At 35.2% G+C, this 563,933-nt stretch overlaps 17 protein-coding genes, 4 long non-coding RNA genes and 3 other non-coding genes across 38 annotated transcripts; 10 read left to right on the top strand and 14 right to left on the bottom strand.

Moving 5' to 3' along the window:
• Positions 1-32,212: 32,212 nt before the first annotated feature.
• On the bottom strand, positions 32,213-34,053 carry LOC119078631. The gene is made up of 2 exons (XM_037186228.1): positions 33,700-34,053; positions 32,213-33,196 (listed from the first exon to the last, which is right to left on the bottom strand). The coding sequence occupies exons 1-2, from the start codon at positions 34,051-34,053 to the stop codon at positions 32,213-32,215; spliced, it is 1,338 nt and encodes a 445-aa protein (XP_037042123.1).
• A 12,696-nt stretch (positions 34,054-46,749) lies between these two features.
• On the bottom strand, positions 46,750-47,642 carry LOC119078921. The gene is made up of 2 exons (XM_037186658.1): positions 47,469-47,642; positions 46,750-47,310 (listed from the first exon to the last, which is right to left on the bottom strand). Exons 1-2 carry the CDS (start codon positions 47,601-47,603, stop codon positions 46,801-46,803), a joined length of 645 nt encoding a protein of 214 aa, XP_037042553.1. The 5' UTR covers positions 47,604-47,642; the 3' UTR covers positions 46,750-46,800.
• A 32,531-nt stretch (positions 47,643-80,173) lies between these two features.
• LOC119078914 lies at positions 80,174-81,050 on the top strand. The gene is made up of 2 exons (XM_037186645.1): positions 80,174-80,683; positions 80,760-81,050. The coding sequence occupies exons 1-2, from the start codon at positions 80,245-80,247 to the stop codon at positions 80,843-80,845; spliced, it is 525 nt and encodes a 174-aa protein (XP_037042540.1). The 5' UTR covers positions 80,174-80,244; the 3' UTR covers positions 80,846-81,050.
• A 1,434-nt stretch (positions 81,051-82,484) lies between these two features.
• On the bottom strand, positions 82,485-86,222 carry LOC119078912. The gene is made up of 5 exons (XM_037186643.1): positions 86,044-86,222; positions 85,786-85,881; positions 83,196-83,559; positions 82,808-83,128; positions 82,485-82,735 (listed from the first exon to the last, which is right to left on the bottom strand). Exons 1-5 carry the CDS (start codon positions 86,093-86,095, stop codon positions 82,582-82,584), a joined length of 987 nt encoding a protein of 328 aa, XP_037042538.1. The 5' UTR covers positions 86,096-86,222; the 3' UTR covers positions 82,485-82,581.
• Positions 86,223-86,514: 292 nt separating this feature from the next.
• On the top strand, positions 86,515-87,446 carry LOC119078913. Its single transcript, XR_005088084.1, has 3 exons — positions 86,515-86,557; positions 86,677-86,838; positions 86,939-87,446. It is a non-coding gene; the product is annotated as an uncharacterized LOC119078913 (long non-coding RNA).
• A 38,688-nt stretch (positions 87,447-126,134) lies between these two features.
• On the top strand, positions 126,135-127,308 carry LOC119078911. Of its 2 annotated transcripts, none has more exons than XM_037186641.1 (4): positions 126,135-126,279; positions 126,465-126,586; positions 126,649-126,997; positions 127,060-127,308. In XM_037186641.1, the coding sequence occupies exons 2-4, from the start codon at positions 126,479-126,481 to the stop codon at positions 127,257-127,259; spliced, it is 657 nt and encodes a 218-aa protein (XP_037042536.1). In that variant the 5' UTR covers positions 126,135-126,279; positions 126,465-126,478; the 3' UTR covers positions 127,260-127,308. The 2 variants fall into 2 exon arrangements, with proteins under 2 accessions (XP_037042536.1, XP_037042537.1); XM_037186642.1 differs by having other exon boundaries at positions 126,180-126,279; positions 126,459-126,586.
• A 44,460-nt stretch (positions 127,309-171,768) lies between these two features.
• Positions 171,769-171,841, top strand: Trnar-ccu. The gene has a single exon. It is a non-coding gene; the product is annotated as a tRNA-Arg (tRNA).
• Positions 171,842-172,732: 891 nt separating this feature from the next.
• On the top strand, positions 172,733-172,805 carry Trnar-ccu. Its single transcript has one exon. It is a non-coding gene; the product is annotated as a tRNA-Arg (tRNA).
• Positions 172,806-196,270: 23,465 nt separating this feature from the next.
• Positions 196,271-283,751, bottom strand: LOC119079158 (dachshund homolog 2). Of its 5 annotated transcripts, XM_037186973.1 has the most exons (13): positions 282,701-283,751; positions 281,562-282,642; positions 262,301-262,327; positions 231,310-231,446; positions 223,589-223,790; positions 222,721-222,780; positions 218,901-218,974; positions 218,348-218,533; positions 215,659-215,925; positions 205,911-205,994; positions 197,401-197,547; positions 197,078-197,320; positions 196,271-196,509 (listed from the first exon to the last, which is right to left on the bottom strand). In XM_037186973.1, the coding sequence occupies exons 2-13, from the start codon at positions 282,347-282,349 to the stop codon at positions 196,379-196,381; spliced, it is 2,346 nt and encodes a 781-aa protein (XP_037042868.1). In that variant the 5' UTR covers positions 282,350-282,642; positions 282,701-283,751; the 3' UTR covers positions 196,271-196,378. The 5 variants fall into 5 exon arrangements, with proteins under 5 accessions (XP_037042868.1, XP_037042867.1, XP_037042870.1 ...); XM_037186972.1 differs by having other exon boundaries at positions 281,562-283,751; XM_037186975.1 differs by having other exon boundaries at positions 231,310-231,440; positions 281,562-283,751.
• LOC119079159 lies at positions 209,598-210,486 on the top strand. Its single transcript, XR_005088121.1, has 4 exons — positions 209,598-209,750; positions 209,830-209,944; positions 210,026-210,138; positions 210,216-210,486. It is a non-coding gene; the product is annotated as an uncharacterized LOC119079159 (long non-coding RNA).
• LOC119079160 lies at positions 232,527-239,802 on the bottom strand. The gene is made up of 3 exons (XR_005088122.1): positions 239,791-239,802; positions 238,549-238,554; positions 232,527-232,662 (listed from the first exon to the last, which is right to left on the bottom strand). It is a non-coding gene; the product is annotated as an uncharacterized LOC119079160 (long non-coding RNA).
• A 20,346-nt stretch (positions 283,752-304,097) lies between the features above and the next one.
• LOC119079152 (esterase E4-like) lies at positions 304,098-309,472 on the bottom strand. Of its 4 annotated transcripts, none has more exons than XM_037186966.1 (5): positions 309,206-309,471; positions 308,348-309,145; positions 304,730-305,022; positions 304,453-304,668; positions 304,098-304,396 (listed from the first exon to the last, which is right to left on the bottom strand). In XM_037186966.1, the coding sequence occupies exons 1-5, from the start codon at positions 309,422-309,424 to the stop codon at positions 304,216-304,218; spliced, it is 1,707 nt and encodes a 568-aa protein (XP_037042861.1). In that variant the 5' UTR covers positions 309,425-309,471; the 3' UTR covers positions 304,098-304,215. The 4 variants fall into 4 exon arrangements, with proteins under 4 accessions (XP_037042861.1, XP_037042860.1, XP_037042859.1 ...); XM_037186965.1 differs by lacking the exon at positions 308,348-309,145 and adding an exon at positions 305,089-305,889 and having other exon boundaries at positions 309,206-309,470; XM_037186964.1 differs by lacking the exons at positions 308,348-309,145; positions 309,206-309,471 and adding exons at positions 305,089-305,889; positions 305,950-306,253.
• Positions 309,473-313,248: 3,776 nt separating this feature from the next.
• LOC119078505 (NADH dehydrogenase [ubiquinone] 1 subunit C2) lies at positions 313,249-313,976 on the top strand. Its single transcript, XM_037186064.1, has 3 exons — positions 313,249-313,490; positions 313,617-313,760; positions 313,823-313,976. Exons 1-3 carry the CDS (start codon positions 313,328-313,330, stop codon positions 313,870-313,872), a joined length of 357 nt encoding a protein of 118 aa, XP_037041959.1. The 5' UTR covers positions 313,249-313,327; the 3' UTR covers positions 313,873-313,976.
• A 4,017-nt stretch (positions 313,977-317,993) lies between these two features.
• Positions 317,994-338,862, bottom strand: LOC119078502. Its single transcript, XR_005088023.1, has 4 exons — positions 338,843-338,862; positions 338,285-338,288; positions 328,741-328,744; positions 317,994-318,154 (listed from the first exon to the last, which is right to left on the bottom strand). It is a non-coding gene; the product is annotated as an uncharacterized LOC119078502 (long non-coding RNA).
• Positions 318,840-328,749, bottom strand: LOC119078499 (galectin-4-like). Of its 2 annotated transcripts, none has more exons than XM_037186053.1 (3): positions 328,184-328,749; positions 322,971-323,098; positions 318,840-320,610 (listed from the first exon to the last, which is right to left on the bottom strand). In XM_037186053.1, exons 1-3 carry the CDS (start codon positions 328,517-328,519, stop codon positions 319,713-319,715), a joined length of 1,362 nt encoding a protein of 453 aa, XP_037041948.1. In that variant the 5' UTR covers positions 328,520-328,749; the 3' UTR covers positions 318,840-319,712. The 2 variants fall into 2 exon arrangements, with proteins under 2 accessions (XP_037041948.1, XP_037041949.1); XM_037186054.1 differs by lacking the exon at positions 328,184-328,749 and adding an exon at positions 324,533-325,383.
• LOC119078501 (voltage-gated hydrogen channel 1-like) lies at positions 331,598-335,796 on the bottom strand. 2 transcript variants are annotated; one of them, XM_037186059.1, is made up of 6 exons: positions 335,498-335,796; positions 332,884-333,009; positions 332,631-332,807; positions 332,493-332,571; positions 332,375-332,433; positions 331,598-332,309 (listed from the first exon to the last, which is right to left on the bottom strand). In XM_037186059.1, the coding sequence occupies exons 2-6, from the start codon at positions 332,950-332,952 to the stop codon at positions 331,863-331,865; spliced, it is 831 nt and encodes a 276-aa protein (XP_037041954.1). In that variant the 5' UTR covers positions 332,953-333,009; positions 335,498-335,796; the 3' UTR covers positions 331,598-331,862. The 2 variants fall into 2 exon arrangements, with proteins under 2 accessions (XP_037041954.1, XP_037041955.1); XM_037186060.1 differs by having other exon boundaries at positions 335,604-335,796.
• Positions 333,607-333,696, top strand: Trnai-aau. Its single transcript is given in 2 exon segments — positions 333,607-333,644; positions 333,661-333,696. It is a non-coding gene; the product is annotated as a tRNA-Ile (tRNA).
• A 587-nt stretch (positions 338,863-339,449) lies between the features above and the next one.
• Positions 339,450-348,464, top strand: LOC119078500 (beta-1,3-galactosyltransferase 1-like). Of its 3 annotated transcripts, none has more exons than XM_037186058.1 (2): positions 339,450-339,716; positions 347,341-348,464. In XM_037186058.1, the coding sequence occupies exons 1-2, from the start codon at positions 339,621-339,623 to the stop codon at positions 348,421-348,423; spliced, it is 1,179 nt and encodes a 392-aa protein (XP_037041953.1). In that variant the 5' UTR covers positions 339,450-339,620; the 3' UTR covers positions 348,424-348,464. The 3 variants fall into 3 exon arrangements, with proteins under 3 accessions (XP_037041953.1, XP_037041950.1, XP_037041951.1); XM_037186055.1 differs by lacking the exon at positions 347,341-348,464 and adding an exon at positions 339,780-340,916 and having other exon boundaries at positions 339,456-339,716; XM_037186056.1 differs by lacking the exon at positions 339,450-339,716 and adding an exon at positions 347,099-347,277.
• A 2,644-nt stretch (positions 348,465-351,108) lies between these two features.
• LOC119078498 (fasciclin-3) lies at positions 351,109-449,812 on the bottom strand. Of its 3 annotated transcripts, XM_037186050.1 has the most exons (10): positions 449,801-449,812; positions 449,334-449,614; positions 380,569-380,683; positions 370,241-370,446; positions 369,836-370,171; positions 369,339-369,773; positions 356,269-356,308; positions 355,625-355,912; positions 352,626-352,824; positions 351,109-351,561 (listed from the first exon to the last, which is right to left on the bottom strand). In XM_037186050.1, the coding sequence occupies exons 2-10, from the start codon at positions 449,401-449,403 to the stop codon at positions 351,421-351,423; spliced, it is 1,830 nt and encodes a 609-aa protein (XP_037041945.1). In that variant the 5' UTR covers positions 449,404-449,614; positions 449,801-449,812; the 3' UTR covers positions 351,109-351,420. The 3 variants fall into 3 exon arrangements, with proteins under 3 accessions (XP_037041945.1, XP_037041946.1, XP_037041947.1); XM_037186051.1 differs by lacking the exons at positions 355,625-355,912; positions 449,801-449,812 and having other exon boundaries at positions 449,334-449,755; XM_037186052.1 differs by lacking the exons at positions 355,625-355,912; positions 449,801-449,812 and having other exon boundaries at positions 352,626-352,821; positions 449,334-449,755.
• An 8,249-nt stretch (positions 449,813-458,061) lies between these two features.
• Positions 458,062-460,298, top strand: LOC119078496 (probable cytochrome P450 6a23). The gene is made up of 2 exons (XM_037186047.1): positions 458,062-459,249; positions 459,309-460,298. The coding sequence occupies exons 1-2, from the start codon at positions 458,157-458,159 to the stop codon at positions 459,728-459,730; spliced, it is 1,515 nt and encodes a 504-aa protein (XP_037041942.1). The 5' UTR covers positions 458,062-458,156; the 3' UTR covers positions 459,731-460,298.
• A 6,589-nt stretch (positions 460,299-466,887) lies between these two features.
• Positions 466,888-491,529, bottom strand: LOC119078497. Its single transcript, XM_037186049.1, has 5 exons — positions 490,040-491,529; positions 486,695-486,920; positions 474,831-475,210; positions 470,309-470,674; positions 466,888-470,242 (listed from the first exon to the last, which is right to left on the bottom strand). Exons 2-5 carry the CDS (start codon positions 486,841-486,843, stop codon positions 469,839-469,841), a joined length of 1,299 nt encoding a protein of 432 aa, XP_037041944.1. The 5' UTR covers positions 486,844-486,920; positions 490,040-491,529; the 3' UTR covers positions 466,888-469,838.
• A 3,149-nt stretch (positions 491,530-494,678) lies between these two features.
• Positions 494,679-496,649, bottom strand: LOC119078495 (dnaJ homolog shv). The gene is made up of 5 exons (XM_037186046.1): positions 496,015-496,649; positions 495,832-495,948; positions 495,260-495,487; positions 494,990-495,200; positions 494,679-494,919 (listed from the first exon to the last, which is right to left on the bottom strand). Exons 1-5 carry the CDS (start codon positions 496,453-496,455, stop codon positions 494,855-494,857), a joined length of 1,062 nt encoding a protein of 353 aa, XP_037041941.1. The 5' UTR covers positions 496,456-496,649; the 3' UTR covers positions 494,679-494,854.
• Positions 496,650-516,147: 19,498 nt separating this feature from the next.
• LOC119078459 (plasma membrane calcium-transporting ATPase 2-like) lies at positions 516,148-519,495 on the bottom strand. The gene is made up of 2 exons (XM_037185996.1): positions 519,191-519,495; positions 516,148-519,131 (listed from the first exon to the last, which is right to left on the bottom strand). The coding sequence occupies exon 2, from the start codon at positions 519,124-519,126 to the stop codon at positions 516,244-516,246; it is 2,883 nt and encodes a 960-aa protein (XP_037041891.1). The 5' UTR covers positions 519,127-519,131; positions 519,191-519,495; the 3' UTR covers positions 516,148-516,243.
• A 4,168-nt stretch (positions 519,496-523,663) lies between these two features.
• On the bottom strand, positions 523,664-532,694 carry LOC119078458. The gene is made up of 3 exons (XM_037185995.1): positions 532,570-532,694; positions 532,344-532,510; positions 523,664-530,235 (listed from the first exon to the last, which is right to left on the bottom strand). Exon 3 carries the CDS (start codon positions 530,231-530,233, stop codon positions 523,967-523,969), a length of 6,267 nt encoding a protein of 2,088 aa, XP_037041890.1. The 5' UTR covers positions 530,234-530,235; positions 532,344-532,510; positions 532,570-532,694; the 3' UTR covers positions 523,664-523,966.
• Positions 532,695-563,933: the final 31,239 nt, after the last annotated feature.

Genomic DNA, 563,933 nt, shown 5'->3' with positions numbered 1-563,933 from the left:
TATCATCTTCAGATTGTTTAACTGCATAACCTCGTTCACGTGACGTTCCACCCACATAATATTTTCATGCTTCGGGGCCGAAAATGAGGGCAATTTTTCGAATTTTCTCGGGTTTCCGGCCCTCTGCATGAAAACTCACATGTGCACCTGTTTGGGACGGTTGATTTAAGGCACTTTCGCTTGTAGACCCCACTTCGTTCGGCCTACAATCCGCGAAATTGCCTAAAATCAATCGTCCAAAACAGGTACACAAATGACTATTGGCGAAACTACCGGCGCATGTGTACCAGAGTAAGGTATTTCTGTCAGCCCATTGAACTGGGCTAATACCGTCTGATTTCTTTCCTAGAATAGCTCCGTGGTTCACAAGATCACTATGACTGATGCTCAGAACGAATTCGTTGCAGCTGTTATCGATAGTAACGACAGTACTGAGCAATCGTATTTTCTTAATGAGGTCTTTTATAACAAAAAGTTTGCTTAAAATGATGAAGTAAATGAAGTAATAGATTTTCTGGAAATGTTCGCATCAAAAGAAGTGATAAACTAAAGCACCTACTACAAAGTAAGTTTCACCTTGAAACAGTGTAGAAATATGATATTACAGCGTACACTGTCCTACTGTCCTGACCTACCACTTCATTTTTTTCTATTACTATGCCTGTCGTTACAATTAATTTTGTTTCGATTCACTTTTCGTACACATTAAATAATGATGACGATAGAATCAGACAGAGCGAAATCCAAACCATCATCTCATTTGACGGTTCGTATATCAACCACTACCAAGGACCTCGAAGGTGAATTTCGTAGTGAGATTCCGATGGAATTTATCTTTTGCATTCTATTCTATTCACGCCGTAGGTGCGGTCGAAATTCAAAATGGAAAGTGCGGAGGCCTTTCTAACGTAGCGTCATTTTCATACAATGAAGCGTTGAAATGTATTTTTCGGTTCACTTTTTCATCGAATCGTTTACTTAAAATTCAAATTTTAGGCACACTTATGGCGTGAATTGAAATCGGGAGATGGGAGCGCTCTCAAACCCAAGTGGATGTTCTCTTCGACCGGAAGCACATTAGAAACTTTGCGTCGATGAGATGATGGACTTGGAGAATTATGCACCGTTGCGTTTCCTTACTCTAAATAATAAAAAATCTGAGTGGTGAGTACAATTCATTTCTATTCGCGTTCAAGTTCAACGATTTTCTTTGCAACAAACGAACAGCCACCAACAACAGTTTCGACAATATTTATTGTCTCCTCTTGATGGTGTCATTAGATACCACAATAATTGTAATGTCCCGCAGACTACTTTCACAATCCAATGAATCCAAGAATTGTCTGGTATATACCAATTGATGCAAAAAAGAAAAAGGAAAAAAAAGCCAGCAACAATACACAGCGCGACACACGCAAACCACCCTCGAATTTCCTCTAATTTTATTCATTTAAAATCATCCGGCAGGAACGAATAAAGTCCCATAAAATGGACAATTTAATATTTGATTTGCAATATCAAAATGTCTGTTAATGGTAATGGATTTTCTGTTTATGGGTTCAACGCACATTTTTTCTGCTGCTGTATGTGTTGTGTAGCATCTCGTAAGATTTGTCCCATGAAAGAAGTATATTTCCTCTCCGTTTTTTTATGAATTTGATTTGATATGCCGTGTATAACTGCTGTAAAAGGTATTAGGTAATGTTATATACATTCAACGGTATGATATGATACACATTACACAAGCACTTTTCGGTATTATTTTTATGATTCCTTTGCTTTTGGCTTTCCGCGATTTCTTCTTTTTTTATATTTTCCCTTTTCATGGGGGTAAATATCGTCTCCAGTTAAGCAGTACCGTGTCAGTGGATAAAAACAAAAAAATAAAACGAGAAAAAAAAACAAAAACAATTTCTTGTAATCGTTTATGTCTTTCCAACTCGTCTCTCGTGTGGATGTGTTTGATATTTGGAGATGTTGTTAGTGACAACTTGTCAATATGTTTTGATTAATGATTCGGGATGTACAGCACAGATGTTGGATGTATGATGACACATCGAGAAATTCAATAAAGTTTTATGCGATTTGGGTATTGTGTGTGTTACATTTTGGAAGTTTTTTTTGTCATTATTTTATTTGGCAACTTGTTTTGTCGGTTACGTGATTTTTTTATCCAATTCGATAAACACCCTTGTTGCTTACGGTGATTTTTTTCAATATGATTGAAGCATAACGACGACTTTTTTTCATGCGGGGAAAATGTCGATTTTTATGTGACTGTAATGTGACCTTTCGGATTTTTACAATATTTTAATGTCTTTGCTCCTGGGTACGAATTTTAAGGTAATAAATTCCCGAAAATTCCCTCAAAAGTTTTTTGCTCATAAATCTTAGGAAATGTGATTTCAAGTTGATTTCTGTAGATCAACAGTAGATCAAGAACAAACTGAAAATCCACAGGTTGCTCAAAATGTCGCCTAAGAATTGAAAAAAAAACTTCTAAAAAATCAAGTAATTTTCGTGAACCATAAATTTTCTTTTGAAAAAATCCACCCAGACACAGCCAATCAACTTTAAATCAAATTTAAATTTAAGAGGTTCCGAGCGTACGCTGAAATTGTAGCCTACATTTCTGCGTTTCGAAATTTTTGATCGCTGATATCTTTTTACGAGAGCCCTTTTTGAAAAATGTACGACCACATTTTCGAGTAAAAATATGTCAGCTTTGAATAAAAAATAAAATTGTCTGTGAAAGTTTCATGTGCTTTGAGAAAACTGTACCGATGCCCCAAATTTGCATCAAAGGTACACTTTTCTCAAAGCACATGGAACTTTCACAGACAATTTTATTTTTTATTCAAAGCTGACATATTTTTACTCGAAAATGTGGTCGTACATTTTTCAAAAAGGGCTCTCGTAAAAAGATATCAGCGATCAAAAATTTCGAAACGCAGAAATGTAGGCTACAATTTCAGCGTACGCTCGGAAGCTCTTAAATTTACATTAAAATAGGTTCTGCCTTACGCCTTGAGGTATACAGAAAATGTGGTGAAAATTCCATCAAGACTTGACACTTCCATCTGTAATCGACAACAGCGACAGAAATACGCAATGAAGTGTCATCATCGTTCTCTTATAAAACAAAATTAATGTTAGATTCACTAAAGAAATAGATTCAGTTTTGAACATTAGAAAATTTAACAATTGAAGTAGGAGATTCTATTGCGTACATCCAATGCGTATCGTCACTGACCTAGGAACTAGTACTATGGCTGCTCCCTTATAAAATTCACAGGAATTTTATGGAAGTGAACTAGTGAGTTTTGAGATCAGCGGGACGTAACGGTGTCTATAGGTACAATAGGGAAAGAGTTGACATTTTTTTTAATTTCCTTATCGTTTGCGCGTTTTGACTATGACGTACAAAAATGTTCTTTTTGTGGAATTGACTGGAACTTTGAGACAATTATGCTCAACAGGGGCAGCACGGATGATTTATTAATTGCACGGACGGAAATTTTAACCATTTGCTCTTTAGGAGCTGTACACAAATTACATACGATTTTTTCAGTGCTGTCATCAGAATAAAATCAATAATAGCTCGTCAAGAATGCTCTTTTTGAGTCACCCGTGTTTCCTACACGCCAAATGCACTGCCTAAATGGCGGGTAGGACACACTGTTGACTCAAAAAAGTGCATACTCTTCGGGCTACTAGGGATTTTAATCTGATGACACCACTGAAAAAAACGGACGTAATTTGTGTACCGACCCTTACTTCCGACTTGTGTTTTATTTGGAGCTCGGGGAAGTGTCAGCACTGTGTTATATCGTAATATAACACGAATTTAACCCGGAATAAGATTGAATTGAAAAAGCTATAACAATATCGCTCAACAGATATTCTAGAACACGGATGGGATCTCGAAACTTTCGGTCGACGCTTCACACTTCAGCAATGGCCAGTGAGTTGGAGGGTGAGGGTGGTACTTTCAACTGATTTATTGGACAAAACTGCTTACAATTTTTACTTACAATTTAGTGACAATCATATCACCAGTACAATTTATCGAATCTGTTACTTCTTTTGGTTCAAGTATTTACAACTGATTGAAGTTCAATCTTTTACTTCATTACTTATCGCATAAGCTTTTCTATATGAGACCTGAAAGTCAGAGCTCATAGTTATTTTCATCCCAGTTGTCGATACCAGATGCAAAAGCTCCACTGATAGAACAAAGGACATAACGTGCCGTAGTCTTCCACGAATGAGCTTAGCCCCAAACTATTGCCAAAGAAGTTCTTGTTGGAAGACTGCAAGATGATTGTTGATTTGAAACAAGAAGAAAACAAGAAGACAACAACATACATCCATATTGTGGACCACGTAACGACTTCGTCATACCTAATCTCACAATTTCAACAAGCTGTGCACTTCGTTTCACACACTTGAAAAAATAAATTTAATTTTATTCCAAGATTTGCGTTCAAGAGTGTGCCGTTCGTAGGAAGTTGTTACTTAATACATACAGTCTATGGCATCAACTTATAGCTGATCTTTTTAAAATAATATTTTGGTTAGCTTCTCAAACACCCTTAAGGCCAAGAAATCATTCGAACCCCTGCATATAAATACACATTTCCCATATATAAGAACCGTCGTCGTCATAAACGGTGAAGTAATCTATATCTCTTCTCCGTTACGGGATACATAACAAGGACTTTTTCAAGAGGTAAAACATAAATGTCGATACGCACTAAAATACATTTCCTTTATGGATGCAAACATTTCCTTCGCCCAGAAACAATAAACACACCGAATTTGAATTTTACATTTAATATACATTCGGATAACACATCACATCCCAATATTATCGGGGGTTGGTTGGAAAAAGGTACACGTGATACACTAAATTCTATATGCCATGCCGTATTCCGCTTTCTATATGGTATTATATACGTAAGCGTGTGTACAAAATATTCTCGGTTCTCGGGGTTTTTACAAGATTAATTTCTTTTCGCTCCAATAATTCAATTAATTCAAAAAGGCCAAAGGCGTTTCGGGTTTTAAGTAAACTGGCCCCAGCATCCGCATCATCATCATCATTTTATGCAAACAAGTACCATTGGAAATATGCCTTTTTCCCATTTTATATTTATCTAAAAATTATATTTTAACAGAAAGAAATTTTTTGTTCCCATAATTTTCTTTCTTTTCATTCTTTGGGCGCTCTCTCGTTGATGTTAATATTCAACAATGTATAATTGTTCCCTTTTCCGTGAATATCACGTCTGGTTGTCGGGTGAATAATACAAATTATAATGTGTGTTTATGCAATTCTGTGACGGAATTGAACTGTTTCTGGCCTCGATGTGATGCCGTAACTTGCAGATTATTACACTCAGACTTAGAGTGTAAAGAAAAACGTTTTCGCACTAGTGCACTCCAAAGTGTTTCCAGACGAGACTTACATATATTCAGACCGATAGAATCACATAGGCCTTTGCTGAACACTGACTGTCACACCCCGAACAGGGTCACATTTCAACAGGCAAAAGCAAAAACACTCGCAACATAAGCATACTAGTCTTAAATTCATACATGTGTGTGTTTAGCGAATCATAAGAAAAATGAAACAAATTTTGAAATTGTCATAGGAAATTACATTTTTCTCATGATTCGCTTAACATGCACTTAGATAATTGTATGACTAGTGACTAAAGATCTTGTGAACATTTTTCCTGTTGAGACGCGGCAGTGTAGTATATTGTATGTTGTTGCATAAATAACTATTTCTGCACGACGATGTATAAATACAGATCGGGTTGAAAGTTGCCAGAAAACAACAATATTTTGAATCTGAGCACGGTAAAAAAGAAAAAAAAAAGAAAGAAATGCCAGGCAAAGAATGAAAAGGAGTTGATTATTTGAATAACTAATTAAGAATTCGAAATTGTATAAATATAAATAAACGCTTAAGGGTGTTCGAGTAAATATTTATAAATTTCGCCGGCTTTTTTTCCTCCTCCGTTTAAGAGTTTTCCATTTCACCCTAAGTACTTTTCGATTTTGGCAAAACAATTTTATTAGAACAGGAGTGTAAGCCAATTCATGGTTGGTGTTATATGCAAAGAGCAAAGTTCATTCGGAGCTCTGTAAATGTTTGCAGTTAATTTTTTTACGGTTGGTCCGAGTTGAGGTGATATGACGGCCAGTACCCAGAATAGTATTTTGGTTCTACCAGCTTGATAGAAAGATGGTTTTGATATGGCACAGTTGAGAAATTTCGACTTCATTTTTAGATTCGAGCTTAGAGCCCATTCACAAGTTACGCTCGGCAAAAATTGCGATTGTTAGATCTGCCTCCCCTTACAGACATGCAAACGTGTAACGAAAATTTCGAAAATGTGTCAAGCGCATCTTTTTGTCATAAATGTCTGGTAGTTCTAAAACAGATTTCCTCTGTCACCTTATCTTACCTCATCTAAAAACAATTTTGTCGGAACGGAAAACTGTTATACACAACGCAACGACGATCAGCGATAATCTCTGGTTATTGTGGTCTTATATAGAAAATCATTAACTAAGTTAACAGATGAAGTAAAAGATTTTGAATTGAACACTACGCGATACTTTAGCGCCTTCACTTGGGCTGACATTTCAAGTGAATGCGTTAAACAAAAGAAGTAGCAGGTGGTATCGGACTACGACATGCTTCAGATATAGCTATACCTTGTTCTGTTTCATCAATGTACAATGTCTCTACTTTGCTAAATCAATTGTTACACGAAACTTACCGACAAGACGATTTGGTACAAGTTGAGGCTGAAGAACAGTTGTGTCAGAGGTTTGGAGAGTTACCTGAGTACATGGGAAAATTTTGAAATAACCCGAAAATCGGAAGTAATACATTCATGGCCTAATGAGAAAATTGACAAGGCACGTTTGCTGACAAATTCATCCGAAGAATAGGGTGCTTGGCTTCAGGCTTTACCATCACCGCAGCTTGGTACACATTTAAACAACAACGAATTTAGAGTAGCTATCGCATTACGTCTTGCCAATAGTACAGCCCCATAAATATGTGGATCGAAAGTAGACAAATACGGTAGACATGGTTTATCTTGCTCCAAAGCTTAAGGAACACTACCACGACATCGAAAGTTCAGCAAATTAATTCAACGAGTATTGAAATCAGCAGAAGTTCCTCGTTTACTCGAACCACCAGGATGCTGCTGACCATATGGGAAGAAACCTGATGGCCTCAGTCTTTTACCTTGGACCAAGGGAAAATCACTGTTATGGGACAATACTTGTGCTGATACTTTTGCGTCATCGTATATAAATCGAACTTCAAATTAGGTTGGGCAGCAAAACACGCGGAAGACACTACGTCGATTTGCGAGAACAATTTATTTTCATTCCAGTCGCCACATAGACGTCCGGTGTGTTTGGCAAAGAGGCAATTAAACTAATAAAAGCAATTGGAAGCAAGATCGCTGAAGTTACTCATGCGAAAAGAGCGACGAGCTTTATGTTCCAGCGATTAGCACTCTCAATTCAGCGTGGAAATGTTGCATCGATTCTTGGTACAATTCCACAAATTATTTTACTTATAAAACAAGGTAAAATACTGTTGAATAAATTTTCTTAATGAGTGATTTCCAAAAAATGATTTTATTGATTAGCTAATTCAATGCAAAGGGGTATTGTAGTCAGTCGTTTGCATATGTATTTGCTTTGCCATAGTAGAAATTCCATTGATTTTAATTTACAATTGTAGGAGTGATAGCCTCCAATAACAATACAATTTGTATTTATACGGATTAAATATCGATTCCTCATCTTCATCCTCCAATCCAATATTAGAAATTTATTCATAAACTAGACACACATACAACCAGTCAGCAAAGCATCGATACATGATGGTCATCTAATTTCCATTTCAAAGATTTCATCAAAATCGAATGGTGTTCAAAACCTACCCATCGTTTGATTACACAGTGAATTTGGCCGAAGCAAGTATAATTTAGATGAAAGGGACGCTATTTTTGTGTACAGGCCTGACGATGATTGTGTGACTATAAATAAACGAAATGTTTGCGTTTCCATGCATGCGGAATCGCCTTTGAACCGAATTTATGGAGAATAAGCTCCATTCGAATTAGAACGCAACGTATTGCGTCTAACAAAATTCCAATAAAATTTTTTGTACGCAAAAATGATGAAATTCGAGGAATTAAATGCATATCAACCGGCAAGACTTTATACACCCCTTCCATAGATGAAAAAAACCTGTTGATAATTCCTGTACTCTGCCATATATATTCGGTTGTATGATGAACATTACAAACATCTTCGCCAAACAACCCCGTTCACATAACTTACTTTCTGATATTACTACCGTGCAACACACACATATAGTATACAATGGATGGTTAAATTTATGTATAAAATATTGGGGATGCTATCTATTCCCAGCAGAGAGGAATCCATGTGAAAAAAGAAAGAAAGAGCAGCGAGCAGTCAAACAAATCAAGGAAAGAAAAGTATGGCATTTAATCAGCTATATCCTGGGGAATTAGTGGTGGTTTCCTGGACTAAAATCGGATTACATCTGTCTGATCTACTGTGTGTTAAATATATATACGACATGACAAGGTGTTGATTTGAATTAATTTCGGTTTTGAATACAATAAAAGGAAATAGGATAACCTGGGTTGAAAAGTTGAAATCCGAGGTCAATAATCACACGTAAACGTGACTGTTCATTTTTGTCCCGTCTCGCTAGACCTAGGAACAACGTTTTGTTTGTATTGTGCCGGAAATGAGCAACAAAATAGTGATATTTCAGCATTAGAGAGAAAAAATTTGCCAGTGCCAGTGCGTCATAGATTTTTCCTAACTAGTGTTATCGCGACTTCGTCACTTATTTCAGACGTCGTTCAGGCTTTTTTAGTGAATTCGATTCCAGCATTCGCCTCCGGCTCGAGGTGGGAACCTCTCATTCGCTTAAAAAAGCATGCGTTAGGAGAATAACTATTACTACTCGAGCTGAAGGCAAGGGTTGCATGAATACTCGCCAAAAAGCACTTTCATGTTAAGTGTTGCGACATTTGATTTTCCCTCATTCGCGAGGTGAAAGCAGCAGTCTTCGACCTGTGACATCAAAATCAAATTTATTTATTGCTAAACAAACCTGTAAATGAGTAAGAAAAACCGTTTCCCGTTGCAATCGACACACACTCAATGCTAAATTGACTTTGGCGGAGAAACAAAAAATCGCAAAAATCATTTTTTTCCCAAACAATAAATCACCTCAAAACCGCACATAATAAGCAATTTCTACAAATTACTTAACAAACCAATCTAAAATTGTTTCATTTCCATACTTAATTTACTTGCATATCTATTTTTCAAACCGCTCAAGAGACACAACAACACCAACAACAAAAATTCTTTATGAATTATATTTGAATCGGCTTCTTTAGTTCTTTGTAAGCGGGAACGATTGCCGCGCTACGATCTCACCATATTATATGTGTTTGAAAATGAGCACCGGCAATCTACAATATATTGAGCACGCACCCACAATTCAATCTATTAATAAAAATTAATAAATAAATCACAACGTTCAAACAGTTATTGCGGTTCTTTGTTTGACTTTTAATACCAGTAGCTGAACGGGTGTTGTTATGGGACTTTACTCTTTTTTTTGTTAGCGCTGGTGGTTTTTGCAGTGTTTTTGTTGATTTTTTTTTGTTCAATTCAGTTAATGCACAAAGGAAATGAGTTTATTCGTTTGGTTTAACTGCGATGTAGACCTTGTTTTTATTGTTCGGTGTAACCTTTAGGAGACATTTTTATGGAGATATGAACATACAAAAAAAATTGAATTGGAATGGTTTTACGTCAATGTTTTATTGTTGCTGCAATGAAAGGGTAGCTGCAGTTGCAAGCAAACCATATTTGAGCGAAAAAACAGGTATATGGGTGTCAAACAATCCACAGGAGACATTCAGTATGTGTAACTCAATTGCCCTCCTATACTAAGGATTGTTCCCCTCAGGTAAACTTCCAGTTCATTCCTTGATTTATTAGAATTTTAAATCTAGTCTAATACAACAATTAGAAATTGGACTGTCTAGACTATAGATGTACATATGCGATAAACTTCAACTACAGTTTCAGAAACGACATTCGTAGCTTCATATGAAACGATGAAATCTATTATTTCGTTTGTTTTAAGTAATCGTTTGATGCAACATCTTTTACTCCATTCATTTTAGCGTATGTTCTGCTATATATATATTAACACATTAACTAATTGACATCGATTATTTTTGCTGTCGATAACAAATGATCACCAATTTATGTAAAAATAGTATTTATCAACAGTTTTCGCTTGAAAAGTGGAACAAATAGATGACTCTCAACAAAGCACCTAGCAGGGTAATAGAGGTTTTCACACGTCAAATAGAGTAGTATTTTGATACCAATAATACCATTAGCAGCCTTAATGGTAATTTTGCAATGACATTAAAAAAAAGGTATGGAAATATTCGCATACTTCGATTAAAGTACTACTTTATTTTTTTTCTATTACCCTGCTAAGTGCTTTGCTCTCAATGATTGACGCTGACGACAAATCGATTTTGATTTTTTTTGTCACATCATTCATTTTAACAGTATAATAATTATCGAATCTGTTACTTACTTTGCGTTCAACATTTTCAGCACATTGATGAGAAAATCTATTACTTCGTTAGTTTTAACAGACATTTTGATACCCAAAATCATATTAGCCATCGAATATTTTGGCATTGAAATCCGCTTAAACGTTAAACGTTATCGACAGAATTTTATTGGGAAACCTTTGTTGCTGACTCAGCAATGCTGAGTAACGTTAAATGCAAGCAGCTAAAAATTTGGTAAAGCTGTTCCGAAGATGCTGCAAAAAAGTTTCATTTTTGAGGCTCGGGAATGGTTCTTTGGGTATGGCTTCGGCGGTAAAATATGTATTTCGATGAGAAGTCTAGAATCTTTTAAAAAGTTGTAAAAGTTGAGCACCTTACTGCAGATGGACAGTCCGTCGAACCAATCTTATTCTCATTAAGTCAATACAATTACCCGAGGCACTCCTATCATTAATCTTATAGAAACAAGCGAGTGACGAGATAACCATTAAATCTGTTACTTATTTTGTTTAAAGTTTCTTCAAAGTTTCTACTAACTTTGTTCTTCATTGGTTTCAGCAAACCATTTTGGTATTTACATACGATATCAGTAATTTAAGAGAAAGGAGATATAATTCGCTAAATTTGTTTAAACTAAAATATCGGCAAGGATAGTTCGACGTTTTACGAACAATGACTTGCATAGAACTACCCTATAAACGAGAACATGAATCCAACCTTAGCATTTTATTTTCCCAATTTTTTTTTTCTTACCGTGTGGAGACATAAGGCCTTACGTTGCCTTATGCCAAAAACATTTTTTTTTTATTTGTTACTCTTCCATTCGAAAATAAATTTTATGACTTTGATACATTAAAAGCAAATTACATTGAGGAGTCGAAAAAAAATGAAGTGGAAAAAAAGAAACGCACACACAACACTAGCCTCTTACGAATTTAAGCCAAAATAAATACATCAACTCTAATCGAATAAAGTCTCTCAAGTTCTTGACAGCTTTGGGTGATTGATTGTAGATTATGCTAATGATGAATCAAATTCGGATGAATTTAAAGAGGAGGGTACACATATAGTTTTGCATTGGACCCGCAATATTATTTTAAATACAAATTGTGAATGGGATAACAAAAAATTTAATATTTTCTTTGCGCTTCGCTTTTTTTGGTGTGGATATAAATACATTGAATTAACATATTGAATGCTCTCCTTAAGAGTGATTTGCTGTTTTTTCGCTTACTATACGGATTCAAACATTCACTCATTCATTGTCTGGCTTATGTTGAGTTAAAAAAGAAAGAAATATTTTGTAAAAATGGATTTTCAAGTTAGATGTACTGGAATTACATAAAATATAGGAAGGAAAGTTCACTGAGATACTGGAGACTAACTATACTAAGAAATAGAAGCAGTGCATACTAGAATTTTTTTAGCAGCCTAAGTGAAGGCTTAAACGAAAAATTTAACGGTCATCTGCTAACGATAACATCAACAAAAATAAACTATAACTCTGACTAATGATGATGTATATTGCAGAATCTATAGTTTGAGCTAATGAAGTAAAAGATTTTGGTCCAATTTACTAAAAACGGTTAGAACGAAAGAAGTAGCAGGACTCAAATGTTATTACTGGTGACCGTCTGCAAAGGTTTGACTTGGCAATTGTATAAACCAAAATGGAAAACTAGACACAGATAATTCACCTAGTACTAGCCTGGTAGTTCAGAACTCTTCAAAACATTTTTTGAAAGAAATCACATCTTCAACGGGCTCTTTCGCCCTACGACTGAATAATTGATTGAATGACAATACAAACGATGTACAAAATATAGAACGCTTCGTCCAACGGGAGAATGAGATTGAGAATGAATCAACGCCGCGAACCAATGAACCGATTCAATCAGATGTTGTTATTGTAGACAAATCTGATTGACAGTATCATAGTGTTGCGGTTGAAATTCGAAGCTACGAACTGGCAACTCAATATGTTTTAGTTTTTGCGTAGCCTATCTGGAACAGATTAGGTCGGATTTCACTTTTACAAGTACGTAGTTACATCTACCTATTTTCATAGCTGAATAAACGGACGGATCAACTTAGAACTAGGCAGACTTTTGCAGGTGGCGCCATTTATATACTTTATATTTACTGATATGGAAGGTCTCACGCTAAAAATTATCAGAACTGCTTCATCATTTATCGTATGTGGATTGTGGATTGTGGAATGATTGGAATAAATTGGATTGGAATTGAGTCCACAAATGTAACAGACCAAGTAATTTCAGTATTAACACAATGTGAAACGGTCCTCTTGTTATATCATTAAACAGCACAAATGAACTGAAAGCAGTAAGTCTAAAGCTGCGTCATGTTAGATCTTGCAAAACTTACTGAGTGTACGGTGGAAGCATTATAAGAAGTTACATTTTGAAAAATTACCATCCAATAGACGTTGTTCATGCCACATGCGATTTACACGTTGTAATAAGTACAAATACGTAAATGTCTTAACATTGGTAATGCATTTGGATTCCACATTGTGGAATGAATAGCGTCGATTGGATTGTAGTTGTTACTTCTTATAATCCCAACACTGTATTTGTTACAAACTGTATTCGGACATGTTTGCTTTCTAATTGTCGTTTGTGCTAAGACGAAAAATAATCTTTTGTTTGACGAAAATGGAAAGCTGTACAAATATGCACAAAGAATCTCCCCATTTTGAATCGGCAACTCTACCCATCAAACAGTCCTCAACTCATGCACACTAACAAAATGTGGTCAGCTTTACCGGATACTTAGTTGTTTGTTATAACGAAGTTAGGTAAAATCTTCCACTCTCGCTCTGTGTGTATAATATTTCTCAAAAGCAAGGAATACAAAGTATGTGATAGGTGAAACCAGTAACCGCCATAGGTCACATTGGTCAACTTCAAAACTAAGGAAGGTCGTTCTTATAAATACTATATTTTCTCGTATACATATCTACCGACCCAACAGTCGGTATCAGTGTAACATCATAAGGATTCCACACTACTTTTTGTTTCTCTCACTAGATGAACCAGTTCGGTGTGTTATCGTCAGACCGATATGTGTATATTTTGCTGTAAATTATTCCTTGACGATATACTAAGTTGCAGACCATACTGACTATACATTCTGTATTTATCTATACGTAAAATGTTACTGAAGTTTATGTATGCACGGTATTTATGCGCTCGTCTTATGTATTATAAATTTTGTGTGATGGTCAAAAACCAAAGTGCTATGCCAAAAGCTATAAAATTACAAGCTATAAGTCTAGGTTAAACTTAAAACTATGCATAGAATGGGGAAAAGGTTCTCATCATTTCTAAACCCTCAACATTATTCTCGTAATGTCCCCCCAGTTATGGTCATCATCTCGAAATTTCGGAGATGGAGGGAAAATTGTGTCCATACACATAAGAAAAAGGAAGTTGGTGTTTTCGGTTTGTTTTGTGAATTTCGTCCGACTTTGTATTTTATAACATATATGAGAGCGGATGTGGAAATAAGTTTCAAATATTTTACAGAACTAAGGAACACTGAGGCGAAAGGCGAAATGGAAATGTTTGCTGGAAAATCGAAAACCAAAAATGTTTCGTCTTCGACACAGAGAATGTATGTGGTGAGTAAATGTGTATGTATGTCTTTTATCGACAAAATAATGTTCGTTTCATATGTGCGGCGTGATTAACCGTAATTTCTCGACTCAAAAGGCCATGAGAAAATGACATTTTGTTTACGCTACGTCTGATGACAGATCGATGTATAAAATTTCTATTTTCTTCACTATTCTTTTGACATGTTAGAAAATGTCCACTCTCCTTTCGACAATAGGGAAAATCTAAATTTACTTTTCCGAACTATCTTTTTGTGAAAAATTATGTAACAACGGGTAATCGAACCTCGCTCTGCTCTGGGTCGCAAAACCTCGCTCTTGTTGGAATTTCCTATTTTCTTCTCTCGTTAAACAAATAACTATTTCCCATATACACACCGGGGCCAATACGAATTATCAGTGGAACATTAACGAGTGTAACAACACCAAACATTTCTCCATTCTTAGCCTAACGTTCCGAAATATCTCACTGGTTTTTGTTAAATAATACAAAGACCTTAATTTGCAAAGGAACGACACTTTTGAACGGAAAATACAAAATCATGAAACTCACAAAGGATATTTTGTTGGATGTGATGTGTGGTTGGTAGGTAATTCAAGAACAAAACACAAGAAAATTTTAGTAATTTATAGCATGTGGGTTTTCGACGTTTTTTTTTCTTCTTGTTTCGTTTCCATTTAGGAATAACAAAGCAACATTTTTTCGGTGAAAGATACGTCCATTATGTGTGCTGTTGTGAGTGTGGTATTGTGTAAATATCCCTTTAATTTTTGCTCGCAGTTCTTTTGATGACAGATTATATTACTGCACGAAACTATTTCCGTGTGTTGGGTAGACTTATGATTGAAATGAGGAGTTTTATAGTTTACATTTCCCTCGTTGTTTGCAGTGGTATGTAGAAAATACTAATTGTAATACGAGGATATTTGACCAACTGTCCAATGATATAGCATTAACTCAATTACGGATTTTATTTATTCATCAGTGCCATGTTCAATTATCGAGTCCTTCGTGAGTTAGCAGAGATTTTTTTTACAGATTTCCAATCTAAATTTCTAATCTCAAACTTTGATGATTCCTGTGAGAACTCCGGGTCGATATTGATTTGCAATGGGTAAATTGCAAGCTTTCACAGACAACAGACAGTAAGTATATCAACAGAACATTTGTCTTTAACTTCTTCTTGACTAATTATTCACTACAGACGGATACAAAATCTTTTACTTCAAATGTTTAAACATTACGTAAGACCACTCTGACCTCAGTTTATCACATATTTTTGCTTTTTTTTGCAATAACAGATTATTGACTTACGAGTCAAGGATCCCGAATCTAAAGAAACATTTATTTAACATAAAAGGTGCTGCTTACGTAACATAAGTTGCTTAAATTACACAATCCAATGGATATCGTCGTTACAAACAAAAAGTCGAATTCAATCAATGCACTCCAATAACAGGCACAAGAACAGAATTTTTCAGTATTTTTTAACAGTCATTTGGCCTCTATGGAAAGTTCGTAACGCAACAACACTGACCAACATAAAAAACCTGAATTTATATGAGAATTTTCGACTACTGCGTGGAGGCCTCTTATTTATTTCTGTTCTCGTGCCTGTTCTTGGAGTGCGTTGATTCAATAATCATTTTACGAAACTCAAAGGTGGCCATAAACATGATTATTAATTCTATGGATAGTCTTTCTTTTTAGACACTTTCGAACAACAAATTGAATTTAACTTGTTGTTAACACCTGGCCAAAAACTGAAGATTCTGTCCACTAAAATTCCAGAGCACAGAGTGTTCACATTCTGTGTACACAACTCAAAATGTGCACAGACACCAAGAACATGTAAACAAATGATACACAGTTCGAGTACAGATGTGAACTATTTTGAGCACGAACTGTGAATTTTTCACAGTTTCTTCATATTTTGTGAACAGAAATTCTAATTTATCGTTTTACACTCGAAACTAGGGTTCAGTGAGTTTTTTTTGCATTACCTTCAGTGTTTATACACTTTGCACCAGATAGGGCAACAACGTCCCATAACCATTTCAACAAAATCCAAACAATTTTGGTTTTAGATGATACAATCGCCTGTGAATGGATATAACACCTCGTTTGCGTGAAATATCCCCTTCATTAATTGCATTACCACTGAACACTTTTTCTTGGTACCTCAATGAAAGTCTTACACTAACCAGAACTCTATCCACTTAACATATACACTGCTCATTACACGATTGGCTTCTTCTGTTAACATATAACGCTACAGGTTTTGTCTCAGTTAATCCCTAAGATTGGAATATCCCAAAGTTCCCAACAATGCCATAAACGTCAAAAATCGAAGGGGAAACAACCATTGCGAATGGTGTGACAGTATCGGGCGAATAAAGGTAAATAATAGGTGAATAAAAGGAAATAATTGGTGAATAATCGAATGGTTGGACAAGATTTTCCATTGCTTTTTCCCCCTCGCCAAAAATTCAGAAAATTTCGTTAAAATTCCCAAATATCATTTACAACCATTCTCCGCACAACAACAACTTCACTTAACATGAAACGAAAAGCCAAAATTTTAACTACTCCTAATCAAACCTCCGATTTTGAAAGTAAAGCCTTTTTGGACGACAAACAGAGCTGTAGCTCTTCCCTTGCCCGCACATCACGTAAAGTGGTAATAAAGAGAAAGAAAAGCTGTTTCGACCTCGAGAACTAGCGGTGGTCCACGGTCAGAGTGGACTGACATTTCAGTTGCTTCCGCTAGCCTCTTACACAATGCAGCGAAAAACTTTACCTTCGAACAAGTGAATTTAGTTTTTTCAGATTGATTGCCATCGTTTGATGGAAACTTGGACATTCTTGGAAGCAATTTTTCCACAAACTCCCAAAATTTCACAGAAATTCTTCAAAGTTCCCAAAACTCTAAATTTTCACAAATTCCCAATGTTAGAGCCTAGTTTTACTCTGAATAAAAAAAAATGTTTCATCTACCATGAGCCATTTGATGGAATTTTATCGCACTCACATATTGTCTTATCAACACGCTGTGAACGGTATGATGAAATCAAGTGCGATAACACACCATCCTTGGTATTATTTTTTCCGCTCATTAAACTTATGGAAAGTGTCTCAAAGTCGATATCGCACCATTAATAAGCTGGAATTTTCAATAAGGTGAACGTGTAACCTGTGCGAAATTACCCTGTTTCGGCTTTAATTTTCACACAGATAATGAGATAATTATTTCCGAGAGACCTGACTTGGATTTAAAAACTGAAACGAAACTCTCCACATCGCTGTCTCCGGTCGAATAAGAACATTAGTTCATCGCTGTTGAATTTTCCTCGGAAAATTTTCTTTGCCTAATTGATATAATCGTCCGTTTGCCAGTGAATTTTTTTTGCGTTTTCAGTTTTATTAAAGATGTCAATGATCTGCATCGTAAAGAAATGCTTTTATGTACAACAAACGTCCCAGTAACGTTTTTCTTATTTTTTCTTTTCATTTCTTTTATAAACTCAATTCGTTTCTGAGAACCAAACCACCGAGCGCATGTCTTCCAGATTCGAAAGCCACTTGTATGTACATTATGATAGCCTACGGAAAAACACAACCAGATATTGTGCCACTCTCTATATGTATGTGCGTCCATATATATGTAGGCATGAGTACTACACTAAGCTCAAACATATAATCCAATTCCTTTACAGAATATGCTCCCAATATAGTTTTCTCTGCCTTTTCGTATTTGAACAAATTCTATTTCCCACACATTCTATATAAAACTTCTGCACCCAGACGAATGGCAGAGAAACAGAAAATTGTTCCATGAATTTGGAAAAGAGACAACTAGAAACTGTGTTGTACAGTCGCATTTCGAAATTTTCCATTTGTATGTGAAAAACAATTTAAATTGTAGAAATTTTCTCGGATTTTCGGGGCGGGTACACACAGATGGAAATAGAGAATGGAAAACCAATGATAAGTAGGTTTGATTTTCCAGTTGTTGTGCTTTATGTATTCCGATTATATGATCTTTCTGGGTGTGAATGTCATTCGGGGCGCTTTATGTACAATCTCGACGTGCCATGTAGGATATCATTGGGTGGTGTATTGTATATATGTATGTAAATAGTCTCGTACAGATTTGAGTGAGCATTCGTTTTCCTTTTCAAATAAACGGACAATGGGAACAAAAACTCTGTTGAATGAAGCTAGAGAAAATGCAGAAAAAAAACTATCTCTAAAATTGATGAGCTTTCGAAACTAATATCAGACTCCATTTACGTAATTCAAATTCATACATATCCTCGTTCATCTGCAGGCTACGCGACAAAATACCAAATGTACAATTGAAAGTAGAAATCAAAACTTATGAGCAAAACATTCAACGGTCCGTCCCTCAGCAACAGCAAGCAAAGTAAAATCAGATGTGTTGTAGAAACGACCACAAAGGAAACCACACAGACGTTTTAATCACTTTCCTGCAAATTAACATCATTAATGTCTGAGAAAACAAGCATTTAGAACACTGATGGTGTTAACGACTGTAACGTGTTGTCACATTTTTTTTTGCTATTTTAATATTGGAACATTGTCATATGATGTGCACCATAAAGCACTCGAATTAACGCGATATTTTGTGCAACCGACCGTTGGATCCAAGGTGTGAACAAACACAGACAGTTAATTTTTCAGTTTTTAAATTTTCAAGAGTCATGCAAAATGTTAGCTGTAGGGCGCTTAGGCTAGTTTTTGACTGTATGAAAAAAAAAATATTGTCGGCTACGGAAAACCTTGACCCCCTCAAAATATTGTGCCATTAAATGCATCTCAAATATATATTTTTTTAAATTTTTTCACGCAGCTTTAGCGTGGATAAAAATCATTGAAGATTTTTGAAAAAAAATTTTGTATGGGAAAGTTGCTCTTTACTGAATTTTCTCCACCGCCAAGGCTGAATGAAAAAATAAAAAAAATATATATTTGAGATGCATTTAATGGTACAATATTTTGAGGGGGTCAAGGTTTTCCGTAGCCGACAAATGTTTTTTTCATACAAAAAAAAACTAGCCTAAGGGCGCTATAAACATGTTTAAGTTGACACGAAATTTTTCATCTGCTGATAAGCTGTTACAGTCTAAGCACTATAGGATAGTCACTTGGTCAGAACATTTTTCGAGATTGAATCTTTCATTAGAAAGACTACTTCTACTGGAATTTGTAATTGAATTCACTTTATCAGGCCTTTTACGTTTCCCTTATTGATAGCTGTGATGGACGAAATTAAGGAACAACGACGAACAGCAGAAGCGGACGAAATGTAAAAAGTGAGCGTTACCTACAAATAAGTAAGAATCAAATTATTTTCAAAACTGCACACTATATCCACTAAATCTGTTACGTCTATTGCAAAAATATCTTTAAGTGTTGGATACACGGCAGAGTAAAAGTAACTTTTACTCTGCCGTGGTTGGATACCGAAATCTACTACTTCATTTGTATCGACATTCATTTCTCTATAATAGATCATCAGACAAGGCTTTTCGTGTTATTTTGTCGTGGCTGTCTATAACAGATGACGACACAGCATAGATATTGAAACGCGAAACAAATTTTGGAACTTCGCGAAGAAGCGTGAATGTACAAACCAGGTATGGTCTGTCCATAGAAGTCGGAGGAAATAGTGATTTCATATTAACAAACTCACCTTTCAATGATTTTCATTGAGAGGTGAGTTTGTTTGTATGAAATCGCTGTTTCCTCCGCTCCATACAAATTTTGACACTAGACCAAACCTATAGAGTATACTTTCATTGCATAATTCAAATCGTCAAAATAAACATTTAGGACAGAGGTGCATACGCTATTTTATCTGCCGAGAACCGGTATATCGAGATAAACAACTTTGCCCTAGACAGACAACGCCGAGATTACCGTTCTAGGCAGATAATACATATTATACACTTGTCACGAAGGTGTCGAGGCTTACCGAGACTGATAGTGACAAATGTGTACTCTTTTTGATCACATAAGCGAAAACGATACAACAACATAGGTGTAGACCTGAAGTGTAATTTTTGAATTATTCTTGTAGTAACTTTGACATCCGAACACCGCGCGTATTTGATAAAATTATATAATAGCTTATACATGCCCCGACGGCGTGTCGGTGCATCTGCTTAAAGGCCGCATAAATTTAGTGCAGGACACAAGTTCTACTCTGAGTAGAAATCTTAAGTAAAAAAAGTTCGAGGGACCCATTAGCCCGATTAGCCCATATGACTAGGTCGGGTCTGAGCTTATCACTGGTTGCACCTTGACGCTTGTAGATTTGGCCTATCTAATTAGAAATTGATACTTCACACGAAAGTGGACTGATCTTAATGAATGACCACGACATTTACGTCATGTCATATATTGCTGATGTGAACTTGACTAATGAATAGCAAAATGCAGAAAGGGGACATGACATATTAGCGAACTATAAGAAGAATGAAATTTCGTTCGTTCCGAATAGTCTGCCGAAGTTCATTAAATCTATCAAAAACTTCTATTGACATCAGCAGACTCTATGCAATGAAGCTAAACGAATAAGTTTTCATTTTTCTGTAGGAAACTTTATTATCATTCATTCTACACAATACATAGGGAATTGTTCGTAAAGTATACGTAAAGTTACGAATGATCCCTTGGGCCAAGATGAAAAAGAAAAGAAAAAGTAAATGGAAGAGCAGCTACTACTGAAGGAAATGAACTTTTTCCAGCTTGGTAGTCTTCGGAATACTAGAAATGACTCACATAGCATTACCTCGCTGAATGGCCATAGAAAATCTTTGAAAGAGATAGTGCCTCGCCTTAGGTTCTCCAGGTTCTCCAGTCATCCTAACAATTTTTTCGACTATTTTGTTTTCATTTTTCTTATAATTCGCTAATGTAACTTGTCACATTTCTGTATTTAGTACCTATTTATTTGTGATGCCGGATAAACTACCAACCGTTCCTATATATGGTTTTAACTGAACAGTAGCAACTTTTCATTGAAATTTTACTTTAAGCATTATGGAGCTACCGAGTCACAGTCAATAGAACATGTACTATGAAATAGCGTGTGTTTGAAGAGCAAAGCCTGTCATATCTATAGCCTGCCAACAATTTTCATAGTTTTTGGCCACTCTTACCATAAAATGCGCATTTTTAACTTTACTGAAAAAAAAACCTTTTCCGCCTCCACAAAATTTCCGTCCATATCCTTTCTTATAATCAATCGCAGATTAAGATTAATTGAAATCAGATATTGCCCTTACAACAAACATGACTTTAATGACTTGCTGATATATCAAAATTCTTATTAGCAAAATGCCTTCTTCTTCCTCAAAATGTACACGGGGAGCATTACATATCACCCAAAGTCAGATCGTACATATATGCCGGGTACATATTTCCATAGAAAAACATATATTTTATACGATATATTTGTGTGTTGAAGGAGGTCCACGCCGAAACAACTAATAACGATTGCAATTAGTCCGTCATTATGTAAATGTGTAATCTCTTTTCTTACATATTATTAATATCCCTTAAAATAGACATGTGGTCGGATGTGTTATAAACCGAAACCAAACCTTATTTAATTGAACCTTAAGGCTTTCCTCAAATATATATCTATGCCCCGTGTGTTTTCAAGATTCAGATAAGACATACCGTTTATGTTCTTGAGCCGCAAAATATTGGAAAATATTATTTGGGAAATGTGTGTTTTAGTTTTGGTCGTATCCAAGCCATAGTTATATATATGCTATACCTGACGCTCGAGTACACACACACAAATACCACCATTAGAGAGATAGACATAATCGGTGATTAGAGATTTCCAATATCTTATCCCTTTTAAATTAAATTTCTATTTTCAATCAATATCAAATTTATGCAAAATCATATACAATGTGAAACCATGGGGTGATTCGAAAATATTGTGGGCCTATATTTTAATGTTTATATGGGCTAACAAGTAACACGAGTATCGGGTATATGTAGTGTAGTGTAGTGCGCTATAGTCTAGGAGCTTGTGTAATTACGCTCGCTGTAATGGAAAAGTTTTGTCTTACATTGTAGAGCATTCAAAACTGTACAAAAGCAAAATTTCCGGAAAATAGAAAAGCGATTTTCCGCTCGGGAAAGTCATTTATATAAAAACAGATTTTTTTTTTTTGAAAAGTTCTTATGTTCCCTAAATTGGTTTTTTCTTACGACCCTAAATGTTACTAGTCTTTATAGTTCCATAGTTTACGGGGTAACCACTGACCCACTGACCCACTGATTTCCAATTCCACATATTAATTCCAAAAATTTCATTTTTTATTCCCTAAAATTCCATTGGCCTGTCCCAACAATTCCACAGTGGTTTGGTTACCCTCTCGTCTATAGTTATAGGACTTGGAAGACAGTGATCAATGACGATGTTACTCATTACTAGGAACTGACCTCTGGTCGAAGTCGAAGTCGAACATGTTATAAGTACCAAAATTAGTCAAAGAAAACATTAGGAATGTGTAGGGTCTAGAACGAGATCTAGAACAAAGAAGAAGTGGGAGCGCCAGGATTACACCTAATTTTGAAGGAATTACCCTTCGGTAAGTAAGTTTCGGCTCATCCCCAAATAGAAATGAAGGAGAGGGGAAGTACTGGCGAAATGTCAGTGCAAGATGCACTTGAATAAGTATTCCAAATTCCAGCTAAAAATTCTTTTATTGACATCAGGGACTAACCTAAGGAACATCGTGGGGGGGAATTTTCCCACCCGCGCCTTTTGAATTCCCATCCACGAATTCAATTTTGCCCACACTATAAATTTTTACAAAAAACGTAAAAAGTACTTTGATTTTATTCCAAGTTTTCGATTATTTTTAGTTTAGTTTTCGTTAAGTTCGTGACAAGTTGGTTTTAGCGTAACAATCAGGAGGTCGACAGATCCATACCACTTAAATTCCAAGTCGTTGATTGATGATTTGATTAAGAATTAAGATGCTGACAGCCTCACCATTCCTGTGTACAAGACTGTCGACCACTCGCCGACTCTAAACAACACGATAATAAAGTTAATATCAGTTAGAAATTACAAAAATCGACAGTGGCAGCGAAATCATGTCCTCAGCATTGACAAGAAAATTAACCATCTCAACAAATTGATCAGAGCTCAATTTAAATTCTTCAATAAGGAAAGGTGGAACGACAGACTTTCACAGTTGATAAAATACTCTAACCAACTGTGGAAGATTACTAGGCTGGTTAGCAATTGCAAAAGCAGTCTTCATTCCTTAAGGATACATCAGGCGCTAGCAACTACAGACCAATTAGCCTGCCAAACTCCATCAGCAAAATCTTTGAAAAAATTATTTTGAATCGATTACGACTTTTTATTAAAACCAACAACATCTTTGTTTGTTGCTCGGATTTCGAGCTGGTCATTCGACGAATCATCAACTTTTCAGGGTAGCTAATCATATCCAACAAGCTCTAAATAAGAAAAACTCTACAGGATTGTTCACATTTGACATAGAGAAGTCCTCTGATAGTGCATGGCATAAGAGTCTAATACACAAAATGTTCCTTCGAAAGTTTCCTTTCAATCTTATTAAAATTGTTCAATCATTTCCACAAAAACGTTCTTTGTACCAAATTGTCAGAAATCTAGGATATCTCGCTCATATCCTTGCAGTAGTCCCACAAGGAAGCGTGCTGAGTCCTACCCTCTATTACATACTCACTTCAGATTTGATTGTAACGTAAGTCATAGTGAAAAGACGTTTTTCGCAGATGATTACTGCATACTGCATATATGTTTAATGTTTTACCAAATGGCAAAATTATCAAGAAATTGCATGCCATTGGTGAGATCTAAAATTTTTCTGCAAAATGGGAAATCAAATTAAATGACAACAAAACAAACGCGGGCTTTTTCACCAGAAGAAGGCCTCAGAAGTGGAAGAAAAATGTGTTTCAAATCTCCCTAGGAAGAATTCGACTTTTTTAATCATTGTTTTTGGCGCCTCTAAGTAAGAATTAGTAAGTCATTTGTGCCACCGAGAATTGAAATACGACGGATTTCAATATCGATAACTAGATTGAAATGTCCAAAATTACAACACCCGTTTTCATGGCTTATTACAACACTCAAACCAGTGTTGAAATGAAATTCGTATGAGTTATTACAGCATTCGTTTTAAAAAAATGCAAAGCAACGTGATCGATCAAATTCGAAGAGTGATTGTTTACAATGAAAATTCTGAATTTTTGTGCATTTGTCTATTTCAATTCTCGGTTGGCACAAAGCATGATGTGTTACACGTATTGTAATGAGATTTTTTCAGCACACGACCCAATTTTCCTTACTCGCTCCGCTCGTAAGGAAAACTTGGGTCTAGTGCTGAAAAAATCAACATTACAATACTTGTAACACAACATACTATTCTGCACCCTTTCGTCGAATTCCCACCCACGGGAAAATCCTTACGTTAGTCCCTGATTGACATAGAAAAATTTGTAAGAACTCTCGTTGGGACACATGGCTTTCTAAGACTCCATCGGATGGTTGATGACCGGCTGGCTAAAATTAGAAGTAATACATTGGCATGTAATGGCAAGGGAAAACGACTTCCGGAAATGATCTGATAAAATATCAACTTTGAGGCAAACTTTCGCGAACAAAATGAATTTCTCAAAAATATTCTCGGAGATGTTTGACTTTTAGGTATTTTTTTATAAAATAGTGTCTTGTGCGCCAAAAGTGTAAGACCAGCCCAAATTTTCTGGGGTTCAAATCCGATGAAGATTGAATAATTCTTATTTCGAGGAATAGTTCGAATTCGTGTAATTTTCAAGTAAACTAACCAAAGAGGGCCGAAATGAAAAACCAACGTGGAAAAATCTTACATTTCCACATTCAAATGAGTTACAAAATATGTCGTATTGTGACACTCTGTTGCCGAGCTGACTTTTCCGGACAGAAAAATTGCTTTTCCATTTTCCAGAAATTTTTTTCGCTCTTCAGTTTAGTACAGCCTACAAAGTTGAAGAAATTTTTTCATATAAATCTAAAAGCAATCGGAGCTGCTTTTGTCGTCACAAGCTCTTGGACTACTAGCACACAGAAGTTATTTCGATTATATCGCTTCACCGTAAAGTAGTTTCTTGTGTTTTCTCGGTTGATATGTTGGTTGAGAGAAGAAATTTCTCTTCATAAATTATAAACCAGCGCATCGTATTTATATGTATATATTGACGTCAAGCCGAACGACCCATTCCACATATATGTATCTTAATATTACTCTAGTATGTCTAAGAGTAGAAAGTCAAGCGCATAACTGCGAAAGCAAAATTTAATAAATTTCATCCAAACAACACACATGTAACGAATATTATTCCAAATTTTAACCAAAAATACATTATTCCTGAGGTATAATTCCGTAACAGCCAACTTATAATGTTGAAAGCAGCATGTTTGACTCTCGAGATATATGTACATATAAGGGAAGGAAAAAAACGAACTTAAGAATTTCTATATTACTTGATGAAAGTTCAAAGACGCTATTTATGGTAGAGATGTTGTCGGGGAAATAATACATTCTGACGTAGAGTTATTTTGAGGGAAAAAAATTATTGGATCGCTGATGTGCTCGTATATTATCGTTGCAAATATTTATCTTATACACACAATCATTACATGAATTCATATATCGCCAGACAATAAGTACCAACAAATTACGGAAAAATGAGCAAATGATGCATTCTCTACAATAGTGTCATCAGCCTGTCATAGGTGAGTCTTTTTGTGGGTTTTGTTTCTCCGCCATTCATATAAATCTTGAGATTTTCTCTGACTTAGCGGCGTTGTATTGACGAAAGAAAACGAGTCAGATGTGATGATTGCGCAATAAATTTTTTTGTTTACATTTTAATAACTAAGAGCCTGATGAAGAGGTGAACAAACCTCATTTTTTTCGTCAATGTTTCGATAAACGTGAGTCTTAAACCTGTTACATACGGTTATATTCATCTGTTATCGATAAAGACGACAAAAGTAATGATATAAGCTCTGACTAATGTTGTCCTTTGTATAGTAAAATGCATGTTAAAGCAAATTGAAGTACAAGATTTGAAATCAACGTATTAAAAATACTTTGATCGATGGAAGTAATAGACCCGATAATCATACTGGTCATATGCTTGCCATCTGTAACAGGTTAAGAGTGATATCTGCAAAACATCGAACAAAATCAGACATTTTGGAACAAAAGTCACGAATATTATTGAGTTATACTTCATTCGATTCGTTGAACTATTGCGAGTAAAACGTAGTACCTCGTTTGGTGAAATTTATTTTGTTGAAGACGATCGTGGTCATGAAGTAATGGTCTGCCGAAAGAGCCCCAAAATGATTTTCTTGCGATTAATCTTTTTTAGCTAGCCTTGTAGACCTTAAAGAGACGTACATTTTGAGTATACACACCACCAATCGAATGAGATATAACTCAATAATATTCGTGACCCCTTGTCCCAAAGCTGTTCGAAGATTTCGTGATATCATTCTTAAGGCGATCTATTTTTCTGTGAAATAACTTCAATTGGTAAACATAGATGTAATACAAGTGAAGTAAGTTCACAAACAAATAGAGCGATGACATTAGTAATGTAGTAATGTAATGTAATGTAATGTAATAAAATTTGACAAAAAAATCTACTACGTTTGAGCCTCAGTTTCCAAACAGCATTTCCCTATTGGATCTACGAGCAAAGTAAATTGATACTAAAAATGTCTTACCTTTCGAAATTACCTGGGCAAATCATAGCACTGCCAATCGCATATTTGTGAATACTTCAAAACCTTCAGAACCTCAGTCTTGGAATTTTATAGCATAGCTGAGAAGTTCGAATGGACAATTTTATTCTTTCAGAGATGATAATGATTTCACATTTGTCTTCCGAATCTATTCCTTCTTTTGATCAAAGTGTAGACCGAATGGAAATCTTTGACTTCATTTGTTTTAACATGTATTTTACTATAATAAGACAAATTTAACAACAATTTACTGTGTTTTACTATGTCATTAACAGATGGAACAGTTATTTCTGAAAAGATGTAGAAGTTTTAAAAATTGTCGAGTCTACTAGAGTAAAAACGGTACTTTTTCGTTTAAGGGATTAACGATTGAACACATTGATTTTTTAGGTAAAATCTACCAAAGATGCCAAAATATTTTGAGATTATATTAGAGCACTGTATTGAGTTTACTCTACTAGAAACAATATTTGACACTGTAATGGATTATTTCGATAGAGTTGAGCAGAGAATGTGAACCTATATGATAAATGACAATGTCCTTTCATTTAATGACTTAATGTGAATGTAGTATCCCACAGTTCATAGGAATGCAACAATTCTCGTATACTAATCATAATTCTCGTAAGCTATTCAGGTTTCCTCTGTTCAAAGCTTCTGATATTATCTCATTTATCTTTTATTGTTTTGTGCCTAGTCATGAATTCACGTTTTTTTGTTACGGTACCGACCATAAATCCCAGTCGCCAAGATGGAGTGTATTTCAAAACTGGGACAATGGGGTGTGTTAGTATATTAATGAGATAGGACATCGTGAGACAAGGTAGGCTGGGAATTTTACAGAAAATGAGAACGGTATTTATCAATAATGAATCGTACTAGCCTTTTGCAGTCACCAAACTCAACACCTGGTCGAATCTGTTACTTCTTTTGATGGGACTTTTTCAAAAGTGAAATCTTTTACTTCTTTATTTTTAACATATAGTTTTATATAGAAGAACGTATTATGGCTAGATTACAGTACGGAGCTAAAAACAAAATATTCTGGCAATATTCTTGTAATGACCAACGCCACATAATTGATAAATGAAGCATTGAGTAAAGCTTTTCAATAAGAAATAAGAAACTAATCGTGAAATTTGTGATTTGTTGTTACAGTTGAACAATTGCGCGAAGAATCGCTACTCCCATTCGCACCACACCTCTTTTAATTAGCGAACTTATTCCACATCAGAAAGGTGGATCACACATTTATTTCCCCCTTATCATTTTCTGTTCATCAATATAAAAGTAGAGAAATGATTTACTTGTATCGCTTGTGTGCGGTGTTGAACTTAAAGGCTTCATTTCTATTCAATACATTTCATTATCAACCCCATCTCATCGGAAAAACACATTCATAACAATAATCGAAGCTATGCCGGAAAAATAAATAACTTAAACCGTCCCGTCCATATCAGATATAAACACAACTAAAAATGCAATATAGTAATATCCTAAGCCCATTTCGATTTCTTAACATTTCTATTTCGATTTCATAGTAATACCATACACACACATCTGGCCTGGGTGTACGTTCAGTATTTATTACATGGTCTGCACTGACCCTTTGATATCTCAATTCATTCGAAAATGTGGGTTTGTTGTCTGCAATAAATTTCATATTTATTCATATATTTTCTCAGTGGCAGTGCATGGTGGAAATACGATTTTTATTTTCTCTCGTAGCCTTCTTCAATAATAACAACCGTCTTTCGAGGGAAAATGAAAAAGTAAAAAATTATGGTCAATTTATTACACATAACTGCAGAATTCCTTTTCCGGTTCGAGTTTCAGTGGGTGCTGTGGATGAATTGTATATTTACAAAAATAAATCTAATATTTGTGTACATACATACATATCACAATGGGCGCATTTATGTACGGATGGTATTTTGGACGTAATAAATTTTCTAATATTTTCGGGTTTTAGAAAGTTGAGATTACGGGGCTTTATTATTATTGGACATATTCGTTTGCATGTTAGACAATAGTTTCGGGCTATGATGCGGGAAATTGCTGTGGATAATAACTCATGAATACTGTACATTGGATTCGGTTTTGTTGGGGGTTTGATACCATTTGTTTTGTGTTTACATGTTTCGACAATACTTCCGATATTGGTGTTAAGGATTGGTTGTATTGTGGATCCCAACTGGACCCGATTGAAACAAAAATTCAGAATGAACAATCAATCGTTTTACGAAGAAAATTAACTCTTGGACAAACTCGGATGGGACTATTAGGGATATATCATAATGGTTTGTAAAGTTTGCGAGTATAATGATTTCGTAGTGTTTTGCCATAAAATGGGAGAAATGTCAAAAGTTAGCAAAATTGCCATGCTCACGAACTTTACAAACCATGATGGCTTACCCCTATTATATGAACTCAACACAGATTAATTTAAGGCTTCAAAACATCAAAATGAAGAGGTTGTCACTCTTCGTCTATCTCTAACCGAACTTACTGAAGAATTTTGAAAAAAACCTAAAGCGACCCGTGGTGGTGATCTGTTATCGACAGCAGCGACTAAAACAAACGAGAAGTTCAGAGCAAGGTGGTCTTATACAGAAAAACGTATGTTAAAAATAATGAAGTAAAAGATTTTCTATCCGTCTGTTCAACTAGCGCGTTAGAGAGAAGTAGAAGATTCGATAACTATGATGGTGATAATTGTTGACCATTCATAAAAGATTTGAAGATTTGACGTTTACCGTTAAAATATACATTTTCCCAAGCAAGAATTAGTCTCGAATGGATTTTATTTGATCCGAAGAAGAGAAAACGAAGTTAAAAATTGTGCGAAGCCTAATTATGAGAATTATCTCATAAAATTTAACTGAAAAGATCACTAAATTTGGTGAACATTTTAGTGAAATTTATTTTAAAAAAATCCCTAAGAAAACCTGCCTTTGTGTATTCAGACGTCAAAATCATGCCTTCCTTTCGATTTTTAGGAAATTTCAATTCAGATTTCATTTTTATTTCCTGTTGAAGAACTCTCCATTATCTATTTGTGTCTAAATTGAATAATCAGCAGCCACATCTACTATGTGCGCTAAACAAACTTCAACAACTGCACTATGTCGACGCTTTCAGAGACGAAAATAGAATTAAGCTGAATATAAAATTAACGCTAAATATATATTGCCCTTCTTCAACATTATCGACCGTCTAGTCTGCCTAATCAGACCAATAAAATGATGAATACAAACAGCATAGATACAAAATGTCAGAATCTAACCAGGCCATGGCGGCAGTGGCGAGGATGCGACCAACATCTACGAAGTAGGCCATAAATTTTGGCATGTGCATCTCTGGCGAATTATAAACAAAATGAAATTTAATTTTTCAATATTTTTGCATCACCAATAGGGATGGGAGGCGTTCAAAATTATCGATAATATCAAGCGAAAGAAATTATCGATAATATCAAGCGAAAGAAATTATCGATAATATCAAGCGAAAGAAATTATCGATAATCGATTAATCATATCGTTATCGATAATTTAATAATTATCAAAATATCGAAATTCGATAATTATCAAAATATCGATATTTTGATATTTATCTGAAAATTCATGATAATATACCGATATATCGGAATATATCGATAAATATCGGATTTTCGGACCGAAATATCGATATATTGAATTATCGATATCTTGATAATTATCAAAATATCAATAATTATCGATTATCGATATTTTTTTTGATAATTTTCGATAAAAAAAGTCGATAATTATCGATTATCGATAATTGATAATTATCGATAATCATTTTCATTATCGCCCATGCCTAATCACCAATGCAGAGAACTTCAAATGCTAAAATTGTATACATAAAATGAATCTTTGAATTATATCAAATCACCGAAAAGTTAATTTGGCATAATTCAACACCACTTCGGATTGCATTACATATTCATCTCTGATATAATTTCCAGTTAAAAAAAGTTCACACCAAAAGCCAATAATTCACAACCAAAAACAACAGCAAAAAAAGCGAAAATATTTACGTTTTAATTATTGTTCTTATCAGTTGATTGGGTTGTTTGCAATATGCAATAATTATTCCCGTGCACAATGCAACACCACACATTATCAATAAATCATCGCCGTTGAATGCAAAACCAATTGACTCATGGAATTGCATACGACTTTATCAACAGAACATAAGCACCGCAACATTGTATTTTGCATGCAATATGTGATGTTGTATCAGTTGAACAATATGTATTTTCAAGTTTATGAAGTGTGGGGTCTATTGTTTCCATGTGCATCGGGAAACTGATGATGAACGCATTTTGAGTACGGGAACTCTTTTTTTCTCTACATTTAGAGATATGATAGAGGTGCATGCATATGGGTAAAATGTATGCAAAAATTTAGTCAGCGTTCGAGTAATGGAAATTTAAATGGAATGATATGTAAAGTAGCTCGTCGTTGTGTTTATAAATGGGGCAAAACATTTCAATAAAAATGTACTTTGGACTCACTGGGGAACAGGTCTTTTGTGGAAATTAAAATTAGTTACAATTTCTGTTGAATTTGTTTGATAGAAGCTGGTCAAAAATTCCAGCATATCAACGGCACTTTTATTGATTCTTCAACTTACATTGACAAACGAAATCTTGTACTTCAGTAGTTGTAACAAACATTTTCCTATATGAGACGAAATTAGTCACGCCTTTCATCATTTAGTTTTGTCGTATAATTCAATTCAATTCAATTCGTTTATTTTACGTCAGGCTAATACAGCCGACGGATCACAGGTAAATACAACAGGTAGTACATAGATATAGTAGAAAAAAAAGAAGAAGAAGCGCCTAGGCACTAGGAACACATCACATAAAAAGGTAATCACAAGAAAAATATCACAATACAGAAAAGATAACTTAGCTGGTCAATACAAAATAGGGAAATAAACAGGTAGAGATCAAAAAAAGGAAAACGAGACAAAAAAAAATCAAGTGTCGTGATTCGGTTGGGTCACAGTGCCACCCATCGGTGAAACAGGTCGTCGGGAAGTCTTAGCAAAGAGGTGCGGAATTGACCACTCGGCAGCGTCGGGTCAACATGCCGTGCTGCTATATTGAATAAAATGCATGCCACAACAAATGGTGAGTTGTCGTGTGTTCCGATTTTAATAAAGTCCGGGTTCCGCATGATACGCGTTCCAGGATTGAGTGTGATCAGCGAACGCAGGTACGGCGATTGGTACTTTCCGATGATTAATGCATGAATGAACAAAATGATTGCATTAATACGACGTCTGATCAGTGTTATCAATCCGAGTTGTTCGCACCTTTCGGTATATGGTGGTAGTTCGTAAGATTGCGTCAGATGTCGTCTGTCGTCGCCGAGCAAAAATAACACCATCTGCTTCTGGACACTCTCAATGCTATTTCGGTGTATGAGGTAATTGGGTGACCAAACCGGAGCCGAAAATTCCAGGATGCTGAGGACTAACATTTGATATATCACTTTGATAGTATCCATGCCAAAAAATTGTGACTGCCGTTTCACAAATTTCGATGTGCTGATAGATCGGTTGGTTACGTATTCATAATGTGACCGGAATGTGAATCCTTTGTCGACAAGCACGCCCAAATCCATACTCTCCTCGACACGTTTGATTTGTTTACCGTTAATCGTGTAGTTGAAAATGAGAGGATTTCTCTTTCTGGTGAACGTGATAACCTTGCATTTCTCTTCGTTGACTATCATTTTGTTATCGGCACACCACGTCATAAATTCGTTCAACCCTTCTTGGAGTTGCATAGCGTCCTCAGTCCCGTTAATGAATTCGGCGAGTTTTTTATCATCGGCAAAGTTCAGCGATATTATCTCGTCCATCAATGGATCCGAGTCGTCAAAGAATACGACGAACAGTAACGGGCCGTTTACAGATCCTTGTCCCACTCCTGAAGACACAACTATCAAACTTGACTTAGCATTTATCACTTTCACGTACTGTTTTCGGTCCGTCAAGTAAGATTTGAACCAAAAAAGCGTTTTGTTGGAAAATGGTAAACGCGCGAGTTTCCTTATCTGTTTAGACTTATCCACATGGTCGAACGCTTTGCAGACATCAGTATAAATCAGGTCAAGCTGTGACTTATCGGCAAAAGCTTTGTATACGTGCGTACTCAGTTCAAATAGGTTGGTCATAATGTTTCTGCTCGAAAGGCAGCCGTGTTGAGTCGTTCTGATCCATGGAGGTACTATTAGTTTAAGCTGATCGCGATAATCACACCACGATAATTCGTCATGTCCTTCTTTGCTCCAGACTTATATATTGCCGTCAGTTGACCAATTTTAAAAGCTGCCGGGTAATGCATCTGTTCCAAGGACGTCGAGAAAATGATAGTCAGGGGATCACTTAGCTGCTCAGCGCATTCACGAAGAAAAATTGATGAAACTCCGTCGAAGCCACTCCCTTTGTTTATATCCATTTGCCGTAGTGTTTTCTCTACATGTTCTTGTGAAACGGTCAGATCGTAACAATTTTCTTCATCACGATTCATGATGAAGGAGTCCAAAAACTCGTCCTCCTCATGGTTCACATAAACGTCTTCAAAGTATTCGGCGAATAAATCTGCTTTTTCTTGATCAGTCGTGGCTGTCTTGTTCTCAAAGTTCAAAATATCTGGAAGGTTGTTTGATTTTCTTCGTTGGTTTAAATGTTTCCAGAATTCTTTTGGGTTCTTTGATAGATTGGATGCTTGCTGCTGTATAAATTGTTCGTACAACTCTTTCCGGTATTCTTCGAATTTTGATCGAGATTCGTTGAATGGTGTTTCGTTCACAGTCTGTCCTGCTTTACGCATATTCGACAGCTTTGTATGTTCCTTGTTGCTATAAAGTAGAGACAGCACATGCAGAGATTAAAAAAAATTCTTTGAAAGAGATTACGCTTAGAATTCGTTCATATGAGAGAATCGACGAATTTAACGGTGAGAAACGGTGAGTTGTTGAAGAAATTCCGATGTAAAAGGAAACAATGTTCCTTTGAAGTAACGGTGAATTCCTGAAGAACCATCTACTACTCGTCATTTCTTCAAGAATTCGCCGCTTTGTAATAAAGTTATCGATACTAACTCAGTCGAATTTTCAATGAATTTGGATAATCAAGCATCAATAATGTAATAATATTGGAGGCACTGATTCTAGTATTACAACAGAGCCAATCAAATAGTCAATAATCGAAAATCATCAATGACAATTTTGTTGACAAAAAAACAATACCCACCCCATAATCGCATTAATACCAAACCCTCTCGCGGTCTCATTGCAACATTTCCAGCCATATAATGTAAACACACTGAAAAGTAATTAATTTTCAATTACTTTGTCGATGTGAGTTTGTTGCAACGTTATTCACATTTGGTGGAAAATGTTTTAACATTTTTAATTTTATTTAACATTTTGTGGACAATGTCCACTGGACATGCATTGCGTCAACAAACAAATAATCAACTCGAGTTGATGGTATTGAGCGACTTTGTATTTTGCTATTAAAAAAAAAAATTGGAACACAACCCGATCGTTTTACAACAAGCGAATTCTATCGAGTTAGCAGTATATTCATAGCCCTGTAGCTCCAAGCATGAACGAACGTCCAAATAGATTGACACAGATAGGCATAGAATATCCTTTGCTAAAACAATCGTCGAAAAATCCTTTACCTTTTTATAAAATCCTTAAAAATCCTCAGAAAATCCTTTAAGGATTCAAGTTTCCAGGGAGTAACGCTAGTAAAATCATTCAATTTGGTACTTCGTTCGATTAAAGACTTGTATTGGATCTAGTACTTCAATTATTTGAACGAGCATTTTGTATATAAAATAGGTCTGACCAGAAGAGATTGCTTATAATTGTCGTCGTTGTCGATAACAGATGATTCTGGCCATAACAGTTGCTATACACCTTCATAACATACATCAGGGTATGAGTCTCTCCACACCCCTCAAACAGCAACTGTAACAATTTGTTGCGCATTACATAAATACATTTAAAATGTAAGTTTGTATACAGCAGACAAACAGAAAACAAATCCATTATCCGCATCATCACTCCTAAAAAAAACATTTCCCGTAGAATTAACATCCCGCTAAGAAAATCGTTTAATCAAATCGGAAAGAAGTTTCAATTTAAAAGATAGGAAAGGAAAGGAAAATCAGAGTTAAAACCAAGATGAAAACATATTTATTCATTTGAATTAAATTCTTGAATTCGTCGGGCCCTATTAGGTTCGGCAAATCGTAAAACAAATATATTTAAGATATACCACCCGTCTGAAGAACAAAGCAAATATTTAATGAAAATTGGATGGAGTAAGGCAGCTAAGAAACATTTTGTAGATATATGCTATGCATTAGTGTACAGTTAAGCGACTGAGAATCGGAGAAGAGCATTCAGATATACACAAATTGATTAAATTTTCCGAATGAATGAAATTAAAATAAAAAGGAAAATTTAAAAGAAAACAAACAAATTCGATCCTAATTGAATGAATCAATGAGAACATTGAATTGGGGTCTGCGTTTAGCCGTTTCATAGTTACTGTATTGTCAATACAGAAATATTTCGATGTGTGCTGTGTTTTGGCATATTGAGGAAGGCGTTGCAGAAAAATGTTTCTTTTTCTTGATCGCAAAACTTAACATCAGATGGCAAGCATTATGCCTGAAGCATATGACCAGTATTATTATCGCGGCTATTACTTCCATCGATCCAAATATTTTTAATCTTTTGATTTCAAATCTTGTCCTTCAATTTTTTCCCATAGCTTGTCATTATTTTTGTCATCATTATCGATAATAGATGAATAGCGGTATGTGACAGGTTGAGAACAATTTCGAGACAACTTTCGATAGTTTCTTCAATAAATAGTTAATCTTAAACTTGTCAGTGGAAGTGGCGGGATTATAATCTTACTTGCTTCAGTCAGGTGCATGTACGTAACAGTCGCCCGTTAAGAATGTCTCCAACTCGTAGATAATTTTTTAATATCTACAAGATGGCGTGTCACACTTGAGGAAAGTCCTTATCTCCGACTCCACTAGAAGTTCTTAAGTAGTGAGTAGTGATAAACGAAGACTCAGTAAATGTTTCCATATTTTTGTTTGAATTCATTGAAGTATTACTGAACGAGTCAAACGCAAAGTAGGCGAGGCACTAGGCATATGAAGCCAGGATTCTGTATTATTTTATCACATCAGCGCCCGGTACGGAGTCTTTTCTGTGTACCTTCCATAAATGGATAATCTAAACAAATTTGAGTTCAATCGAAAATGTGATTCATCCAACAGTAGGGTCCATAGTCTATTTTTGAAATTAAATTCCAAAGAACTCCATGAAATTGTTAAAAAATTAAAAATTTTATTTCAGGAATTTTTAAAGATTTTGTAAACATTAAAGACATTAGCGAATTATAAGATAAATGAAATTTTACAGTGGTTTACAGTGTTTCTTTTTTCAGCTCAGAACACATTTTATATTTATCACAGTTTTAAAAGTCATCTTTCCCGAGTAAAAATTTAGTTCTCAGTGAGACTGTAAAATGAGCATGATCAACGGTCTCATTTCAGTCTCCTTACGTATTCAGTCTCATTTCATTCTCACTTTTTCTTTTCTTTGATGATTGTTGAACAAATAGTGAACGAGACCGGCCGAGTGGTCTCGTTTTGAATATTTTAGGAGAATGTAAGAGATCGACCGAGTGGTCTTTCTTGGATTATTTTTCGTTGGACTTTACGAGACTGGCCGAGTGGTCTCTTTTTGAATATTTTACGAGAATGTAAGAGACCGACCGAGTAGTCTTTCTTGGATTATTTTTCGTTGGACTTTACGAGACTGGCCGAGTGGTCTCGTTTTGAATATTTTACGAGAAAGTAAGAGACCGACCGAGTAGTCTTTCTTGGATTATTTTTCGTTGGACTTTACGAGACTGGCCGAGTGGTCTCGTTTTGAATATTTTAGGAGAAAGTAAGAGATCGACCGAGTGGTCTTTCTTGGATTATTTTTCGTTGGACTTTACGAGACTGACCGAGTGGTCTCGTTTTGAATATTTTAGGAGAATGTTAGAGACCGACCGAGTGGTCTTTCTTGGATTATTTTTCGTTGGACTTTACGAGACTGGCCGAGTGGTCTCTTTTTGAATATTTTAGGAGAATGTTAGAGACCGACCGAGTGGTCTTTCTTGGAATATTTTTCGTTGGACTTTACGAGACTGACCGAGTGGTCTCGTTTTGAATATTTTAGGAGAATGTTAGAGACCGACCGAGTGGTCTTTCTTGGATTATTTTTCGTTGGACTTTACGAGACTGTCCGAGTGGTCTCGTTGTAAGAAAATATTTTTTTAGATGATGAGACCAACTGAGAGGTCTCAATGCAAGAAAATATATTTTGTAAATCATGAGACCAACTGAGAGGTCTCATTTCAGAAAAATGTTTTTTTTTTACTTTAGATACCGTCCGATAAGTCTCAATGCAAGAAAATATATTTTGTAAATCATGAGACCAACTGAGAGGTCTCATTCCAGAAGAGGCTAAGAGGGTGATTTTTCTCGTCTTTTTTCTATTTATTTTTTAAATGAAAAACATGTCGTCTTACATTGCAAAGTAATTGTAACGAAATCTTATGTCTTAATATCTAAGGACTTAACGACGGATCTCTTCTTTAGTTAGTTTCTTTTCGATCAGGCAGTGCCTTTATCACATATAAAAATTTAAAAGAAGAAAAAACTTACACTAATTGAGCACTAAACTTCACAAAGATATTTTACCCGTCTTACTCGTCTTACATCAAAATATTCATGTTAAGGCATGAGTACATGCCATTTATGTAAACTTGCGGAATTTTTAGTGTAAGTTTTTCTCATTTTTTCAATGTATTTTGCAATAACTAATAACAAATGATACACAATATGTGATCGAAAAGAAACAAACTAAAAAGAGATCCGTCGTTGAGTCCTACAATATTAAGACATACACTTTCTTTGCAATGTAAGACGAGTAAGACGGGTAAAATATCTTTGTTAAGTTTAGTGCTCAATTAGTGTAAGTTTTTTCTTCTTTTAAATTTTTATATGTGATAAAGGCACTGCCTGATCGAAAAGAAACTAACTAAAGAAGAGATCCGTCGTTAAGTCCTTAGATATTAAGACATAAGATTTCGTTACAATTACTTTGCAATGTAAGACGACATGTTTTTCATTTAAAAAATAAATAGAAAAAAGACGAGAAAAATCACCCTCTTAGCCTCTTCTGGAATGAGACCTCTCAGTTGGTCTCATGATTTACAAAAAATCTTTCATTGAGACTTATCGGACGGTATCTAAAGTCCAAAAAAACATTTTTCTGAAATGAGACCTCTCAGTTGGTCTCATCATCTAAAAAAAATATTTTCTTGCAATGAGACTTCTTTCACGGTATCTAAATTCCAAAAAAACATTTTTCTGAAATGAGACCTCTCAGTTGGTCTCATGATTTACAAAATATATTTTCTTGCATTGAGACTTATCGGACGGTATCTAAAGTAAAAAAAAAACATTTTTCTGAAATGAGACCTCTCAGTTGGTCTCATGATTTACAAAATATATTTTCTTGCATTGAGACTTATCGGACGGTATCTAAAGTAAAAAAAAACATTTTTCTGAAATGAGACCTCTCAGTTGGTCTCATGATTTACAAAATATATTTTCTTGCATTGAGACTTCTCGGACGGTATCTAAAGTCCAAAACAACATTTTTCTGAAATGAGACCTCTCAGTTGGTCTCATCATCTAAAAAAATATTTTCTTACAACGAGACCACTCGGACAGTCTCGTAAAGTCCAACGAAAAATAATCCAAGAAAGACCACTCGGTCGGTCTCTAACATTCTCCTAAAATATTCAAAACGAGACCACTCGGTCAGTCTCGTAAAGTCCAACGAAAAATATTCCAAGAAAGACCACTCGGTCGGTCTCTGACATTCTCGTAAAGTATTCAAAACAAGACCACTCGGGCAGTCTCGTAAAGTCCAACGAAAAATATTCCAAGAAAGACCACTCGGTCGGTCTCTAACATTCTCCTAAAATATTCAAAAAGAGACCACTCGGCCAGTCTCGTAAAATCCAACAAAAAATAATCCAAGAAAGACTACTCGGTCGGTCTCTTACTTTCTCGTAAAATATTCAAAACGAGACCACTCGGCCAGTCTCGTAAAGTCCAACGAAAAATAATCCAAGAAAGACCACTCGGTCGGTCTCTTACATTCTCCTAAAATATTCAAAACGAGACCACTCGGCCAGTCTCGTAAAGTCCAACGAAAAATAATCCAAGAAAGACCACTCAGTCGGTCTCTTACATTCTCGTAAAATATTCAAAACGAGACCACTCGGTCAGTCTCGTAAAGTCCAACGAAAAATAATCCAAGAAAGTCCACTCGGTCGGTCTCTTACATTCTCGTAAAATATTCAAAACGAGACCACTCGGCCAGTCTCGTAAAGTCCAACGAAAAATAATCCAAGAAAGACCACTCGGTTGGTCTCTTACATTCTCGTAAAATATTCAAAACGAGACCACTCGGTCAGTCTCGTAAAGTCCAACGAAAAATAATCCAAGAAAGACCACTCAGTCGGTCTCTTACATTCTCGTAAAATATTCAAAACGAGACCACTCGGTCAGTCTCGTAAAGTCCAACGAAAAATAATCCAAGAAAGACCACTCGGTCGGTCTCTTACATTCTCGTAAAATATTCAAAACGAGACCACTCGGCCAGTCTCGTAAAGTCCAACGAAAAATATTCCAAGAAAGACCACTCGGTCGGTCTCTTACATTCTCGTAAAATATTCAAAACGAGACCACTCGGCCAGTCTCGTAAAGTCCAACGAAAAATATTCCAAGAAAGACCACTCGGTCGGTCTCTTACATTCTCGTAAAATATTCAAAACGAGACCACTCGGCCAGTCTCGTAAAATCCAACGAAAAATAATCCAAGAAAGACCACTCGTTCGGTCTCAAAGTTTTTGTAACAACGGTTCGAAATAAGACCTACACGTAGATATATCCAATTTAGCAACACGCGTAAGGTGGCTGGCAGTCGAATCCCAAAGTTAAGCATCATTCGTCGCGGTTAGTACTTGGAGTGGTGACCGGAAAATACATCACGAAATAAAAAAAAAGGTACAAAAAAAATCAAATAATACTCAAACTTCTATCATTTCAGCGAATTATAAGAAAAAATGAAAAACTGTGCCATCTGTGAATGCAGGAACAAACTAACAGCTTAAAGACAATGAAATATCTCACACTTGGAAAACAGAAATGAGAGTTCTCAGATGGTCATTAGAAGATGTCAAAAAGAAAGTGAGAGTTCTCAGATGGCCTCAAAAGGATATCGAAAAAAAACTACAAAGAGACTTCTCAAAGAATCTCAGAAAATATCGAAAAGAAAGTGAGAGTTCTCAGATCTCGAAAAAGAAACTCAAAAGAGACTTCTCAAGGAGTCTCAAAAATATTTTGATAATCTAAAAGAGAGACCCCTCAGTCGGTCTCATAAATATTTTTGAAAAGAGACCACTCAGTCGGTCTCGCAAATTATTTAAAAAAGAGACCACTCGGTCAGTCTCGTAAAATACAGAAGAGAGACCACTCGGTCGGTCTCGCAAAATACAGAAGAAGAGACCACTCAGTCGGTCTCGCAAACTATTTAAAAAAGAGACCACTCGGTCAGTCTCGCAAATACAGAAGAAGAGACCACTCAGTCGGTCTCGCAAAATACAGAAGAAGAGACCACTCAGACGGTCTCGCAAATTATTTAAAAAAGAGACCACTCGGTCAGTCTCGTAAAATACAGAAGATGAGACCACTCAGTCGGTCTTGTAAAATACAGAAGAAGAGACCACTCGGTCGTTCTCGCAAAATACAAAGAAGAGACCACTCAGTTGGTCTCGTAAACTATGTAAAAAGAGACCACTCGCTCCGTCTCATACAGTCTATTAAATGATTTAAAACGAGACTTCTCATCGGTTTCGCAATCATCATCATCATCAATTCATCAGTATATGAGAAGAAACCAGTCTCAAACGGTCGAAAAGAGACATCTCACCTCCATACAAAAAAAAACGGTCTCAAAAGGGGTCTCACTTTCACTTTTTTTTTTACTCGGGTTCCAGGCAATAAAGTGTTTCCAGGTTATGATATTTTAGCGCAAAATTTGAAAATCCAATAGCGAATCAAATTTTTGCGCCAAAATATCATATACTGGGAATGGGGAATCACTTAATTGACTTGGAACATCCAAAGTATATAAACACTGAAGGTAATGCAAATCCACAGTTACACAAAGATCCAAACTTTCAGGTGAATTTTAGCTCCATCATGTTGCCCACTTATTGAATTCGTTTGCGTCAAGTTGCATCTAGTGGTGAATTTGGAACGATTTAGCGGGGTTGTGTTGCACACATATAAAATTCGTTTGCGTAAAGTTGTACTTAGTGGTGAATTGGAAGGATTTAGGGTCGTCATGTTGCACAAGTCTAAGTTAGACAACATACGAAAATGAATTCACCTGAAAGTTTGGATCCGTAATTTTTCTGATCCGCTGAAGGTCTGCATTACCTTCAGTGTTTATATACTTTGGGAACATCGATGACTTTTTAAATTCTGATTAATATAAAACTGTGTTTTCTAAAGATGAACAAACTGTAACTTCATTTCAAATAATCTGACGATTCTTCTTTGAAACCATTAAACTCTTACATCGTCAGACACTACAAAACGAGGCTAAACCGAGGGGTGACTCACTTCTAGATTAAATGGATTAAATGGATTAAATGGATTTAATGGATTAAATGGATTTAATGGATTAAATGGATTTAATGGATTAAATGGAATGAAAATTGGATTAAATGGATTAAATAGGAAAAAAGTTCATTTTACCAAATACTGTAAAAGTCTTAAAAAGTCTTAGGAGTTTTTGGTCAATTTTTTTTTTCCTATACCTCACGAGTACTTAAATGAGCTGGGGATCGTGCAAATCTATTTTTCGCAATTACATTACAAATTTCGGTAAAACTAATTTTTTTTGTGGATTAAATGGATTAAATGGATTTAATGGATTAAATGGAAGTGCGTCACGCCTCGGGCTAAACGAATTATTTTTTAAAAAATTATTCAATACAGTTAAATTTGTAGAAAACTCGGAGTTGCTCAATTCAATTCAATTCAATTCAATTGAATTCAGCAACTCCGAGTTTTCTACAAATTATTGATAAAAACGCTCATCAAAACCCCTAATCAATACAGTTAAAGGCGGTGAAATTTCAGCATGAATTTGCTTCAGCTGATCCACGAACAATCAAAACTTTTTCTCTGTCTATTTACCGTTTTACCACTAAGCTTGCGTATAGCATCTTCAACCGTATAAACAAGCATAAACAGTGCTGATTGTATGTGTGGATCAGCTGAAAAACAGCTGACGCAAACTCATGTTGAAATTTCACTGTCTCGGACTGTAATGTGACATGTCCCCTTAATATAGTTACTAGTTACTTTTCATATGTAGTTCAATGTAATTTTTGTCGATTTGGGGTATCTCATTTTTCTACGTTTATGTGTCAGAAAATATTGTGTAAGTCCCGGTGGCGCATATAGTATTCATCTACTGGCTAAAAATAACTTCCTTTTTACATAAAAAAAACATCCAACGAACAGACATATCGTATGTACACCCCCGAATAATCAAAACGAATTGTGCAGCAATAATTCAAATTAAAATAAAAAAAACGAGGAAAAAAACCCAAATTCTTCGCTTTTATTTTATGCAAACATCAGAAATATATTAAATTTTCGTTTATTCATTTTTTTATATTAAACAGTGGCATTCATCGGTTCCTTCAATGGAAATGTTGTTGTTGTTTTATTACCATCCGTAATGCATTTTACTTCAAATATTATTTCAAATATTTACTCGTCTATTTATTTTAGACGAACATTTCATTCTTTATCATCCCATACCGAACCGTTCGAATTATAGATTTTCATCGTTTTATGTTTTGATATCAAAAAAATAATAATAATTCGATTCGAGTTCTTACCAGAACAAAAAAAAACAAACTTTCGATGAGACATCCAGGAGCAAAAGATCACGAAACCCGCACTATGCACGTTGATATTATGTTTCCACCACGATATGGCGTATATACACCGACACAGTGTGTTGTTGGGAACCGTATATGTATGGCGAGAAAGAGGGTTGAAATTTTAAACATCATGGGGAATATGCAAAGGCACGAATCTAATTGTACATATCTTAAAATAATAACAAGGATCGAGAGACAAAAAACATTCATTATGTGTGTTTTGAAATGGTTTTCGGGCCTCTTTCACCGTATATATGGATGATATGGTATGATTGTGACGAAATATAGAAAATTGTGTATCCATTTCTCGCATGCATATATATACATATGAATAGACGAGTTGTTCGTAAATACGTGCACCATGATTTAACAGTATAATGTGGGTTATGAGAGGTATATCAAAAAGGATAACGTACTGATATGACGACGGGGAAAATCAGAGTATTGTAACCATATATCCCATCAAATGTTATACGTTATATATGAACGCTATATGAGCCGTCTGCTCTTTTTGCTTATTATAATATATTTCTCTCTGTGTGTATTTGTTTTGTACGATGACAGACAAAGATTGATTAGATATTTTTGATATTATGGCACATATAAATGAGATTTGGCATTTCATTTTTTTAACAATCACTAAAATAACAATTTTAAATCAAATTTCTCTCTCTCCTTTTACACTTTATACCAAATTGAAAATTTGAAATTCAAACCCATTGAATGTGAATTTATATTTTATCGTATATAAATATGGGTATAGAAGGTAAAAGGATCTATATAATTTATAATGTGCGTTCAGATATACATATATATTCATTGCTGGTTCCCGGCTACAAATACTCTCTTCGGGTGTAACAATATTGACGACAGGCGATGACATAACAGATTTGATTGTTCTATTCATGGAAATATAATATGGGAACGGCACATACGTATAGAAAATTTTGGTGTTACACACCAGTTCCATTGGTGAAAGTCAAATTAAATGGTTTGGTACAATGAGAAAGAGAGATTTGAAAATTTATTAAATTTACGAAATGTGATTTTCATGTATGAAAAAGATAAAAAAAAGTTTTTTTTTCTCGGTGTGTGTTGTGTGTCGCTTACACATTTTATACCTTAGTCATGGTTGTCACAATGGAATAATTCATTTTCTTTTCTCTTATTTTCTGCCACAGAGTTCCTGGTTGTTTTTTTTTCTGTGCACAAATGTCGTCGGTTATAATCATTAAAAACGATGCGGATAAGAATCGTTAATGGATAATGGGCTCATTTTAATTTAAAATTGACACAACCCAACCACGCTCCCTTTATATTTTGTAAGTTGTTAAGTTCGTTATAAATACATTTTTGTAAAAGGTTAGTTGAATGGGAAAAGCGAAGTCCGAGTGGCGGATTAACATAGAAAATCCTTTTTCACTCAAAAGAAGATCATTTACTGAAATAATCCTCAAACTCGTCGAAGATTCTCAAAACAATCCTTTAAATTTTAAGAAAATCCTTGAAAATAAGAGAAAATCGATTAGAACAATTAGATCAACTACAGAAAGATCGCCATTTTCGAATGTCGCCATCAATAGATGACACTACTTTCTATGTGGAAAAATGTGAATAGCGGACACAAGGATGTTCAATTTTGTCTCACTAAAAACAATTGTCGCCACATTCTAAATTTGGAAAAATCTACAGAATGCTTTGGACAAAATAAATAAGTGGACCATCGATTGGAAAAGAAAGCTCAACGAGTCAAAATCCAATCACATCATTTTTGTATTGAGGCACACAAATAGCAGTCTCCACATTTACCTTAGTGGAATCCAAGTCCCACAGGTAAAGTCAACCAAATATCTGGGCTTACATTTGGACAACAAATTGAAGTGGAAACACCATGTGAAACAAAAATCTAAACAATTGAAACATAAAACGAGAAAAATGTACTCGCTGGCTGGTTGGATATAATTCTAAAACTAAACATGTACTGCAAAAGGTTGATATATAAATCAATTTTCACATCTATCTCGCTAAAAAATCCAACATAGATATCATACAAACAAGCCAAAACAACTTTCTTCGTATGATAACCAACGCAAATCGCTACGTGACAAACAAGGAAATTCACATAGACTCAGAAATTAAATGGGTTACCGCGGTAATTGGGGAAATTGCCCTAGGACACGAAAAGAGACTCCAAAACCACACGAATGTAGAAGCCATCCTCCTTCTAAACATAACTGACTAAGTAAGAAGGCTGAAACGAGTCAAACCACATGAGCTAACGTAATTAAGAATACACTCTGGGCCTTGATCAATGGATCATCAGTCCCGCACGCGTCTTTACTACCCCTTGTTACAAATGTAAAAAGGAGGTAGTGCAACTCAACATTAGTAATAAATTATCAAACAACATAAGATTGTACTATTCATACTAATAAAGGTGTTTTTGAAAAAAAAAAAAAAACATTCTCAATCCAAAGATACGTTCGATTTCTTTCCGCTGTACTTACTTTGAATACTAGTGTGTTGGATGCATTACTTTCAGATCATACCCTTCCCAATGCTTTCAATAGACCGTGGAAATTGTTATCGTCACTACCGCGAAAGTCAGTGATGGCACTGCCTTCGAGTCGGTCTTTTGAGATACGAAATTTAAAAGTCAAAAAAATTTGTTGGTAAATTAAACTTTCGATCACATTGCCCATGAAAATATTGTTCGGTGAAGTGACAGAAGTGACCGACTTGCCGATAGCGACAATCATTGAGAGTCCTGTGAAATAGTGCTCAAAACCACAATCTATTACCCGAAAGAATTTGGTTTAGTTTTTTGATTTTAGTTGATTGGCATCGTTGATATTCATTAGCTGCTTGTGGTATATAACTTCATGTGTCCAAGGAGTTTAAAAACAACTATGTAGCGTCAATTAAGATTTGCAGGTCAGCAAACACTTTTTTAACTGGAAATTGTTTGGAAAGTGTTTTCTGATCTCCAATTCTCAATTGATGCTACATAGTACTTTTTAAGCTCCTTGGACGCATGAAATTATATGGATCCACCACAAGCATCTAATGATGTATGTCAGTGATGCCAATCAACTAAAATCAAAAACCTAAACCAATACATTGAATGTGGGAAGTGTAGGATCTAAAATTGATGCATCCCACCTAGTATTCAAAATATACCTATTTGTTCCACGGTATCGTGTTTTTCATGTTCTGGTACGCGTACCAAAAGGCGCTAAACGTGAATGGCTTGAAAGTTGTACCAATAAAAGAATTTCAAGTAAAAATGCCAAGGTCGCATCGTTACCCTTATAACTTTCTTGTCCTTGAACTTCGATTCAAATTAGTATCCTGCAACTTCTAGGCGAAATAAATAAAATAAAAATAATGTTTCTAGGAGGTGACATCCTCTTTTAAAACCATTTATTCCCAAAAAAGTAATAATTTAATTGTGACTGACATCTTCTTCAGAAGATGGACAAGTGTCATAACGGAAGAAAACAAAATTTTCCCTCTGAAATCCTAACTGCTCTGCATGTGCTTCAATCATTCGTATAGCTTCTTCGTCTAGATTCGGTTTAAACGTTGCGAAACTCCATGCCCGTTGATTGCTATCCGTCCAACAGTTGGCGAAGAAAATGAAGCTTTTGTAATCGGTTAGTGTAACTTGATGTCGTAGTGTGAGCTGGGGCTGACCAATTTTAACGAAATAAAGAGCTGTCGGTTCAGTTTCAGGATCGCCTGGACGGATTTTGAAATCACCTAACAGTTCTCCGAATCCATAGAGTGAGCCTATTCCACTTGATAGATTTATAGTACCTTCGAAACACGAGTCGTAGTACAGCTCAAATTCTCTCAGCGAAGGGAACAAGTTGGGGAGCTGAGCGGTAGCCGAATATACATTGTACTTGCTACCTCCGCCAAAATATTTTATATTTGCAGCATTTTGTAATAACTGAAAATAGCGAAAAGGAAGAAATTTAGCCTTGAGCTCCGTCTGATACAAATTGATTCGCGTAGGATGCGTCGCGTCATGACCTTTACATCGACTTTTTCAACTGAGAGCTGATTCACGAAAGTAATTTAATTTTTGAAATTAAATTGCATACCGACCCAAGTCATGTTGATAGGAAGTGAAGGATATGTACCACAGCTGCCTTCTTCAACACTTTTCAATTCCAGTGAATTTACACAACTTGTACTCGAAAGTAACACCGCAGATAAAGAAATTAGTGCGAACGCATCCATCGTGGTGAACTAACAACTTTGATGTGAGATTGCATTTGTACAATTTATTGCAACTGGCTTTCCCAATCAAGGTGCTATAGTTAAGAAATGAATTGTGACTGGGGTTGATTCACAAATGACATCCGAGTTTTTTTAAAAGAATTTTTGTAGACCACCCCTTCCCCCGGCTACTATTTTCTTGAACCTTTATCTCCCTAATTTTTCGTGTCACAATTGAACAATCTAGATCCTCTTTGTAAATTGACGTATTTAATGAATGACCCCCAATAAGAATAGTTTTTCATTTTCATTATGACTATTTATGAACTGGTTATGTGACTATACAACATTAATGGGTAATTAGCGGGCATAACAACGCATTATAAAACTTGTTTGCTAAAGGTATAATAGATTTTGATTGACCTTTCGTTTAATTTATGAAATTGCATTCAATTGCTCCATTTGGTTTATAGTCCCACAGAATAATATGAAATAATTTCATTTGTTTCGCTGATCAACGTATTGTTTTCATTAAACTCACAGTGCTACTTTGTGCTACATTCATGTGCGAACCGAACACGTGACAATGTACTTATCACGACTTAGCAAAGCAGAGACACTAGTTAGTGTTTCGATTGTTTAACTATACCATGGAAACGGACAGGATGGCTCATGATCAGTGGTTACGTAGCCTTCCACCAAAATGATCCGGGTTCGATTCCCGTATTAGACAATTCCATGTGCTTGTTGGCTAGCATACATTTAGGCGAGTTATCTGTTCCACAACTAACTTTCATCAGATAGTGTTTGCATACTTCGAGGCGTGGTTAAGAGCCACTGGACTGAATTTGTTACGTAACAGACAAACAAAATTAAAAGGCCCCGGTACTTTTCTGAAAAGCATACATTTAGGCGTTTTTTAAATACTGGATTTTAGTTTTCTTTTGATGTTATCTTTCCACCAGAATCCTTTTTCAAAAATGTACGACCGCAATTCCGACCACAAATGTGTTAGCTTTCAACAGAAAAAAGATTTGGTTGTAGTAGTTTGAGAAGAATGACAGAAAAGTTTCGAAAAACTCACCTGTATCAGGTAACTTTGTCTCCACGTAATCTACAATAGCTGCCACAGCTGTAGCGCCCCATACAAAAAATACTGCTGTGACAGATAATGTAGATTACCTGAAGACAAAGTTACCTACTACAGGTGAGTTTTTCGAAACTTTTTTGTCAGTGTACAGCTAACGTATTCGTGGTCGGAATTGCGGTCGTACATTTTGCAAAAAGGATTCTGATGAAAAGATATCATTAAAAAGAAAATACGAAACACGCAAATTTAGGCTATAATTTAAGCTAAGTACCGATGCCTCTTAACGTTGGTTTCAGTTACATCAAAATGTTTCCCACTGTATATCGTCACAATTCAGCTTCGAATGATATAAGCACAAGAAAATAGATTCGCGATTTGATTTGAAGTCATTCTTTTATCAAATCTGTTGCTTCTTTTGCTTAAAATAGTCTTGTACTTCATTCGATTTTTGTCGTTGCTGACGAAAACAGATGATAACTAAAATGTGTTCGAGTAAGGTGAAATATTGTTGTCGAGTTGTTCTTCCGAAAAATTAATGTTAAGTTAACCGTTTTGACATGCGATAAGAAAATGACTTTGTTCGTCTTTGTTTCGGGTTGACAAGAGATATCTAATGCCATAATATAACTTATAATATCTATGGTAGACATAGACTATTTACAACTTTTATTGAAATTCACACTCCGGAAATATTCGGGACTAGATTTACCAGCGTAATTTGCTCCTTATTTTTTTTTTTTTAGTTTAAACGCAATTTTCTCACGGCCAGTTGAGGGGAGAAAATAAGGTTAACCACACCGCACGCATAAAAATCAATTTAGCTTTGTCGTGACAACCAACTGTCAGGCCGAATTGTAAAAGGAAATAGTACATTTCGTACCTAGGACTAAAAGTCTTTTTTAGCGTGTGAGAGGTTTCCAGACAGAGCCAAAGGCGCCAAAGACTTTTAGTCCGTGGTAGGAATAGTATTTTTCATATTGGACGGGTCCTAGGTATGAAAATAGTATTTTGATCAACAAGGTGGAAAAAGTGTTAAAAATTTCATTTCGATGGTGTTGTTTAACCATTTTCTCGCCTGAGTTGTGAAAATCAATTTTCCTGTGTTGTACTCTAAACATACTACTGAAAATGGACATATACTGGTCAAACACTTTAAAAAAATTTCGAACCATTTTTCATACAAAATAGTACTCTATTTGACAGCTGTCACTCTAAGCACTTTTGTATGAAGTGCGTTGCCTTGGTGCAAATAGTGTATTAACGCCTATATTTTCACCCGGGTGCACTCGAATACTGTTTAGGCATGAACAGGCTAAATAAGGCATTTATCGCCGAGTTGCACATACCGTTTTTCTCTAAAAAGCCTCAACGAAAGTTTTGAAAATCAAATTTTTATTTATCTCACATTAAATTCACTCATTAATCGGCAGCTCTTTCCCATTTCTCGACTGCATCGTTCCATATAATTACAGAATTTGTACTATTATAAATAAAACATGATAATTATAGTTTTAATTAATTTACAAACTTGTTGTGGCTTCTTTTTTCTTTTAAAAGTAAAAAAAAAGAGAACTGTACTGGGTTGCATATTATATGTTGTGTACAATTTCCACTTAATTACTTAAAAGAATTTGCATTAAGAACAATGATAGACTGTTGAGATGCTCGCATACATATGTCTGAGGTATAAATATTATGCAGACGAACAAGTTTTACGAATGAAAAATATAAATAATTGTTGATATCTTCGTTAGACTCTGTTTTTTTCATTATGAATAAACATTCAATGTTAAATTGAATATTTAATGTTGTGTCAACGGAAGCTACTCGCAATATTAATATTGTAAGTAGAAATCCATTTATTTTCATCGGATTCATCAATCAATTTTTGCTGCAATCTAAACGGTTACGATACTAGTTTTCCGGATAGTTTTTCAATATACCCAAGGTTAAGTTTCGAACACCACGTTGAAGAAAAACAAATTGCTTAGAGGATAGGAATGTCTTTGCCTCGAATCATTTTCTCCAAGTGGAATTCTAATCATGAGAAACAGGTAAAATTGATGGTTATGGTTATTGGTATACGGTCAACACACTTTCCGGTCTTTTGGAAATAAGAGAGGAAGGAAAACTTGCTTCAGTTGACCAAAGCTTAGTTAGGGACTGTTCACAAATGACGTCAAACTTGGGTCAATTTTGAGTCTTTTCGTGTGACGACGGGGAAGGGTGAAACAAAAGCAATGAATTTTGATAAATTTGTTATCGACAGAAACGACAGAAATGAGTGTTGTGTTTCGGCTAATGTAGTTTTATGCAGCAACACAAATGTTAAAATAAGTGAAGTAAAAGATTTCGGACCAATCTGTTGAAAATACGTTGATCAAAAGAAGTAGCAGATTTAAGATTTTTAAGACATTCTTCTTCCATTGTTGTAAGCTTACTTGTACCGTTTGTGAAAGACTAAGTTTAACGAACGGTATGGATCAGTGGTTACGTACTAGCCTTCCACCAAAATGGAATTTTTCTAGAGATTAGCATTGGTAACGTCATGTAGCTCACCCAAGCTTCATAAATTGGGTAGTTGCATTATGTTTGGTGGCTGCAATGATGCACACACTGAATGACTCGTATGACGTACAATCTAAATACGATTAATTTGTGTGTATATGTCTAGCATACATTTAGGCGGAATGTCAATTAAGCACATAGCCTTCATCACATAGTATTCGCATACTTCGAGACGTGGTTCAAAAGTCACGTTAAACCTGTGGTTCGGATTCCATGTGTTAGGGTGGCCTCACAGTCATCCATTTTCACCCCGTTTTGTCTACGTGTACATGACTCTTGACATTTCAAACAATAGATTCATCATATGCCCTATTGTTTGAAATGTGAACCGTCACGTATGACTGTGAATTCAGACCTATTGGTCGTAAAAGGCTGTTAGTGAGGTCTCTAAACGAACAAATCCAATCAAATCAAATAAAAGTATTCTAAGAACACTGCACGATTTGCATTGCATATCAACACCACTTTGTGTGCAGACACTTTCGATAATTCATAGGAATGATGAATAAAGTCTTTATTAACTGTAACCAACCAAACAGTCCATATCAAGCAACAATTTTACCTTGATACATCAAACCAGCCAGCCAGCTGTTGACAGCATGTACGAAATTTAAAACAAACGAATTTCACCCATGAATGAATTAAAAATCATGCATACTGTGAACCCTAACAACCCAAACAGTCGACAGTCGCATATACGACTTTATATTTACGTATACGACTTTACCGTGAGCAGACAATATCATTTGATGTTGGAAAGAAGGTACAAGGAAAAGCGCAGATAAAAAATCGATAATCTTTTTATAAATGCACACATTTCTGTGGTTCGTTAATTTCGTGGAAACATTGGCTGGGTGTCTGATTACCTGACCGTAGAGAGTGTAACAGAAAAATAAAAGAATCGGAAAAAAATTTGTCTAACCCAAGAGAACGAAAAGAGAAAAAAAAATCGTTGAAATGCAGCAAACGACAAAGCAGAATGAACTCTTTGCACACATGGAACCATTAGAACAAATAAATTTCCAACTCGTCAAATTTCCAACTCGTCACATTGTGTCTCATATTTTATATGAGGTAAAAAATATCAAATTTGCAACATTTTGCAACTGAATTCGATGTAGACTTCGACGGTATCGAGTTTATACGTTTATTAATTGGCCCGTTGGTTGTGCATACGAAAATAAGGACAAAACGAGTCAAGTAGAATTTATCGATTTATTGATTTTGGCTGGTTCAATGTGGCATTAGAACGGAGTTGGGTTTTGTGTTTCTTTCGCGGTCAAACGAATTAAAAATTGTAATGCGGCGAGAGTATAGTCTTTCAAGAGGATCTACTGTCTCCTATCCGAATTTGTTTTTTTATTCAAAGCAAAATTTCCGCTTTGAAAACACAACTTGAAAGCATTTCCTATGTACCAAATCATCGTCATTGAATTGGAACAAAGAGAATAAGAAATAATTTACATCTTCAGCGAGAACAACAATGATCCTATGTACTCTTTGAGTTTACATAACTGAATTGAAAAACGCGAAACATCCCAATACGAAAAAAGTCCGACTCAAGAATTCCGATTCTCTGGAGAGTTTTCGAATACAAAAACAACTTGGAAAAAGCTTCACGCCACGAAACGTTCTCGGCTCCAACGCCGCAATTACGAAAAGAGAAAAATATTTGGTCGAAACGAGCGCATCGGATGAGCGAGAAAATGTAATAAACCGAAACAAACTCTTTTTTCCCATCATTTTTAGTTCGTTACGAACAATCTCATACACATGACGGGCGAACTCACTGAATATAAAGTAGTTTTTCGTTTTATTTCATTCACCACAGAAATTCTGTGTTTCAGTTTCATATGCACATACCGATGATATATATTGAGTAGAGGCGGTGAGTTAAAGTGTGACGCCCTTTCGTGATCATCAAACTATAAAATATGCAACCAAATCTTCAATAAAAATAAAAGAAAAGAAAGAAAAAAATAAAGAAATGAAATGCTGAAAGAGTCATTGATTTGCAGTGTGTGTATGGTGGAAAAAGCTCTCGAGCCTGATTCGGAAATGAGAATGCAAGAAAGCTTCCCATTGTATACACACACGATATATAATCAAAAATGATTAAATAATTTCTTGTAGCATTGGTATTGAGTAGACGTAGACATGAGTCGCGGCTCTTATATATGTCTGTATAAAATCAGCGGCACAGAGAATATCAAATTCAATATTTATCGATTGTACCGCTTGCTCCATCAACGTAACTTTTTTGTTGGTGTAATTTTCAAGTTCGTATCAAACAAACCCGTTGAGATGTGTGCTGCCTTTACGCATACTGCACGGAACGGATGAAAGTATCTAGACGAAGAATTTCTTTCAGACGAAATGTCTTTCCATTGTTAGAATGAAGATGTTACAAAGCAGCGTCATGAAAGTGAAAAGGATTTTTTTAACGAAACAAAAAAAAAAGTTCGACTTTCAATATTCACGATTTTGGCGGGTATATGTTTCCATGGTTTCGGATACCGGTCTGTAAAGTTCTCCAGGTTTTCTTCTTCTTCTTTTTTTTTGATAATGAGTGGGTGAGTGAGTTTAAATTATTTACTTTAGCTTCCGGGATTGTATAGACGGCGTATAATATCTCGAGCATTGAACTTATTATATGAGCCAACAATCGAAGAAAGACTTTAGCGTTCACATTGTTCGCGTGGTTAGAAAGCGGAAGTGTGGTGCGTTATGGATTTTCCACGTATTTCGAAGAAGTTTCAGGTGAATTATAGTTTCGTGTTCTGGCCAAGAATTTTTATTATTTTTGTTGTACTGCTTTGCCCACGTAAAAAATCTCATATCTAAGTTGTTACTGCTGTTCCTCCCCGTTTGTATCATTTCGTTTGCTATTTTGAATGGCTGTTGACAGAAATCAGAGAAACCATGGAGAACAGCTTAGATAGGAAAGTGGCAGACCTTACGTGTTCAAAACAATCTCCATCTGACTCTGTGGAATTTCGTGAATAACATGGAACAAGAAGGAACGAAGGAATCAAATTTTTTCGATATAATGCCTTGGTTTTACAGTTTACTGATTCTTTTTTAAAGCTCTAGCCGCCATATACAATCGATAGGAATGTTTGTCCATAAAATGTATTTAAAAAGGTCTAAGATAAACAATTGAGAAGATTTCTTACGAACTTTTGAATAGAAATCAATCAATTAATACCTGCTGGAAGACTGCTGGAACGAGTGCATGAGGTCAAGGACCTCGGTATAACGTACAGAAACGATTTCTCATTTACCAATCACGTAGAGCTAGTTGCCAAGAAAGGACAGTCGATGTTGTCATTCATTAAACGGCAATGTTATGGAAGGACGTCGAAACAGCGAAGATGCTTTACTCATCGGTCGTTCGCTCGCATCTCGAGTTTGCTTGCTCAGTTTGGTCGCCTCATCATGACATCCACATCCAGGCCCTAGAAAGCGTCCAACGTCAGTTCGTTTTATATGCAAACCAGGATCGCCTTGTCGACCCAAGCGTGGAAGATTTTCGTTTGCGACCGTACGTTGACAGATGTGAGGAATTGAATCTGCAGCCATTAGTGAGACGACGTACGAATGCCGCTGTCTTTTTTATCCACGACGTGCTCACCGGAAAAGTCAACTCACAGGTGTTGCGTGACAGGATATCATTGTACGATGGTTCGAGAGCTCTTCGCAACCCGCCACTGATTCGTTTGAATACATGCAGGACCGCTTACAATCGATACTCGCCATTCAATTTTGCTTGCCAACTCTTTAACATGGCGGCCGCTCACGTGGATCCCACCCTGCCATCTCAGAAATTTAGACGCAGCGTCCAGGAGCTTGATGGTTCAGTTTTTGGTCGTTTTGGAACTCCTTGAGGATCACACTTTAAACCTCGTTCTTATGACGCGTAGACTTTCTATTCGAAAGGTTCCAGTTATCTATTTTGCTTTGACGAAGCCAACCGGCTAATAGTTGATTTTGCTGCACAATCTAGCCTGGGTTTCTGTGCTTATTTGCCTATGTTTGAGATATTTGAGTTTTGTTGATTTGTTTTCTTTTTCTAATGCTTTCGACTCATTGTGATATTTTGATGTTCACTTGCTTTCTGTAAATTTTTTATTTATTTATTTATTTATTTTGTATTGTCTACCTGTGATTTTGGCTGTAAGGTTTATCTTATGATTTTAAGTTGGAAAGTTGATCACTTTTGTATTGTTAGAGTCGGCTAGGAAATAGTAGACTAATAAAACTATTATTCATTCATTCATACAGTCTAAGACTTGCCCTCCGAACCATTGATCCCACTTAGCAATAAATTTTGACGCGTCGAATCTCTCGAGGAAAGTTTTGTCAATAGAATGATTGCTAAAATACCATTTCTATGGAATTTACAAATGCAATGATTGTGGTTCGTTTGTGGATGGAAGCGGTACACATGGACTTAGTTGCCCCAACGGAAAGGGTACCTACCCCAGACATGTGAACATGAATCATACACTCAAAACAGCTTTAACATCAGCCATTTAATTGCGATCTCGAACCAATTGGTCTATATCGTGATGATGGCATACGTCCAGATGGAGTTACTCTAGCCTCTTGGTCTAAAGGAAAACGCTTGATGTTGGATGTTACATGTGTTGACACGTTGGCACCTTCTTATCTAAACCTTACATCGAAAAACGCCGGTGCTGCTGCTTGTAAACGCTTGTAAACGAAAACACGATCATTACACAAGAATCAAGGCGTTAAACTTCTTATTTGTTGGATTAGCTTTCGAAACTTTGGGTCCATGGTGTGATGAAACGAAGTCTTTTATTGATGAAGTTGGGAAATTATTAATCAAAGAATCGGGTGATATAGGTGCCAAAAAGTTTCTATACGAAAGAATTTCTTTGGCCATTCAAATAGGGAATGCGCGTAGCATTCTTGGAACACAACTTGATGTACTTTTCGATTGTTTCTATGGAAACTGTTGCCGACGACTTAACAACTATACTTGATGATTCAGCACTCTAATCTTTCAGAAACGTCAGATTAGTATCGAGATATAATCAATGAATCTGTTACTCGTTTTGTTGAATGTCTAGCCTACTGCCTATATGCTTGATGCAAAATCTTTTACTTCATTTGTTTTAACATACATTTGGCTATAATAAGACAATATTTAACGTGTGTCAGTGCTAATGTTTATAGAAGCTTTCGATAACAGATGATTATCCAATTCTGGAAGATCTTTGCTATATCGCCTTTATTTCTACCCGTTCGCCTTTGTTTCTACCCGTTTTCACCACAACAGCATCCTACAAGAGCCCTCCTGATAGATGTGTGTATAAGGAATGACAACGATCCACAACAACGATCGGTACAGCGACAGAAATATACTTCAGAATCAACACCATTCTCTCATTTCGCAATTTTACTATTTATCTCAGCTGCATATGTTCAGACTAACACTTTTTACCACATTGCAAAATAACGGCAAATCCATTTGTTTTCATCAAACTACAACTATATTTACCTGGCAGGCTACAACAAATAAACTAACATATTGCCCGAAAAGATAACCCAACGTCGACAGCCATCCCAACGTATAAGATACAGAGCCAAATTTCATTTGTAAAAACACGAAATTGTTTAACTAAAATCCCACAATCCCAGTCCACACACCGGTGTATAACGATTTTATCTCAATTGGATTGTTAAAGTCACTTATCACCAAGATTAATTACTCCCATTTACCTTGCTACTGTGTGTATAGCTGCAGGGTCTGACAGCCAGTTTTAAATTAGTTTGTTTGAATTCGGTTTTATAGCAATTCGAAACGAAGAAAATAACATTTCTGCTAAACGAAAAACGAGTGTATGGAATTGGATTTGAAATTGTTTCTGTGTGCTGCATTTTAATACTTCATATTTCGCTCGGCTCATTTTATTAACAAATGTAGAACACCAAAGACTTTTAGCATTCGTTTTTAATGTGTACTAGGGCCAACCACTTGGGTGGGTCGGGTTCTTTGACTGAACATTTAAAAAAAAAAGAATTTTTTTAAAGTCGTGGATCTAAACTGATTACAGAAAAAGAAGGAGACTCATTCAAAATGATACTCTCTAAACAAATTCGCATACATAATGATACTACTCATACAAAATGATACCAAGCGGTTATTATGAAACAAATAAAATGACACAGAATTATCCGGTAGAACCAATTTTTTGTAAAAAATTTTTCTGCTAGCTAAATAATCTAATTGAATTTTTGTTCATATTGTTAATTAATCAATTTTATCCTTCAATTCAAAGTTAAATTTTAAATGATATGATGCCAACGGCCAGTCAAACATTTTCGTTCCATTTTTTTTTTAAATCAAAGCATGCCATGAGACGGTCTGATACATGTTTGATTTAGCTATTGACATTTCGGTATCCACAAATCTAACTTTGATCTTAGTGAAGTGAGACCTAATAAAAATGAGTAAAATATCGTGGCAAGTGGTCGAATTTTTAGAAGATAATAGCGTGGCAGCTGTTCCGAAGAATTGGATTAGAAAAATTAAAAAATCTCGTGTACAATGTTATTGGCCTAAATCTAATGTGGAGACTCTCAGAAAAAAAAATGTTCAGTGCGCCATAAGTAAAAGCAACAAGAATTTCTACGCGTGCAAAGTCCTGCTGCAAGGAGGTAACATTTAATTATTAACACAACGTAGACATGAGCACTAATTTTGTCGATTATTTGCAGAACTTTTTCATTCCTTCCAAGATGCTCTTATTGCGGAAAAGAGACTTTCATATCATTCTTCGAAAAATGTTTCGCAGCGTCAATCAACAGCAGCTAAGGTAAATAACTTATTCGTTTTATGCTACTGGCAAAAGGCTTCGACTAAAATTGGTTACTTTGCGTTTTATTATCGTACAATTGTTTTCCTCCTATAATTTAATTACAAATCGAGTCCTAATTATATCGAAAAACAGAACTACCGTCTAATGGGTCGTATGATCAAACTTAATGATAAACAATTGATTTATAATTTCTAATTGACTTCATTTGAGGCGTACTGCACGCTATCAACAGAACAAAAAATCTGCAGTGAACGACTGACGGCTTTTGTACCATAACAAAATTTTGACAATTGACAATTGAAAATGTAGTCTGAGGATATTTTTGTGTAACATGAATCACATCTTTATAATTATGAAATCGACACTCGAAACTCTACTATGACAGTACATCCAAAAGATCAACAGAACTTCAGACTAGAATGTTTTCATTTCTATTTAAATTCTGTCTACATCACCGCGTGTTGCACTATTTTGTTTTGAAATTGATTTATGTGTCTGTTACCCATACATAGGAGCTAACTAGACGACGTAACTTGTAATGATACGATAACAGAACAATTCAATGATGACTAAAATGTATAGGTGCAATAGCACAATTGTCTCAACAGAGACTAATGATACCTATGAGACTGTAAATACTCTTCGATTCACTCTGTTGTTTATAAACAAATATAGAGTCTAGATTTATGAACAACTAGATTACACAAACACATGACTTCCATGTTCGGAACTCTATCGGACTGCTTTTCAGTTATTCAATTTCTCGCTTATCATATTGACTAATCAGAGCTGTATACCTCTGTATTTAGTGTTTTTTTTTTTAAATAAAAATCGAAATACGTTAGGTTAGTTCCCATTTAAAAGCGCTCATCGATCAATAAAATTTAACAGCTTTAACAGTCACATTTGTCCGAGTGAAATCAACTACACTTTTTTGCGTTTAATCGACGAGTTGAATTCACCTGACTGTGCTGACTCGAATAAATCGTAATTTGTTGCTGTAACACACTGTCTTCCATTAATTTTGTAGCAGGGTGACGATGCTTGTGATGATATGGTAACAGAACATTTTGATGATGGCCGAAATTCGGAAGAGGCCATACCACAATCTGTGCAACATTTGAATACTGGTAATGCCAGTGTGACTGTGAGTCTATTTGTGTTGTTATTTATAGAAATCTCTCACCAAAACACTGATTTCCATCAATGTTTAATTACAGGACGAAACCAAAGAACGAGTGAATGATGAGGAAGACGATGCTTGTGATGATATGGTAACAGAACATTTTGATGATGGCCGAAATTCTGAAGAGGCCATACCACAATCTGTGCAACATTTGAATACTGACAATGCCAGTGTGACTGTGAGTAGCATTCATCAATTTGCGTTGTTGTTTATATAGTGGATGTATAATTTCCAGACGGGTCCGAATGAAATGAAGAGTGAAGATAAACCTCAAGTGCTACCAACAACGCAGTCATACAAATATTGGAAGAAAACCATTATGAATGCTTACCAACTCGACTCTATGACTGTTAATGATGTGGGTTGACTTGTAACTTTCACAAATGAATGACAAATGCGAACGTTTAAATTTTTCATTTCTAGACAACTGCTGATTCTCATCCTCGAATTAATGTCGAAATTGAAGACAACATTGTACCCATGATTGTTCAAGTTAATCAACCGAGAACAAGCCCTGTAATTGAAGTACCTGTGACAACTAAATCGGTGATGGTCAAACCTGCGAGAGCCGTGTATGAGACACAAAATTCCGAAGTGACTGACTCTAAGTTCTGCAAGGAGCTTATTTGTGTGCCAGCTTCTATAGCCGAACATTCCAACGTTGCCAATCAGCTCATTCTTACATCGAATACTAGTCATGTAGATATTCGCGAAAATGCCAGTAACAAGCCTGATCTGATTAATATTGAACCCGCTGTTACTGATCCAAAGATTAAGTATTCTACCGTTGCTGATCCGACAATTGCCGATCCATACGTTGGCAATCCGATGAATTTCGACACCGTACCTCTGGCTGATCAGATTTTTTTCGATTCCAACGTTACTGATCGGGCAACTGCCGATCCATACGTTGGCAATCCGATGAATTTCGACACCGTACCTCTGGCTGATCAGATTTTTTTCGATTCCAACATTGCTGATCCGACAATTGCCGATCCATACGTTGGCAATCCGATGAATTTCGACACCGTACCTCTGGCTGATCAGATTTTTTTCGATTCCAACGTTACTGATCGGGCAACTGCCGATCCATACGTTGGCAATCCGATGAATTTCGACACGGTACGTCTGGCTGATCCGATTTTGTTTGATACCGTCGATGTTGATCAGATAAACATCGATCCGATATGGAACATTGAAGATTGCGTAAGTGACATATTTTCGTTGTTCTTAAATGTAGAAAGCTGACAGAACCTAAGGTGAAGTACGTCTGTTATGACCGGCTAAGAAATTGCCCGAATTCTTAGCCGGTCAGAATAGCTGTCTTTCTCTTATGAGTAACAAATTTTCCTTTTATCGTTTTTTGGATTTTGCATTGAATATTTCGTAACTCTAAGGGGAAAACAGTAATCTTTCTATCATTTTCAGATTGAACTTTCCATCGGAATGGATATCGACTTTGAATTCATTGATTTATTGAATAATACGAAGGGTGGAAGAAACGAGGAAAGTTCCGTTGAAAACAATGCCGATTTGCATGACCAGTTCCGAACTCCTGATAATGTTGGGGTAAGAATTTCTATGTCCCTTTCCGGTTTTATCGAGCACACTCAGACTTCGATAAAAATGGAAATAATCCGCACATATTTCGCCATTTTCATCATCGACAATAGGCTTTACCCGTGTAAACTCTGTTTTATTCGTTTTTGATTTCAATGGTGTACACTGTCCATAGACGCACCCTAAATCAATAATTGGCCCGACCGATAACCTTCCCTGAATTTATTTTCCCTTAAAAATTTTACTTTCTGTCAAATTTAACATTTTTTAAACTTGGTCCATCTTGGTACGCCCCTTTATTTTCATTTTCTTCAAAATTTACTTTGATTGTATTAATGATATTTCTACTGAAACTGATAAACTCAAAACCTTAAAGCTATTTCATTTTCTGCAGGTCCATGAAAACCATGCTTGTACTGATGATGCTGAACACAGTGATGAGGAATTAATCAAATCTACTACAAGAGACGCCGGTAAACAACTACAGCTAGATGACAATTCTCAATCTGAATGCCGTATACATCACCTTGGATCTAACAACTACCAAGACTCTAATGGCTACTTATATACCAAGAATAATTGCCGAAACTCAAATTTATATCTGCGCTGTAAAAACAACATAAAACATCAATGCCCTGCTCGAGTCACCATCCATAACAATGAATATAACAAGGTTATTATGACGACCGGCCACAACCACCCACCAGATAAGAAAATATTGGACAAGCAAATTTTTGTCAAACAACTCGAGATAAACATCGATCGCGATCCCTTTCAAACACCCCGTCAACTGTACCTAAACACAAAGACTGATCTGAAGGAAAAGGTAGAGCTGACAAACATTCCGTCGCTTAAGAAAATGGAAGGATTAATTTACCGGCGCCAAAGAAAACACATTCCGTTGCTACCAACTACAGTCGAGGAATTTGAAAAGTACGTAGTCGATGAAAGATATCGTGAATTCTTCACGAAGGATCATCGAAATCTGCCATATTTCCGTGGTGTTTGGACCAGCACCAAGGGCGAGAGAAATCTTGTCTTTATTTCCGAGTCGACCTTGCGAATGGTTAACACTATGAATCACATCTCGTTTTTTATGGATGGCACATATAGAGCATTACCTCATCATATTGCCTTCCGACAACTGTATGTGATTAGTGTCACCTACGAAAACCAATGTTACCCGCTGGCGTACATCTTCATGGAACGAAAGACATTTACGTCGTATGACGTAATATTCAAAAATTTGAAATTCATGATGCCTTCAGTCGAGGTAGTGAAGTTGATGACGGATTACGAAGCGGCGACTAGAAAAGCTCTTAGAAAACACTTCCCAAATGCACGTATAGCCGGTTGCTTCTTTCATTATGTGCAAGCGATGGTAAAGAGCACAAAGAGATTCGGTCTGCGCAACGACGAAAGATTCCAGGATGCCATCAAGAAAATTTGTCATCTTGCACTGTTACCGAATGATTTTGTATTAAGAGGATTTGAGTCTATCGATCGAACTCTTACTCAAACGATTCAGTCGACTCGTTGGACCCGATTCCGGAAGTACTGGCTGAAGCAATGGGGCTCAGCAAATATTTCTGTTTACGGTCTGATTGACCGATCAAACAATTTCTCCGAATCAAACAACAAGTCGCTGAATTCATTGTTAATGAAGTCACACCCGAACATTTGGTATACCATCAAGACACTGAAACTGATGGAAATGGATAAAAGTGATCAATTGAAAAGAGCAATTGCTGGAGAAATGGTCGAAACGAAACGAACCAAGGACGTCATATTGTTTAATGAGAAAGTTGCTAAGGCAACAAAATTATTCGAAGAGGATCAAGACATCGACCGGTTTTTGCTACGTGTTAGTTATGGTGACAACGTTGAGTTATTCGTGAAACATCAGGTGAACATAACGGACGAAACCAGCGATGCAGACATTGACGAAGACTACGACGAGGAAATCATTCCGAATAATTATGATCGCGAATCTGATTTTCGGCGAAATCATCCTCGGCAGGCTGCCTCAAAACTTGTAGAAGAAACCAAGTGACTTTAGGTATGGCTTCTAACATTACATCTTGAACTTTAATTTTCGTTGGTTGACTTGTATGTGAGTGATGACAAATTTTTATTTCTTTTTTAAACTGAAATGGCCCGGCAATCGATCAGCTTTTAACTTTCAATTTAACATTTTTAAGATGTGCTTAAACGATGTCCAACTGTAAGGACCAACAGCTGAATTGATTCTTGAATTTTAATTTTCGTTTTAATTGACCTGTATGTGAATGATGACAAATTTTTATTATCTTTTAACCAAAATGGCCCGGCAATCGATTAGCTTTTCACTTTCTATTTAACATTTTTAAGATGTGCTTAAACGATGTCCAACTGTAAGGACCAACAGCTGAATTGATTCTTGAATTTTAATTTTCGTTTTAATTGACCTGTATGTGAATGATGACAAATTTTTATTATCTTTTAACCAAAATGGCCCGGCAATCGATTAGCTTTTCACTTTCTATTTAACATTTTTAAGATGTGCTTAAACGATGTCCAACTGTAAGGACCAACAGCTGAATTGATTCTTGAATTTTAATTTTCGTTTTAATTGACCTGTATGTGAATGATGACAAATTTTTATTATCTTTTAACCAAAATGGCCCGGCAATCGATTAGCTTTTCACTTTCTATTTAACATTTTTAAGATGTGTTTAAACGATGTCCAACTGTAAGGACCAACAGCTGAATTGATTATTGAATTTTAATTTTCGTTTTAATTGACCTGTATGTGAATGATGACAAATTTTTATTATCTTTTAACCAAAATGGCCCGGCAATCGATTAGCTTTTCACTTTCTATTTAACATTTTTAAGATGTGCTTAAACGATGTCCAACTGTAAGGACCAACAGCTGAATTGATTCTTGAATTTTAATTTTCGTTTTAATTGACCTGTATGTGAATGATGACAAATTTTTATTATCTTTTAACCAAAATGGCCCGGCAATCGATTAGCTTTTCACTTTCTATTTAACATTTTTAAGATGTGCTTAAACGATGTGCAATTGTCCTTACAATAACTGAATTGAACTTTTAATTTTTATATATTATAGCCGATAATTGTTTGGCTTGTAATTTTGTTTTCTCAGACTCGGCAAACATGTCTCATGTAAAAATGAAATTAAATATATTTGTTCTTTGGATTACCACTTTTGCATCCACTTTTATTGAATCAAAACTTATTCATCTCTTCAACTTGTATTAGTGTACCGTCTAATGGAGAGTCATTGTCATATATTTAAAGCATATCCTAATACTGGCAATGAGTAAATATGGTTTTATAGCACGCATAAGGTAAGCGAGGGTATAGCTGACCGTGCAGGTGTACCTGACCAGCTACATTATTTATCAGTTTTGGAAAATAATTACAAATGAAAATACGCAAATTCACGTTATAATTAATCTTTAGAGCCTAAAGATTAATTTTTTCATGAAAATAATGCGATTATTATGTCTACTTATTTGATAAAACCATAAAATGAAACCAGTGCACCATCTCAGTACAAAGTTGCACATTTCTTAAGAAAATCGTAAGATCGGTGTGGTCTAATTTAAGGTTTTTATTGACAAAAGAATTATTAATGGACAAAGTTTTGGTGTTTTTAGGTAGTAAATAGTTCGACAATTAATATTATTAACATAAATAGCGTCTAAAAGTTAATATTTGATTAATTACATGGTGGTCAAAACATTGCATCAAAAATATGCCATGTTTGTGTAGTTGACCGCACCAAATTCTGTACATTTTTCTTCATGTCACAAATTCACCTTCCATGTGCAATGTGCATTGTTGTGTACAAAATGATGTGATTAAAATTCGTTGATATTTTGTGTTTTTATGCGTTTTTATCATTGAAATTGGTTAATATCAGTGAATTAAGAGTGAAAATGTGTCGAATAATGCGAAATTATTGCAAAAAATGTGAAAAATGTCTTATTTTTGTAGCGGTCAACTACTGCAACAAGACTGGTCAGGTATAAAAACATCCGTTTTTTAGTGGTCAGCTACTGCATCAAAAACAGTGCTTCAGTAAAATCAGTTTTTTACAATAAAAATTAATTAATTGTCAATATTTCTGATATTCTACGGAATGGGAACCGATCAAATTAAATTCTGACGAAGGAAAAACTTAGCTTCATCGAAATCATCCTGAGATACTGATGACCAAAGTTGAAAAATTGCTTAGCCGGTCAGCTACTACCTCGCTTACCTTACATTACATTACATTACAGCGTGTAATGAATCAATAATGCAAACAGATACGAGCAATTCTTAGACCTTTATACCGTTGACGTAATTCCAACCCAATTGACGAAACTTTTTTGAGTAGACAAAACAAAACACATTACCAAGGTACTTTATGTATTTTTTTTCCCGAGTGAAAACTTTGAATTCTATATCACCTGAAATCAGTTTTTGAATTCTAGCATCGATAGTAAAAATAAATTTTGAAGCCTGTTATTTGAATTTTTGAGACTTCGCAAGCAAAACGTTTTTTTTATCATTGAAATCGGAACGTATGATGCAAGCTGTAACAAAGAGATCGAACATTTGAGAAATTCTTGTTTAATAACTATAATGCAAGATTTTTTTTATAATTTCGTTAATTTTCTTTTTCATTATGTATCATTATAATTGTGTATCGTTTTAGATGAGTATTGTTTCGAATGTGTATCATTACGAATGTGTATCATTTAGATGTGTGTCAGAAAAAAATTATCATTTTGGGGGTATCTCAAAAGAAGAACTGATCGCAAGAAAATGAGGAATTGATCGCTAAAAAACCGGATTTTCGTATGCCAAAAACGCGTGACAATCACGGCCATCGCTTTGCTCGCACCTTAAACCACGGGTGTGACAATATTCACACTATTCACATATATTTTTTGTCGAAGTGTCTAGGCCATAGACTCAAGGGTGTGCGTTAAGAGAAACGTCTCTCGTGAGAGAATATATTGACCCTAACTTATGCTGAAAACCTTGTTAGCGAATTCGATTCCAGAACTTGCCTCCAGCTCCAGCTTGTGCTCGAAGCTGACAGTCTCTTTTTTATATATTACGCAACGAGGTAACAAGGATTAAATTATTCATGAAATAACTCCTATTCTAATGTCATCCATCTACCCAACCTCAAGTACTTAATCTCCTTTGTCGACTCAAGCAAAAATTTTCAAAATCGTGTAAGAATTACTGAAGTTACTCAAGTTAAGGTGGTAACAAAGAAAAACGTCTTTGTAGAACTACTCCCATCTCGCTGCTCCAGTATAGTTCATCTGCGATGCGAACTCAAGAATTATATCCATCGTTGGTTGAAGCAAACATTTTGAAAATCGGCTTAGAAATACTCGAGTTATCGTGGGAGCAAGCGTTACGGACGTTTTGATTTGTTAATTTACATTAAAATTAAGACATGAATTTTCTTCTGCTGGTCCACTTATAAAAGCAAGATTTCATATACGTTTTTACAAGGTTTTATCACCTAAGACACAAATGGGCCTGTTGTGCAAACCCATATTTTTAGAGAGATTTTACAATTGTGAATTGTAAGTCGTACGATTTTATTGATCTATTAGAACATAGATGTCCTTCGTAGTTGATATTATAAAATCACAATTGTGACTTATGTATGACGCATGAGCACTTTGTTTAGAATCTATCAGGGAATCTTGGTCTTTCTTAAAAAACTATTACGTTCCATTGAGCTTGCTAGTGTTAACTAACATCAGAGACAAATCTTTTACGATGAACTATGTCTGACACGGGAGTCGAGCCCGTAACATATAAGGCGGTAATCCGCCGTTCTATCGATTGACCTACCTGGACAGTTCAACTAGGCACACGTATGTGCAATTTTGATTGTATGAGTGGACGACACCTGCAGAACATTTTCAAAAAATTACTTTAAAATTGTAATATATATTACACACTTGTCACGGAGAAGTCGAGGCTTGCCGAGACTGATAGTGACAAGTGTGTACTCTATTTTATCACAAAAGCGAACACGAGGCGACAGCATAGACCTGAAGTGAAATTTTTGAATTATTCTTCAAGTTAAGTTTTAGGACCCACTGTCGTAAGACCCATGACTTTCATTCAAGGGAATAATTGCAAATAACGAAATCAATGTCGGTCGATTTGTAAAAAAGGAGGTGCAGTTCCACTGTGCTGATGTGAATGCAATGAAATGTTGTTGTTCTCTTAAAAGTTATGGGAAATCATTTACATTTATATATGAAATTTAATTAATTCAATTGAATTGAGAGAAGAAAAAAAAAACAAAAAACGAAAAATATTTTCTCCGTGTGTCTGATTCAGAATCCAATTTATGTTTTTATTATTATTGATGGAATGATATTTTTTAATTAAAGTTTTGTAATTACAAAAAGCACATGCGAGAATGTGGGTACTGATGCAAAGGTATGCTGGAGGTACTCTCTTGTTGAAATCAAAAAAATTGTTCATTTTCTGTGGTTGTTGGTTGTAACCGCTTCGAAATGAAATTTTACTTATATTTTTCTCCATTTTTATTATTTCTACTCAATTTAATTATTGAACATGATAATAAAATTGAATCGATCGGCGATGAAAGATCATAACCTAAGACAACTGGGAGAAAACAAAGATTTATTTAACGTTTTCTTGTAATAAATAAATTTATCTTAATTCACCCAACTATCAATGAAGTATTAATATAACTACATGGAGATTTATAATTTTTTTTTTGTTTTCTTTTTTTTTTCATTTTTAAAATTTTGTTCTCTGTTCGTATAATATGAACATTTCGTTCGTTTTCTTTTAAAATAATATTTTACTGGTTTCGAATAAACATTTTAACATAAATCACACATTCTCTTCTCGGTGGAACGTTCAATATAGTATAAACATAAAATGCTTTCGCGTTCTGTGTAGTTTTTTTTTCTTCTTCTCCAATACCCAGGATAGATGTAGAGGCGTGTATTACCGCACCGGCACAGCGAAACGTACGTGAATTATGCAGAATGCGTGTTGATACTTTTCATGAAGCATAAATTTATTTATTCTCGCAATTATAGGTAATACTTATTGGAAATACAAAACGAAAGGTAATTCCGTTCAGCAATTTTTAGAAGTTATTGCAATTATTGCGAAAAAGATATAGCCAGTTTTGGTCGGTAGCGACTGTACTGCATCAGTCATGTGGAATACTCGCAAGTACAGTGATTCCATGAATGAACCGCAAAAAATCTAGTACATTTCCTGACCGCCATATACTGTTTAAGTTAGGGTAAAAGACTAGATGAACCGGGTGCACAATACCACGATTTTGCATATGGTAAAGGTAATGAGTAGGTGGCCGTGTAACATTACCTTTCAGAATCAAGGTCAAATCTTGACAATTTAGACATGTATATTGTTTGGAAAGTCAACTTGAAAACAAATTTTCTTTTTGTTAAGTTGAAATCGTCATATAAAATTTTCCAAACCTAGTTGGCGCTGCAGGAAAATTTTGATTTCACCGCCTTTGTGATCAACTCGAGCTGTACTTTTCGAATTTTCACAAAATTATTAACTCGATCTGTCGGCAACGATTGAGCCCCCATATAGAATCAACCAAACTCTCCGCCAGTCGAACATCCAAATAAAATACGCCTTCTACAACCAAAATTAACATTAGTCTAATTTAGAAAAATGATCGGAAATACAAAAATACAAAAATATTTCAGAAGGGAACGCATCATAAAGTCGGTTCACCTCTTTTTGTATGTAAATGATGACTTTGTACACCCAACCTAGTTTTTTCCCCAACTTAAACTTAACTTTCCAAATCTACTACTTCAATATTTTTTAATAGATTCATACGGAATCCTTTACTTCATTCGTTCTGACACAGATTTTGGAATACAAGTGACGAGCCAGTGCTAATCACTTACATTTGGAGTCGCCGTCGATAACAGATGACAACTCGTCTGCAAAAGACCCCAATCTATACGGTAGACTTGTTTTCCTACTAAAAATCAAAAATAGTTTTTCCTCCTTCGTTAAGCACATCTTTAAGTTATATTACCCACCAAAAAGCTGCCACTAAAAATTTTCCATTTTTTTTCATGAAACCATTTTTCTCCTCAAAAAATCATAAATTAAAGTTCGACCTGTTAACAAATTTCTCCGATATGATAACTTATTTATCGTCTCATTCAAAATCCTTTTGCCCTTTTTTTCCGTCTACCCCCATGCTCTGCTTCCATCATTTCCGAGAAAAAAACCCAAAAATTTTCTCTGATATAAACACCTTTCTGATTTATGAAGTGTTTGTGCTAATATTAAACGTTGCCGTATATATACGGATGAAATGTTTGATAAAATAAATAAATTCGAAACAAAGTCCTTCCATTGTGAACTTAATATCATGATAGTAATATATACGTTTCATGTTCTATACTGGTGTCGTCGATGTGTGCGCGCTATATATATGCATAGGAATATGCTCGCTCGTTCACGTTGTTGAATCCCTTTTTTCGGATGAAAAAATCCCTTTCCCAACTTTACAATGTTTTGTTTTAAATGGACTTTGGATATTGTATCACAGCAATTAATCTATGTCTGTTTAATCATGTTTATGTGTTACAGTCGAAAGGTATATATGGTGTGACACTTGGTGAAAATTGATCAGCGGAAAGGAAAAGTTGAAGTTGTTACATTTTGGGGTTATAAGCAAACTTTAATGCTATATATTCATACTCTGTATGCGATGGATATGTTTTCGAATGTTTCATGAGTGTCGTGTCATTGCTGTACGACGACCGCTTTAGCTAATGGAAACTTTCCATTGGAATCTGCACAAATTATGTGTTGATGAAATAGTAGAACAGAAACTTTGTACTGGATTCGCCCTGTATTAAATACAACAAGAGGTCAACACTTCTTTTTTTAATATGACAAAATCCTAAAAGATTCATTTACAACCAATCTACAAGAATAAGGGAGGGACTAATCGATTCTTTTCTCTAAACTTCTAGGTAAGTAATTTTGACATCCGAACACCGCGCGTATGTGATAAAAATGATTAATCATGAACTTCCTTTTATGCGAACAATTTCAACCACGGCAGAGTAAAATAAACCTTAACTTTACTCTGTCGTGATTTCAACAGATTGATACATAATCTTTTACTTCATAAGTTTTGACACCTCTTTTGCTATAAAGGATAACACTGGCTAGATCTCATCGATTATTTTTTGTCGTCGTTATCGATGGCAGATGTTATGAATTATTGCTTTGGTTCCGGATGCTTCATGAAACAGCTTATATGTCCGTCGATAATCATAAGAGACAAGGGTGTCTTCAAATTAACCGAAATCGAAGTAAACACTGGCTGAGTTAATGTAAGACTATGTAACGAGGAGAAAACTTATAGATGTTCAGTGGACAACGGCCTGACACTTACCTTTTTCCAAAGTAGCTACAAAGAATCGGCATCAGTCCGGGGAACCTAACGAAAATTTGATTTTTCTTCTTTTCTTTGAGAAATCTACTTTATTATCAGTTCTTTTGGATTTTGTATACTTTTGGAAGTTCAAATATAAGGTTTAGTACCTAAAGTCTACAATTTTCTTTAATGGGCTCTATGACCATCGAAATACTGAAAATCTTAGGATTCGCTGACTGCAACGTATTTTCCCATTTTCTTTGTTCTCTTCTGAAATTACAAGGTTCTTTGTTGTGTATGTGTAGAGATAGGGTCATAAAATTCCTTTATTTCGTAGTCCTCATTCCCGATCATAGAACTCAAAGATTCCAATCCCTTCCATCAAGGATTTCTGATTACATTCATTACATTCATCGAGGTTTTGCTTCTAGTTCCTCATTTTCCATTATTCCAAAGCTTCCACGCACTTAATTTTTAGATATTCTGTTGAAGCTGTAGCATTTTCAAGGTGACTGACTCCTCAAGTTATATCATTCCTGGGCACCCTTCCTCCATTCTAAACCTATGACTCGAGGCTGAGTCACTTCCCATCAAGGTATTCCGATTTTTTAATGAATTTTTATCTTTTTTGAGATGAGTAGGGGTAACTAAGAACTGAAACTCTCTCTAGTGTCATTACTAAGCTACGTTTTAACGGATTCGGTACCGAATTGCACCGACATTGAGGTGTGCTTTTCTCAATGTTTCTCATATTTAATGTTTAGTACCAAATTTTGGCGGTGCTTAGTTTCTGGCTATGTTTGTCAAAGTAATCAAAAATGCATTGGAAACTTTAAAAGCTTTCAGCAACGTTCATTGAACATCAAATGGCAAATATTTGACCTTTTTCATGCCATTACTTGCATAAAAAACCGTATCCTCGAGCAAAATTCTTTGAATCAATTAACACAATCCACCAAAAAAAATGCGACGATCGAGGTGACAATGCCTGATGTTATAGCCGTAAAACCATCTGGTCAGAAAGAAAATTATTTTCGAAATAAAATTTTCGACTAAAAAGCAATTTGCCCTTTGTCTGGTTGTTTCCATATGCGTTTGATCATTTGACACGCTTTTATTTTGAGCTTAACAAACGAACCGACCCTTGTAAATTGTTCGGTTCAGGTGTATGTGTACTGGGTACACTGTACAGTGTACACGGTTGTACCCGAGCATGAAAGAGTTCAATTGTGGAATATTTTGTTCAAAATTTTATGTTTTCATTGCAATAAAGGACTTTCCTATTCGTTCTCGGCGTGTGAGGTGTGAATACTCAACTCATGGTACACAACCACATACACACACAAACCCACAGTTGTTTTTCCACATATATATGAAGTGAAAAGCGATTACATACGTTCAATTTAATGTCAAATGATTTTTCATTATTGATAGCGACGAGTTCAACAGAGTTTTCAATTTTAAATTGTATTTTCCTCCTGGATTTGAAAAGCTTTTCGCATTGAATATTTTAAAATTGGTTATGTGAATTTGATTTTGCCATAACATTAAAAAGGTGTGATTTTTGTTACAAAACATGATTGTATCGGAGTGGGTGTGCTATATATGTGTGTTTTCAATTCATAGATTTTGATATTTAAATGACAACTTTTCGGCAAGGGGAACGGGACGATATGCTGGGTGCTTTCATCAACATTTCAAGTTGTAATCAAAGAGTTAAAATCAATTAAAATATTTCGATGTTTTGGTAGGGCTACAATCTGAATAAAAACAATCTTTTTTTCTCGATGATTTTGACATGTCATTACATTCGCTGCAGGGTTAACTTTCTTTATGGTCAAGTATTTGAGTCTCTTTTATGATCTAAAATTATTCAACTGAATTTCGGAATTGCTCATTCTCTTAAACATCAACATGAACACCAAATGAACGAACCATTCATTCAAAAATGTATTTCGTGCTGTAAGCTTGATTTCCACTTACAAAAAACCGCTCCGTTTAGCTAAACCACGCCTCTTTTCTATTGCTTAAAGTGTAAACGAAGAGACAACGTAGTACCTTTTTGGCAAGTAGAAATCAAGTCTTATCTTTGAAACTATTGTACTGTATTTTTGGCGGTAAGTGGTAAGAATAGAAACGCTTGAAACCTTGAAAAGCTAGTCTAATCCATAACTGGAAGTGTGCACCCACCACGACGTAATGCGAGATTTCCAATGCTGTATTGCGATGCGATATTTTAAAACTTTTCTCTACATCAATACAGTTTACATCACATTCTTGCTCTACTCAATTGCTGTATTGGAAAGTCACTGTAAAGATTGGTTGGCAATTCAAATTTTTCCGATGGATGCGAAAACGACCTGTTGCTAGATGAACATAACAAAATCATCAGGTCTGTTTCGTTTTTTTTCCTTTACTAGGGAGGGAAAATGGACTTTCCGTCCCTAGGGAAAAGTCTTTCCCTCCTTCGTAAAGGAAAACGGCATAATACACTCGGGAAATAATTTGATATTTCGTATCACGATGATGGTATAGTAATATACTATTAATTGTCTGGTGATTTTTAGGGTTATAGTAATTTACTTTATTATGTAGGTACATAATAGGGCCATTTCCTCCTTAGAGAAAACTCTCTACCTCGCTCGTAAAGTAAAGTAAAGAAGCTTACTACACATCACACGGGAAAAAATTTGGTGTCTCGTTTCACGATGAGTGGTACCAAATCACTTCCCTGTTATTACATTACTAGGGTAAACAAGAGAATTGGCTGGGGAAATCACAGCATGAAAAATCCATTACAAAACTTGGAATAAAAATGAAAAGTCCAGTCATCGTGTGATTGTTGACCTGAGCTTTGCCTCAGATCAACAAACTTCACACGAGAACTGGCCTTTAAAAGCTTTTTTCCCGTGTCGTGTAGGCGAAGCCGAGGTTTTTTATATTTTAATACCGAGTGATGTACAGTCTTTGACATTTAAAATTTTTCTGAGAATTTCATTGTGTCATTGCGAATTCACAATGGCATTCTTTGAAAAAAATGACAGTGACACATTTGAAATGTTAAAGCCTGTAATTGATTTTAGATTTTCGGCTACGCCTCGGATCAACGAAATTCACACAAAAACTTTTCTTTTCAACATTGTATCACGTATTATGTGTTAGTTTTCTGCATAACTATGGATAAATAGATCAAAAGTAGAGTTTTCGTGTGAGTGTTGTTGATCCGAGGCGATCCCGGGATATGTAAAGGATTTTACTTGCTGCGGGCGTCGAAAGTAGTGCTTGAAACAAGAAAAGTACGGCTTTTGACGCATAACTATTACAAATCTTCTACCGTGCTGTAATGAATTTTCTCACGACAGAGTAAAGTTAACCAGGCAGGAGCGCTGATTTGACAAGGGACCTGAATAATCTAGTAGTCCAATTTTTTTTGCGAACAAAATTTTTCAATTTAAGTCAGTGTTCATTTGAGTTCATTTTCATACAGTGTATTAGGTCCCTTATTTGACGTTTCGAAAATGAACCGCTCCTGCCTGGTTTATTTTACTCTGCCGTGATTTTCTCATATATTTTTACAACCCTGGGATTATAATGGTTTTATTGTTTTGTAGTTCGTGTGTAAAGTTGTGTTTATAAGTCGGTCTAAAAATGAACATTCATGGTTATGTGTGACCTCGGCTAAGCCTCAGATAATTTGGAAAATTTGTACGAAAATGTTTTACCAAAAAGATTGAGGTGATGTTGATGTAAATACGGGATGTACATAAGAATGATTAAATACAGTAACTAAATAAATTCTACGATCAGTTCATTGAATTCGTTATATTCTCAATCTGAGTAAATAACCCATTATGCTAAGCAAACAAAAACCGATCCGCTGCAGCTCAATCGAATAGTTCTTAAGTGAAATCGTGATTTACAATTATCATCTCCTTTCAACTCACCATTATCGTACCATCGAACAAACCGAACGTTCTTTGGAGTATAATTTCAAATCGAATAATAAAAAGCCCAACAGAAAATATTCAACATTAAATTGTACAAAAGAGTTGAAAATAGTCGGCGGCACGAGCTATCCTATAATTATTAGAACATTAAATTGACATTGGTTATATGGATTTCTGATGTATGGACACGGGACGATTCAATATGCCCACATAATGGAAAATGTAAGAAGCAAAGCAGCTACAAATCATCGTTCGTATGAAACTTTTGTTTGATCATTTCAAATGAACAACTGAATTGTGAATATGAATAGTCATTCCATCTTCTCTTCTTTTTAAAGATTCTTTTTGTATGTTATCGTGCACGAAGGAATATAAGAAATTCTCAATTATTACTTTATCGTATTATGGGCTTTTGTCTAATCCATTTAATATTTAATTTCCAAATCAATTCCTGACACATGTTTTGAGTGATGCCCTTTGATGTTGATGTACATATTTTGAACTGATGCTTCGGGTTTTGATTGTATCAATTGTTTGACTTTGAAATGAATTGATTTTTTCAATTAATTTCGAAGTTAAACTGGCAAGTGGAATGTTAACCGTTCGGGATATTACTCAATCAATATCAATATGATATCAAAGTTAATGTTTTAATAGCTCAAACTACATCAACGAATAGAGGGATCTGTGTAGTTTTAGACATTGTTCGCTCCAATATAATCGCACAGTGTGTGGGACCTGTTGATTTCACAGAAAAGAAAAAAAAATGAAGGGGAGACGATAAATTCACAAATCCTGTTGCACATTGTAAGGTAATATGAAGTCAGGCAATACGCAGTAAAGTAATTAAATCTTCACTCTAGTCAATTTTGTCTTTTTGTCAGATGAAATGAAATTTTCGCATCTATATTCGATAAAAAATTATTGATCTGGATCGTGGTAACTCATAATTTATATAACTCCGTCGCAAATACTTTGAGTATCTTATACAAGTATAGAACTACCGAATCTATTACTTCTTTTCATCTAATCATATTGGACCAAAATATTTGACTTCCTTAGTTTTTACATACGATTTGCTACAGGAAACGTCATTGAAATTTAGACAAGTAAATACTTCAGCCGTTTTTCAGCAGGTCCACTCATACATACAACACTACTCAAACGTCTTTACACGGTTTTACCACTACCACGAGTGTAACTATTTCACCGATATAAAGGCATTTTTAAGTCGACCAGCTGAAAAACAGCTGAAGAAAATTCTAAGTCTACATTTCACTGACGTTAACTTTTCATAGAATCCCATTAGCCCACGCAAATCGTTTAGTTTTCTTACCGCTGTGGTTACTTACTCATTTAAGTGGACACTACAACCTTTTTAGTTGTTTTAGTCTTTTCTAGCGTTATTGAAAATTGTTTCTGCCACTGTTTCGAACTGTGAAATATGTGATATGCATCTTACGATGCTTTGATTATTAAAAAATAAACAACATCTCAACAGGCCATGGTGACAGTGGCAAAGAGACGACCAACCTTCACGAAGTATGTCATACCTTTTTACATGTGCAAGTCTAGTGAATCATAAATGAAATGAAAATAAACTTTAATATCAGATCATTACCCGATTTGATGACACATTCGGGTCTAGTGGTATATACCAACAACCACACATATCAGTGCTTTTTATAAACATTCGGAGTATTAAAACTCAATATACTGAAATGCCTAGATTGTTCTCCTATCCGATCCAAAGATTTACAATAGCTTTCGGATCAAGTAGATCCTTCTATAAGTATAGTTTCTGTTTCCCATCAGGATTTATACTCAGTAGAAGTCTAAGGTAACTGTTGATTTGATGTAATTGACTATATGGTTCGTTGTAAGGCTGATAGTGCTTTTAATTACATTTTCTTCGACATTTGCTTTCTACTTTCACGTCTCCACATATTGATCGATCTAAATGAAACAGCTGGTGGGACAGCTGAAGCAAATCTCTCTATAAATAAATTGGGTTGACGTTAACTGTATTTCGGTTACTTTAATACTGCAACCCGGTGACTAAGTCATTCCGTTATTCACGTCAATTACTACCCAAAGGGCAAAATAAACTGAACACTATTATTATGTCCTTTTGAACCTTTAGCACTACATTTGCCGATTTGTTTAATGATTAGCGATCAGAGTAATTTTGCCATTCGAAAGACGTTGTAGAATTTCAAAGGCCTGAACACTCTGTGATTTCGACAAATGACATTTCTATTTTAATAAAGAATATCTGCGCTCCCCTTTCGTAAATTTTACATACAGTCAAACCCGCCATCCAAATATGTAATTAGAAATAATAAAAATTTCATTAAAACAAGAGACGTTTCCCGTATTACCTTTTCTCAATTAGTTATTCCGTTTGCTGTTGTTAGCTGCATGAATATAAACTCGTATTTATATACTTAAAACTGAAATTCAGGATATAATTAATTCAAATTCAAAGCATTTTGCGAAACAGCCGAAGTAGAAGATTATTAAAACTTCGGTTCATTCATTTATCATTATTAGACCGCACCAGTTTTCCGTTTTGATGCGACGCTGAATGTTTTCGTTTGGAATCGGTAGTGTAGATCCGTTGTTGTGGAGGAAGATGAAAGTTAATTAAAGAAATTAATAATTTTCGAATCATTTAGTTGGCAACTGTATGGATGATGGCTTTATATAACAAAATTGAAGGCAGAGGCTTTACAAATTACGTGAACAGATGGCTGCAGTTTTTCTGTCTCGTTTCTGTTTAATAAATTTCGAAGAAGCCGCCAGCTTTTCATTAGATTTTTCATGAGAATTCATAGTTACTAACATAACTAAGGACGATAGAAAGAGGATTCTAGGTTTCGGGAGAAGTTTGTTGATCGAAGGTGAAGCCGAGGTCAATAATCAATCGAAACCGCGACTTTGCAATACACCCTGGGTTACGTAATGGATGTCACTCAAATACTAGCAAAAATCGTACTTTTCATAATTTTCAGCACTAGCAAAAATTTGAGAATTTGGATTGGCAAATCACAGCATAACCTACTTTCATAACTGGTGTTGAAATATTGCGACTTCGTTGTCCTAACTTAAGGATTGTTTAAACCTCTCATTCCCTAAAAAATCCTTTCAGCATGCGTAAGGACAGTAACTATTACGTCATTGGTAGGCTGAAGTAGCCATTTTTCCTTTTCATAGCGGTGAGTTGAACCAGTAGCACAAGCTGAGATAATCAGAGATGATTTTCAACTCACTAAGTGAGTTATATCTGAGTGTCATTACGATGACAAACTAATGCCATTAAAAATTAGCTCTCAAGATCTCAGCTTTTGTGGTTCTACTGACCGTTATGAAAAAGAAAAATGGCTACTTCAGCCTACCAATGTTTGAATTCAACAATATCTTACATACTGAGGGCACCGACAAGATTCTTCATTGATGATATGAACGGTTCTCGGTGCAGAAGCATGAAGAATCCATTACAAAAACCGGGATAAAAATGAAAAGCCACGTTTGGCCGTGAATCCTGACCTCGGCTTCGCCTCGGATTAACAAACTTCACATGAAAACTGAACTTTTCAACATTTTAACAGTACATTACATCGATGTGTAGGATGCATTCCTCGCCTTCGACTCGAAATACAACCTTCTCACACACATCGACAAGAAATGTCCCAGCAAGACAGTACTGCATTTTGTGTGCTTGCTGCCAGAAAATGCGAAAAACTGGATATGATAATAAAGCATTTTCTGGCAGCAAGCAAGTCTTGCTGGGCATGAATAAAATGAAAAGTCTGGTTTTTGGGTGCTTATTGACCTCTACTTCGTCTCGAATCAACAGAATTCCCACGAAAGATCGATTTTTGAACTTTTCATCTCCTTTCATGGAAATGGAAATCGCTCGGATTGAAAACCTACCTTTATTGATAGTCATATTATGCGACCCAATGAAGCGCGATTGCATTTTTTCAATGACTATTATTGTTTTGAAAATTAGCTTTTTTTGTTGAAATTCAATGCATTTCTTGTGCACTAACTCTATGACTCAGAGTTTCAAGAAAATAGAAAAAAAAAGAACTTTTTCATGTTGAGAACACACACAAACTCTAACCATTCAATGCATTGTTATGTGTGCTATATACCATCCATTCTGCAATGCATAATGCATACTTTCAATGTTTTATGTTTTAACATTTCAACAGAAAAAGCTTCTTAACCAAATTTTGTATGCGCTCCTCTCGCCGTCATCGTCGTCGTTCCTCGTCTTGTATTTTATTATTTATACACAGAAATAATATGCAAACACAACATTCTTGTTTAATATGCATATTCTTGGTTCGGGAAATATAATACATGGGACCCTGGTTCTTCATTAAATTCATAGAAGTTGAAGAAGTGCACGGAAAATGGAATGGAACGAAATGAATATTCACTGCAACCAGCAGCAGCAGGAGTAGTAGTAGCAACCAACATGCGACTTTTAGCTTGGTATATTATGCGAATGGGGGGATGGGGTTTGCATTTTCAATAGCATTGTTAGAATTATGTAGCATATGTACCGTATTATGTAAGATTTAGATTCTCAGACTAACTGAAACGGGAGGAAGGATGTAGAAAATATGATCAACAAAAGAAACAAATCTCGAGTGTATTTCCAAAGTTAAATCCAATTTAAAATTATATATGCTTCGGTGTTCACTTCGCTCTACCTGCTGGTGGGTATATATACAGCGAATCTGGTAGTACGGTACACCCGCTTGGCTTCCGCTATTTCTGGTAAATGAAAATATATCGATGCATTGATTTGATTGTGAAATTCCTGTTCATATGAATTGATAGAATCGACGTTCACAATGAAAAGTTTAACCGAATTATAAAAGTATTTGCAGTGGGATGATTACATTTTATATGTGTTTATAATACGTGACTGGTTGGGAGTTATCCATTAAAAGAGCGAAAAACAGGGGAAAAACCAGTTAATTTAACTGAGCTCGGTGGGTGATATGTCTCTCACATTTGAAAATTTTTGGAATTTGAACTAAGGTCCTGAAAGATTGAAATGGTAATCCCTCTAGGACCTATAACTCAGGGTTGAATGAAAGTAATTCCTGTGGGAATTAAATTATCATTCCAAAAAAGATTCGGTTGTGTACTGAGGGCACTGAGCAAAACAGTAAAAAGCAGTTAATATTTATGGGATAACTTTAAAGAATAATCCCACAGCTTTTTAGAACTGAATCCTAGTCACGAATGTGCCTCGAAATACCTTCTCACACCATTTGTATAATGAATCGATATTATCCAGGTCTTCTACTTAAATACCTTTAATTTGTTGGTACAGATCCACAAATGTGCCAAACAATACCGAACTGCGAAATATACATTACTTTAGAGTTACTTCCTGTTCCATCGTATTTTTTGCTACACAACCTAGTGATCTCAGGAGCATTTTCCAGATTTTTGTAAACATTTTTTTCTGGAATTATTTCGTTTTTGAGGTAATCTGAGAACAGTTCCTTACAGCTGAGGATCAGTCGCCCTGTGGACCCTACTAATCTTAGTAGTTTAAACAAGAACCTTTTGCGGGAGATATTTGACTTTATTTTTCATATAAACCGATTTTCCGATTGAAGATTACTTGAGAAGATTACAACAATTTGAAAAATCGAATAATTTTCGAAACATTTTTAAGAAAACTTTTTCGGGTGCGACAACAGCCCACATGCCCGGACAGAGTTTTCGATGATTTACGTTTTCCACACACAGGCCATAGCGACCTTAAAATTCGCAAAATTTGAAACACCCAACCAAATAATGCACCTTGCACCTTCAATTGCAACAAATGGTGACTACCAGTTTTTCCCAACGTAAAACAGCAGGCTAGAGACTAGTCTGTAAAGAAATCGACAGTCACAACCGTCAGCCGTGTTTCTAATTCTGATTTTTATCTTGTAAAATTTTACCACACAAAATATGGAAATCAATTATGGCGAAGATGAGCTACAAGAAATTATAAAATTAAATGGACAGACCGTATCCAATGCGTTAGCAATGTTGAAAAATAATGCAACCGAAACCGAAATATCTGACTACATAAGCAACTATACCGGCCAGCCGACCAATCTTGTCGCACGGGAAGTCACGGAAATATTGCGATTCGCCGTTAATAATGGATTTTTGGTGAAAAACGGGAATACTTATAAATTACCCAGCCAAAACTGTATTTATAATGTGGATTGTGACGCATCTGGTAGTGGTGTTGACGAAGGTGGCAAAACCGGTGCGGGACCTGACATAGGTGGTAACGAATCTGACAGTAGCAGTAACTCCGGGGCGGAGAATGTCTCTGTTGAAGTCACAACAGAAGAAGGCAGTGAAGCTGCATGTGTAGACGGTGTTGAAGAAGAAGAAGGTTATTTAATTTTTAATTTAAAATTTGAGTCGATCGTATGGTACAAAACAGTTACTGAACTATTTTTTGTTGATAGGAATTTTGCCTGAGACTCTAAAGGAACTGATGAATTGGTTCGATATCTCAGAATTTGACAGTGCTATTGATCTCCCGATTGATTAGTATTAGTTTCTGTGTCGAACAAAATTAGTCTGGTGATTGTCTAGTGGTAAATCAAAAGATATTGACGATTAGCGTGGTACCGACGACTATACAAAATGAAGAACTCAAATTTAACAAGTAAAGTTTGATCGATTTGTTTCGGTAGACGTTGTCTGGACACCAAAACCAACCAAAAAACAACTAACCAGCGGCAAATATATGCAACCAACAATTTGTTTCTGATTTCATTTATTATATTTTTCAATGCTGTCATCAAAATTCAATCTTAAATATCTCAAATGCGCGCTCTACCCTATTCAAGGGGACCCTTTGGGGGCAGAACTTAGTTTTAACTTCGCAGAGCGCGGTATTTTTCGAGTTATTTAAGATTTTATTTTGATGACAACACTGAAGAAAAATTGCGTATTTTTCGAATGATCCATTATCTAGCTTTTAGCTTCAATGTAGCATTCAGAGTCTTTGACGCAAGTATCGTCGCTGATAATATATCTGTGATAACTTGATTTGACTGAATTAGATTTCCATTGCCAGTAAGTGTTACGTGTTACATTATTTACTGTCAATCTGCCGAAGGATTTTTAACGTTGCGAATTGGCAATGGACTATTAGAATATCTACGAGTAAATGTTACATAGAAAGCGAATGAAGGAAAACACTTTATTTCTCCAACTCAGTGATGAACAGTAGGATAGGATAAGATGGGCAGGAAGGCTGATGCTTTCCAAGCACCTAAGCCGCCAATGGGCCTGTTGTGTATTACCCATATTTTCGAGAGATTTTTACAATTGTGAATCATATGATTCATCTATTAGAACATAGGTGTCGCTAGTGGTTGACATTTTTAGAATCACGATTGTGACTTACGCATGTGACGTATGATAACTGTGTTCAGCATTTTTCGTTGTTTTCTTAGAGCCCTATTACGGTCGGTAGAGCTGACTAGTGGTAACTAACAGCCGAGACTAATCATTTGCGATTTGGAAAAACCCTATGAACTATGTCTGACACGGTAGTCGAACCCGTGACATATAGGGCGTGAGTGCATCGCTCTACCGCTACCTGGACGATGAAAAGTAAAACTTTCGTTGGCCTTTTTGAGGAGATAAATGCTTATGTAGGCACACATCTAGTGCCTAAAAAGCATTTATAACTCGGTGTCATAAATTACTATTACATTCCAGAGCGCGATAAAGTGCGGCATACATCACTGTTTGTGACTGTTAATAGTACAATACGTCCGTGGGCTCCAAGTTTTTATTTTGACGAGTGGGGATGTTATGGCCCGACCCGAGGGGCCAGAAGCACGTAAAAATTGTTTACGTGTTACGGCATGTTTCATTTTCATTTACATTGCCTAATCACGTAAAGCATTGTACTTACGAGGTTCCAAGTTGTTATTTGACAAGTGGGGAATACACCCCTCCCCTTTGGGTCGGGCTGTAACACCCCACTTATCAAATACACAACTTGGAGCCTCGGAAGTAATATCCTATTACCAGACGGTAGCGTGTAATAGTGCATTACTATCTTGCTGAGACATTTTTGTTGAGGGGTGTAGGGAAGTTCGAACCGAAGGCTAGGAATACATCCCATACACCAAACTTTGGTAACCTAATGTATAAAACTTCAAATTTTCGCGTTATTGTTCTTCAATTCTCTGTATTTATCATCGTAAAAATCATACAAAATGACATCAACGAATCGAAATATTATTTGATCGTGAATTCATTCAAAATTCAATTCAAAAGCCCGGCTTGAATAGGTGTAATTTGAGCACATTCCGTTTCGTTATAAAGGACTTGATAGAACGAAGTAACGTAATTTTTCGGATTAGCTTCAACGCAATTTTCAACAGCCGATTCGAAGCAACTCTGTATCTCGCCGAGGGATCTGCAAATTAGAAGTTTATGTTAAAATAGGCAAACAGTAAAAAAAAATGGAAATTAGCAAGAATTCACTCACTTGCAGTCATCTGCGTCCATTTTCCATTCGAATCTCTCGTACTCAATTAGTTTAACAATCAATCCTTTCAGAATAGCATGTATCTCTTTGTATTGGCACGTCTTGAGTTCGTTTAGGTTTTCCTGGAGGCACTGGCGCCCCTGTCCGGTGATCAATGATATGAAGTCATTTCCATCGTTTGCACAAGTTACATCTAACAGACCGTAAACAATCCGGCGAATTGAGTTATCGAATTCAATTTCACTTGGGAACGAGCACTGTGCATTTACTTCCATGGAATTGTCGACACATTTGAATGCAACATGGCGCGTACGGCACAATCTTTTGATATATTTGGTTGAGAAAGATTAAAATCGGAGATTTTAGAACCATTTGGCAAAGAACTCACGTTTTGATGAGTGTATGGAAGTCTTCTTCGCTCTTCAAGTTTGAATATGCTGCTCGCATTTCTTCTGATTTCACATAGCTCTTCAGACATTGTCCCAAATCTTTGCTAGCTGCTTTAATTTTGCCGAACGTCTCATCACTTCCAGATATTTTCTTACACTTTCGTTGGAATGATCTTTCGACATCATTGCTTAGAAGTGCAAAAAATTGACTTGGATCGAAATCGGGACCGAATGCCAAGTCCGTATTCTCCTCACTGCTGTCGTCTTCTTCGAAAACTAAGTCGAAAAACATGTCTATATAACCTTCCACCGATTCATCGCTTTCACCACTTTCACCGGACTTATCCTTCAATTTTGATAAGGCTAGAAAAATCAAATCGAATAATATAAATATTGGCTCGTAATTCAGATTCATATAAATTTGCCTATCTTTTATGATAACCGTGAAATATCACCAAAAAATGTTAGCGATTCTTCTCATTTAGACGATGTTTCTTGGTCTCATTTTGGCGATTTAAAAAAGTCAAAGTCAAATCGCTACAATTTAAAAATCTTAACTAAACGTAGATTCTCGTAGCGTTCGTAACTTTAACTGGCCTTACATACAGACATTTGACATAGAACCAGAGAAATTCGATGTACGTCGCTGTGTGAAGCTTCAGTAACAATTCCAGACCTCGCACTCAAAAATGACATGCCTTATTAAGGAATTAAGGAGGTTTTAGCAGAAAAATAAGGTTAAAATAAGGAAATGTTTAGTTTAATTTAAGGAAAAAACAGTGGTTCCGAAGAATGTTTTTAGGTGGATACTACTGATACTGCTACTGATACGCAGATGTTGTATCAATGCTTTCATTATTTCATGTTTAGATCAGCTTTCACTTTTGCTATTGCTCTAAATACTCTTCATTTAATCAGTGGATTTAATAATGGGTTTAATAGCTGAACATGGATTTGGAGTGAACCGTAGAATCAAAACCATATGATTGAATGAATTGAAATTGACAGTCGAGCTTTTCGCTTATGAGCAAAAAGCGTTGTCGTGAAACACAAGAGTTCTTTGAATAAGCGGTAGTCATTACAAAGAACCGCAGATGAAAAAAGTGCGGGAACTCAAGAACCTTGTTCCAGCGAAATTGGAGAAAGTTCCGAAATTGTCATGTAAAACTGGAAATTTTCTGTAAGTGAATTTTCTGAAAGTTTCTGTAAACAATTTGTTTCCGGGAATAAAACCTTTTTTCCATTAGCGCTAAGAACTGTCCTAGTTTGCGGGGACAGGACATCTTATCATTAAGAAAGTGCCTCAATCATTAAAGATTGTAAAAACATAATGATCTTGTCTATAATATCATTGAGATTAAACAGACTAACGTTTATACGTATTATACATCCGGAAATTGAAAATGCCAAAACCAAGAGAGAGTGGCACTAAATCTCTAGATCTTATTAGGTCGAGGTAATGACATTTATCATAAAACGAATATGAAGCAAGGGTGTGGTTAAGTAGTAACAAAAAAGTTAAATCCTCAAGTGTTTCAATTCTCGAATTAGTTAGGTAGTATTCGTTTTTTCTTCTTCTTCAAATAATTAGAAAATACTGATAGTGGGCGTATATTGATTATTGAACGAAAGAGTGTAGATCAACATCTCCAGAGATTTTTGACGTACAATGAGATAAATCAGAACAACACAGTTGTGCATTCTGGCGAAATTTAAAAGACTATGTATGGTGCTGTTAGTATTCAGCCGCGCAGAGTTTTTTTTTAAAAAGCTTACGCTTCTTAAAAAAATCAAAGTTTTTTTCAGCAAAATTATCTAAAAATAAGGAATTTTCATGAAAATAAGGAGGAAAAAGGATGTTTTTACAAAAATAAGGAAATTAAGGAAAATAAGGAGTAGTACGACCCCCCTGGAATTCGTTACGTAATTTGACAGTTCTTATGAGATTACATGCAACTGTAAAGTTATGAATATTTTGATCTACGAAAATACGAGAATCGTCGCCTTGAGTTATCAAATTTAGTTTTTCTCGATTCCTTATGGCGATTCTTAATATTTTGGCGATATATTTTGTCGATTTTTCTCAGATTCGAACAGCTGTTATAATGAATGAAATTGTTAAATTTTTTCTAGTTTTTTCTTGAGACAAAAACCAATAGTATATTACTGTACAGGGGAAGGAATTTGATATTTCGTATTCCGATGAGTAAAAGTGTCCGAGGGCCTTAGCCCGAGGTACTTTTACTCATCGTGATACGAAATATCAAATTATTTCCCGATTGTAGTATGACGTTTTCCTTGACGAAGTAGGGAAAGACTTTTCCCTATGCACGGAAAGTCCATTTTCCCTCCCTAGTCATGGAAAAAACCATTCAACATCTTAGTAATTCAATACGAAGACTGTCAAATGTGTGGGTCTAGAAATTATGTATTTGAAAACGAAAATGTGATAGTTCGTCAATTATTTTAAGCTCAGAAATCGAAAGTTATACAATAAAAAATTCGAAAGGATAATAAAAATGTCAAAAGTTCGAAAAACGTACACTCACGTCTCATCCGTTTTTCGAACTTTCGAACTACAAGCAATACCTTTGAGCGAAGTTACATTCAGGTTCTTCATTACGGACATCAACTTGGCTATCTGTGCATTTTCATCGCTTCCTTCCAACTTTGGAAAGGAATGAACTGTAAACCGAATTGGGAAAAAAATTGTTTAAATTCTAACTGCAATAGTGCAAGCTATTCGATTTAGTTGGATGGAGGAAGGAAATTGATTTAAAATCCTTGTGCCCCCAACCATCCTGGAATAACGAGACACTTTGTATATTCATTGGAAGTAAAACTCACCAAACGAAATAGCCAGCAAGACCACGAAACTCAACACAATGTTGTTGCTCATTTTGAGACGTTCTATTTCTTTATATCAAAGTTTTATTTGATGCTATTAAACTGAACTGTTCAACTCGACTTCTAATAACGAAATAGTCATTAAGCCGTTTGAGTGATTTGCGAATGCTTTAATTACTTCTATCTGAACGATAACTACCATTGAATCTTTAAAAAAGCAATATAGCGTTATGTAAGATGTTATGTTTCGGTTAATTTTTTGCCCTCAACAAACTGATTATTTTTATTGACAGAGAGCAACAGAGCCGTGTTTACTCTGAAATTAGTTCAGAGTGCTTAATAAGCATTTCTTATCAATCCCTTAGAAAAAACAGTTCTATGAAAATGTAATATTTATAATTGCATAGTTCAAAGGTTGTTTTTATTATTAATCGGGTAATAGATTACGTCCTTATTTGAAAGTTTTTATTTTGTCAAGTGCAGCGGCTCGAGTGATACAGAATTTCAAATATACGTAAGTTTTTGTAATCACACTGAGCCACCGGGAAACAGGGCTTATTTTTTAAAAAATTCTGACAATTTCGTAAAATTCTGAAGAAAAAAAAATCCGAAGAACTTTTTTGGAATTTTCAGCCGACAACCTACCGAAGTCGTACACATCTTCTAGTGGACTTTTTTTATGTGTGCCTAGAAAGGTATTGGACCCTAGAAGCCAAAAACAATTTCTCGTCTCTTGGCTGGAGGGAGGTGATCTAAAACCGGAAACATGCAAATTACTTGTGGAAATTTCTCCAGGTATGTACACGAAGCGTAAAAGATCGTCTAGGATGTCATTAGAGTAATTAATGACACGTACTTTCTGTGCATAAACCCTATAATGGTTTCAAAATTCTAGTCATTCCGCATCCGAAAAGCAACGAAAGCATCAAAAGGCTGTTTTTCTCCTGATCGCTAGGTCTCAGCTTTACAATGACACCAAACTTGTATGGGAAGTGTCTCCTTTGAATTCTACTGGAAACTGCGTCAGATTTCAGCAGACTGTTTTTCATGAGAATCCCTCATTAATTCCACTCTCTCTCTCCCGTATTTCGATGTCCAATTTATTTAGTCAGTCAACAACCTTTGCAGTCACCAAATTCAAATCTTTGAAGCTACCACGCAACGTATCTCTGTATACGGTCTATGAAAGTTGAGTCGCCGAACTTCCCCCTGTACATTTGCTGCTGACACCAGCCATGACTAGAGCACATATCCCAAGCGAAGACCTCAAACTTTCCCCTTTTCGTGTGGATTTCCACTTTTCGTACATGGATCTTCGATCTGATATTTTGTTTGTAAAATTGTTGAAATTAGTTTTAGCTAGTGCGGTCTTAAATAGCAAAATAAATATATATGTTCAAACTAATGAAGTAAAAGATTTTGTGTCAATCTGTTGAAATTAATTAGAACGAAAGAAGTAGTAGATTCGATTTCTACGAATGCAACATTTGAATATTCATCTCTCTACTGTTCTTTCATTCGAAATTTCTTTAATGCTCTATATGGTAGACAGCCAAACCATTCAAACTCTTCCACTAATCGAATAAAATTAGACGCAGTAAGTAATTCGATTTAAATATTTAATAATAATCATAACATAAAATCCAATAACATTGTGTGTCAGATTACACAACCTCTGCGTTCACAAATAAATTTTGTCAAAATATGTCATTCTAATCGGATTCACTGAACCGCAAGCAACGTATTTTTGTTGTCTCTCACTCTTTCCTTCTTTGATCGAATCAGGGCTCTTCAATGCAATACAGATATTCGACTGTTTCGAATTTATCCACATCATATTTTTGTTGTCCTCTCTGCCCGTTGGAACAGATAAAAACGAGTAGAGAAGGTATCAGACGCTGCGACGTTAGTCCCGTACGAACCCAATGTATCCATTGCGTATATGATCCTAATGCAGGGACTATTTTTGGGAAAAGATTTTCCCGATATTTGAGAAAAATAAGAAAATTCAGGAAATCCAGAACAATTGGGGAAAATTAGAGAAAACATTTCCCAGTGACTATGGGTTTCCATCTTCTAGTTCCCTAACTCACGATGCACTAACCCTTATTTAACCTTTTTTCCTCGATACAATGGGACAATGGGATGTGGGATGGTAGTAACGATCCAAGTATGACTATTTTCCAATAACTGTCATTAGCTTTTAGGGGAATTTTTTTTTCCAAAATTGGTTGACATTGTCTCAAGTTATCGTGTATTACCTTCATCTAACACTAAGCCTACCCCAGGCATGATCTTTCTAGCGGTAAAAAAAAAAAAAAACAGAAGTCGTAGAACAAAAGTATTTTACCTTGAAAATCTAAAAATATTACTTCAATCTCCTTCAGCGAATAGATGATCGAGGATAAAGTCTGTTGGACCTGAGTCATAGCAAACCGAGTATAGCTCTGTGGTAAGCTAGTGAAGATTCCATTCCATTATGGTTTTGTATCAAAATTGGAAATTGGTCTGATTTAAGAAAATTGAAATGTATCAATTCAGGTTGATCTGAACCGGATTTCAATCCAAGTCTGAACTAAGATTTTAGAGTCGACCGAAACTTGAACCTTACATTTTCCATTTCGGATTCAAACCGAACTCGATCCTAACCTGAACTTTTACTGACCCAATCCTGGCCTGAATTTGAAATTTTCATGTTGAGTCGGGTGTCAGGTAACCCGAAATTTTTACACCAGAAATCACAAGTTCTGAAGAAAAATTTCGGGCTACTCGAACATTACCTGATTTAACCTGAATATTCAGTTCCGGTTGGGGTAAACCGGTTGAACCCGAAAGTATAAGTTCAGGTCGGATCAGATTCGGGTTCAAAAAATTTAGATCAAATTCAGATTTGGGTAAAAACCAGGGTCGGGTTCCGGTCAAAGCGAACCCGACCAGTTCCAAGCATAGATACCGTCTGCTTCCGTATTTAATGTTTTACAGGCGACAAATTAATCCTAATAGCCCTTAGCACTTTGTACGAGTCTAAAAATCTAAATCCCGTAAAGGGTATACAACACATCGGATTCGAGAAAAAAGATCGTTTTCTGTTTTCACCGATTTGCCTTTTTTCTGATTTTTTTTTTTGGGAGCTAACAATAAATCGAAGTGGATTGCCGCGCTTAAAATTTATTCAACTGAAAAATATATTCGTTTTCACTGTATGGTTCTCTGCATTTATTTGGAAAAATTCGTATCTATCTCTCTGGTAGTTTATTCGGTTATTTAAATACTTAAAATTTATTTACTCGACACATATCCAGTACCACTGTGTGGATACGGTGTGGAAGAGAAGAACAGTAAAATGGGAAATAAAGAAAAGAACAAAACAGAAAAAAATGTTTTTTTTTCTTCCTTTCCTTCATCTCTTCGCATTTATTCTGGTTGGATGCGCTAAAGAAGACAGATAAAAGTGAATAATTCTGATTAAAAGGCCCTGATTTATAATAATCTGATTGAGAAATCAATGTCATTTGAGTGTGGATTTATTTTATTGGAATGTGTCATGGGCTGTTTGGTAGAGTAAATCGAAAATATTATTAACTGACCGTTCACCAGATTTCAGATGTTAAATATGTTCGTATTGTGTGTTATAGGTATGCTGATATCATGCGCAACTGATGCATTCACATATATAGCAAATGTACCGAAAAGAACGCAAATGGAAAGTTTAAATCAGAGTTGAAAATTTATCACCAGCAGAAAAACCGGGTATCTGCACACTTCAATTATATTCAATTATTATACGAATAATAATTTATACGATTCGACGCATATACTTAAACACCTCGAGCACTATTTTGGAATATGTATGCGGTAAACCAACAGACTGAGAGCGTACTTGTGAAAATTAATTGAACTTAAAATACTTGAAATGTTATGCATCTGTGTCACCATTGCAATTTCAATCTGGGTGATAATTACAATCCAATATCTTAAACACAACCGACTGCGCAAATTGTTGGTGTTGAAAAATATTTAACGCTTTGTAATTGGCCGATTATTAAATATCGATTAAGAGGACTGACATCGGATTTTTTATCCAGCAATACTTTGTGAAAAAAGTGCAATGTTGAAGATGTCATTTTTGGCTTACCTTATACAATACTATGAGGGAGTATCCTCAAGTTGGGGTATCAATTTGAAAATTTTGAAGAATGCCGAACTTTGGGGAATTTTTGTGAACTTAGCGAAATTTGTTAAATTTTTGATAACTTTAACGGTTTTTGGCGAAATTTAACGAGTTCTTGGAGAAATTTTGGGAAATTTTTGGGAATTTTGGGAATTAATTCCTAAACCATAGGACAATATGACGAAACATTCAAAGATATTTTCAACAAGAGAAGTAACAGATTTACTGTCAATTGCCGTTAGACAAAGAAGACCAAACAAATAACGAAACATAGCGCTGTTGTCAGGAACGGCAGACCTTACAACAAAAATACAATTTTTAATTCCTCATTTGGCTCTATTACTTTCATTTTGATACCAACTTGGATTTTCTACGATGTGTGACTACTGAGATATACACTAAGGGCACTTCTAGCGCTCAAGAAGTTTTTAATAAACCCAAAAGCTGTAGAACAAAGCCCATGAGATCTGGGTCTATTACCTCTTTTGTCAAGTGCTTTATAAAAAATCTTTTACTTCATTCTTGCAAGAACACATTAACCGCAGATTATTGTTCATTTTAGTGGGAGGTGTCGATAACAAATGATTAAGTGTTCTTAGTGCAGTGAGTCTTGCTTCTTTGTCCATATGAAATCGTATCTAACCGAGTATAGCTCTGATTCAAGAAAATTGTTTGAGAAAATTCTCAAGAAAATTAATCTAAATTTGATGGTGAATACATGAGTACATTATCATGACCGATGGCGCTAATTAAACTCAAACACGACTCGTACACCAAACCATTTACAAAATAAACTTTCTTTTCCCATTGTTTTTCCATCGGAAGAAAATCTTTTCTTTTTCATTTCCACACAGAAAAACGATAAAAGGCGTGTTGAAAGTCATAAGTCGTCAGTGCTTGCGGCAAAATGACAAATTGTTCTACATTTTGTGAGAAAATAAAAAGTGAAGGAAACAAAAGGAAAGTACTTTTCCGAATGTATTTTTAAATGGCATTTTCTCGTCTTCTTCTCCTCTTTTTTGTTTGGTTACGTTGTACACAAATTTTTTTCTTCTTCTGTTATTCGCATCCCCGGTTTATGTTTTATTATAATATTGATATGAATTTAAAAAGTCGAAATGGGGGGAATGCGATTATGTACATTTTTTCTTTCTCTAGTTTGTCGTCGGTATTGTGAGACTGGGATCCTGTTTACATTGGAGTGTATTTACATGAAAACCTATTTAAGCGAAATGATGCGATATGCTGTATTTGTGTGATATTAGCAAAGAAAAAACGAAAAAAATATGGAAAATTGTATACAAGGCAAACGTGGGTTAGGAAATTTAATATTTTTTTTGGTCTCTCTCTCTATCTCAGTTAAATATTTTCTTTTTTCAAAACTCACGTAAGTAATGAAAATGATATTTCTAATTTGCCAGAGGTTTGGTTTGTTGCGTATTGAGTTAATGACACTAATTATGTAGACGAAGAAGGCAATTGGATTTTTTTCATTTTAATTTTTAATGCAATAGGAAATAAAGGGAGAGGTTAAATTACGAATATGAAAATAAAGAAATGGATCTAATTAATGACCTAAATTAGTTTTGTTTCAATATAAAAAAAAAGACAATGCGGAACTCCCGATGGGGGAGAATGACGATGAAGATCCTCTTTGTTTCTTCTGTTGATTGATTTAATTAGCAACAACTAATTAACCCAACGCGACAGTTAATGCCTAAGTCAATATTTAAATTTCACATTTCGGATATTATTTCAAAAAAAAAAAATTTTTATATGTGCGGCGTGAATAATCTAATTTTCACCACTCGAAAGGCCATGATAAAGTAAAGTTTTGCTGACGTTCAGTTCGGCGGAAAAAACATCTATATTTTCCTCTCTTACAATGGAGACTCAAAAGGACATTAGACGTTTCGTCGAATATCCGTTCGGAGAAGAAAATGCCTATTTTCTCCCCTCTTTTTGGACACGCGATTTTTATTTATTTATTTATTGAATCAATTCAACAGCCTGTTACAGCCAATAACAGAATTAACATTAAAAAAGAAATTACAAATAACAAGAACATAATCAAAAGGAAATCAGAATCAATGGTAACATACAAGTTCGACAACAAGAAAAAAAAACAACAACCGAGAATGGGTCACATGACATACTTATTCTTAACTTTAGCCTTGAACGAACTAAGCGACGTATGAAAAATGTCTAAGCTATTAAAAAGACCATTGTGATTAGATTGCATTCTTATAATCGGCGCATTACTCTCGATGTTCGATACATAGGTTGCCGGATAAAATGTTGGAGCTTCGTGTCTACTCGGACGACGTGAATTGTACAAGACCACATCATTATCCAAGGCAACTGTAAAACGACCATTGACCACTTTGTAGAGAAAAATTTCGTCAGAAATGAACCGCCTGGATTCAAGCATTGGAAGCTTGAGTCGCGCAAGTCGTTGTGGATAATCGACGTAATTCCAATTGAACTTTCGATAAAGCATTCGCGTAAACTTTCTCTGAACTCTCTCGATTTTCTCAATGGAATTCTGGTAAATCGGTGACCATAAAACGGTGCAATACTCCACCTGACTACGAACATATGCCTTGTACAAAGTAATGATACTCTCAGGTTTACGGAACCGTTTGCAAGAACGGAAGATGAATCCCAACATCTGATACGCTTTCCTTGTAACTCTGTCAATGTGTTCGTTGAAATTCAATTTCTCGTCAAAGGTGACGCCCAAGTCTTTCTTCACTGAAACTCTTTCCAATACATCGCCAGAGACAACATAATCGTAGATCATTTTTACCGGTTTGAAAGTCATCGTAAGAACTGAGCATTTTTTCACGTTCAAATGAATTTTGTTGAAAAAGCACCAGCGGCACAACGCATTGATGTCTTCCTGAAGCGCAATGCAGTCCTCAATGGACTCGATTTTACGGGAAATCTTCAGATCGTCCGCTAACTGAAGGCTGCTACATTTCAGTTGTTCCACTAAGTCATTGACGAAAATCGAAAACAGCAACGGGCCCAAAACTGATCCCTGCGGCACTCCTGATTTCGGACGCATTAGAAAAGATCTCGAGTCACCCAGTACCACATATTGAGAGCGATTTGACAAGTAGGACTTAAACCATTCCAATAATGTACCACCAATGCCAAACGAGCGCAATTTCATGATCAATAGCCTATGGTCCACCATATCGAATGCCTTAGAGAAGTCCGTGTATATCGTGTCTACCTGCCCACCATTCATAACATTATGGCATAGAAACGTCATGTGATGTACCAAATTAGTCTGCACTGAACGCCCATAGAAGAACCCATGTTGACATGAACTGATTGATGATTTCACGAAGTCAAATACCATACGGAAGACCAATTTCTCAAAAATCTTAGCGCTAGCGCAAATGATGCTAACGGGACGGTAATTAGTGACGTCACATTTTTTTCCGGATTTGTAGATTGGTGAAATAAAGCTGAGTTTCCACAGACCTGGAAAGACACCCTCAGAAAGCGATTTATTAAAAATAATTGACAATGGTAATGACAGCGAATCTTTGAGTCGAACATAGAAAATTATCGGAATGTTATCAGGACTACTCATCTTATTACAATCGAAACTGCTCAAAATAGAATTCACATCCGATTCACTGATTGTGACATCATTCAAACGTAGGCGGTCAATCGACAAATCGTCAAAAATGTCGCTAGTATCTCCACTATCCTGGTAGACTGAATCGAAGAATCGTGCAAACAAATTACACGCCGAGTCCTTATCGTTAACGCTAGAGCTTCCGTGACTTAAATTGGCAGGCAAAGAATTCGTCTTTCTAATTGATTTAGTGTACGAAAAGAAGCATTTCGAATTAGACTTCAAGTTATCTTCCGTATTTCTAATATAATCATCATGACACTGAGATATAAGCTGTTTCACAGCACGCCTCAAGTTCTTGTATTCCTCAATGTCAACTGCATCTCCACTCTTCTTCTTCTTCCTGGCTTTAGCCTTCTTAGCAATCAACGTAATGAGTTCTTTAGAATACCAGCAAGGAAACCGTTTATCTTTACCCGTTGACTTCGGCAGTTTATCAATATGCTCATTAAGAATTTCATTAAACTTCTCGACGCACTGGCTAACAGTAAGGAAACAAAAAAGACATACCCAATTAACGAGAGCAAGCCTTGAACTTAAGGTCACGTAATCAGATTTGAAGAAGTTAGTTTTACATGAGCGTTTTTCGTTCACATAACGTACTGGAGACGTCCGTACCGTGAAAGACAAAGCCGGATGATGATCGTCCTCACCCACGAGCGGGCAGCCAGAACGTTTCAGCTTAACGCACTCAGGATCCAAATTCGACAATACTAGATCCAGCGACCGATCGTTAACATTCCTTACGTGGTTAAACATACTAAGACCCGTCAAAGATTGCATCTCAACTACAGCGTGGGCTACATCATTTTTCAAATTAGACGCAATACAAACTTGCTCATCACCACAAACCCACGTTATAGAATCTTCAAGGTTATAGTCCCCACAAAACACAAACTTAGAATTCGGTTCCTCATTGATAACTATCTCATTAATCTTGTCAAAGTGAGGCTTATACGCAGACAGGACACTCCTACAGTCAATGTATTTGACATTGAAAAAAGTTTTACTACCATCGACATGATCAATCGCAACCCAGACATCTTCTCGATCAAGCTCAAACTCATGAACACGTCTCGATCGAACATTGCGCTTGACAGCAATCAAACATCCACCACCACGCGATTTACCGGTAATCAAAGGATCACGGTCTTTACTGTAGACTACGTATCGATCATCAAAAATTTCCCCATCCAAAACATGTTCATGTAGCCAGGTCTCGCACAAAATATTCACGTCATGATCACTCGCCAAAACGCAGTTCAAAAAGTTACCGGTTTTGGTCCTAAGACCTCCAGTATTTTGGTAGTACACTTTCAAAACCATTTTCGAAGTTACAAAAGAAATTACAGAATAGCACAACACAGCCCCGAACTGTCACCTTTTTGTCTCCGTTTTGAAAAACTGTATAATAAATTAATGTTTTTGTTGAGTTGGTTAATCAATCATACCTCGCACGTATGCAAATAGTTATTTGTTCACCGAGAGAAATTCATTTTCATCACAGTCAGCCGAAAAAATATAATTTCTTTCTTTTTTCCAGAGGTCAACACAACGTCTCACCACAAAGACTCTAGAAATTTCAGCTGGGGTGAGAAACTGATTCTTTTCTTGCCTTCGTTGTGAAAACGTTGCGTTGACCTTTGGAAGATAATCTGAAATTCACTCGCTCCGCTCTAGCCGCAAAACTTCCCTCTTATCTAAATTTCCTATTTTCTTCCCTCGGTAAACAAATAACTGTTACCGGCGTTGATAATATCGCCATTAAACATTGTTCCCATTTTGTCGGTTGCATCTAGATGCAAAATTTCGTATACAAAATTTACGGGTGCAGTATTTCAATTCATACAATGAAAATTATTATAATATGCAATAAAAGCCATTTGTCGGATGGTGTGGCATAACCAATTATAATTTTAGACTTGGAACATATTAATTTAATGAAACAATAAATTTCTCCTACATATTGGACACTCTCTGACTCACTGAAATTATTTTATTATATGCCGAGCGAACCATTTTATATAGCGACATGGAGCCAATTTAATTAATTTTAACGGTTTTACGGTTTAATTTATACATTTTTCATAACTTCACTTAAATGACATGTCATATAGTACTGCAGTTGCATTTTTTTTGTGGGCCGTATAAGTTTGTGGAATGAAGATGTTACCCTTTATCGCATTCGCAGATTTTATATCGAGAGAGTATGCAGAACACTCGACTCCATCGTTACCATTGGTAGTAAAGAGATGACGAAATCACCATTTAGTGTTCAGAGGGTTGTAAGAGTTCACAGAACGAAGCAGGAACTATTTTCCCATTCTTCAAAATTTTACCAAATTTTCAAAAAAACATTTTTGAGAAAATATTGGGAGATCCATGAGAATGTAGGAAAATTGAGGAAAATATGGAAAAATGTTTTCCTAAAATTAGTCAGTGCAACTAGGACAACGAAATCAATTACTTTAGAAAAACTATAGACATGCTGAGCATTCCCACAGCGCTCCCTTCAAAGTTTTCATAAATTCACTCGATTTTGATGACCTCGACACCGTTTTGGCTGCTCCTTTTAATAATTTTTCACAACCGGTGGCACATTGGTATGTATTATGCCGCTTGGAAAAACCCACTTTAAAGCCACACAAAGATTCGTTGACTCATTCATAGATTGGCGGAAGGATCAACTGTGTCACAGCACAATTTCTGAATCTATGGGTTTCGCTGTTCAAAATCACTTCTGTGATAGGAAATCTTGTACTTCGATAGCTTTAAGAAATATTTTGACATATTAGAACGCACAGATGTTTTATATATACATTTATTCTCAAAAGAACAACACTGTCATTACATTAATGATTGCCAAATGACACAGTATACTCAACATGTATGAATAATTTAATTGTTTTGATTTCGTTTGATTTATGTCCGTCCCGGATCATGAGTGTGATTATGTAATATTCGACAACTGCCTCTCACCACTTCCGTTACAATCTCTTGAATCACTGACTTATTAATTTTGAATTTTTGACAGAATTCTGCAAAAAATTTTGGTATTGTTCCTCTGGCACCCACCATGAGACCGATTACACTTAATTGTTTCAGTTTTAATTTGGTTTGAATATCGGCTATACATGGTTCGTATAATCGTTTCTTTTCTTCGTTCACTGACTCTGGTTGATTTTCGTCGTTTTCGAATCGAACTGTAGGATCCAATATATATCCATTTCGACTGTCTTCGTTGTATATGACTAAATCCACTCGCCTAATTGATCCGTCTGTACTGATACAAGTAAATTCTACCAACACTGTCCAATTTTTGCGTAATTCGTTTGCAAGCTGATTCACCACTCTGTTGTGTCTGTTATGCCGTAAAAGTTCACCCTGGGGACATGATCCTAGAACATGTGAAAGTGTTTCGATCTCGTTGCATGAATCAATTCGACAACGGTTTGTTCCGGAGCTTCTACCAGGAATAACTCTTACTGCGGCAACATTTCCAACCATCTTAAAATACGTTATCCATTCCGATGTTGTTAGTCCGTGTTTTTCGTAGATTAATCGATTTAATTTTGGACTCTCTTGAAACAATACGACCCCTTTGCCTTTACTTTTTAACCTTTGCCAATTTTCATATTCTCTCTTTCTTAATTCAGATCTTACCAGTTCAGATGGCTTCCTTGTTCTCGTTTCTTCATTGTCTAAGAACTCCGTTGGTATGCTTAATTTCCTCAGGCAAGTCATCATTTCTTTTTCTAAATCACGCACCTCGCTCACAATTGGGTGATTTGACTTAATGAGAACCAAAATGGCATTGATGTTCTGTATGTAAGCTTCCCATTCTACTCGAATTAATGAGAGACCTTTCATGGAAGTGCAGGAGTACAACATGTTATTCGGAGTGTCATCGGGAATTTGCAGTATTTCTTTGATCGCATGACGAATGATTTTATCCACATTTTCCAAAAAGCTCTTTTTCAGTTTGTTTAATGGTGCTGTTTGGAACTGGTAAGTTAAAGTTGGAAAGATGTACATGTTTATGATCTTCATTTTCTGATCGGGTCTCAAAGTCACTGTAGATACTATTTTGTCCAATTTACTATTTAAATTTTGAATCGTTTTTTCCTCGTCAAAAGTTATTTCATCTGCAAATGTTACACCCAAATATCGAATGGTTTGATTCAACTTCAACGCCGGTATCGTGATTTCTTCATTAACGTACAGATTTTCTGTGTTTAACTTTCCATTCTGAATCACAATTGCTATCGATTTTTCATAATTGATTTCTAATCCTATTCGATTGAAGTTATTTACCGTTTCAGTTATTAAGAATGATGCAGATTCTCTCGAGTTTCCAAATATTCCAGTGTCATCGGCAAAGGCCAAGTTAGTAATTGGCTCCAATTGATCAGCAATTTTGTAACCGTATTTCTGTTTAATTTCAAATTCATTTAGCTCATCCAATACGATTTTTGTTGCAGCATTAAACTTCTGAGGCGACGTTGGTGCACCTTGCAATATACCACAATTGAATTGAATGCTTCTTGATAAACCGTTTTTAGTTCGAATTTGCGTGGAATTTTCTTCGTCAAGCTTAAGAACTAGTGCTCTTAATTTCGATGGTAATGGTTGAGAGTTCAATGACATTTCAATCTGTTTGTGACCTATCTTATCATAAGCTTGGCGGATATCGAGCAACACAACAACTAATGTGTCTTTCTTAGCTTTCGCTGAATTCAATGCAGCTGACAATATCGTAGTATTAATGAACGTTCCTGGCATATTTGTGAACCCGTTTTGCGTCGAGCTTACCGTTATATGGAATCGTAAATGTTTATCAAGTACCTTTTCAATAATACGTCGTAGTAATGAACAGACTGTAATTGGTCGCCAATTCTTAACGTCGTTTCTGTCATTTCCTTTGTATCCAAGTACCGTTCTAGATTTCTTGAAGCACGTCGGCACGTAGTTCCATTTCATCATTAGTGTAGCTAATTTCGACAAAACTGGAGATACCTCGTTAGAATGAGTCTTCAATGTTCTTGGAATGATATAGTCCGGTCCTGGGGCCGTATCGCTTGAAGTTTTCTTAATTGCCAATTTGATTTCCTCGGTTTTTATTTCATTGTCATATTCGGCATCTATTGCTTCCTGATCGTTAATTGGAAATGGAGCCTGTTTTATTGTCTTGTCATTTTTGTGGTTTTTGTCGATAGCAGATGGTAATCAGACAACGACTTTTCAGTTTGTTTCTGACTGAATTGACGGCTACACGAGACACTTTTCAGAGTTTGCCTCAAATATGATAAGATATTACTGTCCTTATGCAAATTGTAGCAACTCAAATACCATGTCTGAATGCCCATAGAAAAAACCATTGGAGCACTGGCCGTCTATATATCACTGCTAACCCCAAACGCAATAAATAAAATTTTCGACAACCTATTCTTCAGCGACGAATACGAATGTATATAAATACCAGCACAAGGACCAAATGAAATGAAAAAACTCATAAATTTTCCGCACAAATGACAGTAATGAAATTTTACTGTTGCTACTACCCGGCCATATGCATTTCGACAAAGCACTAAGTCATCCACCTAAAACATAATGAAACTCTTTACACACCGGAAAGACTTTCCCATTCGCAGTTGGCATCAAAACTCCATTCGCGTTCATTAATGTCGCTTTATGCCAGGTTCGGCAATGTAAGACACACCACCGTAATACCTCCGCAAAGAATGGAAATGCTTTCCAGTCTGATTTTATGTGTCTTGAAGTTATTGCTCGAATGGATTAAGTACAACACCTTCAACAGAATTATTGTGGTTTTCTTACAGGCAATAAAATACTGGGAAAATGTTTCATTTCAGAGAATATAATGTGAGTGTGTGTCGGTGAAACATTTTCTTCCTTTCAATTATTTTTTTTTTCTTCTTTCCATCGTAAACAATAAGAGGGTTTGTCTCTATTCGGTTCCTACACACAAAGCTTACTTGCGAAAACAATTTTTTGGGGTTCAATTAAAATGGGTCTGGTGTGTTACCATTTGTATATATACGTAGTACGCTTTTCGAAAGGTAGAGTAAGTAATCCCAAAAGCAATTAAAAACTGTTGTAAATAATTAAAGAGACGGTTAAAGGTGTAAATTTCTTTTATTTTCTTTTTCTATTTGGTGGCAGGTGCTGGTTTGTGGAATAATTTTTGTTTTCCTTGAAAGAAAATAAATTTTCTTTTGACCTTTTTCAATGGTAATGATTTGAAGAGGCGAACGTTTCTTGGAATAATTTTTTTACTAGCTCTGATTACAGTGAACTTGTTTGAACTTTTAAAGACAACAATCGTAGCCCCACTATCGAATCTATTAGTTCTTTTGATACAATCGTATTCAATAGTTTGATTGATAATCTTTTACTTCACTAGTTTTAACATACGTTTTGCTTTATAAGACCGAACATGTCAGAGCTTATCACATATTTTTGTCGTTGTGGTCGATAGCAGATGGCATAGGCGGCTAACGAATTTGAGGCAACCCCCTTAAGTACTTTTACAACTCAAAAACAAAATTTCCGACGTCTATTAACTTTCATTGAGCGTAAGTAAATAGCCCCAATACGAACAACACACACTCTACGGATAATAGCGGCAGAGTCAAAATGACCCAAAATTATATCGGCTAAATTTGAAGTTTTTGGACAAAATGATGTATGAACGACTTGTTCATTATCAAAAATAAGGGGCACCTTCCATACATCACTTTTCGATTGGACCACGGGTACCACTTGGAACCACCTGGAACCACTTGCAAAAATCAAGCAAAATTTCGACTCTGCCGCTATTATCCGTAGAGTGTGTGTTGTTCGTATTGAGGCTATTTAATAGATTCGAGTGACGATTGATTTGAAAAATATCATTTATTTCCAACTCTGAAGCCTTACTTCTTCTAATGCTTCAATAGGAAGTCTAACTTAGGATGACAGATCCTTATCACAGAGCTCATAATAACCAAAGGTGAGTAGCCTAAGACCGGTGAAAATAGAGCAATCCCTAAGGATGTGTACGCCGATCTCAGATGCTAAACCACAAGAACTGATATTGGTCTTTTGATATGTCTATATTCTGTGTTGGGTGATTTTTAAGCTTCTAGTGGTTCGTTATTGCCCAAACTACGCGCCTTAGTTCCGATCTATCATAAAACAAACAATTAGTTCTGATCAAGTCATAGGTCTTTAAGTTTAGTGTTTAGACCCGTACGAAGTACTGGGGTCTTATGGGTTTACGCATACGTTTGTAACACGTCGAATTGGACTCCCTGAGTAAGGGGAAACCTATTGTGGTTGTCTAGAGATGCCAAATCCGCGAAAAAAAAAATGTCCGTCTGTCCGTCTGTCCGTCTGTCCGTCTGTCCGTCTGTCTGCACGATAACTTGAGTAAAACGCATCCGATTTTGAAAATTCTTTTTTTCCCGTTTGGTAATGTCAAAAGACAGGCTAAGTTCGAAGATGAGTGATTTTGGATCGACCCCTCCCGAGCTGTGGCCCAATAAGTGCTTTACGGTTTTTCGAAGATATCTCCGGACATTTAAACGTTAAACTTGTAAGTGATACGTCAAATAAAAGGTATTTACAATACCGATCGACAAAAAAAAAGTTTATGGAAATCGGATGACCGACTCGTGAGTTAGACCCCTTGGTGTGGAACAGGCACAGGGCGGCAAGCAGTTTTTGCTTGTAGGTCGGCCACATTTGAACATATTTCGTCTGTTTTAGCTTTATTAGATAGGTATTGACCGTACCAATCAGGGAAAAATTTTTTATGAAATTATGTTCTCCGGAGCGTGAGCTAGGTCTCTTGGAGTGAGCTCTTATCTGGCTACTCGGAAGTACAGTGAACGTGGTGTATTTTGACAATATCTCGAGTAAATTTTGACCGAATTTCATGATTTTTTTTTTGTTTGAAAGGTATTAACGAATGTAAAGCGTCGGTACTATTTCCGGTCTCCTAACAAAATGGCTGCCGGCGGCCATATTGGATTTTAGTAAAATAGAAATATCTTGGGAAAAATGATACTTAGAGAGTTTCTGTTAACATGGAAATAATTTGTTATGTGTGTGGGGTTTCAGGGATTCCATATACGGACATCTATATATACCTATATACAGCTATATTGAGCTATATACAGGCATATAGAGCTGTATAATAGCATATATTTATCTGTGAAATGTTTATTTATAGTGAAATATAGTTAAATATAGCTGTTTAAATAGGAATTTATGAAATTTGTCTTCGTACGGGGCTGTCTATATTGCCTTCGGCAATTTAGTTGTATATGATAACAAGGCAAAGAGTAGAGGTGTGCGCCGATTTCAAAATAGTCGGCGGCGGTGCGCCGACTGGTGATGGATCGGCGGCGGCGCGCCGAAAGAAATTTAATGTCGGCGGCGGTGCGCCGATCGGCGCGCCGATAAATTTAAAAAAAAATCTAAACTTTCTAAAATAATGCAAAGACATTTGAAAAAGCGTGCGCAATCCTTTTTACGAACACTGAATTCTTACTATCTTGCAAACTGAAGAACTGAAGTATCAACCACGAATCCAAGTACAATCTCATTTTTATCTTTCGAATGTACAATCCCTGACCTTCATTTTAAAAACATCTGATTCAATGAATCCAAGAATGATTAGTGAGTTTGCCTAAATGACATATAAGTCAACTTATAAGTTGGAAATTTTCAGTCACATCTTCATCTCCATACTAGATGTTCTAGAAGGTTACTTAAAATTTACAACTTATAATTTATATGTCATTTTCGCAAACTCACGATTGTCCTTTCAATTAACAAGGTTTTGAAAGAACAGGTTAAGACACTTTCGAGTTGATCACGAGAGCGGTGGAACCAAAATTTTCCTCTGTAGCGCCAACTAGGTTTGGAATATTTTATATGACGATTTCAACTTACAAAAAATAATTGTTTTCAAGTTAATTTTTTAACAATATGTAATAAGTGCGTTTGACAAATTTGGTTTCAACCGCCTTCGCGAGTGTATACCCTATTCTTTCAGAACCTTGGGAAATTATGAGTAACTGTCAGAACATCTAGTAGATTAAGAAGATGTGACTTTACATTTCCATATCTTCGATGTAGGAGTGAGATCGTAGTAGAAGGTTTGCGCCATAGAGTTACACTCGAGTGTTGGCAAGATGGCGCTTTTCTATGAAAATGCTACTTTTAAGAGGAAACCAGCATTTTGGGTGCCGATGCTCCTAATAATTGTATTCTTGTGGCCAGCAGCTGTTGTTTTTACTGCTGTTTTGACTGCTGTTACATGAGTACTGATGTCTGACATTTTGTGTCATTGAATTTGTGTTATGTTTGTTTGTTCTTAGAGTCGGTTTAAATGTGTGAATTTCGTTACAGTAATTGAATTAATAAATTTTAGGAACAAATTTAACTAAACGAAATAGTGAAAATTTATCAAATTAAAGTCAACGGTTTCAGAGTAAAAAATATCACAAATTTCATTAAAGAATACTACTAAATTGGTTGCGAAATCGTATCAAATTGTCGGTACAGGCGTATCCAATTGCATATTCGAGCAATTGAACAATCAGATTTTATGAATCTTCAGAAGCAAAAAAGTGCAATGGTTTGTTTTGATATGAGTCATCATAATTTCCGTTTTGACAGAACAACATATGACTCAGGGTTGATAAGTAACTACAAAGATAGGGTTGTCCATATAGTGGCCACATGGATAGATGATAAAACGAAAAAAAGGCCATCACGCCAACTCTCGAGTGTAACTCTATGGTTTGCGCAAATAAGAGATTTTGATAAACATAAATGTATAAGTAATAAGTAATTAGTAATAAGTGTATTTGCTGAGCAGCATATAGCAACCTGACTTAAAAAATTAAGAGATAGAAACATTTGCTAAAACCTTGTAATCACGCACACACTGTTGTATATATATTTCAGTTTAAGTTTATATTGCCGCCCATTAAAATGGCTGAAAGCAATAAAAGTATAAAATTTCGGCGCGACGAAAATGAAACCGGAGGCGGCGGCGGCGTGAGCCAATATTTTTCGGCGGCGGCGCGCCGAAAATTTGGCCAAAAATCGGCGGCGCGCCGGCGTAAAATCGGCGGTGCACACCTCTAGCAAAGAGTGGATAATGTAAGTGATTTTAAAGGGAGAATAGTTTTTCAGCAGAGAAGAAAATGAAGTAAGAGAAATGAAGAGTTTCACATTAAAGGCTTTTGATACGAATAGGTGTTTCGTACGGGTCGGCGTTAGCTATGTTCAATACTGAAATTGAGATAATTAGCGAATTATAAGAAAAATGAAATGTCATTAATTTTCTTTCGTTTCGAAAAGGCCTTCGATGTTTGTTGTCTTAAACTTAAACTAAGGTCGCCAGCCTATTTCAAACGGAGCTAAATCAATCAAATTTCATTTTTCTTATAATTCGCTAAAGTGACATATCACGTTTCTGCATTTAGCTATTCTGAAAATTAGAATGTACCATGACCCACGGTAATGTCATCAACCGTAAAATCTCCTGTTTCCATTCGAATATAACACCGAAATTCTTTCTTTAATTAAAATTACGAATTAAATCGTACAGAACTCAGCTCTTGAATAAATGATATGCAATTTATGTTCTTCAACCGAAAAACATCCATTCCATTTGCATAAATAAACTCACATTACACATGAACCGAATAAAAACAGAAAAAATGTATTCCAACCCTTTCCAAATCGTATAAATTTTCGTAAACCATCTAATTTCAAAAGAACGTAATCCTTCGCCCTCCCTTAAATATTTCGTAAAACGTCGAATATGACTCGTTCGCACTGTATATCTCTGGGTATTACAATACGTTGAACAACATACATAATAACTGCAATACTAAGTCTTTCCATTATTATCTGTGCTATGTGTTCGACATCGTTTTAAATTTGAATTATTTTAATTATGGTTTTATTACATTTTCCAGAAATTCAACTCTCTTATTAGGTCCCCCTTTATTTTTGCAGTCCTATTTGCAGAAAGTGTACTTGAGTCCGATCCAGTTTTCAATTGTTTCAATGGAGCATATTTCGTATTGCGCTGTTCTCTGTGTGTTTGTTATATAATGGATCCTATAGTATTGATAGCTCGATTGTATTTATGGAAATATTGTCTCAATTCTCGAAATTCATGAAAATTCCAGAAATTTCAAGCATTCAAATTCTTGAAATTCCTGAAAAAATCTAGAAAATTCCCGAGTATTTTGAAAATTCTCGAGTTCTTGAAATTCTCGAAATCTTTGAAAATTCCTGCAAATGCTTGAAATTCTAAAAAAAATCCTGCCATCAACTTCCCACTGAATCAAATTTATGAAAAACGTTCTAAACAAACCATCTATCAGTCCGTGGCCGTTATGTAATCAGCTCCACACCGGGTTAATTTAAATATTTTCATATCGTTACGTTATGTTACCAACAATATTTCAACAGCTTCGAGGACTAATTCTAATTAAATCTAACATATTTACACAACACATTTGGACAGTTAACTTCAACAATAATTTTCCATTTTAACTTAAATATTCATTAACGGGGTAAAATAAACCGCCACACATGAGTATGCATGCAGAAAACGATATAAGAACGTTATCTTCCACTTGGATGACCCCATCGTCTTTTCGGTGGTGAGGGTGTAAATTTGAAAGATGTTGTGGGGATATTTCATATAGTATAAATGGGTTTGCTTTGACTTATAAGTCGAATAAATTTTGCTGACATTGTCGTAGGTAAACGGTGAAAAATGGAAGGGACAGGAGATGAATGAAAATTTCATTATGAACTTTTCTTGCGCACGAGCCTTACTGTTAATTCTTATGACAAACCTTAGGTTTTCCAACCTAAGTACTGATTATACGCAGGGTTGGATTATGTTATTCATATGCACTAAACTTAAAAGGCTCGAGAGGAATGTGAATAGTGCTCCCCAAGGGGTAGATAGGAGATAAATATTGAAAATCCTTTGAAATACCCAGAAATTTTAGCCTTTACTTACATACCACAGTTTCTCAATCCACATAAAAGAATGCGTACATGTTACGCACATTCATACTGATGAGCTGTGTTTCAATGTGATTTTATTTGGATTGTATTGCATTATTTGTGGATTGAATAACGTTGAAAACGGAATAAAAATTCTAAGCTAAGTTCATCAGGTGTAACAAAATCCTCAAAAAAAAAAATCTTTGAAATTCAATGGAAAATCGACAAAAAATATTTTCAAATCATTCAAAATTCTTTGAGGATTTGCTTTTAATAAATCCGTTAAAATTCGAGGGTCAGTTCGTTGTCGTATGATGCGCGTTTCGAACAACTTTGCTATGTTTTGCTCTGTAATATCATCAAATCTGCTACTTATTTTGTTAATAGCGGTTCATAGGGAATCTATTACTTCAATTATTGTGACCTACATTTTGCTATATAAGAGATGACCTTATTCAGAGCACATTGCTTAATTTTGTCGTCGTTGAAGATAACAGATGATTCAATGATCGAGACAGCCAAAAAATGTACTGTGGACGTTCACTGACGTAACGCTACGAAAACCGATAAAATGTAACCGTTATTATCAGAACCAAAAATTTTAGTTACAACGCATAACGGTATCAAGGTTGAGCGTCACCTGTAACGTTATTTGTACCATGTAACTTTATTAAAAGCTACGTTTTCAGCATACTGATGGATTTTTAGAAATAGACTTTTAACGTTACAGAGATGGTTACGTGCTTGTAACGAAAAGAACTTGAAACTTTTGGTATAACATTATAACGTTACGGATCCCTGCCTTTTAGGGATTTTCACATTAAAGTTGCAGATTTCTAAGAATTAAAATTTTATGAAGAAAAAAACAATGATACCCAAGTCCACTGGTAACGTTTTTACCACGGAACGAATCCCACATTCATAGGCATGTCACTCCGCCACTGTTAACTGGTAATACAAACTAACAACTCCAAGGATGTGTTGAATTTGTTTATTTAACAAACTATGGGAGTTTGCAAAATCCACTTAAACAACATGGTCTTTGGCTGTAAACACATAGAGTTTCCAATTTCTATTTAGATCTCGACAACCATATAGTAAAAGATTTTTGTAATTTTCATCTTAAGCAAATCAAGTTCGCTTGTTAGACATAATATTAGTGCCTTACTGTGGCGCACACACCGAAATATTTACATTGAGAATGTTGTTATTGATAAGATTATGCCCATTCACGTTTTGTTCGTGGATGGCTGTTGGTATAAAATTATTATATTTTTGGGATCTAAGCACACAGTAGATTTACGGAGATATTATTATATCTTTAGTGTCCTTGTGAGTTTATGGATTTCATTTTTTATCATGTCACTAAAAGACAAAGAGGAAAATTTGTCGGAAATTTGAATTTTTCTTCGGAATCAAAACTTTGCATTCGAAAGTCATTTAATTTTCCTCCCCCCGGGCCTGATGCTGTAACGCACTTCACATGGACATAAAATCAAATCTTCTGAAATCATCTCTTAAATCACCCCCTCACCACTTATATATGCAAAGTCACTGACCATTCATATATCTTTTCCGACTCGAACGACCGAGAGAAGAAGAAAGAAGAAAAAAAATCATCACACAACCATTCTTCGGTTTAGATACCCTTCTCGATAATGCTGACACTGACAACCGACAAAAGAAAATATTTAAAATGGAAAATTTATTGGATGACACATCATAAGGAAAAGCTTGGCGAATATATTCACTCACACCATTCGTAATTCTGCTTATGGGTGGCAAAACCAAAAACCATTTTTCTCCATTTTAAAATTGTAAAGCATATTGTAAGCCATTTATTTCAATGTTAAAAGAAGGCTCGATGAAATTCTGGAAAAATAATAAAAAAAAACGACGAAGAAAAAAAGTTGTTATAATATTGCCATTTAGGTTGAATAATGTTCTCGTAATGTCTATGGAAAGAATAAGCCAAAGCCCATTAAACTGAATTATCTCTTGTGGGAAAGATGTTTTCAGTTATAAGAGGTTATGTGTTCAAGTGAGGTTTTATTTTGTGTGTATGTTCGATGGCCAAGCTAACGACAAGGTAATTTAAATAGATGATGGTCGGAGATAATCAAGGAGAAAATGGTTTTTTATGTGTGTTTTGGTTGAATTGATTCCGTATTTACGATGGGATCCCCATATCTTATCAATATGAACAACAACAACAAAATGTGTCTGTGATATATATGCCCCCATCGATCCTAATAATAAAAGAATTTTTTTTATCGAATATATCAGGGAAAACTTAAATTTCATTTTATGTTCCCGGTGCGAGATTTTATGCCGAAATATTCGATAAAATAAAGAAAATCCGGAATTTAATGCTTACGGTTCACAACATAAAATCTGGAAATAATTGAAAATAAAAAGGTGCTGCGTCAATGGCTATATGGCAGGACATCATTTTTTTTGGGAAATTGAATACGTGTCGCGAAACAACGCCCAGCCCACAGAGAGTGTTCCAGTTCTTTATAACACAATTGTGTGGTCAGCAGCTTCAACTGTTCGAAAACTGTGGTAACTGTTCAAACTGGAACACTAAAATAAAAACAATTGTGGCACGCAGCCTAATAACTGTTCGAACTGAAGCACTCAAATAAAACAATTTGTGGTCCGCAGCCTCGACTTTTCGAAAACTGTTCTAACAGTCCCGGGAGATAAAGTATTAGAATGCCTCTGCCTATCCAATCACGAAAAAATCCTGTCGGGCTAGTCTCTGATTTTTTTTATTTTTGTCCGTGTGACAAGTGGATCGCAACCGGTTTTGATTTTCGTTTTTACACATTTCCACACGTGCTGTTGTCCAATTCAAGGTTGGTGAAAAAGGACTTCACCTTGGATAAATGTAATACCTTGGACAGTATTTGACACTGAAGTGTAAGGTTTGAGCGACCTGATTCCAAGTTATAGAAACAGCGATCGCATAACAATTTTTAATTTTTAAATTTGAACTTCTTTAGTTCAAAGCATTGCATTCACAGATAAAAATTCGCAAATAAAATCCTAGGTCCGTAGTAGATGTATCTAAAAAAATTTAATTCTACCAGTTCGCAATGTAATGAAAGTGACTCCTGGGGAAATTAAATTTTCCAAAAAATATTCGATCACGTGCTGTTAATCTATAAAATATTTAAATCTAGGTCAACATTTCTATGTTTGATACATAATCTTTTACCTCATTTGTTTAAACATGTATTTTGCTATAAAAGGCAACATCACCGGAGATCAGCGCTTATTGTTATTGTTGCTGTTCATAACAGATGCTGCCAGTTACAACCCTATGTTACCAAACTCAGCTCGTTTTCTTGCCTTCTTTTTCAATTTTTTTTGTTTTCTTGAATTTCCTCAAATTTTTGCGAATTTTCTCAAAAACGTTTTACATACTTTTCTGAACAGAACTGAACGAACAAATACGAAACAAAATAACAAAATGCAAATACGACTATAATATTTCAACTACAGAAAGAGTTTAGCCTAAGAACGGCTTTTCAACTTAATTTAGTGTTAGTTATTTACATGGCGATGGGCGAGCGAGAAGGCGAAAAGAAAACTTAACAAAAACCTTTACATACTTTTCTTTTCACTTGAGTCAACGCCAGGGATGAAAAGTAAATTGATTAAAAAAAAAGACAACACACACCGTCAGCGAGCTTTTCGCCTAGCTGACTGAATGACATAACCAACGAACAATTACAAGTAACACAAAGAGACGTTATCGGTACTAAATCCAAGATGCAACCTAACAACCGATTCAATCTGATGTCATTATTGTGGACAACAACCTGATGAAACGAATTATTTGTGTTGCGGTTGAGTTTCGAACCCACATCTGGCAATTCAATAATTCAATGTGAAGTCTCGACTTACACATACACACATACACAAACGAGTCGTCTAAGCTCAAAGTATGCACCTATTGCTAGACTGTTATTTTGACGTGTAGGTATTATTGCCCACGCCTTCGGCTCTGGCAATAATGTCCTACACGTCAAAATAACAATCTTGGCAACAGGTACATAATATATTTTAGATAACTCGGGATAAAAACGAAACGTCTCTGCTTAGCCTCGAATCAACAAAAAACACACGACAACTTCACTTTTCATCTTTTTGTTATGTAATAGATATTTGAGCTCCAAAACTGCAAAACGGTATCTAACCAAGGTACCGGTTGCCAGTTCTAGTAGCATAAATAGTTTTATATATCGAGCGTGTGAAAGTTGCTTGTGAAAGTGGACCTTACAGTAGAGTAGAGATATATATATCAAGGGCTATTTCATGAAAATCTGAGAAAATTTGTGAAAATGATGTCTAAACACGCGTGTACCAGATATCCGATGCCCCTTTGTGAAGTGACCGTTTTTTCAGAAGTCTGCTACTTTTTTTAAATTTGTAAATCAGCAATCGTTACCCAATAAAGTGTAGATTTGCATATAAAATGAAATCCATGAAGATTCCTCGGATGCACCGTACTTTCATTCCACAAAAACTGCTAATTTACAACGTTAATAGAATGGACATCCCCTCATCCGCTGACATTGCTGTTAAACACAGAAATATTATTTAAATTCCCATATAAACATGTTCCATTAAAAAAATGCCGAAAATAATCGTTCGTCATCAAATAAAGAAAATCTCTTTGTGCTCAACGGTTTTCACCAAAAATATTGCTTGTTTTCCGTCCCCACCCTTGAACCGTTTTTAAATACAAATTGCATAAATCAAAAGCTATCACCATAAATATTTCATGCCATTTGAATATTAATGTAATTTTCATGAATATTTGTTCACCTCTTTGCCGGCGTTTCTTTTTTTTATATTTTCTCTCTGTGTTCATTTTTCTGTTTGTACAAACACTGAAAACCGAACCAATGTAACCTCGCACAACTCCAAACATTGAATGTGTATACTCCATCTCCAATAAAATATGCCCGGGTAAATGTACACAAATGAGAGATATCCTGTTGAATTTTATGCCGACGTGATGCGTTTTTGAATGAAGCGATTTAACGCAGAAATACTTTGATAAATATCCTTGTGGCTTTTTGATTTGCATATCATTTCGAACATCGCGACAGATGGTAAAGTGAGTATATATATCGTAAAATTGAAGTTTTTTTTTGTGTGTGTGCTGCCTCCGTCTCTATCCGTGCTGATGATGAATCGATTCGAAATACTTTGATGACGATCCGTTTTCTTAAGGTTTTGAGTTGGTGAAGCTGTTCATAAAACCGAGTTGAAAGTTGAAATATTTTTTTTTTTATTTTTGCCAAGAAAGACATTAGACTTTGATAAATGATTGTGTGGTTGAAAAGCTGGATTACAAGTCATTATGCAGTTACGTGCTGCACGTGTGAGTAGAAAGAGCCTTGGCTGGCATCACTGAGGTAAATTCAACTAAATTCAAATCATTGTTGCCAGGCAGGTCCCGTTCAAATCGCCGGTCTGACAACATGAAAGGGACCTCTCTAACAGAACTGATATGTTCTGCCATTAATTTACCTTAGTGCTGCCAGTGAGGTACCTTCCAAGTGATATATAACGTATGCAAAACTAATGTTAAAAGAATAGTTAAATGTAGAAACACGACGTGTCACATTAGCGAATCATAAGAAAAATTAAATTTACCAAAAAAATCTTCTATGAACTTCGGAAGCCTATTTGAAACGGAAATAAATTAATGAAAATTCATTTCTCTTATAAGTCACTAGTGTAACTTATCTCATTTCTGCATTTAGCTCTTCATAAGTACACGCTCCCCTCCTCTATATTATTACAATAATTTAAAATCATAATTACATTCCGAATCATTCCAACCAAATTCCAATTTTATCTAAAATCGCATTTTCCCTCCTCCACCATATTACTTCTGTTTACATAATCGGTTCACAGTCCATCAACGATGTTTCCGATGATTCCTTAATCTCTTACCCATACTTTTTCGTTGTTATTTCAATTCGACTATCTTAAAGCACACGACAAATGCACACAGCTCTCTCGTAAAACTTCAATTCCGTTCGGATGAATGTATAATTCCTGTGAAAAGGCAAACATTTCTTGAGAATCTAAGCGTCTTATTCGCACATGCAAAATTATCATTTTCGTCGAATGCTCTGTGTGTGTTATAACATGTATTCGAACCCTTTTCAAATTCGTAATATATATTTTGATGTGTACTTGGAATTATACATTTTGATCAAGTGAATCTGTTAAAATCCATTAAGATTTGTTTTGATAGCTTCAAGTATAATTTGGTATTTAAGTAGCTGTCTTAGAGAAGGGTCTGAGTCTTATCTAGTTGTATATGGTGAAAACGAACTGGATGGGTATATCGAACTCTCATTTCTGAAAATAGTTATGATTCGTTGGGGATGGGGTTGAACTTAAATACTTTATTGTATTGATTTTATGGGACTTTTAGTGTTACTGACCGATGAATGTGATATGAAAGTTCAATTTACCACTTAAGAAACGTGCACATTGTACAATGTTGAATTTTGTCTTTCAATCAAAATCTATTACTTTATTGGGTTTAACAAACTTTTCATTAGAGTTCAATGCTCACTCTTGACAGATGACTACATTATCGAAGCCCCTTAACTATTTATTAAAACATTACCCAGCCTTTCAATAACACCCCTACTGCGCGTTGGTCTACGTAATCTTATAAATCCGGACGAAAATCACAGTATACGCAACTCTTCTTTCACGGTCATATCATATTTTCCTCATTCACTTTATGTAACTCTTTAGATGGTTCTAACGTCATATATTGCTTATCAAAACGTTAGAAAGCTTTATACTGAAGTCGTCCAGCCACAGTGTGGAGTATAGATTTGCCAATGGGCAATGCCATAGCACTGAACCAATCACAAGAACAGATTTTTTTAAACTGAATATCTGCCTTCTTGTTCTTTCGTTCGTTCGCTTAGAGACCTCACATACAGCCTTTTACAGACACTACCAAGTGCTTAATTGACATCTCGCCTAAATGTAGGCTAGACATATGAACACAAATTAATCACATCTGGATTACGTCATATGAGTCATTCATTGTGTATACATAGTTTCAGCCCCCAAACTTACTGCAACTGCCCAAATTATGAAGCTTGAGTGAAGTTTAGGAAGCTGCCAATCCGATATAATTAGCTAGAAAAACTCCATGGGGAATTGTCTGATCTTCTCATATATAGAAATAGAATTGCGACGCAGTGACATTATACCAACCTTACAAACCTAACTTATATTCAGGGCTCTTCAAGATGTCTGAATGCAGCTAAAATTTGTGATATTTTCTACTAACTGAATCACTAAGCCGCTAGATTAAAAAACAATGTCACAAAATCATAGATTTTACATTTTACGGCTATACATCTGCTGTCGACGACGACGACGCCAACAAGAATAAATGTGATCTACATAACGTTGTCCTATATATAGCAAATATTAAGATAAATGAAGGAATAGATTTTTTTCCAACGCATTGTCTTGTTTTGTTTCAAGCTGTAGAAAATGATCAGATCAAATCAAGTAATAGATTCCAATTGATATGCAGCCATCAGTGAAAGGTTGAAAAATGCAACTGTGTTACCAATATTTTCAATAGTTCAATACATCGATCGTGTTTTTTCGTTCGTATTTATTAAAATAAAATTTATTGCACTTTAATGACTAGCTAAAGTAAACTCAGTTGTTGTTACATTGCTTCACATGATTTGAACCAGAAAATTAGCGCATTCACATTTTCAAATAGATTTTGTTAACAGATTAGTCGATAGTATAGCATTACCAGAATCCGATCACTTACATAAACTCACCACATCACATACACAACCCAATAATTTCAAAATATTTTTCTCGAATATATTGTTGAACCAGCCGCAACTACATTGTTGAACATATTATTTTGTGATTATTTTAACAATATTTTCACAGAGAGTTATATGCGGATAAGAGGTGCCGGCTAGGTGCTCATAATAAAAATCTACTGGCTGTCTATCCATCCATGTATAGTATGGAGGAGTTCTCCAACTCAAACAATAAATATTGTCTGCAATGTTGTTAGTTATACATTCACCCTGCGGCTTCTTTATCAATATTGTTTGTCGAATGGAAATGTGCAACTTAAGTAGTCAAAATATTTAATTTATTTTTATGAAATTATATAACTCTCCGTACTGCATATGCAATCAGTATGTTCACAACTTGTGTGCTGTATCGGTGAACTCTTTTGTTAAAAGTTTCAACCTTACGTTTGTTGTTTTTCTTGTTATGACTGTAAATCATTGCTGGAATCACAATATTACAGTGAACGACATCTCAAATGTCTCACTGTCATTTTTTTCAGAGAATGTCATTTTTTCAGAGAATGTCATTGTTTCAGAGAATGTCATTGTTTCAGAGAATGTCATTGTGAATTTGCAATGACACAATAAAAGCAATGACACAATAAAATTCTCAGAAGAATTTGACAGTGAGACATTTGAGATGTCGTTCACTGTAATGCCATAAATTTATTGGACCAATTCTCGATTTTCCAAGAGTTCAATAAGTTTTCGATAACCCAGTCATCTGTTATCGACACCAACGACAGCGACAATAATAAGCGATGAGTTCGAACCAATGTGGTTCTATATAGCAAAATGTATGTCAAATCGAATGAAGTAGAAGATTTTACCATATTTTAAACAATAGAAGTCAAAAATTTGCAACTTATATATTCGGTTGCCGTTTGTAAAAGAGAATATTGATCGCAATGTACTTCAAAAAAAGTACTTCAAAACCAAATTTCGGAGGATATTGGAATTCATATTCATATTGGACTTCAATTTTAGCCATAACAAAGGCAAATACAAAAACTGTGATCAGTGGCAAGATTTCAAATCAAGGTTCGCTATTTTTGCATCACTATTTGTAATTAGATGTCACATTTAATCCCACGAGTGTTACTTTTCTTCGTAACAACTGTTCGAAATAAACTCCAACAAGATTACGAACACAACAGCTCAGTTTAAAGATTGTCGACTGGTGTGCTGGAAGTCCCGAATTCAAACCTCCTCAGGTTGAAAATTCATATATTTCAGCCGTATAAACAAGCATAAGCACTTTCGTTTGTGTGTGTTAACCAGCTGAAAAACAGCTGAAACAAAATGAATAACTTATGTCATAGTGACTGTAATAGTGGCACCAAATCTGAAAATTTTTGGATTTTGATCTCGAAAAATTAAAATGTAATCCCTGTTATACCTTATGACTTAGGGTTAAATAAAGTAATTCCTGAGAGATTAAATTTTAATTTCAGAAAAGATTCGATCACCCACAGAGTAATTTGGGCGAAAAATGGTTCAGAGAACACTTTCAGAGTAATTTGGGCGAAAAGTTCATCAGAAACATTTTCAGTTTATTTTGGGCGAAAAGTTGACCAGTGAACACTTTCAGTGTAATTTGGGCGAAACGTACATCAGAAGCATTTTCAGTGTAATTTGGGCGAAAAGTCGATCAGTGAACATTTTCAGTGTATCTTGGCCGAAAAATTGATCAGAGAACACTTTCAGAGTAATTTTGGCGAAAAGTCCATCAGAAACACTTTCAGTGTAATTTGGGCGAAAAGTTCATCAGAAACATTTTCAGTGTATTTTGGGCATTTAAACTGACTATGTGAAAGAGGAACCAACGACAGAAGCTAAATAATGATCCCAAACCCTTCATGGATTGTTATATGACTTTACTTATATGACAGGCAATTAGGTCTGTGAAAGGAAATAGTAGTTTATGAAATCGAATGCAAAGTTTGCAAATTTTGCACATTATGATGCTGCGTTGCCTAAAGTTAACATAATGTTACTGGATCCCTTGTATTGAATTTTTATTGAAGACAGCAGATGTTACCAAACTTCCTGGACTCTCAATTTTTTTTTCGAAAGCCGTTCTCATTCATACAGAAAAAGTTTGCTGCCACCTTATTCGTAGCAAAGAAATTATTATTCGGTTGTGGTATTGGTAAGTCGGCACCAGAGACCCATTCTTTTCATTTATAAGTGTGTTACCGCGGAAATAGTTCAATGAATTTTTGAATTTCAAATTCCATATATCCAACCATAAAGAAACAGATTTATTTCAACAGCGCAGACAATTTTATGTGATATCCCGATTCTTTTTAATATGAAAATTTGTATTTTCTATAAAGTATAAATTCACGTAACACCGTGTTAGATAGCAAAATCCATGAAATTTTAAACTGAAAATTATATTCCGAAGCGCATCTTATAATTTCCCAGGTGAATTTTCACAATTTTTTTTTAAGTTGCTTTCTTCGTCTTCGTCCTTTTATCTTAAGCTTTCGCAAGTATGGATAAAAAGAGCAGTGTGTGTATGTACGATGATATTTCTATTCTTAGTTAAATGTATGTTAGTTCACTGTACATAGGTACTGTTACTGAACCATGACAATGTTTTTTATTCGCCTTGCTTTTCGTTAAAAAAAGGAAGAAAAATGAAAAATTGTCTCAATAAATATTATGCATGAAAATGTTTTCGAGACCGGTTGAAGATGGAAAAATCGGTGGAAAAGTTTATTGTTTACGGTTTCATTGTTTAATCTGGTGAGATGCTCGTGAATTCAGTTTAGTAAGGGTTTTGGGATGGTTGATCAAAAACTGAAATGATTATCTGTACGAAAAAAAAAGGTTTTTGGAAAACTAATCAATTCAATTTTTGATTTTAGATCTTTGAAATAATTGTCTTAACCTAACTTATTACTGAATTTGAATAAACACTAAACCAGTGCTCAAGTTTCACCGTAAGCTTCAAGTTTCAAAGATTTCTATTAACAATTGGACCGGAAAGAAACAAAAAAATGCAGGAAGAATATCAACGTCCGGGTGATAAAGCCTTTGCTAGTTGTATTAATTGGATATAGTGGTTCAAGTTTGAATTATTTTTTATTTATCTTGAAGCTTTCGGAAACGAAAAAGTTTCCTTCTTCAGGGATATATAAACATATATAGCAATGCCTCTGATACAAAAGCAATCAATCCTCAATAACGACAGAACAATCCTGTCAATGTTAAAATCTGTTACTTCATTTTTTCACCGATAAAAATTTGAGATTGTGGAATTTTCGAAATAAACTCCGACTGGATTAAGAACAGCTCAGTGTGATGACTCTAGGCTGGTGTGCTGTCAGGTACAAATGAAACAAATGACTCATAGATGTACACGTCATAGATGTTGACAAATCCACGAAAAAATTGATTTAACCAATTCGAAATGCAATGAAAGTAATTCCTGAGGGAAATCAATTTTAATTAAAAAAAAGATTCGGTCGAGTACTGCTCAAGTCTAAAAGATTTAAATCTAGGTCCAGATTTCTATCAGTGTTTCATACAAAACCTATCTACTACTTCATTTGTTGCAACTTGCTTTTTGCTATAAAAGGGAAATTGAATTGAATTGTTGCTGTCGATAACAGATGTGACTAGCCGTTTCTAGAAAGATCTCGTCTCATCAATTACCCCATGCGATGAGACCCATACTTTCACGTGTAAGAACACCTTTTTACCAAACTCGTCGTCTCGGCTTGGAAACGAAAAGTCACGTTGTGTCTTTAGTAATTAATAATTAGTAATTATTGATATTATGGAACTCCGGTACCGGCTTCGCATCGGACCAACAAAATCGATTCTTCAACTGCCTCTTTTTCATCAATTTTTTGAATTTTCTCAAATTTTCTGTAAATTTTTCGAAAACGTTTTTCAAGAAAATTCGATGAAATCCGAGATTAGTTCAAGAAAATTTGTGAAAATGGTGTCTCAGAGATAGTCATTGTTCTCCATAGTACTGTATGTCAATGTGTTCAGAGTATTTTGTTGATTGAAAGTAGTGAAATCGGCTAGATACCGGTGATATTTGCAGATTTGCTCAGTGTATGTGAAAAGTTAATACCCCGGTTAAAACTAACCGCCGTCACCCTACCCACAAGCCGAGAATTAAAATGTGTTTTTTTCCCTATTTTTTCACTCTCTATCTCCTTCTTCATCCCAACTCCCACCCAATATGTATACGTAATACGTTCCATGAAGATCTCTATTTTATATGTCACCAAATGCGGGAAATCATCGGTTACATTTTATAAAATTCTATATGCAAAAGTTAAATTTTTAATGGCTAAATGCTTTTAGGTTGGCTTTTAAAACTTCATTTCACATTGAATAAATTCAACGTTTTATTTAATAAAAAAGTGTAGCGCACACAAAAGATAAAATTAGACATTAAAATGTCTTCACATTTTTTTCCTCTATCTCTCTTTTAATTGATTAAGTACAATAATGAGGGAACAAAAATTCAACTGATGGGATCCACTGTGGTCGTTAAGCTATTGTTTAATTTTCATTTATGGAATCGAAATGAATTTTAAATGCATTACGACAATGCGACGTCTATATTAAGACTTTACGTTGCAATGACTGACAATTACAACTGCATTTTCTATTATGTCTGTTTAGCAATGCGGAGAGACAGATAAAATGAATGAATGTACATCCGCCCACCAGGCAAATAAGCTTTAGATTTTATACTTCTGACCATGCCCATCCACACATATATCACTTGAAGTGTTGCGCGACAAAAGTGATTGGAAATATGGAAAATTGAATTTTATTGTACGATTCCCAAGTCCGCAAGGGACACAATATTCAATCTTCGCTCGGCTGTAATCACATCTCCCCATGCCCATTGTGTGTTTAGACAAAAACCGTTCACAATACGGCCGATAACACGTCAATTTTCATTATTATATATGGGGCAGATGTGAAAATGTTTGCATTAATTGTGGATTGGATTTTGCGTTACGAGTGTTCGTACCTATGTATGAATGTATATGCGTTTGTGCGTGGGCTAGTCAAACATTTAATATTATGCTAAATCATCCCATATTTTCGCTCGCCGGACAAAAGTCATATTAAACATGCGGGAAATAACATTTTACACCGGGAATAATTTGAAATGTTCGGTAAATGTTTGCTTTAAAATAATAACATAAAATGTTGATAAAATCGCGTGCGTGGAACGTGGAATTGATGGCTATTTTCCCGTTTATTTTATTGGCGTTTTCAAATTGATTCGAGTAAAATTTGAAAATTGGTTTGTTTGTCTTTCGATTTTTCGATAATCGTTGAATTGTTGATTCAATTGCTCTTTTTATTTGGAGGGTTGACGTGTGTTACGTAAATTAAAAGACCATTCAGGTGAACAGTAATTGAATTGGTGCGATGTGTGTGTTGGTGCTCACTATTGTTCTTTGTTACTTTTTGACCATTACGTTGATGCAAGCAATTGAGGAGATCATTGAAATCTGCTACTTCAGTTGTATCAATCAATTATTTCGAACTATGCTTGTAAATTACTTCACCATCAGTACCTCAAACCGTGAAAGTGTTTAATAGGGATCATTCTGACAGTCATCAGGTTTGTTTGAAAATCCAGCATAACAATGAAAACACGGATGGACTTTCAAACAAACCTGACTGTCAGAATACTTACTTACTTAGGCGAGCTGTACAACATCCTATTAGTTTTTGCATTTGCCCCCTCCAGCAATCTTCTCCAATCGGACCCATTCTTCTCCAACGTTCTCCAATCGCTCACCCTTAGAGTTTTCCGATTCGATTGAACTGCATCTTGCATGAGCTTGGCTGATCTTACCTCGTAAGACAACCCTAACCAGGTAATAATCAAAGTCATTGTTCGGTCTTTGCCGCTTCGATCAAGGATGTTAGAGTTGTAGCATGCATCGACAAGCTCATGGTCTTGTTGAGATATTAAAAACTGGCTTTGTGAATGTTTTTATGGGAACAGTGAGTACTACTGATAAACATGTTGTTAGACGCCGCAAGATCAATCAGTTGACACCGATTATCGCTTTATGTTTCGTGAAATTACCAAAAATGATCTTAATATCTCTGGCATATGTCCCTTGCAACATTTAACAGAACACATCCTTCGCGTCTTCATCTTTTTCTTCTGCGTGCATTAATGAAGGAATATTTGTCTCTAATGAGAAGATCGAATGGTCGTAAAATTATCACAGTGTCCCTTGCCGTTCTATTCACAACAAAGCTAGTCACAAACTCCCCAGATCTGTTTGCTTTTCTAATGTAGTAGAACGAATATTCCCTTCTTTCCAATATAAGTTCGCACTGCAGTTATATCAAAGTTTTCGTTTTTAGAATACCCGTTAACGTTCTCAAGCCACCAAAGTTGTCAGTAACTACTTGTTACATTCCAGGTTGATAAATGTAAGTCGATTTTCCTGTTCGATTCGAGACCTTGCTGTTAGTTTCATAACGACTGTAAGAGCTATAACATAATTATACCGAACGCTAATGTGATAAAATCTTCGTCACTTGTACGGTAAACACGTAAAAACGTTACTTGGTCAAAGTTTACAGTAAATAACTTCTTTTGTTTAAAGCTTCGAATTACAAAATCTTTTACTTCATTTGTTTTAACAGTGATTATCCCACATATGGCAACACACTAGCTGGATCTCATTGTTTACTTTCGACGTTGTTGAACAGACCCCTTAAAAAAATGTCTTCAGTGATTTTCATGCAGGACCATCATTTTAAAATACCGAAACACAGTCTTTCAGTTCTAATTCAATCGAATTACGAAATTAAATGCAGTTTTCGCAGGAAAAGGGGGCTAATCTCCAAAGACCAATAAATCAATTCTGTCTAAATAATAATTCGCCAATCAAAAAACTGGATCTTTATAATATTGTAAATGAAACGTAAACGGTTCAAGATCAATGCATCAATCAAACATCTCGATATTTCGAATTTCAATCACGTCCAATATTCATTTTATTTAAAATAATATTAAAAAAGAAACAAAAAAAACAGCCCAGCTCCGTCGAAGTTGAATTATTTTTTTTTTTTCAAATTTCTTTAAACTAATTCGAATATTATTATGTGTGTGCCCAAATGTTTTTCATCAACGAAATTATAGGTTTGAAAAACGTTTCATTTTGCTGTGCGCCCCTTTTTTTGATAAGATAGCCTCAAACTAAGAATTTCAAAATGTTTATAAACGAAAACAAAAATTTTGAATGGTTGAAATGAACAACGACGAACCACCAAAAATGCAATATGGACTGGACACAAAACGCGAATGTTTAACTTTTTTTTACCAATTTAATATAGCGCACAAGACATTATCTCACTTAATATCCGTAGGGATAATATATGGAAATAACGAACCGATTTGACGATTTATTCCAAAGAAATGATTCGTAAATAAAAACGTACAAAAAAAAAATCCGTTCACAAAAGGATAGAGAGGAAGATTGTTCAATTCATTCAATATAATGATGATTCAATTTTTGCATTTAATTCAATCTGGGTGAATAGCATAAAAAAGCTCAAAGCCTAGATTGGCATAATAGAATGCTGAGGATATTTTTGCGTTTAAATTTTTTTTTAGAAAGTCATTCAGCATCAATTCGTCTTCTTAGTTCTTTTTTTTCTCTGTAGTCCTTTTCTACCAGAACAGTATATATTGTGTTTATATTCATGAGAAATTATTTTCTTTTAAATTTTTCATTCTTTGCATTGTTGGATGAATTCATGATATTCGCTCTCCCCCATAATACTAACAAAACCAATTTGTGGCAACCCTTTTTTTCTTGAGGGATTAATTTCGGCAGAGGGTTTCGATGTGGAGTGGAGACACATCCTAACATTCTGTTTGGCATCGATGTAAAAACATTTTCTTTTATTTTAGTTTTTACTTACCAATACAGTGGGTGGTTATAACTTATGGTGGAGGTTCGGAAACTTTCTTTTCTACCAAAAATTCTTTTGAACATCGAGCGTACAAAGGTGCTTTCGAAGTTTTCACCTTTAACACCTTTAACGCCGATATAGTTAAAACACCGTTTTGGACTTGCTGTATCTGCCAGTTGAGACAGATTCCTGTCAAATAAACCACAGTAGAAGTCTGAAAAGCAAATATTATAATTTTCGACACTGCCTCCTGACAGGCAGACAGGAGTTATGGCCCTGGTAGAGACATGAACCACTTCGAAAATTTATCAATTAACAACAACAACAAGCAACAACAAACATTGATTTATCAATTAATTTTTTAAAGTCTTGTGTGATTAACGTTTATTTTCTCCACCCAAAAAGCCATAAGAAATGACGTTTCGTCTGATGACAGTTCGGAGAAGAAAATGTCTATTTCCTTCACTCTGATTTCGATAACGTAGAAAATAGACATTTTCTACCTCGAACTGTCACCGTTGTTTTTATTTTGAAAAATTGATTAACAAATTGATATTAGTTTAGTGAAGAAAAACGGTTAATCACTTCTCGTATAATTTGTGCCCTCGACCTCGACTCGTTAGAACAGATTGGGAACTTAAAATTATCTTTCCAATTTTAATTAATCTCTAATCTGTTTGGCATACCATTACTGTAATCATGATCGTACACAGTTGATAAATTTTTGTACCATCAATTGTTATACTACATCATTGTGAACACATTTGGGATGTTTGAGATGGTAAATTTTGCTGAATTTTCTCGACATACTCTACAAATAGAACGACTGAGGTACCGTATACTAGCCCATTTAGTTAGACTCTTAGACATAAAGAAAACCGTTTTCAAAATTCTAATTAGATATCAAGTGAATCTGGGTATACCGTGCAGTGCACCCAGAAGATTTAGTGAATAAAAAAATATAAAATAAAATAATGAAAATGCATTAATATTCAAACTGATGAACAATTTCCTTATATACATTTTCACTGGGTTATTTTCTGTGTGAGGTTTTTTTTGCTGCTGCTTCTCCAGTTTTCATTTTAGATTCATTTTGGTGCACATTTTAAGTACATTTTAAGAATATTACAAAATGCGAATAAGCAACGTAGCGTGAAATTGAATAAGCTTTTGTATTTCATCTTTCCTTTTTCTAGATTTTAAGTGCCTTACTCTCATTACAGTTTTGCTACAGGTATACACCAGCAGTACCACCGCATCGTGTACCAGTCGACTATACAGAGGAAGACGAAAAAAAAAACCGTTCTGTGTATATAGCCGGTCGTACACATAAAATATAAAGCAAAGAATTCATTTTAATAAACGAAAAAGCAGGAAAAGCAGTAATATTTTCTGCAGAGGAGGTGATGGAAATACCTCGGATATTAAGGATTTGCTCACCAACAAACACGATCCAAGTTTTGTTTGTCGATGTGAAAAAAGATTTAATTTAATTTAAATTAAGGAATCTCATTTTCTTCGTTCGTTTTGCAGGGCAAGAAAAAAGATCTAGAAAAAATAAACAGAAAAACAAAACAAAAATGAAATTTTCTTTTTCCATCCACTTTTTTCACTGCGTTATTATCCGCTCACTTTATTTATTTTTACTTAAGCCATCACATCATTTTGTTGTCGTGTTTAACATGTAAATTCAATAAAATTTATTGCCTAGTCCATTTGTTGGCGCATTATAACGTTATATATACGTTTCTTAACCATTTAAATGTAATCCACTCCTCCCGCGCGTATAACATTTCCATGTCGAAACAGAAGAAAGAAGAAAAAAATAAACGAAAAGAAAATGATGAAAAAAAAAATCAAGTAAAAGCTCCCCTGCGGCATGTAATCATAAAAACACACACAGAAATACTTATTCATCCTATTTGATATTCATCTCAATTTTTCTTTTCAAATAATTTCTTATTTCCGCTGAAAGAAAGTACAAGTTAAACTCTGCGTATTGTTCCGTGTATGACTCAAGGCATTGCAAGTTTTTCTTTGTTGGGAAATATTATTTTGGGTGAAAATTATTACGACTTTATCATTATGGATGTGACTTGATATAGACGTTACTTTAGGGTTCGAAAGCCATTAGCTAATAAAGGAATTTCAAAAAAATCACTCTGCGAAACATGGTTTTCGCTTCGAAGTCAAGAAATCTGTTCTTTTACAGGCTACTTATTCTTGGTCAGCTAGGACATCTTCACAATATTACACGAATGACACATGAATTCATTAGCCCCTTATACATGACGAGCCGTATCATGATTAAATCTGCTACTTCTTTTTCTAAAATCATCATTCAGTATTTGCTCTAAAATCTTTTACTTCATTAGTTTAAACCAATATTTTGCTGTATAAGAGACCACTAGTCTAGCTTCATTGCTTCCTGTTTTCGTCGCTGTCAATAACACATGACAAACTCTTTTTCCGATTTTTTCTGCACACATCGTTTTAGTCATAAAAAACTATTTACATCAAATAATGTAATATTTAACACGACAATACATTTTCATCATTTCTTTTAACAAATTCCAGACAATAATTTTTAAAGTTTTTAAAATTTCCACATCTAATCTCACTGGGAATGTCATAATAGAGTTTCACGCCATCATACATCAGGCTGCGCTGTTGCACTTTTTCTGTAGAGAGGGAGTCTTAAATCACCATGGTTTCTCAATATATACGACCTACCTTCATTAGATTGGAAACAATTAGCTAGATATCGGGGAAGAAGGCCCTGAATCACTTTATATATGAACACCAACGTGTCCCGCTCGATTTGTTGTTTCACAGATAACGGAGTTTAATTCTTTGAGCATCAATTTTGTTCTGGTGCGTCGTTTTTTCGGACGATACGCAAGCATTTTTTCTGTAATTTTTGAAGACGTTCAATGTACTGTTAGATAAGAAGAGGATCGTTGAACAGCGAGAAAAATGCGGAGCAATTATCGTGTTGAAAATGAGGATTATCTTAGGTTTGTGAAGCTTGTTAGAAAAACGACCAAAAAAATTATTTTTTCGCCAGTTTTTTTCGGGCGAAATCCCAATTTGAATTAAAATCCAGTTTATGATCAATTACACATCCCAAATACTTGATTTCTGTCACACGGTTGATGATTGCGTTGCCTATCTTGTTGAGCTCATTCACCTCTTCAATGTTCCTGTGGCCAAGCACCATAAATATTGTCTTTTTTGCATTAAATTTTAATTTGTAAATGTTCAGCCATTGATCAAATTTGGACAGTTCCGATTCAATATATCTACCAACTCGATTATGTCTTTCCCTACGACGTAAATGGTAGTGTCGTCAGCGAAAAGATTCACCTTGCTTTGTTGAAAGTTCGACTTGATGTCATTGAAGAGTGAAAATAAAATAGCCGATAAAACTGATCTTTGAGGCAATCCCAGCTCATTGACTAGAGGAGCAGAGACACTTGAAGCAAATTTCGTCGTCTGCTTCCAGTCTTTTACAACTGTTTTCGAAAAATTTCCAAACGTGGAAAGCATGTTGGTTGGCCTGAAATCGACTGGACTGTGTGCTCGAACAATTTTATCAACGACAATTACCATCGATTGTTTCCAGCACTTTGAAGATCCCTTTAGAAAGTGATTCATTTACTATGCCACATTTCAGATACATTTCAAATTGGATGAGCGCCGAAACTAATGACAGCTTTTATATCAGCTGATGACACTGTTACCAACAAAATATTTTGTATACACAAAAAAAACCGTGGTATGCTTTTTTTCGTTGGTGGCTATAGCAGGTACATATATGAAGTAAGTGTGTATATAATAGGGTATCCTCTGTTCGGTCAGCAAATTTATTCTTTGAACGATTTTTTTATACATCGACACTGTCAGTATCACTTTATTGGAGTCAAATAATTTATAGAAAAACGTTGCTTGTTAGAATTGCTTCTGATGTGTGGTGGGGGCAATATTATGTACTAATACTACGTGAACCTGATTCATGCAAATTAAAAAATAAATAAATAGTCAATCGGATGCAAACAGCTTCAACGATGCAGCAAATAGTCACTTGGAATCTTTAAATCTTTTACTTCAATTATTTAGAAGTATTTAGTAGCATCTGCAACGAAATCTTTTACTTTATTTGTTTAACCAATTATTTCACTATATAATGCCTCACTGGCCGGAGATACTAATTTATTCCTTGCTATGCAGTCAATAGCAGATGTTTAGCCGTTTCTAAAGGATAACTTGCCTTGCAAATAATGCCTGACGAAAAAAAAAGAAAATTCTGCTGGCGCGATGCATAGTTCCAACCCACCACAAACTATTTCTAATCTAATCTAATGAATATGACTAATACACTCAAAAAACACATTCTCATGCTCGTATAAGTATTTCGTAATAAAACGTAAATGTGTAGCTTATAATTCGGTTGGATGAGCATATGTTTTGACAGAATTGAAAGCAAAACCGAAGTGCTAGCATCGAAAGGAACATATTACTTGGTGCGTACTTTTTAGTAATTTAATTGTGGACAAATTTAATGAATATGCTTGTGCGTCAAACGCAATTTATTTGAGCATATGTGTGATGAGTTAAACTTGGACTTACTGAAATGAAACTCAGTTTATGCTTTGTTTAGTAACATTGATTTTCTCTTTGTTAATCACCAACAACCTTACAGTAACAATAACAAACCGCAAAATGACCGACAAATGCCACAAACATTCCCATCATTCTCATCATAAGTCAGGTGATAGATTAGAAATGGCTCACTCCCACAACACCTGGAAAGCTGATGACTATGAGCAGGTATTTACTGTTGAACATATTTTGCTGGTTGACTGGGACTTGAACAAATAAATTCGATATAGAAACTGAAAGTGATGAACTACAATGGTCATAAACTGGCGGTCAATCATTTTGTCGAATTTGGTGTCCCTAAGGATGCGAAAATTCTAGATCTGGCTGCGGGAACGGGTTTAGTTGGTTTCGAGCTAAGTGAAAACGGTTACACTAACATTGATGCACTCGATGGAAGTGATGAAATGCTAGTTGTTGCTAAGGAAAGGAATTGCTATCAGAACGTAATGACTCATCTAATTCAAAAATCTACAAAACTTCCCATCGCCGACCACACCTATGATCATATCGTCATGTCTGGTGCGTTATGTCACATCGATTTCGAGAATCTTCCGGCGATAATCAAAACTTGTAAACCAGGTATAGTTCGATTGGTTAGACAATTTCGGGAGATCGATGACTTAACGAAATTGGTTTTACAGGTGGCATCATTTGCTGGGCCATAGGGCAGTCTGAGGATCTAGTACGCATTGAGCCGAAGTTTAAGGACGGACATTTTGAGCAGTACATTGAAAGTCTTTGTGCGGAAAAACTGTGGGAATTTGTTGCCGGTTTTCCGAAACGGGTTAACAATTATGCAATGGAAAGAGATGGATGGGTTTATGCCATGAAAGTATTGTAACTGTTATACTAATGTGAAATAAATATTTTGAATAAAACATGTCACCGAATGACTCACGCATTTTTAGTCCTCGAATCCGTGTATATAACTGCTCATTGTACTTCAGTGTGGTACATTGTGAAAAATTGTGGAAGAGGAACCAATTTGTTTGAATTCATGTGATTTCCTGAAACAGTGTATTTGTCTATTACTTCATATGTTAACATGCATTGCATTCTGTTATATAACACCGCACCAGCCAGAACTGAGTATTATTTTAATATTCGCCTTCGATAACAGATGACGTGCTCAATACATCCAATCGAGCAAGTACGAAATGATCGAAGCCTTTGCGATGTGGTTCACATTAATCAAAGATAATAGATGTTCGGTTTTCACGACACATATTTTTTTGCTTGGATTGTATTACTGCGTCCACGCCCAACATACGAATATTACAGCGTCAGTCTGGTATTTGACCGTTAATAGATTTTCCAGAGATAGTGTTTTGTAAGTGTAAGGTGGCACAGTTTCACTGAGCGATCCAGAGATGGGACTATACAACAAGAAATAATAGATACATAGCTGACAGTCTAATCACACAGTGGGTTCGTGGGGTCCCAGCAGACAAAAGGTGGCACAACTCGGTTGACGAAACTGTTAAATATTCAACCAGGTTGAAATCTCCTCGGCAAAACTTTATTATAAATACAAATCAATTGTGATACTGTGAAGTGAATGAATGTGTGAACAAGAAACTAGAATCAAGTCTGATGTACAATTCGAATAATGTCGTAATGGCCTTATGGTCTTTCATAATTGTCAAGATAGATTTTAAGAGAACTTCTAAAATAGGATTAAACAATACCGTGCGCTAAGTAAATGAATCATATTGCATTTGGGTCAACAGTTCCATTAAATTAATAAAAATTTGAATTTTGATAAAGGGCACGCGTATTACAGTATACAATGTTCAAATCTGTTATCTCGCTTGTTTTATGTATCGTCTAGTGTTTGACATTAAATCTTGTACTTCATTTAGTTTTATCATAACTTTTCTATTTATAAGAAAACACTAACCTGAGCTCATCAATTATTTTTGTCGTCGGTATCAATATCAGATGACTCGAAAAGAGACTAGTGATGGTCTGGATGGATGAATGACAGTTTTTCCATAGAGTGTTATGATGAAATATAAAGACATGTTTTGACAAGTACCCCAAGACAACTTATAATAGACTGGTCTATACTAAAATGTCGAGTGTGTTTATAGAAAACGAGTGCTTTCAAGACCATCTAGTCTTTCTCTGAACTTAAAAGGTCTGTGTTAGATGCTGAACATTTGTTGATTTGAAATTGAATTCCGTCGACTTACTAAAAATGTTAACCATTATAATCATAATACGGGGAATAGAAAGTAGAGGAGCGTCTATAGATTGTGGAAACAGCGTGAAACTTACAGCGTGAATAGTCCTCAAATCCACAATCTATTTTCAGGAAATTTTTTCGGTAATTCTGAAGAAAATCTGGATATTTCAATAATTTTCAAGAATTCTTAATTTTTATAATTTTGAATATTTCAGGAATTTCGAAACCCGACCAAAAAACACCCTTTATACAATGTCCAATGGCGTTTAGCCCACCCAATCAGAGGTCATGTTTCCGAATTGCAATTTCATTGAAGCCAAATTATAACGTTCCCCGAAGCCACCCATAATTCACCCTGAGTAATCACAATTTGTATAATTTTCAAGTGAAAGAAAAAAATTATTTTTTTATCAAAATCTCATCTGACCAGACAAGTCTTTCCAATTTTTAATGTTAAACGAACGAAAAAATAAAACGACAGGAACATCATACCTACTTATCTCGGATTAAAATCATAAATATTGTCTTGTGATAACTGCCAGCCAGTGCAGAATCATTCAAACGAAGAAAAAAATAACAAAACTGCCATCTCGTTTTTATAATAATAATAATGTACGACTGAGAATATGGTGATGTTGAGTTGTATAGTTCGGTTTTTTATTATTTTCACATTTACATATTACTCTCTGGTGCAAATATGCTAAAGGAACTTTATTTATCACATGGAAAACCCCTCGAGTATTGTTTCAGTTTATAATATTTTACGTACAAAACGAACCCAAGCTTTTCATAAAATTATACAAAACTTATAAAAAGCATTTTTATTCGCGACTGAGGCACATTTGACCATTATATAAATATATTTATACGAATAAATGGTGTAAGGTCGGTCGAAATGAACAGAAGAAAAAAAAAAATGTGGTTCGTTCTGAAACCATTAGTATAGTTTGATACACATATTATACTATATACAATGTATGTGCGGTGCACCAACTGCATTCATATCAGTATATATATTCATACGTGCAAGTACATTTATTACGAGCAATGACTTGTCGCCAACAATAAATGTAAGACAAATTGCTGTAATTTATATGTAAATTCTTATGATTTCATGTTTACGTTTCAGCGTCGCCATTTTTTGTATTTTTATTTGACTTTTTTTGTTTGAAAAAATTATTATTTTTTGTTTTTTTTTTGTACATTTATTATGACGTTCCTTTTAAGAACAATTTCTGTTCTGTATGCTAATAAATGAGTTAGTACGCATACCAAAAAAGTAAAAAGACCAAAGAGAGAAGTGAAATTATTCGTATCCATCCATTTTGTTGGGAGGAGCCTTTTTATGAGTATATTGACGAGAAAAATGTGGTCATTTCACGTAACATTTTATTGAAAGAATTTTATATATGCACGGCAACTCTATTATTACGAGCAATTCCCATCGTTTTCATTCAATTAGAAAAGAATAATGAAACATATTTTTGCTGCCAGGAATTCGAATATTTACTTAATCACTAAAATGAGTTAACAATATGTTATGGGTCGCATGTTCTCAGCGGGGATTGAGTAATAAACATAAATTTGGAGTCATTAACTTATAGGTCCTTAACTTGTCACAGACGGCAGGTACTTGACCAGTATTATTATCTGGTCTATTAATTCCATCGTTCAAAGTATTTTTAATCTGTTGATTTCAAATCTTGTACTTCATTTTTTTTAACATGCATTTTACTATATAAATGACAATATTGCCCAGCGCGTGTCATTATTTTTGTCGTCGTTATTGATAACAGCAGTAGTAGATTGGTGACTTGAACATCAATTTGAACTATTTTTTAGGTAAGGGGCCGTTCATAAATTACGTAACGCTAGAGGGGGGAGGGGGGGGTATGAGGCAAGCGTTACGGTTCTAACAAAATTGGGTCAAACTTGACCCTTTTAGCGTTACAGACCCGGGGGGGGGGTCTGAAAAATGTTGATTTTTGCGTTACGTAATTTATGAACGGCCCCTAAAACAAAAATTTTCGTAAATTATTCTTAACATCGTTGATCGGAGTTGAAACGATCTTTCAAATAAAAGTCTTCTTTAATGATGATTTCGACATTTCTTAAAAACGCAACTCAGAAAGTCGTCGTTTCTTATCGCTCCTTCTTCACGCCATTAAATTTTGTAAAGAAAATATTACCAATTGTTAAAAACCTCATAAAATATTACTCATCATTTCATCAGAAACTCGCCGTTTCTTTAGAAAAGCGACAGTATTCATGTCATCGAATTTCTCAGGACGCTGACTCGGAAATGAATCAAATCCTGATTTGTAGTCGTTCTCACCGAAAATGTCTTTTCGAAAAACCTTCGAAACATCGGTCGCATATAGCTGAAAATGTCTTATCATTCACACCGAAACTACCGATCGAGTCAGATGCTTGAAGGAATTTAAGATCATTGGTAAAGTGATCATGTCGAAAGTGATCAAAACTTCATTGAGTTCCAGATATTTTAGTATGAAAGGAATTAATATCGCCGAAAACCACTTAGAGTGAAGGTGTGACGCAAGCGCTTTTATCCACTTACAAAAGAACTGTTATCGGTGGAGTGATGCTTACAGCAATCGGCTTTTTGGTCTTTTTTTTGAACTTTTTCTGTAAAATTTTTGTTTTTCTTTTTGTTAGTCGAAGCTGTAAGCGTCACTTCCACCGATATCAGTTCTTTTGTAAGTATATAAAAGGACTTGCGTCACACCTCCACAGTAAGTGGTCACGGCCCTTCACTAACGTAGGGCTATGATTATCATTAGGTAGCTGATTATCATTAGGGATCCTCTAGATCATTTGTTATCAACAACGACAAAACCTAAGCACTAAGCTACGTCTAATATGGTAGTTATAGCAAATATGATATATGGTCCTTTATTAGGGGGGTCCAAAAAATCAAAGTGTCGAGGAAGTTGGCGGACCCCGAGGAAAACAAAACTTTATGGCCTCCTGATAAAAATTGTATATGGGGCCGATGCGATCCGAATTGGTTTATGGGTAGCTCAAGGACGAAATATGTGAAAAAACGCTGTGATTTTCCATACATTTTTTCCATTACTTTCTATGGAAAATATTTTTTAGCGACAATATCAAACTTTTTTGGTCCAGACAACTTAGATTAGATGCAAGAGCAACAAAAATGCGTTGTTTTCATTTTTTGGAATTTTTATATCGTCTGGTCACACCTAACAATATTGATATATACAAAAATCGACAGATAATTTCCAAGTAATACAAAGTCAGGCGAAGTCACTCTTAAAATTAAGTGTTAGGTGTCGTTGTAAAGGTAATGACAGTGGCTTTCTAACGAGCCCACACACAATAAGTTTCAAGTTGGTGTCTTGACGTAACAGTCATTTGAAAATTGTCTGAGTTAACGACCCTGACATTTTTGCACCAAAATCGATTTCTATATAGCTTCAAAAAATTGTTTTCGAAAAAATTTCTTTTTGCGACGAAAGCTTATGCCATAAGATCTCGTTAGATATGAATATATCCGATGCACATCCCATAAATGTTTTGGAAGAACCCAAAGACTGGGTGAACAGATTGGGAAACTTTGACTGAATTGGGAGATGCGAATGCACTTACAAATCATTAAATCGGTCTCTTTGGATTATTCTGAAGTGAAATAATCCAATTCACCTTAAGAAGTGACCTCAGCATCTGTTAGTTACGTTCAATTTTTCTTTAACCCTCATTTTCGTGGTTTTTCACATATTTCGTCCTTGAGCGACCCATAAATCAACTCGGATCACATCGGCCCCATATACATTTTTTATCAGTGGGTCATATAGGTTCGTTTTCCCCGGGGTCCGCCAACTTTCTCGAAACTTTTATTTTCCCATACGATTCTGGACCCCCCTATCCTTTATATAGTAATGCATCCTAAAAAAATTGAAGTACAAGATTTGAAATCAACCGATTAAAAATACTTTGATCGATGGAATTAATAGAACCGATAATCATGCTGGTCGTGTGCTTGCCGTCTTAAACAGGTTAAAACCAACACGAAGTAAAAGATTTTGTTCCAAATACGAGATTCGATTGTTATACTGGAGATAGTGCTTTCCGTTTGTGATAGGCTACCCTAACCAAATCAATAAATTGAAAATATTTGATCTTACTGAAAAAATTACAGCTCGTTACTTTAACTGTTCTGTAGATCAGCATAACATTCACCATGTATTTGCTTATGCTGTTCGAATTATGGAGCAACGCTAGAACTTTGAAGTCACTAGTGATGGTAGAAATAAACTTATGTGGACATAGTGTGAGGAGGACTTTTTACTTTGTTATAATGAAGAAGATGTATAAGAGATTATAGAGAGACGATTGTTGATGGTGAATAAAGACGAGATCAAGAAAGGAGAGGCTTTTAAAACGATCTCGTATACTTTTATGCATAGCTTGTGTTTTTTTTTCAATTTAACCTGTTACAGACGGCTGTTATCTGTTATCGACAGCGATGAAATGAAGTAACAAATCAGATAGTAAAACTGTTAATATGCTTTCCGTCTGTGACAGGTTAAATCACGAAGTCCATGATCAAGACAATTTTTGCGATTCAATGTGAACCAATGACTTGGTTTCATTTGATTTATTTTTTCTCAGACCGAAATGTAACAATCAACAATTCGTAAACAACATTTTCAACATTAAAGAACTACACACATGATTAGCACTACATACCGCAACAGTTGTTTTTTCTTTCTTTCATTGCCATCCACACAAAGCCCCAAACCGAAATCCAAATACTTTTTAATAAAAATAAACGAAATATATAAAAAGGTAAAAAAAATCCTTATCAATCGATCCTGCATCTCGAATTGTTATACAACAAAATGCAATTGAAAATCGATGGCCATAAATACTCTGCTTAAAATGCAGAAAGCATAATGCAGTTTAGCTATAATCTTAACAATGCAGACATATGGGTTTCAAACAAAAATTTTAAAAGATTATTTGTATTTGTTGTTGTTGTTCGATTGCAATTCATTTTAAATTTATGTGGTACATGTTCACTCAAAAACACTTAAGTTTCTTTGATAGCGCAAAACAGCGAGAAATACCCATTATTGTTCGAGATCGCGTAAATGTTTCTTCGAGTTGGGCAAAGGTAAACATTTTATATATCGAAATTGTGTGTGTGTTTTTACGTGTTTCTTATATATATTCATTATCAAATGATGTTAAATTATGCGTAGCGTATGAGTAGTATGCTTACAACTCTCTTATTATTATTGTTATCCCATTGTGCAATTAAGAAAACATTTGGCGATGGGTTTTTGCGTAAATGGTAAATTGTTCTTTGTCTACACAGAATCCATTAATTGTTTTGCAATGAGAATCGTGATCAAGACTCTCCCGTTGATTGTGTATGGTGCACAATAATTTTAATTTCAAATCAAACGTTAGTGTTGTATTAGTTTGGATTTGCAGCAATGGATGCTTATGAAAGTTTTCAATAATTTTCGAGATTTGAGAGAAGTTTGAGCAGTTAAGACAATCGGTTGAGTAAGAATATCATCAAAACTCATACAAACCATAGATGTTTGGCAATAAAGTACTTTCTTGACCAAACCTACTTTTTATATGAGAAGCACAATACACATGATGTGTAAGAAGCAGGGACTATTTTTGAGAAATTCTTTGAGAAATTTTGAGAAATTTGAGAAATTCTTGAGAAATTCTTTGAGAAATCTTTGAGAAATTTTTGAGAAATTTTTTATATTTTTGAGAAATTTGAGAATTTTGAGAAATTTGAGAAATTTTTGAGAAATTATTTGAGAAATAATTGAGAAATAATTGAGAAATTTTGAGAAATTCGATTTCTCAAAATAGTCCCTGGTAAGAAGTTATCTGTTATCAACAAGAACGACAAAAATGAGCGATGATTTCTCACCAGAACTCTCTTTATAGCAAAATATATATTAAAACCAATGAAGTAAAAGATTTGCTATCAAAGAATCGATGAGATTTTAATTAAAAGAAGTGAAATACTTACACATCGATATATACGTCATCTGTTTGAAAAGTGTTAACCTTTTAGAAACAGCAAGCGTTTATCAACAAAATCATTAAATCTATTACTTCACTTAAAGTATCTACTTGTGTTTGGTACTTTAACACAACATGGGATAGAAACTTGCAGAGTACAATGTTCGTGTGAATTTTGATCAGAGTTGAAGTCGAGGTCAATACAGTCAAAAGCACATACATACAAAAAAGATGTCAAAATTTATCTGTTATCTGACACAGGTGTATTCTTTGTCTGGAGAGCTATAGCTGTGACAGCTATTGTAGATTACCTGGAGACAAAGTCACCTGCAACAGGTCAGATTTTCAACCCTTTTTTTTGGTATGGAAAAACACATTGTCTAACTAAGGTAGTAATGTACTTTTCATATTAGAAAAGAAGTAATTGGTAACAGGGCCTTTTGAAATTATCGAAAATTCTCAAAATGGTTGGCTGATAACGTACGAAATTCTTGCACCAATCTAATCTGTCTGTCCACACTAAGCCATTTATCGATAATTCCTAATTCTCCAGACCATTTGCTCGTGAAATGCTATGCCGCAAAACAATTTGCAAATATTTATAGTTCGTAATACCATCAACACACAGTTTTATCGGTTCGAAATCGTGCGAGTTTACTTTATGGCTGCCGAAGGTAATGCATTGTGAATAACTCATAGCTGAAAGTCATCTGAAATCAATCCATCTTTTATCCCCCTTTTGCGAAATGCATCTCTCTACGTATATATATGCAGATACGGACCGTAGAAGGGCACCGAAAACGTCATATATACTTAAAGTTATGCAAATTGCATATGTTTAAAACTCATCAATCACATTTTGTGACAGAATTTATTCGAAAAACTTTATCGCACAAAAAAATATTCCCATATGATGCGATGCCCGTTTTTTTTTTCATTATTTATTTAAAAAATGAGAAGAAAAAAACGTTTAAACGTAAAACTAGTCCTACAGAAATCCGTAAATTTATTTCGTTTTCGTTCATCAGTATATTTATACTCATTTCGACCGACTTAATTTTAAACCAATTACTGCACACCGCACATACACATTTAATTTTACCTTCAACTCTCATATGCATATCCATATCATCACATTTTAATATTATAAAAGTGTTTATCCAACAACATTACAGCGTCGAATAATTGTAATTAGAAAATATAGTTTTACGGTCTATCACCCTTGGTTTTAATTAGATCATATTCTAATCCCTTAAGTTATTTGCATATAATCACATTAAGGCTATGTGTAGGAAAATTACCAGTAAAAATATTGTGTTTGCATGACATGTTATGAGAGAGAGAAAAAAAGTTAGAGAAGACGGATCTTGTGCATGGAATCGACTTCCCCTACTCATTTTCTTGCATTAGTTTCAAAAGGAAACAGAATAACCGAGAAAAAATCTAATGAAAAATGTGATCCATCGTCGAAAAGCAATCTAGCCTCCTTCTAATAATTTTCTAAAAAGTTTATTTTGTTTATTTACTCGTATAGGATTCACATATCGTCAAATACATTTAGTCATTACAAACATGTGCGAACGAAACAAAACAGAAGACTAAAAATTGCCTTCGCAAAATTAGATGATCACAAAATAATGTCGAGCTCGTTAAGGTATATCGCCGCGCTTTCATCTTCCAATAAAAATAGATTTTGAAGCCCACCATCGTCACGTCGATAAGCGCACTCATTCACTATGTGGTGTATGGTTTGGGTGGCCACAGTCGCAAGCTGGTGAAATGTTTATTTTGTAAGTAGACTCAAGGATCTCCTTCACTTTTAAGAATGAAGGTTTCCAAGGTATGGAACATCTGAGATACAAGCCACATCCGTTCCGAATGATCGATGGCTCTATAGAATCGTTAGTCTCCCCTGACAATTTCGTTTTGGACAACTTTTTTCCGGTTGTCTTTTTATTTTTGGCAGTAGAGTTGTAAAAGTGAGCTGTGTCGCATGTTAAAAAATATTCATTTGTTAACTCAAAGTTTAATTATTTCGCCAATAAACAGACGATTTATTTGGAAGTGTGCTGGTATGTAGTGCTTAGAAAGACGCTACGATACATACCCAAAAAAGGTCGAAAGGTCTGTGTGTGGAAGCGCTAGACATTGAAAATGAGTATATGGTTTTCGGTTTCGGAATCTCTTGGACAGCAGCGACCAAAAAAGTTTGTGAATGGATAGTAGAGAGTAGTCCACCAGGAGTCCAACGATACTACGGATGCCGTTGGCCGCCGCTGTCCAAGGTTGTGACAAGAAATTGAGAAAATTTACCTACGTTGGAGAACTTCTAAGAGCTCCTCTGCCGTCATTAGGCCACTAAAAAACGAAAAATCTATCAGACCTCGTTACTGCGGGCCTCTACTTTCCAATCATACCAAACGCGTGGCTAGAGACTCGACGAATGCCAAAATGCCGAATGCCAAAATCGAGGAAAAAAATGCCAAATAATTCATTCCGACAGTCTCAATCCTCTTTCTTCGCATTGAACGTGATGATATCAATCTAAACAAGGCATCAGAACAGTCGGAGCGTTTGCTGCGACTTAGCCCCGTACAACCCGTAATCCTACTTCGTCCGCAACGTCCGTAGCCCTAATCAGCCCGGAACCCTAATACGTCTACAATCCTCTAATGCGTCTGTTACCAAAATGCAAGTCAAGTTGGGCATTGTCAAATTTACTGAAACTGTTCATTTTTAAAATTGCGCATGGCGCAATTACGAAAGCCCGTACGAAGTACCTTTCAAATAAAACCAACAATTTACGACATTATTTTAGAAACCCTCAATTTTTTGCCAACTTTCCATTGGGTATTCAATTACCTCTCAAATGAAACAAAAACTAGCAAAATCGGTTGAGATTTACTCGATTTATGTGCAAAAAACACTTAGGGCCGAGTGGCTGCCTTAGTCCAAGGGCCCAAATTTGAAACTTTTTTGCCACATTATTTTCGGTATTCAATTACCTTCCACAAAAAACTAAATCTAGCAAAATCGGATCAGATTTACTCGATTTATGTGCAAGGAGCACTTAGGGCCGAGTAGCGGCCTTAGTGCAAGGGCCCAAATTTGAAACTTTTTTGCCATCATTCTATTCGGCATTCAGTTATCTCTCAAATGAAACAAAAACTAGCAAAATCGGATGAGATTTACTCGATTTATGTGCAAAAAATACTTAGGGCCGAGTAGTGGCCTTAGTCCAAGGGCCCAAATTTGAAACTTTTTTCGCCACGTTCTTTTCGGTATTCAATTACCTTCCATAAAAAACTAAATCTAGCAAAATCGGATGAAATTTACTCGATTTATGTGCAAAAAACACTTAGGGCCGAGTAGCGGCCTTAGTCCAAGGACCCAAATTTGAAACTTTTTTCGCCATCATTCTATTCGGCATTCAATTATCTCTCAAATGAAACAAAAACTAGCAAAATCGGATGAGATTTACTCGATTTATGTGCAAAAAACACTTAGAGCCGAGTAGCGGCCTTAGTCCAAGGGCCCAAATTTGAAACTTTTTTTGCCACGTTCTTTTCGGTATTCAATTACCTTCCATAAAAAACTAAATCTAGCAAAATCGGATGAGATTTACTCGATTTATGTGCAAAAAACACTTAGGGCCGAGTAACGACCTTTGAGCCCTCCCAACAAGCCCACGTTGCATCTTACCCAAAAACAATGTTCAGCAACTTTGTTCTACTCGTCAATACCTTTCATTTGATATATCACAAGTAGCTATTGCGTGCGTATTTCGGTAGATATCGTCGAAAGACTGAAAAACACCTATAGGGCCCTAGCTCTGGAGGGGCCGACCCTACCATGCCCATTTTCGAACTTGACCTTACTTTTGTCGATACCAATCGGGGAAAAAAAGAATTTTGAAAAAAGGTTGTGATTTACTCATGCTAGAGGGGTCACGGACGGACGGACGGACGGACATTTTTTTTATTGCGGATTCGTCATCTATGAACATAACCAAATGCTTTGCCCTAACTGTCTGCTTCCAATTCGACGTGTTACAAACGGCATATTAATCTTATAAGCCCCCAGTACTTCGTACGGGGCTAAAAAGTAAATTACTCTTCAAATTGGCTACGAAGAATCGTTAGTGTTGCAAGTAAAAACGGTTCCAGGGCTCAACGTTGAGTTCACAAATAAATATTTTTCAATATGCAACAACACAGCTCACTTTTACAACTCTACTGCCAAAAATAAAAAGAAAACCAGAAAAAAGTTGTTCCACAAAATCGTCAGGGGAGACTAACGATTCCATAGAGCCATCGATCATTCGTATTGGATGTGACTTGAATTTCATTTTCATATAAGCTGGATGAAGTTTTCTGGATTCTTAAACCTTTAAGGATTTTTTGGATCACTTTTCCATGGAAACATGCATGTTTCACTACTTCAAATAGTTAAGTTGCGATTCGTATAACCCAAATTTATCGTAAAACCTCATGGAAGTTGAAATCAAAAAATCTAAGAACCATCATTGACACAAATAAGCCAAATAAATCGAAAAATATGATGGAATTTAGATTTGTTTTTGTTGTGTAGCTGAGGTTTTGGTTGCCAATGATTTTAAAACAATTTTGTTTTCAAATTGCCGACGTTTCGACCTAATACCAGGTCATCATCAGGGCTTTATTTTTCATGTAAATAAACAGAAACGATTTTTCAGTTTAGCTATTCGAACAAGGTCGGAATTTTACACATTTTTACCTAATTGGTCAAAATTTAGCGGTTATCACAGCCTGTGCTCATTTTAGAGCTTTCGTCAAGAAAATTAAAAGGGTTATAAACTTGCATTAGCCGGTGAACTTAACAACTTTACACGAAAAACAATTTCTTATCGGTCAAACATAGGTGACAAGTAAGTTGTCGGTGGTGAGATGTCAATTATTCAGTGTTGCATGATTAATTACTCTAGTCCAGTTACATTGGTCATTTTTCCCAGCGAATTGCCGTAAGAGATTGGTGTATGCTGGAGCAATTCGCTCGGAGTCTTTTTTGTAATTGCAGGCACGTTCTTGGTTCATGATTATGTGATTGACTTCTGATATTTGCAGTTTGCGTTTGTTGCTGTTACGATCAAGTATTTTAATTCTTTCAAAGTCGAATTGATGGCCAGTTGTTTTGGTGTGTAGCGCCAGTGCTGAAGAAACTTTAGTCCTAGCCAGATTGGTTGTAGATATAGAATTTTTGTGCTGTTGTCTTCTGGTACATAGTTTTTGGCAAGTCTCACCAATGTAAATGCAGTTACAGTCCGGACATGTGAATTGATAGACTACACCCGATGATTCGGTCTTGTCGAAATAAAGCCCTGATGATGACCTGGTATTAGGTCGAAACGTCGGCAATTTGAAAACAAAATTGTTTTAAAATCATTGGCAACCAAAACCTCAGCTACACAACAAAAACAAATCTAAATTACTTAAAATTGTTGCCAGCAATACAACAACAAACATTGATTAATATGATGGAAGTTTAGAAATTCTAGAGAAATCACCTTGAATCCCAATAGCCAATAGCAACCAACTACCATCACGGCAGTAGCTTGGTTATTCCGAAAATAACCCATCTAGTCAAAAAGTCTGATGGAAGTTTAGATATGCTACAGAAATAACCTCGAATCCCAAAATCTATGAGCCATCATTGGAGGAGATTAGTTATGTCGAAAAAAATCGAAATATCTGATGGATGTTCAGAAAATGTAGAGAAATCGCCTCGAATCCCAATAGGAGCCATCATGGAAGTAGGTTGGTTATGTCGAAAATAACCTAGATTCGTTAAAAAAAACCCGACAGTGGTTTCATTCGTCTTCAAGTCTTCATTGATATGAATAACTATCGTATCGTGATATGAACATTAAATTTGCTACTCCCTTTGTTTGGTGGATCGTAAACTGTTTGATAAATCTTTTACTTCATTAGTTGAAACATACATTATAAGTGAACACTATACAAAGTCCAATCCTTATTTCTTAGCCGGTTGTCAGCGTTCAACATAAATATTTTTATTGTAAAGCCTTGAATTCAAAAATATACAAAACCGAATTGTATAAGAATGAGACGAAAAATGTACTCATGAACAAAAACCCAATGCAATAAAAAATTGAACGACATGTAAAATTCACTTCATAAAATGTTTGATGTGACCCTTAACGTGACCCCGTTCATTTACACTATACATGGGCGTAATTCTCTCTTTTGTTTCAATTTTATCGAAACAATTTTAACTATAGAAATCATTTAAAAAAAAAAACTTTTGTTAAATCATTCATACCGTGATCGAGTTGCTCCAGCATTAATTCCATTTTTACTTGTTCTGTGCAGATTTTATCATTGGAGAAAAAACGTTAAATAAATCGTAAACATGAGATTGCTCATTATATTTACTAGAACTAATTTTTAATCGATTTATCATTATATAAGGAAAATTATAATTATTTTTGCCTCATTGTGTTGTATACAGTACATGTGTATAACTAACAATATCGTGATCACTAGGATCATTGTGAAATTGGGTGTAGACTGGAGATATTATGGCTCGTTGTGCATTATAAAACGTTGGATTACAGAAATTATAAATAAAATGAGTCATTCACATTAAGACACGCTGTTGACACATAGATATCGAGGAGTTAACGTCGATTATCTACCGATTAATTTTAATCGAATTGGAAGGCTTTGATTTAAGTGATCGTTTATTAGAGGCTTTATCTCGAAAAGTATTTCTTTAGTCAATGTGGCATGATTGTAACATTGTTCCCTTATTAAGTAATTATTCAAAGGTCGTCAATTTTGCAAGAGAATTTTTTTTGAATTTCGATACTGTTTTGCACACGTAAAAAGTGTCACTTTCATATCTAAGCGCGGTTGTTGCTGTTATTATCCGTTTCAATGGTTTGTCTCGTTTCGCAGGTTTTTTCAAATGGCAAAAAAGAAAAGAGAATCCAGACAAATGTATCAAGAACAGCTTAGATACGAAAGTGGCAGGATTACGTGTACGAAACAGTAATTATTGTCATGCCTAAATTCTTCCTAGTTCCGCAACGTTTAGGACTTTTTTTTTCAGAAACGCACAATAGACTATGCCAATCATATTTAACCAATGATGCCATTTTAAAGGTCATCAATAGTGGTGACTTTATCACTATTTTATTTTACCGGAATCATGCACACATTCAAATAAAAGCATTTCCGCCAAAAAAATCATTTTTTAAATTAACGGACAAAAAAAATCAGTTTTGTGGTGTCACTTACGACTATCTTCACAACAGACATGTCAAGAATTTTGTTTACCTGAATGGCAACATATTTTTGTATGTTTTCTTCACATTTTACCGACTGAATTAGCACGAAACGTATTGCAGGCAATTTCTAGGCACATAAAATTAAGGAATTGAACACTGAATGGCACAATTCACACCAAATTACTTTTTAAAATGAGATTTTCACAACACCCACCATTGTTTGTCTTTAAAAGTATTTCGGAGAATTTGTCCTAAATTCTGTTTAAGACACTAGCATGAGCACACTCGGAACTATTTTCTGTGCGAAATTTAAACTGAATCGCTTTGTTTTACGCGAAATACTCCAAATTTTCGACACAAACTTGTTTGAGATTTAAAATTTACTGTCCCGATTTGACATTTCATCAAAACAAAATTCAGTGAATCAGTCAAAACTGGATGAACTGAGTGATCAATACTACTCATACTACTGTAATTGCAAAGTGGCAAACTTAAGACCTTATGTGGAATTTGGGTGGAAAATGGCGCAAATCACATATTTCAGGAATTTATAAAGTGAAAAATCTTTCCGGTTTCAAGTTTTTTCGTCAAAAGACGAGACACGGGTATCTTTATTTTCAATTTTTAGCAGCTTTATGTAAAAAAATTGAGAAAAAAAATCATTTTAGCGTAGTCTATTAACAATTTATGAACAGAAAACGTTTCACGATAACATCCATCGAATCTGCTACTTCAAATGTTTCAACAATTTCTTTATGTGTAATCCAAAATCTGTTACTTCATTTAGGCCCATGTATTTCTTGGATTAAATGTATTAAATGGATTAAATTTGAAGAAGTGTGTGACCCCTCGGGCTTAGCACACATTTTGCGATAAAAGAAAACCATACGTAGATCTTAACTCATACATCGACAGCCGTTGTCAAAAACAAATGATTATTCCAACATGGTTCTGGATGACGTCGTTTCGATATGAGAGGAACCAGGGGTATTTCAGAGGGTAGAAGGACTGATCATTTCAATGTGAAAACAGGATGACGAATCCGAACTACGATAGTTTATAACTTGACACCAGTCTGCTCCAAATAGCAAACTGGAATCAGGTTGAAAGTTAGTGTTAGATACATTGTTAGGGTAACATCCATAAAGGACGTGCGCAATTCAGTGTTGCCATACAGGTCCTAAATCATTGATAACTCCATAAATGTGATTTTTAAAGGTGGAAAAGGTATGACCGACCCCTTATATACCGCTCCTAGATGTGGTAGAGCATAAATTTAATTTTTACAAATTTTCGAGTTACAACTCTGTCTGACAGCACTGAATTGCGGACATCCTTTATGGATGTCGCATATGTATTTTACCGGCACTTTGCCAAAATCACACCAGGCTGACCTCCTTTTTGAAAATTGTAGAAGTCAAGAAGTCAGCCAGGTATTTATTTATTTAGTATTGGTATTTGATGCAATGTGCTCCTGCCTGCGTTTCTGGTTTTGTTGAAAAAAAAATCTAATTTTCCCGACTAAAGGCCATTAAATGCAACGATATTTTCAAAATTCTGCTTCGCTTTACTCCCACATACCCAAAATCCACAGATTTTCATTTTCCAATTTTGTCTAATTAGATAACAAATGCAATTTTACCAAATTAGCTCAACAACAGTCAAAAACAAATAATTTTGTCGAATTCAGTGGAATATGCTGACCGCATACATTTCACTATATATGTGGCTAAAGTGGTGCTAAATGAGTCAACAAGTGGAAAATTCCCTATGGGAATCAACCATTTGAAATGAAAACGTAGAATATTTACTCACTCACGGGAAAGCAAACATTCACCAAAACATTTCACAGTAGTTGGTTGATATGATGAAGGAAAATTATGGTCATTTTGCGGTTTGCATTCAGCTTTGGATGCAGAAAATTGGATGCGTACTTTAGTACATAATTAAATGAGCAAATCCGGATTGTAATTATATTTTGTTTGATTTAAATTTCAGGGAATTCATTTTTTGTTGTTGTTGGGTGTATTACATTATATATGCTTATTGGGGGTTCTGGGATAGTCGACAAAAATCTTTATCATCCCTCAGTGTAGAAAATCGAACAAACAATCGAATTTTCCGACTTTCAAATATTTCTGCTCATACTAAACGTTTTGAGATATTTGTTAGCCAAATTATTGTTTTTTTTCTAACCGAAAGTTTTTGAAAATAGTCTGGGAAGTGATTGTGGTGTGAGTTTGCCTAAAATGAAGGTAAAATATTGTTTTCTGTGCATACTGTTTTGTTCCCCATAAAAAAACCCACATATATATCGAAGGAAGCTGTTCTTCTTGGTTTCTCTGATTTCTCTAAGAGAGCTTTTTAATATCACCATTAGTTAGAGGTGTGTCACATTTCTTGTTGTTTCAACGTTACAAAAACCGAAACATTGAAGTATTACATGATTCATGACGAGTCCTTGACCTTATATAAACGGTAAGTAAATCTAGGACTTCTGTTTTTTAAAGTCTAGTTAAGTGTTTGGTACAAAATCTTTTACTTCCTTAGTTTTAGTTAACATTTTGCTAGATATAAGACAACAGTAGCCAGACCACAACGCTTGTTTTTGTCGTCGATATCAATAGCAGATGACTTTCTAATAACATCTTCTTCACACATCTGACGAATCGGAATCGGAACATCGGAATCAGACAAGATATTTTGGTAGATTTGAATGTATTTAAAATATCATTTAAAATAGTCACCACAACGATATCCCAAATTATATGCAAAAAGGTGCCTGCCTCATGAACATCAATTATTCACTCTCATTCTCCCTTCCTCCTATATACGCTCGAATATGTCCCGTACAGAGAACCAGACGACACAGAAAACGAAAAACGAAAATGAATACCACGATTAAATTAAGCTTTTTGAATACCATACCAACCCTTATCTTCATTATAGATTACAAGAAAAAAAAACCTTCACAATTTTGATTGAGAAAATTCTTTAATTATTAAGTTAAACTGTCTAAAAATAATCGAGAAAAAAAAACTTTCTTTGAAGTGAATTTCTTATTTTTCGTTTTTTGGAGAGAGTAAAAAAGCGAAAAAAAATGTTGAAAAAAAATAACTTAACTGAAAAGCTCATCGGATGAGTGGATAACATCATTGATGCACGGGAGGTGGGGTGATTATTAAAACTCACAAAATATTTCAAATTCATTTACGCTTTTTTTCGTTCGTTCTTAATAATTTTCACAGAAGAAGAAAAAAAAAACGTTGTGTTTGGTGTGTGTATTTAATTTTTTTGATACCAACATCGAAAGTTGATACTTTCGCCCTCGAAATCCGGGGCGAAAGTAAAAAAATGCAAGTTATGTGTTTGAGCGGGGAGAAAGAAAGAATACATAAAGCGAAAGTCAATATACATAATGCGAAAGTCGACTACATAATGTAATAGTCGACTCTTGTCAACAAGTGTACTGCGATCAAAATTGAAATAAAGCGTGCGCCAGTGCGCTTATTGAAATTAACATACGAAGTTGATACTTTTTGTTGCTGAATGATTTGTTAGTTATTTGTTAATTTTTGTGTGTGTTGTTGTTGTGATGGCTAAATAATTAAATTTTTTATATACCAGGGGGCTGCCGCCCCCTGGACCCCCGCATTTTGTGGCTAAATGCCTTCATATTTCAACATTTTGTTCTGCTGTTTGCGATACGTATCAACTTTCGATGTTGGTATCAAAAAAAATAGTGTGAACGACTCGGGGCAAAAGTAAAAAAATTCAACCTGTGCGATTGAGGCCCTTGCCTTCGGCGCGGGCATCAACTCTCGCACACGGTTGAATTTTTTTACTTTCGCCCCTTGTCATTCAATGTACTATTTGTTTTTGCTTTTTCTCCGTTTTAAAAATCCATAAGAAACATTTTTTTTATGTATATACAACACAAATACAGTGCAACGAGCGGGCGGATAGGAACGGCGAAAATTCTTTTTTGATATTTATAATACAGAAAATACTTTGAATATACAAATTCATTAATTAAAAATAAGAAAAATAAACAGCACTGTCTGATTAAGTGTTTATTAAGATACAGGAATTTCGAAAATGTTTGTTTAGCGAACAGAAAAAAAAATGTGAAAAAAGAAATCTCTCGCTGAAGAAAATTCTCAATGCAAAATATCGGAAAATTAAAAAGATTCCCGTAACTTAATTTAATGAAACTAATGTACATAAAAATGTGCTTAAAGGTTGAGAGCATTACTTAAATATATATCTGCGTTAGGGGTGTGCAATGGTTCGGGGAGCGAAACAAAAACGTGGCCACACAAATTTTTGTCTTCCACAAGCGTCAAAATCAATTTTAAAAATTCATTTTAAAGTTCGCCGATCATGAACATTCAATTGATATAAAATAGTACAATTTGTTCCTTTTGTCACATTTTTTATGTAGGATCTACATTGTAGCAATGAGTGTACAAACCATGTACGGCCGATTTTTCAAAATCTGTCGATTCATCTTAGCAAAGGCTCTATACCATCATGCTGACATACCACAACTATGTCGGTTTTCTTTAACGTTACGATTTGGTAACGGACTAAACAGACAATAATGAAAAACCATACAGACAGGCAAACCAGACTTACAGAGCTTCACTTGCTCTTCCCTTTCCCTCTACAATCACGTTCAGTGAATGTGATAGACAATCTATCGAAACAAAGACGCTGTTTCGGCCTCAGTACACCACGGTGGCTCTCATCAGTTGTTCCGTAACATACCTTCACAAGACAGAATGAACACTCTCGATTGAAGAACTGGTAGGAGCTTCATTTTAGGAAACGTTGTCATGAAAGTATCATGAAATGCCTAGCATTCGCACTAAACGCGAAAGAAAGAAAGAAAGAAAGAAAATCACCAAAAACTGGTGCCCCTAGGAACACAATAAAAGCCAACTTTAACACAGCTCAATAGTCAGACACCATCATCAGGTCAAGCCTTTCCATTAATACAACACTTCTTACCTTGGGTACGAACTTTAGGCTTGATACTCAAAAATTCTTCCGTCGATATGAGTGCTCTTCGTTACAACAGGGGGAAGCGCTTTTCGTATTTTTCGAGCTTCAACCCGGTTCTCAGACGTTATTACTGCTACTTCACAGAATTAAACAATGCCAGCTTCGCACGACTATCCCGAAACAGAAGAAAAACGACAATGAAAACAGGATCGACTCAGTCACTAGTTTTCACAGGCTGCTAGATAAGGTATAGAGCCTTTGATCTTAGGCGCACTCATTATTTTTGTCACACCCGTACATTTAAAGACCAGTTTACTGAGACAAAACACAAAAACCAAAAAATCATTCAATGGGACAAGTGGGTTGGCCTGTAGAGGCGCCACATTTTTTGCATAGTACTTCATTCTCTGCTGCTTTTTTTCATGTGAACTAACTTCACATTTGTCATAACAGAACAAAAGTCACCATATGAAGTTGGTTCTAATGAAAATAAGCGTCGTGACAGCAGTAATTTTATGACAGAATGTACTAAAATATGGGAAAACATTTCTTCTTACTTTTTAAACATCATTCTCCTATATCATACTGTCAAATTTGTGGGTCTGGAAATTATCAATTTAAATATGACACAAAGGCCAATGCAATATCTATGTTCACACACTTCACACCTATACCACACTACACATTCAATCTAGCATGCTAAACACCATAAAATCATTCGAAGTAAATATCATTTTGTCTGAACCCGTGGCTTTGGCGCTAGAGCTCTCGACTCATAATCGAGAGGTCCTGTGTTCAAATCCCCGGCTGGGCAAGATGATTTTCCTCCATTCGTTTCAAAGTAACACTCATTCATATGATATTCTAATAGTCCGTTGCCAATTCGCAACGTTAGAAATATCGAATGTCCTGCTAGAAAAATAAGACCAAAACTTTTTGTTTATGAATCGCGAGGATCCCTGAAAACATTTTCGAAGATAAGAAAGCTTTATGACTCCAGAAATACTCTCAAAATCGCCTTTCCTACATCACTAATTCCCAAATTACATGGATTTACACCCCGATCCTTTTTTGCCTACTATATCCTGTCAAGTCAACATTGTTACCAATAAAATAAATTGACCTCGTAGTACTAGATTTATAAATTTCCATACACGCTTATAGGAGAAAGATGTTTAGAAACTAAGAAGAAATGTAATAGAGTTTTCTCATATTTTAGTACATTCTGTCATAAAATTACTGCTGTCACTGCGCTTATTTTCATGTGAACCAACTTCACTGCTGTGACATTTCATAGGAATGAATCATTGTGAAGTTGTTTCACAAAAAAATAGTCCAGTAAGAATGAAGTACTATAAAAAAATGTGGCGCCTCTACAGGCCAACCGACTAGGCGAATACGAGGAAATGCTGACACACAAATGTTTTTTTTTCTATCATTCTACTACATTTTCGGTACATTTTCGCCCTAAAGTTATTAATGTCAGGGCTCTGTTTTTGTGAAACAACTTTACTGCTGTGAAATGTCTTGTCACCAGAGTGAAGTTATTTCAGCTGAAAATAGCACACTCAAAATGAATTATTTTAAAAAATTGTGACGTCACTACAAAATTCTACTTATTAATTGATCAAATCTATTACTTCAAAAGAAATTTAAGTGATTGTGGGTGTAACTTGTAGAATTTGTTAAAAATGTGAAAAATTTCCAACGTATTGAATCTAGGTGTAACGTTTCCTGACGATAATGATTCATTTCAAAAAAATAAAATGAAGTGAAGAAAGACGTCAGTGCAAATATATCACAGCTAATGGTTCAAGCATGAAAAGATTGCTATTACACACAGTTGCTGTGCAAAAAGATGATAAATATTGGAAATCTGTGCATCCATATAATATTATAATCTCAAACGTTTCAGCGTAGATTCACGATTTACATATATCGTCAATGAATGGAAAGGAAAGAAAAAAAATCCTTTTTTCTCCACCAAACAAAAAACACTCTCATTTATATGATCCATTATCCAATTCTATTTTATCGCGTTATTTTTCCGTCATGCATACAATTTCTTCTATAAAAACATATCGAATTCAAGTCACACATAAAAATAAATAGCTCGAAGAAAAAGCATATTTTTTTCTCTTCTACAAATATTGAATTTCGTCAATATTCCATATCGGAAATAAATGTATAGGGGTTGAAAGGTGTCATCGTTTATGAGGGTAATGGAAGAAAAATACTGGAGAAAAAAGACGAATTTGATATATATACGCGTGCTACGTAAATACCCAAAAAAGACGAAAAAAAAAAAAACACATCGCAAACAGGAAGAGGGTGACATTTCAAATTTTTCGCTGGATATGTTTATCCAATGACTTTTTTACAGTAAGTTTGCTATGAAAAATATGGAAACGAAACAAATAATTTTTGTGGGTTATTGGTTTTTCCATGTGAATGGGATTACGGTGGAGGGAGTTAATGTCGAATCAATGAATGGTATATTTTTTTCCTTCTTCTTCAGTGAATAAAACGCTCTGTCGTGTTCCCCCGAGTACGGAATGGAGTAGATAAAAATAAATAGTTTCGGCTTCGTGTGACTCGTATTTAATATCGAGATGGGGGCTAGATTATTAACGTTTAGTGCCAAAAGACACAACCATATAATATACAGACATATAATGTGTCGACGACGATGATGATGATGTGTTTTCGTCGTATTATTTGCCGAACATATAAAGAGAAAAATCAAGTCAGCCCCCCACTCGTACATATATACGAAACTCTCGTGCAAACACCATATAAAATTCCATCCAATGTTTATCTTGTAATTGCTCGGAATGGACAAAGTTATTATTGACTTTGTTGTTCCACTATATCATTTCCACATACTGTTTTATAGTTGTCATTTTCCATGTCTGATCTTTTCATATCTCTGGATAGCAATAACACCATCCATAAATAGTGCCATCAACGTTTAATGACGTATCCTATTACTAGGTGATAAATCATTGGATATAGAAATGAAATTTGTGTTCGTTGTCGACTATAAAATAACCGAAAAGAAATTTATCAAAATCGCTGTCGTCGTCGTCATAACTATTTCGATATTTAGTGAAGTTATATCTTCGTTTAGAATGCATTCGATTTGTCTTAAGAAGGTCACGACCTAGAAGCTAATATCATCGATTTAGTAAGTTTTCTCGATTTTCTTTTGCCAGTTACGAGATATTATTAGAAATAACTATCGGCTGTTGAAAACCACGCCAAAAGTAAGCAACAACCTTTGCTTCGTTATTTCTTATATAGATAAGTCGTGCACATTTTGGTGAAAAAAGAAGTAATAGATTTTACAACAAACCATAGGCTTTACTTTGGACAAAAGTAGTTGCAGGTTTTATGTACACTGGCCGATTCTAAAATATTCGTAAAATTAATACAGTCGACGTCATCGAAATTTCGACATGATTGTGCTTCAGCTATTTTTTATCTGGTCCACTCATACCAACGCTTATTTATTCAACAAGTATCAGCACTTTTATTTGTATGAACAGGTTAAACAAACTCACGTCTTAATTTCACTGACGTCGACTGTGAATTAAAAATGATAATCCGAACCATTTGTTGACCAAAACTCGTATATCAACGACATATGTTGAGTGTGAAAATTGATTTTTCTTTGAATTAATTGTAAATTTTGTGAATTATTATTATAATGGACTGTGGCGCTGTAACGTCGCCTTGATAAAACGTTTTTTTATAACATGACAGTTACGAAATTCAATGAAGCGACCGCTCCATTGGCCCAGAGAAAATATATTCCAACTACGGACGGGATGGCTCAGTGGCTACGTTCTGGCCTTCCACCAAAATGATTCAGGTCGGATTCCCTTGTCAGACACGATTATAGTATCGTATTATAGTATATGGTATTGGCCATGTCCTGAAGTTCACTCAAGCTTCATAATTTGGGTAGTTGTGACATGTTTAGTGCCTGCAACGATGTACACATGTATCACGTACCTCTTATGCAATGAATTTGTGTTCAGTATATCTAGTCTACTTTTAGGCGAGTTTTCAGTTATGCGCCTGATTTCACTCAAAGAGTATTTGTATATGTTTAGAAGTTGTTACGTTAAGCCGATAGTGCAGGCCGATAGTGAACGTGTCAGTGAGGTCTTAAATTAAACTAAGAAACTGCATCAAAAGAACATCACTTGGCGAAGTGGCGATCTATATGGAAAGCCGTTCCAGTGTTAATATCATAGAACCTGCAGAAGTAAAAGAAGGTTTTTGAGAGGTGAGGAAATATTCTATTCATGACTATAGCAGGGCCTCACGTATTTGAATCGTAAGAAAATGATTTGTGGATTTTTCCTTAGAAGAGTATAACGGAATAACGGGAAAACATTCTATTAATAGCCATGGACAAAGCTGTGTACAAATTTATAATATTATAAGCAGAGTAAGTTTGCCTGTGTCAATCCGATCGATCTTATGAAAATATTTAATTTTGAGTCGTTAGAGAAAGTCCAGATCCGAACTGGACATTGGCCATTTTTCGCATTCGGGCGATTACCACAAGACTTTTAGATCTTTGTACGACAAATTTTTAATTTTGGGCTTGAAACGGAACGAACTCCCGAGTGATATTTTTGAACCAGTTCGGCCCTGGAGAAATCACTTTCTTCTTTCATCAGTCCTCGATTTCATTTGAAGTTAATTATCTTTTTACGATTTTCAATGGATGGTATCAATGTATCAACTTTGTTGTCTTCTCATTCGCACACTGACTGTATTTAAATCGACACAAAGCTGTAATCGACCATTGTTCTGCTGGTTAAATATTTGTACTCCCTTTTTCATTTGAGATTTTTCGTTTTAAATTTCTACCAATAAAAGCCGATTTTTGTATTTTTCCCATTCAAACATATTTACCGGTGTAAAATTGTACCACAATAAAAAAGAATCCGGTACCGACAAACGATTTATTAATATTTTCCATTCTTTCTGTAATCATCTTTTTGATTTCTGCTTTTTGTCTAATTCCTTTTTATTAATTTTTCTCATTGTTTGTGAATCAGAAACGGATTTTTTGTATGATGATGATGAACGAACATATACTCACTGCGTATATAGATGCGCATGGATCGAAGAGATTACATCACACACAGAAAAAAAGGTAGAAATTATGAACATCCTCCTTTTCCGTATTCATGTTTACCAGAGGTTTTTGTGATTAATTACTTTTTGGTCAATCAAACATCAAAGGAAATTCGATTTTTTCAATATCCTTGATCAAAATTTGAATGAGGGCTGCAGCGCACACACATTAAACCATTTTTTTTTGTTCTTTAAGTGAACCGAATTTTAAACATATTTCCAACGAAATTTTTATATTATTTCACGTTATTAAAAACTCCTCCATATAAATAATATTCTCTTCTCTCCACCATTATAATACATATTTTATGCAGTGATATCAAATGACAATGCATATGTGTGCTCTTGTCCTGCATTATTTATTTCAATAAATAATATAAACACCAAGTGAGACCACCAATGTTGAAAGTTTATGTTTCTTTTCCATAATTTTTGCATTTTATTTTTTTATTATAAATTACGTAAAAATGGTGCAACTGTAGGTTATTCGTTGTTGTTGTTCATTCGTTCGATTTTTTTTCTTCTTCGTTTTTTTCTGAAATTTTATTTTGTGCAAAGCAAATATTGTCTCGCCACCCGCAGCAAGCAAGGAAGCTCAGCTGGTTGAACACAAAAGGCGTATGTTGAGTTGGTTTTATGGTTAATATAATTACGTTTGATTGAATTAAATTGCGTTTCATGTTTCAAGGAAGGAGCAAGCAAAAAAAAAATGTTCTGCCGAATGGCAGGAAGATTTTGTTTGGATGGTATTGAGAGTTGGATGTCTTAATTTTCGGGACAGGAACAAATACTCAAATTAAAAATGTTTCTACAATAGCTGTCTCAAATGTGAATAGAAAATCTTTCAGAGTAGGAAGGAGACTTTCGAATGACGCCTCAAAGTAAGCAAATACTCCCTGGGAAAGTTAGGTGCTCTCTCACCTAAATGTAGACAAATTTGGTTAAATTATGAATCTTGAGTGAACTATAGGCCGGTACCAATGCTATAGCTAGAAAAATTCGAAGTAGAGGCTGACAACGGATTCGAACCGAAGCTTTCAAGCATTTACATAGAAACGATTTTCAGGCTGATAATAATCAATGATATAATAATGACTATTATGTCATTGATAATAATAGCTTGCTCTTCTTTTAGAAATACATCTGTTATCAGCAGCATCGCCAAAAATAAGGGATTAACTCTGGCTTGCATTCTTTTTATAGCAACATGTAGATGAACGCCAGTGAAGTACAAGATTTCTTGTCAAACAAACGAAGTAGGATTCCAGCAATGAACTGCAGAGAATTCATTTTGTAATGAGTTTTTTATGGCCAGCAGAAAATGTACTAGACTTCTGGCAGTTCATTGCTGATTAATAATTTCAGAGCTGTACATTTGATGTTTTTTGGAACCATCTGTCAATGACAAAAGAGACAAAATGTAAGTAATGAGCTCTGGTTGATGTTCTCCTTTAGAGCAAAATGTAAGTTAAATTTATTGAAACAAAAGATTTTTCATCGAACTCATCGAAATACTTTAAACAATAGAATTAGTAGATCATATCGTGATCAGCAAGCCCCATCTGACTTATTTTAATATTTTCAATCTGGCTTCCGCTTACTCTATCTACAATAATGCCTTTTGGTCTTCCCTTGCGGTATACCGTCTATGTCCATAAAACGGCTTAAATAAATTGTCCCATTGAAAACGACGACGCGTAAACATTAAATAATTGTTGGCGTAAATCATTGAGTATGAGAAGAAAATTACTATATTTAGCGGCGAAGATTTATTGTCTGCTTGTAAATCATCTAAATTAAGGTCAGCCATTATTGCATGCGAATAAATTGTCTAATGCAATGACATCCGATTCATTCACAGACGAATCACCTTGCAAATGGATGTTTCATTTCAATTTTTTTTTATTCTCTTTGCAATTCTTTTGCTTCAGTGTAATCGAATCCGCGAGCTCGCTGAAGAATAGCATACATATCGTAGACATGTTTGTAATAATAAAAACGGCGTTAACAATGCACATTACACTGTATAATACACACATAAAGCTCTCCGCTTTATACGAAAATACGAAACGGTCGAGCTCGCTGTATATGTTGGTTACAATTTCACGTTTACATTTTTATTCGCATAGCATATTATTACCAGAAGATATACAATGACAGCATAATTATTTAATTGATATTGATATAATTTATGTGTTATGCATACCCTCAAAACCAATTTTGTGCAAAAAGAAAAGAAAAAATTGTTTCTGTTTTAGCAACAATCAAACATGTAGGTTTTGCTGGTACTATAATACCAAAAATGGATAAAACACAACTTATCCATCCATCGAATAAAAGGCAAGTATGTTTTATGTAGCAGGGCCTATTTTCAGGATTTTTTATCTCGAGAAGTTTCTAGAATTTCGGACTCATTCAATATTCCGAAGGTACAAAACTTTATTTTACCTGGCCGATCGAAGAAAATTTTGGGCTCTTCGAAAATTTACAAAAAATTAAGAAAATTTGAAGTAATTATATACCGTATATGATGGTAATCCATGACGAACTGAATCATGCTGAGAGAACCAAACACGAACTAGTAGAAGGATAACTGGAACAACAATTTGGATTAGACAGAGAGACCCCAAACACGAGGAGCATTGATTCAGTTTGTATATATCGCATTGTTAATTATACATTTACAATTCAGCAATCATCATCGAAAATACTGTTATGATGTTGGTAAATATCTCAGGAGATCGGATGACTTATAATGCATTGGTGAATCTCTCATGGGATCTTTTGAATGTGTACTCTGAATGTTGTAGTTAAGCGGACTGTACGTCAATTGAGGGTCAGCTCCTTGTGTGATTGTCCTTTACCACTTACCTGGTTGGCCTAACGTAATCTAGGATGCATAGTGATCCTGATAGTGATTGAAATACATCGCTCGCTGGGTAAAGTAAAGTCGGAGTCGGAGAAGTTTCTAGAATTTCGGTCTCTTCAAAGTTCATTGTAGCATTTTGAATAAGTTCAGGAATCTGAAGTATTGCAGAGTTTCGTGCATTTTGAAGAATTTCCAAGAATAAAAATTACTGAAAATTCTTTAAATTGATGAAAATTGTTGAAACTGGCGAAAATTCTTAAAATTTCATACGAGTCTTGAAATTCTCTCAATTTCCTAATTTTCTTGAAATTCTCTCAATTTCCTAATTTTCTTAAAGTACCTCTTGAAATTCCTTAAATTCTCGATGATTCTTGAATTTCCTGAAAATTGTTGAAATTCCTGAACTTCTTGAAAATTCTTGAAATCTCCACAATTTTCGAAATTCGTTTTCTACCATTTTCAAGAACTTCGTGATTTTTTTAGACTTTTGAGTAAAAATTTTGAAATTGTTGAAAACTGTCATGAATTTCGTGAATTTTCAAAAATCATGCGAAAATAGGCTCTGGTGTGGAGTGCACTCTCTTTTCCACAAATGAAATGAGTTTGGAACAAGTTGATTGTAGAAAAACAAATTATTGGAACAGCAAATAACACACACACAGTAAATAATATTTTGTATTATGAAAAACGTAATTTGAGTATTATACGGATTTTGTGTTTGCAAAGCTCCATATATCACTTTCCGGGGCCCCTATAACATACAATTTTTCATTTTTTTTTGAGACGTGGATATTTATAAACCATATAACTATACCATGGCTCATTGTACTTAGAATTTCGCATATTATATATCCATCGAAGGTATTGTGGAAATACATTTTTATATGAAAACGAAAAATTATTATTAGTTAGAGATAACCTAACCGTAGAATACCGTACATATTGTAAGTGGTATATATGTCTTATTGGGAATGAATAATTTTTGCGTTTGTAATCCAGCAACTTGTGAGTCGAAATCACGAAACGATTTGTTTGCACTTTTACCGGTGTGCTGTGTATATATGGGATATATGCCCATATTTACACCAATTTAACTTGTATTTCATATTACAAACATTGTAAAAGTTTCACATTATCGACTCTGGTTGGTATTGATGGAAAATTGAGATTTAATATGGGAAATTGAGTGTATAGAAGTTGCTATAATGATGGGACTCTGTAATCGAATCGATTTAAAATATATTTTTTTCGATTTTATTCCATTTCATTTTATGTGAATCTTCCATATATCGCCTTATTATTACACTCAATTTTCGATGGTGGTGGCATTGTATATCTGACAATTTATATACATCCAATGTAGCCGTCGAAGGGCCATTACACTCTTTCAAAAGAACTATCTGCAGAGAGCATAGACCTTATGTCAACAAATTAAATCCGAACCGATATGATTCATAATCATATCAAAACCCCGATTGTAATTCGATCGTTCAAGTATCTGCTGGGATATTACATTTCAATTGTTTTTTGTTTGGCTCTCTCTTCATAAAAATAACAACCGAATCCAGAGATTTTATAATCCATTGTTTTGTCAATCTTGTAATTAATAGAGAGGACGTGTACACGTGATGAACGTTCAGATTTTTTAGTCGAAGGAAAGTTCATCTTTGTTAATTGTGGTAAAGTTTCTATTGTGAAAATGTTTTTTTTTTTGAAGAAAAAAGGATGAATAATGATGATCATGATGATGGTGCCATCATTTGTTTCGAAAAGAAAGTATTGGGGAATGTTTTGAGTAAAATATAATTTTGGATTTGTTGTTTCGTTGTAATTTATCCCTGTGTATCTAATATCAGAATCTGTTACTTCATTTGATCTCAATAATTTCGACAGATTCATGACTAGTCTTTTACCTCATTAGTTTTACCTTCAATTTTTCAGTATAAGAAACGGATGACCATAGTCTTGTCGACTATTTTTATCATCGCTTTCAATAACAGATGACAAGCAGTCTGAAATCTGTTTTTTGAAATAATCGGACTCGATTGAAGAAACAGATAAATCTTTCAAAGTTTTACGGGAAAAAAACCTCAAATTTAAAATGCTCAAGAAAATCAAATAAAACGAAGGAAATCCTTGAAAATTGTTACTACATCTAGAATCATTAACCTGTTACAGACGGCTGTCATCTGTTATCGACAACGACATCAATAATAAACGACAAAGCTCTGACTAATGGGGTTTTATATAGCAAAAAACATGTTAAAACCAAATGAAGTAAGAGATTTCTGAAATCAATCTTTGAAAATGTTTGATCAAATGAAGTAATAGATCAGATAGTAAAACCGTTAATATGCTTGCCGTCTGTGACATGTTAACCTGTCACATACGGCTATTCATCTGTTATCGATAACGACGACAAAAATAATGACAAACTATGGGTAATGTGGTTTTTTATACAGTAAAATTCATGTTAAAAAAATTGAAGTACAAGATTTAAAAAAAAAAGATTAAAAATACTTTGATCAATAGAAGCAATAGATTCAATAATAATACTGGCCGTCTATAACAGGTTAAAAATCCATTGTCAACAAAATTTATAAATGTATGCAACGCGAGCCTGCTCCATTCATTTTGTCAAAATACTTCTTTTCATTGAAGTATTTTCAACTGATTAAGCGGCACTAGATTATAATTTAGTTTTGATGATATCTTTCCATCAGAATCCTTTTTCAAAATTGTACGACCAATAACGATGTGGTAGCTTTAAATAAAAATTAGTTTTTGTTGCAGCAATTTGACCAGCCCTGAGAAAACTGAGCAGTTTATGAAAATTTCATTTAACAACGACTACAAAACATTTCATTAAACAACGACTTCAAAACTAATTTTTACTTGAAGCTAACACATTCGTGGTCGTTATTGCGGTCTTACATTTTTGAAAAAGAATTTTGACGAGGCACACAAATGTAGGTTACAATTTTAAGTATCGGTGTATCGGTTAACATATATATGGCTATATAAAGTCGAGCCATCGCATATAAATAAGTCTGTGCCTTTGATATCATCTGTTAAAAAACTAATTACAGAGTACCAGGGGCGGATAAAGGTTTCCAGCGCCACTGGCAAACGGAATCTAAGCGCCAATTTTTCTATTCGAAACTCGTTTATATACGAACTGCTTGTTCAAGACGAACGTTACGTTACGGGGAGTATTGAAATGGATGATAGTGTTAAGATAGAAGTGGAATAAATGTAATTGCGAGCTCAGCGAGTAATATATTTCAGTTTTTCGACAATATCTTCGAAACCATATGGCGGTAAGGGTCGGAAGCAGGTCAGGTCAACCTGAAACCTGAAGCAGGCCACCTGAACCTGAGTTGACCTGAAACCTGTTTTATTCAATTTTGACCTGACTTGATTGACCTGAAAGCCTAATTTTGGAAAAACCTAAATTGACCTGAAGAATACAATCGCTAAACCGAACCGGTGTGCAAACGTTATTTTGCACCAGCTGGTCCCATTTGGAATTGTATGTGACCAGCTGGTGCAAAATAACGTATGCACACCAGTTCGGTTTAGCGATTGTAAATATGCCAGAACATAGAATTTAGCTTTTTCACTATGTAAAGAGAGATATCGGAGATATGCCCTTTAATGAGGTTGCACTCGAAATGAAGATCAGATCAACACTCCATTCTGAACTAGTTCACGAGGTCCTCCTTTTTTGCCACTTTACATAATGTAAGGAAGAACTATAGTTCTAAATATTTCGTTTTAGACTTTTCGTAGCTCTTTTGAATTGATTTCGTCACACCAGAGTTTTGTTTTTGTAATTTTACCTTTAAAACTGAAATAAATGAAATGGAATGACCATTCATGGACTCATGCGCTTGTCAAAATAAAAATTGGGAACCAAACTCTCTATAGGTTTGTGAGAGATTACGAGCGCCGCAGCCAAAATTTTTTTAAATTTCAGTTTGAAACTAATAAACAATTTCTCTTCAGACAGTAATTGTCCACTCAGTGACTGAGCTCAGCGCCAAATTTTTCCAGCGCCATGGGCACGGTACCGAATTTCCCATAGGGTAATCCGCCCCTGCAGAGTACATAGTCCTGAGGTGATGTGCGTTACGATAGCATTTAATTTCAAAAATTATTAATTTTTCTGTTGATATTGGCTTCGTTGCGGCGACATCTTTCAGTGAAATAGTGAATCGAACTCTTTCGGTAGAGTTGAGATAGAATTGAGAAAAGAGAACTGATGCCGTAATCTCTCTCCACTTCTCCAGTCATGTGCTTCGTTCACAATTCGGATTGTGAATACTACGAATACTAAAATTGATCACTTGTGCACCATGGACACATCTATGATGAAAGTAAAGTTCCTTTTTCTTGATGCCTAGTAATACCACATGAAATTTGAAATTCTTAGTGCCGACTGTTTTAAACGGATTTCGATTAGAAAAGGTATAACAGGCATCGTATCGCAACAAATGTGATTATGGGTGGAAACGAGAATATAATTCAAAACGTTTGTTTATACAATTATGTGCAGTGTACAATGTACACTCAAGGCAAATTTATTCAAATAGAAACACATACACCACGACCATTATTCCAACCAATTATCCGATAACTTCCAATTGATACAAAGTATAAAAAGAACACTTTTCACATATAATAATCCCGTGACAATGATTAATAAATAAAGAAAAACGGCTGACCGTGTACTATCGGTTTTATATTAAAAACATAAACAAAAACTCCGAGGAGTAAATCAATTCGTATAATAAAAACACACAGAGTGAAATTCAATGAATTCGTATTGCCGTGACCCAGTAGCATAAACGAACAATTTTTCGGTTATAACCTGTGTGCTGGCAGGAGTTCCAATTTGTGTGTTGTTTGAATTTCTTTCCTGGGGTGATTGTGTCGTAATTAATAAAATAAATGATTTGTGGATATTTTCTATCGATCGCTGGACGAACGGTACGCCGTAAAGGTGTAAGTATGATTGTGATGATAATGAGATTATGTTTGCCATGAGATTTTGTTACGTTATTATACTTATGACAATAAAAATTGGTTCTGTGAGGTATGGTAGACTGTGGTCGACTTTGTGTTTGGATTGTTGGAAGGTCACTCAGCATTATTAAATGCAGAAGCATCGTAAGATGCTTACATACTATCTCACAGATCGAAACAGTGGCAGAAACGTTTTCCATTCGGGGTCACTCAAATCTACTTTCAAAGTATATTCTCAAGCATACACTCGTATCCTAGGTTCCGATAAAACAGGTTAGGTCACCAACGAAGAAAGGTGGCGGCCAAATTCAAACGGTTCAGTTGATATTTTCAATGATTTTTAGGACACAATACACTTTCAAGTTCGTGGAGGTATCACAAGAAATGTGCGTGCCACTGCTTCGTGATAAGCTGAGAGGTGTTTTACCTAGTTCTTTCAGAACCTAACTCATATCGTCATGAAAGCTCTTACTTCATTTGCGTTGAAACTGAAACAAATCATCAATATCCACTAGGCCATTCCTAGAGGGTGTTTTAACGTTACACAATTTTACAACGAACCAAACCACCAATACAATTCAACAGTATGCGAAGTGCTTTTTAACGTTACAATTGCGCAACGGACTATTTTCAACATTAGCACTATCCCACAGCGCGAAGCTATTATACTAATCGCGAGCCATTCGTCTGACGCATTTTGATAAATCAGAAAACAACGCAAAAAGGCCAAATCTCTGTCGTCGTCAAGTCAAAATTACGTTAAACCGATCAAAATCAAATGGTCTAAGTCGCGTTATCCCTAAAGTACCTAGAGACCCCGTTTCGTCCCGCTAGTTTCAAAAGTTTCACAGTTCATCGTTATAATTCCCGTGAATTATAAAGTGAAAGCAAATACATAGGGGGATCTCATCAGGGACGACAATGTATGAATACTTTTGAAACTATGCAAAGTAAATTGAATCCAAGTTGAATCCAAGCTTTTTTTACGTTACGGTTATTGCAACTGGCTGTAAACACATACATAAAGCTCGGGACGAGGACAACTACTAACTGTAATGCCTATCAAAAATTCTAAAAGTGAAAGAAAAAATGTTTATATAAAATTTCTTTAATAAAAATCTTTTAACGAACAGAGCTTGGCTCTTCCCTTTCCCAGGGTGCTCGTAAAGCATATCTCAAACGAATATCTCTGTTTCGACCTCCGGAACCAGTGGCGGTCAGAGATTAGCGTGGTGTAACCATCTTCAGTCGTTTCCGCTGGTCCGTTACACGAGACAGTAGTAAATCATTCTGTTGAACTAATTTTCGAATGATTTATCATTTGGAAGTGAAGTTTCAACGCCAATAATGTGTGCGATAACGACCTCAAAAATACAAAATTGATATATTTGTGGCCACCTTAACCTTACATCAGAAGGATTTATCTGCCAATAACAAACATTTTGGTAAGTGAAGCCTAAAAGTCATTCGTCATTTTGTGACTATTTTGATATAAAATCTTTTACTTCATTTTGAATGTATCAGGCCAACCGACTTTGGCGCAGTGCTCTAGTTATTTGTTAAAATAAGAACTCGGAAAGCGCAACCTGGCCTTTAAACCATAAATCATCAGGTCACAGAGTGATTACATTTTAATCTGTCGAGACATTCGTTCAAAATCCAAAAAAAAACTCATTGAATGACGTCCAAAAATGTAGAGCACTTGTAGATGTGAAGCCATATCTGTCACTATTATCATTTTAATCTACAGAAGATTTGAATTTCCTTAAGATTACAAAGTACCTACTGGAAGCAATCCCTCCCGGAATTAAAATTTTAATTCCAAATTTTTATCTGCGTACATCAAAAGGTTTCTAATATTTAAGGATTTCTGAATTTTGCGAGTTAAAGGATGACATCAGGCACTGATGTTGTAAATTTTTCTTTCGCATTGTAAATACTTGAATCCCAGGATGCAATTAAGTTTACTAGAATTGTTGCAGGATGAAATGAGTGGCACTATCCTTTTAAAATGATCATTCTAAACTTTGTCAGACTCTACCCAGCTCAAAATATTTTTTTTTTCAATTCCCTGAAGGTTCATTGACCAGAAGACTAAAAAACAAAACCAGTACTCCAAACACCCCCACGTAAAGTCGTGTAAAATTAAGTTTTTATTAATCTCAATGCAATCTTGCCGATATAAAAGCAAAGAAATATATAACATTAACCGTATCCGATTCGAATCTGGTGCATCAGTAAAGTTATATACCCATGCCAAAATAGACATCTTAATTATTACACAACCGAAGCACATTGTTGACCAGTTTCATATACATAATATCGTTCGAAATGTACGCTGCAATATAATATATGCGCGAAACAAACAATAAAACGCGATACCATCAATACCAATAATATATTGTCTACTATGGAGTGGCAATAAGCTCCACAAAGATATAACAACATTATAAAGTTTTGTGTTCTTATTCTGCATATATTGTGGAGTCCAAGTTACATATATTACATATTCAAAGCGCCAGCAACATTCATTGTGTTTGCGCACCATTTTATGAAGAAGAAAAAAAGAACCATTTCGATGTTCGATAGAGAGCGAACATAAACCTGTGCTCAAGTTCACAGCCACAATCCGTGCAGTATGCTACTATCATATATCAAATCGAATTCCACCACACAGTCTGATAACCATGCAAGATACCACCAGCCTCATTACGACAAACCATATTAAGATTGAGATATCAAAACCCAGGCTGGTTTTTTTCTTGTTGTTTTCTTCCAATTTTTTTTTATTGTCTTTTGCTGTATTTTCCATCGGGTTTTTTTTATGTTGTACATTTAAGTTGGGGCGAATTGTCTTTTATTTTCATTTTACGCACGATTTTGAATCTAATGAGCCAGAACTTTTTTTTGTGTGTAAAAACATGGAATGCAATTCTTTTCAATTGAGCTCGTGAATATGCGCGATGTGTTTAATATAAAGTTAAATTATTATGTTTCTCGTTTGGCTATACATTCTATAAGAACACTGTGATGTGAGTATGTGTCTTCGGTGCAGTGTTAGGTTCTCTGTTAGGTTTTTTATTATTTTTCTTTTTCCATGCACGAATGTCTTATAGTCTCTTAGGGTTCGAAAGAAATTAATGTTTTGCATGGCAGGTCGAGCGCATATAAATTCAAAATTACTTAGACTTATTTTTTATGCACCCAGTCCTCCTTTCTGAATGTCTACGAAGAAAAGTTGCTTCGTATAATTTTCCTTTGGAAATATGGATGAACTATGAGAAATTGTACAACATTTTCGGATTGCTGTTCATATTTGTATGCAATTCTGGGACGGAATTGAGCTGTTTCGTGCCTCTTTGTGATGTTGTTGTGAGGAAGAATATTATACGCAGATTAGGGGAGCAAAAAAAAGACTTTTGTGCATCCGACAACTGAAATACGACCTATTTTGCCATGATTTTTCATTAAGAAATGTCAGTTTTTCCCGTGCGGGAAAAAACTTCATTTCTTTACGATTTATAGTGCGGGAAAAGAATTACATGAATTTTTTTTCACACCCTAAAAGAGTAGAGTTGCAATACAAATGTCCCCGACAATAAAAATCATTAATAGTTGCCACGTCTCAACGGGCAGTTGCAAAACTACGATTAATATAAGGATTCTAGTCTTAGCTTCATGCATGTGCATGTTTAGCGAATCATAAAAAAATGTAACAAGCTTTTACATCGAAAATACAATAACATTTTTCTTGTGATTCGCTTAAAATGCCCATGAATAAAGCTAAGACTAGTTGGGAATGTTCTTGCCACTGCCTGTTGATACGTGGCAAATGTTAGGGATGTACAGTTTCCCAGGATTGTTCAGTGTATGTTTCCGTCGAGGAGCACGTAGCACCTAATCGTGTATTTTGAGTAAAAAGGCAAAATTCTCAAGCGATTTTTCTTTCATTTTTTAGTATTTTCTATTTTCAGAGGAATTCCAATCATTACACGATTTTCAGGGATTTTCTTTTCAATTTCAAGGATTGTCTTCAGACTTGAAAGAATTTTTTCAGGATTTTCAACGAATTTTAGGATTTCTTTAACGCGTGAGAACGAAAGGATTTTTTATGTACATCAGTCCCTCGATCCTGGTATATTTTGGCACTCATTGTCTTGTCAACCTCGGCTTCGCAACGTCGTATAGCGCGATGATTTATCGTCATACGAATCTTGACGCATAAATAACTACTACACAGCTTGGCGCTTGAAATTCATCCAGAATACGTATTACGTACAGCAGTGCATCGAGTTTTATTGCTTAAAAGGGAAAAGTTTCGCTTAACTCATGTCGCCAATAATAAAAGTCTACTTGTATTACATCAGACCGTGTTTTACATGGAGCTTTTCGTTATAATATTTTTGAAAGTTTTCAAAATGGATATAAATCCACGTCTCTTCAAATCAAGCAAACAATATATTCCATCTACACGTATAATGTGTGTGTGTAGTGAAGCGTTGTTGGGTTCTGATGAATATGAATATATTTTGTGCTGTTCGAACGGTTTATGTGGTGTGAATGGAAAATTAAATTAAATATTTATAATTCGGCGTCGCGGGCAAAGGTTTCGATTTTCTTTCTTTATATTTCTTTAAAACAAATATAAAAAAAGGATCGACTGAAAAGCAAACATTTTTATAAAATTAAGGAATGAATGTATTATTCAGCGGCACGGGCGAATAATGAAAATGATATTGTAGATGCTTTGCTTCACTAAACTATCATCGTCTGAGTGTGCACAAAATAAAGCTTTAATGAACCTATCCCATTTCCATTCAGCCTTTTATTAACGACAAGCACATTGTTATTTAACGATCAAATCTATTAGTTCCCTCGTTTCTATCTCCTACTTTTCGATATAAAATCTTGTACTTCACTTGTTTTTGCATTGCGTTTTGCTATAATAAGAGAACACCACTCGGAGCTCAACTCTTATATTTTGTCATCGTTGTCGATAACAGATGACATCAGGGAAGTATTTGAGTTTTCTTAATTGATTTTTGATTTTTGCAACTATATGTACACATTGAGTCACTCAATTTGAGTGATTCGTATGACGTATATTATCTAGTCTACATTTAGGAGATGTATCAGTTTTGCGACCAACTTTGCTCAGAGAGTATTTGCACACATCGAGGAGTTGTTACGTTAAGCGATAGTCCAGAATAACCTTGTTATTGGCCGTAAAATGCTAAGGTATCAAAACAAACTAAATTAAAAAAAAACTTTTCACTGATGGTCCGTCTCTAAAAGTGTACTGATCCGCAAGAGTTTTTTGTTTGGTTCAACAACTTTTCAAAACTTCAAAATTTCAAAAACGGTTAACAGCACCAAAATCAATTTCCTTTTGCCATCATCATCGTCTAGCATGATGGTTAGACACGGATAAAAAAACAATATTCTCAGTGACTGTGGGGTAGAAGAGAAGCTTTTTCAAAGTGGCTAAATTAATGATTAGGATTACGTTTTATCAAATGTTTTTACGCAACGTCCTCCTACACTAATTTTTCGGTTTATCTCTCGTAATCTGATGAAATTAGTTAAGGGTAAAAAAGAACATTTCGCCGTGACCTTTTTTCGTCGACTCAATGGCTTTTATGTTTGTTGTGTCGCCGTCTACAGAGAATCAAAATAAGATTTCAGTCTTTTTACGTAGACTTCAAATCATTTTTTTTGTTGTTGTTGTTGCTAATCAGGCACAATCAGATTTTATAAATTCAAATCGAATTAAACCCACCAAAATGTTACCAAAAATATACGAAAGCCACGAAAAATCATATCGAGACGAAAGCGACACATATAACCAAAGCGATCGGTGTGGTATAAAGTGGTATAAACCAAGAGAAAAGAACGAAAGAATAAAAGAAACGAAAAATAAACTTTTCGTTTTTCTTTTCGTTTTCTTTTTTTTTTATTATTTCTTTTTCCAGTATACAATTGTATTAGAAATATATAAATTGTGCCATGAAAATGAAATTCATTGGTAGCTTGTACGGGTATACGCTGGTGGTAAGCTCCCAGAAACGCCCTCCAGCACTATGATTTCTCCCAATATACATATATTCCCATTTCAAATATGACACACCGCACGACAGATGTAGTCGTCTCTTTTCCAGTATTTTTTTTCTTCCACATTTTCTGCTTTGGCTATAGTCATACTTATGCCATATCCACCAGAAAACGAGAAAAAAAAAATTCTATTTTCTCTTATGTATTTTGTCGAAATGAATTCAAATAGTACATAAAAATGGGAAAAAAGCCTTGCATTGAAAAGCTATATATGATGGTTTTTCCGTTACGTATGTATAAAACGGTACCAGTAACAAGAAGAAAAAAAAGGTATAAAAGCTTTTCTCTGCTTCTGACTGCGTTTTCTAACTGGAATATTATATTTCTCTATATAATATTCATGTAGAAAACGGAATTTAAAAAGAAGAAGGCATGCGCTGAACTGTAATAACCAAGTTATTGGATAAAAAAGAAGAAGAAAAATATTTTTTTTTCTGCTGTTATATCTTTGGCCATATAAATTTTATGATATTCTTTCAGTGAACAGAAGGAAAAAAAAAATATGGAAAAATGTTCAACTTTTATTGATTTCTTTTTCTCGAAAGAAAAGATAAAAAATATTTTCTTTTTTTTGCGTTTTATACTTTCGCTACTGTGCTAGAATTATGGCAGGATTTGCATAACCCAACTCCGACGACCCGGGTGAAAACTGTAACTAAAGATATATTCTATTTACGGCCCACATTCCAAACGATGGAACCACAGTGTGTTGTGAAGAACCTCTCCACAAAATAGCCTAAATACACACTTGACTCGGTTGCTTGAGTTACATGTAAATTTGCTTATAATCTATCGATGTAGACACAACGGTCCATTCATTTTCAAATATTCAAAATCAACGAATTGCAAAAGAACGGATTGTGGGCGGCGAGAGTAAGCATTGGATATTTGTGAAGGACACCGCGAAAATACTTACTGCCGTTTAACCATAGCATTGCTCCTAGCATTTACACTGATTTAAGAAGCGCCAAATTTGGGGACTTACTGATAGGACCTGCCGCCTAAGATTTTTTTTATTGTATGTTTTGATTCATGCAACGAAGCACAACACTTCTTCTAGCATGAATATATTTTGAGGCTGATGAAATTACAGTGGGCACTGCGCTTTTTGCGTAAATATAGATGACTTGTTTACATTGTATGAGTTAAACATACAATACAAGCAATACTAAGCGGTATCTTTTAACATTAAAGCCTCTGGCGGTACAAAAGAAACATTGGGCATAATGTCAGCAGCCTTCAAATATTCTTTTACGTTCATGCTACGATTTAACCTTTCACGTATTGTAAACGTATTGTATTTGTTACTTCTTAACTTGATCAAAGCTTTTTTTGTGATATCTATCACAATCAGTCTTGATACAAAATCTTTTACTTCATTAGTTTCAGCATGCATTTTGATATATAAGATGAAAAAAGTCAAGGCTCATCGCCTATTTTTCGCTGTCGACAACAGATTAAATCAGTTTTGAGCAAACCTATCATATGGTTGCTTACAAAAAAACTCAATACAAAAACAGTGAAAGTTTCCGAAGTAAACTTTTCTTGTGCCTCATGAACCGGTAATAACCGGCTTTCCTGTAAAAATTAAAACTGCAAAATCTCTATTAAATCTAAAACCGCTAAATTTGAGAGTCATTTCCCTGACCATTTCCTAATTAATTTTGATGAGTGTGAGTGTGATGGAAAGGTAATCTCATTTCCTATCTACCCCGACATGTCAGAGGATCAGAAGCATCCTAGGAAGCATAAGAACTTTCCTCATAGTTTTGTTTATAGATAAATGTGAGAAACAATGAGCGTTTCTAACGATTTCCACAAGACATACGGTACCTTTTATGATTTTCAAGCGCACAACTATTCCTGACTTTACCCACATGTATCCCAAAGTTAGAACTCAAGAATAACAAGCATTTTCATCAGTTTATTTTAGTTTCCTCTGAATTTGAGGAAAGATTGAGATATCTAGAAGTCAGGTCCTAGAATTCCATCACTCCAAAAGGTCTACCTTCTTCCCAGTGCTAGAACTCTAGGATGAGAAGAACTTCCTTCTGTTTTTTTAAACTCTGGACTGAAGGTCAATTTAGATCAATCTAACCTCGGCTTATTTGGTTTTACATAGACTGTTAAACTAAACGAAGTAAAAGACTTTGTGTTAAGCACTACTGGATACTTTTACAGAATGAAGTAACAGATTTAATGATTATACCGCAATACGCTCGCTGTTTCTATAAGGTTATACTGACGTTTTGATTATAGCAATTTCCTCTGTTAACAAATTATACCTCCTAAGTTAATGGTAGTGAGGCTGTGAGAGCTTGCTAATGATTCCTAAAGAAATTCTAAATTTCCAGGATGTTATTTTTAAACTTTAAAGCTGTCTTTGCAATTACTGTTCGGACTCATCAATATCAAAAATGTATGACCACAACGTGGACAGACCATATAGTTTCTAAACCAAATAATGTTCAAACACACAAACCGTCTGAAAAACACTCTCGACGTCATCGATGTCATGATAACTGCTCATAATTCACTCGTCTAGTCTAAGGTAAATGCGCTCGGAATAAAGTTACACGGCACAGGTGAAGACAACTCGAACAAAATTGACTTTACCGCGAACATTATTTATAATTTTAAGATTTTTTTGTTGTTCGGTCGGTCGTTCTTCTTGTTTTATTGCTCGGATTGTGTGTATGTAATTTCATATCATGTTTGTTATAAAATTATATTTCATTAAAAAAAAACACCTTCGTCGAAGAGAAAACCTAATGTGGATAAAGAATATAGCACGCGAAGAATGGTAAAAGATAGAGAAAGAATAAAATGAAGAACAAAAAAAAATGTTCAACAAAAAACAAAAAAAAATCGAAGATTTTTTAAAAGGAGACGTGCCGACACCCAATATGCATTTAGATAATTTCATGTCAAATAACTATTTCTGTTTGTTGAGAGCTTTGTTTGATATTGAAATTAATGGATGGGAGGGAATGAAAACGAAATCGGATACATTCTTTTAAGTATGTTACGGGTGAAATGTTCAGCGTTGGTTTTTGTTTCTCTCTTGCTTTTAATTCGAATGATTGCCGTTAAATGTGAGACAATCGCGTCACATTTTTAATTGAAGAGTTCAGAGTCCTATCGGTTGCTGCGTCAATGTGATGGACATTTCTGCAAAATATCCAGAAAGATCTCGAATTCTCGACAATATGCCCTACTGATATCAGTCCCACTGACATTCGAAATCTATGTAACATGGTGGGTTATTCTCAGAGTTGGATCGGTTATCCGAAAAACCGAAAATTTCGGTTCGGATTGAACCGAACCGAGAATTTCGGTTCGGATTGAACCGAACCGAAATTTTCGGTTTGGTTTGAACCGAACCGAAAACTTTGGTTTTGTCGTAAAACAATATGAAATGAAGGCAGACTCGTCAAAATTGATTGAAAATTTTCGGTTTTTCGGATAACCGATCCAACTCTGGTTATTCTATCTAAAACGAAACATAAAAAGGGGTACGAGCCGTCTGTATACTTTAAACTTCTTCATTAGAACTCCTATTTAGATTAGAGTTCTAAAGGCTTTCGAATACCTACACCGTTTAGCGCCTCCGTTTAGATAGATAGATTAGAGTTTTGGGAGGCTCCTTCATTGAGAAGCAGGAACCCAGATCAAGCATTGTGTCTCCTACAGATCTTTCATTCTCTACTCCCTGACCTTACTACTTCTATCAGGGAAATTTCCCTGTTTTCGATAGAGTGTCGTTAAGGCATCTGTCATCTCACCTAATCTTGGAGTTCATGATACCCGATGGTGCGAAAACAGAGATTGGTGTAGATCTCCGTTTGCTTGACAGTTTGTTTAAACAATGAAAACTCCACCTCTTTTCCATTTTGTTTGATTCACCGAATTGCTGATAAGTTAGAGGTACTGTTACTAGAAATAAAGGACATACTCGACGAAAAAAAAAAACCATAAAGTTTTGCCCCCGTTCACTTTAAAGATGTGTTAGACAATGTTAGACAACTTCCTTTGGGTCCGTTTTGCTCTCCGTTTTCTTGGCAGATTTGTTTAAAAAATAAGATAGAAACGGACGACTGTTAATCTGTCTTTAAGTCTTTTTCTCTGCCGAGACTTACGCGCTGAAGTAAACGATTTAGGATCGAATGGTCATCAAAAAAGTATCGTATTCCATTCGAAAAGTGTACCAGTTGTACTGCACTTTATAAAAGATTGTAATTTAGGATAAATGACCTACAATCTGATATGATAAAATGTATAGAAAGAACAGAAAAAGTGGCAGCCTCTGGAAAGTATCAAATTATCATACCACTGAGGACTGAGATCATCAAGGCTGTGACTTTAAAATATGACGTTTTCTGTACCAACAAATTTACATGGAAAAATCCACTGAACCCTTCAAATTTAGCTTCCGGCCGCCTACGAAGGCAGCTGGAACCCACATTTTAAAGATTCAGTGAATATTTTCCATAATTTTAGGACCTAGAATCACTAGAGAATTTGGGTGCCTTCGTGGTCGACGTTCTTTCGGAACCTGGAACTTATGAACCGAAAAATAAATTTCAGAATGCGAGTATATCGTGAAACGAGTTGATTTGATACTTCTTACTTTCCTGTTTCATGATTTTAAGTTTATTGTGGAAATTTTAATGCACAAGTCGACAAAAAGCAAAACCCACATGTCCTCCAGTTCATACAAATTCTCATATTTGGCCATATCATGACTTTTCTTTCATTTATTGGAATTTGTGATCGTTGACAATTCCATATGAGCAACATCTAAACCATCTAAACGCTTTCTACAACACATTTGAGTTTCATCCACGTTTTATTAAATTTCAAAAAGTGAGGTTAAACACGATCAATATTTTAATAAATTATTCTATCGATGAGTGTACAATGTCCAACTAAATCCATGTTCGAGAAATAATGAAGGTGAATAGGACTTACTATTACAATATTAGACAAATATAAAAACCGAACCGAATTTTTTTACTTACCTTCATCGGATTACTTTCAGCTTTACATATTTTGGGCGGCACATTTTCAGCCTCGCTTCAATACTTCATCCTTTCGACTCAGTGCAAGGAGATTTTTCAATTACACTGCGATAAATTTGGTTTGCGTTTGATCATTTTGATAAAAGACAACAAAAAACTCGTTTCATTGTGCTAATGTGAGGTTATGACGAGATCTCGCGGTATTATCTGCAAAAACATCTTAACAACTCCAATGGGCACTATGTTTTTGATTATCTGCAAGAAAAAACGCCCAGTTCAAAAAACGTCGATCAGATAGCAATGTCATACACACAATGTTAAACTCATCCAAGCCAATACAAGAATCGCGCGATTGATCGTAATTGAAAGCATGTGTTTGACAATTTATGCAATAGATGTCGCCCGCCACTTCCTACGCCTACACATGTAAATGAATACGTGCAATGTGGTTGACAGCTTTTATAAAGATTTATGATGAATCTTTGAAACTTTGATGAAAATAAAACATGCTGGAATGTACGGAAAAACTTCTTTTATTCGATAATTGAATTAGGCAGCAGGTACTTAGTGTGCGATCATTCCCATTTATTGAGAGCCCGAATTGAATGATTATATTCAATGTTTTATGCATGTCTTATGAAGGTCCCTTTGGCGCAGTGGAAAGCGCGCCGGACTCCTAATCCGGAGGTCGCGGGTTCGACCCCCGCAAGGGATTTGGTGAATTTTTTTCTTTTTTAAAATTTGGCTGAAATTAGATGTTTCTTGCAAAAAAATCTCAGTATTGCTATTGCTTGGATCCTTAATGTCCTCATTGAACGCTATCTTTTGTTTCTTAATTGCTGCAATGTTGCTCCACACCTCAGTGTTTCTGTTTTTGATGTGAAACATAACAATTCATCGTTGAGTAGCCTACTCCAATTCTTATAATGTCGCGTGCAAACTAAAATGTCATAAACATAGATAAAAAACCACATTTGTGTGTTCGTTGCAATGGAAAACGCAGCATAATTGTAGATCTCAGCAACTCAAAATTGCTCGCGTGTTTGGCCATACAAAATAACGAAAAGTTGTACGAAGTCTGGAAAAGATCACTTTTTCTATAACAGACACTCTGAAACATTATCTTCGTTTACCAAACTTAACGAGACCAAGCTAAAACAACAACACCGATCATTTTACCGCTAAGTGACTTACCTGAACTCCATGTGCTCTAGCTCACGATGCGGTTAACCACTTTTCATAAACTTCCTATTTACTCATCCAAAAGTTCTTTCATTTTCTTTTTTGTTGGCCAGTGACTTCTTTTCTTCCACCTGCGCAACAATTTTTCATTTCAAATAACATGTCCACAAGCACACTTCATACCATAACACCTACCCATATCATTCTCTGATGGTCCATTCGTGAAAATACCAAATGTCTTATATCAACCGAAGATCCTTGTCAGGTCGGGTAACTTGAAAATAAAACATGCTGGAATGTACGGAAAAACTTCTTTTATTCGATAATTGAATTAGGCAGCACGTACTTTGTGTGCGATCATTCCCATTTATTGAGAGCCCGAATTGAATGATTATATTCAATGTTTTATGCATGTCTTATGAAGGTCCCTTTGGCGCAGTGGAAAGCGCGCCGGACTCCTAATCCGGAGGTCGCGGGTTCGACCCCCGCAAGGGATTTGGTGAATTTTTTTCTTTTTTAAAATTTGGCTGAAATTGGATGTTTGTTACAAAAAAAAATCTCAGTATTGCTATTGCTTGGATCCTTAATGTCTTCATTGAACGCTATCTTTTGTTTCTTAATTGCCCCAATGTTGCCCCACATCTCAGTGTTTCTGTTTTGGACATGAAACAGAAAATACACATGGCTTCATTGATGAAGATTTCGTTTTCTTTTTAACAATTCGTCTTTGATAAGCCTACTCAGATTCCAATTCTTATAATGTCCCGTGCGAACTCGTATACCTAAAACGTCATAAACATAGGTTGACACACATAGCGGGAAAAGCACATTTGTGCGAAACGCATACCCACTGCTGTGCAGTTGAATCGTTCGCATAGGCCACTAACGCTTGAGCAATTCAGCTAAATTTTCCATTGTTATCCGATTTGTAGCATACGTTGTATGCAATGGAAAACGCAGCATAATTGTTGATCTCAGCAACGCAAAATTGCTCGCGTGTTTGGCCATACAAAATTACGAAAAGTTGTATGAAGTCTGGAAAAGATCACTTTTTCTATAACAGACACTCTGAAACATTATCTTCGTTTACCAAACTTAACGAGACCAAGCTAAAACAACAACACCGATCATTTTACCGCTAAGTGACTTACCTGAACTCCATGTGCTCTAGCTCATATTTCGGTTAACGACTTTTCATAAACTTCCTATTTCCTGATGATTCACATCCAAAAGATCTTTCATTTTCTTTTTTGTTGGCTTTTGATTCTTCCACCTGCGCAACAATTTTTCATTTATAAATTACATGTCCACAAGCACACTACATACCATAACACTTACTCATATGATCCTCTGATGGTCCATTCGTAACGTTGAAAATACCAAATGTCTTCTATCAAACGAAGATCCTTGTCAGGTCGGATAACTTTAGAAAAACAAACCTGATCCTGATTTCGATCAAAACTGTCGGAACAGGTTTCAGTTAACCTGAATTTTTCATACGAATTTTCCGGTTAACTTGGCAGGTTTCAGGTCAAAAATATAACCATGTTTCAAGTCTAGCCTGATTTTCTTCATCCGGCTTCCTTAGCAAAAAGTGTTGAAGGGTAAGGCCGAAAAAATCATTGGGGGCGGCTTGCCGACAAAATACGGTCGGATCAGCTAATTGGCAACGGCAACTAGATAGTTTTGCTTAACTCCATGAACTTTTTGCGGCAGTAGTATCAGACTAACCTAGTTCGGGGATCATGAATTAATAAAATCGAAACAAACTACCAGAAGCACTGCACAACAAGAGCGAAAAGTGCAAATCCAGCGAAACACGGCAGAAAAGAAACCATCCGAATAAAATATTCCTTCGTCTGTCCGCACCGAGATCGTTAATAGGTTTTCAAATATTTTGATCTGAATTGCACCGTCATCATGACGAAGAGTGATCTTAACGCTGTGTGGATTTGATTCGGTGATACGACTCTCGTCGTTCACTACCTGAAACTATATTAAATACATTATTCCATTGTTGGCCACAGTGCGAGATTCAGATCGTCATCGCCACTATAATGCTTTTCTATTATTGATATTACAACACAAAACAGCTAAAGCTGCTGCAATATACATACGTTACCATGATCATAGTGTAAGATATATTTACCACGGTATGCCCATCACAAAAATTACACACTGGCGCTACATCTTTGAGTAGTTTATGTAAAATATCGTTTTGAATTTTGACCGCTTGATGATTGATAGAATTTTAAATTAATTTTTTTCTTTCCTTTACACCATATATACACAACACACATCTCTTCACTCGTGAAGAAATTGCTGGTAAGTGTCGAATAATGGTGAAACCAATGGGCATATATATTATGGATAACATCTTTTAACCTCTGTCAATGGAAGTGTTTTAATGGTCAGCTAGAGAGGATCGGATACAAAAGATTTAATTAATTAATTTCTAATGTTGGCGTTTGTTTTAGAAGATTAACAAAAGAAATTTTACGAAAATATTCTTCCCATCATCAGTCATCGCATGCTTTCTCTCTATTCAATTTAATACAATCCACTCCGATTGTATTACATATCAATATCTCCACTGCATACACACATATCCATATAGAACGAACTTACCCCTCGCATCTTACACACCATATATAAAGCGAAGTGTAAGGACCCGTTTTACGGAAACAATATCTCAATAAAAATTAATCAAAAATTCTGATAGTGACCGTTTCGAATGGGTATAACATTATACTGCCTGGGCATGTGGATTTGAGAGTGTGGAGTGGCGATGTGGATAATAAACTCTCGAATATATTGTTTTGATTTTCTTTGCTCTGGATTTCCCTGGTTTCTTTTGCCCCGTTATGGATGATCAATTGTCTTACATAAAAATGAACCAAACAAAAGATTGATTGATTTGTATGGGTCACTTGGGAAAACTCCACCACTTTTCCATCGACATAACCAAAATACACACACACAAAGCACCCGGAAAGTGAGTGTGAAAAAAAACCGAATCAAAATCTTGGATGTGTAGCACTTTTTAGACCGGTACGACGCGCAAAGTCTTATGAATTTGCGTTTGTAACATGTTTCCATGGCCAACGTAGCTCATCTCTAGGAAGCTCAAATGTAATAGACTTTTACGTGATGCACCCTAGGGAAATGATTCATTACCTGATGTCATTTGCGGTAATTTTTATTCATAAATGTCCTGCCGAGCAAACGTACTGATTTGGAGATGGTCATTTTAACTAGTGTGGTTGCATCCCTCGCCTTCGGGTAGAGCTGCAATAAAAATCTCCAAACCGGCTCGTAATCTACTATTGTATAATTCTGTGGCATTTCTAGTACATTTCCTCATACTAATGGCAGCACTCGATTTTTTGTGAGCCAACTTCATTGCTATCAATGAAAGTCTAGAACAGGTATGGTCGATCGGCGAATTCTTCTTAAACGCACTCACATTTTATGTCAAAATAATATGAAAATGAGTGCGTTTAAGCACGAAAATCAAATTTTTATGTCCTCCGGGCGGACAATAGAGAATACCTGATTTACACTTTCATTGATATCTATGACATTACATGGATATTTTATCAGAGTGAAGTTATTTCACTAGCAAATAGGGCGCAAAGAAAAATGAGGCCAACCGAGGTTTTCTATGTCTATAGATGACGAATCAGCAAAAAAAATTGAAGGTTTCCCAACAAATTGCTGAATTTATGTCACCGCGAAGGACATAACGATTTTGAAGACGGACTCAAACGCACTCATTTTCATGTTATTTTGACATAAATAATGATCGCGTTTAAAATAAATCGACCGATTTTGAAGAATCGGCCATACCCGGTTATTTACATTCATCCAAATTGGATGTCTACGGATGTTAAAGTCGGGACCTTGTACCTTCAATTGGTCTATCAATTAAATCAAGGAAATTTAGATTTTTACAGCAAAATTCTTCATTAAAGGAAACGGACGAGAGGATACGCTGGAGAGATTAGATGAAGGAAAGAGACTATGAAGAAAAGAGGAAACGCATAACAGACGATGGTGAAGAAGTCAGACACTTTTTAAACAATCTCGTACGGGTCCGCATACCCTACATTTTTTCCTATGCACACATTCACTCACTCACTCTCTCCATACGCTATTATATTATCTGATAATAAATAATATCGGCAGGAAAGCGTCGTCGTATATTATATTCCTTTGGATATAATATCGCCCGAAAAAAGGGTCTTATCTTTCACGAGAAAGTCGCAAAAAAATGGTTATCCTATAAACTGCTTCTCCGCCAGCTGTATCAGCGAATAACATCGAAAAATAAAAATTGGCATTAGGATTTAACAATTCCTTTGAGAATATTAAAAAATCGGAAATGACTCGAGTTTTTTTGTTGCTGCTGTTGTTGTCGTGCGAAGGGTTTCTCATATCGCCGGCTCTGATTGCCAATAAAATGTTGGAATAAAAAACGTTTTTCGAATTTTTGAATTTTTCTGCGATGTAATTATTATACCCGAACGTTTTATGTGATTGATTTGCAGGCGGATAATGGATATGATGATAATCGTGTGTTTTGTATATGTAAGAAGTATAGTGAGTGTATTCTGCAGTGCTATATGGAGATTGGAAATGTTTTGTTTTTTTTTCGCTGCGCTCTTTTTTCTTCCGTTTTATCATTATAATTCTTGCAAGTGTGACTGAATGGCAAAGTAATTGCACATCGTAATTTCGAATTTTATACTCAATCTATTTCAATTTAGCATTTTGCCACTTTAGCTCCCAATAATGTAATGGTGGTTTTTCATAATTGCAAAATGAAAATGCATCACGGGCTGATATATTAAATTCCAACCGACAACACCATCTCATTACTTCGTACGTCTCATTTTTATATATTACCAATTTGCATTAAGTGATCATAAAACACAAAGTTTTCTGGCGGCAAACAAGAAAGGTTTCGAATTTGATTGGAATTCTTTTTTTTTGCACTTTTACGCTTATATCTAACATGGGAGGCATGGGAGTCACAAATTTGTTACATCTAATTTTCGTTGTTGTTGCACTGAAGTTGTGATTCGATTCAATCGATTTACCGGAATCGACTTTTTTCTTGACATTTTTCATTAATTTATTGGTTGATGGTTCAGCCAATTTTCCCACGCTGAAGTCTTCGTTCTTCTTATTTTATTTTATTCAACTGTTGACCCACTCAGCCTTTTTCAAAAAGATATGTCATCCGGACATGGAAATATTGTTTCCTTTTCGGTAAATTTTTTAAAAAGATCGTGACATTAACGTGACGCTGGGAGGTGTTTTTCTGGCATTTACTCATCTGTTATCAACAGCAATACCAAAAATAAATGATGGGCTCATGTTCTAGTGTTCTCTTAAATTGTGAAATGTTTTGTTAAACGAAGGAGTTACAAGATTTGGTAGCAAACACTAAGACGAAGTTTAAACAAAAGCAGTAGTAGATTTTGTCAATTTAGTGGTGTAAAGTTAAATGATAGCATAGCACTGAACAAAGCACTAGAACAGATTTTTTTAACGGTCATTTGGCTATGATGATAGAGATTGAATCATCGACAACTGATGTATCTACATCTGTGATTGTATTGGGGGATTCTTCTGAAAAACGGCCGACTGAAACTGGACGCGTTTTCCAGTTAGACTTTTTTACGTGTGCTTAGAACGGTGATGGACTTTAGAAGCTAGCCTAAACTACTTTTCAAAAGATCCTCGATGCTTGTGCAGCTGGAATTTCTTCTAAAAAAATGTTCTTTGATCAAATGTTCATTGTGAGGAAGTGAGGACTTTTTATGAATGTTTGGAGTCATTGGAAAGCTACGACTAGTAGTAATCAAGGAAAACCGTTTTTTGATGTTGAAATGTAGCTCAATTTTAAGCTAATAGCCAACAGTCTGTTTACCCCGAAATTTTCTGATGGCTCGACCATGAACATTTAACATACCTGGATAGATTTACCTGAAAAGAAGTGCTTGTTTTCGGTTCTCGATCGCCTGCCTCTAGTGGTTCATATTGATAGTGCCCCGGAAAATACATCCGATTTAAGCAGGCGGTAGAAAATATCGAGGGATTCTTTTGAATTTCAACTGACCGAAATCGGCGCTATTTATTCCGGGGCTTTTTTTATATATGCCTAGTTAGACCTTGGTGCCTAGGCCCCAAAACCAGTCTCAGATATTTTTGATCTTCCATACCTGACTGGTTGTAAGTGGCCAAAAGTCGAAAAATTAGGTTTCGTAGTCCGGATTTCATTTACGTAAAATGGTGAGGACACGGACGTGTTCGTTGGAAAGCTGAGGTCGAATACTTCTGGGGCAAATATTACCTTCATAAAATTTGGTGAAAACGGCAGAAAATATGACTTCCGGAAAATTTCTCAAAATGGATGTAACCTCGGTGAACTTTGATGAGTGCTGTGACCTCACTAATGCATTTGATTAAATTATTACTTGTTATGAATGTGGAGAACCTCAGCCTTACAGCGATACGCATATTTAGTAGTTTGGCAGAGTGAAACACACAGTTTTCATCTGTTACGTAGTGACGTGCCAAACTACTAAATATGGGTATCGGTGTAAAGATGAGGTACTCCTCGAGGTACTCCACATTCATAATAAGTATAATAATTGCATTAGTGAAGTCACAGCTCTCATCAAAGTTCACTGAGGTTTTCTAGATTCTGAGAGATTTTCTGGATGTCATAATTTTCGGCCGTTTATTATCAAATTTTTAGAAGTTAATAGTTGCCCCTGTAGTACTCGACATCAGCTTTCCAACGAGCCCGTACACGCCTGTGTCCTCACCATTTTACGGAAATGAAATCCGGACTACGAAACCCCATTTTTTCTACTTTTAAGCACTTACAACCAGCCAGGTATGGAAGATCAAAAATATCTGAGACTGGTTTTGGAGCCTAGGCACCAAGGCCTATCTAGGCATATATAAAAAAATTCCCGGAATAAATAGCGCCGATTTCGGTTAGTCGAAATTCAAAAGAATCCCTCCTAAAATTTATCAGTTCTAGAGCAAAAAAGAGGAAGAGAAGTCAATTTAATTTTGTGTATCTTCCTCATTTAACCTCAGGAATGTATTTCTTGCAGAAAAATCCCTGAAGTATGTATACCATTGAAAAATGATTGTCCTATAGCCTTCAGCTTTAGCTGTTTTTTGGATGGTATTTTAGAAACATCTGCTTTGTGCTGCTTTCCTGTGAAAAGAAATTTTTTCTCCAACCGTTTCAACCTCTTCTTTTCTCTAGATTTTACGGATTTTTTCAGTGGTTTTGGGTTATTTACTGGACCGTTGGAATTTTTTAGTTCGGCGCAGTCCAGCTCCTAAAATTTCATCACTCACTCATGCTTGAACATCTTCCCAGCACTACATGAACTTATGGGTTCATTTTCGGAATTAAATTCGCTAAATTCTTAAAAATTGTATTTTAGAAATTTTGACAATTTTAAGAATTACAGTGAACGACATCTCAAATGTCTCACTGTCAAATTTTTCTGAGAATTTTATTGTGTCATTGCAAATTCACAATGACATTCTCTGAAAAAAATGACAGTGAGACATTTGAGATGTCGTTCACTGTACATTCCAAAAATTTCGTAAAATTCATGAAATCTAAAAAATTTTGAAATTTTTAGGAATTTTTTATTCCTGAAAACTTTTTAAAATTCCATAAAAAATCTCAAAACTCCTGACCACCTGACCTTTAACTCATGACTGCCTGACCTATAAATTTTAATTTATACCTTGACGTATCGGTCATTTCCGTAAACTCTTTAATGATATCAATTGTACCTTTGAGGCATATAGTAAGCTAAGTTCAATTTCGGATTGTATTACCACCACCAATATCGTTCTGTAGTCAATCAAATATTAATATGCTACCCACTCAAGCGATAAAATATTAATCCATTCACTGCATACCTACATCCAATGATACGTACTCATGTCGATTAATTAAGATCGAAACTTTAGTCACATAATCATACACAGCAACAATAAGACATGATGTCTAAAATCATCCATAAATATTTATGATTTTATTTATTACTCTAAAATTATCGCATTAGTCACACATTTAGAGAATATTATTCAACAAACAGACAATCAACAATTTATAATATGTGAGCCGATAATAATAATAAAATTTTCGAAAAAAAACCTTCCAAAGCAGCCACACACAACAAAAAAAAAGTCTATTAAGCAGCAATAATAATAATCCTTAATTTTGATTGCATCTCTCTAAACAAAACAAACCATTTCCACACACATCATTAATTTAAACAGAAAAAAATCGATTTTTTTTTCTCTTCTATCTGCTTGAGAGTGTATCACACGAGGTATATTTACCTACAAAACACACGTCTTTGGATGGTAAGTATAATGCCTAGTGTAAAAGTAAATTTTTCGAACGGTGTTCAGAGTCATGACTATAACCAATCCGAATCAAAATAAATGTGAAATTTGTTCACAGATTCGATTTTTTGAATTCGTTTGGTTGGATTTGGATTTTTTTTTTTCGTTCACCTAAATAATACAAAAAAAGATTCGATCATTTCGGGTCGGATTCTGTCTCTGTCCTCCGCGGTATATCTAATGCATCTGCGTTTATATATAAGTGTTCGACTGAGTTCAGCATCTTTTACCGCATCGATGAGATGTCTTTCCATAATGATTGATTGCAAGAGATTGAAAAATTTATTGTTTTCATTTCTATAAATTAAGTGGAGTTGTGAGTATGTGAGAGATGTGATTTCATACATATGGGGAATGAAATTAGTTTTGGGTCTAATTAGCTATGGTCGATTTTTCCGTTCATTACGTTGTGCTCTGAACATAAATGTGTGTACAAAAGATCGTGTAAGAAATGTGTATCTCTAGTCGTAGAAAAACATTAATTTTTTGATTGCTATACGAGTCTCGTTGCTATTTTTTGAAGATAAAAAAAATATTTTTTTTTTGTTGAATAGTTTCTGATGAACATCAAAATGATTACATAAAGCTTCGGATGGATGTGTTTTTTGTTCTTTTACTTTAATTTTACGATATTTATTTTCACGGTTTAATTTTATTGAATTTTGAATTATCGAAGGCAACTGAACGAAAAACCACTGAATATTTTGCGAAGATATTTTTAATTCGAAATATTTTTGGTCATTGGTTGTTTGGTTTTCGAGTGGGTAACAAAAAAAACAAATCCACATACGAAACTCATGCGTGCTTAATTCGATACACTTGATTTTTGTATTATTATATAGGAAATCATTATCCACACAGGTTATACTTAACGAAAATTTTTGTATATAGATTCAAGTTTCGATGCTCGTAATAATAAATAAATACAGTAGCGAGTACACAGAGATAATTTCGCAGAGTTACCTTCACCAGAAAAGCGCGAATTACAACCACACACTGAAAAAAATCACTCGGAGTTCTCTTTCGTATTTAGTCGAATTTCAAATTACTAACTTTGGTGTTCGCTCATCACTTAACTGATCGATACCCCCTAATTGCATCGAAAATTTGCGGGTAAAATTCATTTTGTATGAGCCACATATTGAAACGAATCGAGTCACACCCATTATTAGGTTCGAAAATTGTTGCTGCGAAAAAATGTTTGATCATTTTATTTACTGAAGTGGTACAGTGGACGTCAGTGTTATTTGTATGGGAATTTGATTCAGCTGTTTCTCAGCATACAAACAGAACTTGGTAGACGTCGTTATACGGTTTTACCACTACCATGCGAGTGCGGTAACTATATACGTGTAACATATAAATAGTTTTGTTTGTATGAGTGGATCAGCTGGAAAACAGCTGAATCAAATTTCTACACAAATATCACTGACGTCCGCTATAGTGAATTTTAGAATTTTTGAGCATTTACAAGAATTTGAATTCTCAAAATTCTTGAAAATTCCCGAAATTCTCGAACAAATTCCTGAAAGTAGGTTTTGATTCGGAGAAGACTTTTGGTAGTTAGAGCTTCCCAAGAACTATTAAAAACCAGTGAGTCAGTTGCATCCGAATTATGGCAAGCTGGAAATCTAATTATCGCATAATAAAGAGAACGAAGTGATTATTTGCACCCGAGTGCAAATAGTCAATATGAATACTATTTGCACCCGGGTGCAAATAGTCAATATGAACGGTATTTGCACTCAACCTAAAACTATCGGAAATAATTAAAAATCATTGTTCGCAAGCTGTGCGAATTATATTATTGAAAATGCTATTCGCACAACTCGCTGCAAATTGTGTAAACAAAGTGTCTGGTTTGATCCAGCTGAATTCTATAGCTTCTACAAACTGTGTAAGGAAGGAGTTTGGTTTGTTCCTACTGAATTCATCCTTCTACAAACTGTGTAAGGAAGAAGTTTAGTTTGTTCCAATTGAAACTATCCTTCTTCAAACTGTGTAAGGAAGGACTTTCGTTTGTTGCTACTGAGTTTATTGTCCTACAAACTTTGTGAGGAAGGAGGTTGGTTCGTTCCTTATACAATTTGTGTAAGGACAGACTTTCATTTTCATCCATCTAGAAACTATGCAAGGAAGGAGTTTGGTTTGTACAATTTGTGTAAGGAGGGACTTTCGTTTGTTCCTACTGAATTCATCCTTCTAGAAACTATGTTTGGAGTTTGGTGTGTTCCTACTGAACTCATCCTTCTACAAACTGTATGGAAGGAGTTTGGTGTGTTCCTACTGAACTCATCCTTCTACAAACTGTATGGAAGGAGTTTGGTTTGTTCCCACTGAATTCATCCTTCTACAAACTTTGAAAGTGAGGAGTTTGGTTCGTTCCTACTATAAATTCATCCTTCTACAATCTGTGTAATCAAGGACTTTCCTTTGTTCTCATTGAATTCATCATTCTAGAAACTGTGTGAGGAAGGAGTTTGGTTGTTCCTACTGAATTCATCCTTCTACAAAATATGTAACGAGATTGATTCGTTCCTGAATTCTTCTATCTATCAACTGTTTATAAGGGAGGAGTTTGGTGTGTTACAAATGAGTAGCCTTTGTCGAAATGCGCCATAATTAGGCGCCCTTCTGAGACCTTGGGGAAATACAATTTCCACAAAATGTCGGAAAGCGTCAAAAGATAAAATATTTATTATTTCTGTTTTGTCACAATTCAACAGACCATAATGATCATAATGTTAACAGACCATTCGACTGCAAATAGCTCATACATTAATTATTTCCACCTGGGTGCAAATAGCGTTCATATTGACTATTTCCACCCGGGTGCAAATATTGTTCATATTGACTATTTGCACCCGGCGGGTCATTGTGACTATTTGTACTCGGGTGCAAATAGCATCTACCGAAAGAGAAATACAGTACTTTTAAATATTTGCATCTGTTATCGACGCTGACGACAAAATTGACACTGATATCTGGCTCCTGTACTCTTATATGTCATTATGTAATTTTGAAACGTATGAAGAAGAAGATTTTTCGTCATATTTTTTTCAAAAATAGAAGCAACAGAGAGAATAATTATTCACTCAAAATGAACGTTTTATACATTAAGATAGTCCACTAGGAAAAAGAACTCGATAGTCTTGCATACCAGCAACATTTCGTGTAACATGATGGTACGATGGTCTGATAACCTGAGTTTTACTTGAAAAGTTTGTGCTATTAAGTTTTATCTCCGATGAAGAAATTTGTGACAAATTTGCAAATTTGTGTACTTTCATCACGACTAGTCGAAAGCTAAGGAAACTATTTTTTGGTGACTCTTTTCTTGGCTCCAACACATTTTTAGAAAATCAAAAATTTCATTCAGAGGCTACTCGCTTTTCATTTTTAAATGCACGACCTAGTTATTTCAATGGCCGATCCAAGACATCGGCCACAGTAGAAGGTTATCCAAGCAGGTTCATAATAATTTAATATTAACGTTTATGTTTCACTCAGGCATGAACAGCTGGTGATATGAGTCAAACAAATTATTTTCGAATCTTTTAGTACCAGCAATGATAGAAACGTGTGCGCAGCAGAATAGCTCAGTGGTTACGTCAAAATTCCAGGTTCAATTCTCTTATCAGACGATTCCACGTGTAATTTTTCTGGCGATTGTAGATTCATGATTTGGGTAGTTGGCAGGGATATTTTGGAAATTTTATTTGCCTAATTTTCCAAAATTTGCCAAGATTTTATAAAATTTGTTAAAAATTATCAGACATAGACATTCGCCAGGCGCGAGATATCATCTGTTGAAGTTAATTAAAATTTCCAGCCTTTGACTGAAACAATATTTTTGTTATTTTCGAACAATGGTAGATATCTGTGCTTGTCCCGTATCTACTGGACAATGCCTAAATTACGGACAAAAAACACCCTTTTTCCACTTTTGGTGGAAGTTCACTAGCCAATAAAAGAATATTAAATTAAACGATTGCGGTTTAGACTATTGGGGCCAAGGACTATCTGGGCATGTAAAAAAAGGGACGCTAAGAAATAGCTCCACTGGAACCTGGTCCACTTAAAAAAAAAATCTCCTAATGAAAATCAGGCCCGAACTGGCGACTTGGAAAATCACAAGTGCGTTTTTCTGAATTCATTCAATTTGCCATATTGGTGCCTGTTTGTGCCTTTTCTTCATTTCAAAAACCTTTTTGCTGCATTTCAAGCGCTTTTCTTGCATTTCACAAGACTGGCTTTCGGTAGCCAGTTCGGCCCTGATGGAAATTCTAAAGGTGTTGTTATCCAGAATTGTTTCAAGTGTTTTAGAGCAGGGACTAAAATAAGGATTTTTTTCGGTGTAGCCATATCTTGTCAGGGCCCATGTTTTTGTTCTGAAAGGGACAAATCTAACTTGTAACACAAAATTTGCAATAATTCATCTTAGGCGAATAAAGGAGTGGTTACAGACTTTATTTTGATTATGTTCCTTAAGGCTAGTTCATGGTCGCATATATCGCAAAAATGTATGCGAGTATGAACTGGCCTTAAGGCCCGTCATTGGGAAATGACAGGACAGTTTCCCGAAAATGTATGGGAAATTTTATCACAAAAATTCACCGAAAAGATTCAAAGAAACTCACCCACGATGCTTTCCATTGTATTCGTGCACCGTCTCTTTATGTCTCCAAGGCATATTTAAACACTAAAACACTTTTTACTCAATGCAAAAACAAAAAGTTTTTTTTGTTTTGTCGCGATAAAACACAGAAAATATTTCGACACAACTTTGACACTCCGCTATTATAAGGACTAGAATGAATGTTTGCCGTGTTCACTTCGGCGGTAAAATATTTTCATTCAAAAAAGTGTCCGGCACTTCAACGATGGTAGACATTTATTAAAATTGTAACCTCTCCCACTTCTTTAGGAAGCTAACAAGACTTCGCTGAGTCTAATTATGCCACCTCTTCGAACAAAAATATCGGCTGAGGTCGAATAATTCTCCGCTGAGCTTTAACAAACCTCCGCTGAGCTCTAATAATTCTCCGCTGAGCTTTGACAAACCTCTAATGAGTTCTAATAATTCTCCGCTAGGCTTCAGTAAGAGTCCGTCAGACCTTAGCACGTTGTAGTAAGGCAATGAAGCTAAGCGAACACTCAATAAGCATCAGCGGATACCTAATTTGTTTCTATGATTCAATAAGACTCCACTTAGCTTTGGTGATCTCCGCTGAGTGACCGATTCGCTCCATTAAGCCTTCCTGTAACTTGCTTAGGCCTATGGGGAACGAAAAGGCAAGATGTTTTCAGTTTGAATCCATATATTTGAATGAATCTTAGTCTAACAAATACACCGTATATATAGGGGATACAATGTCTACTATGTCTGGAATCATTTGATTGGCATACTGTGATGAATTGATATGTTGTCGAGTGTTGGCGAGTGTTGACGAGTTACCACACACTTCCCCCCTAGGATCAGGTTTCGGTATCCATTTGAGGCGTGAATTCTTTTGACCAACCAAATTATGAAAGGAACTTATTGGCGATTTTGATTTATGTTTTTCCAAATGTTTGTTTGATTTTGATGATCATTGTATCGTATGATGCTGGTGATTCTGGATTTTATAATTGATTTTTGGATATAAGTCAATTTTTCAATTGATTTATGTATTTTGATTTTGGTATGCTGCGATAAAATCAGCACCCAAAATTATTTCATCAATATTGGCGGTGTAAAAACGCCACGAATAATTGATATTATTGATCTTTATATTCTTTTCTATTTTTTCATACATTGGAAGGATTTGATTTCCGTTGTATATAGATAGGGATGTATATCGTCCATTGATTTCAAATTGTGGGAATAATGAAAATGGACTTCCGGTATCAATGATACACTTTAGACCGGTGTTTGCGTCTTTAAGTGTTTCCATCATTTTTTATTTAAATATTTTATTTTATTTACTTGTAGTTGTTGTTCTTTCGAACGACTAGAAGTGAATGTACTTTTCTCAAATATTGTTGCCGCTTTTATAGGCATTTAGAGAATAGTGTACTAGATCGTTTGCAAAAGTTACATGTTTAGTTTGTTTAAAAATTTCGTTGAGCAACGGAATTTCGTAACATGGCTTTAGTCGATCGATAGAGATAACTTTTTCTTTTCCCTTAATTTTAAGAGTGAAAAATTTAGTATCTCTTTTGATTACTTCGTATGGTCCTTCATAATTAGGTTGTAGGGGTTTTCTATAACCATCGGTACGGACGAATACGTGAGTACAAGTATCTAAGTTCTTGAAAAGAAAAACTTTTTGTTTATGATGATTAGCGCTTGGGACAGGCTGTAAATCATTCATATGTCGTTTTAACTTTTCAACGAAAGAACTTGGATCTTTTGAAAGATCTTCTTCTGTATGATGGAAAAAATGGTATGGTAAACGGATATTTGTACCATATACCATTTCTGAAACAGAAGCGTTGATGTGAGGTAGAATTATTGAACGTAATCCTAACATCACAATAGGGAGCGTTTTCATCCAATCAGGTGTTGAATGACACTTGATTGCTCCTTTAACAATCCGATGCCATCTTTCAAGAATTCCGTTGGCTTGAGGATGGTGGGCTGTTGTTCTCAATCTCTTTGTTCCAAGAAGTTTATTTAATTCGGCGAACAAATTTGATTCGAATTGTTTACCTTGATCGGTTGTTATAACTTCTGGCACGCCGAAGCGAGGAATCCAATGGAAGAAAAACTGTTTAGCGCATGTTTCAGCGGTTTGGTTTTCCATAGGGATTGCTTCGGGCCATCTTGTAAAACGATCGATGCATGTTAGGACATATTTGAATCCTTCTGAATTAGGGAGTGCACCCACAATGTCTAAATGGACATGATCGAATCTTTGATTCGGCATATCAATCGGTGTGATTGGCGACGAGTTGTGTCGTGAGACTTTGGTCTTCTGACAAGGAATACAGCTTTTACAATAATTTCGAATGTCTTTGATCATAGTTGGCCAAACGAAATCTTTTTTTATCGTAGTTGTAGAAGCTTTGATTCCTGGATGAGCAAAGTTATGGACTTTGTCAAAAACAATTTTGCGAAAATCAGGAGGAACAATCGGTCTCAAGTTTCCAGTTGATATATCACAAAATATGTCTGTACCATGATAGTCCGTTTTAATAACTTTAAGACTCGTGTCTTTTTTTACTTTGTCGATTACCGTCATATCTCTGGTTTGGGCTTCGGCTAGTAATTTATAATCAATTGAGCTATCAAGTGATATTGAATGTACTATGTTCAATGTTTCTATTCGAGACATTGCATCAGCAACAACATTTTTCTTTCCAGGTAGATGTCGAATATCAGTTGAAAACTGAGATATGTAGTTTAGTTGTCGTATTTGACGAGGGGTTGCTTTGTCAGCTTTTTGAGTGAAGGCATGAACTAATGGTTTATGATCTGTGAAGATCGTAAATTCCATTCCTTCTAAAATTTGTCGGAAATGTTTAATTCCTTCATAGATGGCTAAGAGTTCTTTATCATAAGTTGAATACTTAAGCTGTGCAGTATTTAATTTTTGTGAATAAAATGATAAAGGTTGCCATTTATTATTGACAAACTGAACAACTACACCTCCAAGTGCATAATCGGAAGCATCGACATGTAAACCGATAGGTGCGTCAGTTTTAGGGTGCGCTAGCAAAGTTGCGTTTGCTAAATCTGATTTACATTTGTTGAAAGCTTCTATCATGGTCACAGTCCAGGTGATAGGTGTTTTATCGTTCTTTATGTTGCCTTTCATGCAAGAAAACAATGGTAGTTGTGTTTCTGCGGCGTGTGGAATGAAGCGACGGAAAAAATTGATCATACCGAGAAATCGTTTGAGCTTGGTGACTGTATCCGGTAAGGGAAAGTCTAATATTGATTTAACTCGGTTGTCGAGAGGTTTTGTTCCGTGTTCATTTATTAGAAATCCGAGGAATTTGACTTCTTTTTGTCCAAAAACACATTTTTGCAAGTTAATAACTACGCCGTAGTCGTTGAGGCGAGCAAAAAGTATTTTGAGATGTTTTTTGTGTTCTTCTTCATTTTCGGAAGCAATTAGAATATCGTCAAGGTAGACGAAACAGAAGTCTAATTCTTTGAGGACTTCGTTCATAAAACGTTGGAACGTCTGACCGGCATTGCATAGACCGAAAGTCATGAATGGAAATTCAAATAAACCAAACGGTGTTATGATTGCCGTCTTTTGTATGTCGTCTTCGTGAACGGGTATTTGGTTATAAGCTCTGACTAAATCGACAACGCTGAAGATCTTTTTTCCATGCAAGAAATAGTTAAATTCTTGGATGTTTGGAACTGGATATCGATCTGGTTGCGTTGCAGCATTTAAACGTCGGTAATCGCCACATGGTCTAAAACCACCTGATGGTTTTTCTTTTATCAGTAATGGTGTTGCCCAGGGGCTGTCTGAGGGGCGACATATACCGAGTTTAAGCATATCGTCGATTTCTTTTTTAGCTATTGGAAGCTTAGAGGGATGTAATCTTCGAGCTTTTGCAAAAAGTGGGGCACATTTGGTAACGATGTGATGTTTAACATTGTGCTTTTTCACTTTTGATTTAAATTTTGTCAAGTCAAGAATATCTGGAAATTCGTTGACTAATTGATAGTAAACTGAAATGTTCGATATGTTTTTAATCGAATTTTTATTTTTTCGTGTACCAACGGTTGTTCCGATAGAAGAAATTGAAGTTTTACTGTCAATTAGTCTGTTGTTTTTAATATCGACGAGTAAGTCGAATTTTTGGAGTAGGTCAGCTCCAATGATGGGTTGTTGCACGTCTGCAATTATAAAAATCCATCTTATATTTCTTTTTAGGCCTAAATTAATAGTGACCGATTTGCTCCCATAAGTCTTAATAGGAGTACCATTAGCTGCATGAAGTTGGAATTGACATGGAGCATGGCTTCTTTCTTTATAACTTGGTGGAATGACTGATATGTCGGCACCAGTGTCAATTAAGAAAGTATTTCCAGTATTCTTTTCTTGAATGTATAAGCGACTTATGTCTTTGCCTTCGTCAAATTGCGCTTGGTTTGACTGGCTGTTTAGTTTTTTGGGTTGCGTTTTTTTATATTGCTCTTGTCTGGATAAGAACAAGGTGGTGTACAACGCCACGACCGTTTACCGTAGTCTAAATGACTTTTACAAAATCCGCTAGGAGATTGTTTATCTCGGTTAGGAGATTTAGACTTATTACGATTTCGCGAATCAGATCTGATGCGGGAGTTAGACTTATTGATTTCTTTTTGTAAAGAATCAATTTTGTCTTCCAGTTTGCAGAACTGTTGTGCTAGATCGCAGTCATTGACTGGTTGTTGTTTGGTAAAAGTCTGTATTTTATCTAAATCCATGGTTTCGTAAATTTTGTCGGCCATGAGACTTAGTTGTTCCAATGGTTCGGAACTATACGACAAAATGCTTTGGATGTTTTGTGGTAGTCGGTTAAACCATAATTCTTGTAATAAGTCATCGGAGACTTTGTTACAAGTGTTGTCTTTCATTTTTCGTAATAATTCTGAAGGTTTGCACGCTTCATTAATTGAATTATTGTCGAAAAGATGTTTTAGTTTTTTACGGTCAGAGACTGAAAATTCTTTGATTAACCGATTTTTAAGAGTTAAATACTTATCATTGTCTGGTGGGTTCATTACAATATCACTGACTTTGTCAAGGATATCGGTGTCTAATTTTCCAACCAGATGATTGTATTTGGATGTGTCGGCTCTTATAGCATTTGTCGCAAATTGAGTTTCGATCTGCATAAACCATATTTCTGGTTTTGCTTTCCAGAAAGGTGGTAATTTTAACTGGACAGATCGAATTGTGCCGTCGTTATTATTGGCATGAACAACATTTCTTGCGCCGTCTGTTTCATTGGCGGGTTGTTCAACTATAATTTCTTCTTTATCACTCATCGTAGATTATGCAAAAAATTTTATTTTGCAAAATATTTTTTAGATGAGACAAAGGAAACTTTGCGTTTATTGATTTTGTTCTCACAAATAAATTTAATTATTTGGACGGTAGAACTCAATCGAATTTATTCTTGTTATTGCTAACAATTTATTTTAAACAGTTGCTTGTTAGCAATTAATATATCGAAGCGTATAGCTTGATATTGACTTTGTATTCAGAGTCGGGGTCACCAATTATATGGGGAACGAAAAGGCAAGATGTTTTCAGTTTGAATCCATATATTTGAATGAATCTTAGTCTAACAAATACACTGTATATATAGGGGATACAATGTCTACTATGTCTGGAATCATTTGATTGGCATACTGTGATGAATTGATATGTTGTCGAGTGTTGGCGAGTGTTGACGAGTTACCACAGGCCTAACGGACACTTCCTGAAGCCTAGCGGAGAATTATTAGAGCTCAGCGGAGGTTTGTTAAAGCTCAGCGAACAATTATTAGAGCTCAGCGGAGAATTATTAGAACTCAGCCGATATTTTTATTCAAAGAGGTGGCATAATTAGACTTCGCGAAGTCTTCTTAGCTTACTAAAGAGGGACGAACAGTAATTTACTCTCAGCGCAGTCTTACGAGAGGCTAAATTTTTAATAAATGCTCTCCCATCGTTGAAAGAATGTCCGCTGAGCTCTCGTAAAGCTTTAAAAAATGGTCGATGAGTCGACATGTCGAAATATTTTCTGTGTTTTTGTCGCGACAAAACAAAAAAAAACTTTGCATCGAGTAAAAAGTGTTTTAGTGTTTAAATATGCCTTGGGGACATAAAGAGACGGTGAACGAATACAATGGAAAGCATCATGGGTGAGTTTCTTTGAATTTTTTCGGTGAATTTTTGTGATAAAATTTTACATACATTTTCGGGAAACTGTCCTGTCATTTCCCAATGACGGGCCTTAACTCAATGGTTTTAATATTTGACAAACGAATTTTCTGAATTCGATAGATCATTCCGTACGGTCAATGCGAAGTCATTTTAGGATTCATTTCAAATTTTAATGTTTCTCACAAGTTTCAGGTTTTTTTTTTAAGGAAAAGAAATCGCGAGCAGAACGAGCGAATTTTTTTGTTTACACTGACTTTTGATGATGCAAAAATAGGAAACTTCACAACTCTAAAAGTATAAATGAATCTCTGATTCGAGCAAATAATTATGAAAAGGCTATTCGCACAAAGCACGATTAGTCTTTATTTGACTATTCGCACTTTGTGCCATTAGTATCTCTAAGGAAAAATGAACAGAATGCGAAATATTTGAATTCCTAGATTTCTTCAGCCTACAGTGAATCTTCTGACCAGAAGTAGTAATAATACATCGGGTTGAAACTTTCTGGTAAAGAGGTTTCTATCAGTGCAACGGTAAGAACTGATCGGGAAATATCTAGATAGACATTATGTCTGCAAACTTGAAGTTAGAATTTTGGCGTGGTAATTCAAACTTTCGAACTCATGACTCGCTAAGGGTGTCGCATTCTGCGTCTGAACTCAACAAGTTTAACCAATGATTCGATTTTTGTCTTTAAATTTACTTTATCCGAAAATTTTCTCCAAATTGTTGAGGACGCAAATTTTGTTGGTAATTTATTGGTTAATTTCTTGAGTTCAGTCGAAGCATTAATTGCATGGTGATTGGAGCCATAGGGGGAAGTCAAATGCTTTAAATATGCTACTCAGTTAGAAAAACCGTTTCGCCATAATATACAGTGAAATTTCCGTGGTGGCAAATGTCGATGGCAATGTCGCCACTTTGAGGGGCACTGTCGCCAATTGCCTACACACTTGTTCCTTACTTTAGTCCCTGTTTTAGAGGGGAGCACTTTCAACCAACCATTCAATTCTTTAGACTTCGAAGCGAAATATCGTGGTAAGCCCTCTTTGTCAGTTTAACAGCCAATTTGTAAAAAAAGTCAAATTTTTTAATATTTTGAAGAATTTTTCTTTTATTTTCTCAATTTTCCACTCTTATCTTCTTCTTCTTCTTCTTGTTTTCTCAATTCAAGTGTAAGTTGAAGAAAGATATTAAGTTACAATTCTTTCGTTCTATGTTTTTCATTTTAATTATTATTATTATTAAACATAATATTATCTTACTCTTATTATCATTTAATTATTATTATTTACAACAATGCATTCCTATAAAATAATTTATACAACAGAAACATAAAAAAAAGAATTTTAAAATTTTTATTTTCTTTATTCTTTCCACCACACACATACGTTTTTCGTTTTTTTTTTCATTTGTGTGTAATTGTTTTATTCAGAATTTTTTTTATTTATTTATTTTTCATTTCGAAGAGAACACAATAATTTTTGTTTGTTTTTTGTTTCAGTTTAGAAAGGAATTCTTTTCTCATTTTTTAAAATAAGATTCTGATTTTGTTAAATTAATTAATAAAAATGTACACTCAATAAAAAGAAATCATTATTTTCCATCACAAAACTATAAAATTCTACAAACTAACTCGTTCCGTTTAACATTTTTCTGTTTTTCTTTCCGAAAGAAAGAAAAGAAGAAAAAAAACCTGGTGAAATAAACGTATCTAGAGTTAGATTGTTTTAATAATAATTATAACTTAACTAAACTATATGCATATTTGTGTTGTGTAGGTATTTATAACAAGATAATAGTTAAAAGCTTAAAATAAATTAATGAAAGAAAAAAAAATCTAATTTTTAATTTACAAGAGGGATAATTAAATATATTTGTTGAAAGGTACAAAATAAAATATAAAATAAAAGAGAACGAGATGTACCTCATACACCTCATATATATATATATATTTATATATAGTGCTTCAGTGTGTTGTGTTTTGTTTAATAAATTACATATAATTTAGACTTAAAGAACGAAAAGAGATACCCATCAAGTTTTATTGTGTTAAATTTAATTCAGGAAAAAAAACTTTTTTTTCTTGTTCATTATGATATAGTGTGTTCACCGGGCGTTCACATTATTATTATTACACATTACGAATAGTATCGTAGCTAAATTATTTATTTATTTTTAAATTTTCAATTTTTTTTTTACTTTTTTATTTTTTTTATTATTTTTTATCGTATGTAACAATTATTATGTTTGTTAAGTTTTTTTTTGTTTAATAGTTTTGTATAATGCAAATTATTTATTAGTTTTTCATGTACTTATGGTTTTTATTTTCTTCTTCTTTTGCCATTTTTATTTTGTTATTTTTACTTTTTAAAATCTACAGATTCGCTTGTACCGACTACATTTTCGAAGTTTTCTTTTTTTAATAATTTAAATTTTTTTAAAACTTTTTTCTTTATATTTTTACTTGGTTTTATTTTAATGAAAAAACGACGTGTATTATGAGATTTTTTGTTAAATGTTGGATCATTTGCATCTCCTTTTTTATTAAAAACGATTTTTTACTCTCAGATAAATATTTTTGTTTCTTTACTTTAATTTCAAATTACAAATATTTTTTCTGATTAATTTAATTTCCCATTTCTTTTTGATAATTTTTCCCTTTTCTTTCTTCTACTTCCTTTGTTTCTTCCTCTTCCTTTGTTTCTTCCTCTCCCTTTTCTTCTTCCTCTTCTCACTAAAAATTGAAATCTCAAATAGTTTTCATTACAAATATATAGAACTTTTAAAATATTATTATGGCAAAATCGATTCTCTTTATATATGTTCGTAAGATGTGTTTGTTGAAATTGTTTTCATTTTTTTTGTTTGTTTTGTTTATATTTACAGATTATATAGATTCTAGTGTACTTTGTGTTTTCGTTTGCTTTTTTTTGTTCAATTCATTTAAATTGCTGAGAAAAATCATCCCATTTATTCAAACGAAAAAAGGATCGACTGAAAGCTGAGATATGTGTTGAAATTATATCACAAAACAAATGATCGCTTTGACGCAGTTTTCAACCACAAAGAAGGTAAAGAAGGTTGGAAAATAACGTTAAAATTTCTATGAGTAAGGAGGCGAAGGGAGACCATGTAAAAGAACCGTTTTGTATTAAAATAAAGGATTATCCTCTAAACTGACTGAAAACGTGTCATGTTCGCTGGAGAAATATTGTCTTTATTTTACTTTAAAGATGGGCTCACTTTGCATTAGATAAAACGGAATATAAGTTATTTGCACAGGATGGGAGCGTTCGTCGACGATTTTGAGTGTTTGCACAAGTGTTGTGCATTTTACACAATTTTTAAGGATTTCCCTTTATTTCTAAGAATGTTTCCCTGATTTTTAAGGATTTTTAGGGATTTTCCGTTGATTTTAAAGGATTTACAAGGATTTTCCTTTGACTTTCAAGGACTTTCTTTTGTTAAGATTTTTCCTTTCAGTTTTAACGATTTTTAAGAATTTTCAAAATTTTTAAGGATTTTCCTTTGGGATTTTCAAAGTTTTTTTTGTCGAAAATCGAAAAAATCTCTTCATTTTCAAGAATTTTTTTGATTTTACTGGATCTCCTCAACAATTTGGAGGATTTTATTAAAAAAGGATTTTCTTTTGAGTGCAAAAGGATTGTCTATGTTTGGCTGCCCCTATTACTTTGCCGGAACGTTATGACGTAATGTACGCCCAAAGACGAAAAGACCTTCCGTGAAACTTATGGTAAATGGTAAAAGTTTCAAACGCTTTTCCGGGACTCGTCGACTTGTAATTAAGAAAATTCGTCGAAATTTGAGGAAATTTTGAGGTAGTAAAATTCGGATCACCTCAATCTCACTACTCAGATATTTAAATGCTACCAATTTGTACATTTACAAGCAGATAGGTGTAATACTTCGTATCACAATAGTTTAGTATGAGAAGACCATTCGCTTGAACTTTATTGGTTAGTCAATCGAAATGAATTACTAAACGACATGTGATTCCTAGGAAGAGTATAAGATTTTAAGAAAACTAGAAAATCGTTTTTTCATTAAACAGAGGTATGCTAAATGTGGATAAAAATCTCTTTCGTTAGATGGGAATCACATAAAAGTAATTGAAAACGTGAAAAGCTTTTGAAACACAAAATTCGGCAGACTAATTAATTTAAAGCGCAGTATACTTACGAAAAAGTGAACTGATTGAACCTAAAAATGGAAGTCCCAGTTCAATTTAAATTTCTTTGTTTGGTTTTTCTTTAAGAAATTTTACATTTTTCTTAAATGCGTTATACCATCTGTGTTGTCATAAATTTAGTTTTAAAATTTAATTTTTTGTTATTTCTAGATTTTTTGTTTAAATTTTTTTATTTTTAAATTTTTCTTTTTGTTTTATTCATAGAGATCACTTTTTTTAATTTATTATTCATAAACATTTCTCCGCTGACGACAGAGTTTGCATTTTACTTGTTGTCATTCACAAATTATACTTGTATGTACCTCAGCTAAGCTGATTCGCACAAATTCCAATATTTTAGGAGATGGATTACTTCACATAAAAACACTCACACCGCCAGTGTCCATACTCGCGTTTACACCTTTACACTAAAACTTTTTTTTCTAGTTTTCTCCATTACAGAAACGATTGCACTTTGATTAAGAGAATTTCTTTTGTTTTTCTTTTCTCTTTTTCATTATTTTTTCGCCTTTTCCTCACATTTCTCCGTCAACTAGGTGGCACTACTGAACAGAACCGAATTTTTATAGTAATTTGGTCGATCCTGAAGTGGACTTTTCACATCCCGGTCATTGGTCTGTTGGCGAGCCTTTCGTTCCAATTCGATTTCTTGTGCTAGGGATTCTGAAAGTTGAAGAAAAAAGTTTGTGAGCGATGCTATTGATGAAGGTTTTTGCGAGGGTACGGTTGTCCGTATTTTTGAATTTGGTAAGGTTGTCTTGTTTGACCTATGTAACTACCACTGATCTTATGATAAAATTTACAGTAGAGGAAAGTCCCAAAAATGATTGATCCCTAGGATCTTAGGCTCAGAACAGATCAGGTCATGAAGACTTCAACCCACCAAACCGACCAAACCTATCATGACCTGAAATGATGGCCTATAGTTTACATTAGCCAATTAAGCAATTAATTTTCGTAATTTCGTAATTTTTTGTCCAGTCAGGTCAGGTCAATGATAAATCGGGTCAGGTCGAAATCAGGTCACATTAAAAACAAATCGGGTCAATGCAGGTCGGGCAAGGGTTTTTAATCGAATCAGGTTGACAAGAAATTCGGGTCAGGTTTAAGATTGAAATGACCTGTTCCAGTCGTTCCTCCGGTCTGTTAGGGTACAATTTCGTGCGTTCGTCTTTTCTTGAAAGCCTCAACTCAGAGCCAATTATAATTCTCAATTTTCCAAAATGCTCACCTGAATAATTTTGCCAAAATGCTCCAGTTGCCATTAAATCCAATCCCGGATAGTTCCACGGTTTACCATCGGCAGTTGGTTGTGTTTGTTGATTTGATTGTTGTGATGCTTGCGATGTGGGAACAGATGCCGTATCTCGATCGCGGTCACGCTCACGATTGGATGATTGTGTGTATGGGCTTTCAGTTCGGCGATCGGCCGACGCTGGGCGTTGATCGTTTCGACGATCGGATGATTGACTCTCTATTGGGGGAAGAATATTGGGATGTGTTATGTTTGGAATAAAGATTTTTGGCACCTCAATCGATGGAAGTTTGACTTACCGGAAATAATTCGTAAAGCTTCAGCTGGAGCACCGGATGCCTTCAGTGCATCTTCGATTTGACTACGCCTCTTCAATTCCGTTTCCAATTGTTGTTGTAAACGTACGCGCACTTTGCGCTCCTTTTTGAAGCGTTTTTGATACAAAACTGCAATAGAAAAGAGACCGAAAATTAATATCAATCAAAAGCACCAAATGACACCAACAAACAACGGAGGCAGAAGAAAACGGAGAATTATATTAAAATAAATGTCGTTTTATCAATCATGCAACTGAATACGGTAATTAAACCGTATAACAAGTTAGCTGAACATGGCAATGAAGGAATAAACTTGACGCAAATTAAAGAGTCTCATTTCAAATTTTGAATTAATGCAATCCAAAGAATCATTTGCTCACACCACAGCCACACAAACACATACCATTTTACCTTAAAAGATTTTCATTTAGTCTACCACCTGCTGGCCTCTGTTTGCATTTGATGTTGATACGGTTTACGCGGCGCTTATAGAAAAGTATATACGTTTCATAGTTAAACGTTGTAACCCATCGCGCGAAGCCATATGATTCGTTTATTTCGGGTAAAATAATGTGAATGGAATCGCGAAGAGGGAAAAAATGAACTAGCATTTAGAAAGTGAATACAGAAATGGAAATAAACTTCCATCCACGGGGGGTTATACATCAAATTGCGCAACTAAATTCTCAGTTTGTTTTTTCGTTACTTTACATCGTTTGTTGGATGTTTCGATTTTTAACTTTTTTTGTTTTGTGTCGAATTGCAATTCCTGCAATTATTTTCTATTATTTGGTAGGAATTATATAACGGAGAATGTTTGGAAGAAGATGCATATTTAGTTGATGAGTAGTGAAACAAGAAGAAACATAACTGCCAGGATTTACGAAACGGCTTGTCGAGCAGTGGTTTCCGAGTGTTGCCTCTTTATATAGAAAACTGTGTGTTAAAGCAAATGAAGGTATAGACTTTGTATCAAATAATTGGCGACAATTTAAACAATTGAAGTAATAGATTGGATGATAGATACCGTTGTGCACATGTCTACACAGATAGAAATTTGGACCTAGATTTAAATCTTTTAGATGTTAACAGCTCGGCAGCCAATCCTTTTTGGAATTAAAATTTAATCTCTTAGAAATTTGAACCGTTGTTACATAGAAAAAATTCCCTAACCGTCCCTACCAATCGAAAGTAATCCCAAAGGGACCTAACATTTTAATCCCCCACGAGACGACTATTTTTGTCTCTTTCTATCAAATTTTCAACCATTTCACGCGGGTCATACTTCATGAACGTTTCTTATTGTGAAAACTAACTTAGGATCATCATCAGCCGCAAGGATACAAGTTCAGTTCTTTTGTCTTAGCACGAAAGGACACCCATGGTCCCCACAAATGCACCAACGAAATGATTTATTTCACTGCTCAAATGTTCGTAAAGACAAAGAAAAAAACAAAAAGTTTTCAAGATTAGCGAATAAAACCGTCAACCTTACGGCAGTCACATTAAATTCAATTTCATTATGTTTAATACAAAAAAAACCTCGCGCCAAAAACCATCAGACAAAAATCAAAAGCATCAACTTATCGTAACGTTTTGATGTGCCTTTTCCAATTCCAATCCAAATGCAAAATGGCAAATCCGATTAAATGTGACATCTTCTTATAAATATGTTTTAAATGTAATTTGTGCCTGATGCTTTCGAGAGTTGAATGTAATTTGACACTTGGATGAAATGTGATTTATTTTCGGAATTTCGAAAACAGAAAAAAAAAATTGTTTTTGTTTCTAGAGAAACAGAACATTTTCGGGAAAGATATCGTGAATTTTTGGGTCATGCTAACAACGATAAAGCATTCATGTGTAAATCGTACATTATAATGTGTGGCATATGCATTCCCCCTCATCGTCGTCGTCAACATTTGCATCAAATGTTTCTCGTAGACGGTAAAATATTAATTTACATTTTAACATTCACAAAAAACCCTCAACCCGCTCACACACTTTACAACGACAAAACCTGCTAAAATGTCGTAAAATGCTCTTCCGAACATAAATCCTCCCGGGAAGAAGAAGGTAAACGTCCTGTTTTAATGCGAATTATTACGTTTTATTATCATGTTTGATAATTTATTCTTCGTCATTAAATGATTCATAAAAGAAGTAACTTGCATTGATGTATTGTTGCGGATGTCATGCATTGTAATGTACCATTGTGAGGTGTCCAGCTTATAGATTTTATTTATTGGAGAAAGACAGAGGAAATAGATATTTGAAGTTTCTGTTTAAGGATGAGAGCGTGTCTAGTCGCCACACTTTAGAGTATCCCGTTCAATGCACAAAACATTCGATTCATTTTACCGAAACACTACAAAAATTAAAAACACTCAGATGAACGGTTAGGTCATCTGTTACCAACAGCGACGACCAAAACAAGAAGAGAGCGCTGTTTGATGTGGTTTCATATAACAAAGTGTTAAAAGTATGAAGTACAAGATTGTGTATTAATTCGTTGAAAATAGGTCGATCAAGTGGAATAACAGCTAATAATCGAGCGGTTAACTAATCTTGGAATGAAATGACACTATTTTTAGATTAAATGGGATAAAAATTAGTAATTCCACACAGGGACAGACTGAAATCAAGCTGGAATTTCTGTGGGAGGAAGATTGTAGGTCAGATTAAATAATCTTTAAAATTTATGACCTTGCTAGAAATTAGCCCCGTCGCATACTCACATGGAACGAGAGCATACTAGCTCAGAAACAATGCTACTCATCTACTATTGATAGTGATGATCGCAAGATCAGATAGGCTCTGTGTTATGTTATCTTATATATTTAAAAAAATGAATGTTGAAACAAATGAAGTAGTAGATTCCGTATAAAACACTAGACTATACTTTATAAATTTGATGAATATATCGCTTGCACCTTTCTCAATAGTGAAAATTATTGAAAGTTTGGAGTGAAATAAGAAACAGTCAGGACGAGATAGAAAAATTGGTGACGAAATTCATGGTTGATACCATTCCAACTCACTCTTACCTACACTGATTCTACACTAAACAGATTTTCATCTGAAAACAATGACAATATTTCCTTGAAACTGTCCCCTTCCCTCACCAACCGTGACAAATACATACAACATTGTCCTTTTCCGAAACGAGTCCCATAAAATTTTTCCTTACAAAGTCAAACAATGACATTGTGATATTAAAGTTTTAACGACTTAAATACCCATTACGAATTACGAATATATCTTTTTGATGGTTGAATTGAATATTATACATTTGAATGCATATATATACCCAACCACCCAAACCCACACATAATCTCAATCGATGTAACAACCGTACATAAATTGGAAAACAAATGTCTGCATTTAATATGAAATAATCATAAAAAGATAAACTTTTTGATGACACATCGCATATTCTATTAGCGCAGCACAGTAATATAATGATAAACACCACACAACACAAAAAAGGCAATTTTCATGGAAAAATCCATTTTCATTTTATATTTAATTTTCGTTTCACTTAAACACAATGGTGCATGAGATGGTCCCGATGTGTGTGGTATGTATGTATATGCATGGTATATATATACCAATTGTTTTGTTAATTCAACAATATATTTTGCTGTTGATTATGATGTGTGTTATAAAACAATTTTTATTTTAGTTTTTCACTGTGTCGTATAACAACACATTATAAATGTTTGCACTACAGCAAATCGATAAAATCCATTTGGAAAGCACATAACAATTTTCCTTGCATTATTTATATTTGCTTAAATTTAAGTAACTTATGTCTGGGATATGTTGAGTGTAGGTAGGATAATGTAATATGGAATCATTCAAAATAAAACATTTCTAATTCAGAAAATTAATTTTCGTTTTCTTTCACAATGTGTGTCTGCTTCGAATGCAGACCTAGAGCATTTACTTATTTAGATTTTACCAGTACACACACCTTGATTTTCGAGATGGGACGGGACTATATGGTTAAATATTTGGATAGAAAACAAAAATTAATGAATGGATTTGTCGGGCATATATATTCATAGTGTCTGTAACACTTCCCGCTGAAGTTGATACAATAAGATAGATTAAAATCAGCTTTACGATAACATTGTAAGCTTTTTTTTGTCGTGGAATTGGATGGAAGTGAAAGTATAAAGGAAAATAAGAAATCAGAGAAAAAAGCTCAAAAAAAATTGTAAGCTCAGACGGGAATTATTCTTTTATGAGTATCATCGCGTCGCGTCCCATTCCACACAAGATAGTTCCATTCCACACAAAATTTGTTTAACAAATGAAGATCTAGATTTTTTATTTTAATTTCTCATTCCTGTTACGAGCTCGTGCCTAGCCATAATTCAGAAAATCAAGATCTAGATTTTCATTTCTACAACGAAATTCTTATGGAATCAATTACAAACCACAACCATTCTTAAGTTAGAAAGCATGTTGATTTTCACTTTTCTCTCCCTGTAATAGGAGGATCTATTTTCGTAAAATCGATTCTTGATGCTCGAATTGAGAATTTCGAGAAAGTAAAGGAAATCTGAAAATCGTAATATTAGCAGATTTTTAGAGATTTTTATTTTGTGTTATTGCCAGGAATTGAATTTCGGTTATGAGAAATCTGAGCGAGGAGACAGGGATCAAAAAGTGGTACTGGGGACTAAGAGCACGTCAATGATTCCATGGAAAGTCGACATAACGAGCTGCATTCTAATCACAATTTCATTGAATGCAAGCGGAACGTTTCTAAGACTTGGTCTGAAAAAACAAATCTGCGTCTAAACGAAAAAAATCCGAGAGAGCTCTTTTTTGCATATCTTTTAAGTGCAATTTGTCATCTGTTGTCGACAACCATGAAAAAAGTAAGCAATGAACATTATTATAATAGCAAGATGTATGATAAAACAAATGAAGTAGAAGATTTTGGACCAAAATACAAAATATTTTAAACAAAAAGAAGTAGCAGATTACAATTAGAATTTCAATTGTGATACGATATTTAATGAACTTTCTACATGTGGTGCTCTAGCAAACGGTTGAGCAACGGTATTTTAACTAACTTTACATTGTGTTGACCTATTTGAGGTATACTCCAATTCCAAGAAGAACTGATGAAAGGAATCTCAGAGAAATATGTCAATGACAAAGAACCAATTCAACAGCTTTAAAACAAAAATATTAAGGAGAAACAAATGACCGTTACCGCGTGTTTTTCTGCATTGTAACATAATCTTGTCCTTATGTTGTCATCGTTTTTTTTCTGTCTTCAAATTTCATTGAAAACATAATTTTATTAAAAATCAATTCTCCGTTCAACTGAGCTTCCGTTTGAATGAAATATTTAAAGAAAAAAAAATTGCATTTTCAAAAACAATGGAACGTGCTTGGTGGAGTGTAATTTAATCGGTTGACATTGGACCACCACATGTCCAATTCGTCCCAATAATTGGATTGTAGCAAGTAGCATAGCAAAAAGACTAAATTTTCCGAGAAAGTCCTAAACCCCACAGATTTAGGTGTTATTCTAATCGATCATGTCCATTTCTTCATTATGTCTGCCATATTGCGAATAAATTTTTTCATTCTTATTGTTGCCGTTTTGTAGCGAACAACAAAAACGAAAATTTTCATATTTTGTCGATGCAAGTAACATGGTTTGAATATTAATGTGCGCAGTGATTTGATTCTCTTCCATATACTTAAAGTTTATGTAAAATGAAAAAAAAAAGAAGAATTTCTCAGCGTCGACGTGACGATGGTGGTAACCGGCATTATGTGAGTACGAATGTGTGTATGAAAAGGAGACTTAGGATGGAGACGATAAAGATCTTAAATCTTATATTGCAAAGTTGTGGTTGGTTTTGTTATATGCTTGATGTGTTGAATAAATTTATTTAATCGTTTGTGTTATTCTTGTGTTTATTTACATCGTAATTCTATACATATGGAGAGACGCGACTACATATGTAAATGCTTGTGCATATAATATGTACATAAGAAGGCATAATTGATCAATGAAATGAAGGGAAAATTGCGATTTCTTGTGTTAACAATTGCTGAGGCAGATATAATAACATGGCTTCATTGAATTTATGAATGAATTTTTTTCGGATGATTTTATGATTGCAACAAAATGTTTGTTGTTGTTGTTTGTTTGTGAGGAATAAACAGTGCAAGCATTACAAAATGGCGAGTGATTTTAATTTAAATTTCAAACTGGTTCAATCTGTTCAATCACAAAGATAATAAAATTCGAAAAAAGGAAGAAGAGTAAGACAAACTGTCGTTCATTTAACACACACACACGACGATAGAATGGAATTAAAACACACCTCAAACATAATGGGCTTTTATACATAAAGTAAATACTCTCCCATCAACAAATATCATAAAACGACCATAATAAACTCGAAAATGTCACACATCGATAAAGTCAAAGTCACTTTTATTACCCTCCTAAAACCGTTTGGAAAAACAGCCATGTAATATGTTGTGTATTTTGTGTGATTACATCAATGTCTACACACAACACAAACCTATAAAACCGACTTCAGATGGACAATCATAAATAAAAACGTGTCATATTCTATTACACGTCTTATTCCTTATTAAGCGAATAGATGGCCCCGGAAAAAAACACTTTATTTACACAATATAAAAACTCTGAACTCCCTTAATGCTGTGTTTAATGGTCGACCGACGATTGTATAATTTTCTTGTTGATTCTGATTTATATATGGTATGCGTGGTGTAAATGATTGTGCGAAAGCGGACGCCGTTACTTTTATGTGAAATTAGTTGCATTGGAATTGGCTGTTTTGTCTCCTCCGTTCGGATGACGAATAGTCCGATGTTTAATTGCATTATACTTCAATGGGTTTAGCTTACAAATCGAAAGAATGAATTCTGTCGATGAAATGAAGCAAATTAGGTACTTGCACAGTTTCCGAACCAATTATTAAATTTAGCCTCGAAAAACCTCATCTGTTATCGCCAACAAGGACTCAAAGATAAAAGCAAATGATGAACTCCGGCTCGTGATCTGTTGTTATAACGAAATGCATTTTGAAACGAATGAAGTACAATATTTTGTACGAAACGTGAGAATTTTTTTGAACAACAGAGGTAATAGATTTAATTATTATATCGTGATATGGTTGCTGTTTGTACAACAGTAACCTGAAAATAGACAGTAGCTTAAACCGACCTAACAGTGCACGATGTTTTTTGAAAAATAGTCCTAAATAATATTATCTGAACTAAGACCCAAATTAATCTACATCTTACATGAATCTTCCTTTAATTCGATGCATAATGAGTTGCTGGCGCAATGTTCTTTCTTCCGAATGAACAGAGCAAAGTCTGTGTATCAGCTCCTTTACAATGGCCTCAAATATTGACAAGCAACATAAATCTTTTTTGTAATTTGGGTTACGAAACATGTAACTTACATACATTTCATGTATTTCTTTCCTCACCTTGCAAAATCCTGACTGGGAATAAAGTTGAAAAGCTTCTTTTTTGTGTAGTTGTTGACCTTGACTTGACTTAAGATCAACAAAAATTTTGACAGATACTTGATTTCTCAACATTAGTCTGACTAGAGAGCAGGGCCTATTTTTGGAAATTCCTTTGGAATTTTTTTCCCAAAATTTCCAAAAATTTCCAAAAACTGCGATTGGACGTTCAATTTTTCCACCATTTCGAACGGGTTTGGCAACTCCTGAACTCAGCCTTTCGTTTTAGCTGACTCTCAATTATTTTGTTTGATTCTAGACACTATCAGCTTTCAAATGAAGTCGAACATGATTGATTTGAAAGATGAAAGCGTCAATTATCAAACAAAATCATTGAGAGCCGGCTAAAACACAAGACTGAGCTCAGTAGTTGCCAAAACCGTTCGAAACGATGGAAAAATGCAGTTTTTGGACGTTCGCAGTTTTTGGAAATTTTTGGCAATTTTTTAGAAAATTTCCAAAAATAGGCCCTGCTATAGAGATAACAATTTGGGATTAAAATATAGGTCCGTAGCGGATTACTTTCGTTTCGTTATTGACGGTCAGTATTTAAAACACGTATTTTAATGCCATTGGGATTTTTCTTTCTTTTAAAACGGTTCGAAGTAAGCTCCGACGGGATTAAGAACACAATGGCTCGTGAAGTTTTTTGGCTCGTAGGTCTCGGATTCGAATCTCGTCAGGTACATGAACAATTTTCTGCATAAACATTCAACCATTTCTCAGAATGAAGGTTATTCCTCAGGGATTACATTTTAATTCCAAAAATGAGTCGGTCAAGTACCAGTTTGTGTATTATTTGGTACACCTAACGAAATGGTGATTTTCGCACACGATATACCGCCAACAATACCTCTTCGTTACTTCGTTCAATAGAGGTACAATCAACTTACATTTTCAGTCTAAACAACAGATTGCTTCCACAAAAAACAATTTCAAACTTACCACGTAATTTCCTCTCATCTGAAAACTGTCTTTCCATCGAATCTTTACATTCCCGTTCCCGTAAGACGTCCATCTTCAGTTCAGCTGAAATGAAACAAAAAAACCCAAAATTTATGGCATGATGGCAAAACAGAGGATTTGTATTTATAAGAGTAAATGTGACGCAACAATATGCTTGCGGTTGACCATCGTAAACGACGATAAATTAACCGCTTACCATGTCCATCAAATTATAAGTACCATTGGTCAATTGGCGTATATAAGTGGATAGAACTAACGAATTAACCACCAACTAATTATAGAACTATACAAATGACCTGACCACGCAAATAGATTTGAATGAATACATAACGAACAAACACCAGAGAGTATATGCATAAGTAGGTATATACATTCCGTGCGTGACAATCCCGTCTAGATACGGACAAACCCTTCCCACAATCCACGCATTTTGCTAATTATCTATTATTACAACAAATAACCATTCCGGGTTTAATCCACTGGAATTCATTATTTACAAAGCAAGAACAAAAAAAAGACTTGGCAAAAAAAACCGTACATACGAAATCACATGTATCGCGTCTGGCCGGAGAAACACAGCCATTTTATTTCAGTTGTTGTTTGATTATTCGTTTTTTTTCTCTCGTTCATGTTAAATATTCAAACAAATGTAGCTAATTTGAACCAACCACAAACCAAATTACGTATGAGAATTGTATGTAAAACATTTAAATTGCGGTGTAATTATATGCACACACATGACGATGGAAAAAGAAACGAAATGGAAAAAAAAATTGGGTATGGATATACAAACGTGTACGAATGGGCGACGGATAACCAGCACTACGTATATATAAGTATATAAAAAATAACGCTGAGTGTTACTCGTATTACGTATGTCATATACACGTATTCATAGTCCATATATACGTTAGTATACCTAGCCGGTATATAAATGGTTCTTGACAATTGAAAAGAATGTTTGGTGGTTTCACATTTTCCATAACAAAATACTCCATCCACTTAAAACTATGCAGGACGAAAAAAAAAATGTTTAAAATCAACTGCAAAGAAAAGAGGTAACCAAATTGCAATCCATATATGCATTGGGAAAGGGTTAGCGCACAACATAAATTATTCGTGTATGAAAAGGTCGCGGGAAAGATAACAATATGGTGACATTTTGAGCACAATGTTTCGGGTTGTGCGTTATTATATTTCGAGTATGTTACATTTAGTTAGGAAGAAGAAGAAAAAGGCTACACAAAAAGGGGGTCTGAACACGGCTCTCATCAACTCCTTAAATTATGACAAAGGAAATTATCCGTGTAACATACATTCATACAATTTCGGAACCATTTAGCAGGGAATCTCTATAATGAAAAGGAAAGAAAAAGAGAAGACGAAAAAAAAAATCGGAACCAGAAAACCGACCGTTCATTGGTTCATGCATCTAATTCCATTTGATTATCGTCATGAATTTGTATTATTATAACGTGCACATAATTGTAACATTTTTCGTACTCGAATGGTATAAAATGCCTCCGCTTAGCCTGCAGCGTCAATTGTATTCAAGATGGAAGCATCGAAAATAGAAGGAGCACACAGAACAAGTGCAGATCGTAAAATGGAAACCATTATTCAGCAGTGGTTTGCATAAATTTTTTCTTTTTTTTTTGTGTTCGGATTTTGATGTGAGAACAATATCTGAATCGAAACATAAACTGGATTAATAGGAAGCTGGTGGCGTTTGACTATTGTTTTGTTGGTTTGACCAATAAAGTTGAATTATAAATTGTTTTCCAAATCTTATAGAAACGACTAGTCATCTGCTTTTGACAACAGGGCCTATTATTTGGGAATTAATTCCCAAAATTCCCAAAATTCCCAAATATTCCCAAATATTCTCAAATATTCCCAAATATTCCCAAAAATTCCCAAATATTGAACTGAAGTGAAGAAGTCGTCTGTAGAGACGCAGATGTCTTTTCACTCAGGAATTACCCTTTAAATATTTGAACGATCAGTGGATATTATCCTTATAAACTTTTTAATACATAAAATGACCTGTTTTAAGCCGATGGAGGAACCCCAAAAAATTTAAGTGTTAAGTGCAATGAAAATAACACTTTGTTCATAAGGAATATGCATTGACATTGCCTAATCACGTCAAGCACATTACGTCCGAGGTTCCAAATTTTTGGGAATATTTGGGAATATTTGGAAATATTTGAGAATATTTGGGAATATTTGGGAATTTTTGGGAATATTTGGGAATATTTGGAAATATTTGAGAATTTTTGGGAATATTCGGGAATATTTGGGAATTTTTGGGAATATTTGGGAATATTTGGAAATATTTGGGAATTTTTGGGAAGTAGAAGATTGAAGAAATGTATACGATAGAAAATACCTGCTGTAATGTCGCTGTATATTCCTAAGTCACTCGTGAACAGCTACTCTTAGCTTTCTTTTGAATTTCGACTGACCGAAATCAGCGTTTTTTTCCGGGACTTTCTTATATACTACCACTACATATAAGAAAGTTCCGAAAAAAATGGGGCTGATTTCGGTCAGTCGAAATTCAAAAAAACTCTAAAAAAAACTTCTGATGGATGTCATTAAATGTCAGTGGCATTTAGACACGACTCATAAAGCCTGGTTGATAACAATACAAAAAAAGAAACCTAACATTTTGGCAGAATATATTCAAAAGGATTAATTTTTTGGAATTAATTCCTAAATATTCCCAAAAATTCCCAAATATTTCCAAAAATTCCCAAATATTCCCAAAATTCCCAAATATTCTCAAATATTCTCAAATATTCCCAAATATTCTCAAATATTCCCAAATATTCCCAAAATTCCTAAATATTCCCAAAATCGATTCCCAAATAATAGGCCCTGTTTGACAACGACGACAAGAATGAGCAATGAGCTGTGGCATGTGTTCTCTTATATATGGCAACATGTTTGATACAACTAATAAGGTAAAAGATTTTGTGTTAAATACTAGGTGAAACATAACACAAATGAAGTAGCAGATTCAAACAATTTTCAGTTTGGGAATGCTTGTTGGTTTTAAAAGGCTTTAGTAGTTGTCGGATTAGTAACGCTTTGACGCCTAGGTATCGGCACTAATATTGATGACAAACGTAAACGATAGACTTCGGCTTCGGATCATAGACAAATTATGTCACAGAAATTTAAGTCAGATGATGCTCATGATGCACATTAATGATTAGGACGTAGAGGATTGACATAATTTTTATTTTAAATTACCAAGACAATTAACATTTAAGGATCAAAGCTGGGTTTCATAGAAAATAATTTTGTTCCACCGACTATTTAAGCCGAGGTGTAGATAATCGTGCATTTTGAGTGCAAAAACATTTTCTAAAAGAAATTGTTCTTCAATTGCTATCCCGCAGCACTCTCCCGAAATTTCGGCTTTCTCTAAATTCCCTCTTTCAAATCGAAAATCAAAAGGTTCCCTCTGTCTAAAAGCGAACTAATCCGATTCTAAATCACATTTGAAAACTATCACATTGGAAATTGGAACTCATTTCAAAATTGATTAACTGAAAGTTCTCTCTCTTCGATTGGGAGAGTCTATTTTTCTTATAAATATCTTATCTTGGGATATGCTTCGTTCGTACTTTTCTTATCTATTTCCGAAATAGTCATACCCTGATAAGATATTGTATATTTGTATGCAGTCTTTCTTTAAACCGAATGGAATTTCAGCCATTTCTTTAAGTAAACATTTTTCTTGCTGAAAAACTACGGACAACCATGAATTGGCTTAAAGCTTTTCGCATCGCTTTAATCACTGACTCGGTAAGCTAATTCTCTTAAAACTTAAGACTGTTTTAATAGAAAAACTAACGAACTGGGCCATTTACGCAACGAATTTCAGGTTGTTTTCGTATTGAAAATATTTCTGCCTCTCTATACATTTTATGCGGGAGTAAAAGTGAAGCAGAACTACGATAACAGCGTAAAGACGGACTCGTCATCCCTAACGCCATTAGGTGAGGATTATTTTAAACAATGAAAAAGAAAAAGAAAATCCTAACAAAAGTGTCTCAGGTTTACACTTCGTTCCGTTTCAGTCATAGTATTAATCTTCATCGGAACGGCCATTCTACTAATCTTCATTCTGCTCAGATTGATGACCAATTATTACCAATATCGAAACGAACGACAGGGATATCATAGAAGGAATGTAAGAAGAATCTCATATAATATATCACGTACCACACCCAACACACATTAAATTGGTCGATGTTTCTTTCTCAACAGTATGCCAAAGTTTTTTGTTGGAGTTTCTGTTGGTTCACTGTATGTTTTGTTAACATCGGATTCGTTGTTCTGTTGATTTGGATTGATTGGACATATGGAAAGTGGCTGCGGAAAGTTGCAATTGGTTTCCTATGTTGGGAAATTGTTATCCTTTGCTTTATGGCTATATTCAAGTGGTCGGTCAGTGAAGCAACCTACTCAAATGTTGTACAAAATGAAAAGAATAAACCAAAGGGCGAAATTAATGTAAAATGAAAACAAATTGAATTGAGAATTGAATTGAATTGAAATTGGCGCTGTAAGTTGCCGCTGTAAGTTGGCGCGAATTTCCGAAATTTCACAGTCATCTGTTATCGACAAAGACTACACAATTAAGCAATCAAGTCCGGTTAATACTGTATTATGTATCAAAACCTACGTTGAAACAAATGAAGTACAAGATTTTGATCCGAACACTAGGATGTACTTTAAACCAGAGAAGTAGTAGATTGTAGACTTACGTTTGCCGTTTGCAAAAGTATACGAAGAATTGGTTTGATGCATTCCAGAATATACATTCTGCGCCAATAAACGACGGAGCAAACGGATAGTAAGTAAAGGTACAGCTAGACAAAATTCTGATAGATGTAATGAATACGAACTATACCAGCTAGCGCGAGCAATAGAAGGAAAAAGTGTCTGTCATAAAAATTGTGTTGAAATCTTAGTGGGATATAATCTTTCTACAGTCGATTTGGATTTAAGCATGACTTTGATGTAACTTTCTTATCACAGTCAGCCAAATTTTCAATTAAATTCTTTTACATTTTGTTGAATCATTACACGGACAGGCTACCATACTAGGTCTATCAATCAAACAAAATAGTATAAATCAAACGGAATGAACATCCGAATTAATCGTCTATTTGTTGCTTCTTCTAAATTTCGCTCAATCGAAGTGGATGGTAAAAAATATTTTAATTAAAAAAAATGATTTGGATAGTCAAGCACTTAAGCTTCTAATTAATAGTACATGTTATGTACTATGCAAAGAACAACAAGAGAAAAAAGAAGAGTAATCCGTTCCCGCCCAGACGAAAAGAAAAATCTAAATTAATTAAACTCCCAATAGCTCGAGAGATAAAGTATTTAAGATAAGATTATTAACTAAAAAGAAAGATTTCTTTCTTTTTTGTACATTATTCTCAATGGTTTTTGCCAGTGAGCTTTTTTTTGTGTGTTCCTCCGTCTAAGGTATAATCCAGCGAAAGAGATGTATTCTGCAATATTTACCATTTACCGTCATAATGGTCGGTTCTATATGTCTAAGTGGGTGGGTTTTATATTTATTGTTTATAAATCCATACACGAAACGAAAAGATTTATTCATTTTCTATTGAATATTATAATGTGAACGTAAGGCGTAAGTCATAGAAGAGTGGTATAGATTTCTGTATAATGTACGAAGAGCAAATATATTCACAAGAATGTTGTACGAACTTTGCTGTGCAGATACCGTGTGGAATAAATACGAATTGAAACAAAATAGCTATTTATGGAACAAGAATCATATGAAGGCAAATAATCGCACTACGGTTTATGCAATTCTGTGAATGAACTGTTTCCATACCAGAACACATTATTCATTATACGTTACAAATCATATTGCCTGGCCACTGACATATTCCTGAGAGACTGTAGTGCAATGTAAATGTTTACGAGAAAAAACACTAGAATTTGCCAACTCTCAACAAAGCCATTCTCAATGTAAGGAGACTAGTCATAGCATGCATGTATATTTTAAGCGAATCATAAGAAAAATGTAATTTTTCTTATGATTCGCTTAATATGCACGAACGCATGAAGCTAATACTATCATCCTTTTATTGGGAGTATTTTTACCATAGATCAAGGCAGTTTAAAATGCCATCCACGTTAAGAACTGCCATCCACGTTAAAAATAATGTCATTTGAACAAAAGATTTTGAACCGGGGCCTATTGTTGGTTCTCTTTTTTACACAGGATTTTAAACTTAGTACTCAAATGGCAGCTCATTTTTGACATAACGAAAGAACGAAACAACGAGATCTGGCAAATTTTTCGGGTTTTTGTTGTTGCTAACATTTGCACTTTCAGGGTGTGAACAGTGGCCGATGTGGGAGAGGTTTGTGGTTGTAGTATTTCGACGAAACTCCCATATATAGCAGTTAAAATATTCGATTGTATTCGGTCTGAATACATGGGAGTCTCTCCTGACGAGAGCTTGGAGTAAAACAAATCATTTTCGAACTAGTGCAAAAAGGTTTTTTTTTGCACTCTAAACCTACATGTAATAATGTTCCTCATTACGACATCACAACGAGGCAGAAACAGTACAATTCCGTCACAGAATTGCATAATGTTCGTATAATACTGATGATAATACACAATAAATGTAATTCTTGTAAATGCAGTACACGGTTTTAGAATACTACTTGAAGCGCTCACACACAATGAATAACGCGCTAGCAATAATAATAAAACAGAAACTAATATTGATTTTAATAATCAATAAACGATCCTTATCTTTGGTTGTTTTATATGTGATATTGAAGCACTGAAGCACTGTATTTCGGAGTTTGTTTTGTTGTTGATTGGGAAAGCCAAAAAAATATGAATATTATGAATGCCGTCGGCTTAACTACCGTTGATTTTATGAGTTTGGATTTTAGCAACAAAAAATAAATTGGTTTGTTCTTTCCACTGATATTATTTATTAATATTAAATGATTTGACTTGATTTATTATTTCGATTTTTTTTTGGTTTCGTTTCGTGTGATAACACATCGATTTATTAGATATTTTTCTGATATAAATGTCAAATTTCTGTGGTATTCTAATTATTGATTCTCGTTTGCCGGTTATTTAATTGGAAACAGGTGATATTTGAATATAGTTCCAATGATTGATTTATACGATTAATAAAAACGGAATGAATAAACCAAAAACGAAATATTTTTATCCGCAGAAAAAACAACCAACCAGCGCAGAAAACCTAATCCACAAACACGTTTCTTTTTTTTAATGAAATTTCTTTTCACTCCGGTTCACCGACGGCAAATTAAGATAAGATTTATAAGTTAAAAGGAAGTTTCGCATTTAATCATCGAATGATTTATCTAAAATAGGAAAGAAATTTACGATAAAACAAATTCCAGTCAGCTATCATGCATCGCAAATACACCGAGCTTTCGAACTTCCTTTTTTTTGGCAAAGTTTCAAAATTTATAGAAACTTTTTTATTTCAACTTTTAAAGTTCGTTATAACGTTAAGATATTTCGGAGGCGACTATAGCAGGTGTTTTTCATTGCATCTATTTTCGACAGACAGAGAAAAACGGTCGTGGATCAAACAATTAATGGTAAAGCTTGTGCTCATGGTGCTTACGACGAGGCTTGAAATTTAAATAGTTTGGCGATATGAGACAAACATGGTGCAAGTAAATAGGAACGTAAAAATTTATCAGAAACTTTTTTTTATGAAAATAGAGTTTGTTGTATTCAAGGTATAAACAAAAATATCAATATGTTGATAACTTTAAAAAGGCTCATCTGTTATTGATAGCGATGACAGAAATGTGAAAGAGCTGTAAGCATGGCCTCTTATTTATAGGAAAAATCATGAGATAACAAATGATGTAAAAGATTTGAATATGAAACTCCGGAATAATTTCAACAAAAGAAGTAGTAGACGCAATGATTGTTTGGCAATATGTCGCCGTTTGTATATTATTACAGAAAAATGATGAACAAATAGAGTCCCGACAACAACAGCAACAATACAACAGAATAGATTCTGATTATTTTATGATTTTTGTGGTTCTTATATGCCCGACCGCATCATTACCTAGTTAGCGTATATAATTAATAAATCCCAAATGGTTATTTTACTCGTGCGACTTGCAAGAAAGTTCATCATTATAAATCATTAACCCGTTACATCCAAAAGTTTATAATTTTTGTGAAAAATGCTTCAAATTGTTTTGCTAACACCAAACGAATTTAGACAGGTAGATGCGTGAATCCACCAATATGACCATATGTTTGGCGGTTTTTGTGGTCAGCTCTTATTTGACTTTGAATGTAAAGCCGACCCGACAATCGTATTCAAAATTGTTACCATGACGATTTTTTCAGCACACATTTTCGCATAGGTAAATAAGAACGTGTGGTGTCCACTTGTACAACGTGATGCACAACGTGTTTGACAATTGATTTATCAGAATCCGTGGGGTAATTTCGGGAGTGGAAAAATGGAGCGATGGCTTTGCTTTCTGGTCCAACCACTCGTTTCTTAGACGATTTTCTTAATCGTTGGCGTTTTGATAGAACTTCGGTGAATTTTAGGATTTTCTTTGAAAGATTTTCCAATTTTCAGATGATCTTCTACATTTTCGAAGGAGATACTTTCGGCCACATAATTGCCTCGCTGTTTTCATTTTACAGAACTTTTTAGTTTAATTTTCTGTACAGGGAATGTCAGTGATATTTGGACATGAATTTGATTCAGCTGTTTTTCAGCTGATCCGCCCATATAAACAAAACTGCTCACTCACACGGCTTTATATATGGTTTTACCGCTATCGCGCGAGTGGATGTACCTATTTCATCCGTATTATAGATGTATAAGCACTTTTCTTGGAGTGAACCAACTGAAGTACACCTGAGGCAAAATCATGTCTAAATTTCATCGACGTCGACTGAACTATTAAAATAGCGATATTGTTATCGGAATACGACATTTGCGACAGATACAAAGTATCTATAACTTCTTGTACAACCTCTCCGTTCCGAATTCTCGTTTTAATTATTGACATGTTAAGTTCGACTGTTAATTATTATGATAAATTGTTGTCATTGCTCAACGACAACGAAAAAAGCAAAAATCGATAAGATCTTGCGTCACAATCCAATAACACATATATGAACGCAAGCCGCATCGTAAACAATGGCAAATACTTTATTAATCGAATTCATTTTTCTCTTCATTTTAACTTGCCACCGTATTGTTTTTGTAAAACCATTTTACCACTCGACACAACATGCCAGTTTTTAACAACTAAATTAAATCAACGGTGTCATTGCTTGCACACGCTTTTAGTTATGCGGTATAAAACTGAAGAACCAAACAAGTTTAGTATTACATTAATCTTACGAGTGGTTGGAAACGACCGAAAAATAATACGAAAAAAAAACAGAGTCAAAAGATCTACATGACAAGATAACCGAGAAGATATTTTAACGAAAACAACAACTGATAGTTTTAACATTTTCATTCTGTAAACGGGTGATACGTCGTGTATTCATTTTGGTACATAATGCAGCGAGTCGCCGGTATAAAATGTTCTTTCAGAAAAGTAAATATATTTTCCAGCCACATAGATGGAATGTAACATTAAAAGCATTTGACAGCCAATAACTCACCTTTCTCATAACTAATCTGTCGCTCTTGTTGTCGGGCATTGTCCGCAGCAACAGTTAATAAACTTTGGATGTTTCGCAGCAACGTTTCCGTCGATGATAGATTTTGTTGATCCGGACCGGGTACCGATGACTTTGCACCACTAGCCGCCACAGCGGCTGCTGTCGCTGCCAATGACGAATAATTTATTGCCTGCTGATGAGAATCTGAATTGGGCGCCGATGTAGGCTGCTGTTGAATAGACATATCACGTTCGGTTTCGCTAAGATCTGGAAAATTGAAAGTTTTGTCGAGATTTAGTGGATTTGTTGTTTTGGTTTTATTTTGTTGGGGTTTTGTTTTAATTAGCCGACAGTTGGTGCGATAAGTGTTGTAGGTGTGAGTTTCGAGGGTTTTTGTTGAATGAAGATTTTTCTGAGAAAAGTTTTCTTGACTTTCCGGTTTCCTTAATTTTTCAATATTCAGTAATTTTTTTTGAACTCAAGAAAATCGAAAAAATTTGAGAAAATCATTCAAGTTTTCTCGCTTTCCAAAATATTCTCGATTTTCTTAAAATGTTTTAATTTTCCCGAAGTTTCTTGATTTTCCCGGACTTCGGCCTTTTTTCTCGATTTTCTTGATTTTCACGAAAGTAAGTCTTGGTCTTGGGTAATTTATTGCTAGCTTCTGTTGATGATATTCTTACAATCACGAGAATGGATGCTTCTTCTCAGGAAAAGCGAATTTTCTTGACCTTTCTGAAGGATAAACGTTCAATGTTATCTACGAGATAATTCTAGAAATAGTTCAAATTCAGGTCATGCAAAATTTATTCAATCGACCTATAGAGACCGAAATATTAATGGTCGTATAGAAGGGAACGTTTCCAAACTTAAATTTCTAAACAGGTCAACATGTCTCCATCAAGAATGACATTTTAGGAAGGACTTGAAATCTGTTATCGATAACGATGACAAAAGTAAGCAGTCAGTTCTGTCTGCTGTCGCTTTTTATTACAATATACATATTGTACAACTAACGCAGTACAAGATTTTGTATGAAACACTGAAAAAATCGAAGTAATAGATTTTTGTCGTCTGAAAAAGGTTAAAATTCCAATTTCATCTATAACTGTTCAACTGATCCACCACTGAGAATTATTTTCACATACTTGTTGACCTGTTCTCTTAGTTAAAACGTATTGCTAAAGAAAATTCTGTATAAAATTGGCCGACACGACTGATTAACATGGCAAAATTGTTCGCTCCATTGTGTACATCGAAACCAATTAAAATTCTACGAGATTTTCTGATGTGAAAAAATCCGTAAACTCTGGACAATTCGATCGAACAATTGAAGAATCATCGTCATTAAACTATAATATCAGATCGAAGGTCGAAATGAATCTGTCTATTTTGACCCCGAAACGTTTTTCGTTTCTTTTTTATTTACTTCAATCATTCAACAACAGTAACATCGAACGTTCGAAACGTACCCGATCACTTAACCTTTTTAACAGAAACCATTTTTCATATTGATCATACCGAAGCGATCATCATCATCATATTATAATCCACATCGCATTTTCCTCTGTACATTTTATCTCTCGTCTATGAATAAAATGCACAATATATATAAAAGGCCAGCGACCGATGCAAAAAGAGACTTCTATAAATCTAATTAATTGATCACGTATTTAAGTAATTTCGATAAATTGCCGATAAGCACCCCTCTGATCCTCCACATACTGAAATTGTTTTGTTTCTGAACGTATACACAGAGCCCAGACTTAAGATATCAGTGATCGCTTTTTATGTTATTGAAAACATCATGTTGATCAAATACAGAGAGAGAGAGAGAGAGAGAGAGAGAGAGAAGAAGAAAAAAATCGTTGCCGAAGACATGCTTTATTGATGGAGACCATAAATTTAATTTATAATGCATAACTCTCTTCACTTGATCATCGCCTGTAAATAGGAACATCAAAAGGTTACAGCGATCGGTTGAGTTTTTACTTTATTTTTTGTTTTGTAGTACAAAACAAGAGATTCCCGCACAAATTATGATTTAATAGAATTTCTCATACGATACACATCGAAAACAATATTGTTAATTCTTTGCTAAACGGCATGGATATGTATGCCTGCACGAGATGGAATCCCCGGTATTTTCGATATATACATATGAAAACATGGAAAATTTGTTTTTTTTTATTTTTATAAATAAAATTAAAAAAATATTTGTGTCGAGACCTGTTGCAACATCGACACACAATTTGGCATCCCCTGCTAAGCCAACCGAAAGGTTCACTTTACACTACGAACAATAATATAAGCCCAGGCTCTTCGTCGTCGTCACGATTTCAAATTGAATTAATTTTTTTTTTCTCGGTTTGTTATGTGTGTTCGGCCGTTCAGGTTGAAATTTTCATTTGTATGTGGAGAGATCGATTTAATTAATTAACAAAGATCACGAACATTATATTGTTTTGCCATGTGAATTAATTGAATTTTTTTGTTATACTTCTCTTCATTCCTTTAAAAGTGTGTTGCGTTACGTATGCATTGGCATAATATATGAAATGGTTTTACGAATTGAAATCGAAAAAATGTTTTCAATTTGCCACTCAACAAAAAATTTATTGAAATGGACAACATGCAAGAGCAACAACATCACTTTTAAATGAACATAATACACACACGGGACACGTACCTTCTTCTTTTTCTTCTCGTTCATCAACATCGGATACATTGTCATCGCTGATATTTTCCTCTTCGTCACGAATCGATGGCGGTGGCGAATGACCTTCACTTCGGTCGCTTTGATCACCCGTACTTCCTTGGTCTAAACCACCGGATTTTGATAGATTTAGCACAGGACTGTGTCCATTTGATGAACCTGTGTGTACAGCGGTAGAGAGAAAATTTTTGATCATCGAACATTTTTGCAATTTAATTTAAGTGTCGGAGTGGATCGGGTCGACCAGATTGGGTGTGACCCAATTTTGACCTGATTCAATTTAAATATTTTGGGTCGACCTGATCGCAACCTGACGCCAGAAATGCTGAATCAGGTCGACCTGTTCAGGTTGACCTGAGAGTTGCGGAAAATGACGAAAATCACCTAATTAATAAGTTCAACCTGATTTATTTGAGGTCAGGTTCAAATTGAATTTGTGATCGAACTGAACCTAAACTAAATTTATGCTTCAGGTTGTTCCATAAAGACTACCCAATCCGTTCCATAAAAATGTAAATTAACTGACCGTTTTGTGAACTGAGATCCCTTGGTTTCGGATCTATACTATGACTCCGTTCGTCTCCTCTTTCCTCGCGTAATCTGTGAATGGCAATAGAAACATTGTCTCATTAAATTAGAACAAAAAATTTTAGCGAAAGAAAAACAATCAAAAAATTCCACCAAAATTTCAATGTAAATCTCTTTAAGGCACAACCGTTGTAATACCAAAAATAAATCAATATTTAAAACGCAATATCGATTTGATGTTGCTTTACATTGTACAGCATTTACAGCCACCTCATACCAGTGTGTAAGCGACTTTCTCCAACCCCTTTGTGTATAATAAAACTTGCGGATGACTAACCTAACGTACGAAATTTTCCTTAAAGGGTATATATGCGAGATGCTTAAAATGTCTAATTTTACACTGCTTAGGCTTATTATTATACTCTTGTGTTGTACACAAGGATGCAGGCATGAAATTAACTTACTCTTCGATAATATTAAGGCGGCAAGATTATATTTTCGATATTTTATTCGAATGGTTAAAAGGAGATTAGATTTTGTAGGGTTGTGTCGATACCGTGATGGGTTTTCTTTCTTAATGAAATATAATGTTGATTACTATTACGCCTACCAGCAATTCATTTTCAGAACGAATTTTCATTAATTTCAATAAATTTAAAGCTTCCGTAGATCACAAAACGGGATGGGAACTGGGAATCATTTCCAATTTTCAATTTCAACACACAAGACAAAGATTTAGGCATTCACTGCGTCACATTTGCACAGAGCAGTGACATACTTGTACCATCAAAGAAAATCAACATTTTATACTGGAAGAATGGAATCACAAAAAATTAGCTAATGACAAAACGATTCCATTGGTTTCGTAAATTAGTTTTACATCAGGTACCCCGTGACATCAGTGACACTCTGAAAGCCTATTTGAATCTTTATTACGATTACAATCATCAAATTTGTTACCACGGTTACTTCGGTTAAAATAACTTAACAAAATCTATTACTTCAATTGCTTAACATTTATTTTTATATATAATAACACACAAGCAATGGCTTATTGATCATTGTTTCTGTCGCTGTTGATAACAGATGATTAATTTAGTAGCCATTTTCCATTGACGTTTCATCATCAATCGTACAAACAAAAATATCAGAAAATTGGATGCAATGTCCGATGTATCTTTTATATGTAAGAGTTCCGAAGTAATTGTGTAAGATTCCCCTCGTTATTGTACAACGAAAGCTGAAGTCATTATAACGAATTAAAGAAAGGAATCGTTGAAACACAATAAAAAAACCAGATAACATCAACACACTGCCAAACTCCCCCAACTTAACTCTCTCCAACTAGAACGTCTAATTGATCAATAAAATTCTGATTTATGCAATCTAATTTGGCAATAATTTTCGCAGAAAAAAAAGCCGTAGCAGATACCTAATGTAGCATCCATATTCGCTTTCACCCCCATTGCATTTGTACCCATAGAAAAAATGAAAGAAATTATGGCAGGACGAACAACAACTGGGTACAAAGGACGGAAGAAAAAAAATATTTAATTTTCATTAAATTCCCATTTAAAATGTTCGAGTTCATTAAACTCAGTTCCTACCAATGATTTTCGGAAGCTTGCAAAAATATTGAACCCAATAAACAGTACGTTTCCTGTTTACCGAAGCGGGGACAATCAAGGTTAATGTCAGACGGAAAAACAAAAACGTTTACAACTTAATTAACAAACGTAAAAGTTTCCGAAAGAGCTGTCCACAGACTCAATTAGTCAGTGGGTGTAGATGGGTAATACAAAGGTGTACATTTTTGATGCTAGTCATCCCTTCATGTAAAAAGGCGCATACATTTTTCGAGGGTGAAAATGAAAATGGTACAAAAAAAACCTTTCCCTATCCAACCTATCCGACTGCTTGTATGCTTTTCTAACAGGAAAACCTACACTAACTTTTTTCCGACAAGCATTTTTAGATTTATGGTTTTGTTGCAAAAAGGTTTATTATTTTGTGTACGCAATACCATACCGACAATGGATATATGTATCGACATCGACACATCGCCAACAGTATAGTGTTACATTATATGAGTTGCCCTACTGACTTTGTTCATTCTGCTGACAAAAATGTTTATTGTTTTGCAAAGTGGTGAAAAAGAAATTGTGGAAGTAATTTAAATTAAGCACAATGGGGTTTTCAATTAGACAAGAGCTCCGGTTCGGTGTTGTTTTTTTTCTCCATTCGTTCGCCGCATTTTCTGTTTCGGTTGGATACGTGTTGTTACACGGTTTTTTCCTGTGTAGTAATATGCACTTTTAGATTTGGTTTTTGTAATATTTTCGATGGGAAATGTATTTTCTGTTTTGCTTATACGGACACGAAACGGTTTCGATAGCGCAAAGTGTATGAATATTTTTCGGGGGTCGTGTGGCATGTGATAATTTGGATGAAATTTTTCGGTTGCTTTATTTTTAAATTGTTTTTTTTATTATCGTGTGTGTGTGGATTCGGTTCGCTGGATGAAAGAGTAATTTCATGCAAATTAGAGAGGTGTAAGAAGATACAAAACAAAGATCCTTTTGAGAAGCTTTCTTGGGCGATTAAATACGATCTGTTTGGACATACAATGAGCAATGAGCACTGATGAAAACTAGGATCAGGTTTCTGTGAGCATATCGTCTTAACTACAGCTCGTTAAGCACAACAAGCCCAGGTGCTTGTCTTCCAAAGGATTCAGCCCACTTATCCTATCCTATACTATGAAGTTTCTTGAAACAAAGAGAAGTAGAAGATTTTGTGACAAACACCAGATTCTGTGCCAGATGATTGAGTATTATAACGTAATATGTTTGCCGTTTATATTAGATTAAAATCTACCTCGCTAACACAAAGGGAAAAGCCGGAAAATCCTTTCAGAAACGTTTAGTCATCTGTTATCGATACCGGCGACGAAAGTAAGCGATACTCTCTGGTGAATGTTGTCTTATATATCAAAACCTCTGCTAGAACTAATGAAGTAAAAGATTTTGTACCAAACCTTGATGGATATTTTCAACAAAAGAAGTAACAGATTGCATGATATTGATGTTGTTGATGTCGATGGAATAGTCTAGTTTAAGTACTTAATTTAACACGTAGGGGATAATGCTCGAGCAGGCACTGTAGGCACGCCGGGAAGTGCTAAAGGAGTCGAGGAATACCTCCAAATAAATTTCTAAAAATAAAAAGTCAAATTTTTGATTTTTAGAAATTTATTTGGAGGTATTCCTCGACTCCCTTAGCACTTTCCGGTGTGCCTAAAGTTGCTAAGTAAACGTGCTAAGAAAGTATTTGATCTGAAAAATTTGAAAGATGTTGGCGGTGCCATGAGTCACTTTTTAAAAATCTGTCAAGCCTGTTAGAATGTATTCATCAACACCTACGGTAAAACATTCACACCCCGTCACCAAAATGCACAAAAATTGAATCTAAGCAAGGTGCGCGACAACTGGCATATAACTGTACAATATGCATTGATGCATTACAAAGTTGAATAAAACAAATTCAATGAAAATTCGAATTATTAATCATTAAATTAGCTGCACTCTCTCATCAAAATGTGTCAAAATATTTACTTTAGCGAAATGTTCAGTCTACTGTCGACATGCTCCTGTGACTTCATCATCATGTCTCAACGACATAAACATTAAAAATAATTCGTGCGTGCACTCCAAAATCAACATGCTGACATTTCTGTTTAATTGATATTTGGCACAAAATGCATTGCCACTTAACATTATGACTCGTTGAAAGAGAAAAGGATAAAAACGTTCGCTTACCTCTCTAAATGTTTGACTATGTCCTCATAAGCAGCTCTACAATTTTCCCATATACCAGATCTGTAACAAGTAGTTTACAATATTCATCAAAAACGAACACCCAACATTATACCAGTCTTGCAGTAAAATCGATTAAGCAAATTTTGTAATTGAGACAAATTGTAGGAGGACCGTTCCACATATATATTGTATTATGAAGGGCACTTTAATGTTCATAATATTGCAATCACATACGAAATTAACCCCTGAACCGTAAGGCCTATCGATATTACCACACACCATTACCAATTGTAATTGAATCGATGGGTCTTCATTTAAACCCTCCGTTGAATTAGTCTGAATGTATATAAACAGAATGTTACACATCAATAAAATGTGTGTATGGCTTGCGTTTCTATCGAACCGTTGAATTATATCGATTCTTCGGAGACACACAGAAAGAGCGTGTGTATGGAATAGAGTTGGTAGTAAATATAGTTCGACTTAAAATCAACGAACGTATAAAAAAACGTGAAATCCTCAACTCAAATTTATTTATTTTTCATTTGAGTCCATTAAAATAGAAATAAAAAGCGAACGAGTTCACTAAATGGCTTAATCGCCTATTGTGATGTCATAATCGCATGGAGGATTTAAAATGGAATAGTTTATCGTAATCGGATAAAAGAATTAAATTAGAGAACAAAATAACTCGAAGAGTTCTGTGTCACTAAAACCACTTTCCGTTCCATACGACATTCAAATGGATTTTCGAATTGCAGCCAATTTGTCCTACTTTGTCGTTGCATGTGCCAACAATGTGAAATTGCAATGTAGTTACGTTTTCACATTCAATTCACTTTCAATCAAAAGAGAAGAAATTGTTTACCTGGCTATTGCATCCATTCCCGGCATTCCTGGTTGACCTTTCATCATTGTACCGTCCGGCCGGGTCATGCCATGAGGTGGTAGTCCAGGACTCATCATAGCACCAGGATGATGATTCATTTGCATGAACTGCATATGGTTTAAGTGAGGTGGTGGGTTATATCCGTTAGCTAAAAGTGGTGATTTCTCTAGTCGTGACATATCTGCAAGAAATGAGAAAAAAAAACGAATTATTTTCAGTCTGTCGAAAGAACTATTTACAAATTAATCAGAACGAAAACGTTTTGCTAGACATTAAAAAACGACGAAAAAAAGAAATGTTTCTCTTTCTCATCAATACCAGCCCATCCCATCCATTAGTTAAATACCATAATCAATGAAACGCTAACGCCGAATTCATCGAATGCTTCGAATATTTTGTAGCATCACCCAATTTAATGTTTATCACACACAAGCTAACGATCATCCAAACCAAAATAATCGTCCAAAGACGATCGGAATCGACAAACATCTTTAAAATAATACTGAAATCGATGTCCAACGATCGAATGAATTCACATTGTATTATATACGTATATACAACAACAGGCAATCAATAATCGCGAAAATGTATCATTTTATAAAACGATTGTGGAGATAAATACGATAATTACTTAAATTCGAAAGCATTTTGAGTTCAGAAGGTTTTTTTTTTCCTTTTCTTTATTCAATTTAATGATCGGAGAGAAGACTGACCCGAAACACATTGGAATTTTATAGGTTTTTTTTTGTCAGTAATTTACCTGCTTCGGGGCGAGAATCTATAGTTTGATACGAGATACAAGGTTGTACTTGCTGAAGCATAGTAAATTTGTAATAATACTAGGAAGGGTGGCTGGTTGATGTGGGATAGTAGTAGGGTTGTGTCTTCATGTGAGATAGATTCTATTAAAAACTTTGCAGTCCAAGGTCCAAATTAATTTTGAATGCTCCGAGTCATTTAATGACCTACAAGGTAATGCATCCTATCGAGCTAGGTCAACCTGAAAATTTAAGGTCTGGTCATTAAACGTTTTGATCTGATTATGACCTGAAACCCGACTCAGTTAATTTCTTGATCTGTCAGTTATCAGGATGACCTGTTGACCCGAAACATCATCTATCGTTCTTCTTGGAATGGACACAAGCTCGGTCTAACTCTAACGCAACGAAAATTATTTACAAATTTCCATTCAGCTGATTCAGGTAAAAATCTAAAATTCAGATCAGGTCAACCTCACCTGATCAAACGACAAAAACTTAACCTTTGTCATTCTTTCAAATTCATGGTACTACCTCAACACTCATAAAAACGTATTGGAACGCATCACCTATAACGAGTAACTTTCTTTGCCTACAGTCTCCAGCCAATGTTAAATGTCTCTCAGAGCTGAATTTTTAGTTAAACTCGGAATTGCAGGTCAGATCAAAATTCCCAGGGCTATTCCCAGCCTAAATTTTTAGATTGGAAGATGTGGCTATTCTAGCCAGAAAAATCCTGCCTTAAATTCTGAACAATGGCTTCTCCAAGAAAATTTTTCCTGTCCCAAGCTTTACACAGTCACGAAAAGGTGTATTTTCGTGGCACAATCTGTACGTGTTGTAAAAATAAAACCAATGTGTAGTTCACCACACAACCTGCTATTATTCAGCTTGATTTATTTTGATTTCCTTTTTCCATCAAAACCAAGAAATTAAGCAAAAACGAACCAAAAAAATCTTGTAAGTAACAAAATGTGCACTAAATATTTGTGCGTGTTTATCTATGCTCCATAATCGCAACAAAAAAAAACAGACCAAGACGGCACATATATTTTCATAAAAATGAAGCGTTTATCGCCTATCAAGGTGGTTACTTGATAAAGAACTGAAATGAACGAAAAAAAGAGGAAAAAATTACAGAAAATTACACAGAATTTTTCTGAAAGCCACCGCAGACAACGAGCAAACAAAACGCGAAAAGGGAGAAAAAAAAAGTTATTATTAAATGCATTTCAATGAATGTAACTGACATTCGTAATTACATATTATTTTGTGTTTAGTTTTCGTTCATGTTGCATTCATTCCGACTTGTTGTTGTTGGATTGCTTTTTTTCAATTCGAATTATAAAAAAATATGAAATGTTAAATAATTGTTTGCATTTATAAGCATTTTGTGGTGAATTGCGCATCAACGATAACATAAAGGCCAGAATGTGGTCAATGGTGCAGGCTTTTATGCCATATTTTAGACGGAGAGCCAGTGTGCAATTTTTGGCACTTATCAGGCTGGTGTAAAGATGGTTAATGCAATGTGAAAAGCTGCATGGCTTATGTTGGATAGGTGCGGATATATTTTAGCTAAAATGATTGTAATGTTATTCAAAACAAAGATATTAATAATCATCTGTTATTAACAAAGACATAAGCAATGTAAGATGATCTCTAGCATTTGCTATTTATATAACAAAAACCTATAGTAAAACTAAAGAAGTACTCGATATTAAACATTACATGATACGTACAACAAAAGAAGTAGTAGATCTAATCGATATGATGGTGAATATCTCTGCCGTTTATAAAATGTAAAAAACACATTCTTTTGTTGATAGTACAAAATCAGTCACACGAGGCGCGAAAACTTGAGAATATGTAGAAAAAACCTAAAAACTTCTCTGAACATTTTAGAAAACTAAAAAAATCCTTTCTTAAGAAAGTCCACGAAATCGAGAAAACAATCCTCAGAAAACTAAGAAGAAAATCCTTGGAAATCCAAGAAAATCCTTAAAAAGTAGATTCTTAAAAATGTATGGCAATCCTTGAAAATCCAGCAAACACAGTAAATATAATCCCCTTGAATTCATAGAAAATCCACAGAAAGTTATTTTAAATCCTCAGAGGATTTTCTTTCTGAAAATCCCTATGCGTTTGATTGTTAGGTCTCTTCTAACAACCAAAACAAAAAATCGCAGAGAATACTTTTTCACCTTGCACAAAAATGTGCGGAAATGTGGTCACAGGTGTTTCAATCCGTGACCAGCGACTAGGGACGGAAAAGCTCGTCTGGGCTCTCCGTCTATGCACATGTGGATTTATAAAAATTTTATTTATAATTGGGAACTACAAGAAATATAAAACGAGAATGAACAGTAAAACATTTTATTTCGGAACAAAAAATGGGAAGACGAACAAGAAATTATTACTTTTATGATGTTAAAGGTGTGTTATTTTAATAATTTTTATTGAAAGTCATTTAGCGCCCGTTCATGATGTATCAATGAATATTAAAATGATTATTACACCGAAGAACGCACGTTACAATTTAATATTATTTTCCGTTTAAATTTCAATTTTTTTTTCTTTCGTGCATATCAGTTGAGTATAGCTCGCTTACAGCTTTTTTCCCAAGCCGGACATTTTCCGAATGCCATAAAACAGTCAACACATAATTCAAATTCAAACAAGAAGTCGCGATGCATGTTGAATGTAAAAAGTTGTCTATTAATTTATTTGTACATCCAACCCTCCCTGCTGAATACACTGCGACTCATATTATTATGAAATGTCTACTCATATTTTCATGATAATTGTATATTTTGTGAATTAACAACTTATGGAGAAAAAAAAAATTGATTTCGAGGTATAAATAGAAAGCGCGCACATCTGTGTAAACGATGTTAAATATGTTACACGTGTCATTATTTTGATTGGTACGTATAGATATGGTATTGGGGATGATAAAAATGTAGTACCAACAATGAATGAAATGTTTTTTCTACTTCACCAAATTTAATTGCTACCGGAGGCATACATCGGTTATCAGTCTTTGATTGTCCAAGATAAATACAAAAGTACAATCGCATAATTGAACAATTTGATCAGTTTCAAGCAAGACATGACCACGTCAACTACTTCATCAATTAACCAATACTGTCCATTGATAAATCCTTTGTATCCTTGTCGAAAGTCGTACAAAATGAATTCCGAGTGGAAATCAGACTCAAATTTATACAGGCAACGTCAGTGAAATGTAGGCATGAATATGCTTCAGCTGACTTTCAGCTAGTCCACTCATACAAACGAAAGTGATTGCACATTTGAAATAGTTACATACACGCCAGTGGTAGCGGTAAACCCGTATTAAGAGTCTTTATTAACCTGTTACAGACGGCAAGCATAAGACCGGTATTATTATCGGGTCTACCATCGATTGATTTCAAATCTTGTACTTCATTTTTTTAACACGCAGTTTGCTATATAAATTACCAGCTTGTAGTTATTTTTGTCGTCGTTGTCGATAACAGATGAATAGTCGTATGTTACAGGTTAAGGCCAAATGAACAGTTATATTAATATGAGTGGACCAGATAGGATCGGAAAAACATATGAAGGAAATTCATGCCTTTTCGTTGACACTTTTTCTGTATACAGAATCTGTATTACAGATGTGTGCTTCTAAAGTTTACAATCTGACAATTCTGAGTAAGTTTGCTTCGTAAAATGTCAGACTCTAAAATTTGATTTCGTTCTTTAAAGAACGGATCCTTCACTCAGGACAACTTTTATCTTTCTAACCAATATACAACCAAATACTATGATACTTTCGCACGCTTGGCATCATTTATGGTCAATACCGAAGTAAATTTTTTAACAGAAAACATTTGTGTAAATACCTAAACTCTTGCACTCTTATGGTGGCTCTCTCCTGTACACAAATCAAAAATACAAGATGATCAAACTCTTAAACAGTTAGTCATCTGTTACCAATAACGATGACAAAAAATAAGCAATGAGCATTGACAACAGTTTCGTTATATTGAAAAATCCATGTTAAAACTAATGAAGTAAGAGAGATTTCAACGAACATTAGGAAATAGTTTAAACAACTTAAATAATAGATTGATTATTATACCGTACCGTTTGTAAAGGCACTATGTTGATGCAGACGCAGCGAATATCTATCGAATGCTATCTTTGACTAAGTAAATCGATCGATTCGATTCTTTGAACGTAAATCCAGTCGAATTGAAGTCGCGAAGACCAATAATCAAACTTGAAATGAACTGCGGGGTTTTCAAAGAATGGTTTGAATACCCAGCCCATTTGCAAAATATTATTTAGTAAGGTCCTCTACTGAAATTAGCCTTTATCCTGTAGAAAATGTATAATAATTGGACATTATCATCTGTTAATCTGTTATCGACAGTGGCACAGTGAAATAAGTAATATACACTGTCTGATGTAGTCTTATTCATATCGATTACATGAATATTAAATCAAATGAAGCAAAAAATTTCTTATCAATCTGTTGAAAATATTCAGATCAAATGAAGGACTAGATTCGAAATTCATCCTGGATATGATTGTCATATGCTAAAGGCTAGTAATGCATGAAATAAATAGAAAACAGCATTTTACCAATGCCTTGTCCCCAGCAATGCATAAATGTCGAATACAAACTTCGAGTTCACTTTTAACGAAATCAAAATCAGCCAATAAAAATTTAAAATTGTTGCAATAGATTCAAAAGGGTAAAAATGCTTTTCATCATTTAACTCAATTTGATTACAAATTACAAAATGTTTGCTCAACTGCATTTTCGAAAAAGAACGAAAATGGACTTACGTTACATTTGAAAACAGTTAATCATAACATTATTAATGCACACATCCCTTCCCGGCATGTACCTCTTTTATCCACGACACGGAACTATCAAACAACCCCAACAACAATATTTAAATTGCCTAAAGCTAAATGAAAAGCAAATATATTCTCATGAAAAACTTGTTATTAAAAGTGTATGTGATGATTAAAAACTGCTGTACACAGTCGATCGTCTAGCATCCGTTTAATACGTACGGAATAAAAGGAATGTATCGAAATCGTAATATTGTTATTGTAACAAAATTATAGTAAATTCATATTTTTTAATATCAGAAAAATAGAGACATCTGCCCTTTGTTTGTCTGTGCGTTTTGTACAACAGTTCTCTCGCAACAATCAACAAAACTTTTTTTTTCTGTTTGCCTACAATAAATTGATAAAATGCTATAATGGTTGATTCGCTGAAAAATTGGAATGAGTTTCTGAATTGTAATTGGAGATATAATAATAACAAACCGTCGAGATCGATATACTATATAGAAATAGGAATTTGTTGTAAAACTTAATACCAATAAAAAAAAACTCGTACGAGTGCTGCACTTACGCATTACATGTATGGATGCTTTTGTTGTTCGAGGCGAAACCCTGATTTTTTTTCTGCCTCATTCGCAGTTATACATTTTTTTTATGTCTAAGTATCAGAACCAAATCGCAACATATGGAAAGCGCGCGAGAAAAATTATTTTTTTTATTTAATTTCTTTTTTGATTAGGTTTCGAACTACTTGATAAAGTATTGGATCGTGATTGTTCAAAATAAAAATAAAATAAAATTGAAAGCTAGGCCTCAGTTGTATTATGTTATGAAGAAAAAAGGGTTTATGATGCAACCGCAACCAATTTGTGAAGACGTTTATCATGCGCATTTAATTCAGTGGATGCAGTGAAACATTTCAGCGTCGTTTATTCATCGAAGACCTTTCACCTTTGAAAACAGGCAAATTTAGATTAAGTTTTGAATATAAGGATCGAGAATTAAACGAAAATTTTTGGTTCCACACTGCCCAGTTATTTACAAAACAGATACTTGAGGTGAACAATAAATGGTTTTGTGTTAAACGTACGGCCAGAGCCGAACTGACTCAAAAGATGCCCTCGGAGGCTACACATAATTTGTAAAAATCTCAAAAAGTAAAAATTTTCATCAAAAATACGAAAAGCCCTTCGAAAATCCCCTGAATTTGCAGCACGACCAGTATAAGCCTGACTATACCTACAGCCTAAATCGAGCTGAATAATTTTTATAATAAAATGACCATCTCAATAGTCAGAGGTTTAAGTACCTTTGGGGTCCGTAGTCCCTCTCATCTGTGACTTAAAGACCACTTCACAAATCCGTTGTCTTGAAATAACTTATCGTCTGTTCCCGGTAACTATGACTAAAATACGCGACAAGGCGTTTGGCTAGTGTTTCTTTATACAGCAAATAGGTTAAAACAAATGAAGTAAAAGATTTTGTATCAAATATTAAGTGATACTTTGAACAAACGCAGTACTAGATTTGTTGAGCATGTCGCAATAAGCTTTTGAAAGGTTACAACAACATCGTTTCATTATCTTGACTAGCAATTTGTTCTTAAGCACCGAGACATAATATCACTGGACACTGACCCAGGGCCGTATCTTTCTGACCTTATTTCATCTGTTAATTTACATTCTTTGAAAGTATATTAGGTTACCTTGAGTACCTTTTTTTAGTAATTTCAGGAAATTAAGTTCTTTACTAAGTTCCCAGAACTATTGAGTTTTGGAATTTAGAGCATTTTGAAAAATTTAAAGGATTTTCCAGAGATTCGATAATTTCCAGAATTTTGAGGATTTGAATAGTTTTGAAAATTATTCCAATTAAAAAATGATACACGACTCGGACGGTTTCCTTCACACCTACTATAATATTCTCAAAGAACGTTACCTTTCACTACTATCATTCATTACATGTCAACGATGACAAACTATTTTGTTTCGAATCAAACACAAAAACCATTCCGTCATCACTTCAATTCAATTTAAAAAAAGAAAGAAAATAAAACAAACACCTTGCGTGATAATGCCATTGACTTACCATTCAAATGTCCATTTTCATAAGGATAATCGCCATTGTCGAGCCGATGTTTTTTCAATTGCGGATGATGTGATAGATGACTAGCAGGTAATGATAGTCCAACAGGTCCACGTTTTGGCGGTCGTCCAGGCCTGGAGCTGCACAATAGTAGAGAGTTACTGAGGTTAACAACGGGTGATGTTAGTATATAAATGGGTGAAGAATACATATGAGCCCACATACGAAAAACATGATTTTCGGTATGGGTAAGTACATGGTAAATGGTAAATACATCAGTTTTGTTCAGGATAATGTTCCAATATTATGTAATCAATTTTCTATCTATAGATAGTCAGCGTGGTAAAATATTCCTGCATGTATGCAGTTTTATCAAGTGTATTATATGGTGGGAATGAATCAATATTCAATTAAAGTTTTGAGTTTCGACAGAACGAACCTATTATAAACCTATAACGCTCGTTTGAGGCAAGCAAACATTGATAATCCTTGTTCGTATTCAGTTTCTACTTTTTCATATAAAATGAAGAAGAAAATACTTAACCGACCCCATTTCCATACATTTCTATGCATGTAGTACATCACAATGTATGGATGTTGTTTTCCGTTGTTACCGTAACACGAGATTTTATGGAATTAATATTTTAAGGTAAACAATAGGATTTCACAAATTGCAATCACTCTCACAGATAATGTTTCGGTTAAATCTGGACTTATCGTTGGATGAGTTTGGCTAATGCTTTTCCGAACAACAATGGATTGATAACATAATGTGAATGTTCGTAAATCATAATCGTTCATTGACAGTCATAGAAACATGTACTGGTAGCTGACTACATAAGTATACTTTGATCTGTTCATGCCTTCCTAACTCAAATTAATTCTAAAAGGGCCTTCACTCCACCACTTAAACGAAAGTATTCTTAGCTTAGGTTTTACAGCGATTGTTGAAATAATGATCGTCTGCGCAATAAACACGAAGGATCAATATGTGAACGTTAGCTTCGGCTGTAGTTTAGGCAGAAAGTTTCATCCAAAAATGAAGTAGCACCTTCAGTCGTTCAATCTCCCAATGTGTTCCAGTTCGTTATAAGTAAATTGTGGTCTCAGCAGCCTCAACTGTACGAAACCTCTTCTAACTTCGTATTAAAACAAATTGTATCAGCCTCAACCGTTCGAAAACTATGCTAACTTCGCATTGTACCGGCACCCTCAACTGTTCGAAAACTGTGCTAACTGTTCAAAAGCTGTGCTAACTGTTCAAAAACTGTGCTAACTGTTCGAAAACTGTGTTAACTGTTCAAAAATTGTGCTAACTGTTCGAAAACTGTGCTAACTGTTCGAAAGCTGTGCTAACTGCTCAAAAACTGTGCTAACTGCTCGAACAGAAACACTATTAAAATAATTTGTACGCACAGCCTCAACTCAGACATTACGTGCTACTTGTCTGATAGAATAGCTTCACAAATTCCTTAAAATGTGCAAATGAAGAAAATGTGTTACGCAATGAATGCCTTCTGTGCATAAATGTCATCACTTCCTACAACATTACAAAAGTATCTTTCAATTGAACAGAAGGTTGGCAAAAAAACGCAACACAAAACAACAAGAATTTTTACTTTGTCATCGTTTACAAAAGCAAACACAATGCTTCCTTACCTTCCAACAAACAAAAATTAAATTCCCATTTATTCACCTTTTTGCACGCACACACACACACACATCCGAAATAAAACACAATGACAGAAAAATTCAATTAACTCATGCATGAAATCTTCATTGTGAATACCCATTGCGACACCTCATTCAGTGTTGAAAAATCAAACAAGTACCACTCGTAAGAATGACTGAATATGTGTGTTTCCATTGATGTGTACGGATTATATATGTCATCCACACCATATGATATCTTCCCGAACATGGAATCTATCATCAATGTTGTCTATTCGCACCATTTGCACCTTTATTGTCGGGCTATACCTCATGAATGATTATATCATTGAAAAATATCCAAAACTTCTAAACATAATGCGATACACATAGAGAGCAAAAAAAAGCCCTCGAAGGATTATCTTTTCGATGTGTATACCCGCCACTCCTTCTGATTTCTATTATTTCACCATTGAGTACGATCTATTATCATAGATTCAATTCAACGACTCGGAATTAGGTTACAGTGTGAGAATTTTTGTTACATTCGGCTTTCAATATCTCCCTTATTTGGCACAACAAATTTTTTTTTTCTTGATATTTAATATCAAACTTCTATACACAACACCGTCATTATAGACGGTACACACTCAGTCATTTTCGTTTCAATAATTTCAACAACAAAACCTCCATTAACGGTGACAAAAAATGATAATAATGTAACATTGAACAATTAGCAGCTTATTACGGTTTGGTACATTTTCGAATAATAAAAATGGAATTTTATGTGTTTTTTGAATGGTTCCATTGGTCCCATGGTTTATTCATCGATGAAATAAAATATTTGGGGTTACAATGATGTTTATCAATGTTAGTAGGTTGTGTTTGCCAAAAGTATTAACACCGGATAATTGCTACGATGCTCTCCCACCCCATTCGCATTACATCTGGTGGAAAGTTTGCGGAAATAATTCATAATCGGAATTTGGTGGCAAGAAAAACAATGGATTTGTTCGATGCTTTTAAGGCCAGGCTGGCCATACTGGTCAGATGACCTTTCACATCTTTCTTCGAATTCCTTAATTTGAGCCTCCACATCAGGATGTATTCTCAGGAAGTATAGAAAAGTAGTAAATGTTAAGACGAATGAAGTAATAGATTTTGCATCAAACATTTTCGGATATTCTTTGTACAAATGAAGATTTAAAGTTTTGCCGACATTTTTGTAACGGAGTGAACGGATGTTCATTCATTTTGGTTTGTTAGCAATAGCTATCAAAAACCAACCAACACATCTTGGTGGTCCTTATTATGCTACACCAACTTCTGGGAATTCAGAAGAAGAACTAGCGTGACAAGTTTCAAATTCTGTGTCATGCTATCCGTGTTCAGTTCTAATAACAACAAGAAACAAAGCCAGAGAAGAGATGGTGATGATTTTCAGTATTTGCATAATTATACCAACCGTACAAGGTGCAAGTACATGTAATTAAAGTAAAACAGAGCGCATCTCTAATTAAATTTGCATATAAAAATGAAATGTGTAATTGCACCGTCGCTGTCGACGTGCCTTGTTGCATTAAATAGAAAATGATGACAAAAGTAACGATCAATATTCATAAAAGAAAATTGTTGTGTACATTCAATTATTCCAGTAGCTAAAAATAAAAAATTTAATTTGCAATAAAATTAAATAAGAAAACATTTTCATTCCATCCCGGATGAATTATGATTCGGTGCGCTTGTTTGATGTATAAAAATATTATTTTTTTTTATTTCGTAAAACTTTTAAATCAGTTTGTGAAATAAATAACGAAAATACAATAAACCGAAAGTGTTTTTGCGGTTACAATTGCATGGAAAAAAGAGAGGCAAACAAAAACGATTCGGGCAAAATGTCTTCCATGAAAGTCATGCTAATGAAATTTTGATTTTAAAACAGTTGCGAGTGGCTGTCCTATCAGTTTGATGAACACGAATCACAACATTTTATTGCTTCGTTTTTGTGTGCACAGTCGGAAGTTCGTGATCTTGGACGTTTATGAGTCGATTTACCATAATGATGCATAGATGTTGAGGTGATGTATAGTCAGTTTTTGAATTTAATACATCTGAGTATGGATGTTACAATGTCTGTTTGAGTGCGAATAAATTCTATAAGTGATCACTACTGATAAGAGGTCTATCGGGTGAATACTGTTTACTATAAGATCAATTTTTGCTTGGCGAAGACATCCTGGAATCCAGGACCTAAATCATATCATTAACTCATACCCACGCACTTCAAGCACTTCTAAATAGTGTACTGAAACGGGACAGTGTATCGAACAAAGTTTGGCAATCAAAATCTGGAAAAAAAGTTCATACAAAATAGTATTCTATTTGGCAGCTGTCACGTGTCACTCGAAGCACTTTTGCAAACACCCAATATTTAGGAAGGAATATAGTGGAGCGGCCGATAGGATGAATGAACTTTATTGTTTCCATGCTAACATCTGCTATCTACAACGACGACAAACAAGCATAAGTCTTTTGTCTCTAGCCAGGGTTGTCTTATATAGCAACTTTTATGTCAAAAAGAGTGAAGTAAAAGATTTTGGTTCAAACAACGAGAAATAGTTTAAGCAAATGAAGTAACAGATTTAATGATTATTTGGCTTGTTGTCGTTGATTTAAGATTTTAATGCAAAGATAAGTTTAGTTTTCCGACAGCACCAGTATCAACACACAGAACACGTCATAAAAGTCATATTTTGTCAATGTTATGAATTTATTGACTCCATTCCAATGCGGCTTTCCACATTAGTGTCCTTTTGGCTACACCGAACAAAATCGTGAGTCAAATTAAGAGATTAATAAGCTTAGGTCTTTTGTAGGAAATTTAGCAACAATTTGTTCCTATCCAAACGAAGTTCTTAGATCATAAAAGGTGTTGAAAGACATGTTCCGAATTATTCCAAAGAGGAAATAGAAGGTAAAATAAACGAAACCCATTACGACAATCATCAATCTACCCGAATTCTTCTTTCTCCTTTTTCTTTCTCTCTAAATTAATTCGATTTTTTCTTCTTCTACTTGTTAAAAAAAAACTCATAACGCTACGAAGGCGCTTAACTATTTGCTTTGGAATAATAATTTTTTTTTTCGATTTTTACAATGTATTCAATAGAAATTGCCGCTGCACATTTCAGTGATTGATGGAAGTGTGTTTCATATATATTTATTCTTGAATATGTATATGAGTCGACATAATCTCTTCAATATGAATATCGATACAAATTCGTGCAGTGAATAAAAAAACATTGGATAAGTGGACCCGTACGGTAACGTTTCGAGAGACTCTCCATTCTTCAACTCGTCTTTTACTAACGTCCTCCTTTCTTTATCGGCTCTATTCTTCATCTAATCTCTTCTCCAACTCCTGTCAAATGATTTTGTTAAGATTTTTTTTCTTGTTTATTTCGCCCCGGAGATCTAAGCTACATTCTCTGTCCATTCTCTCAGAAATATTGGCACCAGTACCCTAGCTCACTATCTAAACCTATTTTTCGTGCGTTGGTTGAATAGTTCAGATGCCTAACAAATGAAACAAAAATCAGTTAAAATCCACTCGATTAATATGCAAAATGCAACTAGGGCCGAGTAGTGCTCACTCCAATAGCTCTATATCACGACAACCTGAACCAATTTTCATAAACTTGTTTTTTCCTGATTCGTCAATACCTTTCATTCTATGTGCTTTATGTAGTTGTATCATTCATATTTAGATAGAGTCGAAGATCCCTAAAACATATAGGGGTGGCAGGACATTTCTATACGATCAATATCGTCAGAAACGAAATTATCATTTTTTTAAAGATATTATCGTTTTTAGAGGATCGTTCTATGTGAAAAGATTGTGGACAATAATATCGTTTTTTGACAAAGAAATGTTAAGTTGGTACACATGGGGCGAAATAGAAGGAACATGTTAATGACAGCTGGCATATATGGTAGAGAATACGAGAGAGTTTCACACTAAATTGATTAAGTTCTGTCCCATAGGTGCCAGCTGTCATTCGCATGTTGCATCCAATCTGGTCGCATGTGTACCAACTTAACATTTTTCTATTTTTTGAACGAAATTATCATCTAAAAAGCGTTATTATCGCTCAAAAATCTATATTACCGTTTTTTAAGCGATATAAAACGATATCATCGTTCCTGACGATATTGACTGTGTAAAAATGTCTCCTCCTCCACTTAGGCAGCCTTAGTTCAGAAAAAGCCCGGTTGAAATATCCTCCCACTCCTACTTCTTGAGTATCTTTCAGGCAAAAGAAAGTTTGTTTAAATCTGTTTATTTTTACTCGAGTTATCGCGAGGACAAAATCGAACACAAATCTATAAGACCTTGTACCGGTACCGGTCTAAAAATATAATGAAAGAAAGAAACTCTGAAGTTCTTCTTTATATATTCGTCATTATTGATGAGATATTAATTATTTACTAATTTATTACGAATATGAAGAAAAAAAAATCTTTTAAATTCTTCTGTTGTTTGATTTTGACTGGTAGTTTCTGGCTTTTTTTCGATACGTTACAATATCAATGTTGTGATACAAAAATACCGATTCGTATGCGTAACAAATTTTTGAATGAAGACGCGGTGGCGCCTTTTTGAATTTGGACGTTGAACAGAACACACGCACTCTTCGTATGTGCTGTGACTCGATTTCTCTCAATTTTAGTTTTTGATTCTTTTACGACCGCTTTGTGTGTAGAACGTAGCAGTGAGGTTAATTGATTCGTGCTAAATTGAAATTTTCGGTGCCGGCAGTAAATCTTTCGAATTGTAGTGTAGTGAGCGTTTGAAATTAATTCTTTCCGAATGGTGTGCTGAATTAAATTAATCGAATCGAATTCCTTGGTCGTTTCATCTGGTGTATGCACTTTGTTTTCACACGAGGTTTTTACAGACAAAGAAAACAAGAATCCAGAAACGTTTTTGGAATAGATTTGTGTGTTTTTAAAGCAACCACGGAAGGTTTTTGCAGATAAACTGTACGCACGAGACAGCGGTTTATTGCTTCGAAGGAACGAGTTAGTCTCTGTTCTTATTATGTAACGTTTTTCCTTTTGTGCTTGTCCCTTGACCACGTTGTATAACGCCTTTTGTTACCTGAGCTAAAGCGCTACCTCACAGTTGACTGATCTTTGTGCCTAAAAATGAATTTGTGTCGCAAATGTTTCACGGCGATCAATTTTACGAGCAGGTGTTTTTCATGAACGAGCATGGTCGGCTTTATATATTAATTTAAAGAAAGGCCACGTTCCCAGTTTCTGTTCATACTTCTGCCTATAAGAGAATTGATTGTTGTCGTCCTTTTGTTTCGAAACTTATAATTCATTTTGTTAGAGCGCAAGGTTTGCAGTTAAAACCGGTCTCTCTCGAGACTCGATGTGTATGTGTGGGATTAGTTCGGATAATATGGTCTATACGACGGTAACAAAGAGCAAGAGTAGGGAATACGGAATGTTTTTGTGATAAGGCCGAGTAGATTAATGTTGTTCTTGAGAGCAAAAATTTCGTTTTCGTTTTGTGTTGTTTACTTTTTCCTCGTCCAACTCCAACCCCCCGCGAATTCATGACGATGGTCACTGAAAGGAAAACATTTGGCGCGAATATGTGTTTCTTTTTGTGTCGTAAATGCTGCAGTTGTGCAATTTACAACTAAAACGTGCTTTTCGCTTAAATTCTGTCTTCAGGTTTTTCCAAAAATGGACCACGCTCCGCTAAGTGATAGTGATTCGGTATCAACAAACAGTGACGCCATTGACATGGAATGGGATGGTTACACAGCCTACATGTCAGAGAATGAGATTGAATCAGAATTGGCCGCGTTACAACAGGAAGAAGAAAATCTCGAAGAGCACAACAGCACGGTTATCGAATGTCCGACGACTCTTACGGACGAACCCCCGGCCACACCGAAGATTTCTTCGGTTGTGGTAACACCGGCGGCAAAACCTAGTAATAAGAAGGACACAGATGACTACAACAGCAAGATGAGAGTACGTCCGATGGTGACTAGAGACAAATCCCCGGCCACACCGAAGATTTCTTCGATTGTGGTAACACCGGCGACCGAACCTAGCAAAAAGAAGGACGCAGTTGTCCAAAATGGCAATATGATCGAACGTCCGACGGTTTCTAAAGACGAGCGCCCGGCCACACCGAAGCTCTCTTCGATTGTGGTAATACCGGAGCAGTCTAGTCTCAGAAAGGTCGGGAATCACGTACCTACTGCGTCACGTGGTAGAGAGTTCATTAAACTGAAAAGTAAACGTAGCAAGAACGGGTCGGCTAAAACGAAGGCTGGTAAAGAGGATGGTTCCTTAATAGCTCTCCTATCAAAGGTGACAATGTCAAACAAAGAAAGACTCAAATCAACCGAACCGAATATGCTGAATTCTGTTGTTACGCCTGCTAGTATAAAACGGAATCGTAGTGCAGGTTCCACACCGGAAGAACCAAAGAGAATCAGATCCACCCAGAACCTGATGGCAAAAACAACTCTGAATCTCAAAGTATGTACCGCAGATCGGCCTCCAACCGGAAACGATTTAAAGGAGGTGAAACGGTTCTTACAATCTGAAGTTCAGGCATCGATCGACAACGGGGCCACGTTTATCCCAATTTTCAGTGATCCGTGTACAATCAGAAATGACGGAGTTTATTTATACTGCGCTGACACAATCTGTGCAAATTGGGTTTTCGACGTGGTGAAGAGTAGAATCGGATCCGTTCCTGGCAATCTCGTAGTGCTACCCCACGAGACGCCATTGGAGTACAAACTGGAACATATCATGATACGAGTAGTCACGTGTATCCCTACTAGACTACCAAAGGCGGAGATATTGAAAAATCTAGCCAAATTGAACATGGACCTAGACACGGAAAAATGGTGCATTAAAAATGCACGTCCAAAGGGCAAGAGCAGCTCTACAGTCATCATGAGAATTGACCAGAGATCCTTCGACGCTATAAGTGCCAAAGATTTTAAGGTGAACTGGCTATTGGGGCCTATTACTATCACGAAGGAAGTACACAAACCAAGCCAAAAGAAATCGCGGACATCGTCATCGTCATCTTCATCTGGTACGAATTTCCATCCGGACCCAAATCTTGATACTGCGACTGGAATATAATCTCAACCCGCATTTTCTTATCTGGTGACCCCACTTACGCAGCGTGTTGTACATTATGAGTTGTGTCGGTACTTCCAGCCGTTTCAAGAAAATTCGAGAATTTCTGTATTTTCGCCTGAAACATGATTTTGCGGTCGTTTTTCATTTTCATTTTCATTTCTTCCTTTCTTCTTTCATTCTATTCTGTTTTACTTTTGTTATTATTAGTTATAGGCATAGTGTTAAGCTAAGTTAAGTGAAGTGTATCTTTCTGCTTCGTTGAAATGAATAAACAAAGGAATGAGCGGGTCCATTTTTGGAACAAAGGATTTTTATCCAGGTTCCTGTCAAACTGTTTCAGTCTGACCCCGCTCATCGCCTTCTTATCTATCTATCTAACGTCCTCCTTTCTTTATCGGCTCTATTCTTCATCTAATCTCTTCTCCAACTCCTGTCAAATGATTTTGTTAAGATTTTTTTTCTTGTTTATTTCGCCCCGGAGATCTAAGCTACATTCTCTGTCCATTCTCTCAGAAATATTGGCACCAGTACCCTAGCTCACTATCTAAACCTATTTTTCGTGCGTTGGTTGAATAGTTCAGATGCCTAACAAATGAAACAAAAATCAGTTAAAATCCACTCGATTAATATGCAAAATGCAACTAGGGCCGAGTAGTGCTCACTCCAATAGCTCTATATCACGACAACCTGAACCAATTTTCATAAACTTGTTTTTTCCTGATTCGTCAATACCTTTCATTCTATGTGCTTTATGTAGTTGTATCATTCATATTTAGATAGAGTCGAAGATCCCTAAAACATATAGGGGTGGCAGGACATTTCTATACGATCAATATCGTCAGAAACGAAATTATCATTTTTTTAAAGATATTATCGTTTTTAGAGGATCGTTCTATGTGAAAAGATTGTGGACAATAATATCGTTTTTTGACAAAGAAATGTTAAGTTGGTACACATGGGGCGAAATAGAAGGAACATGTTAATGACAGCTGGCATATATGGTAGAGAATACGAGAGAGTTTCACACTAAATTGATTAAGTTCTGTCCCATAGGTGCCAGCTGTCATTCGCATGTTGCATCCAATCTGGTCGCATGTGTACCAACTTAACATTTTTCTATTTTTTGAACGAAATTATCATCTAAAAAGCGTTATTATCGCTCAAAAATCTATATTACCGTTTTTTAAGCGATATAAAACGATATCATCGTTCCTGACGATATTGACTGTGTAAAAATGTCTCCTCCTCCACTTAGGCAGCCTTAGTTCAGAAAAAGCCCGGTTGAAATATCCTCCCACTCCTACTTCTTGAGTATCTTTCAGGCAAAAGAAAGTTTGTTTAAATCTGTTTATTTTTACTCGAGTTATCGCGAGGACAAAATCGAACACAAATCTATAAGACCTTGTACCGGTACCGGTCTAAAAATATAATGAAAGAAAGAAACTCTGAAGTTCTTCTTTATATATTCGTCATTATTGATGAGATATTAATTATTTACTAATTTATTACGAATATGAAGAAAAAAAAATCTTTTAAATTCTTCTGTTGTTTGATTTTGACTGGTAGTTTCTGGCTTTTTTTCGATACGTTACAATATCAATGTTGTGATACAAAAATACCGATTCGTATGCGTAACAAATTTTTGAATGAAGACGCGGTGGCGCCTTTTTGAATTCATCAATTTTTCCGATCAGGCGTCAATTGCTATACGAAACGAAAATAAAAGAATCGAATAAAGGAGAGAAGAATATAAACGAAACGAAAACACAAAAATATTCATTTCTATTATTACATTTTCGATTATCATTCTGAAATTGTATTTAGGCTTTCGATCCAGAGGATCTTGTAAGATTGAATGTAAAGATGCTACAGATGATGTTACCACCAGAAAGTAATTAAATTTTCTATTTAAAAAAAATATGAATCTGTTTGTATAAAACAGTAGCTGTCGGTGTACAATGTAAATATTATATACCGAGAGAGTATAGAGCAATTCGTACCATTCCATTCTAATAATTAGTCTATTTATTATTGTCTTATCGCGCAACCGAAATCATAAAATAAACACAATTTACAATGTGACTAGACAAATAAGAGAAATTATAATTGTACCAGAACCCACCACACACAACAGCAAAAACCATTTAATATTTTGTTAAAAGTAAAAATTATTTAGTTCTATTTGATTGCTTTAAATATTTACACACTCGTAATAAACACACCAAACAATGTTCGTCGTTGAGGTTTTATTTTTAAAAACGTTAAACACAGAGAAGAGATATGAATTAAAAAGATCTGATCTCCATTCATTACGAACGGTTCCAGAGCTCATATACAATGTGCAGACAGAGTTTTGTCTCGACTAAATGAACTCTGGGATTTGTTTTCTGGTTTTCAATGAATAAAACACCTTGCTGTCTATGCATACGGTTGCATTTTAACTGAACCTATTCCAACAAATGTTGCAATGCATTCCATATTTAGGTAAGAAATGTAATTCATAAAAATCTTATCTCAAAACATTAATTGCCGCCTCCCCATTTTCAACAAGCTGTGCCACATATAATAGCAGCATCTGTACACAAATATTTCCGGTTGTCGCTCATATTTACTTAAAAGATCTCCCGGTTTTCAGTGAATATTTTAACAGAGTTAATAATCTTCTACTTTTGAACCGAATTAAGTAATGGAAGAAATTATCGAAACAATGACATCGCAGTGAGAGAGGAGCAAAGCTTTTTGTTGAATGGCTTCATGAAAATGATTTGTTTGAACCGCTGTTGGTTTCATACAATGTGTGTTTAAGTACGTAAATTAGGAGGTAAGATGATGGAAGATTGCGATAAATGCGTTCCTTCAGGCTCATAGTTGTTAGAGTGACCTATTACATTTGTTGCGAATTGAAATGTGTTTTTCGGAAATTTATTTTAACTAGCGGTTCCAGTGGAATAAAGAGGGCTACTACTACATGTACTGATTTGATATTCCAATCCAACATCGCGACGTCATCAGCTTATGTCAAAGTTTAGTGAATCCTCGCTTTTATTGCGACATTGACTTATGACAAAATATATTGAATTTCAAGAAGACATTGAGCACGTAGCCTTTAAAAATTTTCATTGCGTCATGAAATCCAATGTACTTTTGTATAAGCCGATGTCACACTAATCTCGTCATGATGACGACTAGCCGAAATTTCAACCTTGATATGGTTGAATCGATACCTTTAGTGTGGCATTGGCTTACGTAAAATTATTTTGAATTAACACAGAGCTTCTGAGCAGGAAATGGTGTGCTTGATAAAATATGCATCGCATTATGAAATTCAATATACTTTGACATAAGCCGATGCCGCACTGAACGTGTAGATTATGAGAAGATCACTATAAGCTATTTCGCGGAACTGTTAACTTTTGGAACACTTGGTTTTCATGTTTTACTTTTGTCAATTCAGATTATTCTTGTAAAAATACCAAGTGTTACAGAAGTTGACCGTTCCGCGAAATTCCCCATACTTTGACAGAAGCCGATGACGCACCAATGGTGAATGTGCAGTTTCATATAGCCTGTCTAAATTTCAAATGTAATTGAGGCATTCAAAATCCCTCAATTCTATCTTTTTGCATGAAATTGGTCGAAAAACGATTCGGTAACCGTCATTGTTCCTGTACAAGTTTGTAATCTTATCTCTTTCTGCTCGGGAATTACATTCGTAGCAAACGAAATAAATTTACGGTAGAAAGTTTGTAAACTGTAAGATCCTAAGAACATTTGAATTGCCTTTAAATGGAACTGAAAGAAAAATGATTTGAAATGTTGATGACTTGCCCCAACAATGTGTTTTGTGTAGACATCCGAACGTCCAATTCACATATGCATATTAAAACATCAATAACAAAAAGTCATGATACCAATCATAGAAACGAGCTGGATCGAATAACAAAAAGATATAAAACGCATTACAACAATGGCTCCTAAATAAAAACAGAAAAAGGCAAAAGGTAGCAAAGAAACATCATGTTTTTCATCATTCTTTTTTTTTTTAAATGATTTCATATATTCTTGATACCACTGTATTATTTGAATTAAAGGTAGAAAAAAAAACCTATCAATCTATTGTTAAACCGACACATGAATAGCATACACACAGAAAAAAATTATTGTAATTGTATATCCCCCGTTCGATTTGATGTGTCGGTGCTGAATTGCATTTTATTTTTATTTTTTTTTATATTCATGAAAATTACTAAAATATTAGATAGCTTTTTTCCGTGTACTTCACATTCAACACTGCTTTCTGACCGTGTAAATGACAGTGGCATTTTTTTATTCTTTTGATTAATTTTTTCTATTTGCTGTGAAAAATTTATTTTATTTCGTTGTGCCTGTCATTGGTTGAAACAAACATTTTGATGAATCGATTTAGGTTTATGAATGTAATTACATAATACCGGTATTATACAAGCCAAATGATATATAAAAAAAATGCACGGGACATTGACTGGAGAGCGCTAGTTCAGAAAACCTTTAAGTCACAAAACAGGATGTCTCTTTTATTCCTCACATCAATCACTGTTCATCACCTCTAGGGATCTCAGTTCCCATTCGATAGAGAAATCCCTGCTACTTCAAATCGGATGAAAGGATGAATAGAACTTTGTGCACAATAACGAAAGAAAGACGTTCTATAGCCAAGGTCGATGACAGCGTCTTACACCCACTGCAAGCTAACCAACTGTAATTGGACACAGACATTTGAGAATATATTAAGAATCTATAGCCACTGTTTCTGTCCGTAAAACGTATTCAGTACGTCTATCGATGTTTTGCACCACTTACTCATCAGCCCAAGACCAAGAAAGTAACAAAACACAAGGATATTAGTTATACTTTTTTACATGAACACCTCTAGCGAATCATAAACCAATTGAGTGTCCACTCCAAATACAAGTGAACGTATACCATATCGTTCATAACGAAACATGCTTACACGTGCGGTACGTGGTGAAGCTACCAGAAAGCTGGTTTTATCCAATTAAGTGTACCAATAAATGATGAACGAGCTCTTCATATGCCCACACCAGGGCCTAATATTGAGGAGTATTCTACTAAATTTCACTAAAAAATTCACTGATTTTGGTGCATTTTTAGTGATTTTTAGTGATTTTTGGTGAATTTTAGTAATTATTGGTCTCAATATTAGGCCCTAGGAACATAAGATGAGAACCTTTAAATACCATGCCGTAATTTGCATAATTCTGTTGCTCAAAATTTTAACTTTGTCCCTCATGCCAATTACGGTAGCTCAAGGCCCGAGCAGTTTTTCCATTAAACAAAGATTGAATCTACTTCCCAAAGAGTTAACTCTAACTAGAGTCTTCGCTTTTCCTTTAAAAATTAGTAGCTCAACGTAGTGGAACAGATCTTTCCAATCGAGATTTCTAAAAGAGTTTCCCTTTATGCCCGTTCTCATTTTCAAATGCTATACTTAGGAACCTAGGAACATAAGATGAGAACCTTTAAATAAGTGACTGAAATATTGGTGGCGTGGGCATGCCAATACGAAAATATTTACGTAAGTCGAGAAAGAATGTATTCGTTCTCATTATTTAAAAAAAATCTGAATGACCAGACGAAGTCAATATATATCACTGAACAATTGAAGTAAAAGACTCGAGAGACTCGAGAACCAACGAACTACAACCCTTACCTAATAGATCGCACCCTTTGCTTGTTTAGAACATCAGTAACCATGTTCTTGTCCTTTTTTTTTCTCCTAATCACTAAATTTTATTTATACGTCACCCACCAGTACGATACCTTTGTCGATGTTAATGTCCGTTAAATTTCATTTCATTTCGTCCCATTTAATTTACTGCTTTTATATATTTCCTTGTCAAAGTCAACAGTCGCAGAAATTTGTAATAAAAGGAAATTCATTTCGCAGAATCAGCGAATGTATCTCGAAATGTAATCACAGTCCGTGTGCTTGTCGACAAACAAAAGATAAATCAGCAATTCTCAGTTTAACGATCGCACAACTTTTAATTTCACACAAAAAAAAGTTTGTTCACAAACAAAATGGAATGTAATGTATGTGATGATGCGTCACATGATGCCTGATTTTCTCACTCTCTTTGCTCAGTGCTTTAATAGCTTATACAAATGTAGTATTGAGACGTTAAATACAGAAGAAAAAAAACTGTTTGATATAAATAACGTGAATAATTATACAATAAAATTTAAATCTTTCAATCATAATATTGTTGCGCTCTGGGTGAGCCTAATAAAATTTATTCTATACTCAAGCGACGATTGTATAATAAAATAATAACGACTCTGTTCACATATAATTGATGCTTGAAATGTTCAAGTGAAGAAGTTCATACGGCAATGATCACAATATGCAAGTATGTAAAACAAAGTCTCAGTATGAACGTAAACATTAATGTAATTAAACAGATTTAATTCGAAATGTTTAAATATTCAAATTATCGTCAATATAAATTTAAATAAATTAATTAACAGATAGTCATGAACTAAGTTATTGGCTCTGTCAGAGCCGTTATGGAATGAAATATTCGTTGGGCTTGTTTTCGGTATTTCATTGAAGAATTTTGATGTTTCAAAATCTTGAAAATTCTCGAAAATTGTTTAATTTTAGAACTTGGAGCATTTTCAAGGATTTTCTAGAATTTCAAGAATTTGTAGAATTTCGACTTTTATTTTTGAGCCGTAGAAGAACTTTAACGAGGGTAGCCTCTGGTATCAGGATAGGTAGACCTGTTATAACTTTCAAAATTAAATGCAGAGAACTTCATTATTCATTTCTATCATTGATATATTCACCAACTGATCCGGGGAGACACATTCATCGTATTTTAAAAGCATAGTGGGACTTGTCAGTCTGAACAGATTACAAAACCGTAGTAAAAGAGCTACTCTATGCAGTTCGCTTCTGGATGGTTTACTATATTATATTTGTGGACCAGTTGAACCAAAGCTCCTAACATCTCCAAATCGAAAAGATCAAAGTCAACCCAACTCGTGCTCAATTACCCCCATAGTATCACAGTTTAGAACTATATACTACTCGAGTACTGCATTTCAATCTGAATCAATTACTACACCCGAAACTTTTTCGTTCACTAACTCGACTTATATTGTAAGTATAAGAACGAAACTCTGAAAATATGATTTAAATTTGATGATGGTGTTTTCGGTTAAAATTTTGAGAATTTTGAAATTGTTTCTATATTCTCTCTACGGTAACGCCAAGACGTTTCGGTAGAGCACAAAATTATTTCAAATAAACATTCTTTAATGAGTTTGTGTTTAACAACTTTATTCATCACTGTTCAGTTTTGAAGTAGCTAACTTGTAAACATAAACGCAACTTTAAAATAGATTAATTGAATCAAAATGAATAAATTTTTTGGATTTAATTCGGTTTTGGAACGTGTAATTTGTTGTTTATATGATTATGTGTATCTATATCTACACAAAAAAAAAAGAATCAAATAAATAGATCGCTTGCTGGGTAATGTAATACAGACGACTATTATATTATTATATGGATATGGAAGCTGAAGGACCTACCTGAAAGTGTTCGGTAGCGACGACACTAAGTCAATTAAATTTTATTTCACTGTCTTGTGAAGATGTGTGGCTGAAATGTAATGGATACATTTATCTACCAAGATGCAGTGCACTATAAAGCTGCTATGTTTCACGCTAAGTATAGCATTTGAAAATGAGAACGGGCACAAAGGGAAACTCTATTTGAAATCTCGATTGGAAAGATCTGTTTCCCTACTTTGAGTTACTAATTTTTAAAGGAAAACCGAAGACTCTAGTTAGAGCTAACTCTTCGGGAACTAGATTCAATCTTTGTTTAATGGAAAAACTGCTCGGGCCTTGAGCTACAGTAATTGGCATGAGAGACTTATTGAAAATTTTAAGCAACAGAATTATGTAAATCAAAGTGGAAGCAGTACCTAATTCCAGTCAATTTTCAACTTGGAATCATCCTGATTAATTGGACGAGCCGAACCGAACATTTGAAGTCAACTTCGGAGCAAAGATCTAAATTTGTAGAGGGGGAAACTACCCAATCAAATACTGGTACTTGTTCTATTTGCTATTGGTGACCAAAAGAAGGAAATAGTGCGCCAATAGACGCCAAGAGTTTGAATAGACGTGGTACATACATAGTGTGCTCAAGTAGTTTGCCCCTCGAATTATGTCAACATAGAGGAAATGGCGATATTGTCAAAAAACAATACTTACAACTTGAGCCCTACTTCAAGCCTCATATTCAGTAATCAAGTTGAAAGTTGTAAAAAGCGAATTTATATTTTGAATAATCGAATTTAAAGAAAGTTGAAGGTTAGTGAAGTACTAGATTCACTTCAACGGAATTTTGACACAAAACTTGTCTACAGCGTTCTTTTAGAATCAAAGGAGGCAGCCTGGTGCCAAGTCTACACAGCTGAGACTTTCCTAATCCTAACCATTAGTTTGTCAAACGTTTAGATTCTACATTTCTGGTTGGAATCATTTCTTCCACGTAACTCGGAAACCTCATCATTGTCTCAATTATGATCATTTTCTAATTATAGACTCGGTACTCCATCTGCCTGGAACATCTATTTATTTCCCGAAAAACGTCTGTACCGATTCGTATGTGAATGCGATCATTATTTGTAGCAGTCTTTTAATGTGACTGTCTTTTGAAGTAAAACGGCAATAAAAATGTTTCATTCGTTTAAATCAACGTATAATAAAAGACACAGAACACAAAAACAAACATCCTACAATACATTTGTTTGACTTTTCATTCATAAAATATAAAAAAAAATCATTTTTAAGTAACTCCAAATGTAATCAAACGAAATAAATATCATCCAAGTAAACTGCCAGTTCCTGTTTACACAAAACACAAATTTCGGCACTTAAACAACACCGACAAGCGCTTCTGAAATGATTAAATAGAAGAGGAAAAATAACCATTTTTTATTGGGCATGTGAAAATTAAATAGTAGAAATAGCAACAGAAACAAAGCACAAAGGAAAATCACAAAGGCAATCGGACTCCGTTTGAACTAATTTATAACATTTTCTGCTTGCTACTAACTTTAATTGAAAAAAAAATCAAACGATTTCTTTACCCGGTAATCTGTTCTCTACATTAACGTGTTGGATGTTATTATATGTGTCCAAATGCAAATGCATTCAAATAAATCGAAATCCGACTGATTTCTATTGACATGAGAACGTGGTACACCTACAGTTAGTGTGTCGTTATTAATTAAATAAAAGTCGCAACAGAAATTGTGTTTTCGAATGTAATTTTCCGAAGTTAATTACACCGTTTCGAACGTTCGAGCCATATGTGCGTGCTATTAAACACACATATATAGCATGTTGGTGGCACATACCATAAATTTTTTACAGATATATTGGAAATAAATGCAAATTTTCTACAAATTTCATTCGAACATTTACTTAATAAATTATTTATCGAATGACGATTGAACGGATCATTTGTATGATTGCTGGCAGGCATTCACATATTTGACATAGAAAAACACAACACACAGTAACAAGCCGCGATTACATTTGTTATTCAACTTGTACCGTAATTAATTGGTAAATTTTTCGTTCAAATTGTGTCGTGAGGTGCAGTAGTCTAGCATCAGAACTCAAATGTAGAAAGAAAATTGCTGGTACTTTAGGGGACATCCACAAATACCGACAATTCAGAGTTAGGGTAGAGGATCCGAAATAAAATGAGGAAAGTGGATACTGGTGTCTAACACATAAAAATTTTCCTATGTTTTCACAAATTTTCCAGAAAATAACCATAATTTTTCCGAATTTTCCACGAAATTTCCGTGATTTTCCTGTATTTTTCCTGATTTTCGGAAAATTCGGAAAATTTGTGGAAATTTGTCAGTAGAAAATGGACAGCAAGACTGATATGAACGACGCCAAGTTGAATTGGAAACGAACAGTTTTGTTTTATCTAACCAAGGAAAACCGTTTCCAGTGGAGAGATTGTGAATTGGGTCAGTGATATTAGCAGAAAGACTGGATACTTTTGGAAAAGTCACGCATATCGCCACTTCATTAGATGCGCGGGAACACACCACTTCTGATGATTGTAAATATGAAATTCACCAGATCATCACGGCGATGATAATCATCATTATTATCGTCAAGTGTGGTGTGTCACCCGCTTGCCAAAGTTTAGAGTCATGAGGCTGTTAACTTAGGTCAATTTTAGTTGTAGAAGAAAATCCGTTTTAGAGAAAATTCTAGCGGCTGGCTACACTGTTTTAAACGTTCAACCGACTTTCTTCACCATCGATATGGTGATCTGGTTTTATGTGCCATTGGCGTTGAAAAGTTAAATACAGCTTGCACAGTGATGGAAAAGTTATACGTAAAATTGTGTGCAATAGGTGCGGTTTCTATTATGATCGTTTCACCTTGTGCCCATGACTCAAACATTAGGTTTGTGCATCAATTATCTCCTCACTGGCATCCCAAATTTAATTGTTATTTCTCGAAAAAATTACGATGCAAATATGTCATGGTAAATGCTAAACCTCAATGACTTGTCATTTGTATCAGCCCAATCAATAAATAAAATTTAACGTCTCTATATGTATGCAGCTACACCATATTAATGACAAAATCATATAAATATTAAATGTAAATTGAAAACAACATTCAGATAAACTTCTGATTTGATTGCTGTTTAAGTTCTCTGTCCATTCATGCCATAAAATGCAATTGCTTTCATTTATATCGTTCGTTATAGTTATATTATATATAGAGACCACGAAGCATATTTATAATTATAACGTTCGAAATCAAATAAATCAAAGTTCCACTTGACAATCGGCAATGTAATTACATTCGTGTGTTGTTATTCTTCCACCGTTAATAAATTTCGTTCTTCAAATAATTTACGTATCACACCATCGAAACATGGAAAATAATATGAGGTACAATGTGTAAATAATAACATACCTCATCATCATATTCCACTCATACCTCAATACCTCAATTGAATTGAGAAACACACCAGTAATAAATAGAAATCTTCAATTAATACGAGCTGTTTGAGTACTACACACACACCATATCTTGTGCTAAACACTGGAAATAACCTTCCAAATCGTGTGAATCTCAACACATGACTATAATTTTCGAATTTTGATTTATACATGCTAAATGCTGAATGCTGGAAAATATTATTCGTACTTAAGGAGGTTTATCTACGTTATTGTATCGCAAAAAAAAACACTTTGTATGAAGTCTTTCGAAATAATATCGCAGCGCTGTTCCATCACATCACAAAACGATAACAGCTTAACAAAAAGAATACACAGAACACAGTCGCGTCGTTAACCATACAGAAATATATTTCGTTTACATTCGAAAATTATGAATTAATTAAAATTAATTCGTTTTGCATATTGTTGTAAATGCGAAGAAAATTAGAGTGCTCTCTGGGTAGTTTGGGTTGTTATTAAAATATAGTTAGCTCGATTGTATCGGGGGATTGTAATTTCGTTTCAATGCAATGTAAACGTACACGTTTGCTGACGATTTTATGGTCACAACATATCAATTTGTTAATGGTTTAATGTTGACTGTAAATTATTGATGCAGTTCAAATTAAAGAGAATGCAGTAGTCGGGTTAAATATAATGAAAAGGCTCAGAGTTTTCTCTAATCGAAAGATGGAATTGGTCGAAATTTATGGGCTTAAATTCCATTTCAATTATTTTCCATTTCAGAACTCGCCTTCTCCTCATGCTAGAAACCTTTTATTCGCTAAAAAAGGATTTAAGCATATGTTGGGAACAACGTTTTTCCTAAACGACATTGGAAATACGAGACGAATACTCAATGTTTGGGGTCATCAGCAATGTTTGAGGTCATCAGCACTGCCCGCCTTCGAGAAAATTTTCATGAAAAACAAGAAATTTTCTTACGAAAAACAAGAAAATACTTCCTTGAAAACTTTTGAATTCGAGGAAATTAAAGAAAATCGAGACAATTTAGAAAAGTGGACAATTTTCTTGATAAAAAAAGGTGAAAATATTTATCGAAAGTTTTATATTCACTCTAAGTCATCTGTTATCTCCAGCAACGACAAACACCAGTAATGGTAATCTCTAATGTAGTCTTATATAGCGAAATGTATCTTAAATCAGATGAAGTAAAAGATTTGCCATCAACTTGTTGATCGAAAAAAGTAACAGACCAAATTCAAAAGAGTGTTCCAGCGGTCAACTCTACTGCATAACGTTCTGGGAAACGGTGGTGCATGGAAAATAATGGTTATTTCTGATGACAAAGTCCTTGTCCCAAACACAATTTTAAGACAGAGGTATAGGCAGTTAAGGAACAATGATTTCCATTCGATTTGAATTGGTCACCATACCAGTGACGTGTGTTTCAAGGGAGGGCTATTTAGTTTTTTATTATTGTTGAACTTTCGATGCTGATGTATGTAGCATATCCAATAGATACAAATGAAATGTCGTTAAATACGACAAACAGTCTACAGAATATTTTTATTGTTGTCGGTGCCAAGCAATTAAATTCTGATCCAGATCCAGAATGTAAAAATTTATTCAAAAAATCACCATTGAGCCAGTCAACAAAAAAAATTCTTTGCATTCCCATAAAACACACATTGTATATTAAGGTAGTTTCCAGTTGAAATGCTATTTTTAAGCAATTGTTGAAATGAGAAACTAATTTCAGATTTTTTTTTATAGCAAGAAACAATCATAAATAACATGGAAAATATTCTTTGATCATTCGCAAAACGATATAATAAAACAGAAAAATATTAATATTTCTTGTGAAACAATTAAGAGAACGAAAAAAAAGGCAGCAGACACACATCATCCAAGTTCTTATTTCTCATCATCAGAACAACAAATATATTTTTTTTATTACCAACGCCCGGCTCGGCATCGACACTAGCGATAAATTTAGTAAGAAATCAATATTTATTTATTTATGTGCTTTTTTTTGCGAATGAGAAAAACCTTCCTTCAAAATCATTGTCATAACTTCTCTTAATTTGTGCCGGGCAACATTGTAACATTTTATACGTTTTAAATAATAATATAAACCTTGTTGGTGGTTACACTCTGTGTTGCGGTATTCAAATAATCATAAAATCGTACACAGTTTCATCCAGTGTGTATGGTATATCATGTCATTAAACAAAATAAAAAGGAAATAAGAAAAAAAAACGATCGACGAGAATATTGACTATGAACCTAAAAGTGAGAATACATTTATCTCCTCTCTAAAACCTAAACGAACGACGACGCACAGAATTATAAACATTTTTATGGGTTTAAAGTAGCTATACCCTTGAAGAGTTAAACATTTTTTTACATTTTTATTAAATATAATTCCACGGAAAAGAAAATTTAATATTCAAATGATTATTTATCTGACTGTTGTTGTGTGGATGGTTTATAACGAAATAGGTTGGAAATAAAATTTATGTTCAGAAGTGAATGTAGACTAAGAGCCAATGTGAATATCAGTCCCTCACAAGACGATTTGGTACAGGAAACTATGCCCTACTGGCAAATGGATTGAACGAATATTACTTTAAAACATTTGTTTGAAGAGATGGCTAATTACCCCAATGAAAACAGGACTAGTGTTTATATCATTTAGTCGATATTCTGGATAGATCAAATAGGTAATAAAATCGGCCCATAACCTATTTTCAGAATGAAATTCTTAAAGAAATCCACAAAATTCTGAATTTGATTCCAAAAATAGATCTTGAATAGGCCTGATATCGGATGAAATCAATTCTGTATCGAAGCTTGAATGCACCAGCTGTGGTGACGTATTCCTACGCATACTTTCAGTTAAGTTTATGGGTAAGAAAGTATTACAAGGACGAAGAATTTTTGAAGATTTTTCAACAATTCCGAAGAATTTCTTTTGAATTTTTAAGTATTTAAGAATTGAAGAATTCAAAATATGAATAATGAGTTTTGGCGGTATAATATTCGAATGCCTGTCATATCTCTGATAAGTCAATGCGGTACTACTTCATTTTAAAATCAATTTATCTACAATGTAGACTGACTAGGTGAGGCTCAAAAGCAAAGACCAAAACAAACATTTTGAGTCTTATGTAGCGTAAGAATATGGCAAACTTTGTGCAGGACTGATATGAATCTCGGCTCTCCACCTAGAATGCAAATTTCAATATCGTTTTTACTGTGCATGTCATACTGGCAATAAAGGATATATTTGTACAATACACAGCAGTTGATACTACATAAACAATCTGTACCATTTCGAGAAAATAAAAAAAAGAAAAAGAAAACAACAACAGCAGATCCTCCTTAACCAATTCATATTACATCAAGCCTCTGTGTATATTATATCTGTTTGAAGTGGGAACAGCAAATTAAATTCGGAATTTTCTTCAGTTTTCTCTACATATAGGTATATACTCCAGCTAAAAGCGAGCACATTTCTTCTTAATCGAATTAAAATCCCTGCTTATTCATGTGTACATCGAACCAGTAATAAGATATTAATTCCATGCAATATTACAATTCCTGCTAAAAAATAAATATTATTCACAAATCCATGTTTGTAATTTTGTATTCGCTCATTTTTTTTCTACTTCTTCTTTAGGTTCAATTGTTTTTGCTATCTTGGGGCAACAAATTATTGTGAATCAAGAAGCATTAAAATTGTTGATTTTAGGTTGTACTCAAATGTATTTGAACTGAACAAACATTTGAGGAATATATATATAAACGGAACGATAAAGTTTACTCATCACTGAATTATTTGAGCATTTTGTAATTTGCAATTGGGATGGAATTCGGTAATTGTGTAGAATGTGTATTGATTCGAAGGGAAGAAGAGATGACTTTATCAAGTGATGTGTAACCTTTCACGAACGGAAAGCTTATCACCACCATAAATATCGATTCTTTTACTTCATTTGAAGAATTTTAGACAGACTGAAATGAAATCTTTTACTTCATTATCTTTAACAGAGGCATTAACACAGTATAAAGGACTGTCAATAACAAATGACTCGCATGAATATAGTATGGTAAATAGAACAATTGTGTCACTTGATTGAAGGGACTATTTTTGGGAAAACGTTTTTCCAATTTTACCGAAATCTTTTCCTTAAAATTTTGACTATTTTCCCCAAATGTGTTTTTGGAAAAATGTAGGAAAATTGGTAGAACGTTGGGAAAAAGCTGGAAAATTTGTGAAAAAACGAGAAATCGTTTTTCCGAAAATAGTTTCACCTTAATTGGTACTAAATATGGTAGGTGTGACTGGAAAGTGGTATCAATGATACTGCAGTTGTACCTAACTAAATTTACACTGTAAGAGCGCCTCAAATTTGAACTGTGCAAATTTATGTTTCTCTTGAATTAAAGGTCACATCTGTGATGCGGAAGGCTTTAAAACCATTTCTGTCATAGTGAATTCGAGTGATAAGAAATGATAACAGACACATGCAGATTATTTCTCTGTGCTGGGACAAAAGCGAGACACTGGAAATCTGTTGTCATTGCAAGTGCATTTTCTTCTTCATGATTTTCTTTCGTGTTACCAATCGAAATTTATGTTGCTGTTAGTGTACTAATTTCATTTTAGAATTTCAAACATTCCGCCAATGTAATCTATATCAGATCATCTATTTTTTCCTATCACCCTGTGATTGATGGATCTAAATTGTGTTGAATTGGACGCGGGCTCGCTATGGATCAATTATGCATATTCACCTCATGCCTCACGTTGTCAAAGCAACTGCATAGAAAAGTTAATAATTTATTAAAATTTGGTTTTTGTTTTTCCAATTTTAGTTGAATCGAAATCAAAATCTGAATCAAAATTTTCAAGCAAACCATTTCTTCGAAATGTCTCCATTATTGTTTACATATTTTGACAGCAGGTGAGAGAATTGTTTTGACATTTATAACACGTGGGATTTAATTGGTCTCTTTACACCTTCAACCAACACTCATTAACATGTACTAAAATAATGGAAATTTTTTATATATGTATGTGTTTGAGAGACGCTGTTGGGCATTTAAGCCATTAACATTCATTAGTGTTTTATCTTCAGTGCTGTTTGGACGAAATAAATTACTTGACGAGTTATTTTTTGCAAAAAAAAGAAGCGGAAACATGTAAGTCAGAATTCTGTTCTGTTAGTCAGTCACGCCGACTTCCATGTGAATCGTTGAAGGCTTTCGATTTTTGATTTTTCCCATAATTTTCAAATTTTTCCATCTGTAAATTCCGTTCTTTTCTTCTACAGAATGGCCGAAACACTACGCTTTCTGTGCGACGGTGAAGTTTTTGAGGTTAAAGACTTGACAATTAAACAAATGTCAGTGACAATACAGACTTTTCACCTCAATTTTGAGGGTGAAATAATGTCATTACCACCCATACGATCGGAAATTTTTCGCAAAATTTTGGAATGGGTTGACAGGCATAAAAATGTAAAGATAAGGGATGAGATACCAGCCGGCATAATGGAATGGAACAAGGCATTTTTCCGAGGGGACACAAAGGTGTTGGTTGCATTTGCCTATGCAGCTGATTATCTGGAGATGAAGATGATGCTCGATGTCGTGAGTGAATGTATAGCCAAAGTTATTAATGGGAAAACACCGCAACAATTCCGGGAAGCGTTTCATCTCACATATACTGCTGATCCGTATGAAATTGTTCAGATTAGAATGGAAAATGAGAATAAATACTAGAAACTTAATGTGCGTACGAGGCTTGTACAACAAGCCTTGCCTTTAATTAAAGTTGTAAGAATATTGAAATAAGCTGTCATTCGAAGAATGTTATTTAAAATAAGAAATTTGATGGATGAATTCGATCTTAACCATTTCTCTTTTAATGCAATGATCGAGGCGAAGAGACGAAGTATCGTAAAGTGAGATTGCAATTCAATTCAACTGAAGTGATCAGGTTTACTTGGAGTAAACAAAAAAAAATCATTTTTTCATCTAAGAAGTTCATTTTTGGAAGCAGGTAAGTTACGAGTTTTCCGGTTTCTCCGGTTTCGGAGGATAGAAAAGGAGAATCAAAACTCGTTGATGTCGTTAAAGTTACATATCCTGACAAGAGTAAACAACAAACAGTCTCACCGAAATAGGACGCGCTACCGACTAACCTCCTCTAAATTCACAGCGGCTCCATCACCTGCAAAAAAGGTCAGGCGTTCATTGACAGGGTTGTTCGAGAAAACGTGACTGTACTAAAAATTTGAAAAAGTTTTCATGGGTCAATTTTGACCCTTTTTGCTTGACACAGAGACGGAGCGGATGTTAAATGTTCAATAAAACAGTGTCATTCGTACCAGAAATTATTTTAGATTTTTGGAACCGATTCAAAATGTCGAAAAGAAATTCAACATACGACAACAGGCAACGTGTGTTGACATTCCATTGCGCTGTAAAAAGTTTTGTTCATTAAATAAATAAAACAAACAGAAAAGAAACGGTAACGCAGTAAATACGCGTGCCGAAATATTGATACACCTTTAGCTACGCTTCGTATTTTCTATTAATTTACCAATGTTCCAAGCCACGAGAAAGAGCGATAAAAAAGCCCAAATCAATTGTACACCACAAAAAAAAGTCATTTAATCTAAACATTAACTTTCATTTCAAACGCTTATTTTCAATCAAACCGATTCTAATTGAAATTCCTCATGTTTTCCTCTCCAGCCAAATCAAAACTCTTTGTACATTCCACAGTCTTCTCAGTCTATTTCTTCGGAGTCTTCGTATACAATGTTGTTTACGTTTACGTCTATACGATAATGTACGTATTACAATAACATGTTCAATGCCAGCGTGTGTATAGAACCAACAACTAATCGATTAAATATTACTTTGTGAAACAACAATATCTTCAGAGAAAATTTACTTTCTTATAAGTTGAAAATTCACTCAGCCCTTTCTGTGAGCAGAGGATTGCAGCACCACGTAGTGTGGTGTGTGTATAGCATGGTAGACATCCGAAAGACGATAAAATTTACTTAAACAAAATCAATAAACCAAAAATATTTTACCTAAAGAATATTCCAACCCTTTAAAAATTACTCGACACACTCCTACTCGATTATATGGCAACAAACTTTTCCGAAACATCATTTCCAAACTGCTCTATATAGAACACTAATAAATGCGAACAGATTTGCTGTGTGTGTTTATATGCCTTTGCACAATTCTCAATGACGGGGTACAGACTAAGGACTGATGGGTTATACATAACTAATATAATAACACCATTTTATCCCGTAAAATTTTCTTGTATGTCACATCATCCCCATGGTGTTTATGTTTATATTTATGGTGCCTTTTCCACCCAGCCAGCGTTATACTTTATACAACTAAAAACATATCAACCCCATCATACCAAAGGTACCCATCTACCCTTTCCCGCCGATTTTGTATCGTCGCGTGAATGTGAGTATATCTATCTAGAGATCTACTACCCACGTTTTCTGTCTACCGCACTATAGGGCATATCACATTGACTCAATCTCGAAAAGATTTTTGATATTAAATTGATTTTAATTACACCGTGGAATTGTAATATTGAAAATTAATATTTTCGTTGCTACATTTCTCTGGCAGCAGTTCACTCTTAACTCTCTCTGTTCGGTTCGCTTTAAACGATATTAGATTTCATTTGGATGGAACTTAATCATATCGCCGAAAACTGTTTTTCAATTATTATTAAAATCATTTTTCGGGTAAGGAAATGTTAATTTATCATCGAATTGGAACCGATTGCGCGCGTGTTCGTACATCTTTCGACGAAATTTGGGCCAGGAAGAGACAGAGTAGTAGGAATGGATACTGTTGAATTGTTTGTTCAGATTGGTGAATCAAATTCAATTAGGAAAGTTTTTGATGTGTATGTGTGTCTTACCGAGCAACCAGTTTATTGAATTAATTTTCAGCTAAGACATGAAGAAGGTTCGCAGTAATTAGTCCCTTGGAGTTTAAAGGAGCCAAATTGCGTTTGTTAAATAAATCTTATTTTGATACGTACATATTCGACTGTAACAATCTTGATGGATGATGTGCAATCCGTAAACCAAGACGAAATTGGAATGGTAACATAATTGGCTTTGAAGACGTTGGAGTTAGGGTTTAAAGTCGCTTTTGGAAGAAACAAAAATATTCTAATTACTTCTGTCACTGTGAAGCAGGAAAATGAATATCCGTCGACCTGGCTAAAGAACTATAATTGCATTAGCGTCACGTGTCTCATGAACGAAATCCTTAAACCATTTATGAAAGATAAACCCAAGAAATTTCACATCAATGAGATAATCTGTTATCGACAATGACAACAAGAACAAGCTATGATCTTTGACTGGTATTCGTTTATATATGATAACTATACGTAAACAAATGAAGTAAAAGATTTTGTAACGACCACTTGGCGTTACCTTTTACAATAGGAGTAATAGATTTATCGAATAGATGATATTTTGCTTGTAATTTTTGTAAAATTCAAGTCATTCAATCGTTAAAAATGGAAAGGAAAAAGCTTTCTCAGTTGTATCGATTGATACCATTATTTTTGGCTGATACTGTTCAATTTTGTACAGAGTCGTAACAGAATTGAGACGATCTTACTAATGTTAGTTGGACTAAAAATTGTTAACTGTCGAAACATCTTTAGAACAAAACCTCGTTTCTGAAAAAGAATTCCTATTCTTATTGTCTACATTCCGATAAACGAATCATTGCGCTAGGAGTAGAATGTAAAACAAGAAAATCTAATAACGAACCGCAATTGAATAAATCTGATTTTACAATAAGAAGTCCGAAAGCGAAACATTTACATTTATACCATGGCATGGAGAAAAATGGATTCGAGGTCTCCATATTCTGATCACAATGACATTTGAAGTCATAAGAAACTCATTGATCAACTAAAATGAATGAAATTAAAGTGCAACGAAATGCAATCTATGCCAAGCAGAATTAATTTTCACAAATTAAGTTTATTGTACGACAACATTTAAAATGCCAATTACTCATTTTAAATGGCAGCAAAACATAAAATTCATTTTTTTCTCATTCTAATGGCTTTCTTACTTTTAAAATTTATCGCACGCAAATTATTTGTAATCGATTAACAGACTCGATGTGTTTTTTAAACGAAAAATATAAAAACATTCAATCACCTGCAAAGTGTAGTAAATGTTTTCTTTAAATTAAATTCTCTATCAAAATGAATTAAATTATTTATTTTAATTAAAGCTATTGAATCAATGATTAATTGTTTTATTTATGCTAAATTGTGTTTTCCAATTTAAATCTGCGGATTATTGATATATATTAGCGTAGTCAATAAACATGTTGCGTAACAAAAATGATATTTATGAAGCATTTATAATCGCACAGCACAAAAAAAATGTAATTCGTTTAGTTCGCACATCAGATTGGAATATGTACCGACTAAGCAACAAAAGTTGAATTCCCTCGTTAAGTGCGGAATTGGCTTATGTCAAAGTATATTTGAATGTCATTACGAGATGTGTGTAGGCTACTCTGAACGTAGCACCGCATGGTAAAAAGTGCATCATATTGTGAAATTCAACTTACTTTGACATAAGCCGATGCCGCACTTAAAGTGAGGATTCGAATATTGTAATCTCTCTTCATTCGTATTGAGTTAAGTTGAATAAGGTTACAGCTGATAGTTTTTGAAAAAATGAAGGTAAAACATGGCGGCAGAGTGCTGAAAACAATCTATTTAACACCTGTCTGAAAGCTGCTCTTCGTTTGTACTGATTTAGATAACAATTTACCGACGTTTCTTTTGCTTTCCAATTGTTTTAGAATGTCAAACTCACTATTGCTGCTAATCATAACAACAAGAGTTGAAAACATAAGAAGCGTTTGTCAATTTTGCCTTACCATCTAAATCATCAGTTATTATTTCTTTCCTTAGTGCGTTGGTCCATATAGGCAGCACAAACTCGTAGGTTTTTTGTGGGTTTTGCATATTTTTAAATTCGAATTTCGGAAGAACTGACTTCATGTTGAATAAGACTTTACTTGAGGTGGAGGTACGGGAAACATAACCTCACATTTTATTTGACCGATAAACTGCTCGTAACGAAAAAATCTAAATGTCTGTTCGTAACTACTGAGACATTATAGAATTAGAACCTTTGATTTCAGATTTGGTCTATGTATACTAGGTGTCAGATTTGATGAGTTGGAGTTTTCTTATCGTAAAATGTCTTACTCTATCCGCAAATACCGACGCGAAATAGATCTAATTCAAATGTTTCTTTTGTTCTTATGTCAAGTTTGACAGAGTAACAAAAGGATAATTTTAAATAGGTCTTTTTCGCATTAATATGTGAAGCTAGAGTTAGTTGTTAATAAAGGCAAATGTGAGGTTATGTTACAGAAACGTCTGTTGTTACACTGGGTATTTTAAAATTAACACATTTAATGATAGACTTGACTTGACTAAATTTTTCTGTGATCAAATAATTACCGACAGCCATTGAATAACAAAACAAGGATTTTGAGTTAGTACTCAAGAACTATCCACTTTCAGGATAACTATTTCACTGATCAATAACTGCTATTGGCAGTCTGTTAAAAAAAATTAGAAAAGAAATGGGGAAAAAAATTATTTAAAAAATTCATACAAACTTTAACAAATGCACATCCGTCCATTAGGGCCAACAAGAAGGGGTGTAGCCCTTTGGAGGGGCCCCCACCTTTTTATGTCAATAATTTCTTTCATTTTTTGTTTTCGTTTCACAAAATGTCACATCAAAATTTACTTTAATTTTTTTTTTGAATACCAAAAATTGATATTGATGAATCCAAATACATTTTGTTGTCTGGGGTTCTCAATCCTTCTCTGTTGTTGCAGTTGACTACACCCCTGCCAGTTGGACGCCTGTAGACCAGTATCGTTCATTTCAATTCGTTCACACTGTTAGAGATTAATCAGTAAGACTTTTTTTCGGTTCTGAGAATTGGCTAGGAAATTATTGGCAGATATTTCGGTATTTGTTTCTATCAAGTACCTCTCAGGCGGCTTAACCGACAAGCATCTGAAAATAAAAAGAAAAATTCGACCGTTCGTTCAATGAATTATTTTGGTTTTAAAATAAAAAAAGAAAACAAATATGAAGAATTGTTATGCTTATGTATTTAAACGTTAATTGGTTTATTGGTGTCAATTGAAAAAAGAGTATTTATAGTGAAAGTAATAGATCATTGTAGTATCATTTCATAGAAACGGATTTTGATTTTCACATAGGGGCCGTTCATAAATTACGTAACGCAAAAATCAACATTTTTCAGACCCCCCCCCCGGGTCTGTAACGCTAAAAGGGTCAAGTTTGACCCAATTTTGTTAGAACCGTAACGCTTGCCTCATACCCCCCCCTCCCCCCTCTTGCGTTACGTAATTTATGAACGGCCCCATAGAAAGTGTTGGATATTTATAATGAAATTCATGAATATCATAAACATTGTCTTATCAATGCCCATTCAACTTCAGTCAATTCTAAAAATTTCATTTACAGACGGAGAAAAATAAGAAATCTCAATTGCAACCAATACTCATTTTTCATTCCCACATATTCTTGGATATCACATGTGGAATAAATAACATCAATTGGATTGTATTCGTTGAAAATGTATCTTCTTTACTTTCCCGCACTGTAATCATTGAGTGATTTTCTTTGTCTCAGACTCTCTTAGTCTTTTGCATAACTTTTCTAACTAAAACGTTTGTGGCAGTTTTATTAACCAAGCCCCTGATGAACCAGTTTATTCCCTTGACTGAAAGTCAGGGTCTTATGAAAGAAAATACCCTTAAATGTCCGTAACGCTAAGTTCACTTTGATATTTTGAAAATGTTCTACATTGGCAAAAAACCTTAAATACAGAAAACGTCCGTACACTTGTGGACTCGATAACTCGAGTAATTCTCTACCGATTTGCAAAATTTTGGTTTTAATCGACGGAGAATGAAAATCATGAGGTTAAGTTCGTAGATGGGCAATATAGGGGTAATGAGATGGGAGTAATTCTCAAGAGAATTTTATTCCTTGTTACCGCGATAACTTCCCTAATTCTTATCAGATTTTCAAATTTTTTGTGTTATTCGACGAAGATTGAAATTCTTGAAGTTGAGTTTGCAGATGGATTATGTTAGAAGAACGAGATGGTAGAAATTATACACAGACGCTTTTCCTTGTGGACGCGATAACTCGAGTAATTCTTTACCGATTTCAAAATTTTGGTTTTAATCGACGGAGAATGAAAATCATGAGGTTAAGTTCGTAGATGGGCAATATTGGAGTAATGAGATGGGAGTAATTCTCAAGATATTTTTTTACTTGTTACCGCGATAACTTCCATAATTCTTATCCGATTTTCAAAGATTTTGTGTTATTCGACGAAGATTGAAACTCTTGAGGCTGAGTTTGCTGAACATTATCCGTTCGAACGACGAGATGGGAGAAATTCTACACAGACGCTTTCTCTTGTTACCGTGCGATAACTTGAGTAATTTTTACCCAATTTTCAAATTTTGTAAACATAACTTGTTATACCACGACATTTTTGCAACGGATTTCCAGAAAAATTTCTTATTTGACGAGTTGTGAAATTCTGGATTTCTGGTCTAACAATTAAGAAGTACTTCCCAAAAGAGTTTTTGCTTGCTTGAGAAACCGATAGCTCGAGTAATTCTCAGAGGCTTCAAAAATAAATTTCGACTAGTAGCGTAATTCATGTGGTTAAACTCGAACATTGGAATTTAATTGGACTAGTAATCTGGGATATACGACAATTTTTGCGTGAAATCCGTATTCTTAAAAGAATTTTTTTCGTTCCTAAAATGTTTGAACGAGTGTGAACTTCACACGAGTTTTATTTTTTCAAGAGGTAGGCAAGAAATACGCCACCTTTTCAGCGCTTTTAGTAGACTATATAGGAGACTCATATTAGGAGTTAAACGTACCTCGCTAGACCTTCCACTCATTGCGCTTTTTAGGAGACAATATTCAATCGTTGTAAATATTGTTTGTTTGTATTCTTCTATATGTATATTTATTACATACTCAAAAATGCCTCTCCTCATCACATCGTGTTATAATTTCCTATTTTCCATGCTTAGGCTTATGAATATTTGAACGAGTGTGAACTTTACGGCCAGAGCGAAGCGAGGGCCGTAATTCACACGAGTTTAATTTATTCAAGAGGTAGTCAAAAAATATGCCAAGCGTTTTTAAGTACTCATACTTATTGGATGTAAAGCATCGCTCGCTGAACCTTCGACTCACGCAGCTCTTAGGAAAATTAAATAAATTTTAAGTTTTCTAAACGCCCATTGAAAATAAAGGAGATACTCAATTAATGATGTAGCAAAGAGACCATTCTTGTTTCGCTTTTTCATCTGACTATAATTTTGTGTTTTTCAAAACAACAGCTTTTTTAAAAATGGTAAGACAACTGGGACTGGAATTATTGAAAGTATTGATAGTCAGTCAAGGGAAATGACCCACCCAAGTGGTGGGGCCTAGTAATATTATGTGGAGCTAATAACATTAATTAGTTTTCGCATGTTTTCGATACAGTCGACGTCAGTGATATTTAAACATGAATTCGGTTCAGCTGTTTTTTCGCTCCACTCATACAAACAAGAGTGCTTATCATTATACGTCTTTATATGGATGGAATAGTCACGGACGCGTGGAAGTGATAAAACCGTATAAAGACATATGGGCAGTTTTGTATTAATTAGGGGACCAGCTGTGACTGTATTGTAAAACATGCGAAAACTCTAAGTGCTACAGTAACTGAGCTACATTGGCTTTGTATATCATCAGTCACGATGAATGGTATTTGAATCTCTTGTCCTTTATGTACGACTCCTTATATGCACCTTTTGGGTGCGTAAAGGATGTTACCTGTTATCGTCAGTGACGACAAAAATTGATGTTGAGGTCTGGCTATCGCTGTATTTTATAGTAAAATATTTGTTAAAAGTAATGACGTAATAGATTTTGTTTCAATCTGACGCAAATACTTCGATCAAAAGAAGTGATAGATTCGCTAATCTATAAGAACACTCGCTAAATGCTAAGCCATAAAATTCTTTTAAAATTTCTAAATTTTAATTTAGGAATTGTTATTGATTTTTAAAGACTTTAAGAACTAGTTCATCAGTAGGTCGTAGGCCATCCAGGGACATCTTTCAAGACACAACACTGTCGATTCAGTTTCAATTTTATTTTTAGTAAATTCAGTGCTTTCGTGCCACACTTCTAATCATACAATTACCACATCGTGTGAGTAAAGTTGAGCCAACACATTTCTAACGAGTCATTAAAAGCATACTTTCCTAACCTAATTTACAACTCAAAAAGTACGACGAAGAAGCAGAACAGAAAAAAAAACCACCCAACTTGCATAATGCACCATTGCACTCGCACTTTACATTCATCAAAACAACGCCAAACAAAATGTTCCTTACACATGACACGGAACGGAAATCGAATTGCATTGTTAAACTTTTCAATTCAACTCAGCACAGAATGTGTACATACGATTTCTTTGATTATTACTATACCCAAGCTGTATACGTAAAGAATCGACAAAAGTTTTTCAGCATTTTCAAGACATTTTCGATGCAAGTTTCAATGAACATAACTAAAAAAGAACGACCGTACGAAATGCGAATGAAAACGCATGCAATATTTGTGCACTTCTCTAGTAAATAAATTTATTGAAACGCAAACTCGAAAAAAGTTAATTTCATGTTTTTGTTATGTTAAATACGACGATGGGCAATGCGATAGATTTTCTATATATATTATGACTCCGCGTATACATCGTGTAAACATGATGAGAGTTTTATTATGCACTGTACATCAATAATAAATGTAGGTATGCAAAGTAACACACATATACACACACCGTTCAATAAACGTAAAGACTTCGATATTGTGGCCCCGAGCTGCATAACATTTCCAGAGGCAAAAGTTTATGACACGATTATAAATTGTGTATTTGAATTTGAATTGGAAAAACATTGAGAATTAAAACGAAATGAAATCATTTTAATTTCAACAAAAATTCTCTTTTTTTTCTTCTTCATTTTCAATTCAAATAATTTTTCTCAACTTACTTAGCATGCAAGCTCTTTAGCTTTTTATTTTATGTGAGCGTTCGGAACTGTGTGTTTGTACTGTATAATACGTTGAATTGTGTTGATTAATATTTTCATTTTATATATCGTGATTTAATTTCCAATATCAATAATTGCATTTCAGAAAATTAATCGCGCGTACTTGTTTTGTGTATAGGTTAAAACAGCAAAACACATATCCACCATGTATACAAAACGGTTATTAAATATCTTAAAAATGGTTAGTGGCTCACTGGATTGTAAATGCAAAAATGTTTGAAAATATACGTAGGGGGCCGTTCATAAATTACGTAACGCAAGAGGGGGGAGGGGGGGGTATGAGGCAAGCGTTACGGTTCTAACAAAATTGGGTCAAACTTGACCCTTTTAGCGTTACAGACCCGGGGGGGGGGTCTGAAAAATGTTGATTTTTGCGTTACGTAATTTATGAACGGCCCCTAGGCAATGTATATACACATTGCTGATATGGAAGCGTATAATATAAGTGAAGTAGTTATAATAAGAGAGGAGGTTGATCTCCTTTTCAACTTATTACCTTTGAGATGATTATATTTTAACTGGAATGGAAATTTATTCGTTTCGGTCGACTCGTATACATGAATTATAGAAACGTTTCGCAAGATTTTTGTTGATTGCGAAAAAAATATCTTTCATTCTCGTCAGCTCGGTTATCTTATACTTTCTACAAGTTGAATTCTTGCGCAATTTTTTCGGAATTCAGATAAGTTTCTAGGTTTGTATGTTCGAATAAATTGTGGCATATTAATTGTCTGTAGGTCAAAGTGTTGAAAGAGTACGATTGTTTGATGTAATAGATCATTGAGAGTTTAAGTAATTCAATGCAAGTTTTCACATATTCCTGAGTTTATTTCAGCAGTTTTATTTATTTATTCTAATGACTTTACAATCATTCAGATTCAAACTTGAATGCAACATCTCAAATTAAAAATTTATCGCGAGGTTAGTTAACCAGACAATCGCGTTGGAACTGATATTTCAGCAGTATGAATCACTTTTTAAGAGCGTCTATGTTATCTGTTATCATCAGTGACGACAAAAATAAGTGTAGGGCTCTGACTTTCGCTGTTTTTTATAGTAAAGTATTTGTTAAAAACAATGAAGTAATAGATTTTAACTGACGATCGAGAGAAGTGATAGATTCAATAATAGGCTTAGAATTAAAATGTTAAAAATTCCATAAAGCTCTTTAAAAGAAGACTTGAAACCTCAGTTGACTAGTTTCAAAAATTCAGGGTCAGGTCAGGTTTGCCAATAAAAATTTCTGAACTGACCTGAAATTTCAGGTATAGTCTTTCCATTGTCAATCTATTTCAAGCATTATTTCAGAAGACTGTAACTTAGAGTAAACATCGAAAGCTATAAAAATCCAGCAGATATCGCATCCTGAATCAGGTAACATTCAGTTTAACCCGACCTGTCCCGACTCTGTTTAAAAAAATATAATGTGCAATATTCAGGCCCAGAATGGCTGTCAAAGTACACTAAAATAATTGTGTCGGTTCACCGGACTTGAAATTCATTGAAAATTCTAATCAATGTCCCACGGACGAAGGTTAACATTCCTCTTACATCCACTAATAATGAAGCATACCAACAAAAACACGTACGAGTGTTGTGCAAAAGCGAACAAAGAATGAAAACTCCGTACTCTTACAGACGTAAATGTGAGTGTTTGGTTCTAATATAGACCGCTTATAATTCGCTAGCCTTGCACATGCAACAGGGTATGACCTGATGAGATGTTGGCAAAAAAATTCGTTACATATTTTGAGGAGTTATAAAATTGCATTGAACTGTCTCTCAGATCGAAACAGTGGCAGAAATCATTTCGCTAGTAAAAATGAAGCTCCTAACACTGGTCAATAACACCCTTAAGTTGTTGATGAGCAACAAGACTTATTACTCGGATTTATTCAAGAATTCTTACAGTCAAAGGCAGTCAATTTTCAGCATAAATTTGCTTCAGCTGTTTTTCAGCTGATCCACACATACAATCAAAACTGGTTTTCCTTGTTGATACGGTTGAAGCTGCTACACACACGCGTATGATAGTGGTAAAACCGTATAAAGACGTATATACGGTGCTGATTGTTTGTATGGATCAGCTGAAAAACAGCTGAACCTAATTTATGCTGAAAATTGACTGCCTTCGACTGTAGGCATTTAGAGTTTTTAGAATTTTAAGAAATAAAATTTCGAATAATAATCAATGATGTGCAAAGTCAACGAACTCTATGTTCTCTGCGACCATCTATTTTTTCCAGAAAAAAAAGTCGTGCACACATTCGATTCCAAATAAGATTCGGCCGATTAAAATTAGGTTCATTAGACGCATTCCGATATTTCCGAATAATTCAAGGCCCATAAAGTAAAAATCTTTTCACTATTAAACACTCACAGAGCAAAAATCGACTTTCTTTTAAATAATTTTTATTTAATGCAAACCGCTCGGGCATTGTTTTCATACAATAAATCCTTTCCAACATTATATTTTACACTCAATAATACTCTCGAAACGATAATTACGGTGCTACAGTATGGGCTCTGATCTATGAAAATAGTAATTATTCCATATGTGTGATATTGAATCATATTTATCAGATTCAATGGTCATATGAGTCTTGTTATATGTGTTCAGACAAAGAGTGAGAGATAATGTAGACAAAACAGACACAGTTGAATTATAATAAGAAGTGGTAAAGAAAGAAAGAAAAAAAAAACTCTTAAGAAAATACGAATTGAATTCAAATAATAATGTTTTGGCTCATTAATTTCAACATTTCACATGTTTAAAATAAATCTTTTCAGATAGTTTTTTTGTTTCTACTTGCTTGAGTTTATTAGAAGTAAATGGGTGGATTAGTGTTTCGTTCATTTTCAAGTGATTAATGACTCGTTTTAAAAATATTACAAAAAAAATTTGTTTCAATTTGTGAAATTAGTTTGGTTTCGATGTTTCACACCGAATTAACCGATTTTTTTCTTCTGCTGTGGTGGGACCAATGAAAAAGGGTTCATTGGTAGCAGTGCATAATGTTCGAGTCTATAAGCTCAGTAATCCATTCCCCCAGTCAAATAATCTCTAATTCAATCGAAAGTAAATCTGAAAACATTTTAATGATAGTCTTGGATCCGAACATATACAATTTACGTCGTAACCTTTGACCGAAAAATCGAAAATAAAAAGATTTGTCGAACAATAAGAGCCGTATTACAACTCAATAAAAAAACAACGTAACGGAACCGAGAAAAAGCCCGTCAAAACATCGTGTGTGTCGTTTTGTGATATATGCACTTAGTAGCCAGCTAATGAAACTATAATATCAATTAGATTGTAATTAATCATAAAAACAGCTCGGTTTACCTTTCAGAATCAACTATAAAGGCAGTCACAACCTAAAGCCTTTACTCTAATAATAATATGAAGAGCGAAGAATAACGAAGTTGAAGGAACAAAAAAAACAGTTCTGTGTGAAAGAATACGTATATCGTTTTGTTAAGCATTTGTGTAATGATTTATGGTCAGTGCCAGCAATAAAATGCCGTGGTCGCGGTATGCTTATAAATTAACGAAAAACTTTTTTTTTCACTCGATTCAAGTGCGCCTTCGACAAACGATATTATGTTTTATACGTTGAGAAAGTGTAACATTTTATGGATTTATATGTAAGTAATTAACTGATTTTTACGGGATGCAAAATTGGTACCAGGGAGGGAAACATAATATGTTCCGAAGAGCAGATAAACGTGCATTTTGATTTTCACATATTTTCTTTGGTTGTTTTCTAAGTTTTTGAAGATTTTTTTTTTGTCATTTTCATAGTGCGACCCCACATCATAATGTTAGAAAGTTGGGATTATTACGAACTTAAGTTTCCTCTGTTGCAGCCTGTGGCCTCGTGTCATAATTACACATCTAAGGCCTAATAACGTACGATGTCATAAAGAATCATTACATAACACTGATCCGTGGTGAAACCGTGGTCAATCAACACATGAAAACTCTACTTTTCATCTTTTTAACCTGAGATATGTAATTGATTTTACGTGATTTTCAGCCCAAAGTAATTTTTCTTGTTATCCCTAGGGCTGTAGGATGTAAAAAAGGATGTAAAAGGATTTTCAAGCATTTTTTGCATGATTTTTAAGGATTTTTCTTTGATTTTTAAGGGTGATTGTTGATTTTTAAGGATTTCTTTTAATTTTTTAAAGATTTTCTTGAAATTTTAGGAATTTTTCCGGGACTATTTCTTACCAAATGATTTTCTTTTGAGTGTTAAGGGTTTTATTCATATTGCCATCAAGGAAGGCCTATTTGAGGGAATGTAAAAGAAATTTCCTGATATTTGGTTTGTCTTAAATACCATCCTAAAGTAATCGACTTAGCTCTAAAATATAAAAAGAGCAGAGGCATTTCGATCTATTGTTATATCAGACGCGTCGAAAATATTCGGGAATTTTCAAGAATTTAATTCCCATAAAATATGTCCTGTTCCGATTGGTAATTTTCGTTTCACTCGAGTTTTTTCCGACGAAAAATGTATAATAAAAAGTGAAATCTTATCCACACTCACACAGAAATTATTTCCATGTATTCAAAGGAACTCACTGTTTTTTTTTTGTGTATCTCGTTGAGGATTTTGAACAGTAGGAGTTTTTTTAATGGTAACAGAAGTAACACAACAAAAAAAACGGTAACAAAACAAGTTTCACATAAAAAAGAATAGTATTGATACACTCACAGACGGTTTGGAAGGTATATGAAAAAGTCATTTATTCTAGATCATAATATTTTGAATGCCAATAAGACCAAAAAAAAAAAAACTTATAGACCCATGAGATCGGTGCAGATACCTTTAGAGTGTGTGCATTTTTTTACAACTTATTTCAAAACTTCAGAGCGAAGAGAATATTTATATTATCAAAACATATAATATTTTCTTTGTAGCCGAAACACCTGCTGTGCAATATGCAATGTGCATAACATTTTATGACAGATTTTTTAATAGTTTTCCAGTAGTTCGCTAGTTTTTAATATTCGGTATTTTTTTACACGAAAAAAAAAGAAACTTATAATTCGACTCTGAATTATGGTTTGGTAGAAAAAAGAGTCGCAATCTCGTCGAAAAGATAACTTTGTATATTTCATAGATTTATTGCAATATATACTTTTTAATGGATCATTAAAAAGGGTTGTTAAAAAAACATTTTTTTGTGTTTTATACTCATCCTGTGCCACAGAGAGTAATACTGATGAGATATGTTTATTAAACAAAATATTTTTATAGATTTAAGAAAAGAAATAATTGCATGCATTAGGGTTACGTGACCGAAAATATGTTAACTTGGAAATTTAATTTATTTAAATTAGGCGCACGCGGCAGGGGTTTCGGTTAAGATCTTTTCGTTGCACAGATCGCATTGATTTGGATAGTTTATTTGTAAAGATAAATTGACTATTCATTTGATCGTTTCGTGGGTCGGCAGTCTGCAGTTGCTGGAACGGTATGAGCGGTATAAGTTGTAAGAATCGCTTTGAGGTAAGTTATTCTGTTAGGAAAGAGGATATCAGGGTGGTACGACATTTTTTTGTTGGAAATCCACAATGAAGATTCCTCATATATTTTGGGAGACACGGGGAAGGGAGTTCCAGAAAATCCTGCGTGTCGTAATTTATAAACAACCATTTAAAGAGTGCACGTGACATATACACGTACTGAATCAGGGACCATCCTAATTTCATTGTTTAAGAATATTGATTTAAACAGGAAATTTAAACATTCTGTTTACACTCGACGTCAATGAAATTTGGACAACTTCAGCTGTTCTTCAGCGCTGGTTCACGCTACACGAACGCATGTGGTAGTGGTAAAACCGTATAAAGACGTATGATCAGTTTTGTTTGTATTAGTGTACTAGCTGAATCAAATTCATGTCTAAATTTCACTGACATTTCCTGTAGAGGACAATGAGCTCTGGTGTTTATTTTCTTAAATAAGAAAATGTATGAGAAAACAAATGAAGTAAAAGATTTTGTATCAAACCTAAGGTGATACTGGAAGCAGAAGCAGTGGCACTTTACAGTGCTACGAAAAGTATGAGAATGTTTAGAAATTCAACAATTTTTGAAAACTTTCACCTCATTCGAACGCAATGAAAATAAATGGTCTGTCACATATCATATGCTATCGACGAGCTGTGACGAAAATAAGCATTGAGCTCTGGCGTCTACTCTTTTATATAAGAAACTGATTGAGACAAACAAAGGAAGTAAAAGATTTTTTAACAAAAATTAGCAAAATAAGTAGGAGATGAAATGATTGTGTGGTTAAAGGTTAGTTGAATGCTCAGGATTTTGAGAATACGAATTCTAAGAAATAACTTCCAGCCATCGAATGACGTGACTTAAATTTAATTAGTTGGCATTCTAACATCGAGATCTTTTTCATCTACATGGGAGGTGAATCACTCCGTCATTATTAATGAATTATCATCACGCATTTTCCAAATAAAACTTCCACCGGATGAAATCATCGCCTTGAAGATAAAATTGATTCATCAAGTAGAACGAACCCTCCTAACCCAAAAAAAAATGGTAAAATGGTTCCAATACAACACAAAACAAAAATGGTTGCAAAGGCTTAATGATAATTCAAACGTTTGTTCGCAAATGTTGTACATACAAATGTAAACTAAAACCGTAAAATCAGATAGCATAAAATAAAAGGAGTTGAAATATGAAAATATATGAAAGAAGAACAGAAAAAATTGCCAGTTATTACTCGTCGTTCATATATCGACTTTCAAATCCCATAAGTTTTATTTTTTATAAATAAAATTTCAAACCGAACACATAAGAGGAGACTACGCAATGTTAACAAATGTATAACAAAAAAAAATCAACTTAAATATATGTTACACATCTGTCTATCATTATATTCGAATCGGTTATGTTGTGTTTTTTGTGCAATTCATCATTTTTTTTTCGTCCTGCAGTTCTACTTCGAGGGACTGTGTTTAATTTCCTTTATCTTCTCACTGAAAGGGATATAATACGTGATTTATTTGTATATGGACATTTTGTTTCCATTAGTGGTGCTGGATTAGCTTTCAATTTTATTTAAATTCCTTTTTTTTGTAAACCAACATATTTACATCAACGGATCACAAACATTTAATAAAAGATTTTAGAGCACCAATTAGGTCACCGGAACTGATTGATATTTAGCGAAAATTAATTTGAATTTGTTATTCATAAGATCGGGGCCGGTTTAGCAATTTGCAGCGTTCCGACTCCAAAAAATGTGTCTGAGCAATAAACATTACAACGACCTTTAATAGTATATTAATGGATGCTGCGAAGGTAATTTACTACCTTCTTGTGATTCTGTCTTGTGAGAAATTAGCTTCGATAAGCATAGAGTTTGAATATTTCAAAGCTGAATGCAAGGTATACAACTAAACTTGACGAAAAACACGATAACTTTTGCTCAAAAAGATATCAATGGGTTTGCGTACATCACAAGGATGTTTCCGAGCTAATGAATTCCGTAGCAGCATCAAATGTACTCTGGTTTATTACCTGCCAAATGCGATGGTTGATTAATACAAAGGAATTCACGTAAAATGAACCGAAAATGTTCTTCATGTAACGGATCATTTTCGATTGGAGCAAACTGTTGTATAATGGTCAGCTTTCGCATGGGACAGGCAATACAATTTTTTAGACTGGATTCTAACGCTCATATTTCAAAAATTTTCAATATTTTACTTTCCCAGTGCCCTGGTAAAGACCTACTTTGACCATGGCCTAATCCCGCCCTGCATAAGGTAATCTGGATGACGGATATGAGGTTGATTGTTTGAAATTCTGACGCAATTCATTCGCTGACAAAGAAATTTTATTACTTCTCCCGGCAGTCAATGTATTCAATCGACAGCTTCATCAAACTAAAATCTATTCCATAAATGGTTTTCCTCCCGAAATTTTAATGGAATGGCGAAGCAACATTTTACAAATTATAATAATGAAAACTAAATTCAGTCCAACTATAGGAACCAATACCGCAACCAAAATCCGCTTCATAACAACATTTTCCATAATTAAAATGTTTTACATACAATGCAACCACAGTGTTGCCACCCCCCATTCTCCCCGTTTTCCCATCACGCGTATAAAACACATTCCGAGTCCATTTGAATAGGCCCATAAAGGATAAGCATAAACTAACAACGGACTATATAATACACGTAATGCATACGGTCGAGAATCACTCAAGTTAGATAAATACTCTCATCATAAATGTATGTTTGCAACTATACACATAATTGCAATGCAATCAAAAATGCGTTGACGCATCCCATTCATAATACACTGCAACCCATACACTGCACTTTCGATAAGTACCAATATTGATGCATTGTCTGTTTGGCATTACGCTAATACCTACACAAACGGTTATCACTCTTAAACAAATTAATTAACTTCTACACGCATCGTGGACAGGCGATGCATTGAATCCGGCAATTATGGTTAAACTTTTCATTTTTTTTTTTTCAAAGCAGAACATTATCATCACATCCACCCCGGTTTATACGGGTGCTATCAATGTATGTTTTTTATCGTCACTGTTTGCCCTCAATGGAGAAAATAATAAGGAATAAAAATGGTTGTACTGTAGTGTATACATATTAGCAACACTTCGACTATGAAAGGGTAAATTGTGTCCCAGACTCTATTATTTACACTACCATACCATTAATAAAAATAGAAGCAAGTTCCGGAGTTGTTCTATATGCAAGTTTTCCAAGTTGAAATTTTTTTATTTTTTCTTCACTCTCCCGTTTGCCAACTTTTCTTTCCACAAATCCTCATGTTTGCACTAGCGACCATGTTAATTTCAAAATAATTTTCTTTCTTTTTTCGCTCTCTCGACAGAAACAACAACAACAACGAAAAAAAGCGACAAAGTTCTTTGAAATTGAAATCACTTTGTCGCTCGGCTATTCCGGTATATGGAAATGAGAAATTGAATCGCATTTCGTTGCAATATATGGAAACTTTTGCTTTGTCGTTTTGTTTGGCAACAAAAAGTATGTTTTTAAAACGTAATACGGAGGAAAAAGAGTGTCTCATTTTCCCTATGTACAAAGTAAGAAAAGGGCTTTGAAGTGTTTTCCCTTGAAATGTTGTGTCGGTGATGTCGGTGTTGAATTGCTGTACGAAACGAATCACTCCGGATAGAGGCTCATATTATGAAGTGTTAATGAAGAGTGGATACAGAAAAAGTATAAAGTGGACCGATTCAATGGAATGTTTAATTGGACATGGGGGTTCGGTGGTGTTGTTGCTAAGGTGATCCGTATTTTACGGAAAATTGTTCTAAGAAATTCCAGAACTGCAAAGAAATAAACTCGACGCTTTGCAGAAGGAGACCTGGAGGACATAATATGTCATTCACTTAAGCTAGCTACTAAGCGTAGTGTCTGGACTGTACTGACCACATGGCTAGCGATTTTTTAATTTTTCTTTTTTTTTGGTTTGAATGAAGGGCAATGAAGGACTTTTTATAAATTTTCTTTTTATCAAGCCCGGGGTTTCTCGAACCATCGCGGCTCTGCATAGAATAGATATTTAAAATATTCCTTTGCTGTCTTCAAGTCTAAAGCCTTGAGTGATCGACAACTTTGCATACCTTTAAATACTGCCTTACTAACACACTGTCTACAATCGAGTGCCATGAATAAATAATTTCATTTCGTTTTTTAATTCGAACGTATAACATTGATCTGTTTCGTTCAAACAAATACACAAAAAAAAAAGAATTTACATCGATCGCCACTCTGCAATCAATCAAATGCCAATACCAATTGGTAACATTTTACTTTTGCAAATTATGAAAACACGTTTTCATCTGCAACTACAAATTAACTTTTAACATTCTTAGCAATCGCAATACCAGAAACCATTTTTGAAAATAATAAAAAAAATCAAAGAAACTCAATTTACCCATTCGCAAATTCCATTCGTTTTCTGCCGTTCTTCTTTAAAGAAATTTTCTTTAAAATTCTCATCAACTAAATACCCAAGCACACACAATATATACATATACGTACACAACGTGCACAGATAATTTTTTGTTCGTCCGAACAGTTCGAGTGCATTTTTTACAAACGTAAACAGATAAAATATTGAAACGAACTGCAAACCGTTTCCAATTCATTTGCATGTTTATTTGACTTGGTCTGCTTGCAGCGTGGTATAATCAAGAAACAAGAAGAAATGTGCGTTTGTACAATGATCGGGATAATGATGTTCACTTGAAGTGACACATGTAAGTTAAAACTATATCCTCGAAAACAACATTATGCGCTGTAACGAATTTATCATTCAATTTGTAATGTTTTACCCATCATGTATTGTATGACAGGTGTTATTATCGACAAAAAAAACCTTTTTTTACTGAAAATATTCAATTATTTACGATACATCATATTAGCTTGGGTCTGATAAGGAACGTTTTTTTTATAGTGCTGTACGACGATGTCAAGTGGCTGATAAACATTTATGCATGCAGACGCTCTTAATATTTTATTGAATGTTTAACCAAAAAAAAAGAAAAAAAATATTTCAGAATCGAAAAGGTGCATATGTGGTGCTCTTAGCTGTTCACCCGATTTTAGCCATTCAATCCACTCGAAATATTTATTTTTATATTGGGGGGAGCTGTTGTCAAGAATATTGGCTATATAAATGTTGAACGTCATGTTTTCTGTTGTCATTTTTTATATCGTTTGTTTATAGATAAAAGTCAAAAACAATGACAATAAATCGATCTATTGACATAAGTTCCTATTCAATTCTGTTCCTTTGAACAATTTTCCATTCAACAAGTTATTTTCACGTCTACTTCCTTTATGCTTCTAACATATTTTTTGCAATTCTGTAACGGAATTGAACTGTTTCTAGCCTGTTTGTGGTATTGTAATGGAGGAAGATTACATGCAGGATTAGTGTACAAAAGAAAAACTTTTTCGCACTAGTGTGGAAAAGCTGTTTTCTCACTCTAAAGTGATGCCTGAATAGACTCCCATATATTCAGACGGAAGTAATATCAACTAAAGAATATCTTATCCGATATGTGTGGGAGTTTCACTGAAGTACTACACAAAAAACATCTGGACATAGGCAACTGTTCATACCTTGAAAGACTAAGAAACAGAGGAAATGTTACCAACAACAAAAATCGGTAATATTTTCCACGTTCCAACAGGTAGTGGCAAAAATGCTCTCAATGCTAGCCTTATCTTTATCCATGTGCATGTTCAGCGAATCATAAGAAAAATGTAACAAATTTTTGCATAGAAAATTCAATCGCATTTTTCTTATGATTCACTTAAAATGTCCATGCATAAAGCTAAGATCAGTCACTCTTTATTGAGATTGTTATTGCCGCTGCCCGTTGATACGCAGCAAATGTAAGAGATTTTTGTTGTCACTAACATTTGCATTACACTAAAATCTCTCAGGATTGCAACAATGGTCAGGTAATATGGTTTCTGTCGTATAACGTATGTTTTCGTGTTTTCGCATAGAAGTAGTACATTCTATCACAGAACTGCATAAAACTTATGCATCACGAATCATATATATTGAACTGGTATATTATCGCACACGATGTCTTGTCCGCCTCGGGTTGACAATCGACAGAAATCTTGTACGAAAATATACCTTCATACGGTTCTTGCTGCATAAATAACTACCTCAACTTAAAACAACTCAACGTTAATACGATGTGGCATTACGAATTTCAATTAATTATTTTAAAAAAAATTGTTTTTAAAAAGGAACACACACACGTAACCACCAATGTACTCCATCCATGATAGATAATTAAATGTCTCACAAACCATACAATTAAAATATTTTCTTTCAGACAAATGAGTTATCTTTCAACGTTCCATCATTTATATTTGCAATCATAAAATATTGTTGGGTTTGGTTTTCGTTTTGGTGTAATGTACACAGACAGAGAAAATGGTTAAAATGCGCAAAAAAAGGTATAAATATATCATCATGTTTGCTTGTACATATGTATTTTATGGAAAACAGCGAAATAATAATAATAATAATAAAAAGAAACACCAACGAAACACACCGAGCCAAATGAAATAATTTTTATGGTTCGAGTGTACACATATCATCAACATTTTAACAATTCAACATATCATCGTATTCATGTTCATAAAATTAGCAGAAAATTATTTATTCGTTGGGAGAATAAATATTAAATAAATTTTTAATGAAAATTTTAAAACGAGAACTCTAATTCAATAAAATGGACTGCCTCTTTTTCTGTGTTGAAAGAAAGTATTACATATAATGCGGAATTGTCGGTGTTGTCGGGTTGTTTACCCAAAGATATTTGCATTTAATTAAAATGTTTTGTGTTTGCAAGTTTTTTTCTCATATTTCACAGTTTTGTTTCATGATTTCTATTATGATATTTGCATCGAAGTTTCTCGATTTCAAACTGATTTGTAGAAGATGGCTAATTCTGATAAAATAAAATTTCCATCTGGACCTCCCTTGCTCTTTAAATATTTAATCGAATCAAATAATCGAAATATCGAAATTTAGTCCTTCAGCTTCCGACAGAGGCAGATTAAGCGAATGAGTAATCTGGTGACAATTGCTATTTGAATTTTCTTATGAATAGAGAAGAAATTGTGCATATAACCCGCCCGAAATTCGAGAAATTAGAGTAAATCAAGAAATTTCGAGTAAATTCAAGAAAATATTTTCTCGAAAATAGGATGTAGACTGGCTGAATGTCTCAAAATTTCTTGATTTTCTCGGAAATTCAGGAAAATTTTCTTGAATTTCTCGAAAAACATTTCCAAGAAAATTCGGAAAATTTCAAGAAAAAATATTTTCTCAAAAATAAATTCCTTGAGCCAGTCTTCCACTGCTTCCACATTCAATAAAATTGCAGACACTTTCATAAAACCTAAAAGATTTTCCGAATCCCACATCTTTGACCTCATTCCAACAAAATATTCAAATTGATCAATTCGCTCTGCATATAAAAACTAAGTTATTTCGATATCTAAAAAGCGTTCATGTTGTCTCTCAGACGGTTGTTGTGTGTTGCCTTTACGCATGGAAGACGGAAGAAATATTAAATATGTAACATGCACGGCGATGACGGGTTATGATGATTTATTCTTTCATCGAAGAAAATGTTTTTCAGTTTTTGTTAGTAGAAATACGATTTAATGATGGCTTTACTTGGTCAATCTTAGGAGTAATGATTTTGACTAGCAAACAACAACGAAGTGGTGATGGTCAACCATTCAGATGCATTTTGCTTATCAGGACAAGCTTCACCGTTTTAGAAAAATTTGCAACTCAAAGAAGTAATTTCTCTGGTAAAATATTCGCTTAGAATAGTTAGAATGGAATTTAAACATTGTTTATCGGATAGAGTCGACATACAGCTTTGTTAGTTGAAACTCTAAGCCAATGGAGAAGGATAAATTCGATCAGAAGGCTACACGTGAACAGAGTGAACTACGGTGTCCGCGAATTTTGTTTGTTTATTTGTTAGAGATTTTGGATAGAAGAATATTTACGAGTTGTGCAATCAATTAGAAATAGTTTTCTCTTCAACATTTGGCTCTTGTTTATTAATTTTGCCCAGCCACTCTCTCACCAAACACCTCATTCGTCAACATAAAAATGTCCAAACAAGAACGCAATCTATTCCAGTTGGGGTTAGAGCAAACCGTTCGCAAACAATCAAACATCTAGATAATTAGTCCGTAAAATTGCAACTGGAAGAGTTCTCCAATGAATTAATGAATTGACACTTCAGTTCCTTTGATGTAATTCAAATGAGACATCAAAACAAGAACGATATTTTTATGAAAAAGGGTAATAAAAGCAACAATACAAATCCGTAATCCAGGAAAAGGAGACAATCCAGCCGATCTGCTATCGACAACAATGAAACAAATAAGTGTTGAGCTTTGTTACAGTTCTCTTTTATAGGAAAATGTTTTGTTAAAACCGATGAAGTAAGAGATTCGGTACTGTGATAGACTTTAAACAAATGAAGTAGCAGATTTGATGAATCAAATCAGAGATAATTGTTCTTATATTGAGCTGTCTTCAATTTAAAAAAAATCCAAGGCTCCGGAATCGTGTTTAAATAGACGCACAAAATTGAGCACTATCATTGAACGGACCAGGATAATTTTTATTGAAAACAATGCGAAATTTAATTATTGAAATCATGCAGCCAAATGGTTTTAATTATTTTGCTAGACGAAGAAATCTCTCAAAACAATTATTTTCTCACTTTGATTACGTTCGATTGTATTATTGCTTTCCGGGCGATGAAATTGCTTAGATTATTCTTGATGTCAATCATTCAAATTGACATCAGAGTTATTATGATGAAAATTGTGAAAAAAAAAAATTTGTTTAAAAAGAAATTAAAAATTGTTTTTTTGTTTAAACGAAACACACTGAATTTATACGTCAGGAATTAAACTATTTGACATCGCTCACATCACGTTTGAAGATTACACACTTTTATGCAAAACTGAAGAGGTTGGATATTGTTATTCCGAATAATTTCAGTGCGGAAATTATTAAACTCATCGTACTTGCTTTTCTGTTGAGTGTTGTCGTTGTGTTTGTATTCATTAGTTTATATAAATTGCTGTTTTATACGGGAAATAAAATTGTTTGGAGAAAAAACATCATTTTCATTGAGTAATAGAAACTCTCATTCGAGTAGCAGTAGGTAAAATTATCATTTTTTTTGTAGTGAAAAGTCTGACCATTTTTCATTGAAATTCGAAAATAAATTTTCAATTCGAAAATAGAACCAAAGTTACAGAAACAATAAAACCCACACGGAGGTCCCGATGGGTCTCGATAACAAAAGATCAGACTCAACGATTTCCCACCAATCAAATTGCCGGGGAAAATTAAATCAGGACAGAGAGGTGAAGTCAAAATTAAAAACAAACCAAAAACAAAACAAAAACAAAAAAATTGTAAATCCCACAATAGGATCTGTCACACGTACCTGGCCGTTGTGCAGTCCCTGTAGAGTATGTCGAAATCCTTGCAGGACAGCAATTTGCATCGATTCACTCCTGGTTGTATGGCACCTAATCCTCTTAAAATCCGCACTTGCTCAACATTACAAACAAGCGGAACAATATCCAACCTCTTCAATTTTGTATAAACTGTGTGTAATCCCCCGACGAGATGTTTTAAGAACAACTCAAACGCCTGGGGTAAACATAACATTGTGTCACCGGCTATTATGAACGCGGCAACTTTCTGACCACGATAGTCAACTAATTTACATTCGTTTGCGGTTGGATCTGATGTTGATATGGGAGGTGGACTGTTATACGAACGAGGTGGACCGTGATGATGGGCAGCTGCCATCAATTCCAATGGATTGGCATGGTGCATCATTTGCAGTGAATTCAATAGGCCTAGTCCATGGGGCGGCAGATGCGGTAGACTTTGTGCCATTCGTGGTCCCATGGCAGCTATACTGTTCGGTGTTGAGACTTGTGGCGGACTAAGAGGATGAGGCATAGGCATCATGTGTGGCCCACCGCTAGCCAATGGGCTAGACTGATGGTGTCGACCGATTATCGGCGGGCTGACTGGTGTCGGACTGCGATTGTTGTGATGATTGTGTGATGATGTGTGATTGGATGAAGCGTTGCTGCTGTTGTTGTTGTTGTTTATTGCCGGACTGAGCGATGATTTGATATTGATGTTGGCTTCGGTGGATGATGCAACACTGTGTTCACTAGTTGTGGATAGTGAATCCATTGCCGAGTCCATACTCATCGGAGTTAAACGTATCTTATTGTAAGCACTCGCTTGTTCAGCAAAATATCTGCTAGCCAGTGGCAGCGGATAGTAGTTTGCTAAACTCGCCAGTTCGAAGCACTGATTTCACAGATTGAAAAGAATTTTGTTTTCCTTCGCTGATAATTTTTTTTGGCTTTTTGGCTGTTAAATATTTCGTGCTCTAACTTGATATCACTAAAATTGATTTTTATTTTCACTCATTTTCATTTTACGAAAATTCATTTTGAGTGCACTTTTGAACTTATATATTGGTTCCACTTGATTCGATTCTAAAGGAAATTATTTAATAAAGTTTACTTAAGTACAAAATCTCTTTAGAATTCTCACCCGATTATCCCGTCAGTGAAGCACACCTGATCAACACACACTCACTTAATTCAATTTTTTTAATAAATTAGAATTTAGGTGCACCCCACACGCGTTATCTCTTCCTTTCGTTTAATTGCTGATTCAATTCAAAATTCAGAATTATCATACTGATCCGAACGCAAGTTGAATTTGTTTTGATTCGAGCAGTGGTAAAGTTGGTAAAGATTTTCGTTTATTTCAATTCTATGATTGCTATTGCGCTTTGCTTTTTGCTATATATTCAATTGGTATTGGTCGGATGCGGTAATATTTCCGAAAGAGACAGCTAAATCCCAATCACAAAACGTGCAAGAGTTCAATGAATGCAAAGGGGTAACGGATGAAGAGGGTGTCTCTACACCTACCATCGTCGTTTCATCTCAAAATCAAAGAACTATTTTATAGGTAATATGTGCTCTCGAATTTTCCCACACACAGCAATGTTTTCACACACAGTTTTCATCAATTTATGATTTTGCTCAATTTATATGTACGAGAGACGATTGTCTTGTCCATCAATATTAACCGATTCACATTCACAATACGAATTTAAAAAAAAAAAGTTTTCTTTTTCTTTTTCAATTAAACGAACAATTCGTACAACCGTGTGTCAATAAAACATTTCAATTTATTTCACCTGTTTGCAACACTCGAAATATAAATTTTCAAAATTCAACCCTCCACAAAAAAAACCGAATTCTCACACGCTACCGGTCACAGAAATTCGTAACAGACAAATCGAAAATTACACCAAAATAAAACGACGTAATCGAATAGAACGACCGTATACGAATAAAATGTTGTACAATCAACATCCAATGCTACCTACTCGAGCAGCAGTCGCACGAGCTCTATATACAAATCGAGAAAAAGGAAAAAGAAGCGCTGCTGCTACAATATTATACCCCAGAATGCGAAACACACTCATAAAATACAAACAAAAAAACAAATCGAATCGAAATCGTCAAAACGAATCACACAGCAAATACGTGGCGCGCACAGTTGTATTCCAGAAATAATAAAATGGAGGTGGGAACGTCTCTCTTTTACATTTCAACTGTTACCGATTTTATTTACATTTTCATTTATATTTCCACATTACGTGTGTCATGCGCTGTCGTTTTATTTGTCGATTGGTGAACAAAACACGAACAATTGATAGGATTGGTCGATTTGAGGCGGGAACTATCGTTGAATAACGTAATCCGCCTATTTCTTTCTCGCTTCAAAACGGTTTAGGTATTTCACCTTTTTTTTCGAATTGCTCTTTGCCGAGTTTATAGATGGATTTTATTTTCGTTATTTAAATAAAATTGTTTTTTGTTTATTATTTAGAGAAAGATGGAAGGTATCACGGTGGCAGAGAGTCGGGGCGAGAGGGAAATATATTTGAATTTGGGTTTTTTTATTCGTATAAAATTTAGCATTTTGTCTTTGTTGGTCGTAGAAGTTATTGTGGACTTTGTGATAGAATTTTGGTAAAGGGCGAATTTTTCTACCCGGTTTATAATTTAGATATGCTTTTGCATCCCGTGCAACGGGGTAATGTCAAAGATGTTTTATTGTAAATTTAATTCAATCCTCAAACTTATCAAACTTAGAAAATCCACAGTGAAACTCACGAGTTTATTCGCCTGGAATTGTATAGTTCATCATACTCGCTCACTTCATCGAAAAAGCTCCACACATTCTCTCTCATCGACCAAAAACGAATTCACTCTCAATTCGAGCAGTTCTCCGTTCCGTCCGTTTTTATCTCTTTTTCGTCTACAGAATTATATAATTGAAATGGAGGTATGTTTTCTTGAGTCTTTACTTGGTATATATATACAAATAGGTAGTTACAAATTTATATATTTAGTCGTTTTTATCTTTCTTGGGAATATTATGTATAATTGTATTTTAACCGCAGGCTCGGTGTGTCAATTTAAGTAATATTTTTCATGAAATAAAATGAAAATTGTTAGATTTATACGTAGGATTTTTGGTGTTGCAATCATATTTTGCAATGACAGCTTTTTTCATTGCTCGGGCTCATTCGTCATTATGTGACTTGTTTGTCCAGCCAACAGATCGATGATAGATTCATAAGAGCTACAAATGTCAGCTATTTCAATTCCATTGGATGTTTGAATTAATCGATGTCAACACTCACTTCAAACTAAGGCTACGTATTGATTCAAAAATTGACAAATATAACACTGATAGGCATATTATACTACATGTCATCTGTTATCGACAGCGACGATTGGCACGGGCCAATGTGTTTTTTTTTGTAACAAAACGTATGTTGACACTAATGAAGTAACAGATTTTATATCATCCTGTTGAAAATGCTTACACAAAAGTAGAATGTATAATAGAATCAATAAGATTACAAGCAGTGAGTCCAAGCACTAAGCGTGACATGACCTATCGGTTCAATCTATGGACTTTAAAGACAACTTATTAATGAAAAATCGAAGTTTATGTGACTACTGTTTGTTTTCTTTGTCTTCTCATCGGCTGTACTGACTTTTAAGTAAATTTGTGTTGTTAATTCGATAACATCCAAAAAGGTCATAAAATAGGTAAAGTAGTGGCACCTTTTTTAGACGTACACACATCACACTTAGCAAGCATACATGGCTACATGGTTACATGGCTTGTCAGTTGTTATCGACAGCGACGACAAAAACGACTAACGAGATCTGTCTGTGTTATCTTATATGGAAAGATGTTAAAACTAGTGAAGTAAAAGATCTGTAGAAAATATTCTGATTTAATGAAGTAGCAGATTCAGAAATTAAACCGTGCTGTGGTTGCTGTCTGTGAAAGTACGTTTTCATACTAGCGATGCGAAAAACCTTATTTTGTCCACTACTAAGCATTGTGAAAAATGCGTTTCTATGCCTTAGAATCATAATTCGACGCATTTCGTCACTGCACCTACGATCGACTTGCTAAGAAAAGCTGAAATTGTTGTAATGTTTTTGTTTTGTTTTTCGTCTCATTATGATCCTTACGGCACAGAAAACGTAGTTCGTGACTCGTGACGAATTTTTTCAGTACGCGTCTTAAGCCTGTCGTACTCGGCTTCGCCTCGTTAGGACAAGCTTAAAACTAGTCCTAAAAAATTCTACTTTTCGTCACTTGTGACGAAAAATACTATTTGTTGTCATTCTAAGGCATCATTTTAGGTGAGAAAATAATCATTTTATCCCCTGCAACGACGGGTTAGCCATATTGTGTGAAAAAAAAAAATTTCTCCCCTAAAAAACAAAAGAGATAATGGCTAAAACACGCTATTTATTTTATTTTCTTCAAAGTAGACAATAATACGTATTTTTTTGGCAAAACGCAAGCACGAAAAACGTTGTGTTCACCTCAGGTAGAAATAGGAAATTCCACCTTGAGCGAATTGCAGCTCTCGCTTCGCTCTGACCGCAAACATTGCTCTTAGTGGAATTTCCTATTTTCTCCAATTGGTTAACACATAACTATTACATTTTTTTCACAACTCAGGCGATAAAGTAGTCATTTTGTTACCTCAGAACTTCGAGAGCGTTCTTTTGTGAAAATCCTTGTGTTGACATCAGGGAAAAGTAGGAAATATCCTTTCTCGAAAGGAGATTTAAAACTAGGTTAAAAATAACTATTGAAACTTTTGACTTAAAAATCGGTCAATATTGTACGAATCAGTTTTGTCAATAGAAGGTAGACCTGTACGGCTACTCACTTTACGAAAGAAAGAACTCTCGTAATGTCTAAGCCATCAATGCAAAGCCACCACCACTGTTGTGATAGCAAATTACACATTACAATCTCGAATCTATAATTGACATCTCGTCTGACTAAAGAAGGAATAATTCATTGAATGATAATTGAACACCAATAATTCATTTCCCTTTGCTTGTGACATCAATATATATATTCAAATGCAGTCAAGTTATACGGTTAATTAATTGGAATCACTGTTGTGGCAGCATTTTATCCAGTTATCTTTAAAACGAGAGACGAAGAAAAAAAGAAAAAAAACGAGAACCAACACGAGAAGAAACAAGCATCAGCAACAACAAAACTAATCTGTCAGTGATGACATCAAGGAATTCAATGTGTGCACTTGTTGGTTTCATGCAAATTATGCTAGCTGTTTGTCTGCTTGAAGAGACACTCTGGATTTTATCGTTAATCTTAAACATTTATTACTTACATGTTGGATGAGATTAATTTGTTACGAAACGTGTTGATTTACATATATATCTCGACTGTTCCGTCTATAAAATAAGTGATGCTGACAATGTATACGTAACGTACACGTATCCATCAGTATAGAATGCAGAAATGCGAAAAAATGAACGTTTTATTATAAGAAAATTGTTTGGATGATCTCCCTCTAGAAGCCATAAAATAAATAGCTTCCTTAATTCATGTGAATGAAATGAGAGCAACAAAAAAAAAACACCCAACGACGACGAAACAATTTGCTGGCAAAATAAAATTAAAGAAAATGGTAAAGAGCTTCGGAGAACCTGCTTACATAATGTTGCATACCAATAAAATACACTGCATACATGCCACATAAAATAACATGATATCCCCGACCGAAAACCTAAAACAGCATACTGAAAATCTCTTTTATACAACAGCACACTAGCAGAAGGCTTGGCATATTAATTAATTTTCACATAGAAACCATCTAAATTATTGTTAAAACAACTTTACACAAAATACATTTTCAAAACCGAAAGCTTCGGCTAAAGCCACATTGCATAAATTCTGGAAAGTAAAATAGTTATAGTTATCTACCACCACCCCCAAACGCCTCCCCATTCCATCGCCAACCATTTTTGGACGAAAATTCTCTCACACCAGCAATATCTTTCAAATGGTGCTATTGCTACTCACCATGCAGCCCATTTCATAATGCATATTTGCATTTGCCGGAGTCACCATCAGCATCCCAATAATTCCTAAAATGGCTCTTTTCCATAGACGCAATTTAAACATTTTACAATATTGCAATAGCGTCGCGATGGACAAACATACAATTCGAGAGCATTATACGTTACACAGCGGCGATGATGATAACTTTATGTTATAAAAGACACACAGCACATACCATATAATGAACATTTCAAATCGTTTTAAATGAACACTCACCATGGTACACACACACAGTATAATATACAAACACGGTACCAGGTATGCCCTCCGCTAAAATGTTAACTTTTCGAAACAACAACGACAAGAATTTTGATTTACCTCCAATATGGAATAACAAAAACATTTTCTGATACTACGGATGGTTCGTCTCGTATAAAACCCACATTGCTTGTTATATGTGCACTTTATGCTATCAAACATGCTCTCTAGTCTATTGTTTTTATCGGTGTTTGGTGGTTAATGTCATAACCGCTTAATGATAGTCAATGTCGTCTATTTATAATGGAACGTTCAGTCACCATCATATATACATACATGCATCTCTCTATCGAGCCTCTTTAGCTTATTTATGATAAACTTGCCCAGCCATGATACGGTCACAAAATATATTTGATGGCATAATCAATGAACTGCTTTTTGTACACATTAAAACGGTGAATGAGATTCAGTCCAGGTGAATGTTTTATCCCGTATCCTGGGCGTTTATAATTCAATTTCATCAGAAGGAGTCCTCATGCACACGATTTTAGACGGGTAACTGTAAAACGGTATGCCAAGAAAAATATGGGATAACATGGACAAAATCGGAGCTTTTGTTATCGTTACGTGTGATTATTTTGAATTCAATTTTGGATATCAGACGTTCCAAGCCGGATACTGTGCTAACCGAGAATTTTCTTCAAATTTTTCGATGATTTATTTTTAGTTGGGAAAACTCAGCCTACATGTTCGTTGTCGGTTATATAGTTTTGTAACAAAATGGAAATTAATTTAAGGAATGTTGAAATTGATTGGTTTTTAATGCATCTCAGTGTCAATCACTAAGCTACGATACATGACTAATGAGATGTTTGTTCTCGGGTGTGGATGCGATGATTTTTCGATTTTTCACATTGATGGCGGTCGATTGTTTTTGCTCGAATAAATTTTTTTAATTAATTTTCTTATTTGACGAGTTTACATCATAACTCGTCATTAGCATTCGTGATTGAAAAGACAGAAATGAAATGTGTCTCTCGGGTGTTGTGTCATTTTGATCTTTTTTATCCAAAAATAATTTCAAGAAAAACATGAGCGAGCGCCTAATTAAGAAATTAATTTATTTTTAAGCCATTAGTCTAATGAGCTCACTGTGAAACAACAAACTTAAATTCAAAGAGAATTTTTATTGAAAGTGTTGGACCAGAACACGAAAGGTCAATGTGCGATAAGTATGATAGCATGTCCTTTTCATTCGATAAAAATTGGATCGTTAGGTATATGTAATAATACCGAGGTCGCAGCATCGTCAGATGGGTCAAGAATTTAGTTTATCTACTCCAGTGCGTAAAAGTTCATTTTCCGTGCGTAAAAGTTACTTTTAGGCACGCAAAATATACTTTTACGCACTGGAGTAGATAAAATCTTGCTGCTAACACGTACTAAATGTGTGTTTTGCGCATACAATGTGTTGTCAACTTCACCTGCAGCTCAGATTGACAATTTTGACATCTCTTGCGCAAAACTACCCATTTACGCTCTAGTTAGCAAAGAGCTATTACCTCCTTCTTCTTCTTCTTCTTCTTCTTTTTCAGCCTGTTTCTATCCACTGCTGGATGTAGGCCTCTCCAACTTCTTTCCATTTCGTACGATCCATTGCCATTTGCTGCCAGTTTGTACCTGAAATATTCTTAATTCCGTTTGTCCATCTCTCTGGTGGTCTACCTATAGCTCGTGTTTTAGGTGGTCTCCAGTTCATGATCTTTTTGGTCCAACGTTCGTCTGTCCTTATTGCAATATGTCCCGCCCAGCTCCATTTCAGAGATGCTATTCTTTCCATGACATCAACGACCCTGGTTTGTTGTCGAATCCATTGATTCGTCATTCTGTCTCTGAGTGTTATTCCAAGCATACTCCGTTCCATGGCTCTTTGTGTCACTCTAAATTTATCTTCGGATGCTTTCGTTAAAGTTAACGTTTCCGCTCCATAAGTACCTCCGGCAAGTTGAAAATACTCATAATTTTCAACGACAATATAGTCAGCAAACGTAGTTGATTCGTACACGACTATATTGTCATGCGCAAATCTATGTAATACATAAGGGTATTTCACCAATATTAAGGTATTCGCGCACTATCGTGTGAGTGAAGTAAGATTCGGTGTTAGTTAGTTACGGGTTGTGGTTTTGCACGAAAATTAGATAAAATCTTGTTGCTAACACTTTAGAAAATGGCGGGGTTTTGCGCACACGATGAGTTGCCGAAATCGCTTCGCTCGTATCGGTAGACTCACATTTGATGCGCAACCCTACTCCAGTAAATAAAAACATTTGTAGAAAACTTTGAGTCGCTCAATTCAATTCATTTATTACCAAATTAATTTCGACATCAAATTGATGTCATCATCAGTGGTTGAAAACATCATTACAATGAGGACAACAGCGTAATATCCTACCTCGAATGTTTACAGACTTTGGACTACCATTGACATCTCTTCATTTCATTTCATATATTTATTTCAGTTTCAAAATTACAAATACAAAAAACATATAAGTGCTTCGTCACAATTCCAACTATAAATTAAAAACAAAACATTAAAATGAATCTAAACGAAAAACACTGGCTTAGTGATAGTCACCTACATTAAAACATCGGAGGGCACGAATAATTAAAATAATTGGTTAAATCCTAGGCAAAAACGGTCGAATAAGTTGATTTAAAATAACAAATTAGCGGACGGTCGACGAATAAACTAAATAGGAACTGACAGAAGTTTAAACAAATTCAGAGATCCCAACAAAAATCTCTACGAGAAAAGTGTGACGCAGTCTTGGAAGTACAATTTCTAAAATAAATGATATCGCTAGAGTTGACGCGTTCAGCTTCGTTACGCAAAAATTAAATTGTACACCCAAATAGTTCAAACAAGCTTACTTTTCCTCATCATATGCCAAAAAATTTTTACCAAAAAAAATTTGACTTAAAACAACAAAAAATTTACCAAAAAAATCAGCGTCGCAAAGTGACAGATGTTCGCGAACAGACCTACAAGAAAATTTATCGTTCCCGACCCTCGAAAACCACATTCAGAAACCATTTCGAGGCCAATAAAACAAATTTATGATTTTTTCTGGGGTAATGGCGTATCACATTTTCATTTTTATGCCCACCCTGAGGCTCCTGCAAAATTTCATGGAGATCGGCTGACTAGTTTCCGAGATCGACCGTCGATAGATAGATAGAAACATACAGTGTAAGTTGAAAGATTTTGATTGTTTGGGAAAAGTCAATTTGGTGTATTTTGTATGAAAATGACAAATTTCAAAACGATGTATCTCCGGCAATTTTAAACCTACATAGTCGAGTGATAGCTCGTTTTGCTCGTATTTGAAGCGAGAATATGATAAAATAGGTTTTGTGGGGATATAGTCTAAAGGGCAGAAACTGAAATGTTCAGCTATACATAGTTGCCGCGTCCCAAAAAATTTTCTTCGTTCTTTTTTTGGGGGTTAGACTGCGTCAAGTCCTCCGCTATCGCTCCGGAGATGATAAGAACTTTGCCAGCTGACTAGACACGAATTTCAAACGACATTATTGTAAACAGTCGAAAGCATAATACAATCCGAGTTTTCTACAAATTATTGATAAAACGCTCATCAAACACCTCATTAGTAATTTATGTCGAGCGAAGCGAGTTTGATAACTACATCGTGTGACAAAAATTACCACTTTCGCAACGTGTTGCATACAACGTTTTCTGCAACCAGCTGCGAAAAAGGAACTTTTGAAATGCAAAACATAACTCTACCTTTAACACACATTCTAATACCTGTATGAACGATCAAATAGACTGCATTCGTAAATCGGTTCACTGCGATTATATATCTCAATAGTCGAATGGTTAGAGTTAGAGATAAGCGTTAATACGGTTAATGGTTCAGACGTTCAGAAGGAGTAGTGAAAAGTAAAACATAGAAAACCAGAGAAAAAATGACCCTTCGATCGCCACCCAAATCACGCATGAAAAAGTTCAGTTTTCGCAGCGCAGTTGCAGAAAGTATTTTACATGCTACATGCGTCGAAAACCGTACTTTTCATGTTTCAAGCACTACTTTCGACGCCCTCAGCATGTAAAGTCCATTACATAACTCGGGATCAAAATGAAAAGTCTCGTTTTCGTGTGTTTATTGACCTCGGCTTCACCACGGATCAACAAAATTCACACGAAAACTCTACTTTTCATCTTTTTATCCCTAGTCATGTAATAGTATTTATCACATACGCGCGATGTTCGGATGTCAAAATTACTAAACTAGAAGAATAATTCAAAAATTACACTTCAGGTCTATGTTGTTGTCTCGTTTTCGCTTATGTGATAAAATAGAGTACACACTTGTCACTATCAGTCTTGGCAAGCCTCGACTTCTTCGTGAAAAGTGTGTAATATATATTATGTACCTGTTGCCAAGATTGGTATTTTGACGTGTAGGACATTATTGCCCTAGCCGAAGGCGTGGGTCATAATGCCTACACGTCAAAATAACAGTCTGGCAAGAGGTGCATATCATATTTTATCTGTCGAGAACAGATATATCGAGATAAACAAAAACTCCCTAGAGGGATAAGCTCGAGATTATCGTTCTAGAAAGATAATATATATTACATGACTAGGGATAAAAAGATGAAAAGAAGAGTTTTCGTGTGAATTTTGTTGATCAGAGGCGCGTAGCTCCTTATAAATATGTCAATATGTTTATGTAGACACATGTAAAAAAAAAATTCCGAATCAAATCGCCACTTGTCAAATTTATTACCTAATATCAAGAAAATATCGTATAGACTCGATAATATACACTGTACATTGAAATTCAAGATTTGATTTTATGCAACGTGTTTACCGAAAGAAGACAATGAGTTATGTAAAACTTTTAGTCATCTGTTTACTAACAACGACGACAAGAATAATTAATGACCTCAGGATAATCTAGTCTTATTTAGCAGAATGGATGATGAAACAAATGAAGTAACAAACACTTTGAGACACTTTAAACAAGAGAAGTAGTAGATTTAAACAATTCCATCTGTCTACGATTACACCCTTTCTAAAATGTTAATTAATCATGAGATAATTGGTCAGATTTAGTGAAAAGAATGTTATAATTGTTTTGGTTTCTTAATGTGTTAAGAGTGAATGGGTCCCAAAACTTCTGAGATTCTATTTGTGTTTTTCATAGTATAGACAATTTCTACTATGATTTCAGAGCAGCATAGCAGCATTTTTATAAAATATCTAAGCGAGTGACAGATAAACGTCTGTATTTTGAGTGAAAGGGGATTTTTCGAAAGAAAATCCGCAAAGGATTTTCTAGGATTCGAAAGGATTTTCCATTGATTTCCACTGATTTTTACGAGGGGAAACAACACTGGAAAATCTTGTCCCACCGTTCGGCCATTATTCGCCTGTTATTTCCACATTATTCGCCTTTATTCGCTCGTTATTCGCCTAACACTGTCCCACCATTCGTTCGTGTTGTTTCGCCCTCGGGATTTTTAAAGATTTTCTTAGTTTAAAGAATTTTTTGAAGTTCTCGTAGTTAATGAGCAGCAATTGTAAATTAAAGATTGGTATATCGGAATTGCTCAAGTTTCATTTAATGGTCACCAAATATTTCGACTGTAATTCACAGTCATTATCAGTGGTTGTTGACTGTAACTAATTTTTTGTTAATTCCAGTCAACAACCATTGATAATGACTGTGAATTATAGTCGAAATATTTGGTGACCATTAAATGAAACTTGAGCAGTTCCGATATACCGATCTTTAATTTTTTGAAGATTTTCATTTGAGTGCAAAAGGATTTTCTATATGCAATGTGGTTATCTACTCCTCGCATTGAAGTATCGGGTGGAAAATTTTTGAAAACTTCCATGAATTGTACACTCAAAATTAGAATGTTTGTCATACACGTCAATAAAATCGATAATTTTGTCTACAAGTTTGCATTACGCGCTAATTTATTTTTATTTTTTCATTTCTGCAGCCAAAAAAGGTTCGTCAGAAACATTTTCAAATTCAAAATGTCGCGACAACATTTCCAATTCCATTTAGGGTAGCTCATCTCCGGTCTCTGCGTATACGGTTTTCTACACAATGACGGCTGAAGATTAATTTCACTCAACTCCAAAATCGAAACAATAATTACAAAGAAAGAGGAGGCTATAAAACTCATCAACGATTGAAAGTAAAATCCAACGACGGATAAGACAAATTGGCTGTACCCTTTTTTCTCGGCAAACGTTCCGTTTTATCCTTTTTTCCATCTTCATTACAGTCATCCGAATTTACAACTCATACAAATCGACTAAGTTATACACAATGTAGCCGTACAACAGTTGAATTCATTTCATCAGCTAAAGGATGGATTGAACACACATTTTTGAAGTCCCATTATGTTCCGTAAAACGTCTCATCTACAGCGCGGCCAATATATTAAACATAGAAAGCATGGAAATGTGTGTGATGTTTCATTCGACTGGCACTTTTCGGAATATGATTTCAGAAGTGCGAGTGAGGAGATTGTCTACGATCATAAATCATAATTTGACAGCCAACTGAAAGATTGTTGTTTGCATATTAGATTTTCTGTTTCCAATTTCACTTTAATTTTATTTCGTTTTATGCAATGTTTGAGATTTTCGGAGGGGTTTTTACGGGGCACGATGATATATCGAATGGACTTATCACACACAGACGAAAAAAGGAGCGTGGAAAGTTTTAACGTTTGCTTGCTATTATATTTCGGAACAGTTTCAGTTATTCGAATAATATGCTAACAAAAAAGGGACGACCGACGACGGTTGTGTGTTTGTATATTTTCTGATGGTTAATCAAAGATAAATGTTTTAAATATTGAAACAAATTGCAGCAGTAAAGTTTATGTCGGAAATTATCTTTGATTAACAGTCAATCAAATTCCATGAAGATGGAGGCTAAAACCAGTTAAAAATTTCGTTCAACATTTCTCGTATATAAACATCAAAAATTGTTGATTTATTTTCCTATAATTTCTGTTTTATACGTTTCGGTACACAAGCTCATACATTATAATTGGAATCCCTTTAGGAAATCGACGGATAACATACATACACACACGATCCGAAAAAAAGTCTCGTTCTTCAGACTAATGTCCGTTCAAATCATTATTTTTTCGGATATTTTTCGGGCATCATTAAATCGATAAAACAAAGGAACATCAAAATAATAACACTGCCCATATCTTACCATTTATAATGCGAAATCAAATCTACAATCGATCACATTTCATATGGTCCACATGGAAGAGAAGACAAAAAAAAACGTTTCGTTTTTCTCTTTTAAATAATCTACGTCTGATAGCAATTTAAGGAAGTAGAAACCCTGCGGCCGTATGTCTATATGCTTTTGCATATTTTTTTGGTAAAATATGTGTAGGCCGTTTCGGGTTTTTAAAGGGAATTTCGGTTGTTATGATGTATTTGTTGGTCCATGTTATTATTTTACATTAGAAAAGAAAGAATTCGTGTCATGAAAATCGTGGTCTTTTACTGTCATCTGTTAACAGCAACGGTGACAAAAATAATCAATAATCTCCAGCTAGCCTGGCCTTTTGTAGCGAAACCAATGTTAAAGCCAACCTAAATGAAGTACTAGATTTTGTAGCAATCTGTTTATAATTGGGAACAAAAGAAGTAGAAGATTCGACAAAAAGCTGATGATTGCCAAAGGGTAAGTGTAAGGTTAAGTGTCTTCTCCATGTCTCGTAAAGAAAAATTTCAACTCAGTACTTCACTGTACATATCGGTTGAACTAGTGTCCATGATTGAGCAGAGTCCTTCGTCTTACTATTAGTATTATAATCCGTTTACAAAGCATTGTACAACAAGAGCATCCACAGTTTTCCAAATTTTAAACCGTCTGTTACGTTCACATATTTTCTATAACTAGAACAAGATTCCTGAGTACATAGTCGCCTCTACAAAAAGTGAGGGCTCTTGGAAGTTAAGAAAGTTATAAATGAAAAACATCGGCTCAACTGTTATAAGCTGTTATAAAAATATCATCTTTCAATTTTTTCGGACAGTTTATAACAGTTGACAAGGTGTTTTTCGTCGATTACTTTCTTAACTTCAGACAGTCCTTACTAATTACAGGCATAAACATCTTCTACATGTTCCGGTTCCTTATTTCAACGATCAATGTGGATGCCATTGTTGTGAGGGTCCAGGTAGCTCAATCGGTAGAGCATAGGACTCATACCCAAGAGGTCCCGGGTTCGACTCCCGGTGCAAAAATGCTTGCCTGGTTTTATTCTAATCACTTGGTGATTAAGCACTCGCTATTAGTTATCTAATGGCTGTACGACCGTAACAAAGTCGCAAATTTCAAAGAAATCCAATATTCGATTTCTTCGCAACAATCACGCCATATTGACATAATGTCAATGACACAATTCACAATATACAACAGACTGTAGGATAAGCGCCATCTATTATCGACTAGTCGCTCATTGGGAAAATGCATGAGTCATTAGTGATGGTTGTGGTCTTCGCATACCACTCGTGGCTTAGAGAATTCACAACGTATGGGACGTTTACACGGTCGATTTGTGAACTATCTGAGTCTGGAGAGATATGATGAAAAATCACAATTCATATGATCAAGTGACTTGTGCAATAGCACAACAGGCCCACTAGAGGCTTAGGTGCTGGGCTTAACCCCCTTCCCATCCAATCCAATCCAATCCAATCCAATCCAATCCAATTGTTGCACGATGACTTTGGTCAAAATAACTACTCACAATTGTACATTTAACGAGGGCTATAAACTTTGTAAGGTCATACAGATCGCAGATGTGGGAGATCACAGCGTTGCATTAAAGAAACTGGTGTAACTATTTTCAACAGATCAGTTGGTCAGTTAATTGTAGTGACAGCACATCGTATCACAACAGTATGGTAAATTAAAATCTGATTGGAATGATTGTAGAAAATTCACCACACCACTGCAATTTGAAAATTATGGTGTGTGCGGGTCTCTCTTATGATTTCAATGGACTATGCTGATTGAATGTTGTTGTCGCTTTTTGTTGTTATCTAAAAATTGGTGCAAAAAGAGTTGGAGATGAATATTGAAATGAAACGAAAAAACTAAAATAAAAATTTAATTTTTGGATCAAAAGAAATTTATGCAAATTTTTTTGGAAATGTTGTCGATTTTCGTTGCATATATAATTCTTGTTTGATGTATCAACCATAATGCGCTAATAGTGGTATTGGGGTATATGCGGTTCTGGCAGTGACGCCCATTAGCTGATTTTATTTTTCAAAAGCACAAAGTCGAGTTCGAGTCTGAACTTATTGGCGTTTAAAAAAATTGTTTGTTCTTTGTCAATTATTTAGCCAAATGGGATGTGAATTAATTTTGCCATGACTTGGTTATGAGATGAAGGAAGGTAGAAAATTGAAAATTGTGTAATTCATCTGTTACTGATAAGTACGACAAAAATGAGCGCTAATTTCATATTAATCCTCTTTTATATAGCAAAACATATAGTCAAACTAAAAAAGTACAAGATTTCGCATCAAAGACTGGACGATATTTTCAACAATGAAAGTAACAGATTTAATGGTTATAAGGTGACCTGTTTTCCGTTTTAAAAAGATCAGATGGAACTGTTAAAATGGAGAATCTAGTTCATTTGATCTTAACTAAGGTCAGATGACCCCTTCCTTGAGACAATATTAGGAGCACAAAAATGCCTAATTTCACTATATCTGGGGTAGTTGTGGATTACAATTCGATTACATTATTACACTTAACACATGAAGAACTATGTTTTTTTGAGTAAAATATTTTGTAATCGCGAATGCATCAGAGTGCCTCTACATTTCCGATTCTAGAGTCGAGGAAAGGAGACCGGTTCTGAGTTCGAAAGTATGATAAAATAAAGGATAGGGTTTTTTATGTCCGGGTTATTTTGTCCGGAGTTATTAATTTTTGTTTTCAGAGGCATGAGACATGTCACGTTAAAATGAACATTTATTTTACTGAAAAACTAAGCAGAAAGGATAAAAGCCGACAGAATATCTACTTGTCTATTGGGATGAAGGACTAGATGAAGAGCTATTACTTTTCTTTTTTTAATGTTTGACTGTGGTTGTCCAGAGAATCTTTTATGGGAGATTTTTTTTAAATGTTGTATTCTCTTTAAAAACAGCCCACATATATCGAGCACATTTTATAGTGGATCTTTATATATGTGCCCAGAAAGGTGTCCAAAACTCTAAAGGCCAAATACACTTTCAAAAAAATTCTTCTTTTTGTCACACGGTAGGAGGTGATCAAAAACCAAAAACATGCATTTTTCTTATGTCAATTTCCATAAAAGAGATTGATTTTATGAAATTTCTGCAAATACACGAAACATACAGTGTCGTGCGGGTTGTCTTTAGAAAAGTAATTTCATGTTCTTTTAGGGCAAATTGAGTCTTATGGGGGTTTAGAAGCATTTACGCTTTGAGAAGTTGAAGTGTATAAGTGGTCACATTTCCGAAGTTGTAAAATTTGTATTTTCTTGTGCTTTGTTGATTGGTACTTTATTATTTACATTGCTTGCTCTCATCTTGATCCGTATGCTTTTATGTGTAGATCGGTTCGATTATTTTCATTATTGACCAATGATTTTTAAGATTTTTTGTACTTTATCGTCGGTTTTTTTTTGTTTGTTTTCTCGTTCATTGTTTCAACGCAGCGCTTTGATTCTAGTCAAGTCTTCGTGATTCATTTAGATTTAATTTGTGCGAATAACCATTGTACTTTAGTTGTATACGCGAGTAGGGTTTCACCCGTTGGTGATTATAAAATAAATAAATAAATATTTAATCGTAGATGCTTCCAAAACCCAATAAGACCCTTTGTCCTGAAAGAACATGAAAGTATCTTTCTAATGACACCCTACACGACAACATAAGTTTATTGTACCTCAAGAAATTTCTATATGAAAAATGCATGTTTTCGGTTAATTCTAAAAGTACCGACATCGTCATAAAACCTTCCGTTTCTATTCATTTCAAAATATTAGAATTGTAACAGCTTGAGGCAAATTTTCTTCTTTTCACCATCCTGACTTGTAAACTTATATGCAAATCTGATCTGGGACTCTGATCAAATAAAAAGGCAAAGATAAAGATGACTCAATTTCATTTAATTTCAATTTCATTTCATTTATCATAGTTTCTTAAACTAAGCACACCGCGTAGCTCCAGTATGTGTAACAATTCTCAGGACTCGGGAAGTGAATATCACGATCATATCGCTTTGACTTTTATAGGAAAAGCTATTAAAAACTTCTCAGGGCGTGATGTGGGTGATGTGGGTATTTAACTACAAACTGTTCTGTCTGGACATAATGTTTCGCGTTAGTCGGATTGTTCTACTTTCCGCAGTTGTGAGAAATTCCAACAACTGAATGCGACTACGAAATTATCTCGATACGTTGCCGTATATGATTGGAATAACAATATATAATCAAGTAGCAAAGCGAAAAAACGAAACCTTCGCTTTGCAATTCGCCTGAAATTCATAAATCTTCGAAATTAATATCAAACACATATCTGCCACTGCAATAAAACATAAAAATCTTTGCATTCTTCAGCGCAAAGGGAAAAAAATTGGTTTTTATGCAAAGATCAGTTTTTTTCAGAAATATTTTTTCTTATGCATAAATATCACCCTGAGGCTCATGATTTCATGTAAAGATGCCTCTGTACGTGTGCTTATGCTTACGTACATTTTTCATAAATATACATAAAAAACCGAATCATTTCCACAGTCGCAAAAATCCTTCATCTTCTTTTTTTTTGTTCTCTTCTCCACTCTTCCATCATACTTTGGTGTGTACTATTTATCAACATCGACAATAAAATATGATTGCATACGAAGAAAAAAAAATCGTTCGAAATAAACACTGACGCTTATGTACCCCCGAGTGTAATATGGCCGTAAATTCAAGATTCTTATATTCCTACCTCTTCCATCATCTACATTTTTATGGATGTACGAATATATATGTCGGAGTGGTTCTGATGCTATGTGCCAATCGCATTGAATCATAACGAAAAAATAATAATAAAAAAAAAAACAAAAAAAAACCAGGCAGCAACAACAATAACGACTAAAACACTTCCATATTTTCAATCAAATCCGTCTGATTAATCGCCATATTCATACAATAATCACCTAATGTAACAGAGTCTTGAACAATTCGATGATTCAAAACAAAACAAAAATTCTTCTTCTTTAAACAGCCACATCTCCTCCAGCCCGCAACCATACCAACCGAAATATTTACAAACACAAAACCAAATTTTTTTCAGTTTGATTCATGCGAAGATGATCTGTGTGATGAATAAATTTTTTTGTTCGTCAAAAGGAAAGAAAAATAAAAAAAAAGTTAAAAAAAAGGAAAAACAAAAATTTTGCAATTCAGACACTGCCCCGAAAAGCCTTCAATTAAAGTTTTACTTGTTCGTTTTATTTTTCATTCGTTTTCAGTTTTATTGATGAATCCCTTCTTCTCGTTGCTATTCAATATGCACATGAATCCTACCTGTATTATATGCTCGTTTCGCATAAAACAAAAAAGTAAAAAAAAAAAAACTTAATGAAAAACAGCAAATCCGTCTGTTATAGATACCTAAGCAAGTTGTTATAATGTAAAAATGTGTAACGCGATAAAGTTTTTCCGCCAATAATCTTTTTGCAATTTTAGCATTCAAACGATGATTCAAAGTCGTGATTCGGTTTCGTTACAGAAATTTAAATTATTTTTTCTTTAGATTTGTATGCTCGACTCGTTGTTGGACAATGAATATGGAAGCAGAGAGATAGATACGTTTTTGTTGTGAATCTGTGCTACAAAAGTTTATTCGTCGAATGTACAAGTTGAAGCGAGAATGTTTTAATCTAATTACGACGGTAGAAAACAAGTGAAATCATACGACAAAATGTTGTTTGCTTTACAGTTCGGTGGTGTTATTTCGGACGGTGGTTTTGTAATTAATTTATTTCATGTGCATATAAAAGTAGAAAAGTACAAGAACGCTTTGTCATTACGTTAATTCTGGTTACTTGTACCAAAAAGCATCGCAAACAGTTAAGTAAAAACGAGCCATCAGAACAATCGGAGCGTTTGCTGCGATTGAACCCCGTACGAACCCGTATATCTATTGCGTACGTGACCCTAGTGCGTCTGTCACCCTACTTTGTAAGCCTATTGCGCCCGTTAATGTAGTTAAAGTAAAATTATTATGAAATGTGTACATCTTATAAATTGCGCATAGCGCAATTACGAAGCCCCGTACGACGTTCCTTTCAAATGTAACAAAAATTTCAAATAGCCCTAAAATTTTAATTTATTGAGTATAAATGCACAAAGGGCCTAGTATCGGCCTTAGTCCGAGGACCCAAATTTAATTTTTTTTTTCAACTATTCGGCCTTCGATTACCTTCCAAATCAAACAAAAATTACGAAAAACGAATGAAATTTACTCGAGTTATATGTAAAATACACATAGGGCCTTAGTACCAGCCTTCGTCCAAGGACCCAATTTTTTTTTTCAACTCACGGTCCACTCACCCGATTTTAAATAGTATATTTCAACATACCCCAATACACACAAGATGTGTGTGCACGCGCGGGCGAAGCCCAAGAGAAAACACACATCGAGTGTGGATTGGGGTATTTTGAAAGATATTTTTCTGTAATAGTGAGAGTGTGTTGGTGCATTCCTTCCCAACCGTTACTTTCCTTCTCGACCGTTTACTTTCCCTACCGACCGATTCATATGATAGCTCACCAATACACTCTCGCGTATACAGAAAAAACTTTATTTTCCTGGATTGGTATTGACAAGACTTATCATTTGCCGTGTCATTTCCATTTCCGTCGTTTATTTTGCCATAGAAATCACCAAAAGACCTTAAATCACTTTGGTGGCTCTAACTCACGAAGGGCCGACCCGAATATGCCCATCTTCGAACTTTGCCTCACTATTTCGACGACAATTAAAAAAATTTACTTTATATCACATTTTCGTTTTCAACAGATTCTACATAATTTCTAGATCCACAGATTTGACAGTCTTGATATTGAATGGTTTTTTGGTTTGTATCCCAGTAAACTGGTCGTTACATGTGTGTGACAAAAATTTCGACTGGGAAAAAATTCAAATATTTCATTCAATATAACAGCTGTCAGAGTCTGTGGGACTAGAAATATCAGATCCTACATAAAACAAAAATGTGATATTAACTAATTTTTGATAGCTGTATCTTCCGTGGTTTCAAAACGAAAATGAAAATAAAACATGAAGAGATTAACTTGAAGCGGAGTCAGGGTCAGCCAAGTATTCCTCAACGCAACAGTACTAATTACTCAATCGAAAATCCAGTATTCAATTTTATTCCAAAAATTCCATTGGCCTGCAGGCCTGTCCCAAAAATTCCACAATGTCTACTCACTCTATTTATGATCTCATTGTGCAGTGCTCTTCATTTATTTTTGTGAACGCAGTCGATTATTGATGCTATCCGTTCATTAAAGAGATCTTTGTTCGAATCGACTATGCTATTAGAGTGAGAGTCCAGCCCACATGTAATATCAAACCATCAGAAGACCACGGTTTTAAAACTATGCCCATAGACCGTAACAGATTCAAATTGGTGTCGAAGGAGCCAACGGAAATGACCAATGAAATTCTAAAATTAAATTTTCACTGAAAATTCAATTTTAGAGCGATTGCCAAAGTCACCTTCGCCTTGTTTTGACAATATTAAATTCTTGTGCGCAATGCTACTAGCAGCCATTGTGATAATTGAATTTTAATTGGACTTATCCGAGGACCAATTATACCTAGACGCCTACAAGTGGGTAACGAGTAATTTCGCGCCGCGCGAGATTACACATATTATAGTGGAATTTCGCGCCCATACATTTTTCAATGGCTAACTTGATTTAGAGAATTTTTACGAGTACCTGGCGATAAATTGGCGGTAGATTCAGTTGAGTATCAGGCACATAAATTTTGGAGATGCGAATTTTATTCTAACACCCTAGAGCTTTGTATCAGGGATACCGGTATCCTTAGAAAGTGTGGATTTTCCTTTTACAAAACGTTAGGATACCGGTATCCCAACTGAGATACACGTATTTTGTATCAAGGATACCGGTATCCCGACATAGAAAGTGTGGATTTTCCTTTTACAAAACGTTAGGATACCGGTAAACCAACTGAGACACACGTATTTTGTATCAACACGACAGAGTAAAGTTAACCAGGCAGGAGCGCTTGTTTGACTAGGGACCTGAAATATCTAGTAGCCCTTGATATTTTGCGAATAAAATTTTTCAATTTATGTCAGTGTTCATTTGAGTTCATTTTCATCCCATGTATTAGGTCCCTTATTTGACGTTTCGAAAATGAACCGCTCCTGCCTGGTTTATTTTACTCTGCCGTGGTATCAAGGATACCGGTATCCCGACATAGAAAGTGTGGATTTTCCTTTTACAAAACGTTAGGATACCGGTATCCCAACTGAGATACACGTATTATGTATCAAGGATACCGGTATCCCGACATAGAACATGTGGATTTTCCTTTTACAAAACGTTAGGATGCCGGTATCCCAACTGAGATACACATATTTTGCATCAAGGATACCGGTATCCTTAGTCAGAAAAAGTGGATTTTCCTTTTACAAAATGTTAGGATGCCTGCATCGCAACTGAGACGTTACGAGATTCCTACCAGCAAGAAATTCCTTATGGGCGCGAAATTACACTAATAAAGTAGGAATTTCGCGTGGCGTGAAATTACTACTAGCCTACAAGTGTTAGTGAAAAGGTCTACGTAAAATTGTACGAAATGTGTATCTTAAACTAACTGGTGTCTGGACCTTTTTTTTTCGTACAAAATACCAGTCTATGTATGATTAGTCTAAGGAATCCTAATAATCAATGGGCAGCATAATAATAACCACCGGGAGAAGTAGAAGTAGAATTGAAATAAAAAGAAACAATTGTTCGTAAGGATGGCACAGATATTAAAAACCGTACGCCTTCTTAATGGACCTCCAGGGAATATGTTAACAAAATCGGAAAAGATTTGACGAACGCCCCCTAGTATATACCAGTGACGGACAAACACAGCTCACTTTGAAGCTGTGATAACATCAGATAATTTTATTAAGAAATTGATCGGAGCATTGTACATTATCGAACAACATTTTTAGTGTATTGTGGGAATAAAAAGCAAGTGTCCCAAATGGTCATCACAACCATTCCACATCGAAAACTTCCGGATGTTTTGCGAAGAATTCATCCCAAAACTGAATAGACTGTCTACGTGGACTAACGCCGGGTACTAATCGATCAGCTTCGATCCTAACGTAATTGATGACATCACCTTCGATTGGCCTAACAGCAGCCGGCTTATCATTTGGTGTTGGATTTCTGTTAGGTGATCAGTGATCAGTTGAGCTCTTCATGCGAGTCTTCTGTAGACTTACCCTGATTTAACGAAATTCAATACGAATGTTCTCAAAAACTTAATGAATCGTGCTTCAGGTGAATCCAGGCGCAGACCGTCGTAGAGATTCTCTGGTGCCCATATTTTGGTATTGAACAGGTAAAGCATATCTTCCACATGGGTGGCACCTTTAAATCCTAATGCTGTAGCGTTTGCGTAGTCTCGAAAAGCATTAAGTCCGAGAACGGTTGCAAATCTTCGATTGTAAGAAAAATTAAAATTTTAGAACGACTGGTCGGATGGTCTTTACAACTTACTCGTAGTAATATGTTCGTCCAGTTGATCGTCTAGCTTGAGCTTTAATGATTTGATCGATTCCATAGATAAAGAAAACATCGTCCATCAGCCTAATATACTCGGTCAGATGGTCTTTGTCGATGGACTGATTACCGAAATAAAAATTTCGAATTTCCTCTTTGTACACTCGATATTTATCCGAATCAAAGCTGTAATTCAGACCAATCAACGGTAGTTGCAGTTCAAAATGTTCGTCGAAAGGTTTGAGTGAATCCGGATTGTTGAGATCTTCATATTGCATACCAATAGTTTCCTAACGAAAGATAATGCCCTCAAGTTCATTAAAGATTCTTTCATGCTATTGATAAATACTACCGACCGATTCACTAAAGCCAAACATTATGTCAACATCGCTTGGCTCTTCTCGATAATATCTCCCCGGGGATTTTGTAAGAAAACCATTTTCCCACTCTTGATTTTCTATGACCGCAGACCATGTTGTCTTGATTGACTTCTCACGTTTGTCAGGCGGTGAATATGCTGATTTCAGAAATTGTTCCCTGTCAGCAGTATTGAGCCATTCAATGATCTCATCCACACTTGCGTTTGGCTTTTCCATCCATTCACGGACAATTTTGGTGTGATTTTTACTAGTGAATGCCCATGGATTCATTGCAGACCCGCTACCGCCAATTGCTCGCCGGAATAGTCCACGAGATGCTGGTGATAAAATGTGAAAATTAACTGATTCACTACCGGAACTATGACCGTGCAGTGTGATCATATTTCGATCACCGCCGAAGTGGTGAATGTTATCGTTGACCCATTTCAAAGCCAAAAGTTGGTCTTTAAATCCTGCATTACCGGGATAGTCAGGTGTACCCAATGACATGAAACCGAATGGACCTAGTCGGTAATTGATAGTCACAAAAATCACATCCTCCTCAAGCAGAAATCCCGGGCCTTGCACAATAGATCCACCATATACGAGCCCTCCGCCATGAATATAGAAAATCACCGGCAATTTTTCGGTGGGATTGACATTCGGCGTGAAAATATTTAACGTTAGACAATCTTCTTCTCCAGTCAGAAGGGTGGTGTCGGGTATTATTTGTAAACATGAATGTCCATATTCGGTCGCATTCAAGACACCCGGCCATGAATCGACTTTTTGTGGTGCCTATTCCAAACGGATTTTCTTACTTTATCAAAGTTTTCGAAAGTGTGCCCAACAAATTACCTTAAATTTCAATGGGCCAACTGTTGGTTTGGCGTATGGAATTCCTTTGAATGCATAATATTGCCGCTTTTCCAACAATGTAAACTCCGTGTAACCTCTCACTTCACCACTTTCAGTTTTCACTGTAACGTACTGTTGATCTGACTGTGTATCATCACTTAACACTGTCGTTGCGAACGTTAATACAGTTATCGCCACAAAATATTTTCGCGATAGCATTTTGCTCTCTTGACTGACGAAGTACGAATGCAAGAAGACAATGCAGTGTATCGGCTTTTTAAACACATTCTTAGCAGTCGAACGGGAATTTCCTGGGTCATTTCAAAAGAAATAATTTAAACATTGATCTCATATTAATATTCCATCTTTTGATTCGATTTGCATTCAATCCAAAACTGAACTAGTCAACGTATGGAGATGTTTTTGTTTATATGGAATGAATTGAATTCTAATAACAATCAAGAAATATAGTGAGACGGCTAGAGTTGGGTTTTTTTATTAGACATACTGCGTAAATTACTATACGGGAAATTCCTTATCGGTCAGACGATCTTTATCGACGAAATCATGAGTCATACTGATTTTAATAGAATGATGAACTACCTCATTCGCTGGGAGAGCATTACCTTGAGAAGAGTGATGCTTCTCAGACATCTTGTTGTTTTTAGTGTTATGCAAATAGTAACGTTATAATAGTTTATTGACACATTGGTCCGATATGAATAGCTAAGAAGTGACTATTCGCATAATGTGCGAATAACCAAAGTATTATAAAGTGAATATTAGCACAACTGGCGAATAAGCCTTTTCTTCACTATTCGCGCATTCTAAAGAAACATCCTTTTGTTGAAGGAACTCCTACTTGTGACATTTTTCAAAGGAAAATTTGTATTTTGTAGAGCTAAACATCTTCCCAATAGAATTTGTATCAGGATAAAATCAGTAGAATTGACCGAAATATCTTCATAATACAGCTTGTATAAGGACGAAGTCATTAGGATCGAACCAAACACCTTATTTATACGTTGCATCAAAAGGGAACGAAAGAGATCCGCCCAAACATTTTGCGAATGACCACAGTATTATAAAGTCACTATTCGCACAATGTGCGAATAGCATTCTAGCTATTTTTACGTTAAGACACAGTCATTTGTTGAAGAAAGTGACGATGAAGATCAACGTCGTCGAGCTCTAGAGGGAAATCAAATGATATTTGGAAACTAAAGCTCAAATGTACTAGATTTTTGTGAATATTATCATCAATTGCGCAGCATAATAATGACCACCGAAGCAGAAGTTGAAGTGGAATCGAAAATAATTAAAAACAATTGGACGTAGGGATCTAAAAAAAAACCGTATGAAAAAGGAGGATTTCCTTCTAACTAGTCCTCCAGGGAAACTATTTGTGTTATCTAAACCGGGTAAGATTTGACCAATGCCCCTACCACATCCCAAGTAGCTGTGGTAACATCAGATAATTTTATTAAAGAAATTGATCGGAGCATTTTACAGACATCATCGAGCAGCATTTTTAGTCTACTGCATCCCAAATGGTCATCACAACCATTCCACATCGAAAACGTCTGGGTGTTTTGCGAAGAATTCATCCCAAAACTGTATAGACTGTCTCCGTGGACTAACGCCGGGTACTAATCGATCAGCTTCTATCCTAACGTAATTGATGACATCACCTCCGATTGGCCTAACTGCAGCCGGTTTATCATTTGGTGTTGGATTTCTGTTAGATGAACAGTGATCAGTTGAGCTTATCATGCGAGTCTTCTATAGGCTTACCCTGATTTAACGAAATTCAATACGAATGTTCTCAAAAACCTAATGAATCGTGCTTCAGGCGAATCCAAACGAAGTCCGTCATAGAGAGTTTCTGGTGCCCATATTTTGGTATTAAACAGGTAAAGCATATCTTCTACATGGGTGGCACCTGAAAATCCTAATGCTGTAGCGTTTGTGTAGTCTCGAAAAGCATTTAGTCCGAGAACGGTTGCAAATCTTAGATTTTAGGAAAAATTAGAATTTGAGAGCTGTTGTTCGGGTGGTCGTTACAACTAACTCATAGTAATATGTTCGTCCAGTCGATCGTCTAGCTTGAGCTTTAATAGTTTGATCGATTCCATAGACAAATAACACATCATCCATGAGCCTATAAGATTCGGCAAGATGGTCTTTGTCGATGGGGTGATCGCCGAAATAGAATTTTCGAATTTCCTCTACGTACACTCGGTACTTATCAGAATCGAAAGTATAATTCAGTCCAATCAGTGGTAGTTGTACTTCGAAAGGTTTGAGTGAATCTTCATATTGCACACCAATAGTTTCCTATCGAAAGAGAATGTCCTCATGTTCATTAAAGATTCTTTGATGCATAAATACTACCAACCAATACACTGTAGCCAAACATTATGTCAACATCGCTGGGCTCTTCTCGATAGTATCTCCCCGGGGATTTTGTGAGAAAAGTATTTTCCCATTCTTCATTTTCTATGACCGCAGTCCATGTTGCCATTAGTGACCTCTTGGGTGTGTCAGCCGGTGAATATGTTGCTTTCAGAAACTGTTCCCTGTCGGCAGTGTTGAGCCATTTGATGATTTCATCTAGACTTGCGTTTGGCTTTTCCATCCATTCAAGGACAATTTTGGTGTGGTTTTGACTAGTGAATGCCCACGGATTCAGTGCAGACCCGCTACCACCAATTGCTCGCCGGAATAGTCCACGAGATGCTGGTGATAAAACATGAAGATTGACTGAATGACTACCGGAACTATGACCGTGCAGTGTGATCACATTTCGATCACCACCGAAGTGGTGAATGTTATCGTTGACCCATTTCAAAGCCAAAAGTTGGTCTTTAAATCCTGCATTACCGGGATAGTCAGGTGTACCCAATGACATGAAACCGAATGGACCTAATCGGTAATTGATAGTCACAAAAACCACATCCTCCTCAAGCAGAAATCCCGGTCCTTGCACATTGGATCCGCCATTTATGAGCCCTCCGCCATGAATATAGAAAATCACTGGCAATTTTTCGGTGGGATTGACATTCGGCGTGAAAATATTTAACGTTAGACAATCTTCTTCTCCAGTCAGAGTGTTGTTATCGGATATTTGTAAACATGAATGTCCATATTCGGTCGCATTCAAGACACCCGTCCATGAATCGACTTTTTGTGGTGCCTATGTCAAGCGGATTTTCTTGCTTTATCAAAGTTGTTCAAAGTATGTCCAACAAATTACCTTAAATCTCAATGGGCCAACTGTTGGCTTGGCGTATGGAATTCCTTTGAATGCATAATATTGCCGTTTTTCCAGCAATGTAAACTCCGTACAACCTCTCACTTCACCACTTTCAGTTTTCACTGTAACGTACTGTTGATCTGACTGTGTATCATCACTTAACACTGTCGTTGCGAACGCTAATACAGTTATCGCCACAAAACATTTCCGCGATAACATTTTGCTCTCTTGACCGACGAACAACAAATGGATGAAGACAATGCAGTGTATCGGCTTTTTAAACACATTCTTAGCAATCGAACGGGAATTGACTGGGTCATTTTAAAAGATATAATTCATACCGAGGGGGAAACTGCTCCGGAAAGTCACAAAACACAAAGTCATACGAAAAGTCAAAAACTCACAATAATTTCGTGCGCAAGTAGGAAAAGTCAAGGCTGTAAAGTTTGGGGAGGTCACACAGGAGACGAGAATATCACAGTAGATGAATTTTTGTATGAAATCCTCCATTTTATCGTCAACTTTGGTGTGTCACGCGCGTATCTGACCTCCCCAATGTTTATATCCTTGGGAAAAGTCACAGTCGTGAACTGTAACTCTAAAATATTTTAAAATCCACGTCGAAGGAGCAGTCTACAGTTTTTGAAAAGTAAAATAAGACATATTTTCTGCTTTGAGAGTTGTTGTGAATATTATTTTACAAGAAATGTTTCAACTTTAGAAGAGTAATATGGAGGCTGACGTCTGCGGTGTTAGAACACACTTCTGCATGTAAAAAATAACTTCAAGCATAGCAATGCTCCTAGCATGTTCATTGTTCATGAAATGAGCAGAACTGTGCTTCAAGTCATGCCTTTATAAAAAACAACTTAAAATACATATTTCTTATATCATCTGTATCTGTTATCGGCAGAGACAACAAAAATGTACAATGCGCTCTAGTGATTTAATCTTTTAGTGCAAAGCGTATGTTATAACAAATGCAGTAAAAAAATGCATATCAAACAATTGACGGTCATTTTCTACTTAGATACAAGATAATTATGTGGAAACTTGTTTGGATGAGTTGAAAGTTTGTGGCAGTTACAGTTACGAGTTAGAATTATGATTCATTACATAATGAAGGCTACCATTTGAAACAAACCTTCAAACGGTTTACAGACCGAAAAGCAAGAACGTTGAGGTTGTTTGAGAGAAGCAAGTTAATGTTTACTATCACTGACAAAATTATTAAATTTGGTGTCAAAAAAGTGACTGCACCAGTGCCCCAAGTCTTCTTCAAATACAATGAAGATAATAATGTGCGACGTACTTACCAAAAGCTGTTGTCAATGCCTCATCTGAACATGTCCCTTTCATCTTTTACTCAACCTTAGATTAGGTCACCAACGAATTTCTAACATTCAACATTTCATATGCTTCATATGTATTTCATGAGCAACTGCGAGCAGCGACTGTGCATATGGTATTATATGTTATGGTCACTAACCCCACTAACCTAACTTTTTTTTACAGAACTCAGAACTTTCAACAAAGCACTCGTGAAATTAATTCTTTAAATTATGATAATTATGACAAAATGATATGATCTCTCGAAAATAACACATTGACTTTTGATATTGAGCGATGCTTGTTGAGCGTTGGTTTTTAGGAAACAAAATTCACAGACTGCATGCCACATAGTAATCACATTTTCTAATTAAATCACTTAACACAGTTATAATTTAGACCGATTCATCAATTTTAAATTGAAAAAAAAAAGTTTCACAACCGACGTTTGCATAATCTACGTATTCATTTACATAAACACTGACGTTACGAATCAACAGAAATTAAAGATAATAGATGGCGCCATCCGAGGCAACATCTATAATAGTGAGGAACCACGTGCAGAGCATTGGAAGTATAGTGTTCCATTTCGGATATAGTTCACTTTTATGCCGTGGGACGCGTGGGACATTATCATACAAAAAATGAGTTACGTGTTCACTTTCGGTATTTTTTATATGACGATGCCGTGGGACAAACTTGAACCATCTCCGAAATGGAACACTCTATAAGACAGGTATGTACATAGATGCAGTTTATAATTATTTTTTCTAATCAATATAGATCAAGTTTCTGTGCGATCACAGGCCAAGGTTTGTGTGCTAACTAACTAACAGCAAACTTCGCATGACTGCGCAATATTTGAATATTTGAATATTTGTCCTAGGGCCGCCACCGAGTTCTGAGGCCGAAACAGCTCTCTGTCCGATAGCCAAGCTATCAAATTTCACGGAAGAGTTTTTTAACTCTGTTAAGAGATTTGCTTTTCTGGCGAGCTTTATTTATGGCAAGCCTTGTTTGATTTTATTTCAAATTTTTAGGCATTTCAGGTATAAAATAAGAAAGAAAAGGAATCGGGTAAACCCTCAACATTCTTCATATGAGAATGTTGAGTGAATTGAAAGTATTTAGTCTGAGGTCGAAACAGCAATTCTATCTCAAGATTCACTTAACATGGGAGCGAAGAGAATCGATTTCTCTGTTTGTTTTAATGTTTTTTCTGATGTTCACTTAGCGATTTATCTGTAGGTATTTCAGCTGGGGGTAATTTCAGTAATCCAAAACGTCCTGGTTAACGACGCAACGTTTGATGTACACAGGATCTTCAATCAACAATAAAGACTAAAGCAATTTAGTTTTAATGTCTCGGATGATGCCCAAATTAAAGTTTGAAAAGGAGTTTTTGATGATTTGTCCTCGTCCCCGAGAGCTATGTATGTATTCTCAGCCCGTTGCCAAATTGTAACGCTAAAAACCCCTCTGAATTTGTTTTCAGTTTCGCTACATTTTAGGTTGAATTTCTCAGGAATTTAAAATTTATTGCGATTTTGTGAGGTTGGTTGTAATTTAGTTAGCACACTAAATAGTCAAAGTGAACAAGGTATCTGTCATTGGTTTCGCAAACTGAAGAGATCTAGATAAATTGTGAGTGCGTTGAAGATAAGTAAGTCGGTCATACCTGTTCTATACTTTCATTAATAGCTTAGTCGATAACGCAAAGCGTTTACAAGTAATCAACTGCAATGTTACTCAAAAATCCGAGGTATATGGCGGAGATAATGACATCTATAACCAAATCAGATGTGCAGTGGCACGAAAGTTCGCTATAAACGCCACTCTCCCTTTGTTTACAATCACAAAATTGCTTAGAATGCTTGATTCACAATATGGCATTTTGTAAAAAGAAAATATCACTTTGTGACTCATGCAGGTCACTTTGAATTCATCTACACCGACTTAATCAAACGACAATAGTGTTAAAAGCAAAGTATATAAAGTGTTTATATACTTTGCCTTCTATCTCGCCACAGTCGTACCAACTTATCATTTCTCTGATATATGATCTTCAAGGTCGTTTGAAATACCATTCACGTCAAGAAATGCGATTCACGTTAAAAAAAATCTCATAAAAATGAATTAATGAATTAACGAAACATTTAACGATAGTGAGGTTATGTCTGAAAATACTGTCTCTTGAAGATGATCTATTGGTTTCGATGGGTGATACGTCAAAATTTAACTGAATCCGATGGGTGATACTCTTTTTGACATTCTCTTTAAACCCTAAAAATCTCTCTTATCAGACATGAGAGTACATTACAATATTATATAAAGAACGAGGTAAAGAAGGAGAAATGAATGATATCGTCTATCCCTCATAGGTTGACGAATTTACCATTTTGCTTCATTTAAAGTCATAATTTGAATTTCAACTGGTTGAAAGTGCAAGGTAAAATGGTTTGCAATCCTTTCATTGTAAAACTAGAGATCTGTGTTCAAGGTTTATAAGCGTCCCTCAGAGAATCGGAGGTGACATTTTCCATATTCTATTTGACTTTCATTTTGAGTTTCTTTTTGTGCTTTCAAAATCGTTTTTTTAGATAAATTTCAAATTGCTCACCTTCAACGAAACGGTCGCCATCTACCATATACATCACAAACTAATTTGTTGAACTGAAAATTTCATCATACCGAATGGTTGTGACATTAGCTAAATGTCAACATTGACAGTTCTCGCAGTCCGTACATCTATTTTTTCCTCGTAACATCGGATATCAAAATAAAGCATTCAAAATGCCTATGCAAATGCCATCAAATTGGGACGAGCTGTTCGATGGTGAAGCGACTCGACCCAAAACATTTCTCCATGATATCTATTTACCGGCCATGGGCGCTGCTATTGGCTTTGGTATGATGTGTTTCGCCAATTTCGGAACTAGACGTCCACTATTATCAGGTTCGTATGGTGTGACGTAACTTTTTCAATTTAAAAACATACCGAAAAGGTACCTGGATGTGCGCACTGTGATACCGGCACCACACAAAAACGGCATTGAACTGACAGAAAACAATTGAATTTCAGGCATCCAGAAACACTTTCTCACCGCTGGAGTGTTCGCTCTTGGTACGAGAACCATAGATGTTTGGAGAAGGGACTACTATGCCGAAAGAGATGCAAGCTACCGCCACTACATTTCATTGCATCCGGAGGACTTTCCAATGCCGGGTAAGAATTGTTTATCAATCGATGCCTTTTTCGATAAAGTTCAATGGAAATTTGTCCAACAGAGCGCAAGAAGTTTGCCGAAGTACTCGAAGAATGGGTACCGGTTCGATAAAATGGGGGTGCCTCATTTCCATCTAGTGTTTTCTTAAAAATATTTGCAATTAACATGAACCTGTAGTTGAGTGTAAATAAATTGCGGATCAGTTCAACTACCAACACCAATCGCTTTTCATTTGGATGCATTGACTGGTAAGTGTAGGGTAGCCATCTGAAATGAACTTTGCGGATCGACTTTCATCCTGCAACTGGACACAAAAAATTCATTTTTCCTATCGATCGGTTGTCGGGTCTGATTAGAAATTGTGCTTCGCGATGGTCAGGGAGGTCCAAGGTAGCAATGGAATTGAAATAGTCGAAATTGCAAATCAGAAAACTTCGTTCGCTAGTTGATGGTAGGAATACTTCTCTGCAATGCACGCTTTTCGGTGTAAAGCACTTGCGAGAACAAGGTCTTTCGAAGGCGATCAAAAGCGGGAAATTTTTATGGCTATTTTGCTCACGGGAAGAAAGTGGAATTTTCCACCAGTGCTCATGCACTGCGTTGTTCTTTGCTGTGTTTAGACCCGTACGAAGTACTGGGGTCTTATAGGTTTACGCATACGTTTGTAACACGTCGAATTGGACTCCCTGAGTAAGGGGAAACCTATTGTGGTTGTCTAGAGATGCCAAATCCGCGAAAAAAAAAATGTCCGTCTGTCCGTCTGTCTGTCTGCACGATAACTTGAGTAAAACGCATCCGATTTTGAAAATTCCTTTTTTCCCGTTTGGTAATGTCAAAAGACAGGCTAAGTTCGAAGATGAGTGATTTTGGATCGACCCCTCCCGAGCTGTGGCCCAATAAGTGCTTTACGGTTTTTCGAAGATATCTCCGGACATTTAAACGGTAAACTTGTAAGTGATACGTCAAATAAAAGGTATTTACAATACCGATCGAAAAAAAAAAAGTTTATGGAAATCGGATGACCGACTCGTGAGTTAGACCCCTTGGTGTGAAACAGGCACAGGGCGGCAAGCAGTTTTTGCTTGTAGGTCGGCCACATTTGAACATATTTCGTCTGTTTTAGCTTTATTAGATAGGTATTGACCGTACCAATCAGGGAAAATGAAAATATGTTCTCCGGAGCGTGAGCTAGGTCTCTTGGAGTGAGCTCTTATCTGGCTACTCGGAAGTACAGTGAACGTGGTGTATTTTGACAATATCTCGAGTAAATTTTGACCGAATTTCATGAATTTTTTTTTGTTTGAAAGGTATTAACGAATGTAAAGCGTCGGTACTATTTCCGGTCTCCTAACAAAATGGCTGCCGGCGGCCATATTGGATTTTAGTAAAATAGAAATATCTTGGGAAAAATGATACTTAGAGAGTTTCTGTTAACATGGAAATAATTTGTTATGTGTGTGGGGTTTCAGGGATTCCATATACGGACATCTATAAATACCTATATACAGCTATATTGAGCTATATACAGGCATATAGAGCTATATAATAGCATATATTTATCTGTGAAATGTTTATTTATAGTGAAATATAGTTAAATATAGCGGTATATAGCTGTTTAAATAGGAATTTATGAAATTTGTCTTCGTACGGGGCTGTCTATATTGCCTCCGGCAATTTAGTTGTATATGATAACAAGGCAAAGAGTGGATAATGTAAGTGATTTTAAAGGGAGAATAGTTTTTCAGCAGAGAAGAAAATGAAGTAAGAGAAATGAAGAGTTTCACATTAAAGGCTTTTGATACGAATAGGTGTTTCGTACGGGTCGGCGTTAGCTATGTTTTTAGTGATGCCGTTGTGACATTTCCTCTTCTTAGAACCGAATATGCTTATTGAAACAGACTAAGTGATGGAACCAAGTTTTTTGTATGAAAGAAACAGTTCCTGTCATAGCATCAAGTTAAGCATTTCACATACCACTGTGTGTTACCTAGGACATTTCAGTGTGGTCCCTTGTTCCTCTTGTATAAACGAAGAGTCGTACGTGTGAACTGATTCTCGTCAAGTTTTCGGTTGTGACCCGAAATCATGAGAACGACTATTTATCTAAGTCAGTCTCGGTGGTCCATCTGGCGGTTTGGAAACTATAACGAGTTAAAGTTCTCCGCATTTTACCTTTCCTATATAATCTAAGAGATAATATGCATGGCTTCCTCTTATGACATGTACAAAGTTATTCTACGACGAATTCTCATTCCTAATCTTTGAACACAAATGTTCTATTCTGTGAATCAAAGTTCTCAAGACCCACAGTTTAGTGAGATTCGAATAACATAGCTGCTTCAGACTTTACAGAAGAAACCGAGATCGAATGACACAAAACACTCCTATCAACATTTTTGTACTTTTACTTATTACTCTAGTGGAGTGATCCTTTCTAACAATCATAGGACTAACAAGCGAAATTATTGCACAAACATTTACCTTTAGCAATAAATCGATTGACTGTTTCATCAACTGTAGCTGCAGACTATCTACCTAAAAATAAAATTTACAAAATTCTCAAGTGAATTGACCCTATTTCAAGTTACGTTTCCGTACAGGGTCCCTAATTTCAATCATGGATGAATCTCACTGGAAAATGACATAATTTTTCGTACCAAAGTGACGTCATTTTCCAGTGAGATTCATAGAAATTAGGGACTCAGAACGTTACAACTACTAGCATCATCGTTCATTATCTCGACTCCTTCTATCTGGTGGATAGGAAATAAGCAAAATCGCATGGGATTGTCAAAGAGTGAAAGCTTTATGGTCACCTCATACTTGAACTATCCACTATAAACTGGTTCATGAATCTTGAAATTTAAGTTGAATCAAATTAGTGAAAGTAAAGCCAGCCAATTAAATTGAAGGCCAATTCAAGGATCTCAGACAATTAAATTCATGCAAAATATGGTCTGACACGCTGTGACCAATATTCTGATAAATTAGCTGAAATGACTTAAAATTTTTCGGTATTTTTATCGTTGCGGTTTACCAACAGACTATTACAGAACGCCGCTTAGGAATCCGAATTTACAACTTTTTTTACCAATTTTCTTTCGGTATTGAATTATCTGTCAAACGAAACAAAAAGTAGCAAAGTTTGATGAAATATTCTCGATTATAAGCAAAAACCACATAGGGCCACAAAGCGGCCTTCGTCGAAGGGCCCAAATTAAAAAAAAAATTTCACCACATTCTTTTTGGTATTCAATTACCTTCCATAAAAAACAAAAACTAGCAAATTCGGATGAGATTTACTCGAGCAATGTGCAAAAAAAAACTTAGGGCCGAGTACCGGCCTTAGTCCAAGGGACCAAATTTGAGACTTTTTTCACCACATTCTTTTTGGTATTCAATTACCTTCCATAAAAAAAACACTTAGGGCCGAGTAACGACCTTTGTACCCTCCCAACAAGCCCACGTTGCATCTTACCCAAAAACAATGTTCAGCAACTTTGTTCTACTCGTCAATACGTTTCATTTGATATATCACAAGCAGCTATATATTTCGTAGATATCGTTGAAAGACTGAAAAACACCTATAGGGCCATAGCTCTGGAAGGGCCAGCCCAACCATGTCCATTTTCGAACTTGACCTTACTTTTGTCCATACCAATCGAGAAAAAAATAGAATTTTGAAAAAAAGGTTGTGATTTACTCAAGCTAGAGGGGTCATGGACGGACGGACATTTTTTTTTAAATTTCGGATTCGTCTTCTATGAACATAACCAAATGATTTTCCCTTACTGTCTGCTTCCAATTCGACGTGTACAACTTCGTACGGGGCTAAAAACGATCTTTTCAATCAACAAATATTACAATAAATAAAAATCATCTGCTCTATTACTTCCCGTAGAGGTAGACTGTCACCCTGTCACACACACATTCAAATATATGATTTTTCATTTTAATTTGTCAGTTTGTTGTATTGAGAGGGCACTTGTTACTTCCTAAAGTTCCAAGAATACATGCCGCATTGTCTCTGTGTGTAGCAATAGAAATTTTCTGCAACAGATAATCTTTATAATAAATAGTTTTCTTTAAGACGCATATAATGATTATGCTTAAATCTCTCCGCTTTATCTGCAATTGGCCCTGCTTTCTTAGAGGATTCACCGATGTATGAAGGAGCCAAAGTATCACGTATTGTTACAACTTAAATATACATTCCTAGGGACATTTGTCACATACATCTGTTAACGATAACGACGACAAAAATAAAAACACACTTTATAGTCCTCCTTTATACAGTAAAATGCATGTTAAAAAATTGAAGTACAAGATTTGAAATCAACAGATTAAAAATCTTTGATAGATGGAAGTAGTAGACCCGATAGTAATACTGGTACTCTGTAACAGGTTAAACCGAGTATAGACTGTAGTGTTGGGATAGGACCGAATTAATTTCTCGCACCAGTAGAATAGCGTACTAGCTGGAATGAGACCTCCCTAACCAATTCACAGTTAGTCGAAGATCCAAACGTTAGACTTTGCGGATTTTCGATTCGGACCGTAAAGCTTGGACACTGCTGAATAGAATCCGGTCCAATCATGGACGTTGTAACGTGCTTTCACAAACAAGACCCGAGCCCATTCTTTGCCCAAAATTCTTTGGCACGTCGTTGTTACGTTGTTTCATTTTGTTTCTCCGTCATAATAGCCTAAACGGCCAGAGAGCTGCTAATATGACGCCTGTGATGCTGTTTCGAAGGATAGAGGTAACACTTCGACCATTTCTTCAAAAAATTGAATGCGACTAACATAAACACAAATTTTAAAACTATTTTCAACGCCGCCGATTTCAATGAAATAAGTCACTCCACGAGTAACTTAGTATGGTGTAAGCTTTCGAACGAACTATAACTCGTAAAGTTCAAAGCCCCTCTGGTTTCAAATTTCATATTAATAGTTTGTCGAAGTTTACGCAAAGTGGCTCTTAAAGAATTATATATAGTTGTATCGTATATAGTTGATGTAAGTCAGCTTCCCAATGTAGGAATTCGCGTCAGGTGGCAAATGAAAACGCTGTCCCATCAATTTTAAAAATATTTTCTTGTATATTTCCCATTTGATTTTTCAAATTCACAACTGCAATATTACAATTTATATAATTCGTTAAATCGGACTAGCCGTTTTCACATATTCATTATAAGTAACAGGAAGAAAATGGTTAGGGTTATTGAACCAAAAAGAGAAGATTGCACACAAACGAATCTGCCCGATTAAACAATTATAACAATTTACATCCGTCCGGTGCTACAATTCAATCGTATTTTACATGACTAGCGATAAAAAGTTTAGTTTTCGTGTGAATTTTGTTGATCCGAGGCGTAGCCGAAGTCAATAAACATACGAAAACGAGACTTTTCATCTTTTTATCCCGAGCTATGTAATGGATTCTACATGCTGAGTACGTCGAAAGTAGTGCTTCAAACAAGAAAAGTACGGTTTTCGACGCATATTTTTATATGCTACATCGTCGGAAAACGCACCTTGGAAAATTCTCAGGAAAACTCTTTTTTTCCTCTTTTAATCCCTAGTCATGAAAAATACTGTTGACGAAGCAATTTGTTAATCCGAAAAATTTTTATGTCGGACCATTCAACATCCACCTTTTATTGTCGGAAGCAAAGGTAAAAAGCTTTGCTTGTGAAAGAAAATTCTTTTCGTTTCATTTCGAAATCGTTTTTTTCGTTTTATAATTTCATTTATAATATTAGTAAGTAGTTTAGTATCTCAATTAGTAGCAAGCAGAGTCTCGATGCCAGTTCTGTTTGGCACACATCGTCCTCTCAATAATTCTTACTTCTATGTAAATGACTGGACCTTCGTTTCACATTTATATCAATTCTAAAGACGTAGAAAAATGCTTTTCCCCATTAATCACAACAATTCGACCGAGCCGATTACAAATTCTCATCGGGCCTCTGTTGTCGCTCAAAGATCACAGCTTTCAATTTTATATCGCCTTGAATGTACACCGTGTCCACAATGTCGGCTTTCACGCGAAACTGATACTCGGAAATGAATTTATCGTTCAAGTAGACATGGTATGACGAGTCAGTTATCTGAAATATCAAATGAAACGTCCGACTCGGCATAAAGTCTGTTTTTATTTCCGATCGCTCTTCGCGGTCCCATTTACCGTCGAACCACGAGTTTCGGCAGATGACATGCTTACCGCCGACCATAGCAAATCGAGGATTGAAATGGAAGGCGATGATGGGATGTGGCCAGATTTTGTCACCCCGTTGGAAATTCACGAAAAACGAATGAGGTAGAACTTTGACCCTGCCGATAATGTGCAATCTGGTGCCTAAATTGAATTGACTGTTTATCTTGCCGTAGTATGGCATTTGGATGAAATTATCTTTGGCATTCTGTAAATTTTCGGCAACATCTTCGGTTGTTAAGTAGTTCACCACCGGAATATCGTTGATCGTTCCGCTATCATCTCCACTCAGCCGATCCGGATATTCGAGCACATTTCCATATTCTACCGTCACATCAGACACATCACCTTTCACTTGAAGACACTGGATTCGGTTGTACGGAAGTCTATGTTTGAAGGCAGCAAAGTGTGTACCATTGAACGAAATATAAAATTCACCTTCGGTCAGCAGAACTTGTAAGGCAAACCGTTTGCCGCGTTCTAAACAAAACGGCAGTGCCGACGTTACTTCTTCCGTACCCCAATGGCCATTGATTTTACAGTTGCGGACGATGTAATTTTGAGGGAGTCGAGGATTGACGTGAAGAGCAATATCTCGACCGCATGCATCGTAGGAAAAGTTGATGGCGAATCTGAAATTAAAGAATTCAGTCAGAATTTGAGGTAAGAAATCGCATTAGATACTATCATGAGGTGTCACGAGGTGTGATTGCCTCCTAAAACATTAAAATAAGTAAGGGCCCTAGTGTATAGTCTTGACAGTCACACAACCTAAAAAATCCAAATTATGGTCAAAATGCACCTACCAGCCAAATGAAGAGTTGAAAAATAAAATTTTCGTTGGCGATGGCGGGTTGGAAGTGCCTGCAAACTTGAATAATAAAAAATTTGACCTGCAAGGCCAGCCTTCTAACGAAAATTTTATTTTTCATTTCCATTCTCCATTTGGCTCCAACAGTTTTATTTTGACACCAATGTAGACTACCGCTACATACACTAGGGCCACTCTCATTCTAACTCTTCTAGCGCTAGATAACGGAAGTCGTAGAAGAAATGTTTCTCGTATCCCATAAATAGATTTCAAACCGTGACCCTATGAGAGACTCAAAGTGCTTTGGTCTACTATTCTCTGTATCAAATGAAATTCTAGTGGTTGTTACAATATCCGTTATAATGATTCTACTATAGTCAATAATTACATTAGTCAGTGACTAATAGTCACTGTGGTAGACTTGGTAAAGGAAAAGCACTTTCGATTAAGCTTCATTCAGTCAATTTAAGTCATAGAAGAAACTTCATGACCCGTAAATTTTCGCTCAAAATAACGAAATTATGCTCGATAAAGACTACCACAAAAACCAGCCCAAGGAATGCGGTTTCATTTTACGGCTTTTGAATAAGCACCGATAAAGCGATATAATATAACGGAAGCATAGTAAAACGTAAATCATCGTCCCATTTATGGAATTATTTCTCGTTCGCTCAACGTTTCATATTTCGTCAAGTGATTTGCTAAAAAAATAACCGGAGTGCGAATTCCGGTTTTATGTCAAATATTTATTGCTATAGAGTTTGAATAGATCTCTTTTGTCATTGAAAATATTTAAATTTTGTTTACACAAAATGTCAATCACATAGGTGAAGTGGTACATTCGTGGATGTCCATAATTTATTCTTTTCATCTTAAAACGACCACATTTGACTTGACAACCGATTCTCTTATTCGCCAGATTATATGGAAAGTACTCGCATCTGTTAACGTTAGCAACGAATGAGCCTCGGCCTCTGATTTGTGGTACTTTGTATAATAGTTAAAATTAGCATGTGCAACAAATGAAGTAAAAGATTTTACATTAATCTGTTGAAAATACTTCGACCAAACGAAGTAAAAGACCCGACAAATTGTGCTAGTGGTATGCTTGCAGTTTTAATGTTGTGGATTATTTTTGGTTTATTCAACAGTATTTTACATTTATTATAAATAAAATAATTCTGCCAAGTTCTTGGACGGTGGTATTGTACCAAGAATCGATGCAACATTTCCACGCTGAATTGAGAGTGCTAATCACTGTAACATAAAACTCGTCGCTTTTTTCTCATGAGTAACTTGCAGTCAGTGCATGAATGTACTAAGAAATGATGTTAACTGGTATGATAACAACTACCATAATTTCCGCAAAACATTCGTTAAAAAAAAAATGAAAATGATTTTTTTTGGAAATGAGATGACTTGTCCAAAAATGGGTTTGGGTGAGCTATTTTTCGGAATCTGTGGTTGCCAAGGATTCAGTGGACGTCAGTAATATTTGTACAAACATTTAATTGAGCTGTTTTCCAGCTGGTCCACCAGTTCAACCAGTTTTGTTTTTATGCGTGAAACAGCTGAATCAAATCCAAATTTCTTCTGACTAAAATTAATTTAAGAATTCCTCGACGTAGACACCTCATGCCAGTTTTAATAATTTCCCTTATGTTTAAGTTACAGGTGACATCAGCGATTGAAACTGGCAGTTTTGTTTGTATGGATCATCTGAAGATAATTTTTGTCTAAATTTCACTGACGTTCTCTGTAGAAAGACTGTGGTTGTCAATCTTTCTCTGTATAATAACCAAGGAAAATGTTTGCGTCCAAACTTTAACAGTTTTCAGGAACATTTAAAGATCCAACGATATATTGGGTCTCGGTACACCATTAGTTTTATTACGATAAATGAAAAAAGAAATTCTTATTACCAGCAAACATTGCGACTATAAACAAGTCCCAGAGCTCATAATTTATTCTTATTTACTACATCGATAACCATCACATTGACCCGGCCCCATTTTCCTACTGCAGTTCATTAAAAAATTGCGTGATATGAATTGGAACATAAAGTTATATGAGTTACTTGTAATCATTAAGGAACGACCTTATTAACACCAATGGTCTAAATTTAGATATATCAAATTGTTTATGCATGATCGTAATACGTGTCCAACGTGTGTACGTTACCTTTCGCAATTATTTAGAATATTTCCAGTAATGTAGTAACTAGCGCCGGGTACGACATCCTTCAGATTACTGCAACTATAAATAAGTCCACTCTCTCGATTCAATCGGGCACCGACCATATCACCAGACTAAAAAGTAGTTAAAACAACTGGGTTAGAATTATAAAATTGTGATATTTTGTTGAGCTTTATGAACATGAAATTTAATGCAACAGACGTGACAGTCGATAAAACTAAATGTATAGCAAACAGCGGCCACCTTTAATGTTTTGAGTAGAACATTAGTAGCTACGTGGTAGTTAGTATGCTGAGGGAAGGGTTAAAATAGTGTATGGATTGATTTCAATGAGAGCCATCCTAACAGATTTCCAGTGGTGACAAAATCCTTCCATTTAGTCAATAGAAGGGACATAGGGGAAGACGTAAAAACGCGACGTAGTCAAGGAAGCAAATGTTTCGACGCATACGCCTGCGCAAAAAGGTCGTTAGCCTTATAGAAACGACAAACGTATCACCATATAATTTATAAGTCTTTTACTTCTTTTGTTCAAAATCATGTAACCATAAGAGATACATTGGCGCCTTCATACATTAATGAATCTAGCAAGAAACAGCGGTCGATTGCGGATAACGCAGAAAGATTTAAACACAATCATTTTATTTTATTTTTTTTTTCATTGTGAGCAGCCTTTTTTTCGCATATTTAAATAAAGAGAACACACACTTTTACTTCATTAGTTTTAACATGCGTTTTGATATATAAGAGAAGGATAAGCAGGTACCATCATTTATGTTTGTCGACGTTATCGATAACAGACGGGAAGCCGTTTGTTAAAGGTTAACACTTTGACCTTAAGGTGTTTCGATTTGTGGGCCAATAAATGAGCAAGGAAGATGGAGGATAAGGATGAACAGAAAACTAACTGGGAAGATACACTAGTCAAAGCGGAAAAGTCAGGTAGCCTGCGATGTGCAGGTCACTTAATCAACGTGAACGAACACCGAATACTGAAAAAAAAGTCTTTGGAGAAACGATTTGATAACATCAGAGCTAGAGAGGAGACTCTGATGGTTGGTTGGTGAAGAGGAAGATCCATGAAAATTTGGAGTCCGAAAAATAGAGAAGTTTGGATCGACTAGGGTGTAGAGGAGTTGTGGTTTGGGTTATCGCAGATGTAAAGTAATAAACTCCAAGAAGAGCGACACCTTTCGGATTTAAGTAGTTTCAAGACAGAATACCGAAAGTTTATGTCGCTATAGCTTCAGCTCAATCATAATTCCCTTAATTTTCCCATTCTCATTTAATTCTCCTTACCGTAAAGAAACGAGTTCTCCGGCGGCTGAACCGTCTACACGAGCCGCACAAATTATTTACGAGATATTTACATGTGAGTTCAACATTCGTTACAATTTACTTTGCACCAAAAAGAAAATCAATTTTTTTGTGTGTTTCTAACTAGTGGAAACGAAACAGAGCAACACTTAAAGGAGAAGGCAGAAAAAGTGTTGGCAAATATTTGATTTTATGACAAGATTTTTCCTAGCTATTATGTGAAAACCTACCGTAATAAATTGTTCCTCCTCGCAGTCGTCATCGTTGTATTTTGTACAGAAAAAGAATTTCCTAAAACATCGTTTCAAGCACATCGTTTCAGACTTTATATTGAACTGCTAAATGGATGTTTTGACAAAACAACACCCAATATTTATGTGTAACACTAGCCAGTAATTTTGATTTTTTTCGTAAAATATTTTTTTTCCTTTTCTCGGTGATGAGTAATTAAAATTTTTGAACAGTTGGACCGCAGATTTTTGTTTTTTTTTTTCGTTTAATTAATTCACAATCTGAAACTCGAAGTTGGACGAGTACGCACGCATTCGATATACAAAAATTGATTGGACGAAAATTTAGAATTTCAGTTTCACATTTTCACACGAGAACATCGAACACAATTTTCTTTCTTTCTTTTTTGGTCGTTCCACATTGGACTTTCTGGTGAAAATTTTTCGCACAGATAGCCTAACGCTGTGCCCAGAATTTTAAATAAACAATGGCACTGGTATATAAATGTGTATTCTCTATGAACATCGATAAATTATTTTGAGCAACGATGATCTAATCACAATACTAAAACAATTTGTTTAGTAACACTCATCACTTCATTAGTCTGACTAATAACACTTTTTCGATTTTATTTAATAAAAAATTCAACAATCAAAATGTGTGTTGTTGTGTCAAGGCGCATTTGGACATTCATACAATTATCAAGTCGTTTTTTTATCGCCGTAAATGCATATATGTTCAACCGAAGAAATAGAAAAACAATTCTCGCTGTCGATAAGGTTGTGTGCGGAATAAATATTTTGCTGCTTGCGCGATTACGACATTTCAATCGTTCTGCTGAAATGACTAGTATACGAGCTATATGTACCTGTGCCTATGAATTCTATAGATATAACCACGAAGAAGGAAAAATAGTCTGAGCATGGCAATTCCGAACGTTGCTTCGTATACGTACATGTGCTTTAGTGGATCCATATCGTGTCAGTAATAAATGGTAGATCGATTGGGACACTGTCGTTTGTGTTGGAATGTGAAACGCACATGGAGTCACCAATACACTGGGACGAGACCATATGATTTTTGCTAACGAAAGTTTTGTCTGTAAATGTGTTTTCAAGGAATTCTGCTTTGTAAACATTAAGCACGATTCACAATTTTTAAGAGAGATGAAAACATGCGTGAAATACGAGGAAGATTGGGGTTTAAAAAGTCGGAAAAGAAAATTATCTGGAGGTTCTGACTGCGGTCTGGGAAGATGAGTTGATCAATTCGGTCTCTAGCCACTCTTAGAATCCAAAGAAGATGATTTGTATTTAGACAAATGAAGAAGAGTCTTAGATACTAACCATTCTGTTTGAAGTATCCTCGGTTGAAAATAAAATCCTCAATTTGAAGAAATGAGCAACCTAACTACTAGGCCAATTACCCACGGCACTTTGAGTCTCGTAATTGTTACATTACCCGAAACGAAAAACATTTGTTCCACGACTTTTGAGCCCTAGAAGTGCATAAACGAGCTAGTCCTTGTGACAAAAAAGTGTTGAAGATCTCACTTTATCTCCAGGTAACATTTATCTTCTGCAGCTGTATTTTTTTAATGCTGCGCTGTCACAGTGGCACAAGGGGGTAATCACTAGTAAATCAGTAAACCAAGTAAATCACGGTAAATCACAAAAAATTTTGAAAAATTTTTGAAAAATTTTTAATTGTCACTGGATTACATTTCGAAGTATCGTGGCCGTAAACATATAGGATAAATTTCATGAACTAATACAAATTGAAGTAAATAGATTCAAATTTAGTAGAAACTTCATTTTTGATTTACTTGATTTACTGTGATTTACTGTGATTTACCGTGATTTACCGTGATTTACTGAGCTAGTAAATCAGTGATTACCCCTCGCAGTGGCAGCTATTGTATGTAGATTACCAGGAGACAAAGTTACTTGCTACCAGGGGCTATTTAGTTGAATTATTAGCGAATTTTGGCGAATTTGGCGAATTTGACGAATTTTGGCGAATTTTGACGAATTTTGGCGAACTTTGACGAATTTTTGCGAATTTTTGTGAATTCATACATGATTTTAAGAAATTTCAAAGAATCGTAGAACTTAGTTACATATTTTTGGCCAAGACATTCTAAAAATCTATTTTTAACCGGGAAGCCATGAAGGTTTTTTTTTTTAACCAAAAGATGAAAAATGTCCTAATTTTGTGAATTTTACATATATTTGTGAATTTGGTAGATTCTTGCATATTTTTGTTATGCTATATCACAAAACTAGCAAAATATTCCAAAAAACATAAATTTGGAAGAAAATTTTCAAAATTTGAATTTTTTAATTTGGGAGAATTTTGGCGAATTTCGGCGAATTTTGGCGAATTTCGGCAAATTAATTCGACTAAATAGCCCCTGCTTGCTACAGGTGAGATTTCTAACTCGATGCGCATATCTCGGCAGCACATCGTAGAATAGGGGTCGAGAAGGGATTAGAAAACAAAATTTTGGCTGATAGTGTAAGCGTGCCTGACAAGTTTAAAATTCTAAAATTTGACCGACGCCAACGAATTTTTCACTTCCACTTTACATTTGGTTTTAATTATCTTCATTTTGACCTTTGTTTCGATTTTCTACGATGTGTGGTTGCCGAGGTGTACACTAGGAGATATACATAAATGACGTCATGCTATTTTATGGAATTTTGTACCCAAATTCGTTACACTGCACACTTGACGTCATTTGTGAACGACCTCTAAGCCCTTCTTGAAAATAAAATTGTTAGAACAAATTGTTTCCGTTTTGGGTACATACCTTATACAACAACTTGGCATAGGTTTCAAACCATAATTCAAACTGTGGCCTTTGGTGAGGACTGCCTTTGAGAACTGATACTCAAGTATCCTCAAGTATCCTGAACTGATACCTGATTCTCAGAGAGGTTTCTAAGTTTGACAAATTGATTATTCGATATTCGATTTACGCTACGGATCCAACGAACCCTAGCAAGTGCTACTCATCTGTTATTGACAACAACGACAGTAATAAGCGATGAGCTCTGGATAAGGATCTACTGTTCTCCGAAATGTCAGAACCATTGACACTCAGACGAATTTGTATCAAATTCCAAAATATCTTCTAAACAAATGAAGTAGTAGATTTGGTTATCATACCGTGACACGCCTACAGTTAAGTCTGCATGGTTAAGTGTTGTATTTCACGAAGCACAGACCAACAAATAAAATGGAAATAGTTTGACTTGTTTGATGAAGCCCCAATTTACATTTTACTTGGCTCCAGTTGACCATACTATACACCACCACATCATACTATGCAGCATACAACAACTACCATAATTCGCATATTAAACACGTTAATTATGTTTTTCGCATGCGCGTAAGATGTGAAGTAACAACATCTCAAAACACACTCTGACATTAGTATAATACGTTCTTCTGTGTTCAATGAATAGCTCCTATGTTCAACTACGTTTCAAAAAACACTCGACACACATTATGAATGTGTGTGTAAGTGGAGTGCAGGCAAAATAACAAAGGCAAACATATTGAAATTACAATCGAATTGCTAATTAGATATTGTAGTAACTTGATACCTACATGTATGGACTCAATAAGATGGAGTATCGACTTACTTTTATGCTTGCGTAATCAACAACATCATACGGGGTGAATTCATAAATTTCTTGATAAGCCATTATGTTGTCCGGTGTACTGCCCCACCAAAATTTATTTTCTTCGTTATTTCCTGACGACGATGATGGTACGATACTGTTATCGAACTCGTTCTTGTCTAATGCACTATTATTGTCATCCAGATAAGCCAAGTATCGTTTAATAAAGTTTTCGTGGCGTGTCTCTAGAACGTATTTCCAGCACCGTTCAAATGAACCGTCAGACTGAATGAAAACTTGTCCAATGCGATACAGTTCGTCGATCGCACTGCACACAACGAACAACAATCCAGCCATGTATGAGAAGAGAGTTATTAATTTCTATGAGCCGAATATTGTACTTATATTGTCGTCAAAGTATTTAACAGATATTTCTGTTTATTACGTTCATAACCAATAACACTGAATGACACCGACACACAACAAAATGTAACGTCGACTCGATGTTATTTTTATTCGAACTCGGAATTTGCGTTCTTATTGAATTGATTAAACGTTTCTTATACGATTTCCTACACATAACTGAATTCTTAGTAGAAAGAAAGTTCGATTTATGTCGAGCTGGTATCGATTCAATTTCAGTTAAAATTGCGAAATCTTGGGGAGCTTAGCAATGATTAACGAGATTTGATAACAAAATAGATTTTCCTATGGAACCGTCATGTGTTTCCAAAATGTTTGGTCATGCGCAGTTCTAGCACATTTTAGTGTTATGTTGCGCTTATTATATTACATATCTATGGTTTTGTCGGCAAGATTTTTCATTTTTTTCTAAACTGAAATTGATTAAAAAAAATTCAAACTATGAAAAGCTATAGCGCTATAGACAACTATCATTTGTTATCGATGACGAATGCAGGAATGGCGACAATCTCTGACAGTTGCGGTCTTATGTAACAAAACAAGAAACATATTCAAAAAACGAAGTAAAAGATTTTACATGCTACTGCAATAAAAATGACGCTCAGTTCTTTTGAAACGTCAAAGCTGCCTTGGAAGTATACATTTTAATAAATCACGTAAAGCACAGTACGTACGTAGTTCCAGGTTTTTATTTTGACTGGGAACTCGAAACCATGAATGAAATGTACTATGAAATCACTTAACAGACGTGATGTACTATAAAATCACTTAACAGACGCGATAGCTCAATGGCTACGTACTAGCCTTCCACCAAAATGATCCGGGTTCGATTCCCGTGTCAGACAACTCCGCATGGAATGTTTCCAGCGATTATATGGTAATCGAAGAAAATATTTTCTTCAAACAAGACCACTCAACCGGTCTCAGATATCGAAGAAAATATTTTCTTCAAACAAGACCACTGAACCGGTCTCAGTAATCGAAGAAAATATTTTCTTCAAATGAGACCACTGAACCGGTCTCAGTAATCGAAGAACATATTTTCTTCAAACAAGACTCAACCGGTCTCAGATATCGAAGAAAATATTTTCTTCAAACGAGACCACTCATCCAGTTTCGCACAGTTCACCAATAAATGTTAGCAAAGAGACTACTTGTTTCGTCTCAAGCGATCTGGACATATAACTGCAACGAGACCACTCATCCAGTCTCACACAGTTCACCACTAAATGTTAGCAAAGAGACTACTTGTTTCGTCTCAAGCGATCTGAGTATATTACTGCAACGAGACGACTCATCCAGTCTCGCACAGTCTAGCGAAATAATATTCGAAAAGAGCCTACTCGTCAGTCCTACGTTATTCTCATTTGTTCATCCGAAATTGTTTTAGCAAAAAGAAATATATTTTGAGACCGAATTGAGAATTCCAGCAATTTTGAGACTGGAATTAGACAGTTGAGAATACGTATTTCGTGGTCTCATGAGATCGACATTTTCACTGGGGTGGTATTGATAACGCCGTAAACAGAGCCTAATATTTGGGAATTAATTCTTAAAAACTCACAAAAAAATTCCAAATTTTTTTACTTTGCATTTTTACAATTAAATGCTAGTAAAACATCAGGAAAAGTTTTAAAATGTTTTAAAACTATGAACATGCAAAGAAAGAGAAATTTTGGGATTTTGGGGAATTTTTGGGAGTTAATTCCCAAATATTTCGCTCTGAGTCCCAGAGTTTATAATTTGGGTAGTTGCAGTGTTTTTGGTAGCTAAAACGGTGTACACACTAAATTACTCGTATGACGTAACCCAAATACAATGTCCTTGTTGTGTATTATACATATCTAACCTACATTAAGGCGAGATAATAATTAATCTTCTAACTTTCCTCAGATAGTATTTGCATACTTTGAAGCACGCATTCGGAAGTCACGTCAGACGGTGGTCCAGATTGCACTTGTTATTGGCTCTAAAATGCTGTTAGTTAGGTCTCTAAACGAGTAAATCAGATCAATATCTTGAAAATACTTAGACCAAATGAAGTAAAACTGCTTATATGTTTACCGTCTGTGAAAAGATTAGGGCTTATTAGATTGACTAAAAGTCAGGAAATCAGACTGAAGAAGAAAAAAATAGAAAATACAGAAACCTTTGTCACGCTTGAAAGAACGATAACTTGAGTTGTTCTGAACAGATGTTTGAAAATTTGGTTTCATTCGACGAGGATTATAATTCCAGAGGTCGAGTTCGTAGATGCATAGTATCGGCTCAATTTAGGTTTGGAACAGGTCAGGTTTACCTGAAACCAGATCTGAAAATACTTGAACCAGAACCTATTAATAGCCGATCCTGACAGTGAAACAGTTCATTTTGAGGATAAGATTGAGAACACCTATCCATCCAAAATGCTCCTTTATTTGACTGCTACGTCATCTGTTATCAACAATGCTGAAAACAAATTAACATTGAGCATTGACTCATGCGGTCTTATGCAATAAAATGTTTTCTATAACAATTGAAGTAATAGATTATAGTAAGATCAAAATAAGTAAATGGTTCGATAATTTCACGGGTGATATGTTGGTCGTCTATATTAACTTGGAAATATCGACCCCATCAACGTATATTTAACATCGCAACATACAGCAACATAATGTTACTACCGCCATCAGCCGCATAATCCCAGCAATAACCACATAAACTGAACGAAATTATGTTTACGTTTCAACCGCGGTATTTCAAAATCCATTTTCATTCAAGTCATTATATGGCGAGAACGAGACAATTTATGAATGACTTAAACGATAGACTAGGATGTTGATCTGGTAAAATACGGCAATATTAACACCTGTAGAATTATGTGTAGCGTAGACTGTTAAGAACTTTATGGCAATAATCTATGGAATGGAATTCTCTCGTTAATTTAAATTATTTAATGAAATGTAGATAAGCGAACATATCTTATCGCTATCGGTGGTTATCATTAGAAGTGTGGGGTAAATAAGATAAATCTTTTAAGTATTTGAGTACGATTGGCTTGTTCATTTAGTTGATTCACTGATTCAGTGTTTTATTTAAACAAAAACAAAATGCGAAAAGTTAAACAGCTCAATATCGTAACAAATTATTGGCATTCACGGCAACACCCCCACATTTACACTTTAAAGTCATTAATACTCAGAAACATCAATCGTGCGCTTCCTTTGCGCCACGATTCAATGATCCTTTTGACTTTAACTGCTAAAATCGCGGAAAGGGTAACTATCATCTGCTGGTTCTACAGATCCTTAACATCAGCCGTAGTTGGTTTCACTCTACTTCGCGGTAGCGATCGATCACAATTCACTAACAAATCTCGCAATTCTTCGATTTCAGCTTCCAGTTCTTGTGTATAATCGGTCAGCTTTTCCAGTTTGACCTCTGTTACGTGATGAGCGTGCTCAGCGGTTTCCAGTTGATGGATGACTGGCGTTATCATCGACACAGCGATTGCATGAACGATGCGAATCAGACGCCACATTCGCAGGAAGATTAACATTGAAATGGCGTTTGCGTCGTCGACATGATGGAAGAAAGCAATGTCCAGGGACCAGGACACGATGACAATGATGGCATCGAAGATTTCCATTTTTGATTCGAAAAACTTGAATCGCAGCGCCCATAGTTTGAACATCAATTCGATCATGAACAAGGATAGAATGGCCAGACTCAGTGATTGAAGAACCTATTTCGTTCACAAATTGAGTTTATTTGTTGGTAAGTTGGATTGTAATTCAAGGTAGTAGTTACCAAGCTTAATGAATGGTCCTTTTTAATTGGTGCACAGGTCACTCTATCACACACTTCGCCTACAGAAGACAGCTAACTATTCACGGCCAACCAATTATTAAAATTCAATTGAATTTACCTTTTGTAATTCTCAGATCTACGATTAGCTCGGCAATGACAAAGACACAGTCGAGCAAAACGAAACCAATCACCACCGCCTGAAAAATTGCTGCATCTTTGTCCTAATTCTTCATCAAATTCCTCAACAAAAACTCACCTGAAATTTGAACGAATGTATCATTCGCGTACATTTGCCACGGAATGATTCGTCTTTCAGTTCATCGTGTGATGGAATGTTTAAGAAGGACGATGTTCGCCGGGAGAGTCTTCTTGTATGCAAACGACTTTCGGCGATTCCTCTGATTTCCGACATTTTTACACCACATAGTAAGGGCTGAGGAATGGATAATCGAGTTTAAAGGGATCATTTTCTTGCACTAAATATATTCACAAAAAAAAATCCAACTCACATCTTCCTGCTGCACAGCAACAGGTATCTGACAGTCTACTTTATCACGAACATCATCGTCTGTTTCCATTCTTTCACGTTGATCTTTCCTCCGCTGTGCCCGAACTTAAGCGCTCATATAACAAAGCTGAAAACAGAAACAGTTTTTTCCATTAGAATGAACGATATCAATGGTATAAAGAACGCAAGACCAATTAGTGATAAGATAAGATAAATGGGCAGACTGCTGCAGTTGCCGCAGTGCAGATTTTATGTTATTTTTTTGACAAAATTTGAAAGGCGATCATTCATTCACGGAATGGTATCTCAACATAATGTATGAGTGACATACAGAGGAAGTTTCAAGGTGGGAGGTTTTGGAATTCTTTGATAAGTTTGATAGAATCGTCAACTTACAGCTCTCTCGGCTGGTTATTGGAATGAAGTCAGTCAAACAATTTCTCAATAATATGCCCTGGTCGGTCGTAAAGTCTGTCGCCGTTAATTAATTTATTTTATTAGCTTAACATGCTGAGGATTCCGAGAGACAAATAGCTGAAATAAATGTAAATATTTTCATATTTTCGTCCGAAACAACAAAATAAGAAACACACTTAACGTGAACAGCAACAGTAATACCAACGACTGTTATACCACACAAACACTAAATCCATTACCTACATCACTTGTTTTCTTAATAATAATTTTAGCGTAAGCTATGACCAGGTGTGATGTAGCTGTTCATGGCCCATTAGCTCAGCTGGTTAGAGCGTCGTGCTAATACTCTAAAACATTAGAAACGCGAAGGTCGTGAGTTCGATCCTCCCATGGGCCAGATTTTTTTTTCTTTCCAGTTAAATACTTTTTCATAACGCGCAGGCTAGAAAATAGTCATTTTTTCCCCTCTACTGAAACTTCGGAAACCTTTATTGTAAAAAACGTTGTGTTTACCCCGGGGAAAAAGTTGGAAATCGCAACTTTCTCGGGTGACTTTTGGCCCTCGCTTTGCTCTGCAACACACTCAAAATGCAGTTTCCAACTTTTCTTCGCACGTTGAACAAATAACTATTTTATTACTCTTTGTCCCTGACTCTCTCAGAATTCTGATAAGATGTAGTTTGAATTACCAGTGAATGGAGAAGTAATATCTACTTCCACACCCGAAGCTAGGGGGTGAAGTGTAGCCCAAAAGCATTCCAGGAGTGACAGAAATTCGCGTAAATAGGTTATATATTCCCCGGTTCAACATGAAGACAGGCATAAATTCAAAATGTGCTCCTCGACTCGACCAGGTCAAAAATTTGCAATTTACAATTGCAGCCAAACACATTTTTTTTTAATTCTCGGCAAGCTCTAAAATCGCGTCCAAAAACTATTTTGAAACTCTTCCGACAGACGTTTTCGTGACAGAAAAGTTTTACTCGCAATAGCTCAACGAGTCCAATAAGCCAAAAGGGAAGGGTCTCATTAGCCCATGGGCAAAGTTGGCCTGAGAAAGAAGTTAAAATTGAAAAAATTCTATGTTCATGGTCCAGTGCTCATTACTTGCGGACGACATCATAAGGGGTCATTCTTGGAGTATGTTACGCTCAGTTCTCTTTTAAATGAATTGTATAGCGCTACCTCTTGCAAAATGAATTTCATTTGAAATCACCAGCTGTGGAATCCACAGCCTGTGGATATTATACACACTTGCTCTAACAAAATGGGCATGTATTTCAGAACAGTGTTGCATTTCGTTCACAAAAACAGACAAGACAAACTCAGAAAACCTATACGCTCGAACTGATTCCAATTCAAAATGCAGCGTAGGTATGAATAATTTTTGGTGCTGTGTATGTTTTCATACCTTCAACAATCGAGTTAATACTATTTGCTTATCGCATTAACACTGCTGTATAACCAATATTAAAAATGAGTGTTCCCTATGTTACAAAAAGCACGAATTCTGCTATCTCTTCAGCTCGATCAAAGATTGTGATTTGACATTTTTTGCTGACGACAATTTTATTGATTTTTTTAAATTAACTACACAGAGACATTAATTCGGATAATCGATCAATGAATTTACGTTTGTAGACACTCGGTAAAAACTTGGTAACAACGGCTGAATATCGTAGTATAATCGGAACTAAGGTGGAAAATGGTAGGCTCGATTATAATTCGTCCATGGTTTGTGGATTTCTGTCCTAATAAATTAATGAATTGGGGATAAAATCAGTGAATTTACCGAGAATTTTTAGAACTTTACTGCTAAGAACTTTTGAGGTTGGAAGAACCAACGCACTCTCTAGCACAGTAGCTAACTGTGACGAAAGAGATAATAGATAGAACTTAGACTCCACTGATAACATTGCCTAGTGCTTCTATGCTCATTAAACAACTCGATTTTTTTCGCCTATGATACATTTGTCTACGTCATTTAGTTTTTATGATCTTCGCACCACACACATGTGTTGTAACAATAAAAACGCGTTTCTAACATTATATGGAGTGTAGGTCATCGCTAATGATTTGTCAAGAAAGGAAAAGCATTATCTCAAATCAGCATAAGTGAATGTTATATATAGCGAAATCCGTTAGACATTCAAGCGTTAAATGAACATTTAACGGACTAGATTTGATTTTATACATACAGACTCAGTTGAAGGTGGAAGGTAGTACGCAGGACTAATGGGCGAATTCCATTGAACTTATTCCAAGACGTGGTCTATGCTGACTGCAATAACGATTTTAACTTACGATTTTTAAGAGAAAAATCACTTCGTCGCTGGGAACTTTTCGGTATGCTAATTATAGCCGATCAAGAAACACAATTTACAATCCATTCAATTCACACACAAAGCAACATGTGAACTGAAAATGAATCACTAAACCGAAAGCAAATCGACTGAAAATTGTTCGAGTGTTGTGTGTGTATTATAATCTCAACGGTCAAACTAACTGAGAATGAGATGTGAAAATACTTTTTGGTATATTCTTGAGAATTTCTTGACTTTATATTGAGTGTATGCTATTAATGTGATATTGTTGAATGTTTACCGCAGATTATCTCAGGTGCTAAACATTTGTTTGGTAAGGAATAGTGTCGTGGAGTGTATAAATAAATCAATTCATCGAAAAGTTAGTTAAATGAAATTATTGAATTGTGCAATAACTTTTAGACCAATGAACCTTGCCAACGAAAAATAATAATGAAGAACTCATTGACGCTACGTAATCTTGGTTATAAAAATATTGATTGCGCGTAGCAGTTGCGAGAAGTCATTAGATATGATGGCCGATGTCTTCTAAGATTTAATTAATTCAAATTACCGCTAAAAAAATTAGCTGAATGTGCAAAATATTGACACAACCATAAAAAATACAAAGAAAAAATTAAATCAAAACCAACAATCAACCATAAAATATTCACGTTTAAAATTTTCGTAAATCAGTTCATCACACGCAAGGTTCAATGTCACTTTCTCCTCAGTATTTCCTTCACCTCACAGCCCTGAACTCATTTTTATTCGATGATAAGAATTCTTCAACTCATTCATGATTGTTTCATGTATCGTTAGAAGGTTCTCATATCCTCGTTTCAATGTATGCAACATCAGTCATATCTTATACAGTTTGACACATCTTGTACTTCAATATTAGTTTTATCATATACTTTCCGTTTCCGCAAGTTGATAAATTGTCCACGGTGGGGCTGAACGAACTTTAAATAAACATGTCGACTTCCATCTCGGTTGTTTTCATAGCTGAGTTAGGGGAGGCGTGTACTATCCAACGGCACATGTTAGAGGCGCAACCGCTGAGCCGTTTCTGAGAACTAGGAATATCGTCGCCTGGCTCCGCGGAAGTTGCTGGACCAGTGTTTGAAACTGGAATCGGTAGAGGGACAAATTCTAAGATCAACCATGTAAAAATTATTACTCTCGGTCATTTGGTCACAGAGCAATAGAAGCTGAAAGTCGAAAATTCCACCTTTTCAAGGGGTGATGCCTCCTCGACGGAGTTCTCGATCCAGCCCTTTAATTGCGTTTCTAGACAAGATTAATGTGCTCTTTCGAATCGCAATAAATTTTTTTTGAAATTAGTCTCTTTTGGTACATTTTCAGAAAAGTCAATTTTATTGCTACCCTTGGTGAACTTTGGCTACTCCCATACCTTGCCGGTTGAAATATTTCAACACGACATACCTTGTAACAGTTAGCCTGAAGTCTAAGCTTTCTAATGATACCAAATATGCCATGTATGATTCTCAGCAAGAACTATTTATGATAAAGATTTTGCATCGAGGTCGGGTTACTAGCAAATTTAGGGTCATTGAAAACGAAATTTACAAATATTACAAATTAATGTCTTTGAGTTATTTCTCATCGACTTACGTGAGTTATCCATTGTTTAATATCTGCTTATTTTGCCATAATAAACATAAAAATAGATTCCAGTTTCAAACACTGGTCCAGCAACTTCCGCGGAGCCAGGCGACGATATTCCTAGTTCTCAGAAACGGCTCAGCGGTTGCGCCCGCAACATGTGCCTTTGGATAGTACACGCCTCCCCTAACTCAGCTATGAAAAGAACCGAGATGGAAGTCGACATGTTTATTTAAAGTTCGTTCAGTCCCACCGTGTGTCTCCTACGAGGGGGAAACAACAATGGAAAATCTTGTCCCACCGTTCGGCCTATGGGCCTAATATTTCCTAATATTGCCTAATATTTCCCCATTATTCGTCTTCATTCGCTCATTATTCGCCTTTATTCGTTCATTATTCGCTTAACACTGTCCCACCATTCGCTCGTGTTGTTTCCCCCTCGATCTTCTACCATGCAATAAAATTTTCCTTGGATATGTCGCACTTTTGTTTTTAGATTTTCCGGATGACCAAAAATCCGAAGGTTTCTCTGTAATGTTCCGTTAGACTTTATCTCAATTGGCAGCAATAAAGCTCATAATTTCCTATTTCCTACGAAAACACTTCGCCAATAAAAACGAAAACAAAATTTTTTTTAATGAGAAACTGACGCTATATGTAATCTCTAAGCTATGAATGTTCATTGTATTAGCAGTTGTAAAAAGGCATATGTGACAGGAGATATGATAACCGATATCTCATTCGATTTAATAAAAAACAAGATAAAACATAGAATTTATTTTTTGGTCCCGTACGAAGTATTGGAAACTATTAGGTTAAATGTGCCGTTTGTAGCAATGGTAAGACAAAGCAAAGGGTAAAATTGTCCATATGTTTGCAGTGTAAATTGAATAAATCCTTAGCATGGTGAGTGGGGTGAGAAAATTGTGGATTGATTAGAATTCTGCTATGGTTTGAGCTTTAAGGCTTGATTTCCACTTAACAAAAAAGTACTCCATGTGAAAGGCAAAATTTGAATTTTTGCTTTGTCTACTTGACAGCTCGCTCTCTTACTGCTCTCAGACGGAGTACTTTTTGTTGAGTGGAAACCATACTTAATTTATAAGTACAGTTGATAGAGATAGACAGTTACAGAGTTTTACGAGGAAAAACGTTTCTAAGCCAAGAAATAACCATGTGCCTTGATTACCTGTTTTAAAATTTATCTTACAAAAAAACGATTCGTGTCAAATTTCGTGCGGGTTTTTGTAATTGCGCTATTTGAAAATACTTCAAGGGTGCTGTTCATAAATGCATAGTTAAATGCAGATGCGGGACGTGTCATATTAGCGAATTAAAAGAAAAATGAATTTTATTAATCAAAATCCGTTTCAAATTTTCTGGCGATGTCAATAGAATATTTTTAAACATTTTTAAACAGAAAACCAGTCACAGACATATTAACAGTTTTACTGTCTGATCTATTACTTCATATGATCGAAGATTTTCAGAGATTTATTTCAGAAATCATTTACTTCATTTGTTTTGAACGTGCTTTTTGCTATATATAAGACCTCTTTAAACAGAGCTTGTCGATTATTATTACTGTGTTTGTCGATAACAGATGATGACAGCCGTCTGTAACAGGTTAAATAAGCCTGAATCTCTTATAATTCGCTAATTCCTACATTTAACTGAGGAGGCAGTGATATTTCAGCTTGAAATCTGTCTTGTTTGTACGTCTGAAAAAAAGCTGAATCAAATTCATGATGAAATATCTCTAACTGTATTCAAATGACGTCTTCATTTTTCTGGTATTTTTGACCTCCGTCCCAGCTTGTCAGGTGTCGTTTGTATCCCACCTTTGCATGAATTATGCTCAAAAATCACATTTCACAATGGAGAATCAAAGACGTAGTGGTTGATTGCATGAACGATAGTTTTTACTCTACATTATGAAAGAACTTGATATACTACCTCTGAGTTGATCACGACGGCAATGGCTGCAAAATCTAGTAGCTCCTCCACTAACTTTATTCAAATTTCCAGTTACCTTCGTGAGTGCGGAGTGCCTTAGAATGTTTTTTCGGGACCAAGGCATTGCTATAGAACATGTAACCATCCTTGTAATATTCATGGGTTACCAAGGCAACGTACGCTAACAAAATTTTGATTTCGAAAACAACCACATTTGGAAGTGCCCTCATACACTGATACACATCTTCCTTCATACATTTTGGAAAACTCACTCCCCCTTAAAAGTCAATGCCATTTTATGAACAACCCCTAAAAATAAGAGATTGTAGTAGGACACTTCCTTCATTCCGATAAAAGTCATCGTAAAATAGAAAATAATCGCAATCGCATACGTAATCGTGTAATAGCTTTCGAGTCGACTAGAAACAAAAACATGGGATTATTCGTTGTATTATCTAGTCTGAAAAATTGTCACTTTTTACCAAATCAATTAGTGAAGTGGAAAGTGGTGCTACTGCTAAGTTTAACCGTAACTTAATTAATTTTGTTTCGTTCATGCGAACACCTTAAAACAAATCATTTCCTTTTGCAGACTTTATTGATCGTATACGTTAGAGTGTTATATCTGAGTCCCATGGTACCTGTATATCCAATCGATCTATCAAAACTAAACCAAACAATCAACCAATCTCATCATCGTCCGAAAACGAAAGTTACTTTTATGAACAAAGATCTGTGTGTGTCACCTCCCATTCAAAATAAAAATCTGAAAACTGCAGTGATTGTAGTACTGTCAGCTAGAACAAATTTCAATCAAAGAAATTTAGTGCGCCAGACCTATGGTTCTGTTAAATATGCAAACAATGTGCAAATTCTAGCATTGATTTTTATGCTGTCTCAATCGGGCGCACAAGCCAATAATGAGGCTGAGAATAAAAAGCTAGAAGTGGAACGAGAACAGTTTGGAGACACCATGATGGGAGATTTTGTTGATTCGTACAGGAACTTGACGCTCAAAACGATTATGGCCTACGAGTGGCTAACTGAACATTGTCGACAAGCTCAATTTGTGGTGAAAACCGATGATGATGTCATCGTTAACATTTTTGAACTAACTAATAAAATGGATTCATTCTCACCGGCTGACATGGCATCGTCGAACATTTGGTGCTGGATACATTTTAACGAAGATACAATCAAAAATGAGACCAGCAGATTTTATGCTCCCGCCGTGGATTTTCCCAGCGGCAAGTTCCCCGAACATTGCGGTGGAGTTGGTTACATAACACCATTTGGGGTGATCGAACGGATTATGAACGACATTTCGAATTCATTTCCCGGGAGAGTTTCTACTCATGAAGATGTGTTTATAACAGGAGTTGTACCGGCGCACATCAATTCAATGGCAAGCTATCTCTGGCCAAACCCTGAGCCCATCAAACGTGTTAATGAGCTGCAGTCGGTCAGCTATGTTTTTCAAAATGGACGAGACGATAAAGACGATTTTATGAAGAATTTTGTCAAAAATGCCACCATGGACACGGAAGTTAAAAATTTGGATACTTTTCGGGAACGGTTCGGCAAACGAATTTTCTTCCTAATTTCTCATAATAAAGAGTTTGAAATGATTTATCGGCGATTATGGGAAATAATAAAGAAAACTTTTTCAACATAAGAGAAACTTTGTATTCACTGGACGTAAGTGGAACGGGCTTTTTTGTGCGAATCCAAGTGGTCCCATTACAGTAACATGTGTGCAAAGCCTAATGAACTGAAGTAAAAGATTTCGATTCGATTCGTTAAAAATGTTTCTAACGACAGAAGTAACCGATTCGGTCCTGAAACGAGACACTACACAATTTTGCATCCACCGATTTAACTAATCTCACTACTAATCTCTAATCTCTCTACCCCAATATTGTCCATCTACGAACTTAACCTCGTGAATATCATGTCAGTTAAAACACAAATTTTGAAAATCGGGTAAAAATTACTTGACTTATAGCGGTAACAAGGAAAAGCGTCTGTGTAGAATTTCTTCCATATTGTTGTTCTAACCTTATCCATCTACGATCTCAACCTCAAGAATTTCAATCTTCGTCGATTAAAACAAAAAAAAAATGAAAATCGGATAAGAATTACGGAAGTTATTGCGGTAACAAGGAAAACCATTCTATTGAGAATTACTCCCATTTCATCACTCCAATATTGCCCACCTACCAACTTAACCTCATTTAAGATTATTTTCCTTCAGAAGACCCTGACTTTCAGTCAGGAATAATTTAGATGCTAAGATTTTGGAACATTGCATAGCAAAATCTACGAATACCAAAATTCAAATACTTTCTGTCTCAATCAATGTCTAAAGCTGTGTTATGAAACAAATACTCTCGAAAACTTCTTCACCAAGAGTGAAAGAAAGAATTAAAAGTCAAATATCTCCTGAAGGAATTAGTATTTTTCAAAAATCTTTTTTTTATGAAGTGGGTCATCCTATGCCGACATTTTGTGGAACAACTTTTTTTTTGGTGAATCCAGATGGCGTTGGTATCGGTACTTTCCCAAAAAGTGTACTGGAAAATTCCTCAACTTTGTGGACTGATAACTTGGCCAATTCTTAGTCTATTTTGATGAGTGAAAGTGATTCGGAAAGGTATAAGTGAACTCTTTCGAAATCTGCCCGGAGCTTGAACCGATTTGTGGTTCCCAAGATATGAGTCAGGATTCCCACCTACCTCCAAATTTAAGTAACCTCTAAAGAGAAAAGTGTGGCGCTGCCTTGTACAACTTTTAAAATAAACATATCGCTGGCTGGAGGTGACGCTTTCAGCTCTACGCGCAAATAGTTGACTTCATGGATCCACATATTTCGGTATTTTCTGGTGCAAGACCCTAACTTTGAGTCAGGGAAATAATGTGAGAATAGCTTACTGCTCGCTGTTCCAACAAACAGAATGTACAATATTATTGAGTTTATTTTGCAACGTGCCACAGCAACCTTCGCTGCGAAGTGACCTTGAAAACTGGACTGACTCGTTCACAATCCTCGGAACAAACAATTTCCGATTCAGTGAAGAATTACTGGGAGCACGGATTTTCTGGTACTGGGGGTGCTCCATTACAGGCTAAGATAAAATTGGAATTGAGTACAAGGGAAAGAGTCCATGGGAAAACACTGAGCGATATTGTTACTCCAACTGAGTTTCAGGAAATGTCAATTAAGACTATGCTTGGATGTGTCGGTTCCTTGCAATCGCTAAATATTCAATATGGCAATTATATTCTAAGTGTACCAGAATTCCAATGACCAGCGTTCCAGCAGTATCACTCTTTTAGTTCCATTTTTTTCGTAAAAGGAAAAAGTGGAACTATCTTCACGCCGCATATATGCACTGATAAAAAAGATTTTGGCGGTGTACTTCGGATATGTATGATATACTTCTGTTATGCATAGTATGCGTCGGGTATGTATGGCAAACCTGTCGTATGTAAGTTTACGTACGATATGTGTGCCATACATCTCACGCGTGTAGTCGACGTAGGACATGTGTAAAATTTTGGTATGTGTAACTTCATCGCAAAATTACCTCATACGCCCAACACGTTTGAGAAAAGCACACGTTTAGGATGTTTGTATACGCATGGTAAGTATGATGTCAAAGGATCGTATTTGTTGTGCGTTAACATTCGTACACTGTGCATTTTATATTAATAGCAACTATGTCAAGTCCTTTACGTACATGAGATGAATGTATCTGTATCAGGATTTTAGGATTCACTTAAAAACAGAAATATTAAATTCAGTCATTTAAATTTCAAAACGTTTTATTCCCTGAGTTCCAATCTCATACTGTTGAAATATCGAAATATTACGCAAAAAGAAGAAGAAGGAATTACGATTACGATTCTCGATATTAGGTCATTGTCATATACCATAGTTCTAATTAGAATAAAAAAAAATATTTTCAAAGTTTCATATGTGTGTCATGTAAGTAAACGTATAGCATGTATAAGTACTTTGTGTGCAAACGTGCTCCACGTTTACCTACTTCTACCAACGCTTCACAATACAACTACCAATGTAGTATGTCTTAATTGCAACATTGGTTGAAGCGCCGCTTTGAGATCAAGAGGCCCCCAGTTCAAACCCAGCACCAAACATGGAGAAAATTTTTATCTAAGAAAAAGTTACGATTAAATGAATAAAAACACGAAAAATAAAAAAATTAAAATTAAAAAGAACGAAATTTGCATATATGCAGCGTTACAATAGTTCCACTTTTTCCCTTTTACGAAAAAAGTGGAACTAAAGGAGTGGTACTATTGTAACGTTGGTCATTGGAAATGCAAAATTTCATTGCATTTTGAAATCGCCCAAAACCAATTACAGTGGAAGTGTGACGCAAGTCCTGTTATCGACTTACAAAAGAACTGCATAAAGATATGCGTCACAAATGGCAGCTGAGAGGAAAGTACGCGAAAGTTTTATCAACAAAAATTTTCACAGAAAAATTTTAGGAAGAAAATTATAAGAAACAGCGTCAAAAAGTGTCGCAAAATGCTTGCAAAATATCACATGAGTTAAATGTCAAATATTTTACAAGTACAGTGTACATCGTGTATATAGATCATGGATGCAGCGTGGACTGAAAGCTTTAAAACTCAAGTCGTTTGCCGGCTCTTAATACAGAGTTATTAGTACTTTATTTCATATGAAGTAGGATCCTCGAGCGACAGCGAGAATCCTACTCCATATGAAATACAATGCTTTATTGCATGAGCGAAAACGAGACAACAACATATGACTGTTTTGACAGCAACCTATTAATGTATGAATTAGCGCTCTAGATAAGTAATTTTTCGGGGAATCACACCGCAAATGCAATAAAATAATATACTCTATTCCAAATACTTAGGGTTTTCGCACTCGTTGTCTGTCTCTTGAGAGGTTCTACATTTTATTTAAATCGGATTAGACAGAGCAGCCTCAACCAAAAAGTATTATTTATTTGGTGTTACTATTATTTAAGAAGAAGACTATTATTTTGTGTTATCCGCTCGTTCTTCCAACCAACAAAAACATATAAAATCTATCATCCAAGATATGCGTAAAAATATCTATCATCCTCAAACTTCTCCTCCAAAGCAATAACTTTAGGCCAATAAACTTTGCCAACGAAAACACAAAAAAAATTGCAGAACTCATTGACGCTACGTAATCTGGGTTATAAAAATGTTGCAGTTTTTGAGAAGCGATACCTTCTGCGAAATAAGTAACTCAAATTAATGTGCAAAATATTGACACAACCATAAAAAATACAAAGAAAAATTTAAATCAAAACAAACAATCAACCATAAAATGTTCCCATTTAAAATTTGTCATACATTAGTTCATCACACGCAACGGTTCAATGTCACTTTCTTCCCAGTATTTCCTTCACCTCAGCCCTGAACTCATTTTTATTCGATGATAAGAATTCTTCAATCTGGTTCAATCTAATTTTGCCAACGGTTGATTTTGCCCATAATTTTTTCATCTATCGGCTATCGCTGGAAGCCTCTTGCATCCTCGTTTCAATGTTAGCTCGTCAGTCAATTTGCAATTTGTTAAACAAATCGGCAATTATAATAAATATAAGCAGAAGGTGCGGATCATAATCCAACTCGTCAAAATAAACATTTGGACATAGGTGCATGCATATCATTTTTTATGTGTCGTGTCGATGCACATATAGACCCAAACTCCCTCTCCGAGCTGATGCATAATGTTAGTCTTACCACACAGAGACATAAAATGTATTACTTCCATTGGCATTGGCATTCTAGTGTTAAATACAAAATCTTGTACTTCAATATATTTTTTATCAAACACTATCCAAAACGGAGGTAAGATGACAAATTATTTTCTACCATCTTCTATACCGTGAACACAACTCCGAAGGTTTTTCTGTAATGTTCCGTTGGACTTTATCTCAATTGGCAGCAATAAAGCTCATAATTTCCAATTTCCTACGAAAACACTTTGCTACAGATTATTTGCCAATTAAAACGAAAACAAATGAGAAACTGACGCTATATGTAATCCCTAAGCGATGAATGTTCATTGTATTAGCAGTTGTAAAAAGGCATATGTGACAGGAGTAGAGGTGGGCGCCGGCGCCAGCCGAAAAATAAAAGTAGTTAAAACATTACGCCGCCGCCGACTTGTTTTTTATCACTTTCATTTTATAATCAAAAAAACCAACGTAATATTTATGAAATATTTCCCTAAAAATTGTCAATATTTTCTAAAATGTATTTTTCATATTTCTTCCCGTATCTGCGCCGAATTTTACGCATCCAGACCAATTTCGTGTTTTCTCGTCAACGATGGATTTTATGTTTTTCTCTGGAAATCTATAACACACCTATTTGTTTGCATCGTGATGTAAGATAAGGCAAAGTCTTAATTTTTGTCTCTATTTAAATATGCGAAAAAAAGGCTGCCCACAATGACGCAAAGTCTTCATTAGTTTGCCATTTCCAGTGATTGCCCTTCACTTGTTCTAGTCTTGCGAACTATTTACTCGACACGCATGACCACCACTATACATACTGTCCAAAATGTGTTTTTCACGTTGATCATGTTGATCCAATAAAAAAATGTACAGCCGCCGCCGAAAATATAGACCGGCGCCCACCTCTAGAGAGGAGATATGATAACCGATATCACATTCGATTTAATAAAAAAAACAAGATAAAACACATAATTTATTTATTTTTAGACCAGTAAGAAGTATTAGGAACTAATAGGTTAAATGTGCCGTGGCAATGGTAAAGACAAAGCAAGGGGTAAAATTGTCCATATATTCGTGAGTGAACAGTGTGAGTAAATCCTTAGTATGGTGAGCAGGGCCAAAGTGTAATAAGGATTGGAAAATTGTAAACCGATTAGAATTCTACTATGGTTTGAGTTTTAAGGCTTGATTTCCACTTACCAAAAAAGTACTTCGTGATAGAGACAAAATTGATTTTTTTCAATTTTTGCTTTGTTCACTTGACAGCTTGCTCTCTTACGGCTCTCTCACGGAATGCTTTTTGTTGAGTTACAGAGTTTTACGAGGAAAAACGTTTCTACGCCAAGAAATAACCCTGTGCCTTGGTTACCTGTTTTGGAATTTATCTTACAAAAAAAAAACGATTCGTGTCAAATTTCGTGCGGGCTTTTGTAATTGCGCTATTTGAAAATACTTCAAGGGTGCTGTTCATAAATACATAGTTAAATGCAGATGCGGGACGTGTCATATTAGCGAATTAAAAGAAAAATGAATTTTGTTAATCAAACTCCGTTTCAAATTTGCTGGCCTTGTCAAAATAGAAGTTTTTTTAGAGTTTTAAACAGAAAACGAAATGGAACTTAACCAATGAATTCATTTTTTTTAAATAATTCATTAATTCCTGCGTTTTACTACAATTTAGTCTTAACTATCGCTTTTGTCCCACCTTTGCATAAATTATGCTCAAAAATTACATTTCACAATAGATAATCAAAGCAGTAGTGGTTGATTGAATGAACGATAGTTATTGCTGTAGTACTCTACATTATGAAATAACTGGTGGCTCCATTGACCCTTTTAAATTTTGCTGTCAGTAGCCTTCGTGAGTGCCTTAACCTGCTTTTTAGGACCTAGACGTTGCCATAGAATGTGTAACCATCCCTGTAATTTTTATGGGTTACCAAAGCATCGTACGCTACCAATATTTTAATTTCGATAACAACAACGTTTTACAGTGCCCTTATCCACTCCACATCATTCTTCGTCTGATTTTCCTTCGTACATTTTGGAAAACTTCCTCCCCTCAAATGATCACGCCCTTTTATGAACAGCACCTCAAAATAAGAGATTGTAATAGGGCACTTCCTTGATTCCGATAAAAGTCATTGTAAAATACAAAATAATCGCAATCGCGTACGTAATCTTGTAATAGCTTTCGAGTCGACTAGAAACAGAAACATGGGATTAATCGTTGCATTATCTAGTCTGAAAAATAGTCACTTTCTACCAAATCAGTTAGTGAAGTGGAAAGTGGTGCTCCTGCTAAGTTTGACCGTAACTTAATTAATTTTGTTTCGTTCAGACGATTACCTAAAAACAAATCCTTTCCTTTTGCAGACTTTATTGATCATATACGTTAGAGTGTTATATCTGAGTCCCATGGTACCTGTATATCCGATCGATCTATCAAAACTAAACCAAACAATCAACCACTCTCATCATCGTCCGAAAACGAAAGTTACTTTTATGAACAAAGATCTGTGTGTGTCACCTCCCATTCAAAATAAAAATCTGAAAACTGCAGTGATTGTAGTACTGTCAGCTAGAGCAAATTTCAATCAAAGAAATTTAGTGCGCCAGACCTATGGTTCTGTTAAATATGCAAACAATGTGCAAATTCTAGCATTGATTTTTATGCTGTCTCAATCGGGCGTACAAGCCAATAATGAGACTGAGAATAAAAAGCTAGAAGCGGAACGAGAACAGTTTGCAGACACTATGATGGGCGATTTTGTTGATTCGTACAGGAACTTGACGCTCAAAACGATTATGGCCTACGAGTGGCTAACTGAACATTGTCGTCAGGCTCAATTTGTGGTGAAAACCGATGATGATGTCATCGTTGACATTTTTAAACTCACCCATCAATTAGATTCATTCTCACCGGCTGACATGGCATCGTCGAACATTTGGTGCTGGATACATTTTAAGGAAGATACGATTAAAGATGAGAACAGCATATATTATGCTCCAGCCGCGGATTTTCCCAGTGGTAAGTTCCCTGAACATTGCGGTGGAGTTGGTTACATAGCACCATTTGGGGTGATCGAACGGATTATGAACGACATTTCGAATTCATTTCCCGGGAGAGTTTCTACTCATGAAGATGTGTTTATAACAGGAGTTGTACCGGCGCACATCAATTCAATGGCAAGCTATCTCTGGCCAAACTCTGAGCCCATCACGCGTGTAAGTCAACCAGAATCGGTCAGCTATGTTTTTCAAAATGGACGAGACGATAAAGACGATTTTATGAAGAATTTTGTCAAAAATGCCACCATGGACACGGAAGTTAAAAATTTAGATACTTTTCGGGAACGGTTCGGCAAACGAATTTTCTTCCTAATTTCTCATAATAAAGAGTTTGAAATGATTTATCGGCGATTATGGGAAATAATAAAGAAAACTGTTTCAACATAAGAGAAACTTTGTATTCATTGGACGTAAGTGGAACGGGCTTTTTTGTCCGAATCGATGTGGTCAGGCGCTAAAGTGGTATCGTAGTAAAATGTGGCAAAGCTTGATGAAGTGAAGTAAAAGATTTTGTATATATTCGTTAAAAATGTTTATAACGACAGAAGTAATAGATTCGGTCCTGAAAGGAGTCGCTAGAAAATAATGCATGCAACCGAAGTAATAGATTCTGTAAATGATAATGAAGTGCTTGCCGTCTGTGGATAAATTCACTGAGTACCTCTCGATGCTTAAGAAATTTTCTATTTTTTACAGTTATGAACACTAAAAAGTGGCGCCGTGTATCAACCTCTTACTTTTATTATTCCACTTGGTTCCACACATTCACATTTGAATGAGTCACTAGATATAAATGTTTGGAACAAAGTTGACTAAACCAATAAGAGATTAATAACATGGCGTTACTTTCAGATGTTACGTCTACATCTGTGCATCAATACTTTAAATTGTTGAGTGATTAATTTCAACTCGTCGTGGCTAGAGCAGAAAGTCTTAACAACTGAATCGAGTTGTATCTTTGCAGTCGAAACTATAGAGGTTTGCAGGTCTGAAGGAGATCTAACTTATTACTGTACCAATCCAATTATACATTCAATTTCGAGGAGGTGAAAATAATATCATTTCGTTTATGTGTAGCATAAAGACCGGTGTCCGACTGAGTAAACGGTAAACACTAACCGCAAGATTAATAGTTTGCATCCACACGATACCATTGATACCATTCTTTTGATGGTAATGTTCGTATAAATAATTTCCTTACTGTAACAATACAAGAAAGCAAAGCATCTAGCATAGTAGTAGAATATTGCTTATGTCAAATAGAGTAATAAATTACGACAGTGTACCATGTAACTTTTCATTTTTACATTGTTTCAAGATCATGTCGTTTGTGTAAATATTACTCTATTCGACATAGGTAATACCATACAACAATCTCAGGTGCTTTGACTACAATATCTACAAAAATTCCAGACATTTCGTTTGTGCACATTTTTGTCTTTAAAGACATGTTTATGTACACGGATTATGATTTCCATATTTATAGACGTAATTTACGTGGAGGTTGTTTGGACATGTATTGATAAACTCTAGTTTATTTCCACCGAAGACTTGTCGCTTCACTACAAAGAGTTTATTATGTTTACTCATTCAATTTTACAACTGAATTTATATAGGAAGAAAAAAAAAATCAAACGTAGCGTTCCATATAATTTAGTTATCTTGTCGAGGGTTCGCAGACGAAATAATTTCGTTCAGAGTATATTTAGGTAATGACTTTAGCAAATATGTATAAACACACTTTACTCTCTGTAAAGCTATTTCGCTAGAATTCGAATAACGGTGGTGGAACATAGCAAAGTAAATCCCACTGTTCTAAATAATTAGAGAAATTACTGTTCTGACCAAAATATCCTCTACATCCAATTTTTTTTTAGAATATAGAGAAGTAGATCTAGTACTTCACCTCTGAATAACAATCCTTCTCACTTAATCTATCGGGTATTTTTTAGAATGTTAAAAATCAAGTCAATATTCCCAGTGTTTCCAGGTTATGATATTTTAGCACAAAATTTGAAAATTCCTTATACATATCACATACTGGAAATTACCTAATTAACTAGGAACATCGATGACTTTTAAGACTCTGACAAATCTAAAATTGTGTTTTCGAAAGGTGAACAAAAAAGTCATGCGTGTGAAAGAGATACAAGATATTATTGAAAATATTATAGAAAGAGATGCAAATAGTCGTCACGCGTATATCTCTATCTTCTTCGGTTAAAGAAACAGATTGATGCCAATTGGGAAAGTATTTTGATTTGTGAATTGGCTGCAGAGGGGTTCTTATTCAAACGCTTTTAAAATGATTTTTTTGTAGCTGGATACGGAAGAAGTTGTCTTTGAAGTGCTTTCCTTGGATAATTACTTAAAGTTGTTAGGCACAAGTGGAAATTCGGAAATTTATTTAAAACTTAACTGAGCCAAGCAGCATCAACTTTCGGGAATTAAATTCTGGAATCTTTAAAAATTCTGTAAAGTCCCGTAAAATATTCATAATTTTTCCGCTTCAACTGCTTTCTATTTGTCAGAATTAGATTTTTGAACCGAAGTTGACTACGCATTACCCGCTCGGGGACAGAACAAATCGGACTGATTCCAAATTTTAAGAAATACTCAGAAGGTTACTTAGGTCTTGGTTCCATTTTGCCATAAGAAGATTTTTGATTGACAAATACTATCCTGGTGCGAGTCCCGGCGTATCACGGTATTAAAAAATGCACTCATTCGCTAGTTGCTTTTTATGAAGATATCAAGACGTTATCAGTTCAGATCATCCAGATTCTTCACTTTTACTTTGGAAAAAATTAATAACGGAAAATAGGATGGCAGATCCATTGAAGACCATTAACCTTTGATACGGTATTAAATCAATTTTCTAGTTTTAATTGGTTTTATGATTTTTTTATTGTACAAAATTTAAAAAATGAAGAGAAAATTTACTTAAAACCTGAACATTTTTGTTCTACAATTTTTTTTGTTTAATTATAAAATAACATTCAATCAAACACATTACATTTTTCGAGACGAATAGACAATGTCGGGGACAATTTTTTCGACTAAAATATTATATTTTACGTTCACAAAAAACATTTACCATTTTCGCTTGAATGTCACATAAAAGTTTTTCGCACTTACACCTATTTAAACATTGATTGATAAATTTAAATTTACTTTTTTTTAAACTAAAAACAGTTATTTGCACCAAGAGAATTAAATTTAAGTAGAAAAAGTAGGGGGAAAGTTCAAAAAAATAAAAAAAAGTGGATGGACGTTACAAAGAGTACTTAAACAATTACACGAGTTAAAATTTAAAATAATAAAAAATATTTAGTCTCTGTGATGTACGAATGATTCAGAATTCAGAATTCATAATTAGAAAATTCATTTCTTGTCCGGTTGCTTCTGATCCGATGGCGGATTAACGTAAACAATTTCTGCATACTCGGTAGCATTTTTATTCGGATTGTTTGCGTCCTCGGACGGCTTCAGCATCAGTTCTGCGTAGACAAGATTCCTTTCGCCCTAAAATGAAAAAGTTAAACCATCACTATCGATTGAAAGCAGCGACTGAAAAATGAACGTTTTCCCAAATTTCCACGAATTTTCAAACATTTTTCCAATTTTCCCCAAAATATTTGGTGGGTATTATTCACAGTTTGTGCTGCAAGTAGTGAAATAGAGCAAATCGCACTTTGTGCGAATAGTGAAATAAAGTAAAATGACACGTTTCTGCAAATACTTTGTAGAAGGAAGCAGCACTCTACTCTACAAACACTTTGTAAAAGGAAGCATCACTCTCTTCTACAAACACTTTCTAAAAGGAAGCCTCACTTTCTTCAGCAAACTCTTTGTAAAAGGAATGAAGCATCACTCTCTGCAAACTCTTTGTAAAAGGAAGCACCACTCTCTGCTGCAAACACTTTGTAAAAGGATATCATCACTCTCGTCTACAAACGTAATGTAAATTTGCTTGTAAAAGACAGTAATGCTTACGTTTACGAAATGTTTGTAGAAGATGGTGATACTTAGCTCTATAAAATGTATAAAACTTAAAACGAAAATTTAACGGTAACATTTAAATGATTTAAGTCAATGCTAGCTTCATTAATTACTTCATAAGTGCCATTAGTCTTTATTTCACTATTCGCACAAAGTGCGATTAACCAAATAAAGACTAATCGCACGAGGTACGAATACCCTTTTCGAAAATATTTTTCGGTAAAATTAAGGAAACATTCTGGAAAATCTATCAGATGAGTAAAAGTATCCGAGGGCTTCAGCCCGAGCTCGGCAAGCCTCGATTGTCCGTCTCATGTATCGATAATCTTATAATACTTGTCAATAAAGTAAATGACGAAAATGGTATTTCTTGTGTGTTTACCGACCTCGTATGCGCCTCAGTAAATTTCACGAAGTACCATTTCCATTATCTTTACCCCATTGGTATGTAATGTACTATTACTTTACGAACGAGGTAAAGGGTTTTCCCTAGAGACGGAATGGCCCTATTACATCCCTAGTAAAGTAAAATGTTTTCCCAAAAATAGTCACTGTTTAATTGTGAGAAACCAATTTTATCAACTTACAGATTTCGGTGGATCGTCTTCGATGATTACGGTTGCTTCACTTGGCGCAGCATCGTCATTCGGATCATCGGTGGGTGCTTCGGCGTTATTCTTTTCAACGTCGACGACCTTTTGCGGCTTCTTCTTAAACAGTCCTTCGAAATTGATTTGGTATTTTTTGAATTTGCTTTGCTTTAAATCGGCACTTTCCGTATCACTTCTGATTGGATTTGGAAGAGAGAAAGAAAATTTTTATTTACTGTTCAGCATACGGTTTCGCTGACTTAATTTATTTATATTTATATATTGAAAAGTGCACTTTGCTTGTTGAATATTTTAATTTAAAAAAAAGTTAGAAATAAACTGGCAAACAAAAGGAAACCATTGACAGCGGTGGTAACGGCGGTAAAGTTAAATTTCGTATTTTCCTAGTTTCATTTTGTCATTAATATTTTACAACTTTTGTTTGACTAGGTTGTCACATATATACATACAGAAATAAACTTTGACTAATACGAAATTTAATTATTTTCGAGAATACGTTTTTTAGTTACAATTTTAATGGAAATTTTGTTTTGTTACTTAAAATTTTATCACAAAAAAAAAATACTCAAAAAGTATACAAAAACCCATGCACAAAGGGCATATTATAAAAGCAAGTAATATTAACGCTCAATGGAAATTAAATAATTATTATTTTACAAGGTTGTGGTGTTGTTAGCACTCAATATACATACACCTTCTCAATATCTCAAGTTTTGTGTAGCTGACTCACGAAACGTTTTTTTAAAAAAAATACAAAACCTCCAACAATAGTTCTGAAAGGTGATAAGCCGTATAAATGACCTACATCCGAATAATAATGATTATCCGATAAAATGTTAATAGACAATGTGTGAAGTGTCGACAATCAATTTTTTCTTTGAACTAGCACCAGTTTCTTCGTCAAATTACCACATAACTTGTTTTGTTTCTACTGTCAACAGGTTATGGGCCTAATCGTATTCTTCAAGATTTTCCGCCCTTTTTGGGAATAGAAACTATGATTTTCATGACATCGTATCATATATCATAATTTCATCGACCTGGCAAAGAGTTTCACAATTGCTGAACAATCTTAATTGCAATTGTATTACGCTATTTTGTTCATAGCTCTGTTTCTCTGTTACCTTGTTTTGTTACAATTACAATACTCGTAAAAGGTGCAACGATAGAAAAACATCCGTGTTCGTGGGACAAATGAATCCGAAACTAAATTTATTGTCGCAGTCACAAGTTCTTGCTTCACCACACCAAAAGTACACACAACCTTTAGCATTGTTTTTCGCACACGGCACTCCACCATTGAATATTAATTCATTTTTTCACGTCTAATTTATGTATGTTGAACACTTGTAAGGTACGGGGTAGACGTGAACGTAAACGTGACTATGAAAATGCTGGAGCATTGCATTGTTCATCTAAGCTTATTATCGGGCATTGTTCAATGGAAGTGTACTCTGGAGTGTTTTGTTAAAATTCATTGTCGTTTGAAACAAGTCGCATAATACTAGCTAAGTTTTGCTAATTGCTCCAATCATTCGGTTCGGTGAGTGCCCTCAGTGTAGCGAAAAGGACAATGGGAATGGACACGCTGGGAAAATTGCAATATTTGCTTTTGCACAAATGTTTACATATCCACATTTGGAGTGTACCTTTGAGGAAAATATTTCCTATTTTGTTTCCACAAACTTTATTGATTGAATCAGATTTCTAATTTAAGAAAATTAGTTCTTATTTACTGCATTCATTGAGAGTTCCATACTCCTTAATTTCGATTCACTCTCCCCTCGTCCGTTTATTTTTCGATATTTTACTGCATTTAAGTTGAACTTTTGCTTTGGGTCTGTGGATGTTCCGCAAAAGGTAAATTGAACCGCAATCACCTGCTCAAAATTATTCAAACTATTGACCGGAGGGATATTCATTCTTTTTTACTTCATGCCGTGAGGCAATTCAGAAAAATCCTTTGGAAAAATCAACATAGAGTGGGCCGATTTATAACTTTGACTTTCCCTTCAAACGCTGGAATGACTCCAGGATGAACACTTGCACATAGAATTTGCTACAGTAAGAAATATTTTTTTCAAATTCGTTTTTCCCATGTCTCTAGCGCGATTGTTGTTTTTTGAGTAATATTACCAGGGCCAGGCCGGCTATTGAAGGAAAAATCAAATTGAAAAGTCGATCCACCTTAATATAGGATTTATACCTCAAAATTTACATTATTTTACATTGATCCATTAAGGGATCATTCAAAAATTGCGTAACGCGTTTTCAGTGCTGTCATCAAAACTAAATCCTAAATAACTTGAAAAATACGCTCTCCGTAAAGTTAAAACTATGTTCTATCTATGTAGGGGTTATATTTGTAAGATATAACGTAGCTTTAACTTCGCAGGCCACGTATTTCTTGAGTTATTTGAAGGGCAGAATTTTGATGACAGCACTGAAAAAGCGTTAAGTAATTTTCGAGTGATCCCTAATCAGAATATTAATGTTTAATGGAGATGATTGACCATTGACCCAACCTCAGACCATACAGAAAATAGAGAAATACCTTACATCCAGTTGGAATAGAAAAAGTTTAAGTTGAAGTGGTAAAAAAGTGATATTTGTATTCTGAAAACTAAATCTACGATTCTAAAATTGTTTGGTATTTGATTCCTGTAATACACCGTTCCGAAATGTTACACAAAACTAAGTAGTAAAGTGTCTGGCTCAAAGGCTCAAAAATAATAAATTCTACAAAGGAAAACAAAATCCGTTCAAATAAATACTGTCTCTCGATTTGTTCGATGCATTTCGTATAATAATAATAAGTTAATCACTACAAACAAATTTTATGATAAAATGAATTTTGTGCGACAAAAACCGAAACAGACTAAACCGAAAATTTGCGTTTTCAATTTTCCATCGTCACCCAAACGAAAACTTCTTAAAAAATGTCTGTTTCCTTTCTTGTCGAACTTCTCACAAACATTTCGGCTTGCTTTTGCAATAAATCACGTTGCTGCCGGGGCAACCAGCGCTGTGGCGACGCCACTTGTTGCGGCTGAACATGTGACGTAGGTATGCCCAATTCATTAAAATCGCCACTGTTCGTTAAACTACTTGTTTCGGACGCACGCTGTGACTGCATGGGATTTTTCGGCATCACGCCCACGATGGGAACGGTGGTCGGCAAATATACACTTTCAGTTCGGGGACTGATACTTGGTATTGTTTCGGATGGTGATACAAGAGCATCTCTTGCACCTTCATCGAACCTATTGAGCAAAGAAGTAAAATTTGATGGATAGAGAGCATGCAATTAAATTGAACAAATTTAAAAAAAAACGAAAAATGCATTAATGTCGATAGGATGATGGTTAGACTAGACATTATGAAATTTACAGATAACAGACAAGAACAAAAAAACAGAACAAACAAAAGAGGGAGGATATATGTTGAAAGCTGGCAGTGGATATATATATGCACATTATGATGCTAGAGGATGGTTAATCACGCAGAAGTAATAGAAGAAACGTGCACTTACACAAACACATTACACAAATCAGATAATAATATGAGAAGAATGCACAGATTTTTTAATATTTATTTTTTGTTTGATGGATTTACTTACGTTTCACTGCCTTGGGGCTTCGACGATGTGTTCCCTTTGCCTGTAATGGGAAAATGATTGGAAAATTACATCATCGTCTATTTTTCGGTGAGCGAACAATATTTCATATTTATTTCCACTGGTGGATTTGTAGTCAAGGTTATTTTTAGTGGAAAGCGTCGAAATATACATTCGAATTTGTCGCACACAATATTCAAGCTAATCTTCTTCCTCTAAAGATAATTGTCGATTTTTTACAATTTTTGCGTCAGAATAATTGATTACATAGTGAAGTGTTTTCGAGAGTGTTGATACTAACGTAGATGAGAGCTTGAACATTGAAAAATAAAAATCTTGAAGACTGCTCAAGATATTTTCTAATGCATTGAAAATACTTCCAGTTACAATTCAGCGTTATTAATTAGTTAAATCTCCTTTCAGGAAAAACAATACTGCTTTGTCCACGTAAAAAATCACACTTTCGTATCAAAGCTGTTCCTCTCTGCTTCTTTGATGTTTCTCATTTCTTATGCTTTTTCAAATGGTAAATGAGATGAATCAGAAAACTTGAATGAAACCAAACTTCAACACAAAAGTGGGATTTTTTACGTGTGCAAAACAGTATTTCTGAAACGAGCGAATTTATAACGATATTTACGTAAAATATTCTTGCTGAAAGCGAGGGGGAAACAACGAGATGAAATGGTTGGACATGCTTTATTTCCGTTCGATCTAATAGCGGGTAAATGTATATAGATGTACTAGCTTAATTTATCGGTTAATTCGATAAAATAGGAGCTTAATAAGGAAATTGACGACAGGCAGCGAGGAACAGCCAAACATAGAAAATCCTTTTGGACTCAAATAAAAATACTTTGATAAGAAAATTCCCAAATTCGTTGAAAGTCCTCTATAAAAACCCTTTAAATCTTAAGAAAATCATTGAAAATCAAAGGAACATTCTCAAAAATCGTGTGAAAATGCTTGAATATGCTTTCAAATTGACAAAAAAAACTCCTTTCGAATCCCAGAAAATCCCATGAGAATTATTTTTTAGAACATCCCTTGAGGATTTTCTTTTTAGAAAATTCACTGATGGTTTTCTTTCACAAAATCCTTTCGCACTCAAAATTCACGACTGTCTGTCCCTCGTTGGAACACAATTTTATCTCGTTGCTTTCCCTCCGGTCAACGGAATCGTTTCTCGAAATTATATAATTGCTGCTGGTTTTACAGCTAAAAAAATGGAAATAGAAATTTTCTTCGGATAACAACATTTTATTAGGTAAGTCATTTTCCTGCATTTACTAAATCCGCAATTTGGAATGTCTGACATTCTTGTGAGATTGTTTTTTTTTCTTCAAAATTGTGCTCATATTGAGTTTATAAATTTATTTAAGCTGGCCGAAGAATTTGCTCTTGTTGCAGAAATTATTATGTTTTCATAAAATAGTTGTACGATCAACAGCGACAGATGATAAAATTAACAAAATAATATGCTGCTTGGTCCAGGATACCAATTTCGACCAATTGATAAGTGGCCGGAATTGGTATCCAGAATCCAGATTCGTATGAACAGTTTTATTTTAAAATGAAATTTGGATCTGAACTCATTTGGTTCTCTTTACAAAAAACATCAGAAAACTGACAATAATAAGCAAATTGGATGTTTAAAATCATTGAAGTAATAGATTTCGCAATTTAAAAAATGATGTAAATTGAACAAATGAAGTAAAAGATTTGATGATTATCTCGAGATGATTAAATGATAATGTTGAACTGACGATTTTTCAACTGTTTTTATGTTTCTTTCTGCTTAAAGTCGAAGCATTATAATTTGATCGATTCTATTCATTTTTAAATAATTGTAGTTTTCGAAGAAATCATTTCGAAAACATTACAGTATAAAAGCTTACACATGCGCATTAGAGCTGTTTACTCGCGGTATACCTGCGGGTAATCCGTTCAAATGCACGTGTCTAAGCTTTTATACTGTAATGTTTTCGAAATGATTTCTTCGAAAACTACAATTATTTAAAAATGAATAAAATGAGTAGAATCGATCAAATTATAATGCTCCGACTTTAATTGCCTTTTTGTGCAAGCTAAAACAGAAGATTTTGGAAGATTCTCAGTTAAGACCAAGGGACTGAAGTCTTTGACTCTTCGTCTATTATATTGGTTTGTCACTAAGTATTTTCAATGGGTACTCTCTCAATTCATAAGTCCACACCGTAAACTTTATTCATTCGTTCACTTCGTCATATTCTGTTTTATATTAAAACATTGAAAACGATGAATTAGATGGACCAAATATCATAAAAATTGAGTTTGAATTGATCTTTATTTGGTATCACTCCACACTCCATTTGTTAAAGCAATGCAGTTCAAGTATAATTCGATTTTCTTTCACTCTTTTTGTGAGTTGTCAGTCAAGGTGGTAAATGTCAGTACGGCCTTGGTTAAAGAAGAGCGAAGACTAGTTAAAATTAGCCAGGCTCTGGGTCACCGGTATCTAAAATTTTTGAATGAAAGTTTGATGGTTCTCTCATTTACTAAACGTTGCTAACCCAAAACTTTTTCTTTGATTTCATTTTGCTTATAGTTAGCAGGGATTTTTTTGGGAAAAACTTTACCAATACTTTTCCCAAGTTTTTCCAAATTTTCGAAAAATAATTTTTTGGAAAAATTACGGAAAAAAGGGAAAAATGGAAATGATTCAAAAATATGTGGGAAAATGTTTGTCGAGAATATTCTCTGGTGCAATTGTTTAGTGTTAAGATTTTTGGATCCACAAATGCTAATCGAATGTTAACACTAATTAAATAAATATTCCGTTACTGGTTACAATTGATTTCGCAACCACAGAAAACGACCTCAGACACCGATAGAAAAGAATGAATTTACATTTTTAAATTTCAATATTTATTTTTACGAAAAGTTGATTGTAGTAATTTGATGTATCTAGACTTACACATTTTCAAAAACAAAAGAAATATTCTAAATTACATCGTCACTTGTTTGCATTTCCTTTTTTTTCTTTTTATTCGAGAAAAAAAATGAGATTTTTTCTACAAATTAAAATCAGATCATTTCATTGATTTTTAATAAAAATATTTTTTGTACTTACACATTAATTACATTTACAATGATAAAGTGGCGAAATAAAGAAACGATGAAGAAACTAGCGTACGAATTGTGTATTTTATGTTTTCCTTTTTAATATCAAAACTTATAATTAAAACGAATTTTCGTTTATTCGTTTGAAAATTTATTTTTTAATTTAGAATGCAAAAAGAATAGAATTGTTTATAGTCCAACGAAAGCTGAATAATTTTTTTTATTAAATTTATTTTATCTCTGCGTTTTAATTTATATTTCTTTGAATTTCAATTTTTAAATTTTTTTCTCTCTGTTTTTCTCTTAATCATTTTATCTTTTTACTAACTCTTAAATCTTAAATTCTTCTTCTTTTTATCGTTAAACTTATCACTTTCATAATATAGGTATTTTTAAATAGTAATTTTCTTTTAAGTACATTTACATTTATATATCTTGATATGAGTAGAATGTATTTTTATAGTGATAATGTGGTGCATATTATTATTTTTTTTTCTATTTTCTTTTATTTATAGATTTTGTTGGTTGGATTTTTCCATTTTAAATTTTTTACTTTACCTGTCTTCTTATTATTGTGAGTTCAACATCGTCTTAACATTATACATAAATTGAAATTATATCACTAGGCGAAACAATTGTTTTCACTGATCAATGGTGGGCATAGTGGGTTCGATACGGCAGTGCTTCCTCTATCATGTGGGCAAAAAAGGGCAATTACCCTTGGCATGTAAAAAAACCATGTCGCTTAATTAGCGCTTAATTAATTAATTAATTGGTGGTGAAGAGTTGAACGCGACACTGTCGATGAAACACAGGACATGAAATTTTTATTCTTACTTTTATATTGAACTAACGACAAGTGATTGAGATCAATGATATCGTTTTGTGTACTCATCGTATCATTGAATGGGTGTGATACCATTCAAATCCATTGCCTATTTTTTAGGATTGCATGTTGTAAAAGTCTTAAAAAAATCCTTTTCCTAAAAAATCCCTAAAATTCTTAAAAATTCCTAAAAATTCTTAAAATTTCTAAAAATCTTAAAAATTCTTAAAAATTCTTAAAATTTCTAGAAATTCCAAAAATTTTTAGACTTAATTGCCAAAAAATAGGCTTTGCAATCCCACTCTTGTTGTCGATTCTAGACGTGATTGAGACTAACGATGATGTGTTACAATCATCGAACCCTTAACCCACAAGTGAAATTTACAAAAGTTAAAAATTGTTTCCTAGTGACAATTATTGTAACATATCAGGAGAACGCCGACGAAGTCACTATTAGCCATCAAGAGCTTATAGCTTTTTTTGGTCGTTGTACTGATAACCGGTTAAATCGGGAAACTTAGAGAAATTGAGATGGTAAAAAAAATCGTGTCGGCGGCCTCTCTGTTGATGTAGTTCGTGATATTATTTTTCAACATTTATTTAAACAAAAATGATTTGTGCATTTTGTAAATTACATTTATAAAAAAAAGTTGGTAGAAAAATTGTTAAAAAAATCTATTTGCGCAATACGGTTGAGATTCGTAGTTGAGAATGAGATGGGGAGGGGGAATTATTTTTTTTTGTCATTTTTCCATTTAATTTTAATTCTTAATTAATTTATCAAAAACGAAAAATTCAAAATGGCAGTTAATTTCAAATTACACATTATTTTTCTTCAGCAAATTAAAATACACAAACAAATGCAATGGCCAAATAATAATGTTAACGAGCAGCAAACTAAACAGCAAAATTAAAAGTTTACCTTTAATTTCATTTCTTTTAATTTTTTTTTCATTTATTGGACGGACACATTATTGGAATGTAATTGAGTAAAGGTTTTCAGAATAAAAACGGGATGAGAGATTCGTTAAATTAAAATTTAAAAATTAATTCATCAAAATTATCTTCCAATTCGTCATATTGCTATTGCAATTGAATAAAATTGCGTTAATACAATTTTAGAGCGAATACGCCATATTAAATCAAGTTCACTTTTATGCCAATAAATAACTCATTTTCAAATTCATAATTTTTGAAAAGCATTTAGAAATACATCCCCTATCGGGCTCCACTTTTTTTTCTTCTTCTTCTTCTTCTTCATATCTTCAAATATGATATTTTCAAAAATAAATTATTTCAAAAGTTAAAATAATTGAGAGATTGCATTATACAAATGAAAAAAAAAGTTCTCGGCATTTTTTCCGTGTACGTTTTTCTTTTAAACCGGCGTGTTAGTCTTAACATCTCCGGCACCATTGTGTCCGTTATGTTTCTCTTTAATATCAGCTGATTCCAAATGATCCTGTTCGTGATCGTATTCCTTATCATAATCTCCGTGTTGCGGGGCGATTTGCGCTTCCGAATCGGGTCCGATGTCAGTGTTTAGTGATGCCCCTGAAACAACAACAACAACAAAATAGAACTAACTTTTTTCGATTTATTATTGATTTTTTTTTAGTTTATTAAAATTGTTAATTTTATAAGTTTTAGTTCGAGTAAGTCCTAAAAGATGTCCTAGCTTGCAATTAAGATTATGGAATTAAAATTTTTCATGCAAAGTTTAAACATTAGATAGAAAACTATAGATTTTTCGGTCAACTATTATGTTCTAACTTTTTTAATAATTCTTTCCGAGATTATCGTGTTTCGAAGCAAATTAGAACCTATGTGTCACCTGTTATCGAAAAAAATGGCTTTTGGTTACTTCAATTCAGCCTTTTATAGTTAAAGTATTGTTAAAACAAATGAAGTAAAAGATTTTCAAGATCAAACATGCTTTAAATAAACGAAGTAACAGATTCAATGATTTGTTTCCGAATAATAAAATACAGAAACAAGGCATGTCAAATTACCGAATTATAAGAAAAATGAAACTACATTAGGTTGTGTTACCTTCTAAAGCATCAAAAAGACGTGTGCAATTTCGGTGTGCCGATCTAGCAACAGCTGGTTTTGTATCAGCAGGTGTCTATTTCATTGTTACAATGTTTAGCTGATACAAAACCATTTGTTGATCGATCGGCCCACCAAAATTATTTAACCTGTCACGGCTATTCATCTGTTATCGATAACGACGACAAAAATAATGACAAGCTCTGGGTAATACGGTTCTTTATATAGTAAAATGTATGTTAAAAAAATTGAAGTACAAGATTTGAAATCAATGGATCAAAAATACTTTGATTGGATTGAAGTGATTTAACATATATTAATACCGGTCAGACGCTTGCCGTCTGTAACAAGACAATCATTGCATTCACATCGTGAAACGACGTTAAATTAATGAAATTTCATATTCCTTATAATTTGAGTATTTGACACGTCCCCTTTCTGCATTTAGAAATTCATATCGCTTGCTGTTTCTTGAACATATTGAGGAATTGTGATGATTAGGATTAGGATAAACGTAACGTGGGTTGAACATTGAGTCACAGTACCTTGTTTGCCTATAACAAATCTGTTACGGCGACTAAAGGTAAAGTTACATGCTGTGGTGGACGGAAGTGAGATACTCAGGAAATTTCTCGAGTTTTTGGCCACTTGCATACACGAACCGAACTGAAATTGTTGGTTTCAGTTTTTCGGACTTATATCTAAATTAGGTGTCTCAATTGTGCCTTTGCTGCAATCATGTTGCAGTCATATCAATTTCTAAACTTTAGTCGACGGTTCTAATCGAAGTTTCATTCCATCTTCTCCGATGGTAGTCACAGCAATGTTATGCTGAATCTACGTATGTTAGTTAGTAGTTTGACTCCACATTTATTGTCAATGTTTGTGATTGCTCTTACGTTAGAGTAATTTGTGTGTAAAATCAACCTACACCTAGAATCCGATTTGGACAAAATTGAATTATTTCAAAATGGATATGACGCTTGTCTGTCGTCTGTATCATTGCCAGCTTTCAACAATCGACATATTGTTCCGCTACAATACTGATGCTTTTCCATTTAATTGATTTAATTTTATGAATTCGACACAAACGAAAAATGAAAAATTTATTATTAACAACATGTAAAGCAGCTTGGTTATCGTTTGTATCGCGCACAAAAAAATCCCAGCCCATTGCAGAGGCAATAGGTCGTAAAAATGCAAAAATCAATTTTAAATTATAAATAATTGTGTCGTTTAAATTGATTTAATGGTTGATAATATCTCGCAAAAATAAAAAAAACCAAACGTTGAACAATGCAACGTTCAAACAAAAAATCCAATCCATCTGAAATTGCATTTGGAAAAGAGAGAGTTTTGTGCTCAAATTAACCGACAACTGAAACCAATAACAATAACGAAATGATGGATTGAATTTCTAATCCAATAAATTGGCTAAAATTATTTAAATTATGAAATTTCCAATTATGATTCCGAAATGAGACTGTTGCCGAATGTGCAAACAATATTGAATGCATAAAACCGAGGAAGATAAAAAATGGAATGCAAAATATTCTGAGCACTGCTTTCAATTCGTGAGTTTTAACAACCTCAATCGACTGAATTTATTATTATTTTTTTAATTAATGTAACGGTGAACATCGTTTGATGACCTAATGGATTTTATCGTTTCGTTCTTAAAAACGCTTTGTTTGTTTGCTGTGCGTTGCAATTGATTTAGAAACACACAACAAAAAATTGGTAGCAAATTGTAACAGAAATCTAGCGGCAATGGTCATTAATCATATTTTTTTTTTGGTTTGTCGTTCATTGTTTGTGTTCAAAGAATTTTTTTTTAAAGAATTTGAGTCGACATCACTTAAGTCAATAACAAGAAATTTTTAAAGTTTTTCTTCTGCACAAGGTGATAATAAGACCGACACTGTTCTGCGAGTAATTTTCAAACAAACAATTACTTTTTGTTTTCTTCTTTGTTCTCTGTTTACTATAATGAATGAGGTACACCAATTCTGTAGATCTACAATCTACATACAGTTACAGGGCAGCCTAAGCACCAAGTAATTACGAATTGTTTTTTAAACTTTTCTAATAGAAAACAGAAAATGGAAATTGACATTGAAATCCTCAAGATTGTTATTAGTTTCAGACGAACATCTATTTTGTTGATCAATTAATCCCATGTACATCGTCAATTAATAGGTATTATTGCTCATTTCTGTTGCAGGCAGTGATTACTTTTTGCTGGTACATCCTACGTTATAGGAAAACTAATGTTAATTTGATAAAAATCCATGACTCGTCGTCGGTGGTCATTCGGGGCGTTCAAATAAACAAGAAAGAGAAAGGCAAGACAGCTAATCATAAACTTAATTATAGATTGCTGTAGGTATTCTCTCGGAAGACTTTTCGACTGAGATAGAATCTTTCTACGTTGATAATTTTGCTGCAGCATAAACGTTTATGGAAAGATGATTTTTTTGGAATACATTCTCTTATTCATATGTAACTGAAAAAGAGTTTCTCGGTGGATTGTTTTGAATTAAATTAACACTGAACAAAAAGGCGGACATTAAGACGCACCCATGCGAAAAGATACACTAGCACTATGGTATAACTAAAGATTTTGTTACACGAAGCCCATGATGTTTTATGTTCTGTTTTCGATCAATTTCCTCCTGGGTTGGTGTGGTCATTTTTAATGGTAGTTCTAATGTGTTCTACTGGAAGTTCTAGACTACTTTTCCCGAGGCGCTTTTGTTCCATTATTTGTGGAACGATTTTCTCGATAAGCCGAAAGTGTTAAAGTCTCTGTGTTACTTCTCAACACATTTTTGTTTTCATTGATGACTGCCTGCACTCGGGGCATGTCAAGCCCTGATGATCTGACACGTTACTAACGGATTTTTGAACCAAATACAGGAAACGTCAACGAAATTTAGACAAGAATTTGCTTCAATTCTTTTTCATTCATACAGACCAAAGTTCTCATACGTCTTTATACCCGTATAAAGACGTTTAAGCACTTTCGTTTGTATGAGTGGAGCATCAGCTGAAAAACAGCTGAAGCAAATTAATGTCTAAATTTCACTGACGGCTACTGTAGTTCGAAATATTTAGACTTTTCTTTCAGCATCTTCGAGTCGTATCTTCGAGCTGTTTCATAAATTTCATTCCTCACGGGACAGATCATGGACCAGATCAGCCTGGTGTTGGTGTGTTTTCGATAATTCATATCAGAGACTATTTTTGGGAAATTTAAAAAAATGGGAAAAGTATTTTTAAAAGGAAAATAAGGAAAATATGTGAAAATTTAATAAAATCTGGGAAGATTTAGGAAAATTTGGTGAAATGTTCTACTAAAAATAATCCCTGCTTCATACCCTAATTCCTCCCGAAACTAAAACACCTGACCATAAATATGTTATGGATCAATCTGAAATCCAACCAAAATCAGAGCGACGATTGTACATGGATAATGATTCTGCTGGTATCTCGGAAGCGAGTGTTCGATAATAAAAAAAACCTTTGCCCAAAACAAATCATAGAATTTCGTTTTTGTCATAAACATTTTCATGGTGAGTGGGCATTGCAATTCAATTTTTTTTTTTCATTTCCAACACTCCGATAAATTGTGAGCTCTGGTAGCATTGACAAATAATATGTAATCAATCTCGTTTCATATTATCGACATAAATTTCGGTTAGGTTACACACTTTTTGGATGAATGGGAATGGATGGCGTATATGGCAGAGAAAACAGAAAACATGTTTAATCTCACACAAGTCCAATTAGTATTTTACACATTTCAAACAGAAGTTAATAGGTTTTGCGTTCGGGGTTTTAGCGATGGTTTCAACGCCAAAATGAACTAAAATCCCAAAACAAAACACAAATTAAAAAAAAAAAAATCAATTTTGGAGAGAAGAAAAAGCAAAACAAATAAAAATTAAATTAAATGAAAAAAGTTAGCTCTCTGCTGATCTTTTTTTTTTGTTTATTGTTAATATGTGGTGTTCGACCGTTGAAGTAAATAAATGGTCTGCCTTTTTTCGCCCGAAATGCTGTTAGCGAATTGTATAATATAAATTTTGTTGTTGCTGCTGTTTCAGATATAAGTTAGGTTTAATTGTTGTTTCTTTGAATATACAATAAAATAAATAAAAAAATAAAAAATATTTTTTTTGTGTACTCCATGTACTCACTAAACTTTCCTCCGTGTATGGTTTGTTTATAATATTTTCTGTTTTTTTTGTTTTTCGTCTCTGTTTTTATTTTATTTTATATTTTCCAGAGTGTAATTATATATTGAAATATGCAAAAGTTTTCGTTTTTTTTTGTACTTTCGTAATTTATGGCTGCATATTTCTCGCTAAAATGCACATTGCTGTCCATTTGTTTTACAATCATCTGTGACTAAACCAATTAAAGTATCAAATTTATCATTTTAATACCATTAAGTGTCTGATTTATGCAAACTATAAAATAAAATAAAAAAAAATTCTTTTTCTGTTTATCATTTCTGTGATTGCGAAATTTTCTTCGTTTTTCGTTTCGTTTTGTTTTTTTTTTAGTGTTTCACCAGTGTTTAAAAATTATAAATGTACACAACAAATAGGTTTTATGATTACTGTACACAAACAAATTTTATGATTAGCCAAAAGTTGATTAACTTAAAAAAAATCGACTGTGAGGTTATATCGAAACACTCTTATTTATACCTACCTTCGGTAAAGAAAAAAGAAATCTCAATGAAGCGAGCGATGCAATCTTGGTTGGAATATTTATTTATTTTTTATGTACACACCGAACGTTAACAAAAAAACTACACTAATTGAGCTATTGTAATAAGGAAATTAAAAAAAATAACGAAAATGGTCGTGAAAGTCTTCATGAAAATTGTTACTGAATTGTTGTTAGAATGAAACGTAATATAGAGTTTTCAATGGAACATTAGAATCGTTATTCAATGGATGAAGTAAATTATTGTGATGCGGTTCATAATTTGTGAACATTTATCGATAAAGTTAAACTAGACGGAAATAATTCAGAGACAATCGACTTAGTTAGAGGGTGCTGTTTCATTTGTTGATTGGTCAAAGATAAATGAAAACACGGTTTACTATCAGAATTGTTTTAAGTCAAAAGCAAACGCTTCTAATCTCTTTTTTTAGGAAACCCAAGGTAGGGTAAGCGTACCAATAGTCGGACAAATGAGTCCTTCGACAGATATTGTTCTTTCTTCAGACGACTCATTTTTATCCAAGGATTGGTAGGATTCCAAGGATTCCATACCAGGGCCTAATATTAGGACATTCATCCCTAAATTTCAATAAAAAATCACCAATTTTCACCAAAAAAAATCAACATTTTTCACTAAAAACATCTCCAAGTTTAGTGAAATTTGTTGAAATTTAGTGAAATAATCTCGGAAATAATTCTTATTGTTAGGTCCTGCAAGGAACTGAAAAATTGTACAGTGGTCAGTAGGTTCAGTAGATACGCTTTGGTTATTTTTAATTTTATATGGACTCTACGATATAAACTGCTATTTTGCATTTAGCATCAAAATGTTTATTCTTGACCTGAATCTGATTTGAGCCTAAGGTTTTCGCGAGTCTATTGAAAAATTACTTTTATTTACTTTACGACGAAAATTGCACTTCTTGTTCCACGGCTTCATCGGTCAACGTTTCAATCATTCGTTCAAAATCGCATCGTTTTACATCTTACATGGAACATTTCAACATTTTGGTGATATAAATCCATCGTCAACAAAGGAAGTTAAAGGTACAACGACCAAATTACACCCAAATTCTCTACATAAAATCTCGAATTAAAAAGTAAAAATGTGGAGCGATCACCTAATAAGGACACCCGGTTACGAGACCTCCGATTTTAATCATCTGGTCAGACAATTTAATACTATTTCGGCTTATGTGACTTTCTAACCGTAGTAGCCAAAAGACAGGAGACCGTTAGTCAGTAATAACTATTTCAATAACTTGGAAACAAAAGCGGAAATTTTCAAGATTATTTTGAGTGGCACTTGTTCCATTTTAGCTTGGATATTCCTATACAACCCTAACTTCGGAATCCAGATTACTACTGTGTCGTCTGCTATCGACAGCGACGAAAGGAATGAGTGATGAGCGCTGCTATAGTTGATGTTTTATTGTATAGAAAAATGTATGTTTTTTAGGAAATATTTTGTTTAAACTAATGAAGTAAAGGATTTTGGTTGAAACTGTTGAACATGCTTAGATCAAATGAAGTAATAGATTTGTTAACTGTATACCGATGATATTATTGCTGTTTTTCTAATCACATTGCCGTTCCACAGAATTGATAAAGATTTAATGAGAAATTGGTGGCAAGCAAAGACGTGAAATTAAGTTTCAATTTAGTCAAAATGTTGACCCCAATAACACTCACTTTTCTGGTTATATTTTTTGACGCAAATAGGGTGGTAGTCTCCCAACATGTACCAGTAGTCGGACATGTATTTTTATCATTCACAAAAACGTTCATCAATAAAAGAACAGTGGGTGTCCGACTGGCTGATAGTACGAGTTAGGTGATTGAAGCAATTTATTCAAAACTGATCGACTATACGTTCAAACTTCAGAGAAGCCTTGGGTATGGGTTAAGCACCCCCAATTCGTCTGTTTTACTGACAAAACTCAGCGATGATCGTCTGCTTATCTAGCAAACACTTTTTCCATGTTAAATCAGATGGAGTTAAATACTCGGTTGAACTATTATTAGATAAGATGAAGTAGTAGAGTCATAGTAGAGTGATATACTAGCATTCTGTGAACGGTTGAATTGATTCGATCATCGGAAATTGATAAAATAATCTTTGATCTTACAAAAACCAAACGGAATGTATCTTTGTCATTGTGATAGATGTTCATTAAACAGCAAAATGATAATTTGTTACGATGTGAAACTGGTATATTGCAAAGTTATATGAATGCACGCAGTGAAATAGACTAATCTCACATTTTTGAATGCAATTTTGTCCATACACATCGGCGTGCGATCCGATAAAATGAAATTCAAGAAGGAAAAAAAATGCAAAAAATTTACTCACCAGCAAAACACCATTTTCCAGTCGCTCTAGCCACTACGACCAAGACCACAATAATGATTAAAACAGCCACTCCTACAACGATGCCAATTATGGCCGCCGTGTCTAAGCCATTTACTGCAGCCGCTTCCGATGAACTGATGCGAACGGAATACTCTTGCGTGCCAAATTCATTGGATGCTTTCAGATAGTACATTTTCGTTGTGTCTTCAAGTGTTAAACTTGCGATCGTCAGTGATACATTGAACACACCACTGCCCAAATCAATCGGTTCGTATGATTCGTATCGTCCATTTTGCGTTCCTTGTGGTATCGCTATTCCATCGACTATCCATTCGGTGCGCGGGCGAGGGTTGGCTTTGATTGTAGCATTGATAACGGCATCGGATCCTAAGATCACTCCGTACACTTTGATTTCCGGTAGCGGTTGTGGTTGGACTATATATGATAAATGAAAAATGAGAAATTTTCTTCCAAATTCACCGTTAAATTGTCCTTACATCTGACTTGGAATTGCATTCGAGCTTCTTGTGGTTGACCTCGGTCGGCAATGTGATGTGATCGGCAAATCAACGTTCGTCGATCGTCGGATGCTTGAATGTACCTTCTGATTTGTTTACGCGTTGTGTACAACATTGTGTTTTTGCTGGCGATCGATTCGATTATTTCATCGGCTTCAACACCTTCTGTGATTGGTTCGTCATCCAAATAAAATGTAATGTTCGATGGTGGACGTCCGTCTCGCGATATGCAAGCGGCATGGAATTGTTGACCGATTTGATAGGCACCGGTTTCCGATTTTGTATATAGTTCCAATTCGGGACGTAGTGGAGCCACTGAAATTGTAAATTGAATTTTATTAGAACAAAACGTTCAAGTGTGCTCTGTCTAATGAGACAACTTACAAGCAACGGTAAGTCCAATTTGTCCTTCTAGTTCTTCACCATCAGCTCCTAAGTAGCATTTGACGGTGCCGTGGTGTCCATTTCGGACGCTTTGAATAGAGACACCACATTGTCCTTTGTTTAAACCTTCACCGAAGTATTGGAAACCAGGCGTTTTGTCCCAATCCGGAGACAGATTCAATGCTTTCTCGTTGGGTATCACGATTCTGTAAATGGACGAAAGAAACATTTGTGATTAATTAAGTCGAGGATCAAGCATCGTTTATTGGAAATAGGAGCTTGAAAATGTTATCTGTTATCTGTTATCAACAATAACGACATTAATAGAGTAAACCCTAGTCGGGATACCTCTATTTATAGTCAAGTGCATGCTAAGTCATTAAAGTATAAGATTTTGAATCAAACACAAGAAAATTGTTTAAACAATTGAAGTAGTAGATTTTTGATAGTAGTAGATTGTATGCTTGTACAGTGGACGTTTGTAAAAGGTTGATGCTATTAGCAAATAGGTGTAAGTAATAGTAGAATTAATGCAACCGAATGGACCGCCTTGATTGCCTTACTTGGTGAAATCTAACTGAAAATATTTTGAAGAGCCGTTGAATCCATCAAAGAAAACTTTTAATTTTTTATTGTGATATCATGATGTTATAACGAAAATCGAAATTTGATTAGGGTACTAATTTCCAAAATCCTTCCGAAGACCAAACTGACAACATGGCAAACAAACAAACTCTACGTTAATGAATGTTTGCCTACCATACTTTCAGCTCCCCACAAATGAAAACACATGACCAAGACATAAAAATCTCGATGAAAACTGGTAAAAATTAGCTTCGAAAATATTCTTTGCTCGCCCGAAATTTAATATCTCTGCCTCATACCCATTCGAAGATTGAAAATGGGCTAATCGATTATTGAAATGCCTATATAAATCATCGACAAAAGCGCTGTAAACGAATTCCGTTTCTCTTCACATTTAAATCGAATGACAATGATCTGAAAATTTGTATGATTTCATTTTACATTTCGGTTGGTTGCTGAAGGTTGGATGGAATTATAACAGTGTTTCATTTTAAAATTCAATTTCCCTCTGAATAATTCCTTATCAAGATTTTGTACATCCAGACCGGTTAACTATAGTTTTTTGATGTAGCAGCTCATACACACAAAAAAACGAATGTAAAAAAACTATTATGAAAAGGTTCACGAACACGTTTTCGATGCATAATACCCAGGCGGAAGAGTGTAACGAAAACAATTGGTTCTCCTATAATTACGTGTCAGATTAAAAGTTTGATGGGCGTTGCAGCATTTTGTTATATGTGAATATGTTCCCGTGTTGTAAAGCAATCCCTTTGAGTACACTATTTTTCGATGATGTTTTGATTGCAGGGAGATTGCTGTTAAAATGGGCATTTTAACATCCTCATCATCAGTTTATTGTCACTGTAACATACGGCAATGTTGTTCACTTTCAAGTTTTATTTGTTTCTCGTTTGATCGAGTTTGGTTTGATGGCTTAATTTGATTTGATAATAAAAGGGAACCTTTTGCCATTTACCTAACGTATTGAAATCCCTCTGTATCAGGGCCTACTTTTAATCTTTTTTGTGAAACGCAGGAAACCTGAAGAAAATTTAGACATTTAAGATAAAATCAGATATTTCTTGAATTTGCTTGATTTTCTGGATTTTCAATTTTACAAAATTTCTTGATTGTTCGAATTTTTCTTTAGTTTCTCGAATTGACTTGATTTTATAGGATTTTATTGATTTATTTGAGTTTTCCTCTGAATTTCCAGAATTTTCTTCGGAATTTTCTCGAATTTTCTTAAAATTTCATCGGAAATTTCCAGAATTTTCTTTGAATTTTCTCACAAAGGAAAATTCTGGAATTTTCTCGAAATTTCCCGAAATTTCGTAGGAATTTTCCAGAATTTTCCTTTGAATTTTCTCATATTTTCCTCAAAGTTATCCCGAATTTTACTTGGAATTTTCTTTATTTTGAAGAAAATCAAGAAATTGCGGAAAATTCAGAAAGTAGGCCCTGCACTGTGTATCATATCCGTGAGTTGAGTACTTTAACGCATCCGGAAATCGTTGAATTTATTTTTATGTCAAGGTCAATTTATGTCACAAATGAAATCCAACCGAAATATTTCCAACAGAAAACTCAAAATGTACTATCGAGACACGCACTTCCCTCTTGACGAAATTAGATTTTCCACTAAAGAAACGGAATTTCTAATACTTTCTTTCAATACACAAATGGGCTTTGTACGGATTCTTTTTATTAAACGAGTTTTATATCGATACGTGTGTGTAGCACAGATCCCGATGACGTATTCCTACCTATAACACAAAAATGAATTTGGGTGTTGTAAGAACTCACGCACACACCGAGAGCCACCATAGAGTCGATGCTAATGTCGTATAATTTTAATCATATTTGGGAAAAAGGAAATTTAATTTCGTTCTTCTTTATACATCAATTTGATGATTGATATCATTAACTATACAGAGGAAGTGAAATATTTAAGGGGAAGTCGATTTTGATTATTATATTACATGAATATACATCTCGATTTTTTTTTGTATGTTTTTTTAATGCCTATCTCCCATATTCAATTTAAATAAGGATACGGCGTTGGTCGATTGAATTGTCTGCTTGTCGGCTTGATGGAGGAATATTGGTTTAAAATCCACGACTACGTTTTATAGAAATGTGTGACAAAAATGTGCAACCGTTCGTACACTTCCCATCTCCGTTCTTCAAACACAAATCAGCAAAACCAGAAAGCTTTTCAATAAAAGAAAATCAAGTTACTCATAGCAAATCGGATGCATTCGGAATGTGCATAGTTTTACAGTAACAAAATGTAAAATTTTCTGCTCAAGCTTTTGCTTTGAACAGTTTTGTTTGCCGCTGGAAGCTCTCTTTCTCGTAAATTAATGAAATTTGGAAATGTTAACGTTGTATGAAGTGTATGCACACGAAATTGCATAACAAGATTACACATCAAGTACACCTGAAGATAAAGTGTATCTAATTAGTGGCGGATTTAATTTAAAATAACAAAAATCGGAAAATGATTTTTGCATACTACATGCGCCGAAAGTCGTTCTTTTCTTAGTTCCTTAGGCACTTCTTTCGATGCCCTAAGCACATGTGGAAAATATTTTATGAAATTGTTGAAAAGTTGAGTCTCGCTTCGCTACAACCTTTCAACTTGTTACTTGTTATCGCTACTTACACAATAGTTATTTATGCTCCCGATTGGTAATAGCTTTTTTAGGCACTAGATGTGTAGATTGACATGTTGGCCGAGTAAGACAACACACATCGAGTACTTAAAAAAGTGTGACTTCGTCACGTTTTTCCAACGGCCGGCGTTTAGGAAAAAAGTTGTTTCTAACTTATGCAAAAAGGATTTTTTAGCAATTTCGATTCCAGAACTTGCCTACGGCTCGTGCTAAAAACCTCTCACTCGCTAAAAAAGCCCTTTAGGAAAATAACCATATCACAGAGTTCCATGCAACGTTTTCTTAAAAAAAGCAACAAAATTTTTACTTTTCGTCCCTGACTTTTTTTCAACTCGTCCGGAACAGCGTGTGGTTTCATACAGTTTTTGAGAGATAGTTTGCTGGTACACTCTAACTTTTAAGTATTTTTAGCCGAGATCCAGTAGATGTATGGTTTTTGTTAATTGAATGTGGTTTTTAAACCGAAATAATGTTGAATGGAATTTCGCTGAGGCATGTAACATTCTATCCAACAACAACTAGGTCCCACCGGTATGGGTGGGTCAGATCCCTTGACTATTGTGTACATATTTGAAAATTTTAATGAAACAATAATAGGCGTTCCTATTCGAGTTAGTTTTGATCAATAATTAGCAATTTATTTACAGACGTAATTTACTGACTTCAATTATACATTTCGAACCGAGGGGTGAATCACTTCCATTTAATCCATTAAATCCATGTAATCCATTTAATCCATTAAATCCATTTAATACCATTAAATCCATTTAGTCTAGAAGTGAGTCACCCCTCGTTTCGAACAGAACCCTACCACTGCTGAACTACACGACAGATTATCCTCGTTTTCAAACTCAACCTGTAAAATTGAAATGCGCTTCTATTGCTTCGGTTTTCTTACAGTACATTTTCTAACCATTTTCCTAACAATAGTTTCCTCAACATCTGCCACTTGTGACGCAAATTTCTTTTTGTAAAATTTTCTTTCACAAATTTTTTGGGTCAATTTTTTGTTGATAACACTTTTGCGTACGGCGCACAATGCGTCACCCTTAGCGATATCAGTTATTTTGTAAGTAAGATAAAGGACTTGCGTCACATTTACATTTTAAGGGTTTTTTGACTGATATCACCACTTTTGTAAGTATGTCATTTCGACAACATCAAAAAACCTTATGGAAATTAAAAAATTCTAGAGAAATCAGTCTGAATCCCAAAATCTAGAAACCAATCTTAGAGCACCGCACTTATATCGAAAATAGCCCAAATCCATCGAAAAATCCGATGGAAGTTAAGAAGTGCCAGGGGAATCATCTGTCATCCCAAAATTTACGAACCAACTTTGGAACACTTTACTTATATCGAAAATAGCCGAAATCCATCAAAAAATCAGATGGCAGTTAGTTAGTGCCAGAGGAATCCCAAAGGAATAACCAAAATTTCAGGAAAATCGTAAGAAACGTTTAGGAGTTACGAAATCGTCATTTTTCATAGGAACTAACTAACTAACTAACGTAGGCAATTTGAGTTATCTGAAAATACGAAATTATTCTTATTTTCAAACAAACATCAATATTTTGAAGTTCAATATCTCGGCCAATTTTGAAGCTGCAGTAACGTGTGATAGCTCGTTGAACTCGTATGGATGCCTAGATTCCAAATATCTAAATTTGGGGACAGTTGGAGTTAAGGGGGAGAATTCAAAAAGTTGCTGTAAATATGCTCCGCCGTCTTCAACATTTTTTTAAAAACATTTTTGGTAGTGGACTTGCGTCACGCCCGCTTACTAACGTGCGGGCATGATTAAGGGATTCTTTTGGACAGTCTGCCGAAATCGGACGCATCATCCAGTGAATTTTTTATATGTGCCTAGATCCCTGGAAGTCTAAACCACTTTCATAGAAATTCCTCGATTGTTGTGTGGCCAGCGAGAGGTGATCGAAAACCAAAAACAAGCACTTTTCTTATGGGAATTTCTCCAGATACACGAAACGTACAAGGTCGTGTGATGCTATTATAAATGTGATTGTATGTACTTTCGGGGCAAACCGTCTTATACGCGGGCAGAATTCACCTACGATGAGATATGAGTAGTTGCAAATAGGGGTAAAAACTTGATAATTTCGGCAAATCTCTAACGGTTGCTGACCATCCGAAACGTATCGAAAACACAAGAACTTTTGCCTCTGATTGCTAATGGTCTAAGCTTTTCAATGTCACCCAACATGCAAGGATAGTGTCTCGATGAGTGTGAATTTGAAGTGTAAATTTAACACCTAGTTCAGCTACTCAAAAAATTCCAGCCACAAAAAATTTTACACATTTTTTTTTCTTATAGTAATTTCAGCTGCTGGATAATATTTTCAAAATCGTTATATCTAAAACAATGACGGGAAGCCCGGGATGCGCACGTCTGCTCTAAATTAGGGCAAAAACATTGAATTTTTGTCTGGCGGTTTTGACTATCATTGCCTACGACGGATGTAAGCAAATTTATGTTCCTGAGAGAATTTCAAACAGAAATTCTAGACACATTTTATTATATCCACTGAGAAATGCTTTCAATTTCAGCAGGCTGTTTTTCAAAAGAATCCCTCATTTCAGGGGCGGATTAAGGTTTTCAGCACCACTGGCATATAAAAATGCAGCGCCAGATTTCAAAAATTCAGCGCCAATTTTGTTTTGTTTTTGCAGTTTCCAACGGCATTAGCACGGTACCAAATTTCCCATAGGTTAATCCACCACTGCCTCATTTAGTCTACGCTAAAATGTTAAAACAACATGTTTCAAAACTTCTAACTCTCATTCGCCTTCCCTAAACGAGCCCTAAATAATAAGCCCTTAGTGGACACAGCCCTAAATGGAGGGTGCTAGAGACATGAAGCTGCAAAGTGCTACTGATCCACACGACCGATTTTGTAGAATTTGGTTCGAAATTACACGCTCTATAGTGGTCACTTGTTTGAACTTGATTCTCGGTTGGAATCGGCGCTATGTGGTCGATACTGTTTGGGCTAAGGACACCCATTTTCATTTTTTGATAAAAAAAATTTTTTGTTGCGGACCCTCATCCGAGTTACTTCACCATATAAAATTTTTCATTCCATGAAATTTCATGCGCTCGCGCCCCTTCGAAACCGTTTTGTTACAAAAGTTTGGTGAGTGGACATATTTTGATCTTATAGTCAGAGGTCATACCTTTCTATCGATACCCCACTCAATATATTTCAAGTGAGAAAAATCAGTTTGTTGACTTGAAAATTGCCGTGAAGTCACCAACTCGAAAATAGAGTGAACGGAGTAATCAAAGAAAGTATTCATTTTCATAGATTTGTCTTTAAATAGTGAGTTACATACCAAGGATCCGCTTCGCGTCGCTCCATCTCTGGACGTTTTCACCACCTGGGTCTAAAACACACCTTTTTGATCCGTGGTATGTATACTATTTTTCTTCCTGGAGTACCAAAGTCACATTCCGAACAAAAATTAACAACACATTTGAACGCCATATTCAGCGGCGATCTCTATAGACGTACAATTGAATGCTTAAAGCCATCCGAATGAATGCCGAAAGCCATCCGTATGAATGCCAAAAGCCATCCGTATGAATGCCTTAAGAAGTCCGATCCGTATTCTCACAAGTTTCGAAAAACAAGCAATTCGTATGAATGCTGAAAGACATCCGTATGAATGCCGAAAGCAGTCTGTATGAATGTCGAAAGCAACCCTTACGAAGGCATTGTCACAAAAGTCTAAAAAAATTATATCAGCGTGCATACAACAACTTGTATGCGTATCTGGGAAAAAATAAAGATAGGATCGAAAATGACATAAGCGGGAATGAAAATTGAGAGAAAAGAGCAGGGGAGAATGTTGCTCTTTCAGTACTAAATTTGGTGAGTGAATGTGACGGTTTTGGTACTACAGGAAGAAAAAACGTTTTATTTACGGTCCTTCTATCAAAGCCAAATAGAATATGAAAAGTATGAAGACTCAATATGAGTGTCCTAACTATTTAGCCTGTTTTCGAGTTGGAGGACTCACTGAACTTTTATGACAAAACGATTTCGAAGAGGCGCGGGCGCATGAAATTTCATGAAATGAAAAATGTTGTATGGGGAAGGAGCTTGACCGATTTTACTGAATGCTGTTCTGAGCTCACAATAGGTGTCATTTTGAGTGCATTTCCAAAAAACTTCTTTTTTGTAGTTGAGTGTCGTGTCATTTTAAAAACTTGGTTACGGACTCTCATTTTCATTTTTTTCTAAAAAAAAATTTTTTTTGGGTTACGGACCTTCATTTTCATAATTTTCTCAAAAAAAAATATTTTTTTTTGTGGTTACGGACCCTCATTTTCATTTTTTTCTAAAAATTTTTTTTTTTTTGGTTACGGACCCTCATTTTCATAATTTTCTCAAAAAAAAATTTTTTTTTTTGGTTACGGACCCTCTTTTTTATTTTTTTCTAAAAAAATATTTTTTTTGGTTACGGACCCTCATTTTTACCCATTTTCGACCGTTAAACCCTGACTTTCGGTCAAGGGAATTACGTCAAATTGAGCAAGGAAGTTTCATTCGATCTAAAGTTTTTAATTATTTTATTACCCTTCATTGAAACAGACATCTGCCTCGTGAGTGAAAAGATCGAACATTTTCAGAGGTAGGAATTTGGTTAACGAAAGGATGGCAGTACTTCAGTTCTTCAGTTTCCCATTTTTTCCTGGACGTTTCATAATTCTATCAAATGCTAGATCGGTGAACATTTGTACATTGTCAAAATTTTGAAGGGTCTTATGGAGTGTGTGGAATATGGACAAGTTTCTGTATGAGTCGTTATGTAAACTAAATTATTAAAAGTCCAATAAAAACTGCACGTCACAGCTTAATGTTGACAGCACGCCTTGAACAACTGTGACAGAATTAGAGTACAATATGAAAATGTGTTTTATTGTACATACGTAATGAACACGCGTACATACCATTTTTGAACAGAAGTTTAAATAATGCAACTGTGTAGAATCAACACTGCAGATCTTATGCAATGGAATAAGACATTTTTTCTGTTAAAACTATTACTTCTACAGCAGTTGTATGATTATTGCTTTTGAAGTTTGTATTGAAATTTTGTTTCGCAATTAAATCAACTTGAGTGCGCAAAGAAAATTCTCAGTCTCTCACAATGTGTTTTTCAATTAATAACTTTATGCAAAGGACCTAGCATAGTAGTAGAATGTTGCTCATGTCGAATAGATTAATAGTTGCCCTAACCACATGTACTTGAAACGTTGTAAAAAAAGAAAGCAAAATTAAAGGGTACTGTCGTAACTTATTACTCTATTTGACACCAGCAATATTGTACTACGATGCTAGGTGCTTTGCTTCATATCTTTGGCATAGCTTTTCGGTTAGTCTTGTTTAGAATTTCGTTTTATTGGATTCTCACGTAGTAAGACATATTCGTCAACGTTCGAAACTGATAATTTCGTATGCAAGTCTGACAGAGGATTTTGCTTAAAACAGTGTGGTGAATTAGAACGGTGTACGCAGTAGAAGTTCAAAACACAGTATGGCAAGCGTATTAGTAAATCTATTACAACATCTGATCTATTTCAATCAGATTATCGCTGCGGTCGGAGTGGCAAATTGTGCCCTTGTGTAATGACTTACTTCTCAGGCTTACACGGAATAATATACCATTTCTTCACCTGATTTAACATCCATCGAAACTCGATTATAAAACTGTTATTACAGAGAACAGAACTGAATATTTTTCCTTTAGTAACCAGACATTTTTCTTCTTCGAATAATGAAATATGTTGCTTCATTATCAGCTCCTACTGCTTTTCCAGTTAAAAACTTTTAACAAGGAAAACAAAATGAATTAACAATGTTGAAATGCATTCATCTGCAGAGGAATATAAATTAGAGTTAACATAAAATCCTACACGGTGATAGATCTATAGATGCAGATGCAGAATGATATACTGGAAGAATTGTGTTGATTACGGTGGATTATGCAAGTTTATTATCGTCATGTTCGCATCAATGAGACACTTTGTTGTGGAAATTTTCTAATTATTTTGCCGAACGAATATACGGCTTTGGAAAAAGCATTCAAGTGCGACCGATTCCGACAGAAGTATTGAAATTTAATAATAGATTGTAAAAATTCAAAGAAGTTGAGGCTCGATTCCCAATTCCCATACCAAAATAAACATCAGAAATCATGAATGATATCACAACTCCAAAATGCGAAGTTCAATTTGCATCACCGAATTTATGAACTGATATGCATCTGTTATATCTACAAGAACTATAAAACGAAGTGATGAGACTTATATAGAAAAATGTGTGTTAAAACAAATGAAGTAAAAGATTGTGCATCAATGTGCTGAAAATAATTAGGTCATTTGAAGTAATAGATTCGATAATTACACTGGTGCTGAGTTTATTGCTTTTGAAATCTTAAACGGCATTAAAATTTATTGAGATTAGAAACCGTAAAAATACCGGACTACGTTTGTTACCTTAGCAACAGCAAAATCGTGTGGGCCTGTTTAAAATCAATTAAATTTCCGAAACAAATGATTGGGATTAATCGAAATAAAACGTTGCCATCGAAAACTTCATTAATGACGGACATAAGCTAACAAACATTAGGTTTATGCGACCCACACAAAACATAAAAAACAACAAAGCAAAACAAAAGAACGAATAACATTGATTCACCGAAGAAGAAGAAAAAATCACCGTACTCAAATCTCACAAGTTCATCGACTGCGCGTCTGTGTATATATACCCAACCAGCAAGTCGAAACCGAAACGTTGTTATATGTTTCACATTACATGACATTTTATATCGAAACAAAATCAAAATAAAAATGTTCGAATTTCGTATCGTATTAAACACGGAATGACAAAGAACACATTTTGTTTTAAACTTTTTTGTTTTTTGTTACACTGGTCTTGGTCATTTGATTCGAACATGTTCTTTGGAATGGACACTCTAATGGTTTAAATCTTTTATTTCATTTGTGTTAAACTCTTCCATACACATCAAACTTACCGACAATACTGCAACGGTTTGCCCCATCGGCATAAAATGTCAGCTTTCTCACCCTCGAGCGCAGTTACATTTCTCGGTTGAACGTCCACCCGTTGTCCTTGAACTGATTTGATATCTGAAATGGAAACGAAAGAGATTGTTATGCTGCACAGTCAGTGGTCGTAGGGTATAAGGTAATAAATTTCAAATTTTTATGATTGAAAAGGTCAATGAAACATGATCCCTGTAGGTATACAGTAAGAATACGGGAAAAATAATCAAGAGAACAACAAAAAAATGAATGAAAAAAGAAGAATTTTGATGTCATTACTGAAATCAGGAAATGTTGAAATGTAGACATGGCAGACCCAGGGCTTAATTTCGTAAAATTAAATCTTGAAAATTGTCATATTTCTTGAAAGTTCTCAAAAATTTCTTCGAAATACTTGAAAATTTTCGAAATTCTTGGAAATTCTCGAATTACGACTTTCGATAATTTTCAAGAATTTAAATGGTTGAGATTCTCGAACTTTTTGACATTCTGCAGATTCTTGAGATTCTCGAAATTCTCGAGTTTCTCGAAATTCATGAAAATATTCGAAGTTCTAAGATTCAAGAATTTTTGACAAGATTACAAAATGAACTTCTAAAATTTTCGAGAATTCTTGAATTTTAGAATTTCGAATTCTCGAACAAAAAATCGTGAAAATAGGCCCTAGTGGACGTTATTATTTGTTAGATCGGAAAGGTATAAAAGGTTTTGTTCCACCGATTTCGAGCAACACCTGAATTTGTGTTACGTTTACCTCTTTGCGCTCATTCTTGTTGTTCTGAGAAAAAGAATGTCGAAAAAGGTTTTCCCTCTAGCTTTCTGGTATTACAAAAATATTTTTTTTTAAAGAATTTCCTCAACGAAATGAATTTTTATTTTATTTTTTTACGTTGTGAGCTGTTAGAGGCAGAGAGGAATGATGACTTTTATATAAACGAAACGAACAGAAATATTAACAAAAATCGATGCTATGGCATTTATGCCTTTTTTCCCATTTAAAACATAAAAACGGCATAAAACGTAAGAACTCTTTTGTTAATTCAAGTGTAAAACTGAAAACACGAATATTGTGTGGAATTTTTATCAATACACGGTGTTCCGTTGTTGTTGCTGTGTATAATATGTTTCTCCTTTCCATTTAGCGTTTGTTGTGTGGAAATATATAATCGAAAATTATTACGAACCTTTTCATGTGATTCATCAAAGAAGAAGATTCTTCCACACAGAAATTATCTTGCGTAAACGTTATAATATCTTTGTTGTCAGCACACAAGCCAAACACAATGCATAAAGAGAGAGAGAGATACTTATGGTTCCACAATCTAAATGTTTTCCGAAGCAATAACCATCAAGGTAACATTTACATTTTACAAGACATTTACACGGGTATGGAATACGATTAATCTTTATGAAGAAAAAAAAGACGTTCTGAATGTTCAACTGTATAATATAGCTGTGTAATGTGCAAGTTTAATTATGTCGACATGTGACTGATTCACCGCGATGTAATAAGAATCTGCTATGGCAACAGAAAATGCATTCGAATGATTTTTGTACCTTTTGTGTCATTCGCATTGGATAAAATATAAATGCTTTTTACTGCCTGGTATGTACTGGTACTTGATTATCCGGTGAAAGTAGATGGATTATAATAAAGCTTAAAACTCATTTCATTTATGAAAAAAAAAAGATTTCTGAAAACGTTTTTACAGCTTTAATTCGTCTGTAATTGTAATAATGGATTTTAATCCGAATAGAAGCTGTAATTATACTGTGACTGTCTGATGTGAATACATTAAGAACCAGCTAATGCCGGTGAGAATTACCCGCTTGTAATCATTTTAGTTCTTAAATTGATGCATTTTTCGTTGAATTACCTTTTACGACAAAGCTGATTTCCTTAAGGAGACTAAATACTGTGAAAGGATTATTTATTGTTCATTCTTTCATTGTCCTGATGCATATTTACCATTTCACTTTTAATGGACAGCAATTGCATGTCGATTTTTTTATTTCATGAATGTATTTCCTCGACTATTTCCTCAATAATGTTACACACATCTACATTTCGCATTTCAAGCAGGACTTCCGAATCGACACGACATCGTAAATGTGAGTATAACATCACCTAAAATAACTTTTATGCAATTCTGTGACGGAATTGAACTGGTTTTATGCCAAAACACGGAAACATACGTTATACAACACAAGCATATTATTGCCACTGTTACAATCCTGAAAGCTTTCAGTGAAATGCAAATTTTAGCGAAATAAAAAACGCTAATACTTGCACTGTCTCATCAGGCAGTGTCGAAAAAATTCTTGATACAAGAAGACTAGTCATAGATTTATCCACGTGCATGTTAAGCGAATCATAAAGAAAATGTCAAAATGAAAAAATTTGTTACATTTTTCTTATGACTCGCTTAACATGCATATACTTGGACTACTATTGAGAATGGAGTATGTTTACCACTGCCTGTTGAGAAGTGGCAAATGTTAACGATTTTTGTATCGAGTAACATTTCCAATAATGCACTTCTTTCAGGGTATGAACAGTGGCGTATGTGGGAGTGGTTTGTTGTTGCAGTATTACCATGAAAACATTGTATGCAACACGAATCGTACTAGATGTTGATTGTCAACCCGAGGCGACGCCGAGTTGCATAAATAACTATTGAACCCTCATAAAACAGTTAACAAAAATCTGCTTCGTGCAGCTATATAAATGCTAATTTCAAAACAATTTTTTTTAGCAAATATTTTTATTGGAAACTAGAAATTAAATTGAAAAATTCAAAAATCCAATTAATTCACGTGCGAACATTCACACTGGCATAATACACTACACAGTCTGCATTGGATGTATTTTAATGTTCAATGAACACTGTTCATGTACCTGAATAAAAAATATTCAATTACCGAACCGAAGCATGGGATAGGGGATAGACGCCGTTTTGTCGGTTCTAGTCCACGCACAAAAAAACCATCCATAAAAAATCGAACTTATTCTGTTTGCTCTTACATGACTCTACCAAAACAATTGCGTGTGACAATGAACCCCTGTTTGGAAACGATTTACAGTTCGTGACTCGTGACTCGTAACTAATGACAAAGAATGGCTTAGAACTTGGTAACTTGTAACCATATCGTAAACATAAACAAAAATTAGAAACGTGCTGGGTACTTGAATAATTTTCTAAAATTACAAAATTTTGGACAGACACACTTGGATACACTTACACGAATATACTTCTTGTCTTGACGTCTTGAGAGTCTAATAAAACGATCGCCTTACAGTCTTCAAAGTTACATTATTCAAGAGTTTCTAGATTATTTCAAGTATCTCCGACCACTTGACACCATTATCGGTTACTTAAGGCTAAATTTTACTGTTTGCATTATATGGTGTTCGAAATTGCTGTTGCGATAACAAGACAATTTGAACATTCGCTGCAATCGTTCGGTATGAATTGCGGCGATTGTTATTTCATTGCATTGTAAAATTACCGACGATTTAAACGGAACGGAACACAATTAAAGTTATGAATTCAGAATGAATTCCTTAGACGAAAAAGGTGACAAAGAAGGTGCGGTAAGTCTCGCTGTAGGACTTTTATTATTTATAGAAATTTCTATGACATTGTAGCATCGCCTGACCGACGCAATGTAATGTTAAATTGACAACTAAACGATTGTTGTCTAGATCTGTTTAATATGTTTTTAAAGCGAACTGTGTCGTTCGCTTGGTATGAGGTTACAATGCTCATTAGGTTTCATTTAGTTTAACTAATTCCCGGGGGTGGTGAATCTAGCCAATTATAATAATAAATTTAAATCAACGCAATGTAATGTTTAGCTTGTATCAAATACAACGTTACCCATATGACAGGTGTAGGTCGAGAGCCCGAGAGTATATTAGTCCCTCTACATACGGCCATATTATTACACGACCTAAGACGAAAAATATTTGTTCAAACAACTTTTCTATGTTAGGATGGCCTAATGAACGTATCGATATCTCAGCCAACTTACATCCTGTTTCGGAGAAACTAAAGTTTTGTGCCACAAGTAGTAATGTAATTTGAGCATAAAATGCTCAGCAGATAATTCTAGGTTTTGACATGTCAGGCCCGAAATGCCTTCATTTTGACCCCACTTATATTTCTCAAGAAAATTTCGCAAAAATTGAAGAAAATCAAGAAATTTCGAAACTTGCGAAAATGAAGAGAATTTTAAGAAAATGTTGAAAATTCTAGAAAATCAAGAAAATTTCGAGGAAATTAAGGAAATCAAGAAAACTGAGAACATTTTCCGTTTTTTTATTTTCTTGAATTCGGGAAAATTCAAAAAAATGGGATTTTTTCTCGAACTTTCTTGATTTTCTCGATTTCAAGTAAATTCACGAAAGTTCAAAAATTCAGGAAAATTTCAGAAAATCAAGAAACATTTGCCAAAGGCCGGTAGTGATTCGTATATAGGCTCACTGTCTAAATGTAACACATCCGATCAATTTTGTTCCAAATTGAATATTCACGTCCGACCGACAGACAGTTACGGAAATGCGTAATTATCCAATCTAATTGCACTTGACAATAACTGGACGGTATATACATTCATTAACCTTACCATTGACATCATTATCCATTAATTTTAAAATTACAACACAATCCCACTGTCGATACATATAATGCCGTTAAATCCAATATGGTCATGTAACCGAAAACTTGCACATTACAGTGCATTGTCGATGAATTGAAATAAATAAAAAAAATCAGCAAACATCCAACTTGTATGATTCGGTTAACCACATCGAACATAATTATAAGTTTATTAATTTAGTCAAGCATTATGTCCATTCATGGATTTGTACATCAATGTTCAACGACACGATTAATAAACCAATAATTGCATGAAACAATTGTATACTCAATTTAGGGCATTTTCGGTGTGTGTAGGTAGATGTGTATGATGATATATGCAAGTGGTTATATATTATGTCTACATACGGTGTTTTTGTACAATGTAAATGTCTGATGCGTTCGTTGTTCGTTCAACAAATTGTAATTTAACTTTTAACAGCACAAATTTTCCGTCAAACAGTTACTTTCTTCGTAATACAAATAATTATTCAGTTTTTATTTCTTCAAAATTTTTTCTTCTTTTCATTTCGGAATGGAAAATAATCATACACGAACTGTACGTGTGTACTGTGAAGTGTGTGGCACATATATATCGTTTTACACGAGCAGATTGAATTACATTGAATACACACAATTATTGTATATATGGGTGTAGATATACCTTCCGTATATATATGCGATGCCATGCCAGAAAGCGTTTTGTTCAAGAACAAAGTAATGCTATAGATGCGAGTCTTATAAGAAGTCATTAAAAACATTTAAATATTTACATTGCTATTTTGTATTACGAAACGAAACGTTTTTCCATCTCCCCATACGTATGTGTCTTTAACTTGCGAAGCCTAAAAACGATGATGGTAAAATAAAGTTAGTGAATAGAAAGAGGTATACAACTGGTTTAAAATTGCTTTAAAACGTATATCGTTCACAATCTTCGGCATTGTTACGATACGAAGCTCTCGTGTTATATGAGAACTTTGCGTGAACGAAATATATGGGTGAATTGTGAAACCAATTATTTTCGGCTGTGTAAACGCAATGAGTGTCAGATCTTAACACATTAATTTACTATGCGGTGTAAAGTGAATAATATGTGTGGCAACACATTTAGCAACTTAAGACGACGACGATGACACTCGTCGTATTATATTCAATATATTCCAGTTAACTGAAACTTCTCTGTAGAATTTTGACGATTTGGGCTCTTTTTTGTCAAAGCGCGTTTTCATCCTCTGATAATTAGATACGATCGCACGCAATTAGGCATCTCGAATGTGTACATACCGTAGATTTAACTCACTTGACACATTGCCAACAAATTAAAGTAAGAGAAGGTATTCGGTTGGAAGAAATTTGTTCTTGGCTTTAATGTAGAACGTAGGGTGCCGGGATAATTATCCAGACATCTACTAGTACTCAAACACCTACTGTTCTTTCATTCATAAAAAATGTACCAATGAAAGAACAGTAGGTGTCTGAATACTCGCACATGACCGGAGACTCGTGTCGCTACACTATAGAGTGCAATTTTCGAAAAATTTCCCGATTGTTTTGAGATTGGTCTGGTCGCATGAATCATTCAAAAATCGATTGTAATTATTTGATTGAGAAGAACATCCGCACTTTTCCACATTAAAATCTCTTTCATGTGCTTGCGAGAAGGAATCCTACGAATTCCTTAAATATCTGAAGACGGTTTTCGGAAAACAGTAAAACGACGCCATTCAAATACGTTGAAGCACCCAATTGGTGTCAAATGAAAGGTAGTGACGAAACAACATGTTGTTGCATTGGGCGTTTCAACGTCTTTGGTTGGCATTGTTTTTCTGTTTTCCCGCATCTCTCCTGACTTTTACACCTTTCCTTTATCAAAACAATTTGATTCGATTGACCCCATTACCATTTTCCATAGAAATTTCTAGTAAAATTACAAAGAAAAAGAACCGAAAATTTTTCTCTAATTTAGACTGAAGAATTGCACCACCTAGTTATGTCTAGTACGATTTCCATGTCTTTGATTTAATCAACGAACAATGTATAAATCTGCATACCGAAATTATAATGAAAGGTTGGTTCGTTTCATACTCTTTTAACTCTCTGTTCTGTGCGGATGCTGGCGGTATAAGTTGTGTATGGTAAATGGCAAAAGGAATTTCGACAAAACAAGACTCCCTTGAATGTGGCACAAACCGCAGAATATTATATACTAAGCTTTGAGTAAATTATTTAATATTACGAACCAATGAAGAAAACGTAAAGGCATACAGAACTGGCAGAGCAGCAGCTCAAGCTTATAAAATTATTATTATTGTGATCTCTGAGTTCGAGACTGGTTTTTCTGATATTTTAATTATGAAATTTATTTTCAAAGCTTCTGCCAAGGGAAAGAGAATTGGATTTAGAATAGATTAAACAATGAAGCTTTGTTCAGATGATTCTCTTTTAACTGTTCGTGTGTGTTTTCTTTCAAAGAACTGAAGGTGTGGTTGAGCATACATAATCAATGACATTTTATCATCAAAATTGCTGGTCTTACTGTCTAAATATTAGATGCCATATTCGCTTTTATTTCCCGAAACAATTGAAAATTCAAAATGTGAAACATTCATCTCACGTGTACACTTCCTGCAGTTATTTTTTTGCACTGGTCCAACAGTTGTTCCTAACAGGTGTGATGAATATATGAAGCCAATTTTGTAATTTCTCACTTCTAACAAATAGACCCAAATTACATACTACCTTTCCAGTATGCACATTTCTCATGTCACCTTCACACATTTTTTCTATCTGTATTCCGACTAGGGGTGTCAAGATATCCATTCAGTTGTAATGACTTCATTATTATAAAAAAAATGATTTAATATCCATACCAATCCCAACAGCTTCTGCTGACTTATTGCCTGTTATTTGATAATAAATTACGTGCGTTAACTATCAAAAAGCTTGACATTAAATAAATCATTTCTCGAAATGCATTAGCCGGTTTTTCGGTGTGTGTATACATAGTAGAATAGAATAGTGTCCATAGCCAGCCCAAAACTAAACCGTCATCCATGCGTGATATGCCAGAATGGAATTTCTGGGTGAAGATTATACGCTAAAAACTAAAACGAAAATAATCATGCGGAGATGGAGTTCAAGCCATGGTATGTCGGTATGGTTATTGTGTTGGGGGAATTAAATCTTAAAGAAACACAAGAGAATTAAATTTTATCGAAAATCCTCGAAAGAGTCATAAATTTCCGTGCTATTTATCTACTGTGTGTTGTCAAAGTATAGTGTTGCGTCTCATAATACAACGCTCGACGCAGCTTAATATGAAAAGGCACGGAATGTGTTTTTTTCCGATGTTGTTGTTCAAAAAGTTTCCAAATCACTTTCTTAAAGAATTTTTATATTTTCACCCATTAAGGAGGGAAAATATTCAAAATTAAAATCAGAGACGTACTAAGTGGATTTGTTGGATGAAAATATTCGTTTAGTTTACAAAGACGCAAAAAGTTAATTCGTTTTTAAGTAACAAAGCGGAAAAAGGCGAATGATGTTTTGAATAGAGAACGTTCTGGAACAGCAAATAAATGCAAAAAAGACAACAACAAAAAAATGGGCTACGAGAGATCCATAATTTTATTTAAATTTGTAAACAAAATTGAATCTTTCTTTTAAAGGCGAGAGAAGAAAAAAAAAGAAAAAATTCTCCTACACTGCACAATCCCATTCAATGTACGTACGTACACCCCGCTATACGGACACATTATCATATCATTTTTAAAGCACAACAGATTTCGTCTTCTTCCGCACACTCTCTTTCTCTGTGTGTCTCCAGCGTCTCCAGACTGTGAATCCATTTACGCATTTAAAGTTAATAGTCGACCATATTTTATAACCACACATATAACAAACAAAATACACACTTTTTGGTGCGTAATGGAGAAATAAATCACTGGAAAAAGGTTGTTGTCTTCCCTCTTATATCCTCATTAACATATTCTAATGTGACAACTCATTAATGTTACACATGAACAGACAGAAATAGCAATGAATCGTGCTGTTGTACGTGTTCTGTAGCGTAATCATAATGCACAAGCATTTACATCTTTTCTTTCTTTTCAGAATTTTTTTTTTATTTAAATTTTATTCTCTCTGATTTTTTGGTTGATGGTATTCGAACAATGGAATTACACGGGAGTTAGGGCTATTGGCATTCGGATTACATTGACCATTTTATATCATCCACGCGTATGTATAGTACAATAGCTATTTATGCAACGCAGAATTGTATGAAGGTTTATTATGTTGATTGTCAACCCGAGGCGAAGCCCAGGTTAACAAGACATTGTGTGCGACCTTCATGCGAGTTTAGTGATTCTGTGACGGAATGAACTGTTTCTTTGCCGAAACACGGAAACATACATTATACGACACAAAACCACATTGCCTGGCCGGTCACTGACTATTGCAGTCTTTAGAGACTGAGCAATGCAAATAATAAGGTTCGGAACGGGTCAGGTCAACATGAATTTTACCTGATTTGATAAATCTTTACATGACCTGAAACCTGAATATAGAAATTGGATCAGGTCAACCTAGAGAATTTTACAATTTTGCATGAAAACTTCTAAAATGTCAACCTGAACCTAGACATTCAAAAATTCAGTTTCAAGTCAGGTCTCCTCATAAAAAATACCTGATCTTTCGGATCATATTAAACCCTTTCAACAGCGGTCTATATATTCCGACGCTTAGCAAAAAATATCGAAAAAAATGGTTACATTTGCCACATATGAACAGGCATTGGCAAAAACGATCTCACTGTAAGCACACTAGTATTAGTTTTATGCATGTGAATGTTGAGCGAATCGTAAGAAAAATGTAATTGTATTTTCTATGTAAATTTTCAATATGAAAATTTTATACATTTTTCTTATGATTCGCGTAAAATGCACGTATACACGAAGCTAAGACTAGCATCCTTACATTGAGAGTATTTTTGCATATGCAGTTTAACGATTTGTGTGTAAGGGGCCGTTCATAAATTACGTAACGCAAAAATCAACATTTTTCAGACCCCCCCCCCCGGGTCTGTAACGCTAAAAGGGTCAAGTTTGACCCAATTTTGTTAGAACCGTAACGCTTGCCTCATACCCCCCCTCCCCCCTCTAGCGTTACGTAATTTATGAACGGCCCCAAACAGCCTGTGTGGTAGGGGTTTCTTTGTTGAGAATTTCGGAGATAAAGCTTTTCTTTGCACTTTAAACCTGCGTATTTCGATCTTCCTCATTACAATACTACAAAGAGGCAAGAAACCGGTCAATTCCGCCACATAATTTCATAATGTATATTATTGCAATGGGGGGGAAGGATAAATAAATGAAATATAATCACGTACGATTCACTAATGAATGTAATCAGCAATCAGTTTCGACTACATCCATAAATGTCTCATATACTCGTCCCATTTAATCCATTGATTCATCGTCAATAAAACATTTTTTTTTATTCTACTCGGTTTTATCGCAGCTTCGCATGCAATCATCATCCGTCCCATTTAAGTGGTTAGTCATCTAATAATTATCTTCAATTTGTTTAGCCAATGAAAAATTGTGGAAAATGAACTGGGAAAAATTGAATAAATAAAAATTCCAAATCACAATTTGCAATAAATTATTTTTTTTTTTTGTTGTTTAATTGTCGATGACCGGCATTTCGATCGGGAGAATATTAAATTACCGAATGACTCAAAATTAATTTATTTTGAAGCATTTCGCTTATTTGTTTATTGCATATTCTCGGTAATCCGAGCTTAATTGTTATTCATTTCATTTGGTTACATTATTCATTCTCGGTTTGAATTTGCATAGCCCAGCTAAATAATAACAGCAGCCAATGTTTTAAAGGATTGTTGGTGGTGATCGAAATATTATGCATTCTGTATATATATGTGCACAACAAACTTACAAACTATAAAGACATGACAAGTTCAATTGAATGCATTTTGAGCTACTTAAGTATGGATTTTCAATGTTGTTTGCATTTCTCGTTCAATGGTCTTATTGCTCAGTCGCTTCCCATATGCACATAAAATATACAAAGTGTTTTCCGTACATTGTCGTATTATATCGTATTATATAGACCTGGTGTGTAGCCCTCATATAGTGTAGATTCTACACTGTAGAATCATTTGTTGTTTTAGTCGTTTGTTTGGGCATTGTGCCATTTTGATGCATGCAGATATCGGAGTATAATATATTATCGTCACTTTACCGGTATACATATGAATGTATGTGAATTTGAGCTAACTGGCAGTTATAACGGTCGTCAGAGTTTTGTTGACACCATATTGCGAGAAGATAAAATCTCATTATGTGGCATAATAAACATGGACATTGAGCACAGGAACTTTGTGAAATTGTTTTCAGTAATACTTTTTGGAAATAATGCTGGACGTTGACACGATGGACGATGCTGTGTATATTGGAGATGATGGGGATTGGTCGTATTGCTCTGTTGTTCTGAGATTAAAGCTTTTCAAGAAGGTGTTTCGAAAACATATTGAAGGTGTGGGCGACAGAAGCATCTATCTGTTGGGTGTTTGTTATAATGGTCATGTGGGTTTCAGGTTTGTGACGCTGTAGAGACGAACAGAAACCATATTAATTGACCCGGAGCATATATAATGTAAAGGATTTATGATGTTATTGCTGAGAGAAGACGAACTAATTCATTTTGGACGTAAGGCATGTCAACTTCATCCCTCACCATACCATTTCACAATGTCACCAACTTTGCTAAAAATCGATATGAATTTGCACTTACTGGTGAGATGGTTGTGCTAGGTTTTGGACACGTTCAAAGCGATTGGGTCAGACAAGGTTAGGTGAACTAATTAGACTGACAAAGCGGGTAATAATTGAGTTATATTGTCAGAAAGGTTTAATCATATGAATAGCTAAATCCCATAAGTAAATTATAAGAGACTCCGTTTGAAAGAGACTGACCATGTTAATTAAATTTTTTTTATAGATTAAAACAAAAAATATTTGACACGAACTAAATCAGTGGAATTTCATTTTTTTTATAATTCGCCAATGTAACACATTCCGTTTCTGTATTAAACTGTTCATAGGCGACCGATGCTAGAAATGGACGAGAGATATCATTAAGATTTTTTCGATTTAGTCATCACTATTATACCCAAAGAGACCTTTAACTCGGATTCAAATGTACAAAAAAATGTTTCTTATGCTTAAGTGTTCCACATTTTTCAAAAACGTGATGACAGTGCCAGATCATTTATTTGTCGAATTTTTTCTTTCTTCAAAAAATCTTTCAACATCTCTAACGCAATTAAATTAAACTGAGAAAAAAAAAGTTAAATTTGACCCGACACTTATATGTATGTATACCATACGATTACATGCCCCATATTTGTACAGTCGTCAATAATAATGCGAAGATATACAAACCCAAGCCAAAACCTTGACTTACTTTCAAACTAAAGAGAGCGAAAGCATAAACGAAGCACGAGAATGTTAACGTCAATGATGGCTATGAATAATGGTAATTGATGTGTTCTCTTCTGTATAGAACAAGGCGATTTTTAAGCTCATTTAAAACAGAAAAAGATTCACAGAAGAGAAACAAAAAAAAACTACAAATTGATTTGGGTAGAACCGAGGGTATAGAACATATTGAAAATGAATGAACAAACTGTCGACCATTTCATCCGATGCGATGTCCAACAGTACCACACATATTTCCATTTTAAACTAGAAAATTGTGATGAGTTCATTGTTGAGTGTTCCATTTAAAATACACTCGAATTGTAATGGAACAATGACCTTTAAATGTACGAAAGCATTCTGGTGTACACTCGTCCGAGAACCATCAGTACAATAAAAATTTCTTTTTTTTTCGTTTACAAAGGAGATTAAAAATAATACATTTTCCGTTCTAATGCACGCTATAATTACACGGTCAACGAAATAAAACACACACATAATACAACACCGAAAAAACGTCTCTATACCTTTCCAGTACCTTAACATATATACGCCATTTCCGACGGGCATAATCCATCCATCATACAATTCGTTTCAATTCTAAGTACGTACCAACTAAATGACTTATTTCGTTTCATTAAAAAAACATTGAAAGAGACATTTACTTTTCGGTTTCAATTTGTGTTTAAGATCTTTTCGGAAGATATTTCTTTTCGTTTTCGGGTTTTTTTCTTCTTTCTTCTGTCGTTTTTATAGCCCTTAAATGTCACATATATTATGACAAGGAATTAAAAGTTTCCATTGAAAAGTTGAATGTATGGACATCATGGAACTATTAAAATGAACAACGATAACTAATAGGTTTGGTTGTTTAGATAAATGAAAGAAGAAAAAACAATCAAATGAGTGAAGAAGATTTCTTTCTTTTTTAATTATATCGTCGGATGGCATTTATAGTACTGTTATGCAATTCTGTGACGGAATTGAATGGTTTCTTGTCTCTTCATAACAGATATGAGGAAGATAATTACACGAAAAAAAGAGTCTAACTTTAGAGTCCGAAAATAGTTTCGCCCACGCTAGTGTGAAAAAGGGTGTGAAATAGTTATTGGTTCAATGAGGGAAGAAAAGTTAGAAATTGCATTTCAAAGGTGTTGTTACCCGATGCAATTTCCAACTTTTCGTCCCGAGGTAAACACAACATTTTTCTAAACCAAGGCTGCCAACGTTTTAACGGTGGGGAGAAAATGCCTATTTTCTCACCTGAGTTGTGTAAAAGTTTTTTTCACATTCTGAAACTATCGGGGATATCTCATATTCATGGAACGATAAAATAATGTAATCTTTTGAAGTACCAACGACACACATCATTCATGTAGGCCCCTGTTCACACCCTGAAAAGCTAAAGTGAAATTCAAATTATACCGACAACAAACAGGCAGTAGCAAATATACTATTAGCTTCATTCATTGTTAAGCGAATCATTAGAAAAATGTAACAAATTTTCACATTGAAAACCTTCATAGAAAATACAATTACATTTTTCTTACGATTCGCTCAACATTCACATGCATAAATCTATGACTAGTCTACTTTATATCGTCGTGGGTTGACAATCGCCATATAGGCGATAACATACCATCTTGTTGCATAGATAACTATTGAATGAAAGAAATGTTGAAAGACGTAAAAGCAAAAGACCAAAAATATTTCCGAAACCAAAAAACCTCATATAAACTGAAATTTGAATCGAAAACATTCTAAGCCTAAATATAGACGGAATAATTGCGTCTCCTCGGCTTTTATTTTATAAAAAGGAGAGATGTTAAAATATTATTATCATTTTATTACCATAATTATTCACAGAATGTATTTGAATTTCAATGAGAAAGCCAATTCTAATTTAAAATATGTTTCTGATGTTTTACTGATGTTATCTTAACGAAAAACCGTCAAAATATATTATAATGTGTGTGTGGATAGATTCGTGGATAGCGCCGCACGATAACTTTATATGCACCGCTGTGTGTTTGCATAGTATATGCCCTATGTCTCTCAATATACACCACCGTCTATAATGAAAGATTGGGTTTCACATCGAGTTCTATTCGATAGGGATCTGTGTGTTGCCGAAACAATTTTTTTTTTATTTGTACTGAATATGATATTCAGATTTGTTGATTACAGCTCTTAAAATTATATGTCAAGGGAGACCCTCTATAATAGCAAACGAAAAACGATTGCGAAAATTCAACCAAGAAGAAAATTAAGATCTTTTGATAAAGAAACCCAGGGAAAATGTAAATGTGAGTGTATAGATATTCAACCGACGAAAAAACTGTCTGTTTATGCATTTCCTGTAATATTACCGCCACACAGATCTCATATTTCAATAATAAAGAACACAAAATATGCCATCCAACAAACCAATCTTATTAAACCCGATGGAGAGAAAAGTAGTGCTATTAGAATGTAATGCAATAAAGGGAAAGATATCTCGGTACCAACAACCGCACTGTAATAAGCAATAATAAAAAGATTTTCCCTCAATTACTTTGCGGGCTGGTTGCTATTAGATGTGAGTTATATTTTCAGAGACAATTTTCGCTGATGTTTAAGCTTGTGTATTATGTGTATTATGTGTGGATGTGTCCCTTCTTCTACCGCAAATAAATTGGTGTTATTAAATTCGACGCTTTCGTCTACGTTTTTGTTCGTCACTTTAGCCTGCACGTATTAGCATGGAGTTCTCTAGCTGTAACTAATAAACAAAAATTTATTGCTTTGTCGGGTGAAAAACCCTTAGTAATTTTATTAATTAAAAAGCATACGGAAAATTTTCGTTTTATTAATAAACGCATAAAATGGAATAACATCAAAACCAAACCGAATGGTTCTCTCCCCGAAACGAATGAGTGAGAATGAATGATAGAATTCTTTTGTTCATGGATTGTAATATTTTCCAGTATGAGCAAACGTTTAAATTGTTATTTCGCTGAGGGGATACAGGGTTGGATTTATGTAAATTCATGCTCCATAACCCGTTAAACAAAATTTTTCGAATTTTTTTCCCCTTTTGAATACTAAATGTTCGCTGGCCGACAAAAATTATTTTTTTTTTTCATTAAATGGATGACCACCGTTTTTGTGTGGTCACTTTGTCAATATAACAAAATATGCCAAATATATACAATTCCAATGTCGGATGGTTAACATTTTGATTGTGGGTACAATAGTGGATGGGTAAAGGGACGACATGAAAGTCGAATTGTTAATATGAAGCAAACTTATTCAACGGTCAGGGGTTAAATCTCCCTCCTAAGAAATCTAAGCTGCTGCTGGCTAATGAACGGTCTGGGGCGTACAACCATAAATAGATAAGTTAATTAACATCGGTATTGTTAAAAATTCTTGATCAATTGCAATCATTACAATTCGAAATAGAAGTTAACTCTAGCGTTAAAGCATTATTGAACAAGAGGCAATGAGACAATCCCTGACTGGTCAACGTTGCAAAAACAGGCCATTCATACACTGATGTAAATATGGCCCTAAATTTAAATCTTTTTTGGAATTAAAATTTAATGCATTAGCATTGCCGAGACTCAGCAATTACTTTCATTAGGTTTCGAACTAAAAAAAAATATTTTTTTTTTAGATGCGTCCAGATCTACTATGTGTAAAGAGGCAGTTCTTCATTTGCTTGAAATAATAATTATTTGAATAATAAGGGAATCCAAGAAAATTGTTTAAGGTTTCAAAATCACGTAGATTACTCATTAGATAACTCGGAATAAAATTGAAATTTCTCATTTTTGGTGCGTTTTTTGACCTCGGCTTCGTCTTAATTCATCAAAATTCACACAAAAAATCTACTTTTCCACTTTTTATCCTTTCTACCTACCTACACATCACAAGCCAAAAATCTTCGCACTGAGCCATTGAGTTGTAAATCCAGTCGAACGAAAGTTTTACTTTTCGTCACTGAGTTGAGAAATTTCCACACTAACAACAAAAAACTGTTAGAAAATCCATGAAATCATAATGTTTTAAACGGGCAAGTTATTTCATATAACAAAAGGTCGCCTCTGAATATTAAATTCGAAAATTTCTGTTTTCTTTGAATATATTTTCATTCGATAAACTACTGTGCGAACATCACAGTGTTCGGTCAATAGCAAATTATAGTAATTTGCATGCAACCAACTCTACCTACATGTGCACATGTGCGTTGCTATACTATACATGTTCGTTCATCTTACTATAAATGCGTGCATATCATGAATAGACGAGAGAATTAATAATAATAAAAAAATATTCTACTAATTACACCTATCCAAAATGCGTATGTATAACGCAATTGCTATGTAATATGCTATTGAAATTTGAAATTCATAATAGCAACAGGAAAAGCCCCTTTCCCCCAATATACACACTGGGTTTTTGTTTCATTCCGCCGACGATTCCATGTCAATTTGCAGTAAAAAATTCGATCGAAATGTATTTTGAAGTTGATATTATGACGGGAGAGAATAAAAGGTGTATACACTGTGCACAATACATCCACAGAAAACCACATGCAATTTTGTGAATAAAATTATGAACTAAAAAAAATGTATTCTGAAGTTGTGGAGTAGTCAGAGAACTAAATAAATAAATGAAAAAAATAAACCTAAACTCAACGCTGAACATGACTAACAACGACGAACTCAATATAACTATATATCCATCCAACAATCAGAGTTATTTATAACGAAAACCTGTTTGCGCGCTTAATTCTTTTTCCTTTCCTTTTTTTTTAAATATTTTATTGTTTTTATTTTATTATTCACCGCATATAAGTTGATGAAAATGTGTAATAGCACCGGCACAAAAATATGAAGAGTAGAAATTATATATACTAGTTATAGTGTGCATGTTTTGTGTACATAGCATTAATGCACGGTTAAAATTGTTTATGGATATACAAATGGCGACGAGGCGAGGTAGGATGGAAACATTATTCGAATAAATGGAAACCCTTGGATATATACACCACTAGGATATTATATAGGATAGGAGTGAGTCAGGGGAAGATTGGTTTTTCGACAACAACAACAAATTTGAAAAGAGTAAACCGAGAGAAGTTTATTATTATATTTTGCGTTTTTTTATATTTTAATGACATGAAGTCGGTTTCGTTTTAAAAAAATGGATAAATAAATTATTTTGTGTGTTTTTGATAAAATCATGAATGTCTGTGCCGGATTGTTGTTATTCCTTGTTTTCCCCATATTTTTTTTTAAATTTATGTTTTCCATTCCATTTCAGTTGGGAAATATCGTTTTGTTTCTACCGTTTACTTACAATAGAATATTTCAATTGCCATGATTCGAAATAGATAGACATGGAGTAGGAGTATATTAACCAAAAGTCAGATTATGTATGGTGGCCAGGGCCTGTTAGCTATAAAATTTTTGGAAATTCTAGAAAATTTTGAAGATTTTCGGAATTTTTAAAAGTTATAAAAATTTAGAAATTTATAGAATTTTTCAACAAAATTCTGCCAGTTCTAGAAATTTCTTTAAATTCTAGAAAATTCTAGAAAACTTTAGTAACTTTAAGAAATTTTTGGAAATAGGAAATTAAAGAAATGTTAGAATAAATCTTAGAAAAAGTTAGAAAGTCAACAAAATTTTAGAAAATTAAGAACGTGTAGGTCAAAGAATGACATTTATTTAAATTACTATTAAATATTCCCTGGCATGGTCTGTGGCAAAAATAAACATTCAACAGCGAACAACGGAACAACGATTTTATTTTAATTGTGCACGATAACATGTTGGCAAGTTGAGAATTTTGAGTGGAAAATCTATCAAAATGAAAATGTTTGAAACAAAGAGGGAGATGTCCCATGTTGACATATACAATTATGTCACGATATACACCCGAACAACGGCATTTAGAGTATACTACATTATATGGAGATGATACTATGCGATAGGGATGAAAAGTTTTGTGTAAACGACATAAAACTTCATAGAAATCCGTAGATATTCAAAGTTACAAAGTTAAAGTGAAATATTTCGTTATTTTAAGCTCTGTGTAGCGAAACAATGCGCACGGGTTTTTGGGATGTGGGTTTTCACAGATCCTTTGGATTCCTGTTTGATGACGTCAACTGCAGACTGAACTATAGTTTCATCATGAATTCGAATACATGTCGAGATAATACGTTAACTCTTTGTCCAGTGTATGGCTATTCCATTAACTGTGAATATATATTTTGGTCATTATGTGAAACTGCACGGTGGGTGGTTCGGTTGAGTGTTATAGAGAACAGATTGATCGAAAACTGATTGTAAATTTTTTTAATAAAAGCGAAAAGTTAAATTAAAAATTACAAAAGCTCCCCCGATTGTTCACCGAAAATTGACTAAATTACCAATGAAGTTTTGAGCCCCATGGTCTGAATACAAAATGCTCTTGTTACAATGCGATTATTGTAAGTAGCTCAACTGAACGAACGCATGTATGAAATCGACAAATCCGATTAATTTCATGGAATGAACTGTGTTTCATATCAATTGTTAGTGCTCAGAGGAATGCGTAAATAGTGGTCCTACATTGCACACTTATAATCAAAAATACGGGACGTGTGTGATTAAATTTGTTAAATTTCGATCAGTTATGACGTTCATATTCAGTAGACGCGGGGTGTAGTACTAGAATATTTGAAAGTTACTCTAGTACGACTGCATAGATGGGCGGATGAACTATAAAAATCCTTTCAATCTGAAAACTCTCAAAATCTAAGAAAATCCTTAAAAAATTATCAGAAAATTTAAAGAAAATCCTATTGAAAATGCTGAGTTCCTGAACCGTTGTATGGGCTCGTACAGGTTTTTTAAAATTTCTCGTCGTTTTCAATATTGTCGGATTCTCCACCCGCTTCCCTTACACCCATGAAACCCAGTGCACCGAATATCAAAATATTTTGCAGAATCCTGTTCAGAGCTGCGTACGGATTGATAACACTCAAAGATATTAAAAGTTCATACGATCAAAACGCTATTCAACCGCCATGTGTCAGGGCTGATATCAGTTCATGGAAAATGTCTGATGAAAACATGAAAAATACAATCGTTCCATGAGCGAGAAAATTGATTGAAAAAACTACTGAAACACGGTGACACTTCGTTCAATTTTCATGCATCAAATAAGGGATTGCTTTCATTTGAAATGAAAGGAGCTTTTGACAAAATCAGGTGAGAAAAATGGAACGAATGGTTGTGTGTAGAGCAGTTGACGTGTTGCATGTGTATGATTTTAAAAGACTTTATTTAAATCAATTTTTAAGTTGCGAAAGGATGTACACCAACCTTATTTGTTAACGGAATATGTCCTATTTGAACACTCATTATCATACAGATGTGATCTGTTTACGACAAGATTATAATTTAGAGGTAATGTACCAGCTTTTGACCTCATGCATGCACTTTGAATCGCATGATTCTAAGCTTTCAGTCGACGTAGTAAAGCGTGATGCAATTCAATCAACACAAATCGAATACTGAACTGTTGAAGTAATATGACTTAACGATTTATCACTGCTCCCATGCCGTCGAGAAAGATTGAATCAAATGTGCTGAAGAATTGAAATTGACATACATTTTCCCAAATGTGAGATATTTGGTTAAGAGCTCACGTTTCAGAAAGCAAATGAATTATTGATAGAGCAACCTAAAATCACATAATATTGAATCATAATATCTTCCTTCCTTACGGAATTACACATACGTATATGTGTATTTGCGGCAGCATTCTTCTGCTTCCAACGTCGCCCATACATAATAATATCCTTTCAAATGGATGGAAGATAAACTTTATGTGTCTCTTTTGGTTTATACTTGTGCGCCAGTATATCCAATGCTTTCTCCGTTTCGTTTTGAATTATGAAACAGGAAAATTCTCAGGTGTGTGCATAATTTCATCCTAATATCCATTTATCCAAACATACGTTCCTTGGCTCGCTGCTACTCCGTTTGTTTGTTTTCATTTGTTGCTGAATGGATTAACATAAATTTTGGAAACATTGGTGTGTGAATATCGTACAGTCATAAAATGAACATAATGGATGGATGAACATGTCCTTTTTGATTCACATTGTATATTATACAGTGGAGGTTTGTGCAAAGTTTCAATCGTTATTGAAATTGTTTCTCCGTAGCCGAGTAAGACAATCAAGTCAGGGGATTGTCCCTTTTTCTTTTGTTTGTTGATTTTTGGGTGTAAACACGTCTTAATTTACTTCCGTCTCTCTGGCGGGTTGATTATACTCATAATCAAAGTGTGAACGGTTCGTGAATGAAAAATGAAAGATAAACATCCACTAATTTACTGGGTGTTTGTTTAGACTTATCAGAGCTAGTGAGCTGCATATAAAATCCACTCACTCCTTATTTTCCTTTGTAGATCTGCCTCAATTACGAAGAACTCAGACTTTCTGAACAACTTTCATCCAAAGTTTTGATGAATTCGATAAAACATTCGTCGGATGAAAATTGAATGGAAATTACGGAAGCCATTACAATAAGTATTCAGTCATCGTTTTCGTATCTATACAGAACCAAAAAAAAAACCTGTTGCCAGTGTAATCCCCACTTCCCACGCTGTTCGGCTAAGCGAACTCCATTAATAAACATTCAAACATCTGCTATGTTTAGCACACGACGCATGGGAAAAAAAAAGTTTTCTTGCAAACAAAAACCGCCCCCCAAAACCAACCAACAGCCTCATCCCCCATACTACTTCACTCATAACCTCTACAAACGCCAGTAAAATGTTTTTTTTTATTTATATACTTCACCATCATCGGGACCGTGTACCACCAGCATCTCAAATTATATCACTTCTTTTACCGTGTAATTTCGTAGCATTATACCTGTAATACACGGAATAATGCATTTCAAAGCATAGTAAACTCCTGGTATTACTTAGGAACAGTTTTACCAATTCTTTTTTGTTGTGTGTGTATTATGCTCAGCTTTAGTATACTGCAAGTCTGCAAGGAATTTTATCCACTCGTTTGCTATGCGGATTTCGGTATTTTTTATGGCGATGCAGCTTCTTTAAACGTTGTGTAAACCGCTGAAATAAAATGTGCGCTGTGCTAAAAAAACCGTTTTTCCTTTGGCTTCTTCTTTATCTACGGTATAAGCTATTCCCATGTGGCTAACTCAAACATTTCAACAGAGTCTCACAATTTTTCCTCATTAAAACCACAAATTTGTATCCTGGTAACACACACAGAGTCATTTCTTTTCACGGGATACATTGTGCAATGAAAAGTTTTTATTTCGAATATGAAGTGAGCCAATCAAAATTTCACCATTTTTACGATTCGGGTATTCAGTATCAAACCCAGTCAACGAATTTTGAGCACTCTTGCTTATGTTGCTTTATATCCCTCGCTCACACAAATCGATCATAAAGAATTTGCCTTTCAAATTAAATTTCACTCATCCATTTCAGCAATATTATCCATTTTCGCGATGCGGTGTATGCAGGGACTATTTTATGGAAATTTTAGAATTTTGTTTGCTGACTTTGTAGAAATTTAAATTTTGTAAAAATTCTGGTAAATTTTGGAAATTAGAAACTTTAGAAAATTCGAAAAATCTTCGATAATTCTAGGAATCACAGAAAATTCTAGAATTCCAATAACTCTTGGACAATTCTGGAATTCCTAGAAAATCCAAGAAATGTTTGAAAGTTATACAAATCTCAGGAAATTCTAGAAAACTTAGAAAGTTCTAGAAATCTTAGATAATTCTAGGAATCGCAGAAAATCGTAAACAAATCTGGAATTCTTAAAAAAATCTAAAAATCTTAGAAAATTCTAGAAATTTGAGAAAATCCTAAAGATCTTAGACAATTCTGGAATTCTCAGGTCCTGTAAATCTTAGAAAATCCTAAAAATCTTGAAAATCTTTGAAAATTCTAGAAAACTTAGATAATTTAAGAATTACTAGAAAGCCCTAGAAATCTTAGAAAATTCCAGAAAATAGTCCCTGGGAGTATGTGTAACTTACACAGTGTAAGTAAATTATATTCCCAGCAACGTTCGTCGAATTTTATGTTTTAATTTCAGCTTCGATAAGACAAAATGTTATTTGTATTCCAAATTTCTAGCATACGACACGACGCATACGACACATTCAAATATATACGTATATTCCGAACATAATTCTTCCCGTGTTGAATATATTATATTTGTTGCATGCGAAGTACCTCAAGAAGAATATATGGATAAAAGACTCTTATGTGGGTAACGTACATACTTCTATTGTGTAAACGCTCTTCAACTGATAGAACATTATACATATATAACGTACACACTTGAGATGAATTCATGTTACATGGCATTCATGTATGACGAGGATCTGATACCGAAAACTTTTTTTTTTATTATTATTATATCTCTACGTCAAAGAATGATGGGAGGGAGGAAAGAACGACGTACAAACTCGTCTAACCTGTTGTTGCTTTCACCTGGTAATCAAGCAGAAAATATACAAATTGTATGGTTACGTAGCTAACAAAGACTTTTCAACAGTTGAGGCATACATTTCATAGAAGATGGAGGAAGAAAAAACTGTTAGTCAAATGAAATGAAAATACCGACAACAGATTTCTCGTTCAGTTTCGTTGCTGTTGTTGTTGTTGAAATTATAACCCATCTGATATTACCTATGCACGAACTCTTTAGAAAATTTGATGGATTTAAATAAAATTTAGAGATCTGAGAGGCATGAAGAGATTGTAATTTCGTTTCCAGTGTATAGTTCGAAGAGAGTGTGAGCTTGTATGTGACGTCACTCGATTAAAACATTAGCGCACTCGTTACCAATTGGCTTTTAAAATTCTCTATGGTCGCAATAAAATGGATTTTCTTATGACAATGTAAATGGATTTTGGTTTTTGTCGAATTTATTTTTTGAAATTGATCAAGGGAAATCAGTCACGTGTGCCGGAATAGATTTATGTGTGCGCGCATATATGGCTCATAAAAAAGTGGTAATGAACCCAATGAAAATGAATAATGGGCGAGTGTAAAGGCTTTTGAATAAAGAGGTGTAATATGAGTGACGTGTTTATTTGATTATTTTACAAATGACCCTTTTTCATTATATGGTGTGGCACCCTTTTTGTATATGTATATGTTGTTGTATGTACGCGACACTCATATCGCTTAATTATGCCGTATCATATTGTGGGCTGTCGAGTCAAGAGACATGAGAAAGAGTTATTATATTTCCATAGATCTCTGTACGCAAGTGGATGTTTATGAATTGATGATGGGGTACACTACACAGGTTCAACAGAACTCTTTCAAATTGTAATGACAAACTCAATTCAATTTGTTCAAAATTTTATATTTTTATGACTTTCGGAAATTTAATGGTTGTGACAAAGGTTGTCGAAAATTCACTATGGGGTTCATGAAATTTTATCACTTTATATACTTAACCTGCTGAGGTGTGCTTCCATCGGGGATTAGGAACTTTTGCACAATTTCCCGAAATTTCCTAGATTTTTCCAGATTTTCCCAAAAACATTTTTTGAGATAATTTAGGAAAATGTTGGAAAATACCAGAAAATATGGAAAATATGGAAAATATTTTCTTAAAAATTGTCCCAGGCTTTCATTTCAACTTGATTTTGCGTCTGAGGTTTCGAAAGCCGGTTCACAATTTGTTCTTTGAATGTTTTGAATTTTGCATTCCGAAACTGCTATAGGGTCTATTGATAGAGTCGTTCGAGCTGATCATTTCTGTAGAAGAACTTTTTCCTCTAATTACGGTCAGGAATCAGCAATCATCCATAATGTATGCCATGCGTGACGAATGTTTACTTTTTTCCATCACTCGCATCTCTTTCTCACTCGTGACATACTTTACAAGCGATCCCTGCAGAGAATTGTTTGATTTTCCTGATCGAAAGAAGCCCATGTTATCGGCAACGCCCACAAAAGTAAGCGATAGATTCTGACTAAGTAGATCTTTTATAGAACAGAATTCGTTGAAACAATTGAAGTAATAGATTTTGCGTCAATGTGTTGATAATCCTTAAATCAGAAGAAGTACCACATCCGATAATTATGCTGGTGATACTTGGTCCAATAAAACTTGATCTAATCATTTGCGCAACACACTATACTAATAGCACGAATAATAATCTGATGCCAATTCGCCCATGAGGGGACAAATAGTACAGCTACGAAATATTTATGATGGAACCTAATCTTCTTTTAAAGCTGAAACGTATTTTAACGTAAATTTCACCATCATAAACAGATCGCATTATGGAAAAACAGCTTCCATGGCAAAAATTGTGTATCGCCCACCACCCACTAAAAAATGTATTTCACTCATACACCCAAATACTTAACTATGACCCGTAAAGAAACGAAATAATTACCTACTTCCGTTCCATAAATTTGGCTGTATCTACGCACATTCAAATGATTTTTATTACTGGAACAACGCGTGTGATTTACCGATTTATTTTCTTTTTAACAATTTTTCGGTAGCGTAAAACGACGATAATTACTTTACGTGAAGGGTGTTCTCGGACAATTTAGCACACTTGCGCGTCGACGAAAGACGACTCGAACGGACAGCTTTTTACATAATAAAGAAATTAACTCGACTCTCTGTTTTATCCGGTTTTATCATATTGCCATCATTAAATTAGCTGTGCCACCACATTGAATATGGAAACTGCCACCGTTGAACCAACTTTTGTATTTAAATCAAATGTAATCCTATTTCCCAGTCAGTTTAGGGGGCTTAGCCGAGAAATATTGTTTCACATTCATGAAATCAATTGTTTTCGAATCATAAGAGTAATATTTTCCGCATGGAAAAGCTTGACCGGTCGTAGAACTATGATCTCGTTTTTTTTTGTTCTTTTTGTTTTAGCGGATGAATATGTATAGTGTGCACAATGGAAAGAGGATTCAACTTGATATGTTGCACATGCAAAGATAAAACGAAACCCACCGACTCAAGGAATTTGTGTACACGAAATTCAAATGGGTGAACGATCCGGAACGTACAAAATGTTCAGCGGTGGAATAGATGAAATGCTTGAGATTATTGGGTCAAACATATCTTGATTGAATAAACACCAATGGGAATTGTAGCTAGATATGATTCTGACTCTAAGGAGACATTTCTTTTACAATCTCAAATGCACCGGCACGAATTCGAGATGACATATGAACTAAAAACGAGTGGAAAATTCATGTGGAAAATTATGCCAGAACACATAAGAATACCGAGAACACTGGCATAACATACACAGATAGAGGCAGAGAGTGAGGGAGATGGTTTATTATAAATGTTAAACGTGTGCTATGTTCTGTATTTTTTAAATAAAAATTTGAATGAACTTTGAGGAAGGAAAACTCCCCGCCATGAATAAAGAAAATCCACTGACATGAATCAGAAAGAATGAAATAAAATAACGAAATGGAAAAGATCAAAAAAGAATTTAATTCCTTCATTTTATGTGGCTTTGTTGAAGAGACGTTTACTGAATTTTTTTTATCAGAGCTCTAAGAGTACACCTCGACTTTATGTTTGTCCATTTTATTTTGTTGACTACAGTTTTTCAGTTCTTCGCCAAAAGGTCATAATATGTATAGCAGTTTGATGCACATCTAAATGATGCACCGATGCTGTTTATTCCGTTCTGTAACCAAAACAACAAGAAAGAGCAGTAACATTAAGCATATTTCTTTGGAAAAACTTTTTCAAACGCCCGATAAATCGCTGTGTAACTAAACTACTTGTTAGCTCGTCTCTTGTCGACTTGAATGCAATTTATTTTCATTCTTTATTCATTTTCTGTGATATATTTTTTTACTGCTTCTTCTTCTTCTCTCTACTTCTTCTTTTGCATAAATGACTGTCTGTCTATACACTACACGAATTGAGATGCTTATTATTGCAAATTTTTCTTTCGCTTTGTATACAAATATGGATTCTTGGTACTTGGATGTGTATGAATAGGAAACATTAGCGATACTTGTGTCCGTCAATTGTCATCACACAGTAATTGAATGATTTCGCTGTAGTTGCAACATTCAAATTTTTTTTCTGAATGTTTGAAACTATGTGCAGCGATATATAAATTGGAAATTCGTTTAGAAAAGTACGTTTGCATTTATACAAAAATCGATATGTCTGTGTTAACTCCGAACGAAAGCAACATAACATAAAGTTTCGATTCAGTAAAAAATGTAGACGACCGTCTCTATATCGTACAATATCTAATTAACCCGTTTAAACCATCACCAACCAAAATAGCAAACACAATTCGTACACTATTTCCAACAGCGTTAAGCAACAAATATGTTTGCTTGAGGTCATGAAACATTAAAGTGAGTTGTTGACCACTGACTTTATCGTGGAAACATCTGCTCATCTGTTCTGTAATACTGTTTGCAAATGACTTCTCGGTATCATAATAATAACATAGCCAGATAATGGATTTGTATGCTGCTCATTGCGAGAAAAGCATTACTTAGACGACAGAACTTTCATATCGAGAGGCGTGTTTCACACTTATTGTTTCGATGCCATCAGCTATAGCTTTCACTTAAAAACTTAAATTTAATTAAACTTTGGAGAGTGGAAATCAATTAATGTGATTGTCGAGACATGAAATTGAAAAAGCACCAGAATATGGAGTTGGAGTTGGAGACGTATAGTCAGCATACTGAGGGCCTATTTTCAGGAATTTGTTTTCGACAATGTAAAGAATTTTTAAGAATTTAAATTCTTGAAAATTTTTGAATATTAAGAAAATTTAAGAATTTTGGTAATTATTAAGAATTTTAGGAAATTTTAAGAATTTTGAGAACTTAAGGAATTTTTGAGAATTTCTAAGATATTAAAGTTTTCGAAATTCCTAATTCGAAAATTTTCGAGAATTAATTTTACGAAAGTCGGTCCTGGTGTACTGATGGTAAATAAAAATGTGAGAAATGGCACGTTGTCCATTGTCTGAAGTCAGATGATTTTTGGACGAGCCATCAAAACTTTCGTTAGCTTCAATTAGTGTGAATGTGTTAAATGTTGACCTTCCAACACTTAAAATTAGCCTCGCAAAATAGTTCCATGCAAGAAAAGTTCAAATTGATCGTAAAAATATTTTTCTCATTTTTTTTTACGAGATGAGAATTCTTGTTGTATCAATCACCAATTGGTGAAGGTGATCAATAACAACAATTTACATGATTGCAACATTCTAATGTTTTGTTTACAATTACCTACGCAACACACACTCATAATACACCAATCAAAATGTATACCGATCAGCCATGACCTATTACATGCCACAAAAACGGTTTTAGTTCGCGTGTATGTGAAACGTTGATGGAAAAAAATTATTAAATTATTTCCGCGAAATAGGAATGACATTTTATAAATTCAACCAACGTCACTAGCATAAATTTTTTAACGGTAATTCACATATTATACTCTCCTCCACTCTTACCTATTTCCAACAACACTCTATCTGTCTGTTATACACCGAAAAACAGTAACCAATTTATACATCCAGCGAAAACATTTTCAAAATATAAATTAAATTGCCAATAAATAAATCTTTACACTGACACATTAACACAATTGATATTCTTTCAGTGAATTTCATTTTGTTCTTTTTTAGATGTTTTTTTTTCTGAATCATGATGGGCTTTCTGGTTGGTGTTTTAAATTTTAAATGTAAAATCATCGCGGTATGAAATAGTCATTTGTTTACCGAGGGAAGAAAATAGGTAATTCCAACAATAGTAAAGTATTGCGACCAGAGCAGAGCGAGGGCCTCTAATGTTCGAATCATTTGAGATGGAATGTTTTAATTTCAACCAGAGGTCGGCACAGCACAAAACAAGAACATTAATTTGTTACCAATTTTCAAATTCAAAACAAAAACTAATTTGACAGATAGTGGGAAAAAATGTCTATTTTCTACCCTGTCAAAGCAAGAAGTAAGAAATTTGACATTTTCTCCCCCTAACTGTCATCAAACAATGTCATTTTCTCTTGCCTCTTGAGTGGAGAAAATAAGGTTAATCACACCACTCACATGAAAAATAAATTTTTTATCGTATGGCTGAAAGAAGAACTACAGCATGGAACTACCATCACCACAACGAAAACAGCAGACAATAAAACCTCGTGAAACAGCGTAATTACGAATGTTTCTACAACAATTTTTTTTTGTGTTCGTACAATTTTCCATTTTTGCTGTAGAATATTGCTCAATGCTGCTCTTTGTAAAATACGTTTTTTTTTATAGCGTCGTCGTGCATACACCAGCTGAAGAGTGTAATAATACACCATCAAGTGTATGTAACGTTGAAAATCCAAAGAATTAACTAGCAAACTATTGCTACTATATGCCATCATCAACCGCAATTATATGACTGTAGTACGCTGCTCTCTCACAGACCATTCTTTTTTTGTAGATTTTTTTTTTGTTCATTCGTTTCTTGATTCTATTGTGCTAAAGTTATTACAATAAGCGAACACACGCCATAACAGAAAGAAAAGAGTGAACCGAGACAAAAAACGAACCTCTGGAATTAATATAAAAATATTTTTATGGAAATTTATATTCTTTATCCATTTTATGGTAATGATACATTCTCTACACGAAATTTTGGACGGTGTGTAAAGCGGAGTGAAAAGAATAAATGGCCACCACACACAAAAAAGAGAATTGGCAAGACGTATAATTATCGTATAACATTTGCCGAATTTATTATACCTAAAACACACGGAAACTATTCATTCAAAATTCGAAGAAAAGTCAACATTTTCCAAAGAAATATTTTACTCAAATTGACTTTAGTTTCGATATAATATTCATAAAATAAAGTTATAGGTTTGTCGTCTTAGTATAGTATAGTGGGTATATACTAAATGTATTGGGCCCACAATTTGATAGCTTAATATTATGTATGAAAGTCTAACCGTTAATAGTATGGCTTGGCAGAGGCCATTTTCGTGAAATTTATTTGAATTCAAAATTCGTAGAAATTATCGAGATCTATGGAAATTTTCGAATTAAATTCTGGAAAATTCTTGAAAATCTCGGAATTGTTGAAGTTTCTGATAATTCTTGGAAATTCTCGAATTGTTGAAAATTTCCGAAATTGTGGACTTGCTCGAAGTTCTGAAACTATTGAAAATTCCGCAAATTCTTGAAAATACCCGAAATTTTCGAAAATTATCGAAATTCTTGAAAACCCCTAAAATTGTTGAAGATTTTCAAAACTGGCAAAATTTCTGAAAATTTTCAAAATTCTTGAAATCAGAAATTCTTGGAAATTTTCGAAACTGCAGAATAAATGCTCGAAGTTTCGAAATTCTTGCAAGCAGGAATTCTTGAAAATTGTCAACAATTTCGGGAGATTTCGAGAAATTTTTGAAAATTTTCGAAATTCTGTAGAAAATTCTCAAAAATTTCCGAAACAATAGTCCCTGAGAAATAGCGTTAGATGTAAAATGGAGACATGCTCATACGAACACACACATTTCACATAATACAGAGACCATCATCATGGAGCCATTAGTTATTAATGGGTAAAGGCAACCCTTTTCCGCATGAATTAATTTTCGCATGGCATGGTGAACGTAATTAAACACGACACATAGTCTATTTTATGCATTAAAGGAATTGAAAAGGACCTATTCATAATATTGTTAACCAGTTTTGCTTAAATACCAAATTTTTCTTTTCTTTTTTTTCCTTCGTCGTTCACTTCCATTTTCTTTTGCAATATTGTATTGGTAATTTTGTTACAATATTAATAATGGGAAACTAATGATTATGGATGTAAAGACTACGGTATTACTGTTATGGTTGCGTAATAACTTGTAAAAAAAAGGTAAATGAATGAGAAAACTTTTGGATTTTTTTAAATGGATGTAGAGAATGAATTATTTTTCCTCTGTATAAACTGAGGAAGTGAATTTAACAACGCGTATACGCAAACACACAACATGTTTTCTCTCTTTTTTTGTTATACAATCTGCACTATTAACATTACGAGTGCAAAGTAAACGGGCCAGGTATGATACCGTCAGTTTATAACATGTGTGCACAAACACACAATGTGAATAAACTATGCACACGGTCTCTCGGAAACACTGACAACTTCCGAACATATGAATAATTTAGTTTGGAAAGCAGGACGCTTCAAATTTGTGTCATACAAACTTTGTGAATGTAAAATGGAAAAGTTTGTTTGAGATTTTTGTTCTAACTCACCAATGGATCAAATTCTTCTTTTTAAATCACAAATAATAATGCAAACTGATTTGATTGAAATGAATGAATGAATTTAAAAAAAAAAATGTCATCGTTCGTATAACAGATGCAGCAGCAAAAATGCAACAAAAATTCCTTTCAGTGAAATGCTTTTTTCTGCCTCTCTTGTCAATTAAAATTGAAATAAAAGAAAAATTTAATTGGCAACAATTTAATTTACTTGATGCAATTACATTTGCACATAACACAGTGTGATAACATACAACAGATTTCACTCTGTCGCACACATTTAATTTGGTTCACTTTTTTAGCGTTGCATGCCAGCTCATTTGTAAATCGAATGGCTTCTAATTTACGTAATTATAGAGTAAAAACGCAAGACGGCAATAAAAACACACAATTCGATGCAAATGGTTCACGTCCTCGGAATGTTCTTAAAATGACATTCAGAGAAGGGAAAAATCGATGGTGCGTGATTACGGAGGTTTGTTTTTACAGGATATGTCCTGTCGAAGAATCAGCGCCATCTGCATACCATAGGTCTATTAATGCAAAATATTGCTCATGTCGACTAGGCTTTGAAAGAAATTGTGATAGTAAAGTTCGTTGAATTTTGTCAACATTCATTTAGCCCACCATACGATGAAAATACAATCGTCTCGTTTCTTGGCCAGATAAACAATGAAAGTATAAAACAGGTATGGTCTATTGTCCGCCCGGAGGACATAAAAATTTGATTTTCGTACTTAAACGCACTCATTTTCATATTATTTTGACATAAAATGTGAGTGCGCTTAAGACGAATTTGCCGATCGACCATATCTGTTCTAGACTTTCATTGCAGATAAATGGTCAAATGCATTTGATTGAATGCATGCGCTCTTATATATGCCCTTGTGAAAATCATTGCACCTACGCATACACACCGTTTTGGTCGACGTTTAGAAAAGACGCATGCGCAGATATAGAAAATAACCTTTGCGCATGCTCAAAGAGCATTGCTCAAAATGAAAACGGTGACCAAAAAGTCATGAGATCCACGCTTTAAGTGTCCATTCCACTCAACAAAAAGTACTCCGTGAGAGAGCGAGAGCTGTCAAACAAACAATGGAAAAATTAAAAAAAAATCAATTTTGCCTCTCACACGGAGTACTTTTTTGGTAAGAGGAAATCAAGCATTGTCTTGATTTCCACTTACAAAAAAGCCACTCCGTTTTCTCTGCGTTTACTCTTAAAACAATAGAAAAGAGGCGTGGTTTAGCTAAACGGAGGCAAAACGGAATGTTTTTTTTGTAAATGGAAATCAAGCCTTCCTTGACGAAGCATGTAACAAAACTTACAATTGCAATTTTGAACATCTACATAGTCCATTGGCTTATAAGCCTCTTATTTCTCTTACTGATCTCATTTCTCCATAAAGAAAGTAAAGAGAAATAAGATAAGTGAAGCGAATTGAGATAGAGATTTCTAAACCGACGAGCAAATTCTACATGTGGAGATTGTCTTCCCAGTTAGTACAATACTAGCCTGAAAGATTGTGATTTGCTTTAGAGAATCTGATGGGTTTTGTTTTGAATAAAAACGGTCCAGAGAGCCATCATTTATTCATGATAAAAAAAATGATTTAAAGAATATCTTGACCAAAAATATGTCACTAGTTCCTATCATAGGACTCTTATCGATCTAAAATGGTCGACCTAGTTGGAAAACAGATTTTCTTTCAAAAGACTTACAAACAGGAGTGCTCTGACCGTTGCTTGATTATTATTTTGTTCTTTGGCTTACCTGTAAAGAAAAGAAATTGAAAAACATTAGTCAAGTCGTATGATTTTCTGTGATATAAAGTAAGGAAACAATGGCACCAAAGAAAGGAATCATTTTAAGTTTGAACAACAAAGGCTTCACGGAATCTACTGCAGTCTTTATAATCCATTAGTTCAATGAACGACGTAGCGAAGAAGTAAAGTGCAAAATGTAATTCTCCATAATGTTCACTATAATAAATGAACCGGTTTTCATATCACGGCAATATCAAAGGAATGAGTTATTATAAGGAGTTCTCTCTTTCAATTTATATAATTACTTTTCGACCGTTCATTGTTACTATTCTTGTAGGGGTAACAAAATGACGATATTTCAATCAGATGAACAAATAAGATGAAATTGTGTTGCGCCAACTTTTTGTATAACATTCATAATGAATCCATCAATAATTCCCATTCTAAAATCACTATTTATTCAATGCAAGCTCATTAGCTTCTAAATACCAACACGGCAAAAAGTGTAAGTTTCTCGGTGTAATACTAAAAATCGAACAAACAACATTCTCTGAATTCCTTTTCCATAAATTTTTTTTCTCTCGAAAAAGATTACATTTTACTGTCTTATGCTATTTATTAAAGCAATGCAAGTAACTGCAATTATCCATCTATTTCTGTATCGTAACTTTTAATAGATTCTCCATATAAGTCAAACGTGTAAGTAATAAATGACTTATGGTAAAGACGGAAAAAAATAAATAATTTAAATACTTGTTGGTTCATTGGATACGATTACTCATATCGTAGACAACGCTGCCTGTATAACATAATGACAAGGCGCTGTCGGACGTGTTGCAATAGTTATAATAATGCATATACGTACATGTATTTCTCTGAGCGCACCACCGTTTTACACACCTCTACCATACGCACACTATAGGTCTAACGTCTATACGCATTTCAACGTTGATTTATGTGTGGACTTACGTTTGAACACATTTTTTATTTTTGGTATGCATCCCTTGTGTGATGCAACGTTTAACGTTTATAGCATTCGGAACGCAATGATTCATTTTAATGAGCCCGATGACGTTCAATTTTCGACATTCTTTTTTATTTAAATGAATGGAGCTGTTTAGTGTTAACATGATTTCGAAATTATTAGACCTGTACTGTGCTGTACAAACGCATAGCTGAAAGGGTTTGTGGTGATCACAGTTTGCCATTGAATTGTCAAGCATCAAGTAGCCTGTGATCCAGCCTATATATACCATGTACAATGCGTCAATAAATCATAATATTCCCGGCCTTGGCCGAAGACACATCTACTGAGTTTCATTAGTAGATCTGTATTAGTTGACTGTAGACTTTCTATATGGTCGAGATTAACTCCCATATAATTGGTGACCCCGACTCAAGTTCACGTTAAAATACCTCTGAACAAAGTCTAATAATTTCAGCTATAAATAGCAATGAAATCAAAAATTAAAGACCAAATTGGCACAATAAACCAATTTGCACTGTCCGTAACAAACGTTCAGTGGACTGTAACAATAATAAATAAGAATGCCCACACGAGCACTACAGTCGTCAAAATATAACGAAGTTATAAGATCTATACTTCGGTCGACAACATCCTAAAATTGTGTTTTTCAATTATGAAAACCAATTCAAAATTTAGTAACAAATTGTACTTTTAAGCATAAAAACTAGGTTAATCCACTAGTTAAGCTCAAAAAGTAAATTTAGATTTAAGACTTAGTTTTAGCACAAATATTTTGGCTAAAATGTTGTCGACAAACTACCGTAACTATAACATCTAGTTACAAGAACTACAGTCAACCAAAAATAAAATTTTTTGGCCTAGAAATATGGTTAAACAACCAATTTCATAAAAATTACAAATCAACGTTTAGTGAAACTAAATAGTTTGATCAGAGGAAACCATTTCCTGAGAATTATTCACGAAAAACGATACATCGAAACTTATCAACGACACTTTCCACCAACCTCGATTACGCGGTTGGGATGTCCACCTCAAAATGGGTGCGTTGCATCACTGTGAAAAAGATAAGGTCTTTTCGTTTCTCGTACAAAACTCTAAAAAAAGTTTCAAAGAATAATTCAACACTTCGAAATTAAAAACAATTTTTCGGAAAAAAACATCCAAAAAATTCTTCTGACAAACACCAAAGAATCAAGTATTCCCTCATTACAATTATAGAACGATTTGCAACAATCGCTAATTCTAAATTAGTCCAATCACCCGGCTCAGCGTTTCGAAAATTAAGCTCTACGCCTATCCGTCTTGAGAATAATCTTTCGTGATTAACTCATAAACGACGGAACCGTTTAAGCAAAACCGAAGCGTGTCGAGGATTGAAACTTTTTGTTTCTTAAAGTTGTAATCGAAAATACTTGATACATGAAAATTGATCCAATGAGTTATCCATTGTGCGATAACACATCCTTTTTCCATGTAAACTAGTTTCACAAGTTCTTACCATCATAGAACGTAAAGAATAAAAAGTCATCGTGTATAAATTCAACACCCTTGAATTGACACACAACAAATTCAAGTTCACGAATGACATAAATTACAAAATCTGATATTAAACCACTAAACCGGCGCCAATAGGTTAAAACTCATTGACCGTAGAATCGTACAAACGTACATACAACCGTTCAATGAGTCACATATATAATATCAGTCGAAATGTACATGACAATTATACTGCCTAAAGTCTGCTACCACAGACAGCTATAACCATCTAATATAAGTACATTTCGTGCAGTGCGTATTCCTGCAAATTAAATGGCAGTAAAAAAGCTCCACAACAATTGGAATAAAATTTAAAAAATTAAAATTATTCCGGAATGTTTCGTGCTGTCATATATTCAAATAACATTCCACGTAGAATGAGACAAGCACCAAACACCGTCTATCAGACTTAAGACAACAACACTTCATTTTTCGCCCATTAAAAACTGTAAAAATAGCAGTTAAATGAATGACATCTTGTCATTTTCCGGGTAAAGCCGTGGACAATGTCATTTCACGAAATTATGAGGTTGTACGATCTCTTAATCTGAATTAATTTGAAATTAAATAAAGAGTTGGAAACATAACCAATCTTCCAACATCGGAGAAAATTCATCTTCATCCGAAATAAAATCATTTTCGAGATAATCTGTTTCAAAATTAAACCCAAATTTAAACAGATCCAAAATTCGATATAATGAATTCTCGAATCAAATCTTATTAGATTGTCACCAATCTAATCAAGACACAAAATTTCAAAGTAACAAAACTTTCGAAAAACCAACTGTTTTCACAGCTATTAGGTAACCTTATGGATCCTACCGCTATGAAACAGATTCAAAATTTTCAAAGTACCTCACGTCATACACCGGTTACCAACATTCAAATGGTTTTGGACACACAACTCGACAAGCAAGCGACTTCAGAAATCACTCAAACCCGAACATCCGTGGCTCCAACCAATCCACCACATCAAATCCCTATCCAAACACAAGTTATGGTCCTGCTGTGAAATCTCGTCCCAAATCCACGTGACACAGACAATCGACTTGGACCAACAAAATTTCTTCAAAGGGGGAAGTATCTGTGGTGATCACAGTTTGCCATTGAATTGTCAAGCATCAAGTAGCCTGTGATCCAGCCTATATATACCATGTACAATGCGTCAATAAATCATAATATTCCCGGCCTTGGCCGAAGACACATCTACTGAGTTTCATTAGTAGATCTGTATTAGTTGACTGTAGACTTTCTATATGGTTGAGATTAGCTCCCATAGGTTTAATGGTTGTGTTGATGAAATGGAGACATTTTTCTTAAGAAATGAAAAGAAATGAAAAGTTGGAATTGTAAGGTAAATATGATGGAAGGTAGTCGATGAGTATGAGTAAAGTTCAATAATTTCAAGGTCTACAATGAGTTCGTACAGTTTTCTGAACGCAAGGTACACACAGAGCGTAAATTATTTCGGTGTGCACAACTATCCACATCTGGTCATGTATCAGCTGGTGAACAATGTAACGTTTGTTTGATTTGTGTTTATATAGCTGCTCTCCCTACATGTACATATGTATGTGGGTTTGTGTGACAGGTTACAACAATAAAGGCAGATCGTACTAACAATGAAGTAGACAACAGGTTCGACACCAGCTGTGCTAGATATGCGCAACGAGATTATTTACTCTCTAAAGCACCATTCTTAAAGTATGTCACGCGTGACAACTTTTTGCATCTCTTTCTATCACATGCTCAATCATATATTCCATCTCTTTCGCACTTTGGTGACATACTTTATGAACGGTTCCTAAGTGGAAATTTTGACAGTGTATCAGTGCTCTAAATAAACTGATTAAATGAGACGTTGAGCAATTAAATAAATTGTATAACATCTGATGAAGCTGTACGGGTCTCCTAAACCTGTTCAAAGGCAATCATTCGTCTAGAATATGTCGCTTAACAATTAAAGTTAATTTGAATGTTCATTGCATCAATGAAATTAATTTTATGCTCGTCGTAAAACTAATCTAAAGTACTGGAGACACTTGTTTTTAAGAAGCCATTGAATGAACCATCTTTAAATGAGTATACGGCACTAAAGTTGAGTGATTTCCATTTTACATTTTCGTAGTAGCTTTATTCAAGTTTATAGATTAACACTGGCTGAAGCAACCAAAAAATCCAGTCATCAAAACTTCTTAACGGATAATGGAATGATTGATGTTAAAGAGTTAAGTTAATGGAAAAACAGTACGGTAAAGATTGTCCGTGCTATACCTAAATCCAATTTAAATTAGGATACACTAATTGCACATTATATTATCTCGACCGATTTGCTAAGAAAATTAAAAAAAAAAAACTTTTTAACCGGTTCTGCTGGTTGAAAGTATTAAAATGATGAAAATTGGGAGAAGGAAAGAATAAAAAAACTTCCTAATACCGAAGTGGGTTCTATAGTTATTTGTATACCAAGAGAAGAAAATTGAACATTACAATAATAGCGAATAGAGTTGGAATTTCCTACTTTCGTCCATAGGTGAATGCAACGTTTTTCATAAGGTGAGGGATGTGAATAACTCAGAGTCAAGTACAAATTTGACATCACAAAAGTTCATATTTTTCGAGCTATTGTTGATTTAAAATCTGTCTGGCTACATTGAATTGTAACCGTTATTTATGAATAACCGCTTTTCCACGAAACAAAAACATCAATTTGTTACTACGTTTTTTTAAAAACAAAATGTCTATTATATCTACTGTCAACACAAGGGGGGAGAAAATAGACATTTTCTCCACCGAAGTGTCATCAGACAGAGCATCACCAAACCTCAATTTTCTTATGGCCTTTTGAGTGGAGAAAATAAGGCTAATCACTCCGCACATATGAAACATTATTTAATCCCATCCCTGGAAAAATATGTGTACATTTTACGTAGGACTGGCTATGTATCGTATGTAAATTGAAATTTAGGCCATTGTTTTGGCTTGGTAAAAAAAAACATATTTAATCGTAAGAGATACATTACATTAAAATGCCAGGGTAGGGCCGTGAATGGATCGGTTTTTTTTCTGCTGTCGAGAAAGTGGAATATTTTATTAAATTAATGTTTCACTGTTGTAGGCTACATGTGACGCGCGATATTATAATAATTTCCATTTCCATATTATTTAACGATCTAACCGAAAATATATAAAACGAGACAGAACACTGACAACCCACGTGTCTCGAAACAGAAAAACATTGCAAACCTGTACAAGTGGCAGACCATATATTTTACGTTCACCTCATAAAAACTGTTAAGGGTGCGTTTCCCGCACAAAATGTTCCATTCATTTGTATTACACACAATATCCATGCGATGAAGTCTTGCGTGAAAATAATTATAAATTGCATATACATGAGTTGAGTGTATATTTTCCAAACTTCCGAATCGTTTTCAGTGGTGGTGTGTGTAGTGTATATATATAGATAGAGATATAGGGGTTTTCTGATGACGGTGGCTATAAAACGAACAGTTCTCTTCAACCAACTGAAAACTTATTCAACTTTGTCTAATTAGTTGTACAATGTCTTCCTATTAACGTGTATAAATGTACACCGAAAATTGGAACAATTTCAAAGTTAACATTTTAAAGAATGGCCATGGAGAAGGCAAATCGTTTTCCGTTTGCGGTATGATGGTTGTATGGATATATCGCTCTTGAAACATATCGAAAAAAAAATTAAAAAAAAAAACATTTTTTTAAAACTTTCATTCATGGAACCAACAGACACATAATCACCGATCCTTTTTTACGTGAAAAAGGGGATTTAAATGAATTATCTTTTTTGGACGGTTGGGCAATAATAATAAACTTGTTAAAATTATTGCTTCCGAATAGGCCATTTGTTTCCCGAGCGAGAGAAAATAGAAATAAAAAACTTCCAATTCAAATTATATTTTCACTTGAAAGTATCTTTCGGTTAATATTGAGTACACTGTTTGTGTGTCGGAACAGGATGCAGAGAAAGGTGTTTGGTAAAAGTGATGATGGTGCCATTTTATAGGCAATATTTTAGGGTTTATGAATCGAAACCCTAATAACATATGAATTATCGTTTTCGTACAGTTTATTATGAGCTTCGCATATGCATGTCGCATCATACAAATTTGAGGGGGGAAATGTTTTCTCCGATTACGATATACCAACGCGATGTATGTAATAGAAAATTAGATTGAAACAAATTATGATATTGTCATGGTGCACCCAAATAAACCAATTTCGTAATTTTTATTTTTACCACACACCCATCCACCAATCAGCAATTGAATTGTAAATCCCTGATCGATTCTCTGGATTCCCTATTAATTTACAGGTTTATCGATTGATATGTATGTACACTGCCATGGCATACATCGGTATAATCATGCTGGTTATAAAGACTATAAATCAAAATTGATTGATCGGCTGGTTAATAATGTCATATTGACAATGTCTCTACAGTAATTGTTGGGTCAGAGCAATGCAATTTCGAGATAGGATTTAATTACAGCAAATTGATTGAAACCGAAATCGGAACTGGATCGCATGGTGTGACGGATGAAACGGTTGTCTGGTAACATTTTAAAAGAAAAATATTTTTGGTTGTTTGTTTTGAACATTAAGCGGCTTAGCACTATGAGTTAATAAATCAGAATAGAAAAGCGGGCAAGCCAAGTGACTTAGTCAATGATTGATGCATACTATTCGCTGTATTGGCTCTTATTACATAAAAGAACGTCAACTGAATTAACAATCGAACAATTTAACCTTTTGATATTTCAACGAATACAACTGCTGAAACGATTGCTTCACAGAACAAGTTTGTTTGCCTTCAAGTGGTTGCAACAGTTACATCATTTTCTTGTATACCATTCAATCTGTTTCCAATCTTCAATGTCGGAATCACTTAAAGTTTCCGGTGAATCGATCGTCACGAAACGTGTAAATCTATTGCAACGTTCGTTATAATATGCACAAAGTTGAACACAGAAATCGGTTTTTGTTTGGCTTTGTGATTCGGAAAAATAAAAATCCACACCCTGAAGCCAGAGATACCATTTTACCAGTTTTTATACTGTTGCATTCAGAATATAATAAGAAGAATCATAAAAGAAAGGACCCGTACGAATAGGTAAAGCAATATAGCTAATTGGCCTTAACCTGTTACACACGAAAATTATGGACGATGGAAAATTAAAGACGATAACCGAAAATAGCCCACACGTAATGGATCATTTTCGCAGGGGTAAATTGCTTTGTAATGGTCAACTTTCGCATGGGGCAGGTAGTAAAAAAGTTCAAATTACAGTGTTCACAGACAAGTTTTTCCCCGCTGATTTGGCATCTCTGAGCGGTTTTTACTTATTCAGTAACTCGAACTCGACCACTCGACGTGTTACAAACGTAGGAGTAAGCCTATTAGACCTGAGTACTTCGTACGGGTCTTAAAATCAAATGAATGGAATGAAAATTTAAAAATTCATCATTCGTTCGTATGTGGATGCAAATAAGCTTATTTTAAAATTGGATGTGAGTAAATAAAATTTATTGTTTAATATGCAAAAATATGAACTCATTATTTGCGGAATCGGTTTGTACATACAATGTTCCTGTGTTTTATTATTTGCATGGACAAAAGTATGATCTACCAATTACGCATTCACCGTACATTTATATGCATTAAATGTGGCACAGTACACATTAATACGATAAATGAAATATTCACCATGATTCTTGTGAAAACTGTTTTAACCTGACCGGAGGCGATACGAAAATGTTTTCATTTCTATTCTCATGCTGATGGATTGCAAGAGAAATAAAAAACGAATTTTTGTCATACGATAGGGAATTGCTGTGTGGAAACTAAAGGTCAAATGTACGAGATTTTTGAAAATTACCATCCAACTTCTTTGCTATGACATTTCATGGAAATTAAACAGAACGAAGTTATTCCACATGAAAATAGAGCGCAAAGAAACAAAGTAAGGCGCACAGGTCAATGGAGGTTTCTTTGTACGACTCCATGTCATTCATTCTTGTGGTATAGAAAACTAGTTTTTGTTTCTAAAAGTTTAAATTCATTCTGCTGGTCATTTCAAACGATATTGAATCGCTGAATCGATGCATAAACAAGCTGCGAATAATACAACTGTTATGCGTTGTTTGAACGGCATAAAATTATTAATCCAATTCCATTAAATTTATCTGTACAGTTTTGTCATCACTAATCAAATTGACAAACTGAATTAAATGAATTCAAACATTGCGATGGACAATTTTGCAAATTTTTGTAAACATTTTTTCCCCGATTGCAAAACGTATCATTTGGTATAACTTCAATTCGCGTAGCCTCAATCCACTGGAAAATTTATAATTTCCTGAATGAAGTAGAATTCATTTTTTAAACCTTACGCTTTTCACCAGAGCAGGGTTTATTTTCGTGAAATTGATTTTTGAAAATTCTAGAAAGTCTACAAGTTCTTGAATATTCTAGAAGTTCTTGGAAATCCTAGAAATTCCTGGAAATTCTTGAAAGTCTTGAAAATTCTTGGATTAAAAATTCTTAGAAATTCTAGAAATTCTATAACTTTTTAGAAATTCTATAAGTTCTTAGAAATTCTAGACGTTCTTAGAAATTCTAAAAGTTCTTGGCAATGCTAGAAATTCTTTGAAATTCTAGAATTCTTGGAAATTCTAGAAGTTCTTGGAAATTCTAGAAGTTCTTGGAAATTCTAAAAAGTATCTAAATTCTAGAAAGTTAACGAAATCCTTTAAAAGTTACAACATTCTTGAAAATTAATAATTGAAGGACTTCCTAAAATGTTGAAAAACTTTAAAAATTTAACGAAAACTCTCGAAAAAAAATCCTAAAAATAGGCCCTGCCCTTTACATTAATCTTTTTTTCCACGTAAATAAATTTCGATCTGGCATTATAGGTCAAAAAAGGATTTACGTTTTGTATTTATATACCCATTCCAATCGCAAATCTATTTGCAAGCTCGACGCTAATTTTACATGATTTTGATGTAATGAATGTCGGAAAATCGCTTCAACCCCGGTGTATATATTGTTGTTCAGATACGTTCAAATTATCAATGAAATATTCAATTAAAATTGGAATGTTAATGAATGCGTTAATACTAATTGCATTACGGTGTTACGTTCGGCCATTTGAATTTCTAATAAATATATTTTTGAATATAAACACATTTGCCCATTTTCCAGATAACATCGAGCGGCGTTGAACACTTTCATCATTCGTATTTTTAGACGATACATACACAATGGGTACAACGCCGCATATCCTTTTTTATATAAATAAAAAATTACAATAAATTTCAGCCCTCATTTACGACGAAGAAAACCGCCATTTCAGAATGAATACACAAAAACATTAGTGTCGAGTATTTCGGCTACATAAAAGTGTGAGTAATGTGTACGAAAACAGTGGTATAAACTCTGTCAACCAGGTGGTTTTAATAATCAAAATTTATATTTTCACAACATAAATTATGCTTTTAATTAGACATATTGTATTAGTACCAACAATAATTATGAATAATGGAAACGGAAAACGCAAGGAATTTCGTTGCACAGCGGTGAAATGTTCCTTAACGCTATACAAAACATAAAATTTAGAGAGAGAGAGAGAGAGAGAGAGAGAATGTTATAGTCCCAACACACAAAAACTGTATCTAGAATTGTGTACTGTATAGCACACAAATTAAACACAATTATTAAGTTTACAGCTATCGTGGGAATTAAATATTTATCTATCTATCTATCTATGGAATTAAACATTAGAAATATCCACAAATTTATCCAAAAGTAAACATATTCTGAATGTTAAACATTAATTCTTCCATTTGTTGTTGCATAACAAACTGTTTGTGTGGCTGTGTGTAGTATTCTGTATGCCTGAATGCCTCATGAAATACCTCTTAATATCACAACAGATTTATAGTTTAATAGAATTTATGAAAACTGTCTTCACATGATAATATAACATAACAATAAGAAAACAATTTCTAGCAAACATCCTATTACAGAACTTTTGGTTTAAATGTAATTGTTCTTGGTGTTAGCACACAAAAAGAAGAGTAAACTTTCCGAACAACAGTATTTATATTCCGAAATGAATATATTATCGGGAGAGCAATGGCATGGAAACGGAAGAAAGAATGGTAACACGAAAATGTATCGAAAACTTCCACGAAGTGAAATTAATTTCTTTTTGAAATGGTTTCGGTTTCGTCGAACTGCATTCGAGTACGTTAAACCAATATTTATTCGCTTTTTATTCCCATTAAACTCTTATGGGTACATGGACTGTACGTGGTGGAAATTTGTTTTTTGTTTTTAAGTTTGTTTTTTCTACCAATGACTGACTTTGTCCTGCCATACATTTCTTTCTTACACATTCAAAAACCTAAAACACAGTGACGGATGGGTATTCGGTAAAAAATCGATAAACTAGTCAAGGGAGGAGTAAGGGAGATAAAAGTTGAAAAGTCCAGTTTTCGTGTGAATTTTGTTGAATGTGAGGTTAATAAACACACGAAAATGTAACTTTTATGTTAAGACTGTCGAAATTTCATGAAATTCGATGAAAAGAACGAATCTCTACCCACAAGCATGTAAAGCCGATTCATACTCGGATTCATAGTACTAGGGATGTCAGGGCGTTTCAATTTTTGTTTTTGTTGATTTGTTTTATGCCAAATTGCTCTCGATCAACTAACTTGATCCTCTAAGCTTGATAAGCAACTTTAACGTTGAGAAGGAGTTAATTTACTTTGGGTGTGCTATGCCTGTGAATCAACTCAATAGAAACGTCAGTGTATCGGATTTTTATCCGAAAATCTACTACTTCGTCGGTTTACATTATTTTCTATTAACTATTGGTCTACAAAATCTAGGACTTCATTTGATGTAACATTTTTACTGTATTACAAACCAGAGCTCGTCGCTTATTTGTGTCGTGATTGTCGATAACAGATGACTAAGCGTTTCTAAGCAGGTGGTTTGTGGACTTATATCCGCCTGGAAACTACAGTAGCTTGAACGATAATTTAGTTTTTAGGTAAAATTAGCAGACCATGTTAGAAACTACCGGTTTTACAACACTTTTACAACTCCTTTTACTACTCTTGGAAAAATTAAAGAAAACGAAATATTGCATGCCGCAACTTTATTGCACTGTTCAGTTCATTCCCTTTTGCCCCTCCAGTAACTAAATCAACCAAAAGAATTCCAAAAGTTTTTGAATTTTCTTCCATAAACGGCCGCTTATAGGCGAAATTTTTCATATACTCTCACATTCCTTCAGGTAAATAGTTCTATACCTTGCAAAAGTTATTGTTTTAAGTGTAGTTCTTCAAATTAATTTCATGTTCCACCTGGCAAAACGATTTAAATACTGCAGTTTATCCGAAAACATGAAAAACTTTTACGTTCCAAGTTCCCCAAAGGAACAAAACATGCCTGACGGCAAGACGTACATACATAAATAATGTGCATTCTTCGGGAAAACACAACATTTCATTTTAAAATCAATTCAAAATAATAACTAACTTCAATAAACTATTTTCCATCATGAAACGGAAATTAATTGAGAATAGAATGCAAAATACAGTTTTCTTCTCGTCTTGAAGTTCTTCCTTCCGTTTTTGGTGGTTGTTAGCATTACATCAAAATAAATGGGGAAATTTGCAAATATAATTGAAGTACGGAACGTTGTCGAAATGAGATTCTGCTCGAATAGTTGTCAACAAGCGGTTTCATTGTCAGGGACTGTTTTTGGGAAAATGTTTTCTCATTTTTTATTGAATTTTTTCACATTTTCCTAGGGTTTTCCATATTTTTTCCTAATTTTCACAAAAAATATATTTGGGAAAATTTAGGAAAATTCCGGAAAATCTAGGGAAAACATGAGAAAAAGATTTCTTAAAAATAGTCCCTGCTGTTACCATAAATTGCCACCAGATATGCTCGCATTATATCACACATCAAATGTTTAGTTAATTTAAGGCCATTTCACGTTATCGTGTTCATTTCAGTGTTACACCAATTCACTTCCACACTCCCTCTGTTAAAGATGCCTGGTATCCATATCCACTCAATCACACTTAAATTCCAAAAATAAATCTTCCATCTTCCCTCGAACAGAATTTTTTCTTTGTCAATTATGTTTACCTGCCCTCACATCTAATTCCATCTAAATTGAACTGTACACTTCGATATAATATACAATTTACACGCCGACCGACAACACATAACATCACTTTTATGGGCTATACATGACATAAACTCAATAGAGACGAGAATATAAAAAAAAAATTCTACCGCATCCACAACACCATATTAGCTCAAACGAAAGAAGGAGCCATATGGTATCTATCCGAATTGTGAAGTCCATAAAAAGAATGTTGTTCCACCAACTAATACACACTGGTGTATATCTCGGTGATGTCATCGGTTATAGTGTGTTATACAATTTGTATGGTCTATCTAAAAAAGAGTGTGTAGGTGTTAATGGCAAACGATTTATACTTACTGATATTACACATGCCACACTGATGTTACAATTTTTATATTAAAGTCATAACACAGAAACGTATCACACATTACGGGTTTTTTTTGGGTAACATCCGATCGGATTCGCTTCATTTTTTTCTTCTATCCATTCACCGTTCAGTGTATTATATAGGGGAATGTTAAAAGCGTAAATCGATCACATAAAGAAGACATTGAGGGTATAACGAATTGTTTACATTTCATTATCATTGTCATTGTTTTCGATTAGCTCAGTAAACAATTATTGAATGGAAATAGGAAGAGAGAGAGAGAAAAAAAGCCGAACAGTCAGAATCACTGAATCTGTTGACTGCTTTTTGCGGTGTACAAAAAAAAATTAGAAATTCATTACGAATGAACCATATCGTTGTAGCAAATGCTAATTTGAATGGATCGAAAAAACAAAGCCAGTTTAAACGGTTGTGCACAGTATCACAGAAAAAAAATCCAATTTAAATGATAGAGGAAATTGAAAAGTATATGTACACTCTCAGTGCTACATTTATCAATTTATACTCTCTCTCCGTAATGGCAACATTGGAAGACGACAATTTCAATTTAAAAAAAAACTCACTTTCTGTATACAGGGTGATCGTATGAAAACAGACACCGTACGTAAGGTATTATAAACTGTTGATGTTACGATTGTGTTCATGCAATTAAATTAGCGTGCTCTCTTGTGTAAGTCAGTAGATTACCGACATTAAACATTTTAATTGTAAAAAAAACGCGCAATATGAAACACTAAAATTAACGACTCGTGCCAATCGTCCGTCCATCATATTCGTTTAAAAAAGAAAAAAAAGAAAAGAAAAACCTTGCCATAAAAAACTTATTGAGTGAGTAGTTCAGTTCGACTGTATCATTAACATTCACCATTTCTAGTTTTATAGTTGAAATTATGGCTCTGGTAATTATTGCTACCAAAAAATTTTAACCTTAACCCAGCTGACCGTATTGTTATGAGAAAAATCAATTCGAACATACTTCGTCTCACCAGGCACTCCCATTCCAGTGTATCATAAATTTGATTTATATTTTACAGAACTAGCTATCGAAATGGCAATTTATTGAAAATTAAATCCCTCCGTTGATTTATTGGAGACATAAATTTTTGTTCATATTTAATATATTGAGCTCCTCATCACTATCGCTTATTCAGTAAAGTCGATGGTAGCCATATGAACGATCGTAGTTTAGTAGGAAACTATTTTGATTTCTACAAACACGGAAATTTGTGGGTTCAGAAACTCTCAGCCCAACACAAATTTTTATGTGCGGTGGCTCATGATGTTTGAAGAATTTGAATGTTCCACAAAATTGTGCAAGTCAACTCAACTTTAACAGATGACTATTCTTGAAAATTTCTTTAAAAATTATATTAGAGTTGCGCCGACTTGATTGCAGTGCTACAAAAATGATTTTTCTCAGAGAAATTTGCCAAGCAAAGTCGTCTTCAAAGGTTGACTAGACAAAAACCATCTTGCCAATTTTGTGGAACATTGTATGCTTTGTAATCTTTACATTTAGCCTACCGATAGGCTCAAATGCTTCAAACAGTAGGAGCATACATAAATTCGTGTTAGGCAAGCAAAATCCAAAAATTTCCGTGTTTGTGAAAATCGAAAAGTTTCCCAAATTACGATCTTTAACACGGATAACACCTGCTCCGTCGTCTCTACACAAACTATATCCACAAAATTGAAATCATACTGGATTTTATACATTTCAATGCTATTGTCGTCGATAATTCTTCCCATAATCCCTAACCGAAAACACTGAGCTACGACTAACTTACCGGAACATTTCGTATTACCAATCAATCGATTGATCCCTTCTAAAGTTCCGAAAGCCACAGGGAAAACACATAGCTTACCAGCAACTGATAAATGATCCGGAAAAGAGGTCTCGTTCGAGTGTTACACACACCAGTTCTTTCCACCCTGTCTCACCAGAAAATAATAAAAATGAAATACATCCATTGGATTTGAAGTACATAAAACTTTCCAAAGTACATAAATAATTCACAATATAATACGCGTTGCATTACTCAGTTCACCGTAAATATTCTGGGTTGTTTTCTCTTCTCGTCTTCTTACCCATTTTCCCATCCGTGAATAATAGGTTTATATTTTCAAACGGCAGGTGGTCAGGAGAGGCCCGACCAAAGACAGAAGAAAAAAAAAGAACACAATGTGTCAGCCTTAACCATAATACATAAAATAAAAAGTTCTCGTTTTTCTTTCTCTGTTGCTTTATTTTCGTGTTGTTTTCATATGGTTGCGTTGCATATTAAAAGCTAAGTGAAAAAAATTCGAGTTTAAAAAACCTGTGGATTATCCAGAGAGATAGATGTACGGACATAAAGAAAAAGGTTTCCATAAATAAATAATCATTTGAATAAATTGAAAATAATTATGTCTCGTGTGGATATGTGTGACGTTTAAATTTAAATTAATAATTGAAATTATTTATCGTTTGCCAATCAATTTAAGTATTTCGTAAAAAAAGGTAGAGTGTATAGTAACACAGAAAATAAAGAGATTGATTGGAATTTAAGACGATGAGAAAATTATTTTATGCAATTCTGTGGCGAAATTGAATGGTTTCTTGCCTCAATGTGATATCGAAATGAGGAAAATTATTACACACAATCTAAGAGTGCAAAAAAACTTTTTTACATTAGTACGAAAATAGTCCTTTTCCTAACGCATCTTGAGTATCTTCGAATTACTACAACAACAAATCTCTCCCACATACGCCACTATGCAGTGAACAGAGTTTACAACCTAATAACTCAATGAAAATGATACCGACAATAAAAATCATTTGCCCCGTCTCAGCAGGCAGTTGCGGAAATACTATCAATACGGACGCTAATCTAAGCTTCATGCGTGTTCATGTTTAGCGAATAATAAGAAAAATGTAACAATTCTTTTACATAGAAAATACATTTTTCTTATGATTCGCTTAAAATGCACATGCAAAAATCTAAGACTAGCCTCTTCACATTGAGTATGTTTTTCCACTGTCTGTTGAGACGGGTCAAATGGTTACAATTTTTATTATCTCCAGGGCACCGAATTCTAAGGACAAGTGAGGCTTGGGCACCACTACTCGAAGTTTGATTGATACTGGGAACTAGTATTTTTACAGCAAAATGAATGAAAGTGTCTCGTGGGCCCTACTACTCACAAATACAGGTCGGCGCCTCTGATTGTCTCTAATATTTGTACATTGTGATACAGTTTCCCAGGATTGCAACAGTGGCCAGGCGTGTGTCGAATAAAATGGGTCTCTCCGTGGTTTGACATAGAAATAGTCATAGAATTACATAAAATGTTGTACGCACTAAGACAAAGGCTTAAAAGCTCTGAGCAGGCCGACGAAATTCAAACTCTGTAAAACAATGGTGAGGCCAATTGTTTTGTGTGGACGTGAGACATGGACGCTAAAAAACAAACAGGAAAATGCACTCAATGTGTATTCGAGAGAAAAATGTTACGCAAAATCTATGGCGTCCAGGAAAATAACGTGTGAAGAGACCAGACCTAGATGTTCAGGACGTGTAAAAAGAATGGATAACGATAGAGCAGCAAAAAGAATACTTTTGACACAAACTGCAACGTGATTGGACATCGAACAAAATGTAGACCGCGTATAAGATGGATTGTCACCGTTGAAGATGACACAAAGAAGCTGAAGGTCAACAATTGGAAGAGGATAGTGGAAGATCGCCAGCAATGGCAAAAAGTGGTGCAGACAGCCAATATCCAGTTGGGTTAATATGGCAGATAAGTAAGTAAAGTTCGTCAGTTGTATGCAACACGAATCGTATGTTGATATACTATTGCACTAGATGTTGATTGCAAAGCCAAGGCTCTGAGGTTGACAAGACATCGTGAGAGATAATTTACCTTTATAAGTTTCTTGTTGCATAGATAGCTATTCTACATAGAAACGTAGGTAAAAATGTGAGGCTTTGGTACGCTGCTGGTATTTTTTCCCTTTCTTTCTTATTCAGTATCCATTGACCTCTCTTCAGTCTCTATTTTTTATATCAACTAATTAACACATTCATTACGGCTAATGGGGAGCACAACCTTGGTTTCTAGATCCGACGACGTATAAGTATGTATATAACCTGAAGACAAATAATATGAACATTTGATACATCTCCTGTCTATACCATACAACATACAGGTATGGAATAGGTTCGGATATATAATATTGAAGAATTGCTTTCGATCACGCAAATTGACTATTCTATTCGTTGTTTTGAATATAATGAACGTACACCCTACGGTGAGTTGATCGCATTTATATGCTTCGAACCAGACAGCAATTTCTGCACCTAATTTCAACCAGCAATAACATCAAACTGTAAAAAGTTGTGCAAAAAAGAAAAGAAGCGACAAAGCGATTCGATTCATAAAATATTGTGACAGAGAACGCATTGGGGACGTTGAAAGTTAATTAGAATAAACAGTGCAAGAGTTGACGAAAAGTTTGGGCGTTGCCTGAAATTTAAATTGATAATTTGCATGGCATGTCATGCATACGAGCATTTTAATCGCAATATTAGTGCGGGTCATTGCTTTGGGTTTATCTATTTTTGTTCCTTGTAAATGTTGAGTGGTGCTTCCCACTTTCGATGCAGCTCTGATATAATTATTACAGCCATCCCTCAGCACAGGTACAATATTTTAAAATAATTAAAAAAAGGTTCTTGATGTCGCATGGCAACGCATTTCAATAACTCTTTGAGGTATTCGAAGAACTAGAACTCTTGCAAAACGAGCTCTTGCAGAGAATATAATTTTGCCAGAGTTGTTCTTGTAGACTTTACAATTTTCCCAGAATCGTGTTTCGAATTTCATTCTCGAAGCACAGCAAATTATAAATAGAAATTCCTCAAGTGGATTAAATACAGTCATTAAAAACTGAAGCACAGGTCTGGAGTGGCTTGCACGAATGTAAAGTGTCATACTTGGAAATCAATTAGGTTTGCATCGGGTATCGTACAAACATTTCGCACACAACAGTCGGTAAAAAATATGAATAACAAAACAAAGCTTCACTTCGGCGAACCGACCTCCAATGATTTTGAACATTTTGAGAATTTTGTGTGCTAGTCTCCAAATAGCTACAACTGGAGTATACATCCAAAACATGCTCCACATCAATATTTCAATCATTCACAATGAAGCGTCAAGTGTGTGTATCAGATCTGTACTCAACTCTGGTACCAGATAATGAAATTCATTCGGTTACACTTACGTTCTCTGTCCGTTGGATAAACAATTTTTGAACAGCCACACCACACACAGTTTTAATCGAATCAACGGAACATATGCACGATGTAATAATACGCCTTTTCAGATTCATTACACTTTCATCCATGATACACCCCGAGTTAAACCAACATCTATCAATTTACCACGGCGATAGCCTCCAATTTCTATTTTTAATTCTAAGCGAACAGCCAAATCCCTCCCACCCCATATCAATAAAGCCGGTTGTGTAATTGAAGCTGTATTGATTATTCGCCCAACGGACTCTTTGTGTATGTGTATATATATCGAGGGGTCGTAATAGCATGTTATCTAAGTCAAAAGGATGATCCCAATGTTAGCTTCGACGTAATTAACTTTCTGGACTTTCTGTTATGAATTATGCCGTGTGTTTTGTATCGCCCTGCCGTGCAGCTTATAACATTATAACAACGTACAACAATTAATAACAGATTATTTTGCTGGAGCTACTTGTTGTCCTCTCGATAAGTAACATAATTTTTTGCTGGAAATGGGCGAATTAGCTTTTAGTAACTTATTAACTAGCGTTAACTATTTTATGGAAACGGCAGGGGTGGCTGTTTAGCTGGTGCACATTTTGAACTAGAGTTACTAACATCAGGAATGGCAATTCCAGTACCGCCTTGGAAATTATGATGGCAGGAGAATCACAATTTTTCTGGAATTAGCATTCCTGACGCATTTCCGAAAGCCTTAAAGGGTAAAGGTGATACAAGTCCTTGTAGCTTTACTTTACTTACAAAATAACTGATACCGCTAGGAGTGACGCAAAAACAAATTGCTTTACACAGAGGGCAAAACGTTGAGGTTTCCGCAACATCAGCCACAGGGGTGTGCGGTCGCTGTTCCTAGAGGGAAGTCAAAAATTTGATGTAAATATGCTTCCTAGTCCCTACAAAGTTCATGGAAATTTATTGTAGTAGAGGACTTGCGTCACTACGCCTACTAACGTGTGGGCATGATGCATGATCCCTGCGTCACTCCAGATTCCCAGCAAATCGTAATCAGACACTAAACGATAATTTGGGATGTTAATGTCATTCGTTATCGTTCTTCTCACATCCCACTACAATAGCATACAGTCAATTAAAACCGCCCTAACAAGAAGATACCTTTTTAACCGGAATATCGACCTTTGAACCTATTTTTAGACGAAAATATGTTTTGTGTTAAATGTGAACGAAAACTTCGTTACAGACAGTTTATTGATGTTCACTTTCATCGTCACATTCGATAATTAACAAAAACAAATTGTCTGACTCTCTAGGCATTTTCCGGTTTGGCCTGTTTCATAGCTTTGTTGTTGGAATAACGTTAAAAATAAACTGACAGTCATATACACCTAATAATGCTGATAATCTATCTATACGAGTGTCTAATTCGTTTTGATGCCCCATATATATTCAAACACACAACAATCTGTCTAATTGTATTTTATGGATATCATTGTGAAATGTACAGCGTTGTACGAAAGAAAACAAACTTTTTTTTTGGGTTTCTTTTAATATTATTTCTCGAAAAATGTAGAGAGCTGCAGGCGAGCTCCAGAGTAATTGAACGTTTCTATGACTAAATGGATAACCATCTATAAACTGGAAAAACATTTTCAATTTTAAATTTAATTATTTTTTTTTCTTCTCTTGAACACTTGTGATGAAAGACACACCACGCAAACCGTTCGATATACAAATTTTTAATGCTCTACATACTCCGTTAAAAGCCTTCCATTATGCAATGTCTTTTAGAGTCTTGTTGTGTATTAAAGATACGTTTTGTTCACAACAAGAAAAACAAGAAAAATTCTTCATTTTTAATTTCAACTATTTCTTAATAAAAATGCTAAAACTATAAAAGACTAACGATCGACTATAATACACCATGGGTCTTTGTGTGTACATAAATTCTGGTTTTTGTTCTAATTCATTTTATACATTTTGTTATAAACACAACAAACTAAACACAAAGTTTTCTACCTTTGGTATGAAACTATGGCGTCTTGCCATATATAAACACACATTTTTATATATATACATACCCATGAGGACTTTGGTGTAGCCGAGTGTATCACATAACAACAATCTACATATAGTTTCCATTCCACTCTCCTATTTGCTCGAATGCTGAGGTTGAGGTTTCTTTTCGCTTCAACAACATCAGATTGAAGCAAACAATACACATGAGAGACGAAGAAGAGGCCTCTTCGGTTAGAATTTATTATAATAAAAATGTGCAGCAGGTTTTCAACAGGGTTATCGACCCGTGAAAAAACCACCTACAATAATATTGTTATTTTGTACCTATATATCGTACTGATCAGTTTTTTTCTTCATTTTTTTTTCATTATTCGTTTTGGTATGACTCTGTTCGAATTAGTGTACGTGACTGCGGGTATTTATATTGAAAGATTGCTTCTAAAAGAGGACTGAAGTGAGTTTGAGGTCTGAACGCAATTTTCAAAAGTAATTGGAAAATAAACTAAATGTATAGACGACGGAAGCATTATGTGATGTCTACGTCGTCGTAATAGTTATTGCGTCTGTGGCTGGATTTTTTTTACGAGAGACAGTTAACGAGAGACTGTATGAGATTTATTTTTCATAGACGCAACTAGTGTATACTGGTAGTGCACCGACAACATATTATTTATTCTAAACAGAATGTGATTTATGATCAACTTGCAAAAAGGGAGTTTGGCTTGGATAATTAAGCCGATATTCTCGCCCCTAATTCTGGATAAATTTTAAATTTCCAGTCGCACCATTCGGTGCAATGAGAGTCAGTGCACCTGGGCTACGAAGTGAGTGTTGGAGAACTTATTCGTCAGAGGTTGAAATCTAATAGTAATGGTACCAAACATTAGTCGCATGGGTGTAAGGTAAGCTGGTAGAGACGCGTCGTGCGTCTGAGGTAAAAAATTACGATTTTGGGACGGTCGTCTCACTGCAGATTCAGGAGTGGGACATTTGTTAATAGGAAAAGTAATATGTCTGCTACTAGTCACAAAAAACAAACCTTCTCAGGGGCACACACAACCGTTCATAGATGGTATCCGATCCGACAGCATTTTGTATGGAAATTTTCATCTCTGCACCGTTGTGAGCACCCATCATTAATCTGCAGGGAAACGAATCACCAAATGTGTAACACCCACACTGATAGAAAAGTCAACGCGCTGGACGTGTACTGTACGTAGTGGACGTGTAAATTGGCTGGCAGACAGCTATTTTTGGATCGAACTTCGGGAACGTTTAGTACACGTGCACTGCGTCAGTAAACGTCCAGTACGTTTGCTCTGGTATCCGAAATAAAATGAAATTTTGATGTACATTATTTCGTCAAATTTCGTTCTTTTTAATTTTAATTTTTTTATTTTTCGTGTTTTTATTCATTTATATCGTAACTTTTTCTTAGATAAAAATTTTCTCCATGTTTGGTGCTGGGTTTGAACTGGGGACCTCTTGATCTCAAAGCGGCGCTTCAACCAATGTTGCAATTAAGACATACTACATTGATAGTTGTATTGTGAAGCGTTGGTAGAAGTAGGTAAACGTGGAGCACGTTTGCACACAAAGTACTTATACATGCTATACGTTTACTTACATGACACACATATGAAACTTTGAAAATATTTTTTTTTATTCTAATTAGAACTATGGTATATGACAATGACCTAATATCGAGAATCGTAATCGTAATTCCTTCTTCTTCTTTTTGCGTAATATTTCGATATTTCAACAGTATGAGATTGGAACTCAGGGAATAAAACGTTTTGAAATTTAAATGACTGAATTTAATATTTCTGTTTTTAAGTGAATCCTAAAATCCTGATACAGATACATTCATCTCATGTACGTAAAGGACTTGACATAGTTGCTATTAATATAAAATGCACAGTGTACGAATGTTAACGCACAACAAGTACGATCTTTTGACATCATACTTACCATGCGTATACAAACATCCTAAACGTGTGCTTTTCTCAAACGTGTTGGGCGTATGAGGTAATTTTGCGATGAAGTTACACATACCAAAATTTTACACATGTCCTACGTCGACTACACGCGTGAGATGTATGGCACACATATCGTACGTAAACTTACATACGACAGGTTTGCCATACATACCCGACGCATACTATGCATAACAGAAGTATATCATACATATCCGAAGTACACCGCCAAAATCTTTTTTATCAGTGCATGAATCTGCACTGAAACGACCCTCCGAAAATCGTCATTTTTCAGCTTGGACGAGTCTCCACCAACTTCCCTTGCACCCATGGGACTAATTTGTTTGTACAATTACTATTAGATTTAGAACCTCTACCGATTACAACCCCGAAAAGTTCTGCAGTGTAGATGTCCTGACTCGTATTGCACCGAATGATGCGATTGAAAATTTAAAATTTCATTAAAACTCCATTCAACCGCAATGTGATTCGTTACAGCAATCAGCAAATATTAACTCCAACAATGTCCACCTCGTAAATAATAAAACGAAAATTTGAGGAGTTAGAATGTAGAGAGCAACCCCATATAAGTTACTTTCTGCACTGTCCACCCGAAGTTGATTATTTATGAATCTTTTATGTGAGACGTATGGTTTCAATTTGTGGTACCAAAAAAGGAGCAATCACAAACATAACAAATTTGTCATAATATGTGAAAACATTTCTCGGTTCACATTGCAGTTCTAAAGTTATTTTTAAGTGGAACAGTGGCAAATATATACAAAATATTAAGCTGATAAATATTCAAAGAGCAGAGATGTTGTTGCATTGTTGTTAACAGCAAAGCTCCTCTCTGTCTCCAAATCTATTCTGTCTGTAAATCGTGTAAAAGCACTAAACATACACGGCATGCGACATGATGATTGTTCATCAGAGTTATAGTACATATAAAACATTTCTCATAATAATTGTTTATTCATAGAATTCGTACAGTGAGCATTCGTTGTAATAAAGACATTTTGATGAACAGAATTCGTTTTACATTGCAGCATATTTCAATATAATAAATTAAAATCAATTTGGCATTCAAGATCTTTGCTCAGATATGCATACACCGACCATTCATAAACATCAATAAATTAATGACAATCATTGAATTTAACCTATTTTCCCGTTGTTGTTGTAGTATAGTATGTCATTTTCACAAGACTATGCTTTGTACTTGCATTGCTTAGATATTGACTCATTCATTTCGTTCATGGGCATATCGTATGTATTACGATAGACGATTAAATTCAACGAGAAAGCACATTAATTAAAGTACTTCAATCTTAATGAAGACAAAGCCTATAGCTTCAATGGAAAAGTTTCAAGACCCACATCATATTATAGGGCAATATTCAGTCCGTGATTGTGTGTATGGCATAGTTATACACACTGAATGCTGAAATTTTATCTTTTACATGCGCATGTAATTGGTCGTTCGTGATATGTGCGGTGCTATCCAAGAACGATAGCAGAGTCATTAGAGTCGAAGGAAGCTATTAGCCATTGATTTAATCGAAATTGGAATAGTTTGCTCAGAGTTTTATGGACAGGGAAATCCATTTGGTTGTAAGTTCCTCCTGTGCTGCACGGGAAGTAATAAAACGTGGAAGAGTCATGTTAGGTACTTAACGGTGATAAGTAATTGCCGTAGTTATGAAATGTTAGACTCATTGTTACTGCTCGATGAAATACTGGCCAAGATATATGTCGTTTTCATTCTCTTATTTTAATAAACATTAAAAGACCAGAAATACATTCCATCAACCATGGATGGTAGTGTTACTCATTAATTAGTTTATTTAGAATTTCCTGCTTGAAACATTGCATTTGCCATCAAAAGTACGGGATTATAATGAAACTTTTAATGAAATTTTAACTAGATGTTCGGTCAGAATTATGCTGAACATGCCCATGCAACGAAACTATATTTTCATATGTGGCTTATCAATATTGTGCAGCAAATTGACATGGTTATGCATAACGCCTGGCTATATATATGAGTGGGAGTGAGAGCTTATCTAATAATAATTCTACAGAAATTCATTCATAATCAAGTTTAACTGTGCACATTGCTTTCATCTATCCATCAAATATCATTTGTAATTACATTTACGTTCTATCCTGCTATATGCATGGAATCACGACTACATATATTTATATACGCAATGTGTCTGTGCACATATTCCATTTTAAATATCTATTTACTCTTAGGATGATATGAACGACTAATTTCAGCAATAACATCACATCAATGCGTCCCAAACACAAATTTTAAAAATGTAATTTTATGAGATTGCACCAGAGTTATTCGGTGGGAACATGGAACATTAAATAAACGCACCCGAACGCGTGTTCCGTATTATAATCTAATACCCACAGCAGCGTTATGTGTGCCCCTGGATATTATTTGATGCGTCTCTTGGGTGAAATAAAAAAATTGGTTAGATTCTTCGGTCGGTCGCATTCATTATTGTCTATATAATACCGTCATAGGGCAGCAGTATACAACAACCAGTGGTCTGTAGAAAAAGTGTTACGGGTGACAACGCAAACGATATACACTCACCATTATAATGTATATTCCGAATCACCAGAGAGAAATAAATTCGTTTGTGTGTTTTTTGCGGGAAAAAAAATGTATCGGTCAAATGGACAAAGTAATATTGTTTTATGGGACTCTTTTTTCCTCCTACAACTTTTTGTCGTTGTAATTGTGGGTTACAAAAAATAATATTTAAAAAAATTATCTCTTCGTTTTGTGTTTCATGATTCAATTAGCGTTTTCCATTGAAATGAAGAGAATTATTTTTTTTGTATTTATATTTGCAAACAACAACCTTTGCAGTTACGAATCTTTCCCCCTTGTTCGTGGCGATATACAACACACATTTTTCCCATGCAATTTGATCGTTGCCAACAAGAAAACCCATTACAATGCGAAACAATATTTTTATTGTTTTACGCAATGTTTAATAATGAAACTAAATTGCAAAATGTTTTTTCATAATTTTCATGGTTTAAGGTAATTTTATGTTGTTCTACATAAGTGTACAAAAAAAAACTTTAATGAATACGACAAATTGTCTTGCTGACTGCCGTAGGATGGATCGAAATTTAAAATTTTAATCCAATGTTCTTCATAATACTCCTGATTTCGACCTGAACCTGACCTGAATTGGTTCGACCCGAACCTGAACTTTTACTTTCAGGTTTGACCAGAACCTGAGCTGAATCTAAAATTTTCAGGTTACATCAGGTGACGTCATTTGTCTCGCATGTGACTGCATGGCTAGTGATGAAGCAGTTTACTTTCAACTTTCATTTTGCTTATGATTCGCTAGACTTGTACAGGCAACAGGATATGACTAGCCACTAGAGGTGGTTAGTCCCCCTTGTGGTTAGTGGGTAGTTGTTTCCTTGTCACTGTCACCATGGCCTGATGAGATGTTGGCAAACATAATTTTTTTAAACTTTTGAGGAATTATGAAATTATGAAATTGCTCAAGATCGAAACAGTGGCAGAAACCGAAGCTAATTTTAAGGTCAAGTCAGATGGATCAGGTAGTCCAAAAATTTGTGATTTCTGGTTTAAAAAAACATCGGGCATAACAAAGCCCGACCTGATCCTACCTGCAATTTTTTTGGACGTAAAATAAAAGAAAAATCGGTTTTTCGGAAAAATGATCAGGTTTGGAAGCACTATGTTTTTGTAGAACTTAGTAACATATTTTGGGCTAAGACATTCTTTAAATCAATTTTGTACCATGAAGCCATGATGGCTCATTTTCGGTCAAATGGAGAAAAGTGTAGAAGGTAGCATGGTCTACATTTTTCTCCATTTAACCAAAAATAAGCCATCATGGCTTCATGGTATCGGCTGAAAAAATATATTGGCCGAAAATTGCCACTTAGTTCTACGATGCAAGATTGTAAAATCGATCCACCCTACTGACCACCTCCAGAAGCTTTTTAATAGTTGACATTATTTCTCAGTTTTTTTTTTTTTGCATTCATTCATTGTGTTCGAATGGGAACTCAATTTACGATAAATTTAAACGTTTAGCATACATCAAGAAGAATGAAAAAGAAAACTATTCACGATAACACTTCACAAGATGTCTGTGTACCGCAGAAGCCAAACAAGTTCTTTATAACAGCGATAATTAAATACAACCTGGAATTTTTCAGAAATTTTATTTTTTATTTATTTTTGTCGTCAATAAAAAATTGATAGAAATTGATATTAAACACCTGTAATAGCCAGGTAGTTGAACCAAGTAGTTTTCTTTATATGTTTCTATATGTTCGTGTACACAGAATAACATCGAATAATTTCATAAATAAATTTTCTGTGTCGCATATGTCGATTGTTATTGGAACAAATTACTGGTTGCCACATAACATAAATTTCATCGAAATAAAATTAGTTTGTTCAAATATTTGATGAGACCGCTTCAAATGATAGTGGTGGGCCAAAAACCCCGAAAAACACAAAATGGTTTAGCGATGAGTGTGATATACGCGGACATTTCAATTATAAATTGTTTAAACCGATAAATAGGAATTTATTTTGTATAGATATGTATGATTGTGGTACGAATGTACGCCACACACCACACACACAGACATCACACAATCGTAATTATAATCATATTTTCCATGGCGAAATTAATTGCCGGTGAATTTTGTTTTTTGTTTCACAAAAAAAAAACCAGTCAACATCAAAAGGCTGATCAAAATTGTAATAATTCATTTCACTTAAGATGGTAAAGAAATTTATTGCCATGTCTAATTATAATCTTCTAGTGTTAAGCGTTTGTGAAGTCGTTGAAATGAAATATAATTTTTTTGTTGTTGTAATTATGACTGCTCTGTCGTATGGTGTTAGATTTATGAGATAGTTTGTCGGTTGAATTTTTTAACGACTTGTGTAGATAGTTAAAATGCATTTTGTGAGGAACATTTGAATGAATTGATCAACATCTTATGGTTGGACATGCTTCACTTTACCGATTGAATGTCACTTTATGTACTTCGAGCTCTACTGACAGACACAAGTCCCGTGACCAGACCATGGATCTTTATGTAAAGTCTTGTCATATGTTATCAACAGCAACAGTACAATTTAACGACGAGTTCTTGCTGATGTTGTATTACAGTTTGTTCATGTCATTTTTACACAGTTTTAGATATGTCAGAGTTTTAAATGTACCCAGTCAATTAAGTTCTTCCCAAATTATGAATTTTTGGCGCAAAATTTAAAATTTCTATCGCGAATTCAAATATTGCGCAATTTGGGAAGAACTTAATTGACTGGGTACATTAAAAACTCTGACATATCGACAATCTTTAGAAACTGTGTAAAAATGAAATGAACAAACTGTATATATAAAAAAACTGATAATTTAAACCAATGAAGTAATAGATTTTCCGGATTAAAAGTTAAGAAGTAACTTAAACAAAGGAAGTAGCAGATTTAACTCCTATTCGACATCAAACTCAAACCACTGAAACGTTCCACCAAACTCAATCGTAATTTACATTCGGCAGTCAAAAAAATCCTCTCGAATCTCCTCGCAGAAGACTTTTCGTATCGTTTAATATCGTAATTCTTCAATCAATACACCAGCAAAAACGATAATATTGACTTTATGATGATGGTATAGAACACCACCAGATGGTACATAACTCAGTATCTCAATTTACTTGGTGACCCATTCCATAAAAAGCAGCTTCTTCGACAAATTACAGTAGAGTGGAAGTTGAAACAAAAATCATAAAAAACAAGAAACCGTCGAGACCATGGATCGTGCATATATATTCAATTTATTAATGGAATTGACATAAAATTTATTCAAAAATATTTCGATCGAAGCAGGAAAAAAATATCTTCTGCTTCAACGAACATCATCTCTTGAGAAAACTCACTTTTATCTGAATGGAATGGATGCCGTAAATGTTTTAATTGTTCCATAAAATATAAAATTTTCTCAAGGTGATGGTCTATGCACTTTTTTTATGCAACAAAAGAGCAGAAAAACGAACGAACATTTTGATGGCGTGAGATACTACAATGGGAGGAAGTCACAAAAAAAACTCGAGGAAGCCGTTTCATATTTTATGACATCGTTTCGAAATCTGTATTTTTATGTCCTAGCAGATAAGTGTAGCGCAAACGAAAAGTAAATAAAAAGTCAATAAAACGTTCAATTTGGACCAATATCTTCTGACATTGTAACGAGACATTGAATCGACAGCAATTTAAATGTCAGCCAACAGAAGCTTTTACACCGACAAAATTCATAATAAATAAAAGAAGAAGAAGAAAATAATTTAAGGAAAGTGGTACTCGAAATGGTAATGTTCATCAACGTGAGCGAAAAAGAGCAATTTTTTCCTTTAAAAAAAATTATTTCCATTTTCCACATTTTCCGCGTTGTTTTATGTAAGGGAACGTGTCTTTCTGACAGTGATAATTAAGTCACAACATTAAAATGGTTCTACTTTAATTATATACCCTTTCAACCTTGAAATGCTTATGATAAGTGCCTTGGCTTCATACAATTTTCTAACAAAAAAATTTCTGATGAGAAAAAGGGCTTTCTCTATCGTCAAAGCACTTTACTTACATTCTCAGCATTATTCGCTAAAGGATTCGATCGTACCATAAATAACATTTTCGTTTTTTTTTTTGCATTAAAACATCAAATAATGTGATTGGTAAGAAAGTCTTATTGAGCTTTTCTATTTTAACGACAAATCCAATAAAAATATAAAAAATTTGATATTGAAACGTCAGGAGGAAAAGCGGTGGGTAGAAAAGACGATACGTTCTGTTCGGCAATGCTATTGGAATAATAATTTTTTTTTTGACTGTGAAGTAATGGAATATGAAAGTTTTCTCCGGAATATTCACAGCACACATACTCACCATTTTATGTTCGAAACGTTTTCGAAAACATTTTCATAAGAATTTCTGAAAAGCATTTTAGAACAAATGGTCAACCTTTCATCTATGAACTTTAACCGATTTAACTCATATAATACGGTGTGTACAGTGTTAGTTGTATGAAATACCGAGAAGAACACAGGTGAATATAATCATGAAAGTGCGATGCTATAAACCATTATAGTCTACTCGGGTCGTAAAGTTATAAACATCCTACTTGAAGAAATTGAAAATTTAACTCTGAATTTAGAATTTACAAGAAATGTTGTCGGTTCTACAAATAATGCTCATAGAGTTGGTCAAGGTAAATTTATTGCTATATATACACAACCTAATGCCATACCTGTTATTTCGGTGAAATAACCTTGAGAATGTTCATTTTGGTTATAATGGGGAACGTTCTTTCGAGAGAAAAAAAAACTTTTTTGCATTTATTCGTTGCTGCTTGATTCTTTTGGTTCTTAAAGATTATCAAGCAACTGTTTCATTTTTTTTTTTTATTTTGTGTATAAATAACACCGACCGTATTACACTGTCTCTTTACACACGTTACAGTAAAGAAAGTTCTTTAATCGTACACGAAATTTAATGGTTTTCATTCGAGAAAAGCCAAACGTTAAAGAATATTGTTGATGTGTTTTGTAAGTGAGGTATAGTGTCTAGTGAGCTCGGTGTTTACCGTAATGCATTCACAAAATTTTTTAGTTGAATGGTAAAATGAGAATTAATTGAACAGACAAATTAATGAAATTAGGAAATGAAAAATGAAATGGAAATTTCTGTGGAACAAATGAAATGCAGCAGACCAGACGCTCTCTGTTTGTTTAATTAGAAACTCTTTTTTTGTAATATTTACATTATCGACGAAATTATTTGTTATTTTTCCGTTCTGTGTACAGAAACGCCGTTGAGTAGTTCCAAAATGTATTTTCTAATTATACTGAAATATTGATTCACCTACTCTATTCAAATCGTGTTCAATGTAGTTTACGCTGTCATTAAATGTACGTTTTTAATGTTAATTATAATGTTAAAATACAACAACCGAGTTTTAAATGAGTTTTCGATGTTCATTAAAAATAATGAAAAAATATTAAAACGTCGACCGTTTATTCCAACCACTCATAGAACAATTTAATGACCGAAAATTTAACTGATTCTCTATTAATTCCAAAGAAAAACCAGAACTTTTCTCTAAAAAAAAACAATTTTTGTTTGATGTAAATATGAATTGATAACCAACAAAAAAATGAAGAAAAATTTCAGTTGAATGAACAAACCAATCGATCAATGTTATTCAATATGCATTCGAAGACTCTCGTAGCCAAGACGCACAGTTTATATTGTTATAATCCGTCACATACATTTTTATAATCTTCCAATAATTAATGTCTTTAACCGAGACCTTCAACTTTCCTGATGGACAACAAAGAAAGAACAAAAAAAAACCAGTTCGAAATACTCGTTCTGTTTACGATTATTTTTATTAAATCTTTTCTAACAAACTATCGATAAAAATGCATTTCGAACGATGGATTCAAGACCGTTGTTATGAGTGGTAATACAATATTTTTGAGACCCCTACGAAGTGCAAGGTCTTATAAATGCCCGTTCGAATTTGTAACATTGAGAATGCTTCCATGGAAACAGATTTTTGTCTATACCTAGATATGACGAATCAGCAAAAAAAAATGTTCGAGGTACGCCCATCCTCGCTATAACTCAACCGATTTCAATAAGTTAACAGATAGCTGAGCCAGGCCGTCTCTTTTATGAGAGTAAATGAAACATTTGAACCAATCCAGTAAAAAAAAAAAATCTTCAAAATCGAACCAGTGTATTGTGAGTTCGGGCCCTAGTGGCGGAAGACTACTCGCCCTTAATTGATATTTTGTGCATATAAATAGAGTAAATTTTAGCCGATTTCAGTAACTTTTGTGTTATTTGAAAGGTAATTGAATGCCTAGGTTTCCCAACAAAATGACGGATTGTTGGAGAAGTTGAAGGGGAGATGACTACGTATGGTAAAGCCCCACCTTGAACTTTGTATAGGTCTAGCAATACTGCTGGCAATTTTAAGGAAATTTAATTAAGAAATTCTTTAAAGGAAACCAATGAGATGAGATGTATAGAAGAGATTAGATGATTTTGAAATGATCTCGTACGGGTCTGCAATTTGCATAGCCTATGTTCTTCTCTTCATATATTTGACGTGACGTGTCGTGTTAGCGATAACTACGTACGATAATTCTATGTTCCATGTCTTCGATAATTTTCTTTCATTTTATCCTCTTCTTGTTACAACGTCGTCGTCGCACCATTATTCCTTCTGTCTCATTATATTGTTCCTTTTCCGTAATTGTGCTCAATTTATAAAATTAATTCTTCATGACTACCTGCATATATAGGTACATTAGACAGACATTTTTCTTTGTATACAATTCAAGAATTATGTTTCAAAAGAGTCTCTCTTTAGAAGCGAATCGGTTAAGTGAGTGGTAAATTGTGGCATTTTATCGTAACATCAAATATGTCACCTTGAATAAACTTATAAACGCGTAACAGCAATGAAACCAGTTTTTTTTGTTATTTAGCTATTTGGGCGTTTTCTATTTATTCTCTCAGTTTTTTTTTTTATTTCATTATTAATTCGCTTATATTCACATGTGAGCCACGATGCCTCGAATAAAGAACTTTATTTATTATGCAAATGGCAAAGATATAAATTTCCAGATTTCGGAATCGAGTAATACCACTAACTAAATGGTGAGGTATGGTATACAGACTTGGCATTTCTTTTTCGTAAAAAACGGGGTTAACGAACGAATTTAAAAAATAAAATTCAAGTGGACAATGAACAGTGAAATGTTTTACCAATTAGCACTCTTAATGGACTTACTGGAAAGTTAAATTACGAAATAATTCATTGGATTTCGGTTGAGATATAGGTTTCCAGTTGACTAGGATAATTAGAATAATTCAATTCAGTTAAAGAAAGCATGTATGTGAGACAGGGCCTATTTTCAGGAATCTTTAACAAGAATTTCGGGACTTTTCAGGAATCCTTAATAATTCTTGAATTTTGTATTGTTGAGCAGTTTCAAGTTTTTTGAGCCTTTTCAAGAATTTCGAGTAGTTTCAAGAATTTCGAGCAGTTTCTAGAATTGCGAGACTTTCGGGAAGAATTTAAATCCTTAAAAATTCTTGAATTTCGGATTTTTGAGTAGTTTTAAGACTTTCAAGCAGTTTCCAGAATTTCAAACAGTTTCAAGATTTTCAAGTAGTTTCAAGAATTTCGAGCAGTTTCTAGAATTACGGATACTTTCAAGAATTGCGAGAATTTCGAGAAGAATTTAATTTCTGAAAAATTCCTGAAAATTCTCTAGAATTTGAAAAAATCAATTTCACCAAAATATGCCCTGATGTGAGACAAAATTATATATCGATAATGCAGTTGAGATAAACCCAATTCAGGTTGCCACATTACTGAGTAATAGATTCATGGTATTATTAAACTGGCCAACTGTTACTGTTGACACGATATACACCGAGCTTACCGCCTCCCAGTTTTATACCATAACCCATCAAAAACAAAAATTGTATCACTGGACTGTGCTAAACTTTAACTGACCATAAAGTGAAAACATGAAAACTTTAACATAATCTGCCAGTAGACGACACATCCACCTGTGCCACTCCAGCGTCCAGAGTGTCTCGTGCAGAAACCAATGTCAAACACCCAAAAGGGATCAACGCAGACAATATGATTTAATTATGTAATTACTGTAGCCGACACTTTAAACCAGCAATGATTTATTGTTCGCATTGAACATATATATCGGTTAACATTACCGTTTTGATTAAGTGCGGCACCGATGAAATGTTCATTGTGATATGGCGGAAATTTGGACTGCTAGACGATTTAGAAAATTATGAGGAAATTTGTTTGGATTGATTGGATTGAATAAAAAAAAAATTGCAGAGCCCTGGTACAGAATGAATGGTACATAAATCAGTGGATAAGCCAAGCGCAAGTTATATGTATAACGATTGACAAAGACTAACTTTGAGTAAAGTTTGCTTGGAAAATGTGATAAAACAACGTTATTGACTTCAACTATTTTCGGCTCACTTTTCAAACGACTTTTGGAAACAAGAAAAGAGTGAGGAAACTTAGCGGGAAATGGAATCCGCTCCAGTTCAAAATGAACAAACACCAACGAAAGAGTGTCGGTTATTTATTTTTCGTTTTATGTTTCTTTTTCCAACCCGAGTTCTCAAACAAAACGGCTGAAAAGTTTCTCTCTCTATAAACATAGCGTAACTTCAACTATTTGACTATTATTTTAGGCTATAATTAATGGTCGTAGAATGTTATACGATTTTGCCATACGAGAACATAAACAACACTCAATATTATACAGCGTAACCGAGTTGTTTATTTGCATAAATATCGGGCATAAACATTCAATTAATAAAAATAAATGGAAATTGATACTTTCAAAATGGTCTTAATCTCCAGTCCGTACAATAAACTTTTACTCCATATTATAAGTGAAATCAGTGTTGCCTACAAACAACAAAAAAAAACCATCTAAATTAGAACTAGCAATAAATATTCCATTTTTATTCGACTTTTCAAATACAAATTATTATTTTTTTCCTTCGACTGAAGTGGCACTGAAGGTTAAAATATGAATGGTCATGATGTTTGTTCCACTCCAGTCTTTTATTTCGAACAATTTTGTTTGTGTTCAATTTTAAAAGACTCAAAACTTGATACATTCAACATTCTCCAAATGTAAACTCAATACAAACGTAATATTTATGCAATTCTGTGACGGAATTGAACTGTTTCGAGTCTCTTTGTGCATATCGTTTGAGGAAGATTAATACACAAAGGTTAAGAATTGAAAATAGTTGTTTGTTTGCCGAGGGGAGAAGATAGAAAATTCCAAAAAGAGCAATGTTTGTGGCTAAAGCGAGCGCGAGGGCAGCAATTTCGCTCGAGTTGGAATTTCTTATTTCTAGCAGAGGTGAACACAACGTTTTTCTCAACGAAAAAACATCAATTCACCACATCATTTTTGAAAACATAAAAAAAGTGACAAAAAGTGAAAAGTTGTGTTTTCTTCCCATGGGGAAGAAAGTGCAGTACTTTTCTCACTAGACATGTTATTCGACCAATCGTCAAGAAAACGGAATTTTTAACTTCGAAAATGTTCATAGAAAATTCAATTAAATTTTTTTAAAGATTCGCTTAAAATGCCCATGAACTAATAGTAGTCTCCTGAGAATGCCTTTGTCAATACCTGTTGAGACGTGGCAATAAGGTTAGAGATGCTTTGTCAACCTTCTCCTTCGATTCTTGTTGCAGAAATAACTATTAAGACAAAAACATTGTTGTTGTTTTTAGTTTGAAAGTCAGATGTTAAATTATAATATTTCCCGACGAACAAAAAAAAAATTGCATTTCGATCAAAGACTCTAGACAATTTTGAGTATGTGAGTTATGCGGGATGAGAGATGTAATGTACAAACATCAAATCTCGTTCCTTTCACGTGAAAAATCCAGCAAATTGGAATTTATACTACAATTCCACCATCCATATAAGAGTTGCACGAAAATGTTTTACAATCCGGTAGAGAAATGAATTTTGTACGGCGATTTATCGAATGGAGAGAGAGAGAGATAGGTACTTTGGGATGTTTACCTATGCTTTTGACGAAAAAGACGAGTTCCATGTTCATTTTGAAACTTTTAGTTTTCAGTGCTATAATTTTCAGCGCCACTACTTTACATAATGTTTGAGGAGTTTAACTATTATATATGCTCGACTGTGGCTGGTGGTAATCCTTGAACATCTTTCAATTTGATAAAAACTTTTATTTTTTTTCTCAAGAGAAAACTTGTTCAACATTAAATGCATTTGAGATGATAATTTTGATGAAAAAGAAACTTGGCTCATGCGGTAAGAATTTTCAGCAAAAGTACAAAGTTTTGTTAATGAGAGAAGAGATATCTTGAATGGCTTAAATTCGGATAAACATGTGGATTTGTTAGCAACAGTTTCTGACAAATCCACAAGATTTTCTTAGCGAATAATTCTGAAGAGATTAGCAATGTGTGGTAGAGAAGTATTCTTCATACCAACAGATGTCTGAAATAAAAAAAATGTTAATATTTCGTCGGATGAACTCTTCCGAACTCTTCGCAGTGAAATTCGAGTTTCCATTCAACAGAAAATCGGATACGAGTTGACTATGCTGGTAATATATCAAAAAGTTGAGCTCAATCAAATTCTACGGAATTTCATTTACATTTATGGAAATCAATGAATAAGAGACGGGTGAACTGAATTAATTAAAATATCGACTGGATCTGCGGTGAATTACTCACCGATCGACGGAAGTCTGATAAAAACGTTTAATTAATTGGTGATTGAATGTACTTCTGGGAAATGGATTAGGTTTGCAAAATGTTATCTGAACAAAGAACAGGGTGTTGTCTAACTATCGTTGATAAAATGACCAAGTCTTCGAACTTAAGTTTTGAAAATAATTTTATTGAACGAAACGCTTCGTCTTTCATTCAAAATTTCATTTCTCTACTTCGTAATAAAATATCTAAAACCAAAATCTAACACATCCACCTGTTCACGTTTCTTTTTTTTACATTTAAAACCTTTCGATGCTTCTGAACCTGTTTCGTTTTTGAACCGCTGAACGAAATCTTTAAATTCGTAAAACGTTAACCGAAAGCCCCTTTTTCGGTACGGGTTTTTCTTTCTTTCCTTTTCTATTGTACGTCTAACAGTCACACCGTTTGGGTAAACAACCGTAAAATTATTGCAAAAAAAAAATTCTTTGAAAATAATTATTATCAAACCGAAATTCTACTTGGCTTTTTATGCTCTGTACGTACTATCTTATCGGGACCAGGTAAAACAACGGATAAGACGAGGTATGAGGTGTATATGGGTGGATGTTTGACACACCAAAAGATAAGTATAATATTTGCGCTGATAGTAAAATGGTTATTGCAGCGAAAAAAAGACATTTTTTTTGAACGCATATATATAGATAAATGACTCACCTGTTGAGAACACGGCTATGGCGATTAGCATCAGAATATTGAAATTCTTTAATCCTAGCTTCACTTCCATTGTGATTCTTTTCTCTTTTCTTAAATTATTCACGAAACTAAATCCAAGATAAATCTCTTTTGTTAGTATAACTTCCGATCAGCTTTCTTTAAATGCACTGGATAATTTCGCGCACTCAACCAAATTTCGTTCCGGTCTTTTCAATTTCGTTTCAATACGAATCATTAATTAATTATTCTTCTTTTTGGTAATTTTGTTGGTCTTCGTCGGACTCTATTTCGGAATTATATTTTTTTGCCACACACAAAAAATCACTCTGACTCACTGATCTTGTTAAGATTATTCGTTCGACAAAATATTTATTGTTTTACGAATTTAATGGGAAACGATCATCTTCCATACGACAATCACAGAAATTTTATTGTTAACAACGAGCATACAAATCTACATCACAAACATTCACTTTTTTGCTCACAAAAATTATTTCTTTTTTTTTAATAGTAAACCAAATTGCGTAAGGTTTTTATTTCAAATTGTGCGGTTGTGTATTTAATAAAAAAAAAATTGTATTAAAAGGTAAAAACAGCGCGACTTCGTATTCTAATATACAATTACTTGTGAACAGACAGCCACACACGGAAAGACTGAAACTAAAGCTTGAATGCATATACCGAAAAGTGTTTACTTTCCTGTTTCTGCTTTGTGGTATTCGTTTCAATAGTTTGCGCAATCAATACCATCACGAACAGTCACCACACGCAATAAGCACCACACCGACCTGTTGTACTCATTTCTTGCGATTGTGTTGGTTTCGGCACAACAGTTTATCTGAGTATAGTATGGTATAGTGTGTGCACATCACGTTGTGTGCGTATTCAAATCCATGTGCCCGAGATATGAGAGTTGGGTATTGATGGTTTGGATTTTATTTGCGTTGAGTTTGAATTTATAAAGAGAATGAAGAGTTTTTTTAACGGTAGGTTTGTCTACCTCGCCTTAGATTTTTTTTTGTATGCAAAAACAACTTGATGTGATATGATTTGCATTTTCTTTTTAGTTTTTTTTTTCTAACGAAGTATTGACAACAAGTGAAGCCATTGACATTTTGATGCGTTTGGAAGACTGACTGTCATTGAGATATTTTTTTCTTAGAAGAACAATAAAATCGAGAAAGTTACATGAAAATTAGGAAAATTTCGAGAAAATCAAGAAAAATTTGCGATTTTTTGGATAAGAAAATCTTGAATTTGATGAAATTCAGGAAAATCTAGAAAACCAAGGAAATTTAGAAAAGAGTTCAAAAAATTCGGAAAAATCAAGGAACAAATATTTTCATGCTTCTGGGCGAAAATGAGGGCAATTTTTCAAATTTTCTCGTGTTTTCTGCTCTTTGCTTGAAAATTCACATGTGTACCTGTATGGGACGCAGTGCCGGACTGGCACTAAAAAGCCCTTCGCGCATTGTATGAAGAATTTTTTTAAAAAGCCCCTCGTTGCCTTTTATCATTTCAAAAATTAAAATGCCTTTCGGGAATCGCCCGAACGCCCATTCGGCCAGTCCAGCACTGATGGGACGGCTGGTTTAAGGCACCTTCGCTAGTAGACCTCACTTCGTTCGGCCTACAATTCGCGAAATTGCCTAAAATCAATCGTCCAAAACAGGTATACAAATGACTATTACTTTCGTCCCTTGTAAACCAAATAACTATCTCAAAGGCAGGCGTGGTTTGGAAAGTAAATCGGCTTTGGGCTCAGGTAGTTCTCTTTTTTTAAGTCCTTAAGGCAATATTATCGTTATTGTTATAACAGACAACTCGACATCATCACTAGGGTGGTCCAAAAACCTATTTGTGTGACTTGGCAAGAAACTAAGATCGACATAAAAATAGGGATAAGCCGCTTGTTGGGCTAGCACAAAATCCCAGAACGAACTGACCCCAAATGCAGGCTGTCGAAATCGGCTGACAACAAACGGCTTAGTTTCTTACCATGATCTTTTACAATTACTAGGAGGACCCGAACAAGCCAATAACGGAAAAAAATCATTCAAATTTCAATCATCAACCGTAGCAACTTCTAAAGTCTTTTTTGGATAAAATCATCTGTTAGTGACATCAACAACAATGAGCGTTGCACTCGTTGAAGCTTCGTCTGATATAGCAAGATGTATGATAAGACTAATGAAGTAATAGATTTTGTGTCAAAATTAGTTTCAACCGCAAAAATGACAAATTGATAGATTATGCCGGGATACGGTTGCAGTACTTTAAAGCTTAATTCCAAAACGGTAAACTATTCAGAGCCAATCATCAAATTAACTTTTCTCTGCCGACAAGGCTGATTCACAAACGAGTTTTTTACCATTTCAAAATTTGTTGAAACATTTCCCAGTGGAATTATATCAGTGATTCACACCTTTTAATATTTAATTTCTGCTAAAATTGTCATTTTATTTGCAAAATATGTGTACACATTGTTTCCATCCAATTTCCCGAATGTCTTCACCAACCCATGACAATTTAATATTTAATTCCCTGAAGATACCGGAGGAAATTTACTGACTGTGTGTAAACACGAGAAACATACAAAGCGTCGTCAAAACCAGCAAATAAAACCATTTTAGTTTGAATGATGACGATTGCGATCGTCATTTGGCTAATTAAATACAAATACACATAAAATATGCAAATGCAAACAAACCTGTCGCCCGCATTAGAACAAAAACCAAAAAAAAAAAACAAGTTCAATGGAATAATGCCCACAACCATTCAGGTATACGCGCCATTCGGTTCATTTTGATGCCCACATCATTGTTGCCTAAAAATAAATGGGAACAAATATTGGGCGCGGTATAATGCCGTGTGTCTTACAAGTTTCAAAACAGAATGAATGTTTGTTGAATTCAAAAATGTAACGGCCAGTTCTGCATTTTTATTTTCTTTATTTCTTCTTAATTAATCAATTAATTCGTAATTTTTTCGTGACTAATTAAATAATTAATTATTTGCCATAGAATTTTTGTCAAATTGTTTGAAACATTGATGCTATTGGCTCTAAAACGTTTGTTTGATGTAAAATCAAAAAATTAATTCGACAATTCTATGGCAAATAATTAATTATTTAATTAGTCACGAAAAAATTACTAATTAATTAATTAATTTAAAAGAAATATAGAAAATAAGAACTTATCGTCAAAATAAAACAGCCGAGATCTCGCTGTATATACATACAATGTATCGGATATAAACCGACGGTTATAAACAAAGAAATTAATTTTTCTGTTTGTTATTTTTATGTGACTCATTATTACAATGGCAGTCCGCAAAGTTTGAGCTGGAAAAAGAGACGATGTCAATATTTTCCATAACGAAAATATGAAAATAAATAAAAGCCGAAACATTCGAAAAGTAGTATTTACTATTCGTCGAAACCTTGTTTGTGTTTTATAAAATAAAATTTTTATTAAAATAAACAAAAAAAAGAATCATTTCGGTTCGAAATAGTCTCCGTAGTTTTTCGAGTATTGGGTGTAGAGAGGTAACAGCAAAGAAGAGTAAACAAATCCTCTACCGAATCGTTTTTGGCGGTTTTTATCCGACGAATAAGAGTGGAGATTTACCATTAAGAAAAAAAGAATCATAAAACTTAGGATCTCGCTATACTCATTTTTCTTATTTATAATACCCAACCAACCGGTTTTATAAATTTGTGCTTGTGGTATCGTTCACAAAATTATGGTACACATACAGAGACTATAATGTCGAATATACAATAATATCGAAGCAAAGCCACAAAGCATAATAATAATGTAACACAATTACGCTGACCATGCTGTTATTCGCTTCAATAATGAAATCCATGATTGGATTTGGTTAAAGAAAGGGTTTCGAAAGTTGTAAGAAATAAAAAAGGTCAAAATACACTTCATGCAATTGTGTGCAATTAACAAAGACGTATTGGTTGTACTGTACACCTAAAAATAATGTATTGTTAATGATGTGAATGGGAAGATGTTTAATTAATCTTTTGCAGTTTGGATCTTCAATTCAATTTCATTTTTTCTAAATATGATCAATGATGAGTCTGGAAGTGTAGGTATACCGAACCCAGTTGAGAATCACATCTTAATGACAAATCATCTTGATTTGACTAAAGTTTTTTAAAAGACAGGCCCGTCTTTCGAAGGGCATATTTTTTGAATTGGAACTTTAGAGCCTCGGCCTGTCTCCGCTATCCATCCCCGAAAGTTTTGGTTATCCTCCCTCAGAACTCGGCGCTGATGGTAAATGTCCCGAATCAGCGGGCGCCTGAGTTTCTATGGTGAATTAATAAAACTTGCTGAAGACGATAGAGTGTGGAACAAATCCGTTTTTGGCGGAGAAAAAATTTTGATAGCGGAGATCGCTGTAGAATATGGTTTTGAAAATTCAGACCTCCGCCAATTGCAATAATTTTTGTATGACCAGTTACCTCAGATCAAATTTTTAACACTTTGAGGCAAAAGAGGAACGATCAGTCTAATGCCTGAAACTACGATTTTTTCTTGAAACTAGAGTTTTCAGTCTTAAAAATTGTATCGCAACAGACCGTTATTGGCGGAAAAATAATGTTCTATGTCAATTAAAATCAAAGGTTGGGTCACTACGAAAAGGCTGATTTGGCGGTGTTAGTGCTCCAAAATCTTTGCATTGAAAGAATAAGATTTCGTTTATTCTTCCAGCCGTTAGCAAAATGTATGTATATGAATTCATTCGCCTTTAGCGCGCTGTTAGTGTGACTGTGAAAATGTATTTGCCACCCTAGTATTATATGGGCCAATTTTAAATTATTATATGGAAGACATCGCAATAATTAGAACAAAAGCGGACTCGACGATTTTCGATAGGCTTTGGGGTCCTTTATAACCTCCCAAAAGTCTCTTTCAAAAAACTGGCAGGAAATTGGAAAAATCAAGAAAAACCGTAAAAATTGAGGTTAACTGTAAGCATTTTTTCGATGTTCGACCAGAATAGTCCAGGTACTTGTGTAATTCCGTGCGCCTAAAGTTCTTTAAGATTTTTCTTTGTTTCATGTTGTTTGCCACAAAAAGTTGTGGAACAAATTTTTTTTCCGGAAAATGGAAAATCGTTTTTCCGGCCGGAAAAGCCATTCATATGAAAACCTTCAAAGTCGAATATCTCCGAAAATACAATGTTTTTTTTGAAAAATTTCTTCTGTTCTTGAAAGTATGGCCCATTACCGATATTTCATGGAAGAACTTTTTTTAGAGGAGTTGGAATGGAGTCGTTATTAGGGTTCACCTAAAAAGTGTCCCGGAAAATTCATCAACTTTGAAGCGATTTTCCCTGGCCATTTCGAATTTATTTTTCATAAAAGTGGTGTCATTCGAAAGCTACATTCAAGTACTTCTGATTTCAACCGGCCGGGCATGATCCATTTTCGGGAGCCTGAGATATGACCTGGGAAAGTCATGTATGTCCATATAAGGATTTTTCAAGTTTTTTCTAGATCAATAAAAGATAGGTAGCTTTCTCTCCTTGATTTCGGTTCAAGGATTATGGGAAGTTCCATTTTTGGGATGTTATTGATGGTTTTCCCTATGAAAATATTTATTTTCTTTACGAAAGCATTTTCGTGTGACATAACTATTTTATTGGTCCCGTTCCAGAATGAAATAATTTTTGTGACTGTTTATGGAGTAACCCATCCAAATTTTGTCGAATCCTTACGTTTCTAGCTCTTCTTTGTTCTAGACACTAGACATTTCTCACGTTTTTGGCAGTTTTTTCGGCTAACATTTGAACTTTTAACAAGTTTGAAGTCACCAGAGGTCAGTTCCTGATTTTCCATTTTCCGGAAAAAAAATTTGTTCCACAACTTTTCGTGGCAAACAACATGGAACAAAGAAAAATCTTAAAAAACTTAAGGCGCACGGAGCTCTTTTTTTCGACACAAGGACCTGGACTAGAAGTTGAGTTGCTAAATTTTTTCTTGAACATTTCTTTTTGCCCCATTACAAATACCTCAAAGTATCCGAAACAAGTTAAAACCAGAAAAAACGTTTTTTAACTCACGAGAAATGAATTTTTAAAGTCAAAATTTTATGAAAAAATTGACTTCCGAGAAATCAAACTTTGAAACATTGAAAAATGGCAGACTCAAAGAAAATTACAAAATCTTCTCAAATTGAATTTCGTTTGACTAAACGGTTGTGTATTGGGCTTTAAATAGATATTAACAGCTTCTTTCATTCATATACCAACACTTGGATTCTTAAAAGTCCATTAGATTTGTTTCTGTATCCCATGTGACCGATGAAAGAGTCAATACTTAGAAATTTTATATGCTATCCCTGCAAAAGGATTTCAATTTCACTTGCTAATACTCGTAGCATATCCCTCTATCATTTTCGCAAAATAAAGTTGTTCAGCCCCACCGTGACTAATAATAGCACATTACATAACAATGGGGCGAATGATTGAAATGGTACTTCTTGTGTGAAATTTGCAGATCGAGGTCGGTAAACACACAAGAAGTACCATTTCCATCATTTACCTCATTCGCCGCACTGTAGAGGTAAGATAACTTACATAACTGTGCGGAAATCAACTCATGTGGTTGTATGCTCTTCAAAACAACGATTTTCCACACAAATGTAATCTACTATTATTCAAAAACTTGAGGTAAAGTTTTGGATCCGTGCAGTAAAGTTAACTTTACCTTACGTTTTTGAATAAAAAGTTATTTTTAAAGGTTTTGTGGAAAATAGGTATTAAATGTAGGTCAATTTCACGATTTTTTAATATTTCTTGTAAGACTTCCATACAAAATCCGAATAAAAACTTTCTTAATGTAATTATGGAAAACATTTATGTCTAAAAATTTGAGAAGCATTCGTTCCACCAGAAACTTGATAGGTTTACTATGCCGGATTATACTGATGGGCTTTATTTTGCCAGTTCTGAGATTCAATTGTGACTGTGAAAAATTCGTTGAATGTCCAGGCTCTAGAACTGGGAAGATGTAGGAATCAACTCGTATGAGAAGAAAACGAAAAAAAAATCTTGTAAGACTCGTTTGATCTCTTGGTTTATTAAAAGAGATTGGTTCCTTCGGGATATACTTACCTTTTTTTTCTTCAAATAAGAGCGCAAATGCACACAGAAATAAAATAAAATAAGTTTCTTTGGAATATTTTGAAATGATCTTAACGAACTCACCTTTAGAAGTCACTTCAACATATCTGATAGGAATGTCCAATTTCTCAGAAGTCTGCATTTTCCTCGATTTTCGGGTTTTTCACACATATCTTAATTGAGCGACCCAAAATCAACTCGGATCCAGTTGCAGCCAAACACACTTTCTATCAGTGTTCTGTAAAGGCTTGTTTTCCACCTAGTCCAACAACTTTTATCGAACCCTTTATTTGTTGTTCCTATATTCCCAGGGGCTTACTGAGTAAAAACGTTTTCATGCATTGAACAGCATTAATCTAAATCATTTGATGCAACTGTTTCCCATGATTTTTGATTGCTTCTGAATGCAGTTTGATAGGAAAGGGTTTTATTTTTCCTGCAAACAAACGAAAAGTTCAGCAAACACAACTCGTCCTGGCACAATATTTGTAGAAAATAAAATTCAAAAACATTTTTCTTTCCTAGTTTTTGTTTTATATGTAAACTTTTATTCTCTTCGTATATAATAAATCTTCTCTTTCTTAATAATAAAATTTTCATTTTCAAATATATGGCGCTTCTAACACATCTCTTAACTTTAGGTAAAATAAAATCTATTTTTTTTACAGAAATAAAAATCAACTCGTCATAAAGTGGAATTTCATTCATTAATATAAATTTCAAAGCAATTTCTATATTTGCATTCTTAATGTTAAATATCTGATTTCACGTTTATTGACTTAAATGCCCGGTATGTCTTGCTTCTGTTCAAATTACTAGAATTAATCATCAAATCTTACTTTACCATTGGATGGCCGGGTGAGCGGCAATTTAATCTTATTTGCTTGTCAAAATGGAATTATTAAATCTGTTACTTCCTTTGTTAAATGTATTGCCTTTAGGCTATATAGACCTCGACACAAAAACTCGTAATGCCAGAGTTAATCTCTCATTTTTGTAGCTGTTGCCGATGACTGGTATATAGTTTGGTACCTGTTGACGCCAGGTACTATTTTTAGGAAAACATTTTTCCAAGTTTTCCAAAATTTTTACATTTTCTTTCTTAATTTTTTGAAAAATTTGAGAAAATCAAGGAAAATACAGGAAAACGTGGAAAAATATGGAAAACGGTTTCCCAAAAACAGTTTCTGCGTGTTTCAGTTCAGGCTAACACGAAAGCTACGTTTGACTGAACTTAAATTTTTAATTGCGAAATAGACCCGAATCTGAGAAATTCACGGGTCGGATCAGTTTAGATATTTCATTGGATCCACGGAACAGGGAGAGAAACATTAGGTAATCCTATAAATGCCAGTGAAGTTGGCGAAGTCACTGATATGATTATCCGTCGTTAATTGCTACTTGCCACTTGGAATAGGTCTGTAATAACAAACTGCAACCATGTCTAAGCATTGAGCAGAAGATCTGAGACGTTTTTTTCGGTTCAGTAGTATTATCTCTAACCAACCGACTGGCCTCGGTAAACACTAACACTCGCATAGTCATGATAATCAATAAAATGTTTGTTATGCGGCGCAAAAGTACGACGACTATTTTATCAATGAACTTAGTTCGTGCTTTATATCCGCACTGTGTAGAGCTTTATATTGTGTAATCGGTGAATGGAAATTAGTTTGAATGATGGTGCTATTAACGCTATTACTGTTGTTGCTATTCGTTGCTGTGTCGTATCTCTATATCAGTTATAAGATCCGGTATCAATTTTGGAAGAAACGAAATGTTCCTTATTTACAGCCAACATTCCCCATCGGCAATATGCTCGATTCGTTTAAGCAAAAGCATTTCGCATATACCGCTCAGGACTTTTACAACAAATTGAAACATCACGGTGACTATGCGGGAGTGTTTTTCTTCAAGAAACCAGTGTTGGTGGTTCTGTCGCCTGAGTTTGCGAAAACGGTTTTGGTGAAGGATTTTCAGTATTTTGTGGACCGTGGTATTTATTACAACAAAGAAGACGATCCCTTATCGGCAAACCTATTTTTCATCGAAGGGGATGAATGGCGCCAGCTACGGACGAAAATGACCCCGACCTTTACTTCGGGGAAAATAAAAGTGATGTTCCATACGATGTTGGAAGTGGCTGAAAATTTGGTGGAACATTTAAGCAACCTGGCGCCGAATTTAAATGAGCCAATGGAAATTCGTGACTATCTGGCAAGATATACCACTGATGTGATTGGATCTTGCGGTTTTGGAATCGAATGTAACAGCATTGCCAATCCGCAATCGGAATTCCGAGCGATGGGCAAGAAAATGTTCAATTTTTCGCAGTTTAAAAATTTCAAAATATTCCTCGGTATGCTGATGCGAAAACAGGCTCGAGCTCTGCGAATGGTGTTCAACGACGATGAGGTGACAAATTTTGTGATGCAAATTGTCGAGAAGACAATCAAACATCGCAAAGAGAACAACATTCAGCGGAACGATTTTATGCAGTTGATGATCGATTTGTACAGAGATGAAACGGAAGGTGTGACTGAGGATTCATTGACGCTGAAAGAAATAGCGGCACAGTCGTTTCTGTTCTTTTTTGCTGGTTTTGAAACCTCGTCCACAACAATGACATACGCTCTACATGAATTGGCAGTTAATCCAGATATTCAAGATAAATTACGAAGTGAGATCAACGACCGATTCAATAAAAATGACGGAGCGTTCAGTTACGACAGCGTCATGTCTATGACGTACATGGATCAAGTGATAAATGGTTGGCTACAATTGTCTTCAATGATTTAAAAATTAAACACGAAAATTGATTTATTTCAGAAACGTTGCGCAAATATCCACCCGTTGCATCCCTTCATCGAGTGCTCACCAAAGACTACACACTACCCAATGGCTCCATTCTCCCTCAGGGTAACTTCGTTATGTTACCGACCTACGCTTTCCACCACGACCCGGAATTCTATCCAAATCCAAGCAAATTTGATCCCAACAGATTTTCGGAAGAAGTTAAAGCAACCAGAAGTCCGTTCTGTTTTCTACCGTTCGGGGAAGGACAACGTATTTGCATTGGTTTAAGATTTGGATTTATTCAAGCAAAAGTGGGATTGGCCATGTTGTTGCGACACTTCAAATTTAGCTTATGTGATAAATCGAATGCTACCCTACCGATAGACAACATTCACATGTTATATGTGCCGCTCGGAGACGTTTGGTTAAATGTGGAGAAAATTAAATGTACTTAGTGCTCAATAAGGATGTGATAGGGGGCTCTACACAAATTACAAACGTTTTTATTAGTGGTTTTAGAACCTTATCGTACGATTTTTCGAACGAAATCCTCGACACCCCCATCCCCTCAAATGCTGTACGTAATTTTCGTACAGCCCCAATTTTAGGCCATTCACAAAGTACGCGTAATTAATTAGAATGCGGTCAAAAATTCGTCATCCTATGCGTGCGTACTTTGTACGACAACTCCTTTGTTTTGTAAGAAAATATTCACATTACGTTGACAAGTGGACTGGACAACATAAATTCGATTAAATTTGTACTCACTTTACGTGATAAGAAATACTTGTTGGTACATTTGTAAGTGCAGCTACGATTAGTAAGATTACATTAAAAACGAAGATAAGGTTTCGATAGAAAAAAGAGTTTTGCTAATACAGTTATAAAGGAACCTTGAACTTGAGACAATTTTTTTAGACACCAAGGTCTCGACCGGTATCGTGGACTATTTTTTAAATAGAACATCATGTTCATGTTGAAATCGACTGAAATGTCAACTGTGGCAATTTAAGTAAGAAAAAAGCGTCACCTGAAATGGTAAGAAAATTGCCCCATATGCATAGAGGAGGAAATAACTTTCCAATTAATCCCAAGAGTGATCTACCCCTCGATATACACATGCAGAATTACCAGACTAAAAAAATGAGAAACTAGTCAAAAACGAAATTTCGTATTTTACTTTCCATACATTTACGTTAGCAAGAAATTTACAACTCTCAAAATTGTATGGACTAATAGTTATATTTACGTATATATGTTGTGGACGGCAGATTTTAGGCGAGTTTCGCGAGTTGTAGCCCGGACGAAGTGAGAGCGACAAGCGAAAGTGCCAAAAGTCAACCGTCCACAACAGCTACGCTACGTATACAGCTTTGCATGCCGAGGGCATAAGTTATGAAAAAATTCTGAAATGTCCAAGGTATGAAAAAACCCAAGAGGGATTCTTTTGAAAAACGACCTGCCAGAAACCGGACGCATTTTCCGGTGGACTTTTTATATGTGCCTAGATATAGGTATTGGTCCCTAGATGCCAAAAATATTTTTTTGATCATGTGATCATAATAGAAATTTCTTCGGCGATAATTTTTATTGGTAGTCCTACGACTTCACGTTTCACTGGAATACATCTTTAGCTTCTAAGGACGAGTACTTTTCTGGGCACAAATAAAAAATTCCACTGGAAAATTCGTCCGATTTCGGTAGGATGTTTTTTATAAGAATCCCTCAAAGACTTCGGAGATTTATTACCTTCAGTGTTATCTGTTTGGCCGTTCATCACTTAAAAAATATGAGAATAAGTATTGTGATATCCCTCATCCCGATATGAACAATCAGTCGGAATGAGCCATATAAAATTCCATAAGAATTTCACACAAGCAAAAACAATTTACTCGAGCCAGGAAACGTGATGCAACGTCCACGAAATCGATATTTTCGAGGTTAGACAAGCGTGTGACTACGAACGAATATCCATTATAGGCTGTCATGACCCATGAATTTATGTCCAAGTAAAATTTAATTACTCTTTTGAATGACTTACTTCCCGTTCATTAAAGCGACAAGTCGAGTATAATTTCACTGTTCGTTATGCGTTCGACATTTTTGCTTTGTGTAATCAAATGAAAAATAAAATTAATGTAATTCGGGAATAAGTCCGTGTGTCCATTTTACACACCCTCTGAGCTAACAGGAAGTGTCCCATAACAAATCCTGGAACGCGACACAGCGTAAAAACCCGCGACAGTGACCGGTGAAACAGCGAAAGTGAGGCAAAAAGCTAGTGAATTTGAATCGAAATTCCGAGAAAAAGTCGTAGTCTCTATTTCTCTAATTCTCTATTTCTATCTAAAAATTTCAAATGTTTCCACACAAGCTATTACAATCACTGACGCCAGCAATGTTTTTATAATAGTGTTAAATATCATCGAGCATTGCGGCAACAGAGGCAACATTGTCAACAGATTGCCATTGAGGCTAAGTGCAAGTCCCGCATCTATAATGCAAATTGGTGGTTCCAGGTATAAATTGAAAGCTGCTACTTTCCAATACATTGGCCACTACACTGCCTACTTAACAGTCAACAAAGAGTGAAATCTACTCAACGACAACAACGTATCGGCAACTAGATGGCCTCAATTGAGTAGAAACGCTTACATCTTGTTCTACGAAAAAGTTGGTTGAGTTTAATATACATTGTTACTCTATGGGAACTATGGGTTACTCTATTGTTACCATCTACAGTATTCATAGTAAGAAACTATTACACACATTTCGAAGGCGACGGCCCTTCTACGCAACAAAACAAATGCGCAGCTTCAAGAAATGCGATCGTTGATCATTAATATGAGCATTGAGCATGGACTAGGACTACACATAAGCTAAATTGCAATAAATTGCCCAATTCTAAGTTACGCATGCTGTACTACGATTCTATACAGATCGGGCAAGAATAGCGGGTGGAAAAGATGATTTAGCCGAATATCATCTTTGGATTGTCAGCCTTTATTTGAATGGAACGTTTGTATGTGCTGGAAGTATCTTTCATATGAAATGGGTAGAAATGATTTGATATGTTATGTAAATGCAGCTCATAACAATACGTACATCACAAAGGAATAAGGCCCACAAAATATGACTATCTTCAAGTAAGGGCAGGTTTCATACGGCAAAATAGTTTCACGCCACATGAACAAACCGTTCGGGTCTTAAGAGTCATCATTCATCCCGACTACAACGCAAACAGTGAGTCAATACTTTATTCCTTGTGTGATGCTGGTAGTATATGATTAACTACGGGTTTCTTAACAGGGTATATTAAAATTATATTGGCTTCATTCTTCAATAGTTTTGTCAAGCCAATTTACTTAAAGCTGATAGGAAATGGAACTGATCCGAATTGGATGTGGAAAGCCGATGTGAACTCGACTTGTTTAACAGTAACAAATATTTGAAGTATATTTGAAGTTTTTTTTTCAATGTTACTATTGTGACAAACACAGGCCGGCTGGGGTGGTTTCACTGATCGTGGACATATCCAGTCGTAAATCTGATTGAATTAGAACTTCCAATTGCGTCCAGTTGTGTTGTGGAAAACCTTAAAGGTTAAATATAGTTGTAATACAAGGAATAAAATCAAATCAAATCGAACAGTTGTGTGTATCACTTCTTAGTAGTATACTGACACCGAGTGTTAGGGATTTCTTAATCCTTCCAGTATAGTGATATAAGTAATAGACGGCCTGGGTGGTGAAGAAACGTCTGAATTGAGAACACAGGGGTCTGGCACTTGGTTTAATTGGTCAGTACGCATGAGCATGAAAGTCAAGCAGCGAATATCACATTACGTTACGAACACAAAGGTCGATCCAGAAGAGAAAGAAAATTCCAATGTGATTTGCCACTGGATAAAACAAAAAATGGACAATATCAAACAACATCTACGCAGAAAAACAATCTACATAGGAGAGGTAAAGAAAAAAAAGCAAGCTTGCAGATAAGTAGATAGTTTTCCAATCGAAAATGAAGTTTCATAGAATGCGAGAGTATAAATGTTATATCATTGACCGCAAGATTGATAAGTAAGCAGATGAGCTTGCACAAATACGATGTGAAATAATAAAATATTTACGCATTTCGATAGAGTGAAATAAACGCACACGCAGAGTGGATATTAAACTTTATTTTAGTTTGAAATCGAGTCTTAGACAATGTCGTATGAAGAGGTGTTTGGAAACGACGAAACAAGAGTGTTAAAAGCAACAGCAAAAAGGTTGACGAAAGTTCAAACGATGTGGCCATAATTTTACTTAGAAAGAGTTAGATTTGAAGGCAATGCGAAACATGGTTGGACGAGGAGACACGCCAGGAAATGATATAAAGGTATATTTACTCCATAGTTCGAGACGACACAGCGTCATATACGTGGACAATGAAGAGGTCACCATCGAGAATTTCAGTAGACGGTTAAAACTAAAGGAAAACGATCTAATCGGATTGGTGGGTAGAAATTAGTTAGTACCGGATATGTTGCAAAATCACGAAGTAATTGTGTATCGTTTCAAACAATACACAAGTGAAAATATACCGGTGTATGAGGTCGAAGATGGCGAGGTAATAGAGGTGAGCGATGGAGAAATGGCTGGTCCTTACAAGATATTTCGAGTTTTGCGATACGGACGTTATGAAGTGCATAAAGTGGGATTTGGCTACTGTGGACACGATGCAACCATACACGGAATGAATTGGAGAAGTCATTAAGGACGAGGAGTAGTTTTAGAAATACAAAGTAGAAAATTCCCAAAGTGAAGCCAAGTCAGCGGCCATTTTAGAAAATTTCCACTGTCAGAAGCCAATGGCCATTTTCAGTTTCGTTCAAACAGTGGACATAAAAGGTAACCGGTAAAGAAAAGTCGTCTCATTTAACCAAATCAGCAATTAGCAAGTTAGAATACAAGTGAAACGAAATTCTTATTGAAATTCAATTACTTCTGTAACTTCGGTAAGAACGGTTATTCTTGCTTGCATTCTTATTTTGTTCTTACTAAAACTGCACGATTACCTTAGCCAGTCCGCGAGAACGGACAATTCATTGAATTTCCGTTATTAATCACAAGTCATTAATTAGCAAGATAAAATTAAATCTTTCATGAATTCTAACACAAACTTCACCAAAATGTTAAATTATAACTATTACTCCTGTCCCCTTTAGTTCAAATAGTTAAATCGTATATCAGTACTAATACTGTTAATTAATTGTCGTGAGCTACCCCCCTCCTCGCGTTACAGCAAAAAAAATCACTTGCGCTTTATGGACGGTAAAAAATCGGAAACCGAAGAGCTGAATGATATCAAGCTACAGGTTCAACATATGAACAAAAAGACCGAAGACCTCAACCAGAACCTGAAAAAATATCTTCACGCCCTAGCCAATCGAGAAGTTTACCAACTACTGCTGGACAACCCACTCGCAGCACAAATTCAAGCTTGGAAATGAACCAAGAAAAAGGTGCTGAAAACGACATATAGCAGAATGAAGCAAAGTGGAAGCCTTTGACTAATAAACAGAACACACCGAGTTTTATATCGGAACTTCGAAAACAATTGGTATCCCGTTTGTGCCGACAATTCAAATAAGTTTGTGCTAAAAGCATGCAAACAGGAACTAGGTATTCAGTTAAGGTGATTTAATTCTATTTGATAGTTCTCGTTTCACAACTATTTAAATGGGATCCATTTTACGGAATTGAATCAATAAGCATTAGCCACTTGCTTCATCACAAAGGGATACGGCTCACAAAATATGACCACCTTCAAGTAAGGGCAGATTTCATACGGCAAAATAGTTTCACACCGCATGAGCAAACCGTTCGCGTCTTAAGAGTCATCATTCATCCCGACTACAACGCAAACAGTGAGTCAATACTTTATTCCGTGTGTGATGCTGGTAGTATGTGATTAACTACGAATTGGATGTGGAAAGCCGATGTGAACTCGACTTGTTTAACAGTAAGAAATATTTAAAGTTTTTGAAGAGTGCTTCTGATGTACAGAATGAGAATACATCAAAATACAGAAATGCGATTTATTCAGACATTGTTCAAATGGAGAAGACGAAAGTGACTGCGTTTTGTTGACGATAGGACTGCTACTGTAAACCCATCCATTGGAAACACCAAGGGTATTTTGTATCGCAACTTCGAAAACAATTGATATCCCATTCGTGCTGGCAATTCAAATAATTTTGTGTTAAAAGCATGCAAACAGGAACTAGATATTCAGTTAAGGTGATTTGATTCTATCAATAAGCGATAGTTTTCGTTTCACAACTATTTAAATGGAATCCATTTTACGGAATTGAATCAATAAGCATTAGCCACTACCTACAATGGCAACTTCATCACAAAGGGATACGGCTCACAAAATATGACTATCTTCAAGTAAGGGCAGGTTTCATACGGCAAAATAGTTTCACATCGCATGAGCAAACCGTTCGCGTCTTAAGAGTCATCATTCATCCCGACTACAACGCAAACAGTGAGTCAATACTTTATTCCTTGTGTGATGCTGGTAGTATATGATTAACTACGGGTTTCTTAACAGGGTATATTAAAATTATATTGGCTTCATTCTTCAATAGTTTTGTCAATTTACTTAAAGCTGATAGGAAATGGAACTGATCCGAATTGGATGTGGAAAGACTATGTGAACTCGACTTGTTTAACAGTAAGAAATATTTGAAGTATATTTGAAGTTTCAGACTTCAACTTCAGACTTCAAGACAGGCCGGCTGGGGTGATTGTTTCACTGATCGTGGACGACGGTTGTCACGGTCAAATAGCATCGTTCTAAAATTCGACGAAGAATCTGTTACTGATCGATTGGAATGGACATAACGGCGATAATTTAAACTTTGAATAATTGTAAAGGTTAGTTGAGAGACGATTGTATCTTGACGAGTACTTAAATGGTGGAAGTTCACACCCAGGTCGCGGTCCGCCAACCCAACATGTTCTCATTCTTTTGCACATAAATGGTATCGAAGTGTTATAGAAAGAGTAACTAAAGGCTGGATGAACATAGAAAATAGGCTGCTACGTATAGTTTAACCTTGGTTAAAATACACTCCATCTCAAAAAAATGAAAAACGAATAATTCTGCAAGGCCGATGGTACGAGTTAAAATTTTTGTCTTTTAATAGTATGCATACAGTGTTGAAAGCTCAAAAATTGTTTGATAAGTTTTATTATTTTTGTTTAAGAGCGCTCACCCTTGGCAAATTTGTAGCCTACATTTGTGCGCAAAAATATTCGTTTGTTGATGAAATCTGTTTATGAAAAAGTAAAACCATTGAAGCACGCAAAAATGTGTTAAAATTGGCTTGGAAGTCATAATTTTAAACACTTGGAGAAACCTTTGCAAAATGTCTAATTTAAACATTTGCAAATGTTTCTCCAAGTGGGATAAGTTATCAACCACAAACCAATTTTTCCTTTAAAAGTAACACATTTTTGCGTGATTCAATGGTTTTACTTTTTCATAAACAGAGTTTGTTTCATAGAAATCATCAAAAAACGAATATTTTTGCGCACAAATGTAGGCTACAAATTTGACAAGGGCAAATGCACTCACATCAAAATGCTGATCACACAAAAGTGTGCAAAATGTGGAATGTCGATCGTACCGAAAGGTCGATCGTGATTGAAAAATATATTGCAGTTCAGTTCTAGTTTGACCATCGAGTAGATAAGTTCCAAATCGGGAAAGAGATTTCCGATGACCAGCTTGCTTGTGTCAAGAAAAGTTTTGAGTAGTGAAAGGATAAGCGGAAAAGTGATTTCGGGTTGTGTCCGTTTAAGGACATGAAATGAGAAATGTAAGACGAGTAATATTGTATTTGAAATTACCAATTGGTCATTCACAAATTGCAACTACATCAGTTAACAACTTTCGGCCTGTTATGAACCTCAGCGAGTTGATTCAAGGAAATCTTTCAAATTTAAATGTTCTCAACCTCACCATGAGTAACACAGAAATATTTCATGAAATTAATCACAAGGTACGAACCATTATTGAATGGCATCACACACTATACTGGGCCAGTCAAATCACAGTTGTTATATTGGTGATTATCATCGGAATCGCTATCATTGTACTCCACTGTAAATCACGGTTACATCAATGGTGGTTGCATCAATTTCAACAAGCCACGTCACCTATTTCATCACAACATGAAAGACACGCGCTGGACACTCTTTTGCTGGAGCAGCGGGGTAGATGGAGAGTGATGACTACTGCCGAGACATTTACATAGTGAAGTTCTCGTTGCATCAGTACCGCGAGATCTGATGGGTGCTCCAGAGACTATAAACGCTCTAAAAATGCTCAGATGACGAGGGAAATAGCTTCATAAAAAGTACTCCTGAATGCATGTATGCGTCGAGAAACTTTGGAGACTTGGAGCGTCTCATAACAGAGTCTGGAGACCTGTATGAGAAGGATGATGAAAATGAAGCTGACACTTCTAAGGACTAAATCCCGGTTGAGACCCCAAATGTTTAGGGTAATCATGGGCTTTCTTTTTTTACGAGTAAAAAACCGGTGTTATCATTTCAACGTTAAAGTTAAAACTAAACTCTTCTTTGTCCAGACGATAACAATGAAGTTACGTTATTCTCTTTCATTGACTGTACCTACTTTACGTGAAACATAAAACCGTTCAAAATGTTCTGAACACTATTGACTACGATGCCCTCGGCGAGTATATGTCAGAAGCCGACAAAGGGAAGGTCGTGGCCGTGTTGAAGAAAATACTACAACAACTTGTTGAGAACGAAATGACAACATTTGAAAAATGCGTTAACTGCTAGAGTGAAGTTAGAAGAACTGGTCAAACACGTACGACAGGGTTAAAAAAGAGTCCAGCCATCACAAGTTCATTGATGAGGCTAGGAAGATGATTGTGGGATTCCAATATGTTAATTGGTCTTAATACGTGGATTCTCTCCGTGCTCTCCCCTCATGCCAAATTATAATATTTCAGCATACAACAGTGCCAAAAGTTAAAAAATAATCGATAAACGTCCACGTTATTTGGGTTTATTCACCGATCGACGCGACGCCTAGTGCGCTAAATACCTTCATATGGCACTTGGTACATAATGGCTATTTATGCAACTCAGCATCATAATGTGCATAAATCATTGTGGAAATCTCGGTACAAAGTAGTTTATAGGCTTTAGATGTGTAACTATGACACGGGGCCGCACACGATGTCATAAATAAACACTAGGTTTAGTAGGTGCGCCTTCCATTTCAACACATAACGCACATCGCGACATTTTAATGCACAGTTTTTGACATTTGCTACATGAAGTCCAACTGTCATTTGAAAATATTAAAATTTTCTGGCAGACTTATTATGACGTGATTTCTGATATAACTGTTATCGACAACAAGAAATAAAAGGTGAACGATGACCTCTGGTGTCTTAAATAGCAAGATGTATGCCAAAACTATTGAAATAAGAGAGTTTATGTCGGCAACACTTTCAACAAAAGAAGTAACAGATCTAAAGATTATTTCGTCTGTCCACTGTGTGTCTGAAGTGAATTGAATTGAAAAATGTTGCGTATGAGATTTTTTAGTGGATTTGACTTTTTTGGGGCATGAGAAATAATTGTTGTTCGAACTGTAGGGAGGCGTGACGGGTGCTCTGGTTTTCGATAAAAAAAAGGGGCGACAAATTTCACGTTTTTGCCGGGTTCGAAGAGAAATAACAATTTCGCTGTCATGCCAAAAAGCACCCATCGCGCCTTCGTACTGTTCAAATAAAAATTATTTCTTATTACAAAAAAGTCCAAGCCAAAGTTTTCAATTAAATTCATTCCAGGCACACCCTGCTGCCGTTGCTTAAGCAAGTAGACGTGCCCAACCATTCCTAAAAATTTATGTACAAAATCTGGAACTACTGGGACAATCACTGTTCATTGCCTTAATAATAAAGTAATGTGCTTATATCCCGAGTGTACTTAACGATCATATTAACTCTAAGAGTCTTGCTTATCATGTGTTAATAAACGGTGCCTTAAACGCTAGTCTAGACCCTGGCATTTAACTTACAATCAAATGTAACGAACTAAAAATATCACAATCGAATTTTTAAGTGAAAGACCTACTGTCCAAACGCATAAGGTTGGACATCTAAATAAAAAATTTTACAAAATAAATTTTCTGTTCAGTGTGGCATTTGTGGCGATTCCACGAAAAACCGCACTTTTTGATAAAAGTCCAACAAAACATCAACAACAACAAAATGTTTAGATTTCACTTCCCGACTTAAATCCAACCAAAAAAATTTCCATAATCGCTGATAACAAACCAACGTAAGACGATTGGACATTGCCATGCCGGCATTACAATAATGCGATTCGTTTACATAGCATGTTCGCACAGGAACATTATCGCCTGTTATCTTTTCAATTAAAATTTGCTTTTGGTTGTATCGCGATGACATTTGCATTTTTTTTTGGGAGGAAGTGACAATCGTATTACGGTGCGAAAAAATCAACTAAGCAAAATGCACGGCGCTGTATTCGTTTCGTTGACCGTTCGCGATATGTGCGCCCATTCCTCCAGGCGTGGAGCACAGATCAACATTAGCTCGTCGAACCGTTTCCGACCGATGAACACGAATTCACCTTCCCCGTGCGACGGTGAACAGTGCGTCGGCGTGTGGAATTTAAATTCAGCCGCATCGGTTGGATGGTCGTCGATGTCGTTGGAAATCGGTGACTTTCGACGATGTCGTTTTGAGTTGAATTTCTGCTCTTTGTAGTTACGACGCCAGGCGTCTTCCGCATTCTGTATGGCCTGCATATTGTTGCGCAAAATTTTTGTACGTTTTATGGTTATTTCGACGGTGTCGAGGGACGGTTGTTGTTGGATGGAAAATATCGTGCCACGAGTCACTAAAAAATTGAAGAAGAAAATTCTTAGTTCATTGGCCGCAAAGAGTATCTGATGACACAATTTACCAATGTCACTGCTACAGTAGGCCTCAACCATTTCATCTCGAGAGCACGGACGGCAAATGTTCCACGATTCGCCGAAGCTACCAACTATATCTTCGTCGACATAACCGCCACGATTCCTTACATTTACAATCTTAACAGTAGCATCACTAGTTTTCTTATCATCACTACTTGTACTATGGAGCCATTTTCTCCACCACCACCACCACGAATCACTTTCATCTTTTGCAGAGTTCGTCTCTAACGACTCACTTCCAACGACGTCAATCTTATCGTCTTTCGATAATTGCGCTGGGATCGAATGTCGTTTGTTGTTTATGAACTCGAGATTGTATTCGAATGTCGTTTGCATGATCTCGAATGGCGTTTCTACGAAAGAAAATAAATTTTATTTGTTTGAGTTTCTTCGTTCGTAATATTATTTGTGTAATCGCTGATAAGTTTAGCGAACATTAATTTTGTATTAATCATTCTGCATTCGATACTTTGTTTATGCTGGCAATTATGGAAGACGAAAATGAAATAAGATTTTCCTCACATAGTTTCATCATATAATGAAGGAGTGATATATGCGACCAAGTTGAATATTCGTGGGACAAAAGACCATGTGTTGGTAACACTGAGTAACACGTCAAAATTATATGAGACGATACCTACAGCGCCTACAGCATTACAGCGTAACGCTACACCATCGTCTCATAAAATATTTTCCTTACATAGCTCCATCACATATGATGATCCTTCGTTGAAGGAGTGATATATTCGACCAAGTTGAATCTTCGTGGGACTGATTTTGAGCTAGTTGCATGTCAAAATTTTTATGAGACGACGAACGCTAATTTTGTCCAATTTTGTCGCATATATCACTCATTCACAATAAGGTTTCATTAATGTCGACTGTACTCATTGAGTAACCAATCAAGAAAACAGATAAATGTGCACAGTCATGTCCAGAGAAATGATAACAGATGGCGTTGCTGTCGCCCCACCTGATGGAACGACCAAGGTAGATATATGTGCGGAGGTAATGCCACATATAAAAGAGAATCAGTAATCAGATGCCATGCAATGGCACGGAAGTTTGCTATAAATGCCATCCATCCCTTTCTTTAAAATTATAAAATTGCTTAGAAACCTAGGCCATCGGTTTTGTGATATGCACAACATTTTGTGATACACAATTAAATCATAGTCAACAATTTTAAAAAAAGGTGTCATTAGCATCGAACTATTTTGTTAGGCCGTGTGTCTGAATGGCATTACCTCCGCACATACCATATACCTTGGGAACGACAAAAACTAACAAATGAAAGAGTCACCTTCAACAAAATATACTTTGTGTGAAGAAGCTACTTATAATATTCAAGTTTTACGTCAACTTATAATTATAAGTGAAACAAGGCATCAGAACAGTCGGAACGTTTGCTGCGACTTAGCCCCGTACGCCCGTAATCTTATTTTATCCGTAACCATAATACGTCCGTAGCCGTAATACGCCCGGAACCCTAATACGTCCGTAGCTGTAATACGCCCGGAACCCTAATACGTCTACAACCCTCTAATGCGTCTGTTACCAAAATGCAAGTCAAGTTGGGCATGATCAAATTTACTGAAAGTGTTCATTTTTAAAATTGCGCATAGCGCAATTACGAAAGCCCGTACGAAGTACCTCTCAAATAAAACCAACAATTTACGACATTATTTTAGAAACCCAAAATTTTTTGCCAACTTTCCATTGGGTATTCAATTACCTCTCAAATGAAACAAAAACTAGCAAAATCGGTTGAGATTTACTCGATTTATGTGCAAAAAACACTTAGGGCCGAGTAGCGGCCTTAGTCCAAGGGCCCAAATTTAAAACTGTTTTTCCCACCATTCTATTCGGCATTCAATTATCTCTCAAATGAAACAAAAACTAGCAAAATCGGATGAGATTTACTCGATTTATGTGCAAAAAACACTTAGGGCCGAGTAGCGGCCTAAGTCCAAGGGCCCAAATTTGAAACTTTTTTCGACACGTTCTTTTCGGTATTTAATTACCTTCCATAAAAAACAAAAACTAGCAAAATCGGATGAGATTTACTCGATTTATGTGCAAAAAACACTTAGGCCCTATGTGTTTTTTGCACATAAATCGAGTAAATCTCATCCGATTTTGCTAGTTTTTGTTTCATTTGAGAGGTAATTGAATACCCAATGGAAAGTTGGCAAAAAATTTTGGGTTTCTAAAATAATGTCGTAAATTGTTGGTTTTATTTGAAAGGTACTTCATACGGGCTTTCGTAATTGCGCTTTGCGCAATTTTAAAAATGAACAGTTTCAGTAAATTTGACAATGCCCAACTTGACTTGCATTTTGGTAACAGACGCATTAGAGGGTTGTAGACGTATTAGGGTTCCGGGCTTATTAGGGCTACGGACGTATTATGGTTGCGGACGAAATAGGATCACGGGTTGTACGGGGCTAAGTCGCAGCAAACGCTCCGACTGTTCTGATGCCTTGTTTTATTGCGGATTCGTTATCTATGAACATAGACAAATGCTTTGCCCTTACCGTCTGCTTCCAATTCAACATGTTACAAACGGCATATTAATCTTATAAGCCCCCAGTACTTCGTACGGGGCTAAAAATCGCAATCTAGCTTTTTATTTGTCCCACATTGATAACATAATATTCAACAAATCATCACAATTAGGTTATTTACAATATTAAATTAACCAATGACTTTACATCAGAAATTTCATTAAATTATTGAAACATCACACTTCACCTACTAAAAGTTACATTGAATAATAAATAAAATGCATCAAACTCGTCTACTGTCAACACATTGTAGCGAATTAGAAAATTGTCTCGTTGTCCCAAATCAGCGTTGATAATTGCTGACTTTGTAAAAACTACAAAATTACTGATAGCATCAATTGAACATTTACACTTTGACCGAAAAACAGCAACCGACGTGCGCATTCTATCCGGCAACAACGAAGGATTGTTCACTGAAAGATATCATCAATCGATGGTAGATTTACCGAAATAATCTATCAATCGATGGTTTTATTGATAATCGATAAATATCAATCGGTATTTACCGATTATCGTCAATATTAATCGATTGTCGATAAAACAGTTTCGATATTAATTTTTTGAAAATATCGATAATCGATTCTAAGGAAATAACCGATATTTTATCATCCTCGAGCAATGCACTCTCCTATAATTTTTTTGGGTTATGCCTGTTGATTTCGGGCTTGAAACTAATTGATCCGTCGTCAGTACCAAGGCTGTGGATCGTCTTTATTAAAAGTAAAGATCATTCCAATAATCGGTTACATAAGTTCTTGCTCAAAATAGAACTTCAGGAAAAATGTGGTGTACGATCTCTGTCCATTATCAAAATTCTGCATAACGAACATTTCTCTTAGAAACCATTGTATCATAGTGCTTGTAATATTCGATGCAGTGGTGCGGATGCATTATTATTATTGAAGCATTTGTTATTGACAGCAACGCCAAAAAGAATGATGAGTTCAGGCAATTGTATTTCTCTTATATAGCTTATAAAGATGTACAAGATTTGGTATCCGATACTAAGCGATACTTTGAACAAAAGAAGTAAGAGATTTAATCATTTTCAAAAAAAATAGGATATCTGGCTAGTGAGTTAGATCACTTGGTGTGAACCAGATACAAGAGCGTCAAGAGTTTTCTCCGAGTAGATCGAGCAAATTTTCGAAAATGGATTACGGCATCAGTTTCCCTTTTCCGACTTCTATCTCGACTCTACCTGACAGAGAACGGTTCCACATTTTTCGACAGATGTCGCTGCAACAAACCCAGCGTCAACAGAAAAATAGTTCAGTTGATCTTTTACTCGATGGATTTTAGTCAAATAAATGCCATCGTATAGCACATGACCTCAGGACTCTGGAACAGTAATTCGTTTTTAAATCTTAGTAGTTTCGATGGCTATATCTTAATTGTCTGCCTTCTGTGTAAGGTATATTTTTGAGGTTTTGACGCATTGATCGTAGTATGATGGCTTTCTTCATTAAAAGATGCAGCCAAATTAAACTGATCAAAAGATCAATAATTTAATATTAAAATGTTAGCACAACGAATAATATAATGTTCGCTAATCTGGTTGAGACAACATTTATGAAACTTTTAAATTTAATTCGATTGAACGTCCACTCAAATTTTGCTGATAAAATAACTTAATGGTCACACGAAATTTGATATTATCATTTTTTTTTTCGTTTTAGTTCATTAAAACGAATCGTATAACCAAGTCGTATACAATGTATACGTTCCGTGGTCTTTTGAAGTTTTATTATTATTGCTTTGAAATGAACGGTTAACTACGTACAGATTTATTGCTGATTTTTCGTTTTTGAAATTGAAAAGACAACTTCATGATCATCATAAGTATTTGCTTGGTCAGCATTCATATTCGTCAATTGTAATTGCAGCTAAAACAGTCTCAACTTCACCCAACCCAAACATTTTCCATAAAATTTTTACTTACTATCAGCTTCCACATACAGCGCCACCTGTCCACCGATACTGCGAAAACACTTCACCATTCGTTCGTCATTGACGTCATCGTACAAAGCTATCAGTCGTTTTGGTGCTTCTAAAAATATCCTTGCAATTTGATTGCCTGCTATGAGATCACTATTCGCTAAAGTTTGGTTTTTCGTGCCATTCTGTCGCAGCAGATGACTGGTATGAGTTTTGTGCACTTTTAGGCATGCCCGGAAATTGGTTTCCGCATGCGCCGACCGAACATTGCTTCGTAATATTATCCGGATAGCGCCCCGAGGATAATTCCACACAATTTTTCCAGCCGAACATCTTAGGTCTATGGACACTATTTCGCGGTCTTGATGTTGGTTGCTGAGTCCGCTGGAAAGAAATTGGAAATTAAATCATTTGTTGTGCAACAGCGAAAGAGTTATTTAATTATGAACGCCGGTTTTATGAGCACATAGAGTATTGCAATGAACGATACCGACCTGATATCGGTTTTCATTTGTCAGGCCTATAAAACTAGAAAAGGTTTACGAGCAGATTGAAATAAGAACCAGTGTCGTAATTCGATATTTTCATTATTATTACCGCAAACACTAAAAGATCATAAAAACCGCAAAGCGTTAAGCACTCGATAAACTCACTAAAGTCTATCGTTAAAATAAAGAACATGAAAATCGCTTCGATAAGTATACGAACCAAAGGGGACCCACTAAGTGCATAGATTGTTTCTGTAATAAATGTCTGCAGTGCAACACTAAAAGTATCGAGAAAAAAAAACTTTTCATAAGACGATTTCATTACAATCGAAAAACTGGAACGAAACTTAATCGTCAAGCCAGGCCGACATGTAGGTAGCAATCGTAACACTATAATATTACGGGATATATGTTAATTAAATCGCTTCGGTTTTAGACTTTTCAAAGAAATATAATAAACTGAAATTTAGACAAATCGCAGTAATTTAATTATCACCCGAAATTCTTAATTGATTTTTAACAGCGTCATAACCGCGCTGACATGTTTTGGTATAAACTCGAAGAAAATAATTTCGATGTGGGCGTAAATGGTGAATTAATTGTGTTACTTGATACACCAGGGGAAACCAGGGACCATATTTGAGATAAACTTTTTTTTGCAAATTTTTATTTGTTAAATTAGAAAATTAGTCTACGTTTTAAAGAAAATTGTTATAAAAGTACATTTCATGACGTGAATGTCAAACTATAGCAGCTACAGTCAGAGGCAGTGAAAAACAGCTGAAGCAAATTCATGCTGAAATTTCACTGCCTTTTACTGTTAATGTCAATGTTATCAATATATTGTTGAGACAGTAACAAAAATAAGGTGTTTTGGAAGCTTACTTAAAGGAGCTTGCGTCACTCTAATCCTTTTTTGAGGTCTTCGTGGTATTACACTGGAACTGGAAAATATGAAACAATATGGAACAGGATCACCAAAGAAACCATAACATATGGCTCGTCGGTGAGGCGGCAGCTTCGTGTACAGCAGGGCCTATTTTCGATAATTTAAATTCTCGAAATTATCGAAAAATTCTCTAAATTCTACAAAAATTATCGAAATTCTCAAATTTACGTTTGGAGAATTTTGATAATTTTTCGACAATTTCGATAATTTTTTGATAATTTCGACAATTTAAATTATCGAAAATAGGCCCTGGTGTACAGACAGTAAAAAAAATACTCCTAATGTCAAAAGTAACGGGACTCCTAACGTCAAAAGAAGCAAAGTTGACGTTTCCGTTTTAGTGGTGTGTGTGATATAATTTTTCAATGAATTTCCGTGAATTTTTCAATGAATTTCTATGGGTCCAAATGAGTTGCTCTGGTTTAAAGAACAAAACAAAAAATGCAAGCGAAGGCATAGTTTAGGAGATAATGTTGCAAGAAGTGGTCATACATCCCAAACGGTATTTTTAGCTTTCGTAGAACAAATTGTTTACATGCATTTTATAGCTTCAAATTTAGAAAAGTAGATAAATAAAAAAATGTCGCATCAGTCATGGGACCCGCTCCACCTAAATGATGGAGTCTAGTGCTAAATAACGAAAAGCAAAACTTTACAATCGTCATTTTTACTGGATTACTGGATTTTACTGGCAAACTAACAAACTTCGTCATGTATTCGTGTAACATTCTACGTAAAATCGTTCGAACTCTAGTTAGAAATACCAGTCTAGACATGATGGTCTAACACAATAACGACTAAAATTAGTAAAAAACTCTGACTTTGACAAGTGTTCTTGCATATAATAACGTCAAAAAGTTGTGGTACGTCACAAGCAAGGAAGTCGAAGTCATTAGAAAATACCTTAACAACAGAAGTAAAAGATTTGATGACTGTAACATATCATCAATTGCCGCTTAAGTAGGTTAATTGCAGACACACTGATTTCCTTCTCTACTTCTACTGAATTGGATCTTTTCCATATAATTGGTAGAAGTAGATCACAATCACTTGTACGTAGCACGAGGTCAAAATAGCCTTTCGCTAAAATTTATTTTTTAACGAAACAAAAAATTTACGAACAATTTTTCCACGTCTTCAATTTCACTCTCCTACTACATTCATTTGACCTTTTGCCTATAGATGTGGCTAGACAATTTTTTTGCATCAGCAATTTCATGAATGATTTCAAACAAAATTATAGGAGGAACTGTTAGACAAAACAAATTACATTTCGATGTGTTGAATCAGGTAGAAACAACCTACAACAAAACAAAGTTATATTTCCATGCTATATCGTTAATAACAACCGAATAGACCATCAATGAATCGCTAATTTGTCTTGTGGGCATTTTGCAAATTTTTGTAATCAAATCAAATTCCAAGAAACTAAACCGTCAATTACACACATCCACCGAATGCAAAAAAAAACAGCGAGAAAGAAATAAAAAGACCCAGCAACAAAATCCGACCATAATACATTCACTAATCTCATTAATATAACCAATTTAACGAAAATGTCTTTCTAATTACACGTTGCTGTCCGTTGATTATGTAAAACGTTAGCGCTATCACACATATAAAAAGATTGCATGTCGATGGTCGTCTCTTTTGGCGTCAACGCATATTATCCTTTATTCCGCATATTCGTGTGGTCAAAAACAAAAGAATAAAATAAATTACCGAAGGAAGAAAAAAAAGGAAAAGAATAAGATTTGCATTATACTCCCGCGCAACATGAGATTCACTCGGATCGGAGGATTTTTTTTTAAATCTCTCTACCTCTTCAACCACATAATATTAACTTAAAATATTGATTGCGTTTTGTTTGGAAGTTGGTTGGAAAAAAAAAGTTTGTGAAACCTAATCCGCAATTTTGCGACCAAACACGCGTACATAACATGTTTCTTATTTGAGTAGTTTCTCGGTGATATCCTTTCGCGCATATACATATACTATGCGCTTCATTCTACCATATAATACAACTAACCACTTCATGTAGAAGAAGAAAAAAAAACCTTTCAATATGCACACTCCTCTCTATTGTTTAGGCCTTTTGAATATTTAATATTTTATTCGCCGTGACATTTATTATTGGTGGATTTATTTATTTTTATAATTTTTTTTTTCTCTTTATTATAAAGAACAAGAAACGAGAACCAGTTTCGTTTTAAAGCCGAAACAATGAATGCCTCCGGGTTCTATCATAACTTAGACTGTGGTATGGCTATAATGCATACGCTGCGCATTTTGTTTAAATGAAAGAGTTTTTAGCTTTACACACACACCACATAAAAGAAAAGTTTTTTTATTTATTTTTGTTTAGTTAATATTATTATGTTGTAGATAAACTAAGACACAGTAGCGGAGTCCATTGTTTCCTATGACGGACGTACGGTCCACCCACTCAACAAATAATGCATTTCCATTAACAGGCCACCGCAAAACCGTCGTCTTAATGGACCTTCAATCAAAATGTTTATATGTGATACGTTATTATGGTTCGACCAGTTCCTTTCTAAATCAATATTGAAAAATATTTACGACGGGCGCTTAATTGATAGACAAGACATCGGATCGTATACCGTCATACAATTTTCAACCAACAATAGTGAGTGTTACAGTCGAAGAAATTTAGTTTTCGGGTTTTCCAAAGGTATTAATCTTATTTAACCCACACTTTATCCCACAACAATGGAATCCACAAATTTAAATTTAGTTAACACAACGGTCACAATGACGGCGCTGCAGTCACGATTTCAAAATGTGATATAGGGTGGATAAACTAAATTTTGGTTTTGGTTACATTTTCTCTTGGTTTTCAATTATTACATCAGGCTTCTAAATTAAGAGTAAATTTATGCAATATAAACCGTTTGAGTTTGAAAAAAGATGTTTTGTATCAGTGAACGATATAGGAAAGCGTTCAGTACGTCTCAACATACAAAAGAACGTAGTATATAATTGTACATTTAGCCACCCTACGTCCATCATCGCTTCTATTGTCTTCAAAAACATATTGTGTGCTTGTCATGATATGTATCAGACGTTTGTTTATTGATGTGTCTCATCTAAAATGCTGGCCAGCAAAATTTTGATCATTAAATTCAACGGCCAAATTGATCTAAATGTTAAAATAATTGTGAATAATAGTGAAGTTAATGTGGTTTTGTTTTCTCTTCATAAAGGAATTTGCATCAGTTCGATGTAAAGTGCGGAGCACCATTAGAAAAAAAACTTGTCGCTGAAGAATGATCAAAAAGTTGCTGGACGCAATAGCTTCAATAGCTGCAGGATATAGAATCAAAATTAGAGAAACACCAAGAGCCGTCCATTTGAAATCTTCATCATCATCATTTCAACTAAAGGTTTTTTTTAACGAAACGGAAGTTCGCTCGCAGATTCGGATCGGAACATCTCATTCGTTTTCGCTAAAGCTCGTAGCCGTCATTAATCATGATTCCCATGAAGAATCGCCAAAAATAAAAAATTGGCAAGGGATGAAGAAACGCCGGCAAAAACAAAGATTGATAAATTTGTCTTTGTTTCGTTTCTTCACACTTTGGCGATTCTTCGTGGTGATTAAACAAATCCTTGGAAATGTATCCTTTTACGAAATTTATCTAAAAGGCGTTATTTGTTCGAAGCTAGTGAATCTATCCTTTTATAAAAGTTACGAAAAGCTGCCTGGTTCGATCCTAAGGAAACACTTATTTTACGTCAGGTAATCTTGTTCGATCCTAAGTAATTCATACTTTAACGAAAGATCCCGAGGACACTATCATTTTACGAAAGATAATGTAGAGACATTTCAAAAACGTATTTTTACACTTTGGCGTTTCCTCACACTCTGGCGATTTTTCTCTTCACACTCTATCGATTTTTCTTGGCAATTCATCATTATGGTTGATTTGTTAAATCAACAAGAAAAATCGCCATAATGTGAAGAAAAACCAAGAAATATCGCCAAAGAGTAAAGAAACTCCAAGGATCATAGAGAATTGAAAATTTGTCTTTATGGCGTTTCTTCACACTTCTGAGACTTTTCTTGATGATTTAACAAATCAACTAAATATGATGAATTGTCAAGAAAAATCGCCAAAGTGTGAAGAAACTCCAAAATATGACAAATCGCCAAATAATACAATATTGTCGATTTGACTATAACTTTTATTTAGAAAAAGATTGTACTGCATATCATATAATTCCTCTCTCTTGTGTTTATCTGTGTTCTACGAAGCCAAAATATAATTTCGGACTACAAGTAAACCGTCTCGACTGCCCAGTAGTTATTTTCCTAAGTTCCTAATGAGTGCAAAAAGGCTATTTCAACATTAGTTAGGAAAGCATAATTTTTATGTGAATGTTTCTGAGGTTTTTCATCTTAATATTTTCATGAAGTTACAAATAATCCACAGAAAATTTTATTACCCTAGAACGAGGTCGGAAATCAAATAAATCAAATAGAAAACAGACTTGGAAATTGTTATTTTGTCTAAAAGTTGATATAAAAATTCTTTGGAAATCGTAAATCGCATAATTGCATGAGCAGGCATCTCAGGATTATAAATCAGGAACTTTGAAGTTCGTCATATATTCATATTCTTATCTTATTCCTGACCAGATTCTGTTTTCATGATTGAGCTCAATCATGAGCTTCACTTATACAAAGAGTTGAATTTATTTCCTATGCCAAATTGTAATTTGGCGAAAATAATGTTCCGAATCTGCGTTTCGTTTAAAAAAAGCCTTTAGTTGAAATGATGATTGTAAAGATTTCAAATGGACGGCTCTTGGTGTTTCTCTAATTTTTATTCTATATCCTGCAAAGCATTAATTGTAGCTACTGCGTCCAGCAACTTTTTGATCATTCCTCAGCGACAAGTTTTTTTTTCTAATGGTGCTCCGCACTTTACATCGAACTGATGCAAATTCCTTTATGAAGAGAAAACAAAACCACATTAACTTCACTATTATTCACAATTATTTTAACATTTAGATCAATTTTGCCGTTGAATTTAATGATCAAAATTTTGCTGGCGAGCATTTTAGATGAGACACATAAATAAACAAACGTCTGATACATATCATGACAAGCACACAATATGTTTTTGAAGACAATAGAAGCGATGACGGACGTAGGGTGGCTAAATGTTCAATTATATTTTACGTTCTTTTGTATGTTGAGACGTACTGAACGCTTTCCTATATCGTTCACTGATACAAAACATCTTTTTTCAAACTCAAACGGTTTATATTGCATAAATTTACTCTTAATTTAGAAGCCTGATGTAATAATTGAAAACCAAGAGAAAATGTAACCAAAACCAAAATTTAGTTTATCCACCCTATATCACATTTTGAAATCGTGACTGCAGCGCCGTCATTGTGACCGTTGTGTTAACTAAATTTAAATTTGTGGATTCCATTGTTGTGGGATAAAGTGTGGGTTAAATAAGATTAATACCTTTGGAAAACCCGAAATCTAAATTTCCTCGACTGTAGTTCCTCAATGAAATAAAATTGGTCTGTTACTGAGATCATAACAAATTATGAAAAGCCTTGTTTCACAGATGAAACGGTTAATAGAAGCATTTTATTTTGGAGATTCTGACCATCTGCTATCGACTAAAACTATAGAAAAATTGTTGAGCTATAGTGAGAGTTGTCTTACATGACAAAACATGTGAGAAAACTAATGAAGTAATAGATTTCATATGAGTGATAGGTCACTATAATTGGAAATATTTTGTCTAAAAGAAGTAGGATAAAAAAGGATAAATTGAAATGAGTTACTAATACGTAGTTCATGCACCTGTGCTTCTAACAGACCTTTTATCCACACCATAACCACGTAGGTAGGTTAGAGGTTCATTCTTTTCGGTTCATGTAGAGTGCAGTCTAAATCGTTTTGAGAGAGTAACTTCTTAGAGAGTAAGCTTTGATGGTGTAGACTCTGAATGTTCTTGCTCGGGCTGTTATGTAGGCTGTGGCATAACAGGTGTTGGGTTGTTTCAAATGGTTGTTTCAGAGATCAGTGCCCAGTTAATATGTCAGTATTCATTTCAACATCTCGTTTAGAGGTCTTTTGTATGCTTCTCGTTTATAGGAATGCCTGATTTGCGTAGTTGAGGGATTCCCAGAGAAAGTAACTGATTTAAAGAACCTAAATGGCTGAACATGTTGAATTTGTAATAGAGGTTTGGTTTAAACATTTCGTTTGAAATGTCGCCGATGACGAGGGGTATATGAAATCATGGGAATCGCTAAAAATAATCCAAATGCAATCATGTTAAATCGACAGAGTCTATCAATGATTGTGAAGACTCCAGATTAATAAAAATATCTGGAAAGCCACACTGTTTTTGATGCAGCAGAGGTTTCTGGTGAACATTGAATTTAGCTCTGATTTTGAAATTAGAAGTTTTTCATTATTTTTATGACAAATGTAATTTCAATATTTTGTGATTTGCATGCAAGACTTTTCCTATAGATCTGCGTAAGGCTTAAACTTGATGCAAGGCGTAATTTTGTGAAATTAATTCTGAAAAATCCCGAAATTCTGGAAAGTTCTTGAAATTCTCGAAGTTCTTGAAAATTTAAATTCTCAAAACTCTTGAAAAATTTTAAATTCTGGAAATTCTTGAACATCGACGAAAATATTGAAAATTAGAAAAACCTAGAGGCGTACTTTCGAACATGAACCACCTGTTTTCGACAGCAACGAAGAACGTATGTGATCAGCACAATCAAGTTTTGTCTTATATGGTAAAATGTATGCTGAAACTAATGAAGTAATAGATTTTGAATCAAACACTAAATAAAATTTGAATAACAGAAGCAACAGGCAACATATTTTACGATTTTACCGTGCTACGCTTTCCGTTTAGAGATATTTCGTCCTACTTAAAAACTCGCAACACTGTATGCAGAGATTGCAGATCTCTACTCAAATAGTCCTTACATTACAATCGAATAAAAGCCTACGCCTTTGTTCAATTTAATAAAATATTGTTTAGCAATCGAGTTATAACACAAAAAGAAAACAGCACTCAGCAGAATAACGAAATAAAAAAAATAAAAAAAATTGCTAAAAGAACGAAATCCCAATCCTAACGCCCAATCGATTTCACAAGTGAAATAAAAAGAGTTAAAAAGACCAGCAAGAAACTGGTTCTTATAGTGAATGGTCGCGTGCTATTATTCCTCTCTCAATAATGTATAACGTTCCGTCTTGTCGTTTTAATATTATTTTCCTTTTAGTGATCTTTTTGTTGTCTTGTGTCCGTTGCTTATCTGCAACTATCCATATATACCTGAAAGCCATTTATAACGTTTAGGCGATAGATACACCTAGGACTATAAGTATGGGTATATATACGTTGCTTGAACATTTTTCAATATATTTAGAGAGTGGCTGGTTTTGGCTTATTGTCATTTATTTTCTTGCTCTTTATGAATTTCGTATAATAATATTGTTTATTGTAGTACAGTTTGTGGGTGTAAAATGATTCCGCTACGGGGTACACACATCACATTATCTTCATAAAATATGAAGAATAATGGATCAACCAACAAGAGAAATTATTGTTATCAACATGCTTAAATCTAAGAGTAAATATAACGTTCAAAGTGTTTGGGTTCCTTGACACGTAGGTAGACGGTTCGACTGAAAGAGTCCCATTATTTTGAGGAAAATGTTTTCTTTATAATGGAGATAAGATTTGTGGTTTCGTAAACAAAGCGAACGTTAGTGTTTTTCTTATTTGAGTGCTCTCAGTGACTAAACACAATTATTGAGTGAGGTTGTTGGAAATGAACGGCAACACAATTTGGAATAAAGAAAATTTGTGCTGGTGTGGTAATCCGTTGATACCGAGAAACAGAGGGATTGACAGTTGTCAATTTTGTTCAAAGTCACTGACTTCATTATAAATCTCCTGCATTTACTTCCATCAACAGAAAATGTGAGGATGGAAAATGATTGTCCTTTTCAATTGCGATCATTTAAAACATATATTTTGTCAAAGGTGTCTTTGGTGTCGTGGGCTCAGTGGCGTGGGTGGTTATAAGTATTGAATTTTTGGAATTTTAATTAACAAAGACTGACACATAAATTCAATGAACTGAGACACCAGTTTTTAGTATCAATTGTATATTTCATGGTCTATTAATAGCCCAACAAGGCCTGTTTTCAAGAATTTTTTAAATTTTAGGAATTTTCAAGAATTTCAAGTTTTCGAGAATTTCAGAAATTAAATTTCTTGAAATTCTTGAAAATTCTCGAAATTTGGATAAAATTTGGAATTTGGAAAATTATGAATTTTCGATAATTTTCAAGGGAAAGAATTCCAGAAAATGGGCCATGATTTGCAACAATTCTTGAATTTACTATAAAGTTCTTGAAAGGTTGCCAAATTCCCGAATCAGTTTATCCTATCCTACCTTAATTTCGGTAAGCTAAGCAATACTGTAAGAGTGATAACCGAGAAAGTATCAACTAAAATACAGAAACGGTTCGAAGAACAGACATTCAAAAAGCTGTGTAGTAATTACATTGAATTTTAGTGTAACGGTTACATTGTCACCGAATCTATTTTATGTAGGGACCACGATAATTACGTAAGCTTTAAAGAATTGTTGATGTTGTTTTCTGTTGCAAGCAACATTCTGTATTATGTACATAGTGCTCAAACAACATGTGCACACATTGATATAATGTGATACATCGACTAATTGAATAGAAACACAAAATAATGTCTGTAGTAATAGTGTCCAATAGTAAAGTCAAACGATCAATTTAATCAATTTAATTAAAGTCAGACGAATGTTTTTTTCCGTTAAAGCAATATATATCGCTTAATTACTCACATTCAGTGGACAACAATCTGAGCGAAAATAAATTTAATTAAATGGAACCATGATGGTATATCGTACATTTGTTCAACGAAATCTTTGAACTGCAGCATATGTATGATCAATACAAATATTGACTCTATTACTTCATTTAATCACAGCCAATTTCGCAGGTTGAAACAAAATCTTGTACTTCATTGATTTTAACATTTATTTTGATATATCATGGCGAATTATCCAGAGTTCATTGCTTATTTGTGTCGTCGCTATCTTTAACAGATGACATATAGATCCCCTCGAGATCCTCCTGAATATGTACTTATTCACTACCATAAATATCTAAACGCTTTGCAACTCCAGTTCGTTTAAATAAAGATTCTAAGCAGCTATATCGTTGTCATAAGCTATGTTTTTGATGTCGTACATGGACGATCAGTGCCTATTTGCATGATTTTTTCTTTCTAGAATATCGAGAATTTTTAAGAATTCAACAACTCAAGAATTTGGCGAATATTTAAAAATTTCACGGCTTGTCAAGAACTTCATGAACAATCAATTTCCTGATAGTAGGCCCTGTAACCGAGAGTCGTTTTCTTATTCAATCGCATATCATTCACATTCCGCACTAAACACGGTATTGGCATCAAGTCACAATATTGTTCTGTTCATTTTATTGTTTTCGTTCAACGACACTGAAAATTTATGAACATAAAACATGCGTTGTCCATAATAAAAACGAATTTGAATTAGCTTTCAAATATTCGAGATCTTTGAGACGTTTTACCTTTTTTCTTTTGGATGAACCAGCAGAGATAGAGAGAGAGGGGGGAAAAACTATGAAAGAAACGAAGATTATCATTCGTTATAAGACGGTTTTAAGCAGAAATTTTTTTCCGAATTGAAAGCAAATGAGCATGGAGATAAAATAAATAAAAAAAAAACGAAAAAATTAAATACAAAACTGGACAATGCAATTTACGTCCAAATATAGAACAGACGTTGATGCACTGAAAATGGATTAGGCGCGCGAGAAACTCCACAAATGGACCGAGATCGTTATTTCTTATAAAATATTTTTTTTTTCGCTTTGCCTTTTTGATTTTATTTTATTTTTCAATTCTGTTGCCCATATCATTTCATGCATTCGATCGGTACGAAGAAAAAAAAACCCACAGAGAAGAGAGACTGCAAGTATGCAATAGTTACTTATTCGTACTGTATCACGACGACGGTGATATTTTATATGTTACTTTGTATGATATTCATCCGATTGGAGTTTGTAGAAGAAGAAAAAAAAATCGCGAGCCAGCTGCTTAACTATTACTATTAAATACCCACAATTTTATAAGAAAATGTTTATTTCTTAATTGAAATCAAAATCGCTGGTAAGAAAAATCGACTTCTACTGACATTGCCCATATCAATAATAAAGATAGCATCGCATATGGTCGGAAAGAATGCAACGAGCATGTAAAATCGAATAAAATTGTAACTGAAAAAAAAGCCAACAACAACGCAAAACACAATTTTAATTACCTTCCAGTCCAATCACAGGCATTATTTGACGTGTTTATCGATGGCAATAGAATCAATGAAACGTACAGGACCAGTAACGTTGTCCAATTGCACATCCATTCCATTTTATAAATTTGATATTTGTGTTGAAATTTATGATTGAGCGTCATGGCTGAATGTAACAGTTTTATTGGTGGTCTACTTGATGGTTCTGGATTCCAGTGGAGGCATTTTGTAAATTTTTCATCTGAAATTGTTCGAAAAGGAATTTTTATTGAATAAAAATCGTAAGTGTGACTGCAAATTAACTACGTATATGAGCAGAGAACATAATCAATCCCTTAGGCTATGTGCTATGATCGCTATAATAATGTATTCTAGGTCACATGGATAAATGGAAGTAAATTACACACGTAAACGATCGGATTGAAGCCTTCGATTCGATACGTATTAACTTACTCATTAAATTAGTCGGAATATCAATAGCTCGGTTGTTGGTATTGTAGTAAAATATTGTTAGTTTGGAAAGCAAATGATTCTAATTTAATGGGAATCGAATGGCGACATATACCTATCGATTTCCAGTTTTGAGTCGTACACAAATGATCCCACGCTACTTTACTGAATTTTTGACTAGCCCTCGCCCTGTGTCGCTCAAAAGAGGTCAAAATTGATCCAAACTTGATAGAAAACCGTCACGTTTTCTTGAACACCATCCTCATGGAGTGACGTCATTTGTGTACGACACCTTCATAACTTTCAGAACAGAAGGAAAACGTCGTAAATATAGATTTTCAAGTAAAGCTTATGAGTGAAAATATTGGCCTAGGTGCAGGAGACTCAGGACACTCACAAATAACAATGTGAATGAGTACCTTGCTGATACAGTAATTCAAAATACAAATATTAATTCATATTGCCTTGGACATTAGACGAGAAAGGAGAGCATCTAGTCGTTGTGGTAGTAGGGAGCAGCGCCGGAAAGAGTAAAAAATCCGAAAAACTTTATTCAATTGGCTGAATTTAGTTTTGCAGACAGGTGAAAGGGGTTAACCGACAAAACGTCAGACCCGTGCAAGGTGTGCGATTTCAGTGATCATTCCATATGAACCATCAAAATTACACTAAGTAATCTAAGGTATAATTCACTTGCTAAATACTCTTTGTTAAACCGCGAAACGACCTATCGATGCTGGTCCATTAAACATTGGACCATTTTTCAAATTAACAGCAAGTGTATCTTGTATCGAGATAATATGATCATTTTATCTGCTACTTCTTCCGTTCAAAGTTAGATACAAAATCTTTTCCGTCATTAGTTTTAACAAACATCTGCTAAATAAAAGAACATTAACACAGTTCTGCTTTAATTTTTAATACTGACGCCCTGTTGATAGCAAATGTGATCGATTCGAATTTTAACCGTTTTCACTTGGACGATTGAGCCTTTACCAAATTTTTACATAAGAACGGTTCTAGTAGTTCGTGAACTTTCATGTAATTTAACGCATTGTTTTATTTGATGGCGGTAGACTATACTTCGAGGGTCGGATAAACTAAAAAATCCTTTCTCAACAAATTTTTATTTTTTTATTTTTAGAAAACTAGATCGGAAAATCCTCAATAAATCACAGAGACTATTTTTGGGAAAGCATTTTTCCATTTTCCCCCTGATATTTTCAGGAAAGTTGGGAAAATTTGAGAAAATAGTCTTTTTTTTAAGAAACTAAGGAAAACCTTAAATACTTAAAAATTGATGGAAATCCCTAAATCTAGCAAAAATAGTTTTTTATGAAACAAAAAGGTACTTTATCGCACTAGATGTTGATTATCAACTCAAGGCAGAGTCGATGTTAACAAGATATTGTGTTACAACAATTGGCACCCTTACAAAACCCTTATAAATCCTTTAAGGCACTAGTGCGAAAAAATACGTTCATATGGCATCGCACACAGCCTGTATAAGAATCGAATTCGCTCACTGAATTACAAAATGGGAAAGAAAATCATTGAAAATCCTAGGAAGATTTTCTTCTTGATAATCCTGGGTCAACGAAATTTTACAAATAGCCGACGCTCGAATTCCTCATTATTCAAACTAATTTCAACTGTTGTTGTTTGTCTATTAGTATACATTGTTGCAAAATGGTTATTTGTTTACTACAATTTTTCATCCGTGCGTGGCGTGAGTAACCGTTTTTATCCACGAAACAAAAGCATCAATTTATTTCACCATTTTGAAAACAAAGTGACAGTTGCAAAGAGAAGAGTTGGCTCTCTACATTGGAAAAACAATAAAAATTGTCTAACTTGAACTGTCATCAGAGATAGCGTCAACAAAACGCCATCCTCTCACCGCATTTGAGTGGAGAAAATAAGGTTATTCACGCCGCACGGATGACGTACTTTTTTACATGACAAAGTATAAAAAGATGAAAAGTCTCGTTTTCGTGTGTATATTGACCTCGCTTAAGCCTCGGATCAACGAAACTCACACGAAAACTCTACTTTTTATCCCGATTTATGTATTGGATTTTTCATGCTGAGTACGTCGAAAGTAGTGCTTGAAAAATACGGTTTGCGACGCATGTAGCATGTAATAGTACATTACTGTCTTGCTTGGACATTTTTTTTTCATGGGGTGTGGGAAGGTTGCATTTCGAGCCGAAGGCCAACAATCCCAGCCCAGCAAGACAGAACGGTACTTGGTTGTATTGTGACCAGAAAATGCAAAAAACCAGTGACAGCATAGCACTGTCAGTGCATTGGTGACTGCAATGACGTATTTTCTGGCCGCAAGATAACAAAATATATTGTGCACTCCGTAGAACTTTATTTTTGAAGCACACGTCATAAGTTTTCCATACCAGCGACGTTGTGCAACACGGTGCACAATATGCTATACAAAGTACTCAATCACATTCAGCTGATACAGCAATAAATCGTTAGACTTTCATATTTTCATATTGTAAGTGTTAGGCATTTAAACTCTTCGATGGCAAAGTGTTCAAAACTAATAAAATCTCGAAACAATTTCGATTCGACGCCACACAATCCGTATACACACAAATGATATATCTGCCTAAATCCGCCTAAAATCAAATCAATCAAAGTCGTATGGCTGCATTCTCCGACCGTAAAATTAACAACATATAATTTCACGTGTATGGTTGTGGTGTAAGTATAACCTACAATGATTGAAAGCATTCCAAATTGAAATATTTAATCATCAGTGGTGCACGAGCTTTGTACGTTTTTACTATCAAATTAACCATTTTTCCATTCGAATATGTCTGTAATTTCTTACGCAAATAATCTGTAATTTTCGAATTAACAACAAAAATTAACGTTAACGAGTTAACTCACCAATTTCTCTTTCTCCTATCCCATAATCAGAAGCATCGAATATCGGAATTTAAGTACTGAAAAGCGCTTAACTTGTTGCAATGTGTCCTGTTCGATTAATAATGATTTTATTTTTGTGTTTTGTTAAAAAATTTTCTTAATTTTTATTTCTTTTTAATTTCGAATACTTATAAGTCGCGCACTCACTTCGTTAATATTATATTTCGTTTTTTTTATTATCATCAAAAAGAGTATACCGCTCGGGTCGTCTTGCGCAAACAGAATTTTAATTTTTTTTATTAATAAAACGACACTTTCTGTTTGAAATAACAATATTCTCCCATTTCAAATATTATCATTTATGTGCATTTTATATTATAAAATTTATTGCTGACTTAATGCTTTAACGTTTTAGCCATAAAATTGTTGTTTTTTTTCGTTTTTTTTTATTTATTTTTAATTTTTTCTTCGTCTTTTCGTTTAAATATTTTTGTTTAAGTCAATAAACCTACACAAACATTGCTAAAGATTACGATTTTTCGTTTCATTCGTTTTTATTTATTTATTTCAATCTTTTTTTGGTTAAATATTAAATACAAATTATTACTCATACCAAATGCGCGCACACACCTTCAAAACCAACAGATAATTTCTGATATATAAACTCGAATTTCAATTAAATTCAATCAAATGAAAAATATCATTGGCAATTTGCCCATATTATGCACCACAGAGTTCTATATTTATATCTACTGTTCTGTCCTTGGTGAACAATTAAAACTTTTAAATTTCTGCTCAAAATCAGACGATGAACTATCGACGATGAATTGGCTGATTTGTCAAATTCATACGCTGAAATCTAATTTGATTCAATGCAGACACTCACACAATTGTGCGATATTGTCAATTCACAAAATGATCAAATGATCTTTTCAAAAATAAAAATTTTCGTCTCCTTTGTCTGAGTCAATTCATTCATTTTTTTTTTGTTTCAATAAAACACAGTGCCACCACCATATAACATTATAATCCGAATGTCTTTTTAGAAACTCATTTGTTTGTTAAATTTGACTTTTCACAAAATTATTAATTCTTTGATTCAAAATCATCACTAAATATAGAATTAACACTGGTGTCTCTCCCGTTTTATTATGGAACGACCACCGTGTATATATGGCACAAATGTGTGTATATTATACGAAGACCAACAACAAAAATATAATTTTTTGTTTGCAGTACGAAACAAAACAAGTGGTTTTATGATTGTTTGCATTTAACAAAAAAAAATCTTTTTGAATTGAATGGGGTTCCGGGTACCGCAACGTTCAACAACACTTCACTCTTTGACGAATAGGGCAATACTAATGTTTCTTTGGATTTATTCGTTTCATTTGGTTTCGTTGATTCGGCCAAACACAACATTCACTCTTTTCGTGTATAATCGGTATAATCTGTATACAACACAACGATAACATAACGATTCGTTGTGTCGCTTGATCGGTTGGTGCAGAAAATTGTGGAGATTTAAAAATAACGACACTTATAACTCACATCTCTTTCATTTCTTTTCTTTGTAATTCTTTCCAAGTCTTTTAATAGACTGCCCGGCTGACGTTTAATAGACTTATCTGACAAAATTCAAAACGAAATTATCTGCATTTCACTTGGCTCAATTTTCTCCAACTGAATTTGTTTAGTTGTAAGAGTCGGAAAGTAATCTTTTAATAGACTACCCGACTGAAGTCGTTTTTTCCAAGTATTTTAGTAGACTACCCCACTGAGTGAATCATTACCAGTATGCTAATTCATGTTATGACGACAGCGACAATAAAAAATAGCGATTAAGACTCTTGCTAAAATGGTTTTATCAAGAGTTTTGTGTACATGGTAAAACTAATGAAGGAATAGATTCTTCATGTCTTGAGGCCAAATTTTTCTTTTGATTTGACCTTTCGCATGTAATAGTTATTATCTAATATCTACTATTGACGGTTGATTTTAGGCACTTTCATAATAAAAGCAGAGAGGATTAAACGCGTCGATAGTTACATGTTCGTGATGTCCCAGTTTCTTTTCTATGATAATTTTAATCTTATTAAAAATGTGTTCGTAAATGATTTTTATGTGTTCGTAAACGGTAGAGGGAATGCGTTATTCAACGACAACTTCTACTTTCTTAAGTAGCGATTTGTAGACCCTTACGAAATACTATACAGCATTCTATGAACTGGGTTCTTATAACGTCTATCACCAAGTTGGTAACATGTCGAGCTCGCACTCCTGAGTGGGGGGAAATCTGCTTTTAGTCGAGTCGGTAAGGACAGAACGTTTACCGAGCCGTTTGGGCAAATCGAGTGATTGGAAATTGTTGGGGGCTCGGTTGGTGGAATCGAAAAAATAGGTTCTAGAAGAAGAGACAAAATTTTCGGCCGCTCTCGGCTTCGCCTCGCCTCTTTAAAGTTCAAGTGCAGAGGTGACTTTGTCAAGTGATTACTCTGGCTGAGTGACACGTAGGATACCTTGTTATAGCTCAAATGAAAGGTAAAAGTCTCCAATTTTCCTAGAGATTTTTCAGTTCTTCTCGAAAGTTGACTCTTATTTTTAAGTTTAAAGTTAAATATTTTTTGAACTAAAATTTTTGGAGTCAAACTTTGTTCACCAATAATGTTCTACGTTTCATTCTGCACAATTTAAAAAAATCGATTTTCTTTCTTCGGTGCGATTCTACATGCAATTTTCCACCGATTTTCGCGGATTATTTTTCGTATACAGATAAATGCTTTTTGCATGCTTTACTAGGGATTTTCCAGTTTTCCAATTTTCATCTGAATTTTCAGAGTTTTTCCTAAAATATACTACAAATATGAATATTTTGCTTGCAAATCAAATATTTTCAACCGGATTTTCATTTAAAAGGTGAATAAAGACCAAATATCACAAGTGTTCAAACAGGACAAAGTTTCCAACAAAACTTACGCCATTTTTGATTTTATTAAAAACAAAAAATTTCACAAAAAATACTTAGTTTTGGAACGAAAATGCACTAAAACGTTTGGTATCATCATTCTACGTGCCACAAAGCCGGATTAATCACTCGACAAAGTCACCTCTGCACTTGAACTTTAAAGAGGCGAGACGGAGCCGAGAGTGGGCGAAAATTTTGTCTCTCCTTCTAGAACCTATTTTTTCGATGCCCCCAACAATTTCCAATCACTCGATTTGCCCAACCCGCTCGGTAAACGTTTACAGAGGACAAATCCCTTATCGACTAAACTATTTGGTTGTCCATAGGAGTCAAATCAGCGGAAACAAGTCCGGCAAATTCAAAAAAGTGGAATTTAAGACGGCTGGGGACGGCTTTTCACATATATAATACAACATTATGCCACTAAGAACAGCTACAAACCTTACTTCCATAGATAAAAGTTTTTCAAATCTTGTACTTCAATTTTTTAACATGGATCTTTCTATATATAGAACCATATTACCCAGAGTTTGTCATTATTTTTATCGTCGTTATCGATAACAGATCAATAGCCGTTTGGGACAGGCTGAATCGGATTACGGGTGTCGAAGTTAGGGTTCACGTTCATGTATCCTTGCCATACAGTCAGAGGCAGTGAAATTTCAACATGAATTTGCTTCAGCTGTTTTTCAGCTGATCAACACAAACAATCAAATTCACTGCCTCTGACTGTACGAAATAATAATAATCTGACAGACAATAAATTCATCGATTAATATTCACCATATCGGATATGGCATATCCACGCCAACCATTTGGTTTGCTTCTAAAGCTTTTTCCGGAATTATAACTCAGAGCTGCGTTGTCTTTGCCGGGTCAGCAATGATAAATAAATAATTCGAGGAATTTGTCTTGCCCCTCAATTTATTGTTTTTATTTGCCATTTGATCGTCAGTTTTAGCCAAATACCGTAGTTCGCATGAGTGCATCTTCAGGACCAGAATGGATACCCAACATCCGCTAGGACAATGCCTTTAAAATAATTTTTTTGATTTTTAAAATTTTTAACGGTCTAAAATAGCTAGCGACCGGATCGCCCAGTTTGGCCTGTCCGAGCCTTGTTAATCATAAGGTCACTGTTAAGCCGTATGGTATACAATATCTAAGATAAAAACAAATGTTTGTTCCAACACTTTTGCTCCGAAGCGTTAGTAACAGGTTTCCGGTGTCCATTCAATTTTACAACCAGCCAGTTGACAGAAACCAATTTGGAAGCAGATTGAACAAATGGATGGATTTTAAAAATCAAATTTTCACTGCAAGCTCTATTGTGCCTGGAAAAATGAAAATGCGGAAATCCGACTTCCCTGGCACTACAGAATTTTCAACGAATTTTTTTTTTTAAGATTTGATTTTTCGTGTGCCTTTATTGCTCCATTAGGTCCTCTTCGACACCGATTAGTTTACTGAACTACTTCGCTCGTTAGTTCTTACCATCGATTAAAAACAAAAGATCCAGAACAAACCATTTTGTGGGTGTAACGACATTGCATAGATGTCGAACCGTTCAGTGGGATCTGATACGAATGTATCACCCATATGAGTATTGATGGAATCAATGATATAACTGACATGTTTTAAGTTAAGAAAGCAGAAACAAATGCCCATCATCTTCTCACAACTCGGTAAACTCAATTTCAAGTGTAATTTGTTTTTAATTTTCGTCTCCAATAAATAAATCACAAAAAACAAACAAAATGTGATACAATTTCGGCTATTTGTCGGGCATTCTTCCATACAAAAAACAATAATTAGAAAACCTAGCGACTGTACAAATAAGAAAAGGTTTCTCCTAACACACACACACGTTACTATGACCCATTCAGGCCGTTGTAAATTCTATTGTTTGATGACTGGGCAAGTATCCGTCGTAAGTCTGTAAAACAGAAGGAAAAACGGGTCAGTTGAAAGGTGAAATACTCAATCCAGTTGCTCGCGCCTCTTACCTTCTTTCTCGTCTGGAGTGAACTCCTGTTTGGGGAATTCCACATCAAATGTAACGTACAGCGTTCCATGCAAATTATTATTTTCGTAATTCGGCATGCCTTCGCCCTTCTTGCGGATTTTCGCTCCCGGCCATGTCGCCTTATCTCTATTCACCGTTACTTTGTGACCATCTAAGTGTTCGATTTCAATCTCAAAACCAGTCAGTGCATCCTAACGGAACAATTTCGTAACAACTTCCATTCACCTGCCGAATGTCTGTTTCAACGTACCTGTAAACTGATCGTAACGTTGGTGTACAAATCGTCACCGCGTCGTTCGAATTTCGAGTGTGGTGCCGTCTTGATTCGAATTATTAAATCGCCCGGTTCACCGTCCATGTGTGGTTCGCCTTCGGCAACGAATTTCGTTTCTTGGCCGTTGGTCATACCAGGTTCGACCTCAATTTCCAGAATTCGTTCCTCGTTCACCATGCGCACGTTGGGACATTCGTCACAGACCTGGAATATTTAAGATTTGAGTCAATTTCGGTGGGATGGAATACAGGTTTTGGGTCATTCAGTCATTCCGATCTGTTAGTTCCCCCTTTGAGAATGTATTGGTACATCTAACGACTTCGTGATCATTCTGAGTCATTACTCGAAGATGAATCAACAGAATTTCGTACCAGATATCACACAGGCTCTGGCCGAGATATTTGCTTTACACAGAGTGACTAACGGCGATGTTTATTCAGATCTTTTCACGAAATTCGTGAAAATTCTCGAAAATTCATGAAAATTAGCGAAAACGATTCGACGATTACAGGCTCTCAAAGGCGTTATAGTTCACTAAATATCCTTACCGTTTGCTGAATCATCTGAAAGCGACCAGGTCCCAGATTCCTGGTAACCATTTCCTGTCTGCAGTTACACTTTCTCGTACCCGAGGCAGGTTTCATGACTGGCTTGTTTCTAGTAATCTGAAAGACAAGACACATTCAATATATCCGTCCATCGCACCATACTCCTGACGACTTCACACATACCTCAACGAAATTGCCACTGTACAATTCCTCCAACGTCACATACAAATCCATCACAATATTGGCTCCCCTTGGTGTGTCATGATTATGACCGCCTTCATTACCGAAATGGAATCCAAAATCGCCAAAGAAACTGGCAAACGGATCCGAATTGTCCATGCCATGTTCTTTGGACAGGCACTCCTCCCCGCACCGATCATACGTTTTTCGCTTATCTTCATCAGATAGCGCTTCGTACGCGGCACCAAGGTCCTGGAATTTCTTGGACGCATCCGGATCGTCTTTGTTTTTGTCGGGATGCAATTCTTTGGCCTGTTTCCGGTACGCCTTTTTGATTTCATTCAAAGTGGCCGATTTTTTCACCCCCAATATCGCATAGAAGTCTCGGCCAGCCGCTGTCAGCACAACGAACAGGAACAAATTTAGTAGGATCAGCGTATTCATCTTGGGAATTCGGTAACAACTTTTTGTGGGTGGTCAGTTACGGCGCTTTTAATTTATAAATTAGCTAATGCTGCATCATTCGATTGATTGTATCAATAAAAAAAAACTTGAATTAGTGGCTTCACTACTTGGCAAAATTAAACTGACGGAGAAGTGTCAAAATGCACACGCATACACTCCAGCGTTGATTATGTTGTGTGTTGGTTTTTGATTGGTTGGATGGAATATTTCAAAAACACATGGGCACTGTAGGGGAGAGCGGTGTCTCTGTAGTGCGTTTGACGATATTATGTTTAGACATGTTGTGGCGCAAAAAACTTGAAAAATGATAAGCACTGTACGAATAACATAAGCAATATAGTTATAGTTGTCCATACACGTCAACTAGACATGTATGACGGGGAAAAGTTATTTTGTCAAAAATTATGGGAAGTGTTAAATGAATGAGAAATCCATTTGCGTGAACTTTTGACAGCTACCGCAAGTTCTTTGGTCAAACCAACGCACTCCAATAACAGGCATAAGAAACAAGTGTCTCTTATGCAAATTATTTGTAACCATTTTTCAGCAAGTAGTTTCTTATGAAAACTTAACGAAAATATGAAAAAAATTTCATAAGAAACTTTTGTCAATTTTGTTCTAAACGAAATTGGAAGAGAAACTACTTTCCTAAAAATGACCACAAATAATTTGCATAAGAAACTGATTGTATGGAATTTCTATGTATTTTGTGCTGTAATTTCCTAGTTGTTTCTTATACAAAATATTTGTGGGAAAAGTTTTTTTTGCAAATTATTTATTGGCATTTTTGATCAAGTAGTTTCTTATCAAATTGAAAATTGCTAAAAAATAAACGGAAATTTACCGTTAAGTGTTTCTTATGCAAATTACGGCAGATTTGGCCTCTTATTTTGTATAGACTATTATGATCAGAGCGAGAAAACCGAAGACTAGTTATTATAACTTGCCTTGGGGTACTTGTCAAAGTATTTGCTTCTCTTTCAACGTGGTACGATTAGAGCGAGAGAACAGAAGACCAGTTTATTTTATCCTTCTTCTCTTTCATCATAACACTCTATGGAACGTCCGTAACGCAGTGACCTATACCAAAATAAAAAAACTGAATTTATATTAGAATTTTAGACTACTGCGTCGTGGAGACCTCTTACTTAACAATGAAAGTAGATAAGTAGGTATGGCCAGTCCATACAAGTCGGAGCACATACGGATTTGCATGGCGCCACCTCAAACGAACTCATTTCTAGTGGAAATTTGCGCTAGAAATGAGTTCGTTTGAGGTGGCGCCATGCAAATCCGTATGTGCTCCGGCTAGAACAAATTTGAACGTTTGGCTATACCTATCTATTTACTTTCATTGTTACTTAATTCTGTTCTCGTGCCAGTTCTTGGAGTGCGTTGTTCAAACTCAATTTCCCCTACAAAACACTTCCCCGTCATAACAGTTTATTTTGAAACTGTACTGCAACACTACACCATCGAAAATCTCCATTTAAACTCATCTCTCCTATTAACATGGCTTACTGTAATATTGATAGCCCTATACGAACACGAACTGTTGAAAAGTCTTGTTTTTGTGTGTTTATTGGCTTCGGCTTCGCCTCGGCTCAACAAAATTCACACGAAAAAACCACTTTTCAACTTTTTATCCTTTGTCATGTTATAGTCATCCCATACATGAGATGCTGCGAAAGCAATTTTGTGGTTATATTTATGGTCTAATGTCAAATATATATTGTCTAATGTCAAAATTTGTATGGAACGGAGGCAGGGAGATGCTAAATGTGACGACTGGGTCGTTTCGACGGATAGAGCGAACATGTCGAATGTTTTTGAATTTGTTCGACAGAAAATTGAATTTTGCATTTGTTTTGGGGAATTTCGAATGAAAAGTTGTTTATATGAATATGTTAATATGTTTATATGGGTAATTCCAGCCAATTTGAGACTTTTCGAAATATTTTCACCAAATGAAAACCGATTTCAGTAAACTTTTTTTTCCTTGAAAGCTGTTGACCAGACGCGTCGGTGGCCGAAAATCTCGGGGATATCAATAAATGACAAAAAGAGATCGGAATATTTGCGTGGACGTCCAGTGCTACTTACCAAAGTTCGCCGGGGACACCGAGTAATAAGTTTTATTTGAAAAGTACAGACAAATCTGAAATAATGAAACTTTTTTTTTGCAGATAATGAAGTCCTCGTTAATCTGAACATTTCCACATAATAATTTTTTGGGTTTTGTTCGTCACCGATAAGGACTCGCTCTCAGAATAAACGCTATGAATCTGATCTTTGACAAGCACTGCCTGGACGGACACAGTAGGTGTCGATACACGGGAAAAGTTGAAAAGATTTTACACTAATATAAACTAAGATGTCCTAACATCAGTCTTCATCATCAGTTCGAATTATTTTTTTTTTTTCTAAAAACCTGGTTGGCAAGTGATTTTGGCTATTTTTCACATACTTTGTGAACCCTAAATCGATTCGGATCGAGTCGGTCCCATAGACACTTTTTATCAGGGGACCAATAGAATGATTTTCTGCCCTGTGCCCCAAACATTTTGTCACTTTAATTTTTCCATACAATTTTGATCACCGCAACTGGAAGTAATAGACCCGATAGTAATACTGGTCACATGATTGCCGTCCGTAACAGGTTAAATCTCCACAACAGAAACAGACTTACTGTTCTGGTATGATTGATGCATTCCGAATTCAGACGGAGAAACTTTGAGGGATTATTTTGAAGATCGACTTCCAAAAATCGGGCGTTGAGAAGTTCAAAAACATTAAATATTATTAAACTTCAGTTCCAAGAATGTTCAAAAAAATTCCATGACTAGTAATGTCTAGTTTTGTCTCTGAGCCCGACGTATATATTGATGACAATGAACAGAAAATCTACAAGGAATACAGTAGATACCAAGGTTACACCAGCGACGAAACATTAAAAAACAAATCTGGAAAAAATATTCGAGAAGTTTAATGCAATTAAAATATTGATTTATACATGAATTGCTAAAAATCGTTACAGTGGGAGAAAATGAAGAAAATGATGGTAGCTAGTTATTTCATACGAAAATTTCTTAATATTCTCGTGATTCTGGGTAATGCATGTGGAAATGAATAAAAAAAATTTAATGACCTCTCTAAAGTTTACAGTCTTGCCCGTGATGTTTGTCTTCGTTGTGAAAAAGTTGTGAATTTTTTTATATGTTAAAGTTTGCAGCCTCGGATAATCGCACACATTCGTTATACCGCAGAAATATTATGTTCGACCTGTTTTTCTTTACAGCAACATAATAGTAATTGGTGCCAGATCAAAATACCGCAGCCAAGCAATATTGATAAAATCCAATCAAATAAATGCAAAGGTTCGCATTCGTTATAATCTGGTGGCAAAAGGTATATGATACATTGGGTTTGAAGCACATGTAAAATTAAAGCACCAACCCAAACGACACACAGGGGTAGATTTGAACAAATTCCATCAAATATGTTACGTTCGGTAAAAAGTTTTCTTGAATTGAATACGTTAAAGAAAGTCATCATAACGACAATATTCTGATAGATGGTATCATCATCGCTATGCGACAAAATATACGAGACTGCAATCAACACAAAAAATTGGTAAACCAATTGAAAACAAATGTTTTTCGTCATCGTCTTCGAAATTATAGATTCACTTCGTCCATAAGATCGATTCAGTGATAAATCGTTTCCAATTTTGTATGTAAAATATGCCGACACCAGCGCCAGAATGGCCATAAGCCAGTCAATCCCAAAAATATTTGAAGGTTTGTAGGAAAAGTCACCAACCAATGAAACAATACCTTCAACCACAAAAATTACCACTTTAACACTCAATGCAAATTGCACAAATTTAGCAATTGAGTTATAGCAATTACGACCCCATAACACAGTTCGTACAATTCCATCTAATTTACCATTGTTTAACAAGACAGTGGATGCATCCCAGGCGGCGACGTCACCTAATGGATTAAGTGTAATTCCAATATCTGCTTTTTTCAATGCTAGAGCATCTCCATCACTATTACCAACCATTGCCACGATTTCACCATTCCGTTTGAGGCCATCAATCATGTTGTACTTATCGATAGGTGAAGCTCTGGCAATCACTCGCAAATTGGGATATAAAGTATTAAACAAATAGTGCTGAATGACACCATCCTTGTCTCGAATGCAACGGTTAAGCTCTGTAGCATCCAACGCTACGTTCTCGCCATCTGTTTCCATTATTCCACATTTTATTGCGACCGCTTTTGCAGTTTCGATGTTGTCACCGCTAATCATTCGAACAGTGATGCCCAACGATTTAAGAGTCTTGATTGTGTCAGGAGCGTCGGGTCTTATTGGATCATCAATTCCAAGTACGCCAAGAAACGTTAAATTTTGCACAATATTCACTTCGTCGTCCCAATTCGGTTCACAATTTATATAAGTTTCATGGACAGCAGTTTTCTCGGTAACAAAGTCACGGTATGCTAATGTGATTGTTCTTAAACGTTTCGTAGCTGTCGACTTTATAACTTCATTTTGGAGTTGATCGCGCAAGGTATTTGTCATGTGCATCAGTTTCCCGTTTTCACCGAACATAAAATTACATTTGTCAAGTACAATTTCAGACGCTCCCTTGATGAAGAGTCGATAACCAGTTCCATTACCTATTGACATTATTGCAGTGCCCATGTATTTTCGATCAGAATTAAAAGGAAAGACATGGGCCACTCGCTGTGTAGAGTGTGTATCTCGGATTGTTTGGAAGTTTAGATCGATTTTTGTAACAAAGTCCAATAGAGCTCGTTCTGTGTAATTTCCGAACTGTTCCATGTTGCCATCATTATTGATGTGTGTGGATGAGTTTATCGATACATTATCTGCTATCAACTTGAGGATGTTATTCGGTATAGCTTGTTGGTCATTTCCAGTGGTCCATGTTTGTTGATGATCACATATATGAGACAGCACAACTTCCATTTTATTTGTGGTCAATGTTCCAGTTTTATCAAAGCAAATCGACGATACATTTCCCATTGCTTCACATTTGTATAGACGACGGAAATAGATGTTCTCCTGGTAGAGCTTTATAAACGTTATGAATAACGTAGTCGGAACTACTAAAACAATACTCTCTGGTAGTCCGGATACAGAGACTCTGATGGATACGACCAGTCGCCATATTATTGCTTTGAAATAATGGTTTTCCCAAGGTCTCGATCCAATAACAAATTTGTATACTGAAAACTGTCCTATCATTATAACGAAAAGAATTCCACCAATAACCGAGCAAATGCAAGCAATTTTCCAAAAGAATTTTTGAATCTTCTGTCGTAGAATACTTGCTTCTTCGTCAAAAGTTATTCGCTCACTGTCTACACTCACAATTTGATTACTTTTGCCATTCTTTGCTCGAATCTCCATCACCTGAGAAATCTGTCCTTTACGCGTGTTCACTCCCACAGCTGTTACCACCATAATTCCACTGCCAGCAATTACTTCACTTCCACATAGTATCATTGCGTCGAGATGTTTACCTTTTTTCGTATAACACGAGGTCCCATTCATAAACGATTCGTCTAACTTGAGACCATCACTTTCAATTAAAATACCATCCGCTGGTACGACATTATTCTCATTTAAAATGCACACATCACCAACAACAACATCATCAATATTTATGCTCGTCACAGTCGCATTTCGAATTACAGTCACTGCTTTCGATTGACTACCAACATCAAAATAACGCCGATACTTGCACACCATAAAATTGTCAAACGCAACAGTCACGACTATTGCAACAACAACAAATATTAATTTGTGAATTTCGAATAGAATCAAAAACAGAATCAGCAACGTTATAAAAAATTTATCGCGAAAGGCGTCACCCAGTATTGTCAAGAACGTTTCTCGAGTTTTCGTCGATGTAGAATTACTACCGAATGTGGCGCGTCGATGCTCTGTTGACCACTACATTCCATTAACTTGCATAAGCTTTTCACATTTAATCCGTAATATTCTCCCATGGTTACTGAAACATTTCACTTGAATTTACAGATTTGTCTAAATGTGATCAGAAGAAAAACTTACTTTCGTTGTCAGCAAAGTGTCGGTGGAACTGCTTTGACCGATAACATTGATATTTTTTTTAACTAAACTTCTTTTTTAATCCGAAACACATACTATGTGAGTGAAGCAATTCATTAGTCAGGATATTCTACGACTCATTACTGCTATCAATGAGTGATAGAAATAGTCACACGAAATATGGGATTTTCATGCTTCGGGCCGAAAATGAGGACAATTTTTGAGATTTTCTCGAGTTTTCGGCCCTTTGCATGAAAACTCACATACATGTGTACCTGCTTTGGACGATTGCTTTTAGGCACTTTCGCTTGTATTCACCAACTCGTGAAATTGCCTAAAATCAATCGTCCAAATCAGGTACACAAATAACTATTGCTTATTTGTTTTCCAATTGTAAAAAGCATTGGTAAAGTTAGCAGAATTACCAACGTTTGTCGACATGCGACCAGCGCGCCATCTTAATTATTCACAAGAAGCTGTTACAATTTACGTGTAAAAGTATTGGGATTTTTAGCAAAGGCTCAAACCAAATCTCCTTTAAATTTTTGAATTTGACCCTTTAAATTTTGTTATTTAAATTCGTCACTTTTAATCAACTTTATAAGAAAAACAACACATTTTTTGGCATAGTGTAGAATAATTTTTAGTTGATCCTTGTATATGAAATTGAAATAAATTCATATGCGAGAGCCTAATTTATTAATTTTTCTTTTAAAATTGAACCGTGTGCGAAGTTTGCAGCCCGTGCCCGAAGGCCAGGGCGGCAATCGCACAGGTTGAATTTTTTACGTCGTGCCACGTGATCCACACTACTTTTTTTTACACCCGCTACGAACACTGTAATTTGAGCTTCCCAAGCACGTTCCAATTGATAAATTTTACCGAAATACCTGATAAAAAATAATAATAAAGTGTTGGCAACGTTCTTTTCTATCACAACAATCACAGCGATCACAACGACACCAGGCGGTACACATGTTGTTGCTGTCATTTACTTTCGCATCTCATCTCCGTTCGAAGGCCGAAAGTACTTTCGCTACTTTGTTAGAGAGACGAAAATACTTTCGCGCCTCTTGTTATGTCGTGACTAACTGATAGTTGAATTTTCATATTTCATGCTTCGGGGCCGAAAATGATGGCAATTTTTCGAATTTTCTCGGGTTTCCGGACCTCTGCATGAAATGGTTATTTGTGTACCTGTTTTGGACGATTGATTTTAGGCAATTTCGCGGATTTCGCCGAACGAAGTGAGGCTTACAAGCGAAAGTGCCTTAAATCAACCGTCCCAAACAGGTGCACATGTAAGTTTTCATGCAGAGGGCCGGAAACCCGAGAAAATTCGAAAAATTGCCCTTATTTTCGGCCCCGAAGCATGAAAACTTACATGTGCACCTGTTTGGGACGGTTGATTTAAGGCACTTTCGCTTGTGAGCCTCACTTCGTTCAGCCTACAATCCGCGAAATTGCCTAAAATCAATCGTCCAAAACATGTACACAATTATAACCATTACGTACCTGTTGTGGACGGTATATTTTAGGAAATTTCGCGAGTTGTTGCCCGAACGAAGTGAACAGTGAGCGAAAGTGCCGAAAATAAACCGCCCACAGCCGATGCGTATAAAACTTTTCATGCTGAGGGCGAGAAAATTCCGTAATTTATGCCCAAGGCATGAAAATAACTAAAGTTCTTTTAAACGTTTTTCATTACACCAACTACGAAAATTTTAATTTTCATGTCTTGGGCATAAATTACGGAATTTTTCTCGTAATTTCATCCCTCAGCATGAAATAACTATTGTGTACTTGGTTTGGACGATGTATTTAAGCTATTTTCGCGAGTTGTAGCCCGAACGAAGTGACAACAACACTCTCGACTATTTTACACAGTTTTGGTTCCTTCGCATTGGTGTGGTTTATATATAGAACATCGAGAGATGGAAACATTTTTATAATAATTCGTCTCAGCTTATCTTATTCCCTGTAAAGACAGTAACAGAAAATCACATCAAAAGTCCAAAACTGACACTAATGATTCTTTTCATGCCCTTGGGCATAAATTACGGAATTTTTCTCGTAATTTTGGGCCCTCAGCATGAAATGGTTATTTGTGTACCTGTTTTGGACGATTGATTTTAGGCAATTTCGCGGATTGTAGGCCGAACGAAGTGAGGCTTACAAGCGAAAGTGCCTTAAATCAACCGTCCCAAACAGGTGCACATGTAAGTTTTCATGCAGAGGGCCGGAAACCCGAGAAAATTCAAAAAATTGCCCTCATTTTCGGCCCCGAAGCATGAAATAGTACATTGAATGACAAGGGGCGAAAGTAAAAAAATTCAACCGTGTGCGAGAGTTGATGCCCGCGCCGAAGGCAAGGGCCTCAATCGCACAGGTTGAATTTTTTTACTTTTGCCCCGAGTCGTTCATACTATTTTTTTTGATACCAACATCGAAAGTTGATACGTATCGCAAACAGCAGAACAAAATGTTGAAGTATGAAGGCATTTAGCCAGAAAATGCGGGGGTCCAGGGGGCGGCAGCCTCCTGGCATATCAAAAATTTAATTATTTAGCCATCACAACAACAACACACACAAAAATTAACAAATAACTAACAAATCATTCAGCAACAAAAAGTATCAACTTCGTATGTTAATTTCAATAAGAGCACTGGCGCACGCTTTATTTCAATTTTGATCGCAGTACACTTATTGACAAGAGTCGACTATTACATTATGTAGTCGACTTTCGCATTATGTATATTGACTTTCGCTTTATGTATTCTTTCTTTCTCCCCGCTCAAACACATAACTTGCATTTTTTTACTTTCGCCCCGGATTTCGAGGGCGAAAGTATCAACTTTCGATGTTGGTATCAAAAATGGTTATTTGTGTACCTGTTTTGGACGATTGATTTTAGGCAATTTCGCGGATTGTAGGCCGAACGAAGTGAGGCTTACAAGCGAAAGTGCCTTAAATCAACCGTCCCAAACAGGTGCACATGTAAGTTTTCATGCAGAGGGTCGGAAACCCGAGAAAATTCGAAAAATTGCCCTCATTTTCGGCCCCGAAGCATGAAAAAGTTGTATACGCATCTGTTGTGGGCGATTTATTTTAGGCACTTTCGCTCACTGCTCACTGCGTTCGGGCTACAACCCGCGAAATTGCCTAAAATATAACGTCCACAACAGATACGTAAATAACTATTGAAAATATTCCGTTATAAACGTTATACAGAGAACGTCCGAAACGCTTGTTCTCACAATAATTCGAGTAATTCTTAACCAATTTTCAAGATTTTTTGTTTTAATCGACGAAAAATTAAATTCTTGAGAAAAAATTCGTTGAAAAAAAATGAAGTTAAGAGATGAAAGTATAGTTCTTTCTGTTCAATCTTTAGTTTGGTAATTGACTACCGTTTGATTAATCTATTCTGAATGAATACTTCTACCCGCATTTTAGCATGTGACGCAAATCCAATTACAAGAAGAAACTTCCATTTTGTTTGTCGTCGTAGACTGATTTTCAATTTAGCCCAAAATGGCTCTAAATTATCATACACACATTTTATTGTTTCTGTGTTTTAGTTTAGTTTCTGACTTCTCCATATAAAATACATGCAAAATTCACAAAAAACCAGTACACCACGAAACAGAAAATGGGTCGGTTTTTAAAATTCCGCAAGTGTACAAGTTTAAAAAAAAATTTTTGTTCATTTTTTTTCGGTACAATTTTCGCTTTTCTTTTTGTGAGTCGAAGCTGTACGCGTCACCTCCACCGATATCAGTTCTTTTGTAAGTGGATAAAAGGACTTGCGTCAAACCTCCACTGTAAGTGGCTTTGGGCGATGAATGTAAACCAGGTATGGCCGATTCTTCAAAATCTGTCGATTTAACGAATATGAAAATGGGTGCGTTAGCATCCGTTTTTAAAATCGTTATTTCCTCCGAGGTGACATCAGAACGTGTACGGATAGTGTGATAGTGTGATGTGAGTTTATAACTTTGAAATTGAATTTCCGATTACTTATTGCTTTGAAACTAATTTAATTGTATTTTGCTGTGTCAATTGAAACCTCGATTTTCATTGAATATTGGAGTTCAGCTATAGGTATGTCTCTGTAAACGTTAATTTCTCATTTTCGCTGCTTTGAATTCTCTCACTGTTGTCGCTGTCGTTGTGTTTCTGCGCGCCAAAATGTCTGTCAGTGTTATATTACATGTACTGATGGATCGTATGGTTGTTCTGAATCGCAAAGCTAAGCGTAATACTCGAAATCATCCGTATACCAAAGATAAACAGGATAGATCTGCTAAAAGAGTTATAAAAATGAGTGACGATAACGTATTAATCATTAATAACGATGCTGAGGACAGATTACTTCGGTCCAGCTCTGAATCCAGTGTATCTAGTGGGGTAGACCCCGTCAACCACTCGGTGCAAGTTAATTCGAACGTACATGTGGCTAAGGACGAAATGCTATCGCTTTTGCTACAGATTCGTAACTCCCAATCCTCGTTGTGCACTAAATCGGATCTTCAAGAATATAGCCTCAGGCTGAACAACCGAATTGAAGACGTTAATGAGCGAGTGTCATATAACCTAACCTCAATTGATGCGATGGATTCACGTATCAGTTCGATTGAAGCTTCGTTGGAAATCAATAAGCATGATTCGGAACTGCTTAAACAAAATGCTCTGGCAATGAATGTAACCATCATGGGAACTCCTAATTTACCAAACGAGAACTTGTCATCAATTGCTGTACTAATATTTTCGTTGATTGGTTGTAAGGTTACTCCAGCAAATATCTCCAGCTGCTACAGGATCAAGGATGGAAACACCCACACGAACATCTTCATCGTGAAGTTTAATGACTTTAGCACTAAATATCAAGTGTTGAAGGCCAAGATGACGAGAGATGTGAGGATAGCTGATGTCATTAAATCGTTGCATTCTAGGAATGAGAACTCGCTGATATTTATCAATAATCACGTTACTCCTCACTTTGGTAGGCTGTTGGCAGTGGGTCGTAGAGCAGTGAAGGATAAAAAAGCTCATTCGGTTTGGATGGGCAGAAATGGATGCCTGGTTCGATTAGTAGAAGGTGGTAAGGGTTTCCTGTATCGTAGTGTTAACGAGTTGGAGCGCATGATATCGTGTGGTGTCGAACAGTCATCTATCGATCGCACGAAACCGACCAAAAGATCGCGTCCAGCTGATTACTATGATGTTTCTCCCACGATTGCACATAGAGCAAAGAAGTGATTGGCGCATTGAGTGAGTTCATTGCAGTGAAAATGTAATTTTTGAGTTAAATTTAAATTTTTTATTTTATTTTTCTTCGGGCTGATTGTGCTTGACTGTTGCATTAAAGTTTGATTAATTTAGATTTCAAATTTTGATTTGTACTTGACATTAGTTCTACTGAATAAAGGACGTAACGTCGTGCAATAGTTGATTGGCTTTTATTGCTATTATTTATAACCACGTAAAACCGAACCGTAAGATTGTTATCGTTGTCGTTCTTACTTGTCTATCAAACGAATTTTTCTAACATATTTTCTATCTGAAGACCTAAACGTAAAACCGACTTTTTTTGTATATTCATTATTATTCGTAAAACCTAATCGTAAGTTCATTAACGCTTATAACTTACAACTCTTATTCTAGTAATTTAACCGAAAACCCTATGTGTAAAACCTTAATTTGGACTGTTGACTGTCTGCTGTTGATTTTTACCTTAACTTTTATGATGGACGATGATTTTAAAATCTATTATCAGAACGTCAGAGGTCTTAAAGGAAAAACTTATGACTTTAGATCTCAAATGTTGACGTGTTTTTTCGATATTATACTTCTCTGTGAAACGTGGCTCAGGACTGATATCCTTTCGACTGAGCTCTTCGACGATAGATATGTTGTTTATAGAAAAGACAGAGATAATAGTGCTCTAGACAAAAAGGATGGTGGAGGTTGTTTGATTGCTGTTAGAAAGGACTTGGTTTCGAAACGGATCCATAGTTTTGAAACGGATACTGATATTTGGATCTCAGTTGAGCATGTTAACAGTGGCAAGACGTATTTTAATGTGAAGTACATAGAGCTGGGCACTAGTCTGAGAGCGTATAAATTTCAATTCGATAAGATCATAGAGAATCTGATGTCGTGTGACACAGACGATGCGATAGTTCTTTGTGGTGACTATAATCTTGGAGACAGCATCAGTTGGGAGTATGATTCAATGAATGCTAAATACAGTGCGTCTGGTGTTAAAGGTGCTACTCCGAAAAATTTATTGGACATGATGTCCCTCTGTGACTTAAATCAGCTTAACTTAATTCGGAATGGTAATTTGAGAACGATTGATCTGTTTATTACGAATCTTCAGCCGGATTTAGTGAAGATTTCGAGGTCGAAAGACCCGTTAGTTCGCGTAGATGCCCATCACCCTGCCCTAGTCGTAAATATGAAGTCGTCGAAACCGAAACTCTTGCCTGACAATAGGCTATCAAAAGTGAATTTTTTTAAAGCGGACTATGCCAAGCTCAATGAAGAGCTTGTGAAAGTTGATTGGTTGAGTTTACTTGGTGATTTGGATATCGACGATGCCGTGAATAAGTTTTATGCCACGATTCAACCGTTCATTGACGGTATACCGAAAGTCTATGTTCCGGCTAGGGATTATCCAGTCTATTATTCCTTTGAGCTAATCTCCCTGATCCGAAAGAAAGATTCTGTGCGGTTGAAGATGAAAGATGAGAAGTGTCCGATGGCTAAGACTAAGCTCGTAACTGATTTTCGTGAACTTCGTAAGGCAGTTAAAGGTAAGATAAAAGAATGTTTTGACGATTACGTGAAAGATTGTGAGGAAAAAATGAAGTTCAATACGAAATGCTTTTTTTCCTTCACTAAATCATTAATGAAGACGAATTCGTTGCCTGGAGGTATGAAATATGTGAGCGAAGAGGCATTCGATAGGCCATCTATTTGCAATTTGTTTGCTAAGTTCTTTAACTCAGTGTACAATCCGATTCTTGAGCCTGGTATCGCAGAAGTTATGGATCCTTTTCTTCACCAAGAAGGTGTCCTCTCGGCCGCACCTGATATGTCTTTTACTGCTGAAGAAGTTGAGGCTGTGATTAAGGGTTTTGATAAGAACAAAGTCTCGAGCCCAGATGGGATCCCAATGCTGTTCTTCATGCAATTATCACTTTCGCTTAAGCTGCCTCTTTCTATCCTTTTCAATAAGTCGATTAGAGTCATGTCATTCCCTTCTGGTTGGAAGGTAAGCTTTGTTTCTCCCATTTTTTAAGATGGGGATAAAGGTGATGTGAGCAACTACAGACCAGTAAGCATATTATGTGCAGTGTCTAAGATATTTGAGAGGCTCGTTTTCAACAAGCTTTTTGAGGTGGTTAAAGGTAATATTCATGGCTCACAGCACGGTTTCTACAGGAAAAGGTCAGCACAGACCAATCTGATGGAATACGTCTCGACGGTTGCAGATGCTATTGTCAATGGAGGTCAAGTAGATACGGTCTACACGGATTTTGCTAAGGCCTTTGACAAAGTTGATCACGCGATTCTTCTTCGTAAGCTGAGCAATTTTGGATTATCACCTGGGATGATTACGTGGTTTTCATCATATCTACGTGACCGAACTCAAGTAGTCGTCATTGGCGGTTGTAAGTCAAACGAGTTTTCTCCTACGTCAGGTGTTCCACAAGGCTCTATCCTCGGTCCTTTGCTGTTTATTATGTTTATCAATGATTTGTTAACATCGTTGTCAGCATGTTCAGGATTTGCAGATGATCTTAGACTGTTCAAATCTATTAACTCGTCTTATGATTGCCAACTACTTCAAGATGATCTGGGAACTGTTGTGGATTGGTGCAGAAGGAACAACATGGGTTTGAACGTTAAGAAGTGTGCAGTAATGTCGATCTCTCACAGCCGTGACAAGGTGATGTTTCCATATACGGTGGATGGGGAAGTTCTCGTGAGAGTATCAAGTAAGAAGGACCTAGGTGTTATCATAGATGATAAGCTGTCGTTTAATGAGCATATTGACCGGGTGACTCGTAAGTCTTATAGTATGTTAGGATTCATATTCCGGTGTGGGCGTTATTTCACTAGTCAATCCAGCTTGCGTCTCCTTTACGCGACGCTCGTTAGAAGTCGGTTGGAGTATTGCTCGTCGGTTTGGAACCCCTGCTATGCCGATGCGATGCAACTGGTCGAAAGAGTTCAAAAAAAGTTCACCCGAATGCTGTACTTTAAGTTTGGGATCGCTCAACCGAGACCTCCATATCATGAACGTTTGAAGCACTTAAAACTACAATCGTTGGAAACGCGACGTTTGAATGCTGACGAAATTATGTTACACAATCTGGTACACAAGCGAGTCGATTCATCACTTTCTCAACGTCTTTGTTATCGCCATCCTGTGAGGGATACTAGGCGTGTTGCTGTATTTTACCTACCGAGGATGTTCACTAATTACCAGGTCAATGCGCCGGTGTATAGGCTTCAACAAAATCATGACACGTTCTTCCGTGAATTGGACATCACTGGTAATTCGTCGATTGCGTACCATCGATTTTACATTTTATTCTGATGGTTTTGAAGTAATTTTTACGTGTTCTGTCTTTTCTCTTCCTCTGGAATTTTATTGTATTAATTTTTTTTTGATGTTCTCCGTTATGCTTTTATGTATAGACTGAATTGTTATTGGGCTTTGGCCTGTTATTTGGTCTCTAAACGAAAATAAATAAATAAAATAAATCTGGGGGGCTTATATTCATTGAATTTTTCATACAAAACCACGGCAGAGTAAAATAAACCAGGCAGGAGCGGTTCATTTTCGAAATGTCAAATAAGAGACCTTACCAGGGACTATTTTGAGGAAAATTTTCCCTATTTTTATATTTTTCCCAATTTTTCCTATTTTTCTTAATTTTTCCTATTTTCCTCAATTTTCCCTATTTTCCTTAATTTTTTCCAAATATTGCCTTCTCACCTAAAATAGAATAGTGTATCAAACAAGCATTTTTTAAATTCGGAACAGTGAATTTTACATTAAAACGAGCCATCAGAACAGTCGGAGCGTTTGCAGCGACTGAGCCCCGTACAAACCCGTATATCTATTGCGTACGTGACCCTAGTGCGTCTGTCACCCTACTTTGACCATAAGCCTATTGCGCCGGTTAATGTGGTTAAAGTAAAATTATTATGGAATGTGTACATCTTAGAAATAGCGCATAGCGCAATTACGAAGCCCCGTACGACGTTGCTTTCAAATGAAAATTTTAATTTATTGAGTATAAATACACATAGGGCCCTAGTACCGGCCTTAGTCCGAAGGACCCAATTTTTTTTTTCAACTACATTCTATTCGGCCTTCGATTACCTTCTAAATTAAACAGAAATTACGACAAACGGATGAAATTTACTCGAGTTGTATGTAAAATACACATAGGGCCCTAGTACCGGCCTTAGTCCGAGGACCCAAATTTAATTTTTTTTCAAAAACATTCTTTTCGGCCTTTGATTACCTTCCAAATGAAACAAAAATTACGAAAGACGGATGAAATTTACTCGAGTTATATGTAAAATACACATAGGGCCCTAGTAGCGGCCTCAGGCCAAGGACCCAATTTTTTTTTTCAACAACATTCTATTCGGCCTTCGATTACCTTCCAAATCAAACAAAAATTACGAAAAACGAATGAAATTTACTCGAGTTCTATGTAAAATACACATAGGGCCCTAGTAGCATTTCACTTCTAAGGCCCTAACTCACGGTCCACTCACCCGATTTAAAAAAACTTTTTTTTCCTGAATTGGTATTGACAATACCTATCATTTGCCATGTCATTTACATTTCCATCGTTTGTTTTGCCATAAATATCACCAAAAGACCTTAAATCACTTAGGTGGCCCTAACTCACGAAGGGCCTACCCGAATATGCCCATCTTCGAACTTAGCCTCACTATTTCGACTATCTTTCAGGGGATTTTTTTTTTGAAATCGGATTTGATTTACTCAAGATATCGACGTGACGGACAGACAAAATTTTTATTGCGGATTCGTCATCTATGAACATAGGCAAACACTTTGCCCTTACCGTCTGCTTCGAATTCCATCAATTACACACGGCATCGTAATCCTATAAGCCCCTTTGTACTTCGTACGGGGCTAAAAATATTTTGTGAGACATAGCTGTAGGGAATGCAATCCCGGACTGTTTTTGCAATACCGGGACTCGGGATTTTAAATCTGAATCCCGGGATTTTCGGTATTGACAAGAAATTATGATTTGAGTAACAAAAACACTTCCACAAAAATTACTAGCAAAATTCATTAATTTATTGTCGCTTCAAGAGTTTTGACTTATAATGATGGTAAAGACATTGTAAAACGTTTTTATTCTTTTTGAAAAGGTATTATCACATTTTTGTTTCATGTAGGATCTGATATTTCTAAGCCCACAGATTGTGACAGCTGTTATATTGTATGCAATTTTTGAATTTATTCCTAGTTGAAATATTTGTCGCACACGCATAACGTCCAGTTTACTGGGACAAAACCCATTCAATATAAAGACTGTCAAATTTGTGGATCTAGAATTTATGTAGAATCTGTTGAAAACGAAAATGTGATAACTTCTTAATTTTTTTAAGTGAAAGAACGCACAAACGGTGCAGCGTTTCGTCGTTCAGTCTTAAACGAATTTTACTACACAAGTAGCCACAAGCTGAAAATGCCCATTCTGACTCTATGCTAGTTGGCTTGACAAGTAGCAAACACTTATACACGTTCGATAAAAGCAGTCCACGATTCCCTCCATTTTCGAACGAAACTGATAGCTGAGTGGTCCATCAATTTTTATGCTTTTTCGAAAAGTAAAGGTTGAAGGAATTTTCCGTTTTAATGATTTTTGGTTGTCAACAATTTGATTTGTGTGATGGAGTCATGGTCAACTTCACGTTGCATTTTTTGTCCTTTGTCCTTTTTGTCCTTTGTTTTCCTTACGAAAACTGTTAGGTTCTTCACCCCATCGAAAATCTTTTGTTTTGTTGTATTTTGGATATCGTAAAAACGACAAAGAAATACAGTGGTCGCTTTCAAAAATTGTGCAGTTTTAAACTACTGTACACTTTCATTGCAACTACTGGTGATGAGTTAAACGGTTTTCGTGATGAAAATCTATAGTCGAATTCAAAAAAAAACAACAGAGAATGTGACGATGACAACACATTGAATAAAATCAACCTTACTTTTCGTTAAAATCATAAAAATTGATGGAACAATTAACCGGCATCGGGGAATCTGTCACAGACGATCATAGTATGGGCACACCATCAATTTGTATGACGTGCCAGATTACCCTACGCCCAATGTCTCACAAAGTAGTTTTTTTTTACATAGAATTGTTTATTTGATACACTGTTCGACTTAAGGTCAGAGACTAATTTGGAAAAAAAAGAAAATTTTGAAAATTAAAGAAAATTGGGAAAATATGGAAAATAGGAAAAATTAAGAAAAACAGAAAAATTGGGAAAATAAAAAAAATAAAAAAAAATAAGGAAAATAAGGAAAATAGGAAAAATAAGGAAAACAGGGAAAATTTTCCTCAATCTTTTCCCAATTTTCCCTATTTTTTCCCCTGTTTCCCTTAATTTTCCCGATTTTCTCTATTTTCCTTATTTTTCCAATAATTTTCCCCAAAATAGTCCCTGGACCTTACACTATGAAAATGAACTTAAATTAACACTGACATAAATTGATAGATTTTATTCGCAAAAAATATAGGGCTACGATTGTTCAGGTCCCTAGTCAAATCAGCGCTCCTGCCTAGTTAAGTTTACTCTGTCGTGACAAAACACTTCTGCGTCATAACAGTTTATTTTGAAACTGAACTGCAACCCTACACTTTCGAAAATCTCCATTTAAACTCATCTCTCCCATTAACATCGCTAACTGTAATATTGATTGCCCCATAGGAACTGTTGAAAAGTCACGTTTTTGTGCTTATACATCATTTTCATGACCTTGTAAACGTCAGACACGACCCCAGCTGTCAGACATGTCGGAAAATATCAAATGAATAGATCTGTGTCAAATAGCGGTTTCTTCTCTCTAAAATTGTCAATTTCACAAAGCTGACCTCAGATGTTCGTTCACAGAGCCGCCCCATTCGACAACTTATCTGATAGCTCAAACGACAGTGACAATGATCTATTGAACGAACGATTTTCATTTAAAAACCAGTAAATTGATGGCAGTTAACGTCAATTTATTGTGGTTAAGGACGAAACAGAAACTTGACGAAACATTAAGTGGGGTTACTTTTTATCCTTCGTCATGTAACAGTATGTTACATGGGATCCTGCGAATATGTCGAATGTAGGTGGAAAATGTCTAATGATTTTGAATTTGTTAGAGAGAAAAACCAGCTGTCATCCGACATATTCGTCGTATCAGCATCTCTCTGAGGGGAAGGGGAGGACATAGCGATTTCGAGTATTTTTCATTTGTTTTGGTGAATTTGGAATGAAAGATGAGTTTGTTTATATGAAATCGCTATGTCCACCGATTTGAATGGACAGACAATACCTGGTTGAAATTTTCATTGCAAAACCACACTTGAAAGTTTACTTTTATCACAAAATTGTTACCTCGAAATGAATTATTTTAACCGAAATTATTCCACATGTAATCGATGCACTAAATGAAGTTCATATGGACTATATCGTCCGCAATTCCAATTAAATAAAATATTCCATAACTAGTAATATCTAGTTTTGTCTTTGAACCCGACGTGTATATTGATGACAAAATACAGAAAATCTACAAGGAATAGAGTAAATACCCAATGTTCGTCAACACCAAGGTCAACACAAGGTATGGTCGAATGTCACACTTTCCATGTAGTGGAGGACATAGAGATTTCATATAAACAAACTCAACTCTCGTGAGAGGTGAGTTTGTTTATATTAAATCGCTATGTCCTCTGGTTTGTATGAACAGACCATACCTGGTTGATACTTTCATTGTAAATACCAAGGTTACATATCAGTGACGAAACATTAAAAAACAAATCTGGAAAAAATGTTCGAGAAGTTTAATGCAATTAAAATATTGATTTATACATGAATTGCTAAAAAGGATTACAGTGGGAGAAAATGAAGAAAATGATGGTAGCTATTTGATACGTAAATGTCTTAATATTCTCGTGATTCTCGGTAATGCATGTGAAAATGAATAAAAAAATTTTTTGTGACTTCTTATTTTGCTCCGTCTTAAGAAATTATATCAACTTTGATGAGGTTACGCAGATACAGATACTCTGCGACATACCAAAGTTGAAGATAATAAGGTGCATACAAAAAATTAACCTCTCGTGGTTTCGTCGCCGTGATGATTTTTTTGTACGTAAATACCATCAGAACTGATGTATTTTCGCTTATCTAATGAAAAGGCAATCTGCGTGACCTCCCCAAAGTGAATTTTTTATATGTTAAAGCGGAAGACACACGAGCAATTTTGCATTGATGGGATGTAGCATGTGGTGAATATCCGATTACAATGGAAAACGCAGCATAATTGTCGATCCCATCATCGTAAATTTGCAGCCTCGGATAACCCCACACATTCGTTATACCGCTGAAATATTATGTTCGACCTGTTTTTCTTTACAGCAACATAATAGTAATTGGTGCCAGATCAAAATACTACAGCCAACCAATGTTGAGAAAATCCACTCAAATAAATACAAAGGTTCGCATTCGTTATAATCTGGCGGTAAAAGGTGTATGATACATTGGGTTTGAAGCACATGTACAATTAAAGCACCAACCCAAACAACGCACAGGGATAGATTAGAACAAATTCCATCAAATATGTTACGTTCGGTAAAAAGCTTTCTTGAATTGAATACGTTAAAGAAAGTCATCATAACGAAAACGATCGGAATTAGGTGATTTTCCATAATATACGATAACATACACATGAGTGCAATCAATACAAAAATTTGGAAAACCGACTGACACCAAATGTTTTTTTTCATCGTCTTCGAAATTATAGATTCACTTCGTCCATAAGATCGGTTCAGCGACAAATCGTTCGTGATTTTGTGTGTAAAATATGCCGATACCAGCGCCAGAATGGCCAGAAACAAGTCAATTATAAAAATGTTTGAAGCTATGTAGGAAAATACACCACCCAATGAAAAAAGACATGTAACCACAAAAATTACCACTTTAGCACTCAATGCAAATTGCACAAATTTAGCAATTGAGTTATAGCAATTACGACCCCATAAAACAGTTCGTACAATTCCATCTAATTTACCATTATTTAACAAGACAGTGGATGCATCCCAGGCGGCGACGGCACCTAATGGATTAAGTGTAATTCCAATATCTGCTTTTTTCAATGCTAGAGCATCTCCATCACTATTACCAACCATTGCCACGATTTCACCATTCCGTTTGAGGCCATCAATCATGTTGTACTTATCGATAGGTGAAGCTCTGGCAATCACTCGCAAATTGGGATACAAAGTATTAAACAAATAGTGCTGAATGACACCATCCTTGTCTCGAATGCAACGGTTAAGCTCTGTAGCATCCAACGCTACGTTCTCTCCATCTGTTTCCATTATTCCACATTTTATTGCGACCGCTTTTGCAGTTTCGATGTCGTCACCACTAATCATTCGAACAGTGATGCCCAACGATGTAAGAGTCTTGATTGTGTCAGGAGCGTCGGGTCTTATTGGATCATCAATTCCAAGTACGCCAAGAAACGTTAAATTTTGCACAATATTCACTTCGTCGTTCCAATTCGGTTCACAATTTACATAAGTTTCATGGACAGCAGTTTTCTCGGTAACAAAGTCACGATATGCTAATGTGATTGTTCTTAAACGTTTTGTAGCTATCGACTTTATAACTTCATTTTGGAGGTGATCGCGCAAGGTATTTGTCATGTGCATCAGTTTGCCGTTTTCACCGAACATAAAATTACATTTGTCAAGTACAATTTCAGACGCTCCCTTGATGAAGAGTCGATAACCAGTTCCATTACCTATTGACATTATTGCAGTGCCCATGTATTTTCGATCAGAATTAAAAGGAAAGACATGGGCCACTCGCTGTGTAGAGTGTGTATCTCGGATTGTTTGGAAGTTTAGATCGATTTTTGTAACAAAGTCCAATAGAGCACGTTCTGTGTAATTTCCGAACTGTTCCATGTTGCCATCATTATTGATGTGTGTGGATGAGTTTATCGATACATTATCTGCTATCAACTTGAGGATGTTATTCGGTATAGCTTGTTGGTCATTTCCAGTGGTCCATGTTTGTTGATGATCACATATATGAGACAGCACAACTTCCATTTTATTTGTGGTCAATGTTCCAGTTTTATCAAAGCAAATCGACGATACATTTCCCATTGCTTCACATTTGTATAGACGACGGAAATAGATGTTCTCCTGGTAGAGCTTTTTAAACGTTATGAATAACGTAGTCGGAACTACTAAAACAATACTCTCTGGTAGTCCGGATACAGAGACTCTGATGGATACGGCCAGACGCCATATTATGTCTTTGAAATAATGGTTTGCCCAAGGTCTTGATTCAATCGCAAATTTCTTTACTGAAAACTGTCCTATCATTATAACGAAAATAATTCCACCAATAACCGAGCAAATGCAAGCAATTTTCCAAAATAATTTTTGAATCTTCTGTCGTAGAATACTTGCTTCTGCATCGAAAGTTATTCGCTCACTGTCTACACTCACAATTTGATTACTTTTGCCATTCTTTGCTCGAATCTCCATCACCTGAGAAATCTGTCCTTTACGCGTGTTCACTCCCACAGCTGTTACCGCCATAATTCCACTGCCAGCAATTACTTCACTTCCACATAGTATCATTGCGTCGAGATGTTTACCTTTTTTCGTATAACACGAGGTCCCATTCATAAACGATTCGTCTAACTTGAGACCATCACTTTCAATTAAAATACCATCCGCTGGTACGACATTATTCTCATTTAAAATGCACACATCACCAACAACAACATCATCAATATTTATGCTCGTCACAGTCGCATTTCGAATTACAGTCACTGCTTTCGATTGACTACCAACATCAAAATAACGCCGATACTTGCACACCATAAAATTGTCAAACGCAACAGTCACGACTATTGCAACAACAACAAATATTAATTTGTGAATTTCGAATAGAATCAAAAACAGAATCAGCAACGTTATAAAAAATTTATCGCGAAAGGCGTCACCCAGTATTGTCAAGAACGTTTCTCGAGTTTTCGTCGATGTAGAATTACTACCGAATGTGGCGCGTCGATGCTCTGTTGAGTTTGTTATTCCTTGAGTTGGACATGTACCCAATTGTTCACAGATTCCTTCCACGCCACCCAGCTTGTTAATTTCGATGGCGCCTTCTTGACCACTACATTCCATTAACTTGCATAAGCTTTTCACATTTAATCCGTAATATTCTCCCATGGTTACTGAAACATTTCACTTGAATTTACAGATTTGTCTAAATGTGATCAGAAGAAAAACTTACTTTCGTTGTCAGTACATCGACTTTACTGACTTTACTTGTTTGACCGATAACATTGATATTTATCTACTAAAACTGTGCTTATATGACATCCTCTTCTGTTTTAATCCGAAACACATGTGAGTGAAGCAATTCATTAGTCAGGATATTCTACGACTCATTTCTGCTATCAAAGAGTGATAGTAATAGTCACACAAAATATGGGCCTTTGTAGATCAATGTACTGGTACGTAGTACAATTTGGAGCGATGCATCATGTTTCATCTAGAACGTTTGTGTTTGAAAGAACTTTGGCTTAAATGTAATTGTAATGTATCACCAACACTCTCGACTATTTTACGCAGTTTTGACTTTGCTTTCTTCGTATTCGCATGGTTTATATATAGAACATCGATAGATGGAGAGAAAAAAATATGTGAAAAGAAGAAACATTTTTATAATAATTCGTCTTGGCTTCTCTTATTCCCTTGAAAGACAGTGACAGAAAATCACATCAAATGTCCAAAACGATCAATAATGATTTTTTGAAAATATTCTACACTGGTTTTCATTACAATTCGAGTAATTCTTAACCGATTTTCAAGATTTTTTGTAATCGACGAAGAATGAAATTCTTGAGATTGAGATCGTCGAAAAAAAAAAATTGAAAAAAAAAATTGGAGTAGTTCTTTCTATTCGAACTTCAGTGAACTGTATGGTAATTAACTACCGTTTGATTCATCTATTCTAACGTCAGATTTTTTTAACGCTAAATGCCACAGACTAACGCTAAATCCGTACGGTAACGGCAAATGTCGACGATAAAAGCAACATTAATGAGTTTAAATTTAACATCTGTGAGGCCAGCAGGCACTTTTTCATCTCTGAATATATCAGCAATCGCTGTTTGAAATTTAAAAATTAATTCATTGCCATAATTCTAAGGTCCATTAATATGAGATTCGTCATTTATTCGCAAGAAATTTACTGAAATTAAAAATTTATTTATGAAATATGGATACAGTGGGCCGTATACTTATAGTGACAGCTTTCAATAGTGTATTTCAACATACCCCAATACACACAAGATGTGTGTGCACGCACGGGCGAAGCCCAAGCGAAAACACATATCGAGTGTGTATTGGGATATGTTGAAAGATATTTTTATGTAATAGTGAGAGTGTGTTGGTGCATTCCTTACCAGCCGTTACTTTCCTTCTCGACCGTTTACTTTCCCTACCGACCGAATCGGTCGGACCGATTCATATCATAGCTCACCAATACACTCTCACGTATACAGAAAAAAGTTTTACGCATTGAAGCTGCTTCGCGCTTATTTTGGCTAATTTAACAATTCGTATGGCCTTGGAACAGACCTATCGGATCTTAAGCAAAAGTACCGAATTTACCCAAAGGATAAATGTATAAGCTAAGAGTAATTACAACTAGAGAGGAAATTTGTACGTCGAAATGTGGTCCCAACTTAGAGTAATTATACCTAGATAGAAAGGGCAGCGCCGGGTTTTTTTACGTTACGATTTAGCAACGGACTAAATGCAACAGTAGACCTCACCCACAGCGCGAGGCTATTAGACTAAAAACATTGAAATGATTTTTGAAAAGACTCGAATGAACAAAATAACAGAGCTGAAATGACTACAAAGTGGTACTGAAATTACGAACAAAATTACGTAAAAAAAGTGGCCCCTACATCACATACGAATTATTTGATAGTGTGATATTTTTCCTACTAATTTGCCCACCAAAATTAGCGCGTAGAATTTGAATGTGCCTACTAAAATGATTATATTAGTCGGACATTGAATTACATCGAAATTGATAAAAAATTTCTATAGATTATTAACCGATTAACCGACTATGAACTGAACATTGGTAAGGCTGTAAATACGCTAATTAAGGTCCATAATTTATAAATTTGTTGAATATACCTGTCGTCACACAAATAATTCGGAAAAACGGTCTCTGCGCACAAAATTATACCGGAAAAATGAACATTTGTTGCCTCTTACGCTCCTACTTCGGTAGTCCTTAATAAAACATATTTCCACGTGGTACAATGCACCGTATTTTAATTTGAATGATTGAATTGAATTGAATATTTAAATTGTTTAAACAAAATTAAAAATCACAACGTCGCGACGCGAAAAACAATAACATGAAAAATTGACAACTATCAAAATAGTCAACGCCTACATGTGTTGGTGTAAATTCATACGAAATATGAATATTATACAAACTGATGTAGGGACCACTTTTCGCCGTACGTAATTCCTGTCTAGGTATGATTAGTCTAAGGTGGTCCCAACATCAGTTTGTATAAGATACACATTTAGTATAATTTTACACCAATACTAAATAACCTCCATACAAACAACACACACTCTACGGAGAATAATGGTCGAGATGTGCGTCAAATTCGTTTCACTCTGCTCGGAGGGACCAGCAGTTTCATATGTTTTTTCGTTTCACCCTGCCAAACAACCTCTCGATCATTATTCCCCGTAGAGTGTGTGTTGTTAGTATGGAGGTTATTTAACCAATACATGTATGCGTTGACCCTTTTGATAGTTCAATTTTCCCTCTTAATTACTGGAAGTTTTACCTGCACACAGCCGATAACCATCGAGCAAGCATCATCGTTATGTAGCTGAGTCGAAGGTATACCAGTGATACCTTTCAGCAGCTTTTAAGTAAACATCCCGAACACTGAAGAAACCTAACCTACCTGAATGAACACGATTCAACATCTTCAAGTCGTCAATTTGTTCGTTTGCGAATGGGTACTGAATGGGTACTGGCGCTGGTACTGAAAGCGAGTCGTTCTAAATACAATTTTGTTTCTGTTCAAATGTTCAATGATATAGTCAGGCCCGGACTGGCCATACGTGGCGAGTAGTGGCTTGGCAAATCGCAAGTGCTCTTTGATAATTTTCTTTCAATTTGCTATTTTTGCGCCTTTCGGAAGTGTTTTTTGGCGCTTTATCGTACCTTCAAGCCCTTTTTCCTACATTTCACAAGAGAACCAGTCCAGCCCTGTATACAGTACTGAACTGTACAGTAATTAACTATATAACGTTTGATTAATCTATTCATCTATTCGAGATTATCTCTTAAACGTTTCATTCGATTTTTTATTTATTTTGGGAGTTGCTAGTCGTCATTCTAAGATATCCGAGCAGAATATGGAGGTAGGTGCTTGTCTGGGAGGTAGGGCTCCTTGAAGTTCCCATGTAAACCCCATATAAGAACTTTTTTGTGTGATGTCAAAAAAATGCCATAAAGACTAAAGAGTCAACTATGGAAAGTTCTCAAACATTTTTTATTTTGTCGTTTTTAGTTTTGGTTTTTTACAATTTTTGTATGATTTTTATGGAATAATTAACAAATGGATTAAGGTTAGCTCACTTAGTATGTGTTTATTACGTGGATTTAAGCACGGGCTTTCAGGTGGTATCATGTACGAATGCATGTTTTACCAACTTGTAAAAATAACATATCACAACCCACTGCTGACCTCCTTTTACTCTATTTTGATTTAGAAATTGCTTTGAGAGGTTGAACTAATTGCTAATTCTTTTTAATTCTTTCCTTCTACTTCATTTTCTAATGTTGTCCAGTAACAATATATTTTCTTAAAATTAAACTTGAGGAAATTCACATTTAGTTTGCATTTTATACTTTTTAACGAATATTTGAACCCATCATCGACCTTCTATTCGTCCTGTAATACGGTTTTGCTGCCGTCAAAACAACGTATCCCATTTGTGTCTTTGCTTTGAAATAGCTCTTAAGAGATTTGAGCTTCTTTTGTATACCACTTTTCCAATGGAATATAAGAGAAGCTCAAAGCTCTTGAAAGCTCGTCAAAGCACAAATACAATGTGATACGTTGCTTTGGCTAAAACTGCAATTTTTACTATCACACGCCTGCACATGTGAGAAGTATGCGCATTGCGCACATAATAACCACAAGAAAAAACGCAGTGGTTGGTCGATCTTTCCGCTAAAAATGTGATAAAACAAATTTTGAAGCAAAGTCGGTAAATGAGAATTTTCTCAACGTTATTGACATTCTCTATTCTCTTGATCATTTCGATGACAACATCACTAAAGGGTATATCTACCATATCTCGGCATACATTAGCATTTCTCGTCGTACACACGCGGAATTTTGAGAACCGACACATTTTCTGTCTCTGTGCTTTACTTGAGTTTCTAATTTCTCCATATAAAAATACACGCAAAATTCACAAAAAACAGAAAATGTGTCGGTTTTCAAAATTCCGCGGGTGTATTCTCTACTAGAGAATCTCTAGATTCTTTTCAGTTTTTCGACAATATCTTCCAAACCATATGACCACGGCAGAGTAAAGTAAACCAGGCAGGAGCGCTTGATTTGACTAGGGACCTGAATTATCTGGTAGCCAAATTTTTTTGCAATTTATGTCAGTGTTCATTTGAGTTCATTTTCATACAGTGTATTACAACAGGTCCCTTATTTGACGTTTCAAAAATGAGCCGCTCCTGCCTGGTTTATTTTACACTGCCGTGATATGACCGATTGACTTCATGTCGGGTAATTTATGAAATATCGGAGATATGAACTTAAGTGACGTGGCCCTCGATTTATTCACGTTACTGAGAAAAACTTGTTTCTGTGTTTACGGACAGTGTCTTAATACATATAAAATCACAAGGCCCCACCATATGGGTGGGTCAGGTCCCTTGACTGACTGACTGATATTTTCTCAATAGATTTTTGTAATTGTTACAAAAATATCATAGATTGATTATAAAATCATAAAGTTCTTCTATTGTTATAGCTGGATAAAATGGTTGATCAAGAAGAGAAATCGGCCCTTTATGTTTTGTAATTTGACCATAAGAACGAGCCAATACATCTAAATTAGAACTTGTTAAATAATATTGCATGCTTACATGACTGTCAAATCCTTCTTTAAATACACCTTGCAAAACTAAAACGCTTTTGGTTAAAGAACAAGAGAAACAAAGATCAAAGTTTTGACGCTGTATACGAATGTCAGGATATTCCGGAAACAGCAAAAGTGATCGATGGACATTAGTAAGATCCAAGCTACAAGTGACATTTTTCAGTTGGTCGAAGTTGAATTGGTAATAGTTTGATTCAAGCCGAATGAATTCAATTTCAGGCAATTTCGATAAAATGCTCAAAGCCTGCCAGAGAGCTGAATTTCTACCTGCGTTATCTGATTTCAGAAACATTGTTTGATCAAACATTTCAATAACTTCTGCTTCTAACAGACGAGTTGAACTCTGTTGAGGTCCGCTTCGGATTTGAGACAAGTGCTTAACCCAATCAGATTGGTACACCGATTGATAGTCTATGATGTGGTATACGTGACGATCATCGTGTCCCAGCGTTCTAATTTTGAAGGCATTCGGAAATTGTGCCACACAAATATAACCGACATCGCCATCAATGGAGTAGCCAACATACTTTTCCTCATGCTCAATGGCAACGAGAGATGAACGTTTAATTGTAATTTCGCCCAAAATATTTGGATCGGTAAGATGTTTTTTGCGAATTTCGTTGTCAAGAAATGAAATGTCTTTCAAGCAACGATCTCCGAAATTGGCATGCTCGACTAAATTATCGAGATGGAACGTATGTACATTGATCTGATACTTCGACGAATCGTCTTTGTACAAAAGAAACTCCAAGCCGCTACTAATGGCAACGCTCAACCCCCTGGGCACAACACTTGCATTCAAAACGCCACGCATTAGGACTGTGCAAGGTTCGTTCATGTGAATATGAGTTATATCTTCATATATCTTCATTTTTGTCACGAAATCCTCCATATCAAGCCCTTTTGTGATGACAAGCTGCTTTTGATTTTCTTCCACAAAATATGCCAATTGATCGTCATAGCTCACGAATCTTGCCTCAGTATAATCTTCATTTAACACAAAGTATCTCTTTTTTCCCGGATAGTACCAAGTGTGGGTGTTTATCACTTTGTCGTCATTTGTGCGGTGGGGCATATACAAATGCACTATGGGATTATGTGAATTGTCTTTCAGCAGGGCATCCATTTTGGCCAGGGCTTGCAACTGATCTTTTATTTGATTGAACCAACTCTCAGTAAAACCAAAAATTTGCGAGAACAACAGTTGAGTCTTCAAATCCTTTGTTACGTAATAAATTACTCCATCTTTGCGAACAATGACAGTTCCTTCACCCTGATTCTGGAAAGTCTTAACTCCGCTGAACTTGAGCGACAGTTTTTTCGTTTCATTACATACGAACCAAAGTGTTTCGTCCTCCTTCTCTAGGTAGAAACATGCGTACTCTTTCGTGTCAAATAGGAAAACGGCCTTCTCTTGCTCTTCTTGGGTGGCTTCCTTATTATAAAAGAAAATATTTTTTCGCAAATCAAAGTAGGCGATTCCATTGTAATTGCTATTCGGATCTTGATACTTCGAAACGACTACGTAGATCGCCGACTCCTGGCCATTCACTTTGATGTTTTGTTTCTCGCCTAATCTGATATTCCCTTGATCAATTTGCAGATCCTTTTGCGAAATTGAGCGTTCAGTGAATTGAATAAACCACACAGCATCTTTGTTGGATGCGTCCAACCTGATGTCCACAGGACATTCCAGCCCAGGCAAGGAAATGTATTGTCGACCGCCATTCTTCGCGCTTATGTGATAAGTGAGCTTTTCTAAATTGGATTTAAACTCATCATTCGAAGCGGCAATCAATTTTCTTTCGTCTTCGTCTTTGGCATGTGCTGGATCACCCCAAGGGAAAACCATTTGCCAATTACTCTCTTCAATGTGTATAGTGATGTCAGTTTTTTCGAAATTAAACTTTAAATCAGTTGCTATTTGATCGTCGAATCCGGTCCAGCCATCTTTTTGGAATTTGAAGCCGGAATCTTTGCTCTGAAGATCATGAGCCGTGTTGAACTCGGCATCATGACGAGTAGCTCCAAATGGAAGCCATTCTTCACCAATTTCAAATGTGTAGCCGGGAAGGTGAGGCATGACTAGAACTCGAATATTTTCATCAATCGGTATCTTTGCATGATTTGGATCCACATAATATTCTTTGTCGGCATGATACCAGTAAGTGAACCAATTGGTAGATGTTGACGTCGGTTTGTAATCGACCTTGCCATAGGCAATCTCCAATGCAGAGGCTGTTAATTTCAACTCTCGCACGGCAATGAAAGAAGGTGCTGATAAGAATTTGCCTTCTGCGTTCTTCTGGTAGGTTCCATTTCGGAGTTCGTTTACAATCGACTCAATGATTTTGCCGACATGTTTGGCCTTTTCAACTGCTCCAACGAATCTGGACACGAAATATGTGACTGGAATTGATAGTATAGCAACACCCAGGCCAACTAAAGCGAGCGGGCCAGTCCATGCCGTCGCCCCAACAATTGCAGCAACAATTGCCGCGATGGAAACGACCAGGCCTGTTGCAGAGAACACGGTGTTTGTTATCAAGACAGGTCTTTGGGCTGGATCATGATTTCGAGTCAATTCAAAGATATTTAAACCCAAATCAATAGCATTCACAAGGAATCCAATGACGTGCATTGCGTTGCCGGCAAAACGACCGAGTGACAACAGCGCTTTCCCTGTTTTCGATGCTTCCGCCATTACCAGCGACATTTTCACAAAGGGCTGCAAAGCCTTGATCAAAAGTGCGTTACGTATTACCAAGTTTGTAGCGGCCTTGCCAATGAGAAAACCCGATTCAGTCAGACCTTGAATAACACCAGCTGCATTGACATAAAAATGGACTTCCATGGCCGTGGCGAGATTTTTATCAGTTATTCCTTCAGTCGATGGTCTGAAGCCGTACTCGACCCAATGACAAAGTGCTTGAGCAGCAAAAAACAGATTAAGTCCTGTAGAGCCCGTCATAGTGAGATGCTCGACTGACACTCTCTTTATGAAATTGCTCACTCTTTGGAAAATGGGCTTTTTGGTCTGGATTGTAATGGCATTGTGATCTGGGCTGGCTGGATCAACGAAGCATAAACTCCAAGTCTTTTCTGTCCCTTCGCCTTCTGAGGTAAGCGTATCGAACAAGGGCACGAGTTTCTGTGCTTCCTTGTCAGGGAATGAGCGGAATATTTCTGCAGTTGTTTCTCGAAGCTCTTTTGCCATGTGATATGTTTCGGAGAATGTCAAAGCGTGAGTAGCCTCTCTGGAAACTAAGTCGTTACGAACGATTTCGGTGTGAATGTTCCACTCATCCCGTACTGACGACCAATTTGATGTTCGAACGTTACTGTCTTTATCGGAATAAATTACAAGCGCATCGCCTTGCTCATTCAAGGCGCTTATATTGTTTTTAAGGTTTTCGAATGCCGTATCTCTTCTCTCTAAAATGTGACGCTTTTCGACGGCGAAATCGTCCGCTTCGGCTGAGAATCTTTCCATTTCTTCAACTAAACTGACTCGAGAGATGTCATTTTCTTGATTTGAAGCATTAATGAGTACAATGGATTCGTTACCTCTTTCAATAGATAAGAAAGATCGAATATCAACGTGAGCGAGAGGTTGAGAAAGGTCTATGTTGGCGAACATAATCTTTGAGGACAAAATATTTTTCAACAAACAATTGAAATTCTCTTCAGTTATGAATGACTCAATGTGCTCGGTGGCATCAGGAAAAACGGATTTCAGGAATGCTTTCCAAGTAACAAAATCATTAAATTCAAAAGCCATTCGGAAAGCTAGGCGGACAGCACTGATCTTTTCGGGAATTGTGCTGACTATTATGTAGTCACCATTGCGATCTTGAGCGCAACAAACCAGGGCAGTGACATCTGATTCTAACATGAAGTGGCCATCTCGTTTCGCTCTGCTTGCGACCAAAATTTCATTCGAAACACTTTCAGCTGTTGTAGGAACTTCGAGTATTTCTGGATATTCGATGGCGCTTGAACCTTGGAATACATCATCAGAGATGCTAAATGTCGGTCCACTACCAGCATGTCGTCTCATAGTGACATCTACCATATGCTCGATGCTGTCCCATTTGTATTTACCCGTCTTGGAGTTGGTGAATTCCTTGTCGCAGTATATGATATATGTTCTGACTACAGTCATTTTATCTTTCGGAACAAGGTTCATTCGGCCCTCAAATGCATTAACGTTAACTTTTGCGTCTGCTGCTTTCACTTGGTTCATTTTAATGCCGTGCATTCTGCAATTATCGATAAACTTTTCTAGAAACGTTCCGTTTGGCAAGAATTCGAGTTTATTTTTACGATTGTTTCTTAGAGTGGCTAAATTGCAAGAGACAAATACAACCTGCTCGATAGGAGATCGACCAAGAAATTCATTGAAAAATCCCATGAACACGTCGTTGAATTCCTTGATCTCCAAGCCTCCAACGCTTTGTGCAGTCGGTTTTCGCACCGAAAACAAAATTTCTGTGAAGTTGGGCCCGGAATGGCCCATGACGTGAAGACGAATTTTACCTCCATTTGTAGAGATCCCGTGAACATGTCCCATAACATCGGCTTCAGCCAAGATTTGATTGTTTGGAAGAATAATGCCTGATTCGCGAAACTGTATCCGGTCATTAGTACGTTCGCCATCGTACTCGAACAAAATGCCCCTTCTACTGAAATGCGGATACCTAATATGGCCCAGATATTGTGCTCCGTCGTGAATGTAGACAAATATATCTAAATCAATAGCTGGATCCATTGTCCTGTCTTGGATGTGACTCACGAAATATTCTTCAGCCGACTGATCAAATGGGGTAAATTGGTACGGATTTTCAATGGAACGAAGAGGGCTTAAATTGACGCGCAACTCTTTCCAAAATTTACTTCCACTACATTCGGATACATGAGTTTTGTAATTACTGGACGTTGACGCAATTTGTCTGAAAAACTCTGTATTATTTGTCCCGTAAAACGCGAAAATTTCCTGTTGAAATGATTGTAAGATTGATGTAAATTGTTCGCCTTTTGATGGATTCAAGCCTCGACAAACTAACGTATTAACGACCATTTGAACGGTATCCAACGGAAACATTTGGATTTGTTTTGATCTTTTTCGGTAAATAGCCTCGAGTGCCATCTTACTATGGTCATTGTCATGAGGAAATGCCATGTAATTGATAGCACCATCCAATTCATTGACGGACAAATACATTGCATCCGGGCGCAAATCTTCAATCGGAGCGAACAAACTCCCTTTGTCCGTTGAATTGATTTTGTTCCATATTTCCGGATTTACATCGAACTCATTCACATTTAAGTCCTGTAGTTTGATGAAAGCACAACCGAAAGCTTCATCAATCTCATTGGGTGAAATGTCAACATTGAACTTTGGATAATTATTTACGGGCATTGTTATGCCACTACTTTCGCTTGCGATCATACACGTGAGTAAGTTTTGCGATAGTGCTGCATCCCGATTACAAAGAATTTCAAACAAATACAGGGCGTACACATTTTGATCAAAGTTACTAGCGTTTGCATAGAAGTCATGGACCTTAATATTGCTACGTATATTCTCCGGAATATCAGCGAACGCACGGTTATTAATAAAATCAAAATTATCTACAATTTTACCTTCGAGTATCTTCTCGTTTTCGTCGTTGAAGTACCCCTTAAAGTCGGCTCGTTCTCCCAGCATATTTTTCGTCAGAAACTTTAATATACGAGACATGTTCTCCTCGAACACAGACTTCATCGTGCGGTCGGATAATGACTCTTTCAATTTGGAAAGGTATGTTTCGGTGAATTCCTTCATTAACTTATGGCCACCGAACATTGCCAAGTATTTGTTTCTTCTTGAGCGGAAACTTTCGTTGAAGAACTTGAATTTTTCTTCAAAATTTCCAGCGGGATCATCTCGTAATTGTTCGAATACTCGATGGAAGTATAGCGCAACTTGATCAGCGAATGAATCGAACCACACATGAATTTCTTGTTCCGGATAAGCCAGCGCCCATATTTTGATCATATGTAAGTACTGCACGGGGGCCCGATCGGGCGGAAGAACGAAATTGATCGTCATTACTGTGCGGAGAAAATGGTAAAAGGTAATAAATCGCCAATTAATTTGTCGGGAATAGTAGGTAACTTTGGATGATGCGAAAGTAATTTATTACATGAGGTAACAGATTTTGGGATAAAATCAAACTCACAAGTGAGTTTTTGAGCAATAAGCTTCAGTAACTGTCTTTTCGACAGTTGGCGAAAAACAGTTGCCAAAGCAAGTTGCTTGACTGAGTTTGCGAGTATCACAAAGTTGTTTCCGAAGTGATGAAGTAGCACAATACAATGTATTCTGGTTTACTACCTGCCCCATGTGAAAGTTGATTTCCACATAGAACATAGGAAAATAAAAAAGAAAATGTTCCGAAACCGGCCCACATGTAATGGATCACTTTCGCAGGGCGCAGGTAGAACAACCTATCTTTATAATTTAACATTCCTAAGAAATGTTGTGTAGACTTTTTCTTGTTGCGTTGCATTTATGATCAGTATGATCAGATAAGGGGCCAAAATTGACCCTAAAGAAATTTTTCTGGTGCTTGGTTTGTAGTCACTAGGCAACAATGTTAAAGTTTTTTTTCCACAAATTCTCAGTTAGATAGTTCTCGGTGCCCTGAGTATGAAACAATATAGATTAATCCTGATATGCGTGTGAGAGCTATAAGTGGACTTAGCACCCCCATTTTTTGGCATATAGCTGTGTAATGCATATTGCGAAGACTGTAGTTAAAATAGCTGTGTAATTTATATTATAGCTGTGAGCCACATTTCAAATCTATCACGAGAAATATTTTTTTTTTCCCAAACTTTCATGAATTTTGCGGTCACCCATCTAAGTACTAACCGCGCCGATTGATGCTTAACCTGAGAATCCGACCGTCACATACGCTGCTGATGTGCTAATTTTGCTTGTGCTTTAACATGTTCTTATTTCGAAGCGTTCCTACGGCAATATAAATCCTGCAGCTATATTATGTGGCACACAGCCTAATTCAAATCTGTAGTTTTTATATTTTACTTTTGCTAATTGTCACTGCAAGGATTGTTCTAGGTTCTGAAAGAAAGTGAATTGAAACAGCGCGAAGAATCACGAATTCAATTGCAGTGTTTCTGATATTCTCATTCGTCTGTGTTTCTGCGGATTCTGACTGTATTGAAAAGGTATTACTCTAACCTGATCATCAAGCTTCATTACAATCAGCCAAGATATTTTAGAACAGTTTTTGTTTGTATATTAACATTGAGTCCGACCAGCACGAATCATGCCTTGAGCGTATGGTCCCATACATTTTCTCATATGCAGCACACAGCTATATTTTTCATACGTCAAATATGTGTTACACAGCTATGATATAGAGTACACAGCCACAATATGCAGATCCTAGCTATAAAATGTGTCCACGGTGCATAATGTAGCTCTGTAATCCATAATATAGTTGTGTAACTCATATTGCATGAAAATAACCAACATTAGAAGAACATGCGTTTAGTAGCTATATTTTTATAAGTCTTGCAGCTATACAATCGCTAAACCGAACTGGTGTGCATACGTTATTTTGCACCAGCTGGTCACATACAATTCCAAATGGGACCAGCTGGTGCAAAATAACGTATGCACACCAGTTCGGTTTAGCGATTGTATTATAAAAACTACAGCTATATTATAAGTTACACAGCCTTTATCGAAATATATAAGAAAAAAAATAAAAATGCACGGATTAGGGTTCATTCAAATAGTCCTCTAAGATTTAATAACCGCAGACAAAATAACCACCACAAGGGCGGTCAACAACAAACATACACACAGATTTACAAACTTCACTGCACTTGTCATCCTTATCCATGAAAATTTGTTTTCTGTACTTGGACCCAAACTTTTCATTTTCTACACTTTATTTTTTTTGGATTTCCTAAACCCCAGAGGTGATTGGGACCAACGGAGGTGTGTTCTATACTCAAGGAACCGAGCCCAATTTTTTTGCCTAGTGAATTGGAACGTTACATTTTTTGTGGAAACACAAATATTATTTACTTTGGTTATGGATGGAGTCATATTAAATTATAAAACCAGATCGACATTCGCGACTATAATTGAAAATTTAAAGAAATCAAAAATGTTTTTCACTTACTTTATTCACTTAGATCTCCTTTATTCGACTTCCTTATTTCTTCGTATAATAACTGTTGATATCAAGTGAATGCGCAACGAAACAGTTTAATTGTATCAATTAAACTAATGTGAAGTTTGTTTTTTTTTTATTTTTTTACCATACGGTTCAACGGGCCACGATACAAACTGACCAAAAAAATTGACATGAATACAAAAACAAAAAAGTAAAATAAATATAAAATTACAGTAAAAAAAACTTGTTTCAAGCTCGTTTTGTACGTTGACTGCTGTAGTTGATGAGCTACTAAATTTCGTTTTCGAAACGTTCCAAACACTTTTAAATTTTAAAAATATCATTCACTAGCTAAAACAATTGCTAACACCAAAATGATGTTTCTGCTGAAATCACTCTCCTATTTATATCGATTTGTGTTGTAGAATGTTGGGTTATACTTATCAGATGTTTTTCTTTTATGTTTACGAGTGCGTGTGGAAAACGGTAATCCTCTTCTCGGTCAAACAGTTGTGATAGCATTTATTTGTTTATTGCATTATCAGAAAATAAATATTTCGGCTACGACAAAGAATGAGATCCGCTGGATTTTTTTCCGATTTATTTTTTAGATGGTTGGTTCGGTTCTCACCTGTGCGCCAATTTTTCATTGGAAATTGTAATTTACATGGCTTCTCTACTCTAGAGAAATGGAATGGTTGAGCCGATGGGTGAGATTGTTTTTTTTTCCTTTGTATTTACCTCAGGAATGCAGTTTATGTAACAAATCTATGAAATACCACTGAAAAAGATGTTTCTACAGGGAGAGGATAGTGAAATTTAAAATGTTTTCTGTGTGTTGGGAGTTGTTGTGGTTTGTAAATGATTCCACACAAAATTTGTTTAACAAGTGAAAATCTAGATTTTGTATTTTAGTATTTCGTTCTTGTTGCGAGCGCATGCCTTACCACAATAGATTCCTCATGTTTAAAAGGTGAAATTATAATTGTTTCACAAAAAATAGATAGCTGATATTAGTAATTTTATGAAAACTTTCGTTTCGAAACAGCATATCCCTATAGTTAGTAAAAGTTATGTGTAAAATTTACCAACTGACGTTGAGAAAATAGAATCATTCCCAATCATTTACAGTTGTAAAACTCTACCAAAATTTGTTACACCCGTCTTAAATCACTCGAGCTCAGCGAGCACTCTGATCCACTTTTCTTATCGTTCGTTCAAACGTAGATCTTCGATTTAGATTTACAAAGTTACATTTTTACCGACGATATCAAATCACTATGCATGTAATAACTTCGATATTGAAAACTATGGTTATAATCTATTGCCCAAAACCACTTACAGTGGAGATGTGACGCAAGTCCTTTTATCCACTTATAAAAGAACTGATATCGGTGGGGGTGACGCAAACAGATTCGACACGCAAATAGAAATACAAAAAATTTCTCTACAAAATTGTAGAAAAAAATTAACAAAATAATGTTGCGTCACAAGTGGCAGATGATTCGGTTTTTTTCTGTTTTTCCTTTGCTTCAGGACGTATTTTCCTTTATTTTAACATTTTCTTAATGTACTTTCCTCAACATCTGCTGTAAGTGGTTTTGGGCGATATCAGTTCTTTTGTAAAAAGATTTTTTTGAGGATTTGGTATAACACAATAAAATCAGCGACTTTTTTGAAAAACCCTGGAACACGTGTCGACTAAAATCCAAAACTCTATAACTTTCCCTTTGAACCGAACTTATATGGCAGTTATAGATATTTGCCGAGATATAGATCACATAGCTCACAATTAAAACGCTCATAGCTTCCAAATGAATGATTTTTGGGATAAACCCTGAAACATATGTCGACTAGAATCTAAAAATTTATAACTTTGTCATTTAAACAAACTTTCTATCTGCCATATTTTTTGACTAATGGCTGACATAGCTCGCACTTAAAACACTCATAGCGATTTTTGGAGAAAACCATGAAACACGTGTCGACTAGAATGTGAAACTCTATAACTTTGTCTTTTGAACGAACTTTCTGTCTACCATATTTTATGAGTTTTAGGTCCCATAGCTGAATAGCTTTAAACGCTCATAGCTCCGAAATTATAAGCTTTTGGGAAAATTCCTTTAATTTACATGCTTGACATACCCTGAAAATTTCAGCCGAATCCACCGAGTAATTAAAAAGTTTCACCGTAACAGAAAGACAAAGTAACAAAGGTTGGTAAAATTCATCAATTTCAAAATGTATGGAAATCAGTTTCTTCATACAAATTTGCAAGTTTTGAAATTTAATATCAAGGTCAAATTTTAACTTTATGAGGCGTGTGATAGCTCGTTGAACTCGTATGGACGCCCAGATTGCGATTAAAATAATTTGGGGGTAGTAGGAGCAAAGGGGGAACACTCAAAAAGTTCCTCAGTCCTGTGGAAAAAATTTTCACAATTTTTTGTGTGAACGGACTTGCGTCACGATCCTTCACTAACATAGGACCATGATCTACAATTGTTTATTTTGATAAGACAGCAATAAGTTCCTCCTTTTCGTTATAGCAGAGATGACTCTAAATATACAGTTGTATACGTTGTAGCATTATCTAATATTTTAATGTAAACATATTGACCGTGCCTAGTTCAATGTGCAATGTGCATGAACCTATCTTCGTTTGTCCCATCTTAACATTTGTCATATGAATAACATTTAATGAAAAACAGAACATATGCATTGGGGTGTTGTCATATTACTATGTGTAACATACAAAAAGTCCCATGATCGTAGTTAATTTATTTAACACAGATAGGTTTGTTCCAAGGCCATATGAATTGTCAAATTTCATCCATATAACCATAACCTCAATAATACCTCTGTGTAAATCGCGTAGGCGACGTTGGTCGATTTGTATGAAACATCACGTAAGCGACGTTGCTATGGATGAAATTGTCGTTGTTCGGGTTGTCAAAGTTCGTGTTTACAGTTACTTGGAACAAACCTACCCGGGTGAAAATGTCTCATGAGACCACGAAATACGTATTCTCAACGGTCTAACTCCAGTCTCAAAATTGCTGGAATTTTCATTTCGGTCTCAAAATATTTTTTGTGTGCTAAATACATTTTGGATGAACGAATGAGAATGCTGTAGGCTGAACGAGTAGTCTCTTTTCGATAAATGTCTTTGCCAGACCTTGTGAGGCTGAATGAGTGGTCTCATTGCTTATATGTTTTCAGATCGCTTCAGACGGAACGAGTAGTCTCTTTGCTAACATCTATGCATGATCTGTACGAGACTGGATGAGTGGTCTCGTAGCAGTTATATCTCCAGATCGCTTGAGACTGAACGAATAGTCTTTTTGCTAACATTTATTTGTGAACAGTGCGAGACTGAATGAGTGGTCTCTGTGGCAGAAAATATTTTTTTGAATTGTGGAGACTGACTGAGTGGTCTCACGATGGAAAAAATATTTCTTTGGACTTGTGAGACTGGACAAGTGGTCTCATTGTAGTTATGTTTTCATTTCGTTTTTTCTTGGACTTGTGCGCCCGGTTGAGACGTCTCATTTTCAGAATTTTTTTTCCGTTTCTGAGACCGGTAGAGACGTCTCTTTGCTAGAATAATTTTTGTTGGACTTGTGAGACCGGTTGAGACGTCTCATTTTCAGAAAATATTTTTTTCCGTTTCTGAGACCAGTAGAGACGTCTCTTTGCTAGAATAATTTTTGTTGGACTTGTGAGACCGGTTGAGACGTCTCATTTTCAGAAATTATTTTTTTCCGTTTCTGAGACCAGTAGAGACGTCTCTTTACTAGAAAATTTTTTGTTGGACTTGTGAGACCGGTTGAGACGTCTCATTTTCAGAAAATATTTTTTTCCGTTTCTGAGACCAGTAGAGAAGTCTCTTTACTAGAAAATTTTTGTTGGACTTCTGAGACCGGTTGAGACGTCTCATTTTCAGAAATTATTTTTTTCCGTTTCTGAGACCAGTAGAGACGTCTCTTTACTAGAAAAATTTTTGTTGGACTTGTGAGACCGGTTGAGACGTCTCATTTTCAGAAAATATTTTTTTCCGTTTCTGAGACCAGTAGAGACGTCTCTTTACTAGAAAATTTTTGTTGGACTTCTGAGACCGGTTGAGACGTCTCATTTTCAGAAATTATTTTTTTCCGTTTCTGAGACCAGTAGAGACGTCTCTTTACTAGAAAATTTTTTGTTGGACTTGTGAGACCGGTTGAGACGTCTCATTTTCAGAAATTATTTTTTTCCGTTTCTGAGACCAGTAGAGACGTCTCTTTACTAGAAAATTTTTTGTTGGACTTGTGAGACCGGTTGAGACGTCTCATTTTCAGAAAATATTTTTTTCCGTTTCTGAGACCGGTAGAGACGTCTCTTTACTAGAAAAATTTTTGTTGGACTTCTGAGACCGGTTGAGACGTCTCATTTTCAGAAATTATTTTTTTCCGTTTCTGAGACCAGTAGAGACGTCTCTTTACTAGAAAATTTTTTGTTGGACTTGTGAGACCGGTTGAGACGTCTCATTTTCAGAAAATATTTTTTTCCGTTTCTGAGACCGGTGGAGACGTCTCTTTAGTAGAAAATATTATTTCGGATTTTTGAGATCGGTTGAAACGTCTCTTTGGCAGAAAATATTATTTCGGATTTTTGAGACCGGTTGAAACGTCTCTTTGGCAGAAAATATTATTTCGGATGTTTGAGACCGGTTGAGACGTCTCTTTGGCAGAAAATATTATTTCGGATGTTTGAGACCGGTTGAGACGTCTCATTTTCAGAAAATATTTTTTTCCGTTTCTGAGACCAGTAGAGACGTCTCTTTACTAGAAAATTTTTTGTTGGACTTGTGAGACCGGTTGAGACGTCTCATTTTCAGAAAATATTTTTTTCCGTTTCTGAGACCGGTGGAGACGTCTCTTTAGTAGAAAATATTATTTCGGATTTTTGAGATCGGTTGAAACGTCTCTTTGGCAGAAAATATTATTTCGGATTTTTGAGACCGGTTGAAACGTCTCTTTGGCAGAAAATATTATTTCGGATGTTTGAGACCGGTTGAGACGTCTCATTTTCAGAAAATATTTTTTTTCACTTCTGAGACCGGTAGAGACGTCTCTTTACTAGAAAATATTATTTCTGTTTTTGAGACCGGTAGAGACGTCTCTTTGCTCGAATAATTTTTGTTGGACTTTTCGAGACCGATGGAGACGTCTCTTTTTCGTGTGGTCTCACAATGGAAATTTTTTCAAACTAGTGAGACTGACTGAGTGGTCTCATGATGGAAGAAAGTTTCACGTGAAGTCCACTGTAAATTCAAAATGAAACGCACAACAGCTAAATCAAATCGTTGAATTTAATCTACTCGCTTTATTGTCATTTATTTTTTGATTCATTGGTTCAAATTCTGAAATGCGCTTATAGTGTGAAGATTAAAAAAATTTCTTCAGAACTGTGAGACTTGTGGTCCACGATGGAAACTTTTTTTTTTAAATTTTGTGAGTGTATGTGCGTACAAACAATCATTGAATCAAAAAAAAAAACGAAAATTGTACTTCGGGTTTTGAAATCGAAGTGCAGTGTAGAAATAACAACAGAGACATTCAGTCTGTGCAAGCTTTAGCGAACAAACTAAATAATTTTTGTTCAATTTACGCAAAGTTTTGCTTTCTTCCATCATGAGACCACTCAGTCAGTCTCACTAGTTTGAAAAAATATTTCTTCCATTGTGAGACCACACGAAAAAGAGACGTCTCAACCGGTCTCAGAAGTCCAACAAAAATTTTTCTAGTAAAGAGACGTCTCCACCAGTCTCAGAACGGAAAAAAATATTTTCTGAAAATGAGACGTCTCAACCGGTCTCAAACATCCGAAATAATATTTTCTGCCAAAGAGACGTCTCAACCGGTCTCAAACATCCGAAATAATATTTTCTGCCAAAGAGACGTTTCAACCGGTCTCAAAAATCCGAAATAATATTTTCTACTAAAGAGACGTCTCAACCGGTCTCAAAAATCCGAAATAATATTTTCTACTAAAGAGACGTCTCCACCAGTCTCAGAACGGAAAAAAATATTTTCTGAAAATGAGACGTCTCAACCGGTCTCAGAAGTCCAACAAAAATTATTCTAGCAAAGAGACGTCTCTACCGGTCTCAGAAGTGAAAAAAAAACATTTTCTGAAAAAGAGACGTCTCAACCGGTCTCAAACATCCGAAATAATATTTTCTGCCAAAGAGACGTTTCAACCGGTCTCAAAAATCCGAAATAATATTTTCTACTAAAGAGACGTCTCAACCGGTCTCAAAAATCCGAAATAATATTTTCTGCCAAAGAGACGTTTCAACCGGTCTCAAAAATCCGAAATAATATTTTCTACTAAAGAGACGTCTCCACCAGTCTCAGAACGGAAAAAAATATTTTCTGAAAATGAGACGTCTCAACCGGTCTCAGAAGTCCAACAAAAATTTTCTAGTAAAGAGACGTCTCTACCGGTCTCAGAAACGGAAAAAAATATTTTCTGAAAATGAGACGTCTCAACCGGTCTCACAAGTCCAACAAAAATTATTCTAGCAAAGAGACGTCTCTACCGGTCTCAGAAACGGAAAAAAATATTTTCTGAAAATGAGACGTCTCAACCGGTCTCAGAAGTCCAACAAAAATTATTCTAGAAAAGAGACGTCTCTACCGGTCTCAGAAGTGAAAAAAAACATTTTCTGAAAAAGAGACGTCTCATCCGGTCTCAAAAATCCGAAATAATATTTACTACTAAAAAGACGTCTCCGCCGGTCTCAAAAATCCGAAACAATATTTTCTACCAAAGAGACGTTTCAACCGGTCTCGCACTGTCCACCCATATTTATTAGCGATGAGACTACGCACTTAGTCTAACGCGATCTGGAAACCTAACTACAATGAGACCTTTCATCCAGTCCCAGCATTTGTAACAACGGTTCAAAAATAGAACTACCAGTACATATGTCAGATTTAGCAGCAAGCGTAAGGTCGTTGGCGGTCCGCACTGGAAAGTTAAGCATCATTGGTCGCGGTTAGTACTTGGATGGGTGACCGGAAAAAACATCAAGAAATAAAAAAAAAGGTAAAAATAAAATTCATAAATTCATAAAATTTACTAACACTTCTCTACATTTACAATAGCGAATTATAAAAAAAAATGAAAAGTGGTGGCCATCTGTTGACTCAATAAAGAAGTATACGAACAAAAAACTCGAAAAATGAGAGACGTCTCAAACAGTCTAAAAAAAACTCGAATATGAGAGAAGTCTCAAACAGTCTAAAAAAAACTCGAATATGAGAGAAGTCTCAAACAGTCTAAAAAAAACTCGAATATGAGAGAAGTCTCAAACAGTCTAAAAAAAGCTCGAATATGAGAGACGTTTCAAACAGTCTAAAAAACTCGAATATGGGAGACGTCTCAAACAGTTTAAAAAAGCTCGAATATGAGAGACGTTTCAAACAGTCTAAAAAAAATCTTTTTTTTTCCTGTCTTTAAAATAGCAATTCGCAATGAGACCACTCAGTCAGTCTCACCAGGTCTAGCAAATCCAAAACGGGACCACTCAGTCAGTCTCACCAGGTCTAGCAAATCCAAAACGAGACCACTCAGTCAGTCTCACCAGGTCTAGCAAATCCGAAACGAGACCACTCAGTCAGTCTCACCAGGTCTAGCAAATCCGAAACGAGACCACTCAGTCAGTCTCACCAGGTCTAGCAAATCCAAAACGAGACCACTCAGTCAGTCTCACCAGGTCTAGCAAATCCAAAACAAGACCACTCAGTCAGTCTCACCAGGTCTAGCAAATCCAAAACGAGACCACTCAGTCAGTCTCACCAGGTCTAGCAAATCCGAAACGAGACCACTCAGTCAGTCTCACCAGGTCTAGCAAATCCAAAACGAGACCACTCAGTCAGTCTCACCAGGTCTAGCAAATCCAAAACGAGACCACTCAGTCAGTCTCACCAGGTCTAGCAAATCCAAAACGAGACCACTCAGTCAGTCTCACCAGGTCTAGCAAATCCAAAACGAGACCACTCTGTAAGGTTAGTGCATAATGACATTGACATTTATGCAAATACATCGTCACATCATCACATTCACATTATAACGTTTGTTAATAAAGAAGCAGTCAATATCAAACTCTCTTTCACTAAACACCTTACATGGCGCAGCCTGAAATTTAATAATTACGTGAAATGGTGATTTCGCGAGAGCACAAATTTAAGCCTGAAATTAAACGAATACATAAATGTGTTGCACAAAGTGAAATAAAAGCAAAGGAGATTCGAACATCAACAAGATTGTTAATTTAAGAGCGAAAGACAATTTAACAAAACGGATTAGAAGGCAAAATTTTTCGAACCGGTCGAACTTCAAAAGAAACAAAATGGAGTTCGTCAAAAAGTTGGATGACTTAAATTTCGAGGGGAATGTCGCAGAAAATTGGCGATCATTCAAGAAAGCTTACGACATTTTTGAAGTGGCATCCGAATGCAACAAGAAGAAAGATGAGGCAAGAATTGCGATCTTTCTCAATGCTGCTGGTCAAGAGGCAATGGAGTTATTCGATACATTACCACTGAACGAAGACACCAGAAAATCATTCAAGCACGTGGTCGAGGCATACGAAAAGCTGTGCAATCCGAAAAAAACATTGTATACGAACGATTCATTTTCTATTCAAGGCATCAAAAGGATGGCGAAAAGTTTGATAACTTTTTGATCGGATTGAAAAAATTAGCAAAAACATGCGAATTTGGTGACAGCAAGAATGACATGATAAGAGACCGGATTGTAATGGGGATCGCAGACAAAGGCTTACAAGAGAAAATGTTAAAGAAAACAACAACATTGGAGGAAGCAATTGAGATGTGTCGAGCAACGGAATTGGCCAGAGGACAATCAAGAGATATGCAGCGCGAAAAAGATCCGGAAGTAGCCATACATGAAGTGAAGAAAACATTCTACAAAAAGCCAACAACATCGTTCAACACCAAGAATCCATCGTATGAACGATCCTCGGAACGATCGTATAAATGTAATCGATGTAACGCAAATCATGGCAACGGGAAATGTCCGGCGTACGGGAAGACCTGCAACAATTGCAAAAAGTCCAACCATTTCGCAGTGGCATGTAGGATGAAGAAAGTCAGATCTGTTGTTAATGAAAAAAGAGAAGATGATGACGGTGAAATTTCTATTCATTCATTCAAGATTGTAAAAGTAAATAACGTAAATTTTCGACTTAAATTTAGAAAGCGAACAGGATGCACTGAGCTTGTTCGATTGAACAATACCATCGTTGCAATCAAGTTCGACACTGGATCGGAGGTGAATATTATTCCTTTGCGTTTGCTCAAGAAAATCGATAGGAATGTCATCATTCAGCGCACTGATGATGTACTTCAAACGTATAATGGCCAACAGATAATACCTGCAGGTGAGTGCTTTCTGGTGTGTGTGCATAATGACGAGACGACGTTAGAAAAATTTGTGGTAATTAACGAGAACTTTTCGCCGATTTTGGGCCTGCCAACGATTGAGAAGTGGGGGTTGATCAAAAGATCGAAGAATTTATCGGTCAATGAGGTTAAAGGGGTGAGTAACGAACGGAATGAAATTTTGAGGCGTGAGGTTATAGCGAAACATCATGAGGTATTCAATGGTATCGGAAAGTCATCAAAGAAGTATCGCATTGTTTTAAAGCCTGGTGCGACACCAGTCGCTAGACCAGCGCGACGTGTTCCATCAATTCTATTTTCGAAATTAAAGATGAAGTTGGAGCAAATGGTAGAGCAGGATATCATTTCGAAAGTCGATGAACCGAGAGAGTGGGTTCACAATTTAGTGAGTACTGTAAAGCCTTCTGGGGGTTTGAGGGTTTGTCTAGATCCGAAAGAGTTAAATAAAGCTGTTGTGAAAGAGCAATTTTTGGTTCCAACTCTTGAAGAGGTATCGGAGAAGCTAGTAGGATCTGAGATTTACTCGGTTCTTGACCTTCGGGAGGGATTCTGGCAGCTTCAAATTGATGAGGAATCGCAGAAGCTTTGCACGTTTAGTACGCCGTTTGGGAATTATCAGTTCAAACGGTTACCATATGGCATATGCGTTGCCACCGAACTGTTCCAAAAGTTCGTTTGTGAAAATTTTGGTGATATTCCTGGAGTTATAGCTGTCGTCGATGACATGCTCATACACGCCAAATCGATTGAAGAACATGACAAGATTCTGTTGTCTGTTATAGAGAGAGCTAAGAAGTTGAATGTTAAGTTTAATCCCGAAAAGTTTCAGTTCCGCGTGAATAAGGTCAAGTATTTAGGACACGTCTTTTCGAAAGACGGGATGCAAATTGATGATGATCGTGTTAAAGCGATTCGTTTGCTTAAAGACCCCCACGACAGGAAATCGCTTCAGAGCTTCTTAGGGACTGTGAACTATCTTCGACAATTTATCCCGAAGTTGTCGCAGCTGATTGAACCGTTGCGTGAGCTGTTGAAGAAAGGGACGATATTCAGGTGGACGGAAGTTCATTCAGCTGCTGTGAAAGCGGTTAAAGACAGAATAACTAGTTCGCTGGTTCAACAGCCTTTTGATCCGAGTAAGAAGATAGTGATTCAGACAGATGCTTCTAAACATGGTCTAGGTTCATGCTTGATGCAAGAAGGTATGCCGGTAGCATATGCCTCCCGTAGCCTGTCTGATACTGAAGGTAGATATGCTCAGATTGAGAAAGAGTTCCTGGCGATAACTTTCGCTTGTAGGAAGTTCCACTATTTTATATATGGTCGAGCGGTGGAAGTGAAGAGTGATCATAAGCCTCTCATATCGATAATGAAAAAAGATTTACATAAGATTCCTTCAGCTAAATTGCAGAGAATGCGTTTGAAATTGTTTAACTATGACTTGAAGGTGGAATATGTTCCAGGCAGGTATATGTATATTGTATATAGCGGACTATCTGAGTAGGAATCATTTAGAAACAGGGAATTCTGAAGAAGACAAAGAATTTACGAAGGCTGTTCTGTCGTTGAGTGTGGGCAACAAGAGGGAAACTCAGTTTAGAATAGCGACAGAAAGCGATGAGGCCTTAAAACGGGTGTCGGATTATTGCTTGACGGGTTGGCCTAGTGACAAGACAAAAGTTCCAGAATGTGCTCGTCAGTACTTCAAGATGAGAAATGATATCTGCCTGCAGGACGGCATTCTGTTTTTCGAAGATAGAATTGTGGTACCGGCGTCAATGAGGCGTCTTGTTGTAAAGTTGCTTCACGAATCGCACATGGGCGTTAATAAATCGCAAAAGCGAGCTCGGGAATTGTTTTATTGGCCTTTGATGAACGCTGAAATTGAAAACGAGGTTCGTGACTGCTCCAGATGTAACAAATACGCGAAGTCAGTGACTAGAGAACCAATGATGCATGATGAAATTCCTCACCTTCCGTTTGTCAAAGTTGCTTGCGATATCTTTGAGTACGAGGGCAAGGATTTTCTTATGATGATGGACTATTACAGCAAGTGGATAGAATTTAAAGCGATGAGAAATAAAGGCTCTCAAGAGGTAATTCGGATTTGGTCTGAAGTGTTTTCTAATCTGGGCATTCCGAAGATAGTTAGGGCAGATAACGTTCCGTTCGACTCGAGGGAATGTAGAGAATTTGCGGAAAGGTGGGATTTTGAGATAGTGACCAGCTCACCGAGGTATCCTAAGTCCAATGGTCAAGCTGAAAGAGGAGTTCAGATAGTTGAGAACATGATGAGAAGGTCAAAGACTAGAGAGGACTTGCAGATTGCGTTGCTTGAGTATAGGAACACTCCGACTAAGGATTTATCAGTTTCACCGTCGCAGTTGATGTTTAATCGACGTTTAAGGACGAAGTTGCCTGTATCGGAGAAGTTGTTGATGCCTAAGATTAGTGAAAAAGTTCGTGAGCAGTTAGTAAATAAATCGTTAAACAATAAGCGGTATTATGACCGGGGTGCAAAGGCGAGGCCAGATTTTGAAATAGGGCAAAAAGTTTTCGTACAAGATCACACCACAAAGCATTGGAAACCGGCAAAGGTATTACGGAAGTGTGCCACACCTCGATCGTACATCATCAGCGATGAGAATGGTTCCACTTATCGTCGAAATTCTAGTTTTTTGAGACAGGACAAGCGATCAGATTCGAGCTTGAAAACCAGCGAGGTTCATTCATCGAATAATAATTTATTTTACAGCCAGTCGAAGACGAGGAGCGGAAAGTCTTACAAGTGAAATACGCTTTTCATTTAAATTCTGCTTTCTTTCTAATTTAACTTCAATTTATTATATTTTTTCATTCTGAATTTTCAATTGTTTTCTTATATATTTTTTTTCTCGCTTTATAAAATTTTTCATTTGAATTGTTATTAGGATAAGTTGGCTTGATTTAGATTATTTTGTATGAATCAGTGAAAAATAATCTAGAAGGGAGATGTAAGGTTAGTGCATAATGACATTGACATTTATGCAAATACATCGTCACATCATCACATTCACATTATAACGTTTGTTAATAAAGAAGCAGTCAATATCAAACTCTCTTTCACTAAACACCTTACACACTCAGTCAGTCTCACCAGGTCTAGCAAATCCGAAACGAGACCACTCAGTCAGTCTCACCAGGTCTAGCAAATCCAAAACGAGACCACTCAGTCAGTCTCACCAGGTCTAGCAAATCCAAAACGAGACCACTCAGTCAGTCTCACCAGGTCTAGCAAATCCAAAACGAGACCACTCAGTCAGTCTCACCAGGTCTAGCAAATCCAAAACGAGACCACTCAGTCAGTCTCACCAGGTCTAGCAAATCCGAAACGAGACCACTCAGTCAGTCTCACCAGGTCTAGCAAATCCAAAACGAGACCACTCAGTCAGTCTCACCAGGTCTAGCAAATCCAAAACGAGACCACTCAGTCAGTCTCACCAGGTCTAGCAAATCCGAAACGAGACCACTCAGTCAGTCTCACCAGGTCTAGCAAATCCGAAACGAGACCACTCAGTCAGTCTCACCAGGTCTAGCAAATCCAAAACGAGACCACTCAGTCAGTCTCACCAGGTCTAGCAAATCCAAAACGAGACCATTCAGTCAGTCTCACCAGGTCTAGCAAATCCGAAACGAGACCACTCAGTCAGTCTCACCAGGTCTAGCAAATCCAAAATGAGACCACTCACTTAGTTTCAGGACGTCTCGCAAATTCAAAACCATTCTCGAATGAGACGTCTCACCATTCTCGGATGAATTCCGATGAACAATCTCGATGAATTTTCGGTCTCAAAAATACGTAGTCTCACTGCCATACAAGCGAACCGGTCTAAAATAGGTCTCAGAGACCACTTTTTTTTTCACCCGGGTATACCAAATGTCATGTGGAATGTATGGAACGCAAGTACATGGTGTAACAGCACTGCACATTGACGTTTGATTTGTTTTTATCAGAGAGATGATAATATGACGGCTGGTCGTCTCTCTGGTTTTTGTTTGATTCATTGGTATTGTCCAATACATTTAGATTCAACATTTTCTTTTGCTTTTCTGTGTAATAAGAAACAAAATGTCTTCGAGTTTAACTATAATCATCCATGTTGCGTTAGTCAATTTTACCTGTTTTTGCTTTCTTTGTTTTACAATAAATATTGAAAGTGAAATGGCTGCACAACAAAAATTTCTTGGCATCAACGGCCGACTATCTCAGGTCAAAAAATACAAAAATACCTGGAACCTCATTTAACTACGGATGATATCGAAGGAATTTGGAAGAGATTCGGGTCATATTTTTCCACCCTTTCCGGATATTATGAATGCGGTAGAAAAGTATTGTAGTGCCGATGCATATTCATACTGTGTATGACACTGTTACTACTACTGCTACTTTCGTATAGTGAAGAGTATGTGAAATCGCTACAAGAAGTTCAGGGCCTAAACAACAGTTTCAGTTCACATCAATTTTCAAATTGGAAATGATCGACGTGATGCAATTTTAATGTCTACTTTCCCCAAACTGCAAACATTTATTTTTCGAGATTATTACTGTGACGAAAGTCTGCTGATTTTTCTTGGAAAATTTAAATTCTCCACCTAGGTATCGAACTTGAATTCAGCGACAATGTAGCTGAATCAGTCGTTAACAGTTTAAAATTTTGAAATACCTTACGGTGATAGCTGCAAGATAATTTGTTAATCCAGTAAGGTATCCCTCGCCTACGCCATTATGTAATAAATCTCTCCTCCAACTACAATTGTGACTTCTGGCTCCAAAATGCTCCGTACATGTGGTCAAGAAACACAGAGTTACGCATGTCGAACATCAACAAATTTGGAAGTTTAAAAAATATCAGAAAATGTGAGCGTGGCAAATGGCCTGACTACTACACCACGGTGGGGTTGAACAAAACTTACATAGAGTCGCGACACCACCTCTGATTTTTTTCATATTCTTATTAAGGGACTCAAGTACTATAAGGAAACAGATTCAGTTCGCAAAATTTTCCAGCCGTATCGGAGAACCGGCACTCATGGCCGTGCAGGACCGACGAGTCAATTTGAATACAGATTGTTATCGTGACGGATAGAGGGACTAATTCTAAGCTAATTCGTATTGAAATGGCTCCCCTCGACAACCTGACCACGTAGTCACAGCCAGCTAAAGTCGAAAATTCGACATCTTTGAATCAGGGCCGTAGCCAGACTTCAAAATCTGAGTGCGCTAGGGGGGGCGCAAGGTCCAAAAAAATTATTTTGTATGGGAAAAATTAAAAAAAATGAAAAAATGACTTCGCTAGGAGGGGCGTTGCCCCCCCCCCCCCCTGCGCCCCATCTAGATACGGCCCTGCTTTGAATGGTGATATGTCCAAGACGAAGAAAGTTTGAAACTCTTTGAATGGCGATATTGGTAGATTATTCCATGCTCTATTAAACGCCGAGAATGGATTTTACAAAATTTGTCTGAATTGTACAATATTTGAACAATTTTATTTTCACCATCCTCGAAACTTGGACTCGTCTGTAATACACAGGTTGACCCTGTCTGCAACAAAACAATAGTGACTGATCAGCCTGCAGGCTAAGCTTTACAACGATACCACACTCGCCATACCAGCCTCATAACAAGTATCTGTTACGACATTTTGTTTGCAGGAAGGTCGAATTTTCGACTTTACCTGGCTCTAGCTACATGGTCAAGTTGTCGAGGGAGGCCATTACAATACGAATTAGCTTAGAATTAGTCCCTTTATCTGTTGCGATAACAATCTGTATTCAAATTGGCACGTCGGTCCCGTACGGCCATGAGTGCCGGTTCTCCGAGACGGCTGAAAAATTTTGCGAACTGAATGTGGTTCCTTATAGTACTTGAGTCCCTCAATAAGAATATGAAAAAAAATCAGAGGTGGTGTCGCGACTCTATTTAAGTTTTGTTCAACCCCACCGTGACACTTCCTAGGCTTATCTCAAATCTTAATAAAATTCTAAGCTTTAACCGTGGCTCAACGCTTTCCCGTTAAATATATTCTTCGTTTTCCTGTCAGAAGGATGTGCTATGTGACAATAAATACAGACACATCTTTGTAGTATTAGGAACAAACTGAAACCTGAATTGACCTGAACCAGATCTGATAGATTTTGACCTGACCTGATTTTAGTTGAACCTGAAAATATAAAACACTGACCGGACATCATTTCTACCTGACTGAATTGACCTGTTTCGCAAATTATTTTAACAATATATTGAGAAACACGATTTTGGAACTCCGCGGCAACGGAAACAATAAAAAAATATGCAAATGAACCAGGTCAATCCCGTCAATCCTGGTTATCAAGTTAAATCTGAAACAGGTCAGGTCAGATCAGGTTAAATTGGAAATATATCAGGTCAGGTCGGGTCAAATAAAAATCAGGTCAGATCAGGCTTTGATTTTCAGGTTCAGATCCACTGACAGAAAACAGAATGGTTGCCTCTCATTTTTAAGTACAATCAGGGACCTTGTAAAGTAATATTTTCCTATTAGATTTTTTACATAAACTACACAGTTTCATCGAACTCTTTCCTATGTTTTCTAATACTTTGTCTAAATCTTTTGCCGATCCCAATATGCATCCCAATTTGCCGTAGAGATCTTCGCATCATCGATAAAATACAACAGTCCATTGAATTTTTATGATTTGTATTCATGTTTAGATCTCCAATGAATTTAAACATTGACGAATGTTCAGCGACCTTTTCGTAAACGTCTTCCAAAAGCACTTTACGCAAACAATGCAGTGCACATGATCAAATTTGGACGATTCAAATACTTGCCTAGCATAAATTTCATGAAAATGGCTCCAAGAAATAAACATTGTCTTTTGTTTTCAATTTGTTGATTTTAATAGCACTTTCCTTATTCGAAGTTCAAGAAAGTTATCAATCGAAGCATCCAGTAAAAGATTTGTTGAATCGAATTAATGAAACAATTTCGGAAATATTGAGAGCTCTCTGGTTTAATGTAGGCAGAAATCTAACAAGACAATGACGTTTGTTGGTTGCGGATGTGTATGCGTACGAGCAATGTATTTTTGGAATGACAAATTTTCAGGATTGAATTATGAATAAAAAGTTGTGACAAATTAGTGGAAAATAATTAATTTAGATAGTTTGTCTACTGCATTATCAAATTAATTAAGTTTTCTTTAAAAAAAAGCAAGAACCGAATGAGTTATGTACGAAAACAAATCACTCAAACACAAAGTAAAGTTTACGATTTTACGGCCAAATTAGGGCTTATTATATAAGAACACATCTGAAACCTACACAATTTATAAGATTTTAAAACAATTTTAACACAAAACTCGAAGTTGTTTCATTCCTTGTTACACAGAATGAAAGAAATGTTAAAATCGAAAAGCACTCGACAAAACCAACAAATCAACAAAACAAAAAAATAGACGTCAATTACGTAGTAGTCGCTGTTTCTCCAAGCACTTGCGTTCCACACATTCCACATGACATTTGGTATCTGTGTTAAATAAATTAACTACGATCATGGGACTTTTTGTAAGTTACACGTAGTATGTGTGCGTGCAACTTATGCTTCTTATCAATATACTTACGCATATTTTTGGCTTGGGTGCGTTGCATATAGATACATACAATCTTTATGTCTCTACTCCTTATACTATGTATCGCTCGATAACATTACTTTAGGCAATTTTGACGAAGTCGAATGTCATAAATGACTGTACACATCTACATACAGCTGTAACTATGTAACTTTAATATATTTTGTTTATGTGCATTATATTTGATAGTTGTTAGAAAAATTTGTGAGACAAATAGCATAAATCGGAAACTCTGTAACTTTGTCTTTTAAAGCGAAGAAATCATTCGAATGGACGATTTTTGGGAAAAATCATGAAATTCTTGTCGACTAGTATCACTAGTATGTGAAACTGTATAACTTTGTCGTTTAAACGAACTTTCTATCTGCCATATTTTTTGACTAATGACTGACAGAGCTCGCACTTAAAACGCTCATAGCTCCCAAATGAGCTATTTTTGGAGAGAAAATAAACAATTGTAGATCATGGCCCTACGTTAGTGAAGGACCGTGACGCAAGTCCGTTCACACAAAAAATTGTGAAAAAAAATTTTCCGCAGGACTGAAGAACTTTTTGAGTTTTCCCCCTTTGCTACTACCCCTACTACCCCCACATTATTTTATTCGTAATCTTGGCGTCCATACGAGTTCAACGAGCTATCACACGCCTCATAAAGTTAAGATTTGACCTTGATATTAAATTTCAAAACTTGCAAATTTGTATGAAGAAACTGATTTCCATACATTTTGAAAGTGATGAATTTTACCAACCTTTGTTATTTACTTTGTTACTTTGTCTTTCTGTTACGGTGAAACTTTTTAATTACTCGGTGGATTTGCCTGAAATTTTCAGGGTATGTCAAGCATGTAAATTAAAGGAATTTTCCTAAAAGCTTATAATTTCGGAGCTATGAGCGTTTAAAGCTATTCAGCTATGGGACCTAAAACCCATAAAATATGGTTCGTTCAAAAGACAAAGTTATAGAGTTTCACATTCTAGTCGACACGTGTTTCATGGTTTTCTCCAAAAATCGCTCATTTGGGAGCTATGAGCGTTTTAAGTGCGAGCTATGTCAGCCATTAGTTGACTGTCAAATTTGATAGTTGACTACCAAATTTGATAGTTGACTCTCAAATTTGATAGTTGACTATCAACTTGATAGTTGACTATCAACTTCATAGTTGACTAACAACTTGATGGTTGACTATCAAATTTGATAGCTGACTAACAACTTGATGGTTGTCTATCAAATTTGATAGTTGACTACCAAATTTGATAGTTGACTCTCAAATTTGATAGTTGACTATCAACTTGATAGTTGACTATCAACTTCATAGTTGACTAACAACTTGATGGTTGACTATCAAATTTGATAGCTGACTAACAACTTGATGGTTGACTATCAAATTTAATAGTTGACTGTCAAATTTGATAGTTGACTAACAACTTGATAGTTGACTAACAACTTGATAGTTGACTATCAAGTTGTTTTGTCATTTATCAAGTAGGTAGTTTTTTACTCCCTTTACAACCACATGATACGCCAGCAAAATGCCTGTTATCACATTAGCACACTTTGATTAAAAAGTGTAAGAAATTTTAATAAAAAAGTTAAATTTTTGCAGGCAATATAAGATGAATTATCTCAACTAATTTCTGAAGATTTTTTAATACATGGAATTAAATGAATCAAAGAGAATACTGTAAAAATTTTACGAGTGTGAAGTTTGTGGCCAGAGCGAAGCGAGGGCCGTCACACGAGTCGTGACATTTTATTCACAATTGAAGGTTTTGTGAATGGGAAATCGAGGGATTATTTTTTCTTGGTCTACCAATAAATTTCTCCTTTTACAAATATTTTATAGAGTCGAAATTGGTACCAATTTACCGAAAATATTGTAAACTGAGTTATTTTTAACGATGAACCAAAAACTAACAAAGTTCATTTATTACTATGTCACCATGTGAAGATATATCTACTCTGATGTAACAAAAAGGCAATCAAACAGAATAATAGACAGCTCATACGAGTGGGAAGTATATACACGAGTCATATTTTATTTATGATTTGAGGTTGAGTGAAAATCTTGAAAATTGAAAATTTATAATAAAATTGAGAGCTGAAAAAGTGGTCAAAAATCATTCCATCTTACGCCCAATGTTTCCAAGAAAAATTTTTTTGTCAAATTTTACTGTCATTTGCGTGGAGTCATTAATATAGTAAACATATTATGTATTAAATGTGACAAGTTTTTATGAATACGTCAAAAATACATTTAGAAAAGTCTCAGTCAAGGGACCTGACCCGCCAAAAAGGTGGGACCTAGTCTTGTAGTCCTATATTTTTTACGAATAAAATTTTTCAATTTATGTCAGTGTTCATTTGAGTTCATTTTCATACAGTGTATTAAGTCCCTTATTTGACGTTTCGAAAATGAACGGCTCCTGCCTGGTTTATTTAACTCTGCCGTGCACGAACGCATGCAGCACACGCATATATATTTTAAAATTTAGTGACTCTGACTTCGAGTGTTACTGCTAGAAACAGTGCTTGGATAAATATTTGTGATTTTATAGATGATGGGATCATTTCTTCATACCATCGCAAAGCGCTGCGGACGTTTGGGTATTTGCATCAAAAATGTCGAAGAACTTCAAAAAGTAAGAAAAACAGTTAAAAATCGACAATTCCTTTTTTTGGTTAAACACGGCTTATAAAAGTACACGTGTCCAAGGATGTGAACTTGAAGTATTACTAGGATTTTTCGAGAGTGCGGTAATAGGTGGTCAAATGGTGCACAACAAGAACACACTCTCTTCGTCTGAATGGGTATCTGCCATTAAGCTAAGCGTTAACTATGCCAACCTTAATGCGGTACCAGGTGTCTCGAACTCTTCCAGCCTCTGTCGCAAATGCGAGAGAGAAAGAGAATTAAACAATAGCACACGTAACTGGAAGCTGTCCATCGAGTAGCCTGCTAATCACATCAAGGCATCATTTCGTGAAGCACGAACTAGCCGATTTGCTGCGAGAGAGAAGTTTTGAATGTTTCGTCGAGGTTTTCGCAATTGACACGGATGGAAAATCACGCTTCAGCGATATCATCGCCTTCGACTCAAAATCAACAAACGCGTTCATCATAGATCCTACCAAACGATACGAAACCAACAACATCAATCAAGATGACAGTATCGTCAAGGAGAAGCGCGAAATATACGAAAAGTGCATACCACTTTACGCGGAGCGTTACAGAGATTCGTTTGGCGAGAGGATCTGGTCAGTGCGAGGACTTTGGTTTGGTAGCAGAGGCTGCATCGGCAAAAGTGTGCTAGATTTCTTCAACGATTTCAAGTTGAATCGTGATAAGCTCAAAATCATTTCTGAAACGATTCTAGTCAAGACTATTTTCATTATTAATAATCATATATACAACTGACCAAGTAAACTTTTATTTTATTGACAAGCGAAAAAAAAGACTGCTCACAGTGGCGCAGCCAGTAAAAAATCGATCTTTTCAAAAAATAAATTTTACAATAAATAAAAGTCATTTACTCTATTAGCTCCTAATGTTCCCAAAATGCATGCCGCGTTCCCTCTTCGAATGACAATTGAAAGAATCATGCTGACATATTAATCGTACTGACATATTTCTGGCCAAGACATTCTTTAAATCGATTTTTCACCATGAAGCCATGATGGCTCATTTTTGGTCAAATGGGAAAAAATGTAGATCTGGTCGTGGTCTACATTTTTCTCCATTTGACCAAAAATGAGCCATCATGGCTTCATGGTGAAAAATCGATTTAAAGAATGTCTTGGCCAGAAATATGTCAGTACGTCTTGTGATTCTTTTCTGTAATAAATAATCTGTTGAACGTGGTTCTCCTGAAGCAGCCTTCATGATTGATCCCAATTTGTGAACAAATTTCATAGTTTCTGGCCCCATACAACCTAAAGTTTCGAAAGCTAACGGAGTGAACAAATAATTTTCTTTCAAATGTTTGTAATGATTATGTTTAAATCTTTCCGCCTTATCCGCAATTGACCGTTTTTTCTTGCTAGATTCCTTAATGTATGAAGGCGCTAATGTATCCCTAATTGTTACGTCCCACAGAATAGCTTTTCCATGACTCCAAGGAATTAAGGTCATACCATATCTACATATTCCTGGTGGTTGTATAATATTTGGAAATCCTGCTGAAGAGAATGCATGTGAGAAAACTTTTTGTTAACTTCATCATGTTCAGCTATTTTGGCTGTTTTTAACGGAAATGTAAAAAAAATCGACGCGACTTATTGTTAGTAAGAAGATTGTCTTCTGATAGATAGATAGGCTGTGTAGTAAAGCATCCTTCGATACGAGGGCAGCACCTTTATTTATATTTTTTTTGTGAAAATAAACGTTTTCTCATCTCAACCGACTGGTTTCTTATAATTTAGTTCGATTGACAGATTACCAAAAGAAAAATTTTGATTGGGTCTTATTCGCGTCGTTATGTGTAGCTCTTGTAGTTAGAGTAAGGGTAAAGTGAAGAAAATAGTTTCTGTAAAATGATAATGATACTGAGTTGAATTCACGAATAAATTTATTTGCAGTTAAACACAGTCATTCTAGAATGTTTAGAATTTTTTATCCGACCTTGTTGTAGCATCGTCCTTCAGCCCAAGTCTCAACATTCTTATGGCAAATGAGGTCTCCACAGCAATTTCCTCCCGCAGCATCACCGGCATTTCGTGTACATGGACTGTCAAATGCTTTACAATCCTGAGTCTCCTGAGCGAAAGTAATACTCATTAGAAGAGCGGTAATAATGAAAAATACCAACAATAGCTTCATTTTAATCTGAAAAAGTAAATTTTTTGCTATACAAACGCTGAGCTCATAATATACTTTTACTGATTGTAAACTGTAGGATGTCGCGGACTAGAACTACTACTATGTATGGAAAAGGACTCTACTTTCCTTGTACACAACCTGACGTACAACTTTTGATAAATCATTAAAGGATGGTAATAGATCATTTTCATTATACGGTACTCGTCAACGTAACCCCACTAAATGTTTCGTCCAGTACTTCTTAACCTCAATTAATTGACGTTGACTGCGTTCAATTTACTGGTTTTTACATGAAAATCGTTCGTTCAATTCATTCGTTAATTTTCAACATGTCTGACAGCTGGGATCGTGTCTGACGTTTGCAAGGTCATGAAAATGATCTATAAACTAACGTTATTAGTTATCGGTTGAGCGTTTAATTAATTTTGAATTAAAGAATTAAAATGTAATGAAAAATTCCAGTGGACGTCCCACAGAAAATAATGGTCGGATATAATTTCCCAAACATTAAACATTTTCAAATATTTTCACGAATTTTCGGAGATTTTCATTATTTGTCCCAAAAATAATTTTTGGAAAAATGCAGAAAAATTTGAGAAAATGTTCTCTTAAAAATTGACCCTGGAGGCCGATTCTCGAAGAATTCGAAACTTGCAGGTTTTGACAGCAGTGGGCGCCCATTCTATTGAATTTAAGAATTCGTAACTTGACAGTTGTCACATTAATGCTAGGAGTGGTCCATACGATTCGTAACTTTTAAGGTGACAACTGTCAAGTTAGGAATTTTTAAATTCATGAGAATCGACGCCCTGGGCGTAAATTCTCAAGCCGTTCGTAACTTTAGGAATTCGAAACTTGACAGTTCTTATGGGATTTTATACACGCAACTGTCAAGTTACAAATATTATGGGTTACGAAAATACGAGAATCATCACATTGGGCGACGATTCTCGTATTTTCGTTACTCCACCACTGAATCACCCATACAATACTGTGACAAAGATATTGATTTTTTTTTAAATTACCTGAATTGATTGAGTAAGTTGATTATGTAATTGATTGATACGATGAACTGATTGCAAATGCATATCAATCTGTATATTTATATGAAATCTGAATGTGTATGAATAGAGAGCAAAATTATGTCAAAGTTTGTAAATAGTATTGGGCATAGACAATCTGGATTTGTTTGCTCAGCGTATTAGTAGATCAGTGGTTCAATGTAAGTTTACTAGAAATTTTTTGAAAACAGCAAATCGACCCATTTCAACATCGACATCATTCATGGAGTTGAATGGAAAAAAACAAAACAAGAAAAAAAAAAAATCGAAACACATAAATACCTTAAATTAATAAATAACATTTGATCAACTGGTTGCAAATTTATTGGCAGACTTAACGAGTCATCGTCATCGAGCTACTATCATCGAAACACTCGAAATAACATTACTCTTCGCATAAAGGTTATTCTACTTCGAGTTGGGGCAACTACCTGACTAGACTACATTTGGCATTTTAGTGCGGAAAATTGAATACCTATATAAGTATCAGATGTTCAATTCTTTCAATAATTAATCGATAATTATCTGTATTTACTAATCATTGTTATAGGCCTTCAGAACTTCATGCGTTGCGTTCTATTTTCTGATGAATAGATTCGCTCTGGCAAATTCGCCAGGTCGGTTGGCTTGTAGACACTGGAGATCTGTCTATTTTGGGTATATTGCGGGCCCTCTTATCGGTTGCTAATAATACACGTATTTCGAAAATCTGTCTAGTTTGGTTTATTTCTTGTTTCATTACTTCCTCTCCATATATGTTTTTGTGGGCTCTGTTTCAGTTGTCTCATTTGGATTAGAGGTGTGCGCCGCCGAGTTCAGCCGGCGCGCCGCCGGCTGGAGGTACTCAGCCAAGCGCCGCCGCCGATACAAAAATATGACATCAGCCGCCGCCAGCCGCCGACTGTTTTCATCGGCTGGACAATAAAATAAGTTTAGGGCGTCATTCAACTAAATATCACGATTTTAAATTTCTCCGATGGAGCTTAGCGTTTCTTTGAATGGAAGCAAACGCAAATCTTCGTTCTTAACGCGTTATGTCTTTTAAAAGCATAATTTCTATTATTGTTTAGGTATATAGAATATTCCATCGATATAAAACGGTTCGATGAGTGCTGTAAAACAGCATGTACGTAAACTTCCTTCTGAGGAAGCGCGTGGAATGATAAGAAAATTGCAATTTTTACTTATTATTATAATTTGACGTAAACATTCGATTTATAAGTCGATTGACTACACAATTTGTATGGAAAAATTCCTTATAATTTCCTCGTTTTACGTCAACTTAAAACTAAATTAAATTAAATTAAAATCACAATCTGCCTTAATGTCATATTACAAATATCTTGTGTTGAACTTGTGTTTTTTGAAAAGAAATTTTAGTCGACTCTTACCTCACCTTGCATTTCAAGAAGAGTTTTTTTTACTCTCTAGTGAGTCACTAGTGACTTCCTAGGACCGCCTAGGACAGTCTCGGAATTATAAGAAGTAACTATTACAATCCGATCGACGCTATTCATTCCACATGCATTACCAACTTTACGACATTTACGTATTTATTATACGTGTTCTCTTTTGAGTGATAAAAATTCCACTCAATGAGCTGTCGATTTTTTTATGTTTTCTGTTTCTTTCCTTGAAGAAAAGACGATGTAGCTCAGTATTTTGTCTGTCTTTATTTTCTGCCAAATTTTTCGCGCATCACATTGGATGGCATCTTCAGTGGCTGTAAAACATACAGTATTTATTATAACGTGTAAATCGTATGTGGAATGAATAACGTCGATTGGATTGTAAATTAAACTAAACTAAACTTTTTAAAGCTCTGGCGATCCACAAAATCTGCATTTTCCAGACTTATCATTATATCTCGTAATTACGTTTCCATATAGTTCTGAATATTTTGCGCTATCTGTAACAATATGTCCAGACCTACCTGTGACTCTTTCGAGTTACGTACTTTATGGACGATCCCTCTGCATTTTATGAAAAATAAACTCGAGTCGTACCACTAAAGTAATTAGTTTTTAACAACGAACTTTAGAAGTTTCATTGTTCTTTCGACTATAAGCAAACCCAGTTTATTTATCTTCGAATTAAATTTTCAAAGATTCAAAATTTGAAAGAAATGAAGTTGGTCGAGTTGGATAGGAGTTGGATTTGTGAACCAGAGGTTGCTAATTCAAGCCCAGCTGTGGACATTATGAGCGAAAATGCTTTCACTTCAGATTTTGATGTCTAGTATGTTTCACTAAATAAAAATTAAACTTTGTTGGCTTTACATCAGAGTTCACAAGAACTCATAATTCTTGTATTAGAAATGAAGTAGGTATTCTTATGACTAACTATCTGTAAAAACATTGACTTTTCTATGAATTTTTAGAATTTTTTTTAAATTATTCAAAATATATCGGCGCGCCGCGGCTGTGCCGAGCCGCCGAGAAATATCGTTTTGGGCGCGCCGCCGCCGGCACATCTACACTCGGCTAGCCGCCGCCGAGAATTTTTGACTGGCGCACACCTCTAATTTGGATATACTTTTGTGGGCTCTGTATCAGTTGTTAATAACAGATGGATTTTTAAAATCTGTCTGTTTTGAGTATACTTTTGTGGGCCCTTTATCACTTAGTTCCTATCAGTCTTACATTCCTGTGATGGAGTATTCATACCCAATCAAAGAACTCACGAATTCCAAGTTTTTTTTTTAAAGAAATGTAACTAAACTAGTACGCGATATCAAAGTTTTCGGCAACTAATGTACCGCCAAAAATTATCAATTATCAACTTGTCTTCACGTGCGAGGGTTAATTTTTTACAGGAGGATTCGATTGGACCATTCTGTACTGATAACAGTTTAAAGCAATCGGTGAGTTCTTTTTTTTATATATAGATTTTATTATTACTTCTTTTAACACTAGTGTGAAGTACAAAATAGGGCTCATATAGCAAATTTTTCTTACAATAGAAAGATTACATTACGTCAAGATAAATAAAAATAAAGATTTTACAAATAATAGAATACACTCATTTGATGATGATATCACAGGTCATATAGGATTAATATAGTTTAACAAAAACATAAAAGAGAGAAAGAAGCATTATGACTAGTCATATCACAGTTAAATATCACTGATTAAGACACCGTTCTCAGTTTATAAAATAAAAAGGTGACACCGGTCCAAACTCATCACTCTCAAGCATCACTTTAAGCTTCACCTTTGTCCACTTTTTTGTAGATTTATCAGTTTGGGACGATCATTTAAGATCTCGAAACACAGATCTGTTGATCCTTTGTTTCCATTCCCGGTCATCATGTAAATCATGGTAGCCTTCCTGTTGCCGATAGGAACCTGTCTAAGATGTCAGGTCCTATTGCAGCAATTTCCGAAGGAACCACCTCGTAGTCTCCGAGCATCCTGCGTCTTAGTTGAAGAAATTTGGGGCAGTCACATATCAAGTGTGCACCCGTTTCTTCTTCTAGGTCGCAGGAACATCTCGGAGTGTCCGAAAGCCTCAACTTATTCATGTGCCGATTCAGCCCGCAATGTCCCGTAATCGCTCCAACTACTCTTCTAATGCGATTTCGGTCCATTTTGAGCAAATCTTTGGCCCATTTTTTGTTAGGCTTAGGGAAGAAGCATTTCGTGTGAACGCCTCCGTTATACGCTTCCCAGCGTTCTGCGTGTTTACGCTTAACCCAGTCTTCCAGTGCTCTTTTACACTCTGACTGGGGAATCGGAAGGTACGGTTCTGGCCCGTTTGCCTGAGTCGCCGAGCCTTCTTTGGCCAGCTTATCTGCTTCCTCATTTCCCTCCACGCCGGAATGTCCTGGTACCCAGACCAAATTGATCCGATTGCTCAGACCAAGAAGGTTCAGGTATTCCTTACATTCCTTCACCAGCTTGGAGGTGACTACGGGCGATACGAGTGCCTTGATCATTCCTATATTGTCAAGACATATAAGGACCTCTTCGCCTTGCGTCCCTATAGGCAGAGTTTCATGTGCTCCCATGAGTGCCGCATAAAGCTCCGCCTGAGGTACGCTGGCGATCTCTCCCAGGTGGAAGGAATTGCCTAGCCCCGTTTCGGGGGCATACACTCCAGCTCCTGTTCCATTTGGAGTTTTCGAACCGTCAGTGAATCTGACTTTACTTCCCCTTGATAGGCCAGTAGGCCAGCCGTTAAGCCAGTCTGCTCTGCCTAAGAAGGTAGCGTCGAATCGCTTCGTGAAGTCAATCACCGGTGTCATCCGGTCTCTGGGCATACCGAAAACTGGGCTTTCTACCACGCCACATATTTTCCCATGCCCTGCCCGGAAGTTAGAAGTCCACAAGCCATTTTGCACCAACCGATCCGCCGTGGCGAAGGCTCTAGCCTGAATTATCAGGTCGAGCGGTGGTACATTCAGCAGTGTCTCCATGGCCGCGGTAGCTGTGGTCTTCATAGCTCCAGTTATGCAAATGCACACTAGCCTTTGAATTTCCCCTAGCTCTTTCCGCGCTCTCTCTATGTCTAGTCTCGGCCACCACACCTTTGTCCACTTAAAAAATGCCAGCAGAAAACGGAAAACCAAAAAAAAAACTTGATGGAAGTGAATCCATGATTTCTTGGAAACGGGGTGGAGCATTCAGTAATATTGGAATCATATGAACTTACCTCTGTTCACCCCGAAAATGCTGCAAATCCAGCAGAAATCCAAAAAAAACTTGACGGAAGTGAACATAATCCGTGATTTCTGGGATCGGGAACGGTGTGGTGCATACTACAGGAATAATGGAATCATAGGAACTTACCTCGCCTCAAAAATGCCACAAATCCAGCAGAAAACCAAAAAACTTGATGGAAGTGAACTTAATCCGTGATTCGTGGGATTGGGAACGGGTGGAGCATTCAGGATTGAAAGTAATTGTAGGTTCTACTTACTAGTGGGTATTGTAACACTACGTGCAAAACTTGACAAAAAAAACGTACTTTTGTTACTATTAGTTTTGAGGCTCGTATCTATGGTCCCTCTGAAAAGCTCAAGCTTGGCCGGCTAGATCTGGAAGTGCTAGTCTTCAGCTTTCCAAAGAGGCCCATATCAATTAAATATGTTTCGATTTGGCAAGGGAAATTGGGGACAGAGTTAGCAGTTTTTTTCTGTCACTTTTTTGGCATCCTCAAAATATCTAGGACATTTTTCCAGTCCCAGAAAAGAGTTCATTCCATAAGAAAATTTTGCTTTTTAACGGAGATATTCCAGTTTTTAGTTTTACACTAAACCGGTTATTTTACCGGTTTTACCGTTTCGCGATACACACAAAAAATGTTGGATTCACAACTTTGAGCCCTATATCATATTCCATTGTCAAATTTTCGATAAGTTCCGCAGCGCGCGGATAAGAACTCAAACTATAAATGGATTTTGAAAATCTGACTATTTTGGGTATTCTTTTGTGGGCTATGTCGTCATCAGTTGCTTATGGTAGAGAGGTTTTTTAAAACTCTTGTTGGAATCTAAAGATTCGTCATATAAAATTGTGGAATTCCACAGTTGAACCGGAATACTAACGTGGGTCATAATCAGGCACTATTTCTGGAAATATAAGATTATGCACCTCTCCTTCGGCTTGATCTACAGTGCCCACCACACTAATAGTAGATTATTCACCTCTGTCCACATGTTTTTTTAGACACTTGGGGAGTTATTGCATGAGCCGAAGGCGAATGTTATAACCCCAAGTGTCTAAATAAACATTTGGACAGAGGTGAATACGCTATTTTATCTACCGACGGCGAAATAATAGCACTTTTTCATTGCTATTATTTCACCTAGGTACAGTCTTTGATATTTCAAATGTCTCACTGTCAAATTTTTCTGAGAATTTCATTGTGTCATTGCGAATTCACAATGACATTCTTTGAAAAAAATGACAGTGAGACATTTGAAATGTTAAAGCCTGTAGATAAAATTTATTTTGATATTTTCCTACAATTTCTCACGTTTTCCTAGATTTTTTCATATTTTCCTTGATTTATAAAAAAGGGAAAATGTAGGAAATTTCAAAGAAAATATGGGAAAATCTTTTCGTAAAAATCACGACAGAATAAAGTTAACCAGGCAGGAGCGCTTGTTTGACTGGGAACCTGAATAATCTAGTAGCCCTTTATATTTTGCGAATAAAGTTTTTCAATTTATGTCAGTGTTCATCTGAGTTTATTTTATTTACAGTGTATTAGGTCCCTTATTTGACGTTTCGAAAATGAACCGCTCCTGCCTGGTTTATTTTCCTCTGCCGTGGTAAAAATAGCACCTGATAATAATAAAGAACAAACAAGGCAAGGTTCTGGATATTTCATATTTATTGTAAACGGTTAAAATACGAGTTATGAAACGTGATTATGATTAATTGAAACAGAAATGACTTAAACAATACTTGAAATTACGTTACAACATGTTTGCACTACTCATCTAACGCTAAGTGGAAACAATAGAATTTACAATTGACTTAAGACGAACAACAAAGTTAGAATTCAATCCGTGTGAGACATTCTCTTGGGTTGTTAAATGTTAGTTAAATGAACAAAATACAAAACAGAAATCAAAGATCGTTTGCTATTGTCTTTGAATGAAATGTTAACATTCAGTGCCAATTCCACGGTGGTCCCTTGAACAATCGACGTATATGTGTGCAAAGCATTTTTGCTGGCTGTGTCGGATTGGAAATTGATCGCATACAAATAATTTGCCTCGATAAGAAGCGGAGCCGAAAGTTTGACATAATAATTTCCACCCACAATGTTGACTTTTTCCTGATACAGACATTCTGCATGCCACGATGAAAAATCTTTCTTCCGCTCAATGGTCATATCGAAAGAGTGTTCAATTGCGTCGTCACTATATTTGAAGATCTTCGAACAAGCTATATCGGTCAACATCATCGATTTGTTTAAAGAAAATACGGTTGTCTCGTTTAGCGTCAATTTCCCTTATGAATGTTTTTTTTTTAATTCAATTTAATCAATCAGCTTGATTGTCTGCACGAGATGGGCGGCTGTAATGTCTGACTGGAACTATGCACTTTGCCGGTTACTGTGACTAGTCGACTTTAGGCACCCTGGAAATCAGTAAAGGAGTCGAGGAATACCTCCAAAAAAATTTCTAAAAATCGAAAATTTAATTTTAGATTTTTAAAATTTTATTTGACGGTAACCCGCGACTCCTTTACTACTTTCCATGGTGTCTAAAGTTCCAGCATGCGCATTATTCTGCAATGTGTTAAAACCGTAAGTGCGCCTCAGAATTGGAATTTAGAAAGAACGAGTAAATGAACAAATGAATATAAAAATGAATTCGCTCTGATTAATATCGTGAATTGGTATGATAACGTTGCGTTAGTTAGGCCTATTGGACCCTTTGCTCTGTCCATTGACTAACTGTGGTTCAATATACGTCAAAGTGTCCATCTGTCGATCGCAGCGTGTCTTTTGCGTTACATTGGGCTTCATATTTTACTTACCTTCGTCTCCAGAAACATCTGACTCACTGCCAATCAATTTCCGATAGAAATTCAAATAACAATCTAGTTAATCAGTCAAAAACACTCAAAGAGTAAAAGTGACGCAAGTCCCTGGGCATACTTCCAAAACAACTGATATCACTGTAGGTGACGCATTCTGCGTTTGTACGCAAAAATTGTCAAAGCAAAAATTAAGCCAAAAAAATTCTAGAAGAAAAATTTTACCACAAAAATTTTGCGTCACAAAGTGGCAGATGATTCGGCTACTTTTCATTTGTACATTCTTTCAGGACGTATTTTTCCCTATTTAGTCAAGTGCGAGTTGTCCAAAAAAGCCGTTTCGCTCATATTGTAAAAAGCGATTTTATGGTTGATTATCGCGATGTTGCCAAGCTGGGATCGGCCTGGTTTGGTCTAGGGAGCCGACGCGACGTTGCCTAACACTTCTTTTCGCTCTATGAAATTTTGATTTTTGAAAATTTATTTAAAAATATAAAATGAAATATTTTTGACATGGTTCCATGGGCGAAATTATTCCAAATGATGTCTATTTTATGTTAAAAATAAAAAACATTATTTTTTTTTTATTAAAGTAAGCCGCTCTTCTAGCGTAGAGCACGCACAGGGGCCTCCGTTTGGGCCCATTGTACTGGCTTTGGGGTTGGGTTAGACATTCGCTGTTGTATGGGACTATCCCATACTAACGGTGTAGCTTGGAATGTCCTCCGATTGCAAAGATCTATTTCCTCAGGCTCTGCCTGAGTATGTTTTTGTCAACACATTACTTCATCTATTTAATGATGAAAGTGACAGAAACAGCAGTGAAATTTTTAAGGCAACGATATCATCGAGCATTACAATCACTGAAGCACATGTCTGAATATGAAAAAGAACAAAAAGTCTTGTACAAAGCGTATACAGAAGCCTGTACCGTTTGTACCGATAAAAATATCATTCTACATTTCCAATGGAAATTTTCCTTACAAACCAAATTCACTGTTCAATATGAATTTTAACTTAGTTTTGCTCAAAAGAAGTCCAAGTACCGCTACAGCTGTAAATAACAATTAGATAGTTTACACATTCAATAATATCATGA

The sequence above is a fragment of the Bradysia coprophila genome, unplaced genomic scaffold, assembly GCF_014529535.1.
Source record: "Bradysia coprophila strain Holo2 unplaced genomic scaffold, BU_Bcop_v1 contig_297, whole genome shotgun sequence".
NCBI lineage: Eukaryota > Metazoa > Arthropoda > Insecta > Diptera > Sciaridae > Bradysia > Bradysia coprophila.
The sequence above is the reverse complement of the archived record's forward strand: the minus strand, read 5'-3'. Positions and strand labels throughout refer to the sequence as shown.

Coding starts and splice junctions, on each gene's coding strand:
- LOC119078631 (XM_037186228.1), bottom strand. CDS start 34,053: ATGCGTAAAGCAGGACAGACTGTGAACGAAACACCATTCAACGAATCT. Junction 33,197..33,699: donor TGACCGTTTCACAAGAACAT/GTAGAGAAAACA, acceptor GACCGAAAACAG/TACGTGAAAGTGATAAATGC.
- LOC119078921 (XM_037186658.1), bottom strand. CDS start 47,603: ATGGATGCGTTCGCACTAATTTCTTTATCTGCGGTGTTACTTTCGAGT. Junction 47,311..47,468: donor TTCCTATCAACATGACTTGG/GTCGGTATGCAA, acceptor CGCTATTTTCAG/TTATTACAAAATGCTGCAAA.
- LOC119078914 (XM_037186645.1), top strand. CDS start 80,245: ATGGAAATCAATTATGGCGAAGATGAGCTACAAGAAATTATAAAATTA. Junction 80,684..80,759: donor CGGTGTTGAAGAAGAAGAAG/GTTATTTAATTT, acceptor TTTTGTTGATAG/GAATTTTGCCTGAGACTCTA.
- LOC119078912 (XM_037186643.1), bottom strand. CDS start 86,095: ATGAGCAACAACATTGTGTTGAGTTTCGTGGTCTTGCTGGCTATTTCG. Junction 85,882..86,043: donor CTTGCTGGCTATTTCGTTTG/GTGAGTTTTACT, acceptor TTCGGTTTACAG/TTCATTCCTTTCCAAAGTTG. Junction 83,560..85,785: donor GAATGTAACTTCGCTCAAAG/GTATTGCTTGTA, acceptor TGATTTTTCTAG/CCTTATCAAAATTGAAGGAT.
- LOC119078911 (XM_037186641.1), top strand. CDS start 126,479: ATGACCGACAAATGCCACAAACATTCCCATCATTCTCATCATAAGTCA. Junction 126,587..126,648: donor AAGCTGATGACTATGAGCAG/GTATTTACTGTT, acceptor AATTCGATATAG/AAACTGAAAGTGATGAACTA. Junction 126,998..127,059: donor AATCAAAACTTGTAAACCAG/GTATAGTTCGAT, acceptor TTGGTTTTACAG/GTGGCATCATTTGCTGGGCC.
- LOC119079158 (XM_037186972.1), bottom strand. CDS start 282,349: ATGAGTATGGACTCGGCAATGGATTCACTATCCACAACTAGTGAACAC. Junction 222,781..223,588: donor GGAATGGATGCAATAGCCAG/GTAAACAATTTC, acceptor TACTTGTTACAG/ATCTGGTATATGGGAAAATT. Junction 205,995..215,658: donor ACAGATTAGTTATGAGAAAG/GTGAGTTATTGG, acceptor GTTTCATTTCAG/CTGAACTGAAGATGGACGTC.
- LOC119079152 (XM_037186965.1), bottom strand. CDS start 309,424: ATGTTATCGCGGAAATGTTTTGTGGCGATAACTGTATTAGCGTTCGCA. Junction 305,023..305,088: donor TGTTTGGCTTTAGTGAATCG/GTCGGTAGTATT, acceptor ATCTTTCGTTAG/GAAACTATTGGTATGCAATA. Junction 304,669..304,729: donor GGACGAACATATTACTACGA/GTAAGTTGTAAA, acceptor TTACAATCGAAG/ATTTGCAACCGTTCTCGGAC.
- LOC119078505 (XM_037186064.1), top strand. CDS start 313,328: ATGCCTATGCAAATGCCATCAAATTGGGACGAGCTGTTCGATGGTGAA. Junction 313,491..313,616: donor TAGACGTCCACTATTATCAG/GTTCGTATGGTG, acceptor ATTGAATTTCAG/GCATCCAGAAACACTTTCTC. Junction 313,761..313,822: donor GGAGGACTTTCCAATGCCGG/GTAAGAATTGTT, acceptor TTTGTCCAACAG/AGCGCAAGAAGTTTGCCGAA.
- LOC119078499 (XM_037186053.1), bottom strand. CDS start 328,519: ATGGCTGGATTGTTGTTCGTTGTGTGCAGTGCGATCGACGAACTGTAT. Junction 323,099..328,183: donor TTGATTACGCAAGCATAAAA/GTAAGTCGATAC, acceptor ACTACTTTTTAG/TCTGGTGATATGGTCGGTGC. Junction 320,611..322,970: donor ATTCTAAATAATTGCGAAAG/GTAACGTACACA, acceptor CTTTAATTTCAG/ATTCGCCATCAACTTTTCCT.
- LOC119078501 (XM_037186059.1), bottom strand. CDS start 332,952: ATGGAAACAGACGATGATGTTCGTGATAAAGTAGACTGTCAGATACCT. Junction 332,808..332,883: donor TTGCTGTGCAGCAGGAAGAT/GTGAGTTGGATT, acceptor TCCATTCCTCAG/CCCTTACTATGTGGTGTAAA. Junction 332,310..332,374: donor AGGACCATTCATTAAGCTTG/GTAACTACTACC, acceptor TGAACGAAATAG/GTTCTTCAATCACTGAGTCT.
- LOC119078500 (XM_037186058.1), top strand. CDS start 339,621: ATGGGATTATTCGTTGTATTATCTAGTCTGAAAAATTGTCACTTTTTA. Junction 339,717..347,340: donor TGCTACTGCTAAGTTTAACC/GTAACTTAATTA, acceptor TTCCTTTTGCAG/ACTTTATTGATCATATACGT.
- LOC119078498 (XM_037186050.1), bottom strand. CDS start 449,403: ATGGAAGTGAAGCTAGGATTAAAGAATTTCAATATTCTGATGCTAATC. Junction 356,309..369,338: donor TGGAAAATGGTGTTTTGCTG/GTGAGTAAATTT, acceptor TTCCCATTACAG/GCAAAGGGAACACATCGTCG. Junction 351,562..352,625: donor AAGACGATCCACCGAAATCT/GTAAGTTGATAA, acceptor TTTTCATTTTAG/GGCGAAAGGAATCTTGTCTA.
- LOC119078496 (XM_037186047.1), top strand. CDS start 458,157: ATGATGGTGCTATTAACGCTATTACTGTTGTTGCTATTCGTTGCTGTG. Junction 459,250..459,308: donor CATGGATCAAGTGATAAATG/GTTGGCTACAAT, acceptor GATTTATTTCAG/AAACGTTGCGCAAATATCCA.
- LOC119078497 (XM_037186049.1), bottom strand. CDS start 486,843: ATGACGCTCAATCATAAATTTCAACACAAATATCAAATTTATAAAATG. Junction 475,211..486,694: donor GCCTGTGATTGGACTGGAAG/GTAATTAAAATT, acceptor ATTTCTTTCCAG/CGGACTCAGCAACCAACATC. Junction 470,243..470,308: donor CTACTGTAGCAGTGACATTG/GTAAATTGTGTC, acceptor TCAATTTTTTAG/TGACTCGTGGCACGATATTT.
- LOC119078495 (XM_037186046.1), bottom strand. CDS start 496,455: ATGAATACGCTGATCCTACTAAATTTGTTCCTGTTCGTTGTGCTGACA. Junction 495,949..496,014: donor ACAGTGGCAATTTCGTTGAG/GTATGTGTGAAG, acceptor CTTGTCTTTCAG/ATTACTAGAAACAAGCCAGT. Junction 495,488..495,831: donor TTCAGATGATTCAGCAAACG/GTAAGGATATTT, acceptor TAAATATTCCAG/GTCTGTGACGAATGTCCCAA.
- LOC119078459 (XM_037185996.1), bottom strand. CDS start 519,126: ATGGGAGAATATTACGGATTAAATGTGAAAAGCTTATGCAAGTTAATG.
- LOC119078458 (XM_037185995.1), bottom strand. CDS start 530,233: ATGACGATCAATTTCGTTCTTCCGCCCGATCGGGCCCCCGTGCAGTAC.